The sequence below is a fragment of the Pectinophora gossypiella genome, chromosome 5, assembly GCF_024362695.1.
Source record: "Pectinophora gossypiella chromosome 5, ilPecGoss1.1, whole genome shotgun sequence".
NCBI classification, from domain to species: Eukaryota; Metazoa; Arthropoda; class Insecta; order Lepidoptera; family Gelechiidae; genus Pectinophora; species Pectinophora gossypiella.
In genome coordinates, this window is record NC_065408.1 from 14141432 (window position 1) to 14553706 (window position 412275).

The 412275-nt window shown below is 38.2% G+C and overlaps 5 protein-coding genes and 1 non-coding gene across 10 annotated transcripts; 5 read left to right on the top strand and 1 right to left on the bottom strand.

The window, feature by feature from the left end:
- The first annotated feature begins 20454 nt into the window (after nt 1-20454).
- On the top strand, nt 20455-346514 carry LOC126367012 (uncharacterized). 3 transcript variants are annotated; one of them, XR_007566431.1, is made up of 10 exons: nt 20455-20825; nt 89810-89967; nt 167333-167528; nt 230171-230268; nt 250464-250624; nt 254975-255171; nt 275161-275388; nt 275800-275954; nt 276173-279294; nt 346478-346514. XR_007566431.1 is itself a non-coding variant. In XM_050010366.1 (9 exons), exons 2-9 carry the CDS (start codon nt 89836-89838, stop codon nt 278033-278035), a joined length of 3030 nt encoding a protein of 1009 aa, XP_049866323.1. In that variant the 5' UTR covers nt 20455-20902; nt 89810-89835; the 3' UTR covers nt 278036-279603. The 3 variants fall into 3 exon arrangements, 2 of the variants coding, with proteins under 2 accessions (XP_049866323.1, XP_049866322.1); XM_050010366.1 differs by lacking the exon at nt 346478-346514 and having other exon boundaries at nt 20455-20902; nt 276173-279603; XM_050010365.1 differs by lacking the exon at nt 346478-346514 and having other exon boundaries at nt 276173-279603.
- On the top strand, nt 68369-73028 carry LOC126366978 (uncharacterized). Its single transcript, XM_050010321.1, has 4 exons — nt 68369-68694; nt 69243-69848; nt 69962-70146; nt 71949-73028. Exons 1-4 carry the CDS (start codon nt 68550-68552, stop codon nt 72960-72962), a joined length of 1950 nt encoding a protein of 649 aa, XP_049866278.1. The 5' UTR covers nt 68369-68549; the 3' UTR covers nt 72963-73028.
- LOC126367091 (uncharacterized) lies at nt 280177-281317 on the bottom strand. Its single transcript, XM_050010495.1, has 2 exons — nt 281156-281317; nt 280177-281081 (listed from the first exon to the last, which is right to left on the bottom strand). The coding sequence occupies exons 1-2, from the start codon at nt 281195-281197 to the stop codon at nt 280410-280412; spliced, it is 714 nt and encodes a 237-aa protein (XP_049866452.1). The 5' UTR covers nt 281198-281317; the 3' UTR covers nt 280177-280409.
- LOC126367051 (phosphatidate cytidylyltransferase, photoreceptor-specific) lies at nt 282235-323650 on the top strand. 2 transcript variants are annotated; one of them, XM_050010439.1, is made up of 10 exons: nt 282235-282438; nt 282517-282641; nt 283022-283118; nt 286389-286565; nt 304126-304318; nt 315171-315337; nt 316020-316172; nt 316649-316777; nt 317963-318100; nt 319313-323650. In XM_050010439.1, the coding sequence occupies exons 1-10, from the start codon at nt 282364-282366 to the stop codon at nt 319403-319405; spliced, it is 1347 nt and encodes a 448-aa protein (XP_049866396.1). In that variant the 5' UTR covers nt 282235-282363; the 3' UTR covers nt 319406-323650. The 2 variants fall into 2 exon arrangements, with proteins under 2 accessions (XP_049866396.1, XP_049866397.1); XM_050010440.1 differs by having other exon boundaries at nt 317963-318097.
- Nucleotides 335857-403721, top strand: LOC126367058 (protein spaetzle 5-like). Of its 2 annotated transcripts, none has more exons than XM_050010450.1 (8): nt 335857-336084; nt 350841-350915; nt 396428-396573; nt 397507-397715; nt 398105-398423; nt 400365-400538; nt 401292-401465; nt 401904-403721. In XM_050010450.1, the coding sequence occupies exons 2-8, from the start codon at nt 350865-350867 to the stop codon at nt 402079-402081; spliced, it is 1251 nt and encodes a 416-aa protein (XP_049866407.1). In that variant the 5' UTR covers nt 335857-336084; nt 350841-350864; the 3' UTR covers nt 402082-403721. The 2 variants fall into 2 exon arrangements, with proteins under 2 accessions (XP_049866407.1, XP_049866408.1); XM_050010451.1 differs by lacking the exon at nt 335857-336084 and adding an exon at nt 336154-336174.
- On the top strand, nt 387596-387758 carry LOC126367230 (U1 spliceosomal RNA). Its single transcript, XR_007566460.1, has one exon. It is a non-coding gene; the product is annotated as a U1 spliceosomal RNA (small nuclear RNA).
- Nucleotides 403722-412275: the final 8554 nt, after the last annotated feature.

Here is a 412275-nt window from a genome sequence, read left to right on the forward strand (position 1 = left end):
ATCGACGGTTCACATAGAAGTCAATACTATTGCCGATCGCTTCACCGACAAACTGCGACATCTTCACCGCCAAACCGCGATCGCTTCACCGTCAAACCGCGACATCTTCACCGCCAAATCACGTCATCTTTACCGCCAAACTGCAACCGCTTCACCGCCAAACTGCGACGTCTTCACCATCAAACCGCGATCGCTTCACCGCCAAACTGCGACCGCTTCACCGCCAAACTGCGACCGCTTCACCGCCAAACTGCAACCGCTTCACGGCCAAACCGCGACGTCTTCACCACCAAACCGCGATCGCTTCACCACCAAACCGCGATCGCTTCACCGCCAAACTGCAACCGCTTCACCACCAAACCGTGACATCGCCAAACGGCGACCGCGTCGTATGATAACCGCCTTAATTACTTTCATCCTATACCTTACTCAGACCTTATTAAGCAGTAACTGCTTCCAATCTACCATACTAGTCCGCATTTATACATAACATAAATAAACTCACGCCTTTAATCCCAATCTCATCCCAGATAGCTAATATAAGTCAAAACACATTTGTAGTCACTTTTGGTATTACTGTGTTGAGATAAATGATTATGACTCCCGTCAAAACAAAGGTATTTTCTGTAGCTATCGAAAGATTGCGACTTTTTCAAAAAATCGCCTGTCACCAAAAAGTCTTACTCAGAAAAAAACAGAATTCAGTAAAATTATTACGATTTTACAACTTTGTCGCACTAACATATTTGAAATTTACTGAGACTTACAGTTCAATTTGTCAAAAAAGTTAATGTGACATGGTACCAAAGTGTATACATATTAATGCTCGTGACCGAACACCAAATTATCGAAAATTAACAATTGTAAGCTTTATGACATAGGCTGGTTAATGATAACTGGAGGCCTATTTAAGGCTAATGAGCCAAAGCTTTTTTCATAATACCGGGCCATATTGAGAGCTAATTGAATATAGCAAGGAAAGTGTCGCAGTCTTGTTCTATAACGCACAGTAGTGACATGTGGTGCAGACAGGACTAGTGCACTCGACCTACTAAACCTGTAGCATGTGAGGTATGGTGGCTATGATTAGATGTAAACGTGGCCGCGCGTATTTAATAGAACCATAAAGTAACCATACCCCGGACACTTCATACAAACAACCTCGTTTTACACAGACACTACACATTGATGTTATATATATATATATATATGTTTTTTTTTGACGTGTCTAATTGTAGATTTGCCGCAGATGGCATTAACTACTTGGCCGGACAAATGGGGAGCGCTGAAGGCTCTCACCCATTGATGTTATCGTACATGCGCATCTGTGTGTGAGACATCTGACGCCGTACGATTCAAGACTAAACTATGTCCGAGGGGGTGTAAACCTAGCTCAGCCGCTGGTGGGGAGCGGAGAGTTGCCGTTCTATACGCAGTGGCATTATCCCGTTTTTCACAGGGTCCGCTTACCTAACCTGAAGATTTGACAGGTCCGGTTTTTTCCAGAAGCGACTGCCTGTCTGACCTTCCAACCCGCGAAGGGAAAACCAGCCCAATACAGATTAGGTCACATACCTCCGAAAATGCATTTACCGTGCTATACGTAGTATTATTCCTTATTCTATTGTGGCGTCACAATCCACACGATAGAAGAAGAAGATAAGTTCACGACTACAATCCTAATGGGGCTAGTCAGAAGCACATCTACCGCAAGATGAACTGAGTATCTACACACGCTTCCCCGAGCTTTCTGTTACATGAACGTGGTGTCTGATCCTGACTTAACGTGCGTTCCGAAGAACGGAATCATCTTATTTCCGGACAATCAGGTGATTACGTCCAGTAGAGTCCTGATCAAACCAGGAACATTCTCACAAATTGGATTTTGTTAGACGTTTTCCCGGTGGGAAACCCAGAAACGGCTTTAGTTGGAAGTTTCTCCTGATTAATTTTTTGACGTGACTTAATGCAGATTGCCGCTGATGGCGTTCTCTAATAGGCCGGACAAATGGGGAGCGCTGAGGACTCTCACCCGGTACAAAATTTCAGATAACAGACCTGAAGTGTACAATATCGGCATGAGTTCATGTACAGTCATGAGCAATATAATGTACCCACTTTAGGACTCTGTCGCACTAACATATTTGACATTTAGTGAGACTTACAGTTCAATTTGTCAAAAAAGTTAATGTGACATGGTACCAAAGGGTATATACATATTAATGCTCGTGACCGTATGTGTGTATGTGTGTAGAAGGAGAAGACATTCAAGGTTCCACATTATTAAAAGGTATCCTGCATAGCTTGGCGTGCATCCTCACTATTGTTTAAATTAATTACTTACCTTTTTTATTTATTTTTAGCACATAAAAACTTCTTCATTAATTGCTTTATACTGGGACTAAAAACTTAATTACCTACTTAAATAGGTAGATAATTCATTCATTCATGTATAGCTTCAAGACAATCAAGCGACTACTTTATTGACCGGAAGACCTTTGGAAGGTCTGTTGCTTTTGGGATGGGGGGCGAATAAAAACCAAAAAGCTTTCAGTATCACAGAAATCAGAATCAGTTATTCAACTTAATTATCATAGATAAACTTGTGGACGGTCATTCAAAAATCCCCTTATCTTATCGCTATCGACCCACTAGGGTCGATATTATAATATTTTTCCTCTCAGACGACACCCTGAGCCGAGGTTCGCGCCCAACTGGGCACCCTCAGGCCTGTTGTCTTACATTTTGTACCGGGTGAGAGTAGTTAATGCCATCTGCGGCAAATCTACAATAAGTCACGTCAAAAAAAGAATCGTCCATATCCCCGAAGGGGTAGGCAGAGGTTTTTATTGTCATAATAATATATTTTATTTACCTACTTAAGGGCTTTTAACAAAATTTGTTATGCCAGCCCCATCGATCAAGATCGACTAAAACTGATATAAAATCATATTTAATTCATGCCCCCACCCACAACAGCCTAAGATGTGATGCTGTTGTGAATGAAAGCATAAACCAAATATGATTCTCTGCTCGTAGGCTCTGATAAAAAGGCCTCCAAGATACCTATATCATTATTCTGACTCCTAATTTTTAGTTGTTTAAATAAAAACAGCCTTTGTGAGGCATTCCGAGTACATTCAGTCATAATAGTTTGCAACTTGGCTATGCCCCTGGACCAATGGCTCCACGTGATTTTCACAGCATGGGTTGGATTGTCCTGGCTAGGCAGTACAGTAGTCACCCTACATCCAATCTCGTTCCCGAGGCGGTTCGCCTTGTCGGCCGTTTCACTGCGCACGCGCCTCACACACATATGCAAGCACCTGCGCTCGATTACGTTTCTATACTCGCACTAGTGTCGCCGCACTAAAATAAAAATAATTTGACTCAAACTAAAAAATATCTTTATTTATTAGTTATAGAGTTGGCTTCAATCACCTGATTGTCCGAAAAAGTAAGATGATTCCGTGCTTCGGAAGGCACGATAAGCCGTTGGTCCCGGGTTACTAGTCCAAACACTTCCACCAACCCGCAGTGGAGCAGCGTGGTGGTGTATGCTCCATATGCTCCCCCTCCGGTTGATTGATGGGAGGCCTGTGCCCAGCAGTGGGACGTATATAGGCTGTTTAAGTTATGTATGTATGTATATTAGTTATAGCATACATATTAAGTATTTATGTATAAATTTCTGTGGAAATATTTTTTATGTACACCTTAATTCTATTTGAGTAATTTGGAATACCAACTATATAATAATTATATACATAGCACACACTAATAATATTAATAGTGTGTGTAATGTGACGTACCAGGTATCGATAATGTCGATAGTTATCTATCGTCAGTCACCACTACCATACCTCCACTTACGGGATTATCTCTCCGTTAGCATAAAAACTAATAGATACTGAGAAACTGTGCATTGATATATCACAGCAGTGCTAATATGTATTATATAGGTTATAAGTAGTCTATTTATGTTTGTTACCTTTCCTAGAAGGACGTTGACCAATTTGGAGATGTCCTTAGAAAAGGTTCAGTTCGATCTACTCTGAGCCGGCGTGCGTGTATGAAACGATTCATGAATCTGGAGGAAGCAAGAGAAATGTGTCAGGATCGAAGCAAATAGAAATCCATAGTCTCTGTATGTATGTATTCGTTTATGTACCTATGTATGTATGTACCTTTCAAAACTAAAGTCATTATATTGTGTAAATAATGATATACTTTCTCGTGAGACAATTTAATTAAAAATTATGATTTGGATTTTAAAATGACTGATTGTGAAGACCGTTATAAGTAGGTTGTTTAAGAGTTATTTATAACTTTCATACAAGATCAATTAATGTAACAGCAAGCACCATATCCCATAAGCCCATCTACTAATCCCTCTATATGGTAACAAGAAGTGGTAAATTGTGGCAGCTATATGCCTGTCCTTTCCTTAGCGTCTTCTTAATGGTTCCAATATTTCACAAACTTGCTTCTCCAATAACCTACAAAATTGTAATGTCTCAATTCATTTTAATTATTTATAATTATGTGTCTAGACTAGTGGTGTGCCTTTCTTGGTTTATTTCCAAACTGAGAATGTTCCCGTTGGAAAAACTCTTTACTATTAAGGGCACTGGCTGCTTTTCTTTTTCAAATTGTTATTTCTTGTAACAGCCTCTGTGGTCTAGTGGTTAGAGCGTTAGGCTCACGATCTGGAGGTCCGGGTTCCATTCCCGATGGGGACGTTGTCGAAATCACTTTGTGAGACTGTCCTTTGTTTGGTAAGGACTTTTCAGGCTTGAATCACCTGATTGTCCGAAAAAGTAAGATGATTCCGTGCTTCGGAGGGCACGTTAAGCAGTTAGTTCCGGCTGCTTAACTTGCGGGCGTGAGTTTATGTATGTATGTCTATGCTGTGTCGAATCTACAAATTATACTTAATCTACATCTTACAAAGCCCCTGTCGGAATTCTGACTTAAATATTATTGCATGGTATTACTTAAGCCGCATTGAATCACCTAATTGTCCGAAAAAGTAAGATGATTCCGTGCTTCGGAGGGCACGTTAAGCAGTTGGTCCCGGCTATTAGCCGTAAATACACCTCCACTAACCCGCATTGGAGCAGCGTGGTGGAGTATGCTCCATACTCCCTCCGGTTGATTGAGGGGAGGCCAGTGCCCAGCAGTGGGACGTATATAGGCTGTTTATGTTATGTATTTCTTGTACTCTGGTCATATCTGCCTAAAGGTTAGGTAATAAAGCTCGTTTTACATAAGTTTTGCGCCTTTTACTGCCGGGAACATTCCCAAACTGGGAAAATTCCCTTGAACATCGCTGGTGCAGACTCCACATGGAACGAGTTTGCCTGGCCTAGTAGTGGAAGGTGTAAGGTGCCTACTATTTCAGTCTGCGTAATGATCGTCTAAATTTATCTTGTCTTGATCATAATTAATTCCGAGGTTTGTACGAGCAATCTACTATGCATACAACCATGTAAATTACTTTATGTAAGTTCAAAAAAAAAAGATATGGTAGTTGTAACCGTTACGTGTATTATATGTACGGCAATTGACACGGAATAGAAGAAAAAGGTAAGGGCCAAGTGAGGACGAAACGCGCGCCATACATACTTTAACAATAGTGCAAAAAATTCATACTTTAACTTTGAACTTCATTCGTCTGCAAAATTTACGACACACTGACCTCCGCGATAGTCTTAGATAGTCTTAATGTACTATTATGTAACCTGCAGGGCAAAAAATCGAATATCTACTACCATGCAAGGACATCCCTCTTCATCACTGGAAAGCTAAAACCTTAGTATCTCTTCTTATCGTGTGGGTTGTGAGATGGAATACCAACCTCATCAACCAGGGTTGTCACCAGGGTGTCAGGGTTATTACTGAGCCGCCAAAGGCCCCTGACATGGCTCATGTAACGACTATATACAAACACCAGTAAGTAGTAACCGTGACTAACGGCTTAACGTGCCTTCCGAAGCACGGATCATCTTACTTTCAGACAATCAGGTGATCAGCCTGTAATGTCCTAACCAAACTAGGGATCACAAAGTGATTTTTGTGATATGTCCCCACCGGGATTCGAATCTTAGTATGAACGGCTATTTATCAAAAAATTGTAGTATCGTACGAAAATTAATGATAAAATTGCCGGTAAAGTGGCTATGGAATTTGAGAAGCAGTAGAGCTATTGTAGTTATCTGTTTGCAGGAGTAGTAGTTAAAGAGAGTGGGGTTGAACCGGCGACAGCGGTTCTCATACAAAATGCGCGTTAGGGACTTTCCAACCTCTTATTTCTATTCCGTAATTTCAAATTACATATATCCACTTATATAAAGTACTTTTTTGGTGTCTGTCTTCAAATATCTGGTGGCGCTGCCAACCCTAATATGGACAATGGGTGCAAGTTGTTTGGTTCGCCATTTGGTTGGTTATTAACGACCGCAATTCCATAAGATAAATCCTAACGTGCCCCCTTAAATCCATCTCTTTAGTTATTCCCAGATACAACAAAAGCAACACATATTTCCTCAGAACAAATGACTAAATTCAAACCATTTCTGAGTCATGGGTAGACGACTCTGACTCAACCCGAGTCAGCCCTTGACAGGCAAAGATTGCTCGGACTAATGTTAAATCTGAGCTCATTTATAACATGGTATCGAAAGCGAAACTATAGTGAACTATTGTAAAGGATACAATAACAATAATTTCGCAAACCGGAGCTTACACAGCAGAGGATTTATATCAAAATAGCAAGCGCCATATTGCTCGTTATAAAATTGGTCATAGAATAAGCGAGGTTAGGAACAGATCGGTCACGACACTGTCCCGGGTTTTAGGTAAAATACTACTATTAAACAGAATGACTATTTCAGTTCATTAGTGATTATATTTTAATACAGATTTAACATTTCACAAAAGCATCAGTGCGCGATAAGAATTAGAGCTGTCAAAGTACGTAAGTTAGTGTTGTGACGTTCATTAGCATATAGTGATGCATCAGTCGCGATTATTTTCTATCTAACATCATTTTTGCATCACCTTCAGTTAATCCCATACATTTTTCTCATAATCCTTTCCCCCCTGATATTCGTACTAAGATGACAAGTGACAGCCGTCACAGATTACCAGCCTATTTCCCAAATAAGTAGATAGATTCATTATAGTGAATACAGCGTAAACGCCTTTTTGAAAAATCACCTTCTGATGTGACTTTTTCAACGAAATCTAGATTTTTTTCATTTACTAAAGTGTAGTGTGTGTGCGTGTGTGTGTGTGTGTGTGTGTGTGTATGTAGTGTATGTGTGTGTAGTGAGTGTGTGTAGTGTGTGGTGTTGTGTATGTGTGTGTGTAGTGTAGTAAAGTGTAGTGTAGTAAAGTGTAGTGTAGTAAAGTGTAGGTGTGTGTGTGTGTAGTGTATGTGTGTGTGTAGTAAGTGTAGTATTCTGGGTGAAAATTAACACCACATGTTTTTACATGGATTAAAACTAGCGTGTCTATTACGAGGTTTTGTTAGCAAAAAACACATCCAAACATGATTTTTCAAAAGCTGCTTACATGGTTACTTCAAGACTATAAGTTCTGTAATGATCCAATTAAATTGAATTGGAAAAAAAACCCAATGTCTGACGCAAAGGGATGAATGAACTGTTAGATTATTCATAAGTCCCGTTTAGCGGATGGCCGACTACATATTGACAGTCAAACCAGTAAAGCCTGCAGGTATCCGGGAAAGGAAACCATCGACCAATGGTCACTTTAATTAAAAGGCCACGACACTGACTTCTTATCGTGTGGGTTGTGAGGTGGAATACCAACCTCATCAACACTGGTGTCAGGGTTATTATTGAGCCGCCAAAGGCCCCTGACATGGCTCATGTAACGACTACTTACTTACATCAGCAAGTAGTAACCGGGAGCAACGGCTTAACGTGCCTTCCGAAGCACGGATCATCTTACTTTTGGACAATCAGGTGATCAGCCTGTAATGTCCTAAGCAAACCAATCGGGATCACAAAGTGTTTTTTGTGATATTTTCCCACCGGGATTCGAACCCGGGACCTCCGGATCGTGAGCCCAACGCTCAACCACTGGACTACGGAAGCCGTTACGACACCGACTGATCAGTGATTATCACTATCACCTCCTCCTAAGTTGTTGCTTAGGGTTGCTGTTTGAATGATAGAAGACTATTGAAACTGATTTATGAAGCGAATGTAAGTGATAGACCGTGATTAAGTTCAGAATGTTTTAAAAAAACAACAAGTCAAGAGTGTTCTAAACCAGCAAGCAAGTATGAAGATTTTATAGAGACTGGAAGACGCGAAACTAGTGTGTCAAAATATACCCTGTAAGTGTAGAGGTTATATTGTTATTCCTAAAATAACATACGAAATACAGTAATATTTAAAAAAAAAAACAAATAAATAAATCCCCCCCCCTTCTTCCCTTATCACCATAAGGTTCATCATATCCATCTTTGGACTTCGTATCAACAGTGGCTGCAAGTTGTCTTTGATTACTTGTGGCTCTGCCCACCCCATTAGGGATTACGGGCGTGAGTTTATGTATGTATGTATGTAATAAATAAATGCAAAATGCGTAGCAAATGGAATTCTATAGTCTCTGCTTACCCCGGTGGGAAATAGGCATGAGTTTATGTATGTATGTATGTAAATACAGTAATTTGGCCCCTGCGATACAAGCTGAGCTTAGTGCAGGGATGCTTAATGCTTAATGCAAAAGTACGGAACTGAAAATTATAAAAAGAGACGAAAATTTTCCAACTGGAAATTCCACTTGATATCAACTCAGAATCATGGTGTGAATCATTCCCCTTAGTATTCGTTACGATGTCACTAACATCCTGTAGTGATGGAAAACTGGGCTTATTTTATTGACGCACTTAATATACAATTATTATTATGATTTCAAAAAACAATTACCAATTCGCCATCCCTATATATCATAACAGGGTCGTAAGCTGAAGAGCTAATTAAAAACTTATTATTGCAGTAATAAGGAACATAAATGTTAACGCATAAACGTTCTTGTAAGTTCTTATTTCGATTAAAGGAAATTAAACTTCAGATAAGAAGCATAAGTATGTGCTATTTTATTAGCGAATCGTAAAATTATATCGTACGACCGATTTGATGGTATGTAAACGGGTCAAAACAGCTTTAGAAGGATTTTAATGCAAGCTATCACATTTCGTACCCTCATTTCTAGCCTCAGCAAAGAACTGTCACATCTGTTTAAATAAACCAGTTAGTATCTCTCTCTATTTAAGAGCTGCGTTCTTGTCGGTGGAGTAATCGCCATTCCTCTCTTCTTCCCGCCAAAACCTTCACCTCCCGATACGACACGACCTGCACCTTCTCTTTTATTTGTTTCATAAATGTTATCCTAGGTCTACCCCTTCCTCTTTTCCCTTCAATTCAGTTAGTCTATGTTGAATTAAAAGAATATGCCAACATAGTTCCAAAAATGATATACTTTACCGTAAGCCACACCCCGGACACTGCATACAAACGTTATCGTACACGCGCATCTGTGTGTGAGACATCCGACGCTATACGATTGAAGACTAATCTATGTCTGGTTGGGAGGAACCTAGCTCAGAAATAGACGCGAGTTTATGTAAGTATATATGTCTATGCTGTGTCGCATCTGCAACTTATACTTAATCTACATATTACAAAGCCCCTGTCGGAATTCTGACTTAAATATTATTGCATGGTATTACCTAAGCCGCAAGCAGAGGACTGTCACATCTGCCAACATAACCAAGAGTCTGTGTCCGGTTGACAAAGGTCGGAGCGAGCGGTCACGATTTGAACCTTACCGGCCATGGGAACCGCCATGGTCTGCCATACTCGACACTATTGTTGCTTAAGGACCTAAGGATATGTTTGAAATCAGAGCAAGAGTGTCTAGAATATAGAATCGGCCTTGCCATTTGAAAAGGACGTATCGACGGGACATGGTTTATAAGTCACACTAAATTAGCAAACTCCAGCTGCAACCTGCAATTCACCGAAGCTTTTTATCGTGAAGTTTTGCCTCCAATAGTATTCACAATAGGATGCAATTCCGATCTGGAGACGACGTCTAATTTTTCGGGATCAACCCCGAAGCATAATATGACGAGATCCTCATTCGGGATTGACGGGATTGGGCGAGTTTTTTTGCATGTGTATGTGACATCTGGTATTTTATACTTACATAAAAAATCATAACCTTACGACTATATTCCAATTGGGGTAGTCAGAATTACGTCCATCGCAAGATGAACTAAGTAACCACACATCACCGACCTTTCTGTTAAACCAAGTTTGGTAAATTCGCACCAATTCGCGCAATGTTAGTCATAGGTACTTAGTTCTCCAACAAAGTCTATTCAATTTCAACATCCAGTTCAAAGTGGATCGGCGCCAGTGTCTGTCCGTCAAGATACTTCGTTACTAATGTGCGAAGTTCAGTAATGTGCTGTTCCTGGGAATTTTCCCAAAGTCGAAAAGTTCCCGTTGTAAAAACTCTTTAATAGTAAGGGCTCTGGCTGTTTTTCTTTTTCGAATTGTTCTTTCTCGTACTGTGATCCTATCTGCCTAAAGGTTACGTAATAATGCGCTTTTTTACTGCCGGAAACGTTCCCAAAGTGGGAACATTCTCTGGAACAGCACTTCAACGGCCGCGATGTTGACTTATGATGAGACGGTCACACCAATAAGGAAATAGAGTGAAAGTTGCCTCTTGTCATGTTGATAGGTCTATTTCCAACTTTGTACAGACCTGGGACTTTAGTTAAGTTGGGAACAATTATGACAATCGACAGTGATAGTGATAAGAACCATGGTAGCCCAGTTGGTACGACGCTTGCCTCTCATTTTGAGGTCGCAGCTTCGAATCCAACACAGGCCTAAACCAATGATTGTCGAATTTGTTTTCGAATTAATGTTTGAATCATAAATTATTATCACGTGCTCAGCGGTGAAGGAAATTATCGTGAGGAAACCCACATTCCCGAGAAATGCGTTTTCGGAGGTATGTGACCTAACCTGTATTGGGCTGGTTTTCCCTTCGCGGGTTGGAAGCTCAGACAGGCAGTCGCAACTTGGCTACAGCACCTACATTTGGATCGAGCGGTTGTTTAATTTTTTAATAAAATAATATATGAAAAATATGACATAAGACATAGCATCACGTCTGTATCCCCAAGAGGGGTAGGCAGAGATGTAATATAGTATATACACCCACTCTTCGCTGGTTGTATTTAGGGTCCCAAGTAATAGGGGGCGAGCCTATTGCCAAAAATCAAATAAAGGAATTTATGTAATTTAAAAACTTTTTCCGTGGTCTAGTGCTTAGAGTATTAGGCTCTCGATCTGGAGGTCCGGCTTCGATTCCCGATGGAGACATTGCCGAAATCACTTTGAGAGATCCTTTGCAGGCTGAAATCACCATTGGTCCCTCCAAAACTCTTCCACCAACCCGCAGTGGAGCAGCGTGGTGGAGTACGCTCCAAACCCCCGCCGGTTGATTGAGGGGAGGCATGTGCCCAGCAGCGTATATTGGCTGTTTATGTTATTTTACGGGTGAAGATGGGAGCCATCGGTACGGCAATGCAGGACGGAAGGGGCAAGTCACAGGGACTGTAACCTGGAACTTGACAGAGGGCAGAAGTAACTGTCAGTACTATTCAGAGGCGCAGGACAGGAGTCCTAGTAAGGCTTTTTAATAGACTACTCTGGGCGCCATCCCACTTGCGTCAGACAAAGTACTGTGGGGCGGAAGGCAAGAGGGAAACCACTGCCCTATTTTTCCCTAAAAAGTAGCATGGAAATTGCTGCACCGACAAGAGCGTAGCTCTTAAATTGATGATGATGATGATGTGATTTTTGTGTAAAAAATTACCGCAATACTTACATATTACGGTACCTAATATTATTACAAGTTACAAGTAGGTACAAGTAAACATCTCACGCCACATTACCTAACTGGGAACCGTGAGCCACTAAATACCTCGGAACTAGACTACGACAGCGCAATTCAAATAACGAATTAAATAAATTAAATGTGGATCGTGTTGGGATCGCCATGCTTCCCTATAAAGGTGTCTGCATAATAGGGAACTTTGGCTAATTGTCGTAGTAGATAACCTAGGGGCAATTACTGTTCTTACGATGCGGACACACGGTCGCGACGTTCCGTGAGCGCGAGTGTTGAGATGTTCCCCAAAATACAGGCACTTGCCTAGTTTGGGGTACCCTGTTCAACTCTTCATCACTACATAGTACAAAACAAAGTCGCTTTTTCTGTCCCTATATAGAAATATAGAGCGTACATAGGAATGTACGCTTAAATCTTTAAAACTACGCAACGGATTTTGATGCGTTTCTTTAATAGATAGAGTGATTCAAGAGGAAGGTTTATATGTATAATAACATCCATTAAATAGTGGAGAAATCTGTTATTTTTGAGGTTTTTAATGTGATGTCGTAAATAATTTCATTTTTTCCTCAGCATTGCACCCGAGCGAAGCCGGGGCGGGTCGCTAGTAATATATATTTTGTAGAGCACATAGTTATTATTTTGTAAGCGATGTTCTTTATTTTTATTTTTGTGCAATAAATAAAGTATTATTATTATAAATAATCTCGACTGATGCATTACTGAACTAACAAATGTCACACTGGCTAACGTACTTTGATAGATTTAATTGGTACCGCTCATTGAAGCTATTGCAAAATGTTACTTAACTGTTTTGAAATATATACATTAATTGTACTGATCTAGTCGTTCTGTCTCGCAGTGGTATAATAGTGAAAAAGTAAACCATGAATTCATGGTAAGGGATGAAAAAAATCTGCCTACCACTTTTGCTACACTTGGACTACTGCAAAAAAAAAAACGATGCATTCAACTGTTTTATCCTTTTATGATCATTTTTATCTATTATTACGAGCCAGCTATAGATATCACTCTACATAATATACGAGTATACGAGTCATTAGTTACCTGTACAAATGGTCAATGATCGTCACTTCGCTTGCCATCTGTCCCGACCGTGTGTATAGCTATTGCTTTCAGCAATTAGCACGCGAGCTATGGTCTGGGAACGGAGCGACGATTGTGTTTGTTAAGCAATGGACGATGGCAGACGGTGTACGTCGTCTTGCACAACTTATTCGCCAACCTACGTGACTGTATGTAGAAGATTAAGATTTTATCATGTGTAACCTAGTATAAAATATCTGCTATATTTTATCTACTAGATCTCTAAAAAGATTTCTTAATATGATTTTATAAAGTTTTATAAAAATGTCAGTCCGCTCCACTATTAAAGACGGCAATACGGCTCACCACCTATCAAGCTCAGTGAGGTTTGGATTCTTAGTTCACCTTGCGATGGATGTACTTACTATCTGATGTCTGACTACACCGATTGGGATATTATCGAGATAATTTACCACGTGGCCGCCTAATTAGTGAGCACTGAAGGCCCTCACTCATCTTCTTTACAGAATATAAGCAAGACAATGGAAGCTTAATGTACCCTAATACATTTTAGTTCTATATAGACGCGATAGATGGCGCTACCGGTAGTGATTTGGAATTGAATTAGGTTTAGTTACTTCGTACGTTTACTATGAGATCAAGTCCTGTCTAAAATTATGAACTCTATAAAGATAAAGATTTAATTGTGTATAAATTTAGGTACAGGGGGGTTAAAATGTCCACATCGAAGCAATTCATCTATGAAAGCAATATTTCTATTTGACATTTGTTTGCATTGCGCACTTACTTTCATATGCGCAAATGTCAAATTGCAATATTGCTAACTTAGATGAATTGCTTTGATGTGGCAATTTTAACCCCTATGTTTTAAATAACAGTTGCAGTGCCACCATGACCACGAATCGTTGCTGACGTTGCGAAGTGACGTATCTGCAATTTTTGGTGAAACTGATTTGCACTTTTTACGATGGTCAATAAGACACAAATCACTTTAGCAAAAAAAAAAAACCAGGTACGTCAGTTAGCAAAGTCAGCCACAAATGTAAAAGAAAGAACAATTTGAAAAATAAGCACCCAGTGTCCTTGCTATTAAAGAGTGTTTAGAACGGCATATCACTGCATAAAACACAAAAACCGACCTCACATCATTAATGTAAAAGCCACGCTCTTGTCGCTGTAGCATTCTCTATGTTACTGTTTAGGGAAAAATAGGGCAGTGGCTTCCCTCTTGCCTTCCGCTCCACAGTACTCTGACGCGAGTGGGATGGCGCCCAGAGTAGTCTATTTGAAAGCCGTACTAGGACTCCTGTCCTCCGCCTCTGAATATTACTGACAGTTACTGCTGCTCTTTGTCAGGTTCCAGTTTACAGTCTCTGTGACTTGCCCCTTCCGTCCTGCATTGCCTCTGCAACTGTTGAGGTCTTCACCCTATCCTTAGGGAAGGGTTCAACCTACTTACCTACCTATTAATAACCTAACTTTGTACCTACCTTTATGCCAATAACCGATTCTCACGTCTGTGTGATATCTCACAACTTTATATAACTCAGAGATATGTCTCAATACAATACGGAACTTCCCAGTTATGCGACGTACCACAGATTTGTAGAGCTGTCTAAAGGACATTTACCGCATTATTAACGTCTCTATTATAGTTTAAATACCGCGGGGTTATCGGCCAAATGCTAATCGTGTGAACGCAAAACGCAGGCCGTGCGAAGACTGAAGCATTTCATCTAGAAAATAGGGTTTTTGTACTATAAATAATGATAAAATGGCCTGGAGGCAGCTTTGAAGTGTCGGATACCGCTGAATTATATTTTTGCTGGGTTTATCTTTACTTACAAGTGAACTTCTCAGGTGGACTAGGTCTAGAAGTAAGAAAAAATGAGAATGCGTTCAGGGGCTTTTTTTTCGTTTTTTTTTTTTGGGCTTTAAACAAAGTTTGTTAAGCCAGCCTGAGCGATGAAAAGTCTTTAAGACTGTCAAATATTTTTCCGTTTTTTTTTTAATGTGAATTATTGTAGGTTTGCCGCAAATGGCATACCTACCTATTTGGCCGAAAAGACTGCCAAGAATTTATAATAAATCATATTTAATTTGTGATATGAGGAGCTCGGTGGCGCAGCGGTAAACGCGCTCGGTCTGCGATTGTTGAAGTTAAGCAACTTCCGCAAAGGCCGGTCATAGTCATAGTTAATAACCATCAATCCGCACTGGGCCCGCGTGATGGTTTAAGGCCCGATCTCCCTATCCATCCATAGGGAAGGCCCGTACCCCAGCAGTGGAGACGTTAATGGGCTGATGATGATGATGATGAATTTGTGATATAACTGGCTAGTTCTTGTCTCTTTCGCAGAAGCTCATGTCTCGATATTTCACGGAACAACAGGATTTGCTCCACAATATAACCTAGGTCATACCCGGACACTATAACAACATCGCATTCTTTCTCCCCCTCACTCCTTAACGGCCATTTAACATAACATAAACAGCCTATATACGTCCCACTGCTGGGCACAGGCCTCCCCTCAATCAACCGGAGGGGGTATGGAGCATACTCCACCACGCTGCTCCAATGCGGGTTGGTGGAGGTGTTTTTACGGCTAATAGCCGGGACCAACGGCTTAACGTGCTCTCCGAAGCACGGAATCATCTTACTTTTTCGGACAATCAGGCGATTCAAGCCTGAAAAGTCCTTACCAAACAAAGGACAGTCTCACAAAGTGATTTCGACAATGTCCCCATCGGGAATCGAACCCGGACCTCCAGATCGTGAGCCTAACGCTCTAACCACTAGACCACGGAGGCTGTAACGGCCATTTAAGACTAAAATATGACCCAGAGGGGGTGAGGTTTGCGCCGGATACGAATTGGGGCGGGGCGGAGAATTAGCGTTCTATACGCAGTATTCTTTATTATATACTTAGGTTCTAGAAATCTCATCAAAATGTGGCATATGATTTTTTATTTATTTGGGTTATCAAACAGTGTCACAATCAATAATTGTAACTTCTTCTAATATACATTCCTCTTCCTCCTATCCTGTGGGTTGTGAGGTGGATAACCAACCCATCAACCCTGATGGCAGGGTTACTATTGAGCCGCCAAAGGCCCCTGACTTGACTCATGTAACGACTACGTAACACATCAGTAAGTAATAACCGGGACCAACGGCTTAACGGGCTTTCCGACGCACGGATCGTCTTACTTTCGGACAATCTGGTGATCAGCCTGTAATGTCCTATAACCAAACTAGGGATCACAAAGTGATTTTTGTGATATGTCCCCATAGGGTTTTAGACATCAGGCGTCCAAATGTTGGAATGACTTACCACCTCCTCTCAGACGCTCTGTTTGTAAATCTACTTTTAAGAAGCACCTTAAAGGTTTGCTTGTGGAGAAACAACGGGCGTCCTGGTGGTAAAGCATCCTGTTTCCCAATATTATAATTATGTACTGATACTTTTATTATTCACCTTACGTATTATCTTTATTGTTATAATTGTGCTGTTGCAGTGTTATTACCTATTCTCTATTAATATTTATGCATACCTAATATATAATTGTTCAAATATATTTTGTTTATATATGTAACTCTATCTGATAGATACCTACTTTGTTTATTTGCGCTATGAGTCATGTCAGCTTCGCGGGATCCAACAGACGGAAAATTAAGGAGCGACTGAAAAACAGCGTCTGTTTCTTCGGAAATAGACACAATGCTGAGTTCGTGTCCTATTCACTGCTGTGCCACATTATGTACTGAGTTTTAAAAATTGTTTTATGATATTTTGTTGTTTTTACTCTGTTTGTAACACTTCGTATGTAATGTGTCACAATTTGTTGAATAAACATTTTCTCTCTCTCTCTCTCTCATAGGGATTCGAACCCAGGACCTCAAGATCATGAGCCCAACGCTCAACCACTGGACCACGGAGGCCGTTATGATATTGCCATAAAGCGGGTTTATTTGATATAAATGGTGTTCATTACAGAGTTGACTGGGATTAAAACGATCTAGACCGTGGGAGACATGGCGTTTCGTCACGATGGCGCGGCCACACACTCGCTGGCGGCTGGAAGTGCTGTTTGCACTGTTACAGAACTAAAAAAAACCATGTGTTTTTCTTTTGTTGACGTTACTTACGTTACAAATAGTAGATTTGCCACAAATGACATTACTTGATCGGACAAATGGAGAGCGCTTAGGGCTCTCACCCGGTACACAATAGGCTAGTTTCCAACTAGTCAAATCTGTTACTTTTACTAAACGTCAAAACACGAAACCGTGGAATTTGTTTGAAAAAACACACCGTGACGTCATAGAAAAACGCGATACAATGTCGGACTTATTATTACGGTTTTCTTGATCAAAATTCATAAATATGTTAGGTAAATAGTATTATTGCTTTTCGTTTTTTCTTTCACAGTAATTTCGAGTTTTAACGTTTAGGGTGAATCTCAAAATTTCAACTTTGGTGGCGATATTTCATATTATTTTTTCGTGAAAAATTGGGTTCCGACATGAAAAAGTTCCAAAAGGATCCTCGGTTCCGACATGAAAAAGGAATTTTTCAATTCCCAATTTCCCCAATTTACACGAAAAAATTATATGACAGTCGCCACCAAACTTGACACATTTTGATATTCACCCTTTAGTGAAATTCTGGCCAAGTAGCTAATGCCATCTGCGGCAAATTTAAAATAAGTCACGTCAAAAAAGTTGACGTTTAGTAAAAAGAAACTGAATTGACTAGTTGGTAACTAGCCTATTCGCCTATGTTCGCAGAACGTCTAAACACGTCACAAGCAAACAAAACGCACCGAACTAAACATCGGACTTCGGACACGCCTCGCGTCGCCGAGTAAGGTATACCGTTATTGTGCGAATTTCGTCCGTTGCGCAAATCTTACAGCTATTATAACACACTTATTTGTATTCTAGGCAACGACACAACGGCTGAAACATGTGGCGTTTATAGTCTGTGGCAACTGTTCTGACGGTTAGGCTTAATGTTTTTCTTAGAATAATTGTAAAACATTTTCACCTTACTGTTCCATCAGAGATGAAAAGAAAATCCAAGAATTTTTCAATGCTGTTTACTATCCAAGGTATGATGTTGGTTATGGGAGACCCTGACAGAATTTTCAGTTTTGTGTGGAATTATAATCACAACTACAGAACAGATAAGGTTGATGATTGTTTTGTTTATTTTGATAATGTAAAATTCCACGCACCCTAAAATTACACAAAATGTAACAGTAATGAAAAGAAAGCTCGATAAACGTCACAAAGATCAACTGGTAACCTAATTGCTGACACCAGAGTTGATGAGGACGGTCATTGACCCACAAAATCATATCAAGAGAAGAGGACCTGATCACTAACACATTTTTTCGAGTTCTTACCTAACAATGACAGGACGTCCACTTTCAAGTCATTGTTTAACGACATAAAACATTACAATAGAAATATGAACAAAAAATTAAAGATTAAGTTACTCCATACTGGAACGCGCCAAAAATGTAGTTCAAATGAAATCGATATCGATGGCGACAGCACTAGATGTTTGAGATATCGATACTGCAGAGGCGCCCGCGCAGCTTGTGGCGAAACTTGATAGCATTGAGTTACGCGCGCATACGGTGACGCGGTGTGTCAACCAATAGCAAGAGGATTTGCTTTCAAATTCTGTATTTCTTATTATGAGAGCCGTCTGTGTTGTCCATTTGGTCGACCATGTAGTTGAATGTAGAATACCGTCAGAAGAAGCTGTACAAAGGTTCACAAAAAATGTAAAAATAGTCATATTAAATTTTAATGAAGGGTAGTTAGGTACTACATGTTATTTTTTGATGTCAATTATGTAAATTAGCCGCATATATATGGCAACTACTTGGCCGGACAAATGAGGACCGCTGAGGGCCCTCACTCGGGTAGTAATAACCGTTCATCAAAGAGTATTTGGGTAAAAGGTAAAGTTTGTGAAAACAAATTATTCAAATTCGCAAAATAGAATTTAATGAAAATTTTGTGTCATGACCATGACTATTTATAGGTATCACTATTTCTGGTTAAAGAACTTGAAGCTTTTAATTAAAATATAATACCAAACGATACCAAACGAGCTGAACAGGCTCCGTGGTCTAGTGGTTAGAGCGTTAGGCTCACGATCTGGAGGTCCGGGTTCGATTCCCGATGGGGACATTGTCGAAATCACTTTGTGAGACTGTCCTTTGTTTGGTAAGGACCAAAAAAGTAAGATGATTCCGTGCTTCAGAGGGCACGTTAAGCCGTTGGTCCCGGCTATTAGCTGTACAAACACCTCCACCAACCCGCAGTGGAGCAGCGTGGTGGAGTATGCTCCATATCCCCTCCGGTTGATTGAGAGGAGGCCTGTGCCCATCCAGTGGGACGTATATAGGCTGTTTATGTATGTATGTATATACCAAACGAACTTAATAAACATCACGGTACAGAGAAGATATCTATTTCTGCTTCTACAGTTCCAAATAACATGAATATCAACAGTATCATCTAGTTAAGCTATACTGTGCTGCAATGGCTATTAACATTCTTCGCAAGAAATAAAAATAAGGAAACGTCAGCATCATTTTAGCGGCCCCATGTGTCACGCCGATCCTGGCCGCGATCTTGATCCGAATTTAGAATCAAATCCGTTCTCATTGCGTTGATGACTCAGAACATGCATTCTAATACGAAACGCACTCAAATCGCTCTAAAAAGTAAAAAGGAAGTTAAAATTAGAACTGCCCATAAATAAACATTTCTTACTTTGGAATTGTATGAAGCTTTCGACTCAGTAGTATTTAAATGATAAGTAGTTATTTTAAATTAAAGTTGTTACCACAAGGTGCCGCCTAGGACCGCTATTCTAAACTTTACTTAAACTTATAATGAAAAAGCTTTCATTGCGTTCATTAAGCCAGCTATATCATAATTTACAAATTACTGCTAATGAAATTACGACATAAGAATTTCAAGTTCAGTGCTTCCAATAAACAGTGTTTAAACCCGCTCTCCTTAGGGACCCAGACGGCACGAACAAAAAGCCAATTTCATAAAACTATGCACCCGACTGCAGGCCATAACAATAAATGAGCAAAGCCCCAGAACCTGATGCCTGGCCCGATAACACTTTTCACATGTCCTTTAGCAGCAAACGATATGCAGTCTACATACATTAACGAGGATATTGCTGGTGATGTTAAAGTTATAAAGTATAATACAGCGATGGACGAGGCGTGCGGAGTTAGAGCAAGTCGGCGAGATATCGTAGTAGCGGAATCTGCAACTCGCCAACACATGCAAGCGACAGCGTCGCGACGAGGAGGCTTCGACTGCACACTGGGTAATATCACCATCGTGCGGCAGTCCGTAGCGTGCCGCCGACCGCGACGCCCGTACGCTCGGCGCCGCGACGCCCACCTCCGAACATCGCGAAAAAAGTTTACACACGAAACTTTCCAAAAGACTTTCCTTTCAACCCGAACGTTGTTGAACTGGAACCGTCTACACCCTGCTAAAGCGCGAAGTGACCCTTCAGCAAACCGGATCGGCAATATCACCCAAACGGGTTTAGTGTCGGACCCGGGACCCTGCCGTGCCAGGACTTTCGTGAAGTGCTAACTTGATTTTCAGAGTGCAGTGTTCAGTGTAAGTGACTGGATTTTCGATCTTGTCCCATTTAAGGAAGACTGGACTGATTCAAGAACAGTTCTTAAGGTCGGCGACTGCAACCGTGCTGTTAAAAGTTTCAGTGAGTACCACAACGCTGTTAAACGAGTGACCAGAACCTGTTTGGAATGTTAAAATTTTAACAGAATTCGTCGACAGGTATTTTACAATTGTAAAATTTCAAATTAACAAAACAATTAAACTCAGAAGCGGCGCAACTGAGGAGAATTTGGACATTAGTCACAGTTACTTAGCCACGACTGTCGAAACAGTCCTTGCCCTTGTCACAATAAAAAAACGAACTAATAATGTCTAAACTACTCAATTTAGTAGATATGAAACAAAAAATATGTCGGTCAGTAAGCAAATAATGGCAGTTTTTATTAATTTACGGAATAATGATCGGTAATTTTTGTAATCCACAACAAGCTAGTGTTCTCACGTAACTAAAAAATCTACAAAACAATTGCCTTGCAATTTGTGCAGTAAGTAATTGAATTTGATACAGGTTGTGGGAAGTATAAAGTAATTGTATTTATGTATTAATCCACTAATCATAATCTATTGATGGATGATATTTTATTAAATCTTTGTTGGATTAGCTAGGCTCGTCGTATGTTAATTTGACCTAATCCACAAAAAATATAAACAACAGTGTGGTTGCAGTCTCAAGTTTTGCATATTCAGATGATTCGCCAGCAACGAACGTATTTGCATCAATCGAAAGTGCCATGTGTACAATCTATTTCTAACAAAACAGATGTGCAAAAACGAAACCCAAAAACGACTATTGATCTCTTTGTGCCTTTAAAAAAACGTTGCGCCGCTAACTTTATTATTTTTTACTTTGTCAAATTCGCTCTCGATACCGAACTAATGTGGTTTAGTTCTTTTTGTGTTTGTAGAGAAATTATTCTCTAACACTCACTGAGCTGAACTTTGCTTGATCTGCACCTCTCTCGGCTCATTTTTTGTCGGCCTCGATATCGGCTACAATTAAATATCAGATTTGTGATAGTTTACAATTTAATTTCATAACTGTAGTTTCTATTGTTAGGAAATGAAGTAATGTTTTATGATTTCGAGGCCGTTTTGTAGTTGTGATTCTTTGAAATAATAAGCCGAATTCAATCCTGTTAATTATGTCATGTCTTTCGTAAATTTGTGACGAAATATGAATCCGAGAAATTATATTTCTGGCGGTATGTACAGCATTAGATCGGGGTCAACTTGGTGGATTATGACTTGCAATATCTTGCATTAGTAAAAACGATGAACCGTCATAATTGAGGCAAAATCAGACTTCAGAATTATCTGCACTACAATTGATTTTTCTATCATAATTCCATTACCACTGCTGAGATAATCCAGTGTAATGTCAGCAATAGAAACGCCGCGTATCTTTCTCGGTTTTTGTGCCTTTATTTTACAATTAGAAGCGCAGTCAAGTTCGCCGTCGCTATTCTGATGCTGTTTAAAAAATAATACGCCATCAAAGGCATTCGTGCGTTGCTTTCCTCTGGTTGATTAAATTACAGACACAAACCTTGCTCTGTAGTATCAGATCGGCGAAGATTGGCATCTTAAAGGATGTGAATTATGTAATTTGATACCTTGTTTTTTGTCTGCCTTCAATCTATGGGTATAATTTCATGATAGTTTTTTATCGCTTCGATGTTTATGTGATTTTTAATGGAGTTTTTGGTTACGGAAATGTGTACAGTTTTTTGTTAGAATCGAATTGGAATTTATATCTTTATTAATTCACTCACGGCTAGCGTTTAGGTCATTTTAATGTTTTAGTATTTAACGTGGCAACTTTGACTATGATTTATTTATTCATGAACATTTCGAGGTTTCTCAAATACGTTTAGGTTAACACTTGGGTATTCATGTGAACTGACGTAAGATGATTCAACAGATCACTTTACAGTTTCCAAATATACGGCTTCCTATTTGCTTATTTACATTTGCGTTCGTGTCAATACTTATCTAAACGACTGAAGGTCGCTATTACAGTAATTGCTTACTTGTCCACATAATTGCGGCGTTTATTTGACCAGTATTTTTGGCTACTTATTGTGACATGGTTTTAACACTCCATGTGTTGGTTTTATTTGAGAACTTTGTCGAAGTGTGTTTGTTTTGTGTTTCTTCGCTTTCGTATACCTCTTCTGGTATTTATTTTGACATAGTCTCAGTCATCTATACATCACTCTTGTTTTCAAAACTTGCAAGATTTTTAAATGGAGGAGGTAAAGATAATATTGTTTTATCTTTATATTCTGACATGTTTTTATTGATCGCTAACAACAAGTATACTATTTAGGTACGTAACAATAATATTTTACATTATAGTACTTACTCTATCTAGATGATTTTTTTTACAAATTTTTTACTAATTACTTTAAATATATATTTTTTTTCATTTCAAAAATAAGCTATATATGTTCCAAATATGCCATTTATCGTTTTGTTTTCGTTGACTGAGCATAGATAATTGAATATAATCTTACTCGGATCAACCTGTCTCGATTTCATTGATAACTGCGAACAAAATGTCCTATCACTGCGTTCTGTGTCATTTAAATGGATTATCTGTTGTGATGTAACGATATATCGAGTTGGTGTCAGATGTGTCGAGATTATATCGAGATTGTATCGATCGGCAAGATAGATGTGAAACTGCTGTTTGTTTTTTTTTGGGTTTAAATATGTGCTCACACACGCATAGGGCAGACACATAATAGTCATAAAATACCCCGCTTTTTTTTTCACTTATTATTTTTATTTCTTTTCATTTATATGGCATTAATTACTTGGCCGGACAAATAGGGAGTGCTGCGGGCTCTCACCCGGCATAAAAAATTCAAGACAACAGGATGCACCTAAAACCAATACTTTTTCCTTATCATATTTATACAGGGTGTTAGTGACATCGTAACGAAAAAAAAAATGGAACGCCTATTTTATTGTACTAAAAATGATGGTGGGTGTTTTTCTTGTCGCAAATGTTTAATTAAGATTTTCAATTTTTACTGTGCCGCAATGTAAGTCGAACAATGCGCCACACAGACGCTAAACTTACGCGCGGCTACGTTACGCGTGCGTGATACGATGTTGATATCTAGGTAGGAGTTTTCATTCTCTTGTATTTAGATGCTTAGTGGTTCAACGTTTAAAAATGTTGTTTGTTAAAGTAGAACACCTACTGCCACGATTTTTCACGCACGGTACCTACCTACCAGTTATTAAAACGTTCCTAACTTATTAACAATAAAAACCCTACTCTTGCCTTACCTTAATTGTTATTCCTTCGGATGAAGTACCTAGGTAGGTACCCTAGAACATGTCACGTCACGTAGGTATGCAACATCGCGTTTCCTCCGCGGTAGGTAGGTATCACACGCACTCACAAACACAACACCTTGCTCTTTAATAAACATCAACAATCTTCCATACTTTTGCGCAGTAAATGGTCTATGATCTATCATCATAGTCGACACTACTCATTTACAGAATGAAACAAACACTCACAAACACGAAAAAAATATCCTCGAAAAACATCACGCGATTCGGGTCAAGCTTAGTATTCGACTGAGCGGAAGCGCGCGGCGGCGTTAGCGCAAAGCATCAAAGGCGCCGACTAAGGGCGCCGACGACGCACCGGCCGCGGCCGAGTCGAGCCGACGACTAGAGAGAGAGAGAGAAGTATGTTTATGGTGCAAGTGACAGAGAAAGAAATAGTATCTGTTCGTATGCCTACTTTATTGGCTAGCGTTGCCCTTGACCCGTGCGCCGGCTATTCACCTGCGCATAGCTGAAGTTGTAGATACGTTATTATTATTATTGATGACATTGATAAAATTTAATAATTAGTAATTTTTATTTGTTTATTTTAAATGTGCGTTCTATGCAGCTTAAAACAATATGGGACTGAAAAAAATCTATTTTTTTTATGAATTTGGCGACAGGAAACTTCACTTGATACCTATCAACTCAAAGAAATACCTAGTATCTGTTCGTAATGCCTACTTTATTGGCGCGCGTTGCCCTTGATCCGTGAGGCTATTCACGTCCGAGTATCCATCAAGACAGATCAAACAAGCCCTAACTCGGAGGTCTTGCGTCCCAGGATCCTTTAATTATGTCTTAGAACCTTCTTGGCCTATGTGGTCCAGTGGTTGAGCGATGGGATGCGGAGGGTCCGGGTTCGTATTCCGGTGGGGACATATCACAAAAATCTGTTTATAAGGCCTTTGGTTGGGACGTTACAGGCTGATCACCTGATTGTCCGAAAGTAAAATGATCCGTGCTTCGGAAGGCACGTTAAGTCATTGCTCCCGTCTACTAGGTACTTATGTAAGCATGTAGCCGTTACATGAATATTGTACACAGAACAGGATAGGTTTAATTAGTTCTTTACTGATGATTTAACAATGAGATTTAAAACCACGAATAACTTAGTACTTAGTACCTCGGTACCAACATGTAACAAGAAAAATAAGATCACTCCTCTCGGACAATTTTTTTCTTTGAACATGCCGACATTGCCTACGCGGCGGAGTTGCCGAACTATCGATAGGTAGATTATCAATTGTTGAACTTGAAAATTGTCTAAACTATCGAAAGTAGTGATAGTACATTTAGATCGATACTAGCGATAGTACCGATAGGTCTTGCTTTGTAATAATAATGGGTATTGATCTAAAAGATCTATCGATAGGTACCTACTATTGGTTTTTTTTAACTAGGTATCGATAGAATATCGATAGGCAACACTCTGGCGGAGTGTCCGCCCAATTCTAGACGCGATCTCGCTCGATTTTTGTGTAGCGAGGTTTTGCGTAGGTACTTACATAGGTACTAAGTTGGTGGATGGTTGACATAGTAGGTAACTAATTACCTAATCTGTGGTGGTTGTGTTAGTTGGTTGTTAGTTATTCTAATGACAACAAAGAATACAATTATTTACTGTTTCAACTGTTTTAGGTAGATAATGGCCCCGATTCCTATGAGTAAATGAATGAATAACCCGGTCGAATCAAAAAGGTATCTCGCTGGTATGCAAACCGTTTGACGTGTGCTGTCAACTTAATTCTGTCGGTTGTTTTAGATTTCTGCTTAAAATTGACGTGTATTCCATAAATTTTATGCCTGTTGATTATCCGTCCATTTAAGAATAAGAATAAAATAAATTTATAAATTTACGATAGACAGAGAAAGAAATAGGATCGGTTCGTAGTGCCTACTTTGTAGGCCGCGCCGCCGCCGCGCCGCCGCCGGCGTGCGGCGCGGGGCGCGCGGAGCGGGGCGTGCGGAGCGGGGCGCGCGGCTCGGTGCGTGTGGCCGTTGACCCGTTCGAGCAGCTGTTGTCTCCATTACATCGAAAATTTTCGATAATTTGTCATTATTGTTTTTTTTTATTGAAATTTGGGTTCTATGCAGCTAAAAACACAATATGGAATTGAAAATAATTAAAAACAAAACTTAAAATTTCATGAATTTTGCGACGGAAAATTCCACTAGATATTAACTCAGAATCATGGTCTGAATCATCCCTCTCAGTATTCGTTACGATGTCACTAACACCCGGTATTTATCCTTCAAGATCTCACATTAGGGCACATACATCTTTTTCGTCTCTTTCATTTCTTTGAGGTAAACAGTCTTTATTATAATCATTTACATTTACTATTTTAAATAATTAGGAATGACGCTAATGAACTGAATAGTATGAAAATCTAGGTAACCATTGTTCAAAATAAGAATTTCGAAATTCGCAAGCACCTAAAATAGAGAGGGATCGATTTAATCGTTAATATTTAACAGTAACAGTCTGCAATTTAACAGGTCACGGCTATGGGAACCTAGTATACGATACTGTTGTGATAATTAAACGAATATGCATCGTGTAGTTTTAATACCTTTCAAAACATGACGCAAGTAGACAAATTATTGACGTTCAATTTTATGATGTGAGGAGATCAAATATTAGGTGACCTCGCGGATAATGTACCTGAGTCTTAAGAACTTATACGTGTTATTGAGAAATAGGCTAATAATAAACTTGATAGTGATGTGCTGAGTGATACCGTTATGCTGTATCACGATCTGTGTACTAGGTTGTAAATGAATAGCAGAGATCGAGTAAGTAGTATAAAAGTACGTCTGTGATTCTTGATATGCCGTTAATTTTTAAAAGTGTATTTAGAAGATGTAGCTCTGTTGTATTTTATTGATGAGTTACTTTAATTGATTATTAATTTGGCAATGGCGAAAATATTGAACTAATTCGGATATCATTGATAGATGATGAATGTTGGTTTTGTCTAGAGCGACTCCTTAATTTGACATGCTTATTCAATACGTTCTATTTATCTACTCAGCCTGTATCCACCCACTGTTGGGTGTAGGCCTCATCTCTTTCACGCCATCAATACGTTAATAAAATTGGTGTAAGTAATACTAGAAAATCCTTTACAAATCATCTTTATAAATGAACCAAAATTTTAAAATGGACCTGATACCAAAAGTATTAGGTCACTTCAACCTAGTACTTACATCTTCTGCAGCAACCACTAGTATGTCAACCTTATTACAGGTAATTACATCGTCGTAGAATCACGGGTTGTCAAATCACAGCAACCTTGACACATAGGTGTGTCAACCTTCGAATCCTGGTTATTGTGGCACCTTGACTTCATCGTTTGATGGGTTATTAGTGTCACAACTCACATTTGTCTGTTAATAAGTAAATATATTGCTTTAATTTGTGTTTTGGTTGCTAAGGTTGCTCTTGTGTGTGAAGTGGTGATGACCTTTTTTTATTGGGTAGTATTTTTATATTTCACATTAATCAATTTAGTTGTTTACTTAGGATATCGCATCCACAAATGATTTATTGAACGACCGACATTGCTGCTGCATGACGAAAATCGAGACAGAAAAAGTAATGTAAATTATTATGACTATTATTATGACTTGTCAAGTCAAATCCGTGGACTTCTTTCATGGTGCGGACCACAGAGTTATTTTAAACTAATTTATTTATAAAAAATCTTCCCAGCAACGTAGCTGCGCACCAGGGTCCATCTTTTAGTTATTATGCTTATGTAACACCCCAATGCCAATAAATAATTGAGTATTGAGTATTAACCTGGTATTATTATCTTTTGTCTAATTCAAAAATTCACAAGCATGCCTGCTAATGTACTGTTTTCATCAAACATTGTACAATATCGGCCTCCAAACTTTGAATAACGAGCAAATATTAACTGACAGCTCCATATGTTCATCCTGAATAAGTGAATCAATATTATACGATTCGAACAATCGTGTAAGTGTGTCAGGGTTAAATTGTGCAAGTTTTTGAATCGGATATAATTTAATAAATTTCTATTTGATTGGAGAAAGTGTTAAGAGTCTATTTGTTAGTTTGCATCGTCATGCGATGTTTTTGTTAAAGTGGCTCTACTGTATGTGATAAAGTAGATCTCAACTGGATTAGATGTGAAGAAAAACATTAAAATTCGTTTAGCTAGCTAGCAAGATTGATAAATTCGGACCTAATAATTAAGTAGGTCGTGTTATACGTATAGATTAGCTAGAACACATAATAACGTGTTCTTACCGCGTTTAAAGTAGGGATATGAGAGATATTACAAGTGCCATGATCACGGGATGACTGATGAGATTGGAGTGGAGTAGGTAGATCCATAATACATATATGCGGTAAGAACCCGTTATTATGCGTTTTAATTATGATAATAAACGCGTAAACTTAAAACAATGTATAGATTAGCTAGGTTGACACGGATAATCATATTCAAGTTACAACTTAAATACAAAGTTAGAAAGCTGTTTTTTGAATCTCGTAAATCTTTTATATCAATATATTTTTATTATTGTTTATAATGAAAATTGTGACTGTCAAACTACGCAGGTATTGCTAGTAAGAAAATTGTTTTTTTTTTGTTAAAGTATTATTATAATTGATTTTTTATCCTTAAGCTCTAATTACAAATAATCAAGTTTATTATTTGTAATTAAACAGTTTTATTACAAGTACTTAATGCGTAGTTCTGTAGTGACTATTTTTTTTTATTAAACAAACATTTTTTAAACACACTAAAGGCAGTACAGGCTGGTTTGAGTGTATTAGTGAGTCGTTTTTTTTATTTGCGAAAAGTATAGTAAGTATAAAAATAGTAGGTAGCTATTGACTATATCCTTAACTGACCGTCAAGCTTCAATAGGTTTTATTAATCAAGGTTCTGTTGCAATGACTGTATTGGTATTATACGAGTCTAGTGACAATAATAGTTAATTATAAAAGTGAAAATAATAATAATAATTATTTTTTGCACGAATCGGAATAAGACACATATTTTTTATTGCTAAATATTGCAATGTGCATTATTAAAAAAAAAAATATTGCCTTTTTAAAATAAATAAAATAATTTTTATTACGGGTAACTTAGCCCAGGTTGTTAGTAACAATGATTTCTTACTCACTAATATTAGTATTACATAGATGCACAATACACATACATACACAATAAAATTGAAATGAAAATATGACATTTATTTACTGCTCCTGTAAAAGTGACTCATGGAAAAATAGTCGTGAGCTTATGTTGTTATTTTAGAAAAGAAAAAATGTTCGCTTGTCATAATTAAAAAAAAAACAGGCTGTATGGTCCTCAGATCTTTGCTTGCCTTATATAAGCCGAATTTAAACAACAACAACAACATAAAAAACTACACTTCTTAAAAAGTCAAGTCAACATATTTAAATTCTTTTTTCGAATCTTGTAATTTCCACCATTTTGGAACGTGTTATGGCTAAGAAAAAGCTCAAGAAATACAACACAACACTGTTTTTTTTTAAATCCCCACAGGTTGATAAAATCTTCAGCCTTGAAAGATCACCGGTTATGTCAATCATGTCAATACCATTGTGGAGATCTAAAAAACTTGACATCTTAGACAATCAATGACCTCTCGAAAATCTTGAATGGGCCTTACACTCATTCATCAATTGGGATCAGGGTCCTTGTCAATCCATTGATTAACTACTGATTGTTCTAAAGCCACTAATTGTGGATTTATTTTGTGCCTATTGTTTAGTTTTTTTTAAGGTGTTCCCTCACCGCGAGCATTCGTCCGCGATTTAACGTAGCAGGGGCTTATTTTTGATTCCCTCGCGTTCAACTCACGTTTGAATATATATATATTCAAACATATATGTTTGAATTTCTATATAGAAACATATATGTTTGAATTTAAGCTAAGGCTAGACCTAGTTTTACCCGAAAACCATTGTTCGTACCAACCAACGGGTCGTACTAGGTTTAACCAAGAGTATGTGGCTACACCTAGTTCTAACCGGCTATAACTAGATGTAGCCGCACTTCGGGTATTAGCCGTAATATATACATACATTGTGCATTTCTTCGAGGCAATGACGTCATAAATCGTCTGAAACAGATGTATAAGGCCAATGATACATACCTACATAGTAAGCAGAGACTATTAAATTCCATTTCCTTCGATCCTGACACACATCTCTTGCTTCTTCATTCATCAAAATACATTTATAAATTAATTAATTTATTTATTACAATACTCATAATCGAATTATAAATGTTACCATTACGTTTGCACTTACTAGTTCGCGTGTGTCGCGTTCTTTTGGCATTTTGTTTGATCAGTGTTAGAGCGTGCGACAGCGCGAGCGAATGCTCCCAGTGAGGGAACACCTTTACGTCCAAATGCCAGGTAAATCGTGACGTGTGAAAGCTTGTTGGTGTATTGTTATTGATCAATAACAATTGTTATTAACCAATAATAATTTCGTTTATTGTAGATTGATTGAAGAACAAATAATAATAAAATTTTATTTCCGGGTCAGCTTGTTTGACAATACGGTTGGTCACAGATTGTGGATATTTTCACTTGTGTTTTAATATTAGGTATGTGTTGGTGAAGATTTTTGGATTTTTAGCGACTCAAGAAATTGCTGTATGATTTCTAATGTATTTGTTGTCTTTATTTCTGTATGTCTGTTGTGCTCAATAAAGTATTTATTTTGTTTTAGTAAGTGGTTAGGTTAGTTACTTACCGGGTGAGAGCCCTCAGCGCTTCTCATTTGTCCGGCCGAGTAGTGGTTTTCCTCGTGCCTTCCGCCCCGCAGTACTCTGTCTGACGCAAGTGGGATGGCGCCCAGAGTAGTTTATTTCAAAACCGTACTAGGATTCCTGTCCTCTGCCTCTGAACAGTACTGACAGTTACTGCTGCCCTCTATCAGGTTTCCGGTTACAGTCTCTGTGACTCACCTCTACCGTCCTGCATTGCATCATTCAGTCACTATAATAAACGTTACTTTCTTTCTTTCATTGCCGTATCGTAGAAATAGTTACCTAAGTATCTAAAATATTAACAGTTTAGCAATTTAAAACAAACTCAGTCAAAGTAAGAATGTATTTTACCCGTCTTCTTCTTCTCATCGTGTAGGTTGAGAGGTGGAATACCAGTCTCATCAACCCTGGTGTCAGAATTATGATTGAGCCGCCAAAGGCCCCTGACAAGTGTCATGTAACGATGTCATTGTAACTGTGGGGTTCTGGTATTGTAACCTTCTGTGGAGAAGGGCCTCACTACGTTTCTCCTTTCATTAGTACCCCAATTCACACCTTTCTGCCCTCGATGTGGTAGAAAACAGGTCAAAGGGTCACATGGTAGGGCTTTGTGATAGCTAAAACTAGTTTGATGTAGTTGGTCAGGATGTTAGTGACATCGTAATGAATACTGAGGGGGATGATTCAAACCATGATTCTGAGTTAATATCAAGTGGAATTTTCTGTCGCAAAATTCATGATTCTTTTTCAATTTCGTACTTTTGAAATGGAAAATTCCACTTGATAATAATTAACTCAGAATCATGGTCTGAATCATCCCTTAAAATGTTCGTTACAATGTCACTGACACCCTGTATAAATATGTATATTTATGTGGTAATAATATTAAAAAAAATAAAAACAAAATTACTACGTATCTACCACAAGCTTCGTCAAAAATGTAATTATTATCCACACAAGCTTCATCAAAGTCCAAAAGTTGGTATATTTGTTTGCGTATAAGTAATGTTTATTTTTTTTATAACTTATTATCATCTGAAACTTTAGTTTATATAATTATATTACCAAAAACTTTTTTACACTATTTACGAGTTAAAAAAAAAACTAAAAAAAAATATCTAGTTCAATCATATTACACAGTATTACCTACCACGACATGACTCGGATTAGTTAACGAGTTTAATTGAAATTTCAATTGAATTATTTTATAATTACACGAGTAATTACCTACGAAATTATTGGTAAGGTAATAAATATTTGGTAATATTTCGACAACTGACCTAATAATGTGCTGTAAAGATGTTGGGTCTGCAAACCAAGGTCATTGGAAAGTCACCTGTGGACCTGAAAAACCATTACAAAGTGTAGATAAATAAATAACTTACTAAGTAGTAAATTACTTATTTATCTACACTTTGTAATGGGTTTTCTATAAGTACTTACTTTATGATTTGAATGAAGTTGTATTATAATTAAAACACATAATAACGGGTTCTTACCGTGTTTAAATCAGGGATATGAGACTCCCGATATTTCGACACTGTGCCATGAAAGAAAGAGGGTAGACAGATAAGTCTGCCCGTAGAAAATTATGGATCTACCTACTCCACTGCAATCTCATTAGTCATTCCGTGATCGTGGCACTTGCAACAGTGTCGAAATATCGGGAGTCTCATATCCCTGATTTAAACGCGGTAAGAACCCGTTATTATGTGTTTTAATTATGATAATAACCGCGTAAACTTAAAACGAAGTTGTATTATTTAAATATTTATATACTATCTATTATATTACAATCAATTCGTCATTCCTAATACTCTATATAAGAATTTGCCGTCATCATCATAGTAGTAATCATTTATTCAAATCAGTTATTCCTAAAATAGGTACTTAACACGTTTATGCTTTCCCCCTATACTACAAAAAACTATATTCCTGAATTTTTTAGACGCCTATATTTTTACCGTTCACTTAGGTACTTAAGTGATTAGAGTTAGGGTGATTATTATTTCTAAAATTGTTACGTACATATACATAAGCTCACGCCTATTTCCCACCGGGGTAAGCAGAGAGTATAGAGTTAAAATTAAAAAAAAAACATTACATTAAGTACTGATTTTTTTGTAAAATTATTGTTTTAGCTATTATAACAATTGTTTTTGGCTACTACTTGTAAAAAAAAAAATGCTTTACTTAAGTAGTACCTACTAGGTAGTTTCTATTTACCGGTCAATTAATTAATGCTACATACGATACTTACGTCCAGTAAAATAAAAATCTGATTTAAAACATTTCAAAGATACCTATTTAAATACGAATTAAGTAACAATTGCGTCATAATTTGTGGAAGAATAGAAAGCGGTATGCCAGGATCATAGTAAGTGGAATTTCGTGATCTCTCCTTACCCCAACGGGAAATAGGCGTGATGTTATGTATGTATGTGTCATAATTTCAGACTGCTGCAATTAGATTAAGAAATTGTTTATTATAAAAGGACACCACACACAAAACCGGACAATAACATCAATTACAATTTTCACAAAACAATAACAAAAAAGCATAACAGATGTTCGTCGAAATGATCAAAGGTGGTGGTGGACATTCTGAGATAAAAGGGCCTCACTCAGCACAAGGCGCGGCGTGAACCACGACGCTTACTTAATATAATATGATAATAAAATACCAGATCAGAGACGTCCAAAAACAACGTATTTCCTGAATGTTTTACTCGAATTAAAATCTTCTTCTTATCATCTGGGTTGTAAGGTGGAATACCAGCCTCATCAACCCTGGTGTCAGGGTTATGATTGAGCCGCCAAAGGCCCCTGACATGGCTCGTGTAACGATTACTCACTTACATCAGTAAATAGTAACCGGGACCAATGGCTTAACATGCCTTCCGAACCACGAAATAAGTTCACGAATTTTCGAATTAAAATAAATTCTCGATTCGTACAACATGACCAAGAAATGTTCTAATTTCCATCTACCTATTAAAACGTTTCTTTTTTTTGCATTACATCCGTATCGCTAGGTCACAAGTTGATAAAATCTAGTCTTGACTGAGTCTAGACTTACTGGAATAAAAAAAATAACAATAAAATATTGTTCATTGTCACGAATTTATAGCTTATGTAATTGAAAAAAAATATTTCAGGTATTTTCGTTTAACACTAAATATCAATGATTCATAACAGACTTCGCTAGAAGTTAGTGCGTTGGGCTCACGATCTAGAGGCCCGGGTTCAATTCCCGATGAGGCATTGTCGAAATCACTTTGTGAGACCTTTCTTTGGTAAGAGACGCATTCATCTTAGGACTTCGCAATAAAGTTGCTGCCTACAAGTTGAGTTCCGATTACTTCTAGCTCTGGTCACCCTATTAAGCGTTACATAACATAACATAAGATCACGACTGCATGTCAATCGGGGTAGTCAGAGGTACATCCATCGCAAGATGAACTAAACACCCAAACCTCACCAAGCTTTCTGTTAGACCAACGTGATAGGTGGTGAGCCGTATCGCTGTCTATAATGGTTGAGCCAACTGTGGTCTACAATAACAATTCAACAAAATAACCCGAGCATTTACAGCCGCGCCCGTATCGAAATAGGTTTGATCGAATTCTTACAACTCTTACAAGTCGCTAAGTAAATTGCTATTAGATATAATTCAACCTGGAATTAGTTAACTTAGATGTAATCGGTAAAAGAGAAAAGAAAACGCTCTCACTTTCATTTTGGCTGTCGTTTCAATATCAAGGTCGTTAGAGTTTAGATGTCTTCTTGTGTGATAGATTGATAGATCTTGTTTTTAATTCACTGGTTTCTGGTTTTCCTACTTTTATGTGTTCTGGTTTTTGAGTTTTTTTTTAAATATAGAATTTGAGCTTCGAAAGACAGCTGAATTCATTCAAGAATCAATACAGAGTAGTGTTTTGAAGCTTTCTTTAAGATCGTTCAAATTTCGCAGGTATTTTGTAGTAGGTACTCTATGGTTTTCTCGACTAATTTTTAAATGTGTTTTGGTTTTGAGTTTTTTTTTAAGATAGAATGTGAGCTTCGAAAGACAGCTGAATTCATTCAAGAATCAATACAGAGTAGTAGTGACTTTAGGCTTTCTTTAAGATACTTCTTTCGCAGGTATTCTGTAGTAGGTACTCTATTTTTTGGTTTTCTGGACTAATTTTTAAATGTGTTCTGGTTTTGAGTTTTTTAAATATAGAATGTGAGCTTCGAAAGACTGAGCGAAATTCGTTCAAGCATCAATACAGAGTAGTCTTTTTAGATTTTCTTTAAGATCGTTCAAATCTTGCAGGTTTTTTAAAACAGGTACTCTATCATTATGGTTTTCTCGATTAATTTTTATGTGTTCTGGTTTTGAGTTTTTGAATATTGAATTTGAGCTTCGAAAGACAGGGTGAAATTCGTCCAAGAGCCAATACAGAGTAGTCAGAAATCAGAAAGCGTAATTATCATAGATAAACTTGTTGAAGGTCAATAATAGTCTTTGTGGCCTTTTATTAAAACAGTGTGATCTTGCTTCTCTTTCTTTAAGTTTTACTCTAACCAACACTAAAACAAACTATATAAATACGAAACTATTGTTGTAATGTCAAGTATAGCGCGTATCTGCGCGCTACACTGCAGCTGTATAAATGTACCATATCCTTAATTAAAACACATAATAACGGGTTCTTACCGCGTTTAAATGGGGATATGAGACTCCCGATATTTCGACACTGTTGCAAGTGCCATGATCACGGGATGACTGATGAGATTGATTGGATTGGATTGGATATCGGGAGTCTCATATCCCCATTTAAACGCGGTAAGAACCCGTTATTATGTGTTTTAATTATGATAATAACCGCGTTAAACTTAAAACAATGTACCATATCCTTTGCCGAAGGTAGTCTGGAAGAGATCGCTCTTAGCGATGAGGCCGCCTTTGCCCACCTTAGAATAAGTTTATCCTGTAAATGTTTTGTAAATTTGTGTGCAATAAAGTGTTTTGATTATTATTATTATTATAGTGATATGATAATGTAGACTATTGTTTAACAGCCTCCGTGGTCTAGTTGTTAGAGCGTAAGGCTCCCGATCTGGAGTTCCAGGTTCGATTCCCGATCACAAAGTGATTTCGACATTGTCCCCAATGTCGAAATCACTTTGTGATCACTCTGTGAAAAAATAAGATAATTTTGTGCTTCGGGTGGCACTTTAAGTCGTTGGTCCCGGATATTAGCTAAAACACCTCCACCAACCCGCAGTGGAGCAGCGTGGTGGAGTATGCTCCATACCATACATACTGATGGAGGGGACGCCTGTGTGTTTTATGCATATGTAAACTAGAGTTTACAGTCTGTTTTTTTGCAAGTGTGAATGCGACATTCAAACCTTCAATACAAACAGGCGCCTGCGCCGTTTTTCAAAAAACCTGCAGACTGTATTGTCGATAAAGATTGAAAAAACGTATATTGTAACTTGACTCTATTTATAGGCTATTTTGAATCTAGGCTAAAGAACAAGTAATAGTTGTTGTTTTGTGAAAGTGCCAATGTGGGTTAATTAAATTACTTTTGCTGACAAACATTTGATAAGATCTACATACAAATCGATTTCGTCGATAGTCGATTAGATTAGTTTATTTATTTTTATTCACTAAACCAAATAGTTTTAAAAACCTGGTTGTAGTGCTTTATATCTATATACGTACATCAGTAGGTGTTTCTTCATCATCATCATTAGCCCACTGCAGTCCACTGCTGGACATAGGTGTAGCAGAGTGAAAACTCTGCACATACTGGCCTCTCCTTTTTACCGTCAATCATTTTAAATTTCGAAATTCTCATTCCAAGTCACAGTTCCTTTATTCTGCTCTAACTCATTACATCCTCGACATTGATAAGAGTAACCCTGATACCAGGGTTGATGAGGTTGGTTCACCTCACAACCCACACGATAGAAGATGTTGGCCACATCATGATGCCATATGCCATGATGATACATCACATCCGTCTTAGGACCTAGTAGCAGAAGTGGCTGCAGCCGAAAATTAATTCTGATTACTCGTTTCTGCTCACCCAATGAGGGACCTCGAGCGTGATGTATGTATGTTGTACAGTCATGAGCAATATGATGTACCCACTTTAGGACTCTGTCGCACTAACATATTTGACATTTAGTGAGACTTACAGTTCAATTTGTCAAAAAAGTTAATGTGACATGGTACCAAAGTGTATACATATTAATGCTGGTGACCGTATGTCTGTAGTATGAAACCAGTACCCTGCGGTATATAGTAGCGTATACTTTTCACGGTCGGACGGCTCGGTCTAACGAGATGCAACATGTCATTATACTCCGCGCTCGTGTTATTACGGGTTGAGCAGTGTGTATTGGTAATTGAATGGTACTCCGATAATCCTAGGGTTTCTAAATCCACGTGCGTTCATAATGTATATTAAGTTAAATATCGAGCCTATCTTAAATTGTGGATCTTATCCACTTTCTAGTAAGTACTAGTGTATTTTGAGTCGTAACTTATAGATTTTATGACTGATATTTTGTTTTAAATGACGGATATCTAAATTATGGGCATAGAATAAAGAATAGAGTTTGTGTAGAATGGACACTCCGTACTCTGCATCTTTTCGATACTTTCTGTTACAGAACACTGCTCCTAACAGAAATCTCGATGAAACGTGGGCACTTAGTTCATCATGGTCATAGAATAAAGAATATAAGTTGTGTAGAATGGACACTCCGGGTTCGATTCCCGACGGGGACATGGTCGAAATCACTGTGTGAGACTGTCTTTTGTTTGGTAAGGACTTTTCAGGCTTGAATCACCTGATTGTCTGAAAAAGTAAGATGATTCCGTGCTTCGGAGGGCACGTGAAGCTGTTTGTCCCGGCTATTAGCCGTAAAAACACCTTCACCAACCCGCAGTGGAGCAGCGTGGTGGAGTATGCTCCATATCCCCTCCGGTTGATTGAGGAGACGGCGGGCCCAGCAGTGGGACGTATATAGGCTGTTTATGTGTGTGTGTGTGTGGACACTCCGCAGTCCCGCATCCTTTCGATACTTCATGTTACAGAAGCTCCTAACAGAAAGCTCGATGAAGCGTGAGCACTTAGTTCATCCTATGATGACTGTACTTTTGACTATGTTCTTCACTGGCTTTTCAAGCCACGTTCACCAAAAAATATAGAATGCGCTGTAACTCCAACGTTATAATTGCCTATTTTCTCATTGATCGGATACTTACATAGTCATTCAAAAGTATAATGGAATATAATAATAATAAATATTGCTTGATATTTTGATCGGAATAATAATGGTTGAAAGATATGTTGTGTCTTTGTATATTGTCAAGGGTCATCATTTTATACTCAAAAAAAGATAAAAGGTTCATAAACTCTTTTTTTCTCGTGTGGGTTGTGAGGTGGATTACCAACCTCATCAACCCTGGTGTCAGGGTTACTATTGAGCTGCCAAAGGCCGCTGACATGACTCGTGTAACGACTACTTACTTACATCAGTAAGTAGTAACCGGGACCAACGACTTAACGTGCCTTCCGAAGCACGGATCATATTACTATCGGACAATCAGGTGATCATTCTGTAATGTCCTAACCAAACTAGGGATCACAAAGTAATTTATGTGATATTTCCCACTGGGATTCGAACTAGGGACCTCTGGATCGTGAGCCTAACGCTCAACCACTGGACCACGGACGACCACTGAAATACGTCTGAAATTCATGAAAAGGTTAAACGAAGGCATCGCTATAAAGCGCCATCTATACTTTTATTAAGGAACTTGGCCTAGAAAGTCCATCATTGGGATAATAGCCAATCAATCAATCAATAACACTTTATTGCACAACGACATATATACAATGGACATAAACATACGTAAAAAAATAAGCACATAGGCGGCCTTATTGCTAAACAGCAATTCCTGCCAGGCAACCTTAGGGTGAAAGAGGTTTATGCATTGGAGCACGGGATGGTGCAATAAACATAATAATGATACCAACATAACTAAAAATACCGTAAATAAAAATTTAAATGAATACACACACATTCATAATTCATTCACATATATATATTCGCATTCATACATACACATATATTTACACACACATACATAAAATAGCCTATTAGGCAAATATCATAAGTGGAAAATAGGACTTGACTAATTACCAATTTGACATATGACAGACTTGACCATAGTCGTGAAATTCATATATATACGCATACATATATACACACATATATTTACACACACATACATAAAAATACATACAAATAGCCTATACAATAAAATACATATAAGGAGAATAAGAAAAAATACTTCCCAAGTTATGGCTGCAGGAAAAGCGCCTTCACTCTTGCCCTGAAAGAGTTCAGAGAAGGAGCCCTCCTGACAGCCTCAGGTAGAAAAAATAGTCGTAAGATTATGTTATGTTTTTTAAATCATTCATTTCGCAGCTTTATGTAAAAGCAAGAAAGTGGATATCTCTCCATAAACAGTTGCTGATAGTCCCACCACGCAATCTGCAATGTAAAGATATTTGAAAGCTCCGACCGGCGGTAAAGGCCACTGTACACTTAAGTGGTTCGGCGTATTTGTCGTCACATACAAGATGTTAGTGACGTCGTAACGAAAACTTTTATAAGTAATTAAAACACAGAATAACGAGTTCTTACTGCGTTTAAAGTAGGGATATGAGATTCCATATATTTTGACACTGTTGCAAGTGCCATGATCACAGGATGACCCGACCCGACCCGTGACCCGTTATTGTGTGTTTTAATTATGATAATAACCGCGTAAACTTAAAACAATGTGAATTTTTTTAGCTCAATAGTTTATGTCATTGTAGTTAATCATAATTATCTATTTAAAAATAAAATATTGGGAGTAGGCTGGCCACTCCGTTAGGGATAGGAGCGTGAACTATGCATGTATTTATAAGAATGAATTTTAGTTATTAAAAAGTTATTCCTCCTTCACAAAGCGTTCACACCGCAGTATCTACTAACAAAATTCAATTACAAAGTAACAAAAGCGTGCTAATCAATCGTACGGACAGACAGACATAAAGCATAATAATATCCGGTCACTTTGCTTGAAACGACACTTTCATCTGTTTGAACGATGATCATGACTGAGAATTTATAAAAGGCGATACTGATTTTATTTAGGCCGTCATTTGTGAAGAATGGTTCCGTACATGAAAGTATAATTTTATTATTTTTCTTTTCTTTCGCTTAAAAATAAAATTCAAATTCAAATATTCTTTATTGCACCAAAATAAAAGAAAATAGTTACAAAAGGTTTTTTATATATTATATTATATTTGAACTTACTTTTCTTTCGCTTTAAGCGATAATAAGGCCGCCATTCGCCACGTATTTAGTTAAGAGTATTTTTTTAATTATTTATTTTTATTTTGGTGCAATAAAGTGTATTTGTATTGTAAAGAGTCGATTTAAATATACCTAATAAGTAATAAGTTTTCAAGTATACCTGCATAATTATTAAACGATGTATCCACATAAGAACGTCTAGGGCCCTGTGCCAAGGTTTTTCTTGCAGCTTCTTTTCCCCGGCTATACAGGTTGTGAGAAGCTGCAGTAGTGTTAGGCGGATGAGACGTACGTTATGTAAAATTGACGATTCAAAGTGTAACTATGTTACCTATTGAATAAAGATATTTTTGAATTTGAATTTGAATTTAATAATTTCTGGTTAGCAACTACCTTTACATAAATTTTAATTTGGCAAATGACAAATTATTTTTTCAGTTGAACCCTAACAAAAGACAAAACGTTATTAATTAAGTGAATTTATTTCGTAACATATTTGTAGGTAATCAAACATAACACCATTCGTACGACCATTCCGTTAAATACTTGCACAATGACAAGTCTAATTGATTTTGTTATGTAACATTACGTAGTACTTGTTATTTTGTTATGTTATGTTTGATATTCATTTTGTAAACGTAAACACACTTACTTCTATTTAAATCGCTCGTGGTTCTTGAAATTCACAAATACTACTTATTTTTCAGACTTAATACTCGTATAAATAGAGAATATTGTTACGATTCTTAAAAAGAATATGACTGGTGTACTCATTTTTATTCCCCTGGGCATTTTAAGGGCATGAAACTCAAAGAATAATGTTGTGATGTTATTTACTCTATATGCCCTATCGCCATATGTATACTTATGTCTTTTGTATATTGTAACGTTTAAAGCTTGATTCAAATATCTTGTTATATTATTGATAGATTATTTTTTATTAAATTAACTGTATATTATAATTTGTGTCTCGAACTATCTTTTAATACATTTTCGTTTCTTTTTCAGGTAAGTATTCAGATAACCAATTCTATCTCGGAAGCTTGGACTTATTGGAAGTAGTGAGTATTTCTGGTTTTCTGGAACTAAATAGGTTATGTTACGAAATATGAATTGTTGTTTTTATTCTCCGAACAGTTTGTTTTGCGTCTGTGAAATGTTACACTGCTTATAGTGACTTATGGGAATTGATAAGAAACTTAGAAAAATATACGTCATTTCGTCCATGAGTAACAAAACTAATGAGTACTTAACTCAAAATAAAAGGTGTAATTTTTATTATTGTATGTACTACTTATTAGGATATTATTTTGACACTTTTTAGTATCCCTGTACATTTGCTTTTTTGAACCCAAGTATCCTATTTTAGATGAATTAATTAGTTTTTGGATAAATATTATGCTTTACATAAAGTTACACACTACTTATTGCTTGACTTAACTCCAAAAAAGAGGTTATTTTGACGTAAGTAACAAAATGACGTAACGTAAAAATAAAATTTAATTTTAGTTTGACATATGCAGGCGTCCTCAAAAGAGATGGCGTGATGACTTGGACGCTTGCCGGAGGTACTAGCCGGAGTGCGCATAGGACCGCGAAAAATGGAAAGAGGAAGGGGAGGCCTTTGCCCAGCAGTGGGATCTTGTAGGCTGGATTAGATTAGTTTGACATATCTTAAGTTAGTGCCGTCCTTCATTTACCATAAGTGGAAGAAAGAGATAGATTTAGTTTTAGTCCCAAGTAGCCGTTGGTCCCGGTTACTAGTTACTGGTGTAAGTAAGTAGTCGTTACAAGCCGTGTCAGGGGCCTTTGGCGGCTCAATAGTAAACCTGACACCAGGGTTGATGAGGTTGGTACTCCACCTCACAACCCACGCGATAGAAGAAGAAGTCCCAAGTTGGTGGTTGCCCAAATCGGCACTATTGTAGATTAGCTTCCGGTGGCATTCACTACTTGACCGGATGGGTTATTTACTTATTAGAATTGGAAAGTGCATCCTCAGGAATGGTAACGTCCTTCCTAATTTGGTTTTATTGTGTAACTATTACTTTGTGACATAAAATCACTTAACTTTGCCTCTTATAACAACACAACTTAGGTATCGTTCTCACTGTTAGCAGAAAAGCGGTAAACTCTTTTCCTATTTATTTACAAATTCACTCTCGTAATTCCAGTCGGGGTAAATAGTCGAGGTATTAGTGGAGACAATGATATCAAAAAAAAATTAAAACACTCTACCGCCTATAACTTATATCACATACGTTAGTTGGCTTGTACGTCATAAGAACCAAATGCAGGGTTTTGTGTTAGTGATATCGTAACGAAAACTTTGAGGGGTGATTCAAATTATGTTTCTGAGTTGACATCATGTGGAATTTATCCGTCGCAAAAGTATGGAATAAAAAATAATTTAAGAAACATAAAAATTTTCGACAGGATATTCCACTTGATATCAACTCGTAATCAGGGTCTGAACCATCCCGTCAGTATTCGTTACGATATCACTAGCACCCTGTATACTTAGATAATTTTTAATTTCTATCACTCAGTTTTATTTAAAAAAAGTAATCGGATGAGATGATGGAAAAAAAATAATCAAATCTACAACTGTTTTACCAAAATCTACGTTACTCCTTGGACGTCCGCTAATTCGCTTGCACTACGGCAGCCTAAATCACTTGCTTCGAAGCATAACGCGCCCGCAGCTTCATGAAGTAAACAGGGGAACTGGACGCAGCTTTCTCTCCTTCTAAGCACTTTATCGATAGCAACGTTTCCTCTACAGCGAGTAAGATTAAATTTGATCTAATTGTAAAGATCTGCTTTGTATTGATCTGCTGTTGGTAAGTTTGTTGTTTTATAAGGCGAAGGAATGTTGGGTGGGTGAGGAAGTTATTGTTGCAGTGGCTATTGAACTAATCTATAACTTAGCATCGTGCCAGTACCCCTGAAGAGGTAGACAGAGGTGCATAATATACAATGTTTAAGTCAAATGTACTCACAAATCCTGGAAGCACAAAGCACTTCGCCTCGTCCTTCATTATGCGCACTGCTAGGGAGTGGAATTCTCTGCCGTCTTCTGTATTTCCGAATGCATATAACCCGGGTGCTTTCAAGGTCAGAGTGACTTCTGGGCGCGCTCGCTCCATCTTAGGCCTCGTCAATGCCTTCGGGCAAGTCTGGGGCCAAAAGCAAACACATCAAAATTAAATAAAAAACCCACGTGATACGTAATGTAATGAATCTAGAAGACAATCGTTTTTGGAACTTAGCGACAAGGAATAGAATTTTAACTAGTTTTGGAAACCTTAAATTTTGACGTTCGCCGTGTTAAAACCTCATCATCATCATTGTTGTCAAAGAGAAGGTATTTTTTTTGCTGGACTAGGAGTAATGAATAAACGGTGAATGCAACTGTCAGTGCATGTTCTTCGGATGAACATGACTCGCTATTTATTCATCACTTTTACACCAGCAACGAAATTACCAAAAAAACATACATATATAAACTCACGCCTATTTCCCACCGGGGTAAGTAGTGACTATGGACTCCATTTGCTTCGATTCTGACACACTTCTCTTGCTTCCTCCATGTTCATTAATCGTTTCATACACGCACGCTAAAAAAAGGTATAAAAAATAATTGAAAACAAATAAGTTTTTTTAACTATGTTATTCCTACAGTTTTTAACCAACTTTATATTAAATTAAAATTATTCAAGTTAATTTTCTTAGCCTGATTTTATTATATTATTTTCATATTAAGTTACTAGCTTTTGCCCGCGACTTCGTCCGCGTGGCGTGTTATATGAGAGAGAGAGATCTTTGTGTGTGTGGGAGTGCATATCAAATTTCAAGCATCTAACTTATGCAGTTTAGATTTTTTCATACAATTTTTTTCCCAATAACTCCCATTTTTCAAAATACAGCCAAAAATAAATTTTATATTTACTAAGGTATGCATGCATGCTAGATTGAATCAATTGATTGAATTGATTTTTTTTTAATTGATTGTTCATTGAATTTTAATTTTAATACACACTTCCTCTCTTCCCTTCAACGTTGCTGTGCCCTACAGGGTCCATGTTTTAGTTCCTATGCCTATGTAACACCCCATTGTACTACATGGAATGCAATAAATAATTTAATTGAATTGAATTGAAAACATCTATCTTACGCGGTTTCGATTTTTTCATACAAATGTTTTTTTCCCGCTAACTCCCGTTTCCGTGGGAATTTTGCAATATCCTGTTGCAACTAAGCTTTAAGTTAACTAAGGTACCTGCATGCCAAATTTCAAGCGTCTAACTTAAGCGGTTTAGATTTTTCATACAAAAGGATTTTCCCGCTAATTTCCGTTCCCGTGGGAATTCCGGGAATTCCTTTCTTAGTGCACCTCTACGGTACCTAAGCTATGTCCCTTCCAAATTTCAAATGCCTACGTTTAGCCGTTCAGGCTATGCGTTGATATGTCAGTCACTGAGTCAGTCAGTTTCTCCTTTTATTTAGATTTGATTTTTGCGTACAAATGTTTTTTCCCGCTAACTACCGTTCCCGTGGGAATTTTGTAATATCCTGTTGCAACTAAGCTTTAAGTTTACTAAAGTACCTGCATGCCAAATTTCAAACGTCTAACTTGAGTGGTTTAGGTATTTCATACAAAAGAATTTTCGCGTTAATTCCCGTTCCCGTGGGAATTTCGGGAATTCCTTTCTTAGTGCACCTCCACGGTACCTAAGGTACCTGCATGACAAATTTCAAAAGTCTAACTTGAGTGGTTTAGATTTTTCATACAAAAGGATTTTCCCGCTAATTCCCGTTCTCCTGGGAATTTTGGGAATTCCTTTCTTAATGCACCTCTACGGTACCTAAGGTATCTGCATGCTAAATTTCAAACGTCTAACTTGAGTGGTTTAGATTTTTCATACAAAAGGATTTTCCCGCTAATTCCCGTTCCCGTGAGAATTTTGGGAATTCCTTTCTTAGTGCACCTCTACGGTACCTATGGTACCTGCATGCCAAATTTCAAACGTCTAACTTGAGTGGTTTAGATTTTTCATACAAAAGGATTTTCCCGCTAATTCCCGTTCTCGTGGGAATTTCGGGAATTCTTTTCTTAGTACACCTCTGCGGTATCTAAGGTACCTGCATGACAAATTTCAAACATCCAACTTGAATGGTTTAGATTTTTCATACAAAAGGATTTTCCCGCTAATTCCCGTTCCCGTGAGAATTTTGGGAATTCCTTTCTTAGTGCACCTCTACGGTACCTATGGTACCTGCATGCTGAATTTCAAACGTCTAACTTGAGTGGTTTGGATTTTTCATACAAAAGGATTTTCCCGCTAATTCCCGTTCCCGTGGGAATTTCGGGAATTCCTTTCTTAGTACACCTCTACGGTATCTATGGTACCTGCATGCCAAATTTCAAACGTCTAACTTGAGTGGTTTGGATTTTTCATACAAAAGGATTTTCCCGCTAATTCCCGTTCCCGTGGGAATTTCGGGAATTCCCTTCTTAGTGCACCTCTACGGTATCTAAGGTACCTGCATGCCAAATTTTAAACGTCTAACTTGAGTGGTTTAGATTTTTCATACAAAAGGATTTTCCCGCTAATTCTCGTTCTCGTGGGAATTTCGGGAATTCCTTTCTTAATGCACCTCTACGGTACCTAAGGTACCTGCATAACAAATTTCAAACGTCTATCTTGAGTGGTTTAGATTTTTCATACAAAAGGATTTTCCCGCTAATTCCCGTTCCCGTGGGAATTTCGGGAATTCTTTTCTTAGTGCACCTCTACGGTATCTAAGGTACCTGCGTGTCAAATTTCAAACGTCTAACTTGAGTGGTTTAGATTTTTCATACAAAAGGATTTCCCTTCACTACCCTGCTCCTATTGATTGTAGCGTGATGAAAATTATACTATAACCTGTCCAGGAGTGTGAAGAATAATTGTACCAAGTTTCATTAAAATCCGTCCAGTAGTTTTTGTTTCTATAAGGAACATACAGACAGACAGACAGACAGACAGACAGACAGACAGACAGACAGACAGACAGACAGACAGACAGACAGACAGACAGACAAAAATTTTACTGATTGCATTTTTGGCATCAGTATCGATCACTTATCACCCCCTGATAGTTATTTTGAAAAAATATTTAATGTACAGAATTGACCTCTCTACAGATTTATTATAAGTATAGATAAGTATTTTTTAAATCCAAAAATTATTTAATTAGGTAGGATATAAAATACATTAATATTATTCTATAATAAGAAAGAAATAATTTATGCAGGGAAGCATAAATATTATGTACTTAAATGCGTAAACAGATTTCAAAACTAATAAATAATTTTGACGGAATAGCCTTTCATGAAGACATTTTATACGTAACTCAGTTACGTATTTTCCGCACTCTATAACTTTGAAATTCACCGTGGAATATGCCATAAATATGAAATAATAGGCATATTATTTATAAACACTTGTCACTCGCAAGCTTATATGTATTATCTAGCTTATATAACAGTTTAATATGTCCTATATTATTATGTCCGCTTTACCGCATAAGGACCTGGGTCTGTTACCTGGAACTTGACAGAGAGAAAAGCAGCAGTAACTGTCAGTACTATTCAGAGGCGGAGGGCAAGAGTTCTAGTACGGCTTTGAAATAGACTACCCTGGGCGCCATCCCACTCGCATCAGTCAGAGTACTGCGGGGCAGAAGACAACAGGGAAATGCTTTATTTTTTTCAAAAAATGTAGAGTGCTGCATGGAGAATGCTACACCGAGAAGAGCGTGGCTCTTAAATTAATGATGATGACCGCATAAGTGTGATCGAGGCAGACAGTTCGCGCATGCTCCCCTTTACTTAGTTACCGGCTTACGGCCAATTAGACTAAAATAAGATCCAGAGGGGGTGAAGTCGGTGCTGCGGGGGGTTACCATTATGAACGTAGTTTTATTCTTTATCCAATCAACTAAATTAATGTTAGTGTAATACTATAATTATGCGACACTACTGCATTGCGATTTGCTTATGACGATATTTTTATTAGCCATTAAGATATATTTTCCCTCGGCAATCGATCATCGCATTCCCGATTACAAACGAATGCTAATATTTCCATGTTCATCAATTATTAGATTTATCCTGTATCAGAATTTAAATTTAGAACTACTGAACTTGGTTCTGAATTTGAATTGGGTAGTTTCCAAAGAAAAAAATATGAAATTCTGATTTCTAAATAAACACAGATCTAAAGGTGACAAAAAAGTTTATTTTTATATTTAATTTATTTATGAATTTGAATAAAGAAAAATGTAATAATAAGTACGACATACACGTCTTATATTAGCTACATAACTTAATGTATACGTATTTACAACACGGTTCGGACGATTTTTTGGAAAAACTTTTTAGCGAATGTGAGTTTGTCGCCAACGAACTAGAAAACAAAAAAAAAAACTGTTTTAAAAATTACGCTTTGGAATAATGTAGGTATTTACAAGTAGTAATCTGCTTAGGCAGCAGGTTTTTCTACTCTAACCTGCCTACTTCATAACTTATACCTTACGTTGCTAAAAGCTGGCTAAAAGCCAGGCTTAAAAGCTTTAGTGAAAGCTCTATCGATGTTCTATGCATGACCTGGAAATATAGGGAAAACTTTCGTTCATTTTTTAACGTGACTTTTTCTCAGACTGCCGTCGAATGGCATTCACTATGCCTACTTTCTTAAACAAATGGAAACTAACACGAACAAAAAATAAATATCAAATCGTGGCTCTGTATTGCTGGCTGTTTAGGTAAGCACCTATACCAATACAGAATGTTTCTTTTTAATCTAAAATTTTAAAGGGGTTTTTTTCTGTACAGAATATGCCACCCTTATATAGCTTACATTGAGTTAGAGCTTAACTTAATACAGGTAGTCTGCGATCAGTACCGATACATACATACATAAACTCACGCCTTTTTCCCACCGGGGTAAGCAGAGACTATAGAATTCCATTTGCTTCGATCCTGACACACTTCTCTTGCTTCCTCCACATTCATTAATCGCTTCATACACGCACGCCGGTTCAGAGTAGATCGTATTGAACCTTTTCTAAGGACATCTCCAATTTGATCATCGTAAGTACCGATCAGTACCGATCTTCACCAATTTATACAATGCTCTCGCAAGCGCCGAAGTGGGATTAGCTAGAACACTATCGCAGAATTCTACTTCTCCACTATAATTGGCCAATACAAGAAATTGTGCTCTCTTCCTTCTATTCCGGACACATTCCATCATTATAATATGATTAGCATCCTCTATGGTACCACACTCACTACCAATACAGTATGTTAGTGACATTGTAACGAAAACTATGAGGGATGATTCTGATTTGAATTTTCTGTCGCAAAAGTATGGAAAAAATTTCATGAATTTTCAGACAGGAAATTCCACTTGATATCAACTCAGAATCGTGGTCTGAATCATCCCCTTCAGTATTCATTATTATTATTATTGTTTATTTAAGATAACAAGATCCATTTATTGTTAGTATTTGCTTAATTTTATTGTTAGTAAAGTAAAACTAAATTAGACTTGGTGATGGCAACAAGGTGTCGTATCAGCGGACTATTGGCCTTATCAGCAATAGCCCTCAGTAGAGAGTTGCTGCTATCCCGTACCCTTTGCAGCAACGACGCCGACTTTTTGCGTATAATGGCCTGAAACGCATCAGTCCGAGCATTGGCAAACATTTCTGAGGCGCTACAAAAACGAGGCAGCCGCAACAATGCTCTGAAAGCGTTATTATGGTGTCTCTAACATCCTGTAGATTTTGTTATTCACTAAACAATTAAGCATCAAAACATAATTTAATTTCTCAATAATCTTATTTAAAATCAACATTAACTGAGTAAAATCAAAAGCGTAGACATTTATTACACTTTATTTTCGATTATTCTAAACAGCTGGACGTTTGACTAATCGCAAATGCGGGCTTATCGCTGCAATCTCTTCCGTCAACCGCTTGCAATTTATTATGCGTGAAATATGACGTTGGTTGCTTAGGTTGTGCGGTATGATGGTTGCGGTTGATGGTTGGTGATACTTGCAGACATAATAGTGATGTAGAGGTATATTGATACCTAATATATATTCTTACTTACCTACGTTAATGTTGATAGCGACCCCGCCGGCGTGGTCGATGATTTTCCTACGTCAGCGCTAATTGCTATCGGCCTGGTAGAGCCGAATAAATTCTTTCAAAATTATAATCCTCTCAGTTGACGCCCGAAGCTGAAAAGCTGAGATTTGCGCCCAAATTTTAAGCTGAGATTTGCGCCCAAATTTTAAGCTGAGATTTGCGTCCAAATTTTTGTAAGTACCGGATTATACCCCTCAGCGCTCCCCATTTGTTCGGCCAGGTAATCAATGCCATCTGAGACTAACAAACCTACAATAAGTCCTGTCAAAAAAGCTTCTATGCTGGTTTGGGAATGTACAAAAAATATTATATAACGGGTTTAGATACTTAACCCGTTACGATACTTTCCGGAGGTCCAGAATTCGATCCTGGTGGGGACATATCACAATAATCACTTTGTGATCCCTAGTTAGGAAATTACAGGCAGATCACCTGATTGTCCGAAAGTAAGATCGGATGATGCTTTGGAAGGCACGTTAAGCCGTTGGTCCCGGTTACTACTAACTGATGTAAGTATGTAGTCGTTACATGAGCCATGTCAGGGGTCTTTGGCGGCTCAGTAATAACCCGGACACTAGGGTTGATGAGGTTGGTATTCCACCTTACAACCCACACGATAAGAAGAAGATACTTAAAATGTTACTTGTAAAAGTAACATCACTATTCACTGTAATATAAATACTTACAAGTTTCAAGTCTTGTACAGGAGTGGTACTAACTATATTTACTAGGTCTAGCCCGCGGCTTTACGCGTTACGTTCCGAGGAAAATCTTAAATTAGAATGTTCATGTAACTTATTTGTGAATAAATTACATGTTTGAAGTTTAATTAGTACTGTTTCTTCACGGTGTGTTTACCAGCTGGGTAGGCGGAGCGGGTTTTCGTTAGTTTTCTTTATCAAAATCATTATCTTTCTTTCTTTATTCCACTCTAACATGTATGTCATCTCAGTACTCACAGCTTTCACACACATAACCTAGTTTTTTTTATGAAAATCGTCATCATATACATACATCATCATAACCCTGACACCAGGGTTGATGAGGTTGGTAATTCACCTCACAACCCACACGATAGAAGAAGAAAATCATCATACCTAGCATTATCCCGTTTTTCACAGGGTAACCTGAAGATTTGACAGGTCCGGTTTTTTACAGAAGCGACTGCCTGTCTGACCTTCCAACCTGCGAAGGGAAAACCATTCTAATACAGGTTAGGTCACATACCTCCTAAAATGCATTTCTCGGGAATGTGGGTGTCAAAATATTCGTTAAAATTTTGTTTAGCAGAATTTATCGCGGGAGTATTAAAATACGATTTTGTAAGATGCTCATTAAAGATTTCAAAATAATGTTTTTTATTAAAACATATTAAATAGTTCAATATGTCGACAAACTCAAACTCAAAAATATCTGTAAGTATTCAGTTGGTAACATAGTTGCACTTTGAATCGTCAATATATATTTTTGTCAAACGTCTAATAAAACTACTGCAGCTTCTTACAACCTGTATAGCCGGGGAAAAGTAGCTGCAAGAAAAGCCTTGGTACGGTCACGAGTACTAATATGTATATACACTTTGATACCATGTCACATTAACTTTTTTGACAAGTCAAATCTTAAGTCTCATTAAATGTCAACTGTGATAGTGCGACAGGGTTCTAAAGTGTGTACATGATATTACTCATGACTGTACATCGGTCTAGACTGTTGCAAGTGCCATGATCATGGGATAGCTGAAGATACTAGAACGGAGTAGGTAGATCTAATAATCTAAAGGTAAATATATATCTCCCTATCCTCTTTTGTTTGTTTGAATATTTGACTTTACATTTGCGACGAAATTTCAATTTAGACATTTGCGTTGTGTCCAAATATTGCGAGTATCATAACCCGTTATGCTGAACATACACCCTATAAAAAAATAATGCACAAATTCTGGAAACCACGTGATATCTATTATCTACGATACTAAAAATCTTCTTTCAAAACATCTTTTCAAAGAACTTTCTTGTTGTTTTCTACGAACGGGCGCGCGTGCGTGCATGAAACGATTGAATGTGGAGGAAGCAAGAGAAGTGTGTCAGGATCGAAGCGTGTCTCTGTTTGCACTGGTGAGAAACAGGGAGTTTATAAATGTATCATCATCATCAGCCCTTTAACGTTCCCACTGCTGGGGCACGGGCCTTCCCTATGGATGGATAGGGAGATCGGGCCTTAAACCACCACGCGGGCCCAGTGCGGATTGGTGGTTTTTAACGACTGCTAATGCAGCCGGGACCAACGGCTTAACGTGCCTTCCGAAGCACGGAGGAGCTCGAGATGAAAAATTTTTTTGTGGTCACCCATCCTATGACCGGCCTTTGCGAAAGTTGCTTAACTTCAACAATCGCAGACCGAGCGCGTTAACCGCTGCGCCACCGAGCTCCTCCTATATATGTATATGTTGTTCTTTTTTCTTTCTTTTTAATTCATTTAAAAAATAAAAAAGAGACCACTTATCTTACCGGTCGGCGTTCTACGAGAAAACACGCGGAACGACTTTCGGCGACAGAGGTGATAACCATAAAGGTCGTCTTATGGCTAAAGCAATAACAATAAAGCTCCATTGTAGTGTTAGTGCTTAGACCACGCTTGAAGCCCTAGGCTGTGATGTGTCCTCCACTTTCACCGCATATCATTCAAATCTCGGCATCTCATTAGAATAGCGCTGCAAGGGACGGTATCTGAGATGCTATCGTTGCTTTATGAGGGTAAATATTTGTTTTAATGGAGAAACTAACAGTTTAGTACTAAAGCTTTATGTTGCCCTGGTACCTGGCGCGTTCTTCGAGGTGTTATGCAAGGAGAAATTGGATTAAATTCGCGGTTTTTTTATTCGAAATCGATTCGTATTCACAAAGGCTTTGTCCAAAGAGACTTATGGTGGTAACGAGTCCATATAATTGTATGAACAGCATAATACCATGAATGGCCACTGGTTATCTTCCAGTGAATGATGGCTTTTAGTCACCACAATGGGGCTTCCGGGCGTGACGTTAATTGTATATACTTACTTATTTGTTTTTTTTTTTATTAGTTTATATACTTCTCATAAATAAAAATTGAAATAGGTTCTAAAAATTTTTGTTGAATAGAACTAAAATATTAATGTTCCAAATTAAATTTAAAAATTGAATTTGGAACATTAATATTTAAGAATTAGAAACTTTACGATTCCCAATTTAAAATGATATTTATTATTTATTTCTAATAAGTACTCGTATTGAATATTTTTGTGAAAATTTTTACGAAACAAACTAATTGCGATACGATTTTTTTGATGGGAAGTTTAATTTATTTTTGTGTACTTATTTCTACTAAACCTTTTTCGTACACATATATATTATAAAGTAATGTAAGTACCTACCAATAAAACCTGAAATTACCACAAAACCTTTATAACATACTCGTATCTTCCAAGAAAAGTCACTGGTCAAAATGTACCGTATTATCAACACACGAGAATTATAATACCTTCGAGTTATGCTTCTGACATTGAACATGAGACAAACAAAGTAAAAATTCAAGTTAGGTAGGTATTACGTAATGTTATGATATTTTGCTTTAGCCGTGCGTGTTCCGAATTTTAAGCATTCAGCATAATAATTATGAAGTCACACCATTTTATAGACCCTCAGCTGTCAGTGAACTTGAGAAAATATTTATACAGGTTAGTGACATCGTAACGAAATCTTTGAGGGATGATTCAGGCCATGATTCTGAGTTGATATCAAGTGGAATTTTCTGTCGCAAAAGTATAGAATTGAAAATACTAATAAGAAAAAAATCATGAATTTTGCGACGGAAAATTCCACTTGATATTAACTCAGAATCATGGTCTGAATTATCCCCCTGAGTATTAGCAGCGATGTCCCTCACACCCCGTATACATACATAAGATCATTCTTATTTCCCGTTGGGGTAGACAGAGAATACGGAATTCCTTTTGCCACACGATAACTTCAACATATTTAACGTTTATTGATAACTTAGCTGGCGAGGTGTAGGCATATACTTTACACCTCTGCGCACCCCTTTGGGGATACAGGCGTGATGTTATGTGATATTTACGCTAGCTAGATACTACAGTATCTACCAACCTGTCTGCATCGCTACCTTTGCGCGTCTGAATCGATGCAAACGCGATTCACGAATCACGAGTAAATCCGGTACCATAATTTTAAATAATTACTTGTAGGTAAATATGTATTTCACAACTGCGCTGTACATTCAACTTGCGTACCAATATGGCGATACTTGCACTGGTTTTCCCATACTCCATTTACCTTTGCAGCTTTACGACGAAACCTGTAGCTAAACAGCTCAATATACCGCAAGACAGCCGTATTTTAAACAACCAGTTTTTTAGCGGTATCTATAATAATACGCCTTTTTGGTCCATGTTTGACTTGAACGGTCGCGTCAAGGGCTCTCAGGTTCTAAAGTAAATATTATTTGAGATATCCAAAGGCTTAATTTATCTGGAATTAAAGAAAATAAAACGCATTCGGCTGTTTGTCACTCCAAACGTGCGCGCGGCGCGATTACATTGAGCGCTTCGACCAATAAACGATACGAATGCTATCTACGTAGATGAACATCAAACGGCTATTGGTCGAAGGCCTCTATATAATTCGCGCCGCGCGCGTCGCGGTTATCGTGCTGAGCCTACTTACCTTCCGCCCCGCACTACTCTGTCTGACGCGAGTGGGATGGCGCCCAGAGTAGTCTATTTCAAAGCCATTAAAACTCCTGTCCTCCACCTCTGAATAGTACTGACAGTTACTAAGTCCTCTGTCAGGTTTCAGGTTACAGTCCCTGTGACTTGCCCCTTCCGTCATGCATTGCCGTACCGATGGCTCCCATCTCCGCCTCTGCAACCGTTGAGGTCTTCAACCCCCTGGGAAAGGGTTCTATGTTTTACCCCGTAGGTCTGGGTGTGGGTTGTTAGCTAAGGCGAATAAATTATAAAGTTGCGAAATGATACTCGTATAAGGAAGTAAGTATTTACTCAAGTAGAGACTTAAAATATTTTTTTTAAAAACGTACAAAATAAAGAAACGCTTAAATCTCATAATTAAAGCTTCCGTATTACTTAATTGAAAATAAAATGGTTGCATTTGCCGTTTTCGGCTCTCTTTGAAGTAACTTATTTTGTGGGTTAAACAGAATAAGTAATTATACAATTCTACGATTAAAAGTATTTTCGGTGTAATGTCATTATTAGTTTTCAATAATTATTACCTTAAATATTAGTTTAAAAGTCGGCTTTTCATTATTATTATACCATTTAACACAGAAGAGATTCTTTTTAATGATATTTTTATATGACAAGATGTGTTATTTCTTTTAGATTACGTAATAAATTATTATTTTTTATACTTACTTCATAAGAGTTTTTGTAATTTTAAGTCGCAGTGAGTATAAAATCTTTTTTATTCTTTTATTGCAAAAAGCAAAGTCGCGTTCTTAGAATGACACAATTAATCACAGTATAGATCCGTACGTACTTCTAGATACATTCCTAGATAAACGCTCGCCTATTTCCCACTGGGGTAAGCAGAGACTACGGAATTCCATTTGCTTCAATATTGACACACTTCTCTTGCTTCCTCCACATTCATCAATCGTTTCATATACATAAATCGTACCTCTAAAATGAAAAAAAAAAAAACTTTAACCAGTATACATAGATCCTTAAGTACCTATAAAATGAAAAAAAAAAACCTGAAACGGAAACCGGTAGTAGCATTCCATCACAAAATACCATCAACTAGTATTAATAACCACTTTAGTATCCGGCAAAAAGCTAATATTTACTGACCTTCTCGCCCTTCCTACAATTTGCGGCCCTAAGGTCAAGACAATTAAGTCGACATTTAGATGAACATCTGCAAACGTCGTACATTACATTGAGGTAAAAAACGATTAAGTGTCCACTTGACATCTTGTCATTGAGAGGTATTTCCTTGTTATCTACTCATAACCAGAAGTATAGACTTATGTACGGAAGTCATAGGCAAAGACCTCCCCCTTGATTTTTCCACTCTTCTCGACTTTACCTAAATATCATCATCGTTAATCCAAGAGCTACGCTCTTGTCGGTGTAGCAATCTCCATTCTTCTTTCAAAGTCCAATTCTTTCCCTTCCTTATAAGACACGACGTTCACCTTCTCTTTAATCTGTTCCATGTATGCTCTTCTTTGTCTTCTCCTTCTTCTATTTCCTTGTAGCTTTCCTTGCAGTGATGTTTTTAATAAATTCGTCGATAAAAAATATTAAGTAATAAAAATATATATTATTAATTAAATATATTTTTTTATTCAAAGACAATGGCTCAGCAAATGTGCTAGTACAATGAGTCTTAAAATTATGTTAGCAAAATTAATATAAATAAGTTTAATTGAAATTATTGTATTTATTATTCAGTAAATAAAAACTAATAATAATAAAAATATTATAAATTTATAAAATTAAATATTTCCGTCAAAATTAAATAATTATAAATATAATAAATTCAACAAATTATACAGGTAGGTTACATCTGGTATCAACCTAAGATAATAGATGATCAAACGAACTTCTAAGTGAGGTTCGATCATTATTATGTGAGTTGCTTCATTAGAAGATATAATAATTTACCAGGTATACATTATATTATAAGATTTCAACGTGTTTGTCAATGAACTCGCGTGTAAATTGATACGTCTTCCCATTGTCATATTTGTAGCGCGTATCAATTCACTAGACTCAAGACTGATATATTGACAACCATTAGTAGAAGCGTGGCGTAAAGATTTGCACACATGATGTAGATTTATTTATAGGTCATATATAGGAGGGTTAAAATGGTCACATCGAAGCAATTCATTTAAGAAAGCAATATTGCTATTTGATATTTGTTTGCATTGCGCACTTACTTTTATTATGCGCAAAGAAGAGTCATCAGAAGAAGAGAAGGAGTTATCTCATTGGACATATAATATACACGATGAGTTTATGAAAAACATTATAGAAGGGAAGAGAACAGAAGGATAAAAAGAAGGCGAACGTCGTGTCTAATAAAGAAGTTAATGAATTGGCCTTTGATAGACAAGAATGGAGAATACTGCACAGACAAGGCCTCTAAAATTAATGATGATATAAATATAACTGTCAAGAATCATCATAAGTTTAATGTAAAAAATACGACAATCAAAAATGCCGTATAAATCAACCGTATAGACAACTGTTAAAAAGCTGTAGGCATCCGGCTTCGAATTATAGATTCCTTAAAAGACGCGTCGAACAGGAATCGCATCTATATAACCTCAAAAAAACTCCGATAAATCATTTATCAACGCACAATGACACTTTTTAAACTTTCGGGAAGTAATAATACGAAATAAGCCACTCAGCAAGCTTATTAGTATAACGGAAACGAATTTAAAAAAAGAACACGGCTCTTTATAAAAAATAAAAATGTCTAATTAAGTAAGTCCTGATAAAGCCAGTTTTGGCGTAACTGTTCGGTAACCCAGTTGAAGTTTTATTTTAGTGAATGAGGTTATGTTTTAAAAAGTAATTACTCGAATAATCGCCCTTATGTTACAGTTAATTATCTTACTGGATAGGATCTACTTGCGTTATTTATTCCAGAGGGTTTAAAAAGACTACATTGAAGCAATTCATCTAAAAAGCAATATTGCAATTTACATATAAAAGTAAGCGCGCGCTTTTTTGAAAACAAAAAAACACATTCTATTGTGGTTTTCTTCTACTAACTTTCAATTGATTTCATTTTGGGTAAATATTGAGATTACATGCTTGGGCCTGGTTTTAAAACCAGCTGGTCTATTGCAGTTTTTTTCAACAAAAATCGTGCGTGGTTTTCAATATAAGGCTCCGATATCTGGATTCAAAATATTCAAATTTTGTACCGGGTGAGAGCCCTCAGCGCCCCCCATTAGTCCGGCCATACAGTTAATGCCATTTGCGGCAAATCTACAATAAGTGACGTCAAAAAAAAATCGAAATAATTGTACACCATTCTTTACAATGTATTTACAATGCACAGAAATCCGACACCATGTCGACAAGGCCGTGTCTGAGCTGACAGTGTCATCTCAACAACTGTCAATCCTGCGGTCGAAGCCGTTTGTCATACAATATTTATGTATGTGTACTGACAACCTTGGTTATGCTAGAGTAGATTTACATTTACGACTGTGCGAAGTTGTTGTTTTGTGGGGTCTTAAATGGGTTGTTTACGTCTTAAATATCATTGGCCACAACAACTTGACAGATGATTTTGTTCTTCTTCTATCGTGTGGACTGTGAGGTACCAACCCCATCAACCCTTACATGAGTCATGTAACGACTACGTACTTAGATCAGTAAATAATAACCGGGAACAACGGCTGAACGTGCCTTCCGAAGCACGGATCATCTTACTTTCGGACATGAGACTTAAACTTAGCTGGCAAGGAGTGAGTGTGTATGTTATGCACCTCTGCCTACCCCTTCGGGTATACAGGCGTGATGCTTTTTAATGTTATGTTACAACACGATACAAAATTATGGCTTTCAACAACTTTGTCTTTATATTGTCTGTTTACTAGTAATTTGATATTTTCGAGGATATAAAACGGCGAATACGAAGTGTGAAATAGGATAGTAGCACTAAACGCCATAGCCAATGTCTAACGTCATGAAATGATCCGATAAGAATTTATAGTTTCACATTATTTTATGAGGATAATTTACGTTTAGTTTTAGTAGACATACTGTCCTTGTTGATACTGTGTCATTGGGTGTTTATCTGTGTAATAAATTGTTTATTTTGATTGTTGATCACTTTGTTATACTGTCCTTTGTTTGGTAAGGACTTTACAGGCTTGAATCACCTGATTGTGTGAAAAAAATAAGACGATTCTGTGCTTCGGAGGGACGTTAAGCCGATGGTCCCGGCTATTAGCCGTTAAAACACCAGGATTGATGCGGTTACTACTCCACCTCACAACCCTTTTTTATGACGTTGGGAAATGCGTTACGCATACCACGCCGCCCGGGGGGACGACGTGGTTATGTGGGACTCCCCGGGTGTCGCCACCTGGTATACCCACTAAAACCCAACGGTGTTCGTCTTTGCCGCCGTGTTGCGGGGATACGGGAACGCAATTGCACACAAGCGCGTCCCCGCCGGCGGCGGCGGATGCTCTTTAGGGCCCAGCGCCCATGGGAGCGCGTCAAGCGCCTCCCCCTCCACCGAGGGCTGCCCGGAACACTTGGGGAGCCCTACAGCACGAGACCTATGTTGTGGATGGCGGTCCCCCGACCACCGTCCACAGGTCCCCGTCAAGGCGGCTCCACCTCACAACCCACACGATAGAAGAAGAACTCCCCCACTTCCTTATTTTTCCCTAATAGTAGCATGGATAATGCTACACCGGCAAGAGCGTGGCTTTTAAAGTAGTAATGTGACTTATCTAACTCATAATTAATTTCTCTTCTAATCTCTCTCTCTCTTATTATTATTTTTACACTTCCCTCTTTAACGACGTATTATAGGCAGGCGCAGTAAGAAACTTCATAGTTAAAGTTAACAATAACTTTAACAGTGAAACCGGGTGAGTTAACGGTTATTTAGGTATGTTTCGCTTTCTTAAGAAAAGTTGACCGTAGCAGTATAGACCTTTATGGTGGGTTGGTGACGTGCGCTTGAAAGTTAGCTTAACTAAGCTTTATAAAGGATATAAATGGGAAAACGTACTTTGAATGAATTTATACAGTATTATACAGAACTTAGTAGACCGAGTAACTAGTGGATTTAGAATATAAATAAGCACTTAAGTAAAGCCTTAAGTTAACGTACACGGCCATAATTTCCTATTAGGAGTCATAAGAATTCGACTTTATGAGTTTGAAATCAGGTTTGATTTATTTTTTTCTTTGGTTTGCTCTTGGCCTCAGACTTCCCCGAAGGCATTGACGAGGCTTAAAATGGAGCGAGCTCGCCCAGAAGGGGCCTGTTCACTCTGGTCTTGAAAGCACCCGGGTTATGCATTTGGAAATACAGAAAACGGCAGAGAGGGGAGAATTCCACTCCTTTATACGTTATACGTTCAATGATATCACGTGGTTTTCAGGATTTGTGAAGGGTGGGTGTACGGTCACGAGCATTAATATATACACTTTGGTACCATGTCACATTAACTTTTTTGACAAATGGAACGTAAGTCTCACTAAATGTCAAATATGTAAGTGCGACAGAGTCCTAAAGTGGGTACATTATATTGCTCATGACTGTACTATATACTTCAGTCTACCCTTTAGAGGATACAAGTGACACTAAGTTATGTTGTTCTTTCTTTTTTCAAATCTAACTATTTTCTTACAGCTAAATCTTTTAAAGAGAAAATTTAAATCGAAAAATTTTCGAACTCGGACGGGACTTGAACCCTATATTCTCTTCGTGAATGTCCCTAAGCAAGGGTAAATGTTATAAAAACAAAATCACCTAAAACTTTCACCCAATACATTATGAAATCCATAACAAACAATAAGAAAAATCTAGGTACAAATGAAGTCCCTAGTTCAATCCGAAGCAGAATATTTGAATGCAAATTGTAGAATTTAAATTCAAAGTCTATTCTTACAGTTCTGAAATAACTTTACGTTATTGCATTATATACCCACCTGCAGGGGACAGCTGGGTTGAACCAGACTGCTTTTTATATTAAGTCTATCAATATACCTAGGAGAAAATGTGGGAATAATTGATAGCGTGGAGTATGCTCCATACCCCCTCCGGTTGATTGAGGGGAGGCCTGTGCCCAGCAGTGGGACGTATATAGGCAGTTTATAAATTGGTTTGGAGCTCGAGCCGAGATTCGAACTTGTGACACAAAGATGGAGGTAAGTCACGTGTCTTCTGAGCACGGCTATCGCAGTTTCACTATACTACTACCCACTTTCCCGAACACTTGGTCTTAACTCCTCAAATCGACCGCCGGCGGTACAAGGAAATAAAGAACGTTTTAACCCCGACCTTGACAGCGAGTTGCGCCCCTTACCGCCCCTGCGTGCCGCCCCTCGTAGTAACGTCTAGTAGGATTATCGTCCTGGCGGGGGCGCTTTATATGATGCTACTCGTCAAGCGTTTATTCGGTCAAAATGATGCCTATTCGGTATGTGATGCGTAAGTGCGACCGTGAAAGATGATCCAAGCGCGCTCTCTTTTACTCCTTAGCGTATGAAGGCCATTTAAGAATTCATCATCATTATCATCATCAGCCCATTAACGTCCCCACTGCTGGGGCACGGGCCTTCCCTATGGATGGATAGGGAGATCGAGCCTTAAACCATCACGCGGGCCCAGTGCGGATTGATGGTTATTAACGACTGCTAATGCAGCCGGGACCAACGGCTTAGCGTGCCTTCCGAAGCACGGAGGAGCTCGAGATGAAAACTTTTTTTTGTGGTCACCCATCCTATGACCGGCCTTTGCGAAAGTTGCTTTACTTCAACAATCGCAGACCGAGCGCGTTAACCGCTGCGCCACCGAGCTCCTCATTTAAGAATTATAATATATATTTTTTTTATATGGAATGTCCGGAGTGCGATAATAACGTGGCTGAGTTTGCAAACTGATCTGAAATTATTTCCTAAAATAATTTGTGTCTTATTGACAATAGCAAAAGGTGCAAGTCCTTTAAATCACGGGTGAATAGACATTTTCTGGGTAAGCTCGTTCCACCGTGGATCTTTTCTTCTCCTCGTGAAAGAACGAAGTCAAGAGCAAACCCATCTTAATTAAAAAAAAAAGATTCGCTAAAAATTCAGTTACGTCAGTTAGCGACGGCCCCGACGATAAGTGTAAACGCGGCTCCCAACGCAGTTATCGCGTGATGTAAAGGCCCCACCAGACTAGAGTGCGGGGATGCGATCGATACTCCCGTCTGCACTGCCCCGCACTGCGACGCGACCTTGCACCCTCTTTTACTGCACGCTCGGGCAAATCCGTATCGGTTCCGTAAGTTCTGTCGTTAGTATTATATGATCTGTGGTTCTGTAATCCTTAGTAGAAGTTTAGATTTGTGTTTATTGCTCTTGTGAGAATAGTTGAGCTCTATTTGTCAGGGACACGTCGAGAAATCAAATCAAATATACTTTATAATTGTACAGTACAAATGGGCGGCCTTATTGCTCTGAAGCAATGTTTTCCAGGCAAAACTAGGAACGCAGAAAAACGTAAAAAAAAAGTAAAATTCGACTGAACGAGTGATTATATCTCTCTCCGAATATGATGGATTATTTGGATGAGCCCCATTAGTCCGACCAAGTAGTGTATGCCATCCGAGGTTTCTACGATAATGCACAATGGTCCATCATTTTATAAATGACGCAAACCCTCTGTTTCCAGCAGCTGTTTAACCAACAATAAATATATATTTGCAAACATACATACATACACAAAGTTTCGCCTATTTCCCACCGGGGTAAGCAGAGACTATGGAATTCCATTTACTTCGATCCTTGCACACTTCTCTTTCTTCCTCCACATTCATTAATCGTTTCATACACGCACGCAGAGTAGATCGTACTGAAACTTTTCTAAGGACATCTCCAATTTGGCCTATATATGTCCTTCTAGGTCTATGCGTTACAGCAAATGCTTTTGAATCTAAACAGATCCTTCTAAACCTTTTCATCTCATAAACCCGCCATAAAATTATTTTAGCATGAACCAAGTTTAACTTCAGCTAAACCCTTATTACATCAGTTGCATGCGAATAATAACATGCAATTTCACTAATTTAGTTCACTCTTACTACAAATAATCACTTGTGTTACCACCTACTTATGTAGTTATTACAGGAATAGAATGGAGACTGGGCAAGTGGCAGTCGCTATTTGTGTTGCGGGTTCCTTAGCTTTTGATACTTTGGTCGACTGCTTCACAGATTTGGTCTCCATGATTAAGTTTTGGGCTCACGATCCAGAAAAATCACTTTGTAATCATGAGTTTATTAAGGACATTGCAAGCTGATCACCCGATAATCCGAAAGTACACGATCAGCTGCTTGTCGGGCATGTCGTAAAATCCGAATCGGTCCTTTCTATCGTATTCCAAACAACGCGGATTTTGTTAGGGAAGCAACGGGAACACAAAATCCGAGGATTTTTGAACGAGTCTTTTGGGCATGTTGTCATTAAGGCAACCAGTTAGGAAATGAAGCCGGCGTCCGTGGTCCAGTGGTTTGAGCGTTGGGCTCACGATCCGGAGGTCCCGAGTTCAAATCCCGGTGGGGACACATCACGAAAATCACTTTGTGATTCCTAGTTTGGTTATAGGACATTACAGACTGATCACCTGATTGTCCGAAAGAAAGATGATCCGTGCTTCGGAAGGCACGTTAAGCAGCTGGCCCCGGTTACTATTTACTGATGTAAGTTTTGGTAATCCACTTCACAACCCACACGATAGAAGAAGGACATGAAGCTAGTAGCAAAGAGCGACCAGCTAGAGAGGTCGACATTGTTACACGTTCAGGCGTTTTTCCAACCCAACTTAAGGATCCCTAGAAAAATGTTGGTAAAAAGTGACAATGCTGGTAAAACAATGGGCTTGTCGCGCGTCGCTGCCGTCGTGTGACCTTGACTGACAACTTCCACGATGATTCATCATTTTGTCACAAACACTTACGTAACACCTGGATGCGATGGCGTTTAAATTACTCTTTAAGTCAGTAACAGCTGTTTGATGAAAACTGAAGGCTGAAACGAACGGAAGTTTAAGCGGCGTGATGCAAAATCTTTATATTATTCCTTTTTGGTAATAGAGGTAAGTACAATTACCTACCCCTTAAGGTATTTCTACCCGATTGCCAAAAGAGGAGGGTTTTTAGCACGTCATAATACTCTTAAGGAGCTCGGTGGCGCTGCGGTTAACGCGCTCGGTCTGCGATTGTTGAAGTAAAGCAACTTTCGCAAAGGCCGGTCATAGGATGGGTGACCACAAAAAAAGTTTTCATCTCGAGCTCCTCCGTGCTTCGGAAGGCACGCTAAGCCGTTGGTCCCGGCTGCATTAGCAGTCGATAATAACCATCAATCCGCACTGGGCCCGCGTGATGGTTCAAGGCCCGATCTCCCTATCCATCCATAGGGAAGGCCCGTGCCCTAGCAGTGGGGACGTTAATGGGATGATGATGATGAATACTCTTAAAAACTGAATGAGACGAACTCTCACAAAATTTGTGATGGGCTCTTATTTTAAATTCCTTACCGAGAACTTGAAAAGGAATATTCGTAAAAAAAAGTAAGGAAAAGTAAGTTGCAAGTTGTTGCTGCAAGTCTTCTATGGTGTGGGTTATCAGGTGGAATACCAAGGTTGATGAGCTAATTAACCCTGGTGTCAGGGTTATTACTAAGCCGCCAAAGGCCCCTGACATGGCTCATATAACGACTATATACTTACATCAGTAAGTAGTAACCGAGACCAACGGCTTAACGTGCCTTCCGAAGCACGAATCATCTTACTTTCGGATAATCAGGTGATCAGCCTGTAATGTTCTAACCAAACTAGGGATCACAAAGTGATTTGTATATATATGTCACCACGGGGATTCGAACCCGGGACCACTGGACCACGGAGACCGTTATATATGACACTGAAATAAAAAATATAAATTTCAATTGCTAGAGTTGCGTTGAGAAATCACAAATTGTAGCTAAGACGTTTTCTACTTCATAGGTATTTTATGGCACGTAAAGTAAATTTCGGGTTAATTTAATTATAGAATTATAGGCTCCACACACAGGACAGCTAATGAGTAGGTATTTGCAAATTGCAGGTGTAAATATTGCGGCAAGTTGCTGTAATTGTGCAAAATCGTTGGGCAAACTCGGGGCATTTTAGTGTCTTTGTTGTAACTGTTAGCACCGAACCGAGTTTTAAGCCGCACCCACACATTTCCTATGCGCTGTGAACGATTATTTTTGCATTTTGAGATTATTTATTGATTTAATAACTTATAATACACAGCACAAGGCTAATAATACACGAAAACACAATATTACAATAAGCAAACAGAAAACAGGCGCAACTTATTATTTGAAATTCTCTTTATAAACAACCTGTGTTGTCAGTTTTGTAAAGTATTTGTTACGAATGGACGATTATTATTATTTACTTTTAATTATCACGAGCTCAGCGGTGAAGGAAAACATCGTGAGTAAACCCACATTCCCGAGAAATGCATTTTCCGAGGTAAGTGACCTAACATGTATTGGGCTGGTTTTCCCTTCGTGCTGTATTGGGCGGGTTGGGAGGTCAGACAGGCAGTCGCTTCTGTAAAAACCGGACCTGTCACATCTTCAGGTTAGGTAAGCGGACCCTGTGAAAGGCGCTTTTAGTTGCTAATGTTTATTTGTAACGTGTAATCTCACATGTAACATCTAAGGGCCATATCTTATTAGGATATATTAAAGAGCTTGCCGGTTGGACAATGAACTAGATACCAGGTGTGGTGGTATTTCCTATACCTAAAGGTTACCTGCAAGAGATTGCTACCTTAGCAATAAGGCCGCCTGTTGTACTACATAATCGATTGTAATTGTTTATTTTTTAACATTTGTTTTGAATGCAATCTCTCTTACTCTTCTAATCTTTTTATCTCCTGTTGGGATATAGGGCTCGAATAGCAGATATCCACTCCTCGCGATCTTTTGCAGACTCTGTAGCTTGCTCCCATGATATGCCGAGAGTTTTTAACTCTCGGTCAACCGAACGTCGCTATTTGGGCCGCCCCCTTTTGCGTTTTCCACGCGCACACCAGGTCAGAGCTCGTCGGGACGGGTGTTCCACAGGTCTTCTAAGGACCTGAACAATCCACCGCCATTTCCGAGTGCGAATATCAATTGAATCATCATCATCATCATCAGCCCATTAACGTCCCCACTGCTGGGGCACGGGCCTTCCCTATGGATGGATAGGGAGATCGGGCCTTAAACCATCACGCGGGCCCAGTGCGGATTGATGGTTATTAACGACTGCTAATGCAGCCGGGACCAACGGCTTAACGTGCCTTCCGAAGCACGGAGGAGCTCGAGATGAAAACTTTTTTTGTGGTCACCCATCCTATGACCGGCCTTTGCGAAAGTTGCTTTACTTCAACAATCGCAGACCGAGCGCGTTAACCGCTGCGCCACCGAGCTCCTCACTCAATTAATTGAATGCTAATCATTTTTTGTATTGTATTGTGTTTATGGTGTCCTAGTGAGATAGGAAAAAATACATTTTGAAAACCAAAAACATATCATTAAAAATAAGGAAACGGTTTATTAAATCATATATTTGGAGCATTGCACTCTATGGAAGTGAAACGTGGACTATGACACAGAGAGACAGAGAGAGATTGGAAGCGTTTGAGATGTGGTGTTGGCGAAGGATGGAGGGTATAAGCTGGACTGAAATGGTGTCAAATGAAAAAGTGCTGGAAAGAGTTGAAGAAAAGAGAACCATATTGAAGACTATAGAGAACCGGAGAGGAAATATGATTGGCCACCTGATACGACACGATTCATTTATAACAAACATTATAGAAGGAAAAATTGAAGGGAAGAGAGGAAGGGGTAAACCTAGGATAACATTTATGAAACAAATAAAAGAGAAGGTGCAGGTCGTGTCGTATCGGGAGGTGAAGGTTTTGGCGGGAAGAAGAGAGGAATGGCGGTTACTCCACCGACAAGAGCGCAGCTCTTAAATAGAGAGAGAGAGTGAGATAGGGCCTTAAAGTCGTAAGACCGAATGTCCTTTTAAAATCCCCATTGTTTAACTATTGTGTCTCGAAATCTCGGTCATAGGAGGTTAAAAGAATAGGAACATTTTAAATCAGGTATTTTTTATTGAAGACTGAGGCTTGTTTTGTCCATTTGGTAGTAAGGATAAAATATTTAACGCACAAATAACAGTGTGCCCACCTTTACACCGTGTTCAAAGCATGTTGTCATTTTCAATTTCAATTGACACTTGTCTTGTTCTTAAGTGACATTTTGCAACAACTTGAAGCCATTCAAACGCAAATGCTTTGTTGTTTGTGTGTAACCTGCATTAACCATACTTACATACTAATATTATAAATGCGAATTAACTCTGTCTGTTTGTCAACTTTTTACGTATAAACCGCTGAACCGATTTAGATTACATTTTTTTGATATTATGTCTCCATCGGGATTCGAAGCCGGGACCCCTGGATTGTCAACTCAACACTCACCCACTGGACCATGGAGGCCGTAGATGGTTACATACAATGAACCGTACGGAGACGGTGGTAATTACCCCATCTATGGTCCACAATGTTAAAAAAAAACACCTGAAATCCAAAGTAGTTTGAGACCCAAGGAAGTACATACCTCTAGTTTCAATGGAGATTCATTTATTTTGGGAAACCACCAGTTATAAAACTACAGTAAGTAATCAACGATGATAAAAAGTTGAAAACTAATTATACTTTTTTTTCTTTAAATTGATTGATTGATAACACTGTAGTAGTTGATATATGTAATATGAGTGAGTTGTGCACTGGCAAATTGAAGTTAGAAGAGATAAAAGAAAAGGAAGACTAAGTATCAAAAAAAAAAAAAACTGAGTAATGTCCTCGCCGCTGCAAACTGGTGTTAAAAAAATCTTAATCAGCTTCCTTACAAAGTTTGTTGAAATTATTACTCTATTATTTGCGTGCATTCCCACAGTACATACAGGGATAATCGCCGGTTGTTGTCACACCACATTTAGATTAAATTGTCTTAAGCCTCTACGTGTTGGCTTCGGCCCCACGCACGCCTTCCAGAAGTCCGGGACCCCATGGGGCCGAGATATTGATTTTTTTTGACGTGACTTATTGTAGATTTACCGCAGATGGCATTAACTACTTAGCTGGACAAATAGGGAGCGCGAAACGACATACAAAAAATAATAATGAAACACTTTATTCAAAACCGAAGTCTGCGCGGCGCGCACGCGTCGCCGAGTCGTGGCTGGCGGAAAACTAGTGTTACTATAATAAAACATAGTAGTATATCAATACACTAGTGTATAGTATATGGTACTATGTAGTATTATACCAATGTACTATAAGGTGAGGAGCTCGGTGGCGCAGCGGTAAACGCGCTCGGTCTGCGATTGTTGAAGTTAAGCAACTTTCGCAAAGGCCGGTCATAGGATGGGTGACCGCAAAAAAAAGTTTTCATCTCGAGCTCCTCCGTGCTTCGGAAGGCACGTTAAGCCGTTGGTCCCGGCTGCATTAGCAGTCGTTAATAACCATCAATCCGCACTGGGCCCGCGTGATGGTTTAAGGCCCGATCTCCCTATCCATCCATAGGGAAGGCCCGTGCCCCAGCAGTGGGGACGTTAATGGGCTGATGATGATGATGACTATAAGGTAAACCTATCTCAACCGCTGGTTGGGATCGGAGAGTTGCCGTTCTATACGTAGTATTATTCCTTATTCTGCGTTTGCTGTAAGTCAAACATATTACGATATTAACTAATTATGGTTTACTGCGCCTTGTTGAGGCTATTCTAATTAACAGTAGAGCATATTTTATAGTATTGTCTCTCTCTCTCTATTTAAGAGCTGCGCTCTTGTCGGTGGAGTAACCGCCATTCCTCTCTTCTTCCCGCCAAAACCTTCACCTCCCGATACGACACGACCTGCACCTTCTCTTTTATTTGTTTCATAAATGCTATCCTAGGTCTACCCCTTCCTCTCTTCCCTTCAATTTTTCCTTCTATAATGTTTGTTATACTTCGCCGCTTCATTCGAAGATATAAAGTTAACCATGTAGTCCTTTTAACCTACTAGGCACACATCGCACGTATTTTAGAGATATCGATTTACTTAATCGATACCATAATGTTTTTTCCAGTACCTACATCCCTAACAGTATGGCCAACAAACGTCATTCTTTTTTCGTGCGAGGCTGCGCACGCACGTATTATAACCTTATCGTCGTTCTAATACCTTAGTGTCGTTATTTTTCAAATATCATGCCGAAAAGAAAACATTGTGATGATGGTGACAAAATTGAGCGTTACAAACGCAAAATCAGAAAACTGGAAGAGAAATCTCGCCAGAAAGAAACGCGAAAACGTGTCATAACTTATTCATCGTCGGATTCCGAGAAAAATTCAGGTGAGTTATAATTTTATTTTTACTGGTTTTTTGTATAGTTATACAATGCACCTGGAGGTTGACCGTGGGTCATCACAAAGGTAGCTAATCTTGTCTGGAGGTTAACCGAGGGTTATCACGATGACATTCCCATTTTGTTTGGCCGTTTGTTTTACGGGTTACGGTATCGTTACGTAATACACCTAGAGGTTGACCGTGGGTCATCACGATGGTAGTTCATCTAGCCTAAGAGGGTAACCGAGGGTTATCACGTAGGCATTTTATAATTACCTACAATTAACATTAGTAATTATTTTTTCTCATACCGTCAAACTAAAACGCTAAGAGGTCGACCGTGGGTCTTCACAATAGCAAGATGATTGATTTATGTTTACACTGCGTCGGGTAGTCAAATATGATGTTTCAATAAAACTGAGAAGTAAACCGTGGGTTGACTTACAGTTAAGCAGTTAAAAACATTAATTAGTGTCATATACGCCATTTGTAATATTACGTGACATGCTATAAAAGACTACCCTTCATTACATTATGTCTTATATCGGTTTTAGATGATGAACAACCGATTAAGGACGTCGAGGCGGCGGAGTCCGCGGAGGATTTACTCCCGGACGACCCCGCGCCTGCAGAAGACAGCGCCAATGCCGACTCTGTTGAGATTCCCCAACTTGATCCAGAGATACTCGCGGCGCTAGGTGAATCTACGCAAGATACGCCCAACTTTGGCCCTAAAATACACGATAGCTTGGCACAACTGTGGTTGCCAATATTACGTAAAGGTCTTGATAAAGAGGTAAAAGAAAAATTGCTGAAACAATTTTTAATACCTGAAAACTGCCCTCTACTGAAGGCACCAAAATTAAATCCCGAAATATCGGCAGTAGTACCGGAAGCTAGTAAGGCTCGCGACAAGAGAGTTGAGACCGTTCAACAGCAGCTAGGCCTGGGTATTACGGCCCTCAATAAAGGACTGGAACTCCTTTTAGATGATGGACAAAATAGGCTCGAAGCCATTAAATATCTAAGTGACAGTTGCCGACTCCTGTGTGAGGTGCACTTTACGGAGACCGAGGCTAGGAAGAAGTTTGTAACCCCTGGATTGAACAAGACGTTCTTAAATATAGTACAAGATGTAGAAAGGGATGAGATGCTTTTCAGTAAGAAGCTTCCTGAAAAGATCAAAGCATCTAAAGCAATTGAGAAACAGGGGCTGCAAATTAAGAAGCCCCCTCCATCTAACTCAAAGCCGAATAATCCTCCAACCTCACAGCCGTCAACAAGCCGTTCTCGTCAGTCGGGAAACTGGTCGAGCCCCCGTTACTCCTCGAACAGAGGGGGGAGGGGGGGAGCAAAACGGACATCAGCAGCAGGTCGTGGCAGGGGCACGCCAACGGCGACCCATTCGAAGCAGACCAACCAGAGCAAGCAGCGAGCCACAACGCAACAGCAATAGAGGTACACGCAGGCAGAATCCATCACTTTTATGATCGTTGGTTAAAAATCACTGACAATCAAGTAGTTCTTGAATGGATATTAAACGGTTATTCTATCCCCTTCGCCGGTGAAGTCTTACAAACCTCTTCCCCGGTTTGTTCAGTGGCACCCACTGAAGAAGCTGATATGTTTATAGCTATAAAGAAACTTATAAACCTAGGTGCCATTTCAGAATGCAATAGGTCCAAAGGCGATTTTATATCTAGTTTCTTCTTGGCACCTAAGCCGAACGGGGATAAAAGGTTTATTTTGAACTTAAAGTCGTTGAACAGATTTATAGTCAAGACTCATTTCAAAATGGAAGACCATAGAACAGCAGCTAAACTCATACCAAGAAATGGCTTCCTAGCTACGGTAGACTTAAAAGAAGCGTATTTTTTAGTCCCGATTGCCAAAGATAACCGAAAATTTTTACGATTTGAATTTGACCAACCGTATGAGTTTAACGCTTTGCCCTATGGTCTATGCGATGCTCCAAGAGTTTTTACAAAAGTAATGAAGGTAGTTACAAACTATCTTAGGAATAAAGGTTATAAATCTGTTGTGTACCTAGACGACATATTATGTATAGGTGATACGTATAGCGAATGTTGTCGTAACGTAAAGGAGACCTGTAAGTTGCTAGAATGCCTAGGATTTGTTATTAATCACAACAAAAGTGTATTGAATCCCCAACAAACTTGCCGGTTTTTAGGATTTATGTACAATTCAGTGGATTTGTCGTTAAGTTTACCATCCGACAAACGATCCAGCATTTTGCAACTTATCAAAAAATTCACCTCTTTGCCCAAATGTACTATAAGGGATTTTTCACAATTGATTGGAGTTCTCACAGCAGCATGTCCAGGTATAAAGTATGGTTGGCTTTATACAAAGGCGTTGGAGCGTGTGAAGTTCTTAGCCCTACAAAAGAACAACAATTACGAATCAAAGATTAAATTACCCGCTTCAATTTTGACAGATCTTTATTGGTGGGAACAAAATATAACCTGCGGTAAAAACTCCATGAGATTGAAAGAGACTTTTGACCTTGAGATATATACAGACGCCTCTAGAACAGGCTGGGGCGCTTTCTGTAACGGCAATCGCGTAAATGGGGGGTGGAAAGACGACGAGGCCTCTTTCCACATAAATTACCTCGAATTACTTGCTATTTTCATGGGATTAAAATGCTTCGCCGGAAACATTTCAAATAGCTCTATCTTGCTTCGGGTGGATAACACAACAGCTATTAGCTATATCAACCGCATGGGTGGAGTCCAGTTTCCACATTTAAATAACCTGACTAAAGATATGTGGCAGTGGTGTGAGAGACGAAACATTGTGCTTTTTGCATCGTATATAAATACTCGCGACAACATTGAAGCAGACGAGGAGTCTCGAAAAATAAACATTGACACAGAGTGGGAACTATCCGATTGGGCTTTCCAAACCATAGTTCAAACTCTGGGTCAACCAAAAATTGACTTGTTCGCCTCTCGCACCAACGCCAAATGCGAACGGTACATTTCGTGGAAACCAGACCCTGACGCTATAGCTATTGATGCTTTTGCGATTAACTGGCAGTCTGAATTTTTCTATGCATTCCCACCTTTTTCTCTAATTCTGAAATGCCTTAGAAAAATCCTTGATAATAAGGCTACCGGTATTTTAGTCTTTCCCTATTGGCCAGGACAAGCATGGTTCCCCTTGCTTAAATCTATGCTTACTTCAGAAATAATATATTTCAAACCTAACAGGGACCTTTTACATTCCCGTTTCAGAACGCGTCATCCTCTACACCGCAGTCTTACCCTGGGGGCCGCGACGCTCTCAGGCTTGCCCTTACAAGACGGAAAACCCCGGAGGTAGCATTAGATCTGATGCTAGCTTCAGTATCGGAAAATACAATGAAGCAATACTCCGTTACTTATAAGTTATGGTGGCAATTCTGTCATAAAAATAGCATCAACTTATTTGAACCTGATATTGCATCTGTTATTACTTTTCTAGTAGATCAATATAATAAAGGATCATCATACGGTTCAATTAATAGCCACCGGTCTGCCCTATCGTTACTCGTAGGGAATAACGTAGGCTCAGACGAACAAGTAAAACGGTTATTGAAAGGAGTTTACAAACTGAAAACACCTCGTCCCAAATACAACAGTACTTGGGATCCGCAAGTCGTACTGAATCACATTTCTCAGTGGTATCCTAATTTAGAAATTTGCCTCGAACTGTTGACTAAAAAGCTTGTGGTGTTACTGGCTCTTTGTACAGGGCATAGATTACAAACATTGTCGTTAATAAAAATTAACAATATTTGTACTTCTTCTTCGGGACTAAAAATTTTAATTACTGATATAGTCAAAACGTCAGCAGCAGGTCGAGACCAACCGCTTTTGGTTTTGCCATATTTTGTGACCAACCCTGCTATTTGTCCGGCTAAGACCCTCGAGGATTATCTCTCGGCTACAGCAAATTTGCGTCCTGAAGGTACAGATAACCTTCTAGTGTCATACAAAAGGCCACATAAGAAGGCCACATCTCAGACCATCGGCCGCTGGATCAAACAGACGCTGGCGGTGAGCGGCATCGATGTTGCCGTGTTTGGCGCGCACAGTACGCGACATGCCTCCACCTCCGCTGCCGCCACCGCGGGCGTCTGCGTCGACACCATTCGTAAGGCGGCTGGCTGGACCAGCACATCGCTAACCTTTGCCAGATTTTATAATAGGCCTGTTAGCGATGATGGTGTCTTTGCTCGAGCGGTGGCTGGTGAGACTTCATCGTGATTATAACTTAGTATATATACTCATTATACCTATTCGTAATTATTGAATTATAATACCACAATTTTATGATGCCTCTCTATGGTTATTTAAAACTTAATTTATTTAGAATTAAGTTTATTTTTGTTGATTAGATTTAACTAAAAGATAGTACTAATCGAATAAACGTTTCCTAAGGTGATAAATGTTTTTCTTTATATAGAAAAATCTCTAAACATCTACATGGTTAACTTTATATCTTCGAATGAAGCGGCGAAGTATAATATATGATCAAACGAACGAAGCGAAGTTCAATCAATATTATACGAGTCGCTTCATTCGAAGATATAAACACCCTCCCACCTCAACCCCATACACTTACAAAACGTTATTATTCGGAGTCTTACTCTAAACGAATGACGTTTGTTGGCCATACTGTTAGGGATGTAGGTACTGGAAAAAACATTATGGTATCGATTAAGTAAATCGATATCTCTAAAATACGTGCGATGTGTGCCTAGTAGGTTAAAAGGACTACATGGTTAACTTTATATCTTCGAATGAAGCGACTCGTATAATATTGATTGAACTTCGCTTCGTTCGTTTGATCATATATTATAAATGAATCGTGTCGTATCAGGTGGCCAATCATATTTCCTCTCCGGTTCTCTATAGTCTTCAATATGGTTCTCTTTTCTTCAACTCTTTCCAGCACTTTATAGTATTACTACTACATACTTATACTTTATAGTAGTACTTTTTATAGTATTGTATGTTGTAAAATTTATGATGATGATACCCATTTAGGAATTTACATTTAGTTATTTGATTACATCTATAATCGAACGTCTGTTCGTAAATGAAAATCTCATAAACGTAGTTAGTCATTTGCCATGTACTTAGTCAAGTCTATTTTGTAACTATTTTCTTTTATAATTGACGTAATAAATAATGTGTTCACTGGTGAAGGGAAACAAACCTATATTCCCGAGAAATGTATTTTCGGAGGTATGTGAGCTAACCTGTATTGGGCTGGTTTTTCCTTCGCGTGTTGGAAGGTCAGACAGGCAGTCGCTTCTGTTAAAAGCCGGACCTATCAAATCGTCAGGTTAGGTAAGCGGATGATGAAACAAAGTAAGTAAGCATTTTCTATGTTGTTACCAGTGTTCGGAAGGCACAATATTTTATAACCAGCTCTCTGCTGATTTTTTGACATGACTTAAGTACTTATTGTAGATTTGGCGCAAACCTATATCATTAACTACTTGGTCGGACAAATAGGGAGCGCCGAAGGCTCTCGCCCGGTTGTGAAGTAATCTATCTTAAAGATATGATGAACTGATGGGGTAAAAAGGCCACATTGAAGCAATTCATCTAAAAAGCAATATTGCTATTTGTGTCCATATATTTGCTATAGTGCGTAATGTTAAAAAAAAACAAAAACCAATATTGTGTTTTTAGATGAAATGCTTTGTGTGAGTAATGACTGGTCATCACCCAATCTCCTTTATTGGTTGAACATGTTAGACAGTCGGACATGTCCATAAGTCGGTTTTTACGACATGCCCGGTAAGACATGAAGGTAAACGCGTTCTGTTTTATATTCGCTCCCAGTCCAGCGCAGTAGCACAGTTATAATGGCATAATTAAATGACCGTAAGCGGCGTCCTTCCGCGGCGCCTGCGCCTCGACATTGCCATACTAATCACACCGGATGTAACCCACAATGATGGTATAGAATCAGTATTATCACTTCATAACGTTCACGTCAAAGAATCGATCGACCTAATATCGATTGATACATCACTATGCTAATGAACGTGACAACACTAGCTTACGTACTTTGACAGATTTAATTCTTATTGCGCATTGAGACGATTAATGTTATCTTATTGAAATATAATCACTAATTGTACTGAACTGGTCGTTTAATAATATGAACCATCTGATTTGACGCACACACGCATTCTCGCGCATAAATCATAGAACTAATAAAAATCTTATTTCATTAAGATTTCTGTAGTAGGTACCTATTACGATGATGCGGCTTACCAGCTATCGAATCGTGAGTTCTTAGTTCATCTTCCGATGGATGTACCTCTGACTACCCCAATTGGTATATAGGTTTGAGCTTATGTTAAGTGTTCTGTAGTGATTGTAGGTTTTAGTTTTTAGTACATTTTTTTGATCCAAGCCGTAAAACTCCTCCACCAGCGTGGTGGAGTAAGCTCCACACCCTTCTGGTTGATTGAGTCTTTATGTATGTATGTTTGATGAGAAAATATTTTTCCAACACATTAGCTCGTAAAGTGACTCTTATTGTAACGCTTTGAGGTAAATATCGCACCTTATAAAACACACGTGCTTTTTATGAATTACATTATCGTACTAGTGTTTTTTTAATACAGGTTTTTTAATCTTACCGTAGAATTCTTACCTCTAGAAAATAATGAACGAAAATGTAAATTTCTCGCCTTGTGTCAAGTATCCAGTAGTTTAACATAGCTGCCACACTGTTTGTATATCCCTAACATAATATAGTGTAGTGTGTCCGACTGTCGAACTGTACTGTGCCGATGGACTATTGTGGCTTATATAGACTTTGCGTATTGTTAAGTAACGGTTGGCGTCGCTTAGGGATTTCTTTATGGATTAAGCTTACTTTGGCTTAAGGCACTCCCCGGACACTTCATACAAACAACCTCGTTTTACACAGATACTACACATGGACATTATCGCACACGCGCATCTGTGTGTGTAACGTTTGACACCATACGTTTCAAGTCTAAACTAAACTATGTTCGAGGGGGGGTGAGGTAAACCTAGTTCAGCCGCTGGTGGGGAGCGGAGAGTTGCCGTTCTATACGTAGTATTATTCCTTATTCTATGGTTATGGTTAACTTATCGATGAATGTAGGAAGTCGTATTCCATGAACATCATCATCATCAGCCCATTAACGTCCCCACTGCTGGGGCACGGGCCTTCCCTATGGATGGATAGGGAGATCGGGCCTTAAACCATCACGCGGGCCCAGTGCGGATTGATGGTTATTAACGACTGCTAATGCAGCCGGGACCAACGGCTTAACGTGCCTTCCGAAGCACGGAGGAGCTCGAGATGAAAACTTTTTTTTTTGTGGTCACCCATCCTATGACCGGCCTTTTGCGAAAGTTGCTTAACTTCCAACAATCGCAGACCGAGCGCGTTTACCGCTGCGCCACCGAGCTCCTCAACATGAACATACTTGATTATAATAACATAAGCTCACAACTATATCCCAAATGGGGTTCTCAGAACATCCATTACAAGATGAATCCCCAGTTTGGTTAGGACATTACAGGCTGATCACTTGATTGTCCTAAAGTAAGATGATCCATGCTTAGGAAAGCACGTTAAGCCGTTGGTTCCGGTTACTACTTACTGATGTAAGTAAGTAGTCGTTACATGGCCATTTCAGGTGCCTTTGGCGGCTCAATAGTAACCCTGACACCAGGGTTGATGAGGTTGGTACTCCACGTCACAACCCACACGATAGAAGATAATTAAGTATATTGTGTAGATTGATATCTACATTCATTCCTACTTACGTAAAACTGCTATTGATCCACACAAAGGTCACTAATTAAAAATAATTATATAGAAATTACGTTAATTATATCGTGAACTTTGCTACTCCTTCACGCTACAGCCGTTGGGACTAGAAAGTGATAGTAATTACAGTTCCACTTCGTCCTCTGATGGGTCTATCATTGGAATGATGATACGCGCAACTAATTGCTTGTTTTTTTTTAAATAATGTAACATGGATTTACTCTCACAGCCTTCATGGTCTAGCGGTTAGAGTGTGGGGCTCACGATCTGGAGGTTCAAGGTTCCCGATATTGTCATTTTGTCGCTGGGCACAAGCCTCCTCTCAATCAACCGGAGGGGGTATGGAGCATACTCCACCACGCTGCTCCACTGCGGGTTGGTGGGGTGTTTGGACTAGTAGCCCGGGTCCAACGGTTTGGCGTGCGAAGCACGGAATCATCTTACTTTTTCGGACAATCAGGTGATTCAAGCCTGCAATGTCCTTATCGAACAAAGGACAGTCTCACAAAGTGATTTCGACAAGGTCCCCATCGGCAATCGAACCCAGACCTCCAGATCGTGAGTCCAACGCGCTAACCACTAGACCACTGAGGCTGTTAAACCTACAAATATGTACAAATGTCTACACGTTGAAAAGGTACGAATTGGGTTATTTCGTAGGTCAAAGATAAATTATAAATAAAGACAGTTTTATAGGTTTAAAACTGTTTTATTTTTTCTATTTGAGTATCCTATTGTTGAATTATAATAAAGAAAAATGTAATAATAAGTGAGACATATTGTCACGTTTTTCTATGATGTCACAGTTTGCTTTTTCATACAAATGCCATATTAATATCGTGTTTTGAAGTTTAGTAAAAAGTAACTGATTTGACTAGTTGGAAACTACTTTTATTTGCGTCGTAATGGAAAGTTCCGCCATAAAATCGAATAGTGTTATCGGAGGTGAGTGTAGAAATAGTCATTTAAGCACTCCTTATCACGAGCACTATCCTGTAACAAGTCAATTTTATCACCACTTAGAAAACGAAACTATGCCGAGCACCGTACTACAGTCATTAAAATAAACTATCATACATACACTATCGTGTGTATGTGAGTGTATGAATGAATTCGTGTAGGCGGCATCATTCAAACGCGAGAAAAAAAATCGTGTCGAACCACCGTATTCGTAATTTAAACTAATTTGTCTTGAGTCCGTTACTTGCTCTTTTTCGTGCAATACTTTTTCTTTCTTATAAATATATATAATCTGTAATTATTATAATGATATTATTGTAAGTACGAATGAGTCAAGTCATTAAGAATTTATCAATGAAAGAGTTTTGCATTGAGTCAATAGAGTTCCTATATAATGTGTATGAATACAAACGGTTGTTTATTGAATTTTATTCAGCAATGGAAGTCATGATGATGTTTTAATAATATTTATTTATAGAGTACAAGGTTCGTGTTGTGTTGTGTGTCATATTTAAAGAAAGTAAACATTCACTGTAATTGGAAAACGTATATTTACGTATCATAAATGTTCTGTACTTGGTCGAAGTTTCATGACGGTTATACAAAAGAATGAATCGCCTAAAACATGTTTGTTGTATGTAGACGGATGCAAACTTACGCTGGCTATCGGGACGGGGAGAACATAAGTTACTAAAAGACAATTTGCAACTACACTGGGTATCAATCATCATAGGAGCTCGGTGGCGCAGCGGTTAACGCGCTCGGTCCGCGATTGTTGAAGTTAAGCAACTTTCGCAAAGGCCGGTCATAGGATGGGTGACCACAAAAAAAGTTTTCATCTCGAGCTCCTCCGTGTTTCGGAAGGCACGTTAAGCCGTTGGTCCCGGCTGCATTAGCAGTCGTTAATAACCATCAATCCGCACTGGGCCCGCGTTTAAGGCCCGATCTCCCTATCGATCCATAGGGAAGGCCCGTGCCCCAGCAGTGGGGACGTTAATGGGCTGATGATGATTGACACTGGGTATAAAAGAAAATTATTATAGGGAAGGAACGGACGGAAAATTTCAGTTGATATTAACCCAGAACCTGGGTCTGAATCTTCTTGGATGAATGTCACTAACACCCTGTATGATTTATTCGGCAGTCAAAATGACAAATAAAGTTTGTTTTGACCCTTTGAATCAGTCACCAACCTATTATAGATATTCATAGTTACTACATAATCGTTACGAAGGTCATTCTGTCGAGGGATAGTGTAAATTCACCTTAGCACACTATTACACTAATCATGAATGATGCGAAGACATGCAGCGCCCACACTGTCCCACTTTGCCTCTGTTCATTCAGATCTAGTTCAAAATGTATTTAGTAACCGGTTCTAGACATTCTCTATATCTTTAATGTCATTGTACATGACTAATATTTCGCATATTTCATATATGTCATAGACAGTTAGGTTGATCGATCGCATAGCGAATGATTTTGTCAGGTTTTAGGGCATACTGTTAACTTATTATTAGAACTATTTCTTGTTGATAATTTGCAGAATTGATTGCGATATTAAATTTGTATTTTAATAAATATTACTATGTACTTACTACTATTAATATAATATATAATCGGAAATGTTTAATTTCACAAATTTTATTATGATCCGTATTAAATTACATTATTTTAAATTAAATTACATTGCATTAAAATAAATAATATTAATATAAAAAATTACAATTACAGTGCATTAAATTAAATAACACTACATATATCAAATTATATTACATTAAAACGTTTTTTTTAATATCTAATTGATCTTAATCATTTTATATTTTTTAATACACATTTTATATATAGAATTTAATGAAAGTAATAAAACTCTTTTAGATGTAAAAGTGGAACCAAAGCATGAGATTTGCAACAAGTCGTAAAATAAATATTTTATTGAGACGTACTTTTAAATATTCTTCAATGTACTTATATTTTTTATGCGTGTACAATTTGGAACAGTATGTCAATGCAGATAAAATTATATTAAAAGAAAGTGGATTGCAGTTAGTTGTGTTTATTTTGAATATTAAGTGTGCCTAATAGAATGTTTAATACTTACTTAAGTAAATAATAAGATTGCCTAGTCATAATGTATTCATCCTGTTTACTTGCTAAAGTGATTTGTGTTTTATTGACGAATTACAAAAGGTGCAAATCGGTTTTGCCATAAGTTGCAGATACGACGGTTATTTACAAGAGAGACGATTATTATGTCTCAAGTTGTAAAAACCGTTTATAACTTTAGACCATTTATATAATTATGGGCGATTCAGCGGTGAACGAAAACATTATTATGGAAACCTACATACTCGAGAGGTATGTGACCTGACCTGCGATTAGGATGGTTTCCCTTCAGGTTTGAAGGTCGGACAGGCAGTCGCTTCTAAAAAAAAACCGACCTGTCAAATCTTCAGTTTTGGTAAGCGGATCATGTGAAAAACGGGATGACGCTAGGGCGATAATATTATAAATCACGTATACATAAAGTGTGTAAAGGTAGAATGTATCTCTGTTGTAGCATAAAGTTGTGATGGTTAGAGAAAGTCATAGTTAAGTGCTTACAATGCTAGGGCTGATAGTTTAGTTTTCCTAGAGTTATTATCTTTTTTAGTTACTCTAGATAACTTTTTTCGTAGTTAACTCTAGAAAACCTAAAAAAAGGAATTAACTATAACCAGAAAATAACATTGCTTTTGAATGGATAGAATTGAGAAAATCAAAATTTTATTTCAAGTTAAATTTTATTTATAGTTAACCCCTCTGTTTTAAAAAGCCTAGAGTTCAATCAGGGTTCTCGTTACAAACCTAGAAATTCAGAATTTCATCAGTTATTTTATTTTTTTACAGAATTAAGTACCTACCTAAATATTTGTGTAGGTACATACTTACATTCGTTTTAATGGTAACTTTTATGTCTCTTAATAAATTTAATCCCGATCTCTCCGACTTCTTTTTTGCAAATGAGTAGTTTTATGAAATTAAAAATATAGAAGTAAATTCTGCCAACCCTGTTCTTCCTTCCTTAGTAAACTGTATGAAAGCCCTGTTTGATTTACGACTGTCATTGCTTGTACATCATAAAAGTTATACTTGGTGTACTATGGCTTAAAGTAAAGAGTAATCGACTATCATTCTTTATATACTTAGTAAATTGTCTAGTGTCAATAAAGTATTTTATCCCTTGATAAATAAAATGTGTCGTTTGTTTTATGTTATAGTTTTGCAATTTGCAAATTACAATAACACAGTTGACTCGTCCATTAATCAAATCAAATCAAATCAAATCAAATATACTTTATTGCACACAACATACAAAACAAATTCACACAGATGAAGATAGATACAATACAATCTGGCGGCCTTATTGCTAAGCAGCAATTTCTTCCAGGCAACCAGTGGATAGGAAACATTATTACAATTTGGTGCGGGACAGTGCAACATCTAGTATAAAATAATAAATACTATAAATAAAAAAAAAACAAATAAAAGTAAAATAAATAAATAAAAATAAAATAGAAATATATAAATATAAATACATACATACATATACCCATTTATATCAGACGTATATATTATAATTAAATATGACATTACATGTAGATATGACAATAGTTTCCTATAAAATAAAATAATAAAATAATAAATAAATAACTACTAGAGGATAAAATACGTTACATTATAGACGGCGATACGGCTCTCGTTACGTTGGTCTAACAGAAAGCTCGATGAAACAGGAGTACTTAGTTCATCTTGCGATGGATGTACCAATTTGTTTTACAGTCGTGAGCTTCTGTTATGGTATGTGTTTTGTTTACGTTACTCTCAATCTAGCTTAAAATACATTAAATAACCAACCTTATTATCTAATATAAAAACAGTGCATTTTACAGAAAAAAATATTACTTATTACCCATTACTTAACACAACAATTAGTGTCCAAACGTTATCTAAAAGATTTATGTTTTACACTGGAAACAATTGAAGAAGATCCCATACCGTGACATAAAATGTTACATCCACACCATTGCACAATAAAAATTGGCTCTGATGCCGTTATAATAGCGGTGGTGTGCGACCCTAATTCTCAAAATGGAGTGGTGCAATTTAGACTTATGGGTAAATGTATGCACGCGATCGGAATTAGACTAGCTTTTTATACTTATAGGAGTTAAGTTCTTAATATTTATACATTAACTAATGTTAACTTTGTTTTTTTGGCTTGGAGCATAGAATAAGGAACTTACTATGAGCGGCAGACGTCACACACACAGATCCGCGTGTACAATAACGCCAATGTGTAGTGTCTGTGTAAAACGAGGCGTTTTGTTTGTGGCGTCCGGAGTGTGCTTAGAGCTTGGTTTGGCCTAGCAGGAGAAACCCTGGAAAGACGTACACTGACCAATATTGGGATGTCCTTAAAGCGATTTATTTCAGTCTACTCGGATTTGGCGCTCGTCTATAAAACAATAGATGGATGTGAGAAAACTAAGGTAAACGCTCCTATTACCGCCAGGTTAAGCTATGCTCTGATTACCTCTCAGAAATTAAGTACTTCTGTATTTGCTAGTGCAGCTTATTTATTTTATTTGTATTGTTATGACTGTCTTCTGCTAAATACATAAAGAATTTTTAATTTTGAGTGAATATTTTGGATAAAAAATAATTTTATGTCCGAAAACTCACTTTCCTCTATTACCGCCACATAAATTGCGGTTTCTTTCTATTACCGCCTTTGCTGCATCGAATACCGCCACCGAGATATCTAACCAACTATTCAGGTACAATAAAATACTTTATTTAAAAAAAAAGTTGTTTTTACCACTGTTAATGTAGTTAATAGATACATAAATTGGGAAGGCACTGTCTCTCAAAATACAGGTTCACCTAGTTTGAAAGACAGCGTTCCAACAAAAACTGTAAACGAACTGTTTTCAATAATCATCATCATCAACAGCCGTATGACGCCCACTGCTGGGCATAGGCCTCCCCCAAGGATCTCCACAACGATCGGTCCTGCGCTGCCCGCATCCAGCGGCTTCCCGCCACCTTCACCAGATCGTCGGTCCACCTTGTAGCGGGCCTACCCACTGAGCGTCGTCCGACACGTGGTCGCCACTCCAGAACCTTTCCGCCCCAGCGGCCATCGGTTCTCCTCGCTATGTGTCCTGCCCACTGCCACTTCAGTTTTGCAATTCTCCGAGCTATGTCGGTGACTTTAGTTCTCCTGCGGATCTCCTCATTTCTGATTCGATCAAGCAGGGAAATACCGAGCATAGCTCTCTCCATTGCCCGCTGAGCGACACCGAGCCTCCTCACGAGACCCATAGTAAGCGGCCACGTCTCACTGCCGTAGGTCATCACTGGCAACACGCGCTGGTCAAAGACTTTCGTCTTGAGACACTGGTATTTTGGACGAGAAGATATTCCGCAGCTTCCCGAACGCTGCCCATCCGAGTTGGATCCGACGAGAGATCTCTTTCTCGAAGTTGGACTTACCTAACTGGATTATTTGTCCTAGGTAAATGTACTGGTCTACAACTTCGGGTGTAACGTTCCCAACCTGAACTGGAGTGGGTGCGACATGGTCGTTGGACATCATTTTTGTCTTTGCCATGTTCATGCTAAGACCCACTCGTTGGGATGCGTTACTGAGATGCTCGAGCATGGTGTTCAGTTCTTCCAGGGTCTCAGCCATTAGGACTATATCATCGGCAAATCGAAGGTGCGTCGGGTACTCACCGTTGATGTTGTTGCCAAATCCTTTCCAGTCCAGAAGCTTAAAAATATCCTCCAATGCAGCAGTGAACAGTTTCGGAGAGATGACATCTCCCTGTCTCACTCCTCGCTGCAGTTGGATCGGATTAGAGCTCTGGTTCTGTACTCGAACTGACATAGTGGCATTTTGGTAGAGGTCCCTTAGCTTTTCGATGTACCTATGGTCCACTTGGCACCTCTGAAGAGACTGCAACACCGCTCAGGTCTCGATCGAATCAAAGGCTTTCTCATAGTCCACAAACGCCAAGCAATGTGGCAGATTATACTCTTCGGTCTTCTGTATAACCTGCCGCAGCGTATGGATGTGGTCTATGGTACTAAAGCCTTTTCGGAAACCGGCTTGTTCGGGAGGCTGGAAGTCGTCAAATCTGCAAGCGAGACGATTCGTAATGACCCTCGAAAACAACTTGTAGACATGGCTCAGAAGCGAGATAGGTCTGTAGTTCTTCAGTAGGGCTTTATCACCTTTCTTGAAGAACAGGACCACCTCGCTTCCGCTCTATGCCCTCTGCGTTTTGCTCTGAAATATGACGGAATTGAAGAGCCTCTGGAGGGCTTTGAGTATTGGCGTTCCGCCCGCTCTCAGAAGTTCTGCTGTGATTCTGTCATCTCCTGCCGCTTTGTTGTTTTTGAGCTGTTTGAGGGCCATCCTAATCTGGTACAGGCTGACGTCCGGGATATCTTCAGTGTAGTGTCGGGTAAGCTTGGCTCGAGGGTCTCGAGCCATGCTTTCGCCTGATGTTTTCGTGGAATATAGCTGTCTATAGAAACTCCCAATCTCCCTCAGGATTTCGGGAGTCGACGAAATGATTCTGTATGAGGAGTTTTCAATAAACTTTATTATTATTGTTATTTTTTTATTAAATGAATTATGACATAAACTACAGAAAAATCTTTTGGTTTCATAGATTTATATACATAATTGACGTCTGTCTCTGTCCATCCGCCTGTCTCTGTCCGTCCGTCTGTCCATCCGTCTGTCTCTGTCTATCCGTCTGTCTCTGCCGGTCCGTCTGTCTCTGTCTATCCGTCTGTCTCTGCCGGTCCGTCTGTCTCTGTCTATCCGTCTGTCTCTGTCCGTCCGTCTGTCCATCCGTCTGTCTCTGTCCGTCCGTCTGTCTCTGTCCGTCCGTCTGTCTCTGTCCGTCCGTCTGTCTCTGTCCGTCCGTCTGTCTCTGTCTGTCCTTCTGTCTCTGTCTATCCGTCTGTCTCTGTCCGTCCGTCTGTCTCTGCCTGTCCTTCTGTCTCTGTCTGTTCTTCTGTCTCTGTCTGTCCGTCTGTCCCTGTCCGTCCGTCTGTCTCTATCTGTCCGTCCGTTTCGGTCTGTCCGTCCGTCTGTCTCTATCTGACCGTCCGTTTCGGTCTGTCCGTCCGACTCTGTCAGTCCGAAGAATAATGCATCACCCTGTCTATAAATCATAAGAGGGAATCTATGGTGGCGGTAATAGAAACATGTATGTAATTTCTGTGTTTCAATTTCCGCCACATAAAAATTAGTCTTAAGAAAACAAATAAATATTCAAAATGAGAGCTACGTATGTAATAACCAGTTTCAAAGCATATTTTAATAAATATATAAAGTATTTAAATTAGAAATTCATAATTACCTCAACTACTTGTTCATACATTTCTTAAAAAAATACATTAACTTATATGCAGCACAGGATACTTGAATTCCACCAAATGTGTGGCGTTAATAGATTTTAATATAGTTCATGAACCATACTATAAAATAAGATGATAACATTATGAATGATTGGGCATGTTACCTTAAATAATTAAAAAAATACAAATATCATACAAATATCGATCGCCGCCATAGGTGGCGGTAATAGTAACCAAACTGCAAATGTATGCTTCTATCACCGCCACATTTTAAAACTCTAATTAATCATTTAAAACTAACACAAATATCAAATATAGCATGCTTTCTCAGTTCTTAAACGTATTAACAAGTAGTTATAATTACTAAAATGAAGAAAAATATGTTTCATCGGACACAAAACCTTAAGAAAAAAATGTTGTATGCTTATGCATTTCAGTAGTGGCTTGTATGGAGCGCGTTGCTTGCGCGGACACTGCACACTTACAGACCAATCACAAATTAGACTGTTGTTGCCCACGCTCAGGGGTATGCTCGTTTCATAGTCAATAAATACATATATCTTTTGACATTTGAATCAATTTTCTATCTCGGACACAATTCAAAATATCCGCAATTTAAAAAAGGTGGCGGTAAACGATGTCGATTTTTGGGTGGCGTTAATAGGAGCGTTTACCTTATGTTAGGATCGAAGCTGATTTCATAGTCTCTATTAACCCTGGTTTTTCCCATAAGAGTTTCGCGCCCATCCTGGGATACTTAGGCCTTAGACCTTTTAAATTTTTTTACCAGGTGAGAGCCCTCAGCGCTCCCCATTAGTCAGGCCAAGTAGTTAATGCCATTTAAAAATAAATATAAGGCGTAAAAGTCGATAGAGGAATTGCGTCCTTCGTAACTCTTTTATGCCTCGGTAGAGTTCACGTGAACTTATGCAAGCTAATTTAAGTAACTCTAAATCAGATAAATTCACTCTAAGTACTTTTTTATAAGTATATCTTCTCAGTGAAAGTATCTTTGAAAAAAAAAGCGTTAGCAAGTCTCGCTAATTACTAGTCTTAAGAAACCCTATCTGCTTTTATACCTGGCCTTACTAGGTATCACCTCATTAATCAACGTATTAATCAAAGACTGTGGACTAACTCCGAGTCACTGCTACAGAACGTCCTTAAGAATATACGACAGATCAGATAGAGATAAAGAATATTGGATCTACAGGTGATTGACAATTAAGTAGAAAATCTAAAAGCAAAATTGATAGTCTCAATTTCCTGTCCATTCGTATCATGTTTACTACTTTGCTTATTCATATTACTATCAGTAATAATTGGCGTATTTGTTGTAACTGATATTTTACGTGTTATTAATAGATATTATGTCCTAATGAAAATCCTATTATTGAGTGTCATAGACATTTCGTTTTATAGCCAATTCAAAATCTTTGATTGACAAATAGGTACATCCATGTTAATATAATATAAATTTGAAAGTATCACTGTCTGTCTGTTCTACTTAACTTTTCATGCTTAAACCGTTGAACTGATTTAGATGAAATTTGGTGTGTAGTTAAAATATGTTTTTTTTGTAATATGGCAACACCGCGTTTTTCTCGCTGTCTACTGCTCTATAACATGATGGCGACGGGAAGTTGCCTTTTCTCTAACTTTTGTAATATAGTCCAATAAATCGAAGAATGCGTTTTTATTTACTTATCACCAGGGACGCACATTGGGTAGGAGTTAGTTTGAGACCTAGGGAGGATCATAGAAGTTTTTATCCCGGTAATCGTCCTCTAAGAGGATGAAATTGGGATGCAAAATACCTTCCGCGCGCGAATTTCAAAGAAAAATACAGTACCTACCGACTTACACTTGTGATTATAACCGCTTGAAACTATGTATTTTAAACATCGTAGGTCGAGTTATAAAAGGAAAATCATCGCTTTTAAGTTAATTTTTTCGTTTCAACGGCTTAATTGTAATCCGACTTGACAATAAGTGAAAGGATCAAAATCTTTTAACAAATTGGCTACGACAAAAGTTCCGTCAGTTCTCGAGGTGGACATTAAAATATTATTATTTTATAAATTATAATTTTACCGGGAAGTAAGTATTGAGGCAAATCCAATACAAACAGATAACTTTAATTATTCGCATTTCAAGTAAAGTAAAAGCTCTTCCCGACGTGGAGTTATACAACGTGATGTAAGCAGCATTGTATACCAGATATCTTGTCCACTGCGATACGTTAACTTACGAGTTTGCGTTTACGTTACATCGCAATACAAATTCTAAACCTTCCTTTCTAGAGTCGACAAACCCGCGAGTCTTTAAGTGAATTTTGTAAAGTAAACGTTCCGATTATGGGTATAGACTTACTTAGTGTTGGTTTAGCGCTAAGAAATTATATTTCCTAGTAATTGCGCCTTCCGCGCCGTTGACTGTATTTGGTGTCAATAATTGTTAATTAGGTTTCCTTGTTCGGTCCAGACATTGAGATTCTAGGACTGATTGATAATAGAATATTGAATAAACTTATATTTATTGGCAATAAACGGATTGCTATCACTTTGGAAAGTTTGCACAAGGTGCTATGGTCTGTTTACATTTTCCAGTGTGAATGCGACTTCGCTAAACTGATGGAAATTCCCAATAGTTCAACTGGTAAGACTACTCGGTAAAACCATTGAAAATGTTCCATTTTTAAAGGCAACTATTTTGACGTAGCTTTACTAAAAGCCACTTGGCCAAAGAAAATTAGTACTTATAGCGAATTACACAAAAAAAACAGCCATAAAAATACCAATATAGAAAACCGTTGCTTCTGATAAAAAAAACGGATATCTTAAAATATGCCACTTTCAAAATATGCAAGTTTTAAAACGTCGGAGGAAACATCAGATTTCGAATAAAAGGGCGTGTCGCCCTTCCTCGTTTATAAAAAAGTTATCAATTTAAAAATGGAAAGTGTTAACTGGAAGCCATTTTGGAAATTGCATCCGCAGTTTTTAGTCCAGGCTAGACGTAGTTATTTAAGAGGAGTACTGGTCAGAATATTTCAAAATAAGAATATGAATAAAGCCTTGGATTACAAGATGAACAGCACATTCAATTAATTGTTCGTGCAGTGCCTACGATTGTCATCAGAATGCACTATGTTTAATATAGCATGTGCTTTTGTTATCTGTTTAAAAAGCTTAATGATGAAAATACCTCTATTAAGAATTTAGTATTATTTTCTTATGATTTAACATTTTTATGACCTAGATATAACGATAATTAAAATTATTTATTTATTTTACCATTTTGATGCTTTCGCGCTTATTTGGGTAACCTAGTCATTGGGTTTCAAAAAGATATTGCATCCGTTTTTACTTTTTTATTCTTACGGCAATCATATCATAATATATTTTTTAGTTTTGGGTAGTTTTTAATTTAGTTTCTGTTATTATTTAAATATTATTTTGAGTCGCTTTATAATTATCACGACCAGCTCCTCATGTCTACTTACCTAGAGTTAACCCATTTTCAACTGGGTCCGGTTTTCGGTATTTTTCCGAAGCCGTATTATCATCTCGTTTTCACCGGTCCGCTTACCAACCTAAAGATTTAACAGGTCCAATTTTCTTACAGAAACGACTGCCTGTCTGATCCTCCAACCTGAAGGGAAAATCAGCCTAATACAGGTTGAGTCACACATCTCTAAATGGCTTTCCTCGCGAAATCATTTTTTAATCAAAATTATCCAGCATATAAAACCACAGAAGTTTCTCTTCAAGATAAGCAGTTCGTTCACCCAGTATACTTGTCAAAAAGTAATATTCTGTGTGGGCACGAGATAACACAATAATTGGCGGTGTGGGTGCGATAGCCGCTAGCGCAGTTCTCATGATCCACATAGCATTAGTGGCCGTTTACACGCCTCTTACCTCACTTGCCACTTCACTGACTTTCACACTACCATTTACCTTATAGGTATTCTTTTCTAAATTTCCGGTCAAGTAGTTAATGCCATCTGCAGTTTTTTTTGACGTGACTTATTGTAGATTTGCCGCAGATAGCATTAACTACTTGGCCGCACAAATGGGGAGCGCTGAAGGCTCTCACCCGGTACAACGTTTTAAGAGACCATGCCTGAGGGTGCCCAGTTGGGCGTGAACCTCGGCTCAGGGCGTCGTCTGAGAGGAAAAATATTTGAAAGAATTAATCGACCCTAGTGGGTCAATAGCGATAAGCGCTGAATGAGGGAAATCGTCGACCACGCCGGCGGGGTCGGTATCGGGGTCCTGAAGTGTTTGGTGTCGCAAGCTGATTGGCTGCCTCTATGGCTAGAGTAATCGGGTCGTCGGGATCGTATATTACGTCCTTCGGACGCCGATACTTTTCAGTACCGTCCCTAAGCGGAATGTATTCGGAAGATCCATCTGCAGCGAATCTACAATAAGTCACGTCAAAAAAAACTGAATGTATCTTGTTTTCGCTTCGTTTACGGAATAATATATTTGACGACTACACTATGAACAACATAAATGGAGCGCGTGGAAATTAAAAATAAATTCAATTATTTTTTCAATTTCCAATCATCACTTTTATTTTTTATTGTTACATGACAAAACCCGACACGGGTAGACCATTATATGAGCCTCATCACTACACGGCTACTCCAAACGCTTCATCATATAACATCTTCAGACTTCGTATCAAAATTGCTTGCAAATCATTTCGGTACTCACACCTTTCACACACATTCCCTTCTTCACACAATCTATTCACATTCATACTCATAACTTTCTTCGTAATAGGCCTTTCATCCATCTCCACATGTACTCTTCTTTCATCCATCTTCATTGTCGTTTGTTGGTTTGTTTGTTGTAAACTAACTTAAATTTCTTCTCTTCCACAGAGCATGCCGCCCCCTGGTTCGTGAACATGAGCAGCCGTCCGGCGGGGGGGCAGCGCTGCCAGCTGATCCTGCAGCGTTGCCTCGCCATCCACCTCGCCAAGCCCGGCAACGCGCCTGATGACTTCTGGATGTACGACTCTGGCTACTTGCTCTTCCAGGTTAGATTAAACAGATTCTAGAACATTCGATTCTTTTTCTTCGACCATGGCAATAGCATCAGCTGCAGGATGAGAGCCATGTTTATGTATTTTAGCGTTGTTACTTTCCCTGACTGTTTTCGGGGTGAACGTAGTAGGAGGTTAAAAAAACTCATTAAAGAATACATTTTCTTAAATTAGGATTCTATCTTAAACTTTCGATGATCTGTAAATATGCGTCTTCAAAATTAACATGTGAATAATAATTATTGTCGTGTGCAGGGGTGTTAAAAGGGCCACATCGAAGCAATTCATCTAAAAAAAAGCAATATTGCAATTTGACATTTGCGCATATAAAAGTAAGTGTGCAATCTGCAATGCACACAAATGTCAAATAGCAATATTGCTTTTTTGGATGAATTGCTTCGATGTGGCCTTTTTAACACACGAAAATAATTCACATGTTAATTTTGAAGACGCATATTTACAGATCATCGAAAGTTTAAGATGGAATATATCTCTCTATCCATCCATAGGGAAGGCCCGTGCCCCAGCAGTGGGGACGTTAATGGGCTGGTGATAATGCTTCGATGTGGAATTTTTAACCCAACGGATCTATGAACTTTTGTTTTCTGATCGAGATAGATCAGGATATATTTTTGTATGATACGAAATTAGAGTTGAAATTACAATCACAGAAGACAAACATGCAGTTGAATGAACTATAAACTGGTTAAACTACAACTGACGAACATTTGGTTTCATTCATCACATCACAGACGAATTATCGATCCAACATGCTTGTTTACCATCCTTGACGACTTGCACCCGGCGTTGCGTGGGGCCATACACACATGTCATTATCCTGATGTTTCTTGTATGTCTGTTCATTCCTTCCACGATCATTTACCCACTTTATTGTCCTATTTGTTATTAATAAAACTTTAAAGACATTCGTAGATACACACCATCATCATCACCCTCGCATTATCTCGTTTTCCTCAAACACCGTTTTCCGTTTCGTAAAGACACTTCCTTAATTGAAATCCTAAGATGGGTTTGATGAACCATATAGTATGGCAGATTACCAGCCCGTCGTCATCATCATCTGCCTAGCGTTTTCCTAACCTGAAGTTCAGTTATAGAGGCGACTGCGTGTCTGATCTTCCAACCAGCCCAATACAGGTTAGGTCATATAACTCCGAAACGCATTTCTCGGGAATGTAGGGCTGGTGTGCGAAGTTTCGGTGTATGGTGTAAGATGTGGGTATGTGGAAGGTCATCAGCGTATAATCTTGAGAAGAGATTTGACTTGTCCAATATGATGGAATTCGATATTCAAATCAAATATCTCAAAAAAAAACATACAATAAAAAAAAACTCAAACCTAATTTTTGGGATTCTTTTAATTGGTCAAATCTCTTGTTTTTTGTCATTTTTATCTCGTGTTTGTTAGCTTTGATCACTCTAGGAAAAATACATTGTTTCAATTTACTCCGAGCTTTTGTGTCTATGAAATGAAAACTCATTAAAAGTTATGAATGTATTAAACGGAGCGTTAATCTTTGTACACTTGCATTGATTTTAATGTTGAGAGATAATAGTATTTTATGCAACAGTTGTATAAGAAGGGTCAAAAAATGCGAGTGGCGTGAGTTGCGATGTGAGCCTTGGCGAACATCGCAATAAGAGACGCCACGAGCATTTTTTGACCTAGTTATACAACGTTGCATACAATACTTTTTCTACGACGACGTAATTTTAAACGAAACACAAAAATTTTCCAATTTATTTTCCAACGCGCGGGAAAATGGCGGCAAATGTATACTTTTTTTTTATAGTATATCTATGGCACCAAACAAAGTAAACGTGCCAGTTTCCAGGTCAAAAAAAAAACAACAACAATGCTTTTTTGGCGACATTATAGTACAGTTACACTTTGTAAACAATGCTTTTATAGGCCATAGAGCGTACACTTTTTCAAAGAGTTTAATTATGTATGTACTTATATTAGACTTTTTGGTTATTTAAATGCCAGATTAAAGTAGAGGAGTAGAAAAAGAGATTTTATACACGGTATTAGTGACATCGTAACGAATACTAACTACTAAAGGGGATGATTCAGACCATGATTCAGAGTTAATATCAAGTAGAATTTTCCGTCGCAAAATTCAATTTTTTTAGGATTTTAAATTATTTCAATTCTTTACTCTTGCTTTTTTTAACTCAGAATCATGATTTGAATCATGCCTCAAAGTTTTCGTTACGATGTCTCTAACACTCTGTATTTCTGGTTGAATTAATGTTGTATAGTGCATGACTAATACATAGTATAAAGGAAGATCGTCCTATATATTTTCGAGGTTATCTCGCAAACACCTCAGCGGATTCACCTGTTGTTATTATGATGTGCATTTCCGTAAGAAAAAGAGAGAGAACTCCTTACTCTGCACGAATAAGCTGCCTTTCGTGAGTTTCGGGCGAGTCCACTACATAACTCCAGCATAAGTGATAACTGGTCCACGTGCCAGTTTTCACATGTGCGAGTTGCTACCTCACTCAAAATAGAGTTGGTCAAGTGACGTTAGTTCAGTTATATGGTATTCTTATTTAGGTTTTTGAAATCCTAACAAAAACTAAACAAAAAATCTATTTTTAATTATGTATTTATTTTAATAAAAAACTAAAAAACAATTTTATTAAACTATTTATTTATTCAATTAAATACATCATTACAAATAGTTTTTTGTTTCGTTAGAGTAATTTAATAGTTAGGTACGTACATTTGCTCTTCAATAGGGTCAAAGCTGTGATAGTAAAGATAATACCTATTTATAGCAATGCAGTTCAGTACAATGCTTCCTTGATATTTTTAGGTCAAGCTACTTCAAACGATGCATCTCAAGTTTTATAAGGAAGTCGATCTAATATGGAAGTAATTAGACGTAATTTATACGGTAAACTCTTGAATTTGAAGAATATTCTTAGCTTTGAAAAGTACGCTTGGCTATTTTAAGTTGTTAGTACCATCTACTCTGAACCTGCGTGCATGAAACGATTAATGAATGTAAATGAAGCAAGAGAAGTGTTATTATATCGGAATATTCAATAAACAAAGTGTATCTATCTATTTTCGCTTCGTGCCAACAAGCCGCTTCATAACTCGAAAGTTTATGCGGACTTTTGAATTAATTCGTTTGGGGTTCGGAGTAGGAGTCTGCTCAGAGGGTGGGGGCTTAGGTTTCATCATTTATCGTCATCACCTATCATCATTTCGTCATTTCATTAATCATAATCAAGATAAAAAAATACGTAAGACATGGCTGTATGGGCATAGCTCCCTCTGCCTTGCCCTTCGGGGAAAACCAAAACAGAAAAAAAAGTCTCTGCGTACCCCGGTGGTTCCGGCCAAGTAAACGTAAGCTGTTATGTTGTTGTTACACACTAAATTAGGTTGACTATTCCAAGGTTTTGGTAAGAAAACTCACATCAGAACGTGACTTTAAAAAAGATGCTTACAATACAATACAAAAACTCCAGCCAAGTAGTTAATGCCATCTGCGGCAAATCTACAATAAGTCACGTCAAAAAAAAGTACCCCGTTGGGAAATAGGCGTAAGTTTATGTATGTATGTATGTGTAAACGTTACTTCTACTATATAAACTAAAGATGATACGTTTGTAATATGAGCTCGTCCTATATAAATCGTGGGGGCAATGGACTTGCATCCATTAGTCCACAGTGGACTACATTACTAAATCAGCAGTAGAATGCCTATACGGACTGGCGCAAGAGTAAGCTTAAAACACATTAATTTTTACACATTGTTTTATATTTACGCGGTTATTATGGATCTACCTACTCCACTCCAATCTCATCAGTAATCCCGTGATCATGGCACTTGCAACAGTGTCGAAATGTCGGGAGTCTCATATCCCCATTTAAACGCGGTAAGAACCCGTTATTACGTGCTTTAATTACATTAATTTTTGACGTGACTTATGTACTTTTGCCACGAATGACATTAACTACTTGGCCGGACAAATGGGGAGCGCTGAAGGCTCTCATCTAAATAGGCTATATCGTTGTCTTATGGTGAAAACCACGTAAGCTTGCCACCACGTAAAGATGCATATATCTGTTATCCATGAGGTTAGAAGGTTAAACGAAGGAAAGTTTATACAGCGCCATCTATATTGATTTTGAGTAACGTAGCCTGAAAAGTTGGAATAATTATTTAATTTTATAAATTATGTAATACAAACCGGATTTAAAAAAAGAAAGGAAAACATGAAACAGTTGGACTACGGCCATGTGCTGGGAGGTTTTCTGGCCACGTCTTTCCCTCAGCGTTACAGATTCCGATGTGGTACTAGTTTTACAGCTAGTTACATAATAAGTAATTTAGTTTTTGACGTTCAAAAAGCGCTAACTTTGTAAGCCAATTTTGAAAAATAAATATTTTTGAATTTTGAATTTTCGTCATTGAATTGAATTCTTCTTCTTTGCGAGTCGATGGCGATCGAAACTAAATTTTTGCTGACCAATAATTGGCCACGCTTACAGCATTGTCAGTGGCTTCGTAAAGGTCTTTAATAGTGCAGGTGATAGGGCACTTAGGACAGCACAAAAGGTGAGCCATAGTTGAGTTTAAATTGACTAGTGGTTACTCATTCCAATACAAAAGGTCAAAAGGTATATAACTTAGTAAATTCTGCTCAAATATAGAATATCTTTTAGAAATTCAATAAGAATATGATACCCACAAGTTTATGCTCTATTTGTTATTCCCGCTTTCCTCTCATACCTTTCCCGTCACGGGCATCGAATCTAGACCAACGAAACCCGAAACCGACAGGTCAACTGACACAACTTCGCACATTATCACCAGCATGGGAAATCGTACCCTGTCTCTAAGACTATAGAGTTTAAGAGACAGTGTTTATTTGCACATACATTGCATTGCCATGTTGCTGAGAACTGGGAAATGTCAGTTACACACTGCTCATGCTCGTAACCTTATCAGGGTGGGCAGAATTTCAAATCGCTAAAAACAAAAGGGCCATCAAATCCAATCCAAAATATTTTATTGACAAAAATACCGAAAAAAGACTCACACTACAGCTGTCGATTATTCTACAGTAATTGCTTCATCATTTCCCTAGTATTATCCCATTTTTCACAGGGTCCGCTTACCTAACCTGCAGACAAGACAAGCAGCTGAACGTGTTCTATGTTTTTTTTATTTGCTCCCAGAATAGTATAAAAGCATAGAAGCATTGAATGGAATTAATTAATCTTAATAATTCTATGCGGCATATGCGACACTAGTGAACTTTTTGAAGGTGTGAATAATATTTTAAACCTGGTTTTTTCGTTTTCCGTAGTAGGTAGTTATCTATTACACAATAAACGATTGTCAATTGTTTTTTCCTGTCGAACAAAATGATGGATGAAACTATTATGCAATTAATTTAAGTATATGAATTGAGTAGCGAAAGTAGGTAAATACATTTGCTCTTCTTATCAGAATATGTCATATTACAACTCACTGAATATGTTATTTAGTGAAATTTTTTTTTTTTATAATCAACATTTATTTACAAAATCATTTTAGTGAATATTAATATACATAATATTATTTAATACAAATATTACGCGGGTACATTACGAAATAATTAAGAGGATTAAGAATTTACATAATTATTTAAGTAGTTGTCAATGTACAAAATAATATTACATACGTTTTTAATTTCGTTTTTTATCTATAACTAGATCCATAATAAAACTTATTAACACATTTGAATATTTGAAAAAACTAAATTAAAAATTTACATAATTGAAGATGTCCATAGATAAGGTTCAGTAGTATCTAAGTACTCTGAACCGGCGTACGTGTATGAAACGATTGATGGATATGGAGGAAGCAAGAGAAGTATGTCAGGATCGTAGCAAATGGAATTCCATAGTCTCTGTTTACCCCATGAGTTTTTGCTTGTATGTATGTATGTAAATTAAAAAATAATGAGATTTCAAAGTTTACTGTTAAATAAGTCTCTTCTTACTTTCTAGCTTTGTAGCTCAATCGAAAATAAATAGTATTAGTAAATCTACAATAGTCCAAAAAAAAAATAAATATTGTGCTTTATTACGTCATACCCTACCTACGTTTGTGACGTGACTTATTGTAGATTAGTCTCAGATGTCATTAACTACCTGGCCGGTCAAATGGGGAGCGTTGAGGTCTTTCACACGGTAAACGTTTAAGCTGACAGACTTGAGGATTCTAACTATTATACATACCTAATTCACCCTATATCTCTACACTTTATCGATAGAAACAGACGGACAGACGGATGGACAACAAAGTAATCCTATAAGGGTCCCGTTTTATCTTTTGAGGTTCGGAACCCTAAAAATAAGCTACCTACTTGTTTCCTAATTCGTTATCAAGACACAGCTTTCCTAACTCGTTCAAATCCTCAGATATAAGTCACTTTCACCCTAATTCCCTCAACATTTTCGTCGTAAACATCTCTTGTTTGACGATAAATAACAAGATATTACCTACAAACTGCGGATATTTTCCAAAGCACAGTAATGCACGGTAAAACATGAGTTATTACGTGAAATCTCGAGTGGACCCAATACGCTACTGCATAGAAAGTTGAGTCGGACGCAGGGTTAAGTCCATGTTAGGTCAAACGTGCTATCTTTGTACTAATACTTGTACAGACTAATGAAGTACGGAATGCAATCCCGATTCGAGTACGCAAATTCATAATCCCGCGGGATTTGAAATATCAATCGCGCGAGTTCCCGGAATTTTCGGGATTAAATGAAAAGTAAGGATAGCTGAAAACGATGAACACTGCTTGTTTTTGATAGTGAGGTTAATTAAGACATAATATTTTTTTGAAAGAAAACAAAGACCTTTATTCCTTAATATTACTAACGAATTAATTAATTAACTAATTGAGGAGCTCGGTGGCGCAGCGGTAAACGCGCTCGGTCTGCGATTGTTGAAGTTAAGCAACTTTCGCAAAGGCCGGTCATAGGATGGGTGACCACAAAAAAAAGTTTTCATCTCGAGCTCCTCCGTGCTTCGGAAGGCACGTTAAGCCGTTGGTCCCGGCTGCATTCGCAGTCGTTAATAACCATCAATCCGCAATGGGCCCGCGTGATGGTTTAAGGCCCGATCTCCCTATCCATCCATAGGGAAGGCCCGTGCCCCAGCAGTGGGGACGTTTATGGGCTGGTGATGATGATGATGATTACTAATTAAGTTTTTCTTTGAAAATCAGCATAAAACAAAATGTATACTATTCAGAGGCGGAGGAAAGAAGACCTAGTATGGCTTTGAAATGGCTACTGAGGGGCGGAAAGCATTTATTTTATTTTATTTATTTATAAAGTACAACCACATCACATATATTAAAACAAATACACACACACACACATATACATATATTAAGGCATATCAATATAAACGTGCCTTGCCAATAAACCGGCATAATATATAATTACAAATCAAATCAGTTGATATAAGAATCTATGTTATCAGTAAATTTACTGCTCTTCATTCTTAGAATCTTTGATATAAATATCTTTATTTTAACACGTACTTTGATTATTGTGATGTCTTATGTTTAAGTAGGTAGTGATACTGGCGGTATAAGCAAACTATTTTTAATTATTTTGTTCCACAAAAACCTTCAAAACTGCTTTATCTCGTATGTACTTAGTTCTCCTATCATGTGGGTTGTGCGGTGGATTACCAACCTCATCAACCCTGGTTTTAGGGTTATTGAGCCGCCAAAGGCCCCTGACATATTATGGCTTGTGTAACGAGTACTTACTTACATCTGTAAGTAGTAACCGGGACTAACGGCTTAACTTGCCTTCCAAAGCACGCAATTCTAATATTTACCAAGTGATGGTGGGGAAAATTGGAAACGTTTCATTATTTCTTTCAAATGTTTTTCTCTACCATGGTAAAAGTATGCTATGCTTATCTGTCTGAAAAAAATAAACAGACTCGCAATGTTACCAAAGCAAAGTTGAACAAACTAAATGGTAAGTTTTATTAAATAAACTTCAAAGCGATCAGGAACAATACAAACACAGACACCTTTTGTTGGTTGCAGGCTTCACGGCGACGCGTCATTTCCGCACCAGACGGTCTGACTGAAACACACTTTTACAATACAATACAAATATACTTTATTGCACCAAAATAAAAATTAATAATTACAAAAGACTCTTAACTAGGTACATGGTACTTTGGTACATGGTACTTTTATGTGATTTGTTCAAGCGATGCTCAATAGTTGGTCTAACAGAAAATTTGATCAGGCGTGAGGATGTACTCTGACTACCCCAATTTGGATATTGTCGTGAGCTTATGTATGTATGTTTATGCTCAATAAATTAGAGGAATATTGGGCCGATAGCGATAAGCGCTGATTGAGGGAATTCATCGTATCGGGGTCAATAGTAACCATAATTCGTACTGTCTTACCGGGATTCAAAGTTGTCGCATTAACATGTTTATTGTTCTATTTCTTATTATTCATCATCATCATTAATTTAACAGCCACGCTATTGTCGGTGTAGCATTCTCCATGCTACTTTTTTAGAGAAAAATAGAGCAGTGGTTTTCTTCTTGCCTTCTGCCACGCAGTACTCTGTCTGACGCGATCTATTTCATCTATTTCAATGCCGTACTAGGACTCCTGTCCTCCGTCTCTGAATAGTACTGACAATGGTTAAAATATACTAAATATAGATACGGGGAAAGCTTCATTCGAAATCCACATTGTGTCAGAACCACGGCGCGATCGACACTCTGTCATAAGACATCTATCTCAAAATTACGAATAACGCGCCAACCTCAAGTACAGTTAGTATCATCACAGTACAGTTATGAGCAACATAATGTACCCACTTTAGGACTCTGTCGCACTAACATATTTGATATTTAGTGAGACTTACAGTTCAATTTGTCAAAAAAGTTAATGTGACATGGTACCAAAGTGTATACATATTAATGCTCGTGACCGTACTACCTTTGTATGTACCCAAGTCTTTTGTCAATGTTATCAATTACCACTCACACGGAAGTTGACCTAAAAAGTTGACACAAGTACTCATTTACTTATGCAATTTTCAGACTACTGAAATACTCGTAAGTTATGAATAATTTTGCAATGCCTAACAAAAGACCTTTTGTCACTTGCAAGAGGTAATTAAAGCCTTCCGTGGTAATAGTAATCCCACTAAAAACATGTTCATGTAAAATGTTGCCAAGGCGAGATCAAATCGATACAATACAAATACACTTTATTGCACCAAAATAAAAAGAAATAATTACAAAAAGTCTCTTAACTCAGTACATGGCAATCGATCGCAATCTCAAAAAGATATCAGAACTCATGTAAAGCCAAGCTTTTAACTGCACGCCCGAACTATACAAACACTGCGTTTTCTACATATCTTAAAAAAATCTAAAGTATTATTCCGGCCAAGTAGTTAATGCCATCTGCGGCAAATCTACAATAAGTCACGAAAAAAATGTATTATATCTATGCATACTTTACGCCATGTGTAATAAGTTCACTGCTGACAAGATTTCCTGTGTATTTGGTTTATCTAGTATAATCCAAACCTGAGTTATGAGAGTTCAAAAAATCGACGAAGCGTTTCGGGAAAAGGTAGCTAATGCCCTTGCTCTTCGCTTTGCTCGTCTTGGCGAGGACACTCCCGTGCCCCCAGACATTTTTACTTAATTTTAGCCGCAAATACTGAAGTAGGTATGTACGTATACCTATTATGACCATACTTTGCTATTGTCTCGGTTTGTCTGTCTTGTATGTAGGAATTTAGACATACATATTACATACGTACATAAACTCACGCCTGCAATCCTTAATGGGGTGGACAGAGTCACAACTCAAAGGTAGATACGATGAACCTAATGGTGCTAAGGGATCGGCCTATCCCCCCCTAACAATTAAATTGTCCAATTGTCCATCATACGTTTAAAAATACGTTAAAACCGACAGAGAGATTTATGTCATTTCTAATGAAAGGACATAAATATGTAATATTCGCTCCCGAAGATTTGTCAGGTCCGGTTTTTTACAGAGGCGACTGCCTATCTGACCATCCAACCCGCGAAGGGAAAACCAACCCAATACACGTTAGGTCACATACCTGCGAAAATGCATTTCTCGGGAATGTGGGTTTCCTCACGATGTTTTCATTCACCGCTGAGAAAGTGATAATCATTTATGATCCAATTGATTCGAAAACAGATTCGACAATTATTGGCTTAGGCCGGGGCCTCAAAGTGAGAGGCAACTGAGCTGCCACGGCTCAGATTTAGAGACCTAAAGACGATTAAAGGTTTAGAAGTTAGTAGATATAGAAATAATAAATTCAAAAAATATAAGAGGCACGCTCTTGTCGGTGCAGCATTTTCCAGGGCTACTTTTTTAGGGAAAAATAGCGCAGTGGTTTCTTCCCTCAAGTGGTTTCTTGTCTTCCGCCCCGCAGTACTACCCCCTCCCCCCCCGGAGTACCACGGAGTAATAGTAGAAATAATATCTGTAAATAATTACATCCATTTTACTTTATATGTATTTATTTTCAAAATAAACCACTAGGTAACTGATCAACTTTGGCTTTGACTAGTTCATATTAAAAAAAAAATTAAAATTAAAATTTCTTTATTTCAGATAACAATGATCCATAATTTACATAATAAAACATTCAAATAACTTAAAATAATAAATATAATAAAATAGAATTAGATAAAACAAATAAAATCAATTAAAATATAAAACAACAATGATCATATATTATAACAGCTTAAACTTTGCTATTTCACGGATCGCCGCAATATTTAGTATAATCCTGCTAAATCCCCGCGGGATTGGAAACTGCTGGTTTGGATGTCAAGTTTGAATATTTCATATTTAGCAAGTTAGTAGCTGTAGTTTGACTACAAGGGGCATCTCACTAGGACACCAGGTTGGCGCAGTTGTATAAATGGATACGCAATTGAGATAAGGCCCTTAGATTTCATACTGTCTATTACCAATCAAAGGTGCCAACGAATTTCTGCGTGAACACGTTTTATAATATATGTTGCTTATTGAATCGACCACTAGACGCTGGATATTCAATGAGGCCTTATGTTTCTAGGTCAGGGTTAGGTTAGCTTTAGCATAGGCCTAAACTACATTCGATATACTCAAAGGCGAAATACATTCAGTCTCCGCAAAATTGACTCGTTGCGAGTTTATGTTATCATAATAAGTAATTATACTGTTCGAAATGTATTCCATAAAGGGAAGAACTAATTGTACCCACCTATATTCAATTTGAGACCCTATTGCGAGCATTATATAAGTTTAATTTTTCTCCTTTCACTGTGGAATGTTTGGAGTAGTAAAGAAACTTCAGGCGTAATGACGTCAGCGGGGGCGCTGCCCGAGAGGGGTAAAAATATTCAAATTTTGAATTCTGCATTCGAAACATCGAAGAATCGCGAATTATTATTACCATCAAGGGCGAACAATGAATCAATAGAAATCAATTTTGAAATTGATATCTATCAAAAGCTAAGCTTTCCAATTATGATTAACCATTGCAGATTGTTCCCATTAACGTAAAATTATTCAATTTATTATTTAAAATGTAAAACTATGGAACCTTGGCCTTGTTCCAACGAGCAGATACAATGCGATGATGAAAACATTAATTACCGTGATAGACTGCTAAAATTAATGAACTGTAGAGAGCGAAATCTGAAGAAAATATTACAATAGATCCTTGGCAAAGTCCATAGCAACTGTAGTACCTAATAAGTCTGTTTTCGAATTAAAGTGCGGCCTAAAAGTACCATTTGGTGGTGATTTATTATATTTTGGTGGTGATTCACGTACATACCATCTAAGTTTATTTTAAGTTATAAGTACCTGTCATTTACGTGAGGTAACCCACATTTTCAAATGCATTTTCGGAGGTATGTAACTTAACATGTATTGGGATGGTTTTCATTTGCGGGTTGGAAGGTCAGACAGGCAGTTGCTTCTGTAAAAATCGGACCTGTCAAATCTTCAGGTTAGGTAAGCGGACCCTGTAAAAAACGGGATAATGGTAGCTGACAGCATACGTCAAACGGATTGCATATGAGCGAGATGCCTATATTATTCGCCGAAGTTCTTTCATTTTAAAATTAACGTTTGTCCATCATCCGTCCCTTTCCTTTTCGGCGAATAAGAAAATGACGGGTATAATTTAGAATAAAATTGGTGTTGTGGTTGAGGTGTCTGTAGGAATCGGGGACAAAAAAGGATTAAATAGACGCATGAACAGCTCTTTAGCCTAAGGCTAAAAGTTATGACTACCTACACTGATAGGGCCTACAAGCGCGCATTATGCAGGTATCCAACACATTTCTACTGGGAAAATATTGATTGAAGAAAAAACCGGAACTTGGTAAGAGAGGCACGTACGTTGCGTACGCGCAAGTTTTTATAGTCTTTTGTCTAGGAGAAAATTAATGATTAGGTCAACAGTATTATGGATGGAAAGTTAATATAGCCGGTATGTGGGAAAATCCCCTTGAAGATATAGCGATAATGAGAGGAAAGCATAAAAAATAAGCTCACGACTATATCCTAATGGGGTAGTCAGAGGTACATCCATTGCAAGATGAACTAAGTACCCACATCTAACTAACATTTCTGTTATGGTCGAGCCAACTGTGTTAGTAAAACCTGCACAACTTAATAGATTTGCTGCAAATGTCATTAACTACTTGACCGGACAAATGGGGAGCGGTAAGGGCTCTCACCCGGTACAGTTGGGCGCGAACCTCGGCTCAGGACGTCGTCTGAGAGGAAAATATTTGAAAGAATTAATCGACCCTAGTGGGTGGATAGCGATAAGCGCTGAATGAGGGAAATCGTCGATCACGCCGGCGGGGTCGGTATCGAGGTTTTGAAGTGTTTGGTGTCGCAAGCTGATTGGCCGCCTTTATGGCTAGAGTAATGTGTCGTTGGGATCGTAGGTATATTATGTCCTTAGAGCGCCGATAATTTTCAGTACCGTCCCTAAGCGGCGTATTCGGAAGCCGCAACTACCAGGGGAAGCCGCGACCAAGGGAGCAGGACAAAATACAAGCTCCAAAGGAAATTTTCGTTTTGACGTTTCGTAAATAGTATCTCATTTGACCAGATTGTCGAGTAGTGTAATGTGAAATAAACCATTATAATTTTATGATAACATGAATACTATCAACAGGCCGCAGGTGCAGGTCCGAATCCAGTACAGGCTAAACCTATGATTTTTACCGACTTCAAAGAAGGAGGTTCTCAATTCGACCGTACATTTTTTTATGTTTGTTCGCGGATAACTTCGTCGTTTATGAACCGATTTTGATAATTCTTTTGTTTGTTGTCGAAATCGTTTTTCGAATTTTTGTTTGGATCATAAATGATTATCGCCTGCTCAACGGTGAAGGAAAACATCGTGAGGAAACCCACATACCCGAAAATGCTTTTCGGAGGTATGTGACCTACCTGCATTGGGCTGGTTTTCCCTTCGCGGGTTGGAAGGTCAGACAGGCAGTCGCTTCTGTAAAAAACCGGACCTGTCCAATCTTCTGGTTAGGTAAGCGGACCCTGTGAAAACGGGATAACGCTATAGAGATGATGACGTATACTTGCAACACTTAAACTACTCTCGTTATTATAACTATTTAATATAATGGATTATTACATCTAAGAATGCAGATATATATATTTACGAGTATAATGGTGGAGTACTTAAACGATGAAGCTCTTCTATCTAATTATACTACGTCGCTGCATCTTCGAGATTTACATTCACCAGGTAGTCCACTCCTCAATGTACCAGGCACCGAACACATATTTAGAGCTAGAATTTAAAAAACAAGCGGGAACTGTCTTCCTATTGCCACCCGCCACCCCCGCGTGCGGCCCCGCGTCCCGCGTCCCGCGCCCCGCACCCCGCACCCGCTTTTTGTGTTCAGGCATCGAAACGCCGCCGATAATAAATAAATACTTTTAACGAAAAATACTTATTAAATCGTACTCAAACTTGCAATATAACTTAGCACAATAATAAGTAGTCATTATGTATTTAATTTTCACACGGTTTTCTTTTTCACTGGCCGAATTATTCGCTTTCTCAGCCCCGTACTATGGCAATCTTTGTATCGCCAGATCTAATCTCGATACGGTTTAAACGATTGCATGTGGAAAAATTATATAATAAAAGATGATATCTTTGTGTGTATAGTCGCGAGGTTACGATTCTGCCTAGGGCATTCGGTTAGGGTTGTCAGATGGGAAAAAAACAGCTGAAAGTTATCGGTCGACGAAATTACGATCTTTTTTTGACGTGACTTTTTGTAGATTTGCCGCAGATGGCATTAACTACTTGGCCGGACAAATGGGGAGCGCTGAAGGCTCTCACCCGGTACAACGTTTAAGACAACAGGCCTGAGGGTGACAACAGGCTTGAGGGTGACAACAGGCCTGAGGGTGACAACAGGCCTGAGGGTGACAACAGGCCTGAGGGTTGACGAAATTACGAAGAAAACATGTAACTGTTTATAAAAAGTGAAGAATATGTGCGTGAAAGAGATGAATGGAAGAAGAATGCATATTGTGCCGATGACAAACTTAGATTGAGATACGATAAATGATGTTTATAAAGATTATTCTGCAAAGTGAGTGGCGTCCAATGGAAGGATATCTACATATACTTACTAAGGCAAATGACTTTAAACAAAATAATTATAAGGCAATAGAAAAAATATAATAGCGAGATGTACATCCTTAAAAGAGTGTTTCCTATTATTTGATTCAAAGGAACATATTTTTTATTAGTCTATGGAGTTAACGACGCATCCCTCACTTGACTATTGTTGTGTGTCAGATTATAGTTAGTTGAAGTACGTAAAATATTCGAAATTCAAACCATTTCGCTTGTGGCAACCCTAGAACGAAAGGGCTTCAAAGGGCTCTCGATTAGCGGCAATAAAAATCACCGCGATTTGAGACGATTAAGTTGAATTTATTCAACTCTTCCGGCGGTTCACGCCGACAGATTATAAATGATTTTGCAACGCACAACACATGTGGTCACTTATACAACTTTAGAATATCACTCTTAAGTTCTTAAGTGTAAGAAAGTAAACATTTTTTATGAACGTAAAACATTCTTGGTAGACAAGTGTCGAGACTTTGTCGCGATGAAGCGCTACCCGCTCCCATCAATTATAGACTCGTTATCGATTGAACTTTAGCCGTTACAAAAGGTTTTTATGATTGGTTACGTAGAAGCCCTTAGGAAACTCAAAGTACCGCAATTGGAAACTATATCAATAAATCAACTTTTACTCGAACGTCGAAATAAACAAATTAAGAAGTTTTACATTTACAAGCTGTTCGTGTGAATAGTTTTATAGATTTTCTCACCGAATTACAAATCGATATTACATAAGTAATTACTTGAATTAGTTTATATGGTTTAATGAATGCAAGGCGTGGAATTTATAAAAGTAAAGAAAGTTATGGTGTAGTTTTATGGGTTGTAACACCATAACTGAATGTTGTTTTATGGCGAGGAAATGAATGTTTATGGTGCTGAAAGTTTGGGACCTTACACTTGTGGATTTGCATATTTAAACTGGGGGGTTGAAAAGGCCACATCTATAAAAAAATCCCCACACACCACACACAAAGCGATGCCACATTGCTTTTAGAGGCCACATCTAAAAGCGATGTTGCAATTTGACATTTGTGCATACAAAAAAGTGCGCAATACAAACAAATATCTAGCAATATTGCTTTTTTAGATGATATTTTTCGATGTGGCCTTTTTTACCCTCCTGCGCTCTTTATTCCTACTAGGAATTTAGACAAAAGTATAGAGCGCCTTCTTCTTCTTTATTTGAAATGGAAAAGTGGGTTATGAAGAAAAACAATACGTTTCAATATAAAAAAAAACTCATCATTATCCCGTTTTTCACAGGGTCCGCTTACCTATCCTGAAGATTTGACAAGTCCGGTTTTTACTGAAGCGACTGCCTATCTGACCTTCCAACCCGCGTAGGGAAAACTAGCCCAACACAGATTAGGTCACATATCCGAAAACGCATTTCTCGGGAATGTAGGTTTCCTCCCGATGTTTTCCTTCACCGCTGAGCACGATAATCATTTATCCAAACAAGAATTCGAAAACAAATTCTACAATAACTGGTTTAGGCCCGTGCTGGATTGGAACCTGCGACCTTAAAGTGAGAGGCAAGCGTTCTACCAACTAGGCTACCACGGCATATTAATAGAAAAAAACTAACATGACCAAATAGTAATGATTATTAGATAAATGTTTCTCGTTGATGCTACTATCACCACGACTCTCTCCTAACAAGATTGTAATTAATTCTACTAGCATTTTATGTTATACTTATTGCTTCTATTTCATTCACTATTACAGTCTAATGACTGATATTAAATAAATGATAAATGTTAACGTACATTGACCAAACTGGACATGTCTTTAGAAAAGGTTCAGTACGATCTACTCTGAACCGGCGTGCGTGTATGAAACGATTGCTGAATGTTGAGGAAGCTAGAGAAGTGTGGCAGGATGGAAGCAGAAATGACTTTATGAGTTAGATTCATGTTTGGGTTATATTCAAATTCAAATTATTTATTTGGGACTGTATCCATATACCTATATGGACTGTGCCTAGTGCATCAGGCGGGCCTGGCAAATATTTACTTAAATTAAATTTTGTTTTGTTTTGTCACTACTAACATAGTTTTTTAAGTTTTTGTAATACTAACAAATATGGGCATCTGTCTGAAATATATATTATATATTATTATTAATATATATTATTAAAAACTAAAAAAAATACATGATTTTTGCGACGGAAAATTCCACTTGATATCAACTCAGAATCATGGTCTGAATCATCCCTCCAAGTTTTCGTTACGATGTCACTAACACCCTGTATATATATAAATATATATATATATATATATATATATATATATATATATATATATATATATGTTAGTAACAACTTATACAACTTAAGCTAATAACACGCGCGACCCTGGGCACGGCAGCGTGCAGCTGCACCCAGCGCCTCAGCAGCGGGGAGTCCCACCGATCTGCTATCACACTCAGGATACTGTTCAATATTCAATATTCTTTATTTGCATACTATGATGGTGTACAAGTTGGTCAGTTACATTTGAGTCTCACATATATCACAGACCCTTTCAGGGCACAACAAAAGAAAAAACAAGAGAGAAGGAGGCTTTTAAATGTTTAAATCCGAATCATTAAAATATTCATTAATACTATAGTAGCATTTATTTATCAGGATTTCTTTTAGTTTTTTAATAAAAATTGTATCGGCAGTTTCTTCCTTCGAACTAAATTGTATCGGCAGTTTCTGTTAGTGCTGGCGCGTACGCGGTGCAGCAAGGAGGCGCAACGTTTCCTCATGATGGTGTAGAAGCAATTAGTTTGCCCTATAGATAATTGATATCACGTGAATTACAGGATTTGTGCCCCTTCCATGTTGCCTCTCTTGCTTCTTCCACAACCACTTCATATCTTCAACTGATGATAGAAAGAATCTCTCTTCCTCGCGAGCCGCTGTTACTTACAAGTCGAATAACAAGACGATCAATAATAATAAACTAATACTCATTTAATAACTGTAATAATTGCCCGATAACTATTAATTTGCTATCAGTTAGCCAAATCGTGACCAAAGCTTTCTACTCACTTGGCCACCTTACTCACTAGACATTACATTTCTAGTTATGATTAGATACTAAAATATTATATTATTTTTATAATTCAAGGAGCTCGGTGGCGCAGCGGTAAACGCGCTCGGTCTGCGGCTGGTCATAGGATAGGTGACCACAAAAAAAAAGTTTTCATCTCGAGCTCCTCCGCGCTTCGGAAGGCACGTTTTAAGCCGTTGATGGCATAAGGCCCGCGTGATGGTTTAAGGCCCGATCTCCGTATCCATCCATAGGGAAGGCCCGTGCCCCAGCATTGGGGACGTTAATGGGCTGATGATGATGACACTTATTACATTGTTTTTTTTTTTTGTAATGGCACTAGTGCATTCCATTAATGACCGTTTTCCACTCTCTCCACTCCCATTTTCAATATATTTATTTTATCATTTCCTAGCAACCCGCCCCGGCTTCGCTCGGGTGCAATTCTGAGGAAAAATTGAAATTATAAATAACAGTATTTCTCCACTATTTAATGGATGTATCATACATATAAACCTTCATCTTGAATCACTCTATCTATTAAAGAAAACCGCATCAAAATTCGTTGCGTAGTTTTAAAGATTTAAGCGTACATAGGGATATAGGGACAGAAAAAGCGACTTTGTTTTATAGTATGTAGTGATACTAACATAGGCTCGTGTCGTGACCATTATTTAAAAACAATTTGGACCCCGTGGGTAATTAATCACAATCTGTTTAGGGACTTTGTATCATCAGTGTCGGTGAAAGGTATTGCATAATCGTACAAATGTAAATGTAACAAATGTAACGTTTTCATTGTAATCACGTTTTTGGGGATCGTTGGTCGTTGAAGAAAATCTTTGCGGCACGATGGGTGGTGATGATGGTATCCCGACGTGCCGGCAGAGTAGTGGGATGATTGGTGATAACGAAGACGAAATAACGTATTAAATTCTGCAGGAATATACATATATAGTTTATTAATAACACTTCACAAACAAATCTAGAATTAGAGGGTACGGCCAGAGCTAAACAGTATAATATATTTATGTTGTTCTTATGAAGGTCGGGGATGCAATGAGTCAGTGTAAAATGAAAGGAAATGCGGAATGGAATGAGAATTTCGAAATTTAAAATGATTAACGGTCAGAAAGAAAGGGCAGTATGTGCAGAGTTTGTACTCTGCTACGTGTTTGCTTGTTTGTATACTCTTTATTGCTTTAATATACAAAGGCAATTTGCGCATGATATTTATCCTTTCATAAAATATAGGCGAGTTTACCTAATTGGGATATACACATACATACATGAATACATGTTATACAGGGTGTTAGTGACATTGTAATGAAAATTTTGAGTGATAGTCTATTTCGAATTAAATAAACTTTTTAATAAATGTATTCACTAAATGTAGTTATAATTCAGCTAGCGTTGTCCTAACCAAACGATGGACAGGCTCATAAAATATATTCTTTATATATACAGAACCACTCTCCATTATTACAACGCACACTTCACAATATATGATTGGTTATTTGTTTTGAACGCGGGTCAGGCTTGGGCCACTGAGTTTTAATTGTGATGTGAACTGATTAGACGTTGTCTGTCCGTTTTTAAATTATTTTATATCGTACAACACACCGACAAGTGGAGAAAGGTAAATTACCGAACGCGAACAATAAATTGTTAACTTGATGTTATTTTCTTCAAATTTTAAATATTATTGTCTGAATATAACAGTATTCATCAGCACCCTCACTTTTGGCATTTTGCATACAACTTTTGGATGGTAGCTGGTATCCTTAGCTAAGTTTTAAAACTTTTAGCGACAACAGCTGACTCATAATAATTATGTTACAGCCTGTACAAATATTGTCATATATTTAAGGCTTTAATGGTATAAATAAAGATATTATTATTATTATTTTTGTAAGCGTAAGCACACGCCGGCCACTTCATACAAATTCCATAGTAATTTCGTGTTTTCGTGTTTTTAGTAAAAAGTAACTGATTTGACTAGTTGGAAACTAGCCTTTTGCATATACTTAAAACTAAAGATGCGTACCTGCTTTAAGCATTTACAAATATGCTTATTTAGATATCTAAATAAAACAAACAAACAAATAATAATAAATAATAATAATCTCCCGCTCGCTAATCGCTTGTCTTCCCGGGCATGTCGTAAAACCGACAGAGGGATTGTGTCATCTAACATGATGGACTAATGTTATGGGCGATAGGCTGATCCCTTATCACCATAAGGTTCATCATATCCAGCTTACGACATCGTATCAACAGTGGCTGCAAGTTGTCTTTGATTACTTGTGGCTCTGCCCACCCCATTAGGGATTACGGGCGTGAGTTTATGTATGTATGTATGTGTAATAATAATAATAGTAGAGCATATGCTCTACTTGGCCGGATTGTATTTGTTTGTTTCTTGATCGGATTAAGTTTGTTTCCATCGTATGAGTCACTAATGTATTATAATAAAATAATTGTGTTTCACAACGCTGCGCCGGCGCCGAGGTAACACGACACCCGCGCCCGCGATCTTGCGGTCAGCCAGCACGTTTCGTATACACATTTACTTACAAATATATCGTATATTTCTTCATTTTGTTATTCGTTAGAGATTTGACAGACCAATGAGTTATTCATTTGTTTGGCTCGACCATTAAAGACGGCGATACGGCTCACCACCTATCATCACATTGGTCTAACAAAAAGCTCGGTGAGGTGTGGGTAAGGTCAATGTGGGGAAGACCGTCTGGGCTAAAAGACCGTATATTGCAAATAACTTCTAAATTTGAACAAATAGCGCCTTACGTCTCTGTCTATAAAACAGTCCCTAAAGAGCCAGTCCGAACTAAAAACCGTAGACGGCGCTAGTATGATTAGTTTGGACAATATCGGTCCTACAATTTTTTTTACCATTTCGCGCTTCAGAATGCAGTAGCCAGTGGCGGATTTTTGATCAAAGAAAGTGACAAATCGGAGGATTTTCAGAAGTTTTTCTGATCACTTTGTATATTTATTGATCCATTAATATATTCGTTAAACATAATGCAGGAATATAGCTTTTATTTAGAATTTATATCCATGTGAAATTTTAAATTGGAAAATATAATAGTTGGGAAGACCGTCTACATTAAGAGAGGGAAGTCCGTCATATGCCGATATTGCCTCAATCCAGACATTGTCAACTTTACAGCAGAGCGTATTTTATGCAAGACTAGTGAGACAGCATTTTGTGTCCCATTCTGTTAATATTTTGTGTTTGTGTGTGTTCACATTATAAATCTTACTGACTTATACCTAATATTAAGTAATATGTGTACGTCACATAGTCTACCACCAGACAATCAAGACGCTTTTTAGTGACACCTCATTTGTTTAACTCTGATAAGTGCTTCAGGGGTTGGGAAGGAACAAATGTGTATACACACATACATACATACATAGCGCATAACCCTCTCTTTGCTTCACTGCAGTCGGGTAAACAATATGACGAAATGTTTACAACCACTGTCACCAAAGATATGCCGGTCTTGCCTTGTTTTACAAAATAATCATTTATCTGTATAATGAAAGCCTTATTCGTAAATCGGTAAAGTACGTATCAGAATGGCATTCCTGGTTCACCGCCTAAAAGTATTTTCGTACGTCTAGGCCTACGATTTCTTACTAATAATGCGTTTTTTCTTTTGTGGACGGACTTGCCTTACACTGCATTGGAAGACCGTCTACTTGGCATGTTTTAAAAGAACGATTGGATATCAAAAGATTACGGCGATTTCTCTTATATTTAGACTTATAAACATAGCCAAGTAAATTATCTATCATACCCAATCATATAACTTGATCTACAAATGATATCTTCTTCAATAAACTTAGTCAAACTCAAATTTTAGAACAGTATGCCGGTCTTCCCCATATTGACCTTACTTATTTCATATGGCGATGGATGTACCTCTGACTACCCTAATTGGGATATAGTCGTGAGTTTATGTTATGTTACGATGAGATTATCTTGAGCACTGTGAAGTGAAGTGTGTGAAGGTTTGTTAAACCTAAGATTGACTTGAAAATGGGACTTACAAACTAAATTTTCGATCAATCAACATTTTATTCTAGTACACGGTCGTTTTACGCATTTATTTGCAACTTGGCTAAGGCCCTACAAAGGATTCTAGCCGACAAGCGCGAGAGGCGACACAGAAATGAGAGGCCTCGTTACCACCTGTACCATCTAATAACCCTCAACTACAATGCCAGTCGTGCGGCCGCTACTGTCGCTCTCGCATCGGACTTTACATACATACATAACATAAACAGCCTATATACGTCCCACTGCTGGGCACAGGCCTCCCCTCAATCAGCCGGAGGGGGTATGGAACATACTCCACCACGCTGCTCCAATGCGGGTTGGTGGAGGTGTTTTTTTTACGGCTTATAGCCGGCACCAACGGCTTAACGTGCCCTCCGAAGCACGGAATCATCTTACTTTTTCGGACAATCAGGTGATTCAAGCCTGAAAAGTCCTTACCAAACAAAGGACAGTCTCACAAAGTGATTTCGACAATGTCCCCATCGGGAACCGAACCCGGACCTCCAGATCGTGAGCCTAACGCTCTAACCACTAGACCACGAAGGCTGTTTACAGACGTGAGTTAAGTAGCTATTAAGATACTTCTAGAAAACGAATGTCCTAAAACTTAACATAGAGAAAATTAAATCGAAAGAAAATTGTGACTCAAACGGGACTTGAACCCGCAGTTCTTGTCAAGCTGCACGAGGAGAACGACTCACGCTTGTCCCGGCTTGACAAGAGCTGCTGGTTCAAGTCCCGTTTGAGTCACAATTTTCTTTCGATTTAATTTTCTCTATGTTAAGTTTTAGGACATTCGTTTTCTAGAAGTATCTTAATAGCTACTTAACTCACGTCTGTAAACAGCCTCCGTGGTCTAGTGGTTAGAGCGTTAGGCTCACGATCTGGAGGTCCGGGTTCGATTCCCGAAGGGGACATTGTCGAAATCACTTTGTGAGACTGTCCTTTATTTGGTAAGGACTTTTCAGGCTTGAATCACCTGATTGTCCAAAAAAGTAAGATGATTCCGTGCTTCGGAGGGCACGTTAAGCCGTTGGTTTTAATACTCTCTTTGTGAGCTTCTCTAAGCACGGGTAAGTGATATAAAAAACAACATAAGTCTTCTAAAACTTAGTTACCAAATGTGCCCTATATCCAATACGAAAGTAGGCAAACTTAGATTACATACTAGGCGAAGCTACACGAACTAACGAGAATTGAGGCGAAGAGAGGCGAACTACGGCGCATTCGCTCGATTAAACTTTGCCAACTAATACTATAGTCAATATATTATGTTTGGTAGAAAGTTACAAATAAATTGTTGACTTGTAGTAAATAATAATGGGACACATTTTATTGAAGTCGGGAAATAAGTCGCGCTGGCAACAAATTCTATAGGTAACGTGTATTTGTACAACATTATCAGTAAGTATGTAGAAAATTGAATATACACAATCATACATAACAAACAACAGGCCTAAACCAATGATTATCATTTGAATTCATGTTTGGATCATAAGTGATTATCACGTGCTCAGCGGTGAAGGAAAACATCGTGAGGAAACCCACATTCCCGAGGAATGCATCTTCGGACGTATGTGACCTAACCTGTATTGGGTTGGTTTTCCCTTCGCGGGTTGGAAGGTCAGACAGGCAGTCGCTTCTGTAAAAAACCGGACCTGTCAAATCTTCAGATAAAGCGGACCCTGTGAAAAATGGGAGATGATGATGATGTAGAAAATTGAATATATTTTTAACCGACAGTATCCTGAGCATGATTGTAAGTAGGCTGGACTGTCCGTACATGACTCATTGCTCCATCAGTCACTTGTACAGGAGCAGTAAATAAATGTCATATTTTTATTTCAATTTTATTGTGTATGTGTGTGTATTGTGCATCTATGTAATACTAATATTAGTGAGTAAGAAATCATTGTTACTAACAACCTGGGTCCAAGTTACCCGTAATAAAAAGAAGGAGGTTATCAGTTTGACCCATATGTAAGTAAGTAATACTGTTGGAATTGCACTATTTTCGTGTAATGTTAGTCCATCCGGGCTTCGAAACACGTGCGCTAAACAGAAGCTTGTTTGGTTGAAACAATGAAAAGTTGTATGGGGAAAGAGTATCTAATATATTCTCCATCGTTCTTTTTCTCCCGAAATTGCAAAAAAAGTCCAGTTTTCGTTTCAAGATAGACATGATGTCGTGCGGTGACTGGTTGCCAGCCCATCGCTCAAAGAAAGAATATTTAAAATATTAATACGCTAGTTTCCAACTAGTCAAATCAGTTACTTTTTACTAAACGTCAAAATACGAAATTACTATGGAATTCCTATGAAAAAGGACAATGAGACGTCATAGAAAAACGTGATGAAATGTCGGACTTATTATTACGTTTTCTTGATTAAAATTCATAAATAAGTTAAATAGAAAAAAGGAAAAGTTTTTCGTTAGATCTGGCTTTATTTAGTAATCAGAATTTCATAATTTATCTTGAACCTAGTAGGTACACGACCTTGATAATTTTAGTAACAACCAGTTGCTATAGCGTTATGGATAAAAGTATTTACCTTCTTAGAAATAAAGCAGCGTTACATAACATCCCTATCGCTATCGATCGTCAATCATAAGGTTAATTTCATACGACATTGGAGTCAAATCATAGACTTGCATATCAGAACAAATCAGTAAGTAAGGTATCTTTAATCTTCTTCCGTCATATCGAGAGAATTTGACATTTGACCTTAGAATGTGACCTTAGCGGCAGGTTGACTTAGTAGAAATATATACAGGGGCCGTAATATGGTATTTTGTGGCCCCGCTAGAAAACCTATTTAGCGCCCCCTGTAATTTATCGCCTCTTTTTCATCCTAGTTAATTCTGAATACTAATTCTGGTAATTCTGGTAATTCTATTATCTATCTATCTATCTATCTATCTACACGTTAGGTAAATCTTATAATTGATGAACATGGAAATTGGCATACGTTTGCATTCGTAAATGCAATTATACGGTTGCCAAGAGACATTAAGAAAATAAAAGCACTGGGGGATTAAACAGGCCACATTGGAGCAATTCATCTAAGCAATGCTCTATTTGACATTAATTTGTGGACATTGCGCACTTAATTTTGGAGATCAGTGCAGATAACTGCAGTCAGAATCATAATGTTATATTGTATGTGTCTTTCCGTCGTATTATCCTCTGTATCTACGATATGATCATCATTCTATTGACTTCTATGGTTTAACGCTATCGACCCACTAGGGTCGATTAATTCTTTCAAATATAATCCTTTTAGACGACGCCCTGAGCTGAGGTTCGCGCCTGACTGACAACCCCCAAAATTTAGCACCGGGTGAGAACACTGAGAGCGCTCCCCATTTTTCCAGCCATTTGAGGGAAATCTACAGTAAATCAGACTAAAAAAAGAAATGTAGTTAAACGTAAGATCTATAATCTGACTCAATACCCGAATGCGGCCCTGTCATACAGCAATTTGCTTTTTAATTAGACAACCTGAGATCGCCATAAGATTCCGTTATTTATTAGCTTAGCCAAACATTATTTGTATGAGTAGGTAATTGATTAATTTAGTAAATGAATTTTATGATATATTCGTGTGTTTAGAAAAAGCGAAAGGCGATTTTTTTGGCTAATGAAAGTAAATAACTATACACACGATTACAAGTAATAGAGTTTGTTTTCGCTGGTTTTACCTTTTTTTTGTACCTTTATGTTGTAAGTACAGTATAGTTAGGTTTTAGATAGGAAGTCGAGATAGTTAAGAAATATTATACATTTCTATAAATTGTATAACATAAACTGCCTATATACGTCCCACTGCTGGGCACAGGCCTCCCCTCAATCAACCGGAGGGGGTATGGAGCATACTCCACCACGCTGCTCCACTGCGGGTTGGTGGAGGTGTTTTTACGGCTAATGGCCGGGACCAACGGCTTAACGTGCCCTCCGAAGCACGGAATCATCTTACTTTTTCGGACAATCAGGTGATTCAAGCCTGAAAAGTCCTTACCAAACAAAGGACAGTCTCACAAAGTGATTTCGACAATGTCCCCATCGGGAATCTAAAATCGGGAATATAAATTGTAGGTATACTTATGCACATTATAGATTGTTAATGTAGTTATTTATTCTGTTTCACTGGGATTACGTTCGACAAACAATATATTTAAGTATGCAAAAATTGGCGATTCAAAGTGTAACTATTGTTACCAACTGAATAAAGTTATTTTCGAGTTTTAGTTTGACACAATAAGACACGCACCCTGGACACTTCATACAAAAAACCTCGTTTTACACAGACAGGACACATCTACGTGTGTGACATTTGACGCCATACGATTATAGGCTAAAGCAAGACCGATGGGGGGTGAGGTAAACCTAGCTCAGCCGCTGGTGGGGAGCGGAGAGTTGCCGTTCTATACGTGGTATCGTTCCTTATTCTATGACATAAGTATAAACGCAAAGCGACTTTGAAGTGACGATGACATAATTGTAACGTCATAGTCCATCTTTATAGACCTCCAAACAAGGTCACTGTAATAACCTCACAGTAATGACAGGTAACAATAATAATTAATAAGACCATGTGCGGTTGCGGCCAAATTTGACCATTTGAGGTCACTTTATTGTGGTTATAGAGTACATCTGGTCATGTTTTGTGATAATTACCTACTTCTGGTTTGTATACTTTTTTTGACGTAACTTATTGTAGAATTGCCGCAGATGGCTTTGACTACTTGGCCGGACAAATGGGGAGCGCTGAGGGCTTTCAGCTGGAGCAAAATTTAAGACAACAGGCTTGAGGGTGCCCAGTTGGGCGCGAACCTCGGTTCAGAGCGTCGTCTGAGAGGAAGAATATTTGAAAGAATTAATCGACCCTAGTGGGTTGAAAGCGATAAGCGCTGAAAGAGGGAAATCGTCGACCACGCCGGCGGGGTCGGTATCGAGGTTGAAGTGTTTGGTGTCGCGAGCTGATTGGCCGCCTCTATGGCTAGAGTAATCGGATCGTCGGGATCGTATATTACGTCCTTCGGACGCCGATACTTTTCAGTACAGTCCCTGAGCGGGGAAGTTTGTATACCATAGTCACTGTGGTCCTGTACAGCGACTTGCATTTCAATCGGGGAGCGCCGGTTCAAAACCCGGTACCGGACTTGCACCAATGAGTTATTAGTTTATCTTAAGTGCAGTTTTCACTAAGATCGCCTCGTCCTTTATAGACGGCGATACGGCTTACGACATATTACGTGGTTCTAACAAAAAGCTCAGTGAGGCGTGGGCACTTACTTTATCTTGCGATGGATGTATTTCAAACTACCCCAATTGGAATTTACGCGTGAGCTTATGTTGTTATGTTTATATTATTCGCTATAAGTACATTGGATTTCTTCCAAACTAATTCTCATGAAAATATTTCAACATAATTTTAGCACCAAATTTCAACAAGTATTATTCCCTAAAGCCTCAGTTTTTGTGAGTCATCTCATCACGTTACATGTTATGACGTAAGATTAGAATATAAAATACTCGTGGTCAGATAAGTTCAGATCTGCGGTTCTTGGAAGGTCAGGCAAGTAATAATACGATCAAGACCATCCATCCAAGGTGACCCTTGGATGGATGGTCTTGATCGTATTATTACAATTAAAATTGTCATTATAATACAGGGTGTTAGTGATATCATAACGAATACTCAGAGGGATGATTCAGACCATGATTCTGAGTTAATATCAAGTGGAATTTTCCGTCGCAAAATTCATGTTATGTTTTTAGTTTTTTAAATTATTTTCAATTCTATACTTTTGCGATGGAAAATTCCACTTGATATTAACTTAGAATAATCAGCTGAATCATCCCTCTCAGTATTCGTTACGATGTCACTTACACCCCATACAAGTACATACAGTAGCCATACAAGTAGGTATGGGTGTTAGTGACACTGTAACGAATACTGAAGGGGATGATTCAGACCATGATTCTGAGTCGATATCAAGTGGAATTTCCTGTCGGAGAAGTCATGAAAATTTTAGAGCTTATTTAAATTATTTTCCGTTCCATACTTTTGCGACGGAAAATTTCACTTGATATCAACTCAGAATCATGGCCTGAATCATCCCTCAAAGTTTTCGTTACGATGTCACTAACATCCTGTATAAGTAAGTCGATTCTCACACGACGCGGATTTTGTAGTACACCACGCGGTGAGGCAGTTTCGTATGTTAGGCACACAAAACATCTCATTTTACACAGACACTACATATTGACGTTATCGTACACGTGCATCTGTGTGTGTGACGTCTGGCGCCCATACGATTGAAGACTACAGTTAGACCGAAGAGGGGGTGAGGTAAACCTAGCTCAGCCGCTGGTGGGGAGCGGAGAGTTACCGTTCTGACACAAGTCAATGCGACAATTACACTGCTGTTATTCTCTCCCTACTTCTTTATTTCATCTCTACATTGCATAATTCATTTTTTAAAAACCGTAAGTTAAATTGAAATCAGCCAATCGTATTCTTTTGTCATCACATCACAATTAATCCAGCTCATTAGTCAGACCCAATCATTCGAAGCATCCAATTGGTTCCATATTTAAAATTATTGGTGTTCGAAAAAACATGCAATTATTATTTAAAGACTGCTTATTCCATTCATTCATAAAAGATGGATCGAATGAGTCACTCGGTTGAATGGAAACCTTATAAAGATCAGACGTATTGATAGCGATCTCAGAATTCCATATGCATCGTAATATCGATTCCATACGTATTGCCGGTTTTGGACAAGAGTATTGTGTACAAAAGGGTACATTGACAGTAATGTATGCGAAATGTGCAACTATTTGTCAAAATGTCGCGTCAAAATTACACGGCTTGTAACGGTAAAATCGGGAATGGTATTATTGAGTTAAAAAGCGACTTCAAATTGAAGATTTAAGACAGGTACCGATATGAAAATGTAGGTAGGCTGCCATTAGGTAAGTATAGCCACAATGTGTTTGGTTTAAAGGTTGATACGATCAAAGTACATACCTTGGACGCTCCTTTTGTATATGACGAAGGCTGTAAAACGTTGATGTGAAGATTAGTCAGCACCTAAGGTTGTCACTGGGCATCAGAAATACGTCCAAATAAGTAAATTCATTAGATACGATAGTTCGAATGTGGGTTATTTGTAAAGTAGGCTGGTAAATATCCAAAGATATATGGCTAGAAAGGGAATAGGGTGTAGATATAAAATTGCCCACAATTTGAAAAAAGCAGCCAGCGGCCTTACTTTAAAGAGTTTTTTCATCATCATCATCATCAGCCCATTAACGTCCCCACTCCCGGGGCACTGGCCTTCCCTATGGATAGATAGGGAGATCGGGCCTTAAACCATCACGCGGGCCCAGTGCGGATGAAGTTATTAACTACTGCTAATGCAGCCGGGACCAACGGCTTAACGTGCCTTCGGAAGCACGGAGGAGCTCGAGATGAAAACTTTTTTTTTTGTGGTCACCCATCCTATGGCCGGCCTTTGCGAAAGTTGCTTAACTTCAACAATCGCAGACCGAGCGTGTTTACCGCTGCGCCATCGAGCTCCTCAAAGAGTTTTTTACAACAGGAATATTCCCACTTTGGGAACATTTCCAGGCACATAACTGATCTCGATGTCCGACCCTAGTGTGATAAGCGCAAGCGCAGCTGATACTCTTATGCACACCTGCCTTAAAAAAAAGTAGGTAATATCTCTCTGGGAGGTCAATTTGAGTGCTTTATCTTCACAATCTCGCTGCGACATCACATAAGTAAATATTATGTTTAAACAGGTAAGTATTGCAATAATTCGACCTTTTTGCGGTGGCAAGGTTGTGACAGCATTACGACTGTCTCATTCTCATTGTGGTATTAAAGTTCGACATGTTGATTGTTATCTTACTGTACCGTTGTTGAAAACGGATATTTTATGACTTACGGTCACGAGCATTAATATGTATACACTTTGGTACCATGTCACATTAACTTTTTTGACAAATTGAACTGTAAGTCTCACTAAATGTCAAATATGATAGTGCGACAGGGTTCTAAAGTGGGTACATTATATTGCTCATGACTGTACATAAAAGCCCCGGACACTTCATACAAAAACCTCGTTTTACACAGACACTACACATTGACGTTTTCGTACACGCGCATCTGTGTGTGACGTTTGACGCCCATACGATTGAAGACTAAAGTTAGACCGTCGGGGGGTGAGGTAAACCTAGCTGATTCCCGCTGCCCCTGGCGCTGGTGGGGAGCGGAAGTCAGCTAGTATCCACGTAGTAAGTAAGTATATATAATTCCTTATTCTATGGTAAAAGTTCGTTAGCGACTTTGTCCTCGTGGACTTCGGCCTGGTGGTAAGTAAGACGTGTACTAGGTTCAAGATAAATTATGAAATTCTGTTCATCATCATCATCAGCCATACGACGCCCACTGGTGGGCATAGGCCTCCCCCAAGGATCTCCACGACGATCGGTCCTGCGCTGCCTGCATCAATTCTGATTACTAAATTATTAACTTAAATGTCTATAGCCAAAAATCTGGGACAAAATGTTAATAAAGAAACACCCAATTCTCACCATTGAAAACCAAATTCAACTTTTGTTACTAACATAAAATTGTCCTGTTATATCTTCGGTTATTAACCTCGTATGCAAATTATTTAACACTGGCACTTTATAGAAAAAAAGCATTTTTTTCTTTACCATTAAACAATTATTTCAACTGACATAACACTGCAATAACAGGATTAAGTAACAATGTTTGGAAACAACGTAATTTTTATCACAATTACTAAACAATACCAAATTAAAAGAACAATATACAGTTTTTTACTTTATGGCTTAAATAACGGTTGTTTAAAGATACGTTAATTAGCAAAAAGTTTATAATAACTGGTTTCCATATTCAAATACAGTTATGTTGAAGTCAACAATCCTTATGCAAAGACATCCAATCCACGTGTTGATGGTATAATGAGTCAGATTTGGAAGTTTTGAAGCTTTTGTTATTCAAATAATGCTTACGAAGTGCTTTGACGTTGATTTTTGGAAACTTTTTGAAGTGATAGAAATGTGAAGAATACTGAGACGGTATGGTGTAGGTACCTGTGTAATACAACCTGTAGTGTGTTTCTCTAAGGTTATAATTGCTTATTGTCATAGATGTGAGCTGAAACCACTTTAAAAGATAAACTAGTTAGACGATGAACGAACTGCGACGAAGTTGCTTTTAAGGCCATAAGATGAGATATTTATTACTTTCCTGATGTTTTTACAGATGTCTGTAGAGGAAAGTACAAACAGGAACCCTGTAACAACAACTTAAAATTATATACAATGAAAACAGAAAACCAAGAATAAAAATAATAAAGATTAAGTTAAAAAAATAAAATAAAAAAAGCATAAGCTAGGGAGATGGTGATATTCGGATGTGATTTCTGTTAACAAACCTTCGCGATAAACAAGATTTTTTCTACCCAGGTATAAAATAGTGGTCTCAATCATCATCATCAGCCGTACGACGCCCACTGCTGGGCATAGGCCTCCCCCAAGGATCTCCACGACGATCGGTCCTGCGGTGCCCGCATCCAGCGGCTTCCCGCGACCTTCACCAGATCGTCGGTCCACCTTGTACCGGGCCTACCCACTGAGCGTCGTCCGACACGTGGTCGCCATTCTAGAACCTTAATATTTACCCGTAATTAATTAAAGATGTCAAGGTTTTATTGAAGAATGTCGTTAGAACGTGGTTTTTCAAAAAGGCCCTTACGTGAAAATAAGCTGAACCTACTTTAGTTCGCGCTATATTCTTTGATTTGAACCCAATACGACCTAGACATAATATAAAACATCTATTATATTAAATCGCCGATCGATAGTTTTATAGTGATACTTCAAATGAAACAATGAAAAAAGTATTTCCCATAACATTGGCTATAAAATTAAGCAATACGTATTATGTGGTGTAGGAATATTATAGATACAATTTGCAATGGTATTTCGTAGCCTATACTTTCCACGAGTTTTTTTCTACTTTCGCTACACTTTTTCTGTGCCAATAACGTGAAATACTATTTGCTTTTATGAGGTCAAGATCAGATTGGTAGATGACTCATGAATAAGTTTTGTGTAGTGGTTCTGGCCGTGTTATATCTACTCGACTATTTGTGATTTTCACAAAATATTAGAAGTTTCTTTTTTAAATTCAAATGGGTTTAAATGAATAAAAGCGAATATTCACGTATAACGTAAGTTGTAAGATGATTCCGTGCTTCGGAGGGCACGTTAAGCTGTTGGTCCCGGCTATTAGCCGTAAAAACACCTGCACCAACCCGCAGTGGAGCAGCGTGGTGGAGCATGCTCCATATCCCCTCCGGTTGATTGAGGGGAGGCCTGTGCCCAGCAGTGGGACGTATATAGGCTGTTTATGTATTCACGTATAACACGCCTACCTACACCTTCACATGCTTGACTTTGAGATAATAGCGTCAGGTTACGTGGATACGCGTAATGCTACTTTCGTGATGAGATGCATTGTTCCAAAGGTCATCTTATATGTAATCAGTTGACTAGTGATGTTACTCGACTTAGAATTCGACTCGATTCGATTTTCGGAAAATACCAACAATAATAATTCATGTGAAACGTTTGAATTTGTTTTTATTTTATTTTAACTTTATATATACAATATTTATTAAAGAGAGTTTATTTATTTAAGAGGAGGTGGGGCTGGGTGTTAGAGCTTACATGGAACAGATTAAAGAATAGGTTAACATCGTGTCTTATAGGGAAGTCAAGGGATTGGCCTCCTTTGATAGACTGGAATGGAAAATGCTTCACCGACAAGAGCGTGGCTCTTAAATTGTTAATGATGATATATTTATTATTTATGATGACTTTTTTGAATCTGAATAAAATACTCCTTAGAAATATTATATTACGCAGAATTGCAATCACAATATGGTAGTTTGGTAGGTATTATTGCGGTAAATGGAATATTGGATTCAAAAGAGACTAAAGCATATCATAGCATCATAAAGCATGCCTCGGCACGAATATGAACGGTTAGCATAAAAAAAAACTGAATTTGATTTTTCACGTTTGGATCACATATAATTGATGTGGACTTATTCATAGCTGGTGAGGAGTGGTGCTTATTCCATTTACCTCTGCCTACCCCTTTGGGGGTACAAGCGTGATGCGCATGCCTCGCAATTTGTTTATCCGCCTTTTCATACAAGTAAAAGTGTATGGATCATATTCAAATCGATTCAACCAATACAACCTTTACATGTTTTTAGAAGATATGAATGCATGGGATTAGCAGTCTGAGAACTGATATTAGGCAGCTAAATTACTCAATTGTATAACAATATTTTAAGTTTTTTTTTTAAAAACGTCTAGGGTCCTGTGCAGAGGTTTTTCTTGCAGCTTCTTTTCCCCGGCTATACAGGTTGTGAGAAGCTGCAGTAGTTTCAGGCGGATGAAACGTTCGTTATATAAAAATTGACGATTCAAAGTGTAACTATGTTACCAACTGAATAAAGATATTTTTGAATTTGAATTTGTTGGTAACATCACTAAATCTTGTATCGTTTCAGGCTATAACGATTCGAAAGGTTGTTTGTTAGTTAGTTCCGGTAATTATACAATTACAGTGGGAGTGATGAGTTCGACACTTGTGTTCTATTTGTTATGTCTTAGAGTTCAGTTTGGAGGAAGTAAATGTCCAATCATCGGCGTAGGTAGGTACTTAATGTGAACCTCTTTAAGATGTGTCGATTCTATTGTCTTTTGACATTGAAGTTTTGTTTAACAAGTAAAATGAAAGTGAATATTTTTGTTGTTGTTTAAGATTGTTAATGAAGGTGATCTTCTATCGTGTGGGTTGTGAGGTGGATCTAACCTAAACAACCCCTGTGTCAGGGATATTAATGAGCCGTCAAAGGCGTTTCAGAGGTATGTGATTTAACCTGTAGTTTAGGTTTAAAGTCTGACAGGCAGTCGCTTCATTAAAGTACCGAACTTGCCAAATCTTCAGATTAGGTAACCTGACCACGTGAAAACGGGATAACGCTTGTATAAAACAGAACGACAATTTCATTACAATTAGGGATTATATAATTCAATAAAAGATAATTTTACAGTAGCCTCAATGCGTGGCAAGAATGAGATCTGTCAAAGCTAGTGTTGTGACGTTCATTAGCATAGTAAGTAGTGACGCATCAGTCGAGATTAAGAAAGAAAAGAAAGAAAGAAACATGTATTACTCCCGGACACCACAGACACAGACAGACAGGTACATTACATTGAAATCGATACACAGAAAAAAGAACACCAAGATAAAAAATCATTACCAAAAAAAAGAAAAACAAACCAAAATCATAAAAAAACAATAATAATAATAAATGTCCTAAATGCAACGCACTGATGGCCCGATCATCTGCGGTGGCGCCCCGAATAAAAGGACCTCGCTCAGCATAAGTCGCGGCGTGAGCCACGACGCTTAGATTAATTAAGCTGATCGATTGTTATCTATCTAACACTAAGGAGATGACGATTTTCCTCTCAGACGACGCCCTGAGCCGAGGTTCGCGCCCAACTGGGCACCCTCAGGCCTGTTGTCTTAAACGTTGCACCGGGTGAGAGCCTTCAGCGCGCCCCATTTGTCCGGCCAAGTAGTTAATGCCATCTGCAGCAAATCTACAATAAGCCACGTCAAAATAAAAAAAAAGATAGCCAGGCATTTGACGATGTGGTCGCGTAATTACAATCTTTCCATGTTTTAATTCTCTTAAGAACGGAATGCATTCTTATCGCAGTTAACGCATATTACCCCTTTAACCTTTTCAAATAGCCGGAGACATAAAAGCTAAATATGGAAAAATACCCAACTGCATGAAGGCTGCATTTGCATTCACTTTGGAGCCAATATCGTTATCAACATTAATATTGTTATCGTGATAGTCCACAGCCTTGGTCCACTCACTTTATCTTAATATTAAACGCTTGAAATAAAATCTACAATAGAATTGGAAATGGTTCTGGTATTATAAGATAACACCTATTTCGGTACACGTGGTTACACACACACAAACTTGCAAACACATATGAAAAATATATTAAAAACTTCGTAGAAAAGGTATGTGATCCCTAGTTTGGTTAGGACATTACAGGCTGATCACCGAATTGTCCAAAAAGTATGATGATCGTGCTACGGAAGGCACGTTAAGCCGTTGGTCCCGGTAATTACTTACTGATGTAAGTAAGTAGTCGTTACATGAGCCACCAGGGATGAAGAGGTGGGTAATTAACCTCAAAACCCACACGATAGAAGAAGAAAAACGTACCTGTATTGGGCCAGTTTTCCCTTCGCGGGTTGGAAGGTCAGACAGGCAGTGGTTTCTGTAAAAAACCGGACCTGTCAAATCTTCAGATTAGGTAAGCGAACCTTGTGAGGAACGGAATAATGCTAGGGAAATGAATGATGAATCAAGAAAAACGTAATCATAAGTCCGAAATTTTATCACGTTTTTCTGTGTGTGTGCTTTTACATACAAATTCCATAGTAATTTCGTGTTTTGACGTTTAGTAAAAAGTAACTGATTTGACTAGTTGGAAACTATTCTCACGATCCTATTACGCCTAAAGGCACGAGGCCTGTTCGGTCATCAGTCTAGACTGAACTCCTAATACGGCCTCTCTCTGCCCTGATTACGACCCTGTGCCGACCTGGATCTGTACAGTCCACACGCAAATTCTGAAAGGTGATTGATGATACGGGCCTGTGTGCCTTACGTGCAAATCGGCGTAAATTAACACCTGTCTTGTACATCTACAGTTTACTTTCCTATAATAACTAAGTTACTGCGTTGCTTCACTTGAAATTATATAATACTTAAATACTTACCTACTTACTCAGTTTCCGCTAACTTCACCTGAGTAGACCTTTTTAAATATAATCCATACTGAGCAATAATAAAACTTCTGAGCGAGTTTATTTTATAAATGTGTATTTATATAAATTGCTTAATTCCGAAAAATAAACAGAACTTTATTTTAAGTACTTAAAACACACATAATAACTTAATTGAATATTATTATTTCTCATGTCTCTTATTTACGTATAATTATTTGAGACAGTCTCAAGCAATTTTACTCGTATTGTCAATTTATATCTCAAGTGCGTAAAGTAAGAGTTAAGATACACTATTATAATTGTAGCAAGTTGACAGTTCCGATATGAGATAACAATAAAAAAATATTTGGACATGGTTAGACCGGCTGTCCTTTTTACAAAGTCAGGGCTTAGACTTCAGCGCTCTCTATAGGGCTGGCCAAGTGGGCAATATAGCACAGGAAAAATTTTTATATGACACTTAAAAAGAAAACCTCCGAAAAATGAAATTAGTGCTCCGAATTTCTCTGTTCTTAATAAAATGACTTTTACGTTTTTTTTCCTTTTGTACTCTTATCTTATATTCCATTAAGTTATGTATTACTGTCCAGTACTATCTTCTATAACGAATCACCGTGAAGATACATTACAAAAAAACAAGTGACAAACGCACAAACTTACAACACAATTACGCCAATTACGCAAATCTCAAGATTAGCGAAAAGTTGCCTTAATTGAGTCTTATCGTAAGGAAAACAGAGGTCCACATAGCATTTGTAGATAGCATCAAGAAGATTGTCTATGGCCATTGTTTCATGTTCACATGCACTATAACCCCTTGTGAATCTCATTGTACGACGAAGAATAGATGATTCCGTAAGGAATGTTTGTTACCGCTCTCCTTTGGTATTTTAATAACATTTCCCTTTTATCGAGGTATTTTTTCAGCCGGTGTTAACGACGCACGGACATTTTATACAGATTTTATACTTTTTTGTGTAATTTATATCTATAAGTAACCCGTAAGTAAACTACATTAGGCCCTTAAATTCAACCCGATACATTCCAAAAAGCTAATAAACCTACAAATTAAAACATCACATTCAATTAAGTACATCGATCCTTGACACAGTGCAACGACTTGCGCCTACGCCGGCAATTAATGCGGTGCACTTTATTAAGGCGAAACGTATTTATATAAAATTATTATAGATATATATATACACCATTACATACCATTTCATGAAATGGTCGAACACATCATGAAATGATCAATTTTAAGATCTGGCCACGACATATACAATATAGTACCTATTTTATTTACTGTAACTACGTATGATAGTACTCGTACACATGACACAAGTATCAACCTCCGTGGTCCAGTGGTTGAGCGTTGGGCTCACGATCCGGAGGTCCCGGGCTCGAATCCCGGCGGGGACTTTGCACAAAAATTACTTTGTCATCCCTTTTGGTTAGGACATTACAGGCACCTGATTTATCTGAAAGTAAAATGATCCGCGCACAATGTGCTGCAAACTGCGCCTTAACACAGTTGCACTTTATTAATACAGTTTTCACTGCAATAGCCATTCGTCATAGCGTAACAAGTTGGTTGACAAGACGATAACTGACGTGTGGTTTACAGATCTGAGTGACACACGGTTTAGGAAAGTAGATCAAACTCAAAAATATCTTTATTCTTAATCTACATAGTATAAAACAAAGTCGCTTTTTCTGTCCTTATATCCCTATGTACGCTTAAATCTTTAAAACTACGCAACGGATTTTGATGCGGTTTTTTTAACAGATAGAGTGATTCAAGAGGAAGGCATAACATCCATTAAATAGTGGAGAAATACTGTTACTTTTGAGTTTTTTAATGTAATGTCGTAAATAATTTCATTTTTTCCTCAGCATTGCACCCGAGCGAAGCCGGGGCGGGTCGCTAGTAATATATATTTTGTAGAGCACATAATTCTTATTTTGTATTCTTTTTGTTTTAGTTTTAGGCGGATAAGATGTTTGAAAAAAAAACGAAAGTGTTACTAACTATGGTACGGATCGAATAAAGATATTTTTGAGTTTCAGTTTGAAATTTAATAAATACCTTACAGCCTCGCGTTATAAATGACGAATCGACTTCCTAATTCCGTAACACTAAATCCATATTCGCTGTCAATGTTCGCTATGCTTGCCGACAGTAAATCACGTTAGGAACAGTTTTATCTTAGCGGAAAGCGTTGATATAAATCAAACACCCTATATAGTCAACAGGTTGTGATAAATAACCCTTTTTCATTAAAACCAATATCTAGTTGTCTCTTAAGAGATATTGCTAGGAGATACTTTAGAAGTGACGCCCATTACTGAAACTGTTACTTGTAGTTACTTATGTAAGTACAGGTATTAGCTGCATGGTAACATGGTATTGGACAGTGTTAATTGATATTGTAGCCTATTTATGTATTAAGTTGTGATTTGGTGTTTCTTAGTATTTTTTTTGACGTAACTTATTGTAGATTTGCCGCAGATGGCATTAACTACTTGGCCGGACAAATGAGGAGCGCTGAAGGCTCTCACCCGGTACAACGTTTAAGACAACAGGCCTGAGGGTGCCCAGTTGGGCGCGAACCTCGGCTCAGGGCGTCGTTTGAGAGGAAAAATATTTGAAAGAATTAATCGACCCTAGTGGGTCGATAGCGATAAGCTCTGATTGAGGGAAATCGTCGACCACGCCGGCGGGGTCGAAGGTGTTTCTTAGTGAGTTTTGGAAGACGCCCCGTTAATACGGGGCAAAATGTAATCATGGGACTTTAAGCATAGCTGGCGAGGAGTGGGTGTATAGGTATATTTACTATTTCACCTTTGGCTACCCTTTCGGAGATAGATACCTGATACTATGGTCGTGAAAAATAAAAAAAATGATAAAGAAATAAAGTTAAGTAGGTCAGTTTAACGCAATTTAACATAACATCATAACATATATGCTCACGAATACATCAATCCCAAGATAAACTAATTATCTCACCGAACAACTAAACAAAATTTAAATTGAACAAAACGTAAATTTACGAGTATAAAAATAGTCAGACTAGAATTTTGAGTATCAACTTTATTGACAGAGACAGAAGGCGCGATTTATTCAACAGACGTTATTGTTACCAGACGGTCTTCCCCCATTGACCTAAGATTTGTTAGGCCAGTTTCATGAAAGTCCTCTTCCCCATCTCAGTGCTGAGGGTCATGTTCATGAATATAAAACTTTTATATTACCTATGACCAGCAAGTTAGAGCGTTAGGCTTACAATCTGAAGGTCCGACTTCGGCTCCCGATGGGGACATTATCAAAATAACTTTGTGAGACTATCCTTTGTTTGGTAAGGACTTTACAGGCTTGAATCACCTAATTGTTTGAAAAAATAAGATGATTCCGTGTTTCGGAGGGCACGTTAAGCCGTTGGTCCCGGCTATTAGCTGTTAAAACTCCCGCAGTGAACAGCGTGGTGGAGTGTGCTCCATACCCCCTCCGGTTGATTGAGGGGAGGCCTGTGCCCAGCAGTGGGACGTATATAAGCTGCTTGTGTTTAAGTATACTACCTATTATAATAACATTTACTTGTATTGATAAACTCTCAAAAAGCAGCAAGTTCGAAACAATTTATCTCTCTAAAAGCAGTCTCAAAGATTTCGTTTTCCGAGCATTGCATTAATCAAATCCATTTTCATGTAAATATAAATAGCTTATTGATACCTTATTTCATGATTCATTGCCTTCGTGTAATCTTGTAAACCGAACTTGCACCTACTTTGCATTTGTCGAAGACTGTCTTTTCGACGGATTGTCATTTTTGCATGTTTGGTTGGCAACATTGATTGCTTTTTGTAAATCGTTCTAAGTTTCATTGAGCGTACTTAGTTTTATTTTGGTTATAGCTCTTTCCTTTTCTCTAGGGTCAGTATATTTCGTATTTCAAAATCAGAATATTTTACTGAAGAAACTTGTTGAACGTCAATTTGTAAGGTGATTTTTGCAATAGCATAATAAATTTTCATTGTTTTTTGAAATATCACGGAGTCTAGTAAAATATCACATAATTAAATGATTAGTATAAAAATTACGTGGGTTGATGGGGTACCTAAGCCACTAACAAAATTGGTTGTTACCAATAAATGAACATCAGGACCGCCTATGTCACATCCAACTATTCGCACAAAGCGCTTCGCATCGTCCTTCATTATGCGCACTGCTAGATAGCGTAATTATCTGCCGTCTTCTGTATTTCCTAATGCATATAACTCGAGTGCTTTCAAGGTCAGAGTGTACAGGCACCTTCAGGGCGAGCTCGCTCCATCTTAGGTCTCGTCAAAGCCTTCGGGCAAGTCTGGGGCCAAGAATAAACCCATCAGATGTAAAAAAAAAAACACCTTAATAAAATATATCCAATATCATTCTATACATATAGGTACATCTGTATTACAATAATAAAAAATAGAATTTACTTGTATTCGCAGCAGCGAGCCCGCACGTATAGGTCAGTGAACAGCCGCGCCAATTTGGTCCAAGGACAGTCTACCCGGCCTTTCTACATCTTGTTACGCGTGAGGATACAAATGGGTTTGGATCTAGATCCTGATATAGATGGAGTTAATTGAATTTGCCAATATTCTGTAATGGGTAAGGTGTAGTATGCTCTTATATATGTCACCGCCACCACGTCGCCACGTCGAAGTGACGTTCTCAGAAAGAGTAAAAAAAGCATTATTATTTTGCTCGCCACATTTATAAAATACTTTTTGCCGAAACGGAAACTTTATGGCTCCGGCGTAAGGAAACGTTCAGGGCAAACTGGGCACCCTCAGGCCTGTTGTCTTAAATTTTGAACCGGATGAAAGCCTTCAGCACTCCCCATTTGTCCGGCCAAAGAGTTAATAGTAATACGGCAAATCTGTTACAAGACAAATTCTCGCTTCTCGATCCAAAGCGTACCGGGTTCATCAGTGTGTGAAGGGTCACACTACGCACACTCCATACAAAACACCTTGTTTTACACAGACACTACACATTGACGTTATCGTACACGCACATCTGTGTGTGTGACGTCTGGCGCCCATGCAATAGAAGACTATAAAGTAAAACCGAAGGGGGTGAGGTAAACCTAGCTCAGCCGCTGGTGGGGAGCGGAGAGTTGCCGTTCTATGCGTAGTAAAGGGTTAAGGTAGTAAGTACGTGTGGTAGGAATAGAAAGCTGCCGGTCACGACTCATTCCTCATAATTGCAAACAATCTGGTAAACTACGACATCATTAGGCCAATAATTCCCTGTAAGGCTTTGTTCTTTGAGATTTCCTTCATTACTGTGATGAAGACTTTGGATTACAATTAAGTTACAATAGTTAGCTCGGTGGCGCAGCGGTAAACGCGCTCGGTCTGCGATTGCTTAAGTTAAGCAACATTCGCAAAGGCCGGTCATAGGATGGGTGACCACAAAAAAAAAGTTTTCATCTCGAGCTCCTCCGTGCTTTGGAAGGCACGTTAAGCCGTTGGTCCCGGCTGTATTAGCAGTCGTTAATAACCATCAATCCGCACTGGGCCCGCGTGATGGTTTAAGGCCCGATCTCCCTATCCATCCATAGGGAAGGCCCGTGCCCCAGCAGTGGGGCCGTTAATGGGTTGATGATGATGAGTTTATTGTATGCTAGTTTGAATCCGTGTGTGTTTGTTTTTATGTTTTGAAGAAAGGCCAGGTTAAGAGTACTCGAAACTAACGAGCATGCATGGTGTCTTTAGAGTGGAATAAGCGAAAGTGGTGTGTCAGGATCGTAGTAATTGGAATTTAGTGGTCTCTGCCTACCCCAACGGGATATAGGCGTGATCTTATGTATATGTATGTGTGATGAATTCGTGATATCCCTATTTGGAGAACGCGTGACCTACATCACAGTGTCACGGAAGTCGGCATTATGCAATTATGTGTAACATCGAAGAAAATATGCTATTTCGAGAAAAGGTAGGTAGTGTCCTGCCCTTGCGCTTCGCTTTGCTCGTCTTGGCGGTGGTACTACCGTGCCCCCAGATAAAGACATCTCACCTAAACAAAAATTAAGATTTCGATTTGATATACGTAGATTTACTAATGATTCATTTGTTTTGTTTCAGGTAAGGCATCAGATTCCGTGGATAACCAGGAGTATTGACAGAAATGACGTAATAGACAACATAACATAAGCTCGCGATTTTATCCCAAAGAAAAGGTACAGCGACTTACTTCTCAATCGGGGAGACCGCGTCAAAATCGAACTTGCACCAATGAGTTATTAATTTATCTTAAGTGCAGTTTTCAATAACGTAGTTGGCTCGTCCATTATTATGCTGGTCTAATAAAAAGCTCGGCGAGGTGTGGGTACTTAGTTCATTATGCGATGGATGCTCCTCTGACTACCCCATATAGTCGTGAGCTTATATTATACCTGTTACTACTAAGCACAGGTTAGTGGACGTATTTCGGACGGATATTTGACGAACAACATGATTATAGTCCCAATTGGTGTAGTCCAAAGTGTTCATCGCATAATGCACTAAGAAAAACTACCCGCACCTTACCAAGCCTTATGTTTTTTTTATGATTTTTTTTGCACTTTAAGTGTAAATAAAGTGAAAACCTCGTAAGTGCCTTGTTAAAAAAATCACATGCAGCCGGGTCTGTATGACAACCGCGCCGCGCGCGGCATGAATTATATTAAACGCTTCGACCAATAAACGATACGAATGCTATCTACGTAAATTGACGTTGAACGACTATTGGTCGAACGCCTCGATATAATTCGCGCATCGCGGTTACCGTACAGAGCCTACTGATGCGGTTTTTGTTAACAAAGCCTCGCCATAGACACGCTAGTTTCAATCCAGGTAAGTACCTACTGCTAAGTAGATACAAAATATCTAATTCAAAGCATAAAATAATCGTTTCTTTATTGAACTGCGTTTTATAAACGCCCATGCGAGTAGAATAGCATCCGAAAGTTTATTTAAAAAGCCAGTCTTCACGAATTGTTTTAATATTTATTTGTTGTTATAAATCGATACGAAGTTTCGATATGAATCATCGAATCTGCAATCGACAGATAGTGTCGTAAACCAGTCAATGGCATGCGATTTTTGTAGTAGAGTTGTTTGTGTAAGTATTGTTCGGATATTATTTGAATTAACAAAATATTTTAACCAATAAATAATACTTATTTTGGAAAATCTAACCTATTAGTATTAGGCATATTTATGCAAGGACCCGATTACTCTAGCCATAGAGACCGCCCATGAGCTCGCGACAACAAATACTTCAGCACTCCGATACTGACCCCGCCGGCGTGTCGATGACTTCCCTCATGCTATCGACCCGCTAGGGTCGACTATTTATTTTCAAATATGGATATTATTATAATATCCATAATAACTATTTATTATGATTTTTAATAATAAATATTAATCTTCTTCTTATCGTGTGGGTTATGAGGTAGATTACCAACTTCATCAACCCTGGTGTCAGGGTTATTATTGAGCCGCCAAAGGCGCCTGAAATGGCTCATGTAACGACTATATACTTACATCAGTAAGTAGTAACCGGGACCAACGGATTAATGTGCCTTCCGTAGCACGGATCATCTTACTTTCGGAAAATCAGGTGATCAGCCTGTAATGTCCTAACCAAACTAGGGATTACAAGGTCATTTTTGTGATATGTCCCCATCAGGATTCGAACCCGGGGCCTTCGGATCGTGAGACCAACGCTCAACCACTGGACCACAGAAGCCGTTGATACTAATAATTATTCGCTATTTACGTTATATCAAGTTACAATATATGAAGACGTAGCTCTAACACAAATTCGTTCGCGTTTCGATTACATTTCCGGATACCACCTACAGCTCTACCTGTAAGACGGATGGCATGCAGCTTGCATTTTTATTGCACTACTGAATGCACGGAAAGCTGTCTACTGCCATTTTATTTTACTACAGTTGCCAATGAAATACATACTTACAATGTTTATTTTTGGACGCCATTATTTCGAATGGATTTATTTACGTTTCATTTGTTTCTGTTGAGAAGTATGAGTGGTCTTCATGTGGTCTTACTCTGAGAGATAAAAGTGGTCTTGCCCTGAGAGATATACAAAATCGTGGTAAGGAAGCGCAGTGTGATAAAAGATGTAAGTGACTAATTGAGAGCTGTATGCGTAGAGAGAATTTGAATGAAAGATAATTAACGAAAAAATTATTTACGAGGTTCTCAGAGGACGCTCTGAGCCGAGGTTCGCGCCCAACTGGGTTCCCTCAGGCGTGTTAAGTGAGGTAATCTAATTCAGGATGTTTAAAAAAGCCAAGTATTTATGACTAATATATTAGCGGCTTAACAAAAGCTGCGGGTGCAAGTCCCGTCCGAGTCAGATATTTTTTCGATAGTGAGTGCTGTAAATAAAAAACATAGAAAACGTTCAGCTGCTTGTCTTCCCGGGCATGCGTAAAAACCGACATAGGGATTGTGTCCTCTAACATGATAATGACATAACATGATAACTAATGTTATGGGCGATAGGCTGATCCCTTATCACCATAAGGTTCATCATATCCAGCTTACGACATCGTATCAACAGTAGCTGCAAGTTGTCTTTGATTACTTGTGGCTCTACCCACCCCATTAGGGATTACGGGCGTGAGTTTATGTATGTATGTGTGCTGTAAAAACAAAAATCAATATTATAAATGTTTTATCCCGAAAAAGCATGGTGTAAAGACAACATGTCTACAAACATTATCTACTTAACAAACAAAACAAATGCCTTTATTACAGCTGGCTTTAACATCTAGAATTTACGGCTATTAAGAGCAGGTTTTATAGCGAATTATAAGTATTTATAAGTTAATTCGCTAGAGATAGTGAGTTCGCGTGTTGCGCTGTTGCCCTCAGGGTATGGACAGAAAGGTTATTGTTGAAAGTTGGTTCAGGTGTTATGTGCGCTTACCTACTCTTGTATAACACTATCATTGACTAGTACATACTAGTATGTTTGTTTAGATGAATGGCGTTATTTTTTCATACAAAAGAATACCTGACAGAGGGCAGCAGTAACTATTAGTACTATTCAGAGGCGGAACTTAGGACAGGATTCTTAGTACGGCTTTAAAATAAACTACTCTGGGCGCCATCCCACTTGCGTCAAACAGAGTATTGCGGGGCGGAAGGCAAGATTGAAACCATTGTCCTTTTCCCTAAAATAGAATGGAGACTGCTACATCGACAAGAGCATGGCTCTTAAATTAGTGATGATGAGTAAAAAAATAAGTTAAGCAGATAGTTAAGATCTTCTTCCTTCATGTCGATCGGATAAAATTATTTATCGACAAGAATTTAAGTAATTTACGTCTTTTTTGAACGCAATACAGAGTGTTAGTGACATCGTAATGAAAACTTTGAGGAATTATTGAAACCATGATTCTGAGTTGATACCAACTGGAATTTTCTGTTGCAAAAGTATGGAACTGAAAACAATGAAAGAATTAAAAAATAAAACTAAAATCCCCATGCTTTAACACTGTATATAAAGAAACGCCAGGAGTGGAAATCTGTTACTAGAGTCCTACATCCCAACAGAAGATAAAAGGATTAGAAGAGAGAGATATAGAGTCATGATCATCATCATCACCAGCCCATTAACGTCCCCACTGCTGGGGCACGGGCCTTCCCTACGGAAGGATAGGGAGATCGGGCCTCACCACGCGGGCCCAGTGCGGATTGGTGGTTATTAACGACTGCTAATGCAGCCGGGACCAACGGCTTAACGTGCCTTCCGAAGCACGGAGGAGCTTCAGATGAAAACTTTTTTTTATGGTTACCCATTCTATGACCGGCCTTTGCGAAAGTTGCTTAACTTCAACAATCGCATACCGAGCGCGTTTACCGCTGCGAAGATATAGAGTAAATTATCTAATTTTATGAACTGAGTACACACACTTCACCGAGGTTCCTTACCAACATGATGGTTTAAAAGGAGGTATTGGCGACAGCTGATCACTAAATAGACTAGACCAAACCATAGACATTAAGAATACTCACCTAAGTCGCGGTTGCAATTAGTCTATCAAACGCAAACCGTTAAGAATCCGCCTACAGAATTCAATGTTCTCACGCGAACGCTCGCGTTTAAGTTTATTGAAACTGTTAGGGAAGTCTAAGTGAAGGTTCTTTAGTAGTGTACAACATGAAACAGGAGATAAGAACGTGTTGAACGTTAATGGAAGATGATGCAAGAAGTGATTTTATTATGGTTCCACTTATTGAGTAATAGACGATTGTTATATGCACAGCTGTGCCGTATTGTTATGTTATAGCACCAAACTGGAGCGTAGTAAAACGTTTATCAGCAAATAGGTTAATAGAAAACTAATACTTACGTCAACTAAGACCTCGAAGAATGTACTTAGTACTATGACTAAATCAAAGGCGTTGCCAAGTAAAGGGTTGCAGCGAAAGCGGGGTGCCAGAATCGTAGTAAATGAAAATCCGTATTAAGTATTATTTCATTATATCGATATCGTTGCTTCATAGCATAGACTAAGGAATAATACTACGTATACAACGGCAACTGTCCGCTCCCCACCAGCGACTCAGCTAGGTTTACCTTATCCCCCCCCTCCTTCGAACATAGTTTAGACTTATACTTGAATCGCACGGTCTCCTCAGACGTCACACACACACACACACCGCGTGTCCGATAATGTCAATGTGTAGTATCTGTGTAAAATGAGGTTGTTTTTATGAAGTGTCCGGGGTGTGCTTATAATGAAAACGCCATAGGCGACTTTTTGAAAAAATATAAAGTGATGTTTATTAACAAAATGTCGCAATAAATGAACACGGTCTCCGTGGTCCAGTGGTTGAGCGTCGGGCTCACGATCTGGAGGTTCCGGTGGGGATATATCACAAAAATCACTTTGTGATCCTTAGTTTGGTTTGGTTACTGCCCTATTTTTCCCTAAAAAGTAGCATGGAGAATGCTACACCGACAAGAGCGTGGCTCTTAAATTAGTCATGTCAGTTTGGTTAGGACATTACAAGCTGATGTGATTTTTCAAAAATGCGAGGTTACGAAGATTTGACTATAAGTCGACGGTATCCATTACGGGCGTGCGGTTTCGTTCTTAATACAGGCATAATACGATTATTCATCTCTATAGCTAGGTGAGGGGTGAGGAGCTAGGTGGCGCAGCGGTAAACGCGCTCGGTCTGCGATTGTTGAAGTTAAGCAACTTTCGCAAAGGCCGGTCATAGGATGGGTGACCACAAAAAAAAAATCATCTCGAGCTTCTCCGTGCTTCGGAAGGCACGTTAAGCCGTTGGTCCCGGCTGCATTAGCAGTCGTTAATAGCCATCAATCCGCACTGAGCCCGCGTGGTGAGGCCCGATCTCCCTATCCTTCCGTAGGGAAGGCCCGCGTGCCCCAGCAGTGGGGACGTTAATGGGCTGGTGATGATGATGATCATGACTCTATATCTCTCTCTTCTAATCCTTTTATCTTCTGTTGGGATGTAGGACTCTAGTAACAGATTTCCACTCCTGGCGTTTCTTTATGTACAGTGTTAAAGCATGAGGATTTTAGTTTGTTTTTTTTAAATTCTTTCATTTTTTTCAGTTCCATACTTTTGCAACGGAAAATTCCAGTTCCAATTCTTTTGCACCTATTTTAGTTAAGCGATTCGCGGGTGGGGACCTGGAGTCCTGAAATACAGGGTCGCCCTAGCTTAGGCTCCAGATCACACACTCGAGGCAATCATACAAAGCTATTCCAAACTTTTGTAAACTTATTACTTGTGTGTGATGAATAAATAAATAAATAAATAAATAAATCAATCCACACTGGGGCCGCGTGATGGTTTAAGGCCCGATCTCCCTATTCATCCATAGGGACGGTATAGGTACTTAGATACAATTAGGTACTTACTAATAAAAGCACTTATGAACTTACTAGTAAGTTAAAACGCCATTACTTAGCGTCTACGACAGTAGTTGCGTGCTAAGCCTACGTCACTCATGTTAAACTTATCAGATCCAAGTTAGGACTAAGTAACATGTGCATATTTGCATGCACAACTGGAAATTAGTGAACAGTTCTTTGGAAATTGTTTGCATTTTAATTTTATTGCGAATGACAGCTTGGTTTGAATGGATTATTAAAGAAAATGAAAAGATATTTTATTTTTATTTAGGGTTGGAAATTTGTGGATAATTATAGTGAAATGACAGGTTGATTGTATGTCTGTGAATTTATTTTTACATATTTTGACACTTAGATCGTAGGAAAGCGTTTAGCTAAGTCATTTTAGCGAGTATGACTAGCGTTCATTGTAGACACTTGTTCCCGGTGAATTGTTGTCTTTTTCTAATCATTTTATCCTCTGTTGGGATCACGAGATAAGAGAATGAGTTTGGAAGGACCCAGTGAGCGCGAAACGCGTGCTATGCAAGTAGGAGCAAAAAGGTTCATAAGTACTTGAACTTTACACTCCCCTCATCCGCAAACTTTACGATGCACGGAGATCCGCGAAAATGTACTAAAAGGATGAATCCAGCATCTAGTTCTGTTGACAGCGTGAAGTGCTGTTGTGCAGGACGTTCGTTCGTACCCGGGACCTATGTATAGTCAACCAACACTGGACCGTTTACTTTACTTTCCAGGTACATAGTGGTAGTAAAACTAGCACCCTATGTAATAAGCAGCCCTTCTTGAGCCTCTAAAGTGTCAAGAGTTTACGCAATTAACGCCGTCATACGAGGGCCTGTCAACTTTAACACCCTTTTATGAAGTGGTGTGAGGTGCAAGATTTTTACAAGTGACTTTATATTCTGTAGTAATATGTTTTAGATAGGTTTTTCAACATAGTACCTATATTTAAATTCATCATTACTAATTTAAGAGCCACGCTTTAGTCGGTGTAGCATCCCCATGCTGCGTTTTTAGGGAAAAAATAGGGCAGTGGTTTCCCTCTTGCCTTCCGCCCCGCAGTAATCTGTCTGACGCGAGTGGGAAGGCGCCCAGAGTAGTCTGTTTCAAAGCCATACTTATGTTACCTACTGTAAAAGACCGGCGTATTTTTTTCAATTTCTAAAGATTTGCCGGTGAATTCTATGATTAACCAGTAATGTGGCAAACGACTGAAATGTTAAAAAAGAGGTGTTCAGATGTGGTCTAGTAGTTGAGCGTTGGGCTCAATATCCTGAAGTCCATTTCGTTTTTTATGGCTCAGTTAAAAAGCCACAGAAAGAATTCGTCTAAAAAAGCAATATAGCTATTTGACATTTCTTGACATTCCGCATTTACATAGGTATAATAAGCAAATGTCAAATTGCAATACTGCATTTAAAATTAAGTGCGTACCTCACCGAGCTTTCTGTTATTACTCAATTTTTATTATTATATTTATGCTGTTTGTTTGTAACTTGTGCCCCAGTCTCCCTAGTCCCTGACTTGTCAAATTTTATAATGATTCTGGCTGGATTTAGAGGGTCGATCACAATGGGGTTGAAATACCGGGATTACTGCTTCCGACAGATTTATTGAAATCCACTCTGTCGGAAAATTATTGCCATAAACGTCAATTGTTGAGTTAATGGATATTATGAAGAATTTGATTTTTCAATTTTGGCTTTTTTAGCCGACTTATTAAACATCATCAAACACGAGATCATCATTCATGTTTTATAAAAGCACATATTGTTACAAGTACTTTCCTTACCTTAAGATAATAATATATGGTTAAGGTAGAGTCAATAATTATTATGGCGATAGAACTCTACAAAAGTGACTTCCCTACTTACTGAATATTTTGCCTGAGAACATCCGTCTAGAACCAAATAAAAGTAACAATAAAAAAATACTTAAACAATACCTTTAGACTAGTGTCCTAGCTAATTTTTGTTACTAATTGTTAAATTATTATTTTTTAAATAATGTGATACATTCACTGTGCTTCTACTTACAAATTATTATTAGATATAAGTTCATATTATTAGTAGAAACTCTTTCCTGCAGACAAACTGTTTAAACAGTCTTGCAGGGCATTGACAAATTGTATTTTTAGTATTAAGATTTAATAAATAAAGTACCGTGTCTAGAATTTGTATCTAAAGTAAAATAAAACCTCTATGTTTATTTTTGCTTTTTATACTGAATAAAACATACTCGGAAGTCACTTTGGTCCTGTGGTTCACCGGCCTGTTTCTCAGACAGTACGCTGGTTCAACCCCGGAACCAGACTTGCACCAATGAATTATTATTCATTATTAATTTAATTTAAATCAGTTTTCACTAACATAGTTGGCTCGACCATTATAGACGGCGATACGACTCACCTCCCATCACGTTGGTCTAACAGAAAGCTCGGTGAGGTGTGGGTACTTAGTTCATTTTGCAATAGATGTACCTACTTTGAACTACCCTAATTGCGACATAGTTGTCAGCATGCGCGTATGTTATGTTATGTAAAAAATACTGTGAATAAGACAATTCCCGTGCCAGAGCATTTTTTGTTCTAAAAGCTCTACCATCATGAACCGGAAAATAGTAACTTCTACTTCATATTTACGAGTTCACCCCAACTCAATAAGTCTTACGAAAACTATAATATTTGCACCAACGATCCAACTTTAACTCTCAAGTCTGTAAACACATTTTCCTCTCACACTTAATAGACGTCTTTTTCATTCTTCGAGGTGAATGTCTGACTTCTAGCGGTGCAGCGACGAAAACATACATAAATAGTTTAATATGAAATCAAATACTTTGCAAAATATCTCATGATCATTTCAAAAACTGTTTTATATTTTTGAAAAAATTACGACAATGGCGGGCGAATTTCTATTTCTATTATCTCTGGTTCAATTAGTAGTGCGCGCGCAGATAAAGAGAGAAGTAATGGCGCCAAGGCCAAGCAGCCTAGCATTAAATAAACTAAACTGGATAAAATGTTTTGTATATTGTAATGTAAATTAATGTTAATTAGCTATTTATTTTTATAAATCGACACCCCAAACGAATAAAGGCGTAATAGCAAAACATCAATTTTACAGGAGAGCAAAAAAACACTAAAATCGTTATAGCTCTGTTGCTAATTATCCGAGAATATCGAAACATACATCAGCGTACGCATCAAAAAATAATGTATCCAGTGCATAATCAATGATTGTGTTCAAGTAACACATTCACGTAAAATAGCTGAAAAACCATTTTAAATTTTTATTCGTCTAAAGATATTGACATGTTTTTTTTGTAAACGTTAACACGCCTTTATTCGTTTGAAATATATCAAGACACCTAAAGGTAATGTATCTTTACATGACTTATTGACTGAAAACGTCATCGACTGGCTGTTTCGTAACCGTGAATTACGCCTTTATTCGTCTAACCTTAGTAATTAACCTAAAGCGTATTCATTCAACACTACTTTTTTCGTCAGTTATAAACTAAAATATTATATCGTAAGATTATCTTACGATGAAAAAATAATGACAAGTTTTGTGTGAATAACGACGTCAAAATTAAAAAAAAATTGTATTTAATATAAAAATATTAAAAATAATAGGCATAAACTACATATGGTTTCCTTAAAACCTCATCCTATAAATTGTGATAAATTTTAGCCAAAAAAGAGTCCTTGTCATACTTTTTTCGCAAGATTAGTATGAAATACACTTATCATTGCCAGTTTTTGTTTCTGAGCACTGGGGACCATTAAAATTGAAGCAAAATAGTAATTTAACGATTGGTTTTATTCATTTAGACATCACAGATTTTTTCTATTTAGTTTTAATCATAATAAAAGCTCAAAACCTTTAAATAACAATCGGTCATTCCTCCACAAGGAACTAAATGAAACATAAATTCTTCTAGAGATCAATCTTAAACTTTTAGATAATTAAAAAAATATTTTTTATTGTACTTTAGGACTAGAAATAATTTCTTGATTGTGAAAAGAAATCTAAATATAAACATAAAGAGATTCACTCACAAAATAATTAACAATCATAGAAATCAATAGTAGTAACCAACGAATTAGTCATGTAACATAAAATCAACAATGTCTCATAAAAAAACTTAAATATGTAGTTTTAAATCCTCTTCTTCTCAAACAAACATTTTCTTCATTTCAAACATTTACGAAAAATAAAATAATATTGAAAATCAATAAACGTGGTTATAAAAAAATATATAATTATGAACTATCTTCGTCGTCACTGGCCCTGATCGGTTGCTCTTGATCATCAGTGGAAAATAAAGTATTATAAAATAAAACCTTTGATAATGACTAGGGATACAAGCCGAGTCACATAGCTCCGTCAAGTCGTTGTGCAGTGGCCGAGGAATAGGTAGCGGTGCTTGATAAGCCAGGCTAAGGATAGGCATTGACTGTTGCAACTGAAAATCTGTTTCCTTCAACTTTTGCGTTAGAAATGACGAAATACATTTGCTCTGGCGTATAAATAATTTGATTTTTTTGGCCCTTTCTACGCACGCATGCATTGTGTCACCTTCAGATTGGCTGTGGCCAGTTTCAAAAAATCTGTGACTGATATTCACCGGTAGAGTTCTGCATGCATGTTGTAACATTGCAAAGATGAAACGATTTCCGTTCTGACCAACACATGAGTCTGAGTATAGCGAAACTTCCCGTTTATCCTTTTTCACCTCTCAACAGAGATTAATAAAGTGCCACAAGCAACTTCCTATTTCGATGGCACCACGCTTAGCAATTTGCTGATGCCAAATCGCAAAAAAACCTTGTCACAAATCGTTTCCATGGCGAGTGGCGGAGGCGGAATGAATGAAAGCGCAGGGAAGAGCAGTTGGCAGGGAGTGCGGGGGGCATTCGCCGTCGGTTGCTTCTTCTCGTCGCGGGCGAAGCCCGCGGCGGGGAGACGTCCTCGGGGCTATGCCCCCTTGACGTGGCCTCAGAGGCGTGGCACGTGGGTGGGACACGGCGGGCGATAATCGCCCCTCCGTGAGCCCGATGGTAAGTCATGTCCGAGGTGCCGCCAGCGAGGTCGAGCCCACCGGGTGGTTCCCTGTTGGAGGAGGCCCAGTGAGCGCCCGTCAGCTGGCGGTGGTGTCAGTCCGGTGAAACTGCTCCGTCGCCGGGGCAGCTGGCGTCAGTTGGGCTGGAGGGGGGGAGAGGACTGCTTCCACTGCCACTGGAAACGTCAACTCATCCCCCGGGGGTGGCCATGATCCTAACTACTCGACGGGGAGTAGTGGATGTGGGCAGCCCCGTTCCAGTCCGGTGTTGGTGTTCAGTGCCCACCGGTGAGTTGGCCCAGCAGTGATGCCAGGCCTCCCACGATGATGGGCACAGGGTCAATCCGGGAACGAATGGCGGCCAGTACGTTGTGGAGCAGCTGGATAGTCTGCTCCAGTACTTCCAGCTTCTCGCTGGAGGGGGCCGGTGGTATCTCCGCGCGGGGCTTCGCCTTCTTCCCCTTGGTAGGGGCGGCGACCGCTTGGTTCGGCGCTGGCTGCTGCTCGACGATGGTGGTGGCAGTGGGGGCCGGTTTTGCCCTTTTGCGGATGCGCTTAGGTCTCTGCGGCTTGGGCCCGGCTGGGCCGTTCGCCACGGCCATAAGCGAGCTCCGCGCGGTCGGCTCGGTGTTGGGGTCCACTGTGGAGGCTGCTGATGGGATAGCTCCTCTCGCGCCGGTCATGGGCGCCGCACCCGCCTTGGTGTTACGCAGCTCGCGTAACTTGACCGGGCAGGAAGAGCTATTCGCCGGGTGTGTTCCCCCGCAGTTTACGCAGGTTGCCGGAACTTTCCGGGGGCGCAGGCACTCCTTGGCCGTTTTTCACCACAACGGACACAGGCGGCAGGGCGGTGGCAGTTATGGCTGCTATGCCGGAACTGCTGGCAGCGGTGGCACTGCGCTGCTCCTCTTCGTCCCCTCCACGCCTCGACCTTGACGCCGGGCATGCAGAGGAGCTCGGAGATCTCGTAGACACGCAGGAATCCCAGCGTCCTGCGGATCTCCGCGAAGAAGAGACAGCCTCTCCTTCCCTCGCGAGCCTGGATGGGGCGGATGTATTGGGGGTCGAAGCCGCGGGCGCGCAGCTCCTCCTCCAACTCAGCAACATCGGTGTCCATGGGCAGGCCACGAATGGCCAGCTTCAATGAGCGCTCCGCCGGTGGGGCGTACGCGAACCAGGAGAGTCCCGTGGCTCTCTCCAGGGTGGTGAGGTACCGCTGGTAGAGCCGGAACTCTTCCTCGGTCCTTCCTGTGGCCCAGCAACTCCCGCAGCTTGCGGAAGTGATGGTGCCAGTCAGGCAGCCGGTCGACCACGATGGGCGGGAGCTTCTTGCTCGCGGGTGCGAGCGGCGGCTGGAGTCGCGCGGGCTTTGGCGACGGTGTAGGCGCCGTCCGGAGGGACGGGCGCGGAGGCGCGTGCGGCGGCGAATCCGGGTTGGTGTTGAGCACCGCTGCGTATGAGCGCGGCGGTGTTGTCTCCATGACCGGCTGGGGCGTGGAGAGCGGCGAAAAAGGGTTTGTTACCGCGTATTGGCGCGGCGGTGTTGGAGAGTGCTGCGGGCGGCGTGGTCCTCACCACGGGCCGCGGTGGGATTCGTTCGGGCGGCGTCGTGGTTCTCTTTTCCGGCTCCTGCTCCCGGAAGTCGGGGCAGGGGCAGCGGGAACGGGGACAATCGAAGGCCTGTGTCGATGAGACGCGTCGGAGGCGGTGGTACGGTGGCGGCGAACGGCGTCGTGACGGCGCGGGTGCGCACGAAAGTGCGCGCCCGGCTCTTCGCTACGCCGGCAGTTGGGGGAGACATACCTGGCTGCTCACCCCGTTGAGCTGTCTCAGTGCGAAGCCGAGCGGTCCGCCTGGCAGAGCACGCACTACCACTCCCTCCCCAGTGAGACCCGCTGGTGGGAGGCCGGGGGTTGGTAGGAGCGGTAGCGGTGATACCGTTTGGAGCCGCGGGATTAGGAGGGTATTTTAATAAAATACCCCCCCCCCCCCTGCTTCTTCTCGTCTAAGGTCGCAGTGTAGGTGGACGAAAAAATGGGCTTCCGAGCACTTGGTAAGACAGAGCGAGGCATTCGCCACTATACCGGGTAGTGGACGAGCGGTGCTTTGGCGGTAACATCAAAGTAAAATCGTATGTTAGTGTTCGTTAGTGTCATTACCGCGTAATTCATTCTCTATTTTTAAAGTAAGCGTACAATACGCTTTGCATAAAACTCAATGTGCAATGTATGATAACAATACTTTAAAAACTTGCAAGTTATATAAAATGGCAGCATTACTCTCAAAACCTTAAGAATTTTACGTAATAACAGTATTTAACGATTTAGTCACGTATAAAAATGTATCTGAATAAAGAGGTTAATTTTAATACATCACTTCATGTTGTCTTTATTTCACGTAAATTTATAATGCATTTTACAAATTCATTAAAATAAAGTGTAAAGTTGATTACGATATTTTACTTTCTCTTAAATTAAGCGAATAAAGGCGTAATGTTACTTACTTTTCTAAATGTTTAGTTTTCTAGACGAATAAAAGGGTTAAATTCACAGCCTCCTTTCTTCTACTAAATATATTTTCAATTTAAAACGCAACATACTGTAACATTTTTATTCGGACAATAAGTTGCTGGGGGATTTCGATAGAATAAAGTTGTACCTTGTAATATATTTTACAATTTTATCGATAAATTTACGAAAAAAATTCAGAGTGTGTGTTACGAAGAGTAGAGCCGGAATATGAAATAAAAAAAAAATCTCGCAAGTGACATTACGCCTTTATTCGTTTGGGGTGTCGAAATAATTTCTAGAAATGAAATGTATAAAATATGATTAAAAAAATATTAAACCACCCATTATTTATTTAATCATATTTTAATCATAACAATTTAATTATTTGTAGAAATATTTACTATTTTTGTTCCCTAATTTCTGGATGACAACTCTATAACAACTCTATAGTGGGATTTTAATAAAAATACCGGTGGTTTAATTGGGTGTTTTATGTACCTTAAAGCGGTGTAATAAGGGTTGCCCTTTTGCGTTAAATTTTGTATCGATTGAGAGCCCTCAGCGCTCCCCACTTGTTCGGCCAAGTAGTTAATGCCATTTGTGTCTAAAAAGTCACGACACAAAAAATGCGACCCGCTGTCACTCGCCTAACACCCGACCAGACAAACTTTTCAGCTCTCCAAGGGAACATTATTTTCTGTAAAACCTTTATTTTCAAGTGATAGCGGTGTCCATTTCTCTTCTGTCTACAAGATCTATCTCTTGTGGAGCCAGCTGACGGCCATTGTTGACACAGCAGATATTTGTGGCTGTAAAAGGCTTTGTTAGTATTTTTCTAGTGATTACTGATTTGGTTTTGAAAGCTACTTCTTTTAAGAACACTCTTTTACAAGCGTTTTTAGTTAACTAATTTTGTTTTCTTGATCAGGTTTAGATTTAGATTCCTGTGTAAACCACTCAACCATTCGCCTTTATGAGTTTGAATTCATGTTTGGATCATCATCATCATCAGCCCATTAATGTCCCCACTGCTGGGGCACGGGCCTTCCCTATGGATGGATAGGGATCGGGCCTTAAACCATCACGCGGGCCTAGTGCGGATTGATGGTTATTAACGACTGCTAATACAGCCGGGACCAACGGCTTAACGTGCCTTCCGAAGCACGGAGGAGCTCGAGATGAAAACTTTTTTTTTGTGGTCACCCATCCTATGACCGGCCTTTGCGAAAGTTGCTTAACTTCAACAATCGCAGACCGAGCGCGTTTACCGCTGCGCCACCGAGCTCCTCATGTTTGGATCATAGGTATGTAATTAAGTTTCTGGGTTAACAGCATTAGGCTCGCGCAGGGTAGATGTATCAGCACACTATGTAGGGTAGATGTATAGAAGACACTAAAATGTATGTTTAATTATTATGGCAACACCGCGTTTTTTTCTTTTCTTCTACCCATTTAACATCATGGCGATGGGGTGTTGCTTTTTTTCCTTTTATTAAATAACTAATTAATTTTAAAATATTATAGTCCATTTCTTAATTTAAGCATGTATTTTTATTTATATAGAGGTATAACCAGGGACGCACGGTAGACAACACATTTTTTTTCACAATTTAAGGAAAAACAAAATATATTAATTCCATTAATTAAGTATCGTACAAGTACATAATATCTTTGCTTTACTATAACTTGGTGTAGTATCGAATTGACCGCTCACATAAGTCACGCCTATATCCCAATTGGGGTAGTCAGACGTACATTCATCGCAAGATGAACTAAGTACCCACGCCTCACCGAGCTTTCTGTTAGACGTATCGCCGTCTATAATGCTCGAGCCAACTGTGTAAGTGAAAACTGCACTGCAAGTCCAGTACCAGGGTTCGACCCGGCGCTTCCCGTTTGGGAAGCAAGCCAATGAACTACAGGACCACATGACTATTTACCGCTCACGATAATGCACAATTGAAAATTATCACTGTCTGTGAGAAAGTGCCGTGGGTCACAACGATAAATCCACAGAGCGAGCAAACAGAGCATTCCGTGACCCACCACACCAGATAGAATGACCTATGCTAAAATACCTTAGCCCTACGGCTTTGTGAAAAGGTCAGCAAAATAAAGCATTTATACGATTTAGTACTTGTGTGATGCGATATGTTTTTATAACGTGGTCATCTCAAAGTCGCTGTATATAATTCAACTTCTATTCTACGCACCAGGTAGAGCACATCAACATCTGTGTGCGACATAAATCTCTCTCTTCATTTAAGAGCTGCGCTCTTGTCGGTGGAGTAATCGCCATTGCTCTCTTCTTCCCGCCAAATCCTTCACCTCCTGATACGACACGACCTGCACCTTTTCTTTTATTTGTTTCATAAATATTCTCCTAGGTCTACCCCTTTCTCTCTTCCTTTAAATTTTTCCTTCTATGATGTTTGTTATAAATGAATCGTGTCGTATCAGGTGGCCAATCATATTTCCTCTCCGGTTCTTTATAGTCTTCAATATGGTTTTCTTTTCATCAACTCTTTCCAGCACTTTTTCATTTTACACCATTTCAGTCCAGCTTATACCCTCCATCCTTCGCCAACACCACATCTCAAAATAATAAGGACATATCGCGACATAAATAATAAGGATTTAATATGTATCTACCCTCGCAAGCTACTATGGCTTTTAATGTACCAATATTCATCAGGTTAGATAGCTTTTCCTATAACCGAGCAGTTCAATCGCAGCTCAATCGATAGTACGTACGCCTCTCAATCTAGAGGTCGATTTTAGGTCATCCAGTGGGGTTTGCGCAACGAAAATATGTATTAGGTGTCAGCAGGAATTGCGGCCTTTATTGACGTACCTGTTAATGTTTCAAATAGACTTTGCTATAAGTCACTTTATAAAGTAATATATAGGTGGGTAAGAAACAGGAGTAGTGTGTATTTGCTATCCGTACAATACACATGTACAAAGAAAGTAAAACTCGTCATATTTGCATAACTATACATTTTACACTGGCTGACATTGTACTTAATCCACACTAGAGTAGTTATACACTGGCGGCCGAGTAAAAGTGTACAGACCGGTAAATTTTTATGTCAAGTGAGGAATAAGAGACTTTCTAGGCTACGTTCTGAAAAAAAAAATACAAAAATAGCTGTACAAATTTGCCTTCGTTTTTAATTTAATGGATAACAGACTATAAATGATGATCGACCCCTTTGTTATTACACCCAGACCCAACACATTATTATTCAGATCAAAATAAATAATAAGTATTAATACATAGGTACTTACCAACATATTTCTATACATATCTGATCCAAATATCAAGCAACAATTATTTTTATATTTGCCTCTGCAATTACGTTATTTGAATAAACTATGTACCCGAGTAATGAGAAGGATATAATGACGTTAAAATCTCGACAACGCCATCTATATTATTTTTAATTAATAATTCAAAATATTAATTATATTTCTACTTTAAATTTTATTATAACAACTTTACGGCATAATAGCATGAATAAAATCTTCCTGTAATACGGATGGATGGACTTAGATAACTATTTAATCACTAGATAGTGAGCAAAGGCCATTTCCCTTATAAACTAAAAAAAAAAATAGTACCTAACATAACATAGCAAGACGCTTGTACCCGCGAAGGGGTAGGTAGAGATAAGATAAGCTGCTATTGCTGTTTAGCAATAAGGCCGCCTATTGTGCTTATGTTTTTATTCGTATGTTTATGTCCTTTGTATATGTCGTTGTGCAATAATGTATTATTGATTGATTGATAAGCTATGCTTAAATCCCATGTAACAGGGGCCGAGTCTATTCCCAAATAGACTAACCGGGCACAAATCCGGGAAAAACCACGTGATATCTATTAGTACGTAATCATTATTCTTTCCGGAACGAAAAACAAGTGATGAATTTATTATTGATATGTATAGGTCTAGGAGTCGAAGTGGTCGCCATGGCCGAAATCGGTCGGAGGTCATCATCATCATCATCTTAGGGTTATAGACTGCTAAATATGGACGAGTATCGGAAGTGGCTGTGTGTTTTCTTATTGATGTCTTGCAGCTCTGCCCACCTCTAAAGAAATGTGGGCGTGAATTTGTGTATGCAAGTAAGTATTACGTAGATACACCAAAACAATCCATCACATGCGAGTATGAGGAAGCTCCTTCCGCATAATTTAAATTTAAAAACACTCTTGCGCATAAATCAACTACATTCACAAAATTAAAAACTAAAAGTCAATTTGACAGGCCATTTTTTGCAAGTAACTGCTTACAAATGGTAAGCGGGCATCGGTAGCGTTTGCTGATACTAGTGCTGTATAAGTTAAACTATCGATAGTTGACGAAAACTATTTAGGATATCGATAGTATCGCCACGTGTTAAAACTATCGACAACATTTTATAAGCATTAATTGTTACTGCAAAATACTGTCAATAAATGATTTTTGTTTTTATATCACTTACCCGTGCTTAGGGAAACGGCCTCTGTGGTCCAGTGGTTGAGCGTTGGCCTCACGATCCGGAGGCCCCGGGTTCGAATCCCGGTGGGGACATATCACAAAAATAACTTAGTGGTCCATAGTTTGCTTAGGACATTACAGGTTAATCACCTGATTGTCCAAAAGTAAGATGATCCGTGCTTCGGAAGGCACGTTAAGCCGTTAGTCCCGGTTTCTATTTACCGATGTAAGTGAGTAATCGTTACGAGAGCCATGTCAGGGGCTTTTGGCGGCTCAATCATAACCCTTATACCAGGGTCCGTCGATAATAAAGTATCGATAAACAACACTAGCTGACACGACTCAGTCTGACACATTTCTGACGCGCATCTGACACGTTCTAAACTTCTGACATATTCCAACTGTCGACATGCATTTCACTATTTACCAAGTTATTTTTACCGCTTACCGAACAACTTGCTACATCTTACACCACCGTAATCTTTGGTGAAAAGCCATTTATAGATTTAAATAGAACGTAAATATATTTTTGTCTTCTTTGAATTTGGAATGCTTAAATACAAATGGCTGCCGTCTTTATCGTTGACGTTAGACGTCACATGAAAGTCCCTTCGCGTTTGGCGTAAAATTAATTATTTTGTGTTTAATGAGCACGGAAAATAAAAGAAAAATAATGATTCGTATCGATTTTTATGACCTGGAATGCATTACACCTACATACAAACGCTCACGTTCTTATTACTTATTGGGGTGGGCAGAGCTATAAGTCAGAAAAACATATTGTAATGAAAAAAAAGTAAAAAAAAAAATAAGAAAAATACTTGTAAGTATTTGGTATTTTGGATAGATGATGCACCGTACGATGATATAATGATAACAGCCTCCATGGTCTACTGGTTAGAACTTTGGGCTCACAATTAGGAGGTCCAAGTTCGATTCCCGATGGGGACATTGTCGAAATCGCTTTGTGAGACTATCCTTTGTTCGGTAAGGATATAGCAGGCTTGAGTCACCTGATTCTCCGAAAAAGTAAGACGATTCCGTGTTTTGGAGGGCACGAACCGTTGTTCTCAGCTGTCACAACGTTAAAAAACACCTCTGCCAAACTGCAGTGAAGCAGCGTGTCCTCCCTCCTGTTGATTGAGGGGACGCCTGTGTCCAGCAGTGGGACGTATATAGGCTGTTTATGTTTATATATGTATTTAACCATAAAAATAGGTTTGTTTGTATGTTTGCTTTAAATACAAAGGAAAACGTAATTTCATCCTCACATAAAGCATAGGCGAGCTTATCGCTAATTGGTATTTCTTCCAGCTAACCTTGATAACATAGGTAGTATTTTGCTCGAGTAGATCGTATTAAACCTTTTCTAAGGACATGTCCAATTTGGTCAATGTAAGCAAATGGAATTCTATAGTCTTTGCTTACCCCGGTGGGAAATAGGCGTGAGTTTATGTATGTATGTATGGATTTTGCTCGAGGCCTGTCCTGATTGCGGTTAGTTGTTCGCTAATAGGTTTTTGTTTCAGCCTTCAAGTTACTGTTATGGCATGTTTAACTAGCACTTAAACTAACTAATGAATTGTTAAACACCGCAGTCTGTTTAGTTTACTTTAACAATTACTGTGGAATAAAAATAAACTTAGTTTTTACATTATATTTAAATTCAAAAACATCTTTATTCTAAATTAAAACACATAATAACGGCTTCTTACCGCGTTTAAAATAGGGATATGAGACTCCCGATATTTCGACACTGTTGTTCATATTCCTATTTTAAACGCGGTAAGAACCCGTTCTTATGTGTTTTAATTATAATAATAACCGCGTAAACTTAAAACAATGTACAACTTTATTCTGTAAGTAACTTAGTTACACTTTGAATCGTCAGTTTTTATGTAACGAACGTCTCATCCGCCTAAAACTACTGCAGCTTCTCACAACCTGTATAGCCAGGGAAAAGATATTGCAAGAAAAACCTCTAAAAAAAAACTTTAAATTAGTAATTTGGCTGCCTTATACCATTTCTTATAATAATCTTATATAAGACCTGCACCTTCTCTTTTATTTGTTTCATAAATCAAATCAAATCAAATATACATAACACAGGAATACAGTACAATTTGGGCGGCCTATTGCTCTAGAGCAAATAAAAAATTAGAAAACGCCACTAAACAGCTGATAAAATGGGGCCCATTTTCACTAAACCGAGACATCGCAAGTCCCCCAAATTCCAAAATCGAGGGTTGCTACATTAGTCACTTAGAAGTGTGCTCCTGACAGATAGGGTGACTCCAAACATCATTGACTATTTTACAAAGACCCCTGAATTCTGCACTTCTGTTCGTGAAGACGATAGCTCTATTTTTAGAATGTTACCGAGAGCGAGGTCTAATTAAATTGGTGTAGAGAGCTTTGCTAAGTCCTTAGCTTAGATGAGATGAGCGTTGGGTTAATGTGGATAAGACCTAAAATAAGGCTTATTTTTTTATGTACTTATTTTTTTCATTGATAAGGAAATATACGAATATATTAAAGTGTCTTAAACATTTTAGCTTAATAAGAGTATTCGAGTTATCTTTAAATTAATCTGTGTCGCGCTTCCACTTAATTGGTTAAATGTTTCAAAAACAGAATAATTCAAATTTAAAAAAAAAACCGTGTTTAATTTAATTTACTTTGAAATATATTTAAAACTTCTTAATTTAAGTATATTTCACTAAGGATAAGTTACCACGAAAGCTGTCCAGCGTATGAGTGAGGGGTGGTCACTTTCGCCTCTCACATTCACTGCACTAAGATGTCCACCCAATGTAATGCTGCTGGGATATTTCGAGGAATGTCCGAGAAATGTGAAAGGAACAAACATTAAAAATTGCTGGGATTTTTCACTCTTCAAAAAGATAATAAGGAATGGAACATATAAGCTTATTTTATTTTTACCTTAGTGCCAATAGATAATATTTCGAATTTGAGTTCGATTAAGAGTTTTCAAAGTACACGATATTTTATTATTCTTAGAGTAAACTTCCTAAAAGCGTTCATGAATAAAGTTAGGTTATCGGCGACTGTTTTTTTTTTATATTAGGAACATATGGGATTGGGAAGAGTCTTAAGTCATCAACAAAAGTTACCACCACTCGTGATATTCGTCCAAAGATAGAATGAAAAGTGCGACTGCTTGTGCGTTCTACTGAACGCGGCCGGCCCAAAATATTTTACAGGATTGAAAACATCAAAAAATTAAGGTATGTCCACACATTTCCTTCTATCTCTAGAATTTCTAGAGTGCAAGGGATGTTACGGGGCAGGATAACGTCGTTACTGGCTTCTGTGGACTGTCGGACTTATGTTATTAGCTGCTGCAGCTCCAATCAATAGTAGGTGTGTGTATGGATGGGGGACCACTTTGCGATGTGTCAAACTGTCAAGACGTAAAACCTTGTCATTTGTACCTACTGGGTACGTGGGGAAGATCATACTTAAGTGTGTCTAACATAATATAGTATAACGCAGTGGTTTCGGTCGTAAACAATATGGCAGTAAATTATTTAACGACCGCTTTTCAGATTTTCCTTTCAACAATAGAAGTGAGATTCGAAAAAAAACTAACTTCTAAGTGTGAAGACACTACTGCTAAAGCAAAGAAGTTTCTAAGTTTTATGGCTTTGTAACAAAATGCCACTTGTTAATCGAATATATTAACTACCGTGCTATTTGTAACGTCTACAAAGATTTTGAACCTATCGAAATTTACGTACTTTATCTGTGGTATTTGCCTCATGTGCCATAAACGCTACACATCGTATCATTACTGGTACCGCAATAGCGTCCAGCAATAACATGTTATCACAGCCATCGACAGACTCATTCCGGACGATTGGGAACGATGTGGCGTGGCTCTTACCATTGTTGTATCATCTCTTGATTTAGTATTATTTATTTTTATTTATAACACTGGTCACAGAGATTACTTATCATATAACAATACTATACAAAAACTCTTTATTGCAGTTAAAACATATTAAAAATACATTATTATAATTAGATAGATAGTACAACAGGCGGCCTTATTGCTAAGGTAGCAACATGACATAAGACCAACATTCACATTTATATCATAACAAACACTATCCAAATTCCGTAAATAAATCTCCTGTAATTAATAAACTCATCAACCGAGTAGTAGTTTCTCAGTTTTATCTTCAGAAACAGTATATTTCATTCTTTTTATTCTTCATAGATTTGTTAATACTAGTGCTACTCTCAATGCATTATTTTTATCTAAAGATTCATATCTAAAACTCGCTGCAGTCTACTGAATTTTCAATCTATGTGTTACCTGAACCCGTGACGGATTTTCATAAAAAAATGAGGGCAATTTTACAATTTGACTAATGTCAAATTATATGAAGAATGTCTAACAGGAAAGGTCAGAATATGATTCAATAACGACCAACGATTACGGAATAAAAATACTGAACACAGAACACATTTCAAATGTCAATAGGTGCTTCACAATTCGACTGCTCGATTTACATAATTTTTGCAAACGAACAATGTATCATTGTTCTCAAAAGTAAACTTTTCCAATATGTAACAACATGATTGTTGTTAAAATGTTTAATAATTGCAAGGCTATGAGTAGTTGCATGATGAATTTCTTTCATCAGTCAGTTAGTCGAAAGCTTTCCATTCAGCTCACTTTCGCGAGTTTCATTAGTAGTGTCTGTTAGAATCAATTGCCATTTTCGTTTGGCGTTCGCTGACTCTAGATTGGTAAGGATTGGAGAATTCATTGGGACCGTACGTTCTATTTGTGCTGAAACATTGCGCATTGAAGACTGTATTCGATTTGGCACTGCTGCAGGATCTAGTGGACAATGAATTGTATCATCAGTTTTACTAAAAACAGCGGTTTTAATAGGCACGACTTCACCATCTATGGCTTATTAGAGATCTCTTATTAGATATATTTATTGGCGTAGATCGTGGATACGCTTTCTGTCTCAAGGCTATTTTCTGAAATAGAATTGTGACCAAAGTGTACGAGTAATTAGTGTCTTGTTACGTAAATAGAAAGAGTTCTTTTAGGATGGTAAGCATCATTATGCAGCACAAGACGGTCTAAATATTCAGTTACTTAATTTATCATTTCAACGCACCTTGTGCGTCGAGCTAACAAACGACACCAAAGTTTAGGGCACGAGAACTTGCCATGAGAGAATCACAATCTTCCATATTTCATAAGATTTATTGTTGTTTGTCACTAGGTACTAGATGATGTAGGTATTAGCTCTAATATATCAAATTGTGTTTCTTCTAGTCGTGCTAAGTCTATTATAGCTCACCGCGTTACTCTTACACAACTTTAAATAACTCCAATAATAAAGTTAATATTATCTTCAACGATTTGCTCTGATTGCTTATCTTTTAGCAATAATAACAGGAGTTTGTCGATGTTACTTACATTTTTATTGAACTAAAATAGTTTACTATTACTGTTATCTTGTTGAAATAAGCCTGAGTACACGAATTATGCAATTCATTGCTCATTTACGTACTTACGCACAATCCGAGGATTCAAAATTATGTATGTTTTTATTCGTGCTGTGTCAAGCTATTTCAATAATGTTTTCAGTAAAAGTAATCGCAGAATCCACTTAGGTATTACATGGAAAATAGCATTACCTACCCTATATATTTACTTTTATTTGTTACAAGGATTTTCTTGCAACAGATTGAGAAGCTGCTGTAGATCTAAGCGGATGAGACGCTTAACAAAAAAAAAGGTATACTTAGGTAAAAATTAGCGAGTCAATGTGTAACTCTGTTATCAACAGGATACATTATATGTTTTTTCGAGTTTGAGTTGAGGCAATGACAGCTTCGAAATGCTATTTATGATCAGTAATCTGACGTATCATAATCTTAGGATTTCATATCAGAAGAAGCTTAAGATGTGTTCTACGCGTGAGTGTACGTATAATGTGATTTTCTAAAAATTACAAGTCTTTTAATAATTTAAGTGTAGGTACCAAATACAAATATGGTCTGCAAACAAAGCCCTTTCATCCCGTCACTCTAGATCAAGACCAGTAGAGCTAACACAAGGAAGCAGTTTCTATATAATGGCAGTCTCAAGTCTCGTTCCCACCGTGACCCGACTAACGCCTTATAAGTGGAGAAAACGGTTTCATTTGAACTGTCACTATCAAGTAATTATTGGTGGAATGCCGCCTTTATCAAATATTTTTATGGCGAAGTTGCTTTGTCTGGTTTGGTATCTACCTTACTCGAGGAGTTTGGTGACCAGTTTTGTAGAAATCACATTAATAAAATAGCTAAAATTAAAAAAAAAATCGAAGAATGGGGAGAATGGGTACAAGGACTTGAAATTGGTGACTTTATAATTTATGTCGTGGTAACAAGATCTGCCGATTTTTATTAAAATTTTAATTGAAGCCACGACATAAAGAGCAGCCACAAGAGCAAAGCGGCTGCAGATGTTCTTTGATTCCTTCTGCACTTAGGGTGTAGGGGAGTGAGCTTATACATATATTATATAGGTAGTGTCAATGTCACAACATAAACATCAAGTGTGCGATACTCGTTCCACATGTAGTGAAACTTTTCTCAGCGTGCGTACGCGTCCATTGATAAGTTTCATTGAGTAGCTTTCACACTTTCATTGGCGGAATATGATCGTAATCTTGTCCATACTCGGTAAGGCCGTGCTAGTGAACGCTGCATAAAGGTGCTAACAAATCAAAATTATTCTTTCTTCACACCGTGCACGTTGTCAGAATTTTCAGTTTTATTTGGAATTATAATCATTATCACTGAACAGAGTAGGTCAGTTTTTGTTAAGTCAATTTGAAAAATTTGGATGCCATCCAGTGATGTTACAAGCCAAATTCTTCAAATGTATATTTTATGTTTTATATTAATGTAAGTAATTTCGTTCAAGAAATTATAAGGCACCAACGTTCTCCATACCTAGGTACATTTATCCGCCTCAAATCCTTTTTGGTGTTCAATAAATAAGATATGAGCACACAGATAATCATCTGGTTAGTAAACTGCATAATTGACCCTAAGCAAACTTAGTAACGTAATACAGACAATGTTGCAGTAACATCAAACAATTCGTAATTTAGCACTGTAAGGGTCAACTTAGTGTACTTTATATGGTAAGTTAGGTCAAGATTTAAGCAATGTTTAAGTGTAAGAGCGCTTACCAGGGTTATCATTGAGAAGCTATCGAAAATCATTCAGATGCACAATCGGCTGCTTGATTTTACCGGGGTCACGATATGTTAACAAATTATTATGACATACATGCTTGAAGAGCGCAATACAAATATCTCATACGCTGTATTAAGAATTCCTTAGGGTGTCATCATCAAATATATAGAAAGAAAAGTGGGCCTAAAATACGACCCTGAGGAAATAATAAATTGTCGCCTTTTGCTGACATAGATGCAAACTTTAGAAAATAAAAAATGTTGATCTAAATATTTAAAAGAATATACTTCGTAATATTTTAAGAATAGGTATTTACAATTTACGTGTTACATAAATCCTAATCAATAACAACTGTGTCGTACACACTCAAATGCCTTAACAAAGTCCAAATGCGACCATAAATCAATCTAATTCAATCAGAAATAATTCAATCAAAACGGATTGTCTTCTTCGTTGCATCATGACTTTATAACCGCATATGCCCATAACAAAACGATGTGACCCGTGTTAAGTTTACTGCGCTTTTGATTGAAATTTATGACGTTTCGTTGCGCAAACGCATTCAACTCCATTGACCATAGTTATTGTACTAGACTAGATAGTGTTTATGTCTTAACTCGACGGCGAAGCAAACACGAGGGTTATTAGGTAACTTAATTTTTATGCTAATAGCTTAACGTTTAAATACACAAATTAGTTAGTTTAGTTTAGTCTTTTATTGTTTTTAGTTTTTAGCTGTTAAAACTTGTACTTTGTAAAAAAATAATAGTATTACTATTCAAAACAGTTCTGTGTAAAACTTTAGTATTTACGAGTATAATAAAGATTTATGTATTTTTATAGTTGTTTTGGTAAGTCAGATTCAACAAAACTAGTAAGTAACCTTACTTACTAGTTATGTACTTTTGTATGATGACTGTAACCTTACGTCTTTCGAAGTAGGATATGCAGCGTCGATAAATCGCACTTCTCAATATTATTATGTCGCGTTTACTCATACAGCGTGAGCCATGTCGCGAGTGCAAAGCCCTGTGGATACCGAATACTATAACAGCATGTTAATAAACGCATTAACGTCTAGTCTAGACAATATTTACAGCAAGTTTATAAAATATGGTCACGCGAAAGCTTAGCACTGTCGTCTATCAAAACACAGCACAATGCGTGCGGTAAGTTGGTTTAGTCCAACTTGAGTTATTAAGCAGCTGCGAATGGTCAGTTTTAGTACTATTTTTGTTTTATATAAGTACAGAGCAGTTTTATGAGTGAACATCAGGACTGCCTATGTAGTATCACATTTCTTAATAAAATATCAGAAATGTGCTAAGATTATGAAGATTTACTTAAAAGTTTTGAGCGCTAAATAGTATATATGTCTTATACACCGGCTATCCTGGTCAAGACCGCCGCGAGCAATATAATGTACCAACTTTAGGACTCTGTCGCACTAACATATTTGACATTTAGTAGACTTACAGTTTAATTTGTCAAAAAAGTAAATGTGACATGGTACCAAAGTGTATACATATTAATGCTCGTGACCGTACCTATAAACATGATTCAGGCTACTTTAAAAGAAATTTTTCATAAATTGAAAATATAAAGTATAAAATTAATCCATCAAAAGTCATTATGTTTTCATATTACATTATATCGTACCTGAGAAAATGATTATCTATCAAAACAATAACACATAATGTACACTATCGCATGATATTACATATTTTTTTACAGTTTTCCACGTTATAAATTTTATCATAATAGCTTTCCTTAGCGACAGGTAAATTGCGAATGTAAAACGTTCCGCCCGGGACTCAAACCCGCACTCTCACGGGAACCTGCTACGAAGCGGAACCGTCACAATGTGTATTGTTACTTAACAACTGTAAATGAATGCCCAAGGTTCATTCAATTGCTTACTTTAATTAAGTTTTGCTTAAGTTTTATTTAGTTCACGTTTGACCACTTGTCGTATGTCGCCTGAGGTGGGATACGCTGGCTTAGGCTTGCCAGGTAAGCCTTTCCTTTCCAGATTACAATGTTTGGTACTAGAGTTGCAGCAATACATTGTATTGTAGTTGCCAACAAATCCAATATACAAAGTCTGCAGAGGGTTCAGAACAATATCCTGAAGACTATATGCGCGGCGCCCTGGTTTATTCGTAACTCAGAGGTACATCAATACCTAGACATGCCAACGATCACAGATGAAATGGAAAAGTACAACAAAAGTCATAAGGACCGGTTGAGTAACCATCCAAATCCCTTAGCAACTATGCTGTTGGAAGCTAGCAACAGGGTGAACAGGCTCAAAAGGATGGATGTTCTTGGGCGCTGAGTACTATGGAAGATGGTGGCATAAACGTATTATATTATTTCTATTTTACATACAAATCCACTTTATTGCAACAAATATAGGGAAGGGATCATCGATTAGAGCGGTCTCTTTCAGGCAACCAAAATTGTATAATGTATAAGGAATTATAATTCCTTTTAAACCTTCCTTTTCAACGCGTATAAAGTATATTAAAATACAAGAACGGTCGAAACTGGTTTTGTTCCCATAAAGGAAATGGAAGAAATTTGTAAAAATAAAAGTGGCTTGATTTTTTTATTACGTTAATCAAAAGATACAAAATGGAAACGATTTTTAAAGGTCATGTGAAAGACTTTCGGCATTGCATTTTTGCGGAATAGCATGCAAAAACTTCCGAATTTATCCCGCTTAGGGACGGTACTGAAGTATCGGCGTCCGAAGGACGTAATATACGATCCTGACGACCCGATTACTCTAGCCATAGAGGCGGCCAATCAGCTCGCGATTCCAAACACTTCAGAACCCCGATACCGACCCCGCCGGCGTGGTCGAGGATTTCCCTCATTCAACGCTTATCGCTATCGACCCACTAGGGTCGATTAATCCTTTCAAATATTCTTCCTCTCAGACGACGCCCTGAGCCGAGGTTTGCGCCCAACAGGGCACCCTCAGGCCTGTTGTCTTAAACGTTCTACCGGGTGAGAGCCTTCAGCGCTCCCCATTTGTCCGGCCAAGTAGTTAATGTCATCTGCGGCAAATCTACAATAAGTCACGTCAAAAAAAAAAGCAACATCACAAGAATCGCTACTAGTTAGTGGGACGAACGAGCGAAAGATAGCGAGCTTCCGAGATAGCAAGATACATCGGAAAGTGGCCGCTCCCACACTGTATGCTTAATTAAAGTAGTTGTATTGTAATGAAATGGTTTTTGTAACGCGGCTCGTGTGCCGACTAAGAAAATAATTATGCTTATAGGTAAGGTAAAAAACGGTTTATTTCCCACATATTTTGCCTGGCCTCAAAATGTTTCCGCGAACGGTAGAATGCTGTTCTTGAGTTGCAAAAACGTTGAAATCGCAATGCGTTTGTTTTTTTTTCTTATCTGATATTTTGGCAGAGTGGCTATGGTGTTAAATATTACCGTGATGGAGTTCCATAACTGTCTTAATAAAGGCTCTATCCCACTAGGACACCGTAGTTCCACTCACACGCCGGCAACAAATTTTATTGGTTGTGCAGCTAAGTCATCATCATCAGCCCATCAACGTCCCCACTGCTGGGACACAGGCCTTCCCTATGGATGGATAGGGAGATCGGGCCTTAAACCATCACGCCGGCCCAGTGCGGATTGATGGCTATTAACGACTGCTAATGCAGCCGGGACCAACGGCTTAACGTGCCTTCCTAAGCACGGAGGAGCTCGAGATGAAATCTTTTTTTTTTTGGTCACTCATCATGTGGCCTTTGCGAAAGTTGCTTAACTTCAATAATCGCAAACCGAGCGCGTTTACCGCTGCGCCACCGAGCTCCTCAACTGTCCAACAAAAGTGCAACTAAGTAGGGTATCCTTTATACACTAAGTACATTAATATTGGTGCCAAAATCGACTCTGATCATCCCCATTGTGACGAATGTTACATACGTCTGTCTGTCACCGATACACAATATGTATGGTTCGTGTATATCGTGTAGTAGTCAATTGTTTCATATTCTTGGGTTTCTACCAAACATAATAAATAATACATTATACTTTATATATGAATTCAATTTTAGAAGATCAATTTTCGTGTCGACATGTATACATAAACTCACGCCTATTTTCCACCGGGGTAAACTATGGTATTCCATTTGCTTCGATCCTGACACACTTCTTTTGCTTCCTCCACATTCATGCCGAAATGAAAATGAATACCGTTCATTTTTATTTCTAAGTAAATAAATGTTTGGAACAAGACGCCACGTGTCTATAAAAAGCGAAAAGCTGTCTAACGCCCCGAACTTAAATAAAAGCTTGTAAAAAACACTTAAAACAGTGCAACTCCCAACTTTAATGGTACTTTATTGAATTTACGAGTGTTTGTTTCCTTTTGCCGGCGGATATGTTAGACACAGGATATGTAGGATATCAAAGAATTAGAAATGGCTACTGGTTTTTGATAAAATAAAAAAAAAAAAAAACAAAGAAGACACCAACCAGGATTTAAGAAAATATTTTTTTCAAAAAACAATAAAAATGAAAAAAATATTCTCTCTCTCTTTATTTAAGAGCTGCGCTCTTGTCGGTGGAGTAATCGCCATTACTCCATAGATATGGACTGTAGAACGGTGGTTGCCCCAATCGCCTTCCGTTCCGCAGTACGAAGAATGTTAAGAAAGGAATGTTAAGTTGGTTTGGACACGTAGAGCGGATGAAGGATAATAGGATTACGAAAGCAGTATATAAAGCGAAGGTTGATGGTAGGGCTGGCAGAGGAAGACCTAGAAGGACGTACAGTGACCAAATTGGAGATGTCTTTAGAAAAGATTTAGTACGATCTGTTCTGAATTTAAGTTCTATCTGTCCCCTTATTACTTGGGACTTGATTATAGACAATGTGGGGTGGGTGTGGGTGTCTCTGCTTACCCCTTACAGGGATACAGGCGTGATTCTATGTATGTATGTACTCTTAGATTTGCTGTAAGGTTAAAGATATCACAAGGCTACTCAAATATTATAATCGGACAGACGTATACATAAAAATATTTTTTTTTATCGCTGATGTGACGTTATTGGGAATGTTCCCACTTTGGAAATGTTCCCGGCAGTAAAAAGTCGCAAAACTTACGTAAAAAGAGCTTTATTAATTTACTTTTAGGCAGATAAAACATAGTACAAGAAAGAAAAAATGGAAAAAGAAAAGCAGCCAGTGTTCTTACTTATTAAAGAGTGTTTACAATGGAACGGAACATCTGGTAGTTACCATTCTAAAAGTCAGTAAATTGCTCAAGATTTCGCAAATCGAATCACATCAGCTGAGAATTATTTGCAACGAGATGTTTAGGATCACGAAAAACAAATTCTTGTCAACCCATCCCATTAGTAAAAAAACAATTTTAAACTCAATGTGATTGTAATAGAGTAGAACAAATAACTATTATTCGAGTATTCAATACCAAAATTTAAAGGTCAGATGTAATCCGATTATTCAATAGAAATAATTCGAAAATCGGATTATAGATTATTGCGTTTTTGACACTGAATAATAATACGAGTTGAAATATTCATTGATCATGATAATCGATAACTGATTATAGATTATAGCTGTTTATTTAACCTTTACTGGAACCAGTTATGTAGACGCGTCTTCACGTTTAATCGATTGCGCTTAATATGATTTAACTTTTTTTTTTAAATTAAAACTCGCATATTAATTAGGTACAAAAGTACTTAAAACTTTTGAAAAAACTTATCAAGTATAACTTTTTAAGTATATTTTAAGTTTGCCCATTTGATGGTGACACTTTTGGCATTCTGAACTTATTTGCATTTGTAAAAGTAAATATACTTACACTTTCTTTTCTTAAGTTTCTTTCGCCACCGTTACAGATAAAAAAAAACATTTAAGACTAATTACAACATTTAAACTTACGGCTGTAAGTGTGTCGCTTGGAAGTAAATAAACAGTATGTTTATTATTTTTTTCCTTGTTTTGAATCTATAACATTTTAAGCCACTGACTAATCATATAACTTACTTACTGCTTTATTTTTATGTGATTTACTGATGTAAGTACGTAGTCGGGCTTTGGCAGTTCAATACGAGTATAACTCTGACACCAGGGTTGCTGAGGTTGGTTATCCCCCTCACAACCCACACGATAGAAGAAGCATTATTTATCGAAAACTTTGATATTTGAGACACTTTTAAAACTATTTTTACTTAAAATAACCTTTAGACTTGCGAACTAGCGACTATTAACTCAAATTAATGGTACTTATAAGACAAGATCGCCTTCAAAAAGTCGCACTTTACTCACACCTTCGGCTAATGTTAGCTAAATGACATCATGAGGTCAAAATGACATCATGAGGTCAAAATGACATCAAGTGGTTACATACCTACTTAATGACTTGACAAGTTGTTTCAACTTGTTGGTGTCTGGTATTCCGAACTGTGATCTCATCTCAAAGTTTTTGTGCGAGAGACAGTCCGTTTTTCGATACCGTGCATGGTCAAAAACGTTTAGCAGTTCATCCTTTTTTGCATCAGTCACATCCTGGTTGTGTTGAAGAAAAAATCGAGTGACTAGGCTGTATGGCTATGTTCCTTTGCCCGCCCCTTCTCGGAGAAAATTTAAGAAAAAAATGTCTATGCTGTTTGTACACATTTCGATGTAGGTATCTTAGGCATCTTACGATGTTAACCTGTCCCTTAAAAAGGAAAAAGAAGTTGTAGGTAGGTCTTATCAATTTATTAAAACAAAAATACTTTTGTCTGCAGTATCTTTCAAAAAGTAAAGATAAAATTGCAGCCTTTCATATAAAAAATACATTGCCGGTAAAGTGGCTATGGAATTTGAGAAGCAGTAGAGCTATTGTAGTTATCTCTCTGCAGGAGCAGTAGTAAAAGAGAGTGGGGTTGAACCGGCGACAGCGGTTCTCATACAAAATGCGCGTTAGGGACTTTACAACTCCCAACTATTCCGTGATTGCTACACTGTTTAGCATAAATGTAATGTATAATATGTAGAATATAAGTACTTAAGTATCAATTTAAACCCATTTAACAAGAAAATACTCCACTTAAGCGTGTCTCACTTTGAACCCATTAGCACCAACTTTCATAATAATCTATACGGCAATTACAGGATTTTCACCAATGTTTTTAATAGATCACAAAGTCGTAAAGTTGACGGCGGTATCATTAACCATCACGATTGTGCCCTGGGAGAAAACTTGTTTTAACTATAAATAGTAAATTACTTAGTGTAAGGGGCTGCGCAAACTTGGTCAGTAGATTATCCTCCCCATATTACGATGAAAGTATTTATTACGTGAGACGGGATTCCAACATGTCACCATTATTTGGTTATCAGTAGATATTAGTATTTTTCTAGCCTATCTCTCTTCTACCATAGTTTTCTTTTCACGTAGAAGTTTCACCAGTCCCATCTCCTTTTGGGCTTGTCTCTGAACCTCACAACATCCAGAGCGCTATGGCATAGAATAAGGAATAACAAAACAGGTTTTTTAAAATCCGTTTTTCTGTCCTTCTTCTAGAAAAGTAAATTCATATGATACTAAACGTTTAATATTCTGGATATGTTTCCTTGGAATTATTTTTACTTGGTCGGACAAATTTATGTGATGTGTGTGTTGCTTTTGTGAAAAACCGCACCTGGCAAATTTTCAGGTTAGGTAAGTGGATCCTGGGAAAACGTAATGTGTTGTGGGTTCTATTCTCTCAACATTTGTCTTTGTAAACATGTCATCGCAATAAGTTGTCTCCATCAAATTTACTGGCAACTTATGATTTAAGAAGGTGTACCTATAAAGTAGTGAGAACAGTCCCTTACCAAGCATTATGTAGATTAGAATTTTCCTGGGTGTGAACCGAATAAGAGGAGGGAAAGTGACCAAGATGCGATGACAGGACAGACACATTATAAAGGCGACACTATAATTATTTCCACCATCGTATTATAGAAGCTGGTGAAACACTGTCACAGATTAAGCGGAAAATCGCTAATCAAGAATGCAAAGATACACAGAGGTACCATAACTGAAAAAAGTATTTTGTATGTTCGGATGTTAAGTAGGTAGGTAAAAAAATACAAAGCGGTCGGACTCGTAAACTTTCTTTCTGCTTTGCCGCTATCGGGTAAAACGGATAAAAGGTTTTCTCCTCGCACTTTTATTATATGTATAGTCGAGGAAAATCTACAAATAAGTCATGCATAAAAATACATTCATTCCACTAATTTAAGAAGCCACGCTTTTATCGGTGTGGCATTCTCTATTCGTGTCTATCAAAGGCCAATTCAGTATTCTGGAAAAACGAAAAATACTGCACTTTATCCTTTATGGAATGTTGGATTCGAATTCAGATGTGTAGATTGTATAACTATTAAATACTTATATTATAAATAACGACAGTTATCTCATACATCTTGTGTCCGCCCAACTACCGCGGGAAAATTACAGCGCTATACTATTTAGCCGTTCAATCTCATTCCGAATGAATGAATGAACTAAAGGAATGAACTGATCTCGATCGCCTGTCTATTGTACTTATTTATTGCGTTATAAACAACTTGAGAACATACTTAATGCCTTGATTTTGCAACTTCATGGTTTATATTCATTGGAAGCTGGCTTGGTGAGGTTGATATTTTGTAGGTACTTAAGTATATTGTAATCGCACCCCGGACACTTCACAAACAACACCTCGTTTTACACAGACACTGGTGCTAATTCCTGTAAACTTAAAATATGGATTAGATGGTATTTACTTATATCTTTCATTTTCTTATCCGCCGAGAAGAAAAAGGGACGGGTAATCAACAAGCATAAAATTTATGGAACACACGTCAATTTTATGCTCAAATCTGAAACAGCCGTCTAAAAATGTTACTTCAGTCAATAACCCGACACAGTTAAGTAGACAGCACGTCAAACGGATTGCATACCAGCGACGTACCTTTTTGATTCGCCCGGGTTATTCATTCATTTACTCATTCTTCCTAAAATTAAGAGCTGTGAATCATCCGTCCCTTTCCTTTTCGACGGATATGAAAATGACGGATATAACTTAAAATAAACTTAGACGATGTCTGCATGAATCGGGGCCACTACATCAATAGATGTTATCGTACACGCGCATCTATATGTGTGACGTCAGTCGCTCATACGATAGTAGAACCGAGGGAAGTAAGGAAAACCCAGCTTAACCGCTGGTGGGGAGCGGAGATGCCGTTCTATGTGTAGTATTATTCCTTATTCTATGTTATGGTATTAATTTATTAACGCGGTTGTCTAGTTCACAATAGGGTAGTTTCCAACTAGTCAAATCAGTTACTTTTTACTAAACGTCAAAACACGAAATTACTTGTATGAAAAAGCAACCTGTGACGTCATAGAAAAACGTGACAAAATGTCGCACTCTCGACGGAAAATTCCAGTTCATATTAACTCGGAATCATGATCTGAATCATCCGCCTCTGTCGTTACGATGTTACTAACACCCTGTATACCTACTAAAACAATTTCTCAATCTATATCGGTAAACGAATTTCTCGGGTTGTACCTGTTTTAAAAGCTGTACAGACGTAAAGTGCAGAATTACAACATGCAAAATGCCAGCTTTTGACCGAACCGGTCAAGGTTCGATTTCGCGCGTAAGGTAAAAGGATACACTTATTTAGTAACTGAAATGGTTTTATAACCTATTTGCAAATATAACGTGACTTTGATTCGATATTTGAATATTGATATGTTGAAAGCTTTATTTTAATTAAGACAGCAAGCCGCAGCTGTGATTGGCCAGTGATCAAAACACGTTTATTTAAAATATACGTATATTTATTATTTCGTGTGGTAATTTTATTTTCTTCCATACAATTCAAGGCTAAACTATGTTCGAGGGGGTGAGGTAAGCCTAGCTCAGACGCTGGTGGGGAGCGGAGAGTTGCCGTTCTATACGTAGCATTATTCCTTATTCTATGGTGTGGTCGCAAAGTCCTTTCAAAAAATGAACTCCTACCTATCTATTTGGTCGATGGGCTGATAACCGGTTCATCCTTGTCTATCTTGGAACGTTGAGATGAATATAATGAGTTGCTCTGCTCACTGATATGGGGGTGTTTATATATATGTAATGTAATTAATGTAAATCTTCTTTGTCCATAGAGTTTCCTGGCAGCAAACGCGAAATGCTGGTGGGCTGGGGCGTTGGCCGCGGCGACGGCGGAGCTTCGATACGCGGGATACGTGGCCCCGGGAGTCCTCTTGGTCGCGGGGGCCCCAAGAGCCCTCGAGACCGTGCGCGGGGCCTACTCGCGCTCCGTGCTCAAGCCCCCACCGACTTACCTCATCTGTGGACTTGGTAAGTACTTTTATTTAATGTTTATTTGTGTGGCCCCGGGAGTCTGTGGTCAAGCCCTCGCTGACTTACGCTATCGGGCTTGGTGTTCTACGACAGTTTTTGAATAATGTAAAACATTATGGAAAAACATCATCATCATCAGCTCATAACGTCCCCACTGCTGGGGCACGGGCCTTCCCTATCGATGGATGGGGAGATCGGGCCTTAAACCATCACGCGGGCCCAGTGCGGATTGGTGGTTATTAACGACTGCTAATGCAGCCGGGACCAACGGCTTAACGTGCCTTCCGAAGCACGGAGGAGCTCGAGATGAAAAATTTTTTTTTGTGGTCACCCATCCTATGACCGGCCTTTGCGAAAGTTGCTTAACTTCAACAATCGCAGACCGAGCGCGTTTACCGCTGCGCCACCGAGCTCCTCTTATAGAAAAACATATTAGGACCTAATTGATAGGCATCATACAATTAGTATTATTTACTAGAAGTACAAACGTAAATGTAAATAGGAAATATCAGTATGTATTTCATTTTGGGTGCTTCGTGCTTCAAAATCCTGTGAAAACGGGATAATGTTAGGGGGATGAGTAGAACGAGAGCTGTTTCGCCTACTTACCTTCCCAAGGCTGCCTAGCTCGTAAACCAACGAAGTAAACCTCACAACAATCCCCAAGTACCTAATGTCGGAATCCACAACAGCACTTTCTATAGAACTTGATCGAATCTGCTTGTACAGGAAGAAATACTTACATAATTTGTTTTCATTACTCGTACAATTACTGGAAAATCACAACGTCGCGACATAACTTGAGACCCGACGTTTAAGCTAACCTAACTTAACCTATAATTACTTCCCTGGTATCTTGCTGTCGATAAATAACATCAATAGACATTATTAGCACCTGTTAGGTGGGTATTATCCTCTCTTAATATGTCCTTGTAATACAGGTACCTAACTTCTAAAATGAGGTTATGTTAGGTCAAAGATTACGGTGCGTTCCTGAAAGGAGATGGTATACGGTGCGTTCTTGAGCCAAGATTTTTGTTATGTAACAATTTGAATTCTTAGTTGGCCGTGGTAGCCCAGTTGGTAGAACGCTTACCTCTCAGTTTGAGGTCGCAGGTTCGAATCCAGCACAGGCCTAAACCAATGATTGTCGAATTTGTTTTCTAATTCATGTTTGGATCATAAATGATTATTACTTATTCAGCGGTGAAGGAAAACATCGTGAGGAAACCCACATTCCCGAGAAATACACTTTCGGAGGTTTGTGACTTAATCTGTATTGAGCTGGTTTTCTCTTCACGGGTTAGAAGGTCAGACAGGCAATCGCTTCTGTAAAAAACCGGACCTGTCAAATCTTCAGGTTAGGTAATTAAGAGATGATGATGAAGACTTTGTATTCTTCTTCTTTTCTCTCATCACCCGGCTATCAGGGTAACTATTGAGCCGCCTGTTGATATGAGTCATATAACGACTACACAATAAAAGTTAAATAGTTACCGGGCCCGGCAGCCAAACATGCCCTCCGAAGTACGGATCATCTTGGTTCCGGACAATCAGGTGATCAGTTTGCAATGTCCGAATCAAATTAAGCATAATAAAGTGAATTTTGTCATATGTTTCCACCGGGAATCGAACCCGGGATCCCTAGATCGAGAAACCGACGCTATTAACACTAGACCACCGAGGCTGTTAGCATTTGAACACATACTTAAATCCGATCGCGACGCGTCTTTCGCTTCCCGATCCGAAACCGCTTCTGTTTGTGTAAGACATTAAATTGCAAAGAAATATTTTCGAGGAAACCTTAGCAATAAGTAGGTATTCATTATTTGTCACGGAAGCTGCTGATTTAAGTATTTTTAAAGGCGGAAATGTACCTGCTTATTTATGTATAAAAATCCGAATGTAAGTACTCGATTGTAATTACAAGCGATATCGAAAAAGGTGACAACAACTATAAAAAAATAATGGAAAAAGACTATTTTGGCGATAATGTGACCATAATAGCATACCCTAGATACTCTAAACAAAAAACTCATTCTTGTACCGTATAACGCGTAAGTGCGAGCGAGACAGACAATCTGTGCGCTCCCCTTACTCCTCCCCGACTTACTGTCATTCAAGACTAAAGTAAGACTCAGAGGGGGTGAGGTAAGCGCCCGATTCAAATTGGTGCGGAACGGCGAGCTACCGTTCTGTACGCAGTATTATTTATTCTATGATAATAGATTACTTTAAAAAACCCTTCATTAAAATTAACACGTCACTAATAAAAAGCCCTAGTACTATCAACATGAAACTAACTATCGGGTGCTGCGTATGTGGACAGGCCTGCTTCTGTCAGGGAGCTTATAAAACACTGTTTCTGTGAATAAGTCACATAAACTCTCTTTATTTTTCAATTTCCTTCCACCTTCTGCAATTGGAATACCATTGTATTTTATGTTTATATTCAATACAAACTGGACTGAAAGAAAGGAAAACATGAAGCAGTAGGAGTAGGACCCTGTGCTGGGAGGTTTTCTGGCCACGTTTTTCCCTCAGCGATACAGCTTCGTATGTGGTAATAGTTTTGCAGCCGGTTGCATAATACGTAATTTAATTATTGACGTCCAAAAAGCGCTAACTATGTAAGCCAATTTTGAAGAACAAATATTTTCGAATTTTTGACTAAAAAAACTTTATTTAATACACCATAAACAAAACAGTTAGATACTTACAGAACAAAATTAGATTTATCAAACAAAACAAAAACAAATTATATACAATTAACACTTAAACAAAACCTAATAATACATGACTATGATAGAAGAAATCTCAAAATACACAGGAAACTGCTAGAAATAAACAAGTTTTGCGCTTTGCTGCTTCTCGCAAATTAGCGAGTTTTGAAATTACAAAGGTTGTAGGTATATCGTTAAGCCGTTGGTCCAGGCTATTAGCCGCATAAATACCTCCCCAACCCGCAGTGGAGCAACGTGGTGGAGTATGCTCCATACCGTCTCCGGGTGATTGAGGGGAGGTCTTTGCCCAGCAGTGGGAAAAATATAGGCGGTTTATGTTCATGTTTTTATGTATATAGAAAATAAAGAAGTATGCTGACATTCACTCATCCACAGGTATCTTTAAAATAAACAAACAATTACCAACCCATTACAGACATAGTCATTTACAAACTAGAATAAACAACAAAACACCAGGATGTCGATTGTAACGTTACTCCTTCACAAACGCCGATCGGCGCGCGCGGCGTTAAGTCAACATAAATTAACGCGCGGCCATTATAATTTCCCACGATTGGCAGGTGAGTTGCGCGGTAGGGTTGCCTACTTAATTTTAATTATTTATTATTACCTTACTTGACCCCACTGCTGAGAAAAGGCCTCCTATATACCTACCTATTTCTCCACATATCATAAAAAAATAAACACAAATGGTTCATATAGTATTTTTGGAAAATGCTGAGTAAAAATGTCCTATCCACGACCAATTTATTAAAAACATCATACAAAGGAAGCTACAAGGAAAAAAAGGAAAGGAAAGACCAAGAAGAGCTTACATGGATCACTTTAAAGAGAAGGTGAACGCCGTGTTTACAACGAAGTGAAAGAATTTGCCTTTGATAGACAAGAATGGAGAATGCTACGTGTTTAAATTAAATTTTATATTTGAATTTGGAGCATTACTTTTTATTTTTTTTAACAAACGTGTCCTATGACGAATAATGTACACGACATCAACACAACTCAAATATAAACGATAACAACATAATACAGTACGGGTGACAACCCTGATGCGCGAGCGCACGCCAACGCGTTGCAGCGCCCACGGCCTTGCAAGGACGATCGTTGTCCTATGTATTGTTGCTATTGGGATAATAAGGCCATGTTGCTTTAAGTGGTTTCTTGAATTGTGTCGTTTTAAATGTTATTTACGTAAGGTTCTTATTACATTTAAGGCTTTTGGACGCCTACGTTTAAGACTTATGATTATGTTGCGCTTGTAAAGTACTTATTGAAAATCATTGGTAACATGAAACTTAGGTATAATAAAGTACACTGCTTCATGTAGGTAAACCTGTTAATGTTATTTCCCATAGAATATACCTATATCACATTTTTTTTAATAAGTCAGAATAATTTATTCAACGTAATTATCATTGATAAACTTGTTTAAGGTCAATTTAACATTTTTGAATCTACGACATTTCGCAAGGTGTTATGGCTGAGGAGAAGAAATGGCAAGAAACTGTAACAGCAACACATCTTTTAAATCACTGTAGGTACACATTACAATAATAATAACTATTATTATAATAATAACTAGAAGAACACATTTAATACCAGGCATTTTTTTGTCATTTAGGTAATCATTTATTTTATAATAAGCTTTTTTTACATAAAACAAGCTTTACATGAGCTTTAATTTTATTTTCTGACTTTACTGTCTGGTATTTTATTGTAAAAACGTATATACCTATACAACCCCAAAAAAGATGAATTTAATTTACTTAGTCTAGAATTTGGGATAGCAATTTTATTTTTGTTACATGTATAAGTACTGTCTTATACACGTTTTCTCATCATACTTTCAAATACTTACATCGTACTTATACAAACTTGCATTTTTTGAAAACATTATTACAAAATTGCAGTCTTGGCACTTGAAGCTATAAAATATTTTATTATACCCGAGTCATGAATTACCATTGTGTAAAACAATTAATAATTAACGGTTAAACGAACTTACCTGTAAGTGAAGTTCTATCGTAATTATACGAGTGCTTCGTTCGAAGAGATTAGTAACCTATAAGATGATAAACTTGAACACAATGTAGTAACGCATAGTGACACCATTCATTGCACACATAGTTGAAAGCATATAGAAAAAAAATAATAACAAAAGTAATTCTTTTTTTTTTTTTTTTTAAAGGGTAGTCTTATATTGTCTGCCCCACTCGAATAGTCTCCGCGCGCTTCATTAGTTTAGGGCTCTGTCTGCGATATTTGCAGAACAGATTTGGGGTCTAGGGCGGGCGGGGGTTACTAATCTCTTCGAACGAAGCACTCGTATAATTACGATAGAACTTCACTTACAGGTAAGTTCGTTTAACCGTTAATTATACTTCGTGCTTCGTTCTCGAGATTAGTAACCTATAAGATGATAAACTTGAACACAATGTAGATGTTGAGAGCAGGTTCGGGAAATATCGCAGTAAACTATAACGAACTATAGATGAAATGTATAATTTTCTAGTACTTATTATTATAATGTGCCTAGATGATTACAAACTAAATAAAATTACAAATTATTATTTAATATAGCACGAGCCAACTCTGCCTCGTTTGTGGTCATGATGGTTCTATTGTAGAATTTTCCAAACGTGGTGGAGTTTTGACTCCAACTAGCAGTTTTTCGAATCTGGTCAATGCTAACCCCTGCGCTGTATGCCTGGAATGTGGCAGCGTGGCGCGTGCTATGTGCTGAAAAGATTGACACATCCACACCAGAATCTTTCAGTGTAGACTTAATCCAACGAATAATCTTCAATCCAATGAATCCAACGACTGAGTGTTTGTGTGGTGACGGCTTTATCAGGCCGTTTAAAACTGATAAACAGGTAATCTGACTCTCTAATTGAGGCCGTTCTATTTATATGGCTAATTAATGACTTGGCTGGGCAAATCCCATGTTTTTGCAAAAAGAAAGGTAAGGTAAGGACTGGATTATTCGTACAGACTTTCGAAGTTTTGATGAGATCTGAAATTTTGATAACAATCTTAATATCTGGAAACATCTTAATGTTATAAATATTTATTTTCGACAGGGTTATGGGCGGTAACCAGTACCAGTAATGTTACACATTTTTTTTTTTTTTTTTTTTTTCAAGTTTTTCCATTGATATGGCCTCGTTAGGGTACAAGAGAGCCAGGTAAATCTAGCACTCACCCAGTGTCCCAAGTGAAACTTGAGTACTTGGGAATAGTAGGTCTTAGCCTAAACACACCTTTGAAGAACCTTTGAATACGATAATCCGTCGATATATTGGGTCCTAAATTTAAGGACAAGGCTGCTCTACAGCAATTTAAGAATAAGAATAAGAATAAAATAAATTTATTGCCAGTAACAATTAACGAACCATATTGATTGCCACTATTAAATAAATCAGTAAGGAACTCCATGACTTTAAATATTGATGCATCGTATAAAGGTGTGTTATTTTGTTTACAAAAGTCATACCATTTATTAATATAGGTGTTGTACTGTTTAAAAGATGAATCAGCTAAAGAACTAATCATTATATCTACTGCCGAGGCTGGTACGGACCGTCGCGATAGTGCTGCCCGGATAATATTCCGGCAGCCAGGGTAAGGTTCGCGTGAATGTTCCTCCTGTTTTCACATTTCTTGTTCAGTCTACTGGCGAACAGGTCAATGTCTGGAGAACCAAACTGTGAAACTAACTGGTCAAAAGTAGAGTTTTCTACCTCCCATTCTATGTCTGGATGTGAACGTCGGGATTCAGTGTCAGCTACGATGTTTTCTTTAGATGGGAAATATGAAGTCTTTATAAAGATTTTCCTATGTTCATACCATTGCCAGATCTGTCTAGCAATGTCAGTGAGATGTGGGAATTGAATCCCGCCCATGCGGTTAATGTAGGATAGCGCAGTAGCGTTGTCTATGCGAATTAAAACTGGACAATTTTCTAAATGTTTTGCAAAAATTTTAATCGCAAAGTAAGCAGCTAAAGTTCGAGATAGTTGCATGATGTGCATCCCGCGCTCCGACTGTGACCAAGGCCCATTCGCGGTGTCACCCCCGCAGGCCGCGCCCCACCCCGTAGTTGAGGCGTCAGAAAATATTTCAACCGCGTAACAGTCGTCTCGAATACGGTGCGCAGGGCTCTATAGCACGTAGCCACCCTTGAAAATCCGAGAGTAAGTTTTCCGGGATTTTCATATACCTGTCATAGTCATCATGAGGTTGTAAGTTTAAATACTTACACCGTTCTAACTGTTTTGTATATAACATTCCATATTCCACTGCGGGACACGCAGACACAATATACACTTATAGGACTTCTATAAGTTGAGCAAATTTTCTAATTTTACACCGAGTAATGTTTATGATTTTTTGTAACTCTGCTTTGATATGTGTTTTCTTTTCTGGGGGCAAAGTTATTTGCATAGTACGTGAATTCAAGATGAAGCCTAAAATTTTACATGATTTTGAAGGGGGGGGGGATAGGCTGATCCCTTATCACCATAAGGTTCATCATATCCATCTTAGGACTTCGTATCAACAGTGGCTGCAAGTTGTCTTTGATTACTTGTGGCTCTGCCCACCCCATTTGGGATTACGGGCGTGAGTTTATGTATGTATGTATGTTGAAGGGGTCAACTGACTTTTTTCCCTATTGATTATAAAACCAAGAGCGGTAAGTAGATTAATAGTTGAGTTCACGTTGTAAGAGCATCCAAGATATGATCTTCCTAACAATTGAATATCGTCAAGGTATATTGTGGAAATATGTCCAGCTGCTCTAAGTAGACTGATTACAGGCTTCATTAACTTAGTAAAGATGTAGGTAAGGCGCCGTGTCCAACCCAAATGGTAGCACATTAAACTCATAAAGTTTATTATTGTTCCACATAAATCTCAAGTACGAGAATCTTCGTGAATTTTTATTAAGAAATAGGCGTCCTTTAGATCGACAGTGGCCATAAAACAGTCCTGTGACATTAGTTTAATTGATGTACGAATATCTTCTAGCTTAAAGTGACTTGTGTCAATAAACTTATTCAAGTTCTTTAAGTTTAATATAAAGCGCATTTGACCGCAGGTTTTGGGCGCAGGAAAACACTAAGTAGATATAAATTGTCCGTCGCAGTGTTCGCATGCTGAAATGGCGCCGATGCCTAGTAGGCTATTAATAGCCTCTTCAAAGCATTGCATTTCACTGCTAGAGTAGTTTGGGATCGGTTGTACATAATGTTGCACGACTGGTCGGGCAAAGGTAATTTTATAACCTTGAATTGTATTCAAAATATTATGGTCGAAAGTGATAAGTGACCACTGCGAGTAAAACTGTGCTAGTTGTCCAGCGTACAGTACCGCGTACAGTAGCGGCGGCGGCGCGGCGGCGACGACGGCCTGGAGGCGGCGGCGCGCGTGCGGTTCGTCCACGTCGTCGTGGCAGGCTCGCGGTTCTTCTGGGCCCCGGCTCCCGTCGGCCTGCGCTGCTGCGGTGCTGGAGCTTTCCAGTTTAAACCTTTGTTTCCCTGAGGTTTCAGCGTTTGAACAGCAGATTTTTTCCCCACCTTGTTTATCACCTTAAGCTCGGCGCCCGATTTGTTTACTGTCTTAGCCGCTTTCAAGGTATCGGTTAAGTTTTCTCCGAAGAGATATTTATCCACTTTGGAAGTACTTAAGTTTTCTTTTAGATCCTTTTTAAGGGAAAACATTGCAAAGTTTCGTCTAGTGATGGATTCTGCATATTGGATGTCGCATAATAGGCGAGCAGTGTCCATTAATTTCTTAATGAGTTCGTGATCCTTATTTTTGGCACTACTTATGTGGTCAGTCATTGCGGCCCCAAGGACAGTAATAGCCGTGGCGAGTTGTTTCTGCCGGGCCTTAATAGCCTTATGCCTCTTGAACATACTATCGGGCAGAGCGGCTTTGATTTCGGCGTTGAGTATAGGCGCGCCGATGAGGCCGCAGTTACCCGGAATAGGATATTTGTCGATCTGTTCCTTCCGAACATTTTTATCTAACCCATTTGTAGCAAGGTGTTCGAAACGGGATGCTAGGTCCTTATGTATATCCGGTCCATATTGTATGGTTGCAGAGGGGTCATCGCCGAGAATCTCTAACAATGCGCTATCTAGGACGTTCTCTGCAGCAGGTGGTGTACTCGTGGTAGTCCGAGCTTCACCCACGGCGGCGGCGACGGCAGTGGCGGTCGCGGTCCTCTCAGGCACCGCGTAGGACGGTCCCGGTTCGACATCAGAGTTAGGTCCGTGTAGAGTGACGATTAACGCCGTACTTGACAAAAATATACACGTATAAAGATACGCGTCGTAACTAGGGGGTGGTATGATTCCCACAGAATCATACGTCAGCAAACTCCGAGATTACGAGATAGTCCCACAGACGTCTCTGTACTCGAAAATTAATGTAAGGTGTATTTCCCATAGAAAAACACGCAAACATATTTTAATTCCTGAGGAATTATTCGTGTGAACAAAAAAGGTGCCTAAATATCTATACCTATATCGTACTCGTGGAGGACTCCCAGAGAGTCAACCGATTGAGCATAGTAGGTATGTGGTTATAAGTATCTAGGTACTTATATAATATATAATTATATATTTGAATCTGAGCACGTTGTGGCGGTGGAAAAACTCCCAAAGAGTTATCCGATTGCCGATTGTGCCGTAACGAAATTTGAATTTAGAACAGGCAGATTGTTGGTCATGTTTTGACCTTGACCTTGTTTTATGCAGTGGCGAGATAAACACCTAAAGTGTCTGACGAAGCCGTGCATAATAAAAATTTAAATATCGAACTTGACGAAAATTATGAAAGTTTGTACTAAGAAATACCTTGTGGGTTCTTCGAAGTAGGTGATGGTTCCCGTGACGACGCTTCCGACGATGATGATTCAATAACTCGAGCACGAGGTCTTCGTGAACGCATTATCATGCGTTCTAATGTTTTTAGACATTTGTTAATGTGATTCACGTCACCAATATCCTCACTGTGTCTTTTGGACATTATTAGCTAGTAAAACTATTGTATTTTAAGAGTTTTTTCTCGAATTATAGGTCAATTATTTGAACCGTGCAGAATGGCGAAGCACACAAAAGCGAATGAAGCGCGCGGAGACTATTCGAGTGGGGCAGACAATATAAGACTACCCTTTAAAAAAAAAAAAAAAAAGAATTACTTTTGTTATTATTTTTTTTCTATATGCTTTCAACTATGTGTGCAATGAATGGTGTCACTATGCGTTACTACATTGTGTTCAAGTTTATCATCTTATAGGTTACTAATCTCGAGAACGAAGCACGAAGTATAATACATAGTATTCTTCTTCTATAGTGTGGGTTGTGTGGTGGACGACCAACCCCAGCTACCCGGTGACAGGGTTAATATTGAGCCGCATACAATGTTTACTCAAGTTTAGTGTGTGTGTGTGTGTGTTTGTGTGTGTTTGTGTGTGTGTGTGCGCGTGCGTGCGTGGCGTGCGTGTGTGTGTGTGTGCGTGCGTGCGTGGCGTGCGTGTGTGTGTGTGTGTGTGTCTAGTGTGTAATAGTTGATATATACTACAGTGAAACTTGAATAATTAAGACAGGAATTACAGAGAAATCACTGTTTTTAGGAGTCATGCTAAAGTCCCGCCACTTTTGTATCGAATTACCTTGGTAAGTGGGACAGTAGACACCATTTGTGATTGTTTTCTTACATAACAACCTGTATAATTGGGATAGAGGGTGAATTACCCTTTTTTACTTAGACTATTTTTTTTAATAATATTAAATATATAATAATATTATATATAATATTATTTAATAATTAATATTCCGTAACTGAAATTACCACTATTTTCCATCTCTATTAATGGGACCCTCTTTAAGTGAGACATTCGATATTTTTTCATCCAACTCGCTCCTCTCTGCAAAATCTGCGATTGGCCTTAAACTTGAAAATTTTAATAGTTCATAAAACGAAATCGTAAAAGAAAGGAATTGAAAGTAACAAAAATAAGTCTTATGATAACAATCACATAAAACCGTCTGGCAACGTGGTTCGAAAAACAAATCTTTCAATAAAAAAACCGTCTTTAAAAGTAGTTCGTGCAGGTAACGTTTTGAAAAAATTAAAACAATTTTTAAAATACAACACTAAACTTTTTGATGTCTTCATTTGAACTAGGAACATAAAAATACGTTCATGCATAAAAGCTATTCATTTTAAAAATCCTTCCTTGATATATTACTTTTAATTTCTTTTCTTTTTAACTCCACCAAGCTTACCTTAATCCGGGTATTTTTAAACTAGTCTTAAAATATGACTGTATTTCTAGAAGTCCTAGAAGAATTTTAAATACAAAAGACACCGTATTTCATAGGTTTTTTGATTATCATGTGCTCAACGGTGATGGAAAATATTGTAAGGAAACCCACATTCCCGAGAAGTGCATTTTCGGAGGTATATGACCTAATATTGGCTGGTTTTCCCTTCGTGGGTTGGAAGGTCAGGAAGGCAGTCGCTTCTGTAAAAAAAAGGACCTGTCAAATCTTCAGGTTAGGTAAGCGGACACCGTGAAAAACGGGATAATGTTAGGGAGATGATGATAGAGTTGGTTATCTTATTTGTTGAATTTATTTTTAAATAACAAAAAAAATGTGTACAAAAATAGATTATAGTTACTAGCAGTTCCAAAGTCGCTTTCCGCTCGCAGTCATGAACACCCTTTAACTTTGCGGAATGCGAAGAATAAATAAATTTGTTCCTGTCAAATACTTGGCTGGGTAAAACGATAGAACGTGTCACAGGACCGCTATGATTGTGACAAATGCACTTAGGACCAGACGGAAACGTCTTCACTAATACCAACAGCAAATATGAAATGTATTTTTTCTACTCCTCTACTTTAATCTGGCACTTAAATAACCAAAAAGTCTAATATAAGTACATACATAATTAAACTCTTTGAAAAAGTGTACGCTCTATGGCCTATAAAAGCATTGTTTACAAAGTGTAACTGTACTATAATGTCGCCAAAAAAGCATTGTTGTTGTTTTTTTTTTTTTTTTGACCTGGAAACTGGCACCTTTACTTTGTTTGGTGCCATAGATATACTATAAAAAAAAGTATACATTTGCCGCCATTTTCCCGCGCGTTGGAAAATAAATTGGAAAATTTTTGTGTTTCGTTTCAAAACACTAAAAAGTATAAAATAAAAAGGAAAAATGACGTCGTCGTAGAAAAAGTATTGTATGCAACGTTGTATAACTAGGTCAAAAAATGCTCGTGGCGTCTCTTATTGCGATGTTCGCCAAGGCTCACATCGCAACTCACGCCACTCGCATTTTTTGACCCTTCTTATACAACTGTTGCATAAAATACTATTACAAAATATTGTGCTCGTATTTTATTTCATAGTTTGCGTTCTATTTTCAAACGGAACGTGTTTCCTTTTGCTGACTTTTTTCTTTTTAATACCTAAAGGATTTTGTTTTTTATGTTTCTGCTACGAGTTCAAGTCTCTTCCAAAACGTTTTCGATTTCATTTCCTCCTTATTTCTTTTTTGCTATTGATTTATTTTCAGGGTTGCCAATGTTCATGTAAGTAGTACTAATGACGAATAACATTAAATATTAGGTAAACTTTACATTGACATGATTTATTTTGTATCGTTCTGAATATCGGGCGGTTAGTAATAGCTTGTTGCTGCCGACCCCGATAGCGATGCAAGCGTAATGGGTCACGCAAATTGTGGGAGTCCGCAAAACAGGATGGAACACAGACAAATGAAATGTGATACGCTCTTTTAGTTTATTTGCTACGAAAGTGCTGCTTTCCTGCTAATAAAGTGTTATAAATTATTGATAATAACTCAGTTTTTGAATTTAGAATAAACTATTTTGATTAAATAATATTTCCTATTTTGTTTTTTTTTTATGGCCTGGCTCTTTGTTATTTATTTTAAAAACAACAAACTTATCTTACTTTTAAATTTGAATTTAGAACAGATTCATTTGGTTGACATTCTTATTTATTTTTAAAATAAATTTGAATATCGACCATTACAGACGGCGATACGGTTTATCGCCTATTACGTTGGTTAAAAATTATTTCGTGACAAGTATGTACTTATAAGGAAGTATGTACTTAGTACCTCTAGCTACCCCAAATGGGAATAATGCACAGAAGAGAAAGAAATTAACTAGGTAAGTAAATACTTTACGATAAATAGAGTTTACACTAATGAGATGTTATTTCGTACGAAGAATTAGGTACGTACCCACCATTCTATTCCTTCCACAGACCATAAAACTAAAGCTTTCCTGACGATATGTAAGTAATTACATAAAATATAATTACTTATTACAACATGGTAAATAAGGGTATAAAGTGCAATAAAGTTTCATAGCATCCTATTTGGACAAATTTTACTTTTACCAAACCAATTAGCGAATGGTGAAATACCTTTATAATGCGTACCCATTTTTGGAATAAATTAATGCGGCTATTATAAAGACCATTGGAAAGTTTACATTTGTAATGACTATTGATATGATAAATATTTATAATTTAAGTAATCGATTTTTATAAAGTAATTTTTGTTTTTATAGCACTTAGTGCTTAGGGAAACTCACAAAGATAAATAGACAAATATAAATCGAAAAAAAAAACTGTCTCGGACGGGACTTGTAACCGTAGCTCTTGTCAAGTAATATTAGTATAACAATATTATAGATAGATGTCGATATCCCTAATACTATCACTATCCCGTTCCTTACAAACAAAGAAAATAATAATAATAATAATAAAACTTTATTTCGGACTTTTGTACATCCATAATGGTTAGCAAGGGACTTATACTATGTTAGTAAGCACATATTAAATTAACTCGACACAAACCTAGTGTGAGACACGGATGTCAATCCAATGCCTCACAATGGGACAGTCAATTCTGTCCGCCACCACGTTTAAGAGACTGTTGGAGCTGGTCCGGACCCGGTGCAGTAAAGAGGCAGTTTTTTTTTCTAATGATGGCATGAAAGCCATCTGTACTTGCCTGCGCAAACATGCCGGACGCACTGCAATATCTCGGCAGCCCCAACAGCATCCTAAACGCGTTATTATACTGAAAGAAAAGAGACAACTAGATAAATTATTACCTTTAAATAACAGTACAGAAAACGAAACAAAAGTAATTTGTTGTTATTTTCCTACAACGTAAGTAAGCAAAACAAAGTATAATGTTATCTTTATAAAACATAAAAAAATCATCCTTATAACTTATATCATATTTTATATATCACATTTTTCAACTGAAATGTATCTTCCAAGACAATTAAATGATACGAAAACTTTTGTCATGATTTGGAGGGTCGAAATGGCCACATCGAAGCGATTTATCTAAGAAAGCAATATTGCTATTTGACATTTGTTTGCATTGCGCACTTACTTTTATATGCGCAAATTTTAATGTCACATTGCAATATTGCTTTTGTAGATGAATTGCTTTGATGTGGTCTTTTTTACCCCCCAGGAACGATTGTTAACTTGAAATCAAATTCCAATCTTAATTAATTAATTACTTAGGTAAGTGCCTACTTATGTGGTGATCATACTGATATTATACTAAAAGCTCACATTACTTACACATTTAACAACTCCAGCGCAATCGAAATCATTCGGTTTGTTTATTAATTTTCCAATATACAATTTTAATCCTGCATAGCAATGTCGGCGCCTTTCCCAACGCTTATAAAACTTTACCAAAATCACTTTTACTTTCAACGACTGCCCATTCAGACTTATCTTTATTATTAAATAGCGACCAGCCGCGAAAAAATGAAATTATTATCGACATCACATTAAAAACCTCAAAAATAACAGTATTTCTCCACTATTTAATGGATGTTATTATACATATAAACCTTCCTCTTGAATTACTCTATCTATTAAAAAAAACAGCATCAAAATCCGTTGCGTAGTTTTAAAGATTTAAGCGTACATAGGGATATAGGGACAGAAAAAACTACTTTGTTTTATACTATGTAATTATATGTAGCTAGCTGCATATAGAGTGACATCCGGAGCGTCCTGTATATTTAACATGCGCACCGCGATAAAATTATCGATCGAATAATTTTTGTCGAAATCGATAAGTTTGTTTTTTCCCTAATATGCGTGCCCCGTGATTTTGTTTGTATTTTGACAGAAAAATATAACTTGGGTTCACATGTTAGCACCAATCGATAAAACGACATAATTATATAGTCAGAATCGATAAAATAATCGTGACAACATTTTATCACGTTTCACAAGCCCTACTGTTCAGTGATGCGCCATTCCCGAGAATGTTCCCAAATCGGGAATGTTCCTGATGTAAAAAAAAGTCTTTAATCTGCTTTTTTCCCTAATGTTGTTATTTGTACGAGGCAATGACGTCATAACTCGTCTGAAACAGACGTATAAGGCCAATGTATGTATGTATGTTATGTGGTAAGTATATCGATGGAAGTAAAGCTTATAGCGCTCAGCACATTAATTTAGTCATGTTGTGACATACAATAATAAATACTAAAAAATATTACAAAAACACTTATCTATATAAAAAAAGAAAGAAAAGAAAAAAAAACCTATTTATAAACTGAAAAACTCACTTATGCTATAAAACTGCTTCCCTTTAACCATTTTTTGAGTTGGGATCTAAACTTTAGATGGGGTAGCTCTTTAATATAGGATGGAATGGCGTTATATGTTCTCACACACATAGAATGTCAATTTTTATAATAAACTGTAGTTCTAGGAGTAAACTCCTGTCTTAGTTTATTTGGATTTCTAAGATTTTGTACTTTAATCTAGATAATATTATTGCTCTTTTTACATAACTGTTGCGCCATTTTACTGCCGGGAATACTGCCATTTACACAGAAATCATAAAGTTATCTATAATATATCGCACCCCGGTTGGTACCGCTCGCGGTATCGCTTCTGTTTGTAGAAACCTTTAGTAGGTATTTCGTCGAAATCGGTTTCAATTTAACGATGGACGTATAAGGTGGTAGAGAAGTGAATTTCTGTGTAATATCCGGTTTATAATAATTTGACTGACCATTAATACTCGGAGCTGTCGAAGTTGTTATCGTTGTTAAGTAGTTTTAAAATTGATATCTCCAATCTCGAATTGAGTGATATGTTTCTCTCTCCTATCTTCAGAACCCCGATACCGACCCCGCCGGCGTAGTCGACGATTTATCATTCAGCGCTTATCGCTATCGACGTACTAAGTTCGATTATTTTTTTCTAATATTATCCTCTAAGACGACGCTCTGAGCCGAGGTTCGCGCCCAAATGAGACCGTCAAGCCTGTCGTCATAAATTGTGTACCGGGTGAGAGCCTTCAGCGCTCCTCATTTGTCCGACCAAGTAGCCTAAATGAACTAACAAAAATAGTGACTGCTTAAATATCATACATAACATAAACAGCCTATATACGGCCCACTGCTGGACACAGGCCTCCCCTCAATCAACCGGAGCATACTCCACCACGCTGCTCCACTGCGGGTTGGTGGAGGTGTTTTTACGGCTAATAGTAGGGACCAACGGCTTCATGTGCCCTCCGAAGCACGGAATCATCTTATTTTTTCGGACAATCAGGTGATTCAAGCCTGAAAAGTCCTTACCAAACAAAGGACAGAGATTGGGCTTAAATATCGTCTTACAAATTATTGTCTTCTACCAACACAAAAAAGGACGCATGCGCGTGTTAAAAGCTCGATTAATTTATTATGAAAACAGTTTGTTTATCACTATCTATACACAGAGTTATTGATCATCAATATGCAGTAACTGTTCTGATTATGCAGCCACTGCGCCTGTCGACGAGATACATAAATTGAACTTAATATATTCAACACGCCGATAGTGCAGCTTTCGATCTCTGTATTGATAACTCATCTAGATATTGTAGATAAACTAATAGACATATAAGTTCACGCTTATTTCCTGATGGAGTAGGCAGTGACACGGAATTCCACAACGATCCTGACACACAACTGTCACTAAAGTCTTCATGCATACTCTTCTTCTTCTTCTAATCCTTTTATCCCCTGTTGGGATGTAGGCTTGAATAACAGATTTCCACTCCTCGCGCATGCATACCTACTACCAAAGGAAAAACTAATATTTAGTTTTTTTATTCATATAACTCAACTCAAATGCTTCTATGCTGTTCTGGGAGCAAATAAAAAACATAGAACACGTTCAGCTGCTTGTCTTCCCGGGCATGTCGTAAAAACCGACAGAGGGATTGCGTCCTCTAACATGATGGACTAATGTTATGGGCGATAGGCTGATCCCTTATCACCATAAGGTTCATCATATCCATCTTAGGACTTCGTATCAACAGTGGCTGCAAGTTGTCTTTGGTTACTTGTGGCTCTGCCCACCCCATTTGGGATTACGGGCGTGAGTTTATGTATGTATGTATGTAACTCAACTCAAACTCAATAATGTCTGTATTCAGTTGTAACATAGTTACATACATATGTGGGGACACAGTTCCGAGAAATACGAACCCGATACCGACCCCGCCGGCCTGATACCGACCCCGCCTCCCGATACCGACCCCGCCGGCGTGGTCGACGATTTCCCTCATTCAGCGCTTATCGCTATCGACCCACTAGGGTCGATTAATTCTTTCAAATATTTTTCCTCTCAGACGACGCCCTGAGCCGAGGTTCGCGCCCAACTGGGCACCCTCAGGGCTGTTGTCTTAAACGTTGTACCGGGTGAGAGCCTTCAGCACTCCCCATTTGTCTGGCCAAGTAGTTAATGCCATCTGCGGCAAATCTACAATAAGTCACGTCAAAAAAAAAGGGGAAATACGAATAATGCAGTTTCAGCACCTTTGCCTTGTAACGGCAGTTGTTTCCCACCTCGCGCTCCCTCCACACGCACGATAAGTTGTAACCTAGTACTAATATGTTTGCTAATGTAAAGACCAAAATATTTTTTAATAAACGTAGTTCAGATAATTGAGTATCTTATTTATCGTCGCCCAAGTACCAAGAACATCATTCGAACACATACATACATACATAAACTCACGCCCGTAATCCCTAATGGGGTGGGCAGAGCCACAAGTAATCAAAGACAACTTGCAGCCACTGTTGATATGATGGTGGTGAGACATTTCGCGAAAAAGTTTGAAACATATACACTGTTGAATAGAGAAATTGCTTTATTATTACGCACAGCTGTTAGGCTGTTACTGTCGCGTACTATAACCTGTTCCCGCGACACTGTTTAACTCAAAGAGAAATACTACGTATAATTGCAGGTTTTGTTACGCACCTCTAGTGTTGGGATTAACTTGATACTTCAATTCACTGGTAAAATGTAGCAGTAGTAATACGTAGATAATCGGGTCGTGTAATAAGTAGGTTCAAGATAAATTATGACATTCTGGTTATTAAATAAAGACAGATCTAACACTAACGAAAACATTTTCATTTTTCAATTTAACTTATTTAGGAATTTTAATCAAGAAAAACGTAATAATAAGTCCGACATTTTATCACGTTTTTCAATGATGTCACAGTGCGCAAGCAATTTCATACTAATTCCATAGTAATTTCGTGTTTGACGTTTAGTAAAAAGTAACTGCTTTGACTAGTTGTAAACTAGCCTATTATTTATAGTACTTATCTCCAACTATTAATACTTGTTATTTTACCTATTACTTACCCGTTAACTCTCATCCTTATGTCAAGTTTACAACATGAAGATAACTTATGAAAGTGACTTTATTTACCACGGTAATTCTAGACTTCCCTTTATATTTCTAATAAACATTCACACATACATATAAAAACACATTTAGGGCCCTATCTCACTAGGACTGTAGGACCAGAGAGAATATAATCACTGCAAAATGTATCCTACAGAATAGGCTATTTGACAACTTAGTCAAATTACTTATATACTTTTTACGAAACGTCAAAACGAAAATTTTCTATGGAATTTGTAGGGAAATACTGTCCTGTGGCGTCATTAATAAAAGCAGTTAAAAGTCGTACTTATTGTTACTTAACCCTTCGCATGCGGGAAACACTGATCAGGGCCAGACACAATGTGAAAACTATTATGCCTCTTATCTCAGCAAATGAGAGGTTAACCATCATCACCAGCCCATTAACGTCCCCACTGCTAGGGCACGGGCCTTCCCTATGGATGGATAGGGAGATCGGGCCTTAAACCACCACGCGGGCCCAGTGCGGATTGGTGATTATTAACGACTGCTAATGCAGCCGGGACCAACGGCTTAACGTGCCTTCCGAAGCACGGAGGAGCTCGAGATGAAAACTTTTTTTTTTGTGGTCACCCATCCTATGACCGGCCTCTGCGAAAGTTGCTTTACTTCAACAATCGCAAACCGAGCGCGTTTACCGCTGCGCCACCGAGCTCCTCAAAAAACAATATTATAAGCGTATAAATTGTATGTTTTGAAACAAGTGGAGCAGCGTGGTCGAGTATGCTCCATACCCCCTCCGGTTGATTGAGGGGAGGCCTGTGCCCAGCAGTGCGACGTATATAGGCTGTTTATGTTATATTATTGAATAACGTACAGTATTGAAAACAACTTTCTAGTTTTCTACATATAACGAGTATTGAATATCGAAACTCATCACACAATATACTTAGCATAAGCATACGATGTATTGAAATGAATTTCAATACACTTTAAGCTTTTCGATGTCCTAATAAAACGCGCTTGTTAAGAGTTAACATATCACTGAGTTATAATGAAACGTGTAGACTGAACAAGTGTTTAAGATTTATAGACACAAGTTGATTTGACTTTCTAGTGAACCATCTTACCATACACTTACTATTACCATAGAATAAGGAATAATACTACGTATAGAACGGCAACTTTCCGCTCCCCACCGGCGGCTGAGCTAGGTTTACCTCACCCCCTCGATCTTACTTTAGTCTTCAATCGTAGGGGCGTCAGATATCCCACAAACAGATGCGCGTGTACGATAACGCCAATGTGTAGTGTCTGTGTAAAACGAGGTATTTTGAATGAAGTGACCGGGGTATGGTATTACTTTAAATTACCACATACTAGCGGCCTCCGTGGTCCAGTGGTTTGAGCACTGGGCTCACAATCCGGAGGTCCCGGGTTCAAACCTGGTGGGGAAATATCACAGAAATCACTTTATGCTCCTTAGTTTGGTTAGGACATTACAGGATTGTCCAAAAGTAAGATGATCCGTGCTGTTGGCACGTTAAGCCGTTGGTCCCGGTTACTACTTACTGGTGTAAGTAAGTAGTCGTTACATGAGCCATGTGAGCCTTTGGCGGGTCAACAGTAACCCTGACACCAGGGTTGATGGGGTTGGTAATCCACCTCACAACCCGCACGATAGTAGAGAAGAAGACGACACACTTCAGACGATTTAATGTTAAATTTAGTGCCAAAAAGTCTGTTTAAAATGAGATAGGATGAGTCTGTATTTTCAACAAAGAGTGATTGGTTTTCATTGCAATTGAGAGTTAAAACAGAGGTATAAAAAGAAAAAGCTCTCTATTTTCTTTTTGATGTTATTCAACAAAAGACTTAGGGCCCAATCTCACCTAAACACTGTGGTCGCGACACCATAGCTGCGCGACTAACAAAATCAATGAAAAAATGCAAAAACGGAAAATGTATGAATAAACGAAAATGATGTATCAATTTGTTGATGTCATCGGAAACCCGACTAATTTCCCCGCTTGGTTTAGACGCCATATTGTCAAAGGATAGGGCACTTAATATTATTATTCTTAATTTAAAAATTGTGCTATAATCTGACACATTCACTTTGTAAGTAGGTTTTCTTAGTTTTCTTATTTTTAATAAATAAATAAAAGTACTAATGTCTGAAACTCGTTGTGTTATATCATATAGCATATTCTGTCGCGACCTTCACGGCTGCGCGCACAGCGCATCTCGTTCACTGCGTATGAGTATCCTCTTAGCATATGCGCGGTAATTGCATATGCGTGTTTACGTTATAACGTATGCTATCTTAGGAAGTTGTTCTAAGTTCTAAGTGTTTATTTTTCGATGCCGTTATGCAAGTAATTTGCTAAGAAAATAAGTAGAAATAGGTATAAGGATGATAGATTTGTTTATCGATTTACGTTGCAGGAACAAATTTGACGTATTTGTGGCTCAATAAATTACTTTACGGAAATAGCGTTTTTATTAACGGTAAGAAAAGTTGATATAAAATAGAGTACTTAATTAAAAGTAAGGTAATGAATTTTATTTAATAAATGTTCCCGTGTTTCGGAGGAGCACGTTAAGCTATTGGTGAAGTATTGATTGAGGGGAGGCCTGTGCAGCAGTGGGACGTATATAGGCTGTTTATGTTATGTTTAGAACATTCCCCGGAGTGATCATTTCATTGGTTGCGATGTCCGATCTCCGTCATTCTGCATATACCATATTGAGTGTCACGACGTCGCAACGCATCGTGTGGCATGTCGTTGTGTGTGATTTATAAATGTAAAACGGCGGAGTTACGACGTCGCAACGGAGCGGCAACGCCAGTGTGGCATCTCTCTAATTATGTATTTATTTACACTCCACTGACATTACAGAGCAGAAGCGCCAAGCGCCGTGAAACTTTCATAATAACATAATTAGACATAAGAAACTGAACTTAACTATACAGGGTGTTAGTGACATCGTAACGAAAACTTTGAGGGGTGATTGAGGCCATGATTCTGAGATGATATCAAGTGGAAATTTCCGTCGCAAAAGTATGGAATTGAAAATAATTAAAAAAAAAACACAAAAATTTTCAGGAATATTCAGACTGAAAATTCCACTTGATATCAACTCAGAATCATGGTCTGAACCATCCCTCTCAGTATTCGTTACGGTGTCACTAACACCCATATCTACTTGTATGGCTACCGTATGTACTTGTGTGGGGTGTAAGTGACATCGTAACGAATACTGAGGGGAATGATTCAGCTGATTATTCTGAGTTAATATCAAGTGGAATTTTTCATCGCAAAAGTATAGAATTGAAAATAATTTAAAAAAATCTAAAAAAAAAACATGAATTTTGCGACGAAAAATTCCACTTGATATTAACCCAGAATCATGGCCTGAATCATCCCCTGAGTATTCGTTACGATGTCACTAACACCCTGTATATACTTAAACAAATGGCTCATAATATACCGTCAAGCTTATAGTAACATTAGTAAACTGTAGACAAATGAAGCTACATTTGGATAACTATAGCTATTAATAGCAGAAGAAAGCTTCGAATAACACAGTGTCGGCGTAACGAATTTTACAAGCATATCGAAACGCTAAGATGAAAGGTAGTAAAATACTTCGGATGGTGAATAGCATGCACGCACATACTTATAAGTATTTATTTTTTTGTCGAGAAAGGAGAAAAAGGAAAATGCATCCAGCTGCTTATCATTATTTATTTATTTATAAAGGTACATACAACATTACAGTGTAACCCAATAGGCTGTATGATAAGAAAACAATAGAAAAACTAATACAAGAAAAATAAACAATGAATGACAAAAGAAACAAAAAGAAAAATAAGATTATCAATAACATGAAAAAAACTAAAAAAACTCGCAATTTCAAAATTAAAAAGTAAACCAGCACACAAAAATAAAAATAATAATAGATAAAACAAAATAGTAAATCATCATCTAAGAATATACATGCATAAACTCACGCCAATTTAACACCGAAGTAAGCAGATACCATGGAATTCCATTTCTTTCGATCCTGACGCACTTCTCTTGCTTCCTCCACATTCATCAATCGTTACATACACGCAAGCCGGTTTAGTGCAGATACAATACAAAATACAAAAACTCTTTATTGCACTTGAATCACATTAAAAATACATTAGTATAGAATTCAACATTAAAAAATTAAATTAATTTAATTGAATTATAGAATTTTTCAGATCGTACTGAACTTGTTTTAAGGACATCTCCAATTTGGTCAATGTACGTCCTTCGAGGTCTTCCACTGTCAGCTCCACGTACTAAATTGGTACGCGGACTATATGTGACTAACAAAAAAATCGTGCAACATTTTTTTTATATCTACCATCAATCCTTTAAAATAGGGGATCATATTTTATATGGGACTCTTCGCAGTCTTCCTAGGAAGCTAAAAATTGGTACATTAGCAAAAGGGGATCCGTGTTAGCCTGAATTTAACGCGAACGAAGCCGCGGGCAAAAGCTAGTTACAAATAAAACATGAAAAAGTACAGCCCATCCCACGGAGGTCATAGACTGTCGCATGTTACACCACACACGTCACAACAAACCTTTAAACTCTGCCTTTCACATCCCTATAAGGTCACTTGGTTTTATTGTACACAAACATGGAAATTGGAACAATATTCGGAGAAAGTTGGTTTATAAAAAGTAAGAAACAGCGCTTGTTACGTTCTTCTTCTATCGTGTGGGTTGTGAGGTGGATTACCAACCCCATCAACCCTGGTGTCAGGCCTCTGACATGGCTCATGTAACGACTACCTAATGACATCTGTAAGTAGTAACCGGGACCAGCGGCTTAACGTGCCTTCCGGACGGATCATCTTACTTTCGGACAATCATGTGATCAGCCTGTAATGTCCTAACTAAACTAGGGATCACAAAGTGATTTTTGTGATATGTCCCCACCGGGATTTGAACCCGGGACCTCCGGATCGTGAGCCCAACGCTCAACCACTAAACCACGGAGGTCGATAAGTAGTGGTTGTCTGACAATTGAATTATTTTCAGACAATCTTGAAATGATTTCTTATATATGTCGCAGCCGGATTATAAAATCTGTCGTATTACATTACAGCTAGCTGTTTTAAGTCGGATTGCATACGGCGGAATAAAATGTCCGCCATAATGTGTTCAGCGCCAACTATCAACTTAGGCTCCAATTAATTTCCAATCTTCTCAATTATGTCTTAAAATCCTAGCCAAATCTCAACGAAACGAAAAGAATCGTTTACTTAGTTTTGACAAGAATCTATCTTCAATGTTACCAACAATGAACTTGGTTTTGTCAAACACCATAAAGACTATCAGTGAAAGTAAGTTCATAATAGTGGCCGTTGGCGGTAGATACCGATTTACAAAGTAAGGTCAGGGTGAAACCCGCTTTTGGGGTCAAACAAGCGATACGACCATATTAATAGTCTCGAAGAAATGTCAAAGAGATTTAAAAATGTCACCATATTAATAACACACCAAATAAGACCTTGCCTTACATAGAGCCTCCGCCATTGTTAATTAAAAGCATTCATTACACTATAATTATAAAGATGAAAGTGTAATTACTGGAGTAAAATATGGAATCGATAAAATTAAGTCTTGCAAAGATGAAGTAACACCACTTGAAAATATCTTGAAAAAATTGCACGCAAATACTTGTACATATTAAAAAAATATATGAACTTGAAGATGACGAAATGGTCAAGTATGCAAGACAGGTCTTACACCTCTTGATAGGACCTAGTCAAGAGGTCTTGACATTTTAGTCTCTTTAAAATGTTTGTTATGTTTGCAAAATGTAATCAATATGTTAGTAAAAGACGAAGTAGGAAATATGCTTAATTTTTTTATGTATAGAACGAGTTCGTACGGCAGAAATCATCTATGTTCGCTTAGTAAACAAAAGCTTACCTTTACTTGAACATGTAATATGATTAATTCGTTCCCACTTCTGACATGAAGCACGAAAATCCAAGAATACTTGCATACCATTATATAAAAGAGAAAATCTTGATGTCAGCGAAGGAAACATGAACTCTGCCCTGCACTAAAATCTTCCAAGCTTTCAACCTATGCCAATTCAACCATAAAGCAAATTCTATAATAGAGCCATCTACAACATGTTCGATACAATCCACCAGGGATTGAGTCCCATCCATCTTACTTCGAGTTCCAAAGTCATCGATCAAAATCGAGGCATCCATACACAGATACCAACTTATCATTACTGATGCTATTCACAGTAATGCACCTTAATCGTCGAGCATAGAGAACCGCTAGCTAGATTTCAAAAGTACAACATATATTTTGTCAAAGATACCAATTCGCAGTGGTAGATCGCGCGTCAATTTTCTTGTACCAAAGATAGTATCGATGTATCGAATCGTGACTTCTGTTGCATCTTTTATTTCAAAGAGCAACCGATTGGTTATTAAACAAAATTATCTATCATAAACAAAAAACGTTATTACAGGTGGAGGTTGATGAACTTTGCATTGCCGCATTGAAAGGCTCGGGAATGAATATGAGAAGCAATATCGGCTTTTTTGTTTTAGCTATCGTCTTGTTTGAAGCGTAATTAATATTGGCAAATGAATGTTTTAGTGTAGATTGACGACTTTCTACCTGAAAAGTCTTCAATCTTCTCCTTTCAGAAAATTAATTTAGTTTCGACTTGTGAAGGCATATTATGAAGACTATTTAAAAGTGCATTAATATCAATCATCATAAAAGCGTCTATTATAGCGACCTCACTACAAAAATACTACATAAATATTCCAAGCGTCTAATGAATCAATCTATATGTTCTCGCGATGTATATTGCTTTCATTCCTCGACTTACCGATCTACTTAGTGCTGTCTTTCCTTACTTGATGTTTTTTTTCCTGACCATATACTATCCGGTATCATGTCTTGGAATTAGCAGTGGCATCTTCCTTAAGAAAACGGAAAACGAGACTTTTCTTAAGATTAAAACCTCCCTTCATCCCTGTAAGGCATTCACTCTGCAAGTTGACTTTGAAAAAAACATTCCTAGGAACTCAGTTGGCCCATTGCAACATTGTATGTATTACATTTCAATATGTATAAGATTATTTTTTGCTACTGATCATTTCTCTTCAACGATTCTTTTCGTGTCATGATATAAAAGCGCAATATTGTATTGTAATTAATATATATTTTTTCGATTCCCATGCGTTAGGTAATGTTTTTGCTTCCATAGTTAATTTTCCTATTACAATTTCACTTCTAATGTATCCAAAAATAACCGCTTTAAGGTCAGAGGAAATTAAAGAGCTCTACCTTTCGATTCGATTCAATCAAAATTGACTAAATTCGACACACTAACAATATCCGTCGCCTATTTATAGCCGCCAAAGATTAGCTAACAGGAAACCACGATCGATTGAATCGTCGACGTGTGAACTATTCCTAATCAGCCAGATCTAATGATAAAAGAACGAGTAAAGCACGTTAGTTCACAAGCGAAAGTATTCTTAATGAGTTGCACCTCGGGCGATCGGCGGCATACAACCTCAAACCTCAAATTGGCTCTCATTTGACACACTCTTCCGTCTAGAGGAACCATCACATGCTTCATTGAAAAACAAACCGTAACAACCAACACCAAGGAGAAATTTTCAATATTTGATCTTCTTGAACAATGAAAAGACATGCTGTTAGATGCTGCCCGAGAAATTATAGACTAACTCAATTGCTACAAGATTGAAATTTGTCTGAGACTCTCAAACACTATTGTTATATCAATGTTGATTATTTTGTACTGACAAGCAAATTAGTCGATGCCTTTGTCTCGTTTAGACGTATTAACTGTGATGGGTGATTGAAAGAGTCCAGATAAGGCGACTAGTTTGGTGTTCAATTAAGCAGTTCATTTGATGAATGAAATTGCAAGGCCGATATGCCCGGTTACTCAATGTGAGTTAACTAGTGAAACTTTCTTTAATCGACTACGTATTGTGTGACACAAAGGCAGTCTTAAATGATTACAACTTTCACATAACCAAAAAGAATGAAACAGATGAAGGTCATATCAACATCTGATTAATTGTAATTCCTTTTGTATTAAAAGTATACGCGAAACCGCCGCCGGCTGTGTTAACCGTACACAATGTGTGTACCGTTAAAACAGTTTTGGAAAATTTCGTTAAAGATTTCGCACGAAACGCTTTTAACTCAATTGTCCTGAGCATCTTTAAGTGCAGGTAATACGCATCGACAACATTTAGCCTGAATTCAGGCACTTACCGTAAACAATAACCTGCTCTTTAAGACCATAATGTAGGAAACGGTCACGACATGAGCACATGACCCTGGCTTTTACTTAAGCGCACCTATTGAAAGCGAACCCTGCGAGAAAGTCTCCGTAATTGTACAGAATTCACTTACACAGTATATTAAGATATGAGGAATCTGATAATTGTGAGAAGTGACAGCAAACGGCCTTGTATAAGAATAAGAAGCACCTTGTTTGTCATTGAATTTTCTGACTTAATGAGTTGACTATAAAATTTCTCAGCTGTTTATTAACGGATGAGCAGAATTTTAATGAGGCGAATAAATATGACGGTTGCTTTTGAAGTGCTGTTTGCAGCTTTACAATATTCAAGAAAGATTAATAATGGTCGTCTAGCAGAAACCTTGGGCTGGCCGGATATATTTACGGCTGCGAAACAACTTGACGAGATGCATGAGCTAGTGAACATGTCAATCACGTCGATATATTACTTAATAAAACGCTTTCCCTAGATCTAAGCTTTTACTGCCACACAACTAGTGGATATTCAAATGAGTTAAGGCAAATCGAGAAAACGCAGCTTGGATTTTCACCAGTCAACGATTGTCAGCTTGACAGTGTTGTGACAGAATTGACATAAGCGCGCGCGCGTATTGACGTACGCACTGACAGGGTACCTTTAACATGTTAAACAGCTGCATTCGAAATTGACTCTTATATACTTAGCACTATGAAATATGAAGACTTGAAGAACGTATGTAGCTTTATAAAGAACGGTGGTCAAATAATTGAGCACCCAACTGATGCTGATGGTTATCAGAACGACGTTTATGCTACGATCAATATTGACGAAAGTGAATGTGAAATTTGAGAAGCCAAAGAAAGCAAAAGTGGTTCAACGAGGTGATTAGGATGCACATCGGGCACTTACCACCGGTAATGTCTTGTGTACTTGACAACGTAATTTGTTTGACACTAGAAGCAATAAAAAGACAGTGTTTGGCTTGGGTACAATGACCGATAAAAGTGGACTCTCTCGCGCAAGGTTAAACGTTGCTAATCGGTAAAACTACCCTAAGACGAAATGCTTAATATAATTTCATACCTATTTATGGGACTATAGATATTGCCGCGTGCACTTATTGCACTGAATGGCGTTGCTTAAATATGTTTTTTGATCTTTGCAGCAAGATGTTTCTCAATTCGAAAGGTTTTATCCGCACGAGGTTCAACAATGATTCTTTTGTCATCGATTATTATCGTGGTTATTAAGCATTCTTTATTCAATGAGCTTCGCACGTTTTGTATATCTATTCGATTAATTACTTACGCTCATTCAATTCCATTTAAATGTTAAAGTACAAGCAATAACGGAATAAAAGAAAAAAATCTGTTATTTTTGTTGGCAATTACGGAAAAGATATTGAGAATTCCTTGCATTATTATTCTTTCTATATGCGCGTTGGTTATCTGTCACTCTATCTTGAATGTGACGGCTAGTTACTTCCTTACAATGTGCGCTTCATCCTTATAGGGATAACAGCTGCGCATTACAATATTCTGGTATAAAATAAATTGTTTCTATATTATTTTTACATGGCTAGTCTCACATGGTGCTCTATAGAGTCAGTATTAGCGTTAACTACCGTTTCCTTTTATCAAGGTTTACCATCGCCTTTATGTGTCTTGAGTCTGGTTCTAAACGGGTTTCTGGTGGCTTGAGTCTTGAGGTTGACATCTGAGACCCGTTAGTTAGTGGAATCAGTGACCCGTGCTTTCTTTGTCTACCATGTAGTGCAATTAGTAACAATTGTATCTTGGTTTCTATCTCCGTTGCCGCGCGGTAGCATACTTTCATGCTAATTTGTAGTGGTCTAGACTAAATTTTGTCTATTATCTTGTCTATTCTGTTAGTTTTTGTATTGTTTTCTGTGCGAATGATGTGGAATTGGGGCGTGGTATTAAAATAAAATAACCGTTTTTTTTTAAGTATTGTCTTACAATATTTCCTTTTTGTTACCTACATATTCATTACTTTTGTTACCTACTTATTAATTCTTCTATTTTAAGATTATTGGACGTTTGAAATCAAATAAGCCAGTGCACAATCAGCTTTTAAAACTTAACCAACATACCTACGTCCATCCTTATTCGCAGACGCTTCGAATACCTCAAGTAAGCCATCGTTGTAGTAATTAAGTACCTTGTAATCCTTCAATACATCGCTAATGCCACGCCACTTTGCTTCAAACAATACCTTACTTCTCTTTGGAAATTGGAGCGGTTTCAAAATTGCTGTTATTAGAGCGACTCCTACACTGGGAACTGACAACCAGGTACACCTGTCATTCCTTTGTATAGCCACAATGGTCTTTTCATTCCGATTTCTTTACCGTTTCTCTGTATGAACTTGTATTGCTTAGTGTAGGGCGATAACTAGATTTGCTAACTGCTTATTTAAGACTTTAACGACTATTTGCATACTATCTATTTTACCCTGGCTTGCTTAGCCGTGAAAAAAGTGCATCACTTCGCGAAAATGATGTCCTAAATCGTCTGGAATAGATCTATGGTGATATATATCTACTGCATACGTACTTTTAGTCAATTTGAAATCTGTATGAACTTTAGGATGATAGATATAATTTTGACACCACCAAATATGCTGATTTGCATTTACAAAACAAGGTCTAATCAGAAATCAATACTCTGAGACACTTTTTGTACAAGTTATGTAAACTACTTGCATATTAACTTTGGTCAAAAAAATTGGCATCCAGCTTTTAAAAAGCATCTTTTATCATTCATACTTTAGCGTCTTATTATCTAGCTGGAGAGATTTTCACACAACTAATGTATTTTATCCTTCTTGCCCTGCCACCATGCGAGAGGACTTGGTGCTGGCTACTGACACCGCCATTTCCGTAGCCAAATACTGGGCGCGCAATAAATAGGGTGTAGTGACATCGTATCAAATACTGAGGGGGATGATTCAGCGCAAGATTCTGAGTTAACATCAAGTGGAATTTTTCGTCGCAAAATTCAAGATTTTTTTGTGTTTTTTAAATTATTTTCATATCCTTATATACTTTTGCGATGAAAAAATCCATTTAACATTAACTCTATGATTCTAAGATGATAACAAGTGGAATTTACTCTCGTAAAATATTTTAAAATTATTTTCAGTTCAATACTTTTGCGATGGAAAATTCCGCTCAGAATCATGGTCTGGATCACCCATCAAAGTTTTCGTTACGATGTCACTAACACCCGGTTTAAGTCTGCTTTCAACTCGAAAAGAAAAAGAAACACTCTGTTGTCCATTCTACTTAACAACCTTTTGCAGGCAGCCAAACAGAACAAATCTACTTAATAGCAATTACAATAGAGTATAATTTCCCAATTTCACGTTGTTATTACTTCCATTCATACATCGCATCGGTCTAATTTCGTGCGTTAACAATAAAGTGAACTTTGGCAATGATTTGACTTTGCCGTCGGTTGCCATAGATACCTAGTTCCCAAGCTTGGAGGCTGATTAACAAGCTAAACACCTGTGGTACTTCCTTCGTTATGTGTGTTAGTCGTCTAATCTTTGGATGGTAAAAAATGGCTTGATTTGTAACTGGGAAATGGTTCCAAAGCGGTAAGTAAGTAAGTGATATGACTGACAAAAAATAAGAATCTGGATAGTAGGTATTCGAAAATAAACGTTTTCTATTTTGAGTCAGGTTCAGTTCGTCTGGGAGAGAGTCGCTGTCGAGTTTCTTGCTATATTAATATCTTCTCTTTGGATTTAAAAAGTTCAAAAATTGTTACAATTTTATTTTTGAGTTTCGAGATTTTTGTGTTAAAAAAAGTGTTTCTTGTAAAGAAGACTAACCGTGAACTCAAACACTCATAAAAACATGTTTTCTTTTGTTGTAAGGCTCTATTCGACTTTGAACCCGCAGAAATTGATTTACATCACGTTCTGTGTAAAAAATATAGAAGTTAAAAATTGTAGTCTCATAAAAAAAAACAAACCGCAAAAATATGCTAATAATAGGTTATTTATGTGAATTACGTGTTATTAAGCAGAGTAATTTATAGTTTTAAATAAAAAAAAGTACTTTTAGTAAGGCGAAAGAAAAAAAGATTTATAACTCCATTAATTGACTGTTCGTATTAATTTTGGAAGGTTTTCACCAGAATTTAGATGACATACGAATTGAATAATTTAAATAGGACTTGAATTGAATAATCTAAATTGATATAATATTTATGTGGGAATTGGGCTTGCGCAGTTCAAGTACGGTTCAAATACTTCTTTTATTTTTCTCCGAGTACAGTCAACCACACCACCATTGTGTAAAAACCTTGCTGACCAAGGAACCTCATTTAATTTCTGGCTGTATCTGAGTCTGTATGGACATTTTAAAATGTTTTATGATCACTTGTGGTAGCTTTTCATTGGCATTTGTTTGTAATTATAAGTATTCATTTTGTAAAAAAGGCTGTAAGCTACCCAAATAAAATAAAATACTTAAAATAAATAAATTGTCTACCATCCGCCATCATCAATATCTCCCCTCTTCTTTCCTTCTCACTTCTTCTATCACTCTCTAACTCATTCACACTCCTTTTCTCTATCTATCTATAGTCTATGCATCCCTTCTATACTCTGCGCCTTCTGTACTACTCATATCAGGCTTTTTGGCGGGAAACGGGAACGGGACAGTTGCTTTCTTCATTGAATAATCTAAATAATTAATACGAAGTGGTGTTTTGTGGTTAATGATCGCATTAAGTTAGTCGGAAGACATTCGCGAGTGTTATTATATCGGAGTATTCAATAAACAAAGTGTATCTGCCTATTTTCGCTTCGTGCCAAGAAGCCGCTTAATAACTCGAAAGTTTATGCGGACTTTGAGTTAATTCGTTTGGGGTTCGGAGTAGGAGTCTACTCCGAGGGTGGGGGCTTAGGTTTCATCATCATCACCTTTCATCATTTCATCAATCATCAAGAAAAAAAAATACGTAATACGCCTTACCCTACGGGGAAAACCAAAACAAAAAAAAACTACTCATGTCACTCGATCACTTCTCACACAACAATTTCAACGCACCTATATGTTTATTTTTTTAAAAGAACGTCTAGGGCCCAGTGCCGTGGTTTTTCTTGCAGCTTCTTTTCCCCGGCTATACAGGTTGTGAGAAGCTGCAGTAGTTTTAGGCGGATGAGACGTTCGTTATGTAAAAATTGACGATTCAACGTGTAACTATGTTACCTACTGAATAAAGATATTTTTGAATTTTGAATTTGAATATCACCCACTTAGCCACGTTTATGGTTCTTTAATAGTATAGGTACTCATATACTAGATCTTCAGTCATAATTAATTACCTTATGAATAACTAAGTACTCGTACCTACCGTGACTTCTTCCAAATATAATCGTCTCAAACGACGAGGCCTTGAGCTAACGTACGCCTAACTAAGTAGTTACCCTCAGGACTGTTGTCTTCAATTTTGTACCGGGTTAGGGCCCTCAGGGGGCCCAATTTTTCCAGCCGAGTAGTTGATGTCATTTGAGCCGAACCTACAATAAATGACGTCAAAACTACTTAACACCTTTTTAATTCGTAGTTTCGCTATATGCTGCTGATAAACTCCACAAAATGCTTTATAAGCTGTGTTTTTTATTGTGAAATGTTAATGGATTATCTATTTTATTCTGCTTGGTAAAAGACATCAAACAAGTTCAAAAAAATACTCTTACAACTATTTTAAACCATTAACGCTTGTTGTCCCAACAAAGACTCGAACCGGTTCAATGTCCACTGTCACCACCTAATATCAACCTTAACAAATCAACACATTTTCCTTTCAAACGAAGCAGCTAATATTCTGTATAGAAAGTAAGAGGCTTCCGATAAAAAATGGGAAGTTTCTATCAGACTCGAAGAAATGATAACGAACATCTTTCACAATGGAATAACCGACTCGGATATAGAGGAAGAAATCTTTTAAAAGTTATACAGGACCGCGTATAACTTATTTTTAAGAGGAGTCAATTTTGTCCCAGTTGTCGTAATAGTCTAGCTCTAAAGTCAGAGCCAACCTACAAAGTACCTTACATGTCGAAGTATAATTTAATAATAATTGGTATATGCTCTAAACGATAAAAAAATGAGTAGTCTCAAGTAGTGGAAGATACGCTATAATGTTGAACATTAGGTTGATCAATTCTGTTGAACGAAAAGTCCTGGAGGAAATAGCGAGAGAATGGTAAATCTAGGCTACATCTAGCTTATCAGATGAGCCTGTAAATGATGACCAATTAGGCAAATAGATAATAAATTGTTTACGCTAGAACCCGTCAGATGATTATTGATTACGTCGTTTAAGTTTTAATTGAGTTATTAAATAACGTAATTGAACTGTGAAATTAGCAACGCAACGACAATCAATTAACATAAAGTTTTATGTCAACCTGAACGCATATATTAATTATCAGTTTATATTATTCTCAATTAAATACTTAATTAACTAGTTTTCCGGGAATATATAACTTTTAGTTGTAATTGAATAACGGAAGCGCATTTATTTTCTTCACTACAGAAAGTAGACGTACTTAATTATAAACCAAAACTCATAATGATTTACCTATAAACTACACAAACATGAACTAATGATGTAATTACATGCAAGGTGACGATCTATCGCGTCACTATGAATAGCAATAGATGACTCTCTCGTTATTTAAAGAGTTTTTTTACTATTGATGGGTTGACCCAGACTTGCCCGAAGGCATTGACGAGGCCTAAGATGAAGCGAGCTAGCCCAGAAGGTGTCTGTTCACTCTGGCCTTGAAAGCAACCGGATTATATGCATTTAGCTGCGCTCTTGTCGGTGGAGTTATCGCTATTCCTCTCTTCTTCCCGCCATATCTTTCACCTCCGGATACGATACGACTTGCACCTTAAAATGGCTGCTCAACAATAATCCTGATACAAAAAATATTCTAAGATTACTTACTAATTTAAAAGCTACGCTCTTGTCGGTGTAGCCTTCTCCATGCTACTTTTTTTAGGGAAAAAAGGGCAGTTTCCCACTTGCCTTCCATCCCGCAGTACTCTGTCTGACATGAGTGGGATGGCGCTCAGAGTAGTCTATTTCACAGCCGTATTAGGACTCCTGTCCTCCGCCTGTACTGACAGTTACTGCTGCCCTCTGTCAGGTTACAGGCTACAGTCCGTGACTTGCCCCTTCCACCACCTCTACAACCGTGGTAGTAACCGTAGGTCTGAGAAATTGATAGATATATAGATAAAATCTTTATTTAGGTTTAAGGCGACACGCTAACAAGCCTCTTAGCTCTGTAACTCTGTCCACCCCGATGGGGATACGGGCATGTCATCTAAGTTTGTAGTCATTGCCATAATGTCGTTTCTTGACAATTACAACAACCTCTGAAAAAACTAAAATAATAATCACCTATGGTTGGTCCAATTAAATTTTCTTTCCTCCACACTCTCGCTCCACTTCTCAATGACAAAGAGTATCATACTCCGTTTCTAATCCTAAACTGTAATGAGCTTGCCATATTCACACACTACGTGTTATTATGGCATTCATTCTATCTGACATGATGCTAAAAAACCGAGGTTGTTTCCGATTCCGCGTGAGAATCGGGGCTTTCTTTACCGTATCACTGTATATAACTGTTATATGACTTCGCGAATTATTCGCTACACTCGCAAACACAATTACTTACTATGTTAGTACATTTGCTTGTTCTATCTGTAATTGGAAATTAGAGGTTGGCAGAAGAGTGATCCTTAGTTCATCATCATCAGCCCATAAACGTCCCCACTGCTGGGGCACGGGCCTTCCCTATTGATGGATAGGGAGATCGGGCCTTAAACCGCCACGCGGGCCCAGTGCGGATTGGTGGTTATTAACGACTGCTAATGCAGCCGGGACCAACGGCTTAACGTGCCTTCCGAAGCACGGAGGAGCTCGAGATGAAAACTTTTTTTTTTGTGGTCACCCATCCTATGACCGGCCTCTGCGAAAGTTGCTTTACTTCAACAATCGCGGACCGAACGCGTTTACCGCTGCGCCATCGAGCTCCTCCATCGAGATCCTTAATTACATGTAAGTAATTAGATTTTTGACAGAGTACTGCGGGGCGGAAGGCAACAGGGAAACCACTGCCCTATTTTTCCCTAAAAAGTAGCATGGAGAATGTTACTCCGCCAAGAGCGTGGCTCTTAAATTAGTGATGATGATGATGATATTTTGTTATTGGTGATGTCCGGATGATTGAGGGGAGGCCTATGCCCAGCAGTGATAGAAGAAGACGTAAATAAAACAAAAGCTTTACAAACTTCTCACCTCCTGGTCTCCTTATTTTCAATAGCTACTACCTTCCACGGAAGTGGAAGAACATTGACCTTGCCAAAACGAAAGTAGCGCCATTGTTGCCCTGACCCCAGGTCGACTGTCCACCCGGTCAGCTTAGGCTGGTGCACACTCACCGATGCTTGGATCTCAATTGTAGAAAAACTAAAAATGAATCAAAAATGTCGATTTTAGGGTTGCGTTTGGGTAAAAATCGATTATCTAATTGGATCGTGTGTTTGTAGGTATTTGTTTATGAATTAATTTAAAATTAGTAGATTAAGAGCTAGTTACTTAAAAAAAGACTAAAAAAATAAAGTCTAATAGAATGAGGATTAAGTATTTTAAATAACGCTCAATGAAAAACGATTCGTGACGGTTATCTATATACCTAATGACGTATTTGGTTTACAAATTGGTTCATTTCTACATATAAAACAATTTTAAGATCTATTTTACGCCTTTTTTTGACGTGACTTATTGTAGATTTGCCGCAGATGGCATTAACTACTTGGCCGGACAAATGGGGAGCGCTGAGGGCTCTCACCCGGTACAAAATTTACGACAACAGGTCTGAGGGTGCCCAGTTGGGCGCGAACCTCGGTTCAGGGCGTCATCTGAGAGAAAGAATATTTGAAAGAATTAATCGACTCTAGTGGGTCGATAGCGATAAGCGCTGAATGAGGGAAATCGTCGACCACGCCCCGATACCGACGTATCGGGGTTAAACTTTTTTACGCCAAACCAAACAAAGACCTTTCAAAATCCAAACTTCAAATCCCATCTAATTCATTCCTATCCCAAGGCGCCCCGATTATATCGCTCCGTATGCGGCGGGCCTAATAAGGCCGCACAAGAGACGTCACGACACCACATCACGATATCATTTCACGAAGCTCTGTCACGGTGCGATCTACCAGCGATACTGTCGCGTCGCATTCAAATCTGTGAATAAATTCCCCTTTTCAGACAATTTAGTTTTCCCACGTCGGTTTGGCTATGGGCGGCGGCAAGCGTTCCAATTTTGGTTCGAACTGCCGATGCCGATGGCGAATTTGTCCACGAGTTTTTATTGTCGTTGCTGAGTTTATTTTTATTTGTCCTCGCGTACAGTATTGCGCTGGTAGATGGATTTAGTACTGTGAGTTCTTTCAACTGAGTTTTTAGGCAATAAATAACTGCCTACGCTATGAACTTTAGTATCGAAAATTCTGGTAGTCAACAGATGCTTGATATCACGTCCTGAGTATCGTGTTGGTAAGTGATGCGCTTAGTAGCAACTATTATGCCCATGTCTTTTCAATGAGGGTCTTTCGAGGCTACGTACCTCAAAAGAATTATAGATGGCGTTGTACAGATTTAACGTAATAATTACCTATTTTCTTATTGCTCGGGTACATAACTATTCAAAAATTTAATGTAATAATGGCAGAGGCATATATTCAAAAATAAGTTGTTGCTTCATATTTTTTAAGATGAATGTTGTGTTCACTTGTAATTGGCTTACACATAAGTACTGTTTTACTTGTTGTGCATAGCTGTAAGTGATCCATTAATAAATAAATAAATAAATTTGGATCAGATATGGTATAATGAGGAGTTCGGTGGCGCAGCGGTTAACGCGTTCGGTCTGCGATTGTTGAAGTAAAGCAACTTTCGCAAAGGCCGGTCATAGGATGGGTGACCACAAAAAAAAAGTTTTCATCTCTAGCTCTTCCGTGCTTCGGAAGGCACGTTAAGCCGTTGGTCCCGGCTGCATTAGCAGTCGTTAATAACCATCAATCCGCACTGGGCCCGCGTGATGGTTTAAGGCCCGATCTCCCTATCCATCCATAGGGTAGGCCCGTGCCCCAGCAGTGGGGACGTTAATGGGCTGATGATGATGATGATGATGATGGTATAATAATAAAATAATAATGGGCGGACGATGTGTTGTGCCTGGGTCTTATAACAAGGAATAGAAGAAAGAGGTTGGAAGGGCCAAGTGAGTGCAAAACGCGCGCCGTAAAAGTATGATGTTCTCATAAATATCTATTTATAGATCAGCATGTTAAAGGTACTTTAAGTATCTTTGACCCAGTCCATTGCCCAAATAATAGATTATATCATTATGTGATTTTTTACCATGAGTTGATATAAACAGCCGAACTCCTACCTACCCTTTTTCTATTACTTAAAATCCGGTTATTCAAACGCTCGGACATACGAACAATATGACTATCATATCAGATAGAAAGTTTTGCTTGATATAAAACTTTTCAAACACAAGAACAATACTTATTCAATTTCTGTACCTCAGGGGATGACACTTACAATTCTGAGAATACGTTCTCTGCCCACAAGTTTTTAGAATCCTGTCAATGACACGGAATATAATGTTGATTGGTTTAATAAGCCGGCTCTATACAAAACAAAAGTTAATTTCACTTCCCGAGGCGATGCGTCTTCAAATGCCATCTTTACTTATTGACGTTTCTCTGTGATCATTTATAATGCATGAGTACGTCTTGTAGGACAATCAGAATCAATTTCTCTTCTAAGGTATTACAACGAAGGGATCGGTTGATTTTGTGAGACGCGTTGCAAATAATGCCTTCAGGGGTCTTAGCGAAGTGCAAACGATTACCAAAAACGACAGTGATAATAATATGAGAGTGACATAAGGTCCACTTGGCCGACCAAGAAGCGACATTAACACTGGTAAAACTGGTAACACTGGTACTTTCGGTTATAGTGTTTTATTGCGATCCCAATTGATTGGTTTCAGTAAAATTTCAGGACATTTTATTCAAAAAACTTTAAATTCTCATACAAATTGTATCAAAAATTCAGTATTTTCAAAATTTTCAACAGTTTTTGTATGGTCGCATCCCCCAATTTTGACACCATCTGAAGGGTTTTTGCGCCCCCTTTCAGGAGACACCCTGCGTGTCGCGATACGAGCGCTGGAAAGCAAAAATTTGACCTATGACATATGTTGGCACCATCACTAATATAAGTGCCACGCTCTTGTCGGTGTAGCATTCTCCATTCTTGTCTATCAAAGGCCAATTCCTTAACTTCTTTATAAGACACGACGTTCACCTTCTCTTTGATCTGTTCTATGTAAGCTCTTCATGGTCTTCTCCTTCCTCTCTTTCCTTGTAGCTTTCCTTCAATCATGTTTTTAATAAGTTCGTTTCTTATTAAGTGTCCAATCATCTTGCCTCTTCTGTCCTCAATAACTCTATATGTCTCTATATGTTGGTATGTCGATCCCATATTTTAAACAACAACATAACATAGCAACATGACTGTATCCCCAAAGGAGTAGGCAGAGTTGTATAGTATACACACTTCCTCGCCAACTATGTTTAAGTCAAAAGGAGCGAGTCTATTGCCACGTGATATCAATTAAATCTATATTTTAAACAATAGAGATTTTAAAAGGACTTGGACCTTTAGAACGACTTTAAAAAAAGAAGACCTCTGATAACTTTCTATTTCAATTAAAACGTAAATTACAAGTAGGTACACTTATAATGGAATTAAAAACAATTTATCTTTCACGAAAAGAATATTATGCATAATCGATTTGTCTAGAGACACTAGTGTTGTCAAATTTATCTGCAGTCAGGCAATATGGTAAAATATTTGATCTATAGCTTGTTGACGGTCGAATTGATTTGTCCAATAGGATACTGTATAAATGCTGTATAAATACTGCTTCTATGCTGTTCTGGGAGCATATAAAAAACATAGAACACGTTCAGCTGCTTCTCTTCCCGGGCATGTCGTAAAAACCGACAGAGGGATTGTGTCCTCTAACATGATGGACTAATGTTATGGGCGATAGGCTGATCCCTTATCACCATAAGGTTCATCATATCCATCTTTGGACTTCGTATCAACAGTGGCTGCAAGTTGTCTTTGATTACTTGTGGCTCTGCCCACCCCATTAGGGATTACGGGCGTGAGTTTATGTATGTATGTATGTATAAATTAAACGTGTGTGTAGGAGATGCCATTCAATAAATTTCTCTGCCTTTGGCGATATATCCAACCTGAGGTGATTACTTTTAACGCAACGACACGTGTCTGTGAATTATGATATTATGGAGATATTAGATGTTAAATCTTTAGATAAATTAATAACTTATTGGTGCGAGTCCAGATAGATTGAATTTAGAAACGTGAATCTACAATATTTACGCATGTTTGCATGTTTAGCAAGTACTAGGGGTTGAAAAAGCCACCAAGCAATATTGCAATTTGACATTTGCGCATATAAAAGTAACTGCGGAATGAAAATAGCAATATTGCTTAAGCGATAAGGCCGCCATTTGTCATAAACCTAGTTAAGAGTCTTTTGTAATTATTTATTTTTATATTGGTGTAATAAAGTATATTTGTATTTTCTTAGATGAATTGCTTCGATGAGGCCTTTTTAACCCAGGGAAGTTAAAAAGTTCCTTATAGGCCAGTGTGGGTCGCTGGTGTTATGTGAATGAAAACACATGATTGAATTTAGAAATGGACTGTACTATTTTAAAAATATTTAAATTAACAAAAAGAGAAAAAGCAATACCATTCGCCATAATGTTAAAAGTGTAAGAGAAAGACGCGGTGTTGCCACAATACAATATACAGGGTGTTAGTGACATCGTAACGAATACTCAGGGGGATGATTCAGACCATGATTCTGAGTTAATATCAAGTAGAATTTTCCGTCGCAAAAGTCGTGTTTTTTTTTTTAGTTTTTTTTTTTAATTTGTTTCATTTCGTTGTTTTGTGATCATGGCACTTGCAACAGTGTCGAAGTATCGGTAGTCTCATATCCCCATTTAAACGCGGTAAGAACCCGTTATTATGTGCTTTAATTATTGTTTCATTCACATAATTCCACTTGATATTAACTCATAATCATGGTCTGAACCACGCCCACAGTATTCGTTACGATGTCACTTACACCCCGTACAAGTACATATACGGTAGCCATATAAGTAGGTATGGGTGATAGTGACACCGTAGCGAATACAACTCAGAATCATGGTCTGAATCATCCTCAAAGTTTTCGTTACGATGTCACTAACACCCTGTATACATTTTAAAGTGCACTATACAGTAAGAAGACCTATAAGGAACTTCGTCTTTAACAAAGTAAATAACGCACAGACCTTCAGGTTTTCAAGTCAAACAATATACAATTAGGTAAACAATGGTTGCTTTGTAACAATAAGGTATTACAAACAAAAATTGCCCTTAAAAGCAAGTTCGGTACAGGATGAACACAATTTAGCGTGTCCTTAATCATGATAATCGCTCTTTTTATTAGTATTACAATAGGCTTAATAATCATAGTTATTTATATACATATAATACTCGTAAGCTTCAGTCTTCTTCTATCGTGTGGGTTGTGAGTTGGCTTACCAACCTCATCAACCCTGGTGTCAGGGTTATTATTCAGCCGCCAAAGGCCCCTGACATGGCTCATGTAACGACTACTTACTTACATCAGTAAGTAGCAATCGGGACCAACGGCTTAACGTGCCTTCCGAACCACGGATCATCTTTACTTTTGGACAATCAGGTGATAAGCCTGTAATGTCTTAACCAAACTAGGGATAGCAAAGTGATTTTTGTGATTTTTCTCTACCGGGATTCGAACCTAGAACCTCTGGATCGTGAGCACAACGATCCCACTGGACCACGGAGGCCAATGAGCTACAGTAAATTACGTCAAAAAAGAATAAGTAAATAATAAACTATGAAATTAATACCCCCGGCAGAGTTTTAGTAATGTCGGTTCGAACCCCGGTATCAGACTTGCTTTTTTTTTGACGTGACTAATTGTAGATTTGCCGCAGATGGCATTAACTACTTGGCCGGACAAATGGGGAGCGCTGAAGGCTCTCACCCGGTACAACGTTTAAGACAACAGGCCTGAGGGTGCCCAGTTGGGATCGGACTTGCACCAATGAGTTATTAACTCATCTTAAGTGCAGTTTTCACTAACCCAGTAATGAGATGAATCGTGCTTCAGAAGGCACCTAAAGCACTAATACAGTTGGCTCGACCATTATAGATGGCGATACGGCGCGCCACCTATCACGAAGGTCTAACAGAAAACTCGATGAGATGCGGTTACTTCGTTCATCTTGTGAGAGATGTACCTCTGACTACCCCAATTTGGATATATATGTGAGAATATAGTACTTATGTAAATAAATACCTAAGTATCTTGAGTTTATTCGAACAATTCATTTCATTTCCATATAAAGATTCTCTGCTAAACCTAAGCTGATTTTGGCCTTTAGCTGGCGATAATTTCTAACTGCGCAAGCGCAACTTTCCATCACGCTTTGACAGTCGCGGCAATAAGGAACAATGCCCAGGGGCATAGCCTATAGGTCTGTGGGATTTAGATAAACTGATTTGAAAGCAACAGAAAATCCTATAGTAATAGGCTACTTGACAACCTAGTCAAATGAAATACTTTTTACGAAATTTCAATACTTACGAAAGTTTTCTTTGGAGTTTGTGTGGGAATACTGTCCAAAATTAAAAAAAAAATCAAAAATATTTATTTTCAAAATTGGTTAACAAAGTTAGCGCTTTTTGAACGTCAAAAAATTAAATTACATATTATGTAACTAGCTGTAAAACTACTACCACATCGGAATCTGTAACGCTGAGGGAAAGACGTGGCCAGAAAACCTCCCAGCACAGGGCCCTAGTCCTACTGTTTCATGTTTTCCTTTCTTTTCTTTTTTTTTAAATCCAGTTTGTATTACATAATTTATAAACTTAAATACAATGGTATTCCAATTACAGTCGGTGGAAGGAAAGTGAAAAAGAAAGAGTTTAAGTATGTGACTTTATGTCCTGTGACGTCATCAATAAAAGCGGTCAAACGTCGCACTCATTGTTACTTAATTCATGAATAGAATTCGAAAATAAGTCGAAAAGTAAAATGAGATTGATTTTTGATCATCTTAGACTGGGTTTTACTTGTAGATTAGCATTTTATAATTTATCTTTGACCTAGTCATGTAGCCTATTTTGTAGGTGAATTAAGGACTTTATATGAGTATTACGATAATGTACTCCATAGTTTTATTTGTAAATTATACTCGCTCCTTGTTCGAGAGGTTTTAAACAGTGTAGTCTACGTCTTATGCTCCAGCATCGTCACAATTTTCAAAGCTCATATCCAAAGCTAAAAAAAAAGTTAGTTTCCCGCTTCCTGAACGCAGCTGTCAACTAATGTCATTACGGTTTTTGTGCACCGGCGCGTCACTTCGCCTCCGTAAATAAACTAATTGAAAACTAATATTTAATACAAAAACATGATTGATATAGTGCGAAAAATGTGTTACTTACATAATCAAGTGCTTTTTTCTCTAAAAAAGCTAGAAACAGTACCAAAGAAAAAATGTGGATGACGACGAGCGTAAGTTGTTTTTGATAAAACAAAACGTGGATTATACTGGTAAGTCTTAACATTATCCATCTACTAAAACAAGAGAAGATATAATTATGATCAATTCAATTTAATTCCTTTTATTGTCGAAAACAAATTACTTTTTTTTGAGGTTATAATTTTATAATCCTAACATTCGAAGAAGTAACTTAAGTTGGTACTTATTACTAATAAAAGTAACTAGTTTTATTAACAGAAATAATAATAATATTAAAATTGTATCGTGTTCGTGTTATAACAGTGATTTAAAAGTTATACTTTGTTCCGATGTTGATGTTGTTTAAATTCGCCTTATATAAGGCAGGAAAAGATCTCAGGACTATACAGTCTTGACTTTAGTAATTTAATATTCGAAAATCACGATCAAAATAGGCCTAAGCCTTGTCTTCAGTCCCTGATTGCCGCGTTTTTATTTTCATCTGTCAAAAAATAAAATAAAAAAATTTTTGTTTCTTTTTGTAATTGTGTTCTTGGCTTATGTTGCGGTTGATAACTTACTATCAGCGAATGAAATGAGCAGTTTTTTTTTATAAAACAAAGAGAACCAGTGAAATATAACCGCAGAATGGCATAGAAAAGTAAATAATTAACTCGGAAATAATTTGACAAGTTCAGATAATTAGATGACAGAAGCACTTCATGTTTACCCTGTTCATCAAGAAGTACCTATGACACAGTAGTACTCAATATCACAGAGGTCATCTACACCATTGGTAGACAAGATACATAACTTATTCAAGATAACACTTAAAACATTTAGAGGATTATAATTGGTTTACTACAAGATAACCATACTTAAAAATGATATTATATATATTATAACAGTACATAATCCCTTCTCACAGTCTCTGTTAAGTGGTGTTAATAATGTTATCTTCTCCGAATGATACTTACAATATAAGATGATGAAAATATACCCTAACAATAAAAACAGAAAGAGTGTTAAGAGAGTACAGGCAAAAGATAGCCTTATTATAGTAAGCAATTTCTTCCAAATTACTCTAATCTTATTATAATTCAAGCTTCCAACGTATGGGTGATGATTATTGGTACCAACCTAACCAACAAGAGAACACCACTTGGAGAGTCACCTAGTTAAGCACTAGTAGTGAACTGTCTGACTAGAGAATAGACAGACTATTTGTTTCCCTTTAGAGCTATCACAATAGAGGATAGACAATGGACTTGATGTATCAACCCTATTAACATAAAAATCAACCACTAAGACCATTGCTAAGCGCTAATATACCTATTTTACATTTCCATACCTAGAGCTATCACTTAGAGGATAGACAATGGACTTAAAGGCACAATGCACATAAGAGCTACCATTAGGAAGGTCGCCATTGATAAGCGATAATATACCTATTTGTCATTTCCATACCTAGAGCTATCACTTAGAGGATAGACAATAGACTTGAAGGTATCAATGCAATGAATGTAAGAGCTACCACTAAGAAAGTCGCCATTGACAAGCGCTAACATATCTATTTCTCATTTCCATACCTAGAGCTATCACTTAGAGGATAGACAATAGACTTGAAGGTATCAATGCAATGAACATAAGAGCTACCACTAGGAAGGTCGCCACTGACAAGCGCTAACATACCTATTTCTCATTTCCATACTTAGAGCTATCACTTAGAGGATAGACAATGGACTTGATGGTATCAACCTAATTAACAAAAGATCTACCACCAGGAAGGTCGCCATTGCCAAGCGCTAATATACCTATTTATCATTTCCATGCCTAGAGCTATCACTTAGAGGATAGACAATGGACTTGAAGGTATCAACACAATGAATGTAAGAGCTACCACTAAGAAAGTCGCCATTGACAAGCGCTAACATACCTATTTCTCATTTCCATACTTAGAGCTATCACTTAGAGGATAGACAATGGACTTGATGGTATGAACCATATTAACATAAGAGCTACCACGATTATGGTCGGCATTGGCAAGCGCTATATACCTATTTCTCATTTCCATACCTAGAGCTATCACTTAGAGGATAGACAATGGACTTGATGGTATCAACTCAAATAACATAAAGCTACCACTACAAGTATCGCCTTTTGCTAAACGCTAGTAGATAGCTAGAACATAGACCAACTATTTTTTATACTTTTATTTCCATGTTTGGTTTGTCACTTGAGGAATCGAAGATAAACCATTGAATTGTCGGGGCTTACCTACCCATGTTGAAACTCAAGATTAGACTAATGCTGAGAAACAATAGACTATTATGTCAAATTGATTATTATAAAATAATGAGAGTACAAATTCTGAAGAAATAACCGACAATTCAAAACCTAAAAGCCTCTGTTCTATTAATCAACCTCAACTGTGCTAGAAATCAAAGTATGTAATGTCAGAGATTACTTTCAAAAGAGATAACTGTACACAAGACATGGTTAGAGAATACTGCTATTAAATTCTTTCAACCAACATCATAAAATTCAAATAGCACATAAATAATAATGAATAACATTGCCCGAAGAGTGAGTAAACGAGATAGCAACAGGATCTGTGGAACAGAGACAACAGTATCAGCAGGCAGCCCCACAGCCAACAGCATGAACAGAAAGCCCACAAGGAACAGTATCAGCAGGCCGCCCCACAGCCAGCAATAAAAGCAGTGATGCAACCAGTCATGATCAGCAGTGATATAACCAGCAGTACCAGCAGCCCTACAGCCAGCAGTAGTAGCAGAGCTACAACCAGATGTATTAGCAGTCTCACAGCCATTAGTATCAACAGTGGCCCAGGCAGCAAGGCCGTTTAAGAATAGTACCTCATGAGGAGGAAGAATTCCCTATAAAGTTATAATGGGAAAATTTGCACAAGCAAATATATTTTTCAAAATTCTGGTAAAATTAATTCCGAATGTCTATCACTAAAAGTTTTAGCATTATCATTAAGACATGGGATTCAAATCCTGTCTTTGTTAATCAGGAATAACAATACTAATCTCAGTATAAATTGGGGTACCTACCTGATAATATTATAACTTCAATGAAAATTTCCTTCAAGTATTACATTCGAAATTGTAAAATATTGATACCTAGTTCGGTTAGATAGAATAGTTGCCCTTTTTATTATTAACTCATAGGTGAAAAGGAAGGAAAAATAGTTCATTAATAACATATAACTTACATCACCATTAGCGTTTTCTCTAAATTATGTTGTTGTAGATTTATTATGTTGTTGCTGATCAGCCCAAAACACAGTTTACAATTAATATAAAAATTACAACAATAATGTCCCTCCACTTAATCAATCGGAACCAAACTGCAGTGGAGAAGTAACAATAATATTTTCATGATAAATATATGTTTATCTTATTTTTCGGTTAGTGTTGTAACGTAAATCAGGCAGGTCCCTTCACTAAATAACCTGACATATTAAATCTTCAGGATGGGTACGAGAAGTGAATCCCTGTGCAAACAACAGGATCATGTTAAGTTAGGTTAAAGGAAAGGATGATTTTTACGAACGATGATAATATACCTACACGACCGATAATTAATAAATTAATGTTATCCTTATATGTAACTGCACACCTAAGGGTAAAATATGTTTTATTCATTTATTTATTTTTTCCAGTAAATAATAGGACGTCACTATTACTGTCCTAAAAACAAATTCAATAATTATTACACTAAAGAGATAGCTGCGTAAACAATGTTACGTGTGTTAATGTGTTGTGTGTACGTTGTTCTATCATCTGATTGGTGGGTGAAAGGTTGCATAGAGGAATAGGAAAAAAATCCACAACAAGTTATATTTATTATTACCACATAAAAAAAAAAAAAAAAAAATATACTAAATATTATTACCAAGCCCATATGGTCGATATTAGGTAATACACAATAACTTGGGCTCAGGTAATCTATTTTAATAAAAACAAAATCTTAATTATTACGAAGATAATTATCACACAAGTACATAATGTAAATGCACTTCCCCTCTTTATACTTTCAGCCTCATTTAACAATATCTTATAATAAAGAGGAAAGTTTAGTTCAGTGGTTCTGAATATTTTAATGAAAAAGGTCATTTGAATAAATGTATCGAAATTCTTACTTGCACTTATATTTGTATTTTCTCTAATCAATTTGACATGTTGTCTTAGGATTCATTTAACTACTCAATGTCGACAACAATTGCCAACTTAGCACAGGATGTTACAATCAATCTTGTGTCTGGGTGCCCTCGTCATTACCCGTTCTTCTTTATGTATTTCTTCTTCTTTTATGTATGTAAACAAATAATGTGTAACTTTGATAATTATTGTAGCCCTTGGTATGCCAATGAAAAATGAGTGTTATACTATATGATGAAGTCTCACAGTCCTTTCGATTATAACTATCGTTGTTTATTTATTTATTATTTATTTATTTATTTGTACACAATGAAACAGACACGAGAAACATACAAAGAAAACAGATAGTACAGGCAAGCTTATCTAATCATTAGTTGAGTATGATTAGTTGTTGTTCAAGAGCTTCGGAAATGTGCTCTATGGTGAGGTCCCTGTGAGGCTCTTATAGCCAATCTTGATGTTGAGCTCATTCAGAAATTTGTTCTTGTGTAGTTCTTTTGTTGTGAAATTGATAGTAATGTGAAATAGGTATTTAATGTACTCGCTCAACTTCAACTTAATTATTTAGAACTATGTATCTATTCTAGTACAGTATAGTATAACCATATATTATATAACATACATAATATCGATTCCATTCTTGAGAACTGGTGAAACTTGTTTAGCTAACAGTTATTATTCTTATTGTTTTTTACATGATAATATCAAAACGTTTGGTGGAACGCCGCGCTGAGTTTATCAGGCGACGGCTGTGCCTCTCACTGCCTTTATTGGGATTAAAGTCATGGGCAGCTTAATTAGCTTTCGTGATAACAATGTACTTTATTCACTAATGAATAATCATATTATTGGTACTCGTTTCAATTTAAATGTTTCATTCCCAACTAAACTTTGAACATCTACACTGTTTAAAACCTCTCGAACAAGGAGCGAGTATAATTATGAGATTAAACGAACTTACCTGTAAGTGAAGTTCTATCTCAATTATACGAAGCTCCTTGTTCGAGAGGACTCCCTCCCTTCAATTTTAATATCCCGCCCTAAAGCTTCCACAGGTGATGGAGTTGTCCATGAAACATGCTTTAAACATAATGACATTAGTTGACAGCTGCGTTCAGGAAGCGGGAAACTAACTTTTTTTTTTAGCTTTGGATATGAGCTTTGAAAATTGTGACGATGCTGGAGCATAAGACGTAGACTACACTGTTTAAAACCTCTCGAACAAGGAGCTTCGTATAATTGAGATAGAACTTCACTTACAGGTAAGTTCGTTTAATCTCATAATTAATATACTCGTACCTACTAAGGGCTTATCTCACTATGGGGGTTAAAAAAGCCACTTCGAAGCGATTCATCTAAAAAGTAAGTGCGCAATGCAAACAAATGTCAAATAGCAATATTGCTTTCTTAGATGAATTGCTTCGATGTGACCATTTTAACCCCCCAGGACACCATAGTGGAGCCACCACCGTTGCGCCAATAACTAAAATGCAGTTGTATGACTGCCTACCTTATATACGTACATATATCTGGTTGCGCAACCATGGTGTTCTACTGTCCAAATGATAAAAGGCACTTAGTGTCAAAATATGTAAATAGTAGCAGGGACCTACTACTTAACGTGCCCACCGAAGCACAGACCATCTTACTTTCGGACAAATCAAGTGATCAGCCTGCAATGTCCTAACCAAACTAGGGATCACAAAGTGATATGTCCCCACCGGGATTCGAACCCGGCGCCTCCGGATCGTTAGCGTTAGTTCAACTACTGAACCACAGAAGTCGTTTAAAAGAAGAATAAAAAGCATTAAAAGCAATTCCGACAATTTACTTCCAGAGTCCAACTTCTTGTTTTTCTCCAAGGAGATTATTTACATCTGCACGGTTCATTAAGACCTCAAGTCGTGTCGTAATTTGCGTAGAACTAGTTTTTCATACACAGCCGCTAAGCAAATAGCCTGGCTGGCCACAACCGCAATCCTGTCCAAAAGTCGTTACTAGGATAACTCGACGAATACTCGTTAAGGGAACGCTTTTGCGAGAAATTAGTGTGTCAGTGGGAATGACTGAATGCGTCTTTAATGTTTTTTTTTTATAAATATTTAAATTAATTATTTTTAATTGTAGTGTTCTTTTTTATATAATACTTTTTATTGAAGAATAAAAAAAAATAAAAAAAATAAAAGTACTTTAGGTATTCATCTAGATAGTTAGGTATATAAAATTTACAACTTTTTTTTTAACAAACTTACCTACAAGCAATAAACTTATTTACTTTACTGCAGCCAAATAGAAAAATACAAACCAGAATCATACAAATTATAAACAAAAAAAAAACAGTTTATTATAAAAGAAAGATTCCTTAGACATATGTGTTTTCAGCCAATTTGAAATCCCGGGTAACATTTGGCGTTCTAACCGACTCTGAAATAAGTACTTAATTGATGGAAAAAATAATAATAAGGTATTGGAGATCTATAAATTAGGAAAAAACCTGAACAGTAAGATCATGACATGGACAGACATAACAAACTCACGAAACAAAATCACATACCTACATACGAATAACATAAACAGCCTATATAAGCCCCACTGCAGGGTAGAGGCGAAAACCAAAAAACAAAATCAACAAAAAACAAAATAAAATCAACCCAAACAACAAAATCATAAATGAAATAGGCTACTTGACAACCTAATCAAATGAGAGAATACTGTCCTGTGACGTCATCAATAAAAGCCGTCAAACGTTGTACTCATTCTTACTCAATTTATAAATGAAATTCGAAAATAAGTCGAAAAGTAAAATGTGATTGATTTTTGATCATCTTAGACTGGCTTCTATTTCAAAATTAGCGTTTTATATTTTATCTTTGACCCAGTCAAATACTTAATTAAACCTCAGCCAATAGTAGGGGCCACAGTTAGATGAAGCTAAAATTATGTAGGATTGTGTTATTTAGACATTATGTCAGTTACGTAATCTGTCTTTTTACTCTTCCTTATGTCTGTCGCTAGGAAATCCGGAAAATTTCCTCAATCGTAATTATACGTCTAATCTTATGGAGCAGTTATGTCGCTTGAACTTAGAAAATACTTTTATACAGGGTGTTAGTGACATCGTAACGAATACTGAGGGGGATGATTCAGGCCATGATTCTGAGTTAATATCAAGTGGAATTTACTGCCGCAAAATTCAAGTGCTTTTTTAGTTTTTTCAAATTATTTTCAATTCTATACAATTAATTCCACTTGCTATTATTTTATTATTATACTCAGAATAATGAGCTGAATCATCCCTTTCAGTATTTGTTACGATGTCACTTACACCCTGTACAATTCCATACAGATAGCCGTACAAGTAGGTATGGGTGTTAGTGACACCGTAACGAATACTGAGGGAGATGATTCAGATCATGAGTCTGAGTTGATATCAAGTGGATTTTCCTGTCGGAAAATTTTCATGAAATTTTTTGTTTTTTTTTTTTAATTATTTTCCGTTCCATACTTTTGTGACGGAACTCATACTCAATCATAGCCAGAATCAAAGTTCCCTCAAAGTTTTCGTTACGACGACACTAACACCCTGTATAATAATTATTGTGAGAATGTCAACTCTTGCGCGCAATCGATTAATTTGTTGCTTTATGGTGTTGCGTGTTATTTAAATATAGGTATCTGTTTGTAGTTGACGTGTTAACATAACATAAGCTCGCGACAGTAGGCAGAGGCACATCCATCGCAATATTCATTTTTAAAAACATCTTTATTCAATATAGTTACAGTTTAATTTTTTTTTTACGTAACGACCGTCTCATCCGCCTAAAACTACTGCAGTTTTTTTTTACCTTTGATGGGTTTGCTCTTAGGCCCAGACTTGCCCGAAGGCAATGACGAGGCTTAAGATGGAGCTCAGCAACAGGGGCCGAATAGGTACCAATGATTTTTAAATTCATATTTAAATCATAAATTATTATCACGTGCTCAGCAGTGAAGGAAAACATCATGAAGAAACCTACATTCCAAATTGCGTTTCGGATGTATGTACCTAACCTGTATTGGTTTTTAGTGTGCGGGTTGGATGGTCAGACAGGCAGTCACTTCTGTAAAAACTGCATCTGTCAAATCCTCAGGTTAAGTAAGTGGACCCTGTGAGAAACAGGACAACGCTAGGAAGATGATAATGAGTAGGTAAAAAAAAATCCTGAAAAAAACATAGGTTACGAGAAATACATCAAAAAATTAATCTCGAACTAGAAACCTAAAGCTAAATCCACTTAGTTCATCATGTAAATTAATAACCATTGCTTGTGACGTAAAATGCAAATTAGTCTCAGTTAAAGTGCTTAACAATTTGCCTGAGTCGCAAATGAATCGTAACTTTGTAAGTTTATCGCGAGCACGCCACTACATATTTGAGCAATGTGCAATATATATTCTCCATACAGTGTAGCAACTGCATGAAGGATCTTGGTATTTTAAGTTATGTACCTGCCTTTTCCTTACCTGCCAAAAAAGTAAAGGGACAAATAAATTGACAGCTGTTAAAAATATGAATGAATAACCCGGGCGAATCAAATAGGCATCTCATTCAAATGCAACCCATTTGACGTGTGCTGTCAACATAATTCTGTAGGGTTATTAACTACTGAAAAAAAATGAGAGGGTTCGTACATTGACCAAATTGAAGATGTCCCTAGAAAAGGTTTAGTACGATCTACACTGAATCGGCGTGTGTGTATGAAACGATTGATGAATGCGAAAGAAGCAAGAGAAGTGTGTCAGGATCGAAGCAAATGTCATACCATAGTCTTTTCTTGACCCGGTGGGAATTAAGTCTTTTTTTTTTGACGTGACTTATTGTAGATTCGCCGCAAATGGCGTTAACTTGGCCGGACAAATGGGGAGCACTGAAGGCTCTCACCCGGTACAACGTTTAAGACAACAGGCCTGAGGGTGCCCAGTTGGGCGCGAATCTCGGCTCAGGGCGTCGTCTGAGAGGAAAAATATTTGAAAGAATTAATCGACCCTAGTGGGTCAATAGCGATAAGCGTTGAATGAGGGGTCGGTATCGGGGTCCTGGAGTGTTTCGTGTCGCGAGCTGATTGGCTGCCTCTAAGGCTAGAGTAATCGGGTCATCGGGATCGTATGTTACGTCCTTCGGACGCCGATACTTTTCAGTACTGTACTTAAGCGGGATGTAGTCGGAAGCCGTAACTATCAGGGGATTTAGGTGGTGCGGAGCAGAATCGTGGGAAATAAGCGTGAGTTTATGTATGTATGTTAAAAGCGTGAATACACAGTCTGTAACGACAGAGGGATTGCGTCCTCTAACATGATGGACTAATGTTATGGGCGATAGGCTGATCCCTTATCACCATAAGGTTCATCATATCCATCTTAGGACTTCGTATCAACAGTGGCTGCAAGTTGTCTTTGATTACTTGTGGCTCTGCCCACCCCATTTGGGATAACGGGCGTGAGTTTATGTATGTATGTGTATGTACACAGTCTGTAACTCCAGCCAAGAGTTAATGTCTTATGCGGGAAATCTCTAATAAGAAAACAACCTGCACCACTGCACGTATTTATGAATTAAGGCTTCACTAACAGTTACTTACCTTCTCTCTACTTACCATCAGTTGCTACTTTCAAAGCTAAATTAAAAGAGCAAAATCTATAATACAAAGCCTAATGTATGTTATTTCCATATCTCGGGCCTATGGAGTCCTGGACTTTTGGAAGGCGTGGGTGGGGCCGAAGCCAACACGTAGAGGCCCCTTAAGACAATTAAATCTAAAATGTGATGTGACACCAACCGGCGATTATCCCTGTATGCACTATGGGAGTGCACCCAAAGACAATTCGTTATGTTTATTATTTTAGTACAGGATATTTATTATACTATTTATATTTAAACATATATTTTTACACTTGTGTTTATTTATATATGTATATATTTGTATGTATTTATATTTATACGGCTTTTTTATTTTTTATTTTGTACACTTTGTGCCTTCCCACTTTTATTGACCTCTCACACCATGCGGGGTTGGCTGGAAGAGATCTCCTTTAGAGATAAGTCCTCCTTTTGTGCCTATTTTTGTTTTTTGTCATTAATTTGACTATTGCGTACAATAAAGAGTTTAATGACTTAAGTTACTTGTATTTATTGCAACTTGTGCACGCTCATCTGAGAGTGTAAAACTTTTAAAGCATCTACCGGTCAATGTAGTCCAGTTGTTTGAGCGGCTCACGATCCTGAGGTTCATCCTCGAGTTCAAATCCCGGTGTGTCCCCAACCACGAAAATCACATTGTGATTCCTATTTTGGTTATAGGACATTACAGGCTGCCCGCCTGGTTGACCGGAAGAAAGAAGATCCGTGCTTCGGAAGGCACGTTAAGCCATCCCAGTTACTACTTACTGGTATAAGTTAGTAGTCGTTACATGAACCATGTCAGGGGGCCTTTGGCGGCTCAATAGTAACTGACACCAGGAATGATAGGGTTGGTAATCCACCTCACAACCCTCACCATAGAAGAAGACAATCCAGAGGTCCTGGGTTTGATTTTTCTGGTTAGTCCTCACTTACCACCTTTGTCTTTGTCTCTTTGGGGATATTTTATATTCCAAAGAACCTCATCATCATCAATTTAATAGCCACGTTCTTGTCGGTGTAGCATTTTCCATTCCAGACTATCAAAGGCCAATTCCTTGACTTGCCTATAAGACACGACGTTAACCTTTTCTTTAATCTGTTCTATGTAAGCTCTTCTTGGTCTTCCCCTTCCTCTCTTTCCTTCTAGCTTTCATTCAATGATGTTTTTAATAAACCAACCTAACCTAACCTAAAGAACCTACTTACAGATTAAATAAGAAAATCGACAATAAGTACTTTGAACGGAATCAATCACCTTTAGTTTTATTACCAAATCGGATACTAAATCATAAATCAATTGCACTCCACAATTCATTCAAGTTACACATTGGCTAATGTTAGCCAAATCAGCAACGAAATCAATCACTCCTGCGCACTATCTAAAAGCTAACAAAACTAATTATTTTATTTGTACTTTAATGGAATAATACCAGCTGATCATGGCATTGATTTAATGTGGAATGGGCGGAACATTAGTTGCCTCCTTGTATACATTTGAGTATGCGTTAAAAGCCAATGTATGTACAGTATACAACTACTAATACCTACATACAGGGTGTTAGTGACACCGTAGCGAATAATAAGAAGTTTTTTTTTTCAAAATTAATAAGAAAAGATTTAGTACGATCTACTCTGAACCGAGGCGTGCGTGTATCAGACGATTTATGAATGTGAAGGAAGCGAGATAAGTGTGTCAGGATCGACGCAAATGGAATTCCATAGTCTCTGCTTGTCCCAGTGGGAAATAGACGTGAGTTTATGTATGTATGTATTTTCAGTTCTATATTTTTGGGACGGAAAATTCCACTTTGAATCGCCATTTTTTACATAACGAAGTCTCATCCGCCTAAAACTACTGCAGCTTCTCACAACCTGTATAGCCGGGGAAAAGAAGCTGCATGAAAAACCTTAGCATAGGGCTCTTGACAGTCTTTTTTTTTAAAAAAAAAACGTACAATACTTTTGTATAATTTAGTATTTTTGCTGCCTAATGCATTCATATCTTCTAGATAATCACTAATCTTGCTATAATATAACCGTTTTTTACAAAGTTTCCGTTTATTTACTGTCTTAAAACTGTTTAAAGGTAAATTGAATACTAGACTTACGATAAAAGAAACACTGAATATATTCAGCTGAGAGTTACGAAATGCAAATAATAATAAGGAAGTAATTAACCTTCGATTCATAAAGCGTAAATTACACCTTTTATGGTGTCGTACGGTATTTATGGTACCTATTAAATTGATACCGTGTTGATAACTTCTGACACGCCCTTACGTACTGCATCCGTACTGACCAGGGAATAAACATAACATTAGTACGGATTCCTGTACACACCACCTAATTTTATTTTAAGTTATACCTGTCAATTTATTTTCCACTGAAAAATAATGAGACGGGTAATCGACAGGCGTAAAATTTATGGAACACACGTCAATTTTAGGCAGAAATTAAAGAAACCCTTCCAAGATTTTATATTGGCAATAACCAGACAGAATTAAGTTGACAGCTTGTCAAACGGGTTGCTATGACCTACCCGACCTGACTTAGTGTGAATGACGGGTTGGGATGAACGAGTTGCCTATTTTATTCTCCCGAGTTATTTATTCATTTTAAAATTAAAAGTTGTCAATCATCCGTCCCTTTCCATTTTGGCGTATAGGAAAATATACCTGTCATTTTCTTAACTTACATTAACTTAAAATAAAATTAGGATGTGTCTGCAGGAATCGGGGCCATTAACAACTTAAATATATACTTATGTATCTTCTTTTTTTTACGTCACTTATTGTAAATTTGCCGCAAATTGCTTTAACTACTTGGCCGGACAAACGGGGGTCGCTGAGGGCTCTCCTGGCAACCTACTTCTTACCGGGCACAAGCCTCATCTCAGCGATCCGTTTTTCAGCAGTAGAGAATGGTGCGTGGTGCGTGTGCGTGGGTTGACAGAGGAAAACCTAGAAGAACGACCATTAACCAAATTGGAGATCTCCTTAGAAAAGGTTCAGTACATGATCCACTCTGAACCGGCGTACGTGTACGAAACGATTAATGAATGTGGAGGAAGCAAAAGAAGTGTCCAAGAAAATGGAATTCCATAGTCTCTGCTTACCCCTGTGGGAAATAGGCGTGATGTATATAAGTATCATAAGGGTCTAAATAGTACTCATACGGTCACGAGCATTAATATGTATACACTTTGGTACCATGTCACATTAACTTTTTTGACAAATTGAACTGTAAATCTCACTAAATGTCAAATATGTTAGTGCGACAGAGTCCTAAAGGTAAATTACATTGCTCATGACTGTACCTAAAAATCGGGATCAAAACCTACGATTTACTTAACTTTCATACACACGGCAGCCGCGGCATGAAAAAAAAAACATTGCAAGTAATAAATCATTCAGTACCAACTTGACCTAATGAGTAATATCATTAAATCATTATTTCATTATTACAAGCGTGTAACAGGACCTTGACCGGGGTTTCAGACTGTCATAATTCATTATTATTATTAAATAATGACAGTGCTTAAAAGTTAATTACACATTATTAATGTTATTTTATTACTTAATAACCTGAACTTATGTTTGCTCATGTCCAATATTGTTGCTTGAATATATTACTTATAATTATAGTTAATCGATTTAGTACTAACATTCGTGCCTTAAATTGCGAAATGTCGACCAGTTTAGAGTGTATAACCTACCCAGAAACTAAACTTGTAATTCATAAACTTTCGACAATTCTTGCTAAAGGCAGTCGCTTCTGTAAAAAATCAGAATTGACAAACCTTCAAGTTAATTAAACACCATGTGACGGATCAGACGTTCGTTATGTAAAAATTGACGATTCAAAGTGTAACTATGTTACCTACTGAATAAAGATATTTTTGAATTTGAATTTGAATTTCAATAACAATGATCATGTTAATAAATAGGAACTCAAATAGGTCTTTCGTACCTTTGTAAATAAACTCTGACATCTATCGATCTTAAACAACCTTCTTTAACCCTAACTGAAAAGAATAGCGTACAATACCAGCCTAATTTAAGGATACACTTAAAACGTTTATTTTATTTTACGCGAGACTTGTGGTTGTAAAGTTATTTACGAACTACCCACATGGTGATGTTAAATAAAATGAACAATGCTAAGGCAGCGGCGCGGTCTGTTGTCTAAGGTTTAGTGTACACGACAGTTTTATTCAGCAGTAGTCTTAAGATTGTTAGCAAACTCTACAATACAACGTAAATATTAGTAACATACCCAGTTATAATCAGTAAATGTTAAGTAGCACAAAATATATCACTCTTATTATGGAAACCAAATATTATTACTGCAAATTATAATAAGAAATATTAATACAAAATAATAAGGCAACTAGTCTTTCAGATTTCGCTTCTCTCGAGTATCATCGTCTTCACTTGTTTTTTTCTTCGTAGTCCCAAACGGAACACCCGCCAAAACGTTTTTTCTCTTAAAAAGTGACGTGACGTTCCTTTTTTGAAATTGCCAACACGATGGATATTATGTTGAACACTAAACGATCGATAGGTATGGTATGGTAAAAGTAGCATCGAGAATGCTACACCGACAAGTTATTCGTGCATCACCCAACAGGGTCCACATAATATCAGCGTCGTGGTTCACGCCGCGACTTGTGCTGAGTGAGGCCCTTTCATCTCCGAACGTCCACCACCACCTTATGATCATTTCGACGAACATCCGTCTTGCTTTTTTGTAATTATTTTAGTGGAAATTTGATATGATGTTGTTGTCTTTTTTTTGTGTGTGGCGTTTATAATAAACTATTTCCATTCTATTCTATTCTATACAAGAACCACCGATGATAAAGAATAATTCTACGTATAGAACGGTAACTCTCCCCCCGCATCAATTCGTAACATTTACTTCACCCCCTCTGAATCAAATGCCTTCAAGCTTACAAAGTGACCCACTTAGTTTAAAAGGTCATAAGTGCACTATAGTGTACTCCAGGCTTTACATCCTGATCGTCGGTGTCAGCCTTGGCCAGTCCCACACGGCGATGCGCCGACAAATGTGCGCATGCGCAAATGACACTCGACACTATAACACTCCTACTCAGCGGCGTTCTTTATCGCGGAACCAAATTGGAGGCAGTTACGTTTGCCCGTGCGTGTAGTCTTTAGGGTTACATGCAGTTTCTTTTATTTTTTTCTATTTTTTTTTACATGTCAAGCCCATTATATATTTTTACCACTGTCACTTTTGCCATAATCATAAAGCAATGAACAATTTTAACTTCATGACTTTGTTCTCACGAATTGCAAAAAAGTATGACTTAACAATACGTTCGTGTATTAAAAAGGTATTTCTTCTTTTTATTTTATCATGTGGACTGTTAGGTTAGGTTAGTACCAACCTCATCACCCTGGTGTCAGGGTTGTTATTGAGCCTCTAAAGGTCCCTGACATAACTCATGTAACGACTACTTACTTAAATCCGTAAGTAGTAACCGGAACCAACGGCCTAACAGGCTATCCGAAGCACGGATCATCTTACTTTCGGAAAACCAGGTGTTCTGCCCGTAATGTCCTAACCAAAATTAGGGATCAAAAAGTTATTTTTGTGATATGTCCCCACCGGAATTCGAACCCGGGGCTTCCGGATCGCGTGCCCAACGCTCAACCACTGGACCACAGAGGCCGTTGTTTTACTTATTTGTCAAAAGGTTAACTATAAAACAATAATATATTCGTTTCGATTTAAGTATACAATGTAAAATCCTACTAATATGGACTTTTATAGTATTCTGTAATTGGTTGCGTTGCAATTTTATTTTGTTTGTATGCTGTAAAGTTCATTGTTGATCAGCAGGGGCCTTAGCCAAGTTGCAGATGATTATGACAATTGCCAGTGACAGTGATAAAAATGTATGGGGTTGACATGTCGTCTTATGTCAAACCCATACATTTTTATGACTGTCACTGACTATTTTCCAGTCAAGTAATTAATGGCATTTACGGCTAATCTACAATAAGTCACGTCAAAAATATAACTGTCGAGAGTCATAATTTTTATGAAATAGAGATCAATAACTTTTCTAAAGCTTAAAAACTAGATATTAATTACACTTAAAGTTAGTCAAATTGCCCGCCTCGGAGCAGCTCAAATGTACCCATCACGCTGGCCGCGTTGCCGCGTTGGATGGCCAGCGAGATGTGCTGAGATGCGAGATGTGTGAGGATACTAGTTGCAAACAAAAAAGGGAATTAAGTACGCTGACTTGCAGCAGCAATATTCGTTTGTCCCTTTTGCGGTGGAGACGGGTGGACTATGGTGCGAGGAAGCGAAAAAGTTCGTTAAAGAACTAGGGCGACGTCTGCGAGATCGTGGTCGCGACCCCCGCTCCGGATCGTACCTGGTCAGCGTACTTAATTCCCTTTTTTGTTTGCAACTAGTATCCTCAATTTCTCCTTAAAACTTGAATGAATAGGCATTTAGTAAGTAAGCGTGTTGCAGTGATAGATCCTTATTTACCATCGGGTGAGATTATGGCCAACCTTAAAAGTATTTTAAATAAAAGTACTTTTTATAGGACAGACAATAATGCCAAGCAACAGACTAGCCCTTGACACGTTCGTAAGCTCAGCTCGAATTTAGGTTACCTAGACAGCCTAGAGTGGCTTTTGTTTAAAGCTGGAGGACTTTTAGTGGTTCTGTAATGTGCTGAGTTTGTGAAGAATTTACGAAGAAGAAAAACGAGTTTGAGCGACGATATGCAGAAGCACTTACCCACTCGTTCACTTCGCGACCTATTTGGCAATAGAGGCAATAGAGTGGCAAAAATCGAGGAAACTTTTTAAAGAAAGATAGGTAGTTCTAGTACTGCCCTTGTGCTCCGCATTGCTCGTCTTGGCGGTGGCATGGCAGTTATAACGTGCCTTCCGAAGCACGGATCATCTTACTTTCGGACAACCTGGTGATCAGCCAGTAATGTCCTAACCAAATTAGGGATCACAAAGTGATTTATGTGATATATCCCCACCGGGAATCGAACCCGGGACCTCCGGATCGTGAGCTCAACGCTCAACCACTGGACCATGGAGGCCAAACACTTAGTACAACTAGGAACCACTTATGAGTAGGAAACGATGTATTAAATATTGTTTGTGGTTAAGCAAAAGGTTGAACAAAGTGTTTCATGGACGATTAACTAGAACCCATGGTCAATAGTGCTGGTGTAGAGAACCGTAGTGTACAGTCATGAGCAATATAATGTACCCACTTTAGGACTCTGTCGCACTAACATATTTGACATTTAGTGAGACTTACAGTTCAATTTGTCAAAAAAGTTAATGTAATATGGTACCAAAGTGTATACATATTAATGCTCGTGACCGTACTGTCTTATTGTTTAGTCTATGATAGCGTAGCGTTTTCACAAAAAATATACAGATGGCGCTGTTCAGATTGAACGTTATAATTGCCTATTTGCGCATTACTCGAGGTACATAATTATCCAAAAATATAATCTAATGGGAGAGGCATATATCAAAATATTTTTTGTTTGTTATTTGGAACAAACATGTTGCCACGTAAGTATATTACTTCTCTTTATTTTGCGTAAGTTACATTCATAGAAGTCTAAGAAAAAATGACAAAATATCATCATTATTCCCTACTATACTATACCACAATTTCAGTAAGTAGGTAACTGCATCGTCGCATTGTTTGAGTAAATTCAATGCAGTGCCGACCTCCGCCTGAATTTACACTGATAACACTATTATTCACTCAGTGGCTCTCTGAGAGCACTGAGAGAGCACTGCGAACTCTGAATATGCACTACGCCTGACCCAATTCCTCTCTGAACCATTGAAATGATGGGGTAAATAGTTTTTCTTGTGCACTGTTAAAATGAATAAGTACTTTTACTTTTTAATGTTAATGTTTTAATATTTTAGTGCGCCAAGCTTTTGATGAACTTTAATGACAGTTAGCGTAATAGGCTAGTTTCCAAGTTAGTTAAATCGGTCTTTTTACTAAACCTCAAAACACGAAATTAATATGGAATTTGTAGAAAAAGCACACTGTGACTTCATAGAAAAATGTGATAAAACGTCGGACTTGTTGCGTTTATCTTGTTTAAAATAAAATAGAAAAAAGGAAATGTTTTTCGTCAGTTTTATATCTGTCTTTGTAGTGTCACGTGTTCGAATTTTCAAATCGGACTTTACAGAATTTGTGTCCGACTAATAGCAATATGCTCGCCTCTTTTTACTTGTCCCTTAGAACTTAAATAAGTATAGCATTTAGTAATCAGAATTTCATAATTTTATGTTTGACCTAGGAAACCACACAATTGTCTAAATGTTATCGTCTCTGACCTGGATGGCATCAAACGAGAGTGAGAATCTATCCATCCTTCGAACTTCAAAATAGAGAGAGGGTGTGCGTTTAAAAGTGTAATTCTTTTATAAAAATTGTCGTTTATAATAAGATTCACTATGATATAAATGTCTGCAGTAATGTAATTCGCTAAACAAACAAATAATAAATCAGCAAAGCACACTGTCAGGACGAATACTTTTATATCCGTATAGCGGGACTAGGCATAACTGCATTTTTACTGGGCAAGTTAGAGGTGAACAGCGTTTTTTTTTTTTTTGTGAAAACCATATTACGAGGAAAGTGATAAGACATGAATGTGGATGGATATTGGGGTAGGGGACGATGTAGGAAAGTGTGGATGGATTGTGTGAAGAAGAATTTATGTGTGTGAAAGGTGTGAGTAGTGAGATAACTTACAGAGATGAATGGAAGAGGAATACACACTTAATACAGTCATGATAAGGGCGAGAAGTAATGCTATTAAATAAAGACTTCATACTAAAAGTTTCCTGTAAATATCAAAAGTCTAAATACAAATGAAGTCTCATCCAGATCTGGGGGGTTGAAAAGGCCGCATTGAAGCTATACGTCTAAAAAAGGAATAATGCTATTTGACTTTGCATTGCGCGCTTAATTTCGTATGCGCAAATGTCAAATTGCATTTTTAGTTGAATGTCCTTTTTAGATCCACGAACTTTTCCGTGACTATTATCCCCTATAGAGCTTATAACTAGGCACACTCGTTTGTAAAGTATGTAAGCCGAATGTAGTTAACAATGTACACAACTCGTAAGTTTATAACTTCCGACGCTGCATAATTTGGCCGCTGTCCAGTGAGTCCCGCGGGATAACGCCACACGCCCCATGCTGCCAGCAGTTTATAGGACACCCGCTAGCAACGGCACTAATTCCCCTTGGACAATGCTTCAATTACAAAGTCAGTGGTATAGTTAAAAAGATATTCTACGGTTCCTCGCGGACGAACCAAGTTGCTGGATAACATCCTTCTCACGCGAGTCATGCATGTGTTAAATGAGGTTGCAGATTTTTTTTCATGCCCAGGTACCTAATAGGTACCTAATAAGTAACTATACTGTGCAAGGTACATGACACCTACTGATTTATTTCTTATTTATTATTTATTTATTTACATTTCACGACTTTACAGTGCAGAGGAGCCATTGCGCCGTCAATCAATTGCGCTGATCAATCTCACTCATTAGAATAGTTTTTCGTCTTATCCAATAATGTTACAATATATGTTACCTAGTGTTATACTCGGCACACCCAGTAGTCTATTCCTGTTATGTCCTAGTAATATGTACTGATCCCAAGATTTGTACATCGTAGGGCTGGGTGTGCTGATATATTCTATCTGCATGCCGTAGTACTTGTCTTCTTTTTAAACCTACCACACTGCTTTATTTACATACAATTTATTTGTAATAATGGAAGAGCGGGGCCTCCAAACACAGGCTATGTCTCTTAAATGGAGACCCCAATCCACCAGTAGTTAAGGCTTTATTGTAAAAGAAAATAAACATTTTTCATTTTCATAAGTTAAGGAAAATAATTTTCCGTTCACCAAAAATCTTTGGATACATCTAGGCACGTCAATTCATCTAAAAAGCAATATTGATATTTTTGGACATTTGTTGTCAACTGCGCACTTAATTTTAGAAGCGCAAATGTCATATTGTGATATTGTTTTTTTATATGAATTGCTCCAATGTGGCCTTTATATACTTCAATGTATTGATGTACGTTTGCACGTAACAATAAAATTATTCTCTCTTGTTCCAGGTGACATAGAAGACTGCATAGTAACACCAGCATACCAGGGGCAGTTCACACCACTGCCTGAAGCGCTCTGTGACTGCATCATGGACCTAACGTCACAGGTACTCGTAAATCATTAGAATAGAATAGAAATACTTTATTATACACACAAAAAAAAGACATCATATCAAATTTCCATTAAAACAATTTCAAAAAAGCAAGACGGATGTTTGTCGAAATGATCATAAGGTGGTGGTGGACGTCCTGAGATAAAAGGGCCTCACTCAGCACAAGTCGCGGCGTGAACCACGCCGCTGATATTATGTGGACCCTGTTGGGTGACGCACGAACATCGTGTTCCATAAACATGTGTTATTAGTGTACATACATTATAATATAATACCAAATTACTTTAGTAGAATTAGAGAGTACATAAACAAATATTATCGCAAAGATACATTCATTCGTTAGGTATCATTCATTAGGTACTTAATTTAGAACATGAAGAATATTTGACAGACTGGTTCAAGTATTTGCAGACAGACCATGCAAACCCCTGGTGATAAGTATTGATCATCACTAATTTAAGAGCCACGCTCTTGTCGGTGTAGCATTCTTCATGTCACTTTTAGGGAAGAATAGGGCTTTTCCTCGTGCCTTCCGCCCAAAATAAGTTTTAAGTGGCGTTATTATCATAGCTGACGATATACCTAATGTGCCCCGCGCGCGGGGGAGTTGCTATGCCGCGGGGGATGTCTTATGGGTGTGACGAAGTAGAGGCTACCTAGTTTTGTAACTTGCCTGCATTGTGGTAATTTCAAGTAGGTATAAGAGAAAAGTTGCATTTTTAAAACGTTCACTCTGTATGAACCACATCATCATCATCAGCCGTATGACGCCCACTGCTGGGCATAGGCCTCCCCCAAGGATCTCCACGACGATCGGTCCTGCGCTGCCCGCATCCAGCGGCTTCCCGCGACCTTCACCAGATCGTCGGTCCACCTTGTAGCGGGCCTACCCACTGAGCGTCAACCACATATGAGGCAAAAAAAAATAAACTAATACGTGCATGTCCCATATGGGGGGCACATTTTTTTATATTAAGTATTCATTGTGTTTACCGAAAAATAACATTGCACGTGAGGTGTTGATATCTAATTTTCAGTTACACAGTGAACGTGTTAACTGATAGGTACAAACATAATGTAAAGCAGGGTTCTTCAAGTGCCTAAAATTAGCATTTTGTTCTCTGTCTCCACAAAATGAGTACAAAAATACGGATGGTTTAATAAGTGGCTTTCTCTAAGGTAGAGATTTGCCAATTTGGAAACATTTGGGTTACTGGCCGAATAAAAATGTAATATTGGAAATGTGAAAATAACCGGTGAATGTAGATGTAATTACCAAATTGTATTGTATCGGCCGATCTAGATGACTCGAGGTAATTACCAAGCCGATTCAGATACGATTCTCTCATTGACCTCGATTTCAGAGAAATGTTGGTGAATTCATGTGAAAATACCAGAAGTTACTTGGCATTCGTTTGTAGGTCCACTTACAATAATGTTATAGAGAGAGTTTTTTTATAGCACTTACACGTGCTTAGGGAAACTCACAAAAAGAAAATTTAAATCGAAAAAAAATCTGACTCGGACGGGACTTGAACCCGCAGCTCTTGTCAAGCCCTCAGGGTTCCATATTTGTCCGGCCAAGTAGTGGAAAACCTGCAATAAGCCAGGTTAAAAAATAAATAATAACTCTTAGAAACTTGACCTCAAATCCCATAAGTGACAATGACACTCACAATTTTATTCATCATTATTTTGTATAATCAGATAAGCGGTCAAAATTGCTCGTTCTCAAAACAAAATGTTTGAATTCAATAATATCAATTTGACACAAATATTTTGAGAGCATTGTTTGGCAGAAGGAGTCGTGCTGAGCAAACGCGTAATGATTCAGATAAATAAATCGATAGACACTTACAGTTCGGTTCAGTCACGGTTGAACTAAATATTTTAGAATTTGATGAATTGTGCCGATTTGGATATTTGAATTTGGAGAATGATTTTTCGAATCGGTATTTTCTTCAATTTATTTAAATTGAGAATTCGTGCGAATGGTTTCAAGAACCTATGGCAACGACTCTCAAACGTGCTCGTGGGTATTATTATACGCTTTAAAACCATATTACAGTTACTTTTTTGACATAATAAACTGGAAGTGTCACTAATGTCAAATATGTTAGTGCGATAGGGTTCTAAAGTTGACACCTACAAGACATTGTCAAATCATCAATTCTTTAATATTATATTTAAATAAACAAACTGATGATTTAAGTATAACGTTCCTTAGATACAGAAAATAAAAAACTAATTAACTATAATTAGCTTTCTTTATCTGATTTCGTAGGTTTATTCTATTTTTTACATGTTTCGCGTAGATAAGTTATATGGCTCAAGACGAAGAAATATTAACAACTCAACCAATAAAATATATTGAATTAAATAATAAATTGAATGTAATAAAAAAGAAAATAATGAAAACGAATATAACAAAAAAAAAGAAGATAAAGAAAAAAGATTTTATAATTATTCTAGATGTTTCTATTTTTAAATTTTAGATTTTTAAATAATGTTGTTTCTTGTTTTGAGTAAAGCCTCTTTTATAAAACAATTTAAATATTCTAATCTCATAGAGATTCATAAAAATACCAAATTATTTATTTTTATTTCTTTTTTTTACTAAGTAATAATGGTGTGCCTGCTAAATCAGCCAAGAACAGGATTGTATAATAATAAAATGGGCAATCTGTACCGGTGTTAGCCGACGATGACTCGTGGCCATGAAATGCAAAAAATAAAAGACACCTACTGGCTGTAGAACCTGTTCCCAAGTATTCTCAACGTTTGGTCAGCGTTTCGACAAGTTTGTTATCTCTGCCTGCAAAATTCTTTTCGAGAGCAAGTTACAAGCATTCCGATGAAACGATATTTTGCCATAAAGAATTATACTAATTACATATTTTTTTTTAATTAGAGTCTTTCCAGGCTACGTCCCCAAAAATAATATAGATAGCGCTGCCAAGAATTAACGTGATAATTACCTATTTTCTCATTACACGGATACATAATTATTTAAAAATACAATTTAATCGCAGAAGCATCTACAAAAATAATTGTCTTTATTTTGATCAGAATAATAATGTGTGTAAGATGTAATTATGCCTGGGTGTAATAAAAAGGGTCATCATTTATACGCAAAACCAAAGATAAAAGATGCATAATGTCTGTTATCTAAAATCTTTACAGCACCATCCTGCTTGAAAAGCCTGGAAATTCCCTTATCAGTGATGCTGAACTATCGATAGGTTAAGTATTAATATAGTATATGTATAAAAAATAAATAAGTAAAAAACATTTATTTCACCACGATTAACTTACTACATGCAAAGGAGAGTTGAATGATTGATGAATGAGGAGGAAGAAAAGAAAGTGTGTCAGGGTTGAAACAAATTGAATTCCATAGTCTCTAGTCTCTACTTATCCCGGTGGGAAATAGGCTTTAGTTTATCTATGTACAGTCATGAGCAATATAATGTACCCACTTTAAGACTCTGTCGCACTAACATATTTGACATTTAGTGAGACTTACAGTTCAATCTGTCGAAAAAGTTAATGTGACATGGTACCAAAGTGTATCATACATGTTAATGCTCGTGACCGTACATGTATCGACGCAGAAGCAGAAAGCATTTCTAGCACCAACAACATTTCCTGTGACTTACACCATACCCCGATCCTGGTCAGAAATGTTCTTTCGTGATGGTCTTTTTGGCAAAAATCCCTGAATAGCGTACCAATGAGGTCACCTTGTGGTCATCAAATTATCATTAACGTTCTATATTTGCATTAATACCTTAGAAGGCCTTAAAAACCGACCTTTATTGACGAGACTTATAGTAGATTACCGCAAATGACATTAACTACTTGGCCGGACAAATGGAGAGAATTGATCGGCCTAATCTCGACTGATACATGACATCATCAATGCCTTCATAATTATTACCGCGCGCACGCATTGGAGCTATGGTAAAATGTTATCTCTATTGAATTATAATCACTAATTGTACTGAACTGGGGGGTTAAAATGGCCACGTCGAGGCAATTCATCTAAGAAAGCAATATACCCATATTCTCGAGAAATGCATTTTCGGAGGTATGTGACCTAACCTGTATTGGGCTGGTTTTCCCTTCGCGGGTTGGAAGGTCAGACAGGCAGTCGCTTCTGTAAAAAACTGACCTTTCAAATCTTCAGGTTAGGTAAGCGGAACCTGTGAAAAATTCTTTTTGTTTGACCTATCTGTCTGTCTGTCTAAATATTAACAACTTTTTTCTACAGTTTCAATATCGTAGATCGTAGTGACTATAGTAAATTCGCAACTTTTTTGACAGTTCGCTAAACAGCTTGCTCAGAATCAATTAACTTTTGACGAGCAAAAAGTTTGTTTAAAATAGATGCAATTTAATCGATTTAACAGCCAATCGAGTCGAGTAGTGTTGTTTGTAAACGATATTGCTACATACTTGCATTTTTTCTTCTTGTAGATTTATTTTTCGCCATGTTAAGTACCTAGTCGTTTCCACTTTGGGAACATTTCCGGCATTAAAAAGACGTTATATAAAAAAGCAGCCCGTGTCCGTTATAACAATAACATTCCTGGAACAGCACATAACTGTAGTGTGAACCATAGTATAAGAAGATCAGGTATACTCAAAAGTGACAGCTAACATTTCAAGGTTAGCCCAGCTGACGTCATCCCGCCCTGCGTTGCCATTTCGTAAAAAATAAATTACCTACCACCAATGTTTTTATATTTACTTTGCAAGGAAATTTTGAATTTTTAGTAAAAGATTTACTTACAATTTTAATGATTTTTATATACTTATGTGACAAGTAATAGTCAGTAATTCACTTAATTTTCAATAATCAAGTTTACGTCCTTGGAATGTTGGAGATACCAATTTAATGGTAACACAGTGATAACACTTATGTCATCAATGGGCTAGCAATTGCTTGAACATACCTGGTTTTCTTATACCATGGTGTGAGCCATATCAGGGGCATTTGGCGTCTCAATAGTATCATTGACACCAGGGTGATAAGGTCGGTCTTTGGCACACCCGCAAGAAGAAAGAATTCAAAAAAAGAGTGGTAGGTTGTCAGATTTCCAGATGCAATATTTAAACAATGGAATTTGTAGTTTAAAAGGACAATGGGCGTTATGACAAGACATAAGTTGTATATGTCTGTCTGGCTTAATTCTTAGTATTGACCAATTTGCTCCTATGAAATGAAATGAAATTTTATTGTCATAAAATGTGGTAAGTATATCGATGGCAGACAGCCTCCGTGGTCTAGTGGTTAGAGCGTTAGGCTCATGATCTGGAGGTCCGGGTTCGATTCCCGATGGGGACATTGTCGAAATCACTTTGTGAGACTGTCCTTTGTTTGGTAAGGACTTATCAGGCTTGAATCACCTGATTGTCCGAAAAAGTAAGATGATTCCGTGCTTCTGAGGGCATGTTAAGCCGTTGGTCCCGGCTATTAGCCGTAAAAACACCTCCACCAACCCGCAGTGGAGCAGCGTGGTGGAGTATGCTCCATACACCCTCCGGTTGATTGAGGGGAGGCCTGTGCCAGCAGTGGGACGTATTATAGGCTGTTTATGTATGTACGTATGAATATCGATGGAAGTAAAGCTTATAGCGCTCAGCACATTTAGTCATGTTGTGACATACTGAACTGGACGCGAATAAAATAAAAAATACGTTGAGCTGCTTATCCTAAAACGCGACAGCGGGAATGTGTCCTTTCTAATTATAGATAAATGTTACGGGCAATAGACTGCTGCCTTGGTTCATCATATCCATCTTTGGACTTCGTCTTCGTCTGCCCACCCCCCTTAGGGATTACAAACGTGAGTTTGTGTATGCATTGAGCATAGAATGCGCCCAGACAAATGTTGTAGGCTGGAATGTAGATAATGATTACGACTGTATATTTGCATAGTTGTGTCTAGTGTTCAAACCAGTTTCTAATTAGGATATTATACTGTTAGAAACTAAATTATCGTAATGAACTTCCTTATTATTTCAATTAATACAGATATGTTCCCTCAGCGTTCTCCGTTTGTCCGGCCAAGTAGTTAATGCCATCTGCAGCAAACCTACAATAAATCACGTAAACGTAAAACGTAAACTAATTATCTTCTTCAAATACTTTCGCAGACTCCAATATTATGGTGCAGCATAAACGTGAAATGAAACGTATGGCCCAAAACGAGTACCTTTATGTCAACATACATACATACATAAACTCACGCCCGTAATCCCTAATGGGGTGGGCAGAGCCACAAGTAATCAAAGACAACTTGCAGCCACTGTTGATACCTTTATGTCAAACCTATACAATTTTATCACTGTCACTATCAATTGGCATAATCATTTACACCAGTAGTCAACCAATGGACCCAACGCAAGCGTTCCAATCTTGGTGGGGACATATCACAAAAATCACTTTGTGGTCCCAAGTTTGGTGAAGACATTACAGGCTGACCTGATTGTCCGAAAGTAAAATGATCCGTGCTTCAGAAAGCACGTTAGGTTACTACTTACTTAAGTAAGTAGGTAGTCTTTACATGAGTCATATCAGTAGCCTTTGGCGGCTTAATAATAACCCTGACACCAGAGTCGATGAGGTTACACCTCACAACCAATACGATAAGAAGAATCATACCTAACCAATGTCCAGCTACCAACAATATAAACCCAAGAATGTATCCACACCCTTTTATCCACTTAATAAACCACAAAACATTGTCACAAGACCCGCTAAGTGTCACATTAAGCTCTATATATTGCAATCTCTTGTAATTGTAAGCAAATACCTTGTAGCACAACTGGAGGAGCGTTGAGACAGATTTCATCAGCTAAAGGTTGTCGCAAGGAGGCCGGGTCCCGGTAAATCACAACTGGTTTGTGCCAGCAGGTACTTGTTACGAGCTTTGGTATATAAGTAGTAGTACAACTTGATATACAGGGTGTTAGAGACATCGTAACGAATACTCAGGGAGATGATATCAGACCATGATTCTAAGTTAATATCAGGTGGAATTTTTCGTCGCAAAATTCTTGTTTTTTTAGATTCTATACTTTTGCGACGGAAAATTCCACTTCATATTAACTCAGAATAATCAGCTGACAACGTGATAAAATTATCGATCGATTTAATTATATTTTTTTCGAAATCGATAAGTTTGTTTTTTCCCTAACATGCGTGTCACGTGATTTTGTTCGTATTTTGACAGAACGATATGACTTATTTGCACCATTCCCATATTAGCGCCAATCGACAAAACGACATAATTGCATCGTTGGAATCTATGAAATGATCGTGACAAAATGTTATCACGTTGCGCATATTAGCCCGGCTGGTATAAAATATACTTACTCCATGCCACTTAAAAAGTCCCACTACCGCGGCCTAGTGTCACAGGTTTGCATAAAATTATTTATAATTATACCTTGTGAATTAAAAAAAAAATAATTAGCGAAGGAATTAGTGGCACGGTTTAATTTTAAACCTAGTACTTATTATCGTTTTGTAATAAGGTGGTGTGTATTTAAAAGGAGCGTAATGACATGTTTATATATGGAAGATCAACGATCGCTTATCAATGTTAGGTTAATCAATTATCCATCTTAGGGTTACGTATCAAAATCTGTTGTGTGATTCTGTTCAACTCATTAGCGATCTTGGGTGTGAATAAACATATATCAGAGTTTTTTTTTAACACATCATAGAAAGATGTTTGTCATTGAAACGATAATATAAAACTTAAGCTAGAAACCTTAGAATATAAAACCTCAATGGTTGCAAGTAATTCACTACGACATAATAATATATTATAACACAGGAAATACAAAACAAAAGCGAAATAAAAAGAGTACATTAGGCGACCTATGACTGTTTGGCACGGGCGTACAAGCGAATTTTATTTTTCGAACCTATTAAACTGGTTGTATATACCTACTAGCATAATAGTGATTCAAATATTCGTCTTATAGTTCGAAGGCTCATTATTAGTATTACTTTACATTCTCGAACTGGTCAACCTGTTGTTATAGGATTAAGTAACTACTTGTTTTACCAGATATGTCATAATAAAAGTAATTAAAACTTTTGATTGATTAAACTGAGCTCTTACATTGGATTACTATAATATTTTGAAACTTTATACATGTCGCAAATTATGCCGATATTTTATGATTTATGAAAGTAGGCTTTAGTCATTTAAAATGCAATTGACCTAAACTGTGTTATGAATTGTTGCATAAAGAAAGTTAATAGGGTAAATATTGTGTAAAGTCAATGTACGTAGGTCATAATATCACGCCTGTAATTGTCATTGTGGTAGGCAAAGAGAACTTGCAGACAGTTTTGTTATTATATAGAATTTATACACAATAAATTCCCGAAAATGCCTCGGGGTTAGAAATGATGTATGGGGGGTGTGATCAAAACGTCAAGTTGAATATAGAAATACTTCTCGATCTTCAAAACTGCTCCGCATCAGGGAGACATCTTACGACCTGGCAAACCTATCGCAACTAGAACTTTTTTTTGTTTTCTTTAAGTCTTGGTCAAATTCTAATGCCGGTAAAAAAGCAACAAGATGGCCGCCATATAAAGTTCCGAACAAATACCCCCCTCGAAATCTAGTATATATTATAATTATGTTAGATATAATATCTTCGTGACACAGAATATTACAATAATATATACAAATAATTAATTCACAAGCACCTGAGATTCTGTTATATGGCCTAGCACGCTAACGGCGCGATTAGAGCAAAATTGACAGACGAGTTAAGGTTCTTCGTTCACGCATCGCCTTGCTCGCAACTTGAATATGAAAAGTGTGTCATACGAATGAAAAAAAGAAAAAAGAAAAAGTTATTTATTTCAAAAAAAAGGTACAATCCTTGCCAAGTGTAGCGGCCTTCTGTTAAGTGAACAACACCTGTGTTAGAAGACCGCGCTCTTCAATATCGATTACTAATGGTACCAATAGAAAAGCTTAAAGAAATAAATAGGTAGGTATTATACCCGTTATGCAAAACTTATGATAAATATTTTTTTTTAGCCTAAAGTGTTCAGTTGAGAGTGGTAGTGTCAAGTAATGTGTGAAAAAATAAGAATATTATCTAACTACAGCGTTCTTATATAAGATGAATGTATGTATGTGTGTGTGAGTGGATGTGTGTGTTGTGTGTGTATTTTATAATTTTATAATGAAGATGAAATGATGTTACAAACTATCAATTTTCTCATTTCTTTCTAGGTATCTGTTTCTTGGCTCTTCTATAAGCAATATACAATAATGAGGTATTTACTTTGAGGTGCGACATCTTGAAAAATCGCGGATGTTCCGGTAGTCGCGTGTATCAAGGACCTTCCATCTCGTGTCGCGTCGCGTTTACATAGCGTACTAGGCGTTCTGGATTATGAATGGTAGTTCCAAACGTTTTTTCGATTCTGCTCCGCACCACCCAAATCCCCTGGTAGTTGCGGCTTCCGAATACATCCCGCTTAGGGACGGTACTGAAAAGTATCGGCGTCCGAAGGACGTAATATACGATCCCGACGACCCGATTACTCTAGCCATAGAGGCAGCCAATCAGCTCGCGACACCAAACACTTCAGGACCCCGATACCGACCCCGCCGGCGTGGTCGACGATTTCCCTCATTCAGCGCTTATCGCTATCGACCCACTAGGGTCGATTAATTCTTTCAAATATTTTTCCTCTCAGACGACGCCCTGAGCCGAGGTTCGCGCCCAACTGGGCACCCTCAGGCCTGTTGTCTTAAACGTTGTACCGGGTGAGAGCCTTCAGCGCTCCCCATTTGTCCGGCCAAGTAGTTAATGCCATCTGCGGCAAATCTACAATAAGTCACGTCAAAAAAAAAAAAAAAAAAAGGATTATGAATGTCTCTCTTTTTCGTCCAACCAAATAATCAAGACCGTTCCATACATTTAAATGTTTATACATAAACAAGTACAAACGGCAACAAAAAGTTCAATCTACCTTTTACAAGTTTCGTCCGAAATCGAAGCACGACCTCTTTATGATCAAACCAGATTTAAAACTAGACTCCGACCTTAACCTTATCAACCGTTCATTCATAAATCAATACAATACCTACCATTGCTCTCTCACAGCTTGTCCGTTACCACATAATGCTATCACGTTGTCCCTGTTACCATTCTTAGAAACAGAAATTGATGTCACAGAGCTCAATCTTACCATCTAAATATCGCAACAAAGGTACTGTATATCCACGCATAATTCAAAGGATATTGCTCAATATTTTGCATTAAGTAAACCACATTCTTTGAGTGGAAGGTCGTATCTGAATTATGTTTTTAGATTAGCCATGGATAAGAGTATTTGATGTATTGAAGTTTGTTAGTAAATAGGTAGATAATTAATAAGGAATCTCCCAGTAAAACTACAGCAATGAATTGCCTCATACTCCCTTTAAAAATGGATATCACGGTTTTTAAGTTTTGTTAAAATGGAAACCTTTTGTACATACAAACATACACCCGAGTGATCAAAGAGAATTTGCAGCCACTGTTGATACAAAGTCCGGCCGAGTAGGTAATGCCATTTCCGGCAAATCTGCAATAAGTCACTAAAAAAGATAGTAGGTCCTAAGATAGATACATGATGAATTTTATGGTGGTAGGTGATCAGGCGATGGCCCATTATCCTAGAAAAAACCATCCGTCGGAAGAAGAAATCTTAATTGAGTTAGACTCAAGATAAGCAACTGTTTAATATCCACCAGCTCAGGATAGGAGCAATAACATAACGTTATAAACTAGGGAATGCAATGCAAAAATTTGACGAGATCTCGCGAGATCCCGAAAATTTCGGGATCTCACGGGATTGATAATTCCAATCCCGCGGAAACTCTGCGATCTCGAGTCGGGATTGCATTCCTTAGTTATAACAAATCCCCTTCATTCATACTTAGCGTTACTCAGTTTCAAATAAGCCAGTTAGATGGAAACGATGTCCTTAACCAGAAAATAGATAAAAACTTGCACGGTTAACAAGCTAAGATTTACCAAGGCTTGAGCCCGATTTAACCTAACAGGGCAGAGCAAAAACGTAAAACGCTTTTAGATAGAGCTAAGTGACGAACACGGTCCGTTGAGTTCTGCAATTCTGTTTTCTAATTGACATTATGTTTTACTACAGAATATACAAAAATGTGTTGAGTAATAATATTGGATGATGATTCAAATGGAAAATAGTTGAATTTGTAGTTATCCAAAACAACGGAAAAATGACATCAGAAGATCAGAAACTGGTTAAATAGATGTAACTGTAGATAAAAATATGTGATTTATAAATATAGACAAAAAACACGATTTAAGATCGCCCTACGATTACTCGTATACAAGAAAATGAGGAAAATCCGGGTGCTTTATTTACCGAATAGATTAGAATTTAAAAAAAATCAATTTTTGTTTAATTTATGTTTTTGTTTTTTTTTTTTTGAATTCTACAATTAGAATTCCTTTTTCAATATCACTCATTGATAAGTAAGTAGCTACTGATTGTTTTCACAGAAAAGTGTATTCATTAGACTTATTATCTATCTCAAACACGAATAAAGAATCATTGTAAAAAAAGAAGTAGTAAAACTAACAAATTGGTCTTGAAGTCTTAAAGTCATGCAAATTCCAAGCATAGCCTACTAGGTCAACGATATTCGATTGAATCTATTCAGATTCAAAAATGGCGAAGACCAAATTTATTCCACTTCAAAAGTGGACCGAACGATGAATAAAAGTTCAAATGGAGTTGTTACTTTAAATTGTAAACAATGATTTTATCAGCGCAGCCGTTAAATTATTCACTGCCAAATATCGTTCGGCTATTGAAGGTCACAATATTTTGGCTTTGTATGACATCCTGCCATCACTCGGACCATTCAAAGGTTTTGGATTAGAATTGATTATAATACTGATTGACAGCCAGATATAGTCTGTGGTTCCCATGATGATAAAACGTGATCTTGAACTTGACTTACCTGGCTAGCAACATGTCAAAATACAGATGATGTGATCGTATCAGATAAATGCATATTTTTTAGGTTAACATGAACAGGCAAATCAAGCAAGTTTCATAGTCGCATCTTCACTTTCCATTTATCGCTAATTTAAGAGCCGCGCTCTTGTCGATGTAGCATTCTCCATTCTTGTCTATCAAAGACCAATTCTTTAACTTCTTGGTCTTCCTTATAAGACACGATGTTTGCCTTTTCTTCAATCTGTTCCCTGCAAGATCTTCTTGATGTTTCTCTCCCTTCTATGAAGTTTTTAAATTCGTCGTCACTTTGCATTAAATGATATGATTAAAACGTAGTGAATTACATTCTCTTTATAATATTATTACTAGAGACAACTTCAGTCTCAGAACATGTGCCGCGGCTGTTTTGATATGTTTTATATTAAATTATAACACCTTTTACAATATTGCTATATATCCGAGATTTTTCTTGCAGCTTCTTTTCCTCGGCTATATAGGTTGTGAGAAACTGCAGTAGTTTTAAGCGGGCGAAACGTGCGTTATGTACAAATTGATGGTCAAATGTTACTTAATGAATATAGATATTTTTAAATTTTAATTATAACATTAAAATTAAGTAATTCAAACGTGCCTTATTCGCAATCATATTCTAGAACCTGGTAAAGCGATTTCTCTCCATCATTAGCACCCGACGCGGGGCTTTACCATGTAGGTGAACATTTGTTTTATAGATTTTACAAGTCAAGTTGGGCAGAACGTACATGTGGCACGTTAATCGATATTTATCTACTCAGCCTGTGTCCACCCACTGCTGGGTATAGGCCTCCTCTCTTTCACACCATCCTTTTCGTTCCTGTGCAAGTCTCATTCATTGCTTTCCGGCATACCTCACAATGTTACCCGTCGTGTTTTTTATGGTATTTTATGATAAGATATAATTCCCTTTGCATGACAACTTCCTTCTTTTCCAGAATCTTGTATCACAAATAGTTCCCCTTCCTACCTGTATTACGGTCCTACTTGCTTGTAACGATCCTTTAATAAATAAGTTGTTCGCTACATTTATTCATGTAAATAATATTAAACTGTAGTTAAATTTATGTCTATTTTATACCTATTGATAATTCTTACCTTATGATCTGTTTAAGTTTGTAAAAGGTTAAACTCATTATCATATAATTAATCCGTAAGACGATCGCTAGATGGCGCTGTACCGAATTAAAACGCGGTATCGAGATGTTCATAAGGAACTTATATTTTAGATTTAATGACCAATAAATTTTGTCTGATTTACCGAAACATTGGTTTTCATTTTGGTTATATCCAAAACCTTTTTTGGGACTTGTTCATGGTCCTTCGATTGCCGGTGTAGGCTTTCGGGGTAGACAGTGCACTGTCCAACTGCGCCGACGAGGTGGTGGTTTGCTGCCTATGGTGCGGGAACAGGCGACTGCCTGTTTGAAGAAGTAGCTAGGGGAGCTACTGGGTCACGGAGAAGCGGCGGAGGGGGCCCCCCGCGGTACCCCCAAGTGCAGCACAAGTTTCGACGTCACAGCTAGTTCGTGTCATCACCAGTGCGTCTTCGTGGGAGTGTGGCTTGGGGTCACAGATACGTCATCGCTTGGGACGGATGACGGTGGGGCGGGAATGCCCAAAAGTTAATAAAGTGCATATATGTGTGAGTGAACAGTGCTATAGTGGTAACAAACTGGACAAAACTGTAAGTACAATTTGCGACCTTATATCTTAGAAGATCCTAACTTTAACTTCAAATTACTAGTGCATGGACTTAGAATAATTTTGCAAAAAGTGTTCCGACGGGGAACCTATGCCGGTTTGCGATTCGAGTGAAGTGCTAAACACTTAGAAAAATTTCGACATTTTTGAACTGGACTTGGAATATTTTTGTTCAATCTTCAACTTCGACTTTAAAAATTTTATGGACTTGTAATTTCTCAACATTTTGTGTTACTTTACGTTCCCATTACTCTATTGTGTAAGCTCGAGATTACTTATCAACTTGAAAAAGAAGTTAGTCAATAGTAAGAATTGTAATTGATTCACTAGTAATATTATTTTGTATTAATTGGTGTTATATACATAACTTACAATGGCAGAAAAATATTATGAGGTGCAAGAAAACATTGCGGAAACTATTACAAAGGCTCAAATTAATTTTAAAAAGGCTCCTAAAGATAGAATTACTCTCAGTTATATTGAAACACGTTTAGATAATTTAGATCAACATTGGAAGATTTTTGGTAGTAATCATAGAAAAGTTGTGTATGAAATATCACGTGAGGAATTAATTAGTTCAACCTACTATAAAAATGATACTTATGGGAAGGTTGAGGAACTTTATATCGAATATAAGTCACAGTTGAAGGATAAATTCGCAGAATTGAAACCCGCGGACAAATGTGCAAGTAGCTCAAGTGGTAGTAGCAATAATGATCAGGGAAGTGATAAAAAATCAAATGTACAATTGCCAAAAATTACAATCCCTAAGTTTTCGGGAAATTATTCTGAGTGGGCAAGTTTTAGAGATTTGTTTACTTCACTGATCCATGCTAACACTAATATTGACAACGTTCAAAAATTACATTACTTAAAAAGTTCTGTCACAGGTGAGGCAGAACAATTGTTACGTCACATCCCATGCACTGCAGATAATTATAAAAATTGTTGGGCTCAATTAGAAAATAGATACAATAACAAAAAACATTTGGCAACCAACATTTTAAAGAAGTTAGTAAATCAAAAATCTATCACTACAGAATCCTCTGTTGCTATTAGACATTTATTTGATTGCACTCAGGAGTGTTTGTTAGCACTAGAGAATATCGGTGTTAAAACAAAATCATGGGATATGATAATAATATTTTTGATAGGACAAAAACTAGATGCTGAATCCCGTAAGTTATGGGAACAAAAAAATTGTACTTCAACTCAAGAATTGCCAACCCTTGCCGCATTTTTTGATTTTTTAGAAACCAGGTTCCGGTCTTTGGAGTTCTTGGATGATTCCAATCCGGGAACGTTGAAGACTCGGAAACTGGAAAAGCTGGGTTATTCGCACGTTGTCGCCACTGTGGCGTCGTGCTCATTTTGTTCAGACAACCACAAATTGTGCAACTGCAAGAAATTTGCAAAGGAGGATATAGACGCGAGACGTGAATTTGTCCAAACTCACCGTTTATGTTTTAATTGCTTGTCCCCCGGTCACTCAGTTTATCAGTGTAGATTGTCTACCAAATGCCGAATTTGTAAGAAAAAGCACCACACATTGCTTCATCCCAAAGGTTTCAAACCAACCAACGACCAAGGTAAGTCAGACCAACCTAGTCAGTCGGTAGAGGATAGGGTAGTTGTTGCTACCACAACTGAAATCCCTTCGTCCACGACACCTGATGAAAATTCAAACCATCAAGTGTTCACAACTTGTTTTTCAAATCATAGCAGTCAGGTACTCTTAGCTACCGCTCTAGTCCGGGTGGAGTCCCAGAAAAACAAGACCAGTTTTGTGTTAAGAGCATTGCTAGACCAGGGCTCGCAAGCCTCATTTGTGACAGAGGCTGCAGTCCAGTTACTGAACCTCAGAAAGGTACCTGGGGCCAGTATTGTTTCAGGTTTGGGCGGCGACCAGGGTGCGACGATAGCTTCAAAGTCCACCGTGTTGATTAATATTCAGTCTCGCCTTGACCCCAGCTTTAACATCACAGTTAAAGCTCATGTGCTCAGCAAGCTCACCACTGTACTACCAAGTAGAAAGATAGTTATAGACGTGTTACCAAAACTCCAGTCTACGGAGCTAGCAGACCCTTCGTTCGGTACGCCGAACAAGGTCGACTTGTTATTAGGTGCCGAAGTGTATAGTCAGATTTTGTTAGTAGGGTTGATCAGGAGTCCGTCAAGCTCTGTAATTGCACAAAAAACCAAGCTTGGTTGGATTCTTTCTGGCAGGCTATACGAATCACCTGTAAATGACAGTCACATTAACACTTTTCACAATGCTGTGACCAGCATGCATTTAGCTCAATCTGAGGATAGCGAGCTACTAAAAAGATTTTGGGAAATCGAGTCAGAGCCTATCTCCAGCAAAGTCAAACATTTGACTCCTGAAGAAAAGCGATGCGAAGATCTCTTCGCTCACACTACCACTAGAGATGACTCTGGCCGATATGTAGTCCGGTTACCATTCATTAGAGACGACCCTCTCTGCATACATGGTGGCTCTAGAGACATTGCGATGAAGCGATTTCTCCAGTTGGAAAAACGCCTTTCAAAGGATCCGGTGCTTCAAACGGAGTACTCAAGAGTCATAGACGAATATCTTCGTCTAGGGCACATGGAAGTAGTTCCTTTGTCTGAAGTAGACAAACCAGAGGTTATGTATTTGCCTCACCATGCAGTAGTACGTCCAGATAAAGACACCACCAAAGTTCGTGTGGTATTCGACGCGTCATGTGTAGGTACAAACGGTGTGTCGCTAAACCAAGAGCTGATGGTCGGTCCATCTCTTCAGCCTGATCTTAGGCATTTGGTCATGCGGTGGCGCAGTTACCCTATTTCACTTGTCTCAGACATTGTCAAAATGTATAGACAAGTGAAAGTGGCGGAGGAAGACGTGGACTACCAACGAATCCTATGGCGAGAAAATCCGGATGCTGATTTACAGCATCTTCGACTTATGAGAGTCACGTTCGGAACTTCTTCAGCGCCATACTTAGCTGTACGTGCATTGCAGCAAGTGGCCCACGACGAAGGTGCGCAGTTTCCACTGGCTGCACCCAGAGTCATTCATGATTTTTACATGGACGACCTCATGACAGGTTGCCATTCAATTGAAGAAGGTCTTCAAATTTACGAGCAAATCACTGAAATGCTCAGTCGTGGCGGCTTTCCGCTTCAAAAGTGGTCTAGCAGTAGTACTGAATTGCTAGAGCTAATCAAAGACGAAAGTAAGGATACAGAACAGAACATAGAACTGAAGACTGATGAAACCATAAAAATCCTTGGTCTCATATGGGATCGTAAGGCAGATGAATTCCGCTGCACCGTGAAGCTTCCCTCAGTGGGAGATACTGTAACAAAGCGACGAGTGATATCAGATATAGCTCGGTTGTTTGACCCTTTGGGGTGGATGGCTCCAGTTATTACAACAGCGAAGGTTTTCATTCAACGCTTATGGCTGTCGGGTATTGAATGGGATAGTGAGCTGCCAGCTCCATTGCTCAAAGACTGGCTAGTCTTCCGCTCTGACTTAGGAAAACTTGCTGAAGTGCGCATACCGAGATGGATCAACGCAAATAAAGAAGACAAAAGTCTGGAGCTTCACGGATTTGCAGACGCTTCAAACGTCGCCTACGCGGCGGTCGTTTATGCTCGCATTACTGATCAGAATGATGATGTTCATGTTCGCTTAATCACGTCTAAGACGAGGGTTGCGCCTGTTAAACAGGTTTCAATTCCCCGTCTCGAGTTGTGCGGTGCAACTCTATTGGCTAAACTTCTGATTGAGGTAGCAGAGATTTTGAGTGTACCTAAGCCGCAACTACACGCTTGGACGGATTCGTCTATAGTTTTAGCGTGGCTCCGAAGCCACCCCAGCCGATGGAAAACATTTATAGCGAATAGGTGCTCAGAAATATTAACCAATATGGAAGGAAACCAATGGTCACATGTGGCGTCTAAGGAGAACCCTGCTGACTGCGCCTCACGGGGTCTTCACCCCGCAGAACTGATTCACCACGAGCTCTGGAACCGTGGACCGGAATGGTTACACCTGAAAAACATAAAGTACGAACAAGAAAAAGTCACTGATACTAACCTAGAAGAAAGAAAAGTAAAGGAAAAATGTTATACGGTTACCTGTAACGTTGACGATGACCTGTTAGCTCGTTTCTCGTCGTTGAAGAAACTGCTCCGGGTCACAGCGTTCTGTAGAAGAGTACTGCAGTGGAAGAAATCTGAAAAGAAAAAACCTAGAAAAGGATTAACAGTGGAAGAATTGGATAAAGCACTACTTACATGTATTAAACTGAGTCAGAGGAAAGGTTTTAAGGAAGATATAGAAAGTCTAGAAAGGACAGGAAAAATAAAAAAAGGAAGCAAACTTACCTCACTGAATCCATTTTTGGATTCCAATCAAGTGCTGAGAGTAGGTGGAAGATTGCAGAATGCTCAACTCCATGAGGATATGAAACATCCTGCAATTATTCCACAGAAATCGCATTTCACGCATCTCTTAGTAACCGAGGCTCACACCAAAACGTTACACGGTGGTCCTCAACTCATGCTCAATTACTTGAGAACCAAGTATTGGGTGATCGGAGCAAAAGCTACTGTCCGTCAGTTTGTGAGAAGATGTGTGAGTTGCATTCGCTACTCAAGTCAAACCAACCATCCGATGATGGGTCAACTTCCCGAATCGCGAGTTACTGCTCATAAACCCTTCCGTAAAAGTGGTGTGGACTATGCAGGTCCGATTAACATTCGCACGACCAAGGGCCGCGGACATCGCTCCACAAAAGGGTACATATGCCTTTTTGTCTGCATGGCCACAAGAGCAATACATTTGGAAGCGGTCAGTGACATGACTTCACAGGGCTTTTTAGCGGCGTTCAAACGCTTTGTAGCAAGAAGAGGTCATGTCTCTGACCTTTGGAGTGACAATGGAACTAACTTCGTTGGTGGAGCCAGAGAACTCCAAGAGCTACTCGACGTAGAGAAATCTCACGTCGCAACAGAGATAGCTGACTGGTTAGTTTCCAACGGTACAACTTGGCACTTTATCCCTCCCCGTGCTCCAAACTTTGGAGGACTGTGGGAAGCGGGTATAAAGTCGACCAAACACCACCTAAAACGGGTTATAGGAGAGAGTACCCTCACCTTTGAGGAAATCACCACGGTGTTGTCTCAGGTCGAGGCATGCCTTAATTCGAGGCCTATATCACAGCTCTCAACCAACCCTGAAGATCCCTTCCCACTGACCCCAGGTCATTTCCTGGTGGGGGAACCTTTGGTGTTAGCACCGGATGCGAATTATGAGGATTCCAACTTAAGCGGCTTGTCCAGATGGAATATTACGCAAAAAATGGTTCAGAATTTCTGGCGTAGATGGTCCCAGGAGTATCTCACTCTATTACAGCACAGGTATAAATGGGTTAACCATGTTCCAGAGCCTGGGATTGGAGACGTTGTCTTAGTGAAGGAGGAAGATCTACCTCCAGCTAAGTGGCTGTTTGGAGTAGTAAAACATAAACACCCCGGTTTGGACAATATTACACGCGTTGTTACGCTTAAATATAAAGGCAATAATATTAAAAGACCTGTGTCAAAACTAATTGTATTACCATTAAGTCACACCTAGTTGTTTTAAAGGTTAACCATCTTATATGGTATGATTATTTAATTTTATTTTATTGTTTTGGCGTATTTTTTTGGCGCACACTTTTGTTTATTTTTAGTCACTTTGTTTATTTGCAGACACTTGTTTATTTTTAGTCACTTTGTTTATTTGTAGACACTTGTTTATTTTTAGTCACTTTGTTTATTTGCAAACACTTTTGTTTATTTTTAGTCACTTTTGTTTATTTTTTGTCATTTTTGTTTATTTTTACTAATGTTAATTTACTTATACCAAGGTTAATTTAGTTTACTTTTCTTGTTGCTTAAGGTCATTGTATACCAACATTTAGTTGAAACTTAGAATTATTGTTACAAGTTAAGATTCTTTAATGGACTCGGTCCATGGGGGCCGGAATGTTTAAGTTTGTAAAAGGTTAAACTCATTATCATATAATTAATCCGTAAGACGATCGCTAGATGGCGCTGTACCGAATTAAAACGCGGTATCGAGATGTTCATAAGGAACTTATATTTTAGATTTAATGACCAATAAATTTTGTCTGATTTACCGAAACATTGGTTTTCATTTTGGTTATATCCAAAACCTTTTTTGGGACTTGTTCATGATCCTTTATTCCATAATTCCGTACCTCTCCCTTCCTTTCTCCGTAAACGTTTCCTAAGTTTTTGCCCTGTCCGTTTTTGGCAAACATGCAAGTCGCATGACACCAAAGAAAAAAAAATGTCTTTTACTTACGCCTAACAATAAAACTAAGTTTTTTTTTTCTCTCCCCAGGGGCAATCAGCGACATTGGAGAGCATAAGAACATCCCTGTCAGCGAAGTTCCCGGCAATGCAGACGCCATCACAGGAGGTGGTCTACGACACCCTGGCTCAACTGATGCAGGAGCGCAAGATATACCAGACGTCTAGAGGGTTCTTCATAGTCACGCCTGAGTAAGTTGACCCTGGCAAACGAAGGTTGGCAATGGATTTTTTTATATGGAAATGTGGGTGGGTGTACTTAAAGAAACAGGTATGAGAAAGAGTGATTAAGTATTTAATTATTTGATTTTTCGTATTTTTTGTGGGAGCTTCCATTGTCAGCTTTCGTTTGTCAGTCTGTTGTTGTTTAGAAAAGCATTTTTGATATAGATACGGAGGTAGTACGTAAGTAGGTAGGTATTACTTTAAGCTACTTACCTATTTGTAAACGATTGTATACGTCGAAAGCGTTAAAGTTGTACCAAGTAAATATGTTAAAAATGGGGTCACCAGGTCAAATTATGACTCCAGTCTTCAAACTATCCACAACAACATGTTAAAATATTCTCCTGGCTCCTCAATCCATCATTGGAGCCTTGGGCCCGTCAGTTCACACGTTGCGGCTTCCATATTTATTCAATTTAGCCCTATGAGTCACGCTGCCTTACCAAGATCTCGCGTGGACATTGCGCAAGCGCCACGCACCCCGCCTGTTGATGACAGCGCGCCAAAGTTGGCGCGAAACTTGACATTGCAAGCCATTTATGCAAAATGGCCGCTAGTTATTTTACGATCGGATCACAATTTAGATGCGTATGATTCACTCGCTCTTTGAAAGCGCACAAAATTTTATTGGCGTGAAAAATAATAAATAATGTGAAAAGTAGTACAAAATATGACCAATTCACAAAATATCGTTTATGAAAGAAAGAAAGAAACATATATTGTTTTTGGAGACCAGAGACACAGACAGACAGGTACAATCAAAGAGCAAAAGTGCAGTCACAGAGCCCAGCGAATTATTTGTAAACAGTTGTGAAATTATGAACCATTAGTTGTCATAATTATTTATGTTTTTGTAGGTGTTTTTGGTCTATTACAGAAACGACATACATAACCAGAAGATCTTAAGTGCAACCAGTTAATTTATTAGTTTGCTGAAAATAGATTGGACTTGCAGCTTATCGTGGATTACATTTAACACAGGACAGAAACTACACGAAAATAATCTTTTTCGCGCGAAAACGGTTGGTCACGTGACATTTTGCCCAGAGACGTCACATTTGAACATACAAAGAAACTATCAAACAGTATAACTTGGATTTGTACGGCCTCCGTGGTCCAGTGGTTGAGCATTGTGCTCACGATCCGGAGGTCCCGGGTTCGAATCCCGGTGGGGACAAATCACAAAAATCACTTTGTGATCCCTAGTTTGGTTAGGACATTACAGGCTGATCACCTGATTGCCCAAAAAGTAAGATGATCCGTGCTTCGGAAGGCACGTTAAGCCGTTGGTCCCGGTTATTACTTACTGATGTAAGTTAGTAGTCGTTACATGAGTCATGTCAGGGGCCTATGGCGGCTCAGTAATAACCCTGACACCTGGGTTGATGGGGTTGGTAATCCACCTCACAATCCACACGATAGAAGAAGAAGAACTTGGATCGTTTTTGTTTATTTTGTGCAATGAGACGTCATACGAAGCTCAATCATGGAATGTTCTGTAAAAATAAAATAATTCAAAATGATGTTAAGAAAAAATATTGGATAATATTATCGTTAAGTGATAAACTATCCCATCCGACATATTTCATTTTTTAATTTTTATTTATGAAAACTGAAGTCCGACAAACTGTTAACCGACAAGATTTAACTTCGGCAATATGATAATCAGACACTTCTTTATTCCGACAATACAACACAATAACAACAAAAATAATTACATGTCTTAACTTCGATACTACTCTACTCCGACAAAACGTTTTTTCGACATGACTTGTCAAGAAGCCAATTAAAAAAAAAATCATATAAAATCTGTAAAACTACTACTAGGTACTACACGATCTCGTGATCATTCGGTTTTATTTCTACGCCACATTGTTATTCCTACTACTTACGTGTAAGTTCGAAATCCACTTCCTGAAGTTGTTCCAGAACATTACAATAATACGATAGACGCGGGTCCAATCTTATTCCTTATGCATGTTCACAGCTTTCATCGTTTATAACTTACAAGTGAAATACGACTTACAAGGTTTGAGACAGGTTCTATATTTTAATGGCTTCTACATTGTGCAGTCCTGAACCGTTTTCATCTAAAGGTACTGTGTATGAACCGTGTTCTTTCCGGAATTTAGCAACCCATCGTGGACTAAATAAGACAACGCAGGCAATATTTAGTCAAATACTCGTATATATTTAGTCAAATATGCAGCAGGTTTTTATTGACCAAGTAAATCGAACCCACTTATTTATTATTCCACAACAAGAACCACACAGTAATAGTCATTGTAGTGTATTTGCCTCAATATAATTATATAAATAAATATCGGCTCGTTGCCACACACCACGTCTTCACTCCACCCCCGTACAGTCATGAGCAATATAATGTACCCACTTTAGGACTCTTTCGCACTAACATATTTGACATTTAGTGAGACTTACAGTTCAATTTGTCAAAAAAGTTAATGTGACAAAGTTAAAGTGTAATACATATTAATGCTCGTGACCGTACATACACGTACAGTTTACTTTTTAATTGTGGCCACCGCGGAGTGCATTGCCCGAGACGACAGAATATATGTGAATTAATATATCGATTCAAGTATTTTATAATATATTACATATTTATTTATATATTTAATTATACCTATGTGTATTACAATAAGATTTGTTTATGTACTTATGTAAACACTACAGTCATCATCATCATCATCATCATCCCCCTAGCATTATCCCGCTTTTTCACAGAGTCCGCTTACCTAACCTATAGATTTGACAGGTCCGGTTTACACAGTAATAGTTATCGCACGCTAAATTCAAAGGCGGTTTAGTGGCGTTTTTGGGGCACTAGTTCAATAAATAACAGTCACCTGTAGGTGTAATTATTACTTACCAGCTGACAATATTTATATATCCTTCCAGTTATAAGAAATACGTGGGAGTAGCGTCAAAATTTAAGGTCATATTAATTTGTAATTACTTCAAAAAGAACTCTTCTGTTTGCACTTTACTCACATTTGAGTAATTCTCGAGAATTGAACACAAGGTTAGAGTGAATAAGTTGTTTGAATTGCAATCGCATTTGTGCAATAATTTGCAATCAATGAAGTGCTAAAAGGCGTATTAGTGTCAGTTTGCGTCGCTTCTTCTTTTCAATACTATTGAATAAAAAGACTACTTACTTAATATTTGTACGTTTTTTGTTAGTTTGTAAATTGATTTTATAACACAGCTGTTTGATTATTAGAAAACAAGAAGTGAAGACATCAATATAGAGTTTAAACTCTTGTAATATAGGTAAGTATGAGAGTTGAAAATGGAAAATTAATTAACATTCTTCAAAGTTTAAAAGTCGGATGTCATTCAATGCTTCTTTATAAGTGCTCTAAAAATAACACAGTGAGTACTTTTAAAACCTGTCAAAAGTGTAATAAAATGTGTTAAGGGCATCCACTGAAACGTAAATGAAACAATCAATTTTACGGTGTCATTGCAAGAAAATCGCTAAATTCGTCATTTTCCGTTGGCGGCAAAAACAGGCTTGCTTCAATGAATGGCCGGAGATGACTATAACAAAAAGTTTGGCCGTTTGAATGCAACGCTGTAGAAAATCCGGTTAGTAGACAGTTTATTGGTGACGTGAAAAAATACTAGACAGCTCATGACTATATTCCAATTGGAGTAATCAGGGGTACTTCCACGAAGAACTAAGTACTCATACCTCACTGAGCTTTATGTTAGAGAACGTGGTAGGTGAGCCGTATCGCCGTCAATAGTCGAGCCAACTGTGATAATGAAAAACTGCACTTAAGATAAATTAATAACTCGTTGGTCTTCTTCTTATCGTGTGGTTTATAAGGTGGAATATCAACCTCATCAACCCTGGTGTCAGGGTTATTACCGTGCCGCCAAAGGCCCCTGACATGGCTCATGTAACGACTACATACTTACATCAGTAAGTAGTAACCGGGACCAACGGCTTAACGTGCCTTCCGAAGCACGGATCATCTTTCTTTCGGACAATCAGGTGATTAGCCTGTAATGTCCTAACCAAACTACGGATCACAAAGTGATTTTTGTGATACGACCCCACCGGGATTCGAACCTGGGTCCCCCGGATCGTGAGCCCAACGCTCAAACCACTGGACCACGGGGGCCGTTACTCGTTAACTCGTTGGTGCAAGTCCAGTATCGGAATTCGAACACTTTCCGCTTGAAAAGCACGCCAATGAACCACAGGACCACAGACAGACCATAGACTAACTTTAAAAAAATACTAAGTAGATCCCTCCAAAAATTCATAAACTTTTTCTCTTTTAGACGCCGGCGCTCCCGGTCTCGCTCGTCTTCCCGGCACCACTCCAACGGCATGGAAGAAGACTGCCCTTCCCCAAGGACCATCCTGATGTCGGATCAGGAAGCTTTACACCAGCTCTATGGGGAGATCACCACCGTCAGAGATGGAGCCGTCACGCACCAATGCGTCCAGACTAATTTGGCCGATGTCATTTGTGGTGGTGAGTTGCTTTTTCTTTATTTTGTTTTAACATGTTCTTTGTCTTCTTCATGCGGTTTGATGGTTGGTCATGTCCTTTGGACACATAATAATTAATAACACTAAATATATTCTGGTGTTTAAATTGGCGATCTGGCGGATAAATTTACTAATCTATACAGGATGTTCAGCTTGTTTAATTATTGGTAATCACTAGACCTTAACCAGGTTCCAACCGGTGAAGATTCTTACATAAACCTATATACATCCCACAGCTGAGCACAGGCCTCCATTCAGACAACTTGATATAGAGCATAATCCACTCCGAGCAGATACTACAGTACATATTTCATTTTAAAAATAAGCATCCAAGAGTTTTACCGACTTCACCATAATTCGAACTATGCCTTAAATCGAAGTCAATATTTTTTTAAAGCAAACAATATTCTTCTAGATCAAATACAACAATGAGTAAGAAGTCACGTCGCAAATAATTATAGCAATTTTCAACGTCTCAACTTAACAGCTCTTTGTTGTAAGTGTCACTGCGACTAACAATATATCTGAGGCAACTCTTGGACATCTTCCAAGAGTTTTAAGATCTGGACAAAAACTGCTAACGGCGTTGATGAAATAACATTCGGATGTTGAGATTTCGGTGAGTGTCAAAAAGTCAAATATTTGATTCAAAGTTGCACTGGTAGTTCAGGCTACGTATAGGTCTGGTGTGAACAAGACAATCAAAAGTTATTATTAAGTATATTAGTATTGTATGTAGTTAAGAGCCGTGGTAGCCCAGTTGGTAGAACGCGCCTCTTACTTTGAGGTCGCAGGTTCGAATCCAGCACAGGCCTAAACCAATGATTGTCGAATTTGTTTTCGAATTCATGTTTGGATCATAAATGATTATCACGTGCTCAGCGATGAAGGAAAACATCGTGAGGAAACTAGGAAACCCACGTTCTCGAGAAATGTAACCTAACCTGTATTGGGCTGGTTTTCCCTTCGCGAGTTGAAAGATCAGACAGGCAGTCACTTCTGTAAAAACCGGACCTGTCAAATCTTCAGGTTAGATGAGCGGACCCTGTGAAAAACGGGACAATGCTAGGAAGATGATGATTTAGTCAAAACATTACTATGGTATGTAGAACCGTAGAAAACGCGTAATCAGAGGGTACAAATACAGGAACATTGTGAAGTAATTTTAATTCTACAATTTGAATTCCTGTCGATCATACTGTAGGATCATTATATTAGATCTACTATTAGATCTAATATCTACTATAGGCAAAGAAAAAGTAACAAATTTGTTGGAACCACCAGTTTTCTGCCTCAGAAAACTAACGGAGTCTTCCTTTTCAAAATTCAGCAAACCTAAAGTACTATATTACCATATCGTCGGCATTTTGAAACCTCTCGTGTGTCCAAGCAATTAGGTGGCTTACATTCTTGAAGGCAGACTTGGGAGTTGGTTGGTAGGCGATTGTAAAACAAAAGCAAGGCGAGGAATGTGGGGCACTGCAGTCTACGATGACCTGATTCAAACTTACCCCAACCACGAGTTCAGTGTATTACAATGGGACGTTTTCTTGTTAATTCCATCATTATACAGAGATGGCGTTGATATCACTTTAGGAAAGCTTTGTATGGGATGATAGTCATTTCACGTTTCCATTATTCAAGGGAAGTAATCTGACAGTCGTAAGACTGAATGAAAGCCTTTTTAAAGTGTCTGGAAATCTGGGCTGCAAAAGCATATTATGTAACAATTTTAAACTATCTACTAAATTATTATACTTAAGTAGTATTTTTTCTTCTCATTAATAAATAACAGAAATTATAGCGAATGATGCAAATAAATGGACATCATGTTGTGTTTATTTATTATCTTCTATTGCTTGAATAAACTTTCAAAAGTGATTTGAGCGCCATTTCTAATTAAAATTTCTATGTCTACTGGAAAACTCGTCATTACAATAGAATTCTCAATAGTGGATTTATTTCACGGAATTCTGGAACTCATGTAAGTATTTGAAATTTCTGCTATGGCAAGTTTTCAATCCGCGACATTAGAGTTTTGACCTAAAATGCTAAGTGTAATTGGTCACTTATTCAGTGGCCTGAATTGATCTGCAGTACTAAAATGTTACCCAAATAGCTCTGTCCACTTATCATATAATTATTTGTTTTTTTTTTTACTGTGAGCGAATTAAAACACACAATACGTTTAGCTGGCGAGTATATAGGCTGTTTATATGTATCAAACTAATACAATATATGTTTGTTTGTGTATGTGTGTAGGTTAACGTCGTGTCTTATAGGGAAGTCAAGGAATTGGCCTTTGATAGACTGGAATGGAAAATGCTACACCGACAAGAGCGTGACTCTTAAATTGATGATGATGATGTTTGTCAATAGGCTAGTTTCCAACTAGTCAAATCGGTTACTTTTTACTAAACGTCATAAATAAGTATTCAAATTCATAAATTAGTAAAATAGAAAAAAGAAAATGTTTTTCTTAGTTTTAGATCTGTCTTTATTTAGTAATCAGAATTTCTTAATTTATCTAAAAATTATAAGCTTCAAATATTATGATATTTATTTATTTTTAATATATGTGCATCCTCTATAAAAGTTAAATTAATTTTAATAATTCCTAAAGATTGATTTATGAATTCTAGAAAAAAAGTAATGGTAAGGGTGACTTTGCTTGTGAGATGGGTTTCTTTTTCTGTTCTCGCCTTGGGATAAGAGACAATCATGATTTGAGTGGATGAATCAGTGGAAAGTGTTTTAAAAATATGTCAAGGTGTTTTCGGTGAAATATATTCACGTTAAAAGATTTTTTGAATTGCAACACCGAAGCACGTATTTAAAGCGTGACCTACATAAATACATATTTTTGTGGTTTTCCCACTAATATTTTTGTAGCAAAACTACAAGAATATTTATTTGCATATAGTATACTTAGGTGTTGCATCCAAATAATCTTTTAATGTGAAAAACACCTCCGTATATATATATACCTACTATCTATCTATCTACTCAGCCTGTATCCACCCACTACTGGGTATACGCCTCCTGTCTTTCACGCCATCCTTTCTGGTCCTGTGCAAGTCTCATCCATTGCCTTCCGGCATACCTCACAATGTCATTCGACCACCGGACTGATGGTGTTATATACACCTATATTCATACATATGTCAGCAGAATCACAAATAAGTTGAAAATAATAATAATAATAAAGAATAAATATTATGGCTATAGGCAGATCTTCTTCTATCTTGTGGGTTCTAAGGTGAATTACCAACCTCATCAACCCTGGTGTCAGAATTATTATTAAGCCGCCATAGGCCCCTGACATGGCTCAAGTAACGACTACTTACTTACATCACTAAATTGTAACCGGGACCAACGGCTTAACTTGTCTTACGAAGCACGGATCACACTTTTGGACAATCAGGTGATCAGCCTGTAATGCCCTAGCCAAACAAGGGATCACAAAGTGATTTTTGTGATATGTCCCCAACGAAATTCGAACCCGGGACCTCCGGATCGTGAGCCAACGCTCAACTACTGCACCATGGAGGCCCTTAAAGGCAGATTATACTATGGAAAAGGAACAGCTTGTGTTCCGTTCTAGTGTTGGTTGTCCCCTCGCATGCTAGGTTACCCTGTGGTATGAGAGTCGGTGGTTCGGTAGTATTAAGAATGCTTCACAAAGTATGACCGGTGCTATACGCATTTCAATATCTATCAAGACTTCTTTAAAAGCTAAGCTTTAGTATAATTCGCCATCTATAACCGTTATTTTTATCACTAGACGAAATCTGTTCGATTATAATGTTGACATTGGACCAAATTTGGACTATTTTTTTTTAATTTTTAGCTAAAGGTTGCGATGGTCGCACGAATTCGTGACATCGTCCGTTTGTTAACGGGACCAACGGTGAAATATGGACAGAAACTCGTCATTGTACGAGTTACCTACCATATATTTTTATTTAGTTTTTAATTATATTTTAGCCATATACTGGGCCCGATTCCTGCAGACACCTCCTAATTTTATTTTAAGTTATACCCGTCATTTTCTTATCCGCCGAAAAGGAAAGGGACGGATGATTGTCAACAAGTTAATTTTAAAATGAATGAATAACCCGTGCGAATAAAATAGGCATCTCCCTGGTATGCAATCCGTTTGACGTGCTGTTTACTTAATTCTGTCGGGTTATTGGCCGATGTAAAATTTTTAGACGATTGTTTTAGGTTTCTGCTTAAAATTGACGTGTATTCCATAAATTTCATGTCTGTCGATTACCCGTCCCTTTCTTTTTTAACGAATGAGAAAATGACAGGTGTAACTTAAAATAAAATTAGATGGCGTCTGCAGGAATTAGCACTACTTATTTTGGTTTTTTTTTAAAGTCATACTTAGTGAAGAATTTTCTTTTTTTTACTGCTACACTGACTCTCATAACACAGGTTTACCTAGCATACGATTTAGGGGACAAGAAATACCACGAACTTAACACAAGTTAAACTAATTATGTTTTTTGAATTGTCGTTTGGTAATATAAAAATATTTAATAATATTTTAATAATAATATATTTTTTTGTTCAGAAAAAACATTACTTACTTACAATTGTTTACATACAATCTTCAGACATAGTTTTGGTACAAATATCCCATACCGCATCCTGAGGGGGATGATTCAGCAATTCAGCAACAATCTTCTTTTTTGTATGTAATTCTTTTCTGTTCCATAGGTACTTTTGCGATGGGAAATTCCACTTGATATCAACTCAGAATCATGGTCTGAATCGTCCCTTAAAGTTTTCGTTACGATGTCGCTAACATCTTGTATATATTTCTAAATCTAGAATTGAATTAACCTAGAACTAACTAGACCGCAATCCTTGATAGGACATGATTACTATCAGTGGTAGACCATAATTCATACTATTTACTAAGTAAACGTAGTGCCTTGGCCATTTGTAGACCACATTAGTTGTCAAGGTAATTTATTATTCAATATTATCGTTATTTACTTATGAAGTGTGGTCTAGAAGTGGATTGAATTATATATTATATTAACCCTCATCGTTAAGACGAAGTAATTTCTGTAAACGAATGCTTTTCCTTAGTCATTTAAATGTCTATTTTACTAGATTTTATAATACATAAACTTACGCGTAATCCCTAATGGGGTGGGCAGAGCCACAAGTAATCAGACTTCCAAACAGTTTTACAATGTCTTAAAATGGATGACAGCATCCGAACACATGCTTTATTTAATATATTTATACATAATATAAATGCATAAGGACTATAAGAGAGACTTTAGAGAACCGGAGAGGAAATATGATAGGCCACGTAAAACAACACGATTCGTTTATAGAAGGAAAAATTGATGGAAAGAGAGGAAGGGGTACCTAGGAGAACATTTATGAATCAAATAAAAGAGAAGGTGGAGATCGTGTCGTATCAGGAGGTGAAGGATTTGGCGGAATGAAGAGAGGAATAGTGATTACTCCACCGACAAGAGCGCAGCTTTAATAATGAGAGAGAGATTATATAAGGGCTCTAAACCATTAAATTCGACTTTATGAGTTTAAAAAATTCATCCGTGAATACAATAAGCTATTTGGCATTTGTTGAGATAGCGCGCTTACTATATGCGCCAATATCATATTGCTCTTTCGATGTGGTATTTTAAGACCCCCTGGTCTTTCTTTCAAATACCCTCAATTTTATTGCAGTACAATGTACGATTTTCCTTCAAACCCCAGAGCAGAAGTCACCGCAACACGCAAACTAGACCACATTGCATATTAAAAAGAAAACATATTCAATACCCCATCTCCGTGGAGAGGTGGTGGAAAGCCGACCACAGTGATGGACGCTCATTACTGTCAAATTAAAGGTGACAGCCATTATGGAAAGTGACATCCGACAGATGGAATACTTTCTATGCGCGGGAAACTTGCCACTGTGTGCTATGAACTGATACTGGGTTGGATAAACTCGTAACTATAGCTTATATGTGAATATATTATCTAAAAAAGTATATAGACTGAGAAACTTTTAAGTAACTTAGTATATGCGTTTCATAAAAAACAAAACACCTCCGAATTTTCCTTCAACAAAAAACGAGAAAAATAAAATTTTGAATTTGAATTTGGAATATCTACATTAAATTTACACATAAAATATTATAAAATACTTATATTTTAAGATAACTTACTGACTTTTATACTTGGCTGACTTATTTTTTTTTTGTTTGTTTTTTTTATTTTTTTTTACTTTTTTTTTAAGATAGCGTCAAGTATCCCAGAAGGGGTAGGCAGAGATGTATAGTATACACCCACTGCTCGCTAGCTTAGGGGACGAGCCTATCGCCATTAACCAGGCACAAATCCTGGTAAGCACGTGATATAATATCAATTATCTATGATCCAAATATAAATTCTATTCAAATCATAAAATCAAATTCAAAAATTTAGACCCCGACCAGAGAGTCGAACCCGTAACACTACGATGTACAGTCATGAGTAATATCATGTATCCACTTTAGAACCCTGTCGCAGTATCATATTTGTCATTTAATGAGACTTACGGTTTACTTTGACAAAAAAGTTAATGTGACATGGTATCAAAGTGTATACATATTAGTACTTATGACCGTACTTACGTCACGCGTTCTCTGAACTGGTCCATCATAAAATGAATGAATAACCCGGGCGAATAAAATAGGCATCCCGCTGATATGCAACCCGTTTGACTCGGTTAGATCGGGTTATTGGCCAATATAAATCAGAAAATTTTGAGAGGCTTTTTTTTCTGTTTATGTTCCTAAAATTTTATGCCTGTCGATTATCCGTCCCTTTCCTTTTCCGCGGATAAAAAAGAGACAGGTTTAACTTAAAATAAAATTAGATGGTGTGCACAGTAATTAGTACCAATGTAGATATTATTTACGATTGCTATTAAATGCATTGCGGCGTACAGCAATTACATATAACAATGCACTCGTATGACCCTGATTATTCAGTTGACCGAAGCTTTATTGCCTTCCTGCAACGATAAAGGCCTTACAATATTTCCTTTACGTAAACCTACAATGTATGTGGAAGATTGATTATCACGGTAATATGCATGCTTACTGAGCTTGAAAGTTCAAAGTTCGATTCTAGTTTCATTGCATTGTTATAAAGCGATTCTAATGATATAATAAAAATATAATTATCATCATTCCGTCCACCTAGCATTATCCCGTTTTTCACAGGGTCCGCTTACCTAACCTGGAGATTTGTTAGGTCCGGTTTTTTACAGACTGCCTGTCTAACCTTCCAACCCGCGCCAAATCATTATCGTAAAATTAGTAACATTATCCACCGGTAGTGGCGCTAGTGTCGATTATTGATATTACAATCGATGCAATTGTACTATTTTCCATATCGATAAATATTTTTTGTAAATAATTTTGAACCAAGAAATTAATCGAGTATTCGCATTTTTACCACATAACATAGACACCGCCTGCGTTAACGATTTGGCCAAACGTTGATTGAAATATCATTAAACGATATGATCAGCTGAAGTTGGTCGAACACATCATGAAATTATCAATTCGAAGATCTGGCCACGACATAATATTGGTTATTCGCAAGTAAATGAGTAGAATTTGAATTAGAATTGCTTCATCAGGAAGGAATATGAAATACATATTTAGCCCTACTTAAGTATAATATTCATCGGTGGTCAAGTTAGTAAGTAGGAAGGGTTGTGGTAGACCACAGACAGTGGAATGAGGACTAAAGGCCGCGTATCGGTGGATATCTACCGCAATCTTATTATATAGGCGCGTTTAACTTGATTGAGGAACCAGAACAAGAGTTGTTTGGTTTTTCTAAGCTTTACGAGTACGTACTTACTTCCTATATTGTTATTAATAAGTCGCTTTGGTCCTGCGATACACTGGCATGCTTCTCAAACTGGGAGGACCAATGAGTTATTCATCATCATCAGCCCATTAACGTCCCCACTGCTGGGGCACGGGCCTTGGATAAAGGGACACCACAGTAACAAATATAAAACAAATAACAAAATATTATAAAAAACACGGAGTAACACATAACTTACAATCTAAACACATAATAAAAACAACTTACACGAGAAATACAAATAATTGAGTGTATGAACTTTTTAATTTAGTAACTTAGGTATTAGTAGTACGTAGCTTTCACCTGTTATAAAAACCTAAACCTATAAGTTAGGTAAACTAGGTTTTATCTAGAACTGGGTTAATGCAATTCAGGGTTGGTGATGGTTGCGTCACTGTCGCGTGACTGGGTCCGTAGGCCTAGGCAATATTGTTTGAAAATAGCCCATTTATGTCTAGATTAGCACTATGCCGGAATATTATGTAGACAGTTAAAGATTTTACCAAGGAAACGCATTCAGTTAGTGTGAAATGTACAGTTTATTTTGAATTATGAAAGCGCTAACGCTGTTGTTTGCATCGTAATGAGTTTTCAATTCGTAGCTTGTAACTATTGACTGATGTTTCTTTAACTTCTACTGTAATATGTAAAGCTTCAAGTAGCAATATTTCTTCTTATTACTTAATCGAATTTGAGCAGTCGTAGCCCAGTTAGTTGGTAGAACGCTTGCTTCTTACTTTGAGGTCACAGGTTCGAATCCAGCACAGGCCCAAACCAATGATTGTCGAATTTGTTTTCGAATTCAAGTTTGGATCATACATGATTATCACGTGCACGTGATAACGAAAACTTAGAGCTAAATTGTGGGTGCTATTGACTACTAATGTTACTCAACGATTGAGTTTACAAATACAAGTAGTTACATTCCATTGCTTTTTATTACCATTAAAGAAACACTTTCGTCAAAGAAAGTGCAAAGAAATCGAAAGTAAAGTACACATAAAACTAATTTGTAATTTGTAACGATGAGTCGGCCGTCTCTAGTTTATGGCATACAAATGTATCTATTGGACTGCCTTGTCAAATGACGTGTAAATGATGATGATCTTCAAAAGTTTTTAAAAAACAATATATTTTTTTTTATACATACAAACAAACGTAAACTCAAGCCTATTTCCCATCGGAGTAAGCAAAGACTATGCGGAATTCCATTTTCATCGATTCTGACATTCTTCTATTGCTTCCTCCACACTCATCAATCGTTTCATACAAGCACGCCGGTTCAGAGTAGATCTTACTGAACCTTTTCTAAGGACGTCTCCAATTTGATCAATGTACGTCCTTCTAGGTCTTCCTCTGCCAGCCCTACAACCAACTTTCGCTTTATATATCTACTGCTTTCGTAGTCCTACTATCCTTCATCCGCTCTACGTGTCCAAACTAACTTAATATTCCCTTCTGAATCTTAGTCACTATATCGTCAGATTTTTCTCAAAGGCCTAGTAACCTGCAAATATTCTTCTCGTATGGTACCTACAAAATGAAACGTATAACCATATTAAGAGATTAGAAAGAAAAATTGCACAAAGTTGAATCTTGCAAATATGGTAGCAGATATACCTACTTGTTACGATTAAAGCGACATTTTAAAACTAGAGTTTTTATTTAAATTTTGTCTTAAATGTAGTTTTAGCGTAGGTGGTTTATGCATTTTGAAAAGGTGGTTTTAAACGGTTTCAATTTTGTTAGCACCGAAGTCTGGACATACCAGTTTTGGACAACCTAGATAAGTATCTCGCTGTTAATGACTTCGCCATTTTTTTTAAATAAATTATAAATAGGGGCCGTAAGCCCAACACGGGTTACGGTAACGAAAAGTAATAATTTACTTCTTTAAAAATTACATTAAAGCGACATTATAGAAGGAAAAATTTAAGGGAAGAGAGGAAGGGGTAGACCTAGGATAACATTTATGAAACAAATAAAAGAGAAGGTGCAGGTCGTGTCGTATCGGGAGGTGAAGGTTTTGGCGGGAAGAAGAGAGGAATATGGCGGTTACTCCAGCGACAAGAGCGCAGCTCTTAAATAGAGAGAGAGAAAAAAATTACATTGTTCGTTTTGCATCAGTCGAAAGGAGATTTAATATAAGTAGTTTGTAAACATATACTGAAATAGCTTATTTTACTGGGTCAAAGATAAATAATAAAATGCTAATCTAGAAATAGAAGCCAGTCTAAGATGATCAAAAACCAATCTCATTTTACTTCTCGACTTATTTTCGATTTTTATTTACAAATTAAATAACAATGATTCTGACGTTTGATCGCTTTTATTGATGACGTCACATTATTCCATGCATACTCCAAAGAAAACTTTCGTTTGACGTTTCGTAAAAAGCATCTCATTTGACTAGGTTGTTAAGAAGCCTATCTTCTTCTATCGTGTGGATTGTGAGGTGGATTACCGACCCCATCAACCCTGGTGTCAGGGTTATTACTGAGCCGCCATAGGCCCTTGACATGACTCAAGTAACGACTACGCACTTAGATCAATGTAATAACCGGGACCAACGGCTTAACGTGCCTTCTTACGCAGGGATCATCTTACTTTTGGACAATCAGGTGATCAGCCTGTAATGTCCTCACCAAACTAGGGATCACAAAGTCATTTTAGTGATTTGACCCTACCGGGAAGAAAGCTATTATTTTTTTTTTATCAGAAAACTTAGATTATAATGAATACATAGTAATGGTGTTCTAAGTAATAACATAAAGATGCAAAATAGGGGAATGTTTCATATTGATCAAAATGTAGGTATATCGTGTATTTATCTTGATTAATTGTATTTCTGTACTAGAGTGTACGGAATCGGCGTTGTGATATAATTAGAAATGAGTTTCCAAAAAGTCGGCACTGCAATACTAAACATAATAATAAAACGAAAAGTCGGCACGCAACGATCTCTAGTACTAAAATTAGAATAAGTTCGATAAGTTGTATCAAGATTTATATTAGAAGACATTTTGCAGAAAGTCAGCATTCAGCTATTAGACTCCGATTACAACATTTTTTCGTCTAAGTAAATAATAATTTAATCAAAACCATTTTCCGGGTTCATGTACATCAAAACAAGATTAGAACGATGATTACTTTTTTTAACAAAACCGCAATACGCGACTGATTTAGCAAGACATTTGACAATTCGAGGGTCAAAGTAAAAACAAAGTAATCTTCAGAAACTTATCTAAATTGCTGGTTGTATTGCTGTGTAACAAAAACTTTGTCTCGTTTTTTTTTATTCCGCTCTGTACCTCTCACGTGGAAGATTCATCATCATCACTAATTTAAGAGCCACGCTCTTGTCGGTGTAGCATTGTTACTCCTCCATGTTACTTTTAAGGGAAAAATAGAGCAGTGGTGGTGGTTAAGATACCTACTTAATTATATTGTAATTATGGCCAAAAACGTAACCTTAAAGTGTTTTCCATGAACCAGAGAAAGCCGGTAAACCACAGGAGCACAGTGTCCCCCATTCCTGCAGACACCTCCTAATTTTACTTTAAGTTGTAATGTCATTTTCTTATCCGTCGAAAAGGTAAGGGACGGATGATTGACAGCTCCCCGGGCGAATAAAAAGGTATCTCGCTGGTATGCAAACCGTTTGACGTGTGCTGTCAACATAATTCTACTCCAATGTAAAATTTTTAGACGATTGTTTTAGATTTGTGCTTAAAATTGACGTGTGTTCCATAAATTTTATGCTTTTCGATTACCCGTCTCTTTCCTTTTCGGCGAATAAGAAAATGACAGATATAACTTAAAATAAAATTAGATGGTGTTTACAGGAATTAACACCAGTGACTGTTTAAATCCCAATAAATGCTAGATTCTTCTGGATCATGGGGTAGATATTGTCAAATGTATTTAATGAATTGCCACCATACAATGTAAATTACCCATAATTTTTCATGGATTTCGAAAGCTTACTAACAAACTACGATCATATTTCGGTAGGAGACAAATAACTAAAGATCAAAGGCCAGGAAATCCCAATTCGATTTCCTGCTTACAAACATTTTTAACAAACTTATAATAAAGCGACAAATTTAAAATAACCCTCTCATCCATTTCGTCTTTGAATACCTTCTGTAACCGTATTTCCTTTACACAAGTGTCAAATTAATTTGACCGATTGTACACACGTTTTGGTAATCCTAGTTGACAGTTATTAATGGTCCAATTTATAGACACAAATCCTCCGAAAAGAATCAATGTTTTTCTGAAGATAAAGTCTAAAAATAAAGGCATAACTCCTAATTAGGGTTGAGAAATAACTGGCTATAAGATCTTAGCTCTTTTACCTCTCGGCACCCGATACAAATTGATGCGGGGCGGAGAATTGATTCGATATACAAAAACATAAACTGCCTATAAACGTCCCACTGCTGGGCACAGGCCTGCCCTCAATAAAACGGAAGGGGCACGGAGCATACTCCAGCACGCTGCTCCACTGCGGGTTGGGGAGCAGTTTTAGCCGGGATCAACAGCTTAACGTGCCCTCCGAAGCACGGAATCATTTTACTTTTCCGGACAATCCCGTGATTCAAGCAATACCCTTAAGTGATTTCGACAATGACCCCATCGGGAATCGAACCCGGACCTCAGATCGTGAGCCCAACGCAGTACTAAGTAATCTTTATTTTATGCTTCTGATGACTTGCGGTTGTGGATACCATATCGGTAACTTTGGCGCTTATGGCCTACAACTAGCACTTAGGTATACCTATCTGGCTTTTAATCCACTGAAGCTGCATAATCCATTTGCAGTGGAGTGCATCAAGATTAATTAATATTTCAGACATGACGGGTTATTTTTGAGCACGTCGACAATATAGGTCAGACGATGGACTCCAGCGCATCGCTTATTACTCTTGAGATCACAGGATATATTAATTGAAATCTATTTTAGCTGCACTCTACTCACAGAGCATGGAATCAAGTCACGCTCGGTTACTACTAGAGGGGATAGAGGCGAAAGTCGTAATTATTATTACAATATTTGTGGCGGCCAATGACTCACCGATTGACTCATGAGCAATGTCTCCGGTATGTTCTTGTTCTTGAAATATAGGCTCACGAGTAAATCTCCACCGGGTTTGTCAAAGATTGGGGTTGTGTGATGAAGGATTATGTGGGTACTGGTAAAGGGTTATCTAGTCTTCTATCGTGTGGGTTGTGAAGTAGATGACCAAACTCAGCAACCCTGGTGTCCGGGTCAGGCACTATTGATCCGCCAAAGGCCCCTGACATGGCTCGTGTAACGACCACGCACAAGTAGTAAGTAGTAACCAACAGCTTAACGTGCCTTCCATAGTACGGATGATCTTACTTTCGAACGATCGCGTGAGCCTGCAATGTCCTAATCAAACTAGGGATCACAAAGTGATTTTTGTGATATGTCCCCACCGGATTTTGAACCAGGGACCTCCGGATCGTGAGCTTAACGCTCAACCACGGGACCACGAATGTTGTCATTGCTAACCGGGCATAAATTCTTGAAACCACGTGATATCAATTATCTAATAGACAGAGTACAGGTACTTATTAGTATAGAATCCAGACTATAGACGTAAAATTGAACTTTCATACGCTTAACACACTTTTAAACAATACATTCACGACTATATCCCAATTGGGGTAGTCAGACATCCATCCAAAGATTAACTAAGTGCCCACACTTCACCGAGCTTTCTGTAAGACCAACGTGACAGGTGAAGAGCCGTATCGCCGTAAGTCGTTATTTGGTAGCCGAGCGTTATTTGATTCCTTGCTCTGTGGCTACACGGCGCAGCACGGAATGCAGCATACCTATCTTTATTAATGTCATAGGTAAATTGAATATGACCATTCTGCAAGACAAGTTTATTTAGATGACCCACTTGTTATTAGTTTACAATTTTACATACAGAATGTTAACAAGCGGGAAAGAAAGAGGGTAGACAGATATGTCTGCCCGTAGGAAATTATGGATCAACCTACTCCACTCCAATCTCATCAGTCATGTCATGATTATGGCACTTGCACCAGTGTCGAAATATCGGGAGTCTCATATCCCACGGCCCTACTAGTAGTACTAATCCCATTGTTTAACTATTGTGTCTGGAAATCCGGGCCTTAGGAGGATATCCCTACTTTAAACGCGGTAAGAACCCGTTATTATGTGTTTTAATTATGATAATAACGGCGTAAACTTAAAACAGTCGATTTATATGTTTAGAACTTTTGACACTTGACAGTCTTGACTTTACATAGCTTAGTTAAGATAACTTTCCGCAATAAAAGTAAAAGTCAGACCACACTCACAGTCACTTCATAAAATAGGTACTTACATACTTTTCCTCTCGCATGCAGAGAGGTAAATAAACAGCATCCTCAAATACTGCAAAATGCATTAGACATTAAATTTGCACGAGGTGTCTACACTGCACATGCCTATCGCATTATCGTAATGTACACATCTTCTAATGGGCGTCGAATGCATACGATGTGTCGGGAATAACTTCGTGTTTTACTACTACGAATATTTCAATAAATGTAAGAGTACCTAACACGTAAGTTAGGTGTATTTTTGCTTCAAAACCAATCGTTTTATACTAAATAGGTACCTCTTCCTAAACCTTCCGAGATACGGGCATGATGCTACGTATGAGCCTGTCCAGATGGGGCGTTTTACGCGCGTTTTCATACCACAGAGTAATTTTATTACTGTATAGATTCCTGCATGCTTGGAGATGTGCATTTGTGTTCGTACGATGTTAAGTACTCTGTGGTGTGACAGGCTATATGACTGTTATGCTTATCCCGTAGCTTTTTTTAGACGTGACTTATTTTAGATTTGCCGCAAATCGGGAGTGAAAGAGTTGAGAGTTTCCACTAAGTGTGAAATATTTTCATCAACCAATAACAGTTATTATCAAACTCCATAGCACGTGGTCGTACTATTTTTGTCTCTCTTCCCATCGGAAATGGTTACAAATGTGATGCTCTTAAAGTGATTTAATGTTACATTTTTATAGCATTCTTAGCGCAGTGGGCATACTTACCATGAAACATTTCTCTCTTTGAACTTTTATTCCGGTTTCTATGTGGACTTGTTACAATATTTGTCTTCACGTAAAATACTTTATGGCTCTTTAGTAGACATAAACATATTTACTCGCGTGTATTCTCACCGGGGTGGGTAGAGATTTAGTAACTTGAAGCTAGGTAACATAGACTACATTGTTTTTTGTGTAGATACTGTGTTATGAAAGTATCTTTAATATTGAGTGTTTATCAAGTAAGATCCAGAGTAGTAGCTCCTTGGTAGTTATGCCCAAGGGTATGTGTGGAATGGTAAATATTATGTGTGTCAATAGCAATATATGAAGCACAGTATGCAGCCGATTATTAATTACATCACAGATCAAATATTTGTCAGGAAGTTCCCTTCCTATATCAGAATGTACCAATTGTCGCCACAACCATAAGTAATACCTTTACAATTTAATTCGAGTTTTCGTTCTGACATTCTTATAAAAAATAACAAACAGTACTTTTTAGAACGCTCTTGCAATAATCACTAAAATTCGGAGTGCATTGTTAAATTTAATTGTTACGATTATTACGTTCTTTAAAAGTAAAATCACGAAGCGACATTTGGGCGGCATTTCTTAAAGGTTGCCGTGTCTTTCGATCGTTTGACCCCTGTATATGGAGCTGCATGAAAATTCAAACTCAAAGTCATGTCAAAACGAGTGGCTATATTTGGCAAGAAGAGCACAAACACGACATGAGATAAACAACATAACAGGACGCCGAAGAATTTGACCTGAGGAGCTTGCTTCATGGACCTTATCTGAAGTTGCGATCACAAAATTACTCCCAACTTACCTGTGCTGCGAGCCTCCCATAGCTGTAAACATTCCACCACCTTTACCACCAAGCTTTACGCTTCAAAATCTTCATTAGTCTATTGTAAGAGCTGCATGTAACTTGGTACAAATGCTGGAACAGCCAAGATACCCGTACACTTAGTGGCATGCAAATGTACCCACATTCCGTGCCACAAAGTAGCCGTGCCCGGCGATTCCTTTACCAGGACTTGTATTTCATCCTGATTTAGAATGCACTTAGTCGATAAATAGAAATAGATTGCGATATAGTTGTCGTTTTATGATGAAGTGGGACATCAAACAAATGCAGTTACTACACTGACATAAACTGAAATATTATAATAATAATGTTTTTTTTTTATAATGATATTTAGTGCAGCGTTTATGTAAGTAGGTACGTAGTCGTTACTTGTTAGTGGTCTCTGGCGGCTCAGTAATAACCATGACACCAGGGTTGATGAGGTTGGTAATCCACCTCACAACCCACACGATAGAAGAAGATTTAACACGTTACCTACGGCTTGACAAAAGCAAGCTCAATAAATCTCATTCGAGTCAAAAAAGTCAATCCAATTTTCTCTGTGAATCCCAAAATTTGTCAATTTCAAGCAAAGTCAAAACACATCTCGTATAGTGATGTGCTGTCCTTGGGAACGTTCTCACTTTGGAAACTTATCCAACAGTAAGAAGGCACAAACGTTTATGTAAAACGAGATTTATTACATGGCCTTTAGGTAGATAGGATCAGAATGCAAGTACATCCAAGTTTCTTTATGGCTAATTCGGCCATTTGTACTGTTGCTGTTGCATTTGTTTGTTGTTGTTGTTGCTGTTGTTGGTGTGTTTGTTGTTGTTGTGTGTGTTTTGGTTGTGGCCGATAAAGTACTTCTTCTTCCTTGCGCTATTCCACTTTAGGTGGGGTCGGCTCTCCCAATTTTGCGGCGCCATGACATTCTGTCTAGGGTTGTCGGGTCGGGTAAATTTTCATTTTTTTGTAATCGGGACATGCTGGTCCACCAGGAATAGGGAGGGCGTCCTCTGCCCCTTTTGTGCTTTTGTGTTTTGTGTGTGCGATAAAGTACATTTGATTTTATTTTAATAAGAGTAATAACAATTTGAAACAAAATCCGTTAGTGTCCTTACTATTAAAGAGTTTTTACACAGGAGCATTCGCACTTTGGCAACATTTTTTGTTTTTCATTTATTGAGGAAAGCTAACAGCACGAAACCTTAAATAAATACGTACAAACATAAGCTAGAATGAGGCCAATTACAAGCTTCCACATATAGAACCTAGTTAGGTAAATCAAAAGAGACTTAGGTATACTTACAATATTAAATAATGAAATTAAATACTCGCTGCTGAGATTTCCAGAAACGGCACATCACCGATCTCGTATAATCCCGAAATCTAACGCGTACCACGTGCGGTGCGCCTGCACATGTGACGCACAAAGACCCAGTTGCTCACATAAATCAGCTGTGAACTTGACAGCGTGAACTTTACTCTTTCTTTTGTAAACACGCGGGTAATTGAGAAGCCAATTTAATGGTTTATTCTGGGGTTGTAGATACCTATATTGGGAATTTGGACTGAGTTTATGAGTTCCTTTTGGTATTTTCTTGATGATTCCTTTTCTTTTATTTAATACTCAGTGAGGTGTGGGTAGTTAGTTCATTTTGCGATGGATGTACCTTTGACTGTTCCAATAGGGATATGGTCGTGAGTCGTGAGACTTCTTATTCTATCGTGTGGGTTGTGAGGTAGATTGCCGACCTCATCAACCCTGGTGTCGGGTTTATTATTGAGCCGCCAAAGGCCCCTGACATGACTTATGTAACGACTGCATGTATAGTACATACATCTGTAAGACCAACGTCTTAACGTGTCTTCCGCAGAAGGGAAGTCGTGTGCTCATGTTATGTTGTTCCTTTTTTTTTTAGAGTAAACGGGGAAGAGACGTAAATAATTTGACAATCAGATACAAATTCCTACTAAACTAATTGGTACCTATGCTTGCTTGATACCTACCTGATTTTATCTATTTTAGGTAGTTTTTTTATACGACTTGATGTGGTACCTACAATACTATGTAACAATGCAATATTCTTATTACGTTGGTCCAGCGGTTGAGCGTTGGACTCACGATCCATATGTCCCGGGTTCGAATCCCGGTGGGGACATATCACTAAAATCACTTTGTGCTCCCTAGTTTGGTTAGGACATTACTGGCTGATCACCTGATTGTCCAAAGATGATATGTGCAACGGAAGGCACGTTAAGCCGTTGCGTAGTCGTTACATGAGTCATATCAGGGGCCTATGGCGGCTCAGTAATAACCCTGACACCAGGGTTGATGGGGTTGGTAATCCACCTTATCTACAATCCACACAATAGAAGAAGAAGATCTATAGGTAGATTTTTGACACGATTTGATGTGGTACTACTGAACTGTATTGCACTGTGTTACATAGAATACTATGTACTCATTACGTACCATACCGTACTGCATAGTTCTCATTACGTTGGTATATTAAGCATACCTACAACGGTCCCTGTAAAATCAATTTTAATGCACGTGCTCTTAATATTAAATAGATTGTGGTTAGGGCATCTAATCTAACTTACCTTACGAAATCATTGTTGCGTACCTAACCAAGAGTAATAATATAAGTACGTAACGTTTTCAAAACATACGTCCTATTCGATTATCGCATTTTTTAATGTAGGATTTTCTGTGCTTTTTCATAGGGATAAGGGTAATAAAATTAGATAAGTACATTCATGAGCAATATAATGTACCTACCCACTTTAGGACTCTGTCGCACTAACATATTTGACATTTAGTGAGACTTACAGTTCAATTTGTCAAAAAAGTTAATGTGACATGGTACCAAAGTGTATACATATTAATGCTCGTGACCGTAAGCAGCTATATCGTCACCTTATATAGTCTGCCATACGCAATAATAATAATAATAGTGAAAAACACGTAAGCACCTTTTTGAAAAGTTACAGTTGGGTATGATTTTTGTTAACAAATCCACGTTAGTTTCATTTCAATCTAGGTAAAAATTTGAAGTCTAAATTTGTTTAAAAAAATATATATTTTCTTTTTAATTTTTTTTTAATGAAATCGAGGTTTCCTTGAACAAAAACACACAAGTAAACGTGATATTACAAAAAGACGCGTATAATATACGTGATTTTCACTACATGTTAGTAGGTAGGTACGTCTGTACAATAGGTAAGCCAACGACACGACAAAATACAATTTCGCTACCAAGAATAGCTAAGCGAGCAAAATAAAGATGTTAATCAAAATAACGTTGTATCTCATACCGCGGCAGGAACGCCATTAAAATGCCGCCGGGTCCTGCGCGAGCGCTGCTGTACTCCACATTACAGAAATAAACTGGCATGTGACATGAATAATTTTAGCGCACCACAGGTATTTCGCTGGTAAATTTCTTGGTAACATGTTTGACGGTGTTTAGAGGAATTTATGAATAAGTTATCTTCAAAATGTTAGGTACCTGCTTACTTACGTACTTCCTGTAAACAGAGCCACAGATTACAATAAACCTTATTAAGAAATAAATTAAATTAGTTATTACTTGTTTTTAGAAATTTCGACAAACGACCGACAGTCAAGAAATATGTGTAGGCATGAGTTATGACTCATCCAAAGTTTGAATTCGTCCCAAACACGCTTAACTCTCCAAAATTATGTTCCTGTCATCAATTCGGGCGCTTTTTCAAATAAACATGCAAAAGTTGCAGTCTTCCTTACTTTCTTTTCATTTACTTTCTGAAAATATGATAAACAAACTTCTTCTTCTTATCGTGTGGGTTATGAGGTGGAATACCAGCCTCATCAAACCTGGTGTCAGGGTTATGATTGAGCCGCCAAAGGCCCCTGACATGGCTCATGTAACGACTACATACTCACGTCAGTAAGTAGTAATAGGGACCAACGGCTTAACGTGCCTTCCGAAGCACGAATGATCTTACTTTCGACCACAGAGGCCGATAAACAAACCAACTATCTATATTCAGGACCTTTCTAAATCACCAATCGTTCTCGTTAAATACCATAATTAGATACTCATCCATATTTCCTTCGTTCCAGGGAACCCAAACGACAAGATACTCTACGGGCGGCCAAACAAGCGTCGCAGCGCGTCTTTCCCCGCCCCCCGCTCGCTGGACCGGCGCCACTCTCTCCGGATCTTCGGCTCCTCGTCCAAATACCTCCAGCGCTGCGCATCCACCAGGAGTCTCCACCATAAGCATGCTAATACAACCGACAGCTCGTCTTCCACCGATTACCCGCCCAGCGTCGAATCTGCATCGCCTAGTAAGTATCTTGATAACTAATTTCTCTCTCTTAAGCAACAACCAGATAAATTAAGAGTCACTCAGGACTCTCACCCAAATATTTAAGACAGAGTGAGAGAATACATCTATCCTGCCGCAGGTACTTACGCTTTCGCAAATTACGGACTGCAAACAAGCAGAAACCAAATCATACTTAATCGTATTTTCCTGTTTTCCAACTTTAGTACTCTTTGACCACTACTTTATTTATTTTCCCTGCTCTACACAACAATCTGCCATCAGCCTGGACATTTAGCTGCTTCCTTGTTGGTTTTTTTCTGTTTGTTGTTTGTAGCTGTGAGAAATGATCCAATCACTTTACTGATGGAAATTTATTTATTAAAATCTTTATTCCCCTTCGAGCTCTAACGTCTTCCCTCTGTGATTCCAGAGAAAGTGTCCCTGCTGTCCCGCTTATTCAGACGAAGCGGCCGCAGCAAACAGACGCGCGCGATGAGCACATTCTCTGCGCAGTTCCCGCCCACGGAGTGGTTCAACTCCAAGGCGGTGCACCTCCACTGTGTCGCCACGCAGACCAATTCAAAGGTAAGACGAAACATCGACCTTAACCGCTCTGCGAGTAAGACCAGAATCTTTCTGAAGATTCCTTTCGAAGTGGGATTAAATGTTACTCAAAAGTATGATACAAGAAGGTAGTAGATATTTTAAAGAAGAACGAAGGACTTAGAAATATTTTCCTATATATCTACGTATGTAACAGTTTACTTGTTTGCATGTAACAGTTTACTTCTTTTCAATTCCAGGAGTCGTTGCAGAGTCAAACATCCTACGTGTCATCGTATTATGACGGTTCAGAGATCAGTAATCGGTCGTCGACGCTGCCGCGGAGGCACAAGCGCCACCTCTCCACCGAGTCCGGCCTCGCAGGCTCTGTCCACTATGACCATTCGCCCATCAGACAGTCCAGCCCTAGCTCCGGCAGTCTTCCACGGTCAACGCTGAGTAGAAGTTCCACCAACAAGACAATCCTTGACCATTTTGGATCACCGCAACGGGGCAGTGACCCTAAACTCAGAGACAGCCCCAGCGGAAGCCTACGTAGGGTCGACTACTCCCATTCAGATCACATAATGTCCACCAGCGGACCATCTAGCTTAGAAAGTACAACCACGCAACGCACACCTAGAAAGGACAAAACCCAATCAGATCAGAACTCGCCCATGAAAAGGAGCTACCACACAAACAGCAGCAGTGGCCACTCCAGTTTAGAATCGCACATATCAGATCGCACACTGAAGCCTTCTCCTAGTCATAACACGCATAGCGCACCAGGTTTAAGCAGAGCACAATCACTTGTCAAAGTTCAGAGCTTACAAAGCTCTCCAAAAAGTCTGCACAAATACAGAACAAAACCACCCATGGTTGGAGGCGAAACGGTAAAAAACGGTAAAAACACTTCACCCAAAACATCGCCAAAAAACTGCCCGAGCACCCCAAAAAAAACCGCGACCCCTTTGCATAATAAAACATTAGGAAACAAAGTTGAAAACCCTACAATGATGGCGACATCCAATTCGAATAATTCGATCACTTTAAAAGTTACCACGAACACGATATCACAGAACGGCGGTACGAACACCAAAGTTTATGTACAAAATTCACCAGTAAGATCCGTCATCACGTTTGAGAATGGTAAAGTCACGGAGACTAGCAACGGAAGCAACATTTACATCATCAACGACGACAGACAAGTTGTGTCTGTCCAGAATGGGGTTACGAATCAAACGAGCAAGAATCCGACCGAAACATCGTTCGATGTTTGTGTGGAGAAAAACAAACAGAAGTTCCAGGAACCGGAACCGATTAAAGTTCAGGAAAATAAATTCAACAAGAATTCGATGAACGATACGGGTATGAACAACAATCGGAAGCTCTCGTTGCAAATAGGAGGCGCTGCTAATAACAACAGCTTTATTTACAAAAACCAGCTGAACAATACAAACGAGGTCACGTCGAATCCCGCTTCGCCGGCCATCCATAACAATATTCATAACTTAGAAACCACAACCGCCAGCAATCCATCAACGCCCACGAAAAGCTACGACAATATCATAGGCTCATTGGGTAGTCTCAGATATCAAAAGAACTCATTGTCTTCCACAAATGGTGGACTGCAGGCAAATATAAATTCGAACAGTGAATTAAAAAGCGTTGATTTATTGAAGAAGGCTGCAGCATTACAAATGTTAAATGGACTTCCGAACGTCAACAATAGGATGAGTTCTGAGTCGATAGCGAACTTGTTAACTAAGGGTATGGATCAGAAACCTACGGTGTTGGGTTCGGAACCCAACTTAGCGCTTAAGAATCAAGAACCTGTAAAGGATATTAACACGTCTACTGAGAAACTGAACTGCTTAGAGAATAAGCAGAAGAGGTACAGCCTCAGTCAGGAGAGTAAAAAGGAGAACCAGGATTTTTACAACTTCCCGAGCTTGAGCGATTTGAGCTTTAATTTTACTAGTTTAGCCGCTCAGAAGATATTGAAAGGGGTCAGTATAAACAGTGTAGATACGCTTGTCGAGCTCAACATGGCAGCAAACAATTCGGAGAAGCAAAACAACCGTGAGGTAGCTGCCGTCTGCACGGACTTCGGTCTTGTATAGTATCATCTAACTATTGTTAATTTTGTTAAAATGTACAATATTAGTGTTAACACAGATGTAAGGTAGTTAGTTGTGTAACTTATTCGTAACTACTTTAACATGCTCTAGATACGCACTACGTTTAGTTTGAACCTTGTACTCGTTTTTAGATTTTGTACTCCCAATTTATCAAATTATCTTTTAATACCTATATCCTTCTAATGAATTTGTTTGTCTACTAACTTAACGAGAATATCTTCTTAGAAATTATGTAACGCAGTATTCATATTCCATGTAATCTTCGAGCCGTATTCAGTAAATTCTTAGTTTGTAGCTCAGAGGAGTTAACGGGACAATAAAATGTATACCATCAGGTGGCCTAATATTTGGAAAACTTAGTGCCTGAGTCAATTGCAATAATGTAATTTCGATTTAAATTTTAGCAGTAATAACCTCACTAGTAGCACATATCTTCATCACACTAATAATTCATAATTTTAATTAGGAAATGTTGCCCTGATCAGCACCCACTCGTGCCATCACCTCCAGTGAAGTTGAGTACAAACTAGAATACATCTCCAATAAACAGAGTCCATCCAAAACGGGAATTTATAGGAACAATATGTAAAATGTATGTCATGTTTAAGTGCCATAAAAACCATAGTATTACGCTTGAGGTCGGCGAACCAGGCAAAAGGAATTGATAATGGTACATTGGTCCGTTGTAACAAGATTTGAGGTGGTGTGGCAGTTTTGTAGAATATCAACACAACTCAAACATCACAAACAGAGATGTGCTGTTCCTGAGAATGTTCACAAGGTGGAAATGTTCTCGTTGTAAAAACTCTTTAATAATAACGATGCTGGCCGCTTCTTTCAAATTGATCTTTTTTGTACTCTGGTCTTATTTGCCTAAAGGTTAGGTAATGAAGGGTGGTATTAATAAACTAATCTCTGCTTTGAGACTGCCCTCAAGATCATGTCATGTGACAGTTCTTATATAAAAACAGCGACTTGAGCATCATCTTGAGGGCAGTCTCAGCTGAGATTGATTTGTTAATACCACCCTAGGTTCTTTATGCATAAGTTTTGCGCATTATTACTGCCGAAAACGCTCCCAAAATGGGAAAATTCCCGGGAATTGCACATCACTGATCACAAAGGAGTTTTAGAAACTTTACAATGTACAGTCATGAGCAATATCATGTACCCACTTTAGAACCCTGTCGCACTATCATATTTGACATTTAGTGAGACTTACGGTTTAATTTGTCAAAAAAGTTAATGTGACATGGTTTCAAAGTGTATACAATTAGTACTCGTGACCGTACTGTAATCTATAAACACGGCATGTAATGTCTTGATGGGTTTAATGTGGACAAGTACTAATTTCTAAAAAGGATATTTCTAAATGTAAAGTTTCCTCCTGTATTTTCCAACACTGCCACACACCGTCAAATAGGTACAGAAACGATAAAGGGTAATATTTATTCATTAGGGAATGTATTCGGAAGTCAATGCATACTAGTTTAAGTGTCCAGTAACGCCATTTGTAAAAATGTATTAACAATATAAGTTGATGCTTTAAATTTTCGTTTCATTTCCTCTACCCAATACTATTTCGAGATCATACATTATGTATACCCACACCCGTTATCCCTAACGGGGAGAAATGTTGAAAAAGTCTGATGAATAAGAACTGTATGATGTCAAGTGATCGTCCATTATAATAGTTCATCATGTCAAAAGAACATGCCTGAGAAATATAAATAAATATGAGAAAAGAATTTCTATATACTGCCAATGAAAAATTATACTAAAGAGCTCTAGAAGACAACTAACTTTATACATTGTTTTAAGTTTGCACGGTTATTATCATATTTAGAGCACATAATAACCCGTTATTATATGCTTTAACTAACTTTATACCCAGTGAATCATGTTGAACGGGCCAGTCACAAGAAACTGAATAACGAACCGTAAAGTGATACATTACAGTCTATTAAGAAGAAATATTGCTATAAGAAAAACACAATTTTTAAAAAGAGGTATTTAAATTTTTAGTCTAAGACAACATCAAGAAAAACAAATACTACCAAATTTGTACAATGTCAGAAAGTTGAAGATTATAGATACTTACGTATAGTTAAAGCACCTTTCTAAAAGTATTTTAATATCTACACTATAAAATATACTAAAAACTAAAAAGCATTTGAACTGAATAAATAAAATATAAATATGTAACTAAAAGGAACTACGAACATAGAAAAGAGCCTTACAATAGACTGGAGAATTAAATAATTAAGATTACCAATTTTAAATAGAATATAAAATTTATTTTTAAGTAAAAAATTAAGTAATAATGTGCTGTGCTACTTGATACTTCTATGTAATGCTAAGAACAGGTTATAGTACTGTGTTCCATTACATCTGTTACTTGTGACGGCTCTGTCTCAGTCTGCCCTTTGATAGAGTTCAACCAATCGTCAGTTGGATCTATTTTCTTTACATCTTCTTCATCAGAATTCTCATTCTTTCCTTCTTCATCGTTTTCTTTTACCTCAGTCTCTGGACCATTAACTTTCTTATCTTCAGCTACACTATCACAGGGTGTTTTTACTAGGGACGTATTGATATCTCTAAACTTTTTCGCGACATCTTCTGTCCGTATAGCAACAAAACACACACAATCGTCAGTACGAGTGATTTCTTTCAATGCAGCCTCTTCTATTGCTTCTAAGTCCTCAAATTCTTCTTTAGTTAAATCCTCAATAGTCTTGTACGAGTACATGTGATCATCATTAGGACTAACATAGTCTTCCAACGTAAAAGTATTGCTATCAAAGTTCAGCCGCTCAAAATCTATAACGCCGTAACTACTTACATTTTCTAACAAAGCAGACTCGTTATCGAAGTTTATATGGATATTTTGAACACAATGTCTCTTCAAGTCTTTGTTGTCTTCGCATTGTTTACGTAGGGCGTCGAGTTGTCTCAAAGTTTTAAGTTCCCTCGCTTTGAGAGCCGCAAACACCCGTGCGAAAGACTTCCTCACCGTTGATTTAAACTGAAATTCAAAGAACATTAATTAATGCCACGTACTACATAGAAATTATCTGAAATAATGCCGAAAATACTAACATTTTCAATATTTTCGTCGAAATCATCTGATTCACTCGCCATGTTTACGTTCTACTTTTTTTTAAAACAGTGTTTTAGAGCCCATTTACTTTATACGACAACGCGTATACTCAGGATTTATGCTACACATATCTTATTAGACGGCGGTGGTGTCAAGATACAGATATTTCTGTTTGTGACTGCTACAAGAACTGTGGTAACTTTCTCTGACGGTGACATTAAAATTGTGTTGTAACTTAATAAAAGAAATAAACTACTATTATAAATATTATTGGCATTAATATTTATTATTATTTTATATTAATAAAAATGGTGATTGAAACAAAAGAATCAGCAACATTACCTAATTTATTTTCTGGTGAATTAAATGATTCTGGTGAATTAAAAAAATAAACTGTCTTTAGTATTTTATACATTAAAAACTGACACAACTTATAATCATCTGTAAGTCCTATAGGTGTGGGCAGGAAAGAATTTGTAATAGAATGATATCTACTATTTCTATTAGAGTAGGTAGACAAAGCCAGATTTTTCGATATTTGCTTGCAGCCTGTGGACATCTATTTTAAAAATTGAATAAGAATTTGATGTTTAATACATGTATTGTTTTAAATCTTCTAGCTATTAAAAGGTACAAAATAGGCATGCACATGCACCGGTAGTCCGCATATCGATACGATAAAAGAGCCAGCCAACGCCGACGCTCGTGGCAAAATACTGCATAAAAAAATCTGAATGCCATTAAACCGACAAGAAGATAAATAAACTTTTGGCTTATATTTTTATCGTACCCTGTATGGTCTTACCGCACAATATGCAAACATAGAGGGAAGTAGCATGTTAGCATACATGCTACTCATATTGATCATGGACGTAAAATTACCGTTTTTATCTACACTTAGGGTGCTGATGCATTATTACTTTAAAAAAACTTTGTCGTTATATTGCAAATTGTAATTATACTAAACATAATTAATTAAGATCAGTATATTTAACGATTTTACAATAAAAAAACTACTACGCGATTCTATGCACTACAACTGGCAACACTAATGAAAAAAACAAAATTATTGATTTTTCGTTTGACAAGTCGTCGAAAAACATCGAACTATTTTTCTTGTTCGTAAATGGATTAGAAATATTCAAGTTATTGTGGTATTTGAATTAAATCTAGATTCAGTGTTGTGCTGCATCTAGCTTGTGTAATCATGAGTGAATTGAGACAGCGTCGCGGGGAAGGAGACGGGAATGACAAAGTGGAAACCGCTGGAGAATCCGATCATGTAGCTATATTTTTTTTAATAAACCAGTTTTTAAAGTGGAAATAACTTATTATTCATGTTTCTATGGTGTATTGTTAGGTCGATTCGGAGGAAGAGAAGGTGTTAGAGGAGAAGTATGTTGATGAAATGGCGAAGAATCTTCCCCAGGGTACGGATAAAACACCGGAGATTCTCGATCAAGCGCTTTCGGGACTGTCTTCAAGGTAACGCACTGGATAGTACTTGTTTTGCTACCGCTTAGGCAATATAAACATTCAGACATGGTCACTTTCATTAACGAACTTAATTTTGTTTGTATGTTAAAAATTTAACTATCTAAACAGTTTTATATTACAATGTTTATTGAACTATTTATATTTATGGTAAAAGTTTTTAAGGTATGTATGGATGTTTTATGTAGCCTTTTTAAGAAGCTACAAAACAATTTAGAAGACTGAGGTTACCTAAGTGATTCAATAACCTACTTATTTACTCAGTGTTGTTCCTTTGCATTATTGTATAAGAATTATTTATTTCAAATTACATTTAATTTTTTACAACATATTAAAAAAAAACACTTTATAATGTAATTTTGTGGGGTTAGATGGCGAAACTGGGTGATCCGTGGCATCTTCACCTGGCTTATGATTGGGGCCTTCTGTCTCCTCATCTATGGAGGTCCCCTGGCCCTCATGATAACGGTAATTTATCTCACTTTTTATTTTTTAAATCATTGTTTTAAGTATACAAAGTAATTGTCATTCATTTGCATATTCACGAAGGAAAGTCGACTCTTGACTTCTTACCTATATTTACATAATTATGTTGCATAAATTCTCTGTATTCAGTCTTGGTACCAACATTATATGACTTAACATTGTTCAGGTTACGACATTTAAGTAAGTATATATTAAATGTATATTTACATCTGCTCAATTTCATATTATTATGTACAGAATATTTTAAGTTTCTCATATTATTATTTATATGAAAAGTAGGTGTATTTGAGTATAAATTTTCATAACCACACATATTAACTGTTGATAGGCTATTTTTTCAACATATATATACAATTTTACAGAAGAAATATTTCAAGTTTCTTAAAAAAATGTGTAATTTTTAATTTTTTTGGGTATTTAAATTCAGTTTGCCCTTTTATTAAGTTTTAAAAACAAAACCATTTTTTTTTATTAAACTGTCAATATAAATTCGTATTTCTATCCAGATTAAGTTCTATGGTGTATTAGTAATCATTGTATGTTTTAATTGGTTTTTTATCAGCTATTGTACTGCAGATAATATAATAACAGTTACATAAATAATAGGCTGTGATGGAACGTAAATAGCATGTCTGATGCAGTTAATAGATTTCAATACCTGTTAGTCTTCTTCTTCTTGTCATTTCGATGGCATTCAGATTTTTTCAGCCCAGTATTTTTCCACTCGGACAGCAGTTTCGGTGGAATTCATCAGCTCCTCCCGCATACAGGTATCAGGGCACCCGGGGCAAGATGTCAGGTGAGCCATAGTCTGTGGCGTAATACCACACACGCAGCTCAGGTCCGATCCGTTGAGAAAACCCCACCTGGACAGGTTATCTTTACACCTCTTAGTGTCTTTTAACCTGTCAGTGTAAAGATTCTTTTGTGTAAAGTTAAAGGACACAGAAAGTCTAAAGATCTTTTTTAATAACAATTTATTTACGTCTGGTAGTGTCCATGTGTAATATATTCATATTATGTATACTTCAGTGCAAAATTCATTTGTGCAAATTAATGTGTTAACAAATATTATTCAAAATTATGTATTTTACATTTAAGATTCTTTTTTATTTTATTTTTTTACAAACCTAAGACTTAATTACTATGTCAAAGATTAGATTATAGCAGTAGAAAATATACAATGAAAGGAAATGCACAATGGCACTTTTTTATCTACTTTTTTAACTACATAAGCACAAGGCTTTATTTCTATGCACGCGATTAACTTACACTGGATGATGATGAAAAGTTTCTAGCATAAGTTGGACAGACACGGTCAATTTATTACCGTTATTATTATTATTATTTGTGTATTGAGGCGGCTCAAACTATTGCAGCCCGAATGGCCACTGCGACCTAGTTAGATCTATTGTAGCCAAATCCCTACACATATTTAAAACTCCTCCTCCGATCCGTTTGATTAGATCGAGCGTCTTTTTGGGAGGAAGCTTGCATGACCTCCTGGGGATCCATTATGTGGCCCCCCAGTGTTTGGTTTCTACTGTGTATGAGAGCCTCACAGCTGCACAGCAGGTGTTATGGCGTCTCGTCTTCCTTTAAGCAGAGTCTGCATAAAGGGGACTCGGTCAGCTGCATTCTATGTAGGTGCTTGTTGAGACTGCAATGCCCCGTGAGGGCCCTAGTAAGAAGACCTCTGATGAAAATTTTTGAGAAAAAGATCTAATCAGTTGCTTTGAGTTATTCAGGCCAACTGAATTGGACCATAATTCTTTGGATTCACCTTGTAGGTGCTTTTCGAGATCCCACGGAAAGGTTCAGGTCCGATCTGACGTGTTCGCGATCCCTCTCTCGCTAGTTCATCAGCAATCTACCGTGCAAAAATCATATTCTTATCACGTAATGCGTAAGTGCGAGTGAGATGGTCTACGCGCTCTGTCCCTTACTCCTTAGCGTCTTACATCCTTTAAGGACTAAAGTAAGACCCAGAGGGAGTCGAGTCGGCGCCCGATACCCATTGGTGCGGGACGGAGAGTTACCGTTCTATCTCTCTCTCTCTCTCTCTCTCTCTCTTTATTTATTTAAGAGCTGTGCTCTTGTCGGTGGAGTAATCGCCTCCATTTTCATTACTCCATAGATAGGGCGTGTAGAACGGTGGTTGCCCCAATCGCCTTCCGTTCCGCAGTACACCAATCGGTGATGTTCTAGCTAGAGCCCTACCAGAACCCATTTCCTCGGCCTCCAACCAGTACTGATACCGCTGCTGCCCGGCATCAGGGGTGCGCTTTGAAGTAGCGGCGCCTACTCGCTACGTCACAAGATCGTTATAGAACCTAAGTAGCATTTTATAGGTTAGCCTGTCCCAGTGAGCTACCCAATACGTTCTGCTAATCCTGTCGCTGTTTGGTCGGGGACTGCTTATTTTTATATTCGCAGCTAACCATCATATCTGATGGCCGTTTCACTATCCGCCACCTGTGGACCCCGTAGATGGCCTACAGCTCTGCCTACTACAACCGTTCTATACGTAGTATTATTATTTATACTATATCTACGGTTAAAGGGCTTTGCAAACGTGAACCTAGGTACTCCCGCGTTTTTTTGGTTTTTACATACATAAACTCACGCCCGTAATCCCAAATGGGGTGGGCAGAGCCACAAGTTATCAAAGACAACTTGCAGCCACTGTTGATACGAAATCCTAAGATGGATATAATGAACCTTATGGTGATAAGGGATCAGCCTATCGCCCATAACATTAGTCCATCATGTTAGAGGACGCAATCCCTCTGTCGGTTTTTACGACATGCCCGGGAAGACAAGCAGCTGAAGGTGTTCTATGTTTTTTATTTGCTCCCAGAACAGCATAGAAGCGATTTTTTGGTTTTTCCCGCGATAAATTAGAAGTCCTTAATGTATATAGAAACTGGTTCCCCCCTTTGTTGCGAGTTTATTTTTAAAGGCTAGTTTCCAAGTAATCAAATCAGTTTTTTTTTAACGTCAAAACACGAAGTTTTTATATTTGTATGAACTCTGTTACTTATTACGATTGTCGAATATATAAATAAATTACTTACATAGAAAACAGAAAATGTTTTCTTTAGTTTTAGATCTGTGTTTATTTAGTAATCAGAATTCCTGCGAATGGCACATCACTGATTTTAGACCCCTGGGAATTGGATTGTGTATTAGGTTAAAGATAAACTACGTAAGGACAGATCTAAAACTAACTATATCTATTGTATTGTCCAGGTACTATGCGTGCAAGTGAAATGCTTCGAAGAGATCATCAACATTGGCTACGCGGTGTACCGAGTCCATGGCCTGCCGTGGTTCCGGTCGCTCTCCTGGTACTTCCTATTGACTTCCAACTACTTCTTCTACGGAGAGAACCTGATTGATTACTTCGGAGTTGTCATCAATAGAACGGTAAGTTCTTTCATTTTTTTTAAAGGTGTATTCTGAAGCTCTGTACGGCAATGCAGGACGGAAGGGGCAAGTCACAACGGCTTAACGTGCCTTTCGAAGTACGGATCATCAAATACAAATACACTTTATTGCACCAAAATAAAAAGAAATAATTACAAAAAGTCTCTTAACTAAGTACATGGCAAATGGCGGCCTTATCGCTAACTAGATACATAGATAGATATCATCTTACTCACTCATCATCATCTTAATCATATTACTTTCGGACAATCAGGTGATCAGCCTGTAATGTCCTAACCAAAGTGATTTTTGTGATATGTCCCCACCGGAATTCGAACCCGGAACCTCCGGATTGTGGGCCCAACTACTATGTATGTGAGCTCTACTATGTAGTGTATTTTTGCGTAAAGATTAAGTAGGTAATAACGAGAAATCCCATTGACCATATAATTTCACAATATCTGATTTAAATAAGGTAGGTAAGAAAATTCCATCATAATTGTAATAAATACTTACTACTACACACTCACACTTATACTTTTATTATTATTATTATTATTATAATTGTAATAAGATTTCTATCTAACTCTCGAAACACAGCAATATCATCTCAAAAATGAAGTAATTTTCCGTCTCTGTCTCATTAAGGCAATTACACATTTACGTGCTTTGCATTCTGGCTGGAGCAAAGATTATCTCTCGCATGATATAAGAAGACCAGGTATGCTCAATCCTATGACAAGCCGCCATTGCTAGCCCATTGACGACGTAAGTGTTACCACTGTGTTACCATTAAATTGGTATCTCCAATATTGCAAGGGCGTAAATTTTATTATTGAAAATTAAGGGAATTACTTTTTTTTTATTATTATAAACAATTGCAAAGTACATTATCATGTTTAGTACAGTACATCACAAACTTAAAAAGTTTTACCGTGCACTGTAGATTCGTCGATTATAATAGGTAACAGATCAACAAATTATAACAATAACAAGATGAGGTAGACATAGATATGGTCGAACACGTATAAATCATAATCGCACCGATCGTTCTTGCAGATGTGCAGTGTGCAGTCGTTTTTACTGACTAATGTATTTAATTACTATTACTTGTCACATATATAAAAATCATTAAAATCGTAAATAAACCTTTTACTAAAAGTGCACAGTAAATATAAAATCATTGGTCATGGGTAACTATTTTTTTTTTACAAAATGGCAACGCAGGGTAAGATGACGTCAGCTGGGCTAACCTTGAAATGTTAGCTATCACTTTTGAGCATACCTGGTTTTCTTATACCGTGGTCTCTCGTATGATTTATGAAAGTTTTCAAGGTTGTTAACAGACATTTGGCATTTAGCCAATGGCACAGAGTCTTCAATACAATACAAATATACTTTATTGCACCAAAACAATGAAACAGTTGCAATTTTCCTTGTTTCTAAATTTATTTTTTCCCCAAATTTTACATAGGTATTATGTCGGCGATAAGGCTCACCTATCATGTTGGTTTAAGAGAAAGCACGGTAAGGTGTGGGTACTTGGTTCTTTGAATACTCCAGTTTGGATATGATCGTGAGGTTATGTACTCATCATCTCCCTAGAGCGTTATCTCGTTTTTCAGGGGACCGCTTACCTAACCTAAAGATTTGACAGCTCCGGTTTTTTACAGAAGCGACCGCCTGTCTGACCTTCCAACCCGCGAAGGGAAAACCAGCCCAGTATAGGTTAGGTCACATACCTTCGAAATACATTCCTCGGGAATGTAGGTTTGGAGGTCTGACGGATGTCCGAAGTCAAATCGTTAGCCGGAATAAAGAAAACGTGTATGTTCAGTCTCGGGCGTCTTCAAATATAACCGACTTCTCAAATAATTCGAAATATGAAAATTCAAATTAACCGTACATAAACAAAGTAACGGCCAGTAACATCACAGTAGCTGGACTTCTTTCAGTAGGTATGGAACACTATAAACGGTCCGGCATTATCAACATCTAATATTACAAATCCGAAAGTACATCTGTTACCGTTTCCAGTTTAAACCGCTGAACCGATTAGTATGAAATTTGGTATGGAGATAGTTTTAGACTTAGGCAAGAACATAGGATAGTTTTTATCCCGGAAATCACCTCCTGACGGGATGAAAAGGGGATGGAAAAAACGTGTTACGCGATGACCGTAGTCCATACGGACAAAATCGCGGGCGAAAAGCTAATAATATATAAACGGCCGGATAAATGTAGTTGACAGCGACGACGGGACCGGAATAATAAATAACAGGTCTATATATGTTCAATTTCTGTGCTGGATTAAGAGCAAATAAAAAAAAACAACTCTTTCAGCCGCTTTACTTACCGTTTTTTTTTTGAGCGTGACTTATTGTAGGTTTGCCGCAAAATGTATTAGCTACTTGGCCTGGCAAATGGTAGCGCTGAGGGCTCTCACCCAGTACGGTCACGAGCATTAATATGTATACACTTTGGTACCATGTCACATTAACTTTTTTGACAAATTGAACTGTAAGTCACACTAAATGTCAAATACGTTAGTGCGACAGAGTCCTAAAGTGGGTACATTATATTGCTCATGACTGTACAAAATTTAAGACAACAGGCCTGAGAGTGCTCAGTTGGGCGCGAAGCTCACGTTACGTCGTCTGAGAGGAAAATATTTGAAAGAATTAATCGACCTTAGTGGATCGATAGCGATAAGCGCTGAATGAGGGAAATCGTCGTCCACGCCGGCGGGGTCGGTATCGGGGTTTTGAAGTGTTTGTTGTCAAGAGCTGTTTGCTTCCACTTGATATCAACTCGGAATCATGATCTGAATAATCCCTCAAAGTTTTCGTTACGATGGCATTAACACCCTGTATATACATATGGGGGATGTAAGGGGCTCCAAACGACACCTTTCGGAGCCCAAGCCAACCTCGCCTGCACGCGGTACATCCTGCTATTCAACGAAAGAGGCTCTGGCGACCCACCAACACGCACTGGACCAGCGCGGTGGGCTTATGGTCCAAACCCCCCCCAATATGACCTCAACACATAAAAAACGGCCCCCAGTCCCCGGCAGCCCCGTTGTCCGTGGCTACGGTAGCGGCTACGGTAACGGCGGGGCAGGGGGTGCGAAGAATCTCCGGGCTGGATTCGGCTACCACCAACGACGACTGTACCTGGCAACATACAACACGTGCACACTGAGGACCGACGAGAAGCTTACCGAGTTGGAAGAATCTATCAGCAGGTTACACTGGGATGTCATCGGGTTGTCTGAAGTCCGAAGAAAGGGCGAGGACACGATAACTCTGGGCTCCGGTAACTTGCTGTACTTCCGGGAGGGCGAACAACTGTCCATGGGTGGTGTCGGGTTTATCGTCCACAAGTCCCTAGTCAACAACGTGTTGACCATCGGTAGTGTTTCGAGCAGGGTAGCGTACCTGGTACTCAGAATATCATCGCGATATTCGCTGACTGTCATCCAGGTATACGCTCCGACCTCGGGACACCATGATGACGAAGTGGAGACTATGTATGAGGAGATTTCTAAAGCCATGCATAGCCATAAAAGCCACTACACGATTGTGATGGGGGACTTTAATGCACAGTTGGGGAAACGTTGCGGTAACGAGCTGAGAGTGGGGCAATTTGGATTTGGGGTCCGGAACACCAGAGGCGGGATGCTTGCGGACTTTATGGAGAAGGAGAACCTCTATATGATGAACTCCTTCTTCAGGAAGCCCGCGACCCGCAAATGGACCTGGATAAGTCCCAATGGCAGGTATAAAAATGAGATCGATTTTATCATGTCGACGAAAAAGCACATATTCAATGATGTCTCTGTGATCAATGCCGTTAAGACGGGAAGCGATCACCGCATGGTAAGAGGCACATTGAATATCAATATCAAGCTAGAAAGATCGCGACTGATAAAATCCACGCTCCGACCGGCGCCAGCCCAGATCCAAAACCCCGAGCGCTTTCAGCTCGAGCTTCAAAACCGCTTCGAGTACCTTGAGAACTGCGCAGACGTGGACGATATAAACGACCTGATGGTGGATGCTGTCCGCACGGTAGGTTCTAAACACTTTAGAACCCGCCGTACCAAAACGCAGAAACTCTCCGCACACACACTCGAACTCATGGATAAGAGACACGAAATGAGGCTGCAGGACTCAGCGGATGTCGTACGTTATAGACAACTTAATAGACAGATCTCGAAGTCTTTGACGAGCGACCTTCGCCAATTTAATACTAAACGTATTAAAGAGGCTATAGAGCGGAACAAGGGCTCCAAGGTGTTCGCAAAAGATCTGTCTATTGGGCAAAGTCAACTAGCGAGACTGAAAACTGAGGACGGCAGAATCATTTCGTCGACTCCCGAAATCCTGAGAGAGATTGAGAGTTTCTATAGACAGCTATATTCCACGAAAACATCAGGCGAAAGCATGGCTCGAGACCCTCGAGCCAAGCTTACCCGACACTACACTGAAGATATCCCGGACGTCAGCCTGTACGAGATTAGGATGGCCCTCAAACAACTCAAAAACAACAAAGCGGCAGGAGATGACGGAATCACAGCAGAACTTCTGAGAGCGGGCGGAACGCCAATACTTAAAGTCCTCCAGAGGCTCTTCAATTCCGTCATATTTCAGGGCAAAACGCCGAGGGCATGGAGCGGAAGCGAGGTGATCTTGTTCTTCAAGAAAGGGGATAAAGCCCTACTGAAGAACTACAGACCTATCTCGCTTCTGAGCCATGTCTACAAGTTGTTTTCGAGGGTCATTACGAATCGTCTCGCTTGCAGGTTTGACGACTTCCAGCCTCCCGAACAAGCCGGTTTCCGAAAAGGCTTTAGCACCATAGACCACATCCATACGCTGCGGCAGGTTATACAGAAGACCGAAGAGTATAATTTGCCACTTTGCTTGGCGTTTGTGGACTATGAGAAAGCCTTTGATTCGATCGAGACCTGGGCTGTGTTGCAGTCTCTTCAGAGGTGCCAAGTGGACCATAGGTACATCGAAGTGCTAAGGGACCTCTACCAAAATGCCACTATGTCAGTTCGAGTACAGAACCAGAGCTCTAATCCGATCCAACTGCAGCGAGGAGTGAGACAGGGAGATGTCATCTCTCCGAAACTGTTCACTGCTGCATTGGAGGATATTTTTAAGCTTCTGGACTGGAAAGGATTTGGCATCAACATCAACGGCGAGTACCTGACGCACCTTCGATTTGCCGATGATATAGTCCTAATGGCTGAGACCCTGGAAGACCTGAACACCATGCTCGAGCATCTCAGTAACGCATCCCAACGAGTGGGTCTTAGCATGAACATGGCAAAGACAAAAATTATGTCCAACGACCATGTCGCACCCACTCCAGTTCAGGTTGGGAACGTTACACTCGAAGTTGTAGACCAGTACATTTACCTAGGACAAATAATCCAGTTAGGTAAGTCCAACTTCGAGAAAGAGATCTCTCGTCGGATCCAACTCGGATGGGCAGCGTTCGGGAAGCTGCGGAATATCTTCTCGTCCAGAATACCTCAGTGTCTCAAGACGAAAGTCTTTGACCAGTGCGTGTTGCCAGTGATGACCTACGGCAGTGAGACGTGGCCGCTTACTATGGGTCTCGTGAGGAGGCTCGGTGTCGCTCAGCGGGCAATGGAGAGAGCTATGCTCGGTATTTCCCTGCTGGATCGAATCAGAAATGAGGAGATCCGCAGGAGAACTAAAGTCACCGACATAGCTCGGAGAATTGCAAAGCTGAAGTGGCAGTGGGCAGGACACATAGCGAGGAGAACCGATGGCCGATGGGGCGGAAAGGTTCTGGAGTGGCGACCACGTGTCGGACGACGCTCAGTGGGTAGGCCCGCTACAAGGTGGACCGACGATCTGGTGAAGGTCGCGGGAAGCCGCTGGATGCGGGCAGCGCAGGACCGATCGTCGTGGAGATCCTTGGGGGAGGCCTATGCCCAGCAGTGGGCGTCATACGGCTGATGATGATGATATACATATAGGTCATGGGTAGGGTTGCCATCTCTAAAATTTGGAAAACAGGACAAGACGCGTGAAAACCCCGGATTGTAGAGTCCGAAAGCCGGAAATGTCAACAAGATCTTTTAAACATGTCATAAATCACCTTTTTTATGCATTATTTTAACAAAACCGAATCATATCACAATTTGTTACTAATTGTTTATATAAATCCGCTTTTTTAATTCTTGAAATAAGAAAACAAATCTTATTAAATATTAAACAAAAACATAATTATAAATATACTTGGTTGTGAATATACTTGGTTCGTCGGTTGATCGTGGTGTGCGTGCGAGCATAGCGCGTGTCTCGCGAGCGGCTAAAATTTTTTTTTATTTATTTTTTTAAACCCGGTTTACAAATGAAACCTTCCCCGGACGCTCCCCGGATGCCCTCTAACTAGGACAAATCCGGGGAAACCCGGACGGATGGCAACCCTAGTCATGGGATGTCCACCTGTCCCCAAATGATACGAATCATCATACTCCATCGTAGGTCTTCGTGTTAAAATTGTATTACAAGAGTGAGTTTATGTAGTTACCGTTCTATACGAAGTGTTATTGTTTATTCTATGTCCCTGTTAAATCCTCTGTGCCCTAGTTGCACTTCTGGGCCGTTGATACAGTAACAAGAAAATCATCATCATCAGTCCATTAACGTCCCCACTGCTGGGGCCTGGGAGCTGCCTATGGATGAATAGGGAGATCGGGCCTTAAACCATCACGCGGGCCCAGTGCGGATTGATGGTTATTAACGACTGCTAATGCAGCCGGGACCAACGGCTTAACGTGCCTTCCGAAGCACGGATGAGCTGGAGATGTTTTTTTTTTCTTTTTTGGTCACCCATCCTATGACCGGCCTTTGCGAAACTTGCTTAACTTCAACAATCGCAGACCGAGCGCGTTTACCGCTGCGCCACCGAGCTCCTCTGTCAACAAGAAAATAAACAACATTAATTAACCAATTAATTGCGAACGGATTCGACCGTAATCCGGACTATGTAGGAACACAATTAACATTTTGTAATTTCAGAATATTTTTATACCGTTGCGTTGCGAAGGATGTTTTGTAATGCTCGTAGCACACTCCGCTGCTTTACTTTTGTGAAATACTTTACCTACTTTTAAACGTATTAATACTTCGTATATATCGTGAAGGAAAACACACAAACGCTTTGCCGACCGAGCTAGACTTGGGGTGTTGCGCGCGCTTTAGATACTAACCCAAACAGACTACAAAATACACATACTTACATAATATAATTCCTAAATATATATATATATATTTTATGAATTCGTATTTGTTTATATTCGTTTCTTACTATATTTGCTTACCGTTTATACCTGCATTAATTATTTATTATTATAATACTAACTCGTCTCGTGAGGAGCCTCGGTGTCGCTAAGCGGGCAATGGAGTGAGATAAAAGGGATATTTCCCTGCTCGATCGAATCAGAAATGAGGAGATCCGCAGGAGAACTAAAGTCACCGACATAGCTCGGAGAATTGCCAAGCTGAAATGGTTCCACGTGTCGGACGACGCTCAGTGGGTAGGCCCGCTACAAGGTGGACCGACGATCTGGTGAAGGTCGCGGGCAGCCGCTGGATGCGAGCAGCGCAGGACCGATTGTCGTGAAGATCCTTGGGGCAGGCCCAGCAGTGGGCGTCGTTCGGCTGATAATGATGATAATACTAACATTAAGTATTTATCATAATTAAAACACATAATAACAGGTTCTTACCGCGTTTAAATGGGAGTCGGCAGTCTCATATCCCCATTTAAACGCGGTAAGAACCCGTTATTATGTGTTAATTATGATAATAACCGCGTAAACTTAATACAATGTATTAAGTATTTATGTATACGTTTTTGTGATAATATTTGTTTATTTACACCTTAATTCTATTTAAATAATTTGGTAATATTTTATCTATGTACGAATATTAACGCATATTTATGAAACACGACGTCCGCGCCTCACCCAGCAGGGTCTACATAATACCAGCGCAGCGTCGTGGTTCACGCCGCGACTTGTGCTGAGTGAGGCCCTTTTATCTCGGGACGTCCACCACCACCTTACGAGCATTCTAATGAACATCCTCCTATGCTTTTTGTAATTGTTTTGTGAAAAAATTTAAGTGATGTTATCGTCTTGTCTTTGTGTGTGGCGTCCTTTTTACCGACTTCAAAAAAGGAGGAGGTTCTCAATTCGACCGTATATTTTTTTTTTTTTTTTTTTTTTTTTTTATGTTTGTTCGGGCATATCTTCGTCGTATATGAACCGATTTTGATAATTCTTTTTTTGTTTGAAAGGAGATATACCCAAGGGGGTCCCATGTCAAGGAAGTCAGGATCTGATGATGGAAGACCAGAGAAATCGAGGGGAATTTTCAAAAATCGTAGGAGCGACTAGTGCGTTTGTAAAGTCATATTGATCGGATCGATCTTAAGGCTTCGGGAAAACTTCCCGACCTTCGAAAACTGGTCAGCATCAGGGAGACACCCTATGGCCTGGCAAAACTATACAACCTGGAGCAATTTTTCTTTCACGAAACGTATTTAAATCTTGATCAAATCCAATCGCAGGTGCAAAAAAACAAAATGGCGGAAAAAAAAGATGGCCGCCATACAAAATTTTGTCGATTTTGGAAGAAGCCCCTTTGGGTAAAAATAATGTATGGGGCGCTTACTCAAAACGTCATGCAGAGTACGGAAATACTTTCTGGTCACCAAAAACTGCTCCGCATCAGAGAGATACTCTACGGCCTGGCAAAACTATCGCACGTGAACCAATATTTCTTTCAGATCACTTATTTAAATCTTGGTCAAATTCCATAGCGCGTGAAAAAAAAAACAAAATGGCGGAAAAACAAGATGGCCGCCATACACAATTTTGTTTTTTCAGAAAATGTCTCGGGGTATAAAATATATATCGGGGTTGTGATCGGATCGTCATGTTAAATATGGAAATACTTCCCGATTTTCGAAAACTGCTCCGCATCAGGGTGACACCCTACGGCCTGGCGAAACTATCGCACCTGAACCAATTTTTCTTTCACGAAACCTATTTAAATCTTGGTCGAATTTAATGGCCGGTGAAAAAAATACAAAATGGCGAAAAAACAAGATGGCCGCCATACAAAATTTTGTTTTTCCAGAAAATGTCTTGGGGGTAAAAATGATGTATAGGGGTGTGATCGGAACGTCATCTTTGAAAACTGCTCCCAATCAGGGAGACATCCTACGGCCTGGCAAACCTATTGCACCTGGATTTTGTTTGTTTCCACGACACCCATTTAAATCTTGGTCAAATTCTGTCGCCGGTGAAAAAAAACAAAATGGCGGAAAAACAAGATGGCCGCCATACGAAGAGGGACAGTTTCGAATAAACAGGACACGGAAACCACGCGAAATCTACTGTATCTATATGTGTGCGTGAGTGTGTATGATAGCAGCTTCCACTGACAACCACATGTGTGTATGTGTGTGTGTGTGCGTGTGTGTGTGTGTGTAAACATGTTCATCAATAATAATTGTGATCACTACTAATCACATATTATTATATATCAATATAAATCAGAAAATCTGTCTGTCTGCATCCTTGCTCGGTCTAACCATCACTTAAAATCGTAAAATAAAATAAAATTTTTAACAAAAAAAAAACCGACTTCAAACGCAAAACTAAAAAGCAATAAATAAATTTACTTCGCACAAAGTAATTAGCACGTATTTTCAATTAGTTAATTAATTTTATAAATCTGAAGTCGGTGCCAAGTAAATGCTACAACAACCCTACTACAATATCAAATTACTATGTACACACAATATTGTTTAATACCTATATCAAAGCAATTACAAAACAATGTCAAACAAAAAATTACAAAACAATCAGTATTGAAAAATATATGAATCGGTACTTCGTTGTAGCATTTCCTTGGCACCGGCTTCAGATTTATAAAATTAATTAACTAATTGAAAATACGTGCTAATTACTTTGTGCGAAGTAAATTTATTTATTGCTTTTTAGTTTTGCGTTTGAAGTCGGTTTTTTTTTTGTTAAAAATTTTATTTTTATAATAAACAATTGGTATTCTATTCTATTCATACTCGAGTAATGTGTTTTCGTAGGTAGCTGAACGCGTTCTATGTTATACACTCCAGCGGGGATTGCACGACAAACGATAGACTCAGCGAATGCTATCTATGCTAGATAGACGTCGCACGGCTATTGGTCAAAACCCGCGATATAAATCGCGCCGCGCGCGGCGCGGTTATCGTGCTGCGGCTGCGACGGCAGCCCCCGATCGCAACTAACTGCGTCTATTATTGGTTAAAGCATTCGATATAATTCAGCTATCGAGCTTAGAAATACTTAAATGATGAATAAAGAAATCCGTGGCCTAAAACGGCCTCCGTGGTCCAGTGATTGAGCGTTGGGCCTACGATCCGGAGGCCCCGGGTTCGAATCCCGGTGGGGACATATCACAAAAATCACTTTGTGATCCCTAGTTTGGTTAGGACATTACAGGATCACCTGATTGTCCAAAAGTAAGATGATCCGTGCTTCGGAAGGCACGACAGACAGGGAGACAGGAAAACAGGCTGTTGGTCCCGGTTACTATTTACTGATTTATTTATTTATTTTATTTTATTGTCTTAGGGAAGCTTACAGCGTTATTTACAATATAAGCAACTTAACTGATGTAAGTATGTAGTCGTTACATGAGCCATGTCAGGGGCCTTTGGCGGCTTAGTAATAACCCTGATACTAGGGTTGATGAAGTTGGTATTCCACCTCCCAACCCACACGATAAAAAGAAGAATGAAGAAATGACGTGACAGATCACACCACTACACTTTGACTGATTGCGATTGCATTTTTTTTGATTACTCATTTGAAACATAAACAAAATAAAGTGACGTCAAATATCACACCACTGATTAGTTTCGTCCGATAGCGTAATTGCTTACTCATCGAGACAGTGGTGCCAATTTTGGCAGACACTACATTCATATAATATAGACCCATGCCTCTTATCCCTAAAGAAGTGGACAGAGCCACAAATAATCAAAAAGCAAATACACACACACTTAAACTGGCAGTCACTAACTTACGCGTCACTTAGTTTGACAGTACTAATCGTTAGAGAAGGATAGAATTAGTTTTAGAACTGTCAAATTAAGTTAAAACGTTAAGATTAAGTTAATATCATATCTGAGGGAATCGTCACTAATAGCTTTAAAAAGTAAGAAATATTTGCATCTGTCGATAGCAAAAGTGACGGAATTGACCGATCATAATGACACAGATAACGATCCATGTGAATGAATTGCACATTAGTATATTCTGAAAGTTATATATTTGCCTACAAGGTGTTAGTGACATCGTAACGAAAACTTTGAAGGATGATTCAGGACATTATTCTCAGTAGTCATCAAGTGAAATTTTCCGTCGTAAAAGTATGGAACTAAAAATCATTTTTTCGACAGGAAATTCCACTTGATATCAACTCAGAATCATGGTCTGAATCATCCTCCTCAGTATTTGTTACGATGTTACTAACACCCATACGTACTTGTATGGCTACCTGTACATACTTGTACGGGGTGTAAGTGACATTATATGACGGATAATTCCACTTGATTATTAACTCAGAATCATGCTCTGAATCATCCCCCTCAGTATTTGTTAAGATTTCACTAACACTCTGTATATAACAAATATAGGTCACTAGATAAATTACATTTTTAATATAAGAAGCCAATTAATATAAAAATAAACACAGATATGTACCAACTTGGCAATATACTATTTATTAATTATTGACCATTGAACCGTTGATAACTTCATGCATACTATATCAATTACGATTTAATAGCATAGGTAAACGTTTTTATCGCTCGCTACGCATATTTTATAATATAGTTATTTCTACAGCATTTTCGCTATCGTTTAAAATCTATAAATAGGCTGAAAATTCGTTTCATTGTATACTGCAATATCATTTTTTTTCCACTTTGGAAACGTTTCCGGTACAAAAAGACGCAAAAGTGTTGTCGCCGAACGAAGTAAATACTCCTTTGGCAAAAACTCTGTAGTCCTGTCCTTTAAAAAAGAAAAATAATGGCGGACATTTTTAAGAAAAAACAAGTAAAGAGGAATGAGGGTTTTTCCAATCGATGTTTCTCAAACACACGATAGATGGCGTTGTTCACTTTTAACTTGATAATTACCTCTTTTCTCATTGCTGGGGTACATAATTATTCAAAAATGTAATATAATGGCAGAAGCATATATAAAACTAACTGTTGCTTGATATTTGGATCACATTATGACTGTGTAGAATGATGTTGCTACCTATATTGCTTCTGTTTATTTTGATCAGAATAATAATGGGTTGGTGTAATAAAAAGGGTCATCATTTATACCGAAAAACAATTGTTATCCATGAAATTAGAAATTCAAACGAAGAAAAAACTTAACAACGCCATTTATCGTATTTTTGGGGAACGCCTATTGGAAAGCCCCTCATTGACGATCGGGCACGTAAAGAATAGGTCATGGTTGTATTGAATAAATACTGGTAATTGTCTGACCTTCCAACCCGCGAAGGGAAAACCAGCCCAATACAGGTTAGGTCACATACCTCCGAAAATACATTTCTCGGGTATATGGATTTCCTCACGATGTTTTCCTTCACCGCCGAGCACGTGATAATAATTTATGATCCAAACATGAAGAAACATTATTGAGTAAAACTCGTAAAAATGAAGTAGTACCTACTAACTTATTGTGACAATAATTATTTGCATTGTGGTTTTTTATTTGTGGGTTTTGGATTATAAGCTATAGAGCAAAGTCACGTTTTAAAGTATATTATGTAAACTACCCACAATCCTTATGTATTGGAACTGGAACACATATATAATTCTTAACTAGCTTTTGCCCGCGGCTTCCCTCGCGTGAAATCCCTTTCCTAATGTACGATAAGTTGCAAAAGTCCAATCAATTTCTTGCAAAGTAATAAATTAACTGGTTGCACTTAAGACCTCCTGGTTACATGTCGTTTCTGTAATAGACCAAAAACACCTACAAAAACATGAATTTTATAATTATGACAACTAATGGTTCATAATTTAACAACTTGTTTACAAATAATTCGCTAGGCTCAGTGACTCAACTGTTTCTCTTTGATTGTACCATAGCTTCCTACGTTGAATACTGCGAAAAGTCCCATATAAAGTCACCCCCTCTTTTAACGGGTTGGCACGATTTTTTTGTTAGTCACAAATAGTTCGCATATTTTTAGCTTTCTACAAACTTCTACCTCCTATTTTAGGAAACTATGGGGTTAGAAAGAAAAAAAATATAGCCTATGTCACTCTCCATTCCTTCAACTATCTCCACGTAAAAAATCACGTCAATTCGTCGCTCCGTTTTGCCGTGAAAGATGGACAAACAAAGAGACAGACAGACACGCACACACACACACACACACTTTCCCATTTACAATATTAGTATGGATAGGTATTTATTTGAGGGGAGGCCTGGGCCCAGTAGTTTGACGTTTATTACAGGCTGTTTATGTATTCCTAAGTACAGGGAGCAGAACTACTTAATATAATCAAAAGGTAACCATGCAGCTTTTGCTGCAAAGCATTTTTACTAGTATTTAAGTCAAGCCACAAGCATGAAAATTCGCTTGAACGTATACATTCAATACGTAGATAAAACTTTGTAACCTAGGTTAGTTAATTTGAGTTACGTCATTCCTTATCAACCACTTAAAAAACGTTCACTCACTGCCTATGTGCAATTCTTATATATTTCCTCCGATATGGAAATCTTAGCGCCATTATCAAAACATGGTGGGTCGATAACGCGTGACAATAAAGCGAAAGAAACGGAGAAATGTTATTTTTTAATGTTTTGGAGTTCGTTTCAGCTTGGTAAAGAGACTGTAGGATTTATTCTCCCAGATTTAAGTCATTGGTACCAACTAAATGCTTGGAATGCGGAATGTGATAATTATTTCATTCAAAAAACGCTCTTTATTCTGAGTTAATCAGAAACGAAAAACGCCTATTTAGAAACACTCGGACTCAACTATCATTTTTGTACTTTATTGCACAAACAGGAAAATAACAAAATATTTTTTATGTTTTTGTATCATTTTATAACAGCCTCTGTGGTCTAGTGTTATGACACTGTAATTTCTATGGTAAGGACATTGCAGACTGAATCACCTGAATGTCCGAAATTTCCTGTCGGAAATTGTTATCAGTTCTATTCTATACTTTTGCGACAGAAAATTCCACTTGATATCGACTCAGAATCGTGGTCTGAATCATCCCTCAAAGTTTTCGTTACGATGTCACTACCATCCTGTATGTTACGTTACGTTACATCAACATACCCTTCTATAGCCCTATCCTGTACATATACTACCATCATATCATCTGACCATCCCCTTCACTCGCGAACGCAGGCTATTAGACTGTCAATATTTTCCAAACAATGATTGACAACAAGCTAACATAATCTTTCGACAACCAGGTCACAAATATTTGACCAATAACATCGATTCAACTGATTGGAGGTCAAACCAATTAATTCGATCGTACCAAAATGCTTTATCGTGTTAAACTGAATACTACTAATAAGATTAGGTTAGTGTCAGTTGCTTATGTAGGGCTGACGTATTCATTATGGTGAAAGGTTTCCTATGTTTGCTAAGCTTTTAAAATATAACTTTATATTAAGACTAGCGACCCGCCCCGGCTTCGCTCGGGTGCAATGCTGAGGAAAAAATTAAATTATTAACGACATCACATTAAAAACCTTAAAAATAACAGTATTTCTCCACTATTTAATGGATGTTATTATACATATAAACCTTCCTCTTGGATCACTCTATCTATTAAAAAAAAACGCATCAAAATCCGTTGCGTAGTTTTAAAGATTTAAGCGTACATAGGGATATAGGGACAGAAATAGCGACTTGTAATGATATTTATTGCATTCCTGATGTTATTAAAGAGGTCTTAAAAGTAGAGGAAAGTACATACAGGAACCCTGTAAGGGTACTACAAAATACATAATCATAGAATAAGGTATAACATTACGTATAGAACGGCAACTCTCCGCTCCCCACCAGCGTCTGAGCTACGTTTACCTCACCCCCCTTCGAACATAGTTTAGACTTGAGGATGCGCATTTATGATAACTTCAATGTGTGGTGTCTGTGTAAAACGAAGTTGTTTGTATGAAGTGTCCGGGTGTGACATAATGAAAATAGAAAACGGAAAATATAATTAATAATGATTAAATAAAAAAAATACGTACATTTATTACTTAGTACCTAATAGACTCGTTAAAAAACTTCATTCATACCTCTATACATAAATAAAAGTCTGGGCCTAATTATCTTTATTTTTCAGAGTAATAAAGGTTTTATTTATGAAGGACTTTCCAGGCTACGTTCCCCAAAAAAAAAAAACTATAGATGGCGCTGTTCAGATTTAATGATCGAGGCAACAAAGCCTTATTATAAAAGATATAATACTTTTAAGAAAATGTATTGCGGTCGCACAGTACGGCAACGAACGAAAATCATTTTCTTTTAAAAATAATGCGATTGGAAATACGTTACTTTCACTTTTCCCATTAGCAAATACTTCGATAATATACGAGTCCCTAAGGGCGAATTGGAGCATAAAAGCAATACAGGTAATTGGATCAACATTTGCCTTCAATGCGGTCGCCGGATTATTGAATTAGTTCTCGGGGTCAACCGGTCAGAAAGTTGAATGACTTACCTTATTTTTTGCCGTAGGTATCTTCATACATCACACACACAAAGAAATTTCGCCCGTAATCGGATAGTTTTAAAACCGTATTAAAAAAAAACAGTAAAAAAGTGTTCTACAAAAGTAGTGACTACTTAGAAGGCAGGAATAGAATAACCGTCTGGGAATCAATATTATGCATCCAAATTACAGATTTGTTTTTTATTACGAACGTCTAGGGCCTTGTGCCGAGGACTTTCTTATAGCTACGATTTCATACAGGTGCATATGCTGCAGTAGTATTAGGCAGATGAGACATTTGAAGAAGAAATATGCACAGGGTGATAGTGACATCGCAACGAATACTGAGGGGGATGATTCTGAGTTAATATCAAGTGGAATTTTCGAATTATGTCGTATTTGTGACGATGTCACTTACACCCTGTATAAGTACATACGAGGGGAATGATTCTGAAAATTCTGAACATGATTCATGATTGCGCTTTTGAGACCTTCTAACAAGCAAACAGGCAGACTCAAAGACGGGTTAGAACCAGAAAAGTACTTGAACTCCATTTTTCGTTCGATTCAAATCGAGATATTTATTTGCGCCACTTAAGATGTTTCTGATTTTAAATTATAAAAAACTACCCCTACAAAAGAAAAAAAAACTTTGGGATGTATATAGGCTCTTTATGAATAAGAATAAAATAAATTTATTGCCAGTAACAGTGTACATTTGATATAAGAACTAGGTAATTATGAATATTACGAATACGGGCAAAAGGAAATGGCTAAGCTTGTGCTGTGATGGAGCCATGCTATGGCGCCATCCAGCGCTGGTTTTCAGTGATTTCCTCTTTCTGGGATATTGTGCGGAAGTAATTGTCAACGAGGGCTAGAGGACATTAAATTAAATAGAAATATACATATAGCAGCTTTAGGAAAAAAGAAACACAATAAAATCAAAAGACAATCAAATAAAATTATAAGTAGTTTGTGTTGGTTGGTGTCTTGGTTGGTACTCGCCTGTTACCCGCGCGATGCGGATGCTTAACGCCCTGGCTCAGGACAACCCGGACGTTGACCTGTACGGTCACGAGCATTAATATGTGTACACTTTGGTACCATGTCACATTACACTGTAACTCACACTGTAAGTCTCACTAAATGGCAAATATGTTAGTGCGACAGAGTCCTAAAGTGGTTACATGACATTGCTCGTGACTGTACAGCTGTTCGGTGGCCAAATTCACAGATGTGGCATTTCGCTATTGTTCTAGTTAAATAATAATAATTGTTATGTCTTATATGTGTTTGTTTCAGTCGAATTGGTTTTTACTGTAATGGCTGAATGTAAAACTGTAAAAAAAACTGTAAAACTGTAAGTGAATGTAAAAATGTAAAACTGTCTGAGAACTGATATTAGGCAGCTAAATTACTCAATTGTATACCAATATTTTATGCTTTTTTTTTTAAGAACGTCTAGGGCCCTGTGCCGAGGTTTTTCTTGCAGCTTCTTTTCCCCGGCTATACAGGTTGTGAGAAGCTGCAGTAGTTTTAGGCGGATGAGACGTTCGTTATGTAAAATTGACGATTCAAAGTGTAACTATGTCCAGTTACCTATTGAATAAAGATATTTTTGAATTTGAATTTGTTATTGACTGTAAAAATAAAAATAAATAAATAAATGTTTTTATGTTTTTTGAATATCGTAATCTGTTGTCGTCAGGATTACCTTCGCTTCCTGGTGACCTATCACCGGTTCATCTCGTTCAGCTTGTACTGTGTGGGCTTCGTGTGGTTCGTGCTCTCGCTGGTGAAGCGCTACTACATGCGTCAGTTCAGCCTCTTCGCCTGGACTCACGTGGCGCTGCTCATTGTCGTCACACAGAGCTACCTCATCATCCAGAACATATTTGAAGGTGAGTTTTTTTTTTTAGTTTTGATGGGCAAAGAAATACATGATATATACAGTGTGTAAGTGACATCGTAACGAATACTGAGGACGATGATTTCAGACCGTGATTCTGAGTTAATATCAAGAGGAATTCCGTCGCAAAATCCACGATATTTTTTAAATTATTTTCAATTCTATACTTTTGTGATGGAAAATTCCACTTGATATTAACTCTGAATAATCAGCTGAATCACCCCCCTCAGTATTTGTTACGATGTCACTTACACCCCGTACAGTCATGAGTAATATCATGTACCCACTTTAGAACCCTGTTGCACTATCATATTTGACATTTAATGAGACTTACGGTTTAATTGGCGAAAAAAGTTAATTTGACATGGTCTCAAAGTGTATACTATACATATTAGTACTCGTGAACGAACACGTCTAAGAACGTACAGTAGCCATACAAGTGTGTGTGGGTGTTAGTGACATAGTAACAAATACTGAGGGGGATGATTCAGACCATGATTCTGGGTCAATATCAAGTGAAATTTTCTGTCGAAAAAGTATAGAACTGATAATAATTAAAATAAAATATAAATTATTTTTAAAAGATTATAAATATTTTTTTACACACCAAACTCTAACATGACTCTTCGTATTATATATATCTATAGACATACATAACAAAGCATCATTATTAGCTTAGGCATATGAAACGCGTTCGGTCGCCACACGACATTAAACTATGACGGACAATGGCACTTAACTTTTTAATGGACGTTGCCTCAGCGGGAAGTAATAGCAATACAATACAATACAAATACACTTAATTGCACCAAAATAAAAAGAAATAATTACGAAAAGACTCTTAACTAAGTACATGTGTTAATTTATTTATTTATAATGGTACATACAACATTACAGTGTGGCCTCAATGCACTGTATAACGAGAACACAATTAAATGTACACTACAACTATTCCTCTTCTATCGGGTGGGTTGTGAGGTGGATTACCAACCCCATCAACCCTGGCGTCAGGGTTATTATTCAGCCACCAAATGCCCCTGACACGGCTCATGTAATTACTCACTTACATCAGTAAGTTAGTAAGCGGGACCAACGGCTTTACGTGCCTTGATCCTGCCTGCCTGATCAGCCTATAATGTCCTAACCAAACCAAGGATTTTTGTGATATGTCTTCACCGGTATTCGGTAGCCTAACGCTCAACCACTGGACCATAAAGTCCGCCTACAACTCATCATCATCAGCCCATTAACGTCCCCACTGCTGGGGCACGGGCCTTCCCTATGGATGGATAGGGAGATCGGGCCTTAAACCATCACGCGGGCCCAGTGCGGATTGATGGTTATTAACGACTGCTAATGCAGCCGGGACCAACGGCTTAACGTGCCTTCCGAAGCACGGAGGAGCTCGAGATGAAAAATTTTTTTGTGGTCACCCATCCTATGACCGGCCTTTGCGGAAGTTGCTTAACTTCAACAATCGCAGACCGAGCGCGTTTACCGCTGCGCCAGCGAGCTCCTCACCGAGCGCCTACAACTATTAATGAATAATATAAAGTAAAATACATAGTCACATTAAAAAATAAAAGTCACTGTGGTGTGTAGTGTAGTAGTGTGTGATTTAAGTACAATAAAGAGTTTTTGTATTGTATTGTACAGCAATATAATGTACCCACTTTAGGACTTTGTCGCATTAACATATTTGACATTTAGAGAGACTTACAGTTCAATTTGTCAATAAAGTTAATGTGACATGGTACCAAAGTGTATACATACACCGGCTAGCTTCTTAGTCGGAGAGCACCGAACCCCGGTATCGGACCTGCACTAATGAGTTATTAGCACTGCACTAGTCTTCTTAACACGCGTTGATAAGCAGCATAGCAACAAATGAATATTTACCTAAGCCCACACAAGTAAAGACCATTAAATAAATCTTAAGATAACACCAAACACTCATAAGTGAATGTGACATCAGTTCAAATGTGTGAAATGTATTGGTTCAAGTTCATTGACCGATATAGTTATCAGATAAAACCACCAATTATGTTTATCTATTGAATATGTTACAAATTGAGTCATGTTCTTGATAGAACGTATGAACTGAGCAAGACGACTTAGTAAGTATTGGGGGGGGGGGGGGAATCAATGGGCACAGGCCTCCCCTCAGCTTACTTATGGTACTTCATCGGCGGCCTCCGTGGTCCATTGGTCGAGCGTTGTGCTCACGATCCGGAGGTCCCGGGTTCGATTCCCGGTGGGGACGTCCCTAGTTTGGTTAGGACATTACAGGCTGATCACCTGATTGTCCGAAAATAAGATGATCCGTGCTTCGGAAGGCACGTTAAGCCATTGGTCCCGGTTACTACTTACCGATGTAAGTATGTAGTCGTTACATGAGCCACGTCAGGAGCCTTTGGCGGCTCAGTAATAACCCTGAAGTTGGTATTCCACCTCACAACCGATACGATAAGAAGTAAATATCCGACCTAGCTATGCGTATGTCAGCCTCAATGCCAACCCACCCCCCATTCACCTAGTTACAGCATTTGTAAGGTTTCCTGTCCCTGACAGTGGCTTGGCGATGTGTAGCGCAGATAACGCATAATGGACGTGTTCCATGTCATTTTATGTTTATGTATAGATACTGGCAAGTATAAAAAGTCGGTAATGTAAATCGATTTCAATAGTGTTATCTGTCTAGTTACACTATTGAAATCGACTTATTCGATTAAAATGTCCTAACCAAACTAGGGATCTCAAAGTGATTTTTGTGATATGTCTTCACCGGAATTCGAAACCGGGGCCTAGGGATCGTGAGCCCAACGGTCAACCACTGGAACATGGAGGCAGTCGCATATTTACTTAAAAAGGATGATTAACGATTATTTAATATAAACGAGTTATTAATGACGGATTTTCCAGGTTACGTTTTCCAAAAAAATATACAGATGGCGTTGTTCAAATTTAAAGTGATAATTACCTATTTTCTCATTTCTCGGGGTACATAATAATAGAAAATATAATATCTATAATGACAGAGGCATATATAAAAATAATTGATGCTTGATATTTGGATCAGATAAGTGTAACAGCCTCCGTGGTCTAGTGGTAAGAGCGTTAGGCTCACGATCTGGAGGTCCGGGTTCGATTCCCGATGGGGACATTGTCGAAATCACTTTGTGAGACTGTCCTTTGTTTGGTAAGGACTTTTCAGGCTTGAATCACCTGATTGTCCGAAAAAGTAAGTTGATTCCGTGCTTCGGAGGGCACGTTAAGCCGTTGGTCCTGGCTATTAGCCGTAAAAACACCTCCACCAACCCGCAGTGGAGCAGCGTGGTGGAGTATGCTCCATACCCTCTCCGGTTGATTGAGAGGAGGCCTGTGTCCACCAGTGGGACATATATAGGCTATTTATGTTATGTTATGTACGTGTATAATTATGTTGTTAGCGCAGGCCTAAACCAATGATTGTCGAATTTGTTTTCGAATTCATGTTTGGATCATAAATGATTATCACGTGCTCAGCGGTGAGACATCGTGAGGAAATCCACGTTCCCGAGAAATGCATTTTCGGAGGTATGTCACCTAACCTATATTGGGCTGGTTTTCCCTTCGCGGGTTGGAAGGTCAGACAGGCTTCTGTAAAAAACTGGACCTATCAAATCTTCAGGTTAGGTAAGCGGACCCTGTGGAAAACGGGATAATGATAGGGAGATGATGATAATCGTACGTGACACGAAAACCTAAAACGTAAGCAAGTTTTTGTTGGACCTACAAAACTATCTAGGTATAGAAGAGCGAATATCTCTTCCATTTTCATAAATTTTAATACAATTTATCAGTTTATTTTTCGGTAGAGGACTGCTAAGTAAATTTACCTTGACACTTAATTTTCCTAAAAGAAGAGGGATCGTAATACAATTAGAATGAGGTTTGAAAAGTTTCGCGAACATCCGTTACGTAAGCGAAAGACATAGAAATTACGTTATTTATCATCCCTGTAAGAAAGTTACAGAGATGTGTCGTAAAAGACGATGTAATGACTATGATTGAGAAGGGAATGTTAGGTTGATCTGGACATGTAGAGCGGATGAAGGATAATAGAATTGCGAAAGCGGTATATAAGCGAAAGTTGATGGTAGGGCTGGCAGGGTTAATTGGAGATGTCCTCAGAAAAGGTTTAGTACGATCTACTCTGAACCGGCGTGCGTGTATGCAGCGATTGATGAATGTGGAGGAAGCAAGAGAAGTGTGTCAGGATCGAAGGGATCACAAAGTGATTTTTGTATTATGTCCAATTCGGAATCGAACCCTGGACCTCCAGATCGTGAGCTCGCTCTCAATCGTTAGAGCAGAGATGCCGTTGATCTCTGCTTACCTAATTGGATTTCTATTAGCTTCGATTTTGACATCATCGTGCTCTCGCTTCCTCAGCAATTATCAATCGTTTCACACTCTTGCGCCGGTGCAGTATAGACCGATCTGCTGATTATTTAATAGATCATCATCATTCTACTATCGTTTGATATGTTTAAAAGGTGTCATAAAGATAACAAATATAGAGTATCATCAAAAGATAATATATCATTGATATAGATAATATTTGGTTATCGCTACACTCCTTTTGTGGATCAGGAATTCCTCAAATATTTGTAACATGGTTGTTATATATACATAAGATCACGTTTATTTTGCCGTTGCGATAGGCAAAGACTACGAAATAACAAATATTTACATAAAAAGAGCTCGGTAGCGCAGCGGTTAACGCGCTCGGTCTGCGATTGTTGAAGTAAAGCAACTTTCGCAAAGGCTGGTCATAGGATGGGTCCCTACAAAAAAAAAGTTTTCATCTCGAGCTCCTCCGTGCTTCGGAAGGCACGTTAAGCCGTTGGTCCCGGCTGCGTTAGCAGTCGTTAATAACCATCAATCCGCACTGGGCCCGCGTGATGGTTTAAGGCCCGATCTCCCTATCCATCCATAAGGAAGGCCCGTGCCCCAGCAGTGGGGACGTTAATGGGCTGATGATTATGATGATGACATAAAAAGAGACTTACTGCTTACTAGAAATACCCCATAAGACCCCATTGTATGTTTATTATTTACAATAGGTTATTTTACAACTTATTCAATTCAGATATTTAGCCAGTTTAGAACCCTGTCGCTTTAACGTATTTGACATTTAGCGAGACTTACTGTTCTATTTGTCAATTAAGTTAATGTGACGTGGTACTAAAGTGAAAGGATGAAGACGCGGGCCATAGCTCTCTGGGGATACAGAAACCCTTCGATAATATTAACATAACATAATTAAGTTTCTGATTTTAAATGATATAAAAAACTACCCATACAAAAGAAAAAATCATCAAAATCGGAATTGTCCATGGCAAATTAGAAGTTATTTAGAAAGCTCCGGCTTTATTGACTCCACTCTTAGAGTTATTGGCACTTACCCAATACGGGTTGATGTGGATTGATTATCATGATGCATGGTAAACGTAGAAATGTCGAGTGAACGTGTGCGTTACCCCAACAAGAAAGTATCTCCTAGAGTTATATGAGTAGAACGTATAGTTGGTGCCTTATCTGCTGTAAATGTGCCCCCACATAAAAAATGTGTGCCCCCTGTCGTTTCGAAAAAAAATCGAAAAAACGATTCTTGCTGGGGTAACGTTTTTCTAGCAGGAAAATTCTAAACGGATGATCGGAGAGAGAAAAACTGTGCATGGCCAGATAGCTTATATGTGTGCCAAAATGTGCCCCCAAAAATAAAATCTGTGCCCCTTCAGATTTTCGAGATATTGCATTTCCTGCTGGAGTAACGTTTTGATGAATAGTATATCTCTAAAACCATTGCATGTGCCCCTGTAGAATAAACATACGCGAGTAGCTCTTAATGTGTGCCTCTTTGTGCCCCAATTAGATTTTAGAAAATATTTATAGTTTTCAAGTTATCGCGGTTTTATGAAAACCCGAAAAAACATCGCAGCGCCTAAATGAGACAAGGCATAACTTCGCTGAAAACTGTATTCGGTCTTTCTTGACGCTAATAATAACCATACAAAGTTTCAAAAATGTTCATGCATGCGTTTTTGAATAATCTTGCTAAAAGTAAAAACGATGGTGTCATAACTTTGACGGCAAAATACAAGGAACTGGCACAATCCCAGATGTGTAGGTGTAAACCAGAATCTTGTGCCTTTAGTCAAAAATATATGGTGAAAATATTGAGCTTCAAATGTTACGCATTAAGTAAATATAAACAAAAAACCAAAATATGTAAACAACGGCTGGTTATCCGACCAAATCTGAATGACTACTAAAAAGCGACGGATTCATACATATCGATGACCTTCTTTACTTTACTCACTAACCGGTTCACACGTGTTGTGCCTGAGTACACTGAAGTAGAAAAGTAATAACTAATAAAATAAAGTTGTTATTGGATTATATTTTAATAGCTGTTTCTATGACCTTACACATGATTAAGTACATTTATAAGAGCCATTTTCAAATAAAATGTACATGTGACTAACATGCTCAAAATCGTGACCAAACTGTTTTGTGACATACCTGTATTTTTATACTAATGTAAGTCACATTTATTGTAAAGCAGAGTTAAAACTATGTCCTACTGCTCAAATTGAGCAGGGTCCGGCAGGGAGCTAAAATGCAGGTTTAATGATCAAATTTAGCATTTATTCGAAACCTCCAAATTATTATTTTAAAAAATTACACTAAAACTCTTTTATATCTATTTTCCGTAAATGTCGGATTTATTTATTAGTGAAATGTTTACTAATTATAATTATGTTAGGCTATGAAAAACTGATCTGTGATTTAAATAATAATGACTACACAACGTGCAAATAATTTATAATATTTATAGGTAGGAAATTTGATCTGTGATTTGATGCAATAATTACTTTAAGAATTAAAATTAAGGGAATAAAAATAATAATTTCCACATCAACAAGCTGTTTCATTTATATAGTCACAAGGTGCATTTAATATATTTTTTAATTAGCCCTCAAAACTTTTGAACGCGACTGTAAGGACAACAGCTTAGGTATAATACGTCCAATAAAGAAGGTCCTCGTTAAGTATGAATCCGTCGCTTTTTAGTAGTCATTCAGATTTGGTCGGATAACCAGCCGTTGTTTACATATTTTGGTTTTTTGTTTATATTTACTTAATGCGTAACATTTGAAGCTCAATATTTTCACCATATATTTTTGACTAAAGGCACAAGATTTTGGTTTACACCTACACATCTGGGATTGTGCCAGTTCCTTGTATTTTGCCGTCAAAGTTATGACACCATCGTTTTTACTTTTAGCAAGATTATTCAAAAACGCATGCATGAACATTTTTGAAACTTTGTATGGTTATTATTAGCGTCAAGAAAGACCGAATACAGTTTTCAGCGAAGTTATGCCTTGTCTCATTTAGGCGCTGCGATGTTTTTTCGGGTTTTCATAAAACCGCGATAACTTGAAAACTATAAATATTTTCTAAAATCTAATTGGGGCACAAAGGGGCACACATTAAGAGCTACTCGCGTATGTTTATTCTACAGGGGCACATGCAATGGTTTTAGAGATATACTATTCATCAAAACGTTACTCCAGCAGGAAATGCAATATCTCGAAAATCTGAAGGGGCACAGATTTTATTTTTGGGGGCACATTTTGGCACACATATAAGCTATCTGGCCATGCACAGTTTTTCTCTCTCCGATCATTCGTTTAGAATTTTCCTGCTAGAAAAACGTTACCCCAGCAAGAATCGTTTTTTCGATTTTTTTTCGAAACGACAGGGGGCACACATTTTTTATGTGGGGGCACATTTACAGCAGATAAGGCACCAACTATACGTTCTACTCATATAACTCTAGGAGATACTTTCTTGTTGGGGTAACGCACACCGAGTGAACACTGAAGAATGTATACACTTGTATAGCTAACTAAATATCTTGAACTGAACTTGCATGGCGATGTTTATGAAATTTGGCATGTCAGTAAATACACCTAACCACGAGGAGGTTGTTAGAAAGTGACAGGGAACACAAAATTCGAAGGGTGTGGGAATTTTGAATGTGTGTTCTTAGGATGTTATCGGTTAGGCAACCAGCCAGGACGTGAAATTAGTGGCCAGGAGCGATGCCAACCAAAGAGGTTGAGATCGGTACAAAATGGACAGAGTTTCATGTAAATGGAATGCACGGAACACCCCACAGCGTACTGCCCTACATACGTCTCTTGACGACAGAAATAGAATCTTCGCTCGGTCCGCACAAAGCCATTGTGCTTCAGCCACAAAGGGACAAGGTTGTCTCTAGAAGTTTTTCGTTCCATACATGGTCAAAAGCAGGGCTTTAATCATCATCATCTCCCTAGCATTATCCCGTTTTACACAGGGTCCGCTTACCTAACCTGAAGATTTGACAGGTGTTTTACTCAAAAAAGTAAAGCAAGCAATAAAGCAAGACTAAAGCAAGCAAGTTTAAAGCAAGGCTTGAATAAGTAACCGAAAAAATATCGCTTAAAACGGTTAGCGGTTCATACCGCTAACCCTGAAAAACAAATTTTATAATAGGCTAGTTTCCAACTAGTCAAATCAGTTACTTTTTACTAAACGTCAAAACACGAAATTACTATGGAATTTGTATGAAAAAGCACTCTGTGACGTCATAGAAAAACGTGACAAAATGTCGGACTTATTATTACGTTTTTCTTGATTAAAATTCATAAATAAGTTTAATAGAAAAAAGAAAATGTTTTTCGTTAGTTTTAGATGTGTCTTTATTTAGTAATCAGAATTTCATAATTTATCTTGAACCTAGTACACGACCCTATTATGACAACTAATGGTTCATAATTCCACCACTGTTAACAAACAGTTCGCTGGGCTCAATGACTGCACTTTTGCTCTTTGATTGTACATGCAATTCACAATTCAAATTAAATTGCCCTTTCCATTATAAAATTGTTTGGATACGTTGCTAAATCGGGCATTCGTTCCCTAAATAATTTTCGCAACTGGGTCACTTCAGCCCGATGACCGAGTTAGGAGTTAGCTGCCTAAACTTTACGAAAGTGTTACAATAATAAGTACAATGTTTAGAACCACGGTATAATATGGCGAATTGAAATAAAGGATCACAAAATGATATATACTTCTCATCATAAAAATCGAAGCTTCCGAAGTTTTGCTCAACAAAAGACGAGCTTTGAATTTTAAATTTGAATTTGGAACATTAACATTAGGAATGAAAAACTATAATACTTACTGTAAAAATATCATTAATTTTTATTCTGATAATCCTTACTTGCCAGGTGTTTCCATTTTTTTTGATGACGTTCTAAAAAGTTTACAGTATTGTAATAACAAATTGAAGTCTCGCTTGTATATAAATATTTTCTTCTTCTCTTGCAGTCTTGTTCTTAGTGGGTTGTGAGGTGGGTTACCATAGTGTCAGCATTATAATTGAACCGCCAAAGGCCTTTCATGTGGTTCATGTAACGACTACGTATTAGCACCAGTAAGCAGTAACCGGGATCAACGGCCTTCTGAAGGATTATAACTTTGATCCATAGACATTTTTTGTTTGAGCCTTGGGCTATCGTTGGATAAATTATCATCCTATTTTTCTTAATAATGAATTACATTACTTACTTTCGGAAAATCTGGTGATCATGCTGCTATTTCCCAACCAAACTTGGGATCACAAAGTGAATAACTTCAATTTATTCTGAACTAAAATTACACTTCAAACGTAAAGTAATTGGTAAACAATAGTAAGCAGTCAAACTTTTCTATGAAGCGATCAATTCTGAATTCTTGCGAACAGCTGACCTATTTTCATGCATCTATTGCTTACGTACACTAGAATAGTTGAGAATTTGAGATGTTTTGAAAAAGTACACCTGCAGTTTTAAACTGTATTTCTCGTGCCAATGACTTATCATAATCCTTTCTGATTTACAAGGTTAACTACTTGATTCTCTTCCACCAACAATGGAGCATCGTGTTGTTATATACACCACACAATACTTTATCCTGTTTACGTTTATACACGGTGCCCTGTGATGAATCAAACAGAGTTGAGTTGTATCATTCAGAAGAACCAGGAAACTTGAAATCAGTATAAATATAACGTTTGTCGAAGTCGTAAGTTCTGCAAATGATTAGACCGATAGTGGATCATCCAGCTCATAATCTATTAGCGTGTTAAGCTGCCAATCCACCGGAGCGGAGCGAGGCAGCATAGCGGAGAAACAGCGATAATACTAGTTTGTGCAATCCTATTGGTTAATATTTCTCCGTTTCTCCGCTCCGCTGCCTCGCTCGGCTCCAGTGGACAGGCAGACAGACTGTGCTCCGTATCCTCTTCAATAGACGAGGGTACGCCTGTGTATCGGTACGGCAATGCAGAACGGAAGACGCAAATCACAGGGACTGTAACCTGGAACCTGTCAAGAGGGCAGCAGTAACTGTCAGTACTATTCAGAGGCGGAAGACAGGAGTCCTAGTACGGCTTTGGAATTGATTACTCTGGGCGCCATCCCATTCGCATCAGTCAGAGTACTGCGAGGCAGAAGGCAAGAGGGAAACCACTGCCCTATTTTTCCCTATAAAAGTAGCATGGAGAATGCTACACCGACAAGATCAGATTTTAAAAGTAATGATGATGATGAGGCTTGTGTATGGGCCTCTCGTGTGTCATACGTATGTAAAATACCATACATTTTATATATTTATGTACATTCCGTGTTTCCCTTGCCTCTTCCCACCTTAAGCAAATTAAAACTGTCAAACTCAGAAATCCTATCACATCTTTCCAGGTCTAATCTGGTTCATAGTGCCGGTATCGATGATCATCTGCAACGATGTTATGGCGTATGTGTTTGGCTTCTTCTTCGGCAAGACTCCGCTCATCAAGCTCAGTCCCAAGAAGACCTGGGAGGGATTCATTGGAGGTGGATTCTCTACTGTGGTGTTTGGATTGGTTGTAAGTATACATTGATAAAATCCTTGCTGCCGATTCTCGGCTGTTGGCTCATGTTAGTAGATATTAAGCCAAGTCGGAGGTCTTCGAAGCGGCTTGAAAATTCTGGTAATTATGTTGGCTAGCTCAAATACTTCGTCGATTCTAGCATCAGATATTATTATCTGTGACTAGGATTTTAACAACTGCACAGACTGCATGAGTTCCGTGTCGCGCGCGTTACCAATTATGTCGAGGGTTTTGTGCAACCAGCAGCGGGCGGAATTGGTAGCAAAAAAGAAATCGATTAGCTGCTTGTCATCTCGGACATCTCTGCTGCGTTCCTTGTACCATGACGCAGTACCTGTCACCATAAAGGTCACCATATCGACCATAGGGCTTTATAAATTAGTATTGTAGTTCAGAATCTGGAGAACTACTACCCTGAAGCTGAAGGTTATGCAGCCCACTCCTAACTTGTGTCCATTCGTTTGTATCCAGCTTGTCAACCATACTACAGAAACATAACATACATAAGCTCTCGACTATATCACAATTGGGGTAGTCAGAGGTACATGAACTACCTCACGAGTTTTCAGTTAGACCAACGTGATTGGTGGTATACGTATCGCCGTCTATAATGGTCAACCGTGCTATTGACCGTTACAAATCTCAACCCCACTAACAAACTCCTGTTTACTTCCAGATCTCATACATGATGTCTCAATACCCGTACCTGGTGTGTCCGATCGAATACTCGGAGTCTCTGGGTCGCATGACGATGGACTGCGAGCCCTCGCTGCTTTTCCGGCTGCAGGAGTACACGCTGCCGCAATTCATGTTACCTGTCACTAAAGTTGTAAGTATAACGTATGATTACTGAAATCGATTGAAGCAGTGTCTGCACTATAGTTCGTGACTGTATCCGATACGGGCGGCAAGGTTACCGCACCACACCCCAGATTCTCCATATAAAAATCTCAGTTTTACTGTGTGTTGCCTAACATGGAAGTGCGAGCGAGACACATGCACCCCTTACTCCTTTAAGACTAAAGTAAGACCCAGAGGGGGTGAGATCAGCGCCCGATACGAATTAGTGCGGGCGGAGGGTTACCGTTCTATACGTAGTATTCTTGACCGCACTCTTAGCAGGAATTGCGATGGATGGATTTGGATTGTTTTTATGTCTCCTCAAAACCTGTAAGACGTCGTGTAGTAGTTTGCGCATTCCAGTACTCAAGTTTCGTCATTCATCTGTGTTCACGGATCTATAAGAAAAGAGTGAGCAAACGCCGCCGTTATACGGGGTAAAATGCAGGTTTTTTTTTATTTCAGTTCGGCATGGAGAAGATCAACATCTACCCGTTCATGATCCACTCGCTCGCTCTCAGCATCTTCAGCTCCGTCATCGGCCCCTTCGGAGGATTCTTTGCATCGGGATTCAAGCGCGCTTTCAAGATTAAGGTGAGCAAACGAAGATGAATGAGAAATTTGAATCTAGGTGTAATGACTTATCATTGAATGGCCGTTGGTCCCGGTTACTACTTACTGTGTAAGTACGTAGTCGTTATAAATGAGTCATGTCAGGGGCCTTTGGCGGCTCAATAGTAACCCTGACACCAGGGTTGATGAGGTTAGTAATTCGCCTCAAAAACCCACACGATAGAAGAAGAAGATTGAATGGCAGCCAAATGAGGATCAAAACTAGAAGCTCAAATGTAGGCGGCAGCACTGTTGAGTGTTCCTAAATTTTGACAGTACTCCATACTGTCCAGCTAAAATTCGTGATAAAATTCTATAAAATGTGCAAAAGCTATCAGTTGGGAAAAGGCAGTTTTCATTGAAAGTAAGTTTTTTTAAGTTTTTCTGCTTTCCGATCGTTAGGGAATAAAGATAACACTATGATTTTGCAGTTAAATGCTGCGCAAAGAGTTGTAGTTGAAAAATATAACCAAAACAATATTATTATGTTTGTTCGTTTACTCAAATAGTACGGGGAACTGTCAAATTTACGAACACTCACCAGTAGTAGCGACATCATATGATGGGAGAAATAAGCGGATTTTATAGTCATTACTGCAATTGTATTACTTTTTTAAGAACGTTTAAGGCCCTGAACCGAGGATTTTCTTGCTACTACAGCCTCACCTCGCCTCGACTATACAGGTTGTGAGAAGTGAACAGGCGCAGTAGAACAAGATAGTGAACAGGGTGCTCCAAATCGCGCACATTAACTTACCATACTTTTTAAGTTTTCAAACACGTCTCTATAAATTGTTTTCATAAACTGCCTATATACGTCCCACTGCTGGGCACAGGCCTCCCCTCAATCAACCGGAGGGGGTATGGAGCATACTCCACCACGCTGCTCCACCGCGGGTTGGTGGAGGTGTTTTTACGGCTAATAGCCGGGACCAACGGCTTAACGTGCCCTCCGAAGCACGGAATCATCTTACTTTTTCGGACAATCAGGTGATTCAAGCCTGAAAAGTCCTTACCAAACAAAGGACAGTCTCACAAAGTGATTTCGACAATGTCCCCATCGGGAATCGAACCCGGACCTCCAGATCGTGAGCCTAACGCTCTAACCACTAGACCACGGAGGCTGTTGAATTTGTTTTCTATGAAGTCAATTTCAAAACTCTTCAGGACTTCGGCGACGTGATCCCCGGGCACGGCGGTATCATGGACCGCTTCGACTGCCAGTTCCTGATGGCCACTTTCGTCAACGTGTACATCACCAGCTTCATCCGCACCGCCACGCCGCAGAAGCTGCTGCAGCAGGTAGTCGTTTATTAACTGGTTGCACCTGTACAGAGTAGCACACCTCGGACACTTCATAAAAAACCTCGTATTACACAGACAGTACACATTGACGTCATCGTACACGCGCATCTGTGTGAAGACTAAAGTAAGACCGAGGGGAGGAGCTAGCTCAGCCGCTAGTGGGGAGCGGAGAGTTGCCGTTCTATGCCTGTACAAAGTAGCACACAACGGACACTCCATACAAAAAACCTCGTTTTACAGTTTTACACAAGATACTACATATACACGCGCATCTTTGTGAAGACTAAAGTAAGACCGAGGGGGGGGGTAAACCTAGCTCAGCCGCTGGCGGGGAGCGGAGTAACACATAACGGACACTCCATATACATCTCATCCTTACCGTACGCTGCCTTACCACGTAAGAGTGCGCGAGATTGACAGCCATTATAGTAATTAAGTTACGTCAAACAAAGGTTTTCAAACTTTTTAGACCCCCTTCTTTCTACACTTCGGCACGAATATTATTTTAACAATTGGGTCGTGTACTAGGTTCAAAATAGCCGTGGTAGCCCAGTTGGTAGAACCCTTGCTTCTCACTTTGAGGTCGCAGGTTCGAATCCAGCACAGGCCTAAATCAATGATTGTCGAAATTGTTTTCGAATCCATGCTTGGATCATAAATTATTATCACGTGCTCAGCGGTGAAGGAAAACATCGTGAGGAAACCCACATTCCCGAGAAATGCATTTGCGGAGGTATGTGACCTTACCTTTATTGAGCTGGATTTCCCCTTCGCGGGTTAGAAAGTCAGACAAGCAGTCGCTTTTGTAAAAAACCGGACCTGTCAAATCTTTAAGTTAGGTTAGTGGACCCTGTGAGAAACTAGGTTCGAGATAAATTATAAAATTCTCTAAATAAACACATTTAAAACTAACGAAAAACATATTTTTTTTATATTTAACTTTTTCAAGAATTTTAATCAAGAAAAACGTAATAATAAGTCCGTCATTTTGTCACGTTTTTCTATGACGTCACAGTATGCTTTTTCATACAAATTGCATAGTAATTTCGTGGTTTGACGTATTGTAAAGAGTAACTGATTTGACTAGTTGGAAACTAGCCTATTTGTATAGTCTTTGTTTTTATTAAAAACATCACAGAAGGGAAGCTAGAAGGAAACAGAGAAAGGGGATGACCAAGCTTGTATTTTACATTTTTGTATATTTTTTCGCAGGTGTACAATTTGAAACCGGAACAACAGTTGCAACTGTTTTACGCTCTGAAGGAGTCACTCGAAAACCGGAATATCCTCAACTTAGTGCCGTAAGCCCGTCTAGGGTAGGCAAGAGAAGGGTCAAGGTAACAAGATGGTTTGAGGGCAGAAAACACGTCTTTGTATTGTATTGGTAGACCGCTGCGATTCATCTATTTATTATCATTAATACATTAGGTCAAGGGTATTCAAGTGAGTTATTTCAAAACGGGTCTCTGGACCCAAATTTCTTGGTCTATGTCAAATTAGGATATTCTCCTCTCGGTACACACTTAATTGGTGGGATCTTCGAACAGGGGGCTTAAAATGGCCACATCGAAGCAATTCTTCTAAGAAAGCAATATTGCTATTTGACATTTGCGCATATAAAAGTAAGTGCGCATATAAACTGTCAAATAGCAATATTGCTTTCTTAGATGAATGGCTTCGAAGTGGCCATTTTAACACCCCTGGGAAGATCAATATCATTAATGTAAATGCAAAAGTATTGTAGAATCTTTTGTCTTTTTCCAAATCTATAATAAAATTCTTACGCAAGTTGACACAGTCATGAGCAATATAATATACCCACTTTAGGTCTCTGTCACACTAACATATTTGACATTCAGTGAAACTTACAGTTCAATTTGTCAAAAAAGTTAATGTGACATGGTACCAAAGCGTATACATATTAATGCTCGTGACCGTACATAAAATTATACAAAAGATTTTAGGACATTTTTGCGTTTAAGGTAAGGGAAGTCAGTTTTACGGTGTTCGAAGAACTACCAATGTATACCTACACTTATTTGACTGATTCTTTCTCTGATTGACACCAAATTTACTGACTATTACTAGAAACTTCTATTTCGTCGTGCGCGAACAGGTCTATGGTGTGAAACTCATATGTAACTCACCAAATTTTACACCATCATAGTATACAAATAAAGAATATTAACGAATTTGCTAAGTTTTGACGAGATAATGAAAAATTACTCGTAGTTTTAATCGTAGAATCAAAGCGTTTTAGTATCAAAATATAAAGGCGTGTTTAAGTAGACATATCCCGCGGTGTACCTCTGATAGGGAAGCATATTATTCTAGTCTCAAAAATTGTTGATTCTTTTGCCTAAAAAAATCACGATATAATTCCAAAATTTCATATTTCCATAGCTAAATATAAACAGTACCAAAGATACATCAATGCAATCGAATCATACAATTTATAAAGGAATATTGGGGTATCCCAATAAATTTAAAAGATAAAAATATAGTAATTATAAATTACATAGATTTTAATAGTGAATTTTACTAATATTTGGATGTTAGGCGCTTTACAGACTACTTTGAACGGTCTTTATGTATACACAGGCTGTGAACATTCTGTGCTGGGTACAGGCCTCCCCTCGTTAATCTGAGGGAAAACACTGTTTAAGGTAGTATGTAGAGTATTTTTGTGGTGGAATTTAGTTCTTAAGAACCGTAAATAAGTGTTTCGTCGCTTTCCAACATTTAGATGTAAATTTTGTGGTATTTATATCTACTATTCTATATAACTTCCTAATTTTGCCAATAATTGTGCAATCAAAATTAGATTTTGCATAAAATCGATCGATTATAAGACCTTATAAATTTACTTGTCATAATAAAAAAATAATTTTAAATAAATGCGATCCCTACCTTCGCCACTCGAATTGCGTAGATTAAGTATAGATACATAATATACTGTATGGTGATCTTTTTAAATTTCTAGTTACATTTAAATTACTCATTTCTCGCCTTTAAAAGTTTAAACCTTTTACAGACGGTGTAAATTATAAAAACATTTTTCTGTTAAGAATCACATGAGTGCAAGAGAGAATGCACGATCATTCTTTCTCGCTCTGTAACATGGGTTATACTGAGATAAAAGTATTATGTCTTCATCGTTTGTGACTGGTAAGGTCTACTTCATGGCTATTCTGTCAAGTCTAGCCAAGAACTAGGTGTAAAGGTTTTGTCTAACATTATTTTAGACGTTGATTTTGATAGATAAATTATTAATGATGCGACTAAAGTATATTATGGCCCGCTTTATAGGTTAAAATAACGCCACTATATAAAATAGATACTGAAGGTTTGAAGGTTCAGAATTCATATATAGGTCTAGACAAAATGCAAAGCTAAGTGAATAAATGACATTAAGTGTCAGGGTTATTATTGAGCCGCAAAAGGCTAACATGGCTCATGTAACGACTACTCACATCAGTAAGTAGTAACCCGGACCTGCTTAACGTGCATTCCGAGGCACGGATCATCTTACATTCGGACAATTAGGTGATCAGCCTGTAATGTCCTAACTAAAATAATCCTAATCACATGGTTTTCTGTGATATCAATTATCTCTGACCATGAATTCAAACTCAAAGTTGATTTTGGGTCAAACCAAATTTGTCAGCGCCTCATCCAACTTTCCTATAATTCTATCTTATCTGCTGCGCTACAGCACGCGGCAGAATCGACGAAGCGATAGCGTGCGGTCGCTGTCTCTCGCTCTAACAAATGACGGTTCTGCATAACAGAAAGAGAGAAGTATACGAAAGTACGATGAGGTGCCAAATGTGGTACGGTCACGAGCATTAATATGTATACACTTTGGTACCATGTCACATTAACTTTTTTGACAAATTGAACTGTAAGTCTAACTAAATGTCAAATATGTTAGTGCGACAGAGTCCTAAAGTGGGTACATTATATTGCTTATGACTGTACAACCCTTATACACCTATAATGGCGTTATTTATTTACATTGTCCAAAACTACCACCAATACAGCCCGGTGTTTCATAAAACAGGGATGACTATGCATTTGTTTCGATGCTTTAGACTGAATAACGGATGACTGCTTATGTGCTAAAGTTTTTGAACATTTACTCTATTTTATTTGACTCATGTACCTTGGGGTAATGGAAAACAGCTCATTTTTACTTTACGGATCGCGGTGCGAAAATCTATATTGTTTTTCGATTTTTTTGTATATTTATTCGTGATTAATACAACAATATCGTGACAGTGTTTCTAATTTATTTATTGTCTCTTGGCAATCATCGCATTTCCGATTACACGAATGCTAATTTCCATGTTTATCAATTATACGATTTATCGACTAAAAGAATTTGAATTCAGAAGTCATTTTTTGTTTTGATTTCCGTGTGACATAATAAAAATAAAAAATACAGTTTTTTACAATAACAAAACTGCACCTCCAAGTAAGCAATTTGATATGCTCGTGTTGGAAGTGACCTCGCTGCTTCCGAAGGTTACAAATTAAAAATTAATTAAAATGAGAATAATGTTTTGAATTCAAATTCTCGATTCTCTCAAATTCAATTACGCGATAATTGAAAAATATGGAAATGAGCATTCGTTTGTTTTCAGAAATGAGACGGTTGGCGTAGATATTTTTACATGATTTCGTTCTAAAACGCTTAAAAAAAGCGTTCTTATAAATTGTAGGGAGTAGTGGAAAGAGTAAACAGTTCGCGATACCATATTAGTTTTAAATAGAGCATTATTTTCCAAATTAAATAAACGGGTAGAAAGTTTGCGTATAGATTTAGAGGAAAGTCGTGTGGTTGTGTTATAGCAAGGGTTGAAGTCTAGACTTCTAGAGCTTATTTCATAAAGCTGTGAGTTGCAATTTGAAAGGCAATATTTGTAAAATTTTAGCTTCACTCTGACTGGGAAACTCGAGTTTATATTATTTTAGTTTGACGCATCTAAAACTTGTCATAAATCGTCTTGTTAAAGTCGTATTTGGTTTACATAGACCGATACATAAATTTATCAGCATTGAGAGTGATATACGGAACAGTATAAAATGCCTTAAAATTAAAAATTAAAAACAGTACAAAGTACATACTTGACGTTGAGTGGTAAAATCCAATTTACTTCTTGTTGCTTAATATTTTATTCGAGTTTAAATTATAATGCTGAAAGATTTATGAAATAAGCCTTTATAACGTGTTTATAAAAAAATATACAAGGTGTGAGTGACACCGTAACGATTACTGAGGGGGATGATTCAGAACATGATTCTGAGTTAATATAGTTATTATAGTATTTTGGATTATACAAGTATATCGGAGTTGTTACGCCTCTGGCTTAATTTTTTTTTTTTTTACTACGAAGTGTCACCTGGCAACACTAATTTTGACAGCGCATATAAATCAAGTCACGATTGTCAACAATTCTTTTATTTGTAAACATTAAACTTAGAAATACATAATATCAAGACCCAAAAGAACATTATTTTAAAACCTTTATGTCCCCTAAGCGACAGGAGTTATAGTCCGGCAATCTCGTGCGCGACCCTCCTGCGGGGCGACAGACGGTGGCGGGGACGGGGTAGCTAAGATGTCAGCGGGTAGCAGGTGGTGTAGCGGGGAAGGGAAACGCGTGCATCTGCGCGTCAAGTACGGCAGTCTCGGCCGCGCAGCCGAAGCGGCAACACGTGCTTGATAATCTGTACTACTTTGAGGGCGACGCACACGAGATTAATATCTGAGGATGAGTAAGGCTATCTCAAGACAACTTAAGGAGGTTGTACATAAATAATTAATGAGCAAAACACGGAGAAATCAAAGAGAAGTGACGAAGAATATCAAACGGAGAGTGAAAATGAAAGCGATATGGAAATTGATTTATAATAAAACAATCTATTAATATTTTAGTTTTCCTAATAATTGGTCCTCAAGCATAATAATAAAAATAAAATAAAATAGTTCTATCTTTTTATTCACTCCTACATATATTACGTCACAAGTAAGTACAACTTATTGCAAGATTTATCCTGGCACACTTCTCTACGTGTGCAGCCGTGTTCTAGAATGTCAAAAGGATGACGCGCTACCCCGTCCCCGCCACCGTCTGTCGCCCCGCAGGAGGGTCGCGCACGAGATTGCCGGACTATAATATAGCAATATATAATAGTAAATATAGTTTTCGTTACAATGTCACTAACACCCTGTAAGTGTGGGTGAAAACGAAAACCGACTACATATTATTTTTCTTAAATATTATTTTCTATCTCTCTTATTATAATACTATTTGCCTTGAAATAGTTTAATATGCGATGGATTTTAATTTTTCTAAGCGCTTTCCTCATTTGATGTAGGGTTTGTTAAGTTTGGTGATTATTTTTGTGATTTTATGCTACGTTGTGTATCTCATGATGTTTTTTTTTTTTTGCTTTATTTTATAATTCTTCGCTCGTTCGCTAGTTATATTAGTTTCGTATACGGATAGAGTATTATGTTGGTATATCATTTCCTTACAGAGAAAACCACGTAAGTGCTTTTTGAAAAGTCACATGCAAATGTGATTTTATTCATAAAACCACATAAGGACTTCGAGGTTTTGTTGAAGAAAACCACATTAGAATGTGATTTATCAAATAGGTTCTTTCGTGGTTTCATAAGTCGATGGTATATAATATTATTGATCAGATACTTAGATATTCACACTATGTGGGTATAAGTTGTTTCCTAAATTGGTTGTTTTTTTAATTAATTTAATTTTAAAGTTCAGCAAGCCTTGCACCGTAAGCACGCGACTCTTTCTCGCCGCGACAGAGATCGTCTGTCTCTTTCTGTGCAGTACTGTGAGAGGGTGACGTATGTCGAAGCGAGAAAGAGTCGCACGCTTACGGTGCTAAGCCCGCTGATAACATAACACGAGCAGCCCATATATGCGTCGCATATGGGGGTCTAAAAGAGGCCACATTGAAGCAATTTTACGAAAAAACAATATTGCAATTTCACATTTGCGCATTTAAAAGTAAATGCGCAATGTCGACAAATGTTTAATAGCAATTTTTTTTTGGTAAATTGCTTTAATAAGGCCTTTTTAACCACTCTGAACACGTCGTATAAAATAAACAGGCATATTAGATATCAGTAACTTCCAAAAGCAATTTTTGTAAGTCAATTTCCTCGTTTCGATGTACAATTTGGACCGTCTTTGTATATAGAGACGCGCGGAGTTTCGCTCGGAAAATTCAAACATATAGCAATGTACTCGAGCATTCACGACGAACCGTTCTCACGCGCGTTTGTTGAATGCTCGACGTTCCGTGTCTCAGTAAACGAGGCTTTAGTTTAAACTCAGGTACCTACTTAGGCTAAATCTTCATATTTTACGTTCGGGTATAATTACGTAAGATAAAATAGAAATATTTCAGTGTTGTTTATGCTAAACGTATTGTAAAGGTTTATGCCCCATCTAAGTAAATTAAAGATAAGTGATAATTCTTTAAACATTATTTTAATGACATTGGAAACTGTATAGCTGTCGTCATTCGTGATTATGCAATTAATAATGATGGAGGAAGCAGAGCTGTAAATAATCTGAAGATAACTCGCTATACGAAGTCCTAAAATGGGCTACTTAACAACATAGTCAAATGAGATACTTTTTACGAAACGAAGTTCACTTAGGAATTCTACGGAATACCGATCCTATCAAACGTACTGATTCTTACTTAAATTTGTAATTATAATTCGTTCATCACTAATTTAAGAGCCACGCTCTTGTCGGTGTAGCATTCTCTATGTTACTTTTTTAGGGAAAAATAGGGCAGTGGTTTCACTCTTGCCTTCCGCCCCGCAGTAGTCTGTCTGACGCGAGTGGGATGGCGCCCAGAGTACAGATACTTTTACGAAATGAAATTCTCTGAGGAATTCTATGGAATTAAGGTCGTGTAATGTCATCCATCAAACCGATCAAACGTACTGATTGTTACTTAATTTGTTATTAAAATTCCAAATTGAGATTGATTTTGGATCGTGTTAGACTGGCTTCTAATTCTAGATTAGTTATTGTAAATTATATTTGAACCCAGTCAAATACACACATATAATGGGCCAACATGTCAGAAAGGACACATCTTTGAGGAATGATTCAGACCCTGGTTTTCAGTAGTTATCTTGACGAATTTTCCATCGCAAAAATATAGAATTGAAAATAATTAAAAAAATATATATCATGAATTTTGCGACGGAAAATGCTATTTGATATTAACTCAAAGTCATGGGCGGAATCATCCCTCTCAGTATTTGTTACAATGTCACTAACACCCTGTATAATAAATACTAACCTAATAATGCGTGTAAGATTGCGGCGAATATATTACAATAATGTGTCAATTATCACATATCTTCAATTTACTTGTCACTTGTCATTTAAGGACCAACAGCTTTTAACTGTTAAATGATCGACTCTGATGCCTATACAAAAAATATTTGCCATAGGACTAAAATGTTCGTTACTATGAAGTTTATTTGCTGTTAGAATAAATGTTCCGATATGTATAAAGTTTTTTGAATGGAATGTGTATGATGCAATTATATAATTATATATATACAGTTGGTTCATATTTTATGCATATTTTCCAAAGCTTTGATTGTTTTAAATTATAATATATTTGTCATTCGTAATAAGCATAATATGTCTCGAAGAGAAAATTTATATCGAAAAAAAATTTCTGGTTCGGACGGGTCTCGCACCCGTGGCACTTGTCGGGTTAATGATGATACATAGATCGAAAGAATCTCGCATGGACAGGAGGAGGACCCGGTGGTGTAATGGTTAACACGCTCGTCCCGGCTTGACACGAGCTGCGGGTTCAAGATCCGTCCGAGTCAGAAAAACTTTTTCGATTTAAATTTTCTCTTTTTGAGTTTCCCTAAGCACGGGTAAGTGCTATAAAAAAAAAAGAAATAATTTGTCTATTTCAAAATTGGATTTTTTTTCATTTCTGTTCTATTATTAAAAAAAACATCAAACGTAATAATAATAAAGCCCTCTTCTACGAATATTAAGTACTAAGTAAACTTTTCTATATACGTATATTTTCTTTAAATTGTCTCATACACATTTCATTCAAATTTATAAATAAAATGTTGTAGCGTTAGTATTGCTGTTTTAATATTACGATGATTATGAAATCCAATGTACTAAGTGTATGGATCAGAATTTACTAAGTTATTAAAAATATACGAATAAATATATTAACCCACTCGATATGCAATAACGAAATAGATAATCTACCTATCTCACTTGCTCTACACACTTTTTCAATAAGAACAAATGAGATAGATATACAGCTAGTTTCATTTGTTTGTAATGATATAATAAAAATATGTACCTATCTATGTTTAATTCGTATACAATTATGGGTCTATATTGGTGTAAGGAGTCTAATGTTAAATTATATTCAAAATTAGTCACAAAAATAAATATAATGTAAAGATCTTTAATTTTATTCTTACATGGTGTTCAAAATAATTTTGTTGATCAGTTTATCATAATACAAAAATGTTTACAATCAGTATTTTCACATCATACGATACATTTTTGAAAATTTTATTTTGGACACGATGTACGGTAAATATGTGTATTGTCTACATGTCTAGCGCTAAATGCAATAAAATAATTTATTTATTGGTTATGTGACTTGTATTGAGGTAACATAAATAAATGGAATCCTTAAAAATATTTCTATATGTCAATTTACCTCCTGTTAATAGTACCTCTACGTACTTTGTACTACCTAAGTTTAATTTTTACCGACTAACGAGTAAGTGCGACCGAGACCGCGCGCTTCCCCTCACCCCTTAGCGGAGAAGCACACCCCGGACACTTCATACAAAACACCTCGTTTTACACAGACACTACACCAATAAGTATACATATAGTGCAACCCTAAATCAATTAGGTAATAACTTGTTGTTCTAGCGCCATTGGGGCTAATTCCAGTCATCATCATCATCACCAGCCCATTAACGTCCCCACTGCTGGGGCACGGGCCTTCCCTATGGATGGATAGGGAGATCGGGCCTTAAACCACCACGCGGGCCCAGTGCGGATTGGTGGTTATTAACGACTGCTAATGCAGCCGGGACCAACGACTTAACGTGCCTTCCGAAGCACGGAGGAGCTAGAGATGAAAACTTTTTTTTTTCTGTGGTCACCCATCCTATGACCGGCCTTTGCAAAACTCGCTTAACTTCAGCAATCGCAGACCGAGCGCGTTAACCGCTGCGCCACCGAGCTCCTCGAACTCTAATCTAATTCCAGTAATCCAGTAAATACCATCTAATTTTATTTTAAGTTACATCTGTCATTTTCTTATCCGCCGAAAAGGAAAGGGACGGGTAATCGACAAGCATAAAATTTATGGAACGCACGTCAATTTTAAGCACAAATCTAAAACAACCTCATAAAAAAAAAAAAAATTGGCTAATAACCCTACAGAATTAAGTCGAAACCACACGTGAAACGGTTTGCATACCAGCGAGGTACCTTTTTGATACGCCCGGGTTATTCATTCATTTACTCATTCTTCCTAAAATTAAGAGCTGTCAACCATCCGTCCCTTTCCTTTTCGGTAGATAAGAAAATGATAGGTATAACTTAAAGTAAAATTAGGAGATGTCTGCAGGAATCGGGGCCAATGTCTCATTAACGTTTATTTTCTGTACGGTCACGAGTACGTATACACTTTGATACCATGTCACATTAACTTTTTTGACAAATTAAACCGTAAGTCTTATTAAATGTCAAATATGATAGTGCGAGAGGGTTCAAGTGGGTACATGATATTACTCACGACTGTACCTAATGGCCATTTCCCTTAATTACCACTACAATAAATTTCCTTGTTTCCTAGTTGAAGGACAACCATTGAAAAACACTTCCATCCGGCTATTCAAACAGTGAAAGTGTACAGAATAATTTACCTATCTATCTGTTGTGTGGTGTACCTACTGATGTCATAGCACTGCTTCTAAAAACAGTCAATTAAAAGTGATGACATAAATTAATTTAAAAGTTAAACATTCAAAACAAAAAAATATTGAGACATTTTCCACGATAACATTGCGTAGATAACCAAAAAGCAACGGCCTCTATGGTCGTGGTCCAGTGGTTGAGCGTTGTGCTCACGTTGCGGAGGTTCCGGCTTCGAATCCCTGTGGGAACAAATCACAAAAATCATCACAATTGTGATGCCTAGTTTGGTTAGGACATTACAGGCTGATCACCTGATTGTCCGAAAGTAAAATGATCCGTACTTCGGAAGACACCTAAGCTGTAAGTCCCGGTGACTACTTACTGATGTAAGTAAGTAGTCGTTACATGACCCATGTCAGGGGCATTTATCAGCTCAATAATAACCCTGACACCAGGGTCCATGAGGTTGGTAATTCACCTCACAACCCACACGATAGAAGAAGAACGAAAAGAAAAAAAAACAAAACCTAACCTACATTTACGGGCTACATAACGCACTCGGAAGTCAGTTCCTAGTGTTTTTGCGCGCGGAATACAGATGATCTAGGAACGTGCGCTTGCGTTCCCACGCGGCGTTTGCGCAACTATGGATCTCGTTCCATAAAGAGATCGCGGGCACATTGTTGGACGAGATTTTGCTGTAAGTAGAGACGCTTATCGCAAGGATGTGTTGTAAATCGGTCGGGGATCGTTTTCTTCAATAAGATTTCCCACCGGGGTAAGCAGAGACTATGGAATTCCACTAGCTTCGATCCTGACACACTTCTCTTGCTTCCTTCACATTCAACAATCGTTTATACACGCACGCCGGAAGTGGAGGCGTGTCAGGATCGAAGCGAATGGAATTCCATAGTCTCTGCTTGTCCCGGTGGGAAAAAGACGTGAGTTTATGTATGTTGAGTATTACTTACCTACGTTTCTGTTATTTCATTTCATTTATTCATTGATTTTACATGTGTGTATACATAGGATTTTATAACTAGCTAGCATCAACATGTAAACCCTGATTAGGACCCCCGATACCGATCCCGCCGGCGTGGTCGACGATTTCCCTCATTCAGCGCTTATCGCTATCGACCCACTAGGGTCGATTAATTCTTTCAAATATTTTTCCTTTCTGACGACGCCCTGAGCCGAGGTTCGCGCCCAACTGGGCACCCTCAGGCCTGTTGTCTTAAACGTTGTACCGGGTGAGAGCCTTCAGCGCTCCCCATTTGTCCGGCCAAGTAGTTAATGCCATCTGCGGCAAATCTACAATAAGTCACGTCAAAAAAAAAAACCTGATTAGGACACTGCAATATACAGGATGTTAGTGACGATCCAGACCACGATTCCGAGCCAATCTACTACTATCTATGAATCAGCCTGTATCCACCTACTGCTGGGTATAGGCCTCCTCTCTTTCACGCCATCCTTTCCGGTCCTGTGTTTTAGGTCCGAGCTAATATTTTAGTTCTTTCTAGAAGGAACTTAATATTATAATCTTTCGTACGATTTGCGAACTAAATCGTTTATGTTATAATGGAAACACGCATCAATAAGAGTAAGCATTGCAAAGATGATACACCTATTTATAATTCTGCCCGCGTCGGAACTGTCTCCGAATAAAAAGGGAAAGTATTAAATCCTCTTTAAAAAGTCTTAACAGAGATAGCTAATATTGAACAGGACGTCTAATTCAGTACAATAAGTAGTTATATGTTTCTGGATGCGGGTAGCGCTGGACCGATCGTCGTGGAGATCCTTGGGGGAGGCCTATGCCCAGCAGTGGGCGTCGTACGGCTGATGATGATGAAGTAGTTATATCTTGTGGGATGGATGTACCTCTGACTGCCCCAATTGGGCAAGTGAGCTTATCATCTCCCTAGCATTATCCCGTTTTTCATAGGGTCCGCTTACCTAACCTGAAGATTTTTTACAGAAAAGACTGTTTGACCTTCCAACCGGCGAAGGGAAATTTAAACCAGCCCAATACAGGTTAGGGCACATACCTCCGAAAATGCATTCCTCGGGAATGTGGATTTCGTCATAATGTTTTCCTTTACCGCTGAGAACGTGATAATCATTGCCTCTGCTGGATTCGAACCTGCGACCTCAAACTGGCTGGAGGCTACTACGGCTCGCCCGAGATATGGAAACGATATATAAATATTAATATTACACTTCGCACATCGCACAGAGGGAAAGGAAATGGCACAAAAGCAGGCCTCATTGCAATAAGCAATCTCTTCCAGAAAACCTTTCAGTATAGACAGACACCAAAACCATTGGGCCTCTCATCTGCCGAGATATCAGACACAATAAAATTTACATTGTGTCTGGTTGAGATCTGCGTTCCGGCATTCGATAAGTTAAGTAATTATTAGAAAAATATACAAGCCAATATACTGACGTTTGAGCAATATAATGTACCCACTTTAGGACTCTGTCGCACTAAAATTTTTAACATTTAGTGAGACTTACAGTTCAATTTGTCAAAAAAGTTAATGTGACATGGTATCAAAGTGTATACATATTAATGCTCGTGGCCGTACTTATGTACATTAAGGTAAGTACACATAGGAATCACCTCTGACAGCCACTTTCACCGCTGGTCTGCTTTCCATTGGCGACAATAACTTAACAAAATACTTGCTTAGGATTACACAATAAACCGTGTTCATATAATGTGCCCTTTGTTTTAGCATTCAAGTTGAATACTTACTTGTAAATATTAGTTGTAATAAGCGACTGTGTCATCGCTTGTTGGTAAACTTTCTGATGATTAAGTTGTGGATAGCTGGTTACCAGCTTGGTCTGCACAGCAACCGTACTGCGCGCGTACGTAGGTTATAATGCACAAGACGACATTTTAATATAAGGCCCCGATTCCTGCAGACACCTCCTAATTTTATTTTAAGTTATACCCGTCATTTTCTTATCCGCCGAAAAGGAAAACGACGGATGAAGATTGTCAAGAAGTTAATTTTAAATCAAAAACATAAAAGAATAAAATAGGCATCTAGCTGGTATGTAAAATTGACGTGCGTGTCAACCTAATTCTGTCGGGTTATTGGCCGATGTAAAATTTTTAGACGGTTGTTTTTGATATCTGCTTAAATATGACGTGTGTTCCTTAAATTTTATGCCCGTCCCTTTCTTTTTCAACAGATAAGAAAGTGATAGATATAACTTAAAATTAATTAGATGGCGTCTGCAAGAATTAGCACTCTTTCCCGGAGCTCCGTGTTTCGTAAACTTTGCGTACCTACGGATGGAGTGCAAAGTTGAAGTATGAAGTTTGCTCATAATTGTCGCGTTTCGCTGTCACTAGGCCCTTCCAACCTTTTTCTTCTATTCCGTGAGTACAACAGTTTCTAAACCGTAAGTAAATAAAACTAATTTCTAAGTCATTTTCCTGGTTTTGTCGTCACTAACCGGACGGATATTACACAGTCGACTCTGTTTGCTTTACCATAACTAACAAAATGCCATATACTGATCCGACCAACGCTTGTCCTTCTCATAATTTTAATATTATTCAGGACTCCTCGCGGAGGGTCCCTGGCTTTGACTCCAAACAAAAAATCTGGACCTGACTGAACCGGTGTAGGACCAACCATGGAAAGTCAAACCTTCTCCTACATAGAAGGGGCTTAAAGGAGTCGTACTGTGAATGTGGTCACCCGGATCAAACCATATCTCACATAGTGAACGAGTGTCCTCTGCACCGGTTCCCAGGTGGTATAGCCGAGCTGCATTGTGTGACGGATGCGGCAGAGACTTGGTTAGGGGAGCTTAAGTTGGATATATAATCCACCCAAGATATTTTTGTCTGCAATACGCAATAATTTTAATAATAATGATAATGGGTGCCCTCCCATAGTGCATACAAGGGTAATCGCCGGTTAGTGTCACACAACATTTAGATTAAATTGTCTTAAGGGGCCTCTACGTGTTGGCTTCGGCCCCACGCACACCTTCCAAAAGTCCGGGACTCCATAGGCTCAAGATATGGAAACGACACAAGTATAATAAAAAAAATAATTGTTCAATAAAACATAACAAGCATTACGCCACAGAGGTAAAGGGTGTTAATGACATCGTAACGAAAACTTTGAGGGATGGTTCAGACCACGATTCTGAGTTGATATCAAGCGGAATTTTCCGTTGCAAAAGGAAAATTAATAAATGAAAAAGAATTAATCGACCCCAGTGGATCGATAGCGGTAAGCGCGAAATCGTCGACCACGCCGGCGGGATCGGTATCGGAGTCCTAACGGGGTAGTTATAAAACCGGATCATAGATCTAAAAATAACTTTTGACAAACCGTTAAATTAATAGTGGATATGGCTTTGGCCAGTAGGCAACGGCCGGTACTCGTTAAAAGTGGAAATTAAATTCGAAAATAGGTATTAGAACGGAATAAATCAAATTGATGTATGAGCAATAATGCCGCCTGTTGTGTCTTTCTGTATCTTGTGTCCATTGTGCTCAATTAAGTATTTTATAATAGCCTCTGTGGTCTAGTGGTTAGAGCGTTAGGCTCACGATCTGGAGGTCCGGGTTCGATTCCCGATGGGGACATTGTCGAAATCACTTTGTGAGACTGTCCTTTGTTTGGTAAGGACTTTTCAGGCTTGAATCACCTGATTGTCCGAAAAAGTAAGATGATTCCGTGCTTCGGAGGGCACGTTACGAGTAAGCCGTTGGTCCCGGCTATTAGCCGTAAAAACACCTCCACCAATCCGCATTGGAGCAGCGTGGTGGAGTATGCTCCATACCCCCTCCGGTTGATTGAGGGGAGGCCTGTGCCCAGCAGTGGGACGTATATAGGCTGTTGATGATGATGAAGTATTTTATCTATCTATCTACCGTTGTCACCTGTCGGTGATCAGCCTGTCGCGTAAAGGCAGATACAAACATTGCGAAGCATATGCACCGCACGCCTCGAAATCGCATTGTGTGTCTTTATATTCGCGGCAAAGGCATGTGCTACGCACGCATAACACAGCGAGGCGCGAGGCGTGCGGGGCACAGGCCTCGCATTGTTTATACAGGGTGTTAGTGACATCGTAACGAATACTCAGAGGGATGATTCAGACCATGATTCTGAGTTAATATCAAGTGGAATTTTCCGTCGCAAAATTCATGTTATTTTTTTAGTTTTTTTAAATTATTTTCAATTCTATACTTTTGCGATGGAAAATTCCACTTGATATTAACTCAGAATAATCAGCTGAATCATCCCTCTCAGTATTCGTTACGATGTCACTTACACCCCATACAAGTACATACAGTAGCCATACATACAAGTAGGTATGGGTGTTAGTGACACTGTAACGAATACTGAAAGGGATGATTCAGACCATGATTCTGAGTCGATATCAAGTGGAATTTCCTGTCGGAGAAGTCATGAAAATTTTAGAGCTTATTTAAATTATTTTCCGTTCCATACTTTTGCGACGGAAAATTCCACTTGATATCAACTCAGAATCATGGCCTCAATCACCCTTCAAAGTTTTCGTTACGATGTCACTAACACCCTGTATATAGGTATATACCTATCCTCCGCAATTGACGAATGTGGAGGAAGCAAGAGAAGTGTGTCAGGATTGAAGCAAATGGAATTCTATAGTCTCTGTTTACCCCGGTGGGAAATAGGCGTGAGTTTATGTATGTATGTATCCTCCTCAATAATGGCCATCTTATTAAAAAGGAAAAGGACTCAATCCTTCAGTAGAGATTTACGAAATTCTTCAATACGACAAATTATTACTTCAATGTACCATAGTTTACGAAACTTTATTCTAACTATATTCGCGTACCGGATCATACTTTCAAGCAATTATACACCTTAAACTGGGCGCATAAAGAGTCGCATTTTGAACGTGAAACGAAGAACGCATGTTTAGGATATGGTCAAACAAAATTCGATCAACCGACGATTTATTAAGCCATTACTAAAACCTGACCACTTTTCTCTAATAATGCGCCTTTTTCGCTTCTAAATGAGTGTTTATGTGAGGAAGAAAGAGACAGACGAAGATTCCGTCGTTGGGGACAACAATATGTCTGCTAAGTATTGCTTTCTTTACCTTGTAAGTAGGTTGCTGCGGTTATGTCAGGTGCAGACACTTACAGAGCTGACAGAGTGTGACAATATATAAATTTAGTGTGACTGGCATTCATTCATTCATAAATATAAAAAAAAAACATCAAAATAACTATGTATTATAAGTAATAAGATTATAAATTATCATTAGTGTATATCTCAGTTTCTTAATAATTAATGGTCTTAGTAACTTAAAAATATATTTTATTTAATAATCTTCTTAACTATGTCTATTGTCATTATCATCATTCTGTTATCGGTTTGTTGGTTCTGTTTCGACCATTAAACTGGTCTTAATTCAAATAAAGTAAATTACAAGAAAATACTCATAAAAAAATTGTAGCCTAATTAAGAATATATATTTTTAATTAATTTGTCCAGAAGTGCTTAAGTACCTAATATGAATATTTATTAGTTAACCAATGAAGATACCTATATTATAAGATATCGTATTTGTCTCTTAAAAAACAATTATTTATTTTTCATAAATACCAAGTAGCAGCACCAAAATAACCTTCTAATCGCGCCGGTAAAAGCAACTCTACATAGATCCTCTCATTTGATTATGCACAGTGTGTTGGCGCGATTAGCACACGTTGGACCGGCCGGCCAGCTGACAGTCGCAAACGCAACGCGCGCACGATAACACGCACAACGCGAACGCGCACGCGCAAATCCCCGCGAATGCAGCTATGTACGTACGAAAACTCACCGTCGGGAAATTCGACTTCGTAAGATCTGTTCTGGATGTTTATGAAGATATTTGGTTGAATTTTTAGAAGATTTTCTGTTGTTGTTGTTGTTGAGTGATTGTGTCTGTGTTATAAGGGTAGGTTCAGTTAATTATTTTATTTTAACTACCGACGCGTTACGATGGCCGTTTTGACATAATAAAAGATCAGCAATTCGCTCCTTGAAGGTAATTATTAATTAATACGAAACATGATGTAGAGGACAAACCTTAAAGCGGTCATCATAACGTATTGCCTACTTATTCATCTTTTACGACAATGTGTTGATAAGCAGGTGTCGTGTTATTTTAGAAAAAAAAACGAAATTGTGGAAAGAAGACCGTGACAAGGTTTGACTAATTAGGTACATCACTGGAATCTAACAAGAGAAACTTATAAAACAAAAATATTTTGTTTAGAATTAATTCTGCCTCCTGATTTTCGAAAAACGGAATACTTATACAGATCGACAGGGAATCTTTACACGTTTTAATATGCGTGAAAAGATTCCCCGTCGATCTGAATACATCATTTTCAAAAAATCCGTAGACAGGACATAGGAGTTAAGCAATTGAATTAAGTAGGTCAAATGTTATCTAAAGGAGAAAAATCTCTCAAAAGGTTTTTTTTTTTTGAAAATCCTCCGTCACATTATACCCGACCTTTGATTGCAACGTTATTGGACGAAAAACTTCCACTGTAGCATGTTACATGGTTGTTAATTAACTAATTGGCAAGGTCTTAAACTTATGCAAAAATAAGAAACTAATTTTTTGTTACCCAATTTATGACTACAGTTTTAAGCCGGCAAGAGTCTTTCCATATTTAATTGTTTATTTTATTTCTTTTTCTGTCCCTAAAATGCAAATCCGGATTTTCGGGATTACTTATTCAATTTGATGATACAAATCTAAAATACAAAAGTAAAATCCTGAAATACCGGGGTCAAAAAGGAGTCTTGGGATTGAAATCTCTAACTGTAGTATAATATGATGTAAGGTCTGTTGAAAATATCTCCAATCACACAGTTCCGACAGTTGGATAACTCCCGAAAGGGATCCCAGAATCTTGGGATAAACAATGTCAAATACACACAACTTACATACCTACCCACACTCCAATACTTAGATGTACCCTATTCTTATTCAATTTTATATTTTTATTTTAAGTTTCCTGTGTTTATTATTATTGTTGGCAAATTTTGCGTCAATCTTACAAGACTTGTATCCCATTGACGGTTTCCCAAGATACAGGCTCCGTAGTTTGGGAACCTGTATTCGTTTTGTAAAACTTATAATTATTGTACCCTACCTCAAACATAATAATATGCTTTCTTCCTTTTTATATTATTTCTGATAATAAAAAACATTTTTGATTTATTTTTTGAAAATCCCAAAATCCCGGGATCAGGAAAGTTCCTGATCCCGGGATTTTGGGATTGAAATCTCTAACTGCCGTGTAATATGACGTATGTGTAACGTCTGTTGCAAATATCTCCATTGGCGCCATCGACACGTAGTTCCGACAGTTTGATTAAACGCTAATATTATGCAATAATGTCTATAAAGCCAATATTAGAAGTAAACGTACAAATTGAAACAGAGATGTGTGATTTAATGAAATTAGGTGTTATAATACCATTTGTCACTGTCAACCAAATACAATAAAACATTAAGTTCGTCTGTAAATTTGGGTCAAATATAAAAAAGAAGACAGGCTGATCACCTGATTGTCCGAAAGTAAGACGATCTGTGCCTCGGTAGGCATGTTAAGCCGTTGGTCCCGGTTGCTACTTACTGAAAATGTAAGTAGTCGTTACATGAGCCATGTCAGGGGCCTTTGGCGGCTCAATAATAACCCTGACACCAGGGTTGATGAGGTTGGTAATCCACCTCATAACGTGTGGGTTATAATAAGAAGACCAAACACTGAGCTAACTTTATAACGACTGTTCTCTAGTGTACGGTAGCAACAATTATCATTCATGAATTTATAATTACTTAGATAATATCTACTTGAAATCCGACTAAAAATTATGATTATAATAATTGTACTTCATATCGTAATTACTTGTATCAAAACAAATAAACATAACATACCATCAGGCTTATATCCCTGAAAGGGTGGGCAGCACCGTAATACCTATATACATCCTTTTTTGACGTGACTTATTGTAGATTTGCCGCAGATGGCATTAACTACATGGCCGGACAAATGGGGAGCGCTGAAGGCTCTCACCCGGTACAACGTTTAAGACAACAGGCCTGAGGGTGCCCAGTTGGGCGTGAACCTCGGCTCAGGGCGTCGTCTGAGAGGAAAAATATTTGAAAGAATTAATCAACCCTAGTGTCAACGTCGCGAGGTCGGTATCGGGGTTCTGAAATGTTTGGTATCGTGAGCTGATTGGCTGCCTCTATGGCCAGAGTACCTATATACACCCAGCTATTTTCAAATCCCGTGTATCATTAGATACATCATTAGAGCCATTGACCGGGCACGAATCCTGGAAACCTTGATTACTCAAACCAAAACATATTATAACATAACACCATCATACCTATATCCCTGAAAGGGTGGTCAGAACCGTGTAGTAATACCTATGTACACCCAGCTATGGTTAAGTCCCATATAATAGGCGAGCCATTCATTTCAGGCCTCCGGCCAAGTAGTTAATGCCATCTGCGGCAAATCTACAATAAGTCACGTCAAAAAAAACAAAAAAAAATCATCTCAGGCCTTTACATCTTTATCAGATGATTCAAACAGCGTTTCTGTGGCAGCTGGTGAGCCATTAACCGAGCACAAATTCTGGAAACCTCGTGATAAAAACATGGATTAAAACTCCCAAAGTCGTATTCAGTGGTTTAGACCTACAACCGGGATTCAAGCCTATGACAGTACGATCCAAATCACGCGTTCGTTATGTACAGTCATGAGCAATATAATGTATCCACTTTAGGACTCTGTCGCACTAACGTATTTGACATTTAGTGAGACTTACAGTTCAATTTGTCAAAAAAGTTAATGTGACATGGTACCAAAGTGTATACATATTAATGCTCGTGACCGTACTTATATTTAATTAATCTCGTGGATTCTTTATGAAAGTACGTACTTATTTATTGACATAAGCAAGGAAATTTGTCTCCATAGAAAAGACATCAACGCGAGCCATAGTGATATATTGTTTTTTATTATTTATTTTTTTTATAATTTGTATGTAATTTCCTCGCGTAATTTTCGCGCTCGGCCTGCGATTGTTGAAGTTAAGCGACTTTTGCAAAGGCCGGTCATAGGATGGGTGACCACAGAAAAAAAAAGTTTTCATCTCGAGCTCCTCCGTGCTTCGGAAGGCACGTTAAGCCGTTGGTCCCGGCTGCATTAGCAGTCGTTAATAACTACCAATCCGCACTGGGCCCGCGTGGTGGTTTAAGGCCCGATCTCCCTATCCATCCTTAGGGAAGGCCCGTGCCCCAGCAGTGGGGACGTTAATGGGCTGGTGATGATGTAATTTCCATATTTCGGGACTATGGAGTTCCGGACTTTTGAAAGGTATGCGTGGGGCCGAAGCCACTCTTTTGTAAATATTTTCGCATTTTGTTAGCGTGGTGGAGTATGCTCCATATCCCCTCCGGTTGATTGAAAGGGACAGTGTTTATGTTATAAGTGTATTTTTTTTGTTACTTATATTTGCATTGTCGTCGTGGCCTTTGGTTGTTAGAATAGTCCCCTCTAAAATAATAAAAAAAAACCATTGAAGAACAAACAAAAAAAAAATCTCTGTTTTAATTTGGTTGTCAGGTACAGAGAGAATGGTGAGCAAGTATCCCAACACACATAAAAACAAAAAGGATGGTGGAGGATGGTGGTGGAGTAAAAATAAAATCACTTGAATGTTCAACGTTTTATTATATTTTTTTATTATTTTTAAAAATTATAATCCAGAACACTCGCTTCTAATGTCTAACCGCCGCCATCTTTGTTCCCCTTCCTCTCTCTCCCTCTCACACCCCCTTAGGACACGTTCATAAACTTCACCTCATACACGTCACGTTCATAATAATCTTTCATTCCCACATACATAAACACTTACCTATTATCACAATTGATCTAACTAAGCTCGTTTAGCCTTATAATCGGTTCTTATTGGCAGGTTTATACTCTGTTAGCAACTTTGTAAGTATGTATTATTACACAAACTATGAACCGTAGAAAACGATCAGGCTACTAGATAAGGTGGAAATGTGAAGAGGTCATAGGTTGACTGTAAGCTATATCGAAGTAGATCGATCGACTGGCATAGGGAAGACAGTCAACACTTTAGTTTTCAGATGCCTTAAAGAATAGAACTTCGTATAGAGTGGCAATTCTCCGCCCTGCTCCAGTTCGTAGCGGGCGCCGACTTCACCCCCTCTAGGTTGACTTTAGGCTTAAGCTCGCAGATTATGTCTCACTCGCATTTACATGTTTGACGGCGGTCGGTAAGAATTATATTTTTGTATCCAGTGTCGGAGTGTTTCGAGTGTGTCTGTACTAATATTAGTCGCGCAGACAGTCGATGTAGCATGAACACCAAGCGACGCAATAAATGAAAATCAAAATGCAGTTTACTGCGCGATAAATAATTATATTTCAGTTTGACCGTCCGATTTGATTCCATTCCGTTGCCTTGCTACGGCTACAAGCAACACTAGTTAAACTGTTATCTTTCTATAGCTAGATAAAGTGGAAATGTGAAGAGTTCAGAGGTTGATCACAGGCGATATACCCTACGGGAGGAAAGGCGGCGGTCGTGCCTCGTTACTGGCTTGTTACCCTATTAGAGCCGACGGTTGCTTGCTACGTTTTACTAGTGGAATCCTAACTTGTTGTTTACAGAAGCTTTGATTTAAGCTGGTTTAGGAAGTGCTATAAAGGAAAACATGAAACAGTAGGATTAGGGCTCTTTGCTGGGAGGTTTTCTGGTCACATCTTTCCCTCAGCGTTACAGATTCCGATGTGGTAGTAGTTTTACAGCTAGTTACATAGTATGTAATTTAATTTTTGACGTTCAAAAAGCGCTACGTAAGCCAATTTTGAAAAATAAATATTTTAGAATTTATTTTTGCTGGACCTGTTTTGGTTGGTAATTTCCGTTCTATCCATGCATGCAATACCAGGTAACAGAGGGCCCTAAACCACACCCCGGACAGTTCATACAAAACACCTCGTTATACACAGACACTACACATTAACGTTTTTGTACACGCGCGTCCTTGTGTGTGACGTCCGACGCCAAACGACTGAAGAGTAAAGTATGACCGAGGGGGTGAGGTAAACCTAGCTCAGCCGCTGGCGGGGAGCAAAGAGTTTTCATTCTATACGTAGTACTCTTTAGTATATGCCTATCCAAAGAGATGTATATACATCACGACAACGGATACTGTAGAACAAGGTGTAATCAAACACTTAATTATAATCACCATTCTCAACAGTACATAGCGCAGCTTAAGGTAAGTATACCGGGTGTTAGTGACATCGTAACGAATACTGAGAGGGATGATTCAGACCATGATTCTGAGTTAATATCTAGTGGAATTTTCCGTCGCAAAATTCATGAAATTTTGAGTTTTGTTTTTAATTATTTTCAATTCCATATTGTGTTTTTAGCTGCATAGAACCCAAATTTCAATAAAAAAAACAATAATGACAAATTATCGAAAATTTTCGATGTAATGGAGACAACAGCTGCTCGAACGGGTCAACGGCCACACGCACCGAGCCGCGCGCCCCGCTCCGCACGCCCCGCTCCGCGCGCCCCGCGCCGCACTCCGGGGGCGGCGCGGCGGCGCGGGCGGCGCGGCCTACAAAGTAGGCACTACGAACCGATCCTATTTCTTTCTCTGTCTATCGTAAATTTATAAATTTATTTTATTCTTATTCTTAAATGGACGGATAATCAACAGGCATAAAATTTATGGAATACACGTCAATTTTAAGCAGAAATCTAAAACAACCGACAGAATTAAGTTGACAGCACACGTCAAACGGTTTGCATACCAGCGAGATACCTTTTTGATTCGACCGGGTTATTCATTCATTTACTCATAGGAATCGGGGCCATTATCTACCTAAAACAGTTGAAACAGTAAATAATTGTATTCTTTGTTGTCATTAGAATAACTAACAACCAACTAACACAACCACCACAGATTAGGTAATTAGTTACCTACTATGTCAACCATCCACCAACTTAGTATGTAAGTACCTACGCAAAACCTCGCTACACAAAAATCGAGCGAGATCGCGTCTAGAATTGGGCGGACACTCCGCCAGAGTGTTGCCTATCGATATTCTATCGATACCTAGTTAAAAAAAACCAATAGTAGGTACCTATCGATAGATCTTTTAGATTAATACCCATTATTATTACAAAGCAAGACCTATCGGTACTATCGCTAGTATCGATCTAAATGTACTATCACTACTTTCGATAGTTTAGACAATTTCCAAGTTCAACAATTGATAATCTACCTATCGATAGTTCGGCAACTCCGCCGCGTAGGCAATGTCGGCATGTTCAAAGAAAAAAATTGTCCGAGAGGAGTGATCTTATTTTTCTTGTTACATGTTGGTACCGAGGTACTAAGTACTAAGTTATTCATGGTTTTAAATCTCATTGTTAAATCATCAGTAAAGAACTAATTAAACCTATCCTGTTCTGTGTACAATATTCATGTAACGGCTACGTGCTTACATAAGTACCTAGTAGACGGGAGCAACGACTTAACGTACCTTCCGAAGCACGGATCATTTTACTTTCGGACAATCAGGTGATCAGCCTGTAACGTCCCAACCAAAGGCCTTAAACAGATTTTTGTGATATGTCCCCACCGGAATACGAACCCGGACCCTCCGCATCCCATCGCTCAACCACTGGACCACATAGGCCAAGAAGGTTCTAAGACATAATTAAAGGATCCTGGGACGCAAGACCTCCGAGTTAGGGCTTGTTTGATCTGTCTTGATGGATACTCGGTCGTGAATAGCCTCACGGATCAAGGGCAACGCGCGCCAATAAAGTAGACATTACGAACAGATACTAGGTATTTCTTTGAGTTGATAGGTATCAAGTGAAGTTTCCTGTCGCAAAATCCATCAAAAAATTAGATTTTTTTCAGTCCCATATTGTGTTTTAAGCTGCATAGAACGCACATTTAAAATAAACAAATAAAAATTACTAATTATTAAATTTTATCAATGTCATCAATAATAATAATAACGTATCTACAACTTCAGCTATGCGCAGGTGAATAGCCGGCGCACGGGTCAAGGGCAACGCTCGCCAATAAAGTAGGCATACGAACAGATACTATTTCTTTCTCTGTCACTTGCACCATAAACATACTTCTCTCTCTCTGTCTAGTCGTCGGCTCGACTCGGCCGCGGCCGGCGCGTCGTCGGCGCGCCTTTGATGCTTTGCGCTAACGCCGCCGCGCGCTTCCGCTCAGTCGAATACTAAGCTTGACCCGAATCGCGTGATGTTTTTCGAGGATATTTTTTTCGTGTTTGTGAGTGTTTGTTTCATTCTGTAAATGAGTAGTGTCGACTATGATGATAGATCATAGACCATTTACTGCGCAAAAGTATGGAAGATTGTTGATGTTTATTAAAGAGCAAGGTGTTGTGTTTGTGAGTGCGTGTGATACCTACCTACCGCGGAGGAAACGCGATGTTGCATACCTACGTGACGTGACATGTTCTAGGGTACCTACCTAGGTACTTCATCCGAAGGAATAACAATTAAGGTAAGGCAAGAGTAGGGTTTTTATTGTTAATAAGTTAGGAACGTTTTAATAACTGGTAGGTAGGTACCGTGCGTGAAAAATCGTGGCAGTAGGTGTTTTACTTCAACAAACAACATTTTTAAACGTTGAACCACTAAGCATCTAAATACAAGAGAATGAAAACTCCTACCTAGATATCAACATCGTATCACGCACGCGTAACGTAGCCGCGCGTAAGTTTAGCGTCTGTGTGGCGCGTTGTTCGACTTACATTGCGGCACAGTAAAAATTGAAAATCTTAATTAAACATTTGCGACAAGAAAAACACCCACCATCATTTTTAGTACAATAAAATAGGCGTTCCATTTTTTTTTTCGTTACGATGTCACTAACACCCTGTATAAAAATAATGTATTCTTCACATAGCTCAGTTACCATAGCCAAGTTACAAACGATTATGAAATTCGACAGTGTAGTATCATCTCATGCATTTTTATCACTTTCACTAACACTGACACTTAGTTTGTACGTGGGAGTAGCTTGCGAATGCTGTCCAGGTAGCAAAATATTGGGCTGAAAAAAACTGCTATTGCCATCTTCTTCTATCGTGTGGATTGTGAAGTGGATTACCAACCCCCTCAACCCTGGTGTCAGGGTTACTATTGAGCCGCCAAACGCCAGTGACATGGCTCATGTAACGGCTACTTACAGTAGTAACTAGTAACCGGGACCAACAGCTTAACATGCCTTCCGAAGCACGGATCATCTTACTTTCGGACAAATAAAAACAATTACAAACGTGACAAGAGAAGCACAATCGGCGGCCTTATTGCTAAATAGCTCGAAAGACGTAATATACGATCCCGACGACCCGATTACTCTAGCCATAGAGGCGGCCAATCAGTTTGCGACACCAAACACCCCGATACCGACCCTGCCGGCGTGGGCGACGATTTCCCTCAATCAGCGCTTATCGCTGTCGACCCAGTAGGGTCAATTAATTCTTTAAAATATTTTTCCATTCAGACGACACCCTGAGCCGAGGTTTGCGCCTTCTTAAACGTTGTACCGGGTAAGAGCTTTCAGCGCTCCCCATTTGTCCGGCCAAGTAGTTAATGCCATCTGCGGCAAATCTACAATAAGTCACATGAAAAAAAAATCTAAATAGCAATTTCTTCCAGGCAACTTTAGGGTGAAAGAGGTTACTAAATATTGGAGTCGGGGACGGTGAGAGAGTAGGAGTGTGTGTGTGTGTGTGTGTGTGTGTGTGTGTGCTATTCCTAGAATATATTTGATAACTCTGTGAGTTCGATATATTGTTGCTTAAATGGAAGGTCTCCGAAATAATTTTAAACTTTGTATCCGTGAGAACGGACATTGTTATAGTTTTACGCCTGAAATACTTTTATTACACATTTAATTACCGAGATTAAGTAATAAGTTAGTAGTTGCTTAAAATAAAATTAAGTTGACGTTTAATACATAGATACAGTAAATTTGTTTTTTTTTAAATATCTATTTAGCATAATAGCAGTAGTACGTATAAAAAAATGTTTCGGATGGCATATTGGTCGTTGTCCCCAGCTGCTAGTCAGGTTGTGACAAATCAAATTATATATTCACCTTCTCCGTTCTGTAGTCTAAGATACTTTCAGCCTAGCTTTGTATCGTTTTGTTACTGTTCTCATCAAGTTCTACAATCCGTTTTATTTGTGGTATCCTGTGATTGGCGAACAAACATTGTACTTACTGTAATTATTAAGAAGCTGTTGGATATCATAAATAAATAAATGCATTTCGTGACACACTGCTCACCTACTTACGTCGTGTGGTACGATAGTGTTAACAGTAATAAGTATGACCCAATTTCCTACAATTTAATGTGTGTTATAGATCAGTTTTAATGTACAAAGCCTTGCCAACAGGTCAAGATTATGACATAAAAAGTCGATAACATTTGTATAAAAGTCACATGTGCCAATGTTAATTGCGACAATTTACATAATTTCATGACTTTTCACCTTTATTACATAGGCCATTACTGTTTTTCAACGGCCTCTGTGGTCCAGTTGTTAAGCGTTGGGCTCACGATCCGGAGGCCCCGGGTTCGAATCCCGGTGGGGCTAGGGACAAAAATCACTTTGTGATCTCTAGTTTGGTTAAGACATTATAGGCTGATCACCTGATTGTCCGAAAGTAAGATGATCCGTGCTTCGGAAGGCACGTTAAGCCATTGGTCCCGGTTACTATTTACTGATGTAAGTAAGTAATCGTTACATGAGTCTATTCATTCTAGTCATTCTATTTCTCTTTTGTTTTGTATTTTGTTTTTTCTGTTTGTGCAATAAAGTATTTGTTATGTTATGTTATGTTATGTTATGTTATGAGTCATGTCAGGCTTTTGGCGGCTCAATCATAACTCTGACACCAGGGTTGATGAGGTTGGTATTCCACCTCACCACCCCACACGATAAGAAGAAGAAGACTTTTGTTTTTACTTCTCTTTGTGCCTCGTGTGCGTTTCTCTACTTGACGCGGGTAGTTTTGAAAAAAAAAAAACATGACGTAAGCTCACGACTATATCCTAATTGGGCTAGCCAGAGGTACTCTCTTCTCAAGATGAACTAAGTACAGTTATGAGCAATATCATGTACCCACTTTAAAACCCTGTCGCGCCATCATATTTGACATTTAATGAGACTTACGGTTTAATTTGTCAAAAAAGTTAATGTGACATGGTTCCAAAGTGTATCATATTAGTAGTCGTGACCGTACCTCACCGAGTTTTTCCCCGACTGCGGCGAATCAAAAATGGGGGTTATGTGTTTGAACGCTATGTATGCATGTGTGTTTCTTTGTTTATTTTGTCCGTAGGACAGGCAAAGGGATCATAGCCCATACAGCCAAGTCATATGTTATTTATTTTTTTAATTATAAAATTCATAGAAGGCCGAAACCAAGTCTGGCGTATTTTTACAAAATTAAGGCCGAAGTCAAGCCTCAGGTTGTTTTCAAAATTAAGGCTGAAGCCAAGTCTTGGCTTTTTTCCGAAATTGAGGCCGAAGCTAAATCCTAGTTAGTAGTTTAATTATGTACGTCTGTTCCCACCTAACTTCTAAACTACCTGTCAGAAATTAACAAATGAGGTGTCACTAGAAGCGTCTTGACTGTCCTGTGGTTATAGACTATGTGACGTTACGCGGAATTCAATGAGGCGCCCTCTAGAGGATATAAACTGATAATAAAAAAATGTATAATAATAATATATAATAATAATACAGTCGTGAGCGTATGCCATGTTATGGTACATAACATACATAAACTGCCTATATACGTCCCACTGCTGGGCATAGGCCTCCCCTCAATCAACCGGAGGGGGTATGGAGCAAAAACTGGGTATGGGTTGTTATGGTAAAAATATATAATGTAAAAGTATCATCATCATCAATTTAAGATCCACGCTCTTATCGGTGTAGCATTTTCCATTCCAGTCTATCAAAGGCCAATTCCTTGACTTCCCTATAAGATACAACGCTAACCATTTCTTTAATCTGTTCCATGTAAGCTCTTCTTGGTCTTCCCCTTTCTCTCTTTCCTAATAAGACACGACGAATTTATTAAAAACATCATAGAATGAAAGCTAGATGTAAAAGTATATGTATAAACAAAAAATAATAATAAAAAGAGTAATAAAAAAGAAATACTTTCCTGTAAGTGATTGTTGGGCATTAAACCTTGACTCAACTTTCTGAGAAAAGCAACCCGGTTGCAAGTAAAAAACTGCCCTCGAATACTTTTATAATATTTCCTGTAGACCTTAATGTAAGTACCTACCTACGGTAATTGTTTTGTGGAAATGCTGATGATAGTATCAATGTTGATTTCGATTATTGTTGGTTAACTGTCGAATTGGATTCCGGAAGGTTGCGAACTTTATCGGTTCTTCTTCTTATCGTGTGGGTTTTGAGGTAGAATACCAACCTCATCAACCCTGGTGTCAGAGTAATAATTGAGCCGCCAAAGGCCCCTGACATGGCTCACGTAATGATTACTCACTTACATCAGTAAATAGTAACCGGGACCAACGGCTGAACGTGCCTTCCGAAGCACGGATATCGGTTATGGTGTACCTACCTGTGTACTGCAAATGTCAAAAGTCGACATAGTACGGTCAACAGCATTAATATGTATACACTTCAGCACCATGTTATACATACATACATAAACTCACGCCTATTTCCCACCGAGGTAAGCAGAGACTATAGAATTCCATTTGCTTCGATCCATGCACCATGTCACATTAACTTATTTGACATATTGAACTGTAAATCTCACAAAATGTCAAATAGCTTAACGCGACAAGGTTCTAAAGTTAGTACATGACCTTCATACACTCTTAGGGCCCTATCACACTAGGACGCCATGGTCGCGCCACAAAAGTATTCCGTCTAAAACAGTCGACCATTTAGTAGTCGATAGACGGCGACACGTTTATTTTTATTTTTTTCTCTCTCTCTATTTAAGAGCCGCGCTCTTGTCGGTGGAGTAACCGCCATTCCTCTCTTCTTCCCGCCAAAACCTTCACCTCCCGATACGACACGACCCGCACCTTCTCTTTTATTTGCTTCATAAATGTTATCCTAGGTCTACCCCTTCCTCTCTTCCCTTCAATTTTTCCTTCTATAATGTTTAATGTTTTTTTTTTTAATAAAACTAAAATTAGGTTAAGTGTCCGCTTGAATAGACACTAATGACTTTTGAATAAACAAACATTTAAATACTTAACACACAACCAGAACACAATAATCAATACATCTTATTACCATTGAATTGAGACCCGCCCGCGCCTCCACAATTTTCAAAGTCGGTTAAAACAAGTATCAGACAACCTGCTGACACGATCAAAGGTCACCAGTGACTATTGACCTTTACGAACAACCTGTCATTGTTCACGAGACAGATCAAGATTAATTTGTGCACTTTTTGACCTTATCCACTTCTGGATGTTGTACGTTATGAGCAATATCATGTACGGTCACGAGCATTAATATGTATACACTTTGGTACCATGTCACATTAACTTTTTTGACAAATTGAACTGTAAGTCTCACTAAATGTCAAATATGTTAGTGCGACAGAGTCCTAAAGTGGGTACATTATATTGCTCATGACTGTACCCACTTTAGAACCCCGTCGCATTAACATAGTTGACATTTAATGAGACTCACAGTTCAATTTGTCAAAGAAGTTATTGTGGCATGATACTATAGTGTAGAAATAGCATTAATATGTCGTTGCCAGATCTTAGAATTGATCATTTCATGATGTGCTCGATCATTTCATGAAACGGTCATATTTTATGAAATAGAATATCATTCGTTGACCACATCATGATGTAGTTTGGCCAGATCAATGAACACAAAATGTTTAACGCTATGAGCAACTAAATGCATGATTATTTCATGATATGGCCAAACGTTGGCAATGATATCGTAAAATTACTAACATTATACACCGATAGTGGCGCTGGTTTCTATTATATTTATAACTTGATTGATATTATAATCGATGAATCAATGTAATTGTAAAATTTTCCATATCGATAGTATTGATTAGGTAAATAATTTTGAACCGAAGAAACTAATCGACTATTCATATTTTTATTAAGTACGCCAAATAGCATGGACACCGCCTACATTAATGATATGGCCAAACGTTGATTGAAATATCACTAAACGTTGACGTTTCAACGATATGGTCGAACTGAGGAGACTGGTACCGAGACTGTGGTTTAACGGTATCAGTGGTGTACCTAATTATGTAATACATGATATAAATAAATTAAAAAAAAAAAAAAAAAAACTTGGCTATTGAAATATGACCATTTCATGAAATGATCTAACACATCATGAAATGATGAATTCTAAGATCTGGCAACGACACTTACATCAGTAAGTGGTCCGGCACCATCGGTGTCACGCGATTTTGTTCGTAATTTGACAGAACGTCATTTCTTATTTGGTTTCACATATTAGCACCAATCGACAAAACGACATAATTATATCGTCAGAATCGATAAAATGGCAAAATTTTATCACGTTGCGCATGTCAGACCTACAGGGCTCTTAAAGTAATTTTTGTGATGTCCCCACCGGGATTTGAACCTGGGACCTCCGGATCGTGAGCTCAACGGTTATCCACTGGACCACGGCGTTGAGCTTAAAGGATAATGTAATCGTGACGATGGGCCCTACGCATGTGCCAATTCATGGTAATACGTCATTAGGCATGGTGCGCGCGTCCGTCTGCGCAAGACGGTATTACCATCAATGTCTTTCGTTAAAGGTTGATAGCAATCGGTGGCCTTCACTTGTTGGTTGAGAATTTGGCTTTTTGGGAGTTTTTTTTACGCTGATCCGTGTATTAAAGTTTACCCTACGTTTAGAACTGAGTGAGAGTTTTCAGTACCTCATTTGTCCGGCTGAGTGTTTTTTTTTTCTTTTTATTCAGGTAAAAAAAGCTACTAAATAATTAAATAAGGCTACTAAATAGTTAAAATAAAATAAATGATATTATAAAGAATTCCATTCATGGCAAATCGTAACATCTATTTATCGTGAATGCGAGAATCCAACCCATAAAAATACTTTGTATGTCGCATGTGTTATGTACCAATTTTATTTAAATACAATCGCTCACTGTCTTTTTTGCGATTGATTGTAACAGTATATTACCTAGAGAATGTGTCTCCATATTAAAGACGTCAACGGGAGCCATAGTGATATATGGAAAATAATTACTTTATACTTTGTAAGCTTCTCGGATGAAATATGATGTACAGTTAGATAAAAGAAATCTCTCTCACGGAAATGGGTTTCTTAAATACGGAGTTAAAAAAACTCTTTCTAATTAATTGAAAAAAAAAAAGAAAACTAAGTTTAATAAGTTATTTATAAATAAATAAATTAATAAATAAATTTTAATGAATTAAAAAAAATATATTAATTGAAATAAAGAAAAATAATTTGATTATTTTTAAGAAATTTGCAAGTAAGTATAATAATTAATTGAAATAATTTTATTTCCAGATAAAATACAACAGTGGGGTGTGAATGGCGACCAAAATGAAACGGCTGACTCTACATCTACGGACGTTTCTGCTGGTGAGTGATTTAATCCTCACCAATTATTATTAATGTGAAAATAAATTTGTTTATTACTTTTTTATCTTATATAATCCCTCATTCGAGTCATATTTCCAAAATTTTATTTTAATTGTTATTATATTTAACATATTAATATTTTTTATTATCTTTATTTAATTTGGGAGTTGTAGTCCTACAGAACATGCCGACTTTACAAATGTTACATTTTACACTGTATTAAATTTTATAGTTTAAAGTGAATTGGTACATTACCTTTACACGCCTCAAGTCAACTGATCTTCATGCTCTTAACCTGGGGGTTAAAAATTCATCGAAGCAATTCATCTAAAAAAGCAATATTACAATTTGACATCTGCGCATATAAAAATAAGTGCGCAATGCAAACAAAAGTCAAAAAGCAATATTGCTTTTTTAGGTGAATGGCTTACATTTGGCCTTTTTAATCCCCCTTTCTTTAAAACATTCTGAATTTGATCGCGTCATATTCGCCTAGAACTTCTTCTTCCGACTCTATCACTTATCTGTTTCATGATCATAGTAATTTATTTCAGTAATAAAAAATGTAACACGTCACCGTTAAGTGAAATACTTATAAATATATGTCGTAACAGAGGGGGTGTCGGTCGTAACATCATCATCAGAATGGAGGGTGGGCGTTAGAAGACAATAATGGCCGTCATCAGTATCACAATCATTTTATTTACTTCCACATAGTTTTTGTATCACGATTAAATAAAGTCACAGCATAAGGTACACACTCACGGCAACGTCACAGTATTCGTAACGGTTACACAGTCTCTCGTTATCTAGCGCGCATAAGGACGTTAGCGCGAAGGGGCCCTCCACCACCCATGGTTCCAACATTCGGACCGAATCATCGGGACATGTGAACGTACTTGCTAGGTGCTCTTTTCCGATCACACTTTCTTAACGTCCCTACAAGTTATAGGTGAGCGACTATAGCACTCCACGTTCCGATCGTAATTATTCGACACGTCCGTTCACGACGAAGGTTCGCGGTAGACTGCCCGACTAGAACGGCAGTGCACGTCCGCTCGACACGACGACTCTGTAGTGACTCTCTCGACTTCACGCAGCTCTGGCCGTACGCCACCTTTCGTCGGAGCGTTGCAACTTCATAACGGAAATGATGTAACTTCATTTTATTTTCCGATTTGATCAATTTCTCTTCTTAATTCATAACTAACGCCGACACGGCCATCCTGCGTGACACACGTCCTCGTGTGTTAATCTGAAACAATATACCACAGCACAGTATCCAAGTTCGCTCGGTCATTCCTGACCTGACATGAGACTCTATAAAGGACTCGTCCGAGCTCTATTTGTGACTCTACATGAGCTCTATTTGTGACTCTACATGAGCTCTACTTGTGACTCTACATGAGCTCTACTTGTGACTCTACATGAGCTCTACTTGTGACTCTACATGAGCTCTACTTGTGACTCTACATGAGCTCTACTTGTGACTCTACATGAGCTCTACTTGTGACTCTACATGAGCTCTACTTGTGACTCTACATGAGCTCTACTTGTGACTCTACATGAGCTCTACTTGTGACTCTACATGAGACTTCAGTACGCATATCCATCAAGTGGATTTCCAGAGTGCATCACCACACAGAGTAAACAGTTTGAAAGAATGCCTCAATCAACAACTAATGATAAAAAAAAACAAAAAGTATCTTAGACTGTTCATTATACACACACATACACGGGCACATAAATACTCGGTTATAAGTCAACATTGGCAACCATTTGCCACTTTCATAACAGACCATCATTGGTCATCTCAACAAGGTAATCATATACCACTAAAACCAGGTCCCCATGGACCTAAACAATCACCACACCTCCAGTCGCACACCGCGCCCTGAACAGCCTCTAACGGGACTGCAGTTACGACTACGCTGGAGCCACAGTGCACCTTAATACTCGGTGATAACATTGGCAACCATTTGCCACTTTCATAACAGACCATCATTGGTCATTTCCACAAGGTAATCATATACCACTAAAACCAGGTCCCCATGGACCTACACACTCACCACACCTCCAGTCGCACACCGCGCCCTGAACAGCCTCTAACGGGACTGCAGTTACGACTACGCTGGAAATGCAGCACAACAACAAAAGAGAAAATAACAATACCAAAGTATGTGTGCCGTGTAACATCTTATTCACTCTCTAAATCAGTAACATTTAACTCAGAAGGCAATTCGCTTCGAGGCATTTTTTCCAAGTCTATTTCACTTAATCATAATCCAAATCATTTTACTTCGCAATGTTTACTTCACTTCATTACGATTTCTAATTTAACTAAAGTTAACAAAAGAGAACTTTCTGCACTATATTCGTTTGTATCCTATTAAAACTTCCCATCTTTCAAATCAGGTAAAACAGATACGACTCACCAGGCCTTATAAGAATTTCCAATAAAAGATCAACCACGGTCTTGTGACATGGTTTAGGTCTGCAACAGCGCCGGCGCAGCAAGTCCGGCTGGTATACAACGCGCTGCCACGATGTCGTCACTTTACACGGCTACAGCTCAGCCCGCGCCACTTGGATTGCCGCTTGCAATCCACCAGTTGCCGAACCACGTGCAAAGTTTTGACATGAAACAAAAGAATTCACTGTATTATCGTATTCACATGACTTTCTTTCAATCGGTTTAAAAAGATTTGATGAATGACGGTAGATAACAAAACACGTGATTTAACTAGAGTTAATTATTATCATTTCATGATTAATTTTCTTTTTGTTTGAAGTGAGAAAATACAACTTTAACCACGCAGGTTAAGCGTGTCTACACCAATTCAAAATATTTTTAGACCAAAATACAAAGATTTGACGATGATGAAAACAGATTGGAAAACGCGGTATGATTGACACGGGTTGACACCATATGTCTCGTCAATTTTGATTTTAAAAACAAACAATTTCCTTATTATTAGAAACGGAAATACACATAGCAATGAAGTCAATAACAATAAGGTTCCAGTATGAAAACGACTCACCGTAATAACAGTTTTCAAGTTGAGGTACCATAATTTTCAAACACGACTGCAGACAGTATGGAAATATTGTGATGTTCACTCCATCATATCTTACGGCATGTAGTGATGCCGATCATTAACAAGGTCCAGGTCACTTCAAGTTCAGGTCCATCTCCAAATTCAGGCATGGCTGTAGACTACATCTTCATCACGTGGTCACACGAATGTGATAATGATCATAATCTTCTTCTGATTGTGATAATCAAAACTTGCATTGTCTTGTTGTGAACGTCGCATCACGTTGTCTTCATCCAAGTCCACTAATCCCGCTTCTGATGTCGTAACAGAGGGGGTGTCGGTCGTAACATCATCATCAGAATGGAGGGTGGGCGTTAGAAGACAATAATGGCCGTCATCAGTATCACAATCATTTTATTTACTTCCACATAGTTTTTGTATCACGATTAAATAAAGTCACAGCATAAGGTACACACTCACGGCAACGTCACAGTATTCGTAACGGTTACACAGTCTCTCGTTATCTAGCGCGCATAAGGACGTTAGCGCGAAGGGGCCCTCCACCACCCATGGTTCCAACATTCGGACCGAATCATCGGGACATGTGAACGTACTTGCTAGGTGCTCTTTTCCGATCACACTTTCTTGACGTCCCTACAAGTTATAGGTGAGCGACTATAGCACTCCACGTTCCGATCGTAATTATTCGACACGTCCGTTCACGACGAAGGTTCGCGGTAGACTGCCCGACTAGAACGGCAGTGCACGTCCGCTCGACACGACGACTCTGTAGTGACTCTCTCGACTTCACGCAGCTCTGGCCGTACGCCACCTTTCGTCGGAGCGTTGCAACTTCATAACGGAAATGATGTAACTTCATTTTATTTTCCGATTTGATCAATTTCTCTTCTTAATTCATAACTAACGCCGACATATAATTATGTTGGGAAATATGTAATAGACAAATATTTATATCTTTGTGTGTTTTTATGTATTTTAGTTCTATGAATAATAAATATTATTATTATCGTATATTATTATTGTAAAATAATTTATATACAATAATTTTATAAAGGCCCTTATTAGCAACCCGGGTTCCTAATTTGGCCAAACATAGATATTTTAAAGGGGCTTTATCGATAGCTAAACATACTAAGTTGTGCAAATACTTGGCATGGTTAGATTCTTCATAAAATTATATTTATTACTTTAAAGATTTTTATTATGAACAAATTAAAAAATATTTACACCATAAAGAAAACAGTTACAGAAATAGACAAAAATAATAAAATAAAAATAATATCTAATAAATCAAAAATAAAATTAGAAAAGGGAAAATATAAAACTGATACAATTTATCAGAACTCATTATCACAAAAATAAATGTAAGTAATGATTCTCCATAGGCCCGTGATATGGAAACGATGACATACAAATAATAATAAATAAATAATTTATAAACTTATTTTGATTTTATTTGAGTCATTGAATTTAATTTAATTTGTACGAGTAAATGTATTTCATCGTCATCTTTCATACACTCTTTTCAGATGGCTGAACTACACTTCTCATCAAAAAAATCGAAACACCTTGCAAGTTTACGTTTTGTCAGGATTATCAGAAAAATGTGTACATTTAGGAATAAATGTTTAATGTCGTTTAATAGTGAGTAATATGAGCTTATCAAATCTTAATGTTAATGTTCTAAATTTAAATGAATTTTTCATAGGTTTCGTATTTTGTTAAATGAGTCATTTTTATTCCGTATGGAGTATAAAGGAAATGGATAAAACAACACACGTAAATGAAAAAAAAGCTAAAAAACGTTTATTTAATAACTTGTATTCCCTCCCCGAGCTCTAATTACTGCTTCCATACGGTTCTTCATCGATCGGATGAGAGTCACGATCACATGCTGTGGTATATTGTCCCATTCCTCTTGGATTGCATCTTGCAGCTGGCTAAGTGTTTCTGGGGCAGGATCTCTTGCTCGAATTCGTCTCTTTAATTCATCCCACAGATGTTCAATGGGATTCATGTCCGGGCTTCTTGCTGGCCATTCCATAATAGAGATATCGACTTCGTTAAGATAATCTCGTACGACGCCCGCGGTGTGAGCCCTAGCATTGTCGTGCATGAATATGAAGCCGTTGCCAATAAAATGTGCATAGGGCATCACATGAGGCTCGAGACACTCTTCGACGTACCGATGACAGTTTAGTGCAGGCAGACGTGGCCCAGACACGAAAGCAAGCTCTGTCTTACCGTCGGCGCTGATTCCTCCCCAAACCGTCCACGAACCGCCACCATAGCTGACCTTTTCTTCAATGCAGCATTGTGCATAGCGTTCTCCGTCTCTTCTGTAGACCTTGTTCCTTCCGTCGTTACCATACAGCATATTTTTACACTCATCAGAAAAGAGAACTTTGCTCCACTGTAGGTATGACCAATTTAGGTGCTCACGTGCAAAGTTAAGGCGCGCTCTTCGATGGTCTGCAGTTAATTTCGGCCCATTTGCTGGCTTATGCGGTACCAGTCCACGATCCTTCAACCTTCTTCTAATTGTAGAGTCACTTACAGCCACCCTTCGTACAACACGAAGCCGCTGCTGCAGTTGAAAAGCGTTAAGGCGTCGATTTCTTAAAGAAGTTGTTACAATAAATCGATCATCTCGCTCAGAAGTGACCCGATTCCTGCCAGATCCTGAACGGCGCGTGAACAAGCCAGTCTCCCGATAACGTTTATAGACTCTATGAACAGATGACAGGCTTAGATGCAGTCTTGCAGCCACAACACGCTGACTAAGGCCAGAATCCAGCAATGCCACAACTTGGGCGGCTTCTGTGGGCGAAGTATCCATACGTTTTAGAAAAAAAAACTTTTTTCAGACGTCCCAAAGTCACAGTATTGAAATAAAAAACAAAAAGTTTAAGGATAGGCGCCAATTTTTAGTTTTTAAACGCTAAATGTACTCCAACCCTAAACACACATTTGTCTCAAAACAGTGATTCATTTCGTTTATAAGATAAACAAATGAAATTCTAATTTTGAATTTAGAATTTTCGCTTAATACTGTAATGGCCAAACTGCCAGCTATACATTTATGTATTTTTTTTCATCGTATGAATTCTTTTTTGTGTTAAATTCGGACAGAAACAATGAAAACGGAAGTGTTTCGATTTTTTTGATGAGAAGTGTATTTAAACATAACTTTCTCAACTCTCTTCACTGCTTCTTCATACAGGATATATTTTTTTATTTGACAACTATGACAGGCGTATATATTTCTGTAAACGGTCATCGTACGGCCCGCCAGCCGTGGGCCAACCCAATTGGGTTCAAGATAAATTATGACATTCTAATTACAAAATAAACACAGATCTACACCTAACGAAAAGCTTTTTCTTTTTTCTGTTCGACTTATTTATGAATTTTAATCACGAAAACGTAATAATAAGTCCGACATTTTATCACGCTTTTATATGACGTCACAATGTGTTTTTTCATACAAATTCAATAGTAATTTCGTGTTTTGACGTTTAGTAAAAAGTAACTGATTTGACTTGTTGGAAACTAGCCTATTGGGTACTAGACAACCTAGTCAAATGAGATACTTTTTACGAAATGTCAAAACGAAAATTTTCTTTGGAGTTTGTATGGAAATACTGTCCTGTGACGTCATCAATAAAAGCGGTCAAACGTCGTACTCATTGTTACTTAATTCATGAATAAAATTCGAAAATAAGTCGAAAAGTAAAATGAGATTGATTTTTGGTCATCTGAGACTGGGTTTTATTTCTAGATTAGCATTTTATAATTTATCTTTGACCCAGTCAAGTACCCAATTCGCTGCAGGGTATTACGTGTGACTAATTAGAACAAATCGCTTGTTTAATAGTGTGTAACAGATAACGTTGTATCAATCCATTTATGGAAAGGTCTTTGACTTCTTCAAAGACAAATGAAATTATATTTTTATCAATTGGATTTTTTCCGTGCTTCGGAAGGCACATGAAACCGGTGGTCTCGGTTACTATTTACTGGTGTAAGTGAGTAATCGTTACATGAGCCATGTCAATGGCCTTTGGCGGCTCAGTAATAACCCTGACACTAGGGTTGATGAAGCTGGTATTCTACCTCACAACCCACACGATAAGAAGAAGACCAATTGGAGATTTCCTTAGTTTTATTTAGTACCATGTTCTTTGAACGAATGTGTGTGAATGCAACGATTGATGAATGTAGAGAAAGCAAGATAAGAGATTTAGGATCGAAGCAAATGAAATTTAATTTTCTCTGCTTACTCCGATGGGAAATAGGCGAGAGTTGATTTATATGTATGTATATAACAGGCAAGTAATGTTTTATCAATTCATATCATGAAAAGGTCTATGACTTCTTAAAGGACAAATCGAATTCAATTTCCGTAACTACCTATTCCACTTTTTTTCTTTTATTTTGACGTGACTTATTGTAGATTTACCGTAAATGGCATGAAATATATGGGCAGACAAAACCTACTCCGCTACTATTAGAGAAATGATATTATGTAAGTGGCCCACAAAAAAAAATTCATCTCGAGCTCCTCCGTGCTTCGGAAGGCACGTTAAGCCGGTGGTGCCGGCTGCATTAGCAGTCGTTAATAACCATCAATCCACACTGAGCCCGCGTGATGGTTTAAGGCCCGATTAGCTCCCTATCCATCCATAGGGAAGGCCCGTGCCCCAGCAGTGGGGACGTTAATGGGCTGATGATGATGATGATTATGTAAGTAACTTACTTTGTTAAAAAACAATCACTTACGAACAAGTAACATAGCTTCAAACACTAAATTAAAATGATTAAAAAAAAAATAATACTAGCACAGTTGGCTCGGCCATTATAGACGGCGATACGGCTACGGCTCACCACCTATCACGTTGGTCTAACAGAAAGCTCGGAGAGGTGTGAGTATATAGTACATCATGCGATGGATGTACATCTGACTACCCCAATTGGGACATAGTCGTGAGTTTATGTTATGTTATGTTTTATGTAAAAAAAATGTTTATTTAACTGGACAACGAGTTCTTCTTATCAGCAAAAACATAAAACAAGTAAGGATAATCAATCTGCGCATGTGCGGTCACTCGCGGAGTAGGCATTGGCAACCTGTGTTTAGCAACCATTTCACTGGTTGCGCGAGCGCACTTGACATCCACTTCACCTGCTGACATCTATCGCAAGCCGGGGTTGCTGTTTGGACAATACGGCACGGTTATAACTAGGCAATGTTATGGTAATTAGTTTCAGAGGATAATATGGTTGTGACGTCATGTTTCTGCCTATTCTCATGTACAGAAACAAAAAAAAAAAAACTTTAGTGCTCATCTATCGCACTATCGCAAACTTTAGTGCTCATGTATTAATTCTCGGTGAAAACTTAATTGGCTTCTGTACTACCTAAAGTGTGTTATATCGATATATGTGTTATTTTAAGCTGTGTGTTTTCCTTAAATAAGAAAAAATAAATAAAATGACAAATAGAACGCTGTGAATTGCCGTGATTTCAAGCCGTGGTAGTGGTAGCCCTGTCGGTAGAACGCTTGCCTCTCACTTTGAGGTCGCAGGTTCAAATCCAGCACAGGCCTAAACTAATGATTGTCGAATGTTTTAGAATTCATATTTGGATTATAAATGATTATCACGTGCGCAGCGGTGAACGAAAATATCGCGAGGAAACCCATTTGATAGGAATACATTCACTTGATATTAACTCAGAATCATGGTCTGAATCATTCCCCTCAGTAATCGTTACGATGTCACTAACTCTCCGCTCCCCACCAGCGGCTGAGCTAGGTTTACCTCAACCCCCGCTCCCCTCAGTATCACTTTAGTTTTGAATCGTATGGGCGTAAGATCTTACACACACAGATGCGCGAGTACGACATCATCAATGTGTAGTATCTGTGTAAAGCGAGAAGTGTTGGGGGTGTGGTAGTGCGTCACTATAGAGTCTTATAAGATGGGGCCGTAAGCACTCCATGATTATTAGCTTCACGATAATTCAATTAAATGTATTTATTTCAGATTAATATCCATAATTATAAGTACATTAGATTAGATTAAATTAAAATTAAATTAAATTATATGAAATCAAATAAAATTAAAATTATCAATGTCCTAATAAATAAAATAAAATTAATATTATTAATAATAATGAAATAAAATACATGAAAATAAAATACATTGGTGCCCATTCGGGTGCACACAAATTTATCCCAATTTATTTTTTGTTCGACAGCTCTTAAATGAGTGCCGCCCTGCACTTACAATAAGTGCAAGAAAGGGATAGAGCTAATTTTAGTCCTGTCAAACCAAGTCAAAATTAGTTCGGTGGTTGCTCGAACTGTCACCAATGATAACATTTTCATTGCAAGAAAGGTGATGAGCTGGCATGCAGTCTCATCCACCTCTCCAGCATCGGCGAGTCCCACCGCTCAGACAATGCGCTCAGGATACCGTTAGTGCTGCTATGAAACCGGTTCAGCAACGAGGCGCAAATAATGCCATTGAAATTTATTAACGTAAAAGCTTAGGTATAATTGTACCTATGTGTTACTTGGTTGAATTGTTTGACCTGTAACCGCAATTAGGTACAATGTATGTACAAGTAAGGCTGGATAGAAACGTATACCCCGCACGCTATATGCCGCATGCGAATATGTGTCTTTATATCCGTGTATTTTGGGTTCGAATCCGTATCGAGCTCTAAACCACTGAAGTCGACTTTGTGAGTTTGAATTCATGTTTGGCTCATAAGCTTGATATTACGTAGTTTCCAGGATTTGTGCCCGGCTAATGGCAATAGTACTCAATACTCCACCAACCCGCAGTGGAGCAGCGTGGTGGAGTATGCTCCATACCCCCTCCGGTTGATTGAGGGGAGGCCTGTGCCCAGCAGTGGGACGTATATAGGCTGTTTATTAATGGCAATAGGCTCGACCCCTATTACATGGGACTTCAAAATAGCTGGTCAGCGGGCCTAGCACCGTAAGCGCGCGACTCTTTCTCGCCTCGACATACGTCACCCGTCACTCTCTCACAGTACTGCACAGAAAGAGACAGACGATCTCTGTCGCGACGAGAAAGAGTCGCGTGCTTACGGTGCCAGGCCCGCAGGCGTGGTTTTCAATATTTTTTTTAATAACGTTCTGATGTGATTTTTTTCAAGAAAACCGGATTTCTTTCAATTAACTTTAATTTGGGGAAAAGTTGCGACCGCATTTTCACCTAGATTGGAACTAGCTTGCCTTATGCGAGTCCCGACGACCCGATTACTCTATAGAGGCGGCCAATCAGCTCGCGACACCAAACACTTCAGGACCCCGATACCGATCCCGCCGACGTGGTCGACGATTTACCTAGGTGCCCAACTGGGCACCCTCAGGCCTGTTGTCTTAAACGTTGTACCGGGTGAGAGCCTTCAGCGCTCCCCATTTTGTCCGGCTAAGTAGTTAATGCCATCTGCGGCAAATCTACAATACTCGTAAGTCACGTCAAAAAAGCCTTATTTTTTGATATCAAAAATCACATCCAAATACAAGTTTTGAAAACGGCACTTACATAGTTCTCACTATACGATGACGATAGGATACATCTCTTCCTATCTCTTTGGGGATACAAAAAAAATGTGTGTTAAATGTGTTGTCATATTCGTGGCGAGGCATATGCTACGCATAACGCATGGAATGGCGTGCATCGTATGCCGTTCGCGGCACATGCCTCGCTATGTCTGTACCTTATTGTGCTTCAGTACGTAAGTGATAGATATCCCACAACTCAAAGTCGATAAGATTTTACAACTTGGTAATACATAACTACATCTCGTATGAAAACATTTCTAAATTATTTATAAGCGTGTCGAAATAGCGGGTTGCGAAGTACAAACAGTGCTTAGTTACTAAAAAGACAATTTGTAATCATTTCTAGGAGTCTATTTGTTTCTACGCGTGTGTACTAGAAGAAAAATAAGTGACTATTTTGACACGTAGAACAAAAAAACGGATCTTCTTTAATGTGGGTTGTCAGATCAATAACCAACCTTATCAACCCTGTTTGTCTTCTCAGTTCGTTCGTCTTACAAATAGCAGTCTTCTTCTTCTTCTATCGTGTGGGTTGTGAGGTGGATTACCAACCTCCTCAACCCTGGTGTCAGTGTCACTATTGAGCCGCCAAAAGCCCCTGACATGACACATATAACGACTACGTACTTACATCAGTAAGTAGTAACCGGGACCAACGGCTTAACGTGCCTTCCGAAGCACAGATCGTCTTACTTTCGGACAATCAGGTGATCAGCCTGCAATGTCCTAACTAAACTAGGTATCACAAAGTGATTTTTTTGTGGTCACATACGTATGTGACCTAACCTCCGAAAATGGTTTTCTCGGGAATGTGGGATTTCTCACGATGTTTTTCTTCACCGCTGAGCATGTGATAATCATTTATAATCCAAACATGAAATCGTAAACAAATTCGACAATCATTGGTTTACGCCTGTGCTAGATTCGAACCTGCGATCTCAAAGTGAGAGGCTAGCGTTCTACCAACTGGGCTACCACGGCTCCTATCGTAACGATCATTCTCATCATCACTTATTTAAGAGCCACGCTCTTGTCGGTGTAGCATTCTCCATACAACTTTTTAAGGACAAATAGGCCAGTGGTTTCCCTCCTGCCTTCCGCACCGCAGTACTCTGTCTGACGCGAGTGGGATGGCGCCTAGAGTAGTCTATTTCAAAGCCGTACTAAGACTTCTGTCCTCCGCCTCTGAATAGTACTGACAGTTACTGCTGCCCTCTGTCAGGTTCCAGGTTACGGAATCACCAGGTGGTGACAGACAATTTTAAGTTTTCAATTATTTTTTCTTTTTCTTTTTTTATTCATACATACATAAACCCACGCCTATTTCCCACCGGGGTAAGCAGAGACTATGGAATTCCATTTGTTTCGATCCTGACACACTTCTCTTCCTCTCTCCGCATTCATCAATCGTTTCATACATGACGGTTCAAAGTAGATCGTACTGAACCTTTTCTAAGGACATCTTCTTTTTTACTTTTTTTCTTTGTACAGTCATGAGCACTATCATGTACCCACTTTGGAACCCTGTCGCACTATCATATTTGACATTTAATGAGACTTGCGGTTTAATTTGTCAAAAAAGTTAATGTGACATGGTTTCAAAGTGTATACATATTAGTACTTCTGACCGTATAACTAACAGGATATAAAAAATCTAGAACCTGCAGTAGACTAGCTCATATCTAGGCATTACCTACACGTCTATTTGGTTCAACAAACAAATAAAACAGAGATCTAGAAAAACAACACATAACAGATTTATTTCAGAATGCAGTTTGACCAAAGATGGTGCGATTACATTATCCATTTCACAGCATCAAGACATTGGAATGCGTACATTGCTGAGAACGTAAGCGTAGCAAGTTCAAACGTTTATACTTCCGGAGAGATGGGTGCAGAGACATGATATAGTTCCGTGAATGAATGGACGGTTTGTGGGTGGTTTGCGTAACCGTCGCACGCGCAGCGCCGATGGTGCGGTGTGCAATAGACTAAGGATCTAATAAGTAGGTTGCCTGTGTATTTGCGACAGTAAATTGTGGACAATTAGGCTTGAAATAACACGCGTGAGCAGACATTTCGATTTGAAAGGTGTCAATAGGTCGGAAAGGAAATTGGTTTTTAATGACGGAGTTGGCATGAACTATCTGTGACTACTTATATATGCCACTTCTAGATAAAGGGTTCCCTTAATATTTTAATGTATCTATGTAATGATGTCATTATTTTTCCTTTAGTGTATTTTTTTGTAATGCAAATGTGATCTTCTTCTATGTGGGTTGTTAGATTACCAACCTCATCAACCTTAGTGTCAGGGTTATTTTTAAGTCGCTAAAACTACTATGTACTTACATCAGTAGCTAGTAACCAGGGCCGATAGGGTAACGTGCCTTACGAAGCACGGATCATTTTACTTTCGGACAATCGGATGATTAACCTGGAATGAAAGCACATAATAACGGGTTATAACCGCGTTTAAATGGGGATATGAGACTCCCCATATTTTGACACTGTTGCAAGTGCCATGATCACGGGATGACTGATGAGATTGTTATGTGCTTTAATTATAAACTTAAAACAATGTAAGTACGTATAACCTGTAATGTCCTAATCAAAGGCGTCACTAAGTATTTTTATATATGCACACCAGGTTCAAACCCGGGTCCTCTGAATCGTGAGCCCTACGCTCAACTACTGGACCAAGGCCGTATGTAAATGTGATTATATTTGATTGTTCATGGGAGCTAATTTTTATTTTTTAAATGCAAATAACAGTACCTATTCAATCTTTACATGAACACAAAAAGTGCAAATTATTATTTTTAACTCTTAATTGTCAGATATTATACCTAAATAGGTAAAATTGACCTAGAAAAACTTAAGAACATTCTTGTATTGACTTTTATTTTTAAGTCTTTGGATTTCTCACTGGTTGTCATGAATATGCTAATTGGTAATAGAACTTGCTCTTGCGCTCTCTGTTATGGCATTTAGCGGTTGTCCTTGACAGGTCGCCATGGCAACCACTGTTAGCTGGTTGACATAATTTGGTTATTACTTCCATTCTGGTTTTGAAAAAGTTGTTGGGATAGTTTTTTTTATAATGAAAGTTAGGTTTTTCGAGGTATGTGGTTTGTTTGGCTGTTTTTTTTTTTAATTTAATTAAGCAGGTATGTGATGGAATTTAATTATTAAGCCACCTGCAACTCTGAACATGTTTCTAGACCAATAAAATTGGGGAATTCCTCAATATTTTTACAAAATTACTTCTGGGTAGGTAGGCATGTTTTGTATGTATGTCTGAATGAAATGCCAAAGCACTATCTTCTTCTTCTATCGTGTGGGTTGTGAGGTGGAGTACCAACCTCATCAGCCCTGGTGTCAGGGTTATTATTGAGCCGCCAAAGGCCCCTGACATGACTCATGTAACGACTACTATGCACTATGGGCAAAGAAGACCCTGTGGTCTTCTTCTATGTGGGCTGCGAGGTGGATTACCAACTTCATCAACCTGGTGCCAAATATCAAAAAAAAAACGTCGTGGCCGACCGCGAAAAGGATGGCGTGAAAAGTTGGATGCATATTACTTATGTTGAAAAGAGACAGCAGTAGTGAGATGGTTTAGTAATAATAATAATGAGACTATTTCACAATGAGTGACTATCCAGGCTACGTTCCCAAAAAAAATGGCGTTGTACGGTCACGAGAATAAATATGTATACACTTTGGTACCATGTCACATTAACTTTTTTGACAGATTGAACTGTAAGTCTCACTAAATGTCAAATATGTAAGTGCGACAGAGTCCTAAAGTGGATACATTATATTGCTCATGACTGTACAGAGTTGCCTTCGTTGAACCTTCTAATTTCATGGATAACGGACATATGCATCTTTTATCTTTGTTTTTGGGTATAAATTATGACCCTTGTTATTACACGCAGGCGCAACACATCTTCCATCCGTTATTATTCGGATCAAAATAAAAAGAAACAAATATAGGTAGCAACATAATTCTATACACAATCTGATCCAAATATCAAGTAATAATTATTTTTATACGTGCTTCTGCCATTTCGATTAATTTACTTACTCATAACTTATTGATTCAAACTTCTTCCAACGGAACGCTTTTTCTTACAATTCACTCAAATAAAAACTTTCTTCTAAATCTTACACCAACCACAAAAACCTATCAACCTTGACCTCCGTCAACCCCGTTTGGGCACGACCCGTAACGGATATATTGACAACCATCCTTGGTTCCCGACCTCATCTATTGTCTTCTAAAGGTTGCCGACGGTTCTCAGAAACCAGCAATCGATTTACATTTTAGAACACGGCTTTGTAAAAGGAAATTCCATACTTTTGGGTAATACTTAGTGTTGTGTGATTGTTCTACTAAATGGCAAAGTTAGTTAGACCAAGGTTGGTTGGTTATTTTAAAACGGACAAATGTGATTTTACATAAATACATAAACTCACGCCCGTATTCCCCGAAGGGGTGGGCAGAACTACAAATAATCAAGAAACTATTTGCAGCCACTTTTGATACATAGTCCTAAGGTGGATAATGATAAACCGAATGATGATAGGGGATCAGCCTATCGCTCTTACAGATGATCCATCATGTTCAGGACGCTGTCGCTTTGTCGCCTTTTACGACATGCACGGGAAGATAGACAGCTGAACGCATTCTATTTTTTTCTGAACTCCCTGTCCAGCAGAGGAGTGAATGAGGTTTTACACACAACATAAGCTCACAACTATATCCCTACGGGGTAGTCAGAGGTACATCATCACATCGCACCGAGCTTTCTAACGGCCTCTGTGGTCCAGTGGTTGAGCGGTCTCACGATTCGAAGGCCCAGGGTTCGAATCCCGGTGGGGCCATAACACAAAAATCACTTTGTGATCCCTAGTTTGATTAGAACATTACAGGCTGATCACCTGATCGTCCGACAGTAAGATGATCCGTGCTTCGGATGGCACGTTAAGCTGTTGGTTCCGGTTACTACTTACGGATGTAGGTATGTAGTCGTTACATGAGCCATGTCAGGGGCCTTTGGCGGCTCAATAGTAACATTGACACCAGGGTTGATGAGGTTGGTAATCCATCTCATAACCCACACGATAAGAAGAAGAAGACCGAGCTTTCTGCTAGACCAAAGTGAGTGCGCTGACTAGGGTACGATATTGTGACGCAATAACTAATTAATTCATGTATATTATACACTACAGCTCCTAAAGTAAATAAATACCTGCGTTCACCACTTAACCGGTGAACTATGGAAGATATGAAGCAACCTCGTTTGCACACATCTATTGCAATACAAGTGAGATGGGTAATATGAAAATCAAATTAAGGTAAATAGCAGCTTAGAGATGTCCTCTGTACAGATAAATGAAAATATACGTGCGTTCCGTAATGCAATAGACATAAAAAACACATTTAAAGATATGTAAAGTTTGATATTTATTGCTTTGAAAGGTACGACGTTGAAGTTTCATAATGACGGAGAAACTTGTGACAGAGACTTTTGTAAACCGTACTCATTTGTTTTTTAATTAACAACACAACCATTGGGTCAAAGATAAATAGAAATAGAAGCCACTCGAACATGATCAGAAATAAATATAAGTACCTCTTAAAAAAAGTACTAATCCTATTTTAAGAGGTACCTGATCAAATTAAAAAGATACATAAACAAATATATAACTACTCATTATAAAGAAACTCTCACCAAAGACTAGGCTGTATGGGCTAAGTTCCCTTTGCCTGCCCGAATAGGCAAATAAAAAAAAAATAAAGAAACTCGACGGAGTGGGAATTGACGTTTGGGGATTCGATGTCAAAGTCAACTATATAGGGTATTTGACTGAGTCAAATTTAAATTATAAAATGCTAATCTAGAAATAGAAGCCAATCAAACATGATCAGAAATAAATCTCATTTTACTTTTCGAATTATTTTTGAATTTTCGCTTAACCGTTTTTATTGATGACGTCATAGGACAGTATTTCGATACAAAATCTAAAGAAACTTTTCGTTTTGACGTTTTAAAAAGTATCTCATTTGACTAAATTGATACTAACTACTCGACTATAACAACACTATATACTTACTATACAAAAATGATTATATGAACGACCACGAAAAATTGAGGGTTGATATTTTAGTTTCCTACCCTGGTAGTCCATTTGGAATGATGATTGACTTTCACTGTGGGGTCACCGGTTCAAATCTCAGCACGGGCCCAAATCAATGATTTTCCAACTAGTTTTTAATGTTTGAATTACAAATAATTATCAAGTGCTCAGAGGTGCAGGAAAACATCGTGAGGAAACCCATGCTCCCGAGATATGCGTGTCAGAGGTATATGACCTAACTTGTATTGGGCTGGGTTTTCCTTCGCGGGTTGAAAGATTAGACAGGCAGTCGCTTCTGTAAAAAGCGGACCTATTAAGTCGTTTGGTTAGGTAAGCGGACCCTGTGAAAAACGAGATAATGCTAGGGGGATGATTTGTTGTAGATAAGTGGAAAAATCAATTGTGTACAAAATAGTACAAAGCCAACCAGAATCTCTATAGATATCACTTTAGCACAAAATAATAAAATCGACGTCTCTATATACTTTGATATATAAGGTTAGATGAGGTGATGAGGTGAGGTTTTAATGTTGTAAATTATTTTTTTGTTAGACAGGCAGTGGTTTCTGTAAAAACAGACCTGTGTTCAAGTTAAGTAAGCTTTCGTTTTCTGAACGAATCAGTGCTTGATTTGATCACGTAAGCTTAAGCCTTCCTCTTCCGACTCTACCAACATTCGCCTCATAAAACGGTTTATTGGTCTTCATTCATACTCTCTACAATCTACGTACCTATATATCTAATTCACACTCACCTATGCCATGTATGGAACTGTATACCATTTCGACAATTGGGTGGGTTGGGTTAGGTTTGGGTTTTATTTTATTTTTTGTTTCATATTTTTGTTCTGTAACTGTTTTGTTTATGGTGTAAATAAAGTTTTAACTTGTTTATTGGGTAGTTTCTTAGGTCTAAGATAAATGTTGAAATTCTGATTAAGTACTAAATAAAAACTTTCTGTGTCATCACAAGTTGTTTTTCATACATATTCCATAGTAATTTCCTGCTGTGACGTTTAGTAAAAAGTAACAATTTGACTTATTGGAAACTACCCTATTAACATGTCATATCAGTTTAGAACCCTATCGCATTCACACTGTTGACATTTAGCTAGACATTGGATTCAATTTGTCTAATATATTAGCTCGAGCTCCTCCGTGCTTCGGAAGGCACGTTAAGCCGTTGGTCCCGGCTGCATTAGCAGTCGTTAATAACCACCAATCCGCACTGGGCCCGCGTGATGGTTTAAGGTCCGTTCTCCCTACTCGTATCCATCCATAGGGAAGGTCCGTATCCCTGCAGTGGGGACGTTAATGGGCTGATGATGATGATGATTAACGCGACATGGTGCTAAAGAGAATACATGTATTAGGCTTCGATTACATGATCAGTGGCTTTAATGGTACTACTGTAGCATGGTACTTGAGGCAAATGTCAGGGTTCACTTTCCTGGTCTGAAATTCGCCCAATCCCATTAATCTCGATTGGGATCTCGTCATATTTATTATGCTTCGGGATTAATCCCGAAACATTAGACGAGATCTCGCGAGATCGGTATCCCACGACTTGTCCGGCCAAGTAGTTAATGCCATCTGCGGCAAATCCACAATAAGTCACGTCAAAAAAAAAAAGGTATCCCACGAAATAGGGATTACATTCCCTAGTTAATACCATTCACTTAGCTTTTGCCCATTTTTTTTTTTTTTTTTAATTTTTAGTTTCTCCATGTACTTACTGTTTTGTGTTTGTGTGCAATTAAGTTAACATTATATGTAACATTAAAGTAAATATTTTATCTATCTATCTATAGTTACCGTTTCCCAGGTGGTATAGCCGAGCTGCATTGTGTGACGGATGCGGCAGAGACTTGTTTAGGCGAGCTTAATATGGATCATATACCACGCAGGATATTTTATTTTTGTCTGCCATGCGCAATAATAATAATAAATTATATGCATAGCTCCTTCACCATTGGTAGCACGTACAACCCCAAGTATGACGAATCTCTTTGCAGAAGCATCGTGACGACATATTTGAACCTAAGCACTATTAAGCAACGCATATAAATAATACTTTCATATTTCTGTCTCAAGGTCCGAGTACTCTTAACCAAACGACAATTTAAAGTGGTTACTCGAAACTGTACTCGAAGATGATAAGGTCAAAAGTTGAGTTTTGTGGAGTATAATTTAAATAGAAAGGAAGATAGAAGGAAAAAGTAGAAAGGGAAGACCAACTTTACATGGAACAAATTAAAGAGGAGGCGAACGTCGTGTCTTATAAGGAAGTCAAACAATTGGCCTTTGATAGACATGAATGGAGAATGCTGTACCGAAAAGGGCGTGTCTCGTAAATTAATGATAATGATGAAATTCAATAAATATATATAGGCTAATTACTTATTTCCTCATATTCAGGATAATAAACGGCTTCGTCGGATTCCTGTTCGGCGCGTTCTTGCCGCGGGGGTGGGCTCACTTCAGTAGGCCGGAGTGAGATGGTGGCTGAGTTCGAATAGGGACCCAGACCTACGGGGTATAACGTAGAACCCTTGCCCAGGGATACGGGTGAAGACCTCAACGGTTGAAGAGGCGAAGATGAGAGCCATCGGTACGGCAATGCAAGACGGAAGGGGCAAGTCACAGGGACTGTAACCTGGAACCTGACAGAGGGCAACAGTAACTGTCAGTACTATTCAGAGGCGGAGGACAGGAGTCCTGGTATGGCTTTGTAATAGTCTACTCTGGGCGCCATCCCACTTGCGTCAGACAGAGTACTGCGGGGCGGAAGGCAAGAGGGAAACCACTGCCCTATTTTTCCCTAAAAAAGTAGCATGGAAATGCTGTACCGACAAGAGCGTAGCTCTTAAATTGATGATGAAACGGCTTCGAATTTTGAACCAAAAAAAAAGAAATTTAAATTCGATTATTTTAGTTTTTTCCAGAAATTAAACATAGAAAGGAAGAATTTCAAATTCCAGAAATTACAAACACGGAATGCACATTTCCTGGGTACATTCCCCTAGCATATCTATTTACTACAGAAATTATGTGTCTTGTGCTGTTAATCATAGGATCTGTTTTCCTGTCCGGTGAAATAATTTGCTGTTAAGTAACACTCCGTATAACGACGGTTCGGTTCCATTGATGAATATATTAGATGCATAATTAATATATTAATCAGTCTAAGATACCATATTCATTCGTTCTCTACAGTCAGCTGACTAATAATGCGAGTAGAAATCGAGACATTTATTGCAATAATCTGATACAGAAACATTTATTCAACGTAATCATGGATAAACTTGTTAAAGGTCAATTTAACATTTTTTCCTTCGGCTATCGTGTGGGTTGTGAAGTGGATTACCAACCCCATCTACCCTGGTGTCAGAGTTACTATTGAGCCGTTAAAGGCCCCCGACATGCTTCATGTTACGACTACGTACTTATATCAGTAAGTAGTAACCGGGACCAACGCCTAATCGTGCCTTCCGACACACGTATCGTCTTACTTTCGTACAATCAGGTGACATTATTTCCTAATATTTAAAGACATTTTTTTTTTTATTATACTTATTTTTTTGTATTCAGTAGCTAAAAGAAACATAACCTCAATCTCCTCCGATTTACCATTTTTGCATTAAAATACCGTCACTTTCCACTGCACTAATTAGCGAAATAGAAGTATATTTGAATTGGGTCGTATGTACGGTCACGAGCATTAATATGTACACACTTTGGTACCATGTCACATTAACTTTTTTGACAAATTGAACTGTAAGTCTCACTAAATGTCAAATATGTTAGTGCGACAGAGTCCTAAAGTGGGTACATTATATTGCTCATGACTGTACTAGTTTCAAGATAAATTACGAAATTCTGATTACTAAGTAAAGACGTATCTAAAACAAACGAAAAAACATTTTCTTATTTCTATACTAACCCTGACACCAGGGTTGAAGGGGTTGGTAATCCACCTCACAACCCACACGATAGAAGAAAGATTAAGTAAAACATAAAATCAGTGTCTGTAGATTCAAACGATTACTTAACATATTCAAATCTTATCAAAGTTATATTATACGGCTGAATGTCAGTCTAAAAATATCTATAAAAATAATATATCCCATTAAAGAAATTCCAACTTTATCGTCTAATCAATTCGGTGTAAATTACTTATATCTAATGAGGGACATCAATTTATGAATCCATCTCGAAAGAAATTTCTAAAAGACCCGACGGCCGATTAAACTCAAACTTCATTTGAATATTGATTCTAGATTATAATTTACGGCCTCCAGCATCAATATGCATACACTTTGGGACCATGTCACATGATGTCTTTTGATAAATTGCACTGTAAGTCTCACTAAGGCCTCTGCCTCGAATTTTGCGGGCAGCGGGGCGGCGGCGGCGGCGGCGCGGGAGCGGCAGGATCTTATGCGTATCGTCAAATGGACTGGGTCTCGAAAACAGCGGCGCGGGAGCGGCGCGGGGGCGGGCAACGAGCGGTGCACTCCAGTCGAGCGGTGACCGTTGCGCGTCTGCATTGTAGTATAGTGTTGTACTTTTTTTTCGTGACGTAGGTATCAAAATGTCCTCGGACGTGCAAGAGCAAATTATTTCGGCAATCTTTGAGAGGAGACCCATATGGAACAGCAAAGATGTGAACCATAAAAATAGAAGAATAATCAATCGTTTATGGGAAGAAATAAAAAACGAACTGAATATTGAAGGTAGGTGAATATAAAAATTATTTATTATGTTATTTACAATGTTTATTATGGTTTACAAATTAATTAGTAGCTAATGGGATTATTTACCGCTACAGTGCCGCGCGATCTGCCCGCTGGTTTCGAGAACAGATATGCGTTGCCCGCCCCTCTCCCGCGCCGCCGCCGCTGCCGCTCCGCTGCCCGCAAAATTCGAGACCGAAGCCTTAATGTCATATATGTTAGTACGACAGAGTCCTAAAGTGGATACATTATATTGCTCATGACTGTACTGGCTATGAATATTTCGATAAGTTCACAACATGACATACGTCACAAAAGCTCATGATTATATGCCCTATCGGGGTAATCAGAGTTACATTCATCGCATGATGAACTAACTAAAAAGTGCTTATAAGTACCTATCTAATCATATTTCTACTATAAGTCAGACTACAATTCTACATTCTGTGAGACAACAAGCAATACAATACGATTTATTTTCTGCCTACCCCCATAGCGTGTCACTATTTTTAAATTGAAGATGACATAAATTATGCAAATTGAATTCATTCACACGTTTCACAGTTCTCTAAGAACCAGATATTATACTAAAGTGTTAAGCAGTCCCATATCTATTAATTAAAAAAACTAATAAAGAGTGCAAAGTAACTGTTCCAAATATTCGTAGAATATCACTAAAACTTTAACCGAATTATAAAGAGTTTGTATGGAAATACTGCCCTGTGACGTGTACTTTGCACTCTTTAATAGATTTTTTTAAAATTGATAAATTTTTAATGGGACTCCATAACGTAATAGAGAAGTTAAGCTGTTGGTCCCGGTTACTACTTACTGATGTAAGTAGTCGTTAGGTACATGAGCCATGTCAGGGGCCTTTGGCGGGTCAATAGTAACCCTGACAACAGGGTTGATGAGGTTGGTAATCCACCTCACAACCCACACGATAGAAGAATAGAGAAGTGTATAAATTAAATACATGTGGGAATGAAAGTTTATTATGAACGTGATGTGTGTGAGGTGAAGTTTATGAACGTGTCCTGAGGGGGAGTGAGAGGGGAGAGAGGAAGGGGGAAGGAAGATGGCGACAGAGAGATTGGGGAAAGCGCGGTTGTGTTAGGGGAAAATTGAAAAGTGAGGAAAAATATAAGAAACCAAAAAGTATTGGAGTTGTTTCAATTTTACTTCCACCACCCTACAACTGCTCGTCCGGGATAACAATAAAAAAAGGGTGCGCTGGATGTTTACGACGGATCACGACGACGACGGTAACAAGGAATCACGAGGCGTGGTGCGCATAACCTCACACGACGTACAACGAGGGAATGTGGATCGCTGCGACGACGAAATATACGAAGATAGTTTTTACGACGCAAATCACGACGAAAAGATGTCCGAGGAGAAAAACATGACTATGCAGACTATTGAGTCAGTACCGAAATTTACCGGTGAGGATATGACATACTCGTCGGTAAAATGGGCGCAAGACCTCGACGACAATGCAGAGATATTCGGCTGGACAGCTCAACAAAAATTGGTCATAGCGAGAAGATCACTTGCAGGCACGGCAGAGTTATGGTTGAGGACGGAACGTGCATTCAAAACTTACGACGATCTCAAAACTGCTGTTCTCAAGGAATTTCCCGAAGTCATAAATACGAAACAAATGCACGAGATTATGAGTTCGCGTAAGAAACGCCCAAATGAAACATTTTACCAGTACATGTTATCAATGAAGGAGCTGGGAAAAAGGGCGAAGTTTCCGGACTACGTGGCCATACAATATATCATCGACGGAATTTCAGACTACGAATCGAACAAGTTACTATTTTACGGTGTTACGACATACTCGGTACTTAAAGAAAAATTAGTATTGTACGAACAATTTACGGAAAAATCGAAGAAACAGCAAGCATTTTTACGGCGTGGTAATGAAGTTAGAAACATAAAGACGACTACTGTTAATAAACAAGAAGGTACATTTCAACCACGATGTTACAACTGTGGAGAAAAAGGGCATTTAGCGACGTCATGTCCGAAAGGATTGAAGTGTTTTCGGTGCAATTCATACGGCCATATTGGTGCAGAATGCAAGAATCCATTATCAAACTCACGGGGTTCACACGATGGCGCGAAGTTAGAACACAAATCTATGTTCGTTCAATCGCCGGATCACTCGCAAGAGGGCGCTGCATACGAGAGCGGAACGATGAAAGAGCTATCGAGCGCGATCAGGGCGAATGAGTTAGCGATCGAAACGTTCGGAGCGAGTGAACACACGAACGCAGTCGGAACGAGTGAACAACGGAGCATTTTGAGTGTAAACAAAGGAGAAAATTATAACAAGTGCGTAAAAAATGCAAAAATATGTGGATTTTCCGTTGAATGTTTAATTGATACCGGCAGTGACTTAAATTTAATTACTTACGAGTTATTTTCTAAATTTCGATGTATCATTTCAGATTACCAATGTGAAAGGATGTCTCTAACAGGACTGGGATCATGTAAGGTGCATTCGATGGGTAAGTTTACGACCGATTTGCTAATTGATAACCATACTTACCATGTTCCATTTTACATTGTTCCTACTGACGTGATTCCATATGAGATTATTTTAGGGCAACCTTTTTTAGTAACCACAATGCTTATAGTGAACAGAGGTACGATTGAGGTGAGGCCGCAGTATTATGATAGTCTGTATCAGATGTGTATACTTTCTAGCTTAGATGAACGAAGTGAAATGCCAATTATTCAAGAGATTATTGACAGTTATCAACCTTTGAAAGTGAAGGAAGCACCAATAAAGATGAAGATAGTGTTAAAAGACGACATGCCAGTATCACAACGTCCACGACGATTGGCGTTGACTGAAGAGGAGGTTGTAAAGCAGCAGATTGATGAATGGTTAGCAAAAGGAATCATTCGGCCAAGTTATTCGGAGTATGCAAGTCCGCTTGTCTTAGTAAAGAAGAAAGATGGAAATACGAGAGTCTGCGTAGATTACAGAAAACTTAATCAGAAGATGGTGAAAGATGAGCACCCACTACCAGTGATAGATGATCACATCGACAAGTTATGCAGAGCAAGAATATTCGGCACATTGGATTTGAAAAATGGTTTTTTCCATTTACCAATTGAAGAAGAGTCAGTGAAGTACACTGCGTTTGTGACAAGCAACCCTGAAGGTCAGTATGAGTTTCTACGAGCACCATTCGGACTTTCCATCTGTCCAAAGTACTTCACAAGATACATCAACATAATATTTGCAGATTTCATACGAAGAGGGATTGTTCTTGTATTCATTGACGACGTGATTATACTTGCTGAGGATGAGAAACAAGGGATTGAACGGTTGAAAGAGGTATTGAAAGTGGCAGCAGAGTATGGGCTCGATATAAATTGGAACAAGACACAGTTGCTTAAGAAATCCGTTGAGTACCTAGGGCATATTGTTGAAGGTGGAACCGTGAAGCCCTCTCCGGAGAAAACAAAAGCAGTTATGAACTTTCCTGAACCGGCAAGCCTAAAAGAATTGCATAGCTTTATAGGTCTAACGTCATATTTTAGAAAGTTTATTCAAGATTATGCCATGATTGCAAAACCACTAAGTGACACATTAAAATCAGGAGATTTTAGATTTGATGAAGAGCAGAAAAAAGCATTTAATAAATTAAAGGGAAAGTTGTGCAGTGAACCGGTTTTAAGAATATTTGACATTCATCTGGAAACCGAATTACATACAGACGCATCCAAACATGGGTATGCTGCAATTTTATTACAAAAAGATCCATTAGATGGGGAGCTTCATCCGGTGCATTTTATGAGCAGGAAGACGACTGAGTGTCAGCAAAACTGTAGTAGCTATGAGCTCGAAGCACTGGCGGTGGTGGAAGGCGTAAAGAAATTCCGAAGGTATCTTATCGGCATTCCATTTAAAATAGTTACTGACTGTGAAGCTTTTCAGAAGACCCTCAACAAGAAAGATGTATCAGCTAAGGTGGCACGCTGGATACTGTATTTGCAGGATTTTGATTACAAAATCGAACATCGATCCGGTACAAGAATGCAACACGTGGACTCCCTTAGCAGGAATATATGCTATGTTAACATAGAATTGCAGGCACGCGTAAAGAAGGCACAAGAAGAAGATGCACAGTTAAAAGCAATTAGAGAAGTGTTGAGGATAAAAGATTATGAAGACTATTTTTTAGAAAATGACATTATTTACAAAGGGCTGGAAAAGAAGTTAATGGTACCAGAAGATATGGACTTAGAAATTATAAAGAGAGCTCATGGAATAGGACATTTTGGCAAGAAAAAAATTAAAGACATTGTGGAACAGGACTATTATATCCAAAAGTTAGATGAGAAGATTGGCAAGGTAATTTCCATGTGTGTACCGTGTTTATTGGCAAGCAGAAAGACTGGAAAGAAAGAAGGATTATTAAACCCTATTGAGAAAGGAGACCTACCTTTTGACACACTACATTGTGATCATTTGGGACCATTGGACGCTACAAAGAAAATGTATAATTACATTCTTACTATTATAGATGGGTACAGTAAATTTGTGTGGATCTATCCAGTTAAAACAGTGACTGCAAAGGAGACCGTTGAGAAGTTGAAGCTCCATCAAAAGGATTATGGCAATCCAAGACGTATAGTCACTGACCGTGGGACAGCTTTCACTGGAAATGAGTTCCAACTATATTGTCAGGAAGAAGACATAGAGCATGTTACAATCACAACTGGAATTCCACGAGGAAATGGTCAAGTGGAAAGGATGAACCAAATTATTATTTCTTCATTAACTAAAATGTGTGTTGAAGAACCTACACAATGGTACAAGCATGTGAGCAAGTTGCAGAGGGTCATAAATAGTACATACCAGAGATCTATAAATACCTCACCATTTGAATTACTAACAGGAGCTAAATTGAGAACAAAAGAAGATATTAGAATTTTGGAATATTTAGAAGAAGAAGGCCGAAAAGAATTCGTAGAAAAAAGGGATGAAATGAGAAGAATGGCTAAAGCTCAAATTTTAAAAATTCAAGAAGAGAATAGAAGAACGTATAACACGAGAAGGAAGCAGGGAGAGAAATATAAAGAAGGTGACATTGTTGCTATACAAAGAACACAGTTTGGCAATGCTTTAAAATTAAAACAGAAATTCTTTGGACCATACAGAGTAGTGAAAGAACTTGGAAGAGACAGATATGAAGTAGAGAAGATAGATAGAGGTAAGGAAGGACCAATAAAGACAACCACTGGTGTTGACTATATGAAGCGGTGGCCTTAGTTCAGTTGTACCTTTGTCTCACAACATTAGTGTCAGTATACCTAGAGTAGTTCCTAATTTCGTATGGAATCAGTGTTGTAGAGAACGAATATGTAGTTTCGGTGTAATTTTCTTTTATCAGGTATGGTAGCATTGGTCAGCGAATGCAACTTTCATGATGCTAATTCTGTGTAGATGACTTTAACAATAAAAAAAGTAGTTACTATTTAGTAAGATAATATTTTCTTCAAGTCAGAAGTTGTGAACTGTTTAATATTGTCTAGCTAAGGATTTCATCCCAAGTTGTAAGTCAAATGGCCTTAAGTCATTGTTTCAAAGATTTTGTGTCAAATTGTTTAAGTGTCTATTAAAAGTGTTGTATTAATAACTTTATCAAATTAGTAATTACTTAACTCTAAATCTACACTTCCTTGGAAGTTGTAGTCACACATTTGTTTACCATTTAAAGTAGTTCTGCACTATGAGAAGTAAAAGTAAAATGTAAAAAAAAAAAAGGGATAGGAAATGAAACAAGGAGTAAGTTTAAGTTTTTATTATACAGAATAAGTTTTTGCTTTTATACAAGTTTCGTAAGAAATTCATTTAGGTTGAGTAAAGGATGTTTCAGTATGTAAAAAAAAAAAAAAAAAAATATATAAGTAGTTCTATATTTCATTAAATAATAATTGGATAAGTAGTAGATTTTTTATATAAGATGAAGAGTTTAGTTAAGAAAGTCATTTGTTTTTGTAAAAGAAGATCCCTACCTATTATGTAGTGAAGAATTTTGATAATAGGTGTTTAATACTAACTTTAAGTAATAATTTTGTTTTGGAAAAGAAGTTTGAAAGTAAGAAGTGTTTTTTTTTTGTTCTGTTACTGGCATCGAAGTGAGATAATGTTGGTCTTATTTAAATATAGGTGTTTTGGTTATCTTTTGTTGTAATTTGTTTAAACAAGGATTGTTTAATTTTGTTGTTATAATGTAGAGCCAGCAGAGTGAGTATTTTGCTACAATGTAAGAGTCAGTAGTTGTTTGTTTACAATTAATTAGTTTTGTTAAAAGGTAGTGTCAGTATAATATTTTATAAGATGTTTCACAGTGTTATAAGTGTACTTGTCTGAGGGCAGACAAATTGTAGGATGGCCGATTGTGGGAATGAAAGTTTATTATGAACGTGATGTGTGTGAGGTGAAGTTTATGAACGTGTCCTGAGGGGGAGTGAGAGGGGAGAGAGGAAGGGGGAAGGAAGATGGCGACAGAGAGATTGGGGAAAGCGCGGTTGTGTTAGGGGAAAATTGAAAAGTGAGGAAAAATATAAGAAACCAAAAAGTATTGGAGTTGTTTCAATTTTACTTCCACCACCCTACATACATAAACATAAACAGCCTATATACGTCTCATTGCTGGGCACAAGCCTCCCCTCAATCAACCGGAGGGGGTATGGAGCATACTCCACGCTGCTCCACTACGGGTTGGTGGAGGTGTTTTTTTGAATAAACTAAATGTCGATTGATTTTGATAGTGAGGTACTCGACTAGAATGAATTTGGAACACCCTAATGGATATCCCAATTCCACAAACAAGTCCCAGAAATAGACAAAATATAATATCTAAACTCTTTCCAAGTCGTTAGCATTTCCGCGACGCCGTACGGGGTCGGTTGCGCAAGCGCATGCGACGTAAACATCCATCGCATGCGCGGCGAAAAGAAAGCGAGGCGCAAGGTCAAGGTGACACCTGTTAGGAAATCCCATGTCTCTCTCATGAATCATTGGAATAGATAATACTTGGGAACTCTTGCCGCTTTATTATAAAAATATACTTAAAATACAAGGTTTTTTAAAGACTAATTAATGCAAAAAAACCTAACGTCAAAATTAAAAGAAAATGGATTCTCAAAACGTTTCTTTCTCTCTTTTCAATTGAGGAATAGTAGACATTATTATATACAATTTCATTTTCGATATTATTTATTTAAAAAAAAAACTGAATAAAGACATAAAACAAAAGGCGTGTCAATATAAATAAATAGCAAATAACAAAGTAGTGAACATAGAACCTTATTTATGGCTTAATTATGTTGTAATTGCGGCTGTGGGTTGTAAAATTGATTAATTTATAACAATGACATTGAATATCAGGTTCATTGCAATTTCTACGCAGTTATGATCCTTCTAATAATTTATTTATTTACTTAGTCAAAATCAAATATACTTTATTGCACAGAACTAAAATTTCAACAATACAATTTGGGCGGTCTTATTGCTCTAGAGCAATTAGTCCTTTATTGCAGAATAATAATGACACAGCAACACGCTTGTATACCTTTTTCTTCTATCGTGTGGGTTGTAAGGTGGATTACTAACCCCATCAACCCTGGTGTCAAGGTTATTACTGAGCCGCCATAGGCCCCTGACATGGCTCATGTAACGACTGCATACTTCCATCAGTAAGTAGTAACCGGGACCAACGGCTTAACGTGCCTTTCTAACGGATCATCTTACTTTCGGAGACACCTTACTAGGGGCCGTTGGGCTCGTCCGGAGGCCCCGGGTTCGAATCCCGGTGGGGACATATCACTAAAATCACTTTGTGAGATATAGTGGTGAGCTTATATTAATTATGTTTGTAATTAATCATAGGCGCTGCATTCTAAATCAAATCAAATCAATTTATTTGCTAACACAAACTACTAACTAACCAACTACTAACAACAACTATTGTTATTAACTATTTATATACCCCGGAAAACGAATGTGATATATATTATGTTATGTGACTTGACTTTTTCTGAATTGTCTCTTGTGACATATCTAGGAACCATTTACATTTGCTACTATATAAAAAAGCAATCAATTTTGTCTAAGCTAATCTTATACATTCAGTTCCCCCACTAGATTAGACAATAGCACAAAAAATCTAGAGTAAATTTTTTTTTATCTAAACTGATTAAAATATTTAAATAACTAACATGTTCGTGCGTTATAATTAGGCCTGTGTCAAACAGTACGTATAGTCACACTTGTCACTCGATCATAAACGTGACATAACAAAACAAATAATCTGATTGTCTGTCTGTTTGATTAGAACAAGTTAGACGAGGAGATCCGTGTTGCAGAATTTGTAATATATAATAATAATGTAAATTGTAATATTCTATTATAATAATAAATGTATTGTAATATCGAAGTTGAAGTGCTAGTAAGAGTAAGGGAAAAAGACAAATACTGAGAATTATTGAGGACAGAAGAGGCAAGATGATTGGACACCTAATAAGATACGACGAATTTATTAAAAACATCATAGAAGGAAAGCTAGAAGGAAAGAGAGGAAGGGGAAGACCAAGAAGAGCTTACATGGGACAGATTAAAGAAAAGGTTAACGGCGTGTCTTATAGGGAAGTCAAGTTATTGGCCTTTGATAGATAGGAATGGAAAACGCTACACCGACAAGAACATGGCTCTTAAATTGATGATGAATATCTAATTTACTGAATAATTTTATTATATAGGTGAGGCATAAACATCAAGGAGTTATTAATTTACTTTAAGTTCAGTTTCCACTAACTCAGTTGGCTCAACCATTATACACTGCCGTCTATCGTTATTACTTACTGATTTAAGTACGTAGTTACATGAGTCATGTCAGGGGCCATTGGCGTCTCAATAATAACCTTGATACCAGGGTTGATGAGGTTGGTCATCCATCTCACAACCCACACGATAGAGAAGGGACGGAAATAGTGGGTATTTACACCTGTCGCGATAACCAAGCCTGCAGAAAGGTAATGTTTAACTATGTACTTTTTTGCCTACCTCTTTGGATATACAGGCGTGATGCATATATGTTGTCTTTCATTCCGTGTCTCACGAATAAAATTAGTGCAAGAATTACAATCACTCGTAAAAAAAAGGTACAATACCACTTTCAATAGTTACTACACTTACTACTCAAAATGGCTGCGCACGCGTCCGTGGCCAGTTCTCTTTTTTATTAAGATGGGTTAGCACTTGACCCCATTCGTCCACGAAGAAGGGGTCAACGGTGGAGCGAGCTTACCCAGAAGATTACTTTTCACCGGTGACTTAAAGGACCCCAAGTTACAAGGATGAAGGGAAACGCTTGGTGGGTCCAAGTAAAAGTATGTCAACCGGCTGAGGATGGTAACCCGTCGTACGTCTGGAAGTCCTTAGATAGAATGGGCTTGGTTCAGTTTTCATTTTATTTCATAGAATAAGGAATAATACTACGTATAGAATGACCAATGAGATGGAAGGACGACATTGTGCAGCACGCAGGATATGGCTGGATGTCGATAGCCAGGATCGTCGGCAATGGATAAACATGGATGAGGCCTACGTCCAAAATTGGATATAAATTTAGGCTGATATAGATAGATAGATAGAATGACAATTCTCTTCTCCCCACCAGCTGCTGAGGTAGGTGTACAGTCATGAGCAATATAATGTACCCACTTTAGGACTCTGTCGCACTAACATATTTGACATTTAGTGAGACTTACAGTTTACTTGTCAAAAAAAGTTAATGTGACATGGTACTAACGTGTTTACATATTAATGCTCGTGACCGTACCTCACCGCCCCACGGTCTTACTTTAGTCTTCCATCGTCAGACGTCACACACACAGATGCGCGTATAGGACAACGTCAATGTGTAATGTCTGTGTAAAATTAGGTTTTTGTATGAAGTGTCCGGGGTGTGATTATACGTAAAGTCCGGGTGACTGACCTTTTACATAATAAATGTAACAGTTAAACTTGTCAATCGAGTACATTATGTCATTAAATTAGCATTTATTTATATATCATTCGGTTAATAGAAATATCCAAGTCTGCTTACCCCGGTGGGAAATAGGCGCATGTGAATACATAATACTTAGTCAGAAATCAGAATCATTTATTCAAACTTGTTGAAAGTCAATTTAACATTTTTGAAATTACGTCATTCCGTGAGGTGTTACGATTAAGGAGATTCAAATTCAAAATTCGATTTTAATAACTAAAGGAACATTAAGTAATATAAATAAAAAGAACCATAAACAGATGTTTGAATTAGATTTAGCGAACAAAAAAGTTCAATGATTTAATTAAATCAATTCAAATGAAAATTTTATATTTGTTTTGTTTTTATTGTATTATAATTATAAAGGGATAAAAAATGTAGACAAAAAGACGGATACAATTATTGATTGAGCCAGATGTCTAGTCTGTGACATAATATTATGTTATCAATCAATCATTCAAGTTTATTGCTGTGCTGTAAGTTTATAGCAGTGGCATGCTGTTCTCAAAGTATGAACAATCCCAACATTAAAAAAAATACAAAAGTTAAGTAAAACCAGCTTTATTACCTAACTTTTAGGCAGATCTTCTTCTATCGTATGGGTTGTGAGGTGGAGTACCATCCTCTTCAACCCTGCTGTCAGGATTACTATTGAGCCGCCAAAGGCCCCTGACATGGCTCATGTAACGACTACATACTTACATCAGCCTGTAATATTCTAACCAAACTAGGGACCACAAAGTAATTTTTGTGATATGTCCCCACCTAGAATTTAAGACAACAGGCTTGAGGGTGCCCAGTTGGGCGCGAACCTCGGCTCAGGGCGTAGTGTGAGAGGAAAAATATTTGAAAGAATTAATCGACCCTAGTGGGTCGATAGTGGTAAGCGCTGATTAAGGGAAATCGTCGAGCACGCCGGCGGGATCGGTATCGGGGTCCTGAAGTGTTTGGTGTCGCGAGCTGATTGGCTGCCTCTAAGGCTAGAGTAATCGGGTCGTCGGGATCGTATATTACGTCCTTCGAATTTTAATTTATTATTTATTAACACATTGAAAAACAAACTACGACTAATGGCCAGGGCATATTGCAAATACCTATGGCGGGTTCCGCAGTGTAAATATTACTTACATTTAATTAATATGCAGCCAGATCTATTGTAAAGTAATTGTATGCAAATGGAGCGAGGCTGTACAGTCGCTGACTAAAGTGTTATTTCTTCACGCACTACAGCGGTATAAATTAACAATTAGGCGGCGCTAATACATTTGACATGTATGTTTTTATAAACAGATACAATGAGTATGGTAAAGAAAATTACGTATAATACTATCAAAATATTAATATTGAGGAGCTCGGTGGCGCAGCGGTTAACGCGCTCGGTCTGCGATTATTGAAGTTAAGCGACTTTCGCAAAGGCCGGTCATAGGATGGGTGACCACAAAAAAAAAGTTTTCATCTCGAGGTCCTCCGTGCTTCGGAAGGCACGTTAAGCCGTAGATCCCGGCTGCATTAGCAGTCGTTAATAACCACCAATCCGCACTGGGCCCGCGTGGTGGTTTAAGGCCCGATTTCCCTATCCATCCGTAGAGAAGGCCCGTGCCCCAGCAGTGGGGACGTTAATAAGCTGGTGATGATGATGACTAAACATAACATAAGGTCGCGACTATATCCCATTTTAGGTAAACAAAGGCACATCCATAGCAAGATGAACTAAGTACCCACACCTCTCCGAGCTTTCTATCAGACCAACGTGTTAGTTGGTGAGCCGTATCGCCGTCTATAAAATGGTCGAGAAAACTGTTTTAGTGATAACTACACTACATCATAATCATTAATTTAAGAGTCCCCGATACCAACCCCGCCGGCGTGGTCGACAATTTCCCTCATTCAGCGCTTATCGCTATCGACCCACTAGGGTCGATTAATTCTTTCAAATATTTTTCCTCTCAGACGACGCCCTGAGCCGAGGTTCGCGCCCAACTGGGCACCCTCAGGCCTGTTGTCTTAAATGTTGTATCGGGTGAGAGCCTTCAGCGCTCCCCATTTGTCCGGCCAAGTAGTTAATGCCATCTGCGGCAAATTTACAATAAGTCCCGTAAAAAAAATATTAAGAGCCACGCTCTTGTCGGTGTAGCATTCTCCTTGTTACTTTTTAAGGAAAAATAGGGCAGTGATTCTCTCTCTTACTCTATCTAACGCGAGTGGGATGAATTTTTTTATCAAAAAGCACACTGTGACATCGTAGAAATACATGATAAAAAGTCGGACTTATTACATAAACTGCCTATATACGTCCCACTGCTGGGCACAGGTCTCCCCTCAATCAACCGGAGGGGGTATGGAGCATACTCCACCACGCTGCTCCAATGCAGGTTGGTGGAGGTGTTTTTACGGCTAATAGCCGGGACCAACGGCTTAACGTGCCCTCCGAAGCACGGAATCATCTTACTTTTTCGGACAATCAGGTGATTCAAGCCTGAAAAGTCCTTACCAAACAAAGGACAGTCTCACAAAGTGATTTCGACAATGTCCCCATCGGGAATCGAACCCGGACCTCCAGATCGTGAGCCTAACGCTCTAACCACTAGACCACGGAGGCTGTTACTTATTATTAGCTGGCCGGACTTATTATTAGGTTTGTTTTCTTATTCTTCTTCTATCGTGTGGGTTATGAGGTGAATTACCAACCTCATTAATCCCGTTGTCAGGGTTATTATCAAGCCGCCAAAGGCCCCTGACATGGCTCATATAAAGACTACTGTTGTTTTTTTTTTTTTTTTTATTAAAATTCATAAATAAGTTAAATAGAAAAATGGAAATAAGTTTCGTTAGTTTTAGATCTGTCTTTATTTAGTTATCTTGTACTTAGTACGCAACCCAATTCTATTCGCGATTGTCCTTCCAAGTTACCTGTGCTAATTTTAAGTGCTTTTTCCACGAACACAGATTCAGATAGATAAAGCTTATTGTTTCGATAATTAGTTATGAACTCGTATATAACATAGCACCACGCCTGTATCCTCAAAGGGGTAGGCAGAGGTAGCATAATTATACACCCACAGCGAACAGCAAACTCATATTCACTCATATATATGACAAGACTAATAATAATTCTTCTTCAATCGTGTGGGTTGTGAGGTGAATTACCAACCCCATCAACTCTGGTGTCAAGGTTACCATAGAGCCGCATAGACCCCTGACATGGCCCATGTGTCGACGTACTTACATCAGTAAGTAGTACCCGGAACCAACGACTTAACGTATGCACGTTAAGTCGTTGGTTCCGGGTTGTTAATGAGCTTAGGCAAGCACGGATCATCTTACTTTCGAACAATCAGGTGATCAGCCTGTAATGTCCTAACTAAACTAGGCATCACAAAATTTATTTTTGTGGCATGTCCCCACCGGAATTCGAACCCAAGACATCTCGGTCGCGTGGTGCGGAGCAGAATTGAAAACTGTGGATAATACAGACTTGTGCTATTTATTTATTTATTTAGATAGGTATACCAACAGTACACATATTGTAAAGTTATAAAATACAAGTCTTAAATTAGTTTTTGTATAAGTATGTGCTCCAATTACAGGTACACACAACATTCGTAATTACAACAACAAACTTATATATCTAAGTGTATAATATTTATATATAATTAAATATGTATAAAACTTAAACAGAAGTGCTATGTTGTGTTAGTATGTAAACATAAACCAACCAGTCATGTTAATAACAATGAAAACCAACTATGTAACAATTACGTCATTCTCTCACGTTTGTTGCGTTATTGTAACATAACGCGAGCTTTTTGTCGCCACTTCCGATTTTTTTCACCGACATTCGAGTTCCTAGACATGTCTTCCTTATAACGCTACTGGATTTGAAAGTGGTATCTTCCTTTGCAAACTGGTGGCTATAAATACTTTCTAACTCGGTCGCGTTGTAAATGCAGTAATTATGCAATGTTATACACCGTTTTATTGCTGGATGACTTAAGATGACTCTATTAGTCTCGTGATCACGCGCTCAATCTCTATAGAGATAGGCAGAGATATAATTGAGAGCAGAAACGGATAACAAATTAAAGCGAAAATTGGTATTGAAAGCTTTTTTAAATAGTGTGCGCGTTGATGTCTTTTATATGAATAAAAAACAGATTTTTTTATTTTATTTTGTTTTGTATTGTTAAACTAACAACAGCCTCCGTGGTCTAGTGGTTAAAGCGTTAGGCTCACGAACTGGAGGTCCAGGTTCGATTCCCAATGGGCACATTGTCGAAATCATTTTGTGAGACTGTCCTTTGTTTGATAAGACAATAATTAATGACATTATTATTATTACTTGTTAACTAAAAAGATAAAGATCATAAAATTTTAGTTAATTATTATTCAAAATCAAACTTTCAATGCAAAAATGATTTGATTTGATTGATTGTTTTGATTTGTTTTTTTTTTTTGATGATTTTTAGACGAAATCTTGCCTAGTCTTTTTGTTTTTTTTTTCTAAAAAATATAATATTTTGTGAAAAATTAAAAAAAAACTGAAATAATTAATGATAAAATAACCACATATGCCATTATTATTAAGCGCATACAGCTATTTATAAAAATTATAATAAAGTTTGTTACAAAAGATCTATAAATTCTCAGTCATTTTATAAATTACGTCCATCCAATTATTATCCTTACCACAAAGTACATTTAATATGTAATATTGTGTTCTTCTTATGTTAGCTTAAAATTGCATACTTATGTAGGTAAACTAAATTCATTATAAATAATCAAAAAGTGCTATTAGAAGCTTAAATAATACAAAAAAAAAACAGTACGAAACGAGCGCACAACGGTTGAACGAACTCTAAGCCACAACCTATTTTTTACCTCAATTCTCTCGGCCATAAAGTTGTTTATTCATTGCCCCAGTTACTCTAAATTTTAGTTCTAACGAAATGCCACTGGATGTCGCTGTTCCGTTCACTACATTTTCTACATCGCGGTGTTAAGATTTGTCGGCAAAAACGTATAAGGTTCGGTCCAAAGAAATTCAAGCATACTTACCTGGCACAGGGGACACCGTGATCATGAAGGCGGTTCCCCCAGGGCGAGGCCTGTCCATTGCACTGCGGACGGGTTGACCCCTGCGATTATCCCTAATGTGGATAACTCGGGTGCGTTATTTTTGGTAGTGGGGACTGCGTACGCGCCGTCCCCTTTATATTTAAAAAGCTTTTCATTGTGAAAAATGCATTAATGCGTTCGCTGTTCGGACTTTCATCATAAGACCCTTCTAGCGCATGTTTGTTTCTCAAAATGACAAAATGAGAAATATGGATAAGTAGCGAAAATAATAAATTCAGAAAAGGATTTTCTATTCTACAATAAGGAGGTTTAGCGCATGATGGACATTTTATGAAAAGGACAATGTGCGCTTGAGCCATTAAGAAATAAGACTCAATAACAAATACCGGCCTCTGTAGTCTAGTGGTTGGGTTCACGATCCGGTGGTCCCGGGATCAATTCCCAGTGGGGACACGTCTAACCAAAAAATAAAGTCAGTGGTATTTACGTGGCTCGGAATGCACGTTATACCGTTAGTCCCGGTTACTACTTACTGATGTAAGTACGTAGTCGATACATGAGCCATGTCAGGGGCCTTTGGAACCAGGGTTGATCAGGTTGGTAATCCACCTCACAACCCACATGATAGAAGATTGTATGTCGCGAACATCCATGTCCTTAATCATTATAACAAGCAAGTATCAAACACTTTCATCTGACCTTCCAACGGAGTTCTTGACACAAAATCTTAATGTGTCACTTACAACCTATTGTACTAAATCACACACATAATCGATTTAGCACAACTTTGTCACACATGAATACACTTTGCACCTCACATTACCGACAACCTTGCTCACAATCTGATGGAACTTTCAATCTGATGCAATCTTTTAATCTTCTAACAATCAGATTGAACTTTTTAAACGTGTACCATGCTCTATTATTAACATTTTTCATTAATAAATGTGGGATTTTGGGTTTGCTAAATTTAACAGTCTAGTACGGTACAAACAATTCTTTATATTTTTCTTTCAGTCTTACAGAATCAGAATCATTTATTCAACGTAATTATCATAGATAAACTTGTTGGAGGTCAATGTAACATTTTAGAATTTACGTCATTTCGCAAGGTGTTATGGCTGAAGAGAATAAATGACAAGAAACTGCAACAGCAACACATCTTTTAAAAACCAATGAGGGTATACATTACAAGTTATTTAATAACTAGAGGAACACATTCAATACCAGACATTTTTATCGTTTAGGTAGTCATTAATCTTATGATAAGCTTTATACATAAAGTAAGCTTCACAAGAGCTTTAAATTTATTTTCTGACAAATTTAAAATATTATCTGGTATTTTATTGTAAAAACGTACATATAACCCTAAAAAACCCACCAACTACGGTATCCGTCCGCCATCAGCTATCTCTCCCCTCTCCTTCCATTCTCACTCCTTCTATCACTCTCTCACTCATCCACACTCCTTCACTCAATCTATCGTTTGTCTATGCATCCCTTTTATACTCTATACCTTCTGTACTACTCATGTTACTCGTCTACTTCTCACACAATCATCTTAACTCACCTATCACTCACTCAGCGCACGCCTACATAAATTTATTTGTTCATCCCATTAACGGCAATAGGGACTTAAACATAGTGTAGGAGCCCGTTCTTAGTTTAAGGGTGGTATTAATAAACTAATCTCAGCTGAGACTGCCCTCAAGATCATGCTCAAGTCCCTGTTTTTATATGAGAGCTGTCACATTGACATAATCTTGAGGGCAGTCTCAAAGCTGAGATTGGTTTATTAATACCACCCTAAGTCTGAACACCCACTTCTCTTAATATAGTTGATAAGGCAAGTTAATGAAAGATGCGAGTGCAATATAAGACGAAGACGAAGGAAGGCACGTTAAGCCGTTGGTCCCGGCTGCATTAGCAGTCGTTAATAACCATCAATCCGCACTGGGCCCGCGTGATGGTTTAAGGCCCGATCTCCCTATCCATCCATAGGGAAGGCCCGTGCCCCAGCAGTGGGGACGTTAATGGGCTGATGATGAAGTGAAATAGTCACGCAGGCTGAAAGTAGGTTGTGCGTGACGTAGGTAAACTCTGTGCGGTTCGAGACCGTAAACATAGCTTGCAAGGAGTGGGTATATTATATTTATTATACACCTCTGCTTACCCCTTTGGGATACAGGCGTAAAGCTACAACCCACCTCATGCCATAAAGATAAAATTGACTCATTTCAACAGAATAATCTAACTTAATCCTCCCTTATTAAGAGCTCGATGAGTTAACACTTTCTAACGAAACGGTTTTTTTTACAACAGAAGCGTTTTTTAACGTGAGTTGGCATTAACTACATAGTCGAACGAATTGGGAGCGCTGAGGACTCTCACCCGGTACAAAATTTAAGACAACAGGCCTAAGGGTGCCCAATTGGGCGCGAACCTCGGCTCAGAGCTTCATCTCAGCGGATTATACAGGTAACGAAAACTTTGAGGGACGATTCTGGCCATGATTCTGAGTTGATACGAGTATCAAGTGGTTTTTGCCGTCGCAAGAGTATGGAACGAAAAATAATTAAAAAAACACTTTTTTCATGTATTTTACGACAGAAAAGTCCACTTGATATCAACTCAGAATCATGGTCTGAATCATCCCCCTCAGTATTCGTTACGATGTTACTAACACCCTGTATTTGAAAGAATGAACCGACTATAGTTGCCGATAGCGATAAACGATAAATGAGAAATCGACCACGCCGGCGCGGTCGGTATCGCGGTCCTGAAGTGTTTGTTATCGCGATCTGATTAGCCGTAGGGTAATCGATTCGTCAGGATCGTATATTACGTCCTTCGGGCGAATGTGTGGTTGATAACAATACCACGGAGTAACTGTATATATTTATAATCTGTTATTGATATAGTTATTATTATTTTATGTTTTTTTAACTTTGAACGAACCCGTCTTGAAGATCTTGACGCCAAACGCCAGATCCGAAAAACTCGACCCAAGCCCTCCTACCACTACAATTATAACTCAAATGGGACTCTCTATTGTGCTTCTTGCAACAGGACTTTCAAAACTAAATTTGGTTTTGCTAGTCACGCCCGCGCCCATGCAAGAGCCCAGGCTAACACTAGCTAAGGGTGTCGCCATCGACGGATACGTCTGGGAGGACATCATCATCATCATCATCATCATTATTTTATGTAGATACAATTATTATATTTAGTATATTGCACCTCTTTTTATTCTCCCGCAGTTAGTCTTGTACTACTTCTGGGTTGGCTGGAAGAAACCTCTTACAGATAAGTCCTCCCTCGTACTCAACTATTTTTCTTGCGAAACAGCTCTAGTCATGCGAAATGGATAGATTCGCACTCTAGTGGGAAATCCAGAAAGCGAACTGATTTCGCGCAGGTAATACTTAATCTGCGGCGTTAAAGTTACAACGACGCTTGCGCAGATTTGCTAAACTATTTGCGATACATTGCCAGCTTAAAGGAGTTTCTTGCGCCGCTTTTTTCCTCCTATGCATAAAGTATCCACTAATGGAATTGTGATGATAATCATAAAATAACTAAGCTCACGACTTTAACCCAATTGGGGTAGTCAGAGATACATCCATAGCAAGATGAACTAAGTACCCACACCTCACCGAGCTTTCTGTTAGACCAGCGTGATTGGTGGTGAGCCGCATCACCGTATATAATGGTCGAGCCAACTGTGATAAAACCAAAAGTGTGTGTTGTATGATAAAACCAAAAAGAAATAATGGCTTTTGAAAAAAAAAAACATAGGATCATACTTCACCATGCTGCCTGCGAGTTGGAGATATTTTTTAGGGCTGTAGCCTCGGTCAACTGTCACTATTAAGGTGATTCGTTTTCCATACAAAAGTTGATGCAGTGCTACAGGAAAACGGATAGAGGAATATTGTTATAAAACCGATAAATAGTAATATTTTGGTGTATTATTTTCGCAAACTAACAAAAATTTAGGGTCCGAATACGAGAAGTACCATATTTCAGACCCTCAATTTTGATCAATTCTACATTTGTAGTGGTGCAGATTACAGTGTATTTGCTGAGCGTGTAGAGGTGTCAATGTTAGTTTGTGTGCGTGATAGTTTTTTTTTTCTAAAGGCTTTGACTACTTGACAAGTGTAATAGAATGTCAGTGACAATTTATAAAGAGATTTTGTATGAAGAGAATAAATATAAATAAAAAACTAAAAATACTACAATCTGAGAAAAGGAATATTGGAAAAATATTTTTGTAATAACGTATCTTATTTAAACATTTTTAAATAATGGGTAAATACCGTGTTTTAAAAGAGGACATATATTATAATAAAAAATCAATACATAAAATGAAATGGCTGTATGGGCATAGTTCCCTTTGCCTTACCCTTCGGGGAAAACCAAATCAAAAAAGAAGTTGTTGCATTTGCCGGCCTAAATAGTAGTCATTTATAATTAATTGTTTTTCCATCCAACATACAGATTTATTTATATTCTCTTTGCCGCGGACTTTTTGGTGGAAACGGGAACGGGAAGGTTGCTTTCTTCATTGAATAATCTAAATAATCAATACGAAGTGGTGTTTTGTGGTTAATGATCACATTAGTCGGAAAACATTCCCGATAGTATTATTAAATCGAAATATTCAATAAACAAAGTGTACCTATCTATTTTCGCTTTGCGCCAACAAGCCGCTTACTTCATTTGGGGTTCGGAGTAGGAGTCTGCTCCGAGGGTGGGGGCTTAGGTTTCATCATTTCATTAATCATCATCAAGAAAAAAAACACAAGACATGGCTGTATGTTCATAGTTCCCTTTGCCTTGCCCTTTGGGAAAAAAAATAAGATAAATTTTGAAATTCTTATGTATAATAAACAAACATCACAGACATCATGACAGATCTAAAACTAAATAAAATCTTTTTTCTTTTTTCTATTTGACTTATTTATGAATTTTAATCAAGAAAACGTGATAATAAGTTCGACAGCAACCAGTTCAGGTCCCCGAAACAGCCCATTTCAGGCCGCGTATATATGGAAATACTACTTCAATACGTCCCAGCCTCGTCTTTTTTTAACGTCCTCGTTATAAAAAGACGTCCTAACCTGAACTAACTAACCTAACAATAAACACCACGCGTAAATATATGTCCAGAAATGCGCTGTGAGTCGTCTGGACTGGGCGCGAAAACAACATAGAATTCGATTAGGTGCTAAGTGTCCCGCATGCTATCACCAGCTGTCACTGACATACGTATGAAGTCCCGCGGATTTTATTGGAACTAAATGACAAGTCATAATAATTATATGCGGATACTGCGACATCAGCGCCGTGCTTGCGGGACGTCCTGAAGCGCTATTACATCTTTCAAACGCGATGCGACAAAGTTTGAACCTACGCAATTTAGGAAAAATCTACCTTATTATTACTGTACTGTGATCGTTATTTGTAAAATCATACAATACATATACACAATTCTTTATACACAATATAATTATTATGACATATTGTGGAGTTTTCGGTAGACCTACAAAAAAGGAACAATTCAACCATACGTTGTTTTGTTATATCTCAATGGGCTCAGGCAGCGTTTTCGCCGAAAGCTCCAAGTCAGCTATATTTGTAACGATAATTATGTTTGACATTCGTCATCATTTTTGAACCATTTTATACAAAAAAAATACTTGTATAAATTATAAACCCTAAAGCACGCCCATGAATCACTCTACTCATTGGTGAAAACCGTATGAAAATCCGTTCAGTAGTTTTTTAGTTAGCCGCATGTTCACTGATGCGATTAATGCCTATTAGAATTTTACAAAATAAAAAATACGGAAATTACGGAAGGTACTTTAGTGCAAAGTAAATTATTGTATACTTAATTATAATATTATTGGTAAAAGTGATACTTTTTGAAAATTCCGTAACAAATAGACGGGTTCGCCAAATTCAATTGTAAAAAAAAATACAAAAAGTAAAAACAATTAAAACATGCATGTTGGGTTTGAACCGTGAACCCTAAGAATGGCGGCTACTGCTTTACCAAATGCGCCATTTAGAAGTTAGAAGTAGACTTCAAATTATGCATCTCTTTTAATAGCTAACCTAGTTCGCATGTGTGTGTGACAGCTTCGTGTTTGTACACAAATTGAAATGACACCAACTTTTGATGCAATGTTTCAATATGATATCTTCAGTAAATACTTCAAAATTGTAGCTTAACTTAAAGATAATGTATGTAAGATTTCGCCACCTAACATTTCACTGGGTCAGAACTCAACACTAAACGAATAAATGGAAAAAAATACGAAAACTGCAGAAGTAACGCCATCTACTGACGCAGCGTTACCTAGCTGACTGAAACACATCACCTTAACGTGCCCCCCGAAACACGGAATCGTCTTTTTTTTTCGGAAAATCTGATCGTTCAAACCTGCAATGTCCTTACCACACAACATCATCTTCCTACCATTATGCCGTTTTTCACAAGGTCCGCTAACCTAACCTGAAGATTTGATAGGTCCGGTTTTTACAGAAGCGACTGCCTGTCTGACCTTCCAACCCGAAGGGAAAACAAGCCCAATACAGGTTACGTCACATACCTCCGAAAATGCATTTCTCAGGAATGTGTGTTTGAGCACGTGATAATAATATATGATCCAAACATGAAATTGAAAACAAATTCGACTATCATTGGTTTGGCTTGTGCTGGATTCGAACCTGCGACTTCAAAGTGAGAGGCAAGCGTTCTACCAACTGGGCTACCACGGTTCCCACAACGCCTTTACTTACCACGGAACGTCATGGATTTGTTTAAATTTGCTCTGGATGGAAGTCACCATTTGGCCGAACAAGTGGGGAGCGCCGAGTGCCCTCATGCAGTACAAAATTTAAGAGAGGACTAAAAGCAAGCAATGTATGCCATAGTGTCAGAGTGTAGTTTGGAGTTAGGAAGATGGATCACTCATTGTGTATTCTCTCCGTGTAAAGGAAAGCGACTCGTGCGCATGTCTGACTTGGATTCCAAATTGAAGAGTTCTGCCTTCTCACGGTTTAGTTTCGCACTTTTCCGTATTTAGTAAAGACCCGCCGGCGTGGTTGCCAATTTCCCCATTAGGGTCGATTAATTCTTTCAAATGCTATCCTCTCAGAGGACGCCCTGAGCAGAGGTTCGCGCCCATCTGGTCTCAGACCTGTTGTCTTAAATTTTGTACCAGGTGAGATTTCTCAGGGCTTGAGGACCTGGGCACCCTCACACCTGTTGTCTTAAACGTTGACCGTTGGTGAGAGCCTTCAGCGCTCCCCATTTGTCCGGTCAAGTAGTTAATGCCATCTGCGGCAAATCTCCAATAAATCAGGTCAAAAAAAAAATGCCTTGACATTGCCTCCTAAGGTAGACAATAACAAATTGATAACTAGTGTAAGTACTAAATCACGCTGGCCTTTCTCAACAAATGAAGACTTTCATCAAATTAATATCCAACATTGTATGACTAGACTTGCGACATTGACATTTAGTGGGAAGTAGGCGTTTGATGTAATTAGAATGATACATTCCGACGGCTTATTACGTTAGAATGTAAGAATGTTAGTCATTATCAGTCTATAATATTCGAATTGTGGCGTTGACAGCGACTCCCCGAACGGCGATTCCCACTACGGCGAGTCCCTTTCGTCGCATAATGTCCCTTTCGCAAAATATCCCCTGGTAGCAAAAGGTCCCTTTCGCAAAGTCTCGTTTCGCCGTCATTTGCATGTACTTACAGTTCAGAACACAATTTTAAACATGGTACGCACAATATTTTTTTTTTACACTGAAATAATTGCATGTTTAGTTCATTTTCGTTTCATAATATTCTCACTGATAGGCATAGGCCTGATGTAAATTTAATTAATGATTTTTTTGACGTGAATTATTGTAGCTTGTCGCAAATGGCGTTAACAACTGGAGAGCGCTGAGGGCTCTTACCAGGTACAAAATTTAAGGCAAAAGACCTGAGGGTGCCCAGTTGAGCACGAACCTTGGCGCAGAGCGTCCTCTAAGAGGATTATATTTGAAAGAATTAATCTACCCTAATGGCTTCGAATGAGGAATAATACTACGTATAGAACGACATCTCTCCTCTCCCCACCAGAGTCTGAGATAGTTTTACCTTTCCCCGCCTCGAACACAGTTTAGACTTAAATCGTATGGCGTCAGATGTCACACACACAGATGCGTGTATAAGATAACGTCGTTGTGTAGTGTCTGTGTAAAACGAGGTTGTTTGTATGAAGTGTCCAGGGTGTGCTAGTGGGATGATAGCGATAAGCGCTGAATGAGGGAAGTTCGGTATCGGGGTTCTGAAGTGACTTAATTGATGAAAATGTTTCATTTTCTTAATCATCATCATCCTCCTGCCCTGAATGAGAGAGAAAATATTTATTCATTACCTTGTGACCCAATACAGAGCAATCACAAATAACTATTATACAGAAACAGAATCAAAAGTGAGGGTCAAGCGTTCTTCCAACTGGGCTAACAGGGCTTGGTCTCATCATCATCAAATAAAAAATAAATCAAATCAAATATACTCATCATTATAATATATCATCATCATCATTATCAGCCGTACGACGCCTACTGCCGGGCATAAGCCTCCCCCAAGGATCTCCACGACGATCGGTCCTGCGCTGCCCGCATCCAGCAGTGCTATTAATAATTAAATAATAATAAGAATATTCGAAATAAAGACTAGATTTTTTTTACACGTACTAATACATCTTTCTTCGTTCGTTCCAGGTAATATGGACGCTAGCACGCGGCGGCGATGGATATAGCTGCCCATACGGGCAAAGCTGCGGTTTCGAGCCCGCCCCTCCCGGACGCACACCCCCCTGCGCTCAACCGGGACTCACATACTGCGTTTATACCGATCCTTATCCTGAGTGAGTCCCGTTACATTATTATATTGGCTACACTATGGATACACCATGGATTACACTATGGATACACTATGGGTACACTATGGGTACAACAGGGTACACTATGGGTACAACAGGGTACACTATGGGTACACTATGGATATGCTATGGGTACAGTAAATTACAGAATTGTAATTGTGTTATTTGTCCTAATGCAATTAAATTACTCTGTGTGCCAATTAACGAATTTACAGAAACGACTGCCTGTCTGACCTGGTTTTCACGCGAAGGGAAAAAGCCCAATACGGTAACTAATCCCCGAAACACATTTCTTGGGACTATCGGTTTCTTCGCGATGTTTTCCTTCACCGCTGAACACGTGATCCAAAAATGAATTCGAAAATCATTGCTATCGGCCCGTGCTGGGATTTGAACCTGCGACCTCACCGAGTCAAGCGTTCTTCAAAAGGAGCTACCACGGTTCCAATCACAACTATTAACTTGGAAAAAAATATTTTATTTACATACATACATAAACTCACGCCTATTTCCCGCCTATTTATTTTATTTATTGTTGTTATTAACGGCCTCCGTGGCCCAGTGGTAGAGCGTTAGCCTCACGATCCGGAGGTCCCGGGTTCAAATCCCGGTGGGGAAATACCACAAAAATTACTTTGTGATAGGGATCACAAAGTAATTTTTGCAAACTAGGGAGTTTGGTTAAGACATTACAGGCTGATCACCTGATTGTCCGAAAGTAAGATGATCCGCGCTTCGGAAGGCACGTTAAGCCGTTGGTCCCGGTTACTACTTACTGATGTAAGTAAGTAGTCGTTACATGAGTCATGTCAGGGGTATTTGGCGGCTCTAAACCCTGTCCCTAGGGTTGATGAGGTTGGTAATCCACCTCACAACCCACACGAGAGAAGAACTTGGTAAATACTTTCCAATTTCCAGGGAAATAATCCGCAAGCTGATAGAAAACGGACGATACGACATCAGCACGCTCCTATCGGACGAGAGCCGAGATGACTTTGACTCCAGGAAAGGCGACTATCCCTACGGCTATGGTCCCAATTCCTTACCACACGTCGACCAGATCTCACTCGTCAACGACGTCTTTCCGAAGAACTATAACACTAAGTTTAACACGAGGTACAACCATGGTATGTTGTTTTGTCGACATTATTTATTCGAAATATATAACAGCCTCCGTGGTTTAGTGGTTAGAGCGTTAGGCTCACGATCTGGAGCTCCAGGTTCGATTCCCGATTGGAACATTGTTGAAATCACTTTGTGACACTGTCATTTTGGTAAGGACATTGCAGGCTTGAATCACCTGATCGTCCGAATAAATAATATAATCCGTGGTTCGGAGGGCACCGTTGGTTCCGGCTATTAGCCGTTAAAACACCTCCACCAACCGCAGTGGAGCAGCGTGGTGGAATATGCTCCATACGCCCTCCGGTTCACACATTAACAATCTTACCATACCAAACGAAACATAGCACCAGAAACACCAACCAACCTAAAATCCTCTTCATTATGGTTTCAGATATCTACTCGCAAAAGACGCCGTTACAGCCACCATCCTCAGTAGACCCTTCGCCTTACAACATCAACGCTTACCAATCTTCCCAAAATTTCTCCAAGTTCGGGTTCCATGGTTACCAGACCTCCCCTGGCTACTGGAGTCCAAATCAGTTTGACAACTACGACAAGAAAGTGTTCAGACAGGACATTTCGCCAAATTTGGGAGTGTACAACCAGAATTTCTTCGACACTCCAAACTTATATCCGAATTACGACACGACGGGTTGGTTCCGACAAGCGTCCAATGGGGTTACGCAGTATAACCCTAATGAATGGTGGAAGTAAGTTGGTTTCAACTATTTTTATGCTCCTTTTAACCTCTTAAGACTCCAATTTCCACCCACAGTATTTTAACAATGGTCTTCTTATTTTAAAAGAACTTTCGGATTTTAAACATTACGGTCCTGTGTGTCATCAGCTTCTCAAGCGGGGAGTGCCGGTTGGATACCCGAGAGCAGACCAATGGGTTATATTTCCGGTCATAGGATGGGTGACCACAAAAACAAGTTTTCATCTCGAGCTCTTCCGTGCTTCGGAATGCACGTTAAGCCGTTGGTCCCGGCTGCATCAGCAGTCGTTAATAACCACCAATCCGCACTGGGCCCGCGTGGTGGTTTAAGGCACGATCTCTCTATCCATCCATAGGGAAGGCCCGTGCCCCAGCAGTGGGGACGTTATTGGGCTGGTGATGATGATGTGATGATGGGTCAATAATCTTTGGTCTCAATAGTAACCCTTTATGATTGGTTTTGATGAGGTTGGTAATCCACCTCACAACCCACACAATAGTCTCTGTACAGAACCAGAAAAATACTCTAGATATATTTGCCATTTGAACAAAAAATGAGATGAAGAGAAAGATGTTTCTGATTTTAAATGATTTAATAAACTACCCCTACAAATAAAAATGATCATAATCGGACCTGTCCCTGGCAAATAAGTAGATAGTTAGGAAATTCCGGCTTTATTGACTCCACTAGTCTTGTCCCTAGTATTATTGCATTATTCTATGCCCAGGGATAGATCTAAGTCCGGCGGGGACGCGATGGTGTGCAATTGCGTTCCCGTATCCCCGCCACACGGCGGCAAAGAGGAACACCGTTGGGTTTTAGTGGGTATACCGGGTGGCGACACCCGGGGAGTCCCACATAACCACGTCGTCGTCCCCGGGCGGCGTTGTACGCGTAACGCATTTCCCAATGTCAAAAAAAAAAGAAAGGGATAGATCTAAGTACATATAGGCACCCGGATTACTAATTACGCAAGTCGTGTCGAAATAAAGGAGACTTGCAATTGTGGACTTTCTTCCCACGCTTGTAAGATATATCTCGGTATAATACCTATCATCATTGCACAGTTTGCGATCAGAAAGACAATTGAATACGCAAGTCTGGTGATAATCTGAAAATGTAATTAAAACGAAATACAATAAGATTGATAAAAGCAATGCGGGTTTTGGTGCCGTAAAAGAAATTACATTTTTAAAGAGAAAAATAATTAAATTTGATTTTAATTTTATTTAATAATTATAATTGTTATTTTTTTTTTTCTTGTGAGTTTCCCTAAACGCGGGTGAATGCTATAAAATAAAAATCGTACGCGCTGCCACAATTTAGCACAAAATCAATTCAATTTTTTTTTGCTGTCAGTTTTATTATTTAAGTATAATTACTATTACAGAACAGTTAAGGCCGATTATTGTTTCGTTAATTTGAAAATTAGTGATAACGTCTTCAGAAGAATTTATTCTGCGCGTAGTTGTTTTATTTTCGAATTTTAATTATGAATCAAGTAACAATGAGTAGGAATGACACGTTTATTAACACACGATATTATGTTCATTTCAATAGCATTTTTGAATGTTAGAGCAGTAACGGGTCTCTTTTGTAGGTGCTCCTTTTAATAAATGTGTAAGTATTTTTATGTTCTATTTTTGTGCAATAAAGGTATACAGGTCTCTCAAAACGCGATGATTCAGACTATGATTCTGATTTGATATCAAGTGGAATTCCTTTTGGAAAAATCATGAAAATTTTAGTGTTTTTTTTTAGTTAGTTTCAGCCCTATATTGTGCTTGAAGCTGCATAGAACCAAACTAATTATTAAAAACAAAAACTTAATGAAACATTTCCGATGGGAAACATTTTTAGTACATTTTTTTTCGTTGCATTGTCACTTACACCATGTATATGCATTTGAATGATTGAATTATATTTTCCCAGGTACATATCACCAGCCCGGTCCGACGTCACTGTGCAGCGGTCGGTCGCATACCCCACTCGCTCGACATCGCAACGACACTCGCGACGCCGACGCAACGCAGAGCTCGTGAAGGCGGCCTCTAAACGGCCTTTGAGCGGCGCTGAAGCCTTAAGGATAGCACTCGGGCTAGCTAGGTGAGCATCTTCTATATAATCATCATTTAGCCTCACATTATCCCAGTTTTTCATTTACCGAACCCGACAGGTCCAGTTTTTTTATAGAAACGACTGCCTATATCTGACCCTCAAATTCAAATTCAAAAATATCTTTATTCAGTAGGTAACATAGTTACACTTTGAATCGTCAATTTTTACATAACGAATGTCTTATCCGCCTAAAACTACTGCAGCTTCTCACAACCTGTATAGCCGGGGAAAAGAAGCTGCAAGAAAATCCTCGGCACAGGGCCATAGACGTTCTATTTAAAAAAATAAACATAAAATATTGGTATACAATTGAGTAATTTAGCTGCCTAATATCAGTTCTCAGACAGTTAATCCCATGCATTCATATCTTCTAAATAATCACTAACTTTATAATAACCTTTTTTGTAAAGTTTTTGTTTAACTACTACCTACCCAACAACCAGCCCAATCGCAGCTTTCATATTTTTATTCACATAGGTACCTCTTTCTTTTATTCCTTGGTCACATACCACCGAAAACTTCGAGTAAGTAGGTATCTGGATTTCTTCACGACATTTTCCTTCACTGTTACTAGATAGACATCGGTTATTTATGATCCAAATATGAATTCGAATTCAACGGTCCAAGCGTCTGAGCCCAGGATTTCCTTACGTTTTTAGTTACATAACGTTGTCTTAACCAGGATATCATGTTTTCAACTTCATGTATTATAAAATCCCATCTTGACCCAACATGTTTCAGCGCAGAGACGTCAGCGGAGCGACCGCGGCGTCAGACAGGAGTGACGCAAGAACTCTGCCGCGCCACCACCGAGTTCGTGCCGCCGCGCGCCGGACTCAACAACAAGGGCTCGTGGCGGTACATCGTCAACATGCCCGACAACATGACGCAACTCGTGCGCGCCACCAAATGCCAGTAAGTGATACTTTATCAACGAGTTCGTGATACTATATCACCGAGTTCATGATGCTACATCACCGTTCATGATACTGTGTGACCGAGCTCGTGCCGTCGTGCACATAATATAATTAGCATCCCTATTTCACGTCATAAAGCTGAACATTTTAGTTTGAAATGTTCAAAACGTTGGTACAACGAACCTATAGAAAGCTTTCTGGGCAAAAATCAAAGAGAAAACGTAAAAAAAATATTGATGAAAAAGACTGAAACATTTTCCTATTTTCACGTTCGGTACCAAGTAGCGCCATCTGTACACTGTTTTATGAACTATTTTTTCATTGCCATCTAGTATCGAATAGAAAAAACAATTGTTAACGTAACGTCTACGAATAAATAATACGTAACATAATTATTTTTCTAATAATATTTATATGATATCTTTTATTGTTACAGGGCCAATAACGACGGATGCAACGGGATATGCTCGTTGCCTCTCGGATATACATCTCGTTGTGAACAAAAGTATATACAGAAACGTTTGGTGGCATTAGGCCCAAGTGGTGATAGCCTGTATACGGACTTGTTTTGGATACCAAGCTGCTGCCAATGTACTATTATCAGCAATAATTAATAGATACAACGAACTTCACGAATTACTGAAAAAAGAAATGAAAACAATTTACCGCAACTTGAAAAACTTGTATATTAGTTCTATTAATGCAAACTAGATGGCGTTGCAAACATGAATTTTACTTTGTTTGAAGTTTTAAATACTTACAGAACATTGATGTTATTACAAACGCGTAATAAAATTTCATTTTCTCAATCACGAATAATGTTAAATACTTTAATTGAAATGAAACATCATTATTATTAAGGTAAAAGTAGTACTAGCTACTCGACGATAGATGACGCTACAGTGTCCATCAAGAACAATACTATTTTTTGTAGTTATGAATAAGATTTTACCATGGTATAAACAGTCACTGCCTGTATTTTAAGAAAATATTATTTGAAAGTCATGACATGATTTTATTATGTATTGTGTAAAATATATAATTATTAAGTAGTTAATAGTAGGAGAACCTTATAAGGTTTTATTGTCCTAATGGCAGAGTATTATAATTTTAAAAAATAACAATTAATTTTGAATTTAGTTCTCACAATAAAAATAACCAAGTATTAATAATGTAGAGATAAATTTGTAAATATTAGAAATAGACAATTAAATGAATAAATATTTAGGTATTTAATTTCGGCTCCATTTTTATTTCCGCAACTATTTAAATTAAACAAAATTATCGTAATCGGAAAAGTGACATTTAAAATAAAATTATTTATTTATTTTGGACTTATACCATCCATATAAAGTGATTACAGTGATATTTAATCAGTAAAGTGACATAAAAAACAGATTAGGTATTTCATTATTTCGAACTATAAATCACGCGTATAAAGAATAACCAGTATCAGGTATTTTTCACTGTTACACCTACCTACGTATATAGTGTAACAACGAGAATTTTTTTTGTCTGTTACGAAATGATAAATCAAACATAGGCGGTGAAGGAAACCATCGTGAGGAAACCCACTTTCCCGAGAAATGCATTTACGGAGGTATGTGATCCTAACCTATATGGGCTAGTTTTCCCAGTCGTTTCTGTAAAAACCCGGTCGTGTCAAATCTCCAGGTTAGGTAAGCGGACCCTGTGAAAAACGGGACAATGCTAGATAGATGATGATGATGACGAAATTATGAAATCATTCACTTATCGACTCAATTTCTCAATATAGTGACGAATTTGATAATAAGTTTTATTAACAAAAATATATTTTTGACTTAGTTTCAAACTTTACAAAACTTCAACTTTATTCATATATTTATTTATGACTGAAGTAGTTTATATATGTATTTTAATGAATAAATCAGTGAATGGCTTATTGAACTAGCTAACAGACATTTATTAACACTAGAGTGCGCGGCACGAAAGTACTTCCGCATCCGCGGCGCTAATGTTGAGGTGTCTGCTTTTAATTATTAACACTTATCACATAGCTCTATTAAAATTTACCTACTCTATGGTGCCTACCCTATGATTATTTCTTACACTTTAGTAACAAGTAAGTAAATCAATGCTTGATGTATAATATCGCATCACATACCGCGTCCTTTTAAAATAACTATATTTATTTTTCAATAAATTATTTTCTTGTTTCATGACTTTTCTCTTTGTATAGTGATTCTTGAATAAAACTTGCGCTTGCGCCTAATTACAGTTTTTCATTTAAGCTCACACCTGTAAGCCCATATCTTCTGCTCTAATGTAGGCTGTGATATCAATGACCGAGTACAAACTTATGTAAATAGCCGGGACAGCTTAATAAATAAATAAATTAAACTTTATTTCGGACTATTATACATCCATAATGATTAGTAAGGGGCTTATACTATGTTGGTAAGCACATATTAAATTAACATTAGAAAACGTAGCGTGAGACATGGATGTCAATCCAATGCCTCACAATGGGACAGTCAATTCTGTCCGCCACCACGTTTAAGAGACTGTTGGAGCTGGTCCGGACCCGAAAATGTGCCCTCCTTTTTTTTTTTTTTGACTTATTGTAGATTTGCCGCAGATGGCATTAACTACTTGGCCGGACAAATGGGGAGCGCTGAAGGCTCTCACCCGGTACAACGTATAAGACAACAGGCCTGAGGGTGCCCTGTTGGGCGCGAACCTCGGCTCAGGGCGTCGTCTGAGAGGAAAAATATTTGAAAGAATTAATCGACCCTGGTGGGTCGATAGCGATAAGCGCTGAATGAGGGATAAGCGCTGAATGAGGGAGATGTGCCCTCCGAAGCATGGATCATCTTACTTTTTTTATCGGGTGATCAGCCTGCAAAAGCCTCACCAGACTAGGGATTACAAAGTGTTTTTTTTTTTGTGATATGTCTCCATCGGGATTCGAATTCGATCCCACGACATGCGAATCGTGAGTCCAACGCTCGCCCAGTGGACCACGTAGGCAGTAATAATTATGGGAGAGCCTCAAACAGTTAGACAACTTTCGACATCTTAGGATACCTATCATGAATATTATGAATGAACTGTGTAGTCATGGTATAAGAAAACCAGTAGGCTCTGCACGGTAACCGCGTCGAACTATATCGAGGCCTTCGACCAATAGCCGTTTGACGTCCATCTACGTAGATAGTATTCGTATCGTTTATTGGTCAAAGTTATAGGTAATTCGCGGCGCGCGCGGCGCGTTTGTCATGCAGATCCGGCAGGTATGCTCAAAAATGACAGCTAACATTTTAAGGTCAGCCAACCTGACGTTAGCCCGCCCTGTGTTGCCATTTCGTAAAAAATAAATTACCCACAACCAATGTTTTTAATTTACATTGCAAGGAGATTTTGAACTTTTAGTAAAAGATTTACTTACAGTTTTAATGATTTTTATATTATTATACTTAATATGTCACATGTAATAGTAATTAAATACATTAGTCAGTAATTCACTTAATTTTCAATAGTAAAATTTACTTCCTTGGAATGTTGGTAATGAATTTTAATCAAGAAAAACGTAATAACAAGTCCGACATTTTATCACGTTTTACTATGATGTCTCAGTATGCTTTTTCATGCAAATTCCATAGTAATTTCGTGTTCTGACGTTTAGTAAAAAGTAATTGATTTGACTAGTTGGAAACTACCCTAATGTTTGTGTTGCCTTCAGACTGTCGTGGGGAGAACGATTAAATGATCTAACCCAGTGAATGAACTAGTATCATGAGCTCAAGATTGAAGGAAAATATAGTGAGCAAAACCCATATTCTCGAGAAATGCGTTACAGAGGTAAGTAAATTTGTGACCTAACTTATATGGGGTTAATTTTCCCTTAGGGGGTTTTTTTCTATCGTGTGGATTGTGAGGTGGATTACCAACCTCATCAACCCTGGTGTCAGGGTTACTATTGAGCTGCCTAAGGCCTCTGACATGATTCATGTAACGACTACGTACTTACATTAGTAAGTAGTAACCGGGACCAACGGCTTAACGTGCCTTCCGAAGCGCGGATCGTCTTATTGTCGGACAATCAGGTATTGTCCTAACCAAACTAGGGATCACAAAGTGATTTTTGTGATATGTCCCCATCGGGATTAGGGGGTTGGAAAGTCAGACATACGGTCGCTTCTGTAAAAGACTGGACCTAATCAATCCTGTGTGTCGCCGAGTTGCTTCTCAAACGGGGAGCGCCCGTTCGAATGCCGGTTCCAAATTGCAACAATTAGTTATCAATTTTATCATTTACACAAACACAGTTGGCTCGACCAATGACGACGATACGGCTCACCACCTATCACGTTGGTCTAACAGAAAGGTCGATGAGGCGTGGGTACTGGGTTCATCTAGCGATGGATACATTTGGCCTTGAGTAGCCAAATTAGGAATATAATCGTAAGCAGTCATGTACCGCTCACAGGAATGTTCCCAAAGTGGGAAATTTCCAATTGTAAAAACTCTTTAATAGTAAGCATTTTGGCTGCTTTTCTTTTTCAAATGGTTCTTTTTGTGCTCTATAATGTTATCTGCCTAATGATTAGGTAATAAAGTTCTTTGTACATAAGTTTTGCGCCTTTTATTTCCGGGAATATTCCCAAAGTGGGAAAATTCCCGAGAACGGCACATCACTAGTGAGCTTATTCTATTTACTAGATGTCGCGTGGTTCGCTCGCAGCAAGCTGCTCGCGTGTCCTGTATTAGTTCAAAGCTTTGTATAGAATTTGACCAAGACAAATAGGTCTCGTGAAATCAAAAAAGTTCTAGGTGCTATAGTTTTGCGAGGCCGTGGGGTGTCTCCCTGATGCGGAGCAGTTTTCCAAGATGACGTTCTGATCACACCCCTATACATATTTTTTGACCTTGAGGAATTTTCTAGAAAAACAAAATTATGTATGGCGGCCATCTTGTTTTTCCGCCATTTTGTTTTTGTTTTTCACCGGCGATAAAATTTGACGAAGATTTAAATATGCGATAGTTTCGCCAGGCCGTAGGGTTCCGCCCTGATGCGGAGCAGCTTTTAAAGATCGAGAAGTATTTCCATACTCCACAAGACGTTCCGATTACAACCGTATACACAGTTATTTTCCCCGAGGCATTTTCAGGAAAAACAAAAAAATTGTATGGCGGCCATCTTGTTTTTCCGCCATTTTGATATTTTTTCACCGGTGATGGAATTTGACCAAGATTTAAATGGATTTTGTGAAAGAAAAATTGGTTTAAGTACGATAGCTATGCCAGGCCATAGGGTGCCGCCCTGATGCGGAGCAGCTTTCCAAGATCGAGAAGTATATCCATACTCAACAAGACGTTCCGATTACATCCCCATACATTATTTTTACCACTGAGACATTTTATGAAAAAACAAAATTTTGTATGGCGGCCATCTTGTTTTTCCGCCATTTTGATTTTTTTTCACTCACGATAGAATTTGACCAAGATTTAAATAGGTTTTGTGAAAAAAATATTGTTCTAGGTGCGATAGTTTTGCCAGGCCGTAGGGTGTCTCCCTGATGCGGAGCAGTTTTTGAAGATCGGGAAGTATTTCCATACTCAACATGACATTTTGATCACATCCCTCATACATCATATTCACCCCCGAGACATTTTCTAGAAAAACAAAATTTTGTATGGCGGCCATCTTGTTTTTCCGCCATTTTGATTTTTTTTCACCGGCAATAAAATTTGACCAAGATTTAAATAGGTTTTGCGAAAAAAAAATTGATACAGATATAATAGTTGCGCCAGACTGTTGGGTGTCTCCCTGATGCGGAGCAGTTTTCCAAGATCTGGAAGTTTTCCCCTACTCATCGGAAGATCGTGATCACATCTCCCATACATCATTTTTACCCCCCGGCGCTCCTTCTGGGAGAACAACTCTGTCAGTGAGTGAGTCAGTCAGTCAGTCAGTCAGTCAGTCAGTACATGGGTTTGTAGCTTTATATAATATAATACTATGTGTCGACTATGGGTTATGTCATCTAAAATATGTCGGCCATTTCGATAGGTTTAAAACTGGTCAGCGTTTGGATTATCTTACCCATTTAAAGGTAGCTACTATGTGGTAACGTTATTATATACATACGTAGAATCATGGCTATTTTCCATTGGAGTAGGCAGAGATTACGGAATTCCACTTACTACGTTCCTGACACACGAATTTCACTTCTTCCACTCTCTTCAAAATCTTCATGCATGCTCGCCGGTTTCGAGTACTCTTAAACTGGTCTTTCTTTAAAATATCCTGGATTTCATCACGGTCATCATCATCATTAACAGCCGTACGACGCCTACTGCTGAGCATAGGCCTCCCCCAAGGATCTCCACGACGATCGGTCCTGCGCTGCTCGCATCCAACGGCTTCATACCCTTAAGTCTTGTTATTCCAACTCTACACTTACACCTTCTACCTTACTTCCTCAATAATATAAGCGTGGACAAATTATTTCCTTTAAAACATCATAGGGCGCAAATGTCTTTCATACAAATAACATTCTTTAAATATCGACAGTACAGTCATTAGCAATATAGTGTACTTTAGGACTCTGTCGCACTAACAATTTGACATTTAGTGAGACTTACAGTTCAATTTGTCAAAAAAGTTAATGTGACATGGTACCAAAGTGTATACATATTAATGATCGTGACCGTACAGTTGAGGACAGTCTCCCTCCGCGTAGTGACTAATCATAGGATTTCAAACATGACTAAGTAACATTGTTTTTATAAATAAAAAACTTCAAAATTTCCCGCGGATTTCATGAATCATTCGCCTACGGAGAAACATATTTTCCTCTATTGAGTTACAGGGAGGGTGCAGATCCAACCCTTGGGTCCCTACCCTTCGGGCCTACCTTAACAAATTCCCTCTTAAGAACCCATGTTCCGTATTTATCAATCTCCTCGTATTTCCTTTGAAGTACAGATTAAGGAAAACGTAAACAAACTTTTTACCTGTTTTAGACTCAGCGTAGACTTGGCAACGATCAAAAGCTTGGAAAGCCTCGCCAAGTTATGCGGCTTCGTAATTTAGTTTTTTTATGTAATTAAAAAATTGTATAACAAAGATGTACATCAAAGTAAAAGTTACTTTGCGATGAAAGTTACTTTTAGACTTCACCAAACAACAGCAAGATAAATAATATTCCACCAAAATACCTACAGAAATATTATCAGCTAAGTGAAAGCGCGCCAATAAAACGGAGCACTTACATAAAGCGCCGAAAGTCGCACTTTAAAAAATAAAAATTCAAGCAAAAAGTCGCTCTGCACGCGTAAAAGTAAAGAGGAAGCGGGGAAAAAATCAATGCGCGCGTTTTATGTTCTATGCGTGTGACAGATCGGTAGCCATGACAACGCGCGGGGGTCACGAACGCGGGAAAAAAGGGCTTATGTCAAACTGTGAAAACCAAAATGGCGCTTATTCTTCCCGCGCAAAAGTTGCCGGTCGCGAGTGCGTTTACGATGCCGCTTTTTGTTTCAACGCTCGAGTGTGCGTTGTGCGAGTGAGATGGAAGATGGGGTAAGGGAGCAGTAATCGATATTACGCACTTTTGTAGCAATGAAATTGGCGCGTTGCAAGGAGTTCTGCACGCGCTGCAGTCCTTTAATTTTTGATTGTTGTCGGTTGGAGTCGATATTGAAGATGTTTAATGAAATTAGGTCCAACGTCGATTTATAAAAAAAATAGGTCCAACTCGAAAGAGCATTTTAATTAGAATCATTATTATTATTAGAATACTTACTTATACCATTTTGTCTTCAATTATAGTATTTTATTTAATTACGTAATGTATTTCCAAGACTTAATAAAATATAAAAACCCTTACCTCCGAATATGTATCATAATTTTAAAAGAAATCAATAACAGTAATTTATTTAGTAAGAATTTGTAAAATTGGCTAAACAAAAATGTTGGTTTTCAACTCTCATTGTAGGTGTAGTTTATTTAATCTAGAAATTCAATATTAAATATACGAAAATAATAACACATCTAACATAATTAATTACAATACAATATAGAAATGCCAGATGCGTACAAATGCATAATGATGATGAATATCACAGAAATATTGGCATTTGATCACAAAATGAGTAATATTATTGTGTGGGTGGTGAAATTTTGATGACTCACTTTGTAGGGGCTAGGGGAAGGGGGCAGGGGGTATTCTATGAATTGTAGCTGAAATATAATAGTCTAGTTTCTTGGAACTTTTGCGACAATTCCAAGAACCCTGACTAACAACTCTTTAGACGTGAACGCCATTGCTTCTTTATAGGCATTTGAAAGTATAATGTGCTTTAATTTTAGTGAAATACTCAATGTATTTTTTTAAGCGAAGGTTATGGGCGGATTTAGGACTTTTAAAATCTGATTGTTTTAAATTATTCTCGAAAATGTTTAATCAGAATTTGATTTAGCTTCAAATCATCATTATCAGTCTTCACGCGTCTTTCCAGATGATTTCTACATTATGAAAGATATTACTGACAATAGGTATAACCGAGGGATGAAATTATGAAACAGGTTAAACCCGATAAACTGAAATATTATGGGGTGCCACATTAATATGTTTGGGGATCAATTAAAAATGACTTTGTCAAGTGTCCCATACCGTAACAGCATGGGGAGACCAGAACACCTCAGATCACAGATTTAGGCCGAGGGGACCTACCCACAGAGTGTGTCACTGTAGGTGACTGTATGGGGTTCAAACCCTCTCGCACCTTACATCCTGAACGCAAAACAATCGGAAACACCAACCTGTCGCCAAATGGGGAATTCCCCTCTTAGCTTATTGCTGAATAATTTCATTATTGACCGACCAACCCTATATAATCATAATATACTATTTCCCTAGCACTGAAATAATAAAATGACGAACAAAAAGACTCGCTAGTTTCCGCATCTCCACGCGGAATAGAAAATAACGAGGAAAATTGTTGTGGCAACGAACGCAGAATGACTCAAAAGTTGCGTGGATCGATAGCACGGCACGCGAAAGCTCCAAGTAAACAGATCGAAGCTTTGAGCGAATGTGCTCCGAATCGAATCCCGCCAAATGCAACGACAGCTGTGCGTAGCTCGTAGCGCGTAGCGGCCGCTTGTAGAGGCGGCGCCACCGGCCGTATTATTATTATTTGTAAACAAGCGTGTGCGGGCGCGGGGAGCGTCACGTGACCGGCCGCCGCCGCCATTGGCCGGCGCGGCAGCTGCGGGCCGCGCGCGCCAGTCCGCCGCCGACCGCCGTTGCGATCACACGCGCGTACACACTCTCACACGCCGCGACACGCACAACTGACGCGATCGCGAACTCCGATTCCCTTTTTGTTTATTTTTCGCGTGCGTCCTTCGGACCGTTTTGTGTTTCCGAAGCAGCGAGACGAAGAAAAAAAGAGGCGCGGATGGATCGAGCTACCAGAGAAGGTACAGAGTTCGCGCTCTGAATTCCAAAAGTTTTGTGCGAGCTTTCGAGTTGTGGAAGTGTAGTTTTGGAGTGGAAGCTTTTTGTGGATTGTATTTATTAGAGTAGAGGTACCTACAAGCTGCGGCGGCAGTGGTGCGTGAAGCGAGGTCCGGTGCGCGTTCGTGTGCTTCCGGAGCTTTCGTTGTTTGAAGCTTTCGCAAATCGATCATTATTCCAGTTACGCATGTTTGAAATGCACGCGGTTTGGCGAAGTTAGTCGCTTCAAGAAACTGTACAAAGTTGTTTAACCAGCACCTATAGATAAACTTCCAAGCGTTAACATAAACACTATTGATTACTATTACGTACGTACAATTTTACAAAAGACTGGCATCGCGTGTTCCAAGTAGCACAATGTAAACTGTTTGTAGAAGAACTCTACATTGAAGCATCCTGATTGACCGATTCTAATGTTATTGAAGCATTTGGGAAATGAGAAATGCAGTGTGCATGAAAGATTGTGTCGATGCTCGGTGACGCATCGGGCAGTCATTGTCGCTGATGCACATGATGTCACGTAATTTAAACTTTAATTGTACCGAACAAATGAAAGGAATGCTGATTTTTATCAATAAATGAGTCCGATAGGAACATCAAAAGAGGAGAGAGGGACCGTTCAGTAATTAAGACCTTCAGACGTTTTGTGATTTCATTTCTCTCCTCGCGTTGACTACTTTGGCACTTAGACTTTCTTTGATTTAGGCATTATCGTTTTTTCCAGAAGATATTTTACACAAGCTAATATATTACCTACTTAAGGACTAGATCTTGGAATGAATTTTCTTTAGGTATGTATTAGGTATGTAGAGACGCTATTTTACACAATGACGCTGAGCTGATGTTCTTGGAATTACTTTGTCCAAGATTTTGTTCGTCGTTTTGGTATCTTGGCTCTGAAATTCTTGTGTTGTGTCTTTCGTTTTTATGTTAACAGAACTATATTGTTCAGATAAGTAACTATGTAATGTAATAGGTAGCTAAGTAGTCAAACCCTCATATATCTCAACCCTTACTTCGACAATATCTGATATTATGCTCAAGATCATTTACACGTAGGTACATTTCAAATTAGAATTTCAATTGGAAAGAATAAGTTTGCATCGCTGAACATGAAATCGCTTGCACGGAATAAACCAGGAGAACACTTACATTATACCTTTGATCTTGAATTTGAGATCGTACGTTTGAAAATAATCGTAAAGGAATAACGTAAATACGGGAAGGCTTATGATTTGATGAAATTATGGGATGTTTAATTGATGTTTGCGCATTAGGAACAGATTCCAAACAAGA

Excerpts from the sequence above, each read along its gene's own strand:
- LOC126366978 (XM_050010321.1), top strand. The coding sequence starts at position 68,550 with ATGCCGAAAAGAAAACATTGTGATGATGGTGACAAAATTGAGCGTTAC. Across the intron at positions 69,849-69,961 it reads AAGGGATGAGATGCTTTTCA|CCGTCAACAAGCCGTTCTCG; the intron begins GTAAGAAGCTTC and ends CCAACCTCACAG. Across the intron at positions 70,147-71,948 it reads ACAACGCAACAGCAATAGAG|AACGCGTCATCCTCTACACC; the intron begins GTACACGCAGGC and ends TTCCCGTTTCAG.
- LOC126367012 (XM_050010366.1), top strand. The coding sequence starts at position 89,836 with ATGAGCAGCCGTCCGGCGGGGGGGCAGCGCTGCCAGCTGATCCTGCAG. Across the intron at positions 167,529-230,170 it reads TTACCTCATCTGTGGACTTG|GTGACATAGAAGACTGCATA; the intron begins GTAAGTACTTTT and ends CTCTTGTTCCAG. Across the intron at positions 250,625-254,974 it reads TTCTTCATAGTCACGCCTGA|ACGCCGGCGCTCCCGGTCTC; the intron begins GTAAGTTGACCC and ends TTTCTCTTTTAG.
- LOC126367091 (XM_050010495.1), bottom strand. The coding sequence starts at position 281,197 with ATGGCGAGTGAATCAGATGATTTCGACGAAAATATTGAAAAT. Across the intron at positions 281,082-281,155 it reads TCGACGAAAATATTGAAAAT|TTTAAATCAACGGTGAGGAA; the intron begins GTTAGTATTTTC and ends TTTGAATTTCAG.
- LOC126367051 (XM_050010439.1), top strand. The coding sequence starts at position 282,364 with ATGAGTGAATTGAGACAGCGTCGCGGGGAAGGAGACGGGAATGACAAA. Across the intron at positions 286,566-304,125 it reads GAGTTGTCATCAATAGAACG|GATTACCTTCGCTTCCTGGT; the intron begins GTAAGTTCTTTC and ends TGTTGTCGTCAG. Across the intron at positions 315,338-316,019 it reads CTGTGGTGTTTGGATTGGTT|ATCTCATACATGATGTCTCA; the intron begins GTAAGTATACAT and ends GTTTACTTCCAG.
- LOC126367058 (XM_050010450.1), top strand. The coding sequence starts at position 350,865 with ATGGCGACCAAAATGAAACGGCTGACTCTACATCTACGGACGTTTCTG. Across the intron at positions 396,574-397,506 it reads TATACCGATCCTTATCCTGA|GGAAATAATCCGCAAGCTGA; the intron begins GTGAGTCCCGTT and ends TCCAATTTCCAG. Across the intron at positions 401,466-401,903 it reads GTGCGCGCCACCAAATGCCA|GGCCAATAACGACGGATGCA; the intron begins GTAAGTGATACT and ends TTATTGTTACAG.